The following is a 576,716-nucleotide window of genomic DNA, read 5'->3' on the forward strand; positions in this document are numbered from 1 at the left end:
ATCAAATTGAAAGGCAAAATTAAAGTCGAAATGTCAAAGTGAAAATCGAATATAAAGTGAAAGTTAAAGTCAAAATCAAATCGAGGGTGAATATTAAAGTCAAAATCAAAGTCAAAATCAAAGTCAAAATCAAAGTCAAAATCGAAGTCAAAGTGAAAGTTTAAGTCAAAATTTAATTGAAAGGCAAAATTAAAGTCGAAAAGTCAAAGTCAAAGTCAAAATCGAATTCAAAGTGGAAGTTAAAGTCAAAATCAAAATCGAATTCAAAGTGTAAGTTAAAGTCAAAATCTAATTGAAAGGCAAAATTAATGTCGAAATGTTAATGTCAAAGTCAAAATCCAATTCAAAGTGAAAGTTAAAGTCAAAATCAAATCGCAAGACGAAATTAAAGTCAAATAGTCACTTTTAAAGTGAAAAAAACAATTTTAGGGTCATATTCAAATCGAGAGTGATTCATCAGAGTCAGAGTCAAAATTGAGTCGAAAGTGAAAGTGAAAGTCAAAAAGACAATTTGAGAATAAAAATCAAATCGAAAGACAAAATTAAAGTCGAAAAGTCAAAGTCAAATTTCAAAATTATCCCCTCCCCCTTTTTTTTAATTAAAAGAAAAAATTAAAAAAAAATATATTAAATTTTCTTAATTGAAATGTATTGAAAAAAAGAAGTTGTTAAAGAAGAAAGAGTTAATTATTCGAATTATCCGCGGCGGAGAGATAAAAAAAAAAGAGAGAAGAGGGGAAAAGTATAAAGAAGTTTTATGAGGGAGGAGTGTTTGTCATATATGAGAGGAGAGACGCGTTTAATGACGACCATAGTTTCTGTTTTAAAGCGAGACGAGAATCAATTCAAAGGCGGAAGAAGGGCGTTGAAACTTATAAACAGGGAGAAGGAAATATTAGGGCAAAAGGAGGGGGAGGTTGGGGGGGGTACTAGAATACCCCAAGGGCCTTCTGGGTTAGCTCCATAATTCACGATATTGTACACTAGAAATGACTCAGCGACCGGCTGTCTGTTCGAAGCTCATTAAAGTCGCTCACGCTATATCGCTTGCTTGGCGGATTGCTTCGTCATAAATAAATACATATAAAAAATATATGCACATACATTTAGTCTCCTTTGTCTGTTTATATTTTCGAGTGTCCTTTCCAACATTACTGATTATATACACATATATCAAGAACCCCAATTCCTTTTTTTTTTCTTTTCCCCCTTCTTTTTTTAAGCACTGTCAAAAAATTTTAATTAAAACTTAGACTCTATTTCATGTATGAGTAAAAATTATTGCTGCATTTCTACTTTTTAGTATTCCTTTTTTACTCTAATTTTATTTTTCTTCTTTTTCTGTACTTTTTACTACTTTTCTCTCTTTTTGTTGATAAGCTTTTTTCCCCTACTTATTAGAAACTTTATTTTATTTTTTTTATCTAATATACTTTTATTAAAAAAAAGTGTGTTAAAAAGATTTAATTAAATTTTTGAAAAGTTTTTTTTTTTTGGTAATTTTGATTTAGTTTAACGTTTTTGTTTGAGTGTGGAAAATTTTATGTTTATTGATCCATGTTATATATATTTCAATAGAAAAATTATACTTTTAAGCTTTCGCTCTCTTCAACGAGAAACCTCTTCAGTGTGAAATTGCATTTTTTTTCGGGGAAAAAAAGTAAAACTGAATATTAACGATGTACTAGAGAAGTTTTAAAAATGTAAAAACAATGTTTAAAAAGCGTATCTAAAAATGCAGTATAAAACGAAACGTACCAAACTTTCGAGCTTGGAAAACGAAAATGAAAAATGGTACATATATAAAAATGGCAGAAATTAGAAAATTTTACAAACGTCTATTTAGGATGAAAGAGATTTAATTTAATTTATCTTTTGAATTTTTATTTATACAAGTTTTGAGGAGTGAACGCCCTTAATTTACGCGTTCTTTGACGAAAAGGATGTTTTATTATCGACCGTCGGTAATACAGATCGCTAAGTTGCCAAAAGAAGTATTGTAAGCTTGCGGCCAGCTTTATTATCGACCGTCGGTAATACAGAGTGCTAAGTTGCCAAAAGAAGTGCTGTAAGCTTGCGACAAGCTTTAGAATTTTGATGCCACTTTGCTACTTGCAATAAACACTGAAAAGTTCCCCAAAAAATCTGCAAGTTTGCAGAAAGCTTCCTGCAAGCTTGCAGATAACTTGCCAAGTTCCAAACACCATAGAGAACAAATAATTAATAATGAAATTAAAGAAAAAAGTAAATAGAACTTTTTTCCTGAAAGTATATTGATGAGCGGAGGAGTTATTTGCAAGTTAAGTTGTTTCATTAAAATGTAGCAAGGTATTTTTGCTGAAAGAGCAAACTCCGGCTTGTTGTCACTCGAGGAAAAATCTAAAGTGACAACAAGCCATAGGATAGCAAAAAAAGAGAGAATAGAATAGAATTAAGAAGGTTGAGGTTGTATAAAGGGTTCCTGAGCACTAAAGACAACAATACTGACAACGATTACAAATTTTACCAAGCTCTTTGGGGTAGGAGGAAGGGATTAAAGAAACTCTGGACAAGGAATGCAATTTCCTGTGGCACTCGGCAGCATTACCACGATAGTAACAATGGGAGTGTATTTATATATATGTGTGTCTGTGTCTACACTATTCGTTCTGCATTGGTGTGTCTGATAAAAAGGGATGGTGATACAGTCAATACTTTTTCCCGAGTACCTTCGCCAACTCGGTTAATTCGCGCCCCTGTATCGTTTTACGTTGATTGCGAGAGAAGATACTTAGATGCGCAGACGAGAAAGTTTTGAACTGATCGATAATGTGATAACAAGACACCCACTGGCAATCGCTACTGTTATATATATGTATAGACTTTACTAAATTGTAATGACAGTTCAATATAATTGTGCTCAGAGCGAGGTTTTCGAGTTTTAAGATCGATGACTCTGAGAATTTTAACAGCAGCCATGAAATATCACGAGCCTAATAATTTTCAAACTTGAACAATAAAGCATAAGAGAGAGGGGAGAGGTATATACATTGTTGGAAATGTGATATTTCATGCGCGAGTTATTGTTGTGTTAAATTTACATTAAACACACGTTTTCAAATTTTGGTGTATAATTCAGGAGTTCTCGAGTGCCACGGGGTCGATTATATAACTTTTCCCACTTTTCACTTACAACTTTACACTTTCTATTTTATAATTTTCAATTTTCTGTTCATATTTTATGCTTGTAGTCTTTTTCTTACTTTTTGTTTGCGTTTCGTATTCGATTTTTGTAGTGTATTAAAACATGTGAAGTACTTTTAAAGTTCAAGTAAATAGCGAATTAATACACTTAATTATATTAGTAATGCATGTTGGGTGTAACAATTAGTAGAGGAACAGTTTTCCTCTTTCTCATTCTCTTCTTCTTCGCCGAGTAGAGGGAGAACCGCAAAGCGCTGATTGGTTGTTCCGCTAGAGAGGGGACGCTCCCCACCACAGTCCACACGGGGTATATAAATACGGCGCGTCTGCCGGACGAACTATTATTCCGTCGACCACCAAAGGAGTCACATGTGATCACACTAATTTTTATATCAAATTACTTTCGAGATAATTGTGGTAATTGTCTCGAAATAGTGATGGGAAAATCAAACAGAATGTAACAAGTTATATTTATCTTAAACTGTCAAATAATATTAGAAAAGGAAATACCCAAATAATTTTCTACAACTGAATATTAATGTGTAAATTGGTTTCATTTTTTCTCGAAAGGAATATTATATTTTAAATATATTTTCCAATTTACTGAACTGTTGTTAAATTAAGCAACTATTTTCGACTTGATATTTCTCCATTCCTTTGGTTCATAATTTTCCGAAACGAATATTACTTTGCTAGGACATTGTGATGAAAAGTTATCGTGAAACTTTACCTCGACAATAATGTGGAAAATACGATATGGTAGTTTGAAAATCTATTCATGCCATATATAGAGAGAATTCACAGTGGTTGATTTTCTCTTGTTTTCTCACAGTTTGATGTGTTGAACTGACTTGTACTTATCAGAGAATCAGCAGATGCATGTTTTGTCGCGACATTAACCGATAATAAAGCACGACATAGATAATCTAATACACGACGTGTAACAAGCCCCCAGCACCTCGAGATACAAGAGATCGAGGTTTCGTGGTAGAATAGTAGCGAGAGGAAGAGAGGGTTGCGCACAGTGGTAATTTAGGTATACCATTGGTTTGGTCAATAGCCAATTCCTATTTGGCTTGCCTCCAAGGGTCCAAACAAACTGGTTACATCGCCGCGAAAAGGCAAAACGTAAAGCATAGAGCTGCCACCATCATCCTTTTACCTCCCCCCTTCCCCTTTTTTTCACAAAAACCCTCCTCTACTACCCTTTCTTCCTACCGTCCTTTCGGTGACGTAACGTCCACAAACTTGTCCAAAATGGACCACGAAGGATGTTGTCGACGGTCAAATCGAGAATGTATAACGTCCCACCTTTTATAGACGATGACTACGTACCACCCTCTCTCTCTCTCTCGATTTCAAAGGGGATCTTCCTTTCCAGATATAACGACCGTTTTTCCTAAAATAGATGGCTGTATTTGTGCAGGAACAAGCCGCTCCTTACGAGGTCCTTATCCCACTAAAGGCGTCTATATACATATATAAAAGAAGAGGATAGAGGACGATCGTAAGAAGCCATTTTCTTTGTCAGGGGAAAAGACTTTAAAAATGTGTCCGCCAGTATGCCGCGATCGTTCTGCAACACGTCCAAAATTCAAGTCACGGTTCATACATTATTTTTGCTACAAACGACAAATGTTGGTTTCAACCTTGAATGTATATTAAAATGTCAGATATCCGACATCGCACATACACTCGACAAAATGCAATATCATATAGGTGAAATTTTCTGTTTAGATAACAAGTGATTAAATATATGGTTGTTATTAGTTTGGGGAAAAGTTTGTTTGCGGTCAAAGGTATAATTAGAGAGATGCAATAATTCGTGCATGATATATAACGTATACATTATATAAATATATGTATATAGTTAACTTTGTATGAACAGAAGCTTTGATGGTTTTAACATTAAAACTTGTTTCTACATTTCGGATAAATTATATCTGTATTTATAAATGTTATGTATTAATTTCATCAGAAAATTTTCAATGTGCTTTGAATTTATATTTAAAAATTTGTCCGTTGTGTTTATGACGATTTATAATGTATCTGCTTTCGAAAATTAATTTCGAGGTTGGTGGAAATGCTGATGGGGAATATCGAACTGGATGTAACGGTTATGCTTATCTCAAACAAAATTAGAAAAGCGCAAAAAGAAATACAAATTAACTTAAATACTAAATTTGTCAGAGTGGAAAATTAAATAGTGTTTTAAATTTAATTGATTTTTTTAATATTAGTAATGAGGGAATTTTTATATTTATCAAATAGTTGGATGTTAATTAGTAGAGGAACAAGTTCTCCACTTCTTTCTCATTTTCTTCTTCGTCGAGTGGAGGGGGAACCGTATAGCGCTGATTGGTCGTTCCGCTAGAGAGAGGGGATCCTCCCCACCACAGTTCGAATGGGGTATATAAATGTGGCGCGTCTGTCAGAGGATCTATTATGTCGCTGACCATCAAAGGTGTCAGATGCGTCCACAGTAATTTTTTTATCGATTTAGTTTCGAAATTGTGATGGGAAATCGCACTGAAAGTAACAAGTTATGTTTACCTTAAACTGTCAAATAATATTAGGAGATCGCGAAAGGAAATTATAGTTACCGTAAGGTGAGTTCAATATTGTAATATCTCAGTAATTTTTTAGAACATAAATTTTATTTTAGTTAATTATTGTTAAATTCTGCGGAGGGTAGGTAGGGAGAAGGAAACAAGGGTTAAAGGGGAACGCGATGGATGTTAGTTGTAGGTGGGTGTAGATGAAGAATCGAGGACAAAAGGTGGGAGAGCTTTCAGACTCTAGAAGCATTGGCTACGCAAACTGAAAGAAAAATAAAAAGCGACCAAACGATTCTCAAGGCGCTCAGCATTTCGAGATCTTAAATTCTTCTGTGTATTCGAAGGATTTTCACTAATGAAATAATTAAAATTACAAAGCTCCAAGGCGTTTGCTTGAAACGCATGTCTCTCTCTTTCTCTCTCCCTCTTTTTAGTCTTTAACACTTTGTTCCGTTGCTTCTACGTTTCCATCATCTTCTTCTATTTCGTTTTTTAGACTCTTTCACTCTTATTTTTCATTTCATTTTCTTCTCTTGAATTCCATTCCATCAACTTCTTTTGAATTCCTCTAGAAATTTTTTTAGAAAATAATTTATTCCGTGAAATAATGGTTTGCTTAACGATGGATGAAGAATTCGTCGCACTAAGAATAAACAGAAATTGTCATCGATCTTGATTAAAAAATTTTCTATCTTACTTTGGGATATAAATTTGATTAATATTGTCGAGGAGGTAAGAAATGGATTATCGCTTTTTAATTCGGGTTTACTTGAACTTTTCTCTTCATACTCTTTTTATACCCTTTTCTCCTTTTTTATTACCCAAATTATACTTTTTTACATTTTATATATTCACGTTTGTGAATAATCAAGAAACCTGGTTCCTTTATGGCCGGGAATAATCTAAAGTTGTCCTTGAAGATATTGTTCGCAATCTGAATCAGTAATAACAGGGTCCTTAAAAGTTGAGAGATAGAGGATAATGTTTTTTGATAGTATCAAAATTTTACAGCTCACAAATCTGGAGTAAATGCGATCATTTGGATCCTTCGAAATGGATTGGATAATTCCTTGGGTTTAGTGTGAAATCTAAAGTGTGGTGCCAAGGAATAAGTTATTTGTAATATATTATATTTTCTTGTTGGTGAAATTATCCAACCGAAAAATGGATGTTTCTTGAGTTTTGGGAAGTGGAGGAAATTTTTTTTTTAAAATTAAGGTCAAAGTTCTCCGTGTGCAGTTTCTCCTTGTCTTTTAGCAGTGGCTCGCGTTTCGACCACTTGACCCAACTAGATTTAGTATAAGAAATTCTTCAAGTCCTCTCACTCCTTCTAAGCCTTATGTTCTATTTACTCTTGCTTGTAAGACATTTTATAAAACTAGAACACTTTTTTTTATTATCCAACAAGTTCGTCTTTCTCTCTTTCTCTCTTTTAGAGTCATTATCTCGTTGATTTTGAAGATTGACTTATACAAACTATAGCGCCGCTTTCCTCTTCTTCTTGCTTTCGTTAAAAAGTTTACGAGGTCTGACTTTCTGTGTCGGTTCACCGCCTTTTCTCTCTTTTTCTCCTTTACACTTTTATTGGTTACCCACTTTTACTTTATTTTTCAACAATTTTTCATTATTTATATGCTTCTAGTCTTCATCCTTGCTTCTCTTTAATTATCTTACTCAAAGACAAGATTTAAGTCAACGATACTTTCATTTAATTAATTACAGAATTTCATTAGCGAATGAACAGGGAGAAAATATATTTTCTTTTTCGTTTGCATTACTCTTAAAAAACGTGTGGTTTATATTTTACTTTTTGATGAATTAATAAATACTTTAACTTATTTTTCGACCTGAAGAATAGAATTTAATATTTTGAAACCTGACTTTGGATTTTTTTCTAGAAAAAAAGTGAATGTGGTGGGAAATTCTATATCCACTTTAGGGTCCAAGTTGAATTATTTCTGTATAGTCAATTTTTTTATGGTTTCTTACGTATCTTGGTTCTTTCCAAAGGCACACGCCGTTATCCCTTGAAATTTGAGAAGCTTACACGGCACGCGTATAGCTTTATTGACAGAGTCATTGAATTATAAGTTTTTTAGGTACCAATTTCTTTATACTTTGCCAAGTTTGACTTTATTAGTAATTTGAGAAAATTTAACAATCTTTACTAAACTTCGTTCTAATCTCAATATACGTTCGAAAAACATTTTACTTTTCGCAATAAAAATGTACAAAACGCTGATATCAATTTTCGAGAGTAATATTTATTTATATTTGTTGAAGTAAAAAATTTCCGTTTAGAAAAAAAGTTATCCAATATCTTTAAAATGTTTTTACTGAAGAAAAAAAAAGTTTTACAACCTTAGATATTTCAGGAAATATACCTCGAAATGTTATTTTCATGTAAGAATATATCTTTGTAAAATCTCCCAATTTTCATCTCAATATTGAAAACGTTTCATATTACGAAGTGACGTCAAAAAACCTGAACGTCAAACTACTTTTCTTATTGAAATTTTTATCATTTCATAAAAAAAAAGTTTCTTCCTGTGAAATCCAGAACATTTACTTTTAAAATCTATTCAATGTTGCATAAATTATTTGCACTTTATTATAAAAGAGTTAGTAATTTTTTTTGCAGATCTATAAAAGTGGAACAAATATTCGGTACTGTATAGTTAAAATTAGCTTTAATTGAAAAGAAAAATAGAAAAAATTTTACTTGATTGTAAAAATTTGATTTAGATGAAACGATTGGTTTATTATTTTTTTATTTGACAGTTTAAGATTAAATAACTTGTTATCTAAAATTCTTCTTGGAGTGAATGGTTAATTAATTGGACGAATTATTTACTGTTTTTAATTCGACTGAAATTTAAATTTATTTTGATATAACCGTTCAGTTAACTTCATTCAAGTTAATAGCCGATCGGATCATAAAAAGATAAAAAGAATTAAATTAATAAAGTCATTTTAAATTTTTAATAAATTGAATGAAAGATCTTTTAATATCGAAGTATTAAAGGACAGTTTTTAAGAGAATTTAAGCTTCCTTGAGTCTAACTACTACCTATCGTTTCCTTGATTATTTAAAGAGCAAGTTTAAATTTCATGTCTAGTGGGAACTAAATCCTAATTCATATTTAATCGTGAGTTCCGTAATATTCATTAGATCAATTGCAGTGAAAGTCGGATTTACCTTTAGTAATTAATAAGCTTGAATATACAGGAGCGAGGAAAAAAATTCTAGAATTTCAAACTGAAAATGTCATGTGAAAAATTAAATAAAAAAAAACTTTTTCGCTTCCTCCTCTCTCTCATCACACGTGTATATGTCAGGAAGAATAATCGATCCTCTAATGAGTTGGTACTTGAACCTTTTCATTCTCATCGTTTCATTTATTTCTCAGATGAAGAAAAAAAAAGAAATTCCGTTTGCCTCACACGTATTAGAAGTTTACGATCGAGTCGTGCTCGAAATATATCTGTTATTTATTTAGTTTTATGAGGTTTTATTTCTTGCACCTATTAAACAATTTCAACTATTTTTTTTATATTTTTTAGATGCTTCGGTTATAAGATTGTTTTTACACCTATTAACGAACTTTTAGTATTTTTCTTTGTACAGAAATTAATGAAGAGATTAAAGAAAGAGTTTTGAGAATTGCTATTCGAGAGTGAAAAATAATTGTAAGGATCTCAATGGTCGATGTACAGTTTACCTAAACGGGTGTAAATTAATAATATAATTTTGAGGACTATAAGTTTTAAGTTGTATTAAGTTTCTTGACGTTCAAATAGAAGGGAAACTTGGGGGGAGGTTAACAAGAAGTAAGAGAGAAGTGTTGAGGAGAAGTGCTGATTTTTTAACGTCTCAAGGTGTACATTAATATTCCGTAGCACCGGCAAAATGTAAATCTGAAGGATGCCCTTTCCTATCTTCTTGGGTAGTACTTCATCTACATCTTTCTCCTTGGCTCGTTCGTCTTGTGCATCTTTTCAGTTCTGGTCCATCACTTGCATCATCCGCACTTCTTGTCTTACACTTTTTTCTCTCTCTCTCTCTTCTTTGGCCTCATTCATTTTTAGAGCTTGCGACGTGCTTCTCAACCCATATTTCGATCACCTTCCCACTCCTTTTCTTCTCAAACCCTTTCAGCCAGCTTGATCTGAATTTCGTCTTCCTCATTCCAAAGATTTAATTAATTAATCTGTTAATTATATATTCGCCCCCGGGAAATTCCACAGGGCGACAGAATGCAAAGCGTGTGTTGGCGTTGACTCAGTCATACATTGTAGGCACTCACCAGTGCGAGTAATGACGAGATTCAGAGATAAAACGTCTTCCATTAATTTTACTACAATTTCTAATTTCTATTTAATTTACAAATAATTAAAGGCCTACACTTAAAAAAAATAATAGGCAGATTGTGCTTTTTACTTAGGCATCACTTTTCTACACGTGAGTAATTTTTATTTTAAAGTACTGCAATCAAAAATTTTGTACTCAATTTAATAACATAGGATAAAATTAAAATGTTTAATGACTGTTTAAAAAAAATTGGAAAAAAGTTTTCATTTATAATTCTCGACATTTTTTTTGCCTTCGGCCATCAAAAATGAACGTCAATTGGGTCAGTCATCGGGTAGAAAATGTACTGGCGTTGAATTTAATTTGGATGGCATTTAAACAAATTTGCCTCGAAATATTTCCTCTTTTTGACGATTCCGAGGGGAAATTGAACGCAGCCATAGTATTAATCGTGCATAAGCGTAATACCCGCGTGTGCGTTGACAACTCACCTATAAATATTACGAACATATAGTTCAAGTTTATTTTCCCATTCGAAAACATGGTTCACTATACTTGACATTTCTAGAAGAAAAAATAAATACAGGAAAGGAAAATAAGTACAAAATACAACCTTTTTTTTGGAAAGGAAAAAATTAACAACAAATAATTTTCTATGAATAAAATTTCTGTAGACTTTTGTTTTCGGAATATTATTTTATACTCATTAGTGGTGAGCAGTTTATCCAAAGGACGTTATATGCAAAAAGCGATTTTCGTGCAGAACAAAATTCCTCGTGAATATTTCGACTTAGTGCTGTCAATCGAAGTCAATTTTATAACGCGATTGCTCCATCTATAATTAATTGATGCGCTTTATTGCACAAAGCTCATGAAATGCACAATGAACTGCATCACCTCATATGCATGTTATTATATTTAATATAATTCGCTGAATTAAAGCATTAAATACCATTAACGGATTAAAGTATTATTGAGGGCAATAAGTTTTCTGAAAATTTTCAATATTTCCCAGCTTTTAAGTGTTTGGAAATAATTTAATTACTTTTATTTCGAGTGTTATTAACAAAAATTTACCTCTTCAATTAAAAAATTATTAAAGTCTTATGACTTTAATAATTTTTTAATTGAAGAGGTAAATTTTTTGTGTATTAAAATTAAAAGTCAAACCAATATTTATTTTCTATTTATTCACTCAAGCTTTTTATTTCCTTCCTCCTTCCTTGACTCTGTGGTGGAAAGTGATCGGAAAAGATAGAGACTCGTCGTATTTATACAGAACCGAAAGAAGTAAGTGGGGGGCTTACCCTCTCCCGTAGCGTAGAGCCAATCGTGGCGCTTCCCTCTCCAGACGGCGCATGCGCCTCTATAGTGGGGGTTACCCTCTCCAGTGGCGTGCAGCTAATCGTGTCGTTCCCCCCTCCAGGCGGCGCATGCGCATCGAACAGAACGCAAAGAAAAATGTGAGACTGTCTATAAAAATAGGAAGTTCAGAATTTTATTACCAGACCGTCAATGGAAACAGGAAATTCTGAATATTAAACAATAAAAAAAGGACAAAATATTTTTTTCTATTTATTAATAAAAGATGATTGCGCTCTTTATTTCTCGCCACGCCTCGCGTTTAACGCCTCAACGCAACTGTCCTGTTAAGGAACGCACTGACCTAATTAGCTTCCAATATTCCTTCAAGATTCCAGATCATTAAGTAATCTCTGCTCTCTCACACATGATCATTAGTGAATATAATGAGAATCGACAGTGTGTCTCATCGTGCGCGCGATCACCGCCTTCGTGACAAAGATATGTTTAGTTTGTAATTTGCAAAATAGACGAGAGAAACTAGAAATTAGGGCGGAACGAAAATAACCAAAATTGATCAATCAAGTTTCGTGTCTGTGTGAGTGAACTTATTTCGAAATAGAAAAAAAAGGTACAAATATGCAAATTTTTCATCAGTTTCTGTTTTCGAATTATTCCAGAAAGGGGAATCTTTTAGTTGTTTTTTTTGGATAAATCCATTTAGGGGTCTTAATAATTAATTACTGACTAATGGTGACTTCTTTTTCGTATTTATTCTGGAGATTAATTAAATTTTTATAAGGATGAAAAGATTGACAGAATTGACTTTGGGTGAATTTTTTTTTTTTAGAAGTTGTTAAATGGGGATATGAATTAATATATGTATATATTGTGTCTCGTATTCAACAATACGCTCGGTTCGTGTACACATTGAGATTTCAATGAGCTTAGTTGGGGTTGGAATTCATTTAGTGTCTCGATTCTCATCGGATCACGAACGAGGCTCGTGCCATTGTTGTCGTTATCCCTGATTCGTCAAGTTCGATATACGTATTGCTTGTTCTTTGAAACATATTTGTCATCCTTGTCAAATAGGCATTGTCACAGATTAACGGAAAAATCGAATTAAAATTTTAGTCACCCTTGCAGAAAATGTAATTTTAATCTAATTAACTTGACTCTAACTCTGGACGAATTCTATTTTTGGTAAACTGAAATCGAAATTTGATTGAAATATTTTGGACAATAATATTATCATTTCGTTTAGTTAAAATTCTTTTGCTGAACAATTTTTTTAGTAAAGAATTCTTTTAGTAAAAGATTCTTATAGTAAAAAATTATAATACTAAAAAAATCTCATAGTGGAAAATTATTTTAGTAATAGATTCTTATAGTAAAAATTCTGATAGTGAAAAATTCTTATAGTAAAAAATCCTGCAGTAAAAAATTCTTTTGATGAACAATTTTTTTGGCAAAGAATTCTTTTAGGAAAAGATTCTTATAGTAAAAAATTCTTTTAGGAAAAGATTCTTATAATAAAAAATTATAATACTAAAAAAATCTTATTGTAAAAAATTCTTTTAGTAAAAGATTCTTATAGTAAAAAATTCTTCTAGTAAAAGATTCTGATAGTAAAAAATTCTTATAGTAAAAACTTTGTTCACTAAAATATTTATTTACTAACTAATTGTTTTCCGCAAAAAAATATTTTAATAAAAAAAATAGTTTAAGGAAATTTGCAGTATACAGAATGTAAATATGCTTATATATATATATATATATATATATATATATACATTCATTCATATGTATATAGAACAGCTTATTGGCGGACAACACGCAATTCTGTGTTGTCGCTTTGTCTCATAATTAGTCGGTTAACGACTAATTAATAGTACATGCGACAAACGCACCTCAGCTAGTATCAGGGAAAATGTATCAAGGGACTGAATTTCGTGTATATCGAGTCCTATACTCTGTTGTAGATTGTCAAACAATAGATTTCATTGCGCACGCGTATTCATAGTAACAGCTGGTGGGCAAATTTTGTAATTCAAACTTTAATTAATTCCATGCCTTTTGTATTATACTGTTTACAATTAGAGAAATTTCTGATTTACCAAGAGAGAGTGAGAGAGAGAACCCTTTTGCTCACACGATTTAACTTATTATTGCAATATTATTTGCGGTCTTTAAACATTTGTCAAATTTAATTAATCTATTCAACATTAAATTATTGTTATTTACTTTTCGAATTTCCTTTTTCCTCTCTTCTTCAGAGGGACATTTTTTACATATATTTTTACTTTAGAAACTGTTTTACTTCATTAATATTTTTTTTCTCTTTTAAAAATCTCTAAAATTCTTCTTAAATTTTTCTTCTTTGTTAATGATTTTTAATTTAATATTTTAAAAATAAAAAAATATTTTAATAGATTTAATTTTTTTTTTAATTTAAAGGGTAATTTGATATTTATTTTTCTTTTATTCAAAAGGCTTTCTTTAATTTTTTATTCACTTTTCTATTTCTTAACGTTTCTTATTTTTTTTATCATTTTCTCCTTGACTCTCTGGCGGAAAGTGACAGGAAAAGATAGAGATCCGCCGTATTTATACAGAATCGAAAGAAGTAAGTGGGGGGTTTACCCTCTCCCATCGCGTGCATCCAATCGTGGCGCTTCCCTTCCAGGCGGCGCATGCGCATCGAACAAAACGCAAAGAGAGAATTTTCACACATAATTTTATTTTAGGAATTCATTTAGTTTTATTTCATTAATATTATTTCGAAATTAAAAATCTTAAAATTCTCTTTTTCTTTTTGAAATTGAAATTGTATTTTTATTTATTATTTTTTATCTATTGTATTTTTAAATGTTCTTTATTTTATTTACAAGTTCATTTCAATAAAGAAGTTAATAAACTTCTTTATTACATTAATTAATTAATTTATTTAATTCATTTAATTTATTTCATTAATTTAATTATTAATTTAAATAATTTGTTTAAACAAATTTTTGTTAAAAAGAATTAACAATACGAATTTTTCTCTTATTTGGTTTTTTTGATAAATTGAGACTTTTTTTTTTTAATTTTCGTTTTGGAGAATTTTAAGAAAAAAAAATGACACCACAGACTCCCTTTACAAGATGAAAAATATAATCAACATTGTACATCTTATTTTTTTAACCAGTTACAATCATCCCTCTGACACTCTCGCTTACTCTTTAATTATTCAAAAAAACTTACCGACCCTCACAGTTTCGTGTAATTTATTAATCCAATGCTCTGGGGAAGTTCTGCACGTAAAGCATATACCTCTCTAATGGAGAAAAATTACGTCTTGTAAAATTTTGCCTGTCGAATTAAAAAAATACGTTGATACTAAATTATTCTTTGATTCTAGAATATAAAAATGAAAAAAAAACAATTTTTTTCACTGCAAAGAAAATTTTTCTATTTTTAAAGGAAACTTTTTTTTTTATTTATTATAAATTTGTAAGGAAAATTTTTGTAAAAATAATTTAACACTATTTTCTCAAAAACTTTTAAGTTAATTAATTTATTAATAATAATAATTTAACATTATTATTAATTGTTTAAATTTTTAAATACATTTACAAAAATATTTCCTACGAATTGCAGAATCATTTTTTTTTTAAATCGAATAATATGAATAATTTACGTTAGAAATTTTTTTTTTCTTTTTGGAAATGAAAAAAGGGGTGAAATCTCGTTATTATTCGATTTTTGAATAGAGGAAAAAATTACACCTTTCGACTGACATTATTATATAGTAACTTCTCGTGTACAAGTTTCATAATACAACGGGAGTCAATTTCTCCCAAATAGCGGAGACTGTGAATGGAAAGTTTCTATTATGGTGGAAGCTTTAGGAAATAATTTCCCCACTTGAATGTGAAGTGATCAGTGATGCTCCAATTGCCTCGACAGTTTTGCGTTTCGCAATCTTCTGGAAAAGCACATAATAGCTTACCAGAATACGAACTGTGAAAACCCCTTCAGGTTTTTTTTTCTTATTTCCTTTCCATTAGATTTTTTTTTGTCTTTCATTTCTGAAAAAGAAACTATAGAGAAAGAGAGATTGAGAGAGAGAGAGAGAGAGAGTTAGTAATTGAGGGAAAAAAATGTCTAGCTTTGGAAAAAAGTGTAAATACCAGAAAAGTGAAATTTGTTTTCCGGTGGAAAATTATTATTATTGGGAAATATTTGTGAAGAAAATGGTATATTTTTATAATATCTGGAATTTTTTTTTGTTTTTGGAAAATATATTATTTTTTTCATTAAAAAAAAAAATACTGTCGTCATTTCTTATTATTATGAAGAATTTACTGAATACGAAAATAAATGTAATTGATTAATTAATTAAATTATTAATTAATTAACTAATTAATTAATTAAATTAATTAATTTTAAATTGGATTATGTAAATTCGTTTCTACTTTGACTTTCATTTTCTCTTTCGCTCACAGTTTTTATTTCACATTCATTTTCTCTCTTATTTTTATTTTCACCCTCATTTTTATCTTTCCTTTCATAGATTTTTATTTTCTCTTTCACTGATAGATTTATATTTTCACTCTCATTTTCACTTTCATTTTCATTTTTACTGTTATAAATTTTTATTTTTTACTTTGATTTTCATTTTCATTGATTTTTATTTTCTCTTTCTCTTTGTTTTATTTTTATTTTCACTCTCATTTTCATTTTCATTTTCATAGATTTCTATTTTCACTGATAGATTTATATTTTCACTCTCATTTTCACTTTCATTTTCATTTTTACTGTTATAAATTTTTATTTTTTACTTTGATTTTCATTTTCATTGATTTTTATTTTCTCTTTCTCTTTGTTTTATTTTTATTTTCACTCTCATTTTCATTTTCATAGATTTCTATTTTCACTCTCATTTTCATTTTTCTTTTCAAAGATTTTTATTTTCATTCTCATTTTCATTTTTAAATTCATAGATTTTTATTTCACTTTCGTCTTCACTCATATTTTTATTTTCACTCTTATTTCCATTTTTCCTTTCATAGATTTTTATTTTCTCTTTGTTACATTTTTATTTTCATTTTTAACTTTCATAGATTTTTATTTTCACTCTCATTATCATTTTCACTCTTACTTTTACTTTTACTTTAATAGATTTTTATTTTCACTCTCACTTTCATTTTTACTTTTACAGATTTCTATTTTCTCTTTCGCTTTCATAGATTTTTATTTTCACTCACTTTTTTATTTCTTGTTTAATAAATTTTTATTTTCACTTTGATTTTTATTTCTACTTTAATTAATTTTTAGTTTTTGCAAAAATTTACTTTTTCCAGCGTAAATTTTTGTAAAACTTAAAATTTTACACGGAAATGGTAAAAATTGTGTCAAAAATTCCTTTTAGATTTTACTAAGCAAACAGTAAAAGTTACATGAAAGTGAAAATAAAAATTAGGAGTTGACAACCTCCTCGAATCTCAGTAAATGAAAGGGGATTGATTTTAAAACAAACGAATGTTATGCAACTTTTTATTTTTTTCACGTGAGTTCTTGAGCATTCTTGTGTATATTTATTGTCTAGAAGTGACCAATTCAATTTCCTGTTACGTAAAGTAGAGAGAGAGAGAGAAGAGAAGAGAAAGAGAAACCTTGCATGTAGAAGCAAAGTTTTGAGGAATTATCCTTCTTGCTTGGTAGTTTTGCAAGTTCGTATATAGATGGCTTCTTTCCCTTTACTTTGAGAATTTCGCGTAATACTAAAGGATCTCATTATATGCGTGTATTTTAAAGAGAATTGCTTGAATAGTTATTTTTTTTTTTAAACTTTTGTTTTAATTTTACGTCAAAATTAATCACTTTGATGGATCGGATCATTTTATTGTAAAAGTCACCATAAAAAGGTAGAAAATATAAAAAATCTGCAATCGGTAACAGTCGGTAACAATTGATAATAGTCGATAACAGTCGGTAACAATTGATAATAGTCGATAATAATTGTCGATAACAGTTGATAAAAGTCTATAACAGTCGGTAACAGTTGACAATAGTCGATAACAGTCGATAATAGTCGGTAATAATCAGTAACTCTCGATATTCGAAACTTGAAATAAAAAAAAGAATCTACGAAGGAAGAAGACCCCTAAGAGCAGAAAACAATCCTCAAGTAGCCAGGAAGCAGGAAGGTGACAGTTCAAGAAGCCAATCATCAAAGGATGCACCTACTTTGTGGTCAAAACCTGAAAGGGAACTCAAAAGAAGAATAACAGGTCAAAAACCCAATTGTACCTAGAAAGAAAAATTTAATTTACCTAGATAGTAAACTTAATTTACCAGTATGGTAAAGTTTCACAAAAGTAGAAAAATTAAAATTTACAAATAAAGACAGGAAAAAAAAATAAAAAGTCGACAATCTTGATGGAAAAAGTGTGATAAAAGATAAGATTTTTTTTTATCTTCCTTCTCTTTTTTCCTCATTGGATTTTTAGTATAGGAAAGAAAAAAAAAGCTCACCTTATATATTATATCACTCAATGGATTGAATTTCCAGTTCCTTTTGAACGGTACAGGATATTTCGGCAGAAAAGGAAGTGATGCGAGCTCATAATGCAAGTAAAACCAGATAGTTTCAATGCTTATATGCGGGTATATACTTTCGTTTCTAAAGAAAAATTTTCAAGAAGTAAATAAAATTCATGGCTGAATTTATACGAGAGTATCAACTTGAAGGATTGGCAGAAGACGCGCAGCTGCCTTGAAATTTGAAACTATAAATTCACACTCTTCCGGTGTGATTCGTGAACAAAAAAAAAAAGAATGGAGAGGGGGGGGGGTTCACACAATATTTTATTAGCAGTTTAGAAATTCTTTTCTCTTTTGTATACACTTCTTAAATTGTTTAATGGATTTAGCGAAACTTTTTGTTTTTTGACCTAAATTTTGGTATAGTGCGGATTTTTTTCTTGTTAGTTGCTGGAAAAAAAGAATAAAATTGTTTGCGGACTCTTTTATTTACCTTTCTTAGTAGGAAACGGGAAATGTCTATAAAATTCAGTTTCTCACTTGTCGCTAATTGTTTTGACTTATTGACCTAAAATTTGGTATAATTCTGCTGTTTTTTTACCTGTAGGAAATATAGGGCGAACTTTTTTAAAGACGTTTTTAAACGACCTTTCAAACAAAATACTTGAAACATTCGGAAAATTTAGTCTCCCTCATCTATTTCCTTCCTTTTTGACCTAAAATTTTGTACAGTGATACACTTTTTAGGCTAATTGCAATAAACGTGTAACGATCTTGTTTCAAATAATTAGCTCTTTAAACCCTAAAAAACTTTTGAATTATTTTGCCATCATCCCTCTAGCTTCTTAATTTTTTGACCTACTGACTTAAAATTTGGTACATATTTGACATTTTTCTTTTTGATTTACGGAATTTTGAAGCAAAAAGTAGACAAGAAAATATTTCAACCTCTCTTTCCCAGATTCTTTATTATTCGACCTATTGACCTAAAATTTGGTACAACTTTTCATTTTTTCTTGTTCATTGCGCAAAAAATAAAACGAATTTTTTTTTGAAACGTTTGAAATTGACCTTTAGAAGCAGAACATTTGTAAAATTCAGTTTTTTTCTCCTTGCTCATTGTTTTTTTTTGACCTATTGACCTAAAATTTGGTACAGTTTTGCTACTTTTCTCGTTGATTACTAGAAAAATACAATATTTGACATCTCTGGAAATTGTTTTTCGAAAAAAATCTAAAACAGAAAAGATTTTTCCCTCTTATTTTGTAGATTCTTTAATTTTTGACCTATTGACCTAAAATTTTGTACAGTTTTTCTGTTTTCTTTGATAATTGCTAAGAAAACACAACGAACTCGTTCGGAATTGTTGTAAATTGTTATTTGAAACAAAAAGCTAAAAAATAGAGAAAAAATTTTTTGATCTTTAGATTTTTTTATTTTTTGACCTATTGACCTAAATTTTGGTGTAATTTTCATGTTTTTCTTGTTTATTGCGTGGAAAAAAAGGAACTGTTTTTGGAACAGTTAATATTCACGTTTTGAAACAGAATGTTTATAAAATTAATTTTTTCTTTCCTTGCTCCTTGTTTTTTCGACCTATTGACCTAAAATTTGGTACAATTTTCCCTCTTTACTTGTTCATTTCGTTAAAAAAAATTACGAATCTCTTGGAGAATGTTTAAAATTGACTTTTTAAAGCAAAAAATATGAAATGCCTTTGAAATACATTTTTCTCTACTAGCTTTTTCTTTTTCGACCTATTGACCTAAAATTTGGTGTACTTCTTCTGTTTCTTTGTTAATTGTTGTAAAAATTCACAGAAGTTGTTTGAAATTTTTGCAAATTGTTCTTTAAATCAAAAAACTAAATCTTAGGGAAGATTTTGTCCTGTCTTCTTTAGAATGTTTATTTTTCGACCTATTGACCTAGAATTTGGTACATATCTACTACTTTTCTTGTTGATTATTGGAAAAATTCAATGACTCTTTTTTTAAAACATTGTAAATTGTCGTTTCAATCCTAAAAACTAAGGCATCGGAAACATTTTCTCATCTACTTTTTCTTTCTTTATTTTTGACCTAATGACCTAAAATTTGGTACAGCTAAGCTTCTTTTCTTGTTGAAAACTGAAAAAGTGCAACGAGCTTGATTAAAATCTTTGCACTTTTGTCTTTTTAAGAAAAAAAAAAAAAACCCGAGAAAGGAAAGATTTATAGATTCTTCATTTTTCGACCTATTGACCACAAATTAGGTCAAATTCTCCCGTTTTTCTTGTTCATTGCGTGAAAAATCAAACGAACTACTTTTAGGTCGGTTAAAATTAACCTTTTGAAATAGAAAATATGAAATGTCTTCAAAATTAAGTTTTCCTCTCCTAGCTTCTTCTTTTTTTGACCTATTGACCTAATTTTTGGTATATTTTCGTTATTTTCTTGCTGACTTCTTGAACCTTTTTGAAATCGCTGCAAAATTGACCTTTGAAACCTAAAAACTAAAATATTGAGAATATTTTGTCTTACCCTCTCTATACCTTATTTATTTTTTGACCTATTGACCTAAAATTTGGTACAGTTTAGCTTCTTTTCTGGCTGATAACTGAAAAAATGCAACGAGCTTGATTGAAATCTTTGCACATTGTTCTTTGTATGAAAAAAATCAAAAAAAGGAAAGATTTGACCTTTTCTTTGCTAAATTTTTCATTTATCGACCTATTTGACCTAAAATTTGGTATATTATGGCTATTTTCTAGTTGATTCTTGCTTGAACTTGTATGAAATCGCTGCAAATTATCCTTTGAAACCGAAGAACTAAAACATTAGGAATATTTTGTCATCTCTATCTTCTTTATTTTTTGACCTACTGACCTAAAATTTGGTACACTTGCCCATTTCCACTGTCTTTTCTCGAAGACTTTAATAAAATCAGGTCAAAAACTTGATTTTAATAGCAAAAAATAAAAATACTTGTAGGGGAACATAGTCTAGGTCGGCCACCTTTTTGACTTTTGTTTATAACTTTTTTTTAAAAATGAATTTGGACAATTGAAGTATATGGTTGGAAAGTCCTGTTTAATAGGAACATTTTTTCTGTACAAAGTAAATTGACAGGTTTAAAAATGAAAAAGTTATAAAGATTTAAAAAAAAAAAAATTTGTAGTCCAGGTTAGCCATTACAGTCAAGGTCGGCCATGTTTAAAATTCAAAGGGCATTAATCGTTAAAAAATAAAATAACATGTTTGGAGTTACGGAAAATTGATTCTTTATTGTTTACAGTTTGTAACTTAATGAAATAACAAAATAATAACAATAAACAATATAAAAAAAAAATATAAATAAAAAAAAGTTTTGCACTAAAATATTAATAAAATTAAATAAAAATATTAATAAGATGATCAATTATATTATGAGTTATACAGAATTGCAGTTTTTGCAAATGAAGTAGCTCGTCCTCAACTTTGCGCATTTTAAACACATAGTGGCCGACCTTGACAGTAAGTAACATTACCGAATTGTTGTAACCATAAAGAAATACGTTTCGGGATTCGATTTTTTACTTTGTTTTCCTTTCAACCATGAGTCCCACAAATTTTCTGCATACTTGCCTTGACGATTCAATTTGTTTTTTATCTTTTATTAATGGTTTTTCACATTATGCACAAAACTTTTTTTGAGCTTTTTTTGTACCGACGTCACAGAAAACACAATTTTCGATTTTCCGAAAATGTAATTGAACAAAAAGTTAGGTTTCACTAAGACAAGCTTCGACAAAAATGCGCGTAGGTGGCGCTAGTGAACTTGACAAAAAAACGCGAGTGGCCTACCTAGACAGTAGGCCAACCTTGACTACATTCCCCTACACAAATATTTATCAAAATTAATTTCTAATCCTCGGCGCAAAATCCGCTATAAAATGGTCAATTTTCAAAAGAAAAGAAAGCGAATAAAAATGTGACTTTATAATTTTTACTCGCTTCATTGATGGTGATTGATGATCGATATCTCTCTCTCTCTTTTTTTTTGCTTCACCTCTAAAAGTATTATATTACCTTGGCATTAGATCTGGACCGACGACGACGACAACGACGGGTTTTGACCCGTGTGTTTGTCATATATATTGGAGGGTTCTTCGTGCGTGCTTGTTATATATATATATATATACGTATATATTTTACGATATCGGTGACGGGGAGTCACGGTCGAGCGTGCGGACTAAGGGAATCGGGCGTCGCGACGCTTCACGGGAGCGCCTCGAACTAAAACTCCGGAGCGCTTAAATGCTTTCAGTGTTGAATCCGCGATCGACGCGAACGTACACGTGCAATCGTAACGCACTGTGCGGGTACTATATATATAGATATATACATATATATATACAATTTACGTATTTGGAAAGTACGGTCTTTCTAGTCTCGGCAACTTTTCCTTTTCATCCCCCAATATTAAACCTCCACCCCCCCCCCCGAAAAAAAATCGGGCAAATGAAATATTTTTTTTTGTAAAAATTAATTTTTTATTTTATTTTTACATTAAAATATTTATTGATACTTGATTTTTATTAATCGAGAAAAAGGATATTAGAAAAATGGGTGAGAATTTATTTTTTCTATAGGAGATAATTTTTCGTTTTGAATAAGGTGATATGATCGAAAAAAGGGAAGTTGAGCTTTTTTTAGGGGATGTTTTTGCAAATTTTTGCCGAAATGCCCGGGGATTGATGCAAGAGGGCGTGGTATTGTTTTTCTTTTTTTAATCACTGCTGAAGAAAATTTAGAAAAGTGTCATCCATCCCCAATGGATTAAAGAGAATTTTCCCAAATTTTCATTTTCGATTTTTTTTTCTCAAAAGACTTTAAAAAGAAATTTTTAATTTCAACCTTTTTTTCTCTCTCTGTAATTTCTGTTTTCCAAAATTTTCTTCGATTTACTTTCCATTTCTTTGATTATTTCAAAATATTTTTGTCTCTTTTGATTTTTAAATCCGTTAGAAAAATCCCTTCTTTTGAAAATTGAATTTTTCAAAAATTAGATTTAGAAATTAGATTTTTAATTTCAAATTTTGCGAAAAGTGATTTTATCATTTGGAGAAAAATCGTGAATAATAGGGGGAAAAAAATGTTGAAGTAAAATTTTAATTTGAAAAAAAGAAAAGTTTTTGGAGTTGTGTGGGAATTGTTTTTTTTCCCTCGAAATGTAAAAAAAAGGGGTTAACGACTGAATTATCCTTAGGAAAATTTCTTTCAAGCGTGAAAATTTGGCCATTTTTCACCTTTCATCCCCTTTCGGTGTATAACAATTTTAACCCGAAACTTCAAGCAGGGAATAATAGTTTCGCGAGTAAATGAAGCGTACACCGAGAATTTAATGAGGTTTCCAAAAGTTTTTTTTTTTTTTTGCTTTTAAAATTGACATTGAATGCGTTTTTTATTCAAAATCAGATTTTTTACTAACTGAAGAATTTTATCATATCATAGAAATCAGAATTTTATTATATCGTAGAAATCAGTAATGATGATACAATTTTTTAATTATTTCTCCCTAATTATTAATAGTAATTAGAATATTTTTTGATTGAAGTATAATTTCAAACTTTAGTAAAATTATTAATTTTACTTTTTTTCCTTTTTTTTTCTGAAAATCAGTTGCAAATGGCTGTCAATTATTCTCTCGAATGTGATTCGATATAAAATTGTTGTGTATTTTTTTTTCGCCATGAAAACATTTGTTTTTCGAACGGAATACATCATCATGAAGAACTCTGGATATTAATTAACGTGCAAAAAAGGAATTAAAAAATGATGAAAATTTTACTAACAAAAAACGAGTTGATATTTATTTTATCCGTATGACAATTAATGTCTGTTACAACAATTTTTTTAACTGATTGTAAAAATGATTTTTTTAGGGGTTTATCATAAAGTCGTTTCTCGTTTTTAGAGGAAGGATTCTGTTTATTGATTTTAATTAGTGGAATTTTTTTAATTCTAGTACTATCAAATATTTTTTTTTCTATTCAATTAAAATCGTTTTTATTTTGTTTTTTCGGGGAAATATTTATTTAAAAAATTATTTTTTCGGGGGAAGGATATTTTTGTAAGAGTATTTTTTTCGGATGAATATTTTTAAGGGTTTTTCTTACTTTTCAAAAGGTATTTTTTCGGACAAATATTTTTAAAAAGATATTTTTTTCGGAAAAATATTCCTCAAGAGTATTTCTTCCCGGACGAATATTTTTGTAATAGAATATTCTTCCTCGAGATAAATATTTCTAAAAAGGTATTTTTTCGGACAAATATTTTTTGAAAAAGGTATTTTTTTAGGACAAATATTTCTCAAGAGTATTTTTTCCGGAGGAATATTTTTCGAAAAATATTTTGTTTCTCGTGACAAATATTTCTAATAAAAAGTATTTTTTACGGACAAATATTTCTGAAGAGTATTTCCTTCCGAACGAATATTTTTTTCAGAGAAATATCTCTAGTATTTTATCGGGAAAATTCTTCTAAGGAGTATTTTTTCCCAGACTGATATTTTGGAAAAAATATTGCTTCTCGGGAAAAAAAAATTCTAAAAAGGTATTTTTTCGGACAAATATTTTTAAAAGTGTATTTTTTTGGGACGATTGTAAATAGTATTTTTTTCTATCAAGTATTTTCAGAAAAGTATTTTTTTTCTCGAAAAATATTTTCTAAAGGGTATTTTTTTCTAGATTAAATATTCTCAAAGAAGTACTTTTTTTGGAAAAGTATTTTTGAAAGAGTTTTTTTCCTCCAACAAATATTTCTTAGAGTATTTTTTTCTCTTGAAAAATATTTTTTTAAAAATAGTATTTCTTCGTGAAAAGTATCGGAAAAGTATTTTAAAATTAGTATTTATACGCGAAAAAATTTCCCCATCTGAAAAACATTTTAAAAAAATATTTCTTCATTAGGAAGGTGAAATTTTTTTAATTCAGTGATTATGGTGAGGAAAAAAAGTGGACTGTGTATTTTTTTTTTTGAAGCTCCGGTGAAAATTTGGAATATCAAAAGTTGTCAGTGAAATCTTATTAGACTCAGATCACGTAACTGTGCTTCGTTGAGTAAACGAGGCATATAACATCCGTGACGAATGATCCATCCCTGTCAAAGGGAGTAATAAACAGCTACCCTACTCTCTCTCTCTCTCTCTTTCTTTCTCGATTCAGAACTCTCTGTGATCCAGTTTGAGGGAAAAAATACTGCTTTTCATTCAGAGACTGTTTCTAACTGTGAAAACTATTCGTTTATAGGGGAAAGAAGGAGGAGGGTGTGGGAGGAAGTGAAACTTTGGCAAATAAACCAAGCGCCGAAACCACACTTTTACCAAACATTTGAAACAGTTTGATCGAACAGTCAGTCAGTGAAAATCTATAGGACATTAAACTGCCTCGTTTACGCTCCAAGTTAATCTAAACTGACAGTCGCCAGGACAAGTTTACACCTCGGACAAATCTTCCTGACGTTCTATTTCATCATTGGCTTTCCAATCTTTATGAAATTTATTTTTTCGTGGTATTTTTTTTTCACTCTCATGGAATATCGAGTCTCGATGGAAATTTCCTCGGGAAAATCTCGATCGGTGGGAATTTCCTCAAGAAATCTCGATCTATATAAATTTCCTCGGGAAAATCTCGATCGGTGGGAATTTCCTCGAGAAATCTCGATCTATGGAAATTTCCTCGGGAAAATCTCGATCGGTGGGAATTTCCTCGAGAAATCTCGATCTATGGAAATTTCCTCGGGGAAATCTCGATCAGTGGGAATTTTCTTGAGAAATCTCGATCTATGGAAATTTGAAAGAAGAAATCTCAATCCTTGAAAATTTCATCGAGGAAATCTCGATCTATGGAAATTTTACTGAAAATCGTTCCTTCAGTGAGAAATTCCTCAAGAAAATCTTGATTTACTGAAATTTTTTCGAGGAAATCTCGATCCATCGAAATTTGATCTAAAAAATCTCGATCCTTGGAAATTTCCTCGAAAAAATCTCGATCAATGGGAACGTTCTCGAGAAATCTCGATCCTTGGAAATTTCTTCGAGAAAATCTCGATCGGTGGGAATTTCCTTGAGAAAATCTCAATCTACAAAAATTCAATCGAGGAAATCTCGATCGAGAAAACGTCATTTAGATAAATTTTTTTAATTTATAAAAAATTTTTGTTTTATTCCTCGCGAGTAATAAAATCTCTTTTTAACCCAATTTTTTTGTTTTCGACGAATAATTATACACGGAAGCATTGATTTTGAATGGTATTCATTCATCCTGTGTATTTTAATGAAGTGCGAAATGTTTCAAGTCATAGAAAGTAAATATAAAACAAAGTGTGCATAGAGTGGAAATAAAAAAAGGAAAAAAAATGAAAGCTAATGTAAATATTTTCCAACAACCAATCTTTTAATTCGACCCTCAGTTTACTGAGTAAACAGATTATTGTGCATCAAAGTATTATCTCCCTTTTTGCCGCGATGTAGATATTGGAAGTTTACTTCTTCTAAGCCTGTAATTTTTCCTTAAAGGCCCATCTAACTCTTTTATCAAAAAAATGTTTCTTCTTCCCTTCTTTCCCTTTTTAATGAAACGAAATAAAAATATTTAAATATGAAAATTTTAATATTGAATATTAATATTTATTTACTAAACTAAATATTAATATTTAATTACTAAATTGAATATTAATGTTTATTTAATAAACTAAATATTAGTATTTATTTAATAAAATTATAAAATACATTATTTATATTTACAATAATAAAAATTCTGTATAAAGATAAGTGTGTAAAACCGATTTTTGGTGTTAAATCGTCATTTCGTTTTGACCGCGCCCAGTTCGGGATCCTATGACAGATTCACTTTGACAATTTTTGTTCCGAATTGGTTTTATAGTTTCGCATATTTTTTCTGCACAAGGAGAATGATTTCCGAGTAGTTTATTCACTGAAAAAAAATTTAGTTGGATGAAATAACCGATTACTTTTCTATTATCAAATAAATATTTTTCAGAATCAAATAATTTTTATTTGAATCAAGTAATTTTTAATTAAATCAAGTAATTTTTAATATAATCAAGTAATTTTTATTTAAATCAAATAATTTTTATATGAATCGAGTAATTTTTATTGAAATCAATTAATTTATATTTGAATCAAATAATTTTTATTGAAAGCAAATAAATTGTATTTAAATCAATAATTTCTGTATTTGAAGCAAATATTATTTAATTGACTTAAATAAAAATTACATGATAAAAATAAATGCTTATTTGATAATAGACAATCATAATCGTTTATTTTAATCAAACAAATTTTTCTTTAATGGGGGTAATAAAAAATAATTTAATAGTTAATAATACAAATAGTTTAATAGGTTTCCGAATTGGCTTCAGTTTTGCATATTTTTCTACATGAGGGAAATAATAATTTTTTAATACTTAATAATGAAAATTATTTAATAGTTAATAATAAAAATCAGTTTATATAAAAAATGGTTCAACAGCTAATAATAAAAAGTAGTTTGAAGGCGAATGATAAAAATAGTTCGACAACCAATATAAATAATAATAATAATAATAATAATAATAATAATAATAATAATAATAATAATAATAATAATAATAATAATGTATTGAATAAAAAAAATTTTTTTAATAAAAATTGTTTATTATAGTTAATTTGAAAATAATTTACATAGAGAACGATTGGATAAATTTTGTAGGAAAGATGAAACGCTGTGATAAGAATGAACGGGGGTTTAGAACAGCGTTGTTGCAATTAATCACTTAGTGGTTTTATTTAATTACGTCTCGAAGACAAGGGGGTTGGCAAAAGGGCAGCAACTGGGAAACAGAGTGCATGATATTAACCCCCAGGTCGGGAGTATAAATCGAGTTCATATAGCTTTAGTAGACGTCCGCTGATGTGCAAGAGAGAGATGGGAGGGGAGGGGGTGAGTAGTTGTTCAGGAGTTCATCAATCATCGACGATAAATTCCGTCAAAAAAAAAAAACGAACCTATTCACCATTTTTTTTTCACTCCTCCTTTTTCCTTGAATAAAAAATATGTGAGTGACTTTTACTCGAGAATGGAGACTAAAACTTGTAAAGGGCACTCGTTCCCTCTCTCTTTACTCTCTTCTCTCTTTTCTTTTCTCTGTCTCTACTCTTCCCACTCTCTTCTTTCTTCACATTTTTCTTTTTCTTTTCACTTTCTTTTTTTATCTCTTCTTTCTTCACTGTTTCCACTTTTTTCTTTCTCTCTTCTTTCTTCACTCTCTCCACGTTTTTCTTTCTCTCTTCTTTCTTCACTCTCTCCACGTTTTTCTTTCTTTCTTCACTCTTTTCTTTCTTCTTTCTGTCTCTACTCTTCTCACCCTCTTCTTTCTTCACCATCTGGACTTTCTTCTTTCTCTCTTCTTTCTTTACATTTTTCTTTCTTTTTTCTCTCTTCTTTCTTCACTGTTTCCACTTTCTTCTTTTACTCTCTTCTTTCTTCACTCTCTCCACTTGTTTCTTTCTCTCTTAACTCTTCTCTCTCTATCTTATTTCAGAAGAGAGGGAGATGGAGAAAGAAAGAGAGTTTTTCTCTCTTCTTTCTTCACTGTTCACTCTCTTCTAAAAGAAGAAAGAAAAAGAGAAGAGTGAAGAAAGAAAAACTCTTTTTTTTCTAGTGAAGAAAGTAGAGAGCGAGAGAGAAAGAACAAAAAAGAGAGAGATAGAAAGAAAGAAGAGTGAAGAAAGAGGGAAATAAAGAAGAGTGCAGAAAGAGAGAAAAATAGAAGAGTGAAGAAAGAGAGAAAAAAGAAGAGTGAAGAAAGAGAGAAAAATAGAAGATTGAAGAAAGAGAGAAAAAAAGAAGAGTGAATAAAGAGAGAAAAATAGAAGAGTGAAGAAAGAGAGAAAAAAAGAAGATTGAAGAAAGTAGAGAGCAAGAGGAAAACAGAAAGAAAGTAAAAAAAAAGAGAGAGAGAAATAAAAAAGAGAGAAAGGAAAAAAGGAGTCATATAGAGAGAGAGAGAGGGAGAGAAATAGTGTGTGAAGTTGAATCTATCGAAAATCCCCGCTGGTCATTCGCGGTAGAGAGATCATTAGGATCGTATTCAAGATTCGCGTCAAGAGCCCACTCTCAACGGCCGCCAACGAGCAGCTTTCGTCACGGAACAAACTTTTCTCCCCCTCTTGGAAATAAAAGTCCTCTTCTCTACACCGACAACTATCTTCTTTTTTAGGGGGAGAGGAAGGGGAGCAAGAGAGAGATAGTCAGGGGTTGACTTTTCTATATACTTTGCCAGCAAGAGGGATAAAGGTCAACGTTGAACTTTTCATCCGCATTTCTGCCTCATTGAGTTTGCTTACCAGGATACTTCTTCTAACTTAATTCCTTCCCGAAACTTGACTTCGAAAAGCCAACCTGAGGATCAGCTGAAAATATATATATATATATATATATATATATATATATATATATATATATATATATATATATATATATATATATAAATGTATAGTTCCTGATGAAATCGTTTCGTAAATTTAAGGCGTGGTGAAACTTGACATTTTTTTGTGTATTATGTGCGGGAAAGATGATTTGTTATATGGGGGATGATTTTTTTTTACCTTTTTGGAATTTTTTTCCAAATTACAGTTTCACATTTATTTTTCTAATTCTCAGCGAAAATGAGAATTTATACATTTTATAGTTAATTAATAATTAATTTATTAATTATCTTTAATTAATGAATGAAATTAATTTAATTCTGATTTAATTAAAATCAAAAGTTGCAACAAAAATGAAAAAAAAATTGAAGGAAAAGAAGAATTAAAGAACTGAAAAAATTACACAAAATACTGAAAGAAGCAAAAAGGGAAATCCCCTCCAAAAAACAGTTCGATTAAATGAAAACCAAAAGAAAAAAAATTTTTTCTTATTGTATATCAATAAAATAGAATCTTTTTGAAAAAAATAGGGCCGTTTTTTCTTTTTTTTGTTATTGTTAAAGTGTATGTGAGTGTATATGTTTTTCTTTTTCTCGCACTGATCGATTTGCGATGCGAGTGCATGAGAGCCAATCAAGGAGTCCCTTTCTGTTAGTTACTGAAAGGCATTGCTGCCCTCGTTTCGTTCTGTTGAACACAAGCCATGCTCCTAACAGTTAGGCAACTCAACTGTTTGGTGGGAGGAGGGTTAAAAGCGATTTCGACCTGCTGGCAAATTCAAAGCAGCAACATCCTCTGCAAAGTCAAAAGAATTCAACTTCCATTCACTCCTTAACATTTTCGATTCTATCGAATTTCCCAAACGATCATGTCTCTTTATTCGAAAAATAGAAGAAAAAGAAAAAAAAAATTTTTTTTTTATTCTAGATTTAATTGAGTTAATTTCAATGATAAACAAATAAGAAGTGAAATAAAGTGTAAATAAATAAATAATTTGCAATTATTGCAAAATAAGAAAAAACGAAAGAAAAGAACTAATAATGGAAGAATTAACACTATGACAAATAGTTAATTCAAAAATAATAATAATAATAATAATAATAATAATAATAATATACAAAAAAAATTATAATAATTAACAACAATTTGACTAAGAAATTATAATATAGTTTACAATAAATAAAGAAATGAAAAAATTACTAAACAAAAAAAATTAACTTATAAATTGTAATAAATGAATAAATAAGTATAATATATAATTATAATAAACCTAATAAATTATTATATAATTTGTAATAACGAAATAATTAAATACTTTAACGACAAAATAGCTCAAAAAAATTACATTTAATAAACAATTAGAACAACATCAACATAGCTTTAAATTATGATAAAGTGATAAATAATTTAACAACAAAATAACTAATAAATAATTGCAATTAATAAATAATTTAAAATTTCATCCAATAAGTAATTAAAATAAATTGAATTAATTTCTAGTTAATTAATTAGAAGGAATATAATTATTAAATTAAAAGAAAATAATAAATAATTTAACAACAAAATACCTGATAAATAATTGTAGTTATAGCAAATAATTTAAACAAATAGTAACAAGGAAAATATTCAATAACTAATAAATTACAATAAAACGGGAAATAGTTTACTTATTCTTTAAAAATAAATTATATGTTTAAAAAAATATTGTTTAAAATAAAAAGAATAAATAAATAATAACAAAAGATAAATAATTATTATAAATTAGGAAAAAAAGGATAAATAATAAATTGGAAATAAATTGGAATTAGCAAATAATTAAAAGAATAATACCATACAACAATAATTAATATAAATAAACAAATGAATAAACAAATAAACAAAAAATAAATAAACAAATAAATAAACAAATAAATATATAACAATATATAAAAATATATAAATGAATAATAAATAATAAACAATAATTAAGGACATACAATGCAATTAATTAACAAGTAGCGTTGAATTAAAAATGAAACTTAGATTCTGAACTTTATTTCACTCTGATATTAATTATTAAGTTGATAATAAATTTATAGAGAATAGAGAAAATTTTTTTACAAATAAAAAATTCAGTGGCTTGAATTGTTAATTAATTTAAGTGAATTTTTTTGTGTGTTTCAGTTTGAGAACGTGTGTGTTTAATTTTTTTAAATAAAAATTTAAACATAATACTCAGCTCATCTATATAAAAAAAAGTATTCGTGAATCGAGTGATGGGTGATCAGCGTGTACCACAAAGATCAAAGTGGCGCGTGGATAAAGCATTAAAGTGACTTAAAAAAAAAGTGCAAGGAAGAAAAAAAGGGCGAGATTAAAGTGACAAAGTGCTTAACGCGCTGGCGTCGAAGCTCCGAAGGAAGAATTCAAAAAAGAAAAAAGAAAGTTAATCTAGGCAAGGTGAAAAGATGAGGTGTCTTCCGATCGTTGTCTTCATCGCCCTACTCACCAACGTCAGCACACAAGGTCAGTTTTCATCGTCAATTTTTTATATAATATTATAATATACATAGACTAATTTTTTGTGTTCAATTTTACACTGACACAGACACATTTTTATCTTTTATACTTTCTTTTTTATTTTTCGCCTCTTTTTCTTTTCTTTTCTTTTTTTTTCTTTTTGTATCTTTTTTTTCTCCCCGGATTTTATCGATGAAAACGCTTAGCTGTTAAATCCTCACACGCTGATCACTGAATTGCGTGTATTTCACCTTAAATGTCCTGCCTCGTCATTCGGAAAATTTCTTTTCCTTCTCTTTTCGAGTTTTATCGAATCTTGAATATATCATGTCTCTATTTATATTTCGCGGTTAAACTTGGAAATCTTTTAGTTTTTTTCGAGGAATAAAAAAATAAGATTAAAATTTTTAAATAAAAAAAAAGTTAAAAAAATTTAAAAAGTTAAATAAAAAATAATAATAAATAAAATAAAAGAACTATAAATAAAACATAAAATTAATAATAAAATAACAAATTTTAATTTAATTTTTTGTTTATTTTATTTTATTATTTTACTTTAATTTTTATTTTTTAATTTCTTTTCTTTATCATTTTATTTTAAATAATTTACCTATATATTTAAATTTAATTAAAATTAATTTAAATTAATTTTTTTAATTAATTTAATTTAATTTAATAATAAAACTAATAATTTTTTTTTATTATTCTTATTTTTCATTGTTATTATTAATAATTATTATTGTACATATTTTAATTATTTATCATTTTCAATTTCAATCGGTTGTAATTTTCTTTTTTCGCAAATTATATATTGCGCAAATTTTAATTAATTGTTTCATTAAATAAAAATGCATTTAATTTGCATTTAATAAATTAAATACCATAATTATTATTTTTATTCCACCAAAGATATTTCATATTTTAATCGGATTATATTTGTGTAAATTATTGTCGAGAAATTTCTTCCTTTTTTTTTTAATTTTACACATCATTTTTATAATTGAATGAGTTTTTAATATTGATAATTTTTAATTGATTGGATAAAAAAGATTACAATATTTAAAAGCTTTTGAACTAAACTTTAAAGTAAATGAAAAATATTTATATTGCTATTTACTTTTTTTTAATATTTTTTTTATAAACTGTTATTTGCACTACATCAAAGGAAATATTTATTTGTATATAAATGTTAATAATTTTGCCTATACATAATATTGATAAATGTTAATTATATTATTTTTAATTGGCATTTTGGATATATATGCAGATTGTCACTAATTAAAGGGTTAATCATATATATGTATATATTTGACCTGAAGCGTGTTATATCGATAAATACAATTATACGAGATAATTTGCAAACCATGTAGAAATTAAATTCTAATTGTATTTTTGTGTGCGGGGGATTTTCGATTTTTATTTGGTTGAATTAATTAAAAAAATTTATTGATTTTTGTTTGTAAAAATGCTCTTTGACCGAATTTCTATTTTAGTTACATTTTTACCCTGGATTTTTATTTTTACGAATTTTCATTTGAGTGAAATTTTATATTAATGATGGAATTTTTATTTTTTGTTTTCTTTGAGCTAATAATGTTTGACTTTAATATTACAGTTTTATACAAATTTTAGTGTGTGAATTTTTAGGTCAACTAAATTTTCTATTTGATCGCATTCCAACCGGATTCTGACTATTTCTTTTAGGAAAAAAAAATTTTGTTTGCGTTGATTTTGTTTTGATTGAATTTTAAGTTTTGAGTTACTCTTTTCTTGAATTTTTATTGAATTGAATTTAGAATTTTTACCTGAAAATAATTTAATTTAATTTCAATTCCGACATTTTTTCTAGAAAAACATTTCTCCATTTGAATATATTCCAAATGAACTGAATCAAAAAACTTTGAATTGAATTTCGAATTTCGACCTAAAAATAATTAAATTTATCTTTCGTTCTGGCAGTTTTTTCAGGAAAATAATTTTTCCAGTTGCGTTGATTTTTTAACTGAACACTAAGATATAGTTGAATTTCTCGTCTCTTGAATTTTTAGTGAATTGAATTTGAAATATTGACCTAATAATAATTTAATTTAATTTCAATTCCGAAAATTTTGTTTGGAATAATATTTTTTCTAATTATTTTTATTTCTTTAAGAATTGAATTGCAAATCTCTTGTTTTTAGGGAATTTCAAATTTTGACCTAATAATAATTGAATTTAATTTCAATTCTGAATGTTTTTCTTAGGTTAATATATTCTCTGTTTGCATTGATTTCTATTTCAATAACTTTCAAATAATTTAATTTCCATTCTCTTAAATTTTTTCTTATGAAATTTATTTACGAATTTTGACCTAAAAATAATTGAATTTGATTTCAATTCCGAAAATTTTGTTTGGAATAATAATTTTTCTAATTATTTTGATTTCTTCGACAATTGAATTAAATTGCAAATCTCTGAAGTTTTTATGGAATTTCAAATTTTGACCTAAAAATAATTGAATTTTATTTCAATTCCGTCTGTTTAGAAAAATAATTTTTCTATTTGTTTTAATTTTAATTCGAATAAAAATTTCAACTGAATTAAATTTTTATTCTCTTGAATTTTTTTTCTTATGAAATTGAATTTCAAATTTAGACCTAAAAATAATTGAAATTTAATTTCAATTTCAATTCCGTCTGTTTTTTTAAAATAATTTTTCCATTGATTTCAATTTCTATTTGAATGACTTACAAATAATTAAATTTCTATTCTCTTGAATTTTTTCTTATGAAATTTAATTACGAATTTTTACCTAAAAATAATTGAATTTAATTTCAATTCCGTCTGTTCAGGAGAATAATTTTTCCATTTGTTTTAATTTCATTTTGAATAAAAATTCCGACTAAATTAAATTTCTATTCTCTTGAATTATTTTTCTTATGAAATTCAATTCTGAATTTTGACCTAAAACCTATTGAAATCAATTTCCATTTCAATTGTTTTTTTATGGTAAATAATTTTTCTTTTTGTGTTTATTTCTTTATGACAGGATTCAAATTTGAATTTTATTTACAAACCAAGTGAATTTCTCTTGAATTTTTATTAAATTTAATTTCAAATTTAGACCTAAAAATAATTGAAATTTAATTTCAATTTCAATTCCGTCTGTTTTTTTTTAGAAAAATCATTGTTCCATTGAATTCAATTTCAATTTGAATAAATTCCAAATAAATTAAATTTCCATTCTCTTCTTTTCATTTGCAAAGAAATAAATTCCCGTCGTTTAATATTTATTCCCTTCGCACTTCTATCGAATAAAGTGTTTTACACACACACACACACATACACATCAACTCCTGAAATTTCGTTTTAGCCGAAAGAAGAGAAAGAATAAGAAATAAAAAATCAAAATTGTCGCTCGGGGCAAGTTGCGAATTGCAATTTTTCTTTTCAAGCAGAGAAACGGAATAAAAATATATATGCACAGTAGATTATTTTTATTTTTTTTTGCTTTTATTCAACTCAACGTTCAACATATATTAGTAATGACATTTTTGCTACCTGGAAGAAAATTTCTTTTTTTTCGGTACACCTCAAATTGTAAGCTTTTGTTGTAAGAGTGTTGAACGGTTTATTATTATGTTTTTTTTTTTGCCCTTTTAAGAAAAAGGGGTCATTGTGTAATTATAATTGGACAGGATTTAATGGTTGCACGTGTGAAACTATATATTTAAAGTTTATAAGTGTATATGTGCATTATATGTGAATATGTGTACATGTGAATTTGTATATGTTTATAAGTGTATATGTGCATTAGTAGTTGGCTAAATGTGTATATGTGTAATTTTATATGTCTGAAAATGTATATGTGCATTTGTACATGTCCACATGTGCATACGTGTAATTGTATATGTCTATAAGTGTATATGTGCATTTGTACAAGTCTGCATGTGCACATGTACATTTGTATATGTCTATAAGCGTATATGTGCATTTAATATGTTTATATGTGCATATGTGTAATTGTATATGTCTATATGTGCATATGTGTAATTGTACATGTCTAAAAGTGTATATTTGCATTTGTACAAGTCTATATGTGCACATGTGCAATTGTATATGTCTATAAGCGTATATGTGCATTTGTACCTTTATATATGTGCACATGTGCATTTGTATACGTCTATAAGCGTATATGTGCATTTGTACATGTGCACATGTGTACAAAAATGTGTATATGTGTCAAAAAGTACATGTGTGAGTGTATATTGTTGTATTATTCGCGTGATGGCGCTGAGGTCCATACGCGTGCGTGTCGCACGATTACAAGAGGCGTGGCTGTCGAATTACGGTGGCGTTGGGGTCTAATGTTACGTTCTGATCGGCACGGTTGGTTACATGAGCACCCCAAGATCTCGGATCGTTGCCTTTCAAGTTCGTAACCCACAGGTTGTTACAAGAGGGGCGCGTGTCTGTTCATTGTTGCGTATCACAGGACCTGCCTCCTGCTTCTCGTCTTTCTCGCACACTTAAAATATTTCACGTCCTAATTGAATTTGAATAACTACCAAAAAAAAAAATTCCCCCCTCCCCTATTCTCCCTTTTTTTACTTCTCAATTAATTCGAGATCCATTCATTTCGATACGACTCTTCATATATATTCGACCAAAAAAAAAATAATTACACTTATACACTAAATAATTCATTACTTTTTTATATTTCCGTAACAACTAATTTTTTTCACTAGGTAAAATTACAAATTTGACTAATTTAGGTCAACACATAACCATAAACTATAATTTAGGTCAAAAATCATAATTGTAAATATAATTTAAGTCAAAAATCATAATATGTAAAAAATATTTTAAAAAATATATAAAGTAATTAAATATAAAAAAAAATATTCCTAAATAATAGAATTAAAAATATTTAATTAATAAAAATAGAAATCTGAATAATTTAGGTCAAAAGTTACAACAGTTGCTACAATTTAGGTCAATAGTAAGTAAGGTCCAAATAATGAAAAAAATAAAAAAGTTTCGATATAAAAATTCTATTCCTAATTGTTAAGACTAGAAATCTAATGAAAAATGAAAAATGGGTAATTCAGGTCAAAAGTCAGAACAAATAAAAATTTGAACTATATAAAAATATTAATAGTAATAAAAAATAAATCTATACAGCTCCGAATTATATCGTAAATTTTTGTCTCTTTTATGTTAATTATAAATATATTTTCGACAAAATTTCCTTAAATTAATTCAGTATCTCAACGCCCCTTATACTACTTAAATGTTTTTACAGTATATAATTGTAAAATGTGAATTTTCGGGGGTTGAAATTTGTTTTAAAGCAGCTGTTCCCATTAAATCTTTTTATTGTTTCCCAAAACTTTCTGGTCGATAATTTCAATTTCCGGATTTTAATGTCGCGCAGAATATATAAATATACATGCATATTTATGACTCCAGTTTGTGTATATACTCAATATATATTTTAAAAGAGATTGAAATTCGAAAATTGCTTTCGTTACCGAATATTTAACGCAATTTTTCTTGAACATTATTAATTAATATATTTTTTACTCTAGAATTTTTGACTAAATTTTAATTTTTTAATTTTTATTGACAGAAAATTTAGAAGTATTTTTGTCTGTTGGTCTAAAATTGAAGGAATATTTCCCTATTGATCTAAAAAAATTCGAAAGTATTTTTGTCTATTGACCAAAAATTTTAGGAGTATTTTTGACTCTTGGTCTAAACTTTCAAAGTATTTTTGTCTGCTGACCTAAAATTCCAAAGTATTTTGGTCTGCCGACCTAAAATTCGAAAGTATTTTTGTTTATTGACCTAAAATTTTAGAGTTTATTTGCCTATTGACCAAAAATTTTAGGAGTATTTTCGCCTGTTGGTCTAAAATTCGAAAGTATTTTTGTTTATTGACCTAAAATTTTAGAGTTTATTTGCCCATTGACCTAAAATTCGAAAGTATTTTTGTTTATTGACCTAAAATTTTTGAGTTTATTTGCCTATTGACCAAAAATTTTAGGAGTATTTTCGCCTGTTGGTCTAAAATTCGAAAGTATTTTTGTTTATTGACCTAAAATTTGAGATTTTAATTGCCTATTGACCAAAAATTTTAGGAGTATTTTTACCTGTTGGTCTAAAATTTAAAAGTATTTTTGTCTGCGGACCTAAAATTTGAGAGTATATTTGCATCTTGACCTAAAACTTAGGAGTAGTTTTGCATATTGGTCTAAAATTCGAAAATATATTTGTCTCTTGACCTAAAATTAGAATATAACCTAAACGTTTATTTATTGACCTAAAATTGAATATTATTCTCACTTTTTGACTTGTGTAAGCTCACGTTGCTTTAGACGCACGGTGAAAGAGAGAAAAAGAGAATTTATTTATGAAAGTTCAACTACATCAGTTTAATTACAGTTAATTGTTCATTTCGTTTACCTTCATTTATTAACTTTTTTTTCATGTTGAATTACGTATTAAATTATTTTCTCTCTATACATAAATGTAATTAATTTCCCTCTTTGTTTAACATGTAGTTTTGTAGCATAAAGGAAAAACGTGTACGCATCTCTAGTTTCTGGAATTCGCGCTTTTTTTTGTAAACTCAAGTTGCAATAACATTCCTTCATATTATGATGGAATTAATGTTTCTACAATGGAATTTAAATATAATTTTTAGAATTCTATTGTCTTTCAATTTCAAGAATGTAATGTTTTTTTTTTGTAAAAAAAATGTCTTATTTTTATAACAATACAAAAAAAATTAAACAAACACTTACGTCCGAGTTGATTTTATTGAAATACTTATAGTAGGTAAAATTACACGAATACATTCAGTATTTTTTACCCCAGGTGGAAAAGTTAACGTTAGCTAACGTTAGCTAATGCTACTAACGTTATAATCTGATATTAGTGATCAAAAAATGTTAACTTTTCCACCTGGGACATTATTTTCTAGAAAGTCTATATTTCATTTATAGCTAATTAATAAATAGGCTAATATTTACTGATGGTAAATATTACAATGCGTATGGTAATATTTACTATTCGAATATGTAAAAGCTACCTTAATTATTCACATTTATTCCCAACCAATCAAAATCTATATCTATTACTAAAATAACAAATATACAAACAATACTAAAACAATTGGAATATTAAATTGCAAGTGACGTTTCAAATTATACAAAAAAAAAAAAAGGATTGACCCCCTGTCACTCTCAATAGTCATCGTAAATATATGAATTTGATTATAATTGCGATCAATCAATTAACTCTCGTTGGGTTCGGCATCACGGGTATTAACAGAATAAACATTGTTACCTCACAATGAACAGTGTTTAACTTTACATGTTCTCCTGAACATAGAGGGAATATTCACAAGTAACAGTATTCTCTATGTATAATAGAGAACACGCCTGCAAATTGTAATATGTAGAGCTTTGAATCAAGTTTATATACATTGTGTTGGTGTATGTATGCATGTATATGGACGAATTCTACGTTTGTTGTTATGTATTTGCCGACCACCCCCATAAGCTGCGTGCCAATGATTTGCCATGGTCAACGCAATCTTTTCACCTACGCAAACGATAGACAAACTAAAACGAGTGTGTAATCACTCAATGCTGAATTAAAGCTAATATTGAAGTTCATTCACCCTTTTATATAGACACACTGCGGCTCTAGTCTATAAATAACTTTCTATTTTGAAAACTATTTTACATGGACACATTCACTTCTTTTTTCTATTATCCTTTAACAGTCAATTCGCAACATTTCATAATATTCGTACCCAACGAAAACAAAAAGTTAACTATGAAAATTTAGGTCAACGATAAACCTAAATTTTCACAGTTAACTTTACAATTTTTTTTTATTTTCGTTCTTGACCTATGCATATTTGTTGACCGTTTGGTAATATTTACATACTTGTAATACAATGCTTTTTATTATTTACAAACCGTTAGTTATATTTTTAATCTGACTTGTAGTTTTTACAATCCGTTTGGTAATATTTATAATATTATTGGAATGAAAACATAGTCAGGGTTGGACCTCCTTTTGAAAAGTTAGAAAGTCAAGGTTGGACCATGTCTAAAACAAACGAGTAGTAAATATTACCAAAACAATTTGTAAATATTAGTGCAAATAAAAAATACTATCAAACGAAACCCACATGTAAATATCACAAAACAAATTATACACTGTGAATAGTAAATATTATCAGAAAAAGAATTGAAAAAATTCAAATTACCCTGTTTGTGGAAAGTAAAGAAAAAAACACACACACATGAAATGGAATAAAACAATGCAACGTATAATATAAACAGAGAAAAAACAATCACTATGAAATGTTTAATGTTAAATAATTGCCAGGCTTATCTTTCGTTAGCTTCAAATATTTGAGACTTGATTTTAATATTTTCGAGAACGTGGAATATTTCACGTGGAGAACAAACACACAAATGCACACACGTATAATAGAAAAAGAGAGAAGAGTGAGAGAGAAAGAGAACGATTACAGTGTATCGCATCAAAAATATCGTTAAACCTGATCTCGTAATATGTATGATACAGAATTAATAAGTTTGTCCAACGCTACTGCATGCTAACGAACACAGCGATGTTGCGATAAATTCACGTTTGTTGATGGACGTGATAACAACCTATTCCTCGGAAATAATACTTTGGTAGCACAATATTATTTTAACATTCTCGATGCTTCTCCAGTATAGGCGCATAATCTTTTGTTTTCCTTTTTTTCCCTCTATTGAAAAAAGGCAAAAAAAAATTAAGGGTTGAGAAAGTGATTGCACTGTGACAATTTTTCACTTAGGATAAAAAAAAGAATTTTTCAAGTAGAATTAGCATTTAAAATAAATAAAACAATATAAAAATAAATCTGCAAATAAAAATCATTTCTTTATTTAATTTTATAAAATATAATGGCAAAAGGGTAGCAAGAAGCTAAACCACGCGATTATAAAAATAATTAAGCACAATGTAAAATGTGGACTGTCGGCCTTTTTTATCAGTGACTTTTAGATAATTACTACTCTCGCATTTATAAATCAGCTGTGCATTTGTGATTCAGATGGAGTTTACGTTCGTGACTCGATTTTTTTTTCATTCTCCTATAGCCAGGAAATTTATGTGTTTTCAAATAAAATGATTGCAGGGAAAATGTTTTGCATTTTGTGTCACTGAAAATGAGTTTCAAATTACGGGGAAAAAGAATTTTTCATTTTAAATTATTAAATGGGGGTAATAAATAAAAATAAATTATTTTTGATTATTATAAAAAAATTCACTTTTTGAAATAAAACAAAAAAAATTGTTTGCAGAAATTCAATGGTAAACTTTCATAAATGTAATAGTAACTATTTATTTATTTATTATAATTTTTACGTTATTTATTTATTAACCAATCTGGATTTTTTCCGTGATTTAATAAGTAATACTTTCCTTGGTAATTTTTAGTAAAGTTATTATTTCATCACAGTATTGATAGTTCGAAATGGATATGACATCCGAAGCGCCAGGTTATTTTTAAATAAAAATTTAACGTAATATTTAAATCAATTTTTGTTATTAATTTAATTATTTTAATTATAAATTTTATTATTATTTAATTACTTCACACTTTTGAACTGGTTTGAGTTTTTCTAAATGTCTTAATTTTTCCTGTAAATTAGTTAATATCTTGCTTATTAATTTTTTAGTTTCTCATTATTTCATCGTAGTATTTATAATAATTCAAAATGGATATGACATTTAAAGCGCCAGGTTATTTTTAAATAAATATTTTTATTTAATATTAAAATCAATTTTTGTGACACAATAAGAAGTGAACTGAAATAGTCCTTCTTCTAATTTTACACTCCCACTCAAGACATTACTCCAGACATTGTCTGGGTGTTTGTCAGGAAATGTCACTAAAAATGAGTTTCACGGGGAAAAATTTTTTTCTTTTAAATTTTTAATGACTTTTTTCAATTACTTATTGCAAATAAACATTTTTTGGAAAATGTACAAAATTCGCCAGCAGTTCACCATTTCTGTTGATGTTTATATTTGTTTAAGAGAGTGTAAATAAGAAACGAATAGGATTTTAAAGATTTTGAAATCTCTGAATGTGAGCGGTTTAAGGTTTCTTAAGAATTGGAAGTGCAAAAAAAGGAGATTTGGATTATTCGTTGACAGTTTCCACAAAAGAAAACCGTTACTACTGAAAATATAGTCGACTTTCTCAAAATTAATCCTCAGAATCTATTTTTATGACTTTTTTCTCTGCAAATTTATTTTCTATTCTGATTTTTAAATAAAAATAAAATTTTAAATAGATTTTAGCCACGAAACAAGTTTGTGGTTTCCCTAATATCTTGAAAGGAAAATTTCTTGATTCAAAAAATTCCAAAACAGAAAATAAAATAAAAAGCACCCGAATGGATGTCAATACACGATTGTAATTGCTTTCGGAATGACCCAATTTTTCGGGGGGTTTTTCTTTTTGGAATTAATTTGAAATTCAAATTGCAAATGAAATCTATTTACGACCGAGTTTTCCGATGTGCTTAAAAGATTCGAAGGAAGGAATAAAGCTTCCTTTTGAACTGTCATTGATTTTCCAGTGGACGCCTATCTTACTTTGAAATGGTAATAAGCATTCGTTCAAGCTCAGCAATGATATCCTAGATTTGAATATTGCTGATCTACTTTAAAAAGCAGATAAGACTAGGAAGAGGAAAAAAAAGAAATATACACCACACTGATTTACAAATCAATCCTCTATATACAGTTCCAATTACCACTTGACTACAAAATTAAGATGATAAAAGAAAATACGATACAACAAAGGAAAATCACAAATCACAAAAGAAAAATTTACATGAAAGTTTAAAAAAAAAAAATTTTTGTTTCCATTATCTCCATAAACATCGAATTTACTTTAGAAGAGTCTTATATCAAGAAAATTCCAGTACAAAAGTTTTTTGTTTTTAATCTCTCTTAATACTTTCGTCTTCGTTTTAAGTTTATACATAAATTAATTACATGTTAATGCCAAGTAATTAAGGGGATTTTCTAAGTTGTTCGCCTTTCTTCGAGTTTTGTCCGCGCGCATAAAGTGCAAGGGATAGAAAAATACGAGAGTAAATTGAAACGATGCAGTGGTGGTAACTATATGTGGGGAAGGTATAGCTCGAGGGTAGTCACCACCATCAAGAAAACTTGTGCCAAATAATTTGCAATGCTGAAACGGAAAGTTGTCGAGCCGTTACGACGAGCTGAGGAGTAGATGGTTCAACCTTTACTTTATATATATATACAGTTTCTCTCACGAGAGAGTTTTAGTTGAACGAAAGAAGAGAGAAACAGCGAGATCCAAAGTAGAAAATGGCGCGACGAGACCAATATAATAATTACATTGTAGTTGCGTTTGCTTTCGCGCCTCTGTAAGGAAAATCAAGTTACCAATTCCATTTTCTTTATCATCTTCCGTTCGTCTTCTTTAAGCGTCATTTTGTCACTGACAAAATATTCTCTATTATCGTTTTGTTCCGCTTGTAATGTAGAATTTTTTGGTTTTCAATATTTTTCCTAGACCTTTTGAGACAAAAATCAATTCAATAAGTAGAAACTAATTGCGATACATTTCTAGGTAAGATTTAATTAATTTTCTAAGAATTTAGGAATTTTTTCTATGAAGTAATGGAACTGGGTTCCAGGGTACGTTAGTACATCCCTGGAGTATAGCAGTGCAGCGCATGCGCCCCCCACCGTCGTCCGGTTTTCTAGGAAGAGAAGCCCCGCCCACTTACTCGAGTATAAAAGCCGCGCGCTCGGCAGAGAGGGGAGCACACTTTCGAGAGCGGTCCTACCGCGAACATCTCGAGTGTGCAAACAAGTAAGAGTGGGGATTTCAGGGTATATATTCAAATTCTCCGGCGTTGGTCATTCTTTTTTCAGCAACACCAGCAGCAGTTTGCTAGCCATTTTTTTTAATTTCTTTTTTATTTTCAAGGATTTTTCTCTAACTTCATCTTTTCTCCTGCTGGTAAATTTTCCAAGTGAGAAAAAAGTATTTTCCTAGAGAAACGACAAACGTTTATCAATATTTAAGTTGGTCGTGTTTCCACTTTTTTTTTGTCGAGCTAGAAATTCCGAGTTCTTTTTCTCATGGACATTGCCCTTCTTGCACAACAGGGGACACATTGCCTTGTGTGCACATCCTCATGTAGGTAAATAGCACCAACCATAGTATCACGTATTCAGGACTGTCTTCATAATTTATTGCTCAGGTTCAAAACCCAGTGATCCTGATAAGATTCTCGTCCTAGTCAACACAAAAAAATATACTATTTCTTTTTTCACTTTCCCATTAGACCAACTATTATTTACACGAACTGCGAGGTACTTTTTTCCCCATACAATAAGATCTGTACAGAAAACAACTTGATACTGGGAAAAAAAAAATTCAAAAAAGAACTTGGTATTATGAGAATTTGTGGAATATGAAAAAAAATTGTCGCACTATTCCCACTTGGAAAATCTGACCATGCGAATGAATAGAGCGCGACATCGATTACTTTTTGTGTTAAATCACGATGCGAAAGGAACACAGGTTATCAGCGACATCGATCGCTGCTTGTTAAACAGTTTTTCCGCTCGACGTTGATGGGTTGGGATTCCGACTCTGATTGAAACCATTCATGTTTCCATGTATCAATTATCGCACTGGGTTATGTCGCATTTTTTTTTTAATTTATTTTTTTTTCACTAACTATTGTCATATCAATCAAATATTATTAGATATGTTTTTTGTTTTCCTTTTTGTTTTTAATAACGAATATTAAAAAAGTGTTGTTGGGAGAGGAGAAAAAAAATTTTAAGCTCGTCGTGATAGTTAATCTTTTAACCAATATGGGTGATAAAACAGGCTTAATACTTTTCACCTACATCAGTCTATCATCCGAGATTGAGAGCCGTTTAATTAATTTTTGATAGATTTTTTATGGATGCTGATAAAAAAAATACAAAAGGTTTTAAAGAAGTGAAATATATGGCTTTATGAGTGTCAAATAAATACTTGTTTTTTTCAAATTGCTTCTTCATATATTAATAATAATTATAACAAAAGAAATAAAAATAATAAGAATAAAATAAATATAAAAATAATAATAAAATAAATATAAAAATAATAACAATAGAAATAAATATAGAAATAATAATACAAATAAAGATAGAAATAGTAATTGTAATAATAATATTGAGAAACGTTTCCAAATTTTGTATTTCAAAAAATAATAAAAAAAGCTAATTGTTTATTTCTCTACAAATTAATATAAAAGTATTTTCTCCTAAAAAAAGAGATTAATCACTATTTTTTTCATTTCTTGATTTCATTGAAAAATGCAATGTTTCACTTTTTGCCTGAAAAGCATGAAATAAATTGAAAACGGTACCGCTGAAATGTAAATAAAAAAAAAAGTGTGTTGATTAAAAAACTTTATTGAACTTCAAAAAAATAAGTTTGATGGATTTTTTTCGTTTTTGTAAAAAATATTTTTTAATTAAAGACACAATCATATTGAATCACTTGTTTTTTATTTTAAATTTTTATCATTTAATTTTGCGGTGTTTTTCTCTTTTATTAAAAATTTATATTATATACGTTTTATTTTGCGGTTTTTCCCCCACATATTCTTAGAATTTGAAAAAGTTGTTAATTAGAGACATAAAGGTGTTTAGTTGAGGTTTTTATTATTACTAATTGGAGAGTCTGAAATTATCGTCTCTTTTTTTTCCTTCATGTGTGTTGGTTTTTTAACAAGCAAGTATTAAAAGAAACTGTTTATTACCGACGTCCGTTTCAACGGATGAACGGATGTCCGCCTTTACTACCGAACACCAATTGCAAAAAGAAATATCTATTGACATTTCATTTTGCAATAATTAAAAAAAAGTTGCAGTGAATTTAAAATTATTTGTGTAATCTGTTACATATTGCGTAAATTTATATTTTAGTGTTTGATAATTAAAATAATATAATAAAGATAATAAAAAATAATTTGTTTTATAAATTTAGTATTTACTATTCATTATTATTTATTAACATTCTTAATATTAAAAAATATTTAAATGTTACATAAAAATATAAAATGTTATTAACATTTTTTAGTTTGTAATTATTGCCAACACTGATAATTCGAAATGAATATGTCATCTTAGCGCCAGGTTATTTTTAAATAAAAATTTTAATTACGGGAAATTTTTTTTATTTAACTAATAATATTAATTATTAATTTATAATAAAAATTTGATTATGAAAACTTCTTGAAAATATAAATTTGAATCAAAAAGAGCACCAGGTATATTTAAGTTTTGAAACATACAATAGAAGTCAACTCGGTCGTCTTTTGTTTCCTATTCCTGTACTCGAACGCATCCCCTCAGATATAAACAAAAGTTTATTGTCCTGAAAGTGAAATGGTAGATAATATTATATCGATAGTGTAATTTTAAAATTGAAATTATTTCTTTGAATTTTGTAAATAAAAGGGAAGTGAGAGAGTGAGTAATACTTCAACTTCTCTTTTTTCCCCCAATTTTACATCCCTACTCAAAACGGGACGACAGTAATTGTCCGGGCGTTGATCAGAGAAGGTCGTTGTATAATTTGAAAATTATTATCGACCACGTGCCTTTAAAATTGACTTTAATTTATTATTTTAATTTTCTATTTTACCTTCTATTTATTATTCTATTATTTATTATTAACGTTACTACATTCTAGTTTCTTATTTTAATTTCTACAAATTTAGAGTCAGTTTCGGGAGTGCACAAAATTTTTTAAATCCGCGATAGAGGGATATTTATGTATATAAAATAATAAAAATTTAAAAAAAATTTTGTATTGTAATTTAAAATAATGTTTTAATATCGGGAGTGTTCGAAATTTTCTAAAATCGCGAGTGAGTGTGATTTTTTTTCCAACAACGTACAACTTAAGGATCTAATTTGGAGGGCGATTACAAATTGACCCCAAAAGTCTGAAAGGTTAGAATTTATTTTATCGTAGAGTTCATAATTATGATAATCAAAGCGCCAGGTTATTTTTATATAATCTTTTTAATGTAGTATTACTGTTATCTAAATATTTAATATTAATATGAAATTTTTGTTATCTAAATATTATTCAATATTGACCAAAATGTATCTATCGATTTAGAATGAATCTCGAAAGCATTTAGGCAAATAAAGACAGAGTCAATCGAATTTTCGATTAGAGCATTAGAGAGGATGCAAAATGGAATCGATAGCAAATTTTGGTTCTCTCTCGGGACACCACCACTTTAAGGGGGACTTTGGAGGGGATGGAGGGTGGGAAATGTTATGGTTTGGGGTCATTGTGTTGTTCGGTCAATTCCAACATTTCTCTCTCGCTCTCTTTCTCTATGCATAGTCGTCGGAAATTCTAGCGTGGTTAATGGTCATTTTTGGAGGTGGGTAAAGGGTGGATTAAAACAGAGAGAGAGAGAGAAAAAAATTAAAAGTATATCGAAACGGGACATTCCACTTGAATAAGCGGCTTCGCGATTTAAGCCACTGTTGCAATCCCAATAGGATTTCCGTCGATGAAATAGCAAAAGCTAATTAGGAAAGGAATGCCCCAGCTATCGAGAGCCTCATTCGTGGTTATTTCAGCATATATAGGTTGGATATGATACTTGCGTACATTCTGCAACCAGGAATATATGAATTCCATCGATACAATTGAGTACGTTCTATTTTCCAAAGTGGACGGTCATGAAGCTTTCGAAAACCCACTACAATTCTCCTTCTCTATCTCTCTCTTGTCATATTGCAACGGATTTTCTGATCTCCTTGAATCAATATCACTAGACATTTTTCCGATTTTTAGATATTGTGTTTTGTTTGCATTTGTAATGTAATCTTTTTCTTTTGATGGTTTTCTAGAAATATTTTTTTCATCAACATTTACTTTTACCCTCTCCTTTATCTAGGTTGCTTTAACTTAATAGTTAATTCTATCTGATGATTTTTCTTAATGAAATTTCAATTCAATCCTTTAAAAATTTAATGATTAAAGTAATCATCAATTATGTACTAATCGAAAAGCGGATAATTTATTACCCGACAGGAAATGTTGAACTTGTTCTATCTCAATAATTTCGACACCTAATAATTAGCGAATTAGTGATAATCAATATTTTTCAAAAATAACCCTTTTGTAACAAATAATTAAACAAAAGAAGAAAAAGAATTGTAACTTAAAAACTATACAGATTCGATACTGAATAATTAACACATAAAATAATTATTTTACAGAGATCAATAGGGGAATTGAAAACAAGTATTTTTTTTTATTCTTGAAGTTGATTCTTTTTTTAAACATTAGTCGTTAATTTAATTTTAAAAATCTTTTTGCGGGTCAAGTGTTTTTTTTTCTACGAGGGCATTTTTTTTTCTTTTCGTGAAGCTGAAAATAAAGACTTTTTCTGACTAATTAAAGCAACGATAAATAGCCAAGTGAAAACGTAACCAGGTCGTTTTAAGTGGCATTTCGGCCTCTTTGCTCTCGCGCACTTCTTTTATATCCATCATTTACTTCAAGTGTCCAAAATATATTTCAACTAATTAAATTCTTTGTAAGCGTTAAATACACGCCATGCCAAGAGTTGCCAAGGGAAACTTATTTTCCTAAGTTCACAGCTCGTTTGTTTCCGCAAGGCTTGATACATATAAATCAAGTCTTTCGTTTAAGGGACGACAAAATATTTTCCTATATTCTATTTCAAATTCTCCACGCTGAATTTTAATTAAATATTTCATTTTCCTTTGTAACGGAAAGAAAAATCAAATTTTGATTTTTACAACTCTTTAGCTTTTTTATTTCTAAAAGTTCATAAGTAATTCAAAAATTTTGTTCGAATATCAATTTGACGGATGCTTTCGAAATGCAAATATTTTCTGTTTCTGTATTGTAAATTGAAAACGATATTAAAATCAATATCTCATTAATAATTAACTTAAATGCAGTAAATTTTATCTGCATTTCCTTTTTTTGTTAAATTAAAAATAAAACACATCTACTTCCGTTGTAATGGAAAACAATGTAAATTTACTAGTATTTATTTCTAAATATGAAACTAAAATACCTTTTTTTTCAAAGAATGTCAAGATTGTTTAAAAGAGAATATTGGAGAGTATTATGGAAAATGATTGACAATTTTACAGGTCACATCTTTCATTGATCCTGGCACGTGCCCTATTTAACTTATGCTCGGAAAAGTTATTTCATAACTAAACTTCCATTAATAAGGTCATATTCAATGAAGTTTGAAAATGATATTCACATCAAGTGTGTGACATTTAAGTTACCCGTACTTTCTCATGCTTTTCACTCCATGAAAATGGTGATATAAATTGTGTCGGTCACTGTGGGGAAACTATGCAAATTATGTTAACTTTTATTTCACATTTTACTACTTTTTTAAAAAATAAAAAAACTCTGAATTTTTTCTGTAAATTAGTTGATAATATTTTGCTTAGTATTATTTTTAGTTCAAGTCTTTAGTTCGTTCTTATTTCATCTTTTGATTACATCTGGATTTATGACATTTAAAGCGTCAAGTTATTTTTACAGGGTTGCCACAAATATTTAATTTTGTTTTTCCCTGATTTGCAGAAAAAATTTCACTTTTTCTCTGAACCTAAAGAATATTCTGCGATTGACTCTAAAAATTATTAGATACTCAAAATTCTATTACATTTCTTTACATTTTTTGTTAATTGTAAAATTATTCGAAAACATCAATTAAAAATAAATATTTAATTATTATTTTTCCATAGGAATTAAGATATTGAAAAATTTTTAATTCAAACCTATTGAAATTAACAACTTATCAAAATTTTATTGTAAAACATGAAAAAATTGATCGATATCTTCATGATTTATAATTTAAATTAAATTAGGCCGTAAAATTTTTCCAAAAAAATTTTATTATTTACAAAAATCTTTAAAAAATCCTTCACAAGAATTTAATTATTTTTACAAGTAGTAAAATTTCTCAAAATAATTCAATTATTTGAAAAATATTTAATAAAATTCGTTGCAAGGATTCAATTATTTTTATAAATAATAAATCGATTATTTGAAAATTAATTTTTAAATTAACTTTTCTGAGAAAATTTTACGAAAATTCAATTATTAAAATTCAAAATAAAATAATTTATTGAATAATTAAATGTTTTATAAAATTAAATTCTTATAATGAATTTTATCAACAAATTTTTAAGTACATTGAATTCTTCTAACGAATTTTAATAAAATTTTTAAGAATAATTATTTATTTCAAGGAATTTGATTAAAATTGTATCAAAAATAATTAAAATCCTGTAATGAAATTTATTATATTCATAAAAATAATTAAATTCCTGAGAACAGTTTTATTATTTATAAAAATAATTGAATTATTGACAAGAAATTTATAAAAACATTTGTAAATAATTGAAATTCTGAGGAATTTTCATTATTTATGAAAATAATTGAATGTTTGCGCGTAGAATTTTATTTAAATATTTTTCAAATAATTGAATTTCAGCGAAGAATTCTGCTGTTTATAAAAATAATTAATATCATGACGAGAATTTTTTTTAATTTAATTAATAATTTTTTGGAAATAATTGAATTTCTGAAAATAATTTTATTACTGTTGAAAATAATTTTATTCTCGTGATTAATATTGTCATTTATGAAAATAATTAAATTATGCAGAGAATTTTATTAAAATTCTTTAAAACAATTTGAATTTTTGAGAAGAATTTTGATATATAATGAAGATAATTGATTTCTTTCGAAGAATTGCTTTACAATTTTGGAAATAATGTTAAATACATATTAAAAATTCAACTAATTTCAACAGAATTGAAATTAAAAATGTATTAAAAATATTTGAAATTCTGCGATGAGTTTTATTATTTATAGAAATAATTGAATCTATGTAAAAAATTGAAATTTTGTAAAATGTTAAATTTAAACCTTTTATAAAGTTGATATATTTATGAAAATTGTAAACGTAATTCTTGTAAAATTTAATTAATTTAGATTTATTTAAATAAAATTATTCATTAAATAATTTATAAGTAATAATTTTGTAATATTTTTTCTTCATGAATTTAGATCTTTTAAAAGAAATTATTGTGAGAAATAGAAAAAATTCAGTTTCAGAGTTTTTTTTTTATGAATTTAATAAAATTAATTTTTTTTCAGTACTTTTACTAAAAATGCCTGACTTTTCCCTGATCAATTCTACTTTCTTGACTTTTCCCTGAATTCCCTGACTTGTTTAACTTGTGGCAACCATGTTTTAAATAATTTTTTAAAGGTAATATACAAAATCATCTTTTATTATTCATTTCCTCTTTTAAATTTATTTTTAACTCTTTCTTCAATTTATTTAATTATTTGAACTTTTATTTCACAGTTTGTAAATTTTTTTATCGTTATATTTTTATTTCAAATATATAAGGATATATTATATTATTCTTTAATGTAATATAAAAATCAATTTTTGTTATTAATGAAATTATTTTAACTTCTATTTCACATTTTTTAACTAGTCTGAGTTTTTTTAAACGTCTGAATTTTTTTAGTTCGTCATTATTTTATCGTACAGTTAATAATTTCGAAATATTTATGAAATTCAAAGCGCCAGGTTATTTTTAAATAAACATTTTATGCAATATGTAAATCAATTTTTGTTATTTATTAAATTATTTTAACTTCTATTTCACATTTATTGACTAGTCTGACTTTTTCTAAATGTCTGAATTTTACCTGAAAATTAGTGAATTATATTTTGCTTATTAATCTTTAGTTTAATTTTTTAATTTTGTCAGTACATCCTAGTATTGATATTTCGGAATGGATATAAAGCGCCAGGTTATTTTTAAATAAAAATTTTTGTATTATAAACTAACATTTTTGTGCAGCAATAAAAAGTGAACTGAGTAGGTGAAATACTACAGGGAGAATGAGGATTTTGTAATTTCCCACCTCCTACTGTTCTTGAATAATCGGGAATCATGTTTTATGTAGTTCTTTTTGTAATAATTGTCTGTTCGAAGTACAATATAACTTTGAAGAGTAGATTAAGGGAAAGTTAGGGTGTTATTTGAACAAAATCCAAGATATCTCTCTCTCTCTCTCTCTCTCACTCTCTTCCTCTTGCTAAGGAAGGAAGTCAACTGTAGAAGCGAAAGCACTAAACTCAATTGCGGACTCAACTCTATTTCAATCAACCCTTCAGAGCTAAGACTCGGTTGGCGTTGTGATGCTATTAGCGTCTTCGATAGTTCTTTACTGAGTGCTTGCCGTCTGTGTTAGTCTTCAGGTTCAATTCAAAGTAACAAAAAAAAAAAAAAAAATCACCCGACTCATTTAAGTAAAACTGTTTCCCAAAATCCTAAAAGTTTCAATCAATTCTCTAAAACGTGACTTTGTGAAATTAACAAACAGAAAAAAAAGAAATAGTTTTCCAGATATAAAATTTTACCTTCGGGAAAAAGGCTTTTACCTTTATTGAAGAGGAAAAAATTTCATCTTGGTAAAATTTATATCATAATTTTTGAAAGCACTTAAAAGATTGATGGATATTTATTTTTTCATACAACGAAAATGATTATTCACATTTTTTACATTTGTATGAAAAAAAAAAGTTTTGTTAATAATATAATTTTCTGAAAAAAGGTTCAATTGCTTGTCAAGTTGAGTCTGTAATTTTTGCATTCACCTCGAAATGTCACTTGGAACGACGTTAACGGAATTTTTGTAAAAATAAATCTGCTTTTAATGGATGACAAGAGACAGTGAAAACACTGCGTTTAAATGCAGTGGTTTTTTTCTCTCTCTCTCGTCTGATACTTCACGGAGTGATAAAAAATTTTTACCGTTTATCTGCTTTGAACTGGGAATATTTTTTTTTTGGATTTTATTTTCAAGAAGGCTTGATGATAATGATGATGATCATTTTCTTCTTCTTCTTCTTGAAATGAAATCACGGGAAATGTATTTATGTCTTTTATTTGTCGATTTATTTATCATTCATTTGCTACCACTCTCTCGCGTGTATTGAACAACACGCAAGCGAATTTTAGCCCTCAGGGTGTTGTGGCACTTGCACTCCTCTTTCCGGATGCTGCTTTTATATAAAAGTCAAGATTCCTGAAATGTGTTTGCTTTCTTTTTATTGTGGAAAATCGCGATTCGTTTTAATTATAATTGAAGAGCAGATGTTACTGTTATGCTGAAAGAAAAAGTGTGTTTTTTATTTCAAAATAAGTTTTGTATAAACATACGAAGATGGGGGTTCTTTTTATCATTATCAAATAATGTTCTTTTTCTATATCTTTCGATAATTAGTTTTTATTAATTGCATAAGAAAAAATTGTTTGTATTTTATTATTTTTGTTGGAAAACGAAAAGCGCCAGGTTGTTTTTATATAAAAATTTTGTGACCCTAAAAGAGTGAACTTTACTGCTAAAGTTTACCCTCTAGTCAAACCTCATCATTTCAACTATCATTTCACTAATCATTTCAATATTTTTATTAATTTTGTTAGTATTTAATTATATATGTTCTAAAAAGGATATATTATCCAAAGCGCCAGGTTTTTTTTTAAATAAAAACTTTGTGTCTGTACCAAAAGTGAACTTTACAGTAATAAATATAATTATTTAATTTTAATAATTATTACTCATTACTCTTTTTGTCAGATAATTGAAAATTTTAACTAAACTTTTCCTGTACCTATTCTTACAATTAAATTGCTTAATAATTTAATTGAATTATTTTGTACAAAAGCGGATTTACTTATTAGATAAAGTCATCATTCTAGACGTTAAATTCTTTATTTTTGTTCCAAAAAGGAAAATAGATAATTTAAAAATCGGTTTAATTAACAGTAAACCGAAAATTAATGCAATTAAACAAGTCTTGCTAAAAATGACTTCCTCTCCATTTTATATAATTATGTACATGGAAGATGAAAATATTTTTACACGAATAAGAAATAAATATGTAGGTATATTTTTAGATTTGCGAAAAAGGAAGATGTCAGTCTTGACTCTACACCTGGACCGATTATTATCGTTTTTGATTGTTTTATTTTTGTTTTGTTTTGTCCACATATGATTATTAGAATTCTGGGCGTGCATCAAAAAAAACCTCTCTCTCATTCAGAATGAAATCCTCTTGTCTAGCTCGTTGATGCCACGCGATCGATGAAGAGTGTTTTTACATAAAACGTGCTTCAAGTGGAACAAGTACGTGGAACAAGTGTACGAGCAACTTGTTCCCTTCTTTCATCTCTTTTATTTTCCTCTCTCTCTCTCTCTCTTTCTCGTTTCCTCTTGAAAATGGTCTCTACCTGCTTCGCGACACGCGATTCTTTTGAATCATTTCGCTCGATAAGAAAGTCGGTCGACCTCTGATCCTTGAGAATGGGTATCATAAACCTTTATTTTATAAAATAATCAATGCATCATGGGGGTTAAAAAAAGGGGGGAGGTGAGGGGGAATTAATAATTCTCGTAAATGAAACTAATTTGATCTGGTACACGAGATTCCATTAAAATCTCATTACACGAGAGTTTGATGAAATATTTTCTGTTTTTTTTTCTTCTTTTCCTTTTTTTTTTTTATTCTTTTTCAAATATAAATTTCAATTATGATCTTCATTGGTCTGATGAAATTTCCTGGTCACACGAGGAATGGGATATTAAATTATATTTTACTCTTATTTGTTGAAATTTTCATTTTACGGACGAATTTCCTTACAATCGTGATTCATTTTTTATTCAATTTTTATTTTTATTTTTTCTTATTTCGAAATTTTTATCATTTTTTGGGATATTAGTTTTGAACAATAAGATTAGTTTTATTACAACTTCTAATATGAATTATTCAATATTTTATAATTAAAATATGCAAATATTAACTTGCTTGTGTATTTATTTAAATCAGGCTTCGCACTTACCGTAAGTGAGGCTAAATTCGCTCAATTTTTCAATTCTTTTTTAAATAACTTCGAGAAACGATGAAAATAAACATTGGCACTGAAAATATATAATCTTTAACCCTTTATCTTTCCTATTACTGCATAAAGAAATTGAAATATGTTGCAGAAAATTATTTATAAGCCGTTTTTTTGTGAGCGAATTTACCTTTAAATGATGGGTAAATTCGCTCACCATTATTATTCTGGCAAAATATATTATAATCTGCAAAAATGAAACTAAATATTCTTTAGAATCAATAAAGAAAAAAATTAAGAACAATATTCAAAGTTATTGGAATAAATATTTAATATTGTTTTATCAATAAGTAATTAGATTCAATCATTCAATCAAACGTACTCATAACCATAAAAAAACAAGGTTAAGTTTGACAGTTTAGTGCTTAAACCGTTTTAAATCGTTTAATTTTCAGTTATAAGAGTACTATTATTTCAAAAAATCGAATTATAAATTAAAGTAATTAACATACTTAAAATATCCAGGCCCAAACATCTTTTTTGTAGACTTATTTCCTGAGCGAATTTACACAACAAATTTGAATTTTTTTTTTTTAATTGATTTTTTGCAGAATCTGTTTATTGCTTTAATTTTTGTGCTTTATGAATATCATGTTGGAGATACAGGAAATGTAATGTTCAGAAGTATTCAACTTAAAAATTTTGAAGTAAAGCTTTATTTCCTACTTTTTCATACTACTTGTTCAATATGAAAATTATTCACTTGTGTTTTAAATATAATTTCTACTGAAAGTTACCAATGAATTTGCTGCAAATAAATTTTAAATTAAAGTTTACCATTTATATTAACCAAAACAATTGTAAATCTTAAATATTTCTGTCTAAAAAGTATGTTAATCGAATTTTAAAAAATAGACATCGGTTGAGCGAATTTACCCTACATGAGCGAATTTAGCCTCACTTACGGTATCTACTAAAACCTACTATTTACTACTTTTTTTACGTTATGCTATTATTTGGGTACTTTTTTCAGATTTCAGCCACTAAAAGCTACTACTTCTGTTTTTTTTTAAATTTTCGCTTAAAGTTTAAATTCGCTAATACTAGAAATCAAAAAACTATTCTCAAAAATTATCATCAAATTCTTTAAAATGATTCAATTATTTTCAAAAAATAATCGAAATTCAATTATATTCAATGGATAGTATTTTCATAAAATTTTGCAAAAGAATTCAATTATTTAAGAAAAAATTGATAAGAATACAAAATTCAATTATTTTCAAAAATAATAAAATTTCCACAGGAATTCAATTCATTTAGAATTATCATTGTCAACAAAATTTCGAAAAAATCAATTATATAACAAAATTTTTTATACAATTCTTCAGAATAATTTAATTACTTTCCCTAATAATATTTTTCATGAAAATTTAATTTTTTAAAAACATTTTTGATAAAATTCTAAAGAAAAATTCTATTTTTTTACAAATAATAAAACTTATCGAACAATTAAAATTTTTTTAATACTATTTTAAATTACTTAATTGAAAAATTCAATTATTTTCACAAATAAAGTTTTCTATAAGAATTCAGTTATTTAAAATAAAATTTTCATAATATTTATTATATTTCGGAAAAAATACTTATTTAACACATATGTTTATAAAATTTTTATGAAGAATTCAATTAGTTTTAAAAATAACAAAATTAGTCACAGAAATTCAAATCTTTTTAAACATTTTAATAACATTTTTCGCAATAATTCAATTATTTTCACAAATAATAAAATTCTTCGATGGAATTCAATAATTACTTAATTTTAATAATATTATTAAATTTCAATAATTATTTCTTTGCAACTATTCAATTTTTTTCTAAATAATAAAATTCATCGCAGAATTTCAATTATTTTTTATACAATTTTACAGGCAGTGCTCAAAAAATGTAATTATTCTTAAAAAATTTAATTTCAGTTCCTCGAAAAAATCCATTATTTAAAAAAAATGTTTTTTTAAAATTCTTTGGAAAAATTCAACTTTTCAAGAAATTAATTATTTACATAAATAATTCCTCGAAAGAATTCAATTATTATTAAGGCTGAATACAAAAATTATTCCCGAAAATTCAATTATTTTGAGGCATTTTAATAAAATTCTTTGCAAAATTCAATTATTTTTATAAATATTTAAATTCTTTCACGAATATTAAAATTCGTTGTAGGAATTAAATTTATTATCAGTTGAAAAAAAAAGTAATAATTTTTGATGAAAATTAGGAAAAAGTCAGGAAAATAAAATATAGAATGTAATTTTTGTCAGTTTTGTGAAGTTTCTAAAACGAGTATTTTTGATCGTCAAGTTTAATTTTTCGATAGCTACTTTAAAATTAATTAAATTTTTAAAAAAATAAAATAATAAAGTTAATTAAAACAATAAAATATAAAAATGAAATAATAAAATCTAAAAAAGTAAATTAATAAATTATTGAGTCCAAGAAAGTAAAATAATAAAATCTATTTTATTATTTTACTCTATTATTCTAATGAGTAAAAAAATAATATTGATTAAAATAAATTTGGGTTTTCGTAGGAAAATGATTCATTGAATAAATTAATTGGGCGTAAAATTTATTCAGTAGAAATTAATATAGTCGGGAGATTTAGAAACTATTTCCAAATATTTATCTAATAAATTTTTGAATTATGTTCTTCCAAGTGGACATAAAATGTTACATCTTTATTCGCTTGTTATGTTTATTTTTCTCAAAATCCCGAAAACTTAATTGCCAGTTATTATCGTCCCACCGTTTAAAACTCCACCCATTATACAAATCAATTACACCTGTTAATTCTCTTTTTTTCATCTATATCGAAATCTTTCAACACATAGAAAACAATTATTTTCTATACAAAAACACTTTTCGAAAATTCAACTTTCGTAGAAATCCAATTAGCCTTCATCACCTAAATTTTTATTATTATCATCATCATTTTTTTTTTCGCCAAACAAGACGCACACTTAATTCTTTAGCACTTTAAAGCGTGCCGCTTGTCGCCTCGAGAAACGATTTTTTTCAAGACGATTTCTCCGAATATCATCAGCGGGAGAATATTGAATGTGACCTTGAGGATTAATTTTTGTAATTTGAGGGGGAGAAATAGTTTTGATAGAAGTTTTTTTTTTTTTGGTATAAAATATTCCTTAAATGGAGAATTATTAAAATTTCTCTCTTTCCTCTGTGTGAGTGTTTAAATCGCTTTTTGGTTGGAATCCCTATTATTTTGGTCTACTATATATATATATATATATTTAATATGCATCTTGGTTCTCCTTTGTTTTGAGAGATCTTCTTTGTTTTATGTTAACGAGAATCTCGATGAAGTGCGCGCTACAGTTGAATGTATGCTGGGAAATGAAATCTCTTCTCTTCCTTGTGCAAATATTGAAACTCAATATCCACATGTTCACCTCGCATAAATCATATCTCTGATGTAAGATCAACTCTGTACCATAATGAGTCTTATAATTTATAGAAAATATCCTATTGTGTTTTTAATTTGGGAAAAAAAATAATCACAATTCCATTTTTTATCATCCGAACAATTGAGAGAGAAAAAAAAATTTATAAACGCTTCACTGGTTTTCAATTTTTCTTTTCTTAGAGCAAACACTTCAATAAGGAAGTTATTATATTAAAGTTTGCAAAATTTATAAAAAAGCGAATGAAAAAAATTTTGAGTTATGTATAACTCAACATTTTTTTCTTTCGCTTTTTTTGAAATTTGTTTCTTCTATTTTTAATTTTATCTGCATGTTGATACATTGAAAGCTAATTCTATTTATTGAGAAATTTTTATATAATCCGATTTTTAGTTAAATAAATTTATACTCAATAAAATTTATTTTCGAATTCAGATTAATCTAAATAATTAAAATTTATTGTCCTGCTTTAGTGTTTAATTATTCTTATTACTTATTTAATTTGAAAAATTTTTAATCTGTTGTGTATAATTTTTTGTAATTAATTTCTTTTAATTAAAAAGTAATAATTAAAAATTTCTTTTCCCAACAATTAATTCTAATTGTTTGAAAAGTCTTTAATTTTTTTGCAATTATTAAAAACCACTTAAAATTGTTAAATTATTAAACAGATTAAAATTTAAAATTAATAACAATATTACTTATGAGTTATAAAAATTAATTTTTCAATCCAAGTTTTAATATAATTTTTTAATTAATTTTCCATTTAAATTTTCCTAATTAAAAATAATTAGTGTTACAATTTTCAGTTCAATAATTACATTAATAACAATGTATAATTGCTAATTAAGTAATTAATTATTAGTAATAATTATAATAATTGATTGAAAATAATAATAATAATAATCAAAATTTAAAAAATTCATTTATTAAGTACAAAATTAATTCAACTGTTCATATTTTCAAAAATTTTAATAAAATTTAACGAAGGAATTAAATTTTTTTTTTAAATTTTAACATATTTCGAAAAAATTCAATTTTTTTCTAAAATTTTAATAAATTCTTAAAAAAAATACAATTATTTTTATAAATAGTAAAATTCTTCACAAGAATTCAATAAATTTTATAAATAGAAACATTCTCTGCAGGATTTCAATTACTTTCAAAACAATTTTAATTAAATTCCTCGGGTGAATTCAAATATTTTTAAATATTTCGATAAATTTCAATTATTTCCTAAAATTTTAATAAATTCTTCGAAACAATTCAATTGTTTTTATAAACAAAAATTCTTTGCAGGAATTAAATTATTTTTAATCAAATTTAAATAAAATTACATGAAAGAATTTAATTATTTTCAAAAATTTCCATAAAATGCAATTTCAACAAGAATTTAAAATTCTCTAAAAATAATTAAATTATTCTCAAAATATTTTTAAAAAATTCTATATAAAAATTAAATTACTTTTAATGCAATTTTCAAATATATTCATTAAAAAAATTAAAAGAATTCAATTATTTTCAAAAAAATAATAATAATATTCTTGTGATACTGTAACTTCATCAAAATTATTTTCATCATTTTAATTCAATTATTATTTTCTAGAATTTAATATTATTTTTTAATGAAAATAATAATTCAATTCTTTAAAAAAAACTTTATTATTTATGAAAATAATTGAATTCCTGTGAAATTTTTATGGTTTACGTAGAATTTTATTACATATTTTTTTAAATAATTGAATTCTTTTTGGGAAATTTTATTAAAATAGTAGATATTGAAAATCATGAAAATAAGAAAATTTTTTGAAAATGGTTGAAATTAGGACAAGAATTTTTATGACATTTATGAAAATAATTGAACTTTGGAGAAGAATTTTGTAATTTATAAAGATAATTGGGAATTTTACGAGAATTTTTTTTTCAAATTTTGAACATAGTTGAATTTTATAAGAAGAATTTTAATTTTTTTTTAAATAATTGAATTTCTGAAATTATTCTTACTTTTTTCAAAATTGAATTTTTTTAGTGATTTCAAGAAAAATTTAAATTAAAAAATTTTTAAATTCTATTATTTTTAAAATTGCTAATTTTATTTTAAAAAAGTCAGTAAGAATTGTTGTTAGTAATACAATAATTACAGAGCAGTATAAAAAATGTATTAACTATAAAATAATTTATTTAATAATAATAATAAATAATTAATTATCAGTAATAGTTGTAAATAATTAAATAATAATTCAATAATTATTTTTTATTATATTTATTATTATTATTATAAAAATTTATTATTATTATTATTAATGATATATAATAATATACATAATTATTTATAATAAGTAATAATATACAATAATTAATAATAATAAATAATTATTGAATAATAATAGTTTTTTTATGTTTTTTGTAATAGTTGTAAATAGTTAAATAATAATTCGATAATAATTTGTTATTATAAATCATTCATTATCATTAAAACTTATTACTGGACTGATAGATGTAAGAAGAGTAATTATTTTTAATTAAGAAAATGAAAAAAAGACAATTAAAAAATTACATTATCACTTCGATGGAAAAAAAATTAATTAATTTGCATAACTGATAATTGATATCGTTATTATTTTGAATTTTTCATTTGAAGAGATAAAATGTAGAAAAAAAAGACAATACTCTTTCTATTCATACTAACAGTAATGATGTAATAAATTCGTTTTTTTTCTTCTATTTCTTCTGAACGTTTTTTGCTCATTATGATAGTAAAATTAATAAAACGAACTTTTGATAATCTGAATGAAAGAAGAATAGGGGAAATAAAATATATTTTTCTTTTTTTGAGAAGAATTTAAAAGAAATATAGCGAAATTCCGTCTTTTTTAAGAGAACTCATTGAAATTGTATTTTATTTTTTTTTCTCTCTCTCTCTCTTATATTGACATTGCTGGCACTTTTTCGCGGTTGTCACAGGAATGTAGCTTTCTTTCTTTTTTTTTCATCATGAAAACGCATGCGGCGTGTCTTTCTCACTTTTCTTCCAATGGTATTTTAGAAGCGTAGAACTTAATGGTTCGTTTCTTTCATTTATTGCACCCTCAAGTGGACTTTGAAAGCCTCGCATCCTCCTCAACCTCCGCACTCGCCCCCATCATTCCCTTTGTTCTTTTCTTTCATTTAAAAATTCCTTAAAGAAGAATTTCGAAAATCAATTTTACTTTTATATAAACTTTTATTTATTTAATTATTTCTACATAAAACATTTTTTTTTCCTTTTTTCCTTTCGCAACTCGGAAAAGTAAGAAATTACAAATTTTTTTCCCTCTAATCTTTGTAGAAAGAAAAGAAAATAATTGTTTTAAATTTTTTTTGTATTGATGAAGAGAGAGAGAGAGAGAGAGAGGGGGGGGGAGGAGTAAAAGAGGTGCTCGTTTGGCTAACAGGCATAACGAAGGAGAAAATATTTGATCGTCGATTGCATTGAATATAAATCAAACGAACGCGTTAATTTGGCCCCCTTTGGTAATTTCGGTTTCCGATCGTCGAAATTGGCGTCGAGGTCGATTAAGCTCAAGTACTACGTGGAGCGAGGCGTTCTTTACCTATTCAGAGATATATGGGTAATTCTACGTTAGGAGATACACTATTTTTTACGATTTGCTTCAAAAAAAAAAAAAAAGTTTCCAATCTTTCAAAACTATTTTTATATTGGCCCGAAAATTACGCTTATAACAAAAAACTTATTTGAAACGAGAAAATTACTTTTTTCTTTCTTATTTAGAAAAATTTATTTTATTAATACTAATTATTATTATTGACTTTTGATAATAATTATTACTGATTATTGATAATAATTATTATTGACTATTGATAATAATTATAATTGACTATTGATAGTCCGAATTTTTCTGTGAACGAGTTAATTTTATTCTGCATATTAATTTTTAGTTCGTCATTATTTTATCGTAGAGTTTAATAATTCGAAATGGATATGACATCCAAAACGTCAGGTTATTTTTATATAATTTTTCAATGCAATATTAAAATCAATTTTTATTCTTAATTTAATTAGTTTAACTTCTTTTTATATTTTTAAACTAGCTTGCGTTTTTCTGAATATGCCTGAATTTTCCCTCTGTTAGTTAATAATTTTTTTTGCTATTAACTTTCTTACTCAATTTTTTAGGGACCTAATTATTTTTATATCATTTTTTTTAATGTAAAACTTAAATCAATTATTGATGTTAATTCCATTACTTTAACTTTTATTTATTTATTTATTTTTTTTATTTTTTTATTTTATTTTTTTAACTAGATTGAGTTTTTCTCAATGTCTGAATTCTTCTTCACATGACAAGGTATTATTTTTATTCATCTTAATAAAATACACGTGATTTTATTCCTTTTTGTCTCCTTAGAAAAAAAAAAATCTCTTCCCAAACGTTTAGTTTGTCGAACCTTCGTTAAGAAAAAAAGAAAAAAAATTCCAAAACCTATTATTTACGATATTGTAAATTGATAATTAGATACAAGGGAGAACCACCGACAAAATTGATTTCTCCTTTCGTTCAATCGAGAAATGGATCCTTCGGCGGATCAATGGTGATTTAATTAAAGATTATGGCTTTAAGAAAATTAAGATTAATCGCATTTTGAAGGTGTGCAGAGTTGGTGAAGAAAAGGAAGCTTATTTGGCTTGCCTCCTGGGCAATGGACCCCCTTAATTATTTCCCTCGTCGTCGTCGTCGTCGTCTTCGTTATAAAAACGTCGGAGATGACGTCCATTGTTTTCCATAACGAAAAACGATAGGCTTTTTTTCTGCAAAGAAAACAAGAAATTCTTTATTAAAAAAAAAAGGAGAAAGACTTAAAAAAAAAATTTTCTGAAGGACTTTCTGAAAAAGAGCGACTTTTTTTTTAGAGAAAAAAAGAGTTGAAGAAAAAAATTTGTTATTAACCCAGACTTTGCACTCGATAATTAATTTTTAAAAAAGTATAGCAAAAAGTAGCTTTCAAACTAAAAAAAAGTAGTAAAAAAGTTGCTATCGAAAAATTAAACTTGACGACCAAAAAAACTCGTTTTAGAAACTTCACAAAAATGACAAAAATTCCATTCTATATTTTATTTTCCTGACTTTTTCCTAATTTTCATCAAAAATATTTACTTCTTTCTTCACCTGATAATAAATTTAATTCCTGCAACGAATTTTATTATTCGTAAAAGAATTTAAATATTTATAAAAATAATTTAATTCTTGACAAGAATTTTATAAAAAATTTTAAATAATTGATTTCTTTTGACTAATTTTATGCAAATTCTAATTTACAGAATTAAATTCCTGAGAAATTGTTATTATTCATGAAAAGAATTGAATTCTTACGAAGATTTTAATAAAAAAATTTTTGAATTAATTGAATTCTGTTTGGAAATTTTATGAAAATAGTAGATATTGAAAATCGGTGAATTTTAAAAGGTTTTTAAGAACAATTAAATTTTACAAAGAATTCTATTAAAGTTTTTGAGAATAATTGAATTTCTGTGTGGCATTTTATTAAATTTTTTTAAAAATAATTGAATTCCTTCCTAAAAAGCAGTTTACTATTTATGAAAATAATTGAATTCTTGCGAACGATTTTATTAGAATTATTTAAAATAATTGAATTTCTAAGAAAGAATTTATTACTTTTAAAAATAATTGAATTCTTGTGATAGATATTGTTATTCATGAAAATATTTGAATTTTGCAATGAATTTCATTATAAAATTCCTCAAAATAATTGAATTTTCAAGAATAATTTTTTTATTTATCTTTAATAATTGAATTTTTTCGAGGAATTATTTATGTAAATAATTGATTTCTTAGGAAGGATTTTATTAAAATCTAAAAGAATATTTGAATTATTTCAAAAACATTTAATTAAAATTGTATTTAAAATAATTGATTTCTTTCAAACAATTTTATTTAATTATTTTAAAAATTTTAATTCCTGTAAAAAATTCTAATTTTTTTGTAAATAATTGAATTCTTTCGAAGAATTAAAAAAACATTTTTTTAAATAATTGATTTTTTCGAGGAACTAAAATTAAATCTTCTAAGAATAATTACATTTTTTGAGCAATTCCTGTAAAATTATATAACAAATAATTGAAATCCTGCGATAAATTTAATTATTTAAAAACAAATTGAATAGTTGCAAAGAAATTATTATTGAAATTTAATAATATTATTAAAATTAAGTAATTATTGAATTCCATCAAAGTATTTTATTATCTATGAAAATAATTGAATTATTGCGAAAAATTTTATTAAAATGTTTAAAAAGAATTGAATTTCGGAGAAGGATTTTATTTGTTTATAAAAATAATTGAAATCTTGACGAGAATTTTATTAAAATTTTTGAAAATAATTAAGTTTTGGAGAAGAATTTTATTGTTTATAAAGATAATTGAAATATTGACGAGAATTTTTCAGATTTTTTGAAAATAATTGAGTTTTAGAGAAGAATTTTATTGTATTTAAAAATAATTGAATTTTTTGGAAGAATTTTATTATTTATAAACAAGTATTGAATTATTTTGAAAAAGTTTATTAAAATTTTTAAAAATAATTGAATTTCTGCGAAGAATTTTATAATTTATGAAAATAATTGAATTATTGCGAAAAATTTTATTAAAATGTTTAAAAACAATTGAATTTATGTGAAAAATTTTGTTATTTTTAAAACTAATTGAATTCTTCAGAAGAATTTTATAAACATTATTTTAAATAATTAATTTTTGCTGAAATATAATAAATATTATGAAAATTTTTTTTTTAATAATTGAATTCTTATAGAAAACTTTATTTGTGAAAATAATTCAATTTTTCGATTAATTAATTTAAAATAGTATTAAAAATAATTGAAATTCCTCGATAAGTAGTAAATAGTAGGTTTTAGTAGGTGAGTCCGAAGCCTGTATAACCTTAAATTTAATTTATATTTTAACTTTTGTTAATTTAACTTTTTTATTAAATTTTGTTAACTTTTGTTAACTTTTTGTTCTTTTCAAATTATAATTATTCATTTCCGACTTGAGAAATTATTTATTCTATCGCAAATTAAATAATAATTAAGCGTTAAATTTAACGCTAATTATTTTCTGCGACAGAACAAAATAATTTCTCTCTCTGAGATGGATTTAATTTTTTAATTACGTTTGTGTGCTAAATAGATACTGCATTTAATAATCAGCTTTTGTATGAAACAATTCAGTTTAACCATTATTTGTGCCAATAGTGTTATTATATAATATTTCGGCGTGAATTACAGTTTAAACTCCTCTTGAATTTCAAGAGAGCGAAAGAGAGAGAGAGAGAGAGAGAGTGAGAGAGAAATGGACCACCAAGAGAACTTCTCAAGACTATTAATCCTTTCATTTCATATTTGAAATTCAGTCATTCATGTTCGATCGTCTATGATCAGATATAGAAAATTCAATGCCTATTGTATTTGCAGTCTCAGCTTAATTCAACTTTAGAGGCGATTTGATGATCCGGCATTTATATAAAATATATACATATACATAAAATAATAATATATCACAAATCTAAATTTCCAAATGCAGGAACTGATCAAAAAGTCTGTCTACAATTCGTCGGAAGTGAATAGTGGGCCGAGTGCGCGGGTCAAGTGCACAAACCACAAAACGAGAAAATTACTTTCTCACTGTCTTGCTCGTTTCAGTTTGCTATATATAAATATATATATATCTATATACATGACTGCTAGTAATTTGTCATTCGAGTGCCCACTCACATTTGATTTTACTCCCTTTTAATCGAAAAACTTTCTCACTCGGCGTGTAACGTCAGAAAAGTAGAAAAAAAATTTGTCTGGAATTTTTTTCCGATTCTCTCAAATCGAAAACAGGGAATGAAACGAGTAGATTTTTTTTTGTTATTAATTTTTTCTATTTGAAATATTCCTTATAATTATGTAACAGAATTATTATTCTTGTTGTTAATAATTACAATCATAATTAATAATAATAGTAACAATAATTATAATATAACGAATTTTGATAATAATATTATTATTAGTATTAATTGATAGTATTATTATTATTATTATTATTATTATTATTATTATTATTATAATTATTATTATTATTATTATTATTATTATTATTATTATTATTATTATTATTATTAATAATAATATTGTGAATAATTAATAATGTTTTTAGTAATAATAAAGTACTACTAACATTAATGATAACAATAAATAATACATATTTTTTTTGCCCTTCTTTTGTTTTATTCTATATATGTATATATACGTGTACAGTAAGAATCGATTTCGTTGACTTGGGAGCAATAATAGAGGAGAGCACCTGGTTCCAAGTGTTATGAGACCTCTCGAGATCACACCTATGTATCCTTCTCTTGAACCTCAATCCTTTTTCATGCCATTTTCCTCCCAACTTTGGGTCCATTTGCCACCCACTTGAAAATTTCGAAACGACTCGCTTTATCACCTCCCAGATGGCGTTCGAATCAAGATCAGAGAACAGGGAGTCTTCTTTTTTTGTTTCTTCCCTCTCCAAATTGGTTCTTATTGCATTTTTCTTTCTCACTGAATTTTTTTTTGTCTTTTTTCGGTCATTTTGTGGTCTCACTTTTTTATATTCAATTTTACGTGCTGGGTCAAAATTCGAATGAGAGGATTTTTTTATTTTTTTGGGGGAATTTTATTATATATTGTTGGATTTTTCTGTTTTTTATGCTGTTGTATTTTTTTAGTTATTGTCAGTTTTACGTAATTTTCACTTCATATTCACCGGTGAATATGAATTCACTTCATCTCAGTTTTCATTTGTATTCAGTTGATTTTTAATTTTCTAGAGGAATATAGTCAGGGTTGGACCATATTTTTCACTTTAGTTTCACTTCACTCCACTTTTTTTTAATTTCACTCCACTCTCACTTTATTTCATTTAACTTTCACCTTGCATTCACTTCACTTCACTTCACTTGACCTTTACCCCACTTTTACTCAACTTTCACTTCACTCCACTAACCTTTAATTTCACTTCACTTTCACTCCACTTTACTTCACTTTCACTACACTTTTCTTTGATTTCACTCCACTTTCACTTTATTTCATTTAACTTTCACCTTGCATTCACTTCACTTCACCACAGTTTCACTTTACTTGACTTTCACTCCACTTCATTTTAATACACTTCACTTGACTTTCACCCCACTTTCACTTCACTTGATTTACACTCTATTAATTTACTTCACTTTACTTTCACTTCACTCCAACTCGCCGTCACTTTTTTTTAATAAACTATAACACTAAAGTGAAGCGTAAGTGAGATGGAGTAAAGTAAAAGTGGGATGAAAGTTAATTGAAGTGAAATGAAAGTGAAGTGAACGTGGGGTAAAAGTATAATGTAGTGTTGTGAAATGAAAGTGGAGTGAAAGTAATTAAAGTGAAGTGAAAGTGGTGTGAAAAAAATTGAAGTGAAGTGAAATGGAGTAAAGTGAAAGTAATTAAAGTGAAGTGAAAGTGAAATGGAGTAAAGTGAAAGTGGGGTGAAAGTAATAAAAGTGAAGTGAAAGTGGTGTGAAAAAAATTGAAGTGAAGTGAAGTAAAATGGAGTAAAGTGAAAATGTGTTGAAAGTAATTAAAGTGAAGTGAAAGTGGTGTGAAAAAAATTAAAATGAAGTGAAAGTGGGCTGAAAGTAATTAAAGTGAAGTGAAAGTGAGGTGAAGTGAAATGCACCAAAGGTGAAATAGGGCAAAATTCAAATGAAGTGAAAGAAAAAAATACAAAACCAAAAAAAAAAAATTCTCCCATCTCACTCCAACTATTATTTTACATCCCCAACTCTCGGAACATTACGCCGAAGAGATAAGTCGCAATTTATAAAACCAACGCTGTAAATTCGATCAGTGTTGTTAAAAAATAAAATGATGATGATGATATTTTACAATTTATCGATTTTCTTCCCTTAAAAAGAAAGAAGAAAACCCTGCGATATTTTGTGGTTTAATATTTTTCTGGTGCTACAACACTAACTCGATATTACGTGGAACGTAGAAAATTTATGTGTTTCATGTTCAGAAAGAGGTCGCGGGGTTTATCGAACGCGAGAGAAGCTTAATGCGAATGACGTAGATAGATTACATTCTTTTACGAGACTTTATAGCAAAACTCACAGGAAATGGCATTAGTAATACATGTTCTTCGCGCATGTCATTTCTTTTCTTATTTTCAAAAAAAAAAAAAAAAAATAAGAAAAAGATGGGGAAAAAAAAGAATTCTAATTTTCTTCTTCTTCTCTTCTCTAAACTTCATCTCTTCTCTTTGACATTTTTCTTCTGTTCTTATTATTTTGGTTTTTTATGATTTATATTATTTTTGTTACAGGAAATCAACGTTCATTTTCTTCTAGGCCTTTACGTGGAGGTTAGTTATTTTGTTTTTTTTGTGTTTTTTCTGGATTAAAAAACACATTTTATTTAGCAGTTATTTTCTTCTATTATTTTCTTCTTAAAAAAAAAATTCTATTAGCTTTCTTTTCTTTCTATTTTCTTTATTATTTAATATTGATTTCATTTCTGAGCCTACTTTTCTTCGTATAATATTCTTTCTGGTATTTAACAAAACACAGTATTAATTAGTTGTTATAATTAATTAATAGTTTCACCAGTAATTACTAACACGTTTATATTTTTTTTAAAGGCGAAATTAATTATTAATAATGAATGTTATTAGTAATGAATGATTTCTTTTTGGTAAATTTTTCTACATTTGTAGAATGTATAGTGAACATTTTGCTACATCGAAAAAGGTAATTTCTCTAAATATTAACAAAATGCGCACTTTATTCTTACAGGTACATTGTATTGCAACCGCAATTTAATAATATATTGTAATTTTTATTTTTTACGTAATTTACATAATTGATTTAATTAAATTAATTAATTAATCAGTTCTTACTATTAATATATTTATTTCAAATATTTTGACTAATTTCCATTTTTCTAAATGTCTGACTTTTTCTTCTGAATTAGTTAATAATATTTTGATTCCTAATTCATAATTATTTAATGAAGGTGGAGTGAAAGTGAAGTGAAATAGGGGTGAAATTTTTATTTATTTATTATTTGTTTCCTCTAATTATTTTATTTCAATTGGAAAGAGTTCTATTGTATTTTAATTAGGGTAATTTTTATTTTATTCAATTTGGGAAGAATTCTATTTCATTATTTATTATTTTAGTTTTGTTTTTCATTTCTCGAATTTATCTGATTTTAATTATCCTGAAAGTTCAGTTTTTTTTTTTTTTTTTTAATAAAATAGCAACGAGGGAAATTTTAATAAAATTCGTATATAAAATAATAATATGGAAATTAAATATTTAGTCGGCTTTAATTTTCTTGTACTTATCAATTCTTCATGGGTACTTTAGAAAATTGCCCGATCTCTCTCTTCACTTCGTCTTTTTGCTAACGCTTCATTATAATAACATCATATACTAATAACCCACTTTATATAATTTAGATTCATAAAACACGATTGTCCCTTATTAATAAAATGACTCATTATTAAACAATCAACCATTATCATCTAGAGAGAAGAAGAGAGAACGAGAGAGATAAATTTAATATGAGAAAATTAATATATTTTTTATAGTGTTCCCTCGAAACGTGGATAAAATATTCAATGTCCGATTATTTTTTTTTTTTGAAAAATAAAATTTAAAAGTAACACTTTTTTTGTAATTTTTTTTACTAGCAAATTTTACGCGCTGAACGTGATATTCAATTTATTATTGTTACGCTAATTACAAAATTTTTTATTTTAAAATATAAATTTTTTAAATAATTTCATAATCAAAATTTTAAAAAAATTGAAAGAATTTAATTATTTTTAAAACAATTTTAATTGAAATCCTCAAAAAAATTCAAATTTTTTAAAAATTTTAACACATTTCGAAAAAATTCCATTTTTTCTAAAATTCTAATAAATCCTTCGAAAAAATTCAATTATTTTTATAAAAATAATAAAATTCTTCGAAGGAATTCAATTATTTTCAAAATAATTTTAATTGAATTACTCGGATGAATTCAAATATTTTTAAATATTTCTTTAAATTTCAATTATTTCCTAAAATTTTAATAAATTCTTCAAAACAATTCAATTATTTTTATAAATAGTAAAGTTCTTTATAAGAATTCAATTGTTTTCAATTCAATTTTAATTCAATTATTATTTTCTAGAATTTTAAATTATTTTTTATGAAAATAATATTTGAATTCATTAAAAAAATTTATTATTTATGAAAATAATTAAATGTTTACATACAATTTTATTAAATTGTTTTTTAAACAATTGAATTCTTTTTGGGAAATTTTATTAAAATAGTAGATATTGAAAATCATTGAGATTAGAAATTTTTTTGAAAATAATTGAAATTAGGACAAGAAATTTTTTTACACTTATGAAAATAATTGAACTTTGGAGAAGAATTTTGTTATTTATAAAAATAATTGGGATTTTTAAGAGAATTTTTTTTCAAATTTTGATTATAGTTGAATTTTATAAGAATTTTTTTTTAATAATTGAATTTCTGCAATTATTTGTAATTTCTCCAACATTATTTAAATAAATAAATAAATAATTTAAATTATTTAGTGTTTTCAACAAAAATTTAAATTAGAAAATTTTTAAATTCTATTATTTTTAAAATTGCTAATTTTATTTAAAAAGAGTAGTAAGAAGTTAGTTATTGTTCCTAGTTATAGTAATTAATTAAATAGAATATAAATGTTTAAAAGAAAAAAAAATTAATAAGTGGAAAATAGAGAATGCAAATTGAAGAATAATAATAAAATTGGTGCAGGTTGATTTTCCCAGAGATGGTAAAAGATAATTTTTTGCGATTTTATATTTGTAGAAATTATGATTCTCTGTGGCGTTTGGAGAGAAAAAAAAATAGAAATGTGAGAGAAAGAATCTATGGTTTTCAAGGAGGGGGGTGAATTTATTCATTCAGGAAGAACAAAATTTCAAAATGCAACACCTGTGACCCACGTATATACATATAGATTACCCGAGTTCTATATATCTTTAGTGTCCATCGACTAACTCCCACTCTCTGTGTCATCAGATATCGTCAGCTATTTTTTTTTATCGACAATGCTTACGCGACTCTTCCTTAACTTTTGCGATGAAAACTGCATTACCAAGTTTATCCACTTTCAATACAAACAGGTGCTGAAACATTCACTCATCTACCTTTAATTTTAGTTTGTAGAAAAGCTGCCAGAGAGTGAGAGAGAGAGAGATCAACGTCTTCGGTTTCTTGTCATTTATTGCTTTCACAAACAAATCTCCTCTTGAAAACTTTACCGCTTTCGAACTTTTAGTTTTCGACGCGATCAGAATTGTAATTTTTAAATAGTCTTCTGTTTATTGGGAAATTATTGTCAATTAAAATTGACACCTGGTATTTAGGGCGAATTGCCAGTTGGAGAAAGTAAGTTTATTCATGTGAAAAATTTTATTATTCTGAAAAATAATTGAACTCTTGGGAAGAATTTTATTAAAACTAATTACTAATTAATTATAATAATAATGTTTTTATTAAAAAGAAAGAAGATTCTCATTTTCGATTTAGTTAAATTAATTTGTCATGAAATAAAATTGTCCCTTTGAAAATTTACATGGAATAATTTGAGTTTCCCTTTTCTATCGAAACTGTGCGAGATCTCTCACAATATTATAGACACTTGGGGTGGTTTTTGTGTTTCTTTTTCTTTTTTTTTTACTTTCTTTCTAAGAAAATCAGGGGAAAATGTTAAAATTTTAAGACCTCATCTTGGCCGTTTTAAGAGGGTTTAAGAATTCTAATTTCACAGTTTGCTCAAGGATCAGGACTCTACATTTTACATCTTTGGTTTCTTTTATTCTACTTGAAGCAATTCCGCTCTTTTAAATTTTAAAGCATTTTAACCTTTAGGATTGGTTCAGACAATCCTTTTACCGGTATAGATGTTTCACTATAAAATTGGGTAATCTTTTCTCTGTCTACTGTATAGTTCATCCACGATTCTTTAAGAGAGTTTAAAAAATTTCTTACCTTTCTCTGTCTTTCTCTCTTTCACTCTTTTACTCTTTTTCTCTCCCTCTCCTCTTATTCTCTCACTCTCTCTCTCTCTCTCTCTCCCTTTCTCTCTCTTTTACATTCTTTTGCTTCTTTTTCTGTAATTTCCAATTTTATACCTTTCGGTTTTACTTTAACTATTTTTCTCGAATTACTATTTATTTTCTTTTAATACTGGATTTACAGCTTTCGACAATTTCTTTTACTGGGAACAATTTTACAGGATTGGATTTATAATTTGTGGGTTTAGGAATTTTTTTGATTAGATTTTTGTTTGATTGTTCAGAAATAGTTATTAGAATGTGGAAAGAATTGATGATTAGAAAAAGAAAATTAAAAATGGTTATAGAAAAGAGGTTAGTGGTAAGGAAAAGAAGTGAAGAGATCAGGAAATTACGGTTAGGGATTAGGGAAATGTGGTTAGTATTTAGGGAAAAGAGGTAAATGGTAAGAAAAAGAAGACTCTAGCATTTGCACATGAGCTAACCGACTTCTTAAAACGATTTTTCCTGTTTGCATAAACTTTTCATTACTTTTTTTACATTACAAATTTTTTCTGTAGTTTACTTTTATTTTTTTTTGGTACCTTGATAGATTCTGAAGAAATGAAGTCAACTCCGATTAAAAAATATTAATATTTAAAAAAGTTACAGTAGTTTTTGTAAGTGGGACATGTATGTCCCGCATAAACTTTTCAATATTTTTTTACATTAAACATTTTTTCTGTAGTTTACTTTTTATTTTTTTTGGTACGTTGACAGATTCTTAAGAAATGAAGTCAACTCCGATTAAAAAATATTAATATTTAAAAAAGTTACAGTGGTTTTTGTAAGTGGGACATATATGTCCCGCACAAACTTTTCATTATTTTTTTTACATTAAAAATATTTTCTGTAGTTTACTTTTATTTTTTTGGTACGTTGACGGATTCTGAAGAAATGGAGTCAACTACGATTAAAAAATATTAATATTTAAAAAAGTTACAGCGGTTTTTGTAAGTGGGACATATATGTCCCGCAGGCGTTAAAGGGTTAATGATTAGGGACATAAGATTATTATTTGAGGAAAGAAGGTTTGGAATTGGCAACAGAAGGTTAATGATTGAAGAAAAATTATTAGTGGTTATGGAAAAAATATTAGTGGCGTTAGGGAAAGATGTTTAGTGATTGAGAAAAAAAGGTTAATATTTAGTTAATTTAAGGAAACTAGGTTGACACTTTAGAAAAGAAGGTTAATTGTTGGAGAGGATAAGTTAATGGTTAGGAGAAAGAGGTTACTGCTTTGGGATAGAAGTATTAAAGTTGGGGAAGAAAGAAAGGTTAATAGTTAATGGTTAAGGAAAAGGAGGTAGGTTAATGGTTAGGGGAGAGAGGTTTCTATTTAAGGAAAGTAGGTTAAAACCTAAGGAAGGGAAGTGAAAGGTAAGTGTAAAGAGATTAATAGTTAGGAATAGGAAGTTCACTTTTAGGAAAAGGAGGTTAGGGAAATGGGTTAATGGTTAGGGAAACAAGGTTTAGAAAAAAGTTACTAATAATTTGGGAAAGGGAGTAAATATTTAGAGAAAGTAGATGGAGAAGAAGGTTAATGGCTAGGGAAAGGGAAAGGAAATAAATATTTATAGAAAGTAGATGGAGAAGAAGGAATGGTTAGGGGAAGGGCGTAAATATTTAGAGAAAGTAGATGAAGAAGAAGGTTAATGGTTAGGGAAAGGGAGTAAATATTTAGAGAAAGTAGATGAAGAAGAAGGTCAATGGTTAGGGAAAGGGAGTAAATATTTAGAAAAAATATATGGAGAAGAAGTTCTATGGTTAGGGGAAGATAGTAAATATTTAGAGAAAGTAGATGGAGAAGAAGGTTAATGGTTAGGGAAAGAAGGATAATACTTAGGGAAGGAGTGTTAAGAGATAGGTTTAGGATGGTAAGGGAACGTCACCGAATGGCAATGTAAATGAAATTAATATTTAGGGACAAGGGATTAATTTTTATAGAAAGAAAACAAATGGCTAGGGAAAAGAAGTTAATTTTTAGGGGTAAGAGTTTATTTCGAAAGGGAAAGAAGGTCAATGATTAGGGAAAAGAAATTAACGGTTAGGGAATGAAGGTAAACATTCAAATTCAAATTCTCTCTCTCTCTCTCTCTGTCCCTTCCCCTGAATGAAATTCCACTTTCTCTTTAGATCCATTTCCTCGGCAACGAATGCTATATTCTGGTTCGATCTTCCACGAGCGATTTGATTTATATACTGGGTCTTGATTACAATTGATTTTAGTTTCAGCGTAGTAGTACCTGCTCAACTGCCTAGTGCCATTGTTCCTCTCTCGCTCGCTCATTCTATTTCCTTCCCGAAGCCTAGTGGTTTTCATGCTCCCCTTTCCCCTTCTCTCTCTCTCTCTTTCTCACTCAAACCCTTTAACAGAGAACTGTATTCGATTACATGCCAGTGCATTGAGACTACGGACAACTCGTTTACATGTTAGTTGAACAAATACGTGATTTCATTTATGATACCAACTCACAAACTTTTTTTCGTCCATTTCTAAAAAAATAAAAATACAAATAAAAGTCGACTTTGTAGGAAATATTTTCAAAACATCGATCAAAACATTTTTTTTACTCGTTTTCTATTTCTCCTGCTTGTTTTTTTGTATTTGATTTTATCAAATTTATTTCATCATCGTGTTTGTGGTTCAATTCGTTCAAAAAATGGTTTTTAATTTAAAAAATTGAAATCATCTCTTCTGCCTCTGATTGGTAAATAAATTTTTCTTTGATGAAATTTTTATTAGAATACGATGAAGAAGTGTAAGAAAATTATGTAGAATTTTTAGTGATCTCTCTTAACATCGGGATGGGGATATAAAAAGTATAGCGCGGTAATATTACCACAGTCGAATGTGTTATCTTAATTTTTTCCCCTGTAATGCAAGTTTTATTAAAACTCTTTCTTTTCATTCTCAAATTATTAATTCTCTTTTTCATTTTATTATTCTTTTTTATATCGCGAACTTCTCATTCTATTTTTCTTTTCTTTCTATTAGGGAAAAAGGAATTTAATTTTGTATCTACGCGTGAAAATTGGAGAACTACTTTAGCAAAAACGATATTTATTTTACATTTTTCTACTTTCAAATTCAACCGCACAATCACAGAAGAGAGCTTTCAAGCTTTTTGTTTTCAAACTATTAGTGTTTACGAATTGAACCTCTCTCTCTCTATGTTGGAAAAAGGCACTTCGGCGAATGAAAAGAAAAATCTAACTCGGGTGATAGGATCCGTGAAAGCGGAAACGAATGTTAAGGGAAAGAGAGAGGAGAGAGTAAAGAAAATGGAGAACAAGTGAAATGTGCATGAGAAAGGTTTTCACCATTCGCAAGCACTCCTTCCTTCTTCCCCCCTAGATGCCTTTTTCTTCTCCATCATTGTAGTTTATGTTTTTACCTACTCGGCTAGAGAAAATGCCGCGCGATCTAGAAGAGAGTAAAGAGTAGTGTGTGCATGTGTGTGTGTGCGATGGTAAAAGAAAAATGCGAGGTGTGAGTAGTAGCACTTCAGAGCGAATGATTGGCTGGTGAACAACCGACCGGGGCATTTCCATCACAATGCTTCCGAACTGTATAGAAATGTTGATGCAGCTACAATATCTATACATGCAAACCCATAATACGATTCCACTATGTGGTCTCCTTCTCTCTTTCTCTCTCTCTCTCTCTAGCTTTCGCTCGCTTTTTTCTTCTTTGAAAAATCTTTGCATTTTGCTTCAGGATATTCGACCTCCAATGTCCAAGAGGAAACTGAATTTTCATCCTTATTTGTAGAGGAAAAAAAGCAAAAGATTTTTGTCTCTTGAAATTTATATTTCGTTTTAGTTTTATTCTAAATTCGATTTAGTTTTTATTTAGTCTTTTATTTATTTGTGTCTTTATTGAAATTAATCTAAACTACAAATAAAAAAAGGTTCTTCACGAACCTTTTTTTATTTGTAACTATACTAATTTATGCCTTTCTCTATTCTTTAGAAAAAAGTGGTTATAATCTCAAACTGTCAAATTCCCCTTTCCACAAAATAATCAACAAATCGTGGTCGTTAACAATTGCTAGAAAACCGCATTTAATTTTATCCCTTTTTCCCTAGAAGATTAACTCGATGTTTCGTGTTTCACGTTCACTGCTAAAATAAAATTTCCTATTCATATCATCCCTACTCCCTGGAAAATTTGTAGAGAGATGTAAGAGCAGGTAAAGAAGATAAAAAAAATGTATCATACAAATAGCAAAAACAATCGATATCTTTTTGCTGCGATTGTCTCAAAGTCAAAGATTGTTTTTTTTTATTCTTCGCCTTTCTTCTCGATTTGGGGTGAGAATAGTTTATATCCTAGATGGCAAACGTTCAGATAAGCGTGGCATTGTGTCAAAGGCAAACAGCCCTTCGGTATTTCGCGGTCAACCTTTGATTTCGCTTGAGGGGTGTTGCATTTCGGTTCTGTCTCCACTAGTGATTTCATCCCCTTCAATGCTCTTTGTCCTTCTCCTCGTTTACCAATACTAGAGGTTCGTTTCCCTCTCTCTTTTGTGTGGCTACCCTCGGCACGCGCACCCTTGACTAAATTCCAGGTAATTCGCACCTTTGGTTTCCAATACTTTATTTTCCACTCTACCGTTACCATCCTCTTTTGCATCCGTTTTGCATAATATAAGAAGACGAAATTTGTCATTGTCCCTCTAATTAAACCATTAGTGGTACTTATCCCAATAAAAAATTCAGGGTAATTACAAGGTTAAAAAGAATTATGAATACATCTGAAAATAATTAAGATGATTAGTATTAATTAATTAATAAGAAATTATTTTAGAAAACGAAGAGGGAGAAAAGCTTTTTGTATTTTTGTACTGGAGAATAGATATATAACTATGACTGAGAGAGAAGATACCGGAGGATTAAGGAGTAACCCAAGTTACAACAGCCGGCCAGGAGACACTGATCCCAGCTGTAAATCGCTTGGTGTGGTTACAGGTTGCGACAGGATTCGCGAATGCGCTAACCAGGAATAATGTCACCCGAGTTGAATTCTCTTCCTTCTTCTAGAAAACCCCAAGTTCCCTTCTTCCTATCTCTCTCTGATTCTCGTTTCCACTCCCTTGGGGAATACCTTCATCTCTTCCTTGAGCTCTACTTAGCCTTCCCCCTTTCACTCTTACCCCTCTATTCCTTGAAATTACTCTTGCATTCCCTTTCAATAGAAGACAAATCTTTTCAGATATACCATCCTTAAGTAATCGTATCTTCTTATAACATTATCCTAAAATATCACACGATCAATTTCAACTACATTTGCAATTTTCTCCTTTTTTCCCCTCCTCCACTTTCATCTAAAACGTTTGGAACAATTTCTTGTTCTTCTTCCTGCAAGTAATTTCTGTGGAATTGAATATATTACTTTTGATGGAAACAATTTTCTTTAAATACTTTTTTCTTTGTTCTTTTTTTGGAATATGTTTTTTGTAGCTAATAGGAATTGTCAAAAGTAGTTTAGATTTTTTTATTTTTTGTTATTTTAAGTTTATTTTAGAACTAGGAGGTTAATAAAGTACTGTTTTTCTATTTAAAGGCGTGGAAAACAAATGCTCCGCCCATTGGGAGGTGTGGAAAATAAATGCCCCGCCCATTAGGAGGCGAGGAAAATAATTGCCGTGACTAATCCAAGGCGTGGCTGACTATTTTCCCTCCCATTTCAAAGTGTGGTAAATCATTGCTCCGCCCACTTGAAGGTAGGGTAAAACTATATCCCTCCTGTTAGCTTAGGACTCACAGGTAAATCGACAGTTGAGGGCGTGGCAAATAATTATACGGCCTATGAAATGAGTTCTTCCCATTCAAAGCAGGAAGAAGGCGTGGTTATAAATTTCCCTTCCCTATTACGTTGCTCCCACTATTCGAGGGCGTGGTTATATAATTATATCCGTCTTCTTCAAAAAGAGGCGTGGTTTAAAAATGTCATCTACCTTTTTATTATTTAATGCTCCGCCTATTCGAGGACGTGGTTGTACAATTATTTCCGTCTTTTTCAGATGGAAGCGTGGTTTAAAATCCCTTCTACCCTTTTATTATTTATTGCTCCGCCTATTCGAGGGCGTGGTTAGGTACTTATCCCCGCCTTTTTAATAGGTGAAGGCGTGGCATTTAAATTCCTTTCTATTATTTGTTGCTCCGCCTATTTAAGGATATGGTTAGTTATCCCCGCCTTTTTTAAAAGATGGAGGCGTGGCTTTTAAATTTCCTCTACCTTTTTATTATTTGTTGCTCCGCCTATTTGGGGGCGTGGTTGGATAGTTATCCCCGCCTTCTTTAGAAGACAAAGGCGTGGTTAAATTATAAACCTCCTACTTAAAGGGCCTTACACAATGGAAGGCCCTATTTATTTATTTCTAATGAAAATATATTTTGTATAAAAATTCAAAAAAGAAATGTGGCGCATTGCAAAGAAAACAAAATATTCTCCACACGCACTGAAATAAATCGTTGAAAATTTGTTTACATACACATATGAAGTATTGTCGCGTGTGACCTAAATAATTAGAGGAACAATATAGAAATGTGTGACAGAAGGTGAAACTGGCTGGAAAACGATGACAGTAGATAACCTACAGTTTAATTAATTGGCTTAGAGGGAGATTATATAAATAGCAATAATCAATTATACATTTGGAAAGCTCGCGACTATTTCGTATCCCCAACACTGACCATGCAATGAAAGGAGTGGGGGAGGGGTTTATTCTCGTGGATAGACTGCTTGATCAGAGAGAGAGAGAGAGAGAGAGAGGGAATGAGAGAGAGATACCGAGTTAGCTAACGACAGGGCAGTTCGAAGGGCGTTATTAGCATCAGCATTAGCGTTATCATTAAAGCCGACACTCGCATTAACGTTAGCGTTGGCCACTAATATTGATTATAACTCGATGTTTCCACACGTTTAGTATATTGGAAAATCTGTCGATTCACTATTAAAATAACATTATTTCCACTATTTTCCCCTGTCTTCTCCTTTCTTTTTTTCAAATTCTAATTTTGAAAAATACGACAAATCTGTTGAGTATTTATTTTTGAATTAGTTTTTTAAAGTTTGGTTTATTTTCTCAATTTAATTCACTTGTCTTCGTTCCTCTTTTTACAAATTTTTTTTCTTTGCAAAAAAGTAAGATGATAAATATTTATTTTTGAAGAATTTCTCATTAAAAAAATTGTTTAGTTTAGAATTCTAATGTTTAAAGTAGATGGTGAGAAAAAAATATGCAAAGATTATAAAGTGAAAGACTGTAATTAAGATCTTATGTGAAATGAGTACACTGCCACTGATTATGTGTATCGTCCTTATGCAAACCATCCCTGCTCGATTAATTCCTGGCTGTATGCTAGTGTAACTCTGTTTGATTTACGCTCTATGCTGATTTGTCCAGCGAGAATCATCTTCTCCGTAATGAAATCAGATAACAAATAAATGTTAATATTTCATTTACTAAATGGATTAAAGTTAAGAGAATTTCCTTTTTATTTATTTACCAAAAATATATATGTTTTCACATAATAGAATTCTTTTTATTAATAATTTTACCACTTTGTAATTTTTTCATTTCGTATTTAATAATAATTATCGAACTATTTTAGACAAACAATTTAATTAAGGATTTAATTAACTAATTAAATATTTCGTTTAAATTCCTTTTGTATTTAAGCTATTTCAGGAAAATTATTTTAGATGGAGCTGTTTGAGTTAAAAAGGAAATAATTATTAATAAGTAACATCAACTATTTTTAATTTTTAATATAAAAATTAATACATTTCTTAGTAAATTCGTATATTTTCGTTGGATTTTCTTTATTAAATATGTTCTTTAAACTAAAATTCATTTATCACACTGTAGATTATAATTAATATTAGCAAAAGTTTTGTGAGCATATATTTTGAATTAAATTCAATACACGTAATCGAGTTCCATTTTGTGTTAACGTTCTAGTTTCCATATGAATGAACATGAAGCTATACAGGTATTTGTGGTAAGAACACATTATCCTGACAAGTGCATTATGCAAGCCATTATTGAAAAACGTATGTTCGTGACTTTATTGTTACAATCGTCAAATTTGAATCATTGTTTCTTCTTCAAATACACACTATATATGTATATAATTTTGTTTCACGCTAATTGGTCTGGAAATTTTTTACTCTTTTAATTTGCTAACAATAGAGATGATTCTATATATATTGTATTCAGAGATAATTTTTTTCGATTCTTTCATTGTTTCTTTTTAAAAATATTAAAAATTTCCAATTTAATTATTCTTTGTTACATTTTTTGTTATTGTTTTATTTATTTATTTATTTACAGAAGTAGATGAGTCTATTATTATTTTTCATTATTGAATAAATATCAATTCAATTTGGTCCCGACTTCGTAATTAATGACGTGATCATGAAACAATTAATAATCGGGAAATGATTTGAGTGGATTGAAATTAGTGTCTAGACAAATTCAAATTGTGAAGATTAGAATAACTGAGTGTACCCTTCTCGATTGGATTTGAAATTGAGGTGAAACGAACGAAAATGGACGATAAATTTCATTCAAATGTCGTTTGAAATGGTGCGGCAGAGTTGTAAAACGGTGATTTATTTACAATGCAAGCTAATTGATTTACTATCGATGGCCGGGGCTATAGAAGTATGGCGTTTTTCAGACCGTGAGTTGCATTTCTACACCCTCAATTCTCATAATTTTTCACTCTACCCCCTCTTTTACAAATACAATCCTCCCTCTTTTTTTTCTTTTTTTTTTATTAAATTCCCAGTCAATACGAAAATGAACGAATGATACGCTATTCTGCACTTGATTTTATGTTTATAAAGCTTGTTATCGAGACAAAATTCTCACTGGACAAAAACCCTTTCGCTTGTCATACTGATAAGACAAAGAGCTGTAATACATTTTCGTCGAGCGACATTGTTCCGATAACCACCGCATGTTCTCTTTATCACTAGAAACTCTCGCTTTCTCTCTCTCTCTCTCTCTCTCTCTCTCTCTCTCTCACTCTCTAAAACCCTTTTGTATAGTCGTGCCTGAATTGACACGACGCCGACGAGGGACTTTGCCTGCTTGATCGTCATTGTCGATCAATTGACTTTAAGCGAACAGATTTTAGGCGAAACGCACTTTTGACATGCGAAAATACGAAACAAACATTTAATTTCGTGCCATTCAATCTAGTACTCTATTCAGTTTAGAAATTGTTTAGATTCGTGATGCATACAATAAAAAAAAGTTGATGAACAGATTAGAAAGAAAATGACTTCTTTTCTTTCTAATCTGTTCATCGACTTTTTTCTTTAATGGGAAATTTACCTTTCTGTACTTAGATTGCAAAAAAATGTGGAATTTTGTGTTTCTAGGATCAATTTACCTTCGTAGGGGCGTGTCTGACTGTGTATCCGCCTTTGAAGGGCGTGGTCTTCTCTTTCCCCCGCCCATTTATAGGCGTGGCAAACTAATTCTACCTCTTAAAGGGCGTGGTCTGTTCTTGTTTCGCCCATTTCTAGGCGGGGCCTTCTCTTGATTCGCACATTTAGGGTGTGGCTAACTGAGTCTCCGCCCTCAAGAGATGTGGCCTTCTATTGCCCCGCCTATTTGTAGGGGTGGCTAACTGAGTATCCGCCCTTAAAAGGCGTGGTCTTCTCTTGCCCCGCCCATTTATAGGCGTGGCGAACGTATTTTTTCTTATTGTAACAGTTATCGCTGTAGTTTAAGGGAGTGGCAAACAAAGTTCCACCTTCTATTTAAATGGTTATAACTTATGGTTATCGGAAGGTAATTATAGTAGGTTCTTTACTCGTAGGCGTGTTTCCCTTCAGATTAGGGGCGTGGCACAATCTACGATCCGCCCATCGAAGGGCGGGGTTAGACATGACCTAAATCTGAAACTGTAAAAACTCTCGAGCAAAAAACGAACTGCAGGGAACAGATTTAAAAGTTCATTCTCTTCTTTTCATCAAACGTACATGTATTTATCTTGAAATTAACCAATTTATCTGGATAGTGTAGCATTGAATATTAAGTATAAGAGATGAAACTTGCATTGGAACATCTCTTCTCCTCCGCCTCCTTTCAGCCCACCCCCTCGAGTGAAATTCGATTTTCCTGATTTGCATTTAATGAAGAAGGTGGTGAATTTCGCAAGATTAGGAATATATCCTTCTCTCTGAAATGTTGGGGAAACGATGAATGATTAGAAGTCGAATCAAAGTCGACTTGCCGATTCGCGTTGACTCGAATCGATTCGTTGAACGCATTCGCAAGATCCTTTGATTTGCATAAACAGCTGCGACTCAATTTCTATGCTAATCGACTTGTTCACATCCGAAAAGTAGATAGGTGTAGATTGAGAGTTGATTCACTCCATGTCCTATACGTTATATTCTGACTTGAAAACCCAGTGAATTAGTCGCATGCGCTACTAAAACTTGTACAGAGAGAGAGAGAGAGAGAGGGAGTGAGACTTTGGGATCACAGAGGTTAGTGATGTTGGCTGCTTTTAATTACCGCTCCTCCACTTCCTCTCTTCGAAATTTGTCCACCAAAAAAAAAAAATAAATAAATAAATAAAAGTTTGACTAGATATTCATTATACATGAGTGTTCTATCGAAGCAATTTTATTTTCACCAAAGGATCAGAAAAACTTTGGGCGTAAAAAAAGTTTTACTTTTCACGAATTGGGAATTTTAAAACCAAAAAAACTCGTATTTGAATAATTAAAGAGTATTTGTGCAGTATTTGTGCAGTATTGAGAAAAATAAATATTCCACCACGTAACCTTTGACATGTTTTAATTATTAGAAAAAGAGGGAAAAAGTTTGAAATCAAAGTTTATGGAGATATTGACAATTCCTTCATTAAAGTGACAGGCGTTTCTCGCGTGCAATAGATGGAAATAATAATAATAATAAAAAAAAGCAAGAGGGAAAATAATCCCTGTTTCTTGAATGGAAAAGAAATGATTTTTCTCGGAGATTCTTTTTTTTTACTCCTCGCTTTGCCAAGCTAATTTAAATTTTCTTGCATCGTCCCCTGAGCCTGCAATAGGTCGAAGCAATCTCGTATTAAACCTTCACCTTTAGATTGGTTGGAACATAGCGTCTTGCAATTTGCAATCTAATTTACGTTGGACAGAATTACTTTGAGAAAAGGGTTTTTGATCGGAGACAGAATGAAGTAATGAGAAAATCAAAATTTATCGATGTTCTTATTAGTCTCTTGAAAGGACAACAAAATTAAAAAAGAAAAGTATCAATTACAGTTTGTTATTTTCTCGCTGAGAGAATTTTTTTTTTTTTAATTCAGATACTTTGACGTTTGATTATTTTTCTTGAAATAAGTTTCAATTGTCAGTCATAGGTAAAATTATTTAATTATTTTCTACTGAATAGCAAAACTTAATATTTTTTGTTCGAAAAAAATAGAAAAAGACACTTCTTTTATTATATTTAATTCAGGAGAAAAAGATTTTTTCCAAATCAAATAATAAAAGAAATTGTTTTTGTTTTCTCAATAAAAAATAAACGTCTAGATACCAAATTAATATTTCTAGGAATACACGAATGTGTAGTTTTCGTTTTTAAGCTTTTGCTTCGCTTAGCTTATCGATAAAACCAATCGAACGCGAATTCTCGTTTCAGCCGATTAGCAGGATTCGATGAAGCGCGGATTCCGAGCCGGTGTAAGGGTCACAAGTTCGGTAATCCGCCATTTGAATTACGAACCACACGAATCAAAATCCGTCCATATTTTCCCTTTCGATGGCAATATTTTTTTTCGTCCCTCCCTCCCTCCATCCCTTTCTTTTTTTTTATTTGCTAATAAAATCGTCAACCCATTATTTCGCTTTATTTAAATAGTCGTCATTTTTTTTTATTCAAAACGATTGTAATTTATTATTTAACAACTAATATTTTTTACATATACCAGGAATACAAGAATTTAAACTGTAAATTATCTTTTTTTATTTGGTATTAAATTTTAACTGTAAATTTTCATTTATTCTTTTTTTGATTTTAGGACAAGTTTAGAATAAATTCTGTAATTTCAATTTTTATTTATGGTTTTGTTGATTCTATTTTACTTTAGATTTTCTACTTTTTCTTTTATTTTTCTACTCCAGTATTTATTTCTAGACTACTTTCTACTCATGTTCTATTTTTAAAAATAAACTATATTATTTTTAAATCTATATTTCTATAATCTATATTTTATTTTCCTGCCTTTTTCCTAATTTTCATCAAAAATATTTACTTCTTTCTTCACCTGCAAATAAATTGAATTCTTGCAACGAATTTTATTATTCATGAAAAAATTTAAATATTTATAAAAATAATTTAACTCTTGACATGAATTTTTTAAAAATGTTTAAATAATTAATTTCTTTCTACAAACTTTATGGAAATTCTAATTTAAGAAATTGAATTCTTGAGAAATTTGTATTATTCATGAAAATAATTAAATTCTTACGAAGATTTTAACAAAATTTTCTTTAAATAATTGAATTCTGTTTGGAAATTTTATGAAAATAAAAGGTATTGAAAATCATTGAATTGCGAAAATTTTTTAAAAATAATTAAATTTTACAAAGAATTCTATTAAAATTTTTAAGAATAATTGAATTTCTGTGTTACCACACAGAAATTCAATTATTTTATTAGTATTTTATTACATGTTTTTGAAACTAATTGAATTCCTTCCTAAAAAGCATTTTATTATTTATGAAAATAATTGAATTCTTGGGAACGATTTTATTAGAATTATTTAAAATAATTTAATTTCTAAGAAAAAATTTATTACTTTTAAAAATAATTAAATTCTTGAGATGAATATTGTTATTTACGAACATAATGGAATTTTGCAAAGAATTTTATTATAATGCCTCAAAATAATTGAATTTTCGGGAATAATATTTTTATTTATTTTTTATAATTTAATTCTTTCGAGGAATTATTTATGTCAATAATTAATTTCTTGGGAAAAATTTTATTCAAATCTAAAAGAATATTTCAATTATTTCAAAAAAATTTAATTAAAATTGTATTTAAAAATTGTTCTTTCGAACAATTTTATTAAAAATATTTGAAAAAAATTGAATTCCTGTGAAAAATTTTAATATTTTTGTAAATAATTGAATTCTTCCAAAGAATTAAAAAAAAACATTTTTTTAAATCATTGATTTTTTCGGGGAACTGAAATTAAATTTTTTTATGAATAATTACATTTTTTGAGCATTGCCTGTAAAATTGTACAAAAAATAATTGAAATCCTGCGATGAATTTTATTATTTAAAAACAAATTGAATAGTTGCAAAGAAATAATTATTGAAATTCAATAAAATTATTAAAATTAAGAAATTATTTAATTCCATCAAAGAATTTTATTATTTATAAAAATAATTGAATTATTGCGAAAAATTTTATTAAAATATTTAAAAAGAATTGAATTTTTGTGAAAAATTTTGTTATTTTTAAAAACTAATTGAATTCTTCATAAGAATTTTATAAAAATTGTTTTAAATAATTAATTTTTTCGAAATATAATAAATACTATGAAAATTTTATTTTAAAAAATAGAATTCTTGTGGAAAACTTTATTTGTCAAAATAATTGAATTGTTCGATTAATTAATTTAAAATAGTATTAACAATTATTAAAATTCTTCGATAAGTTTTATTATTTATAAAAAAAAATTGAATTCTTGCTTAGAATTTTATCAAACATGTTTTTAAAAAATTAAATTTCCATGAAAAATGTTATTATTAGTGAAAGTAATAAAATTATTCTGAAGAATCGTATAAAAATTTTGTTACGTAATTGATTTTTTCTAAATTTTATTCAAAATGACATTCTAAATTAATTGAATTCCTGTGGAAATTTTATTATTTTTGAAAATAATTGAATTTTGGATGAATTTGATCAATTTTTTTTTCAAATAATTGAATTCTTTTGTTAAATTTTACGAAAATACGAGAAATTGAATATAATTTAATTTCGATTATTTTTTGAAAATAATTGAATCGTTTTAAAGAATTTGAATATAATGTTTGAGAATAGTTTTTTTGATTTCTAGGATTTGCGAATTTAAAGTAGTGAAAATTTAAAAAATACAAAAAAGTATTAGAATAGAATAAACTACAAGAAAAATTACTAGAGTTTCTACTCTAGTAATTTAATAAAAAACTCTAGTAATTTTTCTTGTAGATTATATTCTACTCCAGTACTTTACCTTGTAGTTTATATTCGACTCCAGTACCTTTTTTTAAATTATTTTGTACTTAAGTATTTGTCTTCCAGATTATATTTTACTGCAGTATTTTTTCTAGATTATATTTTACGCTAGTATTTTCTTTCTAGATTATACTTTACGCTAGTATTTTCTTTCTAGATTATACTTTACCCTATTATTTTCTTTCTAGATTATACTTTACCCTATTATTTTCTTTCTAGATTATATTTTACCCTAGTATTTTATTTCTAGATTATATTTTACCCTAATATTTTCTTTCTAGATTACATTCTACTTTTCAACTTTTCTTATAGATTGTATTGTATTAAATATCGAATTGTATTTTTTGTAATTGTAAAATTTATAATTGTAGAATTTAGTACTCAAAGGTAGAAAATCTTTAAAATAGCTTAAAGAATAACAGAGCAATAAGTAAAATTATTCTTTTAGATCATAAAAGTCTATTTACTGTTTATAAATCAATCAAGGATGTTTTTTTTTTTTTGCTTGTTTTTGTTTTTTTCGTCTCTCCTGACGAAAATTTCTGCTCGGAGGCATTATAAGAAGTGAGTGAGTGGAATGAATCTAAAGGACTTGAGAAGGAGCTACACAGTGGCTGACGGAAGAGATGCTTCCGTTTTCCTGGTTATTTGGCGCCTTTCGTCTGTAGCTTCCAGCACCCTTCATTCTTTTCTCTTATATCCCCTGGATCTCTTAGTCTGCCACTTGGTTTTATTCTGCTCTGGTACTGTCTAACGCGAGACGAAAGCTGCCAGATTAAAAGTGGGTATTCTTTCAAACAAGCCTCTCTCTCTCTCTCCTTCTCTCTTTATCCTCCCATACCCGGAAGACGCGTGCCCTACTCTTTCACAGTTTCTCCACGGTCTTTATTTGTACGAAGCTTGTTTTACCCTTTTTTTTCTCTCTATCTCCCTCTCTCTGGAGGCAGGTCTTTTTTTTTTTTTTTGCCACTCGCCTTTCAGCTTCCGGTCTCTCTAAAAGTGCAGCTATCTTCATGTCTTTTCTATTTATCTCGTTGATTCGACTGGCTGTGATTCACCCTCTGGGTTTTTCTCTTCTCTTCTCTCTCGGTCTTTTCTTTTTGCCTATAGTTGCTTTTCTTTCTCGTGAACCATATTTAATTCAAGTCTGCCACAGAACCCCTGATACTCGCCCAAGTATTTCTTTTGACACCTAGCGAGCTTCTAACTTTGATTAAAGGTGCACCTGTTTCTGTTGTTTCTCATATCTAGTGATGTGCTCCCTCAACAGTAAAACCCTCGCTTGGGGCTTGTACAAAGAAAAAGCTCGGCGACAAAAAAAAAAACTTTTGTCTCCCTTGTTTTGTGTGAGAGGAAAACAAAAAATACATCGAAACTCCTCCTCATCATCATCTTCTTGTTCTTCTTCTTCTCGCTCGTCGTCGACGTCGTCTTATCTTCCGTCTTCTCGAACAGATTTTTTACAAATTGAAAAATCCGCGTTGTGATCTTTTCTTAAAATAAAAAATATTTTTATTTTACAGAATTGAAATACCTAATAATATATTAAATATTAGTATTTGAAAAAATTGAACACAAACTTTTTCTTTGTCGCTCCAGGAAATAAATAGAACGAGAAAAGAAGCGTCTTTCAAAAGGAACTTACATTGATATCGCTTATTAAACTAAAACTTTTCTCATTCCGAACCAGTAAAACAAAAACAAAAAATATTTTTTCCAAGATATTAAATTTTTTTTTCGCGATAAAAAGAAAATTTCCAATTAAAAAAATATGATCCTTTATTAAAAGAAAAAAAATTCCAAATTCCCAAAAACATTGTTGTGAAAAAAATAACACGTAAAGTTAAATTGTAAATTTAATTTCAATTTATTAAAAATTAATTAAAAAAAAAAAAAAAAATTTTTAATTGAGATAGAAAAAAGTATTTCCATCTAGAGAGAATGAAAATATCGATTAAAAAATGAATCACTGGAATGAGAAATTGAAATTGCACAAAAAAGGAATTTGAAAAATATTCGTCGAGTGGAAATTAATCGAGAGTTAATAAAGGGAATGCGGCCACGATAATGAAGTCTAATGAAAAAGTGAATATAAAGTGCGATCACGAAAAAAAGAGGTGTTTTCTTTTTTTTTTTTTAACAATGCACAAAATTTGATAACAAACAAAAGAATGTGAATAATGCGAAAGAAAGGGAAAAAAAACATGAAATTTAATCTGGGGGAAAAAAAGGGAAATTTCTCTCCTCGAACATTTTTCTGACAAATTGAAGCTTTCAAAAAGAAATTCTTTTAAAAGTCGCAATAAATATTTTTGCACTCCATCGTCCTGAGCGGTTTTTTTCTTCGCTCCCCTCTCCAGAGGCGAGCCTCCAGGTTTCGTTCTGCAGGGAATATATTTACTCGAGGAAAGAATTAGTAAAGTGGAAATGCAACGGAAGGTATGAACCTTATGTTTGAATATATGTATGTAAGTATGTTTGGAGGGATGGAATGAATGAAGAGGAGGGAGGAGGTGGAGGAAGAAGAAGAAGAAGAAGAACATGTAGCACGAGTTCGAAGAGATGGCCAAGAAATACGGGAGGATTTCATGCGGAATGAACTCCAAATTATGCGTCAGACAAATGCCCGGTCATGAAAACTAAACTTTACTTGAAGCTTTGAGCTAGCACAACGCTTTCTTCCACTTACCTCTTGGCATAATTTAGATCTTCTCTGGTGTTCGCTCCCCACTTCGGCAGAAAAGAGAAGAAGAGGGAGAGAGAGAAGGAATCATTTTCTTCATTCGCAAGAGAGTTTCTCTTTTCCTCACACAGCTACATTTCTAACTCTTGTACAAAATGGACGTGTATTAAAAGCGTTAAACCCTCGAAAGTTATACTTGCAGAAACTTTCTTTGGAACAATTTTCAAAAGTCAATTTAAATCCGACATTTGGAGATTCTGTGCTGTCAGTCTGATTATTGTTGTATATTTACAATCACAAATTTTGCCAATGCAGAATAATAATGTTAAATGAGAAGTAAAATTAATTTTATAAAACTTACAGAAACTGAAAGTGGCAATTTTTACAACTGACGGTAATTTGCAAATAGTTGTACATACAACTGACAGTAGTTACAATTTTCAGTACTTACAACTGACGGTAGTTACAAATTTTACTACCTACAACTGACGGTAGTTAAAACTGATTGTATTTATAACTGACGGTAGTGACAACTGACGGTATTTACAACTAACAGTAGTTACAACTGACGGTAGTTGCAATTGACAGTACTTTCAACTAATAGTTATATTTTTCAATATTTATGACTGACGGCAGTTACAATTAACTGTATTTACAACTGACCCTAATTACATCCGTCAGGATTCTCAACTGACGATGGTTAAAATTTTCAGTATTTACAACTGATGGTGGTTACTAATTGTACTATTTACAACTGACTGTAGTTAAAATTAACAGTACTTACAACTAACAGTAGTTTTATTTTGCAATATTTACAACTGGATTTCTACAATTTTTAATGTTTAACAACTGATGTAGTTACAATTGACAGTATTTACATCTGAAAATATTTACAACTGACAGTATTTAAAACTGACAGTAGTTACAACTGACCGTATTTACAACTGACAGTGGTTTTAACTGACTGTATTTACAAACGACGGAAGTTACAATTGACTGAATTTACAATCGACGGTAGTTGCAATTGACAATAGTTACAACTAACGGTAGTTACAATTAGCAGTATTTATAATTTTATTTATAACTGACAGTAGTTACAACTGACGGTATATACAACTGACAGTAGTTACAACTGACAGTAGTTACAACTGACGGTATATACAACTGACAGTAGTTACAACTGACGGTAGTTACAACTGACAGTATTTACAACCGACGGTAGTTACAACTGACGGTAGTTACAACAGACGATATTTACAACTGACGGTATATACAACAGACGGTAGTTACAATCGACGTTATTTACAACTGACAGTAGTTACAAACTGACAATTAAATAAAATAGCGTATATAACAAGTAACGCTTTTTTTCTCCTTAAAACTTTGATTAATTTATAAACGTACTAAGAATGTAAATCGAATAAAATAACAATAATATTATTTTTACAGTACACTAGGTTTATTTAACGTGAAATGTAAGTTTCATTTGACATAAATAAATATGTAAATAAAAAATGATTTTCAACGTTAAGTATGAAGAACCACAATAGAAGAATGTGTGAAAAATAATTTTTTTTCGCCTATTCTATTGTAAAAAGTAATCTTTTTTTTCGTCACCTATTCTCGTGAGAATAACGAGCGCTTTCAATATTATAGGCCAATATTTTTTTCACATTTTTCATTTTTGCTGATTATCTCTCTTCTGGAGCGAGGAAATAATACGTTCTTCGTCGTCGTCGTCGTCGTCCTCGTCATTATTTGAAAAATTGTTGACAAAGTCTCTCTCCCACATTGATTGAAAGGATTCATCTTTAAAATAAAATTGAAAATGTGCGCGGTGAAAATAAGTATGATTCGATGAAATTCGCGTGAGAGAAATCTCTCTCGGGTATTTTGACGCCCGACATTGAGGGAAAGAGATGGGAGAAAGAGAGAAGAGAGAGAAATGTGTGAGTCGGATATCCGAGCGGTCTATGCCTTCTATATTCCTCTATTCTTCATCGTTTCCGATTTTCACTATATACCGTCCGACTTTCTTCTTTCGACGGAGATTAAAGATTCCTGACCCGAATCTGCCTCCTTTCTGTACCAACCCACCGTTTTTCGTACGGCAAAGGATTATCCGAAAGATATTACCGCCGTCGTCGACTTCCTTCGTATTCTTTTTCCTTCTTTTTTTTTTATTCAGCCGCTTCCTTTGTTTGTTCTAGGTGGCTACTTGTTCTTTTTTCCTCGCGCTTTCTATCTCACACCTTCAACTTCTTTAGCAAGCTATTTTTATTTTAATCGAACATTTTAGTTGAATATGGATTATCTTTGAATGTTCTTAGAGGCAAAGTAGTTTTTTTCCTCCACTTTCCTCGTAAACTGCCAACTGAGATAAATAATACATACACTAAAAAAAGTGCTGATTAAAAAAAATCTGAATTATAGGAAACGTTCATTAAAGAAAATGTCAATTAAAAAAATGTTGATAAAAGATTTTAATTAGAAAAATGTAAATTAAAAAATATGTTACTTATAAAAAATGTTAATTAAATAAATGATAATTGTAAAAAATCTGAATTAAAAAAAATGTTATTTATAAAAAATGTTAGTTAAAAAATAATTAATTATAAAAAATGGCAGATTATTAAAAAAAATGTTATTTATAGAAAATGTTAATTAAAACACATAACTTAAAGAAAAATGTTTTCCTCCTAAATAATATAATAAAATAATTAACCAGAAATATTTTATTATAAGTTTTTAAATACTAGATAAATTTTATAACATATTCTATTTTTCTGTTACAGGTGAGTCAATTTTGAACGATGTGTTTTCCATTTTACGTAAGTAATTCAAAAACAAAATAACTGGAAGAGCTTAAAAATTTTCTCTTTCAATAGTTTCTTCTAGAATGCTTTTTCCTTTAATACAACACAGAAAAAACCCCTTTTTTATGATAAAAGTAAAGCTGTGAATTGAATCCTTTTTTCCCCTTCACGTGTATTATACATATATATATATATATATATATATATATATATATATATATATATATATATGTGAAATTGCCTTTCAAGAATAAGTAAAAATATCAGAAAACATTTCGCTTCAGTATAGAAAACTTAATTTAATTAATTACTTTTTTCTATTCAATTAAACCAGATGTTTTTATACAATAATTTCTCATTACACTAAAAGCAATAGTGAAGAATGCTAAAAGAGAATTTACCTTTACACAATTTTAATCTACATTTATTTTAATCAATACAACAATGGTACAGAAAAATTTTTTACTCTCCTTGGTTTTAAATTTATTTATATCAGGTAAACATTTATTTTATTTATTTGGATTTATTTAAAAAATAACGGAAAATAAATTTAGAAATAAAAAAAATAAAAAAGAAATTTGTAACTCTCTTTTTTAAATTTATTTATATCAGGTAAACATTTATTTTATTTACATGGATTTATTTGTTTAGTTAAAAAATGACAGAAAATAAATTTTAGAAATAAATTTACGAAATGAAAAATAAATTTGAAAGTAAATTTTATAAAAATGAATTAAAATAAAGTTAAAAAAGACGATAAATAATCGTTATAATATAATTAGTTTTTGAGATAAAAAATTTCAAGTTATTTTTTGAAAGCGAACTGTTATAAATTTCAGTTAAAACATCTTTTGATATTGTTATTTAATCTCGAATAAGAAGTAAACGGGAAAAATGAAAATAAGGGATAGTTTAATATTCGTCAAGTCAAAATGTATACGGTGTATTTTTTATTTGACCCATGAGAGCTTTTACGTGATCAGGAAAGGGAGCTAGTAAATAAATCGCTCTCTTCCCCCACTCGCCGCCCTTCATCCCTCAAAAAAAAAAAAAAAAATACCCGTTTACATATGCGCCGGAGTGAGAATTCGTTGAAAATTCTCGCTTAGTTTTCTTTCGCCACGATGAGCAGAGGCGTGCCTCGTCTTCTTTCGTTACACATTTTCTCATAGTGCAAGGAAGACTATTTTCGCAAGAAGTTTTTTTTTTCATTTCTTTTCTTTCATTTTTTTTTTTGATATACTACGTGAGTCTTCGCTTTATTTCTTGCTATAATGCGACTACTATTTCTTTCCTCGCAAGCATTATAAGCGAACGTTATGGGATTCTTCGAAGTAACCATTATTTTTATTTTTTCTGCTGAGAGTCGCAATGCGACTTGTTTATCTACATATTGTCATGGAAAAATTTATACTAATTCTAAATATTTGTAGAAAAAATAATAATTTTTCTCGATTAAAATAGCGATTGTTAGGAAAGGAGCAAAAAAAATACTTGTCGATACTTACAATTGGGTAAAATTATTTACAATTCATTGTATTTACATGTAACGGTAGTTGCAATTAACAATATTTGGAACTAATTGTTGTTTCAGATTGTAAAATTTGGAACTGACGGTAATAACAACTGACAGTACTTACAGTATTCTCAACTAACGGTGGTTAAAAATAGTAGTATTTACAACTGACGGTAGTTACAATTATTGGTATTTACAACTGCCCGCAACTACAGCTAACGGTAGTTACAACTGACAATATTAACAACTGACGGTAGTTAGAACTGAAACTGTATACAACTGACAGTAGTTATAACTAACAATATTTACCACTGAAAGTGTTTACAACTGACAATATTTACAAATATTTACAAATAGTTACAACTTAAAATATTGACCACTGAAAGTGTTTACAACTGACGATAGTTACAACTGACAATATTTACAACTGACAGTAGTCACGCCTGACAATATTTACAACTAACAATATTTACAACTAACAATATTTACAACTGACGCTAGTTACAACTGACAATATTTACAACTGAAAGTGTTTACAACTGACGGTAGTTACAACTGAAGCTGTTTATAATTGACGATACTTACAACTTAAAATATTTACAACTGACGGTAGTTAGAACTGAAACTGTTTAGAATTGACGATAGTTACAACTGACGGTAGTTAGTACTACAACATTTTACAACTGACGGTAGTCACAACTGACAATATTTACAACTGACGGTAGTTACAACTAACAATATTTACAACTGACGATACTTAGTACTGAAACTGTTTACAACTTACAGTAGTTTCTAAATTGAATCACTTAAAACTGACGGTAGTTATTTATCCATTTAAAACTTGCTTGATAATTTTGGTAAAGTTGTATAAATGTAGAAAATTTTTAAAGAAAAAAATCTCTAATTGATTTTGACAGAGCAATTTGGTTGTTGGTAAATAATTTCACATGTTTTTCTGAGCGATATGTTATATTTGGAAAGATGATGTTTTTCACGTGTGTGAAAAGAGCCTTTACCAATGTGACGAGGGTCGACGGCTCAACGCGATGCATCGAATGCACTCATTCAGTAGTGTATAGTATAAAGAGCTTTTTTACACCATCACCACCACACTTGAAGTGCATGTTTTTGACTGAAGGGGATGTATTAAAATTTCAATTCAACCACATCAAGCAATGCGCATCAGATTTCTTTTCACCTGTATAATCTGTTAGTTCCATGAGGGAAAATACTTTTTTTTTCTCTCTCTCTCTCTCTCTATGTATCGTCTTTTTTTCTGTCTAATTTATATCTATATGTATTAAAACTGTCCGCAATCTCTTTTTCCCTCTTTTATTCATTCATTCATTTTTTTTCTCTTCTATTTATCACTCTTGAGAAAATTTTTGCCTTTTATTTGCCACAAATACTTGATATTTAATACTTCCGTTTTTATTAAAAACAATTTTTTGTTCTAGTTGAAACGCAATTTTATTCTGCGAGAAATTGAATGTGTTTTTTTTTTATTTTCTTTTTTTAGGGGAAAAAATTTTTTTTATCGATTATTATTGTTTTGAAAGATGACTGAAGCATTGTTTTCGAGAGGTATCTTTTGTGATGTATATTTATTATGAACAATGTAAAATATTGATATTGAGGGGTGTATAAATCTTTTTAAATAATAAAATCAGACAGTGACTGAGTTAGGAAGCGGAATCGAGAGCATTCTGTAAAGTTGACTTGACAGGACCTTCCGGACATGGAAAATGACATTTAGATAACTGGCGTGTATTCAAAACAGAAGCAGAAGAGACGTATTCAGTTCATATTCTGTCATCTTTTACGGGCGGCGCCTCTGCCTCTTATTTTCACGGTCTGTTATTTATTCTATGTGAACTTGGTTATCTGTGTTGCCTCTCATTCTCTCTCTCTCTCTCTCTCTCTCTCTCTCTCTCTCTCTCTCTCTCTCTCTCTCTCTCTCTCTCTCTCTCTCTCTCTCTCTCTCTATTTTACCACTCACATACGGTATGGAGAATATGAACGAGTAAGTGTCGTTCTGTGCTTGACATGAGACAAAAGTGTTAAGAGTGTTTCTCTGCTCACAAATAGAAGCAATATTTATCGTACTCTCGGACACGTCGAACGATACATCTCTCTGCAAACGAAAAAGTCACCTTTATATATTTTCCAAACAGCATTTACTTTCCACGAGCCGCTTATTTCTTCATGGTTTATTTATTTTCCGACTTCCTCCAATTTGTTAGATTTATTTCACAATTCAAAGCTGTTTAAAAATTAATGCTGTGCAAATTGAAGAGTGTTCTTTTCAATTGCTGGTAATACAGCTGACGGTATTTACAAATGACAGTATTTACAACTGACATTTAGAACTGCGTTTACAACAGACAATAGTTGCTACTGGCAGTATACAAAACTGATTATCCTTAAGGGATGTTATTAATAACTGACAGAATTACCAACTAACGGTACTAACAACTCACGGTAGTTACAATTTGCAGTATTTACAACTGACGGTAGTTTCAATTTGCAGTATTTACAACTGATGGTAGTTACAAATTTTACTATCCAGAACTGACGGTAGTTGAAACTGATTGTGTTTATAACGCACGGTAGATACAACTAACGGTATTTACAACTGACAGTAGTTACAATTATCATTAATTACATCTGACAGTATTCGTAACTGACGGTAGTTACAATTAACAATATTTGTAACTGATGGTAATTACATTTAGCAGTATTTACTACTAACGGTAGCTACTATTTTCAGTATTTACAGCTGACTGTATTTAGAACTGCCGGTAGTTGCAATCAATAAAATTTACAACTGACTGTAATTACAATTATCAGTATTTACAAGTGACGGTAATTACTATTGTCACTATTTACAGCTGACTGCGTTTACAACTGACGGTAGTTACAATCATCCTTAATTACAACTAACGGTAGTTAAAGGCATCAATATTTTCAACTGCCGGTAGTTACAATTATCAGTATTTACAACAATGGTTATAATAAAATATCCCTAAAAATAAAAATTCAATGGAAATAAAAAAAAAATTTTTCTTTCTCTCTTTTGTGTCAAGTTTAATAACAACTGAATATGATATAAACTCATAATTTCGTGAGTTATCTGACAGAAAAATGTAGAATGTTATTCGTCTCGTAAAGTTTGTTTTCTTTTATAATACTTTTTTTTCTATACTGTATCATTTCTTCCTTGGCGTAAATGTCGCATTTTGTGGTTGTTGTATTTTTTCGAAAAACTTTTAATTTACATATATTGCAGAAAAGAGAAAGAAATATGGGGGATTATCTGTGAAACTTGAAACTCTTTTATATGAGTTTTTTGTCTTAAGACTATATTCTTTGAAACTTTATTCGACATTCACTGCGAGAGAGCGATTATTTTCTCCACAGCCAGATGGTTTAAAATTAGTTATAATAAAGATGATAATTCATTAAGATAGATTCAGAAGGGAATTTGTTTCTTTAATTCTTGAACTGTAAAAGGAAATGTTGCGAGTAATTTTAATTTGGTTTTTTTAGATTTTACATCTGCATTTCTAAATTTTACTTTCGTCAGATTTGCAATTATGATCTTGAGTTATTTCAGTTATTTCAATTTAGGAGAAATAGCAGAAATAACTTAAGATCATAACTGAAAATCTGACGTTTCAACATTTATAAATTATAACTAGATATTAATTTTAAAAAATGTAAGAAACTTTTTAATTCTAAATAACAGTGGTACACTTGATCGGTTAAATTTGACAACTGCAATGAAAGAAAAAAATAAGTACATGCAAAAACTATTTTGAAAGTAGTGTTTTCCAGAATAGTGAATTTATATCTCGGAACTAGACATTACAGCCATGAGGCATCCGGAGTCCATCGACTGGAATAATCGAAAGCTTGTTGCTTGAGGAGAGTAAAGCACACTAAAGAAGGATGTGGGAAGGTATCGATTTCCACATAACACAACCATGCACCTACAACTTTTCTTATATATTAGGAAAGCAAAAAGCATCTCGTAATTCGTGTTTGATCCCTCTTTCTCTATACATGTATACACTAAACTCTGAATTAAATTCATGCATCGTGAGTCAAAAACAGTTTAAGGGATCTCTATGGGCAATAAAAGAGCTTGTGGAATGGGAGAGAAACGAGAGAAAAAAATAATATCAAGTAGGAGAAATTATAGAGCGTCAAAAACAAATAAGGGAGAGGGGAAGGTAAATAAAAAATCGAGAGATAAAGGACAAATATAATAAAAGATAAAGGGAAACTAAATAAACCCAAAGACTCGCTTAAAGATGAAGAAGGAGAATTTATACTAAGAAAGAATTGAGAAAAAATAATCTACAAAAAAATATATAATCCTCATAAAAGTTTGTTTTAGAAACTAAAATATTAATGAAAGGTAAAAAAAAAATTCTCGTATTTTTTACACTTGTATCAATATTTACTATGTCGAGAGTAAAAAAAAGAAAATAGGAAACGATTAGAATGCAAATTATATAAATAATGTTGAAAAGGAGGAAAATAAAAAACACATATAACAAAAATAGAGACAAAATAGAAACATGAAAACGAACAATGGGTACAAAAGTACAAAGGCAAAAATAGGAATAAAGGAAGGAAGGAAGGAAATAAGGATCAACCTTTTACCGTTCTGTTTTGAAACCTGGTTGAACAGCCGCGAGGTACCACATTGTTTCTTTCTCGGGCCCATTTTTCATTCCACCCTTTTCAACTGTTACACTTACCCTTCGCTGTGCTTTCTTACTTCTCCATCGTCGCGAACTTTCAACAGTATCTCGTATCTCTTTCTTTCTCCTTCACTCTTTCTCTCTCTCCCTTTCTCTCCAGGCGTACACTTCTCCCTTGCGGAAAATTTAAGGCCGAGTGCATTATCGGGTAATTTAGAGCGCGCGAGGGAACAGGAATACGAGAGAAGGCGCCAGCGAACGGAGAAAGACAGACTAAACAGTATTATAGTGTGTGGTGTGAGAGAAGGGAGAGAATATGCAAGCACACCTGAAAACTAAAATGGTTTATCCCGCAGTGGGCCATTTCGATAACGATGACGTACGTGTATCTGGTTCCAGCTTTCAGACCCCGTCGACCATTTTTTATCTGGTTTAAAATAAAAAAAAAACGTGGTAAATAAATATTCGCAAACAGATGGTGCCTTATTTTATTGTCATGCGATAATCATGAACTGAATAACATTTTTTATTAGGAGTATTAATTTTGTGGTAGTATGAATGCTTTAGTTTAAATTTTGGGGTTTGTGTGTATGGCAGTAACTACAACTGACGGTAGAGACAGTGAAAAATTCTGCAACTGACAGTGGAAGCTGCAGCAGATCAAGTAATTTTGATTAAAAGTAACAATAGTTATTATAACTATTTAATAATAACTGAATTTACAAATGACGATAGTTACAACTGACGGTATTTAAAATTTACTGTATTTACAGCTGACGGTAGTTATAACTGATTGTATTTACAACTGACGGTAGTTATAACTGATTGTATTTACAACTGAAGGTAGTTATAACTGATTGTATTTACAACTGACGGTAGTCATAACTGATTGTATTTACAACTGATCGTTGGTACAACTGACAGAATTTACAACTGACCATAGTTACAATTAATTAAATTTACAACTGACGATAGTTACAATTAACGTTATTTACAAATGACCTTAATTACAACTGACGATAGTAACAATTAACGATATTTACAACTGACCATATTTACAACTAGCACTATGTACAATTAACGGGAGTCATAACTTACTGACTGAATATAGAACTGATCGTTATTGCAACTGACCGTATTTACAACTGTCGGTACTTATAACCGTCAGTGTTTAGAGCTGTCAACAGTAATTCATAATTGTATTCAGAACTAAAGGTACTATTGGTAGCATTTACAACTGACGGTAGTTATAACTGATTGTATATACAACTGACGGTATTTGCAACTGATTGTATTTACAACTGACGGTAGATAGAAACAGCAGTATTTACAACTGACGTTAGTTAAAAATGACAATATTGGCAACTGAGGGTAGTTATAACTGACAGTATTTACAACTGGCGTTAGTTAAAAATGACAATATTGACAACTGACGGCAGTTATAACTAATAGTATTTACAACTGACAGTGTTTTTAACTGACGGTAGTTACAACTGACAGTGTTTTCAACTGACGGTAATTACAACTGACAGTGTTTACAACTGACGGTAGTTATAACTGACATTTTTTACATCTGACGGTAGAAACAATTAACAATATTTACAACTGACGGTAAAATTTACCGTTCCACTAAAAAAGTGACAAGAATATTAAAAAAAACATCGAAAGTAGAATGAAAGAATGAGTAATAGAAAGCCAAGCATTAAATAAAAAAGACAAAACTAATTGCATTGCGAGGTAGAGAGAGAGAGAATGTGCCAGCACATACGAAAACCAAAATGGTTTATCCCGCAGTGGGCCATTTCGATAACCGTGACATATGTATATCTGTTTGCAGCTTTCAGATACCCCCACTGCAAAATTCAAGCTCACTAACCCATATTTTTCAATGGGGGCTTGGAAGTGCTTTGTTGTTCAGCTGGTGGCTAACTAGAATTGCGTGCATACACGTGCATACCATTGATATTGCAGTAGCAGTGTCAGTGGCGGCAGCGGGGCAACTATATACGCACGCTGCACATATTCAACCATCAGTAATCTCCTGCGCGATCTCTTATCGCAGAGAGGACGACCGACGTAAACCAACACAAATTCAACGCAAGAGGTCAAGAGTCGGTCTCGCTTCGTGCCAGGCGTCTCACTTTTTTTTACTCCTTCTTCTCTCTTCTTTTTATATTTTTTCTTTCTTTGAAGTTGTAATCGAGCTGTCTTACACACGGTCCGTTTTTATTACCTTGAAGTCTGCGTGCCACTGAGGCGTTTAATAAGGGAGGGTTTTAAAAAAAAGTCACGATAAGCGCTTAAGCTGAGACATTACACCTTTAGGGCGAATCGTACCACCACGGTAGTCGCTGGACTGTTTTTTTTTTGCAAAAATAGAAAAAAATTTATTATTTTCAATCTATGTGGGATTTATTTTCTTTTTGAATATTCGGATTGATGGTTTATCATTTCGATTGTTACTATTGATCGTAGTTGGGATTCTACAATCAACTGCTAGTAGATACAACTATCAGCATTTACAATTTGCACTATTTACAACTGACGGTAGTTACGAATATCATCATTTACAACTGACCATTTAAAAGTATCAGTAGTTACAAACATTAGTATTTACAACTGTTAGTAGGTACAATTTGCATTATTTACAACTGATGGTACTTACAATTAGCAGCATTTACAACTGACGGTAGTTACAATTAGCAGTATGTACAACTGAAGGTAGTTACCATTTGCAGTATTTAAACTGACGGTAGTAACGAATAGCAGTATTTACAACTGATGGTAATGACAATTGACAGTATTTAAAGCTGAAGGTAATGACAACTGACAGTATTTACAGCTAACGGTATTAACAATTGACAGTATTGAAAATTGATGATATGACAATTAACAGTATTAAAAACTGATTGGAATAACAAATGACAGTATTTACAACTGATGGTAGTTACAGTTCGAATTATTTACAACTGACGGTAGTTACAATTGGCATAATTTGCAACTGACGGTAGTTAGAACTGACAGCATTTATAACCAAAAATAGTCACAATTATCACTTGCAACTAACAGTAAAACTTTGTTTCTATCACTGACGGTAATTACAATCGTTAAGTTGTTAAATTCTCAATTTTCGTCTGACAGTAATTATTATATTAATTTACACACTACGATCATCGTTTACAAAAGGAAAATTTTACACTAAGAAATCAAAATATTCTGATATATAAAAGAACACGATAAATATTTTTGGCCCAAGACAATTTATTTTTGCGAGAGAGTGATGGACAAGAGACGAAGTTGAAATAAAATAAAAACTAAGGGAAACTATGAAAGAAAAAAAGTTAAGGGAATGTTCTTGAGAAGCATAGAAAGACAGAAGGATCCAATCACAGTCTCTAAAGCTTATATCGAAATCGAGTCTATAATTTGATCTGGAAGCCGTGCTGAGGTTTTCCACGCGAAACTTGTGCCAAGGTGGGCGTGTGATGCCTCTCTCGAGTGGACACAAAAGGGATATGAAAACAGAATGGTAGAAAATTGGGCAGAAAAAAGGGGTCGTTGTTTGTTAGCTTGTTTACTCTCCAGGGACTTGTTTCTCCATCATAAGAAACGCTGAGATCATATATATATAGAGAAAGTACAAACGATGAGAGAAAACTTTTTTTTTACCATAAAAAAAGAAGATACACACGTAAAAAAGAAAAGTCTCCTGATTTATAATTTACAAAGTTTTGATTTAGACGTTAGTTTTGATTTATAATTTACAAAGAAAAGAAATTAGAATATTGATAAATTGGAGACGAACATATGTGATAAGAATTTGTAAATAAAGACAATAAATACAAATGCCATGGAATATACAACAATAATAAAGATACCACGCCATCAATATCAAAAAAATGTGGAAAATGGAGAAAATTTATAAAGCCGATAGAGAAGAAATATTATTCCATATTGTTACGATAATGCCCCGAATATAATTTCAAAGCATTCCAACATGAACGTGATTTAAATTGGATTTCAAGATTTTAAACATGATATTCTATGGGAGAGGGAAAGGTAGGCTTTCAGTAAAGAAACGCCCTTTTTGCTTTCGATGTACAAACGTCCATTAAAATATCTAAATCGATCTTTATATTATACTTTCGTAATAGTAAGTTTCTAACGAGTTTTTAAATCAGATCATCGGTCTTTTCAAAAGTTGATGATTTAAAATACGATATTCTGTCAGGTTACTTTGAAGGGCCGAGAGGGAACAAGTAGAAGAAGAAATAGTAGGGAGAATATATTTTCAGTTTTTTTTTTATTCTTTCTCTTCAATTTTTTTTTCTTGCACATTACCATTGTCTTGGATAACAAACTGCGGCTATCGATTGTGAAATTATTCTATGACACGCGATCCTCAAAAAAGTTTCTTCATTGTAGGAAAGAAATAAAAATAATCTTCAGTCTTTTGTGCTATGATATATAATACCAATAAAAAAGTGCTTTCATCTCAAAAAGACTCTCTACTGTCCATTTTAAAGGGTCGGATGGATAAATAAAATACTCTCTTTTAGTACTGCAAATTTACCCATTTTACGAAAACAAAAGAAAAAGGAGACATTATTATTTAAAGTAATACAGAAAAAACACAATGTTATTGTCATTGAAATGATCGTAAAATAAAATACTGGGAATAATAAACATTTATGTGACTTTTAATTTAATTTTATCATATTATTTGTTATGTATGCAGATGCACTTGAGCTGAAACATACATCAGTTTAATTTTCCATTACATGCACTCAGCAGCATTAGTACTTGAAATGGAAGCTTTTGATACTTTTCAGTTTTACAAAACTTCGTTCTGTAATATATTTAAACTCTTCAATATTTCGTTTCTATTTTCATTTTCTTTCTAGTTTTTGGTCTACTTATTTTTTACTATTTTTGGTTTTTACATTATTTTTTATTTTACTTACTTCCTGTACTATTAAATTATATTGCGTCTCTGAACAAATAAAAATAAAACTACTGTCCTTAGTAATTGATTTTGACTACCGTTTGTTGTAAGCACTGTCAGTTGCAGCTACCGTCAGTTGTAAATATTGTCAGTTGTGACTACCATCAGTTGTAAAAACTTTCAGTTGTAAATATTGTCAGTTGAGACTACCGTCAGTTGTAAACACTTTCAGTTGTAATTACCGTCAGTTGTAAATACCGTTAATTATAACTACTGTCAGTGGTAAATATTGTCAGTTGTAAATACTGTCAGTTAAAACTACCAGCAGTTGTAAATACCGTCCATTGTAACTACTGTCAGTTGTAAATTCTGTCAGGTGCAACTACTGTCAGTTGTAAATATTGTTAATTGTAAATATAATAACTTCTGCAGTTTGAAAGCAGAAATTTTCTATTAATTCCGAATTTTTTTATTTTTCTTCAAGGAAAGATTAATTTTACTAGGAACTTCATAGTTCTTTTTATTTTTAATTTTTAAAAATGTTTTATATAATTTTTGAATTATAAATATTCTGCATATTTTTTTAAATTTCAAGGTACTTCATTTGCCACAATATATTTTTACCAGTGAATCAAACAATTCAATTTATGAGATTAATATTGGAAAATTGTGGAACGAAATGGATATTAAAAAATAATAACACTTTATCACACATGCTATCGATATCTCATAGTAGAAATAATTTCCTCCCCTTGACCCATTTTTATTGAAGGCATTCATTCTAATTTTTTATTCAAAATATATTTAGAAATAATGAACAAAAATTGTTATTACATTTAATTTTTATGGGAAAATGTTTTTCCATTATTGCTTTTTTATTGAATCATTTTTTTATCATTATTGCTTTTATGGAATTTTTACAACATTTTTTTTGTTTTACACGTTTAGAAAATTGAATATTTGTTTTTATGAAAATTTTTTTTTGTCTGGGATGACAAGGAGAGGGAATGGACAAATAGTGGGTAAAACTGACGGTAATTGGAATAACTGTATTTAATACTAATTTTATTTACAACTGAGGGTAGTTACAATTGTTAGTATTTACAACTGACGATAGTTACAACTGAAAAAAGCTATAACTGACAGTATTAACAACTGACGGTAGGTTACAAATGACATTAATTGAAACTGACCATAGTTACAACTGACGATAGTTGCAACTGACAGTATTAACAACTGACGATAGTTATAACTGACAGTATTTACAATTGACGGTAGTTACAACTGAAAATAGTTATAACTGACAGTGTTAACAACTGATAGTATTAATAAATGACGGTAGGTTACAACTGACATTAATTAAAGAAAACAATATGTACAACTGACGGTAGTTGAAACTGACATTATTTACAACTGACGGTAGTTACAACTGATGATAGTTATAACTGACAGTATTAACAATTGACGGTAGTTACAACAGACAATATGTACAACTGACGGTAGTTGAAACTGACAGTATTTACAGCTGACGGTAGTTACAACTGAAAATAGTTATAACTGATAGGTTTAATAACTAACGGTAGGTTACAACTGATGATAGTTATAATTGACAGTATTAACAACTGGCGGTAGTTACAACAGACAATATGTACAACTGACGGTAGTTATAACTTTCAGTGTTTTGCATTTTTTTTAGTATTATAAAATTAAATATTTGATTTTAAGGAAAATTTTTTTCTTATCTGCAATGACAAGAGAAGATGGATAATTTAAATCTTGGTTTGTTTTCGTTGTTCCAATTAGAATAATTATCTAAGTGAAGCATTTGCGGGATTGTGTGTGGGCCAGGGAAGGAACTCAACTACGTTGCCCTGGTATGGAATCGATTAATCGTGGGATCGGGACAAACGGTCGACAACGGTTTATCGTGCTCCTAGAATCGTATTAGCAAATGGTATTTGAGGCATGTATGCGTGAGAACATCAATGTTCCTGCACATAGAATTTACGCACTGGTCATTGATCGTTAGACTTACAGTGGGCAATACATTACCATAAAGCCACACACGTATTATATTATTATTGAGATATGTTCTTTGTCCCCTTGCAATTTAATTAGGCGCACGATACGATTTCATTTTATAATTACACAAAATTTGTCACAAAATATATACATATACTGAAGTTTCATTTTATAATATACACACCCACACACAGAGAAAATCAATAACAAAGTAATATAATATTGATGTTGACAATATTTTATTAATTAAATGGAAATTAGTAAATTTCTTCCTTTTACGTCACGTTATTATATAAAATCAAATTAATGAAATTATCACTTTTCATGTATTTACTCGACACAAGTTTCACGTGTGATATATTCGCATTATAATTACAATGCAGGGAATGTCGACTGTCATCTAATATTACACGTCGATTCTGGGTTATATTCTAACGTTTAATTAAATTGTCCAATGTTGACGTAGGACAAAGCATTAAAATAATTTTATAAGTCAATTAATTTCATCTATATTTTGATTAAAATTGGTATTTATGTAGTTTATTTTATAACACAAAAGCTGGAAATTAGAAGTAAAAATTTACTTTTGATTTTTAATATTTAAAATTATTGTAAGGAGTAATAAATAAAGTGTCTCCAATGGGTTAATTTTCTTGGAGGTGAAGAAAAAAAAAGAAACTTTGTTTGTTTCATCTTTTCGAAGTCAAGGAGGAGAGAAAAGTATCTTTTATAGTTGAGTGATAGAGTTTAAAAGAGTCGATTCACTTGGGACTTGAAAGCTAATCTGAACTTGGGCTTATTACACGAAAGTTGTAAAAAGGATATCTCGTCGTTGAACTTTTTAAATGAAAAATCATTGCTGGAAAAGCTGTTTTCAAACTGGTATCAGAAAGATCTATTTCTGATTTGAAAAAAAAGACAAGGAATAAAAGCCAAACGAAAAAGTTACTTTATTTTTCATTTCTCAACGTTTCATTAAACTACTTTTATAAATATGTTACTTCCACTTGCTTCTCGTGGAAAAGTGATTTTTTTCCTTTATCTTCCATTGATGTCACTTGTAACTATCTTCAGTTTCTAACTGAAAACATTTGGTACTTTCAATTTTATTACCGTTTGCTGTACCTAATCACATTTTCTAATATCTTTGAGAATAATTCTGATTTTTAATTATTGTATGTCATGAATATTGTCATTTTTAACTAGGGACAATTAAAACCAGCCTCAGTTAGAACTACCGTCAGTTGAAAAAACTATCAGTTAAATTACCGCGAATTACCATCGAGAAACTTACCGAATTTTTATCTACTGTTGGTTGTAAATTCAATCAGTCTTAAATACTGTCAATTGTACAGACACTCAGTTTAAACTACCGTCAGTTGTAAATACTGTCAATATTAACAAGCGTCAATTGTAAATACTGCTGATTTCAACTACCGTCAGTTGAAAACATTGTCAGTTGTAAATACAGTCAGCTGTAAATACCGTCAGTTGCAATTTCCATCAGTTATAATTACCGTCAGTTGTAAGTACAAACAGCTGTAAATACCGTCAGTTACAAATACCCTAATTTTCAAATGCAGTCAGTTCTGAATACCGTCAATTATAAATACAATCGATTCTAATTACCGTCAGTTGCTCTTCTCAATCATCTTGAACGTCAATTTTAAAAGATTTCTTTCTAAATCGAAAGCAAAGAAAAACGATTCGTTTGGATAACTTATCTATTTCTGATTTGTACATAAGATGTCTTGAGGACGCAATACTTTAGCAAGGTTTGACGATGCGGCGTATCGCTTTTCGTGAGTGAACTGACTTCCATAAATATGTTATTTCCCCGGGGTGAGATCATTGCTTCACTCGACTGACCGTTTCTGCGGAGAGTTGTCTAGATTCCGAACAACCTACTCTGGATTCGCTCCTCGTCCTTCTCTTCAAGCTCGATCCGAATCAGACACACCTCGCCCACCTCTCTCTCATCCATGGACCAGCTTGTCCGTTTTCCACAAACTATCCTCTTCCTGTCTTTCATCGATCGTATTCTTTATATAAAAAAAAAATATATTTTTTTTTCTAATCAAAAGTTATCTCGTGTGTTTTGACACACAAGTGAAAATGTAATTCTGTGCAATATTGATGAGATTCTTGGATAATATATCAATAGAGAAGACTTTGCATCTTATTTCCCATACAATCTTTCGGGGAAATTGCTTGTTGAGTTTTCCAAACTCATCAACACAAAATAGCGGAGATGACTTTGTAATTAATACAATGATCTAGGAAATTGATGTAAACGATGAGAAGAGAAGACTTTTCGTTCAAAATTCCAAGTTCCAAAAAACAAAAATTCAGGTCTAGTATATATTCTTTAATGAGAACTATTCGTAATTATTAGAAAGCAGGAAGTAAATAGAATGAAGAAATAAATAGAATGGAGAAATCGTAGACCTGGTAAATTGAGTAAAATAGATGTATAGAAGGGTAGGTTACTTAATGAAAATATTTAATTAAAGGAGTGAGAGAGGGAGAGGGAATACAGGAAGCTGATTCGTCTACGTAAGCGCTTAGCTTGGGGTATGTAAGATGTATTTCGAAAATTACCATAAATTAGAAAATCACTGCTGACGAGCGAAGAGATCGGGATTCGGGTTAGTTGAGACAGGGGGAGTGAGAATGCTTTCCTGGGCTTCCTCCTCGTGACTGCCGGGATGGTAAGAAGTTGAGATGCTGGATGATGGGGGTTTGAGGTGAAGAGGAATGTGAGACCCGACAACGACGAGTAATTCATCTCAGCTCTCTTGTGATTGCGACGCAAATCCGCCCTTAAGACTCCAGGGGGGTTTGCCTGACTGACTAGCTGGTTCAGGCCTTACACTTTCGTCCGATAACTCTTACACTCCAATACATTTATCTCCCCTCCTCTCTCTCTTTATCTCTTACTCACTAGCATCTCTTTTGCACCTTTCTTCCTATTCATCTCATTTCATAAACCCTTCTCCAATAGATTTACCAAACTATCCACCACTTAAAAAAATTCATTCATCAATCATCACTTGAAATTGATTGTCAATCAATCACTATTCCTTGAGAAGTCATCAAAATTTTATCCCGGTCTTCTTTTCAAGAGGAAGGAAATTTATCTTCATTAATGCAATTACAGGCTCTTTTTATAGGGGTGCTCCACTTTTTTTCGATCTTGACAATTTTATCTGTTGGGAGAGAAGATTTTTTAAAGGATCAGTTGCGACCTGTCGTTAGTTGCAACCATCACTGTAGTAATGTCGTTTGAAGAAGATCTAACTACTGGCGGTAATAACTACTGTCATTTGTTGACACTGTCAGTTTTAATTATCGTCAGTTGTAATTACCGACAGTTGTAAATACTATCAGTTGTAATTACCGACAGTTGTTAATACTGTCAGTTCTAACTATCTTAAGTTGTAACTACTGTCAAAAATAACTATTTTCAGTTGTAGCTACCGTCAGTTGTTATCTGTTAAGACTGTCAGTTATAACTATCATCAGTTGTAACTGTTATCAATTATTACTACCCTCAGTTATATATATATCGTCAGTTTTAACTACTGTCAGTTGTAAATATCGTCAGCTGTTAATTTTGTCAGGTATAACTATTTTCAGTTGTAATTTCTGTCAGTTGTAAATAATTGCCACTATCGACAGTTGTAACTACTGTCAGTTGTAACCTACCGTCAGTTGTTATTACTGTCAGTTCTAACTACTGTCAGTGTTAAGTACTGCAAATTGTAACTACCGTCAGTTGTTATACTGTCAGTTCTAACTACTTTTAGTTGTAAGTACTTTAAATTGTAACTACCGTCAGTTGTTAATACTGTCAGGTATAACTATTTTCAGTTATAATTACCGTCAGTTGTAAATGCTGTCAGTTGCAACTATGGTCAGTCGTAACTACGGTCAGTTGTTATTACTGTCAGTTCTAACTTCTGTCAGTGGTAAGTACTGCAAAATGTAACTACCGTCAGTTGTTATACTGTCAGTTCTAACTACTTTTAGTTGTAAGTACTTCAAATTGTAACTGCCGTCAGTTGTTAATACTGTCAGTTCTAACTACTGTTAGTTGTAAGTACTGCAAATTGAAACTACCGTCAGTTGTAAATACTGCAAATTAAAACTACCGTTAGTTGTTAAATACCGTTACAATTAAATTATTTAAAACTTGTGTCAACTCTTAAATATTATTTTTGTCATTTATGTCGATCATTGCAATGATCATTTCACTAATAATTATATCAATTGTATTGTAAAAAAAAATTAAAAACTATATGAGTTTATTTACAACTGACGATAGATATAATTGACGGTAGTCAATTATATATATCGTCAGTTGTAAATAAACTCACAATTTTTAGTGTTTATTTACCTTAAAATTTATTCTCAATTCAATGTTTTCTTTCTAAATCACGAAAAATATGAAATTGTCCAAAGAGAATGAGAAATTCAATTGAAACTTTTTTTTTCGAAAAACTCGTTATCAAAAATTAATGCGAGAATCATTTTCTCGTGATTGCATAAATCAACATAAATCTTGGGGACTTATTCTCAGTTTAAATACCGAATTGAACACCCTTGAAAAAGTTTCACTAACTAGAAACTTGGGATTGGTTCGAAGCAGTAGGCGTTGAGTTAGAAAGGATAAGATCCGAATTTTCAATTAATCCGATAATTAAACTTCAAGTTTAAAGTGAAGTCATGCGTTAGCCAACTGACACCAAGACTGCTTAAATTTAGAAGCAAAAAAAAAAAAAAGAAAATATTTCAAAGGGTATCAAAAATAATTACTTACAACTATCAAGTAATTATAAAAAAAGAAATTCATAATGAATCGTTAATAATTAAAAAGGTTTTTAATCAGTAAGTTAATAATTAAAAATGTTATTAATTAATAATTCAATAATTAAAAATCATCTGAATTATTAATTCAATAATTAAAAATGTTCTGAATTCATAATTCAATAATTAAAATTGTTGTTAATTAAAAATTCAAAAATTTAATAGTTCTTAATCAATAATTCAATAATTTAATAATTCTTAATTAATAATTAATTAATTAAAAATCGTTCCTAATTAAAAATGACGAAAGTTAGCAAATAAGAAAATTCTTTTCGAAGAACAGATAAATGGATGTATATTTAAAAAACGATTTCGTGGCTAAAATGGGAAAAATCTTTTTTTTTTTATCAGTAAGAATATCGATTATGTTACTTGAGGTTGGTTAAATGGCAGAATTCGGAAATTCCGGACGGTATTCTCATGAGACAGTGGGCTTTAATACTGGTCGGTATGTGTCTGAACCATCTGCTCTCCCTCTCTCTCTGTACGAATATACAACATAGCTACTATCCTTTGATAACAATAGTCCGAAATGCTGGTGTACCGGGTGTCCCAGAATAATATACCCGGTCATTCAAGTTCTCGCGCGACTCTCTCTCTCTCTCCCTCCCTCTCTCTCTTTCAGCTTAACTAGGTTGCATATACTGGCACGAGAATTGCTCTCTGGCCATATTGCCACAATTAATCATCCCCTATTCCCTGTATTCCTCTTGAGACAAAGTTTTGTTGTGAAGAGGTGGAGTGGGAGAAAGGAGGCATGGGTGTTTATTAAGGGAGAAAAGCATCACAACTATAACAAATAAAAAGCGGAGAAAAATTGCTTGTTTGACCCTTAATTCAACACTTGGTTCCTCTTACTCTCTCTCTCTCTCTCTCTCGGGCGTAATTAGATCAATACACAATGCTTTTAATTAAACCAAGTCAAGTTTCATTTTATTTGATTAAATTCTAAATGTATATATAACGAAAGAAATTACTCGCCTTCTGAATTTGCGAGAAATTTAATTAAGATAAATTATTGTTTTCGGTAAATATTAATTTACCATTTTTAATTGCTCTTTGCAATTTTGTTTTGTATTCCAAATAAACCCAGAATCGAAAAAATATTATTATTATTATTGTTTTTATTATTAATATTATTATTTTTATTATATTAATATTAAAAGCCTTTTTCAACCAACTTTAATTTTCAATTTTAAAGTCAAGAACAGAGAAAAGAAAAAAGAGAGAGAGAGAGAGAAAAGACAGAAAAAAGAGAAAAGAAGAGGGAGAGAAAGAAAAGTTAGAAAAAAGAGAAAAGAAGAGAGAGAGAGTTAAAAATTTCGCGAGAGGAAAAAAAGAAAAACGGGGAGAGGGGGAATATTTTCTTTGCTTTCAAATATTATTATGGATTGGTTTATTTTATCTATCTCGTTAATAATTCGCAAGTCAGAGATTTGATAGGAGTTCGATAAATCACAAAACGAATTTTGAATTCTCCAACGTGAATTGATCTCGATTTCGATGCGCCACAAGCGATCACGTGTAGCAAACTGGCAAGATGCCGAAATTATGAAATCAGCAGTACGTGCGAGGGAATCTCGAATTTCAAGTGGAAGAGAGATACGAGAAGAAAGACCAATAAGAGAAAGAGAGAGAGAATGCTGTATGATAACCAGATTCCCAACAGGATCGTAACACCCCCCCCCCTCTCTCTCTCTCTTCCTTTCTCGACGCCCTTCTTTGATCTACATCTGGTCACTGAAATTACAAATTAGTCGTTTTTTTTTTGCATTTTGCTTCTGATTTTTTTTTATCTGACTATGAAAAAAGAATTTTAAGTTCTTTTAAATTTATATGTTTTTTTTTTTGGTTCTAACTTCTGTTTGGGGTTTTTATTTATTACGAAAAAAGGTGACTGTATTAACAACTGACGATAGTTGCAACTGACAGTACTTACAAGTTACAACTGACGGTAGTTACAACTGAAAATAGTTATAACTGACAGTATTAACAACTGACGATAGTTATAACTGACAGTACTTACAAGTTACAACTGACGGTAGTTACAACTAAAAATAGTTATAACTGACAGTATTAACAACTGACGATAGTTATACCTGACAGTATTTACAACTGACGGTAGTTACAACTGAAAATAGTTATAACTGACAGTGTTAACAACTGAAGATAGTTGCAACTGACAGTACTTACAACTGACGGTAGTTACAATTGAAAATAGTTATAACTGACAGTATTAACAACTGACGATAGTTGCAACTGACAGTACTTACAACTGACGGTAGTTACAACTGAAAATAGTTATAACTGACAGTAGGTTACAACTGACGATAGTTAAACCTGACAGTATTAACAACTGACGGTAGTTACAACTGACAAAATGTACAACTGACGGTAGTTCTAATTTTTAGTTATTTGCATCTGACGGTAAAAGTGGATAACAGTTCTTACATCTTACGGTAATATACTGAGTAATTATTATCAGAAAAAGCAATTGATTAGAAAAAATAACTAATTACTAGGTTCAAAATCAATTTTACATCCATATTTTTTCCTTTATCTTAAAGTAAATTTTTCTCTCCACTTCATCTGTAAACTCAGATATATATTTCAAAGTAAAGCGAAAAATATTTTTCTTTTTTCTTCAAATTGCTTATTTTATTTTTACGCTTCAATATAATGCGATTTCCTGTTTTATGTCTCTTCTTGTGTGAGAGTGACAGAAAAATAAAAAAAAAGAACAACAAGATAGAGAAGAAGAAACGATCAAAAAAAAAATGTATATATATAGAAACGAACAGTCACAGAGATTGACAAAATGAACGCAAAGTCGAATGTCTTTTCGTGTCCGGAGAAAATGACATAAACGTTTTCCTGGCCATCTTTGTTGCTTACTTTTTTTTAGCTTTTCTTTTTTTTTTTTTTTGCTACTTTTACCTTTGACTCTGTTCCGGATTTCGCGCGCGATACGGTTACCGGACAATTCTACGCACGTCCTGTGAGAAACGAGCTTTCGTGTTGGAGGAAAAACAAATAAAAGGAGGTTAGAGAGTCAGCGTAAGAATTCAGGAGGAAAAAGAGACGTAGATACTTTTCCTTTTTTCGTAAAAAGACAAACGATGATTGCGATGAACTTATAAATCTAGAGACTCAAGTGCTTCCGCATCCCCATTTATTTACTGAGAAAGAAGAGGAGGAAGAAGAAGAAGAGGGAAAAAAAGAAACGAAGCTTACTTTTTCATTACTTTTACTCTAAACGCTTATTATATGTACTTTTTTATACTCGAGACGCTTATTATGCTATTACACTATATAAATTACCGGGGAATTTTTATGTAAACGAATTTTAATGTGTTTACCTAAATTTAAATTTAATTAATTAAATGAAATAAAATTTAATGAAATTAATCAACTATATATTAATGAAATTAATTATGTTTAAAAAATTATTTAATGTTTTAATTACTTAATTCATTTATTCATTAAAATTAGCACGTCAAATAATTTTTAAAATTTAAAGTATTGCGGATTTATATTATTAATTTTTGTTAATTTATCAAGTATTGTCAAATTGAAAACAATTAGCTTTTTTTCTTTAATTTTAACACGGTTCTAGTCAGGGCCCTACTTTAGCCCGATTTCAAAACTATTTGGCCAAGTTAGCACCAGGAAGGGTCAAATTTAAATTTATTCCAAATTCTAATTTTAGGAAACGTAATTTCTTTCATACTTTTTCCAAAAGGGAAAGTATTTGCCTCCCCCTGTTTTACCCCCATCAGGGCCTGATCGGGGCTAATTATGGGCATTTCTAGTTTTAGTCAGACCTATTTTTTTAAATAGAAAAAAACTGTTTCTTTTTATTACAATGAGACTAAATTTTCGTTTACGTTCAATGAGAACGTAGATACGATTTTTTCACTAATTTAATTAATTAACCTAATTAATTTTTATTAATTTTTGGTTCACTATGTCAATGAGAGCTACGTTTTCATTGAGATAGTGAATCCAAAATTTCGTAAAATTGAAAGTACCCTCGAAAAATGTTGATAATTTGGTAGAATTGGGGAAAAAGAATGACGTTACATTTGAAATTAATCACAATTAACCAATAACTTGAAGGATAAATCCTCGTAAAGGGAATTAAAGTCTGTAATTAGTGGTTTCAGAGGAAAATCTAGATGCATGAGTTTTTGGATATAAATAATGTCGCATCTGCACGCTTTGGGTGGAGATTCATTAGGTTCGATAACTGTGTATAACGTAGATATGACGAACGAGGGGGTTCTGAAACGAATTTTAATCTACTCGAGGGACCGGTGCTGTATTTTCAGTATTTCAGAACTCGATTTGAATAAAAAACAAAAAGGGAGAGAAAGAAATATTTATATTAAAAAAAAAAATTTTTGACAAAGCCCTGTTAGGAATTGTACATTTCAGCCCTAATTTCGTTTGATTCTGAAATTTCACACTCACTTCACTTGCACTTTATTTGCACTTCAATTTCACTTCACTTTTATTCTCACTTCACTTGCAGTTTATTGGCACTTCTATTTAACTTCACTTTTATTATCACTTCACTTGCACTTTATTTACAGTTTAATTTCACTTCACTTTTATTATCCCTTAACTTGCAGTTTATTTGCACTTCAATTTCACTTTCACTTTAAATTCACTTCCCTTTCACTTCACTTTCACTTCAATCTAAATACACTTTCACTTTACCTTTACTTCTCTCTCACTTTATTTTAAATTAAATCTCACTTCACTCTCACATTACTTTCACTGCACTCATATTTTATTTTCACATTACTCTGATTTTTGTCTCACTTCAGAGAAGTGAGAGTGAAATAAGTGTGAATTGAAAGTGAAATGACAGTGAAGTGAAAATAAATCGAGAGTGCAGTGCATGTAAAGTGAAAGTGAATTTAGTGTGAAGTATGAGGGGTTTTAGAGTGAAGTGAAAATAAAGTGTAAGTAAATTAAAAATAATATAAATTTAGATAAAAGTGAGAGTGATTTTAGAGTGAAGTGAAAGTAAAGTGAAAGTGAATTTAGAGTGAAGTGAGAGCGATTTTAGAGTGGTTTTAGAGTGAAGTGAAACTAAAGTGAAAATAAAGAGAAAGTAAAGGAAAAGTAAAGTGAATTTAGAGTGAAGTGAGAGTGGTTTTAGAGTGAAGTGAAACTTAAGTCAAGCTAAAGTGAAAGTAAAGTAAAGTAAAGTAAAGTAAAGTAAAGTAAAGTAAAGTAAAGTAAAGTAAAGTAAAGTGAAAGTGAATTTAGAAAGAAGTGATAGTAAAGTGGAATTGAATTCAGAATGAAGTGATAGTAAAGTGAGAGTGAATTGAAAGTTGAGTGAAAGTAAAAGTGAAGTGAGAGTGAAGTGATAGTAAAGTGATAGTGAAGTGATAGTGAAGTGAAAGTGAGGGTGAAATGAAGTGAAAGTGAAGTTTTGTAAAAAAAACAAATTGTACGAAAGAAAAAAAGAGGAGAACGAAATAAAGTAGACAGGAAGGAAGGAAAGAAAGAAACAAAAAAAACAAAACTACATTGAGCGTTGCATTTGATATTCGTATCATGAACTGATACGTGAATGGTTTCGTGTACACATACAATCCTCTTTCGTTTCATGTTGACTCTACTAGTCAACTTGTAGGTATTTTGTTGCCTCTTTGGCCGCGGCAATGACGTTGAGCAATTCGTCACGAGCTCTTCCGGAAGGAAGACTCTCGCGCTCTTATTAGCATAGGCCTCGGGCCACCGACTCGAGATGCACTCGTCTCTTCCTCCTCCACACATATTTCCATCTCACATGCTCACTGTATTATATTGTTTATCTCCTTTTTAAAAAAAAATAAATCTCCTTTGAATAAATTTTATTACAAACTTGTAGCCCAGTGGTTAATAAAGTACTATTATTGCCCTAGGGCAATAATTTGGACTTTATTGACCTCTCGCAGGCCAATAAAGTAATTATTGACCTCTTATAGCCTGGATGGTCAATAAAGTGACCATTATTGCCCTAGGGCAATAATGGCAACTTTATTAACCGCTGGGCTATAAGAGGTCAATAATGAGAACTCTACTGACTTTCGAGCGGTCAATAAAGTACATATTATTGACCTAGGGCAATAATGAGCACTTTATTGACCACTGAGCTATAAGGGTATAATAATGGGCACATTATTACCCTAGGACAATAATAAGCACTTTATTGACCCTTGAGCTATAAGGGGGTAATAAATTGTACATTATTACCCTAGGGCAATAATGAGCACTTTATTGACCATTGAGCTATAAGGGGGTAATAATGGGTACATTATTACCCTAGGGCAATAATGAGCACTTTATTGACCATTGAGCTATAAGTGGAATGTAATATAGTAATTATTTTAAAAAACTAGTTATTATTTACAAATTAAACAAGAAATAGAAAAAATTCCAGTGTTGGTATAGAGTATTGAGTATTGAAGTGAAGGTAAAGGGTCAATACACGCGGGAAGAGGTTGGTGGGAAAGGGGGGTGGGTGGGTTTTGAGATTTCCGTGTGGGAGGATTTACCGATTGCAGGAAGGAAGAAAGGAGAGTAAGATGGGATATATTTCTCAAGATATCTATCCGGGGACTCAAACCAATAGTGGTTGGTTGGTTGGTGAACGTGGAAAACTAGCACGAGGTTGCTTAAAATGGATGAGATCTCGGACCTCCCACAAGTGGATTACCCGTGCAGCGAGCTATCCGTCAAATGCTAGCAAACCACTGAAAACTTCTTTTTAGAACATGATCGGCGGGAATGAAAATAGAAAGAAAAGAATAAAAACAAACCCCCTTTCACTCCCACCGGAAACTTTGTCTCACATCAGAATAATCTATTGGAATTATCGATGAATTACAATTTCGTATAATTCATTGTAAAGTGCTTTATTAATTAAAAGAACGTTCTTTCTTTTTATTCTATTAAATACTTAAAAATTAAAATTACATTCTGTTTAATCTAAATAAGTAAAGGAAAGAAATAATTAAATTTTCAATTCTCGAAATTAAATATTACATTTGATTAATTAAATAATTTATTAATCTTCCGGGAGATTATTTGTAAAAAAAATTATTTACTAATTAACATTTTTTATTGCACAGACCGATTTTTATAGAATATTCCATTCACGATTCTGAAATATTCCATTGATAAATGGGAAATATTCCATTCACCTTTCTGGAATTTTTAAATTTCTGACATTTGGAATGAAGCTTTGGAGTAATCAGGAATATTCAATTGGAATATTAACGAAAATTCTATTCATAGATAATAGGAATATTTTATTGAAATAATTAAGGAACATTCGATTGGAATATTACAGGAATATTTTATTGGAATAATGTAGGAACATTCGATTGGAATATTACAGGAATATTCTATTGGGATATTACAGGAATATTCTATTGGGATATTACAGGAATATTTTATTTGAATATTACAGGAATATTCAATTGAAGAGAACAAGAATATTCTTTCGGAATAATTTGAGAATATAAAATTGGAATATTACAGGAATATTCGATTGGAATATAACAAATATTCCAATAGTGTGTAACAACTAAAAAAATTTTTTTTAATTATTTTCTTTCTCGCAAATTATAATTTACAGCAAAAAAAAAAAAAAATTGTCGATACTAATGAACACATGTGTGTGAAAATGAATGATGAATTATTTTGTGGAATATAAATATTTTTTACTGGAAAAATTTTCTTCTAGAATCTTCGTATATATCGTGGAGACGTCGTCTGAAAAAAGTGTAGTTTAAAATCCCACGGGGTTAAGTGTTTCCCCCTGCGCACTTTTCCTTTTTTTCCCTCTCCACCCCCTCTGGCGTAGGTGAAGCAGATGGTTAGACGTCTTGAAAGAAAAGAAAAGCAAACAATACACATGCATACTTTTCCTCAACCCTTGGGGTATTGACAGCAAAAAGAAAAAAAAAAAGAAAAAAAATTGGAAACGAAAAAGATTTACAGTTTGTCTTGTCTACTTCTGATGCTCGTCTTTAGAGAAGAAAAACGAAAAAATTGCATAATCTATGAAACAAATTTTTTCTCTTCATTTTTTTATTATATTAAAGAAATAATTCATTAAATCATAGTTCTTATCACATTACTCTGGTATTCTCATTTCTTTTCAAATTTCCGAAATATTTTTTAATTTCTCGGAATATTCTTTAAATTTTTCGAAATATTCTATTGAAATTTTGCAGAAACACTTCAATTATATTCCAGAACTAGGGAAATTTTTAATGGAATATTTCTGCAATTTTCCACAATGGAATATTCTCTCAATGTTTACAGTGGAATTTTCCCTTTAATCTTCCAATGGAATATTCCTGTAAATATTTATACAATCTTCTGGTAGAATATTCTTTGAATTTTCTAATGGAATATTGTTTCAGGTTTTAATGAAATATTTTTTCATTGTTCCAATGGAATATTTCTTCAATTTTCCAAAAGAATATTCATATAAAATTTCCAGTGGAATATTCATGTAATTTACCAGTGGAATATTTATATATTTTTCTAGTGGAATATTAACGTATTATTTTTGTGGAATATTCTTTTATTTATTGTAATGGAGTATTTCTGCAGTTTTACAGAAAAATATTCATGTAAATCTTCCATTGGAATATTTATATTCTTCAAGGGAATATTTATATTCTTCAAGGGAATATTTATGTATATTTCTAGTAGAATATTTATTTATTTTTGTAGTGGAATACTCTTTTAATATTGTAATGGAATATTTCTGCAATTTTCCAGAAGAATATTCATGTAAACTATCCATTGGAATATTTATATTTTTCAAGGGAATATTCATGTAATTTTTCAGTGGAATATTCATGTATATTTCTAGTAGAATATTTATTTATTTTTGTAGTGGAATACTCTTTTAATATTGTAATGGAATATTTCTGCAATTTTCCAGAAGAATATTCATGTAAACCTTCCAGTGGAATATTTATATTTTTCAAGGGAATATTCATGTAATCTTCCAGTGGAATATTTATGTATTTTTCTAGTGGAATATTCTTTTAATATTGTTATAGAATAATCCCGAAATTTTCCAGTGGAATATTTTTTTCATGCTCCAATGGAATATTCCTAAAGTTTACCAATCGAATGTTTGCAACTTTTTTCTACATTATTTAAAAATTTTATTATTTCTAAATTTTTCCTATTTTTCGAGTGGAATATTACAAGAATTTGAAGGAAATATTCCATCTTTTGAGGAAAATGGAAAATTTGAGAAAAATGAAAATTTTATTAAAGGTTTTATTTTCTTTGAAGTACAGAAATAATGGAAATTAATTTTAGAAGCAGAATTTGAGAGATTAGAGGGTAAATTTTGAAAAGTTTTTTCATTTTTTTTTTTTTTTTTTTGATGTCAGTGGAAAATGGATTAAAGTGTAAGGAAAGAGTCTTCTCCAGAGGGACGTTTATGAAATCAGGCATCCAACAAACAGGCAGTGTGATTTATGATTGTTCGCGTTTCACAAGTGGCTCCATACAAGATTCGCGCGTGTCTTGTTTTCACTCCATTCACCTTTCGTTAACGAAGACATTCTACTCACGCCGTTTGCACGAAAATTATTCTCGAGAAGAGTTGAGTCGCCTTGAGAGAAAGAGACAATGTTGCCTTGATAATGAATTTCATTTATTTCCACTTTTCCCTTCCTTCTTCCTCTTCCTCTTTCTTTTCTTCTTTCTCTTAATCTTATTCTTAGTTTCTCTTTTAATCTTATGTTTAATTTTTGATTTTTATTCTTACTCTTATATTTTTATTTATTTCTTATTTATTCTTATTCTTTTTTTTTCTTTTTTTATCAGTTTATTCTGATTCTCATTTGTGTTCTTATTCGTATTTTTTTTACTCTTTTCTTTAAATTTAGTCTTCTTTCTATTTTCATCTCGATATTAATTTCTATTTACATTAAAATAAAATATAAAAAAAGTATAAACATTTCTTAATTTAGTTCGTTTACTTTTCGGAAAAACGATTTTTCCTGGTAATAAAAAAAAAAAATGTCAGGAAACGATAAAGACACTTTTCGAAGAGAAAAAATTAATTTTGGGGAAAAAAGCATAAAAAATCGATTTTAAAAAAAATTCTCGAATAAGTCATAAAAAATTTACTGTTAGTAAAAAAAATACGAGTGTGTGTATGAGTGTTATCGGATTAAAGTCAGTTTCGTTGACGTAACTTTACGTTATATTTTTCAGCGAGCAACTTGCAATTTCTTTGCACTGGGTGTTTGTCATTGTAAGATAGAGCACGCGAAGGCGGTATTAAGGTAATGCGTATAAAAGTGAACTGTTACTTTACACGTCCTGCCGTTAAAAAAAAATGAACGGGTGATAGGAAGAAGAATTTTCTCTCCTCTCTCTCTCTCTCTCTCCTTATATATACATCATTCTATTTTAGTCCTTTTTTATTTAGAAAAATCACCCAGAAAAATTTAATATAGCTGCGCGACTGAAAAATATCCCAATAGTTGTTTCTTTTTTTATCACTGCGCGATATTTTTTTTTCCTCCTTTTTTCCCCATTTTCTTGCTTAACTATTTATTCAGGTCAGGTATCGAAAAGAATTGTTCACTTGTACCACACTGTACGAGAATCGTTTCTTTTCTATCTTACTTCTCTTTTTCCGCTCAATGGTTTGTATTCCTCTTTTTTCTTTCGCTTTTTTTTCCTCGATAAAACACTTAGGAATACATTTAGAAGAGAAATTTCTTTGAAAAATTTATGACTAATGCAGTTTTAAACTGAAGAAATTCTGGTGGTTTTTTGGAAATTTTTAGGTCAATTTAGGTCAGTTTAGAATGAGTTCGAATTATCTTTAGGTCTTCGTCGAAATTAAATTATGTTCAAAAATTTAAAAAAATTCTTGTCCAAATTTCAATTATCTTTAGAAATAATTAAATTCTTCTCCAAAGTTTAATTATCTTTAGAAATAATTAAATTCTTCTCCAAAATTCAATTATTTAAAAAAGTTTAAATAAAATTCTTGGCAAAATTTAATTATTTTCAAAAATTTTCCTCAATTCAATGATTATTAATATCTACTATTTCAATAAAATTTTCCAAAAGAATTCAATTATTAAAAAAAAATTTAATAAAATTCTACGCGAACATTTAATTATTTTCATAAAATAATAAAAATATTCCAGGAATTCAATTATTAAGAAATTTATTATAAATTTCTTCGTAATGATTCCATTATTTTTATAAACAATAACATTTTTTACAGAGATTCAATTATTTTCATAAATAATAATATTTATTACAATAATTTAATTATTTTCAAAAGTAATAAAATTTCCCAAAAGTTTTCAATTATTTTGAAAAAATATTTTTAAAATTCTGCAGAAGCATTCAATTATTTTCTGAAATAATAAAAAATTCACAGGAATTCAATTATTTAAAATAGAATTTGCATACATTTTTTTCGAAAAATATCAATTGTTTAAAATTTTTTATAAAATTCTTCTCAATAATTCAACTTTTTTCATAAATATAAAAATTCTTTTCAAGAATTTAATTATTTTTATAAATAATAAAATTATTCTTAGGAATTCAATTATTTTTTATAAATAATGAGACTCATCAAAGAATTTCAATTATTTTCACTACAATTTTAATTCGATTTCTTAAAAGAATTCAATTATTTTTAAACATTCTATTAAAATTTTTCAAAAGAATTCAATTCTTTCAAAAATTTTATTAAAATTCCTTCGAAAGAATTCAATTTTGATAAACATTCAATTATTCAATTTTTTTATTTTTTTATTTAAATAATTAAATTCTCGTAGAATTTTCTAATGAAAATTCTCGATATCTTTCTGTTTTATAATAATATTTTTAAAAGTTATTAAATTCTAAAGGTTTAAATTATAATTTTTTGAAAATCTTAATTCCTAGGGAAAAATAATTTTGTCTTTATAGAATTCTGAGGAATTCAATTATTTTGAGAAATTAATTTAAAATTCTTTTAAAAATTCTATTATTTACAACAATTTTGACAAAATTCTTTACAAGATTTAGATAATAAAATTGCAATTTTATTATAAATTTTCCCTATAGAATTCAATTATTTTCAGATTCAATTATGTTCACAAATAATTTTTTTTTATAGAAATTCAATTATTTTTACAAATAATTCTTTTTTTATAGAAATTCAATTATTTGAAAAAATTTGAATAAAATTCTTCGCAAGAAATCAATTATTTTCATAAATAATAAAATTTTTCTCGAAAATTCAATTATTTTCAAAAAATTTTGATAAAATGATTTATAAATTTGAAAAATTATAATAAAATTCATTATAGAATACAATTATTTTCGTAAAATATAACATTCTTCCTAGGAATACAATTATTGTCAAAAATGTTTAAAAAAATCTTCGAAGCAATTCAATTATTTAAGAAATTTTAATAAAATTCTTTGCAAGAATATTCAATTCTTTATAAAATAAAATTTTTCACTGGAATTCAATTATTTAAAAAGAAATTTAATAAAATTCTTTGTCAGATTTCAATTATTTTCGATTTTTCAATTATATTTCTCGATAGAATTTAATTATTTTCAAAAAGTTTTTAAAAATTCTGAGAAATTCAATTATTTAAAAAAATTTAAATAAAATTCTTCATGAGAAATTAATTATTTTCAAAATTTATAATATTTTTCTCCGACATTCAATTATTTTAACAAATGAAATTCTTCACAGGAATTCAATAATTATTTAAATTTAAAAAGTTTTTTAATAAAATTCGTTGCTAGAATTCTGCGAAAATTCTGCGAAAAAAAAAAAAAAATTCTGCGATTATAATCGCAGAATTTCAATTATTTTTTATACAATTTTAATCAAATTGCTTGAAAAATGTAATTATTTTAAAAAATTTTATTAAATTTCGTCGAAAAAATTCAATTATTTCTAGAAACTGTAAAAAAAATTCGTCGAAAGAATTCAATTATTTCCCTAAATAGTAAAATTCTACAGATTTACTAAATTCTTTTGAATATTATTTAAAAAAAATTTCTTTACAGGAATTCAATTATTTTCATAAAAAAGGAGGGGGTAAGATAGAGAAAGGAGTAATAAAGGAGTTGGAACGGAAATTAAAAATAAAGCCAGAAAGGAGAAGAGATAAATATTAGTAGTTGGTCAATGGAGGGGAGATATAAAGAATGAAAAAGGGTAATTTTAATGGAGGCGAGATAAGAAAAAAATGTCTGCAAATTCTCAAAAAAAAAAAAAAAAAAAAACCCCAGAAAAGAAAGGAAGCGGATTAAAAGATTGAAATAGGGATAAGGGATTACAAGTAAAACCCTACACTTCTATTTTATTTTATTTTTTTTTATTTCTCTCTTTGAAAGAAGAGAGATTGATTTCATTTAACGTATGTGACCACCCTCTGATGTGTGTCGAGTTGTATTAAATACCAGCTCAGCAAATTCATGCTAATAAGATAAAACAGTATACATTATGGAATAATCCCCACTGTGTGTGATATTACGAAGTCCCACTATGGTCTGGCAGCAGTGAATCAACCCCCTCGCACACCCAGCACATATAGAAGGAACGTGCTGGGTGGCTTTTAAGAAACACTTTACTGTTGTATAAATTTCATTCACGCGAGCACGCGAAGCAAAGATACGTCGAATATTTCATAAGCGGAACACCTTCCCTTGAATTTCAAGCGCTTTACATCGAGATCTACAATTTTTTCCGTTTTTCATTCTTTTATTTTTTGTTTTTTTTGCACCTTCTGCCCTCGACGTTGTTTCGAAGGGATCTCAAAGCTTTTTGGATGCGGGGGTGTAGTTGAGCTTTTCTATTCGTGTATTCAACTTCTTGTTGCTCTCTCTTTCTCTCTCTTATTCTATTTTCCCCACTCTTTCCCTTTTTTCTCTTCTTCTTTTTTCTCTCTTTTTTCGTTTCTATTTTTCTCTCTTTTTATCTTCTATTTCTCTTTCTTTTCTATTTCTCTCTCTTTTTATCTTCCATTTCTCTTTCTTTTTCTTTTCTATTTCTCTCTCTTTTTTCTTTTCTCTTTCTTCTTCTTTTATATTTTTCTCTCTTTTTATCTTCTATTTCCCTCTCTTTTTATTTTCTATTTTTCTCTCTCCCTCTTTTTCTCTTCAATTTCTCTCTCTTTCTCTGTCTATCTTCCTTTTTTTCTCTCTCGTTGCTGCAAGATTCGACATCCTCCAATTTGTATGCTTTCCACACGCAGAATATTACATTTCGCACGTGTCACGCAACCGCGATAGCTTCACTGCTATTCTCTGCCGAAGCGAGCATGAATAGCGCGTTTAAGGTGATTTTAACTTTTGCGCACATGTTACCACTCATGTAAATTTCCCTAAGAGAAAATCGATCATTAACTTCTTATTTCTTTCAATATCTAATCACTTTTTTTTTCTCTATTCAGGGCTCGAACTAGGTACATAAATTTACTTAAATTCTGTAAAAGTCAGTTTTTTTTTTTTTTAAAAAAAGGTCAGTAATTTGATTGAGAAAATATAAAAATTTCGTAAATTGTAAGATATAATTTTGGAGAATTTGTCAGAGAAATTACAAATAATTAAAGAAATACAATTATTTTCATAAATAATAAAATTCTTTACAGGTTTTCAATTATTTTTAATACAATTTTAAATAAATTTCTCGAAAAATGAAATTATCTTCAAAAATTTTTTTGCAAGAATTAAATTACATTTCACAAATAATGAAATTCTTTGCTGAAATTATTTAAATAAAATGTAATAGAATTCGTTGCATAAATTCAATTATTTTCAAAAGTAATAAAATTCTTCGCAAAAATTCAATTATGTTCAAAAATTAAAAAAAAAAATTCTCGTCAAAATTCAATTATCTTTAACCCTCACAGGCTCGAGCCGGGTCCCTCGGACCCGGAGGAAAGTTTTTTTGATCTACTTCCGGTTAAGAAAATCTTATTGGAAAATCAACTTCACATTAGGCTTGGGGACGTAAAAACACACATTTTTCATCAATATAAACAATTTTTTATTTATAAAATATTCTGGTAAAATACCTTTTAAGTCGAACTTTCGTAAAAGCACAAGTCGGGTCCGAGGGACCCGGGCTATGAAAAAATATTTTAAAATTTGCAATTTTTATGCAATATTGGATTTATTTATGGTATTTTTATCAATAACTGCCATAATAAGTGATAACATATGCTTAATATATCGATAAATTTAATAGAACAAAAAATACAAATTAAAAAAATCTTGTTTAATATCTATGTAGTTCGATTTATTCAAAATGACTCATTAAATTTATTAAACAAATTTTAGTTATAACTTGATTACTTTTTAATATTTAAAATTTTTTATGCAATTATATCATTAAAATTGTATTAAATATGGAAAATATGAAGCACTTTGCTTTTAAATTTTATTTTTTATTGCATTGAAACATCCGGGTCCCTCGGACCCACCTTGTGCGCGCATTTCAAAAATCGAACTCGAGCCTGTGAGGGTTAAAAATAATAAAATTCTTCTCCGAAATTCAATTATTTTCAAAAATTTTAATAAAATTCTTTGCAAAATATCAATTATTTTCAAAAAAAAATTTCCCTCAATTCAATGATTTTCAATATCTACTATTTTAATAAAATTTTTCAAAAGAATTCAATTGTTTAAAAAAAATGTTAATAAAATTCTAAGCAAACATTAAATTATTTTCTTAAATAATGCAAAATTTCACAGTACTTCAACTATTTACAAAATTTTTTATAAATTTCTCCCCAATAATTCAATTATTTTCATAAATAATAACATTTTTTTTTACAAAAATTCAATTATTTTCATGATTAATAAAACATATCATAGACTTTCAATAATTTTTAATACAATTTTAATTGAATTCCTTCGAAAAATTAAATTATTCTTGAAAATTCTATTAAAATTCCTCAAAAAAATTCAAATTTGTTGATAAAATTATTCTTTATGATAATAAATTCAATAATTCAATAAATTATTTATTTTTGTATTAAAATAATTGAATTTTCGTAGAATTTTAAAAATAAAAATTGAAATAAAAATGAATATCAGTTAAAATTTTGGATAATAATTGAATATTAGATGCATAATTTTTTAATTTCAGCAAAAAATTTTATTATTTGTGAAATGTAATTTAATTCTTGGAAAAAATTATTGAAGATAATTTCATTTTTCGAGAAATTTTGTTTAAAATTGTGTTGAAAATAATTGAAATCCTGTGAAGAATTTTATTAATTTATGAACTTTTATTAAAATAGTAGATTTTGAAAATTTTTGAATTTTAACAAAGAATTTCATTAACTTTGTGAAATGTAATTAAATTCTTGGAAAAAATTTAAGAAAATAATTCCATTTTTCTAGGAATTTACTTTAAATTGTATTATAAATAATTAAAATCCTCAGAAAAGTTTTATAATTTATGAAAATAATATAATAATATAATATAATAATCTTTTGAGAACTTTTATTGAAATATTAAATTTTGAAATTAATAGGTAAAATAAAATTTTTTACACGAATACATTCGGACAAGTGTCCGAAAAAAATGACAAATTCCATTTTTTGGACTAAAATTTTTCGACGTGTAATGTAAAAAACATTTTTTATTTTTTATTGGTAAGATATTATTAATTTTATTTTTATTTTGTCTTTTTTGCCTTATTTATTTGATTCATTCTAATATTGTATTAATTCTAATTCTGTTCTTATAATTCATATTATTTTTATTGTTTTTATTTTATTTTATTTATTTTTTATTTATTGTTTTATTTGTTTTATTTATTTTTATTTTATTGTTGTTTCTAAATATTATTTAACTTTTTTGTGTATTTAATTTGTATTGTTTAATGTTTCTAAATTTTTATTTATTTTCTTAGTAATTCTGTTTTATATTTTTAATTTTTATTTTAAATTTTGTTTTTCTGTATTATTTTATAGACTCCCTGAAGAGGAAATCGTATTGATTTCGAAACGTTGGAGAAATTTCATTTTTCTCGAGAAATTTATTTAAAATTGTGTTAAAAATAATTGAAACCCTGTGAAGAATTTTATTATTTATAAAAAAAAAAATTGAATTCTATTATAATTTTTGTAAATAATTAAATTTTTTTTTTTTTGAAAAATTTTATGGAAATTTAAATTTTTATAAAACATGAAGATATCAATTACTCGGAGTGTTTGATATCTTCATGTTTTATAATAATATTCTTATAAGTTGTTGAATTTTAAAAATGTTTGAATTTGAATGTTTTGAAGAATTTTAATTCCTACGGAAAAATAATAATTAAATACTTATTTGAAAATTTAGTTCTTGATGTTTGCGAATAATTTTACAATTTAAGAAATTCGTTTGTAAATGTAATAGAATTTTTTTTTTTTGAGTATCTAATAATTTTCAGAGTGAATCAGAATATTCTTTAGGGTCAGGGAAAAAGTCAAAATTAGTCAGGAAGAAAGTCTGGAAATCAGGGAAAAGACAGGAAAAAACAAAATTAATTTTTTGTCGCAACCCTGTAGTTACAATAATTATTTTTTGTATACTTAATGATGATAACTATGGTAATTCAATTAATTGTAGTAAAAATTACTAGTGGTGATAAATAATAATAGTAACAATTACTAGTAGTGACTTCGGTAGTGACTTTGGTAGTGACCTCGGTAGTGACAACTAATGATAAGTGGCCCCTTATTAATATCAAAAATTTTTTTAAATTTCAAATTCCTTTATTAGTAAGAAAAAAATCAAACAAAACAAGGAAATTAATAACCCATCGGGAAATTAATTGCGCCAAAGAATTTATGAAGTAAAGAGCGAAGATATTTTGCTGGGTGAACGGGTGAGAATTTACATGACCACTCGTATTGGGTTCGTTAGGATATATATGTTGAATGGTGATTATATGAGGGGGTATATAGTGAAAATGGTGGAATATATATCCAAGTTAATAATGCGCTGGCCAATATTATCAGGAAATACGTGGTACCCATATGTATCGCGCGATAGGTACTCGAAATCATTACCTGCCTTTCCACATACCACATTCACGATCGTATATAGAAACCGGGGTGGCTATTCTACTCCACATTACCCACATCAAAGGAAATCTAATATGAACCTTTACACACTCGACGGGAAGAGGGGAGCGCAATCGAAAATGCTCATTTAATTGCGCACATTCCTTACCTGATCTTCTTTGTTCTTTCCTGTTTGTCATCTCTTCTGAAATCTCACTTTCTCTCATTTTCTGTTCATTTTTATTTTTGTTTCCTTTCCTATTTTCTTCCTTCTTTCTATTTTCTTTATTCTTTCCATTTTTTTTTGTTTTTACTATTTCCTTTTTTTCTGTTTTCTTTACTTTTTCTATTTTCTTCTTAAAAAGTACAAAAAAAATACAAAACATTGAAAGTTAATTGCAGGTGTAAAAATCAATTAGTTTAATGTATAAAAAGGAGTGAAAGTGAAAGCCTAAAAGGACCAAAGAGAAAAAATAGGATTGAAAAAGAGAAAACGAAGACAAAGAATTGACCCATTTTTCCATTTGTAAAAAATATTCCAAATTAAAAATAAATATTGACTTTACCTCTATTTGATTTTTATTCTCCGATAAATATATAGGTACATAAAAAAAAATTTTTGTTTTCCTCTCATGTTTATTTATCCTACGAAAGTAAATCTGACACAAATAAAAATGGGATATTGCATTAAATGTGAGTGAGGAAAGATATTATGTGGAAGAAAAGGCTGACATTTCGAATATAAAAAATACATTTACATACATCTTTCCTCGCGAATTAGATACATATATTTTATGGACCAAGATACATTTCCTTAAAGAAGCCAGTACGAATACGAATGAGAATACAAATATGAATATGAATGAGAAATTCCATCCTGTACTGTTGAGCCGACATTCGTCATGTGTCTAACGTTATGCTACAAGGGCCAAAGCAGGCTTTTGGTTTTGTCCTCTAGGTTACAACCCCTGACGGTATTTTTTTTTTTTTTTATTGAGGGTGGCATACATTAGGGGTGGAGAGAGAGAGAGTTCCTTAGAATTTAGGAGACAAGAATGGCTTCTTCTTCTTCTTCGTATTTTTTTTCCCCCAAAACACATCGTATTTTTCTTGTGCGGATTCTCACAAGCAAACGCGAACCTTCTGGTGACTTTGTCTGGCTCACGTCAGCTGCTATGTGCAGATATTCGCCAGATTGTACGTGTTGAATTTTACTCTTTAAGTAATCCGATTTGTCCTTAAAGTAGGTTTCCTCACAGTTAGAATTACAAAACCTGGTGTATTTGACTCGTTTACACCACTGGCACTTAATATCAGAACCACCTGTTTCTCCAGATGGAAATTTACTTTTAGTGTGTTTGCTGGCCTGACGTTAAATTTATATATATGTCAGTCAGAAACTTTGTTTCAGGGTGTCTACTATTTTCGTTCAACAAAATTCCCTGTTATTTCCCGGCTTTGTCCTAATTTTTCCTGGTTTTTTTCTCATCTTTGATTTCGTACCATAAATAAATCTACAAATGGCTTTAACAGTTTTTATGAATAATTAAATTCTTTTGACGAGTTTCTTTAAATTTTTTTTTCAAAATAATGTTTTTTTTATTAATTTTAATTAAAAATTTGGAAAATAATTGAATTAAACAAAGAATTTTTTAATTTTTTAAAATAATCTTCTTTGTTCATTATTATAATTGAAAATTTGATTAATTCAATTTTATTAATTGATACTAATTAAATTTCTGCAAAGAATTTTTCAATTTATAAAAGTAATTGAATCGTTCAAAAGAATGTTATTATTTATGAAAATAATTAAATGTTTGGGTAGAATTTTATTAAAAATTTTGAAAATAATAAAATTCTAAAGAACAATTTAATTATTTATAAAGGTAATTGAAATTTAGAGAATTTAAAAAAATTTTTAAACATATAATTGGATTTCTGCGAAGAATTTTATTACTTTTGAAAATAATTAAATTGTTTTTTTAGAATTTTATGGAAATTTATAAAAATAATGGAATTCTTCTGAATAATTTTTTTTTAAACAATATTCGAAAGAATTTATTAAATCTGAAGAATTTTGCTATTTATGAAAATAATTCAATTCTTGAGAAGAATTTTTTTTTACAGTTTCTAGAAATAATTGAATTCTTTCGATGAATTTTAATAAAATTTTTAAGATCAAAAAATTTTTTAAACATAATTGAATTTTACGAAGAGAATTTTATTACTTTTGAAAATAATTAAATTGTTTTTTTAGAATTTTATGGAAATTTATGAAAATAATGGAATTCTTTTGAATAATTTTTTTTTTAAACATTACTCGAAAGAATTTATTAAATCTGAAGAATTTTGCTATTTAGGGAAATAATTCAATTCTTGAGAAGAATTTTTTTTACAGTTTCTAGAAATAATTAAATTCTTTCGACGAATTTTAATAAAATTTTTAGGAATAATTACATTTTTCGAGGAATTCGATTATAATTGTATTAAAAATAATTGAAATTCTACAATGAGTTTTACTATTTATGGAAATAATTAAATATATTGCGAAGAAAGTTTTAAAAATAAAATTATAATTACGGTGACTAACTTCCCTCGATTATTTTCGAAAAATTTAAATAAAAATTCTTTAAAAGAATTTACTTATTTTTAATAGAATGTAAAGAAATTTCAATTATTTCAAAAAAATTCCAATTATTTGTTTATTAAGATTTATTTATCTTGAAACAATAGAATAGAGAAATTTCAAAAATCTTATTTTTCGATTTTTAAAAAAAACTTAGCGAAAATTCAAGTGTATTCGCAAATGTTAAGTGTGAATATTTTTTAAATTAAATAATACAAATTTTAATTAGGTATTAGATTTTAATTTGAAACCTTTTTAAAATTCAATGATTTCTCAAAATTCATGTTATAATGCTTTTAATATTCAATTATAATTTAAAATTTTAACTAAAATTAATTTTTTAATTAATTTTTATTAGAAAATTCTAATTGAATTCAATTATTTAAATAAAAAAAGACAATTTATTGATTAATTATAATTAATTATATAATCCTTAAAATTGAATTCTCATAAAGAATTTTATCAACAAATTTTTAAATAATTGAATTTTTTCGACGAATTTCAAGAAAAATTCTGCGATGAGTTTTATTATTTTTGAAAATAATTGAATCGCTTAGAAGAATTTTATTATTTTTAAACAATATTTAATTTTTGCGAAGAATATTATTATTCTTAAAAATAATTAAATTTCTGCAATTATTTGTAACTTTTGCAAAATTAGATTTTTTTTTGGCTTTTTTTAACTAAAATTCTACTATAAATGCATTATTTTTAATAATTTTTGAAAAAGTTCTTTAAGAATTTTCAAATTCATTTGTTTGCAATTCAATTTCACAGAATTTCAATTATTCGTAAATTCTTCAATTAAAATATTTAGATCCTTATTTTTAGTAGAATGTAAAGAAATTACAATTATTTCAAAAATTTTCAATTATTTATTTATAAAAATTCAATTATCTTGAAACAATAGAATCGAAAAATTTCAAAAATCTTATTTTTCAGAATTTTTAAAAAAAACTTTGCGAAAATTCAAGTTTATTAAAAAAATTTAAGTTTGTATTTTAGCTCAAATCAATATTAAAATGGATTAAATTATCTTAATTTAGATCAAGATACATTAGTTTACATAAAAATTTTTCAATTCAGTCCACTTTTTGTCAATTTAGAATGTCCAACAATTTTTTAGGTCAAATAAGGCTTCTTTCATATCAGAAGTAAAAAGAAATTTTTTTTTCTCAATATTTCCACACTTAGTCTCATTTATGAAGTCTTTTGAATTTGCCTTTTTCTTTTACAGTGTTTGAAAAATTATCTTTTGATCTTTCTTTATTGTTCGTACTTGTTGATACTTTAGGTACTTTATACTTATCAGCGAGAGCAAGAGAGAACAAAAAGGAAAAGAGAGAAAGAGAGAGAGGGTGAAGGGTGTTTGAGAGTGGATGGGGTGTGAGGGGGTGTTTAAAGGGGACTGACGGGTGTGAAATTATAAAATAAAGATACTCAAATCTAGTCGAGGTAAAAGAGAAAGAAAAGTCCGATAAGAGTCTTGGTCGTCGACGTCCCGTTGGATGAAAACTGAGAGAATAAAAAAAAAAAAGAAAAAAAAAACGAATGCAAAAAATAAAAGAAAGAAACAGGCACGAGAGAAAAGAGTTAAAACTGTAGAAAAAAAAGAAGTAAACGCGATTCATGCTAAGCGTTTAACGTGTCGACGATGAAACTTGTGAAAATATGTTGTCCCCTTTTTAATCCCTGAAGCTGCAAACTCAAGACGAGCTTTACTTTTTCATTCTCCCAAGCTTTGTATCCAATGTTTACGACGCAGGAATTAAATTTTAGTGAGAAGAAAAGAAGATTAAGAGCTTCTCTTCTTATTCTTTTTCTTCTTCTTCACTTATATTCTTTCTTTAGACTTTACACTCGGAATGGCAAATATTTATTCTGCTAATTGTTACAAGTTTTCTTGTATTCAATTCGCCGGGGGTACGTTTTGTAAAGAAAGTTTTACAAATATAGTAAAAATTACCAATGAAGTTTGATTATCTAATTTTTAATTAGATTCTTTTAATTGGAAATTTTCTCCTTTAATTCTTTAACGCCCCATGGGACATATATTTCCCATACCTATACATAAAAAGCTCAGTAAATTAACTGAACCAAATACATCAATTTTTTTTTATTTTTGAACCAAGGGCAAATTATAGCAAAGCATAAAATATAAGAAAATAACTTTTTTTTCTTCCCACGGTTCGCCATAATTTTCCCATAGTTTGAAAATATGAAAAAAAAATTTATTCTTTTGCTTCTTTTCATGGTTCTACACACTTTGCCCATTGTTTCGAAAATAAAAAAGAATTTTGCTTCTTACCATGGTTTGCCATATTTTTCCCTGAATTATAATAACCATTAAATATTATCACGATTGTTTAAAACAACCATTAAATATTACTTTATTCATCAATTAAATTACCATACGTCTGTTAGTATTTAGATATTGTTACCATTATAATTGTAGTAACAAGCATTTATTCATGTCACCTACTAAATTACCACATGTTTGTTACCAAAACTAAATATTACCACCATTGTCATTTCAGTAGCAACCATTAACACACATATGGTAAGTTAATTAATCTAGTTACCAATTAAATTACCATATGTTACATATTACAAAAATGACAGTGGTGCAAATATTTAGGTTTATACCTAAATATTGTCAATTTGTCACCATTGTCATTTTTGTAACAACCATTAAATATTCCCGTCAACCAATTAAATTACCATATGCGCGTCCATGTCAGTAAAATTAACTATCGTCACCATTGTCACTGTACTTAAGAACCATTAAATAACAATTTTGTTTGAAGTTAATTTTACCCTGAATATTCTCTTGTCTCCCGTATACATATTCACATTGAAAAATTCATCGTTAATAAATAGGGAACGAAGTTCATGTATGAGATTGGTGACAAAGCACTGAAGCATTGTGACTCACAACATTCAATATAATGGTTTCATTCACGTAGGCAATGTGTATGGATTTTACTATATATAGGGGGATTAATATTCCCCTCCCTAAAAATATATAACTATAGGTCTATTTACCTTTACTTTTCAAAATCAATACATACAGATTTTGATTTATTTCAAAAACTTTTCTCTATATATAATATATATAAAGAACAAATATTCTCAAGAGACTTATTTGTGATCCCTAAATCATATTAAATTCATGACAATTGAATTTTTTTTCAAGCCTTTTTTAAAGATCCTTAATAACAGAAGTCATTTTTTTTCATGTATATAGTTCAAAAGGAAGTGCCTTTGTTATTTTTAAAAAAAAAAAATATATATATATTTATATATATATATATATTTTTTTATTTTTTTTTTTTTTTTTGTTTTTTTGTTTTTTTTTTCTTTGGAAAAAAAACGATGCCAATATAAATACCGGAAATAGTACCATTATTTATACTGTTTACTATTAATAATATCATTATTTGTAGATTTTGCTATAAATGTTAAAAATAATAGCATTTTTACGGTGCTTACTAAAAATACTATAAATAATACTATGGTTTATGGTAATTACCATAAATACTATAAAATATATACAAGAATTCTGGTAGTAACCAGAATTGATTTTGGATAGTAATCCAATGCTTCTGAAAATCAGTGATTATAACAGATTGCTGAAAAATAATAATAATAATAATATAATTTCTAAAATTGCGAGAATAATAAATGTGCGAAATCATTTCATTAAAAATGATTATTATCCCCATTGGAATTGTGACGGCAGTTTTCTTTCGCAAATGTACTTTCCATTTAGTGTCAAGAGGGAGAGACATAACGGTGTCCTGGAGAATAATTTGGTCTCTGGGGTTTTCCGCAGTACAATGCTTGACAATTGTCCACCACCCTCTCTCTCTCTCTCTCTCATTCTCTCTCTACGTACACGTTAGGGAACCTCGTGGGTGACAGGACAAAATGAAGTTTGCGAAACGGACTACAGTCTCGCGGGCATTGTTATCGCATTTCATCGAAACTACCGAGGCGGAGTTTCTTAGTTACTACCAACACATAGAGAAAAATTTTTACCCACATTTTTATTTCCTTTCCCCTATACATCCAGAAATACACACCTACACGTATTTCCCATCATCTTTTCCCATCGTTCTCGTTTCGCCTTCTCTATTTGAGTTTAAAAAAATTTTTTTTTTTTTATTAAATAGGGAAAAAGTGGGATAGTAAAAATTATTTTTTAATGAAAATGATCAAATTGATTAGGATTGATTATTGGTCGTGGACCTCGTCGTGGACTTTTATTTTCAATGTTAGGACTGATAATTATTTCCTAAACCTTTGCTAAAAATTGTTGCAACTAATTTACAACTAATTCTAATAGTAGCTTTTATTGATTGTTGCAATCATAGGGTTTCCACACGTCAGGGAATTCAGGGAAAAGTCAGGGAAAGATAATATTGGTCAGGAAAATCAGAAAATATAGTCAGGGATTTTTTTATAAAAGTAACTGGAAAAAATTGAATTTTGGAGAAGTTACAAATAATTGCAGACATTCAATTATTTTCAAAAGTAATAAAATTCTTCGCAAAAATTCAATTATGTTCAAAAATTAAAAAAAAAATAATTCTCGTCAAAATTCAATTATATCTTTAAAAATAATAAAATTCTTCTTCAAATTTCAATTATTTTCAAAAATTTTAATAAAATTCTTTGCAAAATTTCAATTATTTTTAAAAATAAAAACAAACACTTTTTCAAAAGAATTCAATTAAAAAAAAAAAAAAATGTTTGATAAAATTCTAAGCAAACATTAAATTATTTTCATAAATAATAAAAATTTCAGAGGAATTCAACTATTTACAAAATTTTTTATAAATTTCTTCGCAATAATTCAATTATTTCCATAAATAATAAAAATTTCAGAGGAATTCAACTATTTACAAAATTTTTTATAAATTTCTTAGCAATAATTCAATTATTTTCATAAATAATCAAATTTTTTACAAAAGATTCAATTCTTTTCATAAATAATAAAAACCAGATAAAAACATAGAATTTCAATTATTTTTAATACAATTTTAATTTAATTCCTCGAAAAGTTTAATAATTCTTGAAAATTTTATTAAAATTCCTCAAAAAAATTCAATTTTGTTGATAAAATTCTTTATGATAATTCAATTTCGAGAAACATTGATTTATTCAATAAATTATTCTTTTTGTGTTTAAATTTTAGATTGTAAGAGTACTATGTACGAAAGGGCTTGTCCCGTATACTTGTTAAATAAATAAATAAATAAATAATTGAATCTCGTAGAATTTTCCAATAAAAATTGATTTAAAAATAAATATTAGTTAAAATTTTACATAATAATTGAATATTAAAACCATTATAGCAAGAATTTTTAAAAATAATTGATAATTGAATTCTTTCGAAGAATTTTAATAAAACTTTGGATAATAGTTCTTTTTTGCGAAGAATTTACTTAAAAATTGTATTAAAAATAATTGAAATCCTGTGATGAATTTTATTAATTTATAAAAGTAATTGGATTCTTGCAATTAATTTTTTCAAATTTTTTTTTAAATAATTGAAATAATGTAAAGAATCTTATTATTTATGAAAATAATTGAATTCCTGCAACGAATTTTATTACATTTTTTTTAAAATAATCGAATTCTTTAGAGATCTTTTATTAAAATAGTAGATTTTGAAAATATTTGAATTTCAACGAAGAATTTAATTATATTCGTGAAATGTAATTAAATTCTTGCAAAAAAATTTAAGAAAATAATTCCATTTTTCTAGGAATTTACTTTAAATTATATTATAAATAATGAAAATCCTTAAAAAAATTTTATAATTTATGAAAATAATGGAAATCTTACAACGAATTTTATCATTTTTTTTTTAATAATTGAATTCATGTGAAAAATTTTATTACCTATAAAAATAATTGAATATCTGCAACGAATTTTATTACATTTTATTTAAATAATTAAATTCTTTTGAAAACTTTTATTGAAATAGTAAATTTTGAATTTCTGCGAAGAATTTCATTATTTGTGAAATGTAATTTAATTCTTGCAAAAAATTTTAGAAAATAATTTTATTCTTCTAGGAATTTATTTAAAATTCTATTAAAAATAATTGAAACCCTGTGAAGAATTTTCTTATTTATGAAAATAATTGAATTCTTGCAACGAATTGTATTATAATTTTTGTAAATAATTTAATTTTTTTTTTTGAAAAATTTTATGTAAATTAAAATTTTTATAATAATATTCTTATGAGTCGTTGAATTTTAAAAATGTTTGAATTTAAATGTTTTGAAGAATTTTAATTCCTATGGAAAAATAGAAATTAAATACTTATTTAAAAATTTAATTATTGATGTTTGCGAATAATTTTACAATTTAAGAAATTCGTTTGTAAATGTAATAGAATTTTTTTTGAGTATCTAATAATTTTTAGAGTAAATCAGAATATTCTTTAGGGTTAGGGAAAAATTGAAAATCAGTCAAAAAGAAGTCTGGAAATCAGGGAAAAACAAATTATTTTTTTGTGGCAACTCTGAATCAGTAATTATTGTAATTAACGGTTTTTACAATTAATAATTGTTATAATTAATGGTTTTTAAAATCAATGGTTGTTATAATAATTGTTACAATAGTTGTTACAATTAATGGTTGTTACAACAAATAGTTGTTATAATAGTTGTTGCAATCAATGATTGTTACAATCAACATTTCTTACTTTCACAATAAACTTTCTTACTTTTTTCTTGCATTTCCGTTACTTTTATTTTATGATATTTTCATTATAAAATTTTTCATATTCCATTTAATAATAAAAAAAAGAGTTTTATTTCTTCCGCCTTATCACTATGTTCTGGCAACGTTGATGCTGTATATACCTATAAATTTTTTTTTTCCCCTCATCGATTCGTCATAACTGTAAGTCGATTTTGTCTGGCCCCGTAAAAGTTTTCATGCATTTTGCTCGTGCCTTTTCACCTCGTTCACAATTTCAACGTCAGCTTTTACCCCCGACGACGTATCTTTTTAAGGCGATGCTCTTACGTGACAACGACAATCCTTTAGAATACGTCTAAAGTCGCGCGAATGTCTACGACGAACCTCCATCAGAAAAACGACTTGACGTTGATTTTTCGAATTTTCTCTCTCTCTCTCTCTCTCTCTTTAAAAAAAAGAGAAAAAAATTGAGAAAAATAAATAAATAAAAGACAATATCACTTGTTTATTTCTTTTTGTTGTTTCTCTTTTCGCAAGAAAAGCTAAGGGGATGAAAAAAAAATATATAAAATCCCGTCTGTCAGAAAAATATTGAGAAAAAAAAAGAATATTCAAATCGATTCCGGAAATTGAATTGCAACTTTTTTCTTACTGTAGAAAAATTCTTGTATGATTTTCCCTCTCTCTTTCGTTTTTTGCAATCTTATTGACAATTTCATATCTGTGACGATAAACAAAAAAATTAAAACGTCGAGTATTTTTCTCAATCTGACGCTTTTTTAATATTTAGATAAGATTTCATTACTTGATTTAATTTTCTTTTTCGTTTTTCAATATTTTATTAATTTTATTTTGAGTATTTTTTTATTCAAACGAATAAACACGCTAGCAGAGGAGAAATAATTAACTACTTTTTTAAATTTAAACAATTTTAAATAATTTAATTCAAATGGAATTTTTTTATTACTATTTTTATTAGATAGAAAATTAATTATTCAAATTCAATACGTATCTTTTTGCTTAAAAAAAAATAAGTTTATAAAAAATAAATTTACAATTTTACCATAATTTACCATAATATATATTTGTCATTAATTTCTATAATTATTAATTTAGTTTTTAAATTAATTTGTAAACTAAAATTTTTATTTATTTTCATGATAAACCAAACTATGAAATAAATTAATTATATTTCCTACTTTTGTTTATTTTATTTATTTAAAATTTTGATTATTGTTTTTTTTTCAAATATATTTTATCTTGTTCTAAAATCAAGTGTTAAAGTGTTTTATAATTATTTTAATAATTCAATTACGTCAAAATTGCTACTTTAACATTTTCGCTAAACCATTCCCACAAAATTTGCAAAGTAATAAACTATTCAGAATTGTGTGAACAAGTTATTTAATCAAATTTTAATTAGAACCGAAAGTCTTAACTTAATATGTATTTTAGGAAATTCACGGGGGTTTTAGAAAGACGCGTAAAATTAATTTCCATTAATAAATCGTTATAGTTTAGAAAAATTTTGGTTAATTTGTAAATAAACAATTTTTTACATTTTCCATCTTATTTTTATTTCTCTGTAAAAAGTTTTTGCAAAAAATAATTAAATAACTATTTTTACATATTTTTTCAATTTTTGACTGACGTTTTATTATTTTTTTTCACATTTAAAAAGGTCTTTATCTTTTTCGACTTTTTAACGATGAAATAAATGTAAAAATTTAAAAAAATACTAAAATATTTCTTCTTCTTTTTGTTTCAGGTGAGTGAGAAATTTATCCGCAATCAATTTGATGTCAAGTGTGAGTAAAATAGACTTTTCAATAATTCAATTGATCCTCTCCCAAGAGTAAAAGTTGAGGAGATTGTTTAAACTTTGAAAGTTTAAAGAGACGAGCTTGTAAAATTAATTATTATCACTTGATGAAACTTGTTTAAACTATAATTATTTTTCATCTCGACATTTTATCATATTTTCCCAAGCTAGTTTAAAATCTTATTAACACGCGATCCTCATTCTCTCTCTCTCTCTTTCTCTCTCACTCTTTATTGTCGAGTTAAAATTTCTCGGCGGCATTTCGATCATAAATATTAAGCTGATTAAAATGTTTTTTATCTGACAAAGAAAGATGTTGCGCCTAATTCAAGGCGGAATCAATATAAGGCGTAATTCGTGGCTGTATAGTTTGGCAATGAATCGACGGGGCGTTTCTACGGAGAATACAAAAGCTATTTTATACATATCCAGAGGCGACGATCGTTACCCAAAACATAAATTATAGTTTTTAATATCTTTTTTGTTTTTTTTTTTTGGGTATTTTTTATTTTCTTTTTCGCCTTTGTACTTGTAAACACGGGAAGAGAAATATTTTTTTTTGTTTCAACTCGTTAGGATAGATATAAATAAAAAGGAATGAATTTATTCTCGAAGCGGTAGTTCTTTTCTAATTCGAAAAAAGCCGCATCTTTGATAGTCCGAAAGTTTATTTATCAAACTCACGTAACCCGAAGGCATGATGGTAATAGAAGGGAGTAAGAAAAGAGTAAGAAAAAGGAAAAAAAGAAGAAAGAGAAAAAAATTGAAGAGAAAATGAGAGAAAGAGAGAAAGAAAGAAAAAGAAGGAAAGAAAGAAAGAAAGAAAAAATGCAAAAAGAAAGAGGAAATAAAGAAAGTAGAAATAAAAAAAGGAAGGAAAGAAGGAAGAAAAAGGAAAAAAGAAGGAAAGAAAAAATGAAAGAAAGAAGAAAACACGAAAGAAAGAAGAAAGGGAAAAAAGAAGAAAAAAGAAAAAAAGAAAGAAGGAAAAAAAGAAGGAAGGAAGGAAAGAAAAAAGGAAAAAAGAAAGAGGAAATAAAGAAAGAAGAAAAAAGGAAGAAAGGAAGAAAGAAATAAGGAAAGAAAGAAGAAATAAAAAGAAATAAGGAAGGAAACAAAGAAGATAGAAAAAAGGTAGAAGGAAAAAAATAAGAAAGAAAAAGAAACAAGGAAAGAAAGGAAGAGAAATAAAAAAGAAGAAAGGAAAGAAGGAAGAAAAGGAAAAAAAAGAAAGAAGCAAAGAAAAAAGACTGAAATAGAGAGACAGAGAGTAAAGCAGAGAAAAGTAAAAGAAGAAGAGAGAAGATAAAAAAAATGTAATGGAGAGATATAGAGAAAAGGCGCGAGAGAGAAATCGTTCACGGCTATTGGTCATTTTTCACTGTACGAAGTTGAATGAAAAGCGATTCCGTCATCCTCGAGGCATGAAAAGCGTTTCCGTGATCGATTTAAAATAAGCTGTTCTTTGAGGTTTACATATGGAACGCGCACTCTTCTTTATTTCATGCTCAACCACCTCGAGAGTTACGAATTGCGTACTGTATGTATGTAAAATTTTTTCTTTTTTTTTTTTTTGTTTTTACTTCAAATCGATCAATAACTCTACCGCTATCGGCAGCTGTTGTTTTCATTTCAGATTTTCTACAAGAATTCCCGTACTTTTCTATTAATGCAATTTATTTCCTATTCTCGAAGAAAAAAAAAATTAATTCTCAAAAAAAAAATTTTGTCGAACATTTCAGTTTGAGCAAAAACAGTTTTTATTTCCGTTCATACAAATATTTACTTAATTTGTGATATTTTTTTCGTTTTCGACTCAATTAGAATGGGAAATTTGTTAATTATCAGCTGACGGTAGTTTCAAGAATTGTAGTCAAAATTGACGGTACTTAGAATGTGGTACAGTAATTTATATATCTAAACGATTTGTAGTATTGTATAATATCAGTAACGGTACTGTTATTAACAACTATTGTTAAAAATTACCGACAGTTGTAATTACTATTGAAACGACGTTAATTACCGTCAGTAGCAACTAAAATTGTTAATAATTACAGTCAGTTGTAATTACCACTGATATTAATTACCGTCACTCACAATTAATATTGTTAATAATTATCGACAGTTGTAGTTAAAACTGGCAAAAATTTTACAAAATTTTAGTTGCATTAATATTAAAGACCGTCAGTTGCAACTAAAATTGTTAATAATTACCGCCAGTTGCAACTAATATCGTTAATAATTACAGTCAGTTGTAATTACCGTTTTACTTAATAATTAAATAATTATTAACAATATTAGTTGCGACTGACGATAATTAATATAAATGGTAATTGCAACTGACGGTAATTATTAACAACTTTAGTTGCAACTGATGATAATTGATATCAATCTTAATTACATCTGTCTATATTTATTAACAAAGTTAGTTTCAAGTGACGGTAATTATTAACAATATTATATACAACTGACGGTAATTGTTAACAATATTAGTTGCAACTGACGGTAGTTACGAACTATATTAAACAAAAGTGGCAGTCATTATTACTATTATTTGCAACTGACGGTAATTATTAGCAATGATAATTACAATTGTCGGTAAATAGTAACAACTGACGATACTTATTAATTAGATAATGATATTTGCACCTAGCGATAATTGTAAATAATAGTAGTTACAACTGACGGTAATTATTAACAATAATTTAGTTATCACGGTAGTTATCACAATTGACGGTATATAATAGCAACGGAAGTAATAATCAACTATTTACAAGCGATAATAGTTACAGTAATAAATAACAACCATAATTTCCACTGATGGTTAAAATTAACAATAAGTACAACTGACGGTAGTTTTGATTAACCGTAATTACAAGTGGCTTTTGAATCAACTACTCAAGTTACCCGACGGTAAATATTATTAATTACTAATTGTATAACAAGAAAGAAAGTAAAAGTAAGAAAAACAGAAAAAGATAACGAAATGAAATGGAAAATGAAAATAAAAATGAAATGAGAAAATGAAAAGAGATAAACAAAAACACTTTAACGGTAATAATTGCACCATATTCTTTGAAAACCAGAAAGAAAAATATGATGGTGTAACTTTGATTTGATAGCGAGATAAAAGTAGCGAAGTAACAGTGACTAATGTCGAGAGCATTCACTTGTGATAGTTACGATGAGGAGAGAAAAAAAAATATAAATGTATGAAACAGTGAGGGTGATTCTCTCTCTATCTCACTTGTAGAGATGGATAAAAGGACATTTGACGTTGGCTACAATGACCACAATGCCCACCACTGTGTATAGCCAAGAGCAATACAGTAATATAACGAGCAGCCTCCTTTGCCAACCATCTGTCTCCTCTTATTTTCGTATCCACACCCCACAACTGTCTATGATACCCGTATAATAATAATAATAGGTGCAGTAACCTGCGTCTTGTCGAGGAGGAGAAGAAGAAAAAGAAAAAAAAATGACTCAATTTTCTAGATATTTTCTTTACCACAATTTTCAGAGACTTTATTCAACGTTTCCTCTAGTGTTTGATTCCATTTTCTCATTCACGTCATACTACAATTCCCAACTACATACTATATACATTCTCTTCAGATCTTGTTATACAGTAGAATTTTTCGAGAATTCTCCTTCGAACGGTACTTTACAATTTTTTACGAATTTACTTTTTTGGTGGGGCGATGTTGTGGTAGATTTTTCTACAAATGTTGGTTTAAATTAACGGTAGCTGATTAGTGATAATAATGTAAACTGGCGGTTACTATTGACAATGATAGTTTCAACTGACGGTAGATAGTAACGATTAGAGTTAGAACTGACGGTAATTATTATCAATTATAATTAAGACCGACGGTAATTATTCACAGTGGTAGTTACGATTGACTATAGTAATTGACAATGGTAAGAACAACCGACGGTAGTTATTAGTAGTTACAACTGACGGTAATTATTGACTATAGTAGTTGCAATTGACGGTTAATGTTAAAAATGGTGATTTCAACTAGATTGGTTAATAAATATTAGCAATTTCAACTGACGGTAATTGTTGATGTTCGTAGTTACAGCTGGTGGTAGATACTAACAACTGACAGTAGTTCCGAACAAAGTTAATTACAACTGGCGGTAATTATTAACAACAATAGTTGCATCTGATGGTAATTATTTACAATGATACTGGTAACTGGCGGTAAATATTAACAGTAATCGTTATAACTGACGGTATATATTAACAATTATAGTTGCAAATGACGGTAGTTGTTACAAATAGTAGTTACAACTGACGGTAGTGATGAACAATAATAGATAATAATTATATTTACAACTGACGGTAATTATTATCAATAACAGTTTCAATTGATAGTAGTTAATAACAAAGACAGTTACAACTGACGGTAGATAATAATAATTGAACTATAGTTGCAACTGACGATAGGTATTAACATTAGTAGCTTCAACTGGTGGTTATTGTTGATAATGGTTGCAACTGACGGTAGTTATTAATATCATTATTTACAACCGACGGTAGTTACTAATATCATTATTTACAACTGACGGTAGTTACTAATATCATTATTTACAACTGACGGTAGTTATAAATAATGCTTTAGAAATAAAAAAAAATCCAAACTTTATCAAAAGTTATTCCTCGAAATAAGAAATAAATCTAAAAGAAAATGATCAATATTTTCCTTGTTTCATGGTGCTGTTTCATGGTCAAAAGGAGGAAGATACTTTGGTGAAATAGGGATTTGAAAAATTCTCCAACAGGGAAGAGGTAAAATAGAGGAACAACCGTCTTTTTCTGTACGTGATAGGATAAGGAGTGGGGAAAACAGAAAAAGGATTACTGAAAGAAATAAAGTATCCGCGGCTAAACCCCCGGTATACAGGAAAATAGATAGATGGATATATATATATATATATATATATATAGAAATGGAAAGAGAAGAAAACTAGCGAGTTTGCTCTTGAGCCATGTCGTAAAGTCGATTCCATTGTATCCTCCGGCAATGTAACATCGTAACGAACTTCCTTGTATCGTGCCTTGAGGGAGTGAGAAAAAGTATATCCGCGGTGACGCAGTCAAAAATTTTCGTCTTTTCTTCACAAACAAGTCTCACTTCTATTGCATGTACACTTTCAGTCGTGATTTATTTTATCGCTCTACTGGGGTACCAGGTGGGTCAGCAAAAGCTTTCCTTGTTGGCTAATAATAATTCGTTGCTTCACTGCCTCTAGGGATTGTTTTTTGTAATTTAAAATAGAAAACAGAATGTAAAAAAGTCTTTGAACATAACTAAAAATGTATATATAATGACATGACAAGAAGAATGAAAAGTTTTACTCTCTCTCTTTTTTTCTCCCTTTGTGATTAATGTGTACGCATAAGAATTATTTTTTCAGGAAAACTGACGGTAGTTTTATGAATATTTGTCAATTGTTTATCAACAATTGACCATAGCCCAATGGGACATTTTCTTTCCTATTTTCGGTGCAGTTTCTGGAAGAAATTGACAGGTACATTTGTCTGAGTGGAATATTGTATTTAACATGTTGTATACAGACAACGTGTGTTTAGTAAGAATATAATGTTAACGAGGGGTGAAATCTGTAGAATAGAAAATTTGAGGATATTTATTGTGAATAAAAGAAGTCGTCAAAGAGCGCGAAATGCAGTTGGTGACAATAAACGTGAAAATTGCCGAGGAGTGTAAAATTAACTTTTGGAAGCATATGGACTGGATGATACAGCTTAAAGGAAGTCGGAAATGGAACACTAAAATGGGGCGCCAAATCACCCCTTGTATTACCTTACCATATAAACGGTTCATAATAGCATTCGAAATTCTGGCATTTGTCGACGATGCTCGCTTTAATGCCTCGAATGGTTTAGGTCATGGGGTTTGAGGGAATTTCATTCCCTTTGGTCTTCTCTCCATGATTCTGCGTCCATCTACATCAAGACAGGTTTGCCAGTAAATTCTCAAACATCCATGTATAGTTTCCCTCTCCTCTCTCTCACTCTCTCTGTCTTCATCTTTCAATAGAGAGTTTGATTTCATTTCTCTCTCGCTCTATCGAGAGAGTGAATTCTCTCTCTCACTCTATCAAGAGAGTGAATTCTCTCTCTCTCTCTCTCCCTCTCTCTATTGAGTGAGTGACTGAGAGAGAGAAAGAGAGAGAGAGAGAAGCGATCGGTTGTGGGTGGAAAGGGGAAGCAGAAGGGCACGCGTGTAAGGGACTCGCCTCTGTTTATGGGACCTCATAACCCGAGATACGAAACCCTCCTGACGTGATTTACACCGTGGAATTACGCCCGGTACCGTTCATACGTCAACCGCAGATTCCTGAGGCGCCATCAGGTGAACGGCACTCATCTCCGGTCAACCGGGTTAAATGTTTGTATTTATCTTACGTCATCAAATCCACCTTTCTTCATCGCCAAAGAAGAAAAAAAAAGAAGATAAAATGAAAATTTATTACATTTTTTTCATAGTTTATTGTTCATGATAAAGTTGAACAAAAATTTTTCTCCCACTCCCTAAAATTTTTACGTGATACAAAAAATATAAAAAAATTTTTTTTTTAAAATTAAAAACAGGGTTGCCACAAAAAATTAATTTTGTTTTTTCCCTGCCATTTCCCTGATTTCCAGAAAAAATATTGACTTATTCTCTGACCAACTGGTGATAAATATTAACAATTTAAATTGCATTAATATTAATTACCGTCAGTTGCAACATTAATTGTTCATAATTACCATCAGCTGCAACTTAAATTGTTAACAATTGCCGTCAGTTGCAACTAATGTTGGTAATAATTACCGACAGTTCCAAATAACACTGTTAATAATTACCGTCAATCACAACTAAAGTTGTTAATAATTATCGCCAGTAGTAATTACCATTGATAGTAATTACCATCAGTTGTAATTAACATTAATAATAATTACCGTCAGTTGCAACAATAATTGTTAATAATTACCATCAGCTGCAACTTATATTGTAAACAATTGCCGCCAATTGTAATTACCATTGCTAATCATTACCGTCATTTGCAAATACCATTGTTAATAATTCCCGCATGTTGTAATAATTTGATATTATTTATCGTCAGTTGCAACTATAATTGGTAATAATTACCGCCAGTTGTAATTGATATTGATATTATTGTATTTATCATTGCTAATAATTACCGACAGTTGCAACTAAACTTGTTAACAATTACCTCAGTTATAATTGAAATTGATATTAATTACCGACAGTTGTAAATACCGTCGTTTGAAATTACAGTCAGTTGCAACTGATATTATTAATAATTACCGTCACTGGACACTAAAATTGTTAATAATTACCGTCCGTTGTAATTACAATTGATATTAATTATCATCAGTTGCAACCAATATTGTTAATAATTATCAACAGTTATAATTATTATTGTTAATAACTACCGTCAATTGTAATTACCAATGATAATAATTACCGGCAGTTGCAATTGAAATTGTTAATAATTACCATCAGTTATAATTAATTTTGAAAATAATTTCCATTAAATGCATCTGGCGATAAATATTATCAATTTTAGTTTTACTACCGACAGTAAATAATTACCGCCAGTTGCAACTAAAGTTGTTAATAATGACCGCCAGTTGTAATTACCATTTATATTAATTACCGTCAGTTGTAATTATATTATAAATAATTACAGCCAGTTGTAATTAAAGTTGATATTAGTTACCGTCAGTTGTAATTATAATTGATATTAATTACCGTCAGTTGTAATTATATGATAAATAATTACTGCAACTTGAAAATAAAATTGATTTTAATTACTACCAGTTATAATTACCATTGATATTAATTACCGTCAGTTGTAATTTTATTGTAAATAATTACAGCCAGTTGTAATTACAATTAATATTAATTTACGTCAGTTGCAAATAATATTGTTAATAATTACTGTCAGTTGTAATTACAATTGGTATTAATTTCCGTCAGATGCAACTAATATTGTGAATAATTACCGTCAGTTGTTACTCTCATTGTTAATATTGACCGTCAGTTGAAACTATCATTGTAAATAGTTACCTCCATTTTGAGTCATCAATAATCATCTACCGTCAATTCATTGTAAAAATTTAACGTCAATCATAACTATAACTGTAAATATCTACCGTCAGTTGTATCTATTATTGTTAGTAATTACTATCAATTGCCATTATTGATAAGCATTACCGCCAGTTGTATTATCATCAATCGCAGTTGGTCGAAAACTACCGCCAGTTATATCTACAACTGATAATTATTGTCAAAAGTAAGTTGCTGAAAACTACCGTCAGTTGCAAATTGCAAGTAACTACAGTTCCCTATAATAAATTATAGGGAACTGTAGTTTTTCCCCCATTGAAAAAAACATTCCTTGAATTTTTTTCCACACCAAAAATTATATCCTCCTTTAATTTTAAATGTTTTTAAATTTTTATAAAGAAAAAATTCATCTAAATGTATTTTCAATCACAATTTATCAAAAATTCGTCCTTATTCGTGACATTTCGTTCTTTACTCGAATTTAGAAAAGAGTGGAGTGACTTTTCTCCAAAAAATTCACTTCTTTTCTGTACCTTTCGGAAAAAAAAGAAGAAAAGATGTAAAGGCCCGCTTTTATCGTTGAATATTCGACACTGGAGGATATGTAGCAAAAAAAGAAGAAGAAGAGGAGGAAGTAGAAGGAGAAGAAAAAGAAGAAGAAGAAGATTTCACTAGGTACTGGAAAAGTTTATCCAGTAAAAGTAACCGATAGAGAAGTTGTGGGAAGAATGGAAAAGAAAGTGGAAACTCGAGTGTGAGGATGATGCGACGGTGGTGGTGGTCCAAGTAGTGAAGCTTCGAGAATGTAAGAAGAGGGTCGACGTCTCATTCCTCCCTCGACCAGTATCGCTTCTATATCATATAGGAAGTTTCTGTGCCTCGTGGCCTATGGTGCGGAAAATTGCAAACCCACCGATAGTCCCACATCTTCCTACTCTCTCTCTCTCTCTCACTCTCTCTTCTGTATCTCTCTTTCCATCGATATCTTCACCGATAGAGCGAGGAACATCTATCCCGTATATGGATACTACTATATACCATACGCGCGGATTTCATCGCCGTTCAACGATATTTTCGATAATGCTAACTCATCAAAAAAATACATCATTTTCCTTCTTCCATATAACCTACCCTCTTTCTCTCCCCTCTCTCTCTCATCCATTTCATGCAACAAATTACTTTAGTGTCGATACACTAGCTCCTGCTAAAGTCTCCTTCATGTCGCTGTCAGACTTTTACTGAATCATGTAACATCTCCTTTTTCCCCAAAAAACAGGTCAATTTTCTTTTTGGTAAAATTTTTTTTCCCCCTGAATAAGAAAAAAAATCTAATTTTTTTCTCTCCTAAAAAGAAATTCTCATTTCAATTATTTTCTCCTACAAAAAGAAAAACCACATATTTTTTGCTCTATTCGAAAAAAAGAAAAGTCTTGTTCGTGTAGAAAAAACAAAGCATTACAATAAGAATATTCATCTTCATAGTAAAAGATTTTTATTCTAAAGAAAAAATGTTTTCACATTTTTTTATCTTCGTCATATTAAAGTGAGAGAGAGAGTGAGAGAGTCAAAATTAAACTTTTATGAAAAAAAAATATTATATACAGTGAAACTTAATTATTTTTCAAATTACAAATCATGAACGGCAATTTTGCAAAAATAATTGCTCATTACTCGTTTTCATAATTGGACACTTTTGTATATAGTGAGAGTTCTCTTATATTGACGTTATATCATAATTTCATACCAGTGTGTATATATTCAGTTTCATTTAAACTTTAAAGTTTATAAATTCCAAATTTTACCTTAAATAAGACTGTATTAAAATATTAATTTTTTTCTCGGTAATAAAAAAAGCGTCGAGAGTATTAATTGAAAAATAGGTAAAGAAGAAAACATTTAATTTATATTAGCAAAAGGATTCGTAAATTTATTTTCTCAATTACAAAACTTGACGAATTAATTGACTTTTAATTAATTCGTTTAATTACTGAAGAACTAAAGGAGAATTTTTTTTATTTTCATTGCGGTTTTTAAGAGAACATGAAAATCAATAATTCTTTTTTTTTGTTCCGTTTAAACAATTCTTCTTTTTTTTCGTACATGTAGAAAATATATATATATATATATAAAAAAGTTTGTGTTTGTATAGTCTGTGGATATATATCGGTTTCTGTCGACGAAGGATACTAATTCAAATCCCTGATCATGTCCGATTCGTGCAGACTTTTTAGATAAAAAACCATTTCCGCACAGGAAAAGGTTCGTCGGTTTTCAAATTAGTGATGCTTTCGCTGGATAATTTAAGGTTCGCGAGTAAATTGATTCGTTCACCAAATGGTTTCTCTCTCTCTCACTGTCGCTCTTCTTTTCATTCTCACAATTGCATATATACACATACTTTGAAATAGTTGAATGAATAGAAATTTTTTTTATTTTTCTGCAAAAACGTTTCTCTCAATATTGACTTTGAGGTTTTGCAGATAATTTTATAAAACGTCGAGTTTTCAGTTAATGTAGAAATTCTTTGATTTACTCAAAAATTTTTCTCAAAAATTTATCTTCATTTAAAGCTGTGCTTTTGAATTTTAGTTATTTACTAACAAATGTCGGTAGATATTGACATTGGTGAATACAACTGACGGTAGATTTAAGTTGCAGCTGACGGTAGAAATTGAAAGAGATATTTTTAATTGCCGGTAGCTCAGAACGATGGTAATTAATATTGACGGTAAATATTACCAATAGAACTTACAACTGACGGTAATTAATATCAATGTCAATTACAACTGACGGTAATTAATATTAATTTTAATTACAACTGGCGGTAATTATTAACAAAATAATTACAACTGACAGTAATAAATATCAATAATTACAAATGGCCGCAATTATTAACAATTTTAGTTGCAACTGATGGTAATTATTATCAATGTTAATTACAATTGACGGTAATTAATATCAATGTTAATTACAACTGACGGTAATTATTAACAATTTTAGTTTCAACTGCCGGTAGTTTTATTCAATAATAATTATAACTGTCAGTAATGATTACCGTTAGTTGCAACTGGCGGTTGTGTCAAACAATGATAATTACAACTGTCGGTAATTAATAACAATATTAGTTACAACTGACGGTTAAAAGTATCAGTATCACAACATGCGGTAATTATGAACAACGTTACTTGCAATTGACGGTAATGATTATCAGTGGTAATTACAATTGACGGTAGTTATTAACAATAATAATTATAACTGTTGATAATTCTTAACAATATTAGTTGCAACTGATGGTGATTAATATCAATTATAATTACACCTCACGGTAATTATTAACAATGTTAGTGTCAAGTGACGGTAATTTTTAATAATATTATTTGCAACTGACTGTGATTACAAACGATGGTATTTACATCTGACTGTAAATGTAATCGATGGTAGTTACAACTGACGGTAATTAATATAAATGTTAATTATAACTTGCGGTAATTATTAACAATTATAGTAGCGTCTGATTGCAATTATTAACAACGATAGTTGTTACTGGCGATAATTATTAACAATAATAGTTGCAAATTGCGGTATTTATTAACAATTGTAGTTACAACTGACGATATTTTTGGACAATGATACTTACTATTGACGGTAAATATTATTAGTGGTAGTTGCAACTGACGGTAATTATCAAAAGTCACAGTTACAACTATCGGTAATTAATAGAAGATGATTAGATATTTTAATGAGATAATGTAATTAATGGTAATAATATCAATTAATAATTATTAATTAATAAATATATGTTTAGAAAAATTTTTTTAATGATTTTTTGATAACTATTTTGAACGGAATTCTCTGATTTGTTCTAGATAAATAGGCAAATAATTAGAGTACTAGATATTAGGGATGTATTAGCAACTGTTATTCGTAATTATATTCCATCATTAAATCATTTCCATAAAGGATATTTGAGAAATTCAGTACTAACTGCAAATCTCTCATTATTTTCATCTCTCTCGATCTCTCTCTCGGACGTTTAGTGTACAACTATCGACAAACTCATTTCCGTATTGCAATTAACTATCTTTACACACGAAACATTCATATCATTTCCTTTTTCAAGTGTGTTTTGAATGAGCTCCAACATAAAGCTCTTTTCAAATAAAACTTGAATGTTCGTCTTGTTTCCAATTCACAATTCATCAGAGTTAAAAAAAAAAGTTTTCTTCCCCGGGAATTACGTAATTTTGTCGAATTCATTTGCAATTAACAGTCAACAATTGAATTCAATTTCGTTGTTACATTTATCAAACGAATTATTCATTATAAATTGTCATTGTTCTTTATATTCGCAAATAGACTTTTTTTCTGCAAATGCTTTTAAAAATACTTTTTTGTAATATTCCTTCTCTTTTTCTGAAAAGAAACTTTTTTCCTCATTGTTTATTTCATAATGAAAGAGTTTGAAAAACGAAAAAATGTTTCGTAGAGAAACAAAAATATTTCTTTTTTCCTAAATAAAACCTTTCGACATACATATAATGGATTTAGGAATATTTATCCCATCTCTAATTTCTTTTTGGAGAATCTAATTTTTCGTCCACAAAGAGATAAATATTTTTCTTTCTCTGTAAAATGTAACAAAGAAAAACAAAAATATCCAACTTCAAAAAGTGAGAGAGGGAAATTGAAGGGACGAAAATATTTCATTAAAATAATTTTCACAGACACACAATTCTCTTGCCCCTCTTTTTTTGCCCTCCGACTGTCATAAGTGGTAAACGTTCTCTCATTAAATACTCGATTGTTGCACTCGACGGGATGTAAGCGTCAACAAAAGTTCCCTAAATATACACACATTCTTTCTTGAAAATGTATCCAGTCACAGTAAATGCGTCGAGAGTTAAACTGTAAAAGCAACCTCGAGAGAATACTGACTGTAATAAAAGCAGTGAACGAGAGAACAAAACTAAAAGGCTGAGGTAGTTAACAAAAATAGTGATTACAACTGAGGGTAGTTACCAATAATGGTGGAAAAAAAACAATGGACGGTAGTTAGAAACATTTATAGACGGTAGTTTGCAGTAATGATGCTTTTAAGGCGCAAAAGATGAATAGAAACTGGAATAAATGATATTTACCGTTAGTGTTAATTATGACCGATGAATTACTTTGTGTTTCATTTATCCTTGTAGCTAAATACCGTACTGTTGTAAACATTTACCGTTTGTTGTAGTTGCTATCGTTACTAAGTATCGTCTATTGTATTTTGCCCTCTTTACTAACTTCTGCTTATTTTATTTATTGTACATCAGAAAAAGTAATCATAGTAGACGTAGTTGTTAACTACCGTCTACTATGTTTACTTTTTTATTAACTACCGTCCGGGGTATTTATCCTTGTTGTCAACTACCGTCTAGTGTATTTACTCTTCATGTTAACTACCATCCACTGTACTTACCCTTTGTGTCAACTAACCGTCCGTCGGGTTTACAACAAGTACAGTTTACTGACAAGTACAGTCAATTATTTCTGCCACTTTTGATCACTACCGTCTGTAATATTTTCAATCCTTGATAAATACCGTCTGTGATATTTTCCATTGTTTTCAAAACTAATTAACAGATTATCATTAACTACCAGCAATTGTTCCACAAAGATAACGGTAGAATAATTTATATTAAAATAGAGAAGAGAGAGAGAGAACTAGAGATACAGAATACATCCTAGGTGAGCCAGAGCGTATAATAGAGCGACCCTACGAAACTAGAGAGCCCCAATTGTTAACCCACGGGGTCGACAAAAGACCCGATCGCAAGTTAATCGCATTCGCAGGAGACCTAGCCCAGCAATTGTACCGCGCGTTAATTGAAACAACACCGTGCACCACCACTGTTATAAGCGACTTTGTCAATGAGCTCGAGAACGCCTCCCAACTGCTGGAGCGTCGTGTATGTACATAAGGTGGCCGAAATTACTTCTAAACCTCCACCCTCCATAGTACTATCACTTCTCCCCTTCTCTCTCGCTCTCTCTTTCCCTTTACACAGTCTCCAGCGCGTCCCTTCGCTATAGAGAAATTGAATTCGCTTTTACGCTCTAGTTAGTTTTCATTGTTTCTCGATATTCGGTCATCATGTGCACGTGTTCCCTTTATTTTGATCCTGTTGAATTAACTTGTTATACGCGCCCTCATAACGAAGATGGTTCATACTTGTTGATTACAGATTTTAATAGTTCTCCACACCCGGTGTTTGTAAGAAAAAAAAAAAATTTTTTATCAATCGGATATTATTTTTTATTAAGGAATATTGGTTTTGACAGTATTTATAAGTAGCGTTTGATTTTTTACCGTTATTAACTACCGTATGATGAATTATTTATTATACTTGCATTATTATTATTATTATTATTATTATTATTTATTTGAAAACCAGTTTTCCATTCCTGAAAAAAGTCAATCGATAAAAATAGTTCACTTAATTAGAAATTATTGAACTTATTTAATCTATTCCTTATAAATATGATTAAAGTTATTATAAATAATAAGAAATTATTATCATCAGTGTTGACATCTACCGTCAGTTGCAACTATTGTTAATAATTACCGACAGTTATAATTATCATTGTTAATAATTACTGTCAGTTACCACCAATAGTAATAATTACAGACACTTGTATTTACTATCGTTCTTAACTACCGTCAGTTGCAACTAATATTGTAAATAATACCGCCAGTTGTTAATACCATTGCCATTAATAACCGTCAGTTGCAACTAAAATTGTTAATAATTAGTCAGGTGCAATTACTATTGATATTAATTACCGTCAGTTGCAACTAATATTGTTAATAATTATGTAAATATTAATTAAAAAGGTAATTGCAAATGGCTGTAATTATTAACGATATTAATTGCAACAGAAGGTAATTATTAACAATTTTAATAGCAACTGATGGTAATTAATATTAATGTAACTAAATTTTTTTAAATGATTGCCTGTTGTAACTACAACTGGTGATAATTATTAATAATATTATTTGCTTCTGACGGTAATTAATATCAATGGTTATTACAACTGACGGTAATTATTAACAATTTTTGTTGCAACTGACGGGAATTAATGTCAATGGCAAGTACAGCTTTCGGTAACTATTAACAATATTAATTATTATTTATCAGTTGTAGTTACAACAGGTGATAATTATTAACAATTTTAGTTGCATTGATATTAATTACCGTCAGTTGCACTGACTGATATCGGTAATAATTACAGCCAGTTGTAACTACCGTTGATATTATTTACCGTCGGTAGCAGCTAACAATTTTCATTGCATTGATATTAATCAACGTCAGTTGCAACTAAAATTGTTAATAATTACTGTCAGTTCTAATTATGTTGCAAATAATTACCGTCAGTTGTAGTTACAATTGATAATAATTACCATCAGTTACAACTAACATTGTTAATAATTACCGCCAGTTGTAATTATCAATGACATTTTCTACTGTCAGTTGCAACTAATTTTGTTAATAATTACCGATAGTCATAATTATCATTGTTAATAAATACCGTCAGTTTTAACTAAGAGTAATAATTATAGTCACTTCTACTTACTATCTTTCGTAACTACCGTCAGTTGCAACTAATATTGTTAATAAGCACCGTAACTTGAAACTAACATTGTTAATAATTACCGACAGTTGTCATTACCATTGATATTAATTACCGTCAGTCGCATATAATATTGTTAATAATTATCACCAGTTGTAGTTACAACTGGAAATAATTTTTATTAATTTTAGTTGCATTGATATTAATTATCGTCAGTTGCTACTAAAAATGTTAATATTTACAGCCAGTTGTAATTACTATTGATATATTACCGTCAATTGCAAGTAACATTGTTAATAATTACCGCCAGTTGTAATTATCAATTACACTTTCTACTGTCAGTTGCAACTAATATTGTTGATAATTACCAACGGTAATTGTGAGTGTTTACAACTGACGGTAGTTTTTTTATTATAGTAAGAATTAAATGTACTGCAACCGACGGTAATTAAGAATGCATATAACTGACGGTATTTTTTATAGTATTTATAATTAATAATACTTCAACTGACGTGAATTATCGATGTCTACAACTGACAGTAATTTTACTACACGGTAATAAAATTACCGTTAATTAATAGTAGAGAAGAAAAAGTATTTTACACCTAATGCTAATTTACTAAATGAGTATTGACTGATAGTTACTAAAAGTTACAACTGACATCGTTATTGATAAGTTCCACTGACGATAGTTTTACTTTATGGTAGTTATTGGCATTAAAAAGTACTTACAAATAATGGTAAATATAATGAACGGTATTTTTAATAATTCTTTTTCTTTTAATGATTTTTAATGGTTGTTGCAATTAAAGATAGTTACTCAATAGCTCAAATTAAATAGCAACTGAATAGTTAAAATTGACGGTAATTGTAAAGAACGGTAATTGCAAAAGACGATGATTGCAAACTCCGCTACTCGGATAATCGCAATACGGTCGTTGGTGGTCGAGTATAAAATAGCGGATTGTAGGAAAAATTAAAACGTCAGTTTCTAATGATAAGGTGGTGAATAAAAATCGTTATTTCCGGTAGCAACAAAGGCGGTTTATTTTAAAACCACGAGCACAGAGACGGAACCAAAGACTGACGTAATTTGAAAACGGCTGGTGTAACTCACCAACTGTCGACAGCCAACCCCATGGCACGATGGGACAATGCTTTATTCCCTGTATTCCCATTCTCTTCAATAGCGCAACCACCATTTTATTGACGACCACCGGTCACCAGGATTCACACCTTCTGCATATTGTTGCTGCATCATTCTCCTCTCCTATCCTATTCTATCCTCCCCCACACTCACACACACATATACACAACAATTGTTCGTTGCTCTCTTTCACACTTGCCCTCCAATTCTCTCGAGACAAATTTTTCTCACTCTTTTTTTTTAAGTGCTTTCTTTTTCTTTTTTTTTCATTTTCTATTTTCAACTCCAGTTCACCTACAGAGAGGAATTTAGCGCGATGAATAAAAAAAAACTGTTATTTTGTTCTTTTTACGGATAGAAAGCTCTCGCGTGTTATCTCTTTACTATATATAGTGAAAGTTGAATATTGTATTTTTCAACCCTTTGAGGACCGCAAGGAAAACAACGACACAAAAATGGTGAAAAATTGTATCGTTTTCACACTATAGGTATATCAATGAAAAAATGAAGGTAAATTCTTTTTCTTGAAATTTAAATTAAAAATTAGACTTAAATCTGAAAAATTAAATTACAATTTCAAAAACATTATCAATGTCTTTAAAAAATTAAAAGTAAACGGTAATTTAAAAGAAGAAAAAAAAGAATCGAAAAATTCGCATAACAGAATTATTTATCAAAGAATTTAAATTGTTATTTTGTATCAGTAGATAGTGCATTAACCCTTTTTTTGAAAGATCGACTTGTCTGGAGAGAGCGGAGTTCCCAGTTGAATAGAATCGGGAATTGAAATCACAACTGGCTACAACCGACATAATGGTACTGATACTAATAATCTTCGTAGCAATTCCGACACATTCCACCTAAACGGCACAGGAAGTTCACGAAATGGTCAACGGATGTAAGCCAGTCGGTGGATTTCACTGCTTTAAGCTCCAATATTGAGTGGTAACCGAATATTGTCCGAGAAATGAACTTCAAATCTGATGATAAAAGAAGGAAATATTCTCATTTTCATTTAATGAAGCTTTTTCAAAGATAAGAATTTTTTTTTCTAAAACTCAAGCTTAAATAAACACCATTTGCAGATAGTATTTTAAAAATTAATTTTAGATTTTTGGAAATTAAATTCATCTCTTCTAAATAGAAACAAATTGTTACTTGTTAATTAACAAATAGGAATTTGTTTTTTTAATCTGTATTTTAGTATAACATTTTTTTGGTCCGTAAAGTCCGTATTTCTCAATACTTTCACTGGTTCGAGCTCTGCTAATAATTCTAACTGCAAAAAATACCGTCAGTTGCATCTACCGTTTTCATTTCGCAAAACTGTCTCCAAAACGTTATCAAAATATCTTTCTATGATAACACTTTTCCTATTAAAATAACTTTAAAAAAAAAATTTCGAAAAGTACTTCAACTTTTACAGAAAAATATTTATATATAAATTTGAGAAAAAAAATCTCCTTCTATTCTTTTTCATAAATATTTTCTCTTAAGCACACAATATAAAAACGGTAAAACAATAGGGTAGAGATTTAGAGAGAAAAAAATTCACCGCAAAGCAAAAAAAAAAAAAAATCTTTTTGTTATTTTCCTGCGGTTCCATTGGTTATAACGAAAACTTTTGAGTAAAAAAGATGGAAATCTTTATTCAAGAATTTACGTAACTAGGAAGAAAGACGGTGCATTTTAGGTAAACGCGTTTGTTTTTATACATGTATACACAAAGAGAACGGGAGAGATAGAGAGAGAGAAACATACGTAAAGTGAAGTATATATAACTATATATTAACTACCTACTGCGAAGCTATAAATCGTATAAGCATAGAGCATATAACATATAGTCAGTGGGGCACAACGTACATTTCCTATATGTGTAGCCAAGCGCGCTTATGCGCTTTCGTCTCCTTCTCCCTCCCGCCCTCCTCTTTTTGGTGGTTTTCCTTTCCTTATTCTTTTTCCACTTATACACACATCTATATGTATATTCTTCTTCCGTTTTTCATTTCTATTTCCCACACACACACACATACACACATTTTTATATATTTTTCTTCTCACTCTAAATCTCACATCAATACTTTTTTTCCAATTCCTTTAAATCCACACTTCTGTGTATATTCGAAAATGTGTTCTTCTTTAAAAAAAAAATAAAAATAAAACAAAGATTTGTGCTTGAGAGATTTGTTTAACAATGTCATTTTCTCGATAAACAATCCTTTTTGTATGTTGTACAGAAAATCTTTTTTATTCAAGATCCTTTCTTTTATATATATATATAAATATCGCGTTACACAATATACTAGGAGATCGTTTCTTTGACTGAAAGACGCCTTTCTTTCAGTACATTTTTTACCAATGGAGTATTTTTCTTAATTTACGGTTTCAATGATCGTTTTCTTTTTTTTAATTAACTAACTACTAGTTATTACTAACTATTTGCTAGTTTTTAAATAGTTTCCCTCTTTTAACGAATTGATTTTGACGGTAGTTTTTCAGAAAAGTTAGTTAGAATTAATGGGAGTATTTGATAACAGACGGTAATTTTAGTTAAGGTCAATTTCCACAGAACGGTACTTTAAATAAATGATGGCTACAATTATTACAACTGACGGTAATTATTGAAAATATTAGTTTAATTATTAACAGTATGAGTTGAATCTGACGGTAATTAATATCAAGGGTAATTACAACTGGCGGTAATTATTTACAACAAAATTGAAACTGACAGTAATTATTAACAATTTTAGTTACAACTGACGGCGATTACTACCAATGCAAAGAAAATTGTTTGTTGCAACTTACGGTAAATAATATTAACGGTAATTACAACTGGCCGTAATTATAACCGATATTAGTTGCAACTGGCGATAGTTATTAAAAATGTTAGTTGCAACTGACGGTAAATAATATCAATGCAACTAAAATTGTTAAAAATTATCGCCAGTTGTAACTACAACTGGTAATGAATTACTAATATTGTTAATAATTAGCGACAGTTGTAATTATCATTGACATTAATTACCGTCAGTTGCAATTTAAATTGTTAATAATTACCTTCAATTGTAATAATCATTGATATTAATTACCGTCATTAACAAATAATACTGTTAATAATTATCGCTAGTTACAACTAACATTGTTAATAATTACCGCCAGTTGTAATTGTCAATTACATTTTTTACCGTCAGTTGCAACTAATATTGTTGATAATTACCGTCAGTTGTAATTATCATTGATATAAATTACCGTCACTCGCATATAATATTGTTAATAATTATCACCCGTTATAATTTATAACTGTTAATAACTACCATCAAATGTAATTAACATTGACATAAATTACCGTCAGTTGCAACTGAAATTGTTAATTATTACCGACAGTTGTAATAACCATTGATATTTATTACCGTCAGTAGCAAATAATATTATTAATAATTATCACCAGTTATAGTTACAACAGGCAATCATTTTAAAAAATTTTAGTTGCATTAATATTAATTACCGTCAGTTGCAACTAAAATTGTTAATAATTACCGCAAGTTGCATTTAATATCGTTAATAATTAAATAATTATTAACATTATTAGATGCAACTGACGATTATTAATATCAATAGTTATTGCAACTAATTATTAACAATTTTAGTTGCAACTTACGGTTATTAATGTCAATGGTATTATCAACTAACGGTTATTATTAACAGTATTAGTTGCAAGTGACGATAACATATCAATGTTATTTACAACTGGCGGTAATTATTAACAATTTTAAGTGCAACTGACGGTAATTAATATCGATGGTAATTACAACTGACGGTAATTATTATCAATTGTAATTACAACTGGCGGTAATTATTTACAACTGATAGTAATTATTAACAATTTTAGTTGCAACTGACGGTATTTAATATTAAATATTAATAATATCAACGGTAATTACAACTCTCCGTAATTATTGCCGATATTAGTTGCATCTGGCAGGTACATACAACGGTAAAGGGATAAAATAAAAGAAGAAAGTAATTTTTAATAAATCAGCAGTAGATTGAAAGAATAAATTCCGTTGATTTACTGGTAATGGTAGTTGCATTATTGATGCTCGTTGCTGTTAATGGTTGTTGCGAATAGTGTTAACAAGAATTGCAATCAATGGAAATTAGAATTGGCAATTGAGTTTAATTTTCTTTTCCGTGTTTCACTTTTTGTCAACATGAATATTGTAGCATTCATGGTAACAATTGCAAAGAACTTTGTTTACCGGATTGACACCAAAAACAAAAAAAAAATTCCCTATTTTGTGGTCAAGTTTATCGGAGGTACAAGCTGATATTGTTATCATGCTCCTCTTTACGTCCACGTTTTGCTATTAAGAAAGATCCTCATTCGGATGTTCTGTATCCGATGTTGGTCCGGTGCCCGGGCACAAGTTTAGCTAGTTCTGTTTTCTCTCTTCTCTCATTTCCTCTACCCACCCACTTCTCACCTTTCTCTCTCCCTCTCTCTTTCTCTCTCTCTAGTATTTCTGACCTTCCATAACGATCGAGAAGCTTGGTTAATCAATAAGAACTTATCGCAAGAAAATCGCCACAAAGAAAGGCTTCATCTAATGACCAAATCCATGCAATTTCCAAATGGATCTTCTCGTTCCACTTCTTTAACTTACCCTCATCTTAATACTGTTAAGTGTCTCTCAAATCTTTTGGCTCTATCTCCACCGATCCTTCTTTAATCGTATACGTGCCTCAAAAAAAAGAAGAAGAAGAGAAAAAAACTCTAATCCCTTCATGAAAAATATTCCAAGTTAATTTCGTTTTAAGAGAAATATAAACCAGAAATTCTTATGCTTTTTTTAAATTTTCATTCTAAATTCTATTTGAAAAATTCACTTTTACTTTTTAATTTTTTATTTTATTATTCTTGACAATATTTTCTTTCTTTTTTTTGCATAAAATTTTCAATATAGGAAAAACGAAGAAAATCCAAGAATAAAAAATTTAAATCAACAGGAAAAAGAAGATTTTTTTAAAAAATAGATCAAATAAAATAAATAATTTGACCTTTTTTTTTTAAAATTAAGTTAGCGGTATAAAAAGATTTAATAATTTATCGCATAAAATCTCAAATACAGATTTATGAAAAATTAAAATTCTTAACTTTTCAAGATGTGTTTGACCTTTTTATATTGCTCTTAATTGTTCAAAGTGGCATATGTTCCAGATTAGGAAAGCCAATGAGTAAACTCGTACTTAAATTCAATAAAACGTTCAGTCAGTTTTATCAAGTTTGTTGGAAAAAAAAAGTTTTCTGTTAAAAATGATTCCGATGTACTGATAATTATCGTGAAAATCTTAATTTAATTGAAAATGCTTGTTACAATTTACGACCTAATTTTCAATAAAATAATTTTATTTTTAAATTATTCATTCATAATTTAAATATAATTTTATTTGTAAATTATTTATTTATAATTTAAATATAATTTTATTTTTAAATTCTTTATTTATAATTTAAATTTTATTTAATTTTTTTTTCAATTTTGATCAAAAAAGATTAAAAATAATGGCTATTTTTACTTGAGTTGGTTTTCTATTAAAAAAGCAGTTTTTGAAAAATTGAGTTGATACTAGAGAAGATTTTAAAAATTTCTCAAAATTCACCTCTTGCTAGCAATGTTTGCGAGGGGATATAGATGATGATGATGATAACACGCTCTCTTATTCATTTTCAGTGGATTTCAAACACGTAGTGTTGAATTTAAACTAGCACTTGCTAATTTACGTACGACAAACAACCATTCGTAACTTTCTACTTATCCTCGACGAAGCTTTCGAAGGTTATATGTATGTAGAGTTTATCCAGAAACTAGGCAGATCGAGCAAGCCTATTTCAATCTCACAAACATGCTTGAGTGAATTAACAGAACTATATCGACACACACGCCCATATGTTTTATAGCGTTTTCTAAGTAGTAAAACCAATTTTCAGTCAGACGTGGGATTATAATGTACTTAGCTGCTCTTCGTATTGATTTATTTAATTCTTGTTTTTTTCATTTTTTCGTTAAAGTAAATATTTGGTAATATTATGCAACCGATACGTAACTGACGGTAGTTCTGAGAAATGGTAATTACAACTGACGGTAGTTTGAAAAAGTAGTAATTAGAACTGTCGGTATTTATTTAAAATTCATTTCTTATAATCGTAATAATAATAACAATTTTTTAATTATATTTAACACTGACGGTAATTTAAAAAAACGATAATTTTAAATGACGGTAATTCCTATCAATAGTAGATAAAGATGACGGTAGCTGCAATTGACAGCAGTTTGAAGCAATAGTAATTACTATTGAAGGATATTACTAACAATTGTAATTTTAACTGGTTGTAATTATTAACAATAGTTGTTACAACTGACGGTAATTACTAACAATTGTAATTATAACAGGCGGTAATTATTAACAATATTAATTGCAAGTGATGCTAATTATTAATAATATTAGTTGTAACTGACGGTAATTAATATCAATGGTAATTGCAACTGGCGGTAATTATTAGCAATATTAGTTGCAACTGACGGCAATTAATATCAAGGTTAATTACAACTGACGGTAATTGTTAAGAATGTTTGTTTCAACTGGTGGTTAATATTAATATTGTTAATAATTACCGACAGTTGTATTCACCATTGATAATAATTACCCTTCAGTTGCAACTAAAATTGTTAATAATTACCGTCAGTTGTAGTAACTATTCATATTAATTATGTTCAGTAGCAAAAAATATTGTTAATAATTATCGCCAGTCAAAGTTACAACAGGCAATCATTTTAAAAAATTTTAGTTGCATTAATATTAATTACCGTCCGTTACAACTACAATTACCTCTAGTTGCAATTTATATAGTTAATAATTACAGATATTTCTTTATTTTTTAATTATTATTTAGTTAATAATTGAATAATTATTAACAATATTAGATGCAACTGACGGTAATTAATATCAATAGTAATTGCAACTGACTAATTATTAACAATCTTAGTTGCAACTGACAGTTATTAATGTCAATGGTATTAACAACTGACCGTAATTATTATCAATATTAGTTGCAACTGACGGTAATAAATAAATGTTAATTACAACTGGCGGTAATTATTAACAATTTTATTTGCAACTGACGGTAATTAATATCAATGCGACTAAAATTGTTAATAATTACCGCCAGTTGAAACTACAAATGGTGATAAATATTAACAATAGTAGTTGCGACTGATGGTAATTAATATTATTTTTAATTACAACTGGCAGTGATATTTACAATTTAATTACGTCTGACAGTAATTACATGCAATATTATTTATAACTGCTAATAAATAATATCAATGGTGATCATAACTGTCGGTAATTACTAACAATATCAATGGTGATTTCAACTGACAGTACTTATTAACAATGCGGTAATTATTAACAATATACTACTGGCGGTAATTAATGTCTATTATAATTACAACTGACAGTATTTTTTTGCAATACTAGTTACAACTGAAGGCAATTACTATTAATAATGATTACAACTGATGGTAATTATTAATAATATTAGTTGCTACTAACGGTAATTATTAACCACTGAAATTACAAGTGACGGTAAATATTACTATTAGTGACAACTGGCGGTTGTTTCGAAAAATGGTAATTACAACTGACGGTAATTATTAACAATATAATTTCAACTGACGGTAATTATTAACAATATAATTTCAACTGACGGTAATTATTAACAATATAATTTCAACTGACGGTAATTATTAAACATGGTAACTACAAGTGACGGTAATTATTACTATTAGTTGCAACTGGCGGTAGTTTCAAACAAAAATAGTTACAACTGTCGGTAATTATTAACATTATTCGTTACAACTGACGGTAATAAATTTCATTGGTAATTACAGCTAACAGTAGTTATGATCGACTTTAATTACAACTGCCCATAATTATTAATATTATTATTATGAATAATAATATTGTACATATTTTATTAAATTCATAAAAGAATAAATATTTTTACTCATCACTACATAACAGTGTTGGATTTTAGTTTGAATTTTTAATTACAAGTAAAAATATAATTATATAGGAAATTTGTGGAAATTGTTTAACATTGTTAAACATTAATATAGAACTGAAATTATTCTCGTTTATATAGATATATATACATACACATGTGTACATTTATATTTACACATCTAGAGAAATGGAGATACGCAACTCGGGAATCGTATTTGTTCCCTTACTCCCTCCCTCTCTCTCTCTCTCCCTCTAAGGCGAACTATGCTAATGCATATGAATATGCATCGATGACTTGAAACTACAGCGAAAATAATTCTCTGAATTTATCCGGTTAAATCTCACTCCCCCTCATACTATCTCCTGCTATTTGCTTTTCACCTAGCTTCTCTCGCGGTGAAATTCTGGTACCAAAACTTCCATGTATATATACATATACCTATCATGTTAAAGCAACGACCCTTATCTCCTTGGGTAATTTAGCTTTTTAAATCGTTTATCAAAGTCTCAAGATCAGATATAGTATCTTTATATTTTATAGCTTTGAAACAGGTTGTTGTAAAAATTTACGATATATTTGTTTTGTTTTTCTTTTTTTTTTTTTTTTGACTCTTGACAAAATTGATTACCATAAATCGTTAGGTAGAAACTAGAAAATAGTAAAAGAATTTTCTATCACCGTGAAATTGTTCGTATTTTCATGTTCTTGAATAATTTATACTTTTTTTTTTTTGCTTTTTTGAATTCATTTTCAGTTTTAACATATTTATAAAAAAGGAGAAAGAAGAAATGACAATTTGTTAGAATGTATTATTTAGAAGGCTATTAAAATTGAATGAAGTGCAGTCATTTTTACTTGGATGTTGAGAATGAAGAATTTTCATGTTTTATTCAAGTTTACTTTTCTTCTTGTCTCTAATTATATTTGTTACTGTTTTTATTTAAAAACAAAAAAAAACTCTGTACTACTTTTACAGCTATAAATAAAATTCACAATATTCACGAATTAGAACAATAAACATTTATATATTTTCCTTATAAATTTATTAAAAATAAATGCAGTCAATTTTTAGGTACTCGTCTGAAAATAACTACCGCCAGTTGCTACTTATTTTAGTAATACTCTCTACCAGGTGCAATAATTACCGTCAGTTAAAACTACTATTTTTATTGAATACCGCCAGTTGCAACTACTATTATTTATAATTACCGTCAATTGTAATTACTCTCAATAATAATTACCGCCAATTGAATGCACCATTTTTAATAATTACCGTCAGTTGAAACCACAATTGGTTATAACTACCGTCAGTTATAAGTACCACTGTTAATAATTATTGTCATCAACTACTATTGTTAATAATTAACTTCAGTTGCAACTATCGTTGTTAATATCTACCATCAGTTGTAACTAACATTGTTAATAATTACTGTCAGTTGCAACTACTATTGTTAATAATTACAGTCAGTTGTAATTATTACTATATTTAAATTTTAATTGTATTTACTCTGAATTGTTATAACCACTAGTTGCTATTACAATTGTTAAAAAATACCGGCAGTTGAAATTACCATCGTTCGTAAATACCGCCAGTTGAAAATGCCAATGTTAGTAATTACCGTCGTTTACAGCTACTATTGTTAATAATTACTGTCAGTTGTAACTATCATTGTTGTAATTATCAATGACATTTTTTATGTCAGTTGCAACTAATATTGTTAATAATTACCGATAGTTCTAATTAGCATTGTTAATAATTACCGTCAGTTTTAAATAACAGTAATAATTATAGTCACTTCTACTTAACATCTTTCGTAACTATCATCAGTTGCAACTAATATTGTTAATAATTACCGTCAGTTGTAATTACCATTGATATTAATTACTGTCAGTTGCAACTAAAATTGTTAATAATTATCGCCAGTTGTAAACTACAACTGGCGATAATTATTAACAATTTTAGTTGCATTGGTATTAATTACCGTCATTTGCAAATAAAATTGTTAATAACTACCGTCAGTTGCAACTACTATTGTTAATAATTACAGTCAGTTGTAATTACCACTGATATTAATTACCGTCAGTTGCAACTAAAATTGTTAATAATTTTAGTTGCATTGGTATTAATTACCGTCGTCTGCAACTAAAATTGTTAATAACTACCGTCAGTTGCAACTACTATTGTTAATAATTACAGTCAGTTGTAATTATTACTATTTGAATTTTAATTGTATTTACTCTAAATTGTAATAAATAATAACCGCTAGTTGCTGTTACAATTGTTAATAAATACTGGCAGTTGAAATTACCATCGTTCGTAACTACCGTCAGTTGAAAATACCAATGTTAATAATTACCGAAGTTTACAACTATTATTTTTAATAATCACTGTCAGCAACTACGATTGTTAATAATTACTGTCAGTTGCAACTATCATTGTTAATATCTACCGTCAGTTGTAACTACCGTCAGTTGTAATTCTTCTTTCTTCGAACTACCGTCCATGCTTAATAAAATTAGAAAAATTCTATTTTTATTTATTATTTCTTATTGAGATTTAATTTTGTCAACACTTTCTTCGACAATTAATTTTATGAAACAAAAAATTTCATAAATTTTTAATTTTACCTTTTAAGTAGTAATTTTAATTAGATTTTCTTTAATTTTATTGTGCAAATATTGTCTTTGTTATTCGTTTATAAAATCCCCTGGTCTACATATATGTACATAAAGTTTAATATAAGCTGACACACGTAAGAATTTGATTATCTTTGCAATGTTATGGTCGAGAGTGGAATTTTTCTAGTGGTCGCTTGCTGGATGAAATTAAAGCTCATAAATTTCATTTAAAGAAAACTTTTTACTATTTTACCGTCTAGCCACAGTTACTGTAATTTACGACATTGTCTCCCGAGTGCAACTACTTTGTGTTGTACCATGAATTAGTTGAACAGAATCCCAAGGTATGTCGTCTTACCTAGAGAACTATCACACGCAAGAAAATATATATATGTGTATATTAACATTGTGTTAGAATTATATATATATATATACATATATATAAATTCTAACACAATGTTAATTCCCAGCAACTTTAATGTGATTTGTGTAACTTGAATGTGAACTCTGCTTGGATTGTTAATTTTCTCTATCTGTAGACATAGATCCAAAGTGTTCATAATTTTCTACACCTTCATGAGTGGCAACTTCGATATTTTCATGAATAATTACTGTTTCAAATAACAAAATTTTATATAAATTCTTGATAAATTTATTCTTTATAAACAAAGACAAAAAATATATATTTTTTCTTATGGAAGTAATAAAATGTTTATCAATATTTTGTTTTTATTATTACACAGTGAAAATATATTTGAATTACAAGAAAGATAGGGGCAATAAATTTTTGCGTCATCGCAAAAAAATATATAAAAAAAATAGTAGTAATAGTAATAATAATAAAAATATAAAAATGTCGTAAAAAAAATTTATAAACATGTATAAATTCTTTTTTTTTTTTTTTTGAGAAATAAAAACAAAAGCAGCGAAGTTGATATCTTATGATAGAGAAAAAAAAAGTTTTTTTTAAGTCCCTTTTGTCATGCGCTTAAAAGTGTTATAAAAACTGCAACTATCGATATTGAATGCATTTTTTCTTCATCGCTACTTCAACTTTTTCCAGTGCTTCATTCGTTTCTACCATTAATGTCACGTCCCTTTGAGTTTTACGGGACGTTACATTTCACTGAAGCAAGATTTTCAAGATTTCGATTGTACAAAAAAAATATATATTTATAAACAATTGCTTTTCGTTATGGATAACGGTATTGAAAGAATTTTTCAAATTTTTATATTCCATTGAAGAAGAAAATTTATTTGATTCGAATAATCGATTATTTGACTATTATCAAACTTATTTGATTGATTTTATATTTGACTCAAGAAATTTTCACAAATAATTTTCTGTCAAATATTTCTCAAGGAATAATTTTTAAAAAATTTTTCATACTTTATTATAGAATTTTAGAGAAATTTCTAAAACACAATAATTCTCTTTGAACATTTCCAAAAAATTACTCTGAAAATAAAATATTTTTCAGTAGAATTTCTTCTAAATTCTCAAGAAATTACCACAAATAATATTCTGTCAAGTATTTTCTCAAGGAATAATTTTTGAATAATTTTTCAGACTTTATTATAGAAGTTTTAACCTACAATTAGTGGAGAAAATATGCTTGAAAGAAAAATAAAATAAAATAAAAAATATTAGAATTGAGGAAATGAAATTAAAAATGAGAGCAAAAAAAAATGAGAATAGTGAGTGGAAATAAATATTAAAATGAAATGTAGAAATAATATATATATGAAAAAAAAGATGGAATTGTATTAGGAGAGAGAGGGAGGGGGGGGGGAGTGAAAAGAATATTTGTGCGTCGAAATGCATGGATCCATATATTTTATAAAAATGGAAAAGAACGACCCCAATGGAATCTAGGAGGCATTGCGCTTGGCAAACACACAATATGCCTCTATTCATTTTTGAATTGCGTTCATAAATTTCCAATCGAACTTGCACCATTTTTTTGCATCACTTTCCCCCCTCCTTTTTTCTCCCCCCTCTCTATTTCTTTCTGTCTTCTCTTTTTCACTCTCTTTCTTTTTTTTCTCTTTCTTTTTTTCGCCATTTTCTCTTTTTCTTTCTCTCTCACTCTCCAGACCCTATTGTCATATTTTCTGGTACGACAATATAAAAGCTGTACGATTCTCGTCAAAAATCATCTTTCTTCACGTGAGCACATATATACTTGTCTTGAACACTCATGCCATGCAAACTTCTTATACTAAAAACTCATAACATCAGTAAAAATAAAAATCAACGATCCCTTTCTTTTTTCCCTTCATTTTATCGTTGAAATTATTTTTTCAACACGAAAAACACTTACACGCTAGAGTGGCCATTTGATTTTATGGGAATTGGTTTTTGATTTTTTTAAATTTTCCCCTTGATAGTAAAAAAAAATTTTTTCTCATAGCCAAGAGAAAGAACTGCACGAGTGAGACAAAAATTATATCATTCGATACTCTAGTCACTTAAAAAGATTTTCTGGAAACTTGATTTTTTTTAATATCTAGTACTAGAGAATTTTTTTTTATTTTAAATATCGAATTTTATTTTGTCAACTTCTTTTTGAGAAATAGTTTTTATCGTTTGATCAACAACTCTTTTAATGACTTTTTGTTACACTTTTTCTTTTTTGTATTTTATTTACAAAAAGAGAATTTTGACTTAATAATAAATTTTTATTTTTAATTGTAATGAATTTTTTTTAATTAATTTAATTTAATCCTAAAAATTAAAAGAACGTGATTAATAATAAGTTTTCGAAAATTAGGAACTTGTGATAATTTTCTTTTAAAATTTCATAAATTCGAGTAAAATAAGTTCGGTGTCGAGTGCAGGAGAGGGGGAAAAAGTGGTGGGGAGCCGCTTCTCTCCGACTCTTCACGCTCGCTGACACACTTCTCTCTAAAAATTATTCGTTGAATAAAAAAAAAATTCCTCAACGAAAAGTAATATATGACAAAAAAAAAAAAAAAATTTAATCCACGAATATGTTCAGCTTGGCGGAAATACGTAGTTTGTGTTTGCTTCAGGACAGACTAAAAAGGATAAAGCATTTATGCATTATGCACAGATGAGTACAATTACTGAAAGTCGAAAGTGTAAAATTCTTTTAATTTCTCCACTGATAAAAATTTTTTCTCTCATATATTTGAATTTATGAGAATTTTTCATTCCCCCCCCCCTTTTCCCCCGTGATTTAAAAACCGTTTTTAACAAAAATGACGAATTTTTTTATGTAAAAAAAAGGCGACAAAAAAAAATGGTGACGAATTTCTTTTAAATAAAAAAGACAAAATTTTTTACATTGTAAAAAAGACAAATGATTTTCTTTTATATTCAAAAAATGACGAGGAATGAATTTTTTTATTAAAAAAATTAAGAAAAAAGCAATAACTCGGGGAAAAATACAATTTGTATCGTTGTGATAAGAACAACAGAAGACAGTTTTAAGTTCTATTATATCAAAACTTTCCGTTAAAGTAGAAACACTTGGGGGAGGGGAAGGGGTTTGGAAACTCTATATGAGGAACGACGTTTTTCAGTAATTTTATGAGTTTTTGTCACGTAAAGTTTACGAGTGCGAAGGCCCTTTAATAACAATAGGGAAACAAAAACAAAAAATAAAAAAAGTTTACTATTTACTCAGCAAAGTTGCCATTTTTCAGTCTCGAGATATTTTCTTTATTATTATTATTATTTTACTGAAACTTTTTTGCCACGAGAAAACCACTTAGATTATAATATAGTTATAGTTTTAAAATTGCAATATAATTCACTTTCAGTTACACTAATCATAAATTATTAATAAAAAAATAACCAAACGAAAAAAAATAACCTTTCCAGTTGAAGAAAAAAAAAAGCAGTGGAAGCTTATTATACATTTTCTGGTACAATATATTCTTGTTTATTTTTAATCCCTTCTCCTATTTTTACCTCCCTATTAAAGAAGGCTTACAAATGAGGTGGTGGGGGGGCTTATAAAAATTTGTATCCTTTTGCTATTTTTATCGATGAAAAACTCTTTTTTTTCTCATTCTTATATAGATGAACTCTCGCAAACTGTTGGAAGGAAAATTTAAAGGAATGAAAGCTTACGTGTAAAGCCAACTGTTATGATAGTCGTATTTTTTTCTCCAACCCACAATCTCAATTTTTATCTTGGAAAGAAAAATTCTACTTTCTGTTTAGTTTTTAATACTGTGGGTATATGTTCCCTCTCGACCCCCTCCCCTTCCACCCACAATTGCAATAAACTTCAATTTGTAATAATGTTCAAGTTTATCTTTATCGTTTATAACAGCAAGATAGTCGTGGGGGATATAAGAAAAATATTTATTTTTTTATTGAAAAAATATTTTTCCTTTACAATATTCAATGTGTTTACTGTGGAGATTATTTTCTTTACTCGCATCTTCAAAAAAAAAGTATACAGAAAATTTTTCTCTAAAGATATTTTTCCAAAAATTAGGGAGAATTTATATTTGTACAAGAAATTTTATATACGCTGATCAGCTGTTAGAAAAGACAGGCGCCATTTTTGATTGGTGAACAGCGTTAGAGGTGGAGATTTGGTGAACTAGAGTTACCGACTGCGCCAATAAATTATAATTAAATTAATTTTTTACATATTTTTAATTTTCTAAATAAATATCCCGTTAATATTCTAAATAAATAAATCAAAATTTACTTATTATTATTATTTAGTATAATTAATAAATGTTAGTAATTATAATAATGTAATAAAAATAATAATGCTAATAATAAAAAAATAATAATGACAGTAATAGTAATAAAATATTAATGTAAAAAATATAATAATGATACCTAATAATAAATAATAATAATAATAAATATAATAGTAATAAAAATTATAATAGTGATAATAATAAAAAAAAAATAATAAAAAAATAATAAAATAAAAAAGAATACAAAAATAATAAAAAATAAAAATAATAAATATAATAAATATAACAATAAATAATACAATATAAAATACAATAATTTTTAATTATTGATAAGTATGTAGAAAATTTTTTATTGATGATTACCACATTATTTAATAATTACCTTGAAAATTAACATTTTTAATTGTAAATTACGTCCTTGGATTTTATTTTTTCTTTCACTAATAAAAATTCTCGTGAAAATTGGTATAAAATATATAATAATTCTCGAAAATTTTTCATCAATTCATTTAGTCATTTTTTTTTTAACATGACAGTTTAATTAATAGTTCATTGAGATGGATTATTTTGTCGATAGCTTATTAATTTCATATTAATTTTTGTGCCGATGTTGTGCCATATTTCGATAGAAGGGAAAAGAATTTTTTTTTTTGCGATTGAAAAATGTTACACATGGCGGAATTGAGACCATCAATAAAAATTGAATTATGTCGAACAACACCCCAACTGATAGTCATCTGGCTATTAAAAGTTTTTGTTTCAATTAAAAACATTTTATTTAGTTTCAACTTTTTTTTTTTTTTAAAGGTACGAAAATTGCGAATAAACTTTTGCGTAAATTTATCGTTATAATAACTTTACGTTAATTTGAGTCGTTAAATTTCTAATAAAGATAATTTTAGTAGCTTGTATAGTAATATTTTAAATTAAGATTGTAAACATATCGACGAGGTAGTTAATTTTTTTTACACTAAAAATAAATTTAATTCGAAAATATTGATAATTTAATAATCAAAAAAAAATAATTTACTAATTGATAAAAAAAAACTAATAATTTAATAACTGATAAAAGGTAATTGAGAGAAAAATTGGAAATTTATTTAATGATAAAAAGAAATTTGCACAAAAATTTATAATTTAATAATAGATCACAAATTTTTTTTTAAATAATATTGATAAAAACATTTTTCAAAAATATTCGAAAAAACAAATATAGAATCGTGAATAAAATTTAAAATTTGATAAGACATTTTACCGCGAATATGATTCGAGTGTCGAATATGGTTGAAATGATCAGAAATGGAATCAGATTTTAAAATGTTGATAGAGAGACAAGAAATTGGAACTATTCGATAAAGTTGAAAATTGTTGTGAACATGAGAAAGATTTGTCGGATGAAACCAATCTCAAAAGTTGCAGGAACTCTCGTATTTTTAAGGCCAACCTTTCATTCTTTTTTTTTTTTTTTATTACAAGTGCGACATTTCTCGAAAAGGGAGGGCAAAAAAAAGCCAGATACCTTTACTGCTTTTTCGTTATCTTCCCTTTTCTGCTCGTCAATGATATTTTCTCCCATAATACGTTTACCTTTCATTGTAACAAAATGTGATTCATGGATAGAGAGCTCGTCACGTTACGCATCACTGGTCCATATCAGATTTGATTTTACATTTTTCACTGAAATATTTTTTTTCTCAAATTTACATTTTTCTTATCTAATAACAAAAAAAAAAATTTGTTTTTCTGCTTTCAGGTGAGTCATGTTCGTTAATGTCAAAAATGTTTGGTGTTTGGTGAGTTTTCCATTTATTTTTTTTTTTTTTAAATAATTACAATTTTTTTTATTTATCTTTTTTTCTATAATTTCTGTATTTTTCTAGTTTTTCTGTATCTTTATGAATATTTATTTTAATTTTTGGTTTTTATTTTAATTTTTGTAGTTTATTTTTATTTATTTGTATTCTTATTTTTTATTTTTATTTATTTATTATTTATATTTTAGTAATTTATTTACATTTACTTATTTTTTTTTTAATTTTTCAATATTTATTAACATTTATTTATATTTTTGTAATTTATTATTAAAATTTTTTTTTTGCAAATTAAAATTAGTGAATTGTAAAATTGTAAACTATGTAATTTAATTCGTAAAAAATTAACTGATTTACACTAAAAATTAAGAAAATGTGAAAAACTTGAAACACTCAAATTAAAAGGAACAAATTAAGTTGGTAGTAAGAAAATATTTATACTTTTTGAAATTTTTTTTCACTTTTTTTTATGATGAAAAATAAACTCAAAAAAGGAAATGAGAAATGTGAAGATGAGGGTTTGAAAACAGGTAATAGGTTTCTTGTAGTCGTATATAGGTAAAAGAACTCGACACGATACGAAATTCCGTCAAAGTTTAACTTAAAGGGGTATTCGTTAAAAGTTTCGAATCCCGCATAAAATCGACACTCCCACGAAAAGTAATGCTGTTTCGCGATTTCAAAAAAAAAAAAAAAAAAAAAATGGAAGAAATGCACGAAACGTGTTCTATATGTGAAATTACGGGCTTCGCTCTTGCAACAATTTTGTTTCGAATGCAATCAAATCCCAATGGATCTAAATAGAGCCATAAATATTCATTCATTCGGTAAATTTTCAACTTTCATTATTCTCCTAATTTATCATTTATTTCGTATCGTTTGAACAATTTGATTTCTTTTTTCTGTTTTTTTGATTAGTTTGTAATTGGTGGCGCATTTTGTATGTAATTTACACGAAAAAAAAAAACACTGACAAGTTCTGGACAAGTTTCTCTCGAGTTTAACTGGGAAAGAATATTTTTTTTCTATGAGACTGAAATATTTTCAGGGAAATTTTTTTTTTAATTCAATTATTTTCCAAATTTTTAATTAAAATTATTAAAAAAAAATTGATTTTCAAAAAATTTAAAGAAACTCGCCAAGAAAATTTAATTATTCATAAAAAACTCTATAGTAAAAAGTTTGGGAGCCATTTGTAGATTTATTTATGTTCAAAATGAAATAAATTTAAAGAGAATAAAAACTGGGAAAAATAAGGACAAAGCCGGGAAATAATTAGGAATTTTGTTGAACGAAAATAGTAGACACCCTGGTAGAGTAAAAAATTCGACGTTAAACTAAAAGAATGATAGAAAAAGACCATTCACGCTCAAAAGAAAGAAGACAGTGAAAATTTTTTCTACATTACAAACAGTAAGGTGGATATTTTTAGAATGCAAGCCACAAATAATATTATTTTCATTTTCTCGTGTAAAATATACTCACATATAATTTCTAGTGGATATTCAGTCTTTAATCACAGGGAGCCTCTCATATCATGAAATTCCTTTCTGTGCAAATCTCTGCATTCAGAGATCCATTCAGAGTGGCGAGAGGGAGAGAGAGAGAGAAATAGATGCTATTCGTGCATGTTTACTCTAGAAGCGTGCGTAGTCACAGTTAAGTGTTGGTGAATGTTGGCTTCCTGAACCTGAGAGAGAAATAGTGGAATATGAGCTGCTGTATGCATACACAGTGCGAGAGAGATGGAGAGAAATAGAAATGGGAAACAGAAGGGTATAAGTACAGAAGGGTTGGTTCACGACTACGAGGCAGATTATGATTGCGCGTCCACTCTAGACCAAGCACACACACACAGTGGTTCTCTTGTCCTTTCTTTACCTAACCATGGTTAGTTCTCGTATTTTGCTTCAAGAGAACACTTCCATTTCTCGTTCCTAGAATTCTGTTCTTGTACACTACTGTTTCCCTATCTTTCTCTCTCTCTCTCCCCCTTCCCTTGTTTCTCTTTCACCACAATCTGATTCCGTTGTGTTTCTCGTGGCGAGATTACTCCGACCTCTATTCCGCGACACTCGGCATATGATCCAGAAAATAAAAGCTACACAAACATAAAATTCTCAGATTTTCTCTGCAAAATTGTCTGCAAACTTCATTAAAATCACGTTTTCCAATTGTCACACTTGTGTATTGAAATGGATTGTGTCAACAATAATTGAACGAATATATTTCTAGTACTTGCAAAATGTAAATAATATTTCTAAGAAACGCTTTTCTTCTTTCTACATATTCGTGACGATGAATTCTTTTCTTAATCACGCAAGTTTTGAGATTTTTTACGAGTCACAAATTCTCCTAACGTTCAAATCAACGAGAGTTGTTAAAATTAATAAATTTAAAAAAATTACCGACTATTCCAAACAGAAAAAAATTACATCTTTAGAATTTGTTTTAATGCCTCAATCAGGGTTGGCACAAAAAATTAATTTTGTTTTCCCTGATTTCCAGATTTCGACTCGAAGTCATTGATATCGTCATATTTTATAAAAATTTAAATTTTCATAACATAACAATATTTTAAATCGCAAAAGTTGTAACTATTCTAAATTCTCAGTTCAATGTGGTCCGAGTAGCTCCTCGAGATCAGACTGACCGTCTCGGCAAGCGAGCCGTACTTTTATACCCGAGAAAGAGAACTCGGGTGGGGGAAGACCCCCACCTGTCGCTAGGGGCGTGGCTGCGCGGAAAAGCTGCGCGCTCGCTCACGACGCTACGCTCCGAACTCCCCCACTTTCACTTCACTTTCTATAGAAATCGCCGTTTTAGAAAACCTGTCAAAAAATTTTTTTCTCTACCAAATTTATTTATTAAAAAATAATAAATTTACAATATCAAAATAACTTTTTTTTTTTCAAAAATAGTTTTTACAAAAATAACCATTCTTCAATATAATTTGTCACATACGCTACTATTTCACTGAAATCTAAACTCTAATTCGCTGTTTCGAATCTACCTTTATAATAATATGTATCTGAACTTGTTAATAATTTAGAAACTAATTTCCAATTTCCTTGAGGCATTCAAACTCTTCTCTCTATTAATCCCAAGGCAAATCGTTGTTCTCACGAATTAACAAACTCGAATTCTCGTGTTTCTGTAGTACTCTACAGTGCATTTAGAGCAAAAAAGAAAATAGTGATAGTTATTAATTTTATTTTCAAATCAATTTTAAATCAGGAGAAGAATTTAAAACTTTTTTTTTCCATTTTTGAAATACCTAGATAGTAGAAAATAATGACTTGGAAAAAATTAATCATTACTTTTTATTGAGCGGCGAAAATTTAATTTCTAAAATACTCGTAGTAATTGTGTGAAAATCTCGAGGCGGTATTTTTAATTAGATTTCTTTTTTTCCTTTTAAAAAAATTTTCACTATTTGGAATTTTTTTCCTTTTTATTAGTTTTTACTTTTTGGGGTATTCAAAAATTATTTTGAATTTTGTTTCAATAATTAATAATTGTAAAAATATATTTATAATTATTTATATATAGAAATTAATTTCCTTTGAGGGGAGTATTCCAAAAAATCAGAAGACTACCAAAATTGTTTTCTGAAGGCTGAGAGGGAGGGGGAAATTTTTCCAATAATTATTAAATTTATTTTAATGGAGAGGGAGCGTACAAAAAAAAAATTAAAACTGACAAAATCATTTTCAAAAGGGAAACAAATGGGAATTTTAAATTATTCCTTTAGTAAGAAATAATTAATTGATAAATTTCTTTTTTTTTCCTGTAATTTTTTTCTGAATTAAATAGGGAGGGTTCTTTTTTTTGCTTCTTAAAAAAAATAAACCTGCATTGTATAGGCGATGGCGTGTAAAATTAAATAGACCCTACGGTTGGACTCCGCTAAATCACACCTGTACGAAGTGGCACAAAAGCGTCGGGGGAAAAGCGAGTAAACGAGAAATCAGCGGCACAAGTTAAAAAGTAAACGAGAGCTGCGGTTCGAAGTGGTTTCTCGCCCTGCCGCGGCGGAGCATTAATTTATTGCTTTTTTATGTGTCGATAGGGGAACAATCGTGGACAGAACATAGAGCAAAACAGAATACAACGGGAGGGAAAAATAGCAGCAAAAAGTGAGGAAGAAAAAAACGCAAAATTCCACCTTCGACTTGATTATAAAGAAGCCTCAGTCATTATTAAAAAAAATTATCTTTATATATTATTTTTAATATATTCAAAACAGAAAAATTTTTTTAAATTTTTTTACTGAAAAAATAAAAAATTATAAAGAACAAATAATATTATTCTTATTAATAATAAAGAATATTATTGATGATAATAATAATTATAGTATTAATAATAATAATAATAATAATAATAATAATAATTAAAAATTAGCAGAAAGGTCAATACACCACAACAGCTAATTCATAACCACAGGGGATAAAACAGAAACTAAAAGTCAGTCCGCTTAATATCAGATCAATTTCCCCCCAATTTGAAATTGACATATAAAATAATATTTGTCATTATCGTTAATATCGAACGCAATAAATTATTCCCCATATATATAGTATATATCTATTTGTGGACATAAAGCAAATCAAACTTATGACAGTTTCGTCAGAATGTAGATTTTACTCAGAGGCTAATTATAAACAAATATTTGCCGTCTCTCGAAAATTTATTTGAACATACCTATGTGCTTTGATTTTCAAATGTAAATATAGGGAATATTTTTTTTTTTTGTCTAAATAAACACACAATTATTTAAAATTGATAAATATTAAGAAAAAGATTTATATATATTTCGGAGACAAATAAACATTATTTTTCTTTTATTTTTTAAAATAAATTGAGTTTAATTAAAAGGAGAAAAAAAAGGAGACAATCCCTTTTATTCACTGCGCGCCTTTCTTATCGTGTTCTAAGAACTTGAAAAACTTGGAGGACTTTTGCAAATGAAATATATTGTACGAGATCTGCAAAAGCGGAACGTTATCCAAAGGAAATTAAAAGCTTCTTTTTTTTACGATTATGAACAGCGGATATTAAACTTGACGATTTTTATTACCTTTTATAGGATTGTGAAATAATAAAAATATAAGTCGTGGTAATTTACGATTACTTCAATATAGATATTATTACAATTTTTTTTTTTTTGCTTCGTTTCTTTATAATAACAATCTTGAAAAAATTTAATACTTAGAAAATTTTATTTTTCCTCTTTATTAAGTTTTCATTTTTTCATTACATCCTCCTGGGGATGAGAAATTAAATTTTTTTTTCTTATAATTTATTTGATTCTTAATTTTAGCATTAGTTTAAGGACTAGTTTAAGGTCCTCAATAAAGTCATCAATTTGATGATAAAACGTTTCCTCATTTATCATCAAATTTAAGAATATATTGAGGACCTAACACTGGTCCTTCAAGTAATGCTAAAATTAATAATAAAAGAAAAATTGTCAATTTATCATCAAATTGAGGATTATTTTTAGCATCAAATTAAGGATATTTTGAGGACTAGTTTAATCATCAAATTAAGGAAATTACTGAGGACGCGATTTATCATCAAATTGAGGACTTTATTGAAGACTATTTTTGTCATCAATTTGATGATAAATCATCTTCTCTATCAAGTCCTCAATTTGATACTAAAATTAGCTCACAATATAATCCACAATTTGATGATAAATCTTCTTCTAAATAAAGTCCTCAATTTGATACTAAAACTGGTCTTCTATTAAAATCCTCAATTTGATGATAAATCCTGTCCTGAATAAAGTCCTCAAATTGATACTAAAATTAGTTCTTAATAACATCCCCAATTTGATAATAAAAACAGTCCTTAAAAAGTCTTCAATTTGATGATAAATCTTTTTCTTAATAAAGTCCTCAATTTGATACTAAAACTAGTTCTCAATAAAATTCTCAATTTGATGATAAATCGTGTCCTCATTCAACACCAAATTGAGGACTATTTTTAGCATCAAATTGAGGATTTTATTAAGAACTACATAATTTTATCCTCAAATTGAGGACTATTTCAAGATTAGTTTTAACATAAAATTGAGGACTTTTGAGGGTGAGTTGTAGCATTAAATTGAGGACTTTTGAGGACACGATTTATCTTCAATTTTAGGACATTTTGAGGACTAGTTTTAGTATTAAATTGAGAACTTATTAATGACTAATTTAATTATCAAATTGAAAACATTATTGAGGGCTTTTTCTAGCATCAAATTGATGACTTTTAAAAGACGATTTGTAGCATCAAATTAAAAAAATTTTGAGGACGAGTTGTAGTATCAAATTGAGGATTTTTGAGGACGAATTGTGAACATGAAATTAATTACTTATTGAGGAGTAATTTTATCACTAAATTGAGGACTTTATTAAAAACTGATTTTGATATCAAATTGAAGACTTTTGAGGACTAGTTAACATAAAATTGATGACTTATTAATGATTAATTTTATCATCAAATTGAAAATTTTATTGAGATCTACTTTTAGCATTGAATTGAGGATTTTTCAGGACAAATTGTAACATCAAATTGAGAATTTTTAAAGGACGAATTATAGCATCAAATTGAAGAATTATTGAGGACAAGTTTTAGTATCAAATTGAGGACTTTTGAGGACACGATTAATCTTTAATTTTAGGAAATTTTGAAGACTACTTTTAGCATCAAATTGAGGATTTTTGAGGACGGGTTGTAGCATCAAATTTCGGATTTATTAATGATTAATTTTATCATCAAATTGAGAACTTTATTTAGCTCTTGTTTTAGCATCAAATTGAGGATTTTTCAGGACAAATTGTAGCATCAAATTGATGATTTTTAAACGACGAATTGTATCATCAAATGGAAGAGTTATTGAGGACAAGTTTTATTATCAAATTGAGGACTTTTGAGGACACGATTAATTTTTAATTTTAGGACATTTTGAGGACTAGTTTTATCATCAAATTGATGATTTTTAATCAACGAATTGCAGCATATAATTTTAGCATCAAATTGAGGGCTTTTTTGGACGAGTTGTGTAAATGAAATTCAGGACTTTTGGGGACAAGTTGTAAAAATGTAATTGATAACTTATTGAGGAGTAATTTTATCATCAAATTGAGGACTTTGTTAAAAACTGATTTTGTCATCAAATTGAGTACTTTCTTGAGGACTAGTTTTAGCATCAAATTGAGGATTTTTGAGGACGATTTGTATCATCAAATTGATGACTTATTGAAGACTAGTTGTAGCATCAAATTGAGGACTTTATTGATGACACGAATCATCATCAAATTAATGACTAGATATAGATAATTGATAGATTTAGAACAAGATTTTGTAACAGATTGATGTTATTTCTTCAGAACTAGTTTCCAATAACAAAATCCAAGTCAGATTTTCGAAAATATTTATTTTACAAAGTAAAGAAAAAACTTTTTTCATTTCCAAACTTTAAACAACTATTTTATAATCAAATCGTCCCTATTTTTTCTTTTCTTTCCTCTTTGCCCTCCTTTTTCTAAAATGAGTTTTCAGGGTTGAAAAGTCGAAAATCTTAAGTATTCGTAAGCCCTGGGTATAAGTGAACGTGATAATCACAGAGGTAGCTTTAGCTCTCACTTCCGCCAGTGTACTTTCAACTTGGATATAGAGTTTTCGGTCTTTCTCTCTTCTCTCTGCCCCTTTCTATGCATTTCGCTCAGGTACATCCTAGTAAGATACGTGCTGTGCACGTAACCGAAGAGCCAGCCGGAGGAACCGGAAGCCTTAAGCTAACCAGGACGATGCAGACTTTACAGTGTGTACTTTGCCGAGTGGATACGGGGCAAGGGGGGAAAACTTACTCCGACAGACTGCAGTACTCGGCACAATATACCGGTAAAATCTATTTTAACGCAAGTCACTGAAACAAGATGTTTCGCGTATTTTATTTTTTCCTCATCTTCTTTTTTTGTTTTTGTTATTTCGTGTGTTTCTTAAATGCTTCATTCAATATTTGCCGTTGGGAACGATTTTTATTAATAGTTGATTCAATTTTTATTTTTAATAGTTGATTCAATTCCTATTAATTACCTACTAATAATTTTAACTTAATAAAAGTTTATTCAATTCTTACTAATCAGTAAATTAGTAAATAATTGAGTCTGATGATAGAATTTGCTTCCTAACTATCCTTAATCCAATGCTGAAAAGACGAAAAGTTCTTGTACGACGAAGCTATTGTTCGATATAATTTGGTGAATTTTAGAGAAATTACAAATGATTGCGTAAAGTCAGTTTTTTTAAATACTTATATTTTTAAATACTTTTACTGTTTGTTCGAGCCTTGAATTAAAGTCAAAGCCCAATTCAAAATCGAAGCTAAAGTCAAAATCAAAGCAAAAAGTCAATGCCAAAGTCAAATTGATAATCAAAGCTAAATTCGAATTCAAAATCGAATCGAAAATCAAAGCCAAATTACAAAAGTTGCACCCCAGCAGTGAGTTAATTAGCAATGAATTATAAATCAAGATACAAGCAAACATTTGGAGTAAAGTTTTCTCGAATTCCCCAAACTAAAATTATATGTATATGTATATATAAAGAAGATCGGAAATGGTCGAGACTATGATCATAATTCAAAATTCACAGTATCCCTTAAACAGTTTAAAACAATAATCGATGCTTGGAAACAGTGGCTTGCAAACTCCTAACGGAATTAACTTCCAGTTGAGGTAGCTTTCTCTTTGAAGGTGGGCGCTACCGGACCTCTATCTGAATTGTATTTTGGAATGGGGCTCGAGGACGACGACTATGACTACGACGACGAATGGTTGGTTTGGGTTTTGCATGAACATTAACCAGAGTTTCGCGTGAAAATTTAATGCGAACTGGCGCCCTCCGGAAAATTTGAATAAATTTTCGGAAAATAGTTTTACGACAAGCGTTGGTGGAGGGGGTGAAAAGGGAGAGCGGTGTATATGAGTAAAGGGATGGAGAAGACGATTATTTAGCGTTTCCAACGAAGGCGCTCTAAAGCCCAGAGAGAGAGAGAGAGAGAGAGAGAGAGCCAACACCAACGAGAAGTCGATTTTGCTTCGCCAGCGTTTCGAAAACCTTCGTTGCACCTTCTCATCCCTAGTTTTACCTTGCCTTGTCTCTCTCTCTCTCTCTCTCTCCATCACTCTCTATCTCACTCAGCCTTACTTTAAATTGGATTCATACGTGGAGAACCACCAGCCAGACAAATTGCTCCAAGGCTCGCTGAACACTGATGGCTACAGCACACGCGTATTCACCTCCATCTGCTCGAGTGAAAAAGAGAATTTTTTTAAGTTCAAAAAAAAATAATTCTGATTCTTGTTTTTTCCATTTTTTCTTTTTTTGCAATCCGATTCGATTTTGATGAATTCAGTTCCTGGTGATTGATTCTAGAAATTAAAATTGTTACCTGGTCACTAAAAAGTTTTTAGCATCATGTTGAAATTGTATTTATCCACTATAGTAGCAGTAGGTTAAGAATTTGTTTTATCACCACTGAGAGAGAATGTATTTGATGACTAGTTTGGACTTGATCGATGCAATTTATGCTCAGAGTTTCAATGGAAAAATCGTAACGACTTTGAGAAGCTTCTTTAAGGATTTATTTTTGGATCAAAGTAAGTACTTTTTTAAGAACTAGACCGAGGACTTTATTTAGGAAAGCATCAAATTAAGGACTTATTAGAGGACTAAGTTTGTCATCAAATTGATGACTTTTGAAGCCTAATTTTATCATTAAATTGATTATTTTATTGAGGACACAATTTATCTTTAAATTGAAGACTTTATTCAGGACAGGATTTATCATCAAATTAAGGACTTTTTGTGGACTAGTTTCAGCATTAAATTGAGGATTTTTGAGGTCAAGTTGTAGCATCAAATTGAGGATTTTTAAGGGACGAATTGTAGCATCAAATTAAGAAATTTTTGAGGACTAGTTTTAGTATCAAATTGAGGATTTTTAAAAGACGAATTGTAGCATTAAATTGAGGACTTCTTAATGATTAATTTTATCATCAAATTGAGAACTTTATTGAGCACACAATTTTTCATTAAATACAGGGTTTTATTGGGAACTATTTTTAGCAACAAATTGAGGACTTTATTGAAGACTAATTGTATTATCAAATTGAGGACTTTATTGAGGACTAATTGTACAATCAAATTGAGGACTTTATTCAGAACACGATTTATCATCAAATTGAGGATTTTATTAAAGTTATAATAAGTTATAGTTTTAGCATGAAATTGTGAACACTATTGATGTGTAGTTTTAGCAAAAAATTGAAGACTTTTGAGAACGAGTTTTAGAATCATATTAAGGAATTATTGAGGACTTTTGAAGACTAATTTTATCTTTAAATTGAAGATTTCATTGAGGATTTTTTTTCTTTAAATAGAGGACTTTATTGAGGTCAAGTTTTGGCATTAATTTAAATATTATTTGTGGACTATCTGCAGAATCAAATTGAGAACTTTCTAGGACGAATTGTTGCATAAAATTGAGGACTTTTTAGAACGAGTTGTAGCATCAAATTGATTATTTATTGAGGAATAGTTGTAGCATCAAATTGAGGACTAATGTTATCATCAAATTGATGATGAGGACTAGTTTTAGCATTAAATTGAGGACTTTTGAAGGGCGAATTGTAGCATCAAATTAAGAAATTTTTGAGGACTAGTTTTAGTATCAAATTGAGGACTTTTGAGGACGAGTAGTGAATATGTAATTGATGACTTATTAAGGAGTAATTTTATCATCAAATTGAGGACTTTATTAAAAACTGATTTTGTCATCAAATTGAGTCTTTTTTGAGGACTAGTTTTTTGCATCAAATTGAGGACTTTTGAGGACAAGTTGCAGCATCAAATTGAGGATTTTTAAAGGACGAATTGTAGCATCAAATTAAAGAATTCTTAGGACTAGTTTTAGCATCAAATTGAGGACTAATGTTATCATCAAATTGATGATGAGGACTAGTTTTAGCATTAAATTGATGACTTTTAAAAGACGAATTGTAGCATCAAATTATGAATTTTTTTAGGACTAGTTTTAATATCAAATTGAAGACTTTTGAGGACGAGTTGTAGCATCAAATTGAGGACTTATTAATTAATAACTTTATCATCAAATTGAGAACTTTATTGAGGTTTGTTGCAGCATCAAATTGATGATTTTTATAGGACGAATTGTAGCATCAAATTAAGAAGTTTTCGAGGACTGGTTTTAGTATCAAATTGAGGATTCTTGAGGACTAGTTTTAGCATCGAATTGAGGACTTTTTGAGGACTATCTCTATCATCAAATTGAGGATTCTTGAGGACACGCTTTATCATCAAATTGATTTTATTGAAGACTAGTTTTATCATCAAATTGAGTTAGAATTAGACTTTATTTTAGCAGGAGGTTAAGCACTTCATTGCCAATTACCTTTAACCAATAGTTTAAGAATCGTACCTACTCAGTTTTAGTTTTATCTGTAAGTTTATTTGCATAAAGTTACAACACTCGTGAAACGTTTTCTGCATTCTTTTTTTCTTAACTTTCTTTTGCACGATTGACAGTGATGTTGCGAAAAGAAATCACAGTTTTAAATATTAGTTCTTCCGAAAGTTCCGTATACTCACTCGGACAAGGGTAAAAGATCTCGGGAACTAAGACAATAGTCTGAGAGGAGAGAGAGACTACTGTTGGTAAATAACAGTAAGTGAGGTCTCGGTGAGATTGTGGAGTCATGTAGTCTCTGTGAACAATGAACAGACTATTGGAGGGTCAAAAGCTTCGTTCAAGATGCATGCAGCCCAGACGGGATGGGAAGGTTTTGTGGCGTTAGTGTCGAAGTTCTGTGATTGTATGTAGTGAGAAATAGAGATAGAGTAGCGACAGTGGTGAGAGCAGGTGCCCTTGGGGATCACTGAGAGGCAAGGGAGGAGCACGAACCAATCCTGCGTTTAAATTCGAGAATTCTCTCTCTCTGCTTCTCTCTCTTCGTTTCTCTCTCTCGTTCTCTATTTCTGTCTTCCTCTCTCTTTCTCTTTTGCTCTTCGTATGTCTCTCTCTCTCTCTCTCTTTTCGTTTGTCTCTCTTTCTTGTCAAGGACAGAGAAAAGCAGAGAGAGAGTGAGAGAGAGAGAAAGAGAGACTCGCTAGTTGTACCACTCTAGAACACACACTCGTGAATTCACATGACGTACACTATCGCAATCCCAAGGCAATAACAATAGAGAAACCAAGAAATCCTCTTGCAACCCCCGACTGCGCTCACTTCAATTATTAGAGCGCCAAAGCTTCTCAATTTACCTTTTGCCGCCTTGTCCCACTTCTCTCCTCATACTGTCCTTTCCTCCTTGGACAATTTTCAGTCCTCGATGCTCCTTGCGTTGTGGTTGGGAAACTAAAGTTATTTCAAGACAGTACACCGGAGGTTATTTTAATAAAGAAGCGTTAACAATTGACTAAAATTAATTTACATTTGCAAGTTTGTACCAACAGTCGATAATTTGTTTCCTACCGTCGGTAATTAATGTCCAAACATTCCGCTTGCAGCACTGCATTTGCTAATGCTAATTGCTACCACGACCAACGTATTCCATTAACCAAAAGTCTATTTTCTACTAAAAGAAAGTAATTCTCTAAATTAATTTAATTATTTTTTTTTATAAATTAAGGCTCCGGATCTTAAAAGGGCACTTGCAGCTAGCAGCATTGATTTTAAATGTTAGAAGTGCCCTTTAAAAATAAGAAGCCTCAATTATAGATTAATAAATAAATTGCCTTAATAAATTAAATAAATACAAATAAATTAAATAAATACAAATAAATTTATTTAATAAATTAAATAAATAATACTAAATTTACTCAATAAATTAAATAAATAATAATAAACTAAATTCATTAATTTACTAAATTAAAAATTCAATTTTGTTTAATTTCATCCAAAATGAAAGCGATAAAAACCCAAAGTCTAAAAGTAACAAACACACTTTACCTTTATTTTTTTTTTTGTAAATACCAAAAGCGTATACTATTTTTGTTCATTTAAAAATTACATTCTTGATTAACAGAAAAAGTTTATTTTTTCTTTTCTCTTTACTTTTACAGCAAAAAAAAAAAAAAAAAAAAGAAAACTTGTAATTCTCAAGAGTTATAAAAATCTAATTTTCACAATTGCTGTTTTCGTTTCGCGTGTTCTTTCTTTCTTTCTTTTTATTTCCTACCCATATTACATTCCACATCCGTTTGAAAATTGTCGACAAAGTAGAAAATACGGATGTGTAGTTTTCAAAAGAAAAATTTATACATTTCTTTTTGGTCGTTTCGCAATCACCTCGTAAAACTTTGGTCGGGAGAGTTTTACACGAAAGTCGTTTTGTCTTGAAACATGTCTAAGTGGAAGAAATAGAGAAAGGAATAGTGGTGGGGGGGGGTTTGAGTGAGTTAAAGTGAGAGGGTAAAGAGAGGTGAAGTTAAAAAGAGAGAAAGAGAGAAGGAGAAAAGAAGAAAGAAGGAGAAAAAAAGAGAGAGAGGAGGAGTAAAGGAGAAGGAAAGAGAGAAGGAGAGAGAGAGAGAGAGAAGAGAGGGAGAGAGTTTGAAGGGGGTGAAATGCAGGACCCGAGATTTCAAAGTAGCCAGCAGACCTCGAAGTTACCTGTTAACTATTAACACCTCAGTATCGGTGGTTTCACGCGCCCCCACTTTCCTCACTCCCCCTTCTCCTCTCCTTCCCCCCAAGTGAAAGACCGAGCGAACTTAAATGAACTTGAGAAAGCGAACTGGAAGTCCAATTCAGGGTAATTGACTTTGAGCGCCTCTCCAAAGTGTACTCATAGCCTTAAGCTCGTAATATACATATGGATTGCTCGGAAGCCGATAAGAGTAAGTTATTCGCTTTGCGAATTCGTTGCAAGTTCTCTCTAAGTCGGCGCACCCCCCCCCTCTCTCCTCCCCACCTTACCACCCCATATCACCCCCTCACTTTCAGAATTTCTATATACGTCTCAGCTTTCTCATACATTTAATAGTAACTACTCTAAGGAGGGTAACTTTGGAAAATTTCACAAGCATCTTTGGTCTCGTATAATATATCCTCAGCTTCTTGCTTTTCCAACATATAAGATGCTTTTGCGCCATTAAAAAGCTTCCCGTTGAAAGTTTATCGTCTTTTCATTTAGAGAAAGAAAGAGAGAGAGAGAGAGATAGAGGAAAAGAATAGAATTTTGTGCACATTATTTAGCATCAGATTTGAGGACTTTTTTTTATTTTTCAGAAATAGTTTTTAGTAACGGATTGAGTAGGTTTTTGAGAACTGGTTTTAGGAACCGATTAGAAATTTTTTTTACTCCCTGAAATTGGTGTCGATGCTGAGCATTAAATAACGTCTTTTTTCGAAAAATCGAAAAAAATAAACCATCTTTTCGCAGATTAAATTAAGGATTTTTGGAAGACGAGTTGTAGCATCAAATTGAGATATTTTGAGGACTACTTTTAGTATCAAATTCAGGGCTTTTGAGGACAAGTTAGAGCAATAATTTGATGATATTTTTGAGGATTAGTTTTAGCATCAGATTGGAAATTTGTATGAGGACTTTGGGTTGGAAGTAGTCTTCAGCTTTATCATCAAATTGAGGACTTTATTGATGACAAGTCTTAGCTATAATTTGAGGATTTTTTGATAATTAATTTTATCATCATATTGAGGCCTTGATTTACAAACTAGTTCTAATGCCAGGTTAAGGATTTTATTAAGGACACTAATTGTAATCAAATTCAAGACTTGGAGACACGATTTACCATTGAATTGAGGACTTTATTGAGAGCACGATTGATCATCAAATTGAGGACCTCATTGAGAACTAGTTTTGATAACAGATAGAGGATTTTTTTAGTACTGTTTTTAGTTTTTTTAGGAATAATTTCAGTCTCAAATTGAGGATTCTTTGAGGACGAGTTGTAGCATCAAATTGAGGACTTTTGAGAACTAGTTCTATAATCAATTTGGGGACTTTTTGAGAGCGAGTTATAGCATCAAATTGAAGACTTTTTGAAGACTAATTTTATCATTAAATTGAGGACTTTATTGAAGACACGATTTATCATAAAGTTGAGGATTTCATTGAAAAGTAGTTTTATCATCAAATTGAGGATTTTATTGAGAACTAGTTGTAGTATCAAATTGAGGACTTTATTGAGGACACGATTGATCATCAAATTGAGGACCTCATTGAGAACTAGTTTTAATAACATATTGAGGATTTTTTGAGTACTGTTTTTTGTTTTTTTAGGAATAATTTCAGTCTCAAATTGAGGAATTTTTTAGGACGAGTTGTAGCATCAAATTGAGGACTTTTGAGAACTAGTTGTATAATCAATTTGGAGACTTTTTGAGGACGAATTGTAGCATCAAATTGAGGACTTTTGAAAACTAGTTTTTAATCATTTTGGGGACTTTTGGAAGACGATTTATAGCATAAGATTGAGGACTTTTTGAAGACTAGTTTTATCATTAAATTGAGGACTTTATTGAGGACAAGTTGTAGCATTAAATTGAGGACTTTTTGAGGACTACTTGTAGCATCAAATTGAAGACTTTTGAGGACGAGTTGCAGTATCAAATTTAGGATTTATTAGAGGACTAAGTTTGTCATCAAATTGAGGATTTTTAAAAAACGAATTATAGCATCAAATTGAAGAATTCTTAGGACTAATTTTAGCATCAAATTGAGGACTAATGTTATAATTAAATTGATGATGAGGACTAGTTTTAGTATCAAATTGAGGACTTTTGAAGACACGATTTATTTTTAATTTTAGGACATTCTGAGGACTAGTTTTAGCATCAAATTGAGGACTTTTAAAGGACGAATTGTAGCATCAAATTCAGAACTATTTAAAGACTAGTTGTAGCACCTAATTGAGGACTTTTTGATGACTAGTTTTATCATCGAATTGAGGACTTTAGAGAACTAGTTGCATTATCAAATTGAGCACTTTTTGAGGACTGTCTTTACTATAAAATTCGGAATTTTATTGAGAACTACTCTTGGTATCAATTTGAGGACTTTATTCAGAACAGGATTTATCATCAAATTGAGGATTTTTATTGAAGACTAGTTTTAGTATCAAATTGAGGACTTTATTGAGAAGAAGAGTTATCATCAAATTGAGGATTTTATTGTGAGCTAATTTTAGAATCAAATTGAGGACTTTATTGAGAAGAAGATTTATCATCAAATTGAGGACTTTATGGAGGAGTAGTTTTAGTATCAAATTAAGAATTTTTGAGGGTTCTAAATTTCACAAAAATTGAAGGGGTTAAAAAACTTATAATAAATGTACTATTTTATATAATCTAAGGGGATTAACGAAGATTAAAGAGGTTAAAGAATTAAGAATTATACTCTTATTTTCTTGATACAGTTATAATTATTATTATCATAGTTGAATTATTTATTTATTTAAAGAGATCAAAATTATTCAAAAAACAAACAAAAATCAACTGGAATATAGATTAAAAAAGAAGGGAAATTTTCTAGTTAATACAGTTAGATTATAAAAGTGAAGTGCTGAGTGAAATGTAATCGCTTAAAAAATTGTTGCTGCCACGCTTAATCGTTTATTTCCCCCCACTCTCCTCAGCCCCACATCACTAATTACTAAAAAGCCGAAAAAAGCTGGTCACGGCCATTAAATAGTCTTCCTAGGGAAGCGAACGGTCTAAACAAAACGGGTACGAAAATACCGTTAAAAAAATGTCTGGTGGCAAAAACATCCTCTAAATATCGGCGTTTACGTGCTGCTGTCGAGTTGGTGTTTGTGTGTGAGTGTATGTGTGAGTGTGGAGGAGAGGAGGTTGAGTTAAGCCAGTAGTTGCATTTGGGCATATATCTACGCTTTACGTTCAGCAATCTGTGGCCGCTATATATGCCCCCCCCCAAACACACACCCTGCTTGTCTCTCTTTCTATTTCTATCTTTGTTTCTCTCTCTTTTACTCTGATTTGCTTTCCTTCTCTCTTACTCTTTTTCTCTCTTTCTCTTTTGCTCTCTTTCACTCTTTCTCTTTTTTTTCTCCCTCTTTCTGCCCCCCCCCTTCACGCTTTACGCTCATTTCACTTTTTTTATAGCTCTCACTTCCCTACTTTTCTCTTTTCATCTCTCTGCACATTCATTCTCTGGCAAGATAAAAAGCATCTCTCTCGCAAGAGTGCTGTTCGCTCTCAAGCTATCATCATAGTTGGGTTCGAAGTGAAATTGCTTAAATTCATCGAATCATTTTAAAAAACAGTGATAATTTTTGTTGATATTTTGTTTTTCTTTTTGTTTTCCTCTGTAATTGGATATTATAAATTTTAGCAATATTTCAATCGTCTTCTCTAAAGCTTTCCTCACTTTTAAATTTTAATTCAATTATTTTTAATATTTTAATGAAGTTTTTCAAAATAAATCAAAAATATTTAGAGAATTGTCAAAAAATAGTTTTGAGGAATTCAATTATTTTGAGAATTAAAAAATAAATAAATCAAGAAAATTTTTAAAAATTCTAATATTTACAACAATTTTGACAAAATTTCTTTACAACAGTTAGTTAATAAAATTGTAATTTTATAAAAAAAATTTTACTGTACAATTTAATTATTTTCAGTAGAATTCTTCTTAAGAATTCAATTATTTTTACAAATAATGCTTTTTTTTATAGAAATTCAATTATTTGAAAAAATTTGAATAAAATTCTTCGCAAGAAATCAATTATTTTCATAAATAATAAAATTTTTCTCGAGATTTCAATTATTTTAAAAAATTTTGATAAAATGATTTATAAATTTAAAAAATTATAATAAAATTGATTAATAGAATTCAATTATTTTCAAAAAGTTTAAAAAAATTCTGAGAAATTCAATGATATAAAAGAAATTGAATAAAATTCACTGGAATTCAATTATTTAAAAAGAAATTTAATAAAATTCTTTGTCAGACTTGTATTATTTTCAATTTTTCAATGAAATTTCTCCATAGAATTTAATTATTTTCAAAAAGTTTAAGAAAGTTCTGAGAAATTCAATTATTTAAAAAAATTTGAATAAAATTCTTCTCAAGAAATCAATTATACTTTCATAAATAATAATATTTTTCTCCGGAATTCAATTATTTTTACAAATAAAATTCTTCATTGGAATTCAATTTAAAAAAAAAAATTTTTTTAATAAAATTCGTTGCAAGAAATCAATTATTTTTATAAATAACAAAACTTATCGCAGAATTTCAATTATTTTTTAGACAAATTTAAATAAAGTGATAGAAAATTGCATTTATTTTTAGAATTTTTGTTTAATTTCCCCGAAAGAATTTAATTATTTTTAAAAATTTTGGTAAAATTCTGTATAAAAATTTAATTTTAAGAAATATTCAATTATTCAATAAATTATTTATTTTTGTATTTAAATAATTGAATTCTCGAGAAATTTTTTAATAAAACGATTGAAAAATGAATTTCACTTGAAATTTTAAATTATTTTTTATGAAAATAATAATTGATTGCCTTAAAAAAATTTATTATTTATGAAAATAATTGAATTCCTGTGAAATTTTTTTTATTTATGAAAATAATTAAATGTTTGCATACAATTTTATTAAATATTTTTTTTTAAATAATTGAATTCTTTTTGGAAAATTTTATTAAAATATTGGATATTGAAAATCATTGAAATTAGAAAAATGCATTTTATTTTTGAAAATAATTGAAATTAGGACAAGAATTTTTTTGACAATTATGAAAGTAATTGAACTTTGGAGAAGAATTTTGTTATTCATAAAGACAATTGGGATTTTTACATGAATTTTTTTCAAATTTTAAACATAGTTAAATTTTATAAGAATTTTATTTTTTTGAAAATAATTGAATTTTTGCAAATATTTGTAATTTCTCCAAAATTGAATTTTTTTTAGTGTTTTCAGCAAAAATTTAAATTAGAAAATTTTTCAATTCTATTATTTTTAAAATTGATAATTTTAATTTAAAAAAAGGCATTAAGAAGTTTGCCGCGAGAATTGTTGCTGGTGATGACAATCATTTAAAATTAATTTATTCAATTTAATTAATTGTAATTAAATATAAAATATTTAAAGTATAGATTAAATTAAGTGTAATTTAACAAGGACAATGACGTTAGTAGTAATAATTGTTAGTAACAGTTATAAAAAGTAGAAATTAATTATTATTATTATCATCTTTTAAAATACGTGTATAAAATGATATTTTTGAAACATAAAAAAATTCTTTTTTTTAATACATACAGAGCACAATTCTCAAGTGAAAAAAAAATTCTAAGAGCCCCTCTCTCTCTCTCTCTCTCTCTGAAGTTGAACAGTCACGTTCCAATTTTGTGCCTTATATTTTTCCACTCGAATAAGGTGTTCACGTATTTTTCTTCCAACATTTCGAGAAATTCCCGCCCGCAATCACTAAAAAGGGTCGCCCCTTTTTCGCTGAAAGAAAGGAAAGAAAAAAAAAGTTGAAGAGAAAATGGCAAAGAAGAAAGACAAAAAAGAAACAAGCATGAGAAAAAAAATATTTATAACAGTAGGGTAACAAGGGAAATAAAAAGCCTTGACCGTGAAAAAAAAAGAAAGAGCTTTTTAGTGCATTCAAAAGTAAAAATGAGAAAATGAAACCAGGTCAACAGATGTATGTACACATATATACGTGTGTATTTTTAATCTTCATTGGTCCATTCTGTCTTTAAAACATGTGACCTAAATGTGTATACACATTATATATATATTTGTGTTCCCAAGTTAATATTAAACCCTTAAAGTCCCAAAGCATTTACTCTGGAGGTGCATTCATGTTGGTCGATAATAACTGTCGCCTAAAGCGGTTGTAGCGATTATCATCCCGATGGTTATAATCGTGCCGTTATCTAATAACCCCGGAATTTCTAGAAGCCGGGTCTGCATTCGGATGAAGCCAGTTTTCAGCTTAATATGCAACTAAATAGCCGGAAATCCATCTGAATGCACTCTACTCCTTACTATATATATGAAATCTCCCTCCCTCACCCTCACTCTCTCTCTCTCTTCTCACGTGACTTAATTATTTCATTATTCACTGCCTCATCAACGTCCACATCTCCGGTGGGGGATAGAAATTTCCCTTAAATCATTTACAATATCAAAATATATATTGTAGCCGAAAGCAGATATTAAATATATGCACATATAAGTAGAGGGTGCATTAATTTATTAATTATGTTCCTTGGGTTTGAATTTGGTATGAGGAATTGTGGTAAATAATAATTATTTGGCAAATCGATAATAATAATTTAAGGGAATTGTGAAAATTAATCATTAAAAGAATCATTATCTTTTTGGAATTAATAAAAATTATGAAAACTGTCTATAGTTTTAATATTATTATAATTATAATAATTATATATTCTAATATTGGAAATTCAGGGAATAGTTGGGAAGTTTGATTAAAAGTACTGAAAAAATTAAATTTTTAGAATTCATAAGAAAATTCTGAATTTTTGTGTCTTTTTTTGTTTGACTCAAACTATAGAATTACCACGAATTCTAATACAAAACCCTCACATTTTTTAATTTCTGACAAAAATTTCTTTTTAAATAACTTAAATCTTGAACTACGAATATAAAATAAACAAATGATTTAATAAATAATTTTACAATATTTCAAAATTAATTCAATTTTAAAAGAGTTGCGTTCATAATTTTCATAAATAAATGAACATCAAACGGTTTCAATTTGAAAGTTTATAAAATGTTTCAATGTTGAATGAATTTAATTAGAAATTTTAATGAACTTAAATTTTTGAATAATTTTAATAATTCAAAAACTTCTAAAATTGAATTTCTAAATTGAATTTTGAAGAAGTTTTAAATGATTGCAGAAATTCAATTATTTTAAAAAGTAATAAAATTGTTATCACAAAATTCAATTATATTCAAAATTTACAAAAAAATTTGGACAAAATCCCAATTATTATCTTTATAAATAAAAAAATTCAATTATTTTCAAAACTTTTAATAAAATTCTCGTCAAAATTTCAATTATTTTTAAAAATTTTCCTCATTTCATTGATTTTGAATATCCACTATTTTAATAAAATTACTCAAAAGAATTTAATTATTTAAAAACAAACAGGAATTCAAATATTTACAAATTCTTTATAAGTTTCTTCTCAATAATTCAATTATTTTCGAAAATAATAAAACCCATCGCAGAATTTCAATTATTTTTAATACATATTTTTAATTTCTTGAAAAATGTAACTATTCCAAAAATTTTTATTAAAATTCGTCAAAAGAATTCAGTTATTTAAAAATTTTTGAATAAAATTCTTTATAAGAATTTTAATTTTAAGAAGCAAAAGTAATAAAATTCTTATCCCAAAATTCAATTATGATCAAAATTTACAAAAAATTTCGACAAAATCCCAATTATTATCTTTATAAATAAAAAAATTCTTCAAAATTCAATTATTTTCCAAAATTTTAATAAAATTATTGTAAAAATTTCAATTATTTACAAAAAATTGTCTCAATATCTACTATTTTAATAAAATTACCCAAAAGAATTCAATTATTTAAAAATTTTTTTAAAAAGTCTTTATAAGAATTAAATTTTAAGAAACTTTCAATTATTCAACAAATAATTTACTTTTCTATTTAAATATTTAAATACTCGTAAAATTTTCTAATAAAAATTGATTTGAAAATAAATTTTGGTTTAAATTTTAGATAATAATAATTAATTTCAAAAAGGTTTGAATTTGAATGTTTTAAAGAATTGTAATTCCTACGGAAAAAATAATAATAATTAAATATTTAAAATGTCTTAAATTAATTGTTAATTAAAAATAATAAATTAATAAATAATTAATAATAATTAATTAATAAAAAATAATTAATTAATTAATTGTTAAAAAAAAAATTATTAATTAATTAATTAATTAATTAATTATTATTAATTAATTGTTTTCGAATAATTTTACAATTAAAGATATTCGTAATTGAATTTAACATGGAACATTTTTTTAATTTTTCATTTTTTCTAAAATTTTTTCCTTTATTTTCAAAAAATTCAAAAATTTTCAGTTTCATTTTCAAAAAATTCAAAAATTTTCAGTTTTATTTTCAATTAATGTTTCTAAATGACAAATATAATTTACAAAATCTTTTTCCTTCATTTTTAAAAATCATTTGATTTTTATTAAAACAATTGAAATTAAGAAATAGAATTAATGCAAATTATTTCCTTCTGAAAATTGAGAATTTTCTAAAATTTCTCTTGGTTATAAAATCTTTCGAAATCTTACTTCAATATCAACCAACAACTATTTGTATCGTAAAAAAATGATCTATTTGAATAAATACGTTATTCTGCATGCAACCGATTGCCAAGCAATGTAAATCAGTAGTTCCAGTCAAGCGTTGGTCAGACAGCATCTGAAACTCGTTGCGAACTAAGTAGTAAAAGAACGTTATTGCCAGACTTGGAGTTTTCTTTTGGTTTTTTCTTATTAATACGCGAAACAAATAAGAAGTAATTTATAATTTTGAATTTTATTTAGATTTCAAATATTTGATTTTCGAACAGTATTTTATTTAATTTGGAAAATCGTATTTATTAAGAGAAACGAAGAGAATGTAAATGCACGTCTGACTATGGCGCGCTTGTACTACTTGCTGCCAGAGCCGCTGCACGTGTCTGACCAGCCATTGACTATTGCTACTGGGAATTTTAAAATTCTTTCCATTTCTTTTTCTTTCACTTTCAATCCATAGAATATAAATCATTTTTTCGAATTTGATAGTTTTTCAGATTACCAAAAAAAAACTATTTTTAATAAATTGGGATTTCAATATTAATTCTTTTAATCGGAAGTTTTAATTATAATAATTATAATTTGTATATTTCTTATAATTATTATAATTATAACAATTATTGCAATTATTACAATTATTATAATGAATACAATTATTATTATTTATGGTTACAACCATTGGTATAGTTTCAACCATTAGTAGTTATACTTATTTCTGGTTACAACCATTGGCAGTTTTAACCATTGGTAGTTTCAACCATTAGTAGTTATAATAATTTCTGGTTACAACCATTGGCAATTTTAACCATTGGTAGTTTTAACTATTGGTAGTTTTAACTATTGGTAGTTTCAACCATTGGTAGTTTCAACAATTGGTAGTTTTAACTATTGGTAGTTTTAACTATTGGTAGTTTCGACCATTGGTAGTTTCAACAATTGGTAGTTTTAACTATTGGTAGTTTCAACCATTGGTAGTTTCAACCATTGGTAGTTTTAATTATTGGTAGTTATAATTATTCCTGGTTACAACCATAATTGTTAATTTAAATATTCAATACCAATAACACTTCCTAATTCCAATGATTCCTGTCTAAAAATCCCTCCCCTCTCTGACTATAGTTACAATGGTAAATAACCCCCACGATTTACATTCGAAGAACGAATAAAATTCTCATTAAAAAAAATAAGCTCCTAATTAAAAAAAAATGCTAATATCATATATTCACCACGAACGTAATTTATATCGCTATTTGTATACATAATTATTTATTAATGTCGCCATATATATTCATTTTATTAATATTATGTATCATGATATATAATATATTTGCGAATTAATTTCAGTATGTATATATATATATATATATATATATATATATATATATATATATATATATATATATATATATATATATATATATATATATATAGGGAAATTGAAGTAAAGAATTTGAGAACTTTGTCGATAGTAGAATTCAAGCTAATTAATACGTTCTATTAATTGTAAATGCTGTTTCTAAAGCTTTAGCTCTCGTACGTATTGGTGATCCCAATGATTCCTCCTCGGATCCTCGTGTAATTTATTCCACATGCAGTTGATGATTCATAGCTGCATGGTGTATTCATAGCTCTATGAATAAATTCCAGAAAGTCATAGCCTTATCCTGGATTTTGAAATTGATGTATTTCACGGACTAATAAATTCTAATTAATTGTTTGAAATTTAAGGGAATATTATTATCTTCATTATAATAATAAATTTTTTCGGGAAAATGTGTAATAAAAATTTTTTTTTTTTTCATTTATTCGCTAATTAGAATATCAATTGCTTTAATTATTTCTTCTTTTGTTTTTACTTTTTTTCTCTTTTTAACAAAAATAATATATAAAAAAATAAAAAACTATTTATATTTTGTTATATTTCTTTTTGGTGTTTTAGCAAATAGTTTTTTTTTCCTCTCGCTTGATTCAAATTTATACACATAAATAATTGTAAATTGATTCTGGAATAGAGAATCAGAGATGGAATCATGAGAGAGAGAGAAGGAAAGCGGCGCGCGACGAGAGTTAAATTGCATCATTTCGATTTCGTATATAGTTTCTCTTTATCGATGTCCCAAAAGGAAAGTGCTTTGGTACAATGCCGATGATCGTTAAGCTTGTAGTTGTCGCGTAGTCGTTACTTGATCGTAGTAACTGCCCGAATGTGCTTTCCATCGAGTGAGTTTATGACCTACAACGTCGATGTCCCCCTCGAATTCTAACATTGTTCTCGTCTCGTATAGTAAACGAGCGATAACAATAAACCTACTGTTGACTATGTTCCAACACTCGTTTCTCATCTTAATCGGACAAACCTTCATTTTATTGATTTTACCTTGCAGCCCCATAATCTATCTTTCTACATAAAAAAAACAAAATCAATTCCCCAAATCTTTCCACTTTTCATTCCTCCATTTTTTTTTTATTTCTTGTTTCTCTTTTTCATATCATTCTTTCTTTTTTCTCTTTTTTTTATTTCTTTTCTTACTTTCTGTTTATCTATTTTTCTTAATTTTTTATCTTTAACTTTTTTTTTTATTTCTTTATTTCTTTCCAATTTTAACCATTGTAACTTTTAACCTTGTAACTCTTAACCATTGTGACTATTAACCATTGTGGCTATTAACCATTGTAATTATTAACCATTGTGATTATTAATCATTAAAAAACTTTTAACCATTCTAACTTTTAACCTTTTAATTCTTAGATACTCAAAAAAACATTAAATTGTAAAATAATTCGCAAACATCAATAACTAAATTTTTAAATAAGTATTTAATTATTATTTTTCCATAGGAATTAAAATTCATCAAAAACATTCAAATTCAAACATTTTTGACATTCAACAACTTAACAGAATATTATTATAAAACATGAAGATAAAAATCCGAGTCTTCGACTCGGAGTAATTAATATCTTCATGTTTTATAAAAATTTTAATTTCCATAAATTTTTTCAAAAAAAAAAAAATTAAATTATTTACAAAAATTATAATACAATTCGTTGCAAGAATTCAATTATTTTCATAAATAATAAAATTCTTCACAGGGTTTCAATAAATAATAATTATTTTTACAAGTAATAAAATTTTTCACATGAATTTAATTACTTAAAAATATATAAGTTAATAAAATTCGTTGTAAGAATTCCATTATTTTTATAAATATTCTAAAATTTTTTTTGAGTATTTTAATTATTTATAATACAATTAAAAGTAAATTCCTAGAAAAATGGAATTATTTTCTTAAATTTTTTTGCAAGAATTTAATTACATTTCACAAAGCTAATGAAATTTTTTGTTAAAATTCAAAAAATTTTCAAAATCTACTATTTTAATAAAAGTTCTCAAAAGAATTCAATTATTTAAAAAAATTTAATAAAATTCGTTGCAGGAATTCAATTATTTTTATAAATAATAAGATTCTTTACATTATTTCAATTATTTAAAACAAAATTTGAAAAAAATTCATTGCAAGAATTCAATTACTTTCAAAAATTAATAAAATTCTTCACAAGATTTCAATTATTTTTAATATAATTTTAAGTAAATTCTTCGAAAAATAAAATTATCTTCAAAATTTTTTTGCAAGAATTAAATTACATTTTACAAATAATTAAATTTTTCGCTGAAATTCAAAAATTTTCAAAATCTACAATTTTAATAAAAGTTATCAAAAAAATTTAATTATTTAAATGAAATGTAATAAAATTTGTTGCAGTAATTCAATTATTTTTGCAATTAATCAAATTTTTCATATGAATTTAATTATTTAAAAAAAAAATTGATAAAATTCGTTGTAAGAATTCCATTATTTTCATAAACTATAAAACTCTTCACAGGATTTCAATTATTTTTAATACAATTTTTAGTAAATTCTTTGAAAAATCTAACTATTTTCAAAAATTTTATTAAAATTCGTCAAAAGAATTCAATTATTTAAAAATTTCTTGATAAAGTTCTTTATAAAAATTTAATTTTGAGAAATATTCTTTAAATTAATTTTTTGTATTTAAATAATTGAATTCTAGTAGAATTTTCTAATAAAAATTGATTTAAAAATGAATTTCAGATAAAAACAAATAAAATAGAAAATTCTCAAAAAACTTTTACAAAAATTATTAAAAATAATGGATGTATAGAAAAATTTTAGTTAACACTAAAAAAAATTTAATATTGAAGAATAATAAATGAATAAATGAATGATTCTCGAAATTGAATTATAAAGAATTTTATCAACAAAATTGAATCTTTTTGAGGAATTTTAATAAAATTTTCAAGAATAATTAAATTTTCAAGAATAATTAAATTTTTTCGAGGAATTCAATTAAAATTGTATTAAAAATAATTGAAATTCTATTATGAGTTTTATTATTCATGAAAATAATTTAATTTTTGTATAAAATGTTATTATTTATAAAAATAATTGAATTGTTGCGAAGAAATTTATAAAAAATTTGTAAATAGTTGAATTCCTGTAAAATTTTTATTATTTACAAAAATAATTTAATGTTTGCTTAGAATTTTATCAACATTTTTTTTAAATAACTGAATTTTTTTGAAAAATTTTATTAAAATAGTAGATATTGAAAATTATTGAATTGAGGAAAATTTTTTTGAAAATAATTGAAATTTTGCAAAGAATTTTATTAAAATTTTTGAATAATTGAAATTCGGAGAAGAATTTTATTATTTCTAAAGATAATTGAAATTTTGAAGAGAATTTTTAGAAATTTTTTATCATAATTGAATTTCTGCGAAGAATTTTATTACTTTTGAAAATAATTGAATTTCTGCAATCATTTGTAATTTCTCAAAAATTAAATTTTTCCAGTACTTTAATAATAATCACTGACAATGGTTAATAATAGTGACAGTAGTTAATATTTTAACTGGTTAATATTGACAGTGATGATAAAGAATGAAAAGAATATTTAAAATTTCTTTTTTTAAAATTTCATGTCCAAGTAATATAATCATTACAAAATTAAAATGGAATATAAAATATTTAAATACTAAGAAAGAAAATATAATGACCTCTTGTGCTCGAAATGGACTTTAAAAATACTTCTGACATTTGTTTTATTTTTATTTTCACTGAAAAATTTAATTCGCGAATGACTGACTAAATATTCTCTTACTTTACTTGTTTCTCTTTCTGAAAAAGTGTGTTTTACTTTGCTCTTTAATCTTTTGAAAGCAAGTCTCTAAATAAAAAAAAAATATTTCAGATTACTTAGAGTTAAAAGATTTTTTGGGGTATTTTAAACCTTTAAAACCTTAGCAACTGTCAAATATTTGGAATTATTAACAACTTTTTTTACATACATATTATATTATATGAATAAAATATAAAAAAATAATTATATATTAATTCTTCTATTAGATTAAATTCACTCGAGTCTTAATTTTTCTTATGCACTAGGATCTTTTCACAATTCCTCACGCTTGCTTTGGCACATGGTAAAACTTTTGAATGACGACGCAATTAATTAAAACGAAAGTCTATTCTACTTTTTCACATCCAATTATATTTTCTGATTCTGAATATTAAATTTTTTTTTCTCCCTCACTTTGGATGACCCTTTTTTTTCCTCTCCTCTCTGCATTGGAAAATTCCACGGAAATCCCTGATGTATAAGGTATCAAGAGGAAAAGTTATAAAAGTCTCTGAAATGTGACCTCTATCAGTAAAGTCGCCTTTAGTAAAAAAAAAGGGGAAAAGAAAAGAAAAAACGAAAGAAAGAAAGAAAAAGATGAAACTCTGTTGCTTCGTGACCTAACCAATCGTTAAAGAAAGAAAAGATGTAACTTTTATTTCTTTTCTCCTCCAATTACACTAGTCGAGGGTATAATAGAGTCGATCCCCTCGCGACCAATTTCACGTCCGACAATCCTTATATTTGGTCAATTAATACTCGTTTTATTCCACTCAAGAAAAAAAAAAAGAAAGGCAAGAAAGAAAAAAAAGTGCGGCGCTCCCTTTTTCAAAAGAAATGTGAAGAAAAAGAAATTCAAGGATGAAAATTATCTTCAAAAATTCGTTGCCCCCTTTCTTAAGAAATAGGTCCTCTTTTCCACCAAGTATCATTCTCCTCGTCTGCCTTCAGGCATTTCGTTCCCAGACGAATATAGGAGAATGAAAAGAAGAGACAAAAAAAAGATGAGACTACTCTTTCCTCTCCATATTATAACCCCGATTGTGTGGGGGGAAAAAAAACAGTAAAAATCCAAGACAAAAAAACCATATCGATATTTCGATAACAATGCCCGGAGAAAGAGAGAAAATCGTAATTCTATTCTATTGGTCAGTTGTTGGAAATTGTAAATCTCGAAATGAGAGAAAGGGGAAAACAGGACGAGACGAGAGGATCATTTCTCAAACTCTCGAGACGCATTTATCGATGGGCAAAGAGCCATCGACTGACGGTGGGGTTGGAAACCCTCTCTTGGGGCCAGGTAACACCTTAAGGGGTGGCATACTCAAACTACCTTGCCAAGGTCCTTCGTTCCTCACGTTCCACATACCATACGTGTGCTGTCGCATACCATGGTTCACCACCACAACCACAAAACCAATTTTTTGTCCGATAACCACAAATAAGTAGTGGAAAATTTGGAGTTTATCAATATTATTAAAAAAATATGGTTCTTATTAATATTATAGATAAATTTACTAATTAAGTAATTACTAATTTCATTATTGTCAAAATTAACCATTGAAAATAGCAATTATTACAACCATTGACCGTTATAACCGTTAACCATTGTAACAATTGATCATTATAAACTTTGACCATTATAGCCATTAACCATTATAACCATTGACTATTATAAACATTAACTATTATAACCAATGACCATTATAACCATTAACCATTATAACCATTAACTATTATAACTATTAACCATAATAACCATTAACCATTATAAACATTAGCCATTATAACAATTAACCATTATAAGTATTATAACAATTGATCATTGTAACCTTTGACCATTATAAACATTAACCATTATAACCATTGATCATTATAACATTTATAACCATTAACCATTATAACCATTTACCATTGACGATTATAAACATTAACCATTATAACCATTGATCATTATAACTATTATAACCATTAACCATTGTTTCTATTTACGGTAAGTATTAGTAATTTTAACTTACAACCACTTAAATTTTTTTTTAACCATTGTAAGTAGTTAGTATTGTAAGTATTAAATATTGTAACTATTAACCATTGGAATTATTCACCACCAAGTATTACTTATTATTGTAACTATTAACCACTGTAACTATCAACCACTAATTATTTCCTATTATAATTATTTACTTTTGTAACTATGAACCATTAAGTATTTACTATTTTAACTATTAATCATTAATACTATTAACCATTGTAATTATTAACTATTTACTATTAAAACTATTAACCAGTCTTACTATTAATCATTGTTACTATTAATTATTATTACTATTAACCATTGTTACTAATAACCATTGTAATTATTAACTATTGCAACTATTAACCATTGTAATTTTAACTATTGGAACTATTAACCATTGTGACTATTCAGTATTTACTATAAAAAATATCATTGCTACTACTAACCATTGTAATTCTCAACTGTTGTGACTATTAGCCAGTGTAACCATTAACCAATCTAACTATTAACTATTTTCATTATTTGCCGATTCGACTATCAACTATTGTAACTCTTACCCATTCTGACTAATAAACCATTCTAACTTTCGGCTATTTTGACTATTAACCATTATTACTATTAACCTTTGTATATTGTAACTATTAACCATTCTAAGCTTTTACTATAATAAGCATATTAATTTAAAAATAATTATATATTTTATTAAATTATAACTATTTACTATTGTAACTATGAACCATTAACTATTTACTATTTTAACTATTAACCATTGTAACTATTAACCACTGTATGTATATCATTGATGTATGTAACATTTTAAATTTCTTGTATGGTAATTATACCAGTCTTTATCAATTTTAACCATTGTTATTATTAACCATGGCACATTTTAACTATCGCAACTATTAACCACTTTAAACATTAATCACTGGGATTTTTAACTATTCTACCATTGAAAGTATAAATCCTTTAATTCACCTACCATCTTTATTATTAACCATTGTTTTCATTATTCTGTAACTAAATAGTAATTTTTAAAATTAATTGTTAAAAAAATTTATTGTTAAACTCAAGCAATAAATTGCATTTTAGTTTATTTTCGGTAAAATGGGGAATTAATAAAAAATAGAAAATTAAAAAACGTTTCTTCCTTATTATTTTTTTTGTGTGTGCACATTTTCTCTCTCTCTCCGAATTGCAGAAGGGTATAAGTGAGAAGTATTTTCGTCTGATCTCGAACTTCTCTAAAAGTTTAACTTATTGTTCCATTTTCAACTTTCACGTAATTATACAGAATGAAGTCGATAAACTACTTTTTACTTTGCCACTTTTATAGTAGAGCTCAACCAGTCAAAATTGATTAACTTTCCCAGAGTAAAGTTGCACTCTCATTCATTTAGATGTAGTCTCTCTCGTACTTTTAATTGTTATTTAGCGAATGGGCACATTGTGTTTGAAAAATACAACTTTTTGATTAGACAATTTTTTTTATCCATTAATTATATCTAAAATGGAAATTTTTTTTTCTTCTTTACTTTTGGAATAATTTACTTCGTTTTTTTGCTCACTAAAATCTGTAATAGTTGATAGTTACAGTAATTTATAATTACAATGGTTAATGCTTAGAATAGTAAATAGTTAATTGTCCATGGTTACATACAATGATTAGTAGTTACAATAGAGCAATTCCACGGTAAGTGATCTGAAGAATTTTGGATGATTTTAGCAATATTAATAATACTTTCTGAATTTGTTCCTTTATATGCATAGAATAAAAATGTACAAAAGTTTTTTCAAAATTTTCAAAATTTTTTGAGTTACCTCTTACTCAAAATTTTGGTCGGTTTTTCAAAAAAGGCATATAACTTTTTTGTTTGTTAACCGATTAAGACAATTTTTTTTGGAAAATACTCATAATAAGAAGCACTTTAAAGAAAAAAATAATAAAAAAAAAAAAAAAAAATTTTTTGCCCGAAAAAAATTTTAAAAAAATTTTTGAATTCAAATTTTGAAAAAAATACCTCTTCGATTTGCAAAATTTTTTTTTGTAGTTATTGTGTATAAAGTAAAGAATGCTCCCTATAAATTTAATTATGGGACAACAATAACTTTTCGAGAAAAAAAATAAAATGTCCAGCGCGGCGTGTTTGGACTTTTGCAGTTTTCGAGTATGGCGGAGGTTTTGTGATCAGTGTCTATTAAAGAAATTATGATTTTATGATTTTTAACCGTCGTGATTCTGTAGTTGAGTTGGAAAATTGTTTTACTGAAATCTCAGTTGTAGAAATTGGAATAAAAGCATGCAGTTTTTGTGTACCGGGAATAGTAACCGATTTTTCAAATCTTGCTTTTAGAATACGTTCTTCTTCTAAATATTCTGCATGTGTACAAAATGCAACATTAATTTTTTCCAAGCTCTGAGCGAACGTAAATAAGTCTCTCGCATTTATAATTTGATTTTCAAATGGTCTTTGCAAACTAGCATGGGCAGCAGCTCTCTTGAGTGTACCTCCGACTCCATCGCAAGGACCTTTTCCATGCGATGTTGCAAAGAAATGCCACTCAGCGTCACATCCAAAATCTGTGTTGTGATGTGTTAAGTTTACAAAATTTTTTCGGTTTTTGTATTGAGCTGCTGATCCATCGGAGAAATAGACAATCTTTTTTAATTGCGTATTGATATTTACTCTTAAAAAATTAATTAATTTTCTCTGAAATAAATGGACAGTAATAGTATTGTGTTCTAAAATTTCAGAAATTACGACAAAACTAATGTGCTGCAATTCTTTTTCATTATTCATGTAATATGCTACAAATGGATGAACAGTAGCTTGATTGTTCGTCCAATGATAACTCTGAGTAGAATCTTGGACTACGAAAGAATAATTTTCAGCAAAGTCGCAAATTACTAATAATTCGCCATCACTTAAATTAGATTTGGCGTCATCAAGAAATTTATTCTGCTCTTTCGCAATGAAACTGTGCAAAATCAGTTTTTTTTGTTCTTGGGCTAAATAGTCAACAAACTCTTCAGTGGATTTTATAATGGTTTCGAGATTAGAGCGATCTACTTGAATCCATTGTTTAAAGGTGACATTTTCAATATTATTTTTCGAATAAGCTGACAATAAATCGGCTTTTAATTTTTCATCTCCTGGACATGAAGAACAAGTTTGAAGGTAGCATTCTACTTGTGCTGGGTTGCAAATTGATTGTGCTATCCAGTGTTGGTACGTGGGAAATTCAAGATCACCGCTAAGGGCTAATTCATTAATTTTCCCACCCATAAACATTAATTTTACATTTTGATGAAGAGTGCAGACGCAAACAGTATGCGTTCCACTCCCTCCTGTTAATATGCACTCCTTCGGTCTTAATTCAGCGAATTTTGAAAATCCTATTGGTTGTTCAGGATGAGATGCTTTAAACAATTTATGTAATTCCTTAAGATTACACATCATTAATCGCTTTTGTTCCTTAATTTTTTTTCCATTATGATCCTTAACTGTAACATAATCTCTCTTACCTGGCATAATACGACTGTTGTCATCTTTTTTATAAAACTTTTGGACTAAAGTTTTTGTTTCTACAGGAAGCTGTTTTCTTGATACAGGTTTTTGAGTAGCTAAAAAATCATTTGCAGAGATTAAATTTTTGGCATTTCTTGACATCCGATTTGAACACTCAAATGTTTCTTCAATTCTTTGAATTGTCCAAGTTTTTGGTAAAATTGTTAAAATTTTTAATTGAAGACACTTATCTGCTTCAGATTCTTTAAATTTTTCTTTTAGATGTTTTACAATGTCGTCATTTTCCTTATTAATGGATTCATCAAGATCAAAAAATTTTTTTTCTAAAACATAAGTAATCTTTTTTATTAACTCTTTTTTTTCAGATACCGTGTAGGTATTTTTAGATTCGATTTGAGGTTCATTTAAAATCATTAAAAATTGATTTAAATAGGAAAATGCTGCCTCTTTATCCACTGCAGGAAACTGTACCATTTCGACATCCAGATTTTCTGGGATTAAAACATTTTGAATATCATCCATTTCAGCATCGCTATGATCATCATTATTATCATAATTTTTAGCATCTATTTTTTGCATTTGATTATTAACATTTTTTGCTGTTAATAAAGAGGGAGATTTTCGAGATAAAGATTTTCTGCAATTTTCACAAAGATATTGCTCACGTGAAAGACTTCCAAATTTTTTTGCAAGATCTTTTGAAACTTGTCGAAGATTTTTTTTATATCTCTCATGCTTAGGCTTATTCAACGGGTTACAGCAGAATCTAGTAAACGGCATTTTAGAATATTTTTTTAAAGATGAAGAGAAAGAATTTAAGAATCTTACAAAATATTCGGAAAAAAGGTCAAAAGTAATATTAATAAACCAAAAAATAATAAAATAATAGACAAAATTATAAGTAAATTATTTAAAACTTTCGAATTAAATATTTAAATTCGATTGACAAATCAAATAAAAACAATAAGACACGCAAATTCACAAAGGAAAATTTCAAAAAGTACCACTTACCTTCAAAGAATACGAAATATTCGTAAAAAGACTGTAGTCATTTCCTCACGTATTTATAGAGTTCGAAACGCAAGTCATTAGCGAGCAAGATTATCCGCAGTTAAGACAGTGACATCTTACAACTCCGAAGGGAACTATTATGTAAATCGCGCGAATTTTTGAACACCACACAGTGGCGAAAAATGTACTTTTTCGTTTCAAATCTCTCTACAGGTTACAATTTTTTACCAAAACGATTTTTCTTTTCCTTTAAATCTTCGTACTTAAATTCTCTATCGATCTCTTGAGCCCAATTTTTGAATTTTTGTTTTTAAACATTTTTTTATTAACAATAAGTATTAAAAAAATTGTAAAATATATCTTTTTTAGCAACATTAATTCAGAAAATTAATCAAAAAATCTATTAAAATAATGTTTGAGTGTTTTTGATGTTTGAAAAAAGTATTACAATTTATTAAATTGTTTAAACAAATAATTGTTGTTATTTTTTTCATAGACTGTTCTTAGGGCTAGAAATTTCTAGTTTATTCTGTATTGTGCATTTTTTTGTTACTAAAACATTTAAGTATAAAAGAAAATTAAAAATTAGGTATTTAAACATTGTTTAAACAAATTATTTTGTTAATTTTTCAATTTACAGTACTTAAAACTAGAAATTCATAGTTTTTTTCTCAATTTTGCAATTTTTTAAAACTTGAACACTTAAGTATAATACAAAAATTAAAAATGTATTATTTAACCATTCTTAAACAATTTATGTTTTTAATTTTTTAATCGATTGTATTTAGAAAAAACTAGAAATTTCTAGCTTAAGTACAGTTTATGAAAAAAATAACAACAATTAATTGTTTAAACAATTTAATAAATTGTAGTACTCTTTTCATACATCAGAATTACTCTTGGAATTACTCAAACATTATTATAATAGATTTATTGATTAATTTTCTTAATCAATGAAACTAAAAAATATATATTTTATGATTTTTTAATACTTATTGTTATTAAAAAAATGTTTAAAGAAAACATTCAAAAATCGGACTCGAAAGATCGATAAAGAATTTAACTAAGAAGATTTAAAGGAAAAGAAAAATCGTTTTGGTAAAAAATTGTGACCTGTAGAGTGATTTGAAATGAAACTTGTACCTGTCACTGATCCCAAGACCGCCGCCATACTCGAAAACTGCAAAAGTCCAAACACGCCGCGCTGGACATTTTATTTTTTTTCTCGAAAAGTTATTGTTGTCCCATAATTAAATTTATAGGGAGCATTCTTTACTTTATACACAATAACTACAAAAAAAAATTTTGCAAATCGAAGAGGTATTTTTTTCAAAATTTGAATTCAAAAAATTTTTTTAAATTTTTTTCGGGCAAAAAAATTTTTTTTTTTTTTTTATTATTTTTTTCTTTAAAGTGCTTCTTATTATGAGTATTTTCCAAAAAAGATTGTCTTAATCGGTTAACAAACAAAAAAGTTATATGCCTTTTTTGAAAAACCGACCAAAATTTTGAGTAAGAGGTAACTCAAAAAATTTTGAAAATTTTGAAAAAACTTTTGTACATTTTTATTCTATGCATATAAAGGAACAAATTCAGAAAGTATTATTAATATTGCTAAAATCATCCAAAATTCTTCAGATCACTTACCGTGGAATTGCTCAATAGTAAATAGTTACTGATTCATAGTAACAATGGTTAACAGTAACAATGGTTAATAGTAACAATGGTTAATAGTTACAATAGTTGATAATTACAATGGTTAATAACAACAATGGTTAATTCTTACAATTGTAAATACTCACAATACTAAATAGTTGCAATTGTTAATAGATTCAATAGTTGATAATTACAATGGTTAATAGTTACTATAGTTAATAATTACAATGATTATTAATTACAATGGTTAATAGTTACAATAGTTAATAATTACAATGGTTAATAGTTACAATAGTTAATAATTACAATGGTTAATAGTTACAATAGTTGATAATTACAATGCTTAATAGTTACAATAGTTAATTGTTACAATAGTTAATAATTACAATGGTTAATAGTTACAATATTTAATAATTTTAATGGTTAATAGTAACAATGGCTAATTGTTACAGTCGTTAATAATTACAATGGTTAATGACAACAATGGTTAATTTTTACAATTGTTGCTATTCACAATACTAAATACTTACAATGGTTAACAGTTTTAATAGTAAATACTTACAATACTAAATAGTTACAATTGTTAATAGTTCCAATATTTGATCTTTACAATGGTTGATAGTTACAATAGTTAATAATTGCAATGGTTAATAGTTACAACAGTTATTAATTACAATGGTTAATAGTTACAATGGTTAATTGTTACAATAGTTAATAATTACAATGGTTAATAGTTAAAGCGGTAAATAGTCCATGGCTAATAATTACAATTTACAATGGTAAATAGTTATTGGTTAATAGTAAAAATGGTTAATAGAAACAATAGTTAATAGTAAATTTTAATCCAAATAAATTTTTTCCCCTTGTCTGGGAAAATTGTAAAATTAAATTTCCCACTGAATATAAAAATCACGATACATTAAAAATCAGACGTAGAAGATTAAAAAAAAAGTTAACACATAAAAGCTTTTGATAAAAAGAAGAAATTGTGAAAAAAAACGAAAAAAAAAATGAAGAGAAATTCTCGAATTGAAAATGAAATAATGAGAAGTTGCATGTATATGCAGACGCAAAGAATTTTAATGCGCTTACGTGTGATTTTTTTCTTTTTACGTTTTCATGTAATCAAAATTAGTGGAAATTAGGAACACTTTTTTAATGGGGTGTTTTTAATTTTTTCCTTTCTTCATTTTTTATTTCTTTCTATTTTTTTTTCTCTCTCTCTCTCTTTTTTTCGTAGTGGGTATAATTGTGCTTAGAGAGTCACGCGTACGGAAAAATCTGACGAATTACCATTAGAGTGTGTATATATGTATGTACATATGAGAAATGTATGAGGCACATACTGGTTGCCGGCCACGCCATCAACCTCTTTTCCTACTCTTTTTCTCCTGTCGGGCACCCTCTTCAACGTATTATAGGGACATCGCGGTAAAAGAGAAGCATCGCTGGATTTCAGGATTTCCTGCTCTTTTTATATCCAGGGGACTAGCAACACCCATAAAAATTTCAAGCTACTTAGGAACCCCACAAAATGTTGCTGTATATATGTATATACATATATATTTGTGAGTAGATATACATATACATATATTTTTTTTCTGTATTTTTTTTCTCCGTAAATGTGTTGTATGGAATTACGACTATATTTACGTTATATAGCTCTGGCTATTCGTTCAAAGACTGTGTATAAGGCAAAAGGGGTCTCTCCGCTTTTCTACTTGTGGAAAGGATTCAAAGTCCTTTTCAAACTTGAAGCAACGTTTCGTTTCCGGATTTCAAATTTTAAAACATTTACCAAACAGTTTTTTCGAACTCTAAACTTGTAAATAAGTTAAAAGCTGAATTTCTAAAAAAAAAAAAAAAAAAAAAAAAATGGAAAAGAAACAGAAAATGAAGTTAAAGTACACTGAAAAAAATATTTAATTCCAGGAAACGATCACTTGTCAATTATAAAATAAATATTTATTTTTATGAAATATTTTTTTATTTAAGTTAATTAAATGGTGTTTGCTTCAAAAACTGAAATTATTGGTTCAAGTAAATATTTATTTGATACAGATACAAGATTTAGTTGTTTCAAGAAATTACTAATTTTTGATTTAAACAAAAATTATTTGAGTCAAGTAAATATTTATTTGAATCAAGAAAATATTTATTTGAGTTAAGTAAATATTTATTTGAGTCAAGTAAATATTTATTCGATTTAAATAAAAATTGTTTATCTCAAGTAAAAATTTCTTTTATTTTAATTACTAAAAATATTTGTTACTAACAATTATTTTGTATTATCAACATTTTTTACTAACAACAGTTGTTACTAGCAATTTTTGTTATTAAAAATTATTATCACTAACAATTGTAATTACTGAAAATATTTGTTACTAACAATATTTTTTATTGACAACATTTTTTACCAACAATGGTTCTTACTAGGAATTTTTGTTACAAAAAATTTTAAATAACAATTCTATTTACTAAAAATATTTGTTACTAACAAATATTTTTCACTAACAATAGTTATTACTAGCAATTTTTGTTACTAAAAATTGTTCTGACTGACAATAATTGTTCTTACTGACAATTGTAATTACTAAAACTTGTTATTATTAACAATTGTAATTAATAAAAATTGTTTTTACTAACAATTGTAATTACTAAAAATTGTTATTACTAACGATTGTAATCACTAAAAGGATTATTGCAAACAATTTTAATTACTAAAAATATTTGTTACTAACAATAATTTTTATTACCAACATTTTTTACTAACAATAGTTGTTACTAGCAATTTTTGTTAGTAAAAATTATTATTACTCACAATTGTAATTACTAAAACTACCTGTTACTTATAATATTTTTTATTGGCAAAATTTTTTACTAATAATAGTTTTTACTAGCAATTTTTGTTATACTAAAAATATTTGTTACTAGCAATTTTTGTTATACTAAAAATATTTGTTACTAACAATATTTTTATTGACAAAATTATTTACTAATAATAGTTGTTACCAGCAATTTTTGTTACTAAAAATATTTGTTACTAACAATTTTCGTTACTAAAAATTTTTGTTACTGACAATATTTTTTACTAACAATAGTTGTTACTAGCAATTGTTGTAAATAATAGTTTTTACTAACAATTGTAATCAGTAACAATATTTGTCACTAAAAATTGTTGGTACTAATAATAATTGCTATTGTTAACAATTTCTGTTACTAACAATTAATTAATTAATTAATTAATTAATTAACAATTACTAAAAAATTGTAATTACTAACAATAATTCAAAATTTATATGATCCAAGTAAATATTTCTTTGATTCAAACAAAAATTCTTTGTTTAAAGTAAATATTTCTTTGAATTAAATAAAACTTTTTTGTTGCAAGTTAATATTTCCTTGATTTAAACAATAATTATTTGATTCAAATAAATATTTCTTTGATTTAAACAAAAATTCTTTGTTTCAAGTAAATATTTCTTTGAATTAAATAAAAATTAATTAATCCACATGTAAATATTTCCTTGATTTAAATAAAAATTATTTGTCTTGAGTAAATATTTCTTTGTTTTCCCTGAATTATTTATTTGACAATTGTTATTGACATTCGCTCGGTTAAAAATTCTTATGATATTTTCAATATTGATTTGGATTTTTGAATAGAAAGAATAGGTCTATTGTTATCGTGTAATGAAAAATGAGTCAATTTTACCTTCCCCTTCTCTCAAAAAACAAACTGTTTCACTTTTATATATACTCGTGTCTATATATATATACACACGAAGCTATAATTGAATGCTGAATGAATATCAAAATTTTATTACACTGGCAATATTTTGAAAAACTGAAAAGTAACGTTCGATCTCTGTTTCGCATAAAACAAGAGAAATAAAGTTCACTGATTTATTCATAGAAATTTACATTTTGTGCGTGACGTCAAATTTAAAAAAAGAGGAAGAAAAAAAATTATTTGGTTTCAAAAGCAAAAAGGATAGTTGGTATTATGGTTTACCATAAAATATGGTTTATTGTTTTGTTTCCTAAGAATATAAAATTTAGTTTTTAAATTTAGCTTTTAAATTTATTTTTTAGATTTAGTTTTTAAATTTAGTTTTTGAATTTAGTTTTTAAATTTAGTTTCTAAAAATTTAGTAATGATAATAAAAATAGTAATTTTGTATAGTTAACCATAAAAAAAAATGTAAAAATATTTATAGAATTTGTTTTTCTAAAATTTAAATCATTACTGGTATTCACAACTTCTACTGTTTAGTTATTAAAAATTATTACGATAAAGTTTATTAAAAACTATATCGTGAATAAAAATTGAAACTCTCTGAATAATAGAAACAATCATAAATTGTATTTTAAAAGTTTGCCCATTAAGTTGAGAAAAAAAAAAGTTTTGAAAACAAAAAAAAAAGAAAAACAAAGCAAAAACAAAAAGAGAAAAGAAAATGGAAGCGTTGAATTTTTGCTGTTAAATAAAAAGTCTTAAAAATTTTACAACTTGAGGCAGCTTGCATATTCAACAAAGTTGTAGCTAATTCGCCTTGAAACTTAAGAACATTCATGTGAAAGGAATTAAATTATAAGACGTAATTCTGAAAGCTGTTGTGTTAGCGAGATTATTACACAGTTTTGTCCTCGTCCCCATGGCTTTACGAAGCAAATCTTCTTTTGTCGTCAGTTGATTTTATTTAGAATGCTCTGAACTGCGAATAATTAGCGAGACAAACGAGCGAAATTAGCTGGCTCGAGGCAGCAAATAAATCAGACATCTCGTGGCTTTTATTGCCACTTTCGTCCCTTTTCTCTCTCTCTCTCTCTCTCTCTCTCTCTTGCTCTCTGTCTTTTTCTTCTTTTCTATTTTACCCATTAAGAAAAAAGCAGAGTGGAAAAAAAGATACATATACCACTAACGAGTCAAAAGTGTTGCACTGCTGTTGAGTCAAAATGAGCGTTGTAGGAGATAGAAATAAAATGGTGGTTACAAATAATGGTTATGTGACTAATGGTTGTTACAAGTAATTGTTGTTGCGAACATTTATTGTTACCAGTAATTTTTGTTGTCAACATTTATTGTTACAAGTAATTTTTGTTGCCAACTTTTATTGTTACTAGTAATTTTTCTTGACAACATTTATTGTTACAAAGACTTTTCTTTTTAGACGTTCATTGTTACAAGTAATTTTTCTTGCAAACATAATTTTGTTACAAAAGAATTTTTCTTGCAAAAATGGTTTCCCAGCTGAAAAAGTTCTATAGAATTTCACATGAACGATTCTATAAAATTTCAACATGAATTTTTGCCACTTTTTTCCAAAATGTTCTATTATTGAAAAAGTCATAATATCCAATATCTGTATTAAAAAAAAAATTGTTTTCATAATTAAAATATAAATCGATCTTAAATGAGGAAAAATGATTTTCGACTGTCAATGCGAAAATGTTTATTCATACATACAGACGCAATCTTGGAATTGCCGAACGTGTTACGTGGTGCAGGTGCTTAAATTCAAGTCGGGCGAAACGATAAACGTAACGCGTACGCCAGCCGCAAATGGATTTCAGGTGACGGAAAGTAGGACGTACACGTTCGCTAGGCAGATAAATCCGGAAACGGCGTAATTACCTCAAGTATCGTAAATACCGTACGACCGCGTGCGCTTCCGCATTGGGATCGATTCCTCCCTATTCATGCAGATAGATTGTAATCCAACGCTAACAATCGCGATCTTTCAAATGCTACATTCAACCTCTCTCTCTCTCTCTCTTTGTCTCGAATCAAAAAAAAAAAGAAAAGAAAAAAGAAAATAAAAATCATACCTTATTTGAATAGGAAAAATAATACAATCTCTCGATTCATGCGTAAATGAAGAAAGGTATCTAAAGGTTCTTGAAGGGTCACTCAAAATAAAGTGAAGTGTTAAAATAACACCAGAATGGATTAAAATAATCTGCAACAGATTAATCCCTCTAAGATTAAATTAACATCAGAAAGGATTAAAATAATCTATTTTGGTGTTGTTTTTAACTATGAATGAAATTTTACTTTAAATAAAACACCAAAGTCAACGATTTGTAAAAATTCAACGAATTTAGCTTCTCCAGGGAGAAAAGTAAGTTAGTTACTAACTTAGTTACTAACTTACTAACTAACTTAGTAACATAGTAACTAAATTCAATTGTGTTCAAAAATTAAAAAAAATTCTCGTAAAAATTTCAATTTTCTTTATAAATAATAAAATTCTTCTCTGACATTCAATTATTTGACAAAATTTTAATCAAATTCTTGTCAAAATTTCAATTATTTTCAAAAGTTTTCTAAAATTCAATGATTTTTAATATCTACTATTTCAATAAAATTTTCCAAAAGAATTCCATTATTAAAAAAAATTTGAACAAAATTCTACGCAAACATTCAATTATATTCATAAATAATAAAAATGTTTACAGGAATTCAATTATTTACAAATTTTTTTTTATAAATTTCTTCGCAATAATTCAATTATTTTCATAAATAATAACTTTTTTACAGGAATTGAATTATTTTTATAAATAATAAAATTCTTTTAGGAATTCAATTATTTTCATAAATAATAAAACTCATTGCAGAATTTCAATTATTTTTAATGCAATTTTTATCGAATTTCTCGAAAAATGTAATTATTCTTAAAAACTTTATTAAAATTTGTCAAAAGAATTCAATTATTTCTAGAAATTGTAAAAAAAAATTCTTCTCAAGAATTCATATATTTTCATAAATAGCAAAATTCTTCAGATTTATTAAACTCTTTTAAATATTATTTAAAAAAAAAATTCTTTATAAGAATTCAATTATTTTTGACAGGGATTCAATTATTTTCGTAAATAATAAAATTGTTTTTACGAATTCAATTATTTTTATGAATAATAAAACTCATCGGAGAATTTCAATTATTTTTAATGAAATTTTAGTCGAATTCTGCGATAAATGTAATTATTATTAAAAACTCTATTAGAATTAGTCAAAAGAATTCAATTATTTAAAAATTTGTTGATAAAATTCTTTAGGAGAATTGAAATTTTGAGAAACATTCAAATATTCAATAAATTATTTTTTTGTATTAAAATAATTGAATTCTAGTAGAATTTTCTAATAAAAATTGATTTAAAAATGAATTTCAGTTAAAAACAATTAAAATTAAAAATTCTCAAAAACTTTTTCAAAAATTATTAAAAGTAATAGATTTATAGAAAAATTCTAGTTACAGTAAATAAAAATTTAATTTTTGAAAAGTTACAAATTATTGCAGAAATTCAATTGTTTTCAAAAGTAATAAAATCCTTCGCAGAAATTTAATTATGTTCAAAAATAATAAAATTCTTCTTCGGAATTATTAATTATTAAATTATTTTCATAAATAATAAAACACATTGCAGAATTTCAATTATTTTTAGTGCATTTTTTATCAAATTCCTCGAAAAATTTAATTATTCTTAAAAATTTTATTAAAATTCGTCCAAAGAATTTAATGATTTAAAAAATTTGTTGATTACATTTTTTATGAGAATTTAATTTCAAGAAACATGAAATTAATAAATTATTTTTTTTTGTATTTAAATAATTGAATTCTCGTAGAATTTACTAATAAAAATGGTTTTAAAAATGAATTTCAGTTAAAATTTTAGATTATAATTAAATATTAAAAGCATTATAACGTGGATTTTTAGATATAATTAAATTTTAAAAAAGTTTGAAACTAAAATCATTGAAATTCTTAATTTTTCATATTTTTGACAAAAAATTCTGTAGAATTAATTCTTTTTAAAAGTTTAATAGGATTTTTATTGAAATTATTTCAAGTTTTTATTTTTCAATATATATTTAATTGCAGAATTTCCGAATAATTGAAATTTTGTAAATTTGAATTGTAAACGAATGAATTTGAAAAATCTCATAAAACTCATTGCAGCGTTTCAATTAAAAATTAATTAATTAATTAATTAATTAATTAATTTTTAATTATTTAAAGTAATTATGTTCATGCAAATTTTAATAAAATTCGACAAAAAGAATTCAGTTATTTAAAAATTTGTTACTAAAATTCTTTATGAGAATTGAATGTTGTGAAACATTCAATTATTAAATAAATTATTTTTTATTATTATTATTATTATTATTATTATTATTATTATTATTATTATTATTATTATTATTTATTTATTTATTTTTTATTATTATTTATTTTTTATTTTTTTTATTTTTTTTTATTTTTTTATTTTCTTTATTTATTTATTTTATTTATTAGTTTAATTATTTAAATGCAAAAGCATTTAAATAATTAAATTCTTGTAGAATTTTGTAATAAAAATTGATTTTCATTTCATAAGAATGAATTTCAGTTAAAATTTCAGATTATAATTGAATATTAAAAGCAATATAACGTGAATTTTTAGAAATAATTGAATTTTGAAATTAATGTTTTTGAAAAAGTTTAATTGAATTTTCTTTTATATTATTTAAAGGTTTTATTTTCTAATATGGATTTAATTAAAGAATTTAGAAATAATTGAAATTGTAGTTAAAATTTTTTGAAAATCATAATTGAATTGAAATAATGAAAATAATTTTGAAGAAGTATAACATTCTTATAGTATAAAATAATGATTTTATTACTTGGTCATCTTTAATTATTATAAAATATGAAGAAATCGATGACTCCGAGTCGAAAACTCGGAATTATCGATATCTTCATGTTTTATAGTTATAAAAAAATTTAATAAACGAAAATTTTATTCATTGTAAAAAATAACACCAAAATTGATTATTTTAATATTTTTTGGTGTTAATTTAATCTAGAACACTTTTTAATACCTCACGATTTACTGTGATTGTAAAAGTACCATAAAAATTAAATTTGTATAATTTTTATAATTTTTTAGAAATTGAAAGTAATATTATAATTATTTAGTACTTGTAAAAAATATAAATCATGGTAGTATATGGTAAATTGTCAGTAATAATTTTCTATCTAGACTTGACGAGAGGCGAAGAAAAATAATGTGCGAGGGAAAAAAAAGAAACTGGAGGGAGTATTGGAGTGAAAAGCCGGTACCTAATGAAATAAGGGTTGTTAATGAGTGGTTGGGGGATACTCACGTTACCGTCTTGCATAGTCCCTCGAGACTGTGTGGCGACACGCCATTTTTCCTCCAACTCATCCCCATGGCAAGTTCTCGACTTTCAAATACAAAAAAAAAAAAGAAAAAATTCGAACCCTCTTGTATTGTACCAAGGGACGTCACACTTCACCGTTTTGTATCCTTTCCCTTCAAATCCCTTCACAATATTTCCAAAAAAAATTAAACTTTAATCCTTAATTTGCAAAAAATAGTTTCGTAAATCTATAATAAAATCTCTGAACGAATATAAGAAGAGAAACCAGAAAATTTTAAAAGCAAAGGATTAAAAATTATATAAACAAGTAGCGAAAAATGAGAAAGAAAATGTTAAGGCAAATTTCATAGGAAAGGAATCTTTCTCCTTTTTCTTTTTTTTTTTTAATTCAAAGCACGTTTGGAGTTTGAAGTTCTCTTGACGAGAAATACGTAATGATCTCGTTAGGGTAGCCTTTCCAGTGACCTAAAATTCAAATAAGCTCTTTATATGACGACCACGGATAATTAAAAGATATTACGATTGCCTTTGACACAAAAAATAGAAAAAGAAGCGAATGAAAAAAAAAATAACAATAATTATATCGCAAAAGTAATTTTCAAAATATAATTTTACGAAATATTTTCCATTATTAATTTTCACCCGTGGAACAAACTAAATTAATTTTCGCTTGCAATTATATTGGACTATCGTTACCTGTATACAACCATATATATGTGTGTGAGAGGACACACGATCATGGTGTATAAAATAGTTCGAGACATACGTGAGTAAGTGTGCTTGAGTGAACACAAAGTTTCGCATACTTCATGTAATTAATGATCCCAACATTAACACGAGTTACCCACGGCGACGTTTATTAATGGTTTATACATTCGTTTTATATACTATACGTCAAATTTCATTCAACAAACTATTGCACAAAATAATTACGCTCTTGCGAGAAAAATTTTTTTTTCCTTTTTTCCCTGATAACATTATTTGGTGATATTTTTTCTATTTGGTTATTGATATAATAATTTTCTCCTATAGTATTTTTTAGCTTTACATTATTTTTAATCTAGAGAAAAAAAAGTAAATAGTGAATAGTAAATTTATATTTTTATTTTCATTCTGATTAAATATTTATTTTGCAGTAAATATGTAAGGGTAGTTAAAATATGATACTTAAAATAATTATTTAATTATTTATTTATTATTCTAGTTTAAATGCAATGCTAGTGTGAAAGTAAAACTAGTTTTAATGTAAAACTTCTTTAAATGTAAAGCTACTTTAAATGTAAAACTACTTTAAATGTAACACTTGCTTAAATTTATTCCTAACTAGCTTACTTCTTACTTACTTTTTTAAATAAAACTATCAATTTTTAAAATAATTGAATTAAAAAATTTTCAATTCAAATTTATGTTGAAAACACTAAAAAAATTCAACTTTGGAGAAATTACAAATATTTGCAGAAATTCAATTATTTTCAAAATTAATGAAATTTTTCTCATTAAATTCAATAATGTTCAAAATTTAAAAAAAATTCCAATTATCTTTATAAATAACAAAATTCTTCCCAAAAGTTCAATAATTTTCAAAAATTTCAATAAAATTCTTATCCTAATTTTAATTATTTTCAAAAATAGTTTCTCATTACAATGAATTTCAATATCTACTATTTTAATAAAATTTTTCAAAGGAATTCAATTATTTAAAAAGAAAATATTGATAAAATTCTAAGCAAATATTTAATTATTTTCATAAATTATAAAAATTTCACAGAAATTCAACTATTTCCAAATTTTCTATAAATTTTTTCGCAATATAATTCCATTATTTTTATAAATAATAAAATTTTTTACAGGGATTCAATTATTTCCATTAATAATAAAATTGTTTTTACGAATTCAATTATTTTCATGAATAATAAAACTCATCCGGGAATTTCAATTATTTTTAATGAAATTTTTATCGAATTCTTCGATAAATGTAATTATTATTAAAAATTTTATTAAAATTCGTCAAAAGAATTCAATTATTTAAAAATTTGTTGATAAAATTCTTTATGAGAATTCAGTTTTAAAAAACATTTAAATATTCAATAAATTTTTTTTTGTATTTAAATAATTGAATTCTAGTAGAATTTTCTAATAAAATTTGATTTAAAAATGAATTTCAGTTGAAAACAAATGAATTTGAAAATTTTAAAAAAACTTTTTCAAAAATTATTAAAAAAATTATTATTAAAATTTAATTTTGGAGAAGTTACAAATTATTGCAGAAATTCAATTCTTTTCAAGAGTAAGAAAATCCTTTGCAGAAATTTAATTATGTTCAAAAATAATAAAATTCAATTATTTTCATAAATAATAAAACTTAATGCAAAATTTCAATTATTTTTAATACAATTTTAATCGAATTTCACAGAAAATATTATTATACCTACTTACAAATTTTATTAAAAATCGTAGAAAGAATTTAATTATTTAAAAATATGTTAATAAAATTCTTTATGAGAATTGAATATCAAGAAACATTTAATTTATTAATAAATTATTTATTTTTGTATTTAATTAATTGAATTCTAGTAGAATTTTGTAATAAAAATTGATTTAAAAATGAATTTTAGTTAAAATTTTAGATAATAATAGAATATTAAAAGCAATTTTAAAAATAATTGAATTTAAAAATTTTTAATTCTAATTTATGTTGAAAACACTAAAAAAAATTCAATTTTGGAGAAATTATAAATAATTGCAGAAATTCTATTATTTTCTAAAGCTAAGAAATTCTTCTCAATAAATTCAATTATGTTTAAAATTTCAAATAAATTCTTGTCAAAATTCCAATTATCTTTATAAATAACAAAATTTTTCCCAAAAAGTTCAATTATTTTTAAAAATTTTAATAAAATTCTTTTTCTACTTTCAATTATTTTCAAAAAAAATTTTCTCATTACAATAATTTCCAATATCGACTATTTTAATAAAATTCACAAAAAGAATTTAATTATTTAAAAAAAATGTTAATAAAATTGTACGCAAACATTTATTGATCGAGTGATCGATTTCTTTATATTTTCTAATAATTAAAGATGACCGAGAGATAAAATCATTATTTTATATTATCAGAATATTGTTACTGTGACTTTATCAAAATTATTTTCATCATTTTCATTCAATTATTATTTTCTAGAATTTTAAATTATTTTTTATGAAAATAATAATTGAATTTCTAAAAATTTTATTATTTATTAAAATAATTGAATTCCTGTGAAATTTTTATTATTTATGAAAATAATTAAATGTTTGCATACAATTTTATTAAAATTTTGTTGTAAATAATTGAATTTTTTTTGGGAAATTTTATTAAAATAGTAGATATCAAAAATTATTAAAATTAGAAAAATTTTTGAAAATTAATTTATTTTTTAAATTTATAAATTAATAAATTAAAATTAGGACAAGAATTTTTTAAATTTATAAATTAATGAATTAAAATTAGGACAAGAATTTTTTTGACATTCAGCGTGGACAGACAGAAGGAATGAAAGAATGAAATACGAAGATTATTATAGTTAATAATTTTTAATTAATTCTGTAAAAAAACAATTTCGAGAAAAAAATTTCCAATAATCTAAAAAGAAAATTTTTTCCCTAGAAGAAGATTCACTTGAAATTTATTCAAACGAAATTTTTCTTATTTTCAAAGAGGATTATGAATTTGGTTTGATTCGTGGGACTAGCATATTGCGGTGAAAAGATTTTTAAGTCGCGACATTTTACTTTTGTGGAATTTGTATTTACTTTTTTTTTTTTTTGTTATTTTTATTCTTTTTTTTCCTCCTCTTTTTGACGAAAATAACTTACATGTTTTCGCTCTACATTCTTAAGCTTTTTTCGTTGGCTCTTTTCAATGCTGAGGACTTTACATCTGCAAGTTCAGTAAAGCCAAGTTTATCGAAAGTTTTTCCCTCGCAGTCTGCTTTATGCATCGATGAAAAGAATTGTAGCTTGCGAGAAAGAATGAAAAAGAAGTAACAGAAAGTTTTGCATATCTTTTTCCATAAAAAAAAAGAAAAAAGAAAAATAGTAGTCTTGAAATAGATTTTCGTTTTATGTTTGATTTTAAATTTCATATATTAGAAATTTAATTTGAAAAAATTAAAAATTTTGAGAAGACAATAATAGTGGGGATATTAATTTCGCGAACTGTGGAAATAATTACATCAATTATACGGGGCTGTACGTATTCAACGTTAATTAATGGACTTTAATTATTGAGGGGTTTGATTACTTATACGACCCCGCACGTTTCAGCTTTGATTGATTCTTCAATTAAGAAAGTTACAAGTATTATTGGTCTTACTTAATTAATGACTATAAAGTGAGAAGCTTAATATGGTAAATTTCCTAAAGTCTCTGATTTCAAATAATGAATCTTAACTGACATTATTATTATTTCAATCGCTTTTGAATATTTATTCCTCCGAGTTTCATATTCCAGCGAAAATAAATTCTCTTTCTCTTTCTCTATTTTTTCCATTTTCTCTGTATTGTAAAATTAATTTGACTTCATGCTTGTCAGATTCTAAGGATTGTTCCACTTTCATTCCTGTATAATAAATAATTCAATTTTCTTTATATATTTTATAGTATTAAAAATTAAAATTCAATCCATCTTTAATTCAATTTTTCAATTGAAATCACAATTTTTTTGAAAGTACCAAATTAAATAGTAATATAAAAATACAAAATATTGATGAATTTAAATTAGTCTTTGAAAAAATAGAATAATTTCTTCCTATTAGAAAATTCTTTTGTTTCCCTCTCATTTCAAATACAATTCTCCTCGTGACATACATGTTAAATTCAAAATTGACAGAAAATCATTACGAATCATTACGTATTATATTATTTTCGCAATATTATCAGATTTCATTTTGAATGTCGAGAGTATAATGTTACATCGACATTTTCATTATAGTTGATTTGTAAATTGTTGGAAATATATGGCACGACCGCAATATCCTTTTGTATTTCACATTGCCATAGATTTTCTCTACTTCCATTATATATTGTCTATTAATAATTCGTCAATTATGTATATACTAGTTCTTGTTTGATAAATACTGCAGGAAAATGCAAATAACAGTGACATAATTAATTAATAAATAAATAGAATTACTTAAATGTTTGAAATTTGAATTTTTTATTCTTTCAATTTAAAAATTCGACTAAATTAATTATTGACAGTTATTTAAGAAATATTATTTACTATTTATTTCTATTTTTATTAATTAAATTCAATTATTTATTAAATTTTTAAAATTCATAAGAAAATTCTGAATTTCTGTGTCTTTTTTTGTTTGACTCATAAATTATAAAATTACCATGAATTCTAATACAAAACCTTCAATTTTTTCAATTTTTGTAAAAAATTTCTTTTTAAATAACTTAAATCTTGAACTACGAATATAAAATAAATAAATTATTTAATAAATAATTTTACTTAAATATTTCAAAATTAATTCAATTTTAAAAGAGTTGCGTTTACAATTTTCATAAATAAATGAATTTTAAACGGTTTCAATTTGAAATTTTATAAAATTTCAATGTTGAATGAATTTAATTAGAAAGAACAAAGATTTTTGGAAAAAATTTTAATAATTCAAAATCTTCTAAACTTAGTTAAATTTGTCAATATTTATTTAATTAATTATTAAAAATAATGGATTTATAGAAGAATTTTAGTTAAAAACACTAAAAAAAATTGAATTTTGAAGAACTTATAAATGATTACAGAAATTCAATTATTTTCAAAAGTAATAAAATTCTTCTCAATAAATTCAATTATGTTCAAAATTTCAAATAAATTCTTGTCAAAATTCCAATTATCTTTATAAATAACAAAATTCTTCCCAAAAGTTCAATTATTTTCAAAAATTTTTTCTCATTGCAATGATTTTCAATATCTACTATTTTACTAAAATTCCTAAAAAGAATTCAATTAAATTAAAAAAATTTTAATAAAATTCTAAGCAAACATTTAATTATTTTCATAAAATAACAAAAATTTCACAGAAATTCAAATATTTACAAATTTTCTATAAATTTCTTCGCAATATAATTCAATTATTGTTATAAATAATAAAATTATTTACGGGGATTCAATTATTTTCGTAAATAATAAAATTGTTTTTACGAATTCAATTATTTTCATGAATGATAAAACTCATTGGAGAATTTCAATTATTTTTAATAAAATTTTAGACGAATTCCTCGAAAAATGTAATTATTATTAAAAATTTAATTAAAATTTGTCAAAAGAATTCAATTATTTAAAAATTTGTTAATAAAATTGTTTATGAGAATTCAATTTAGAGAAACATTCAAATATTCAATAAATTATTTTTTTGTATTTAAATAATTGAATTCAAGAAAAAATTTTCTAATAAAAATTGATTTAAAAATAAATTTCAGTTAAAATTTTAGATAATAATAATTGAATATTAAGAGCAATTTTAAAAAATAATTGAATTTAAAAATTTTTAGTTCAAATTTATGTCGAAAACACTAAAAAAATCAATTTTGGAGAAATTACAAATAATTGCAGAAATTCAATTATTCAATTATTTTCAAAAGTAATGAAATTCTTCTCATTAAATTCAATTATGTGCAAAATTAATATAAAATTCTCGTCAAAATTCCAATTATCTTTATAAATAACAAAATTTTTCCCAAAAAGTTAAATTATTTTTAAAAATTTTAATAAAATTCTTATCATAATTTTAATTATTTTCAAAAATTTTTTTTCATTACAATGATTTTCAAGATCATTTATTTTAATAAAATTACTTAAAAGAATTCAATTATTTAAAATCAATTTTATTAAAATTGTTTGCAAACATTTAATTATTCTCATAAATAATAAAAATTCTCCATGAATTTAAATATTTACAAATTTTTTATAAGTTTCTTTTCAATAATTCAATGATTTTCATAAATAATTTCAATTACTTTTAATAAAATTTTAATCGAATTCTTCGATAAATGTAATTATTATTAAAAATTTTATTGAAACTTGTCAAAAGAATTTAATTATTTAAAAATTTGGTAATAAAATTCTTTATGGTAATTAAATATTAAGAAACATTTATTATTTCAATTAATTATTTACTTTTTTATTTAAATAATTGAATACTCGTAGAATTTTCTAATAAAAAATTGATTTGAAAATGAATTTGAGTTTAAATTTTAGACAATAATAAAATATAAAAATAATTTTTAAGAAGTTACAGTAATAATATTCTTATAATATAAAATAATTATTTTAAAACTCGATCCTCTTTAATTAATATAAAACATGATGAAATCGATTACTCCGAGTCTTCAATAAAAGTTTTGAATTTGAAATTTTTTTTAATCTTAATTCCTATGGAAAAATAATAATAATTAACTATTTAAAATATTTAAAAAAGAAATTAAAAAAAAAATTTTAAAAGAAATTGTTTCCGAATAATTTTACAATTAAAGATATTCGTAAATAAATTTAAGAGAATATTTTTTTCAATAAGATTTTTTTCTTTATTTTCTAAAAATTAAAAAATTTTCAGTTTCATTTTCAATTAAATTTTCTAATTAACAAATATAATTGATAAACATTTTTTTCTTTATTTTCTAAAAAACTTTGAATTTTATTAAAACAAGTGAAATTAAGAAATAGAATTGATACAAATTATTTCCTAATGAAAATTGCTTATGATTAATATTGACAATGGTCAATATTTCAGGTGGTTAATTGAAACAATGATTGATGGTTGCAGTGGTTATTACTTAATATTTACAATGATTAATACTGTCAGTGGTTAATTTATTATGAATATTATTATTAAAACAAAAACAGTAAAGAATAGTGTTGGAATTAAAAAATCAATTTTGAAAATAATATTTCATATTTCTCATTTTTTATGGTTTTCATCTATATTTATATAAACAATATGAAAACCGATAAACGAATAAAATATGTTGTTCCCCCCGCTATTTACATAAGAATGATGGACTGTTCAATATCACATTGGATTGTATCCACAAAGACACTATTTGAAAACACAGTCTTTTTAGATTTCAAAAGAAGAGTTTTCATTTCCTTCTTTTGCCCTCGGGGAGGATTTTGCAGAGAGCTTTCATCGTTGGGTAACGCCTCTTCCGGTTGTCTATACTTAAGATGGTTTCTAGTTTACAATTTTCTGATGTTGTCACACAGTAAAAGAAAACACACAACACCAACATTATAGTTGGAAAATAAAGAATTGGGAGAGGGAAGTGCGTAAGAGAAAAACAAATATTCGCGAGTTGTGATCAACTGGATAAGCCAGTAGTGTATATACAATTTTTTTTTTTTTTTTTCAACAAAGAGAGAAAGATATCTCGTGAGAGGAAACGCAGTAAAATCGGAAATAGAACGCCCTCTCGATTCAAAGTAACGTGTGTGTGCCATCTCAGAATGCCAGGATATTGCGCCAGTCAGAATGGTGGAAAAAGTGTATATATCTGTGAGAAAAGAGCCGATGCATTGAATAACCCAATAGGCTCGATGAAGATGGAACGATTGAAAAATCCTTCTTAGCCTCTTTCGCTTTTTTCCTTTTCTATAATTTTTTTCTCTTCTCTCATATCTCTATCTTTTTCTCTGAGAGTGACACTCTTTTTCCGTCAACTCACTCTTAACCATAAAGTTCATTATCTACTGGGTATTTATATAATATATTTTCTACCTTTTTATGCTTCGGGCGATAACCGCATACTTTCGGTTGAGAAAAATTCTTTTTCCGACTTCCTTTTCAGAAATTATTTCCATTCTTGTGCTGATGCAGTCTAGTTTGCCTATTGCCAAATAGAGAATCGGACATGCAAACAGTTTCTTGATAATTGACGCAATCAAGTATTTTCTACTGTAACTACCATTTTTATACAATAATTTAATAAATAACTACCATTAATGGTAGTTATAATAAATATTAATTACAATAAGCGTTAGTTACAATAATCAGGGTTGCCACAGGTTAGGGAAATCAGGGAAAAGTCAGGGATTTTTTATTAAAGTAACTGGAAAAAATTGAATTTTGGAAAAGTTACAAATAATTGCAGAAATTCAATTATTTTCAAAAGTAATCAAATTCTTCTCAAAAAATTCAATTATGTTCAAAAATTAAAAAAAAATTCTCGTCAAAATTCAATTATCTTTAAAAACAATAAAATTCTTCTCCTAATTTCAATTAATCAAAAATTTTAATAACATTCTTTGCAAAATTTCAATTATTTTCAAAAAATTTTTCTCAATTCAATGAATTTCAATATCTACTATTTTAAAAAAATTTTTCATAGGAATTCAATTATTTAAAAAAAAAATGTTGATAAAATTTCTAAGTAAACATTAAATTATTTTTATAGATAATAAAAATTTCACAGGAATTCAACTATTTTCAAATTTTTTAATAAATTTCTTTGCAATAATTCAGTTATTTTCAAATTTTTTAATAAATTTCTTTGCAATAATTCAGTTATTTTCATAAATAATAACATTTTTTACAAAAATTCAATTATTTTCATCAATAATAAAACTCATAATAGAATTTCAATTATTTTTAATACAATTTTAATTGAATTCCTTGAAAAAAATTTAATTATTCTTGAAAATCTTATAAAAATTCCTCGAAGAAATTCAATTTTGTTGATAAAATTCTTTATGATAATTCAATTTCGAGAAACATTCATTTATTCAATAAATTATTTATTTCTGTATTTAAATAATTGAATTGTCATAGAATTTTAGAATAAAAATTGATTAAAAAATAATTATCAGTTAAAATTTTAGATATTAATTCAATATTAATAGCATTATAGCATAAATTTTTAAAAATAATTGATAATTGAATTCTTTCGAAGAATTTACTTAAAATTCTATAAAAAATAATTGAAATCCTGTGAAGAATTTTATTAATTTATGAAAGTAATTGAAGTATTGCAATAAATTTTTTAAAATGTTTTTTAAATAATTCGAATTAATGTAATTAAATTCTAGCAAAAAATTTGAGATAATAATTCCATTTTTCTAGGAATTTACTTTAAATTGTATCATAAATAATTAAAATCCTTAGAAAAGTTTTATAATTTATGAAAATAATGTAATTCTTACAACGAATTTTATAAAGTTTTTTTTTAAATAATTGAATTCATGTGAAAAGTTGTATTACTTGTAAAAATAATAATTGAATTTCTGGAACGAAATTTTATTACATTTTATTTAAATAATTAAATTTCTTTAAGAACTTTTATTCAAATATAGTAAATTTAAAAAATTTTTTAATTTCAGCGAAGAATTTCATTATTTTTGTCAAATGCAAAAAATTTTTTAATGATAATTTCAATTTTCGAAGAATTTACTTAAAATTGTATTAAAAATAATTGAATTCCTATGAAGAATTTTATTAATTTATGACATTAATTGAATTCTTGCAATAAATGTTTTCAAAATTTTTTAAAAATAATTTGAAATAATGTAAAGAATCTTTATTATTTATGAAAATAATTGAATTCCTGCAACGAATTTTATTACCTTTTTTTAAATAATTGCCTGGGACAAAATAAATAAATTATGAATTATGAATTATTTATTAAAATAGTAGATTTTGAAAATATTTTAATTTCAAAGAAGACTTTCATTATATTCGTGAAATGTAATTAAATTCTAGCAAAAAATTTAAGAAAATAATTCCATTTTTCTAGGAATTCACTTTAAATTGTATTAAAAATAATTCAAATCCTCAGAAAATTTTTATAATTTATAAAAATAATGGAATTCTTACAACGAGTTTTATAAATTTTTTTTAAATAATTGAATTCATGTGAAAAATTGTATTACTTGTAAAAATAATTGAATTTCTGCAACGAATTTTATTACATTTCATTTAAATAATTAAATTCTTTTCAGAACTTTTATTAAAATAGTAAATTTTGAAATTTTTTTAATTTCAGCGAAGAATTTCATTTTTTGTGAAATGTAATTTAATTCTCGCAAAAAATTTCTGAAGATAATTTCATTTCTCGAGAAATTTATTTAAAATTGTATTAAAAATATTTGAAACCCTTTGAAGAATTTTATTGATTTATGAAAATAATTAAATTCTTGCAACGAATTTTATTATAATTTTTGTAAATAATTAAATTTTTTTTTTGAAAAATTTTATGGAAAATAAAATTTTTATAAAACATGAATATATCAATTACTCCGAGTCGAAGACTTGGAGTGATTGATTTCTTCATGTTTTATAATAATATTCTTATAAGTTGTTAAATTTTAAAAATGTTTGAATTTAAATGTTTTGAAGAATTTTAATTCCCATGGAAAAATAATAATTAAATACTTATTTAAAAATTTAGTTATTGATGTTTGCGAATAATTTTACAATATAAGAAATTCGCAAGTAAATCTAATAGAATGTTTTTTTTTTGAGTATCTAATAATTTTTAGAGTCAATCAGAATATTCTTTAGTGTCAGGGAAAAACAAAATTAAATTTTTGTGACGCGTTCCAAAAAAAGGTATAAATAAAATGGTACCATCAAGAATGGTGGTTAAAAAATGGTACCAAGAATTCTTGTCACCAGAAGTAATTGGTACCACAAAATGGTCACAAAAAATATTATCAAAACAAGGGGAGTTTTTTTGACAATGAAATTTTTCACTAAATTAGCTTATTCACCATTATTAATAGTTGGTACCAATAAGAAATTAATTAATTTATTTTTTTTGTGTGAAAATATTCCTCCACTCTCTGCGTCCCCCTCCTCCCTTTTGCTTCCGTTAAGTTACTCGTTATTTTCACAATAGCAATCTATTCCTGTTAGAACAAAGGTTTGGACAGAAAACAACTTTCCAGTCCAACGCAGTTTTCGATCGTGGAATTTACAATGAAACACAAATTGAAATTGTTTTACGGCTTTGATATAGTCGAGACGAGGGAACCGCCCTTTGATGCAGTTTAGCTTCCGAGATTACTTCTTCTATGAAGAGGAAATTTATGCTTTGTACCTATAATAACTTAACATAACTATAAGCAATAAGTATCGAGAAAGAAACGACATTAAAATTACACCCTCAGCGACACCTTCAAAAGAGAGGAAAAAATATTAAATCAGGAAAAAGAAATTTAATAAAAAAAAAGAAAATAATAAACAGAGTAAATAAAAATGTAAATAAAGAAATAAATAAGATAAATAAAAAAATGAATAAATAGAATACATAAAAAAAGAAATAAAAAAAGAAGAAACCAAAAAAAGAAAATAATTCTAAAATATTTTCCATGTGAAATGGTTATATTGTTTTTGGTAGTCTTGTATATTTCTCTTTATTTTAACAATCAACGAGAGGTTTTTAAAAAAAATCTAATGGGAAAAATTTCCATTTTTATTTGTAACTAACTGAAATTTCTAGTTGGACAAATAAATTTCACTAGAATTTTGATTATTTTAATCTCTAGTTTAATCAGAAACAGTAACGCGCGCGTTTTGGGTCAGTTATCTTGTTTGCAAATCTCTACTCACCAATATGAATCACGTTCTCCAACTTTAACCCGAATGCTTTTGTCGTCTAACTGTAAAATATCAACAAATAAATTAATTAAAAACACTTTCTTTTTTCGTAAAAAAAAGTTAACAGTGATTGTTAAAAATAATTGGTAACAGTAATTTTTAAAAAATAATTAGTAAAATTAATTTTTAAAAAATAATTAGTAAAATTAATTTTTTAAAAATAATTACTAAAATTAATTTTTCTAATTAATTGATAACAGTAATTGTTAATAATAATTTTTTAAAAGAATTATTAACAATAAATAATAGAAATGATTGGAAAAAAATTAAAAGTAATGGTTAAAACTTATTGGTAACAATAATTGTTAAAAATATTTGCTAACAATAATTGTAAAAAAATTTGCTAACAATAATTGTAAAAAAATAATTGTTAAAAAATAATTGTTAAAAATAATTGCTAACAAAAATTGTAAAAAATAATTGTTAACAGAAGTCCTAAATAAAATTATTTATTATCATTATTATTCTTCTCAACAGAAAACTGCAAATGGTTTTCTCCTCGATCTCATAATTACCAATATCTTGACCTAAAATTTCTTAAATGTCCAGGACCTTTAAGCACCTGGAAACACTTTTAATACGCCGGAGTAATTCGAGAAGAGGCATGAAAGTAGAGAAGCACAGTTCTGCAGGAAATAAGGGTTACAAGAGTTTTCCATTATCTGCACCAGTTAGTCGGAAAAACCTCACTAGAAAAGAGGTCGTCCTTAACTTTCTCCCTCCTTCCCGCTCCTAAAAAAAAAAAAAAGAAAAAATCTTGCCTACCTCTTTTCATCTCAAGCGTCCCATCTGTTCATCATCTCTTTTCTTATTCTTTCACTCCTCATCTTTCTTTTCGCCACTCTTCTTGGCCAACTTCGAGTACCTCGTTAGTAGCCAATTATTTCACTACAATCTTCTCGACACTCAAATTTCTATGTTCGTGACAACTTCTTTTCTGTAATGCAAGCGGTCACGGGAAAAGCAATTCTTTTTCTCTCTCTTTTTCTTCGTTTTTGACTAAATTAGATAATAGAGGTAAATTTATTACAATAGTAGAAAGTACCTGCACTTGATAGATTTTTGTGAAAGAATTGTTAATTTTCACTTCGTCCCAATTTTAAATTTATTATTGTTTTTAGTTTATTTCTTTTTATTGCAATTTTTGTCTATTTTTTACTCTTTTGTTCTGCTTTTTTTTTGTTCTATTTTTGTTCCATTGTTTCTACATCAGTTTTATTTTTCTTATACTTTGTTTCCATTTCTCTTTTAATTTAAAAATTTAATTTTCATTTTGAAATTTAATACCAATTCTTTTTTCTAGAAAATAATAAATATTTACTTAGAGAAAAAAAATTGTAAATATCACTTTTATCCTGAATAGAGTATACTTTGTTATTTTTTTTTCTTTTTTTTTTCATTTTTTTTATTATAAAAGCCATGGAAAGTTGATATATAGACATTGAAGAGAAGGGAATTTAATGCGAGGAGTTTATTCTGGATTATGTACGTCAAAGTTTTCCAGCTGTTTGTTGAAAAGTTCTCAGGTCGTTAAGGTCAATTTCGACATATGACACTTTTCAAATATGAATTTGCATAGATCACACAGTGCAAAAGGGCGATCAATCATGCCGCTTCAGACTTCAATGATTGATTGTCTATATAAAACGGAAAGGATAGATTGCCAGACCTTATTAGGATAAATTGCCAAAACCTTATTCGTCATTTGTTAATCTGCGTATACAAATTTCACTCTTCTAAATTTCAATTCTCAATTTATAACCCCTTCAGTGTTTTTTCAAAATTAAAAACTATTGATTTAAGAGGAATTTGAAAATTTACTGTTTTATGTTAAAAAAAATAATAAATAAATAACTAACAATTTGTATTTTTTTTGTTACAGGTGAGTTTCACTCTATAACTACTTTTGTCCAGAGTTCGTAAGTACGAAAATGCATTTTAATTTCTATTTTGAAATTTACGTTGTTAACATTAACAGTTGGTAACAACTATACTTACTATTAACTATAATTGTTGCCAATTTTAGTACCAAATTTGTTAACAGAAACAATAGGTAACAAGTACAGTTACCACCAACTATAATTTTTACCAATTTTTGGTTAGTACCAACAAAAACTGATAGCAACTATAATTTGTACCAATTTTTGGTTAGTACCAACAAAAACTGACAGCAATAATAATTGGTATCATGATTGGTACCAGTAACACTTGGTACCATGATTAGTAGTAGTAACACTTGCTACCATGATTGGTACCAGTAACAGATGGTATCATGACTGGTACTAGTAACACTTGGTACCATAATTGGTACTATTAACAGTTGGTACCATAATTGGTACCATTAACAGTTGGTACCATTATTGGTACCAGTAACATTTGTTATTATGATTGGTACCAGTCACAGGTGGTACCATAACTGTTATTAATAATAGTTTACACCAACCACGATAGGTAACAATTATAGTTGGTTCCATAGCTGGTGACATTAATAAATGGTACCAAACATAGTTGTTGATAAATGATAGTCAACAATAGTTGTTTATAATAATTGGTAACAGCCACAGTTAATAGCAACCATAGCTATTAATAACAGTAGTTGGTAACAACCATAGTTGGTAATCATAAATGTGAATAATAATTAAGGACAATTGCAGTTGGTAAGAATTACAATTGGTAACAAACATAACTTTTAATAGTAGTTTTACAATAATAATTAATAATACAATAAAAACACAGAAATAGTACAACAGTAGTACAAAAATAGTGCAATAATAGTACAATAATAGTAAAAATATAATTATTACCACAACTTTTACCAATTTCACCTGCAACCAATTATATTTTTCCTAATATTGAATTCGGAGATATTTATCCTCGGGCTTCTGGAAATTGGATATTTACTCTGGATACTTCATTGACGATGGTACGTGATCCAGGATCAGAAAATTATTGGAGAGTTCAGTTTAAATTGCAACGTTGGCGAATATTGTGTCCACGCTCTCTAATGTAGAGTCTCGACCTTTCTTGTCCTGCTTTTAAACACCCTCTGGCTAGTCTTTGTAACGTTTCAATAGGACCAACGTCCTCCGTACACATTGCACTTTAACCTCCTCACTCACTCGCCCTTCCTCTCTCTCTCTCCCTCTATTTCTCCCTGGTACTGTTCCAGAGAGAATTCAACTCGCGAATACAACTCAAACACAAACTTAGTCTCTAGTCCTATTTCTCTGTCTTGTTCACTCCCTTTTGCTCTCTTTCTAGTATTCCCTCAAACTGGAAACTCCTCATGTTCACAGAGAATACCAGCTTTGCGGTGACCCAGGGCAGTCGTTACCATTTCCATTTTGACCCCACCCTTGTACTCCACCCATTGGCCTGTCACTTGATCTCATTGTTTCAGTTTCATTCTTTTTTTTATCACTTCTTTAGAGATTTTTTTTTGAAGAAATATAACTGTATCTATTACCTATTATTGGTACGAACAATTGTTACCATTACTGGTACCTACTGGTACTAACTACTATTGGTACCAATTGGTACCAACAATTGTTACCATTACTGGCACATATTGGTACCAACAGTTGTTACTATTACTGGTACATATTGGTACCAACAATTGGTACCAACAATTGTTACCATTACTGGTACCTATTGGTACCAACAATTGTTACCATTACTGGTACCTATTGGTACCAACAATTATTATCATTACTGGTACCTACTTGTACCATTACTGGTACAACTATTTTTGGTACCAAATATTTCTAGTACTAACTACTATTGGTACCTGGTACGATTATTGGTTGTAACAATTGTTATTTCTATTGTCGGTACCAATTTTTTTGGGTGCCGTCATTGGTACCATTATTGGTACCACCTATTTTTGGTACCATTATTGATACCATTATGGAAACTAACTTTTTTTGTGCCATTATTGGTGCCAAGTATTTTTAGTACTAACTACTATTGGTACCTATTGATAGCATTGTTAGCATTGTTTGTGACAACTATTTTGGTGTCTTCCATTATTGAGACCCAATTCTTAATTTTTGGTGCTAAATATTTTTAGTATCAAATATGTTTACTACTTATTACTAGTATTGCAATTTTCTATTTTCTCCATAAATTTTATTTAAATTCAAAAACAATTCCATTATTTCCTCTTTCTCTTATTTTTCATTTCCTTTTTTTCAAACTTATTTTCATTCATGTTCAAATACTATTAACTATTTTCGTTTTCAATATTATTTTCCCTCATTTCTTCTTGTAAAAGAATATCTTTTCTTCCCTCTACTTCTTTTTTTCCTCTCTTTTTTTTATCCTCTTATTTTTTTAACTATTTCCGCGTGCAAGGTAGATTACCAACTAAAATCCACTAAGACCAAGTTGCGAGAAAACTAATACTGATATATATTCTTGGAGACATATATACACGTGTCTATATAGACGACGACCTACCTACATGCAACATCAGTGGTAGTCTCTAAAGAAACGAAATCTCGACTTTCCGCAGGTAATTTTGGATTTACAACCTCTGGCAGTTTGCCAGCTCAAATAAGACGGGAGAGTATTACACGACCCGTTAATATAAGCGACATTGTTCTCGCGAGCGGGTTATGAAATTATCGGAGCGTTCGTCTCTCCCTCAGGCAATGGTCAGATGAGACATAAAGCCACCGAGTATTAAAAGGTCATGCGGTCAGTTGACATTAATAAACTAATATTGCGCAAGGCTTTTGCCAAGTTAAAAAGACACCAACGACGAAAATTGATGTTATTTTTTTTCAAAACAATTGTTTTCTTATGGTGATAATACTGTTTTTGTTCTAACTTAATCTGCAAATTGTATCGAATTTTATGATAAAAGAAAAAACTGTGTAGGAAAAAAAAATTTATGAAAGAAATTATTGCTGGTACCATTCATTATTGTAACTGACAATTGTTGGTACCAACCAACAATTTTTCATTCTTGTACCTAAAATTATTGGTACCAATAGTTCTTCATTCTTGTAATTGATGGTACCAATAATTGTTGGTAACATTTTTTTGCCTGCGATTGTTGGTACAAATAATTGTTGGTATCAATCCTTATTGGTACCAACCATTTTTTGTAGCTACAATTACCACTTATCATTATTGGCTGATCATTAATTTTTTTGCACCAGCAATTATTGATAGCAACCATTCTCTATACTTGTAATTATTGGTACCAATCATTTTCGTTACCATCAATTTATTGTTGGTTTAAACCTTTTTCCTGGTACCTAAAATTGTTGGTACCAAACATTTTTTTGCCTATGATTGTTGGTACCAATCATTTTCGTTACCATCAATTTATTGTTGGTTTAAACCATTTCATGGTACCTAAAATTGTTGGTACCAAATATTTTTTTGCTTGCGATTGTTGGTACCAAGCATTTTTTATTTTTAAAATTGCTGCTACCAGGCATTCTTTGTATTTGCAATTACTGCTACCAATAATTATTGTAACTCTAAATTGATAAAGACAACCATTATTTGAATCTTCATTTATTTGAAATAATAATTCTTTATTCCTTTAATTTTTGATACCAATAATTTTAGGCACCACAAATTTTCGGTACCAATCATTTTTTGCACCAATCATTATAGTACCAATAATTTTTGTCATCATTAGATGATACCAATCGTTTTTTGTACCTGCAATTGTTTATATTAACACCTTTTGTTGGTACCAACAATTGTAGCTACAAATAATGGTACCTTTAACTGACAGTGCCAACACTAATTGTTATCAACAATTGCAAGTGCTATAAATGGTTGGTACAATTATTACTACAGCGAATGGTTGGTACCTGGAACGATTGGTCCAAAAATCGTAGGTACAAAAAATGGTACCAAAAATCAGATACAGAAGTGGTACCAATAATTGATGGTACCAAAAAGCAGATACAAAAATGGTACCAACAATTGATGGTAAAAATGGTACCAATAATTGCTGGTACCAGCAATCGTAGATACAAAGAACACTTGGTACCAAGAATTGACAAAGCCAATAATAATCGGTGCCAATAATAGAAGACACTAACAACGATTGATACCACCCAAGCTCGTAATTTACGATCCAAAATTCACTGACCATCCTCCAAAGCACCCTTAGCAGACTCGTTACTTTTCCCCCACCTAGAAAACCTAAATCACCAAGAAAACCAAGAATCGACTCGAGAATCATAAGTTTCTCAGAAGCCAATGGCCAATCAGGAGTATCGAGAGACTTTATAGTCTCCAGAAGCCAGAATCCAATCGCAAAGTCTTTCGATGAAACGTATGTGATATCACTTGGGGGAAATATTGTCTGATGGAAAATAAATTTTCACTTTCTTTTCACTATTTATCCTTTATAGCTAGAGACGCACTGTTATGGCGAAATGTATATATATACATCTATATTTTCAGCACTAACTACCTCAGGTGCAACTCACCTCTCGTAAAATGTAAGCCAAGCATAAGCCCTTCACGGCTTAGCCTGATTTATCGTTTTTCAAATACGCTTATACCCTTTCTCTCTTCTCTCTCTCTCTTTTTGAAGTATTATACAATTTATTTTTTCTCTTATTTTAATTAATCCTATCAAGAGATAATATCATCTTCATATACATGGAATCTCATTCATTCAACAGGAATAATAATAATGACAATTAGAATCATACAGTATTTTCCAATGAATTACAATATATCCTCGAAATATTATCCCGAAATCCATCTATCTACTTTCATTTATATTGGTAAGTTGAAAATTTCATTTATAATTGATTTTTCAATTAAATATTAAATTAATTTTATTCTGAATGTCTGATTGTTTCGATTTATATTAATTTCTTGGAATTTTTGATTTTTAAATATTCAATGAATTTTCTTTTTGAGAAGTGGGTTATTTTTAATTTTTATTGATTCATGTCAGAGTTTTTGTAATTATTATCAATCATTGCAGTCGCTATTTTTAGAATGGCCTCAATTGTTAGTATTTACAATTGCTGGTAGTTTCAATCGTTGGTATTTTTATTCGTTGTTATTTTCAGTGGTTGATAGTTTTAAGTGGTGGTATTTTTTACCATTAGAAGATTTAATCGATGGTATTTTAACTCTTTACTATTTTCAGTCGATGGTATTTTCAATGGTTTGTAGTTTTAATCATTGATATTTTCAATAGTTGTTAATTTTAATCACTGGTAGTTTCAATGGTTTTTAGTTTGAATCATTGGTACTTTCATTGGTACTTTATTTTTACTTTGTAATAATGGTTTGCAATTTAAATCATTAATATTTTCAATAGTTGGTAATTTTAATTACTGGTAGTTTTAATCGTTGGTAGTTTCAATGGTTTTTAGTTTGAATCATTGGTAGTTTCCATTGCTAGTATTCTTAATAGTTGGTAGTTTGAATGGTTAGTAGCTTCAATCATTGGTATTTTGAATAGTTAGTAGTTTTAATCGGTAGTGTTTTCAGTCGTTGGTAGTTTCAATGGTTGGTAGTTTTAATCGCTTGTAGTTTCAATAATTGCTAATTTTAATATTTGAAACTCTCAATGGTTGTTAATATCAATGGTTGCTTGTTTCATTAATCAGTAATTTTAATATTTGTCATATCAAATGATTGATAGATTCAATTATCAGTAGTTTTAAAGGTTGGTAGTTTTAAAGGTTGGTAGTTTTAAAGGTTGGTAGTTTTAAAGGTTGTTTGTTTTAAAGGTTGGTATTTTTAATGGTTAATACTTTCAATGGTTCTTACTTCCAATCATTTGAATTTTCCTGGACACCAAAAAAAGACCAAAAAAATTTTTTTGAACTTCTTTAGTGGTTAAAAGTAGTGATAATTCCAATCGTGAATAGTACTAACAGAAAATTTTCGAATTTTTTTTTTCAATTAAACTATAATGAGAATTAATCAATTTGGTGAAGAAAATTAAAAGACTAATACAGAGAGATGTGATAGGAGTCGAAATAACTACGCCTGTAATTAACGATGGACTGCTGATGCCAGTCTCTAAAGTGAAACGCGATCGAGAGGCGGTTCCTGAGTCAAGCAAACAAGGGGAATGCGTTTCCGGATACTGAATCCATTCGTATATATAATATATATGTATATATAGTTTCGCAGTAGTGACAATGCCGTTTCGAGGCAAGCTTTGACGCCTCTGTTTACTTACTCGGATCATCACTTGCTTTTACCCCTTGCTTTTCTTTGTTTTCACTTCCCTAACTCTCTTTCTCTCTCTTTCTCTTTATTTCTCTCTCTTTCTCTCTATTTCTCTCTCTTTCTCTCTATTTCTCTCTCTTTCTCTCTTTTTCTATCTCTTTCTCTCTTTTTCTCTCTTTCTCTCTCGTTTGCATACATTCAAACTATTCTCTTTTTTGATTGAGTTACACAAATCTTTGGATCATTTTAATTAAAAAGCCTCCTCCCCATTCGCTATAAACCCGATGAATGTTGATACTCCCGTTTATGCGCATTTCGTTTAAAGTTTTATTCAAAATTTTCCACAATGCCTCGCACATCATTGTGTTTACTTTACGTTTTTAGTTTTTTTATATATTTTTAATCATCATATGCAATAGACAACAATGTATATTATTTATAAACTGAAATTTATAAGGATAGAAAAAAGATATTTTTAAAAAGTACGATAGTGATTTTAAATTTAATTAGAAGAACATTACCTTTTGAACTTTATTTATATAAATTTTTTTAAAGTTAAGTCACAATGGTTAAAAGCTACAAATTTGAAAATAATGGAATATATTTACAGATTTACCCATTCGATATGTATGTTTGGAATAAAATAAAGTGACGTACATTCGATGTTGACATATTTATTTTTATATCCATATTGTATTTCCAAAAATGTGTCTGTCTTATAGACAAAATAACAAGTGTTATCGACATTTACTAATGGAGAGAGAGGAAAAAAATCTCCGGAAGCAGTCACTCGTTAAATTTCCGAAGAGCCTGTCATCCAAGTTACTTCCCACTTGTACGTCCTCATCAATTGACTCATTTTACTGATATTTGATAGCTATTCACACACACATATACACCTTGATACATTTTATGATCTCTACATAGTTCTATTATTGCCCTTATCATCATCATCATCATTATCATTCTCATTATTATTATTAAAATTCTCTTCATTGTCATTCTCCTTATTATCAGAATAATTATCATTATTATCATTATCATTCTGATTATTATAATCATTTTTATTATTAACATTATTAACATCACTATCATTATTATCTTTATTCCAAATAATTTTCTAAAAAAATTCCTCTTTCTTTTTTTTAGACAATAATTTTCCAACACAAAAATCCTCTATCTTTATTCCAGACTAATAATTTTAAAAAAATACCTCTTTGTTGTAAATAGCTATCAAAATTTATTTTTCTCAATTTTTGGTTATCGTACGTTATCCCTACGTTTTCGTTTTTCTTTTTTACCCCAAAGGCTTATTTCTTTTCGAGAAATTTCGTGCTCGGCTTTCAACCCCTTGTGGAGAAATATGGAAAAGACCCTTAGAGTTGAAGGCGGTCATTCAATTCGCGTGACGCCACTTTATTTTCGAAGGTTCGGTTTCTCTGGAGGACAGTGATGTAGGCAACTTGAGATAAAAGGCAAAAATCTCCTTCTCGACAAACAGAAGAAAGAAGGAAAAGATTCTCGTCTAAAAATGTTGCTTAGTTTGTATGTTTATGATATGTAGTTAAAATTTCTGGTAGTTAAAATACTGGTAGCTACTACTAATAATAGTTACAAACTTCTAGTAGTTAAAACACCGGTAGATTTGATTTTATCAGTAGTTTTATCACTACTGGTTAATCAGTTGTGATGGCATTTATTGATAAGTAGTATTTATGGTAGTTCAACTACTGGTAGGTACTATTAATGATAGTCGAAACTACTGGTGATTAAACTATTAGTAGGTACTATTGATGATAGTTGTAGATTTTAGTAATTAAAATATTGGTAGATACCATTAATAATAGTTGCAACCACTAGTAGTTAAAATAATGATTGGTACTAATAGTTGGTATTAATAACTAAAAACTATTAATTGGTATTTATAGTTAAGATTCCTGATAATTAAAATATTGGTAGGTACCATTTGTAATAGTTATAACCACTGGTAGTTAAAACACTGGTAGGTTTTATCGGTAGTTTTATCACTACTGGTTAATCAGTTGTGATTGTATTTACTGATAGGTAGTATTTATGGTAGTTAAACTACTGGTAGGTAGTAGTATTAATAGTAGTTAAAATACTGGTAGGTACTAGTATTAGTATAGTAGTTAAAATACTGGTAGATACTAGTATCAATAGTAGTTAAAGTACTGGTAGGTACTAGTATTAATAGTACTTAAAAAACTGGTAAATACTAGTACTAATAGTAGTTAAAATACTGGTAGGTACTAGTATTAATTGTAGTTAAAATACTGGTAGCTAAAATATTTATAGTTAAAATACTGGTAGCTAAAATATTTATAGTTAAAACACTAGTTGGTACCATTAGTAGTGATTACAATTACTGATAAACTGCATGTATTGTAAATTACTGGTAGTTACCATAATAGTTGCAACTTCAGGTAGTTTAGCGTCGACGCTAACTTCAGGAACAACTTTTTGCCCCCGGCTTGTTTAAAGAAAGAAAAAATACAACGTCAATTTTTATTGAAATCGACGGAATGATGGAAATTTTTATCGGATAAGTTGCTCGAAAAGAAAGGAGGAACGGTGGTGAATATATATACGAGAGAGTGTACGTGATGTTTTGGTGGGAGAAGGGGGTGGAAACTGGACACTGTAATAATATCACTCACCAGAAATCCTTACACAAGGCGAATATACCGCGACTTGGAGATATGATTTCTCCTGGGCAAAAGAGGAGCGTCAGTCAAGTTGCTTAGAGAGGGAAAAAAAAGGGTGAGAGAGAGGGAGAAGGGTCAAGAAAGAGAGTGAGGGTATTTATTATATAAACCATAGTCTTCTTGGAAGGTGGATCACGTAGGGGGCAGGGTTATTGTTTCAAGCGGGTCAGTCTTTACCGCGTGACGTGAATTCCAGACTGTGGAACTTTACCGATACAAAACGATATAGACTTCCATTCTAGGAGCCACTGGGTGTGTGTCTCTGTGTGTGTCCCTCTTTGAATATTCAACGTATCCCATGCAGATGCGACAACAACAAGAAGAAGAAAAAGAGTATCAAGTTTTTCCAGAAATCTTTTTTTTCTTTTCTCCAATTCCTTCAAGTTTCTTTTTTTCCTTTTTTGATGAAATAAACAATACACACTTTTTCTGTAAATTACTACGCATTATATAGCCCATCTGGTCAATAAAGTGGACATTATTGCCCTAGGTCAATAATGGGTACTTTATTGACCGCTGGGCTATTATTGTCCTGCGAGTGGACAATAACGTATACATTATTGCCCTAGGGCAATAATGAGTACTTTATTAACCGCTGGGCTATTATTTTCCTGCGAGTAGAAAATAAAGTATACATTATTCCCCTAGGGCAACATTAACCATAATACACCCCGAGTTGCATAAAAAATGAAACCATTGTTAATTTCTATTGACCTGCAGTTATTAACAAAAGAGAAACAAGCAATATTTGCCATGTCAATCATATTTTTTAACAGCTGATCGTAAACGTCTCCAAAAGCTTCAAAAAAAATAAAAAAAAGTAAATTCTGTTGCATGAGGTGTACGGATTTTGAGTTCACGAAACACATTTCACGTATCAAGTAATATCGATATAGACTATAGAGATTTTGTCCAGTTTTTTACAGGTTCCACAGCTGTGACATTCGCAAGCAACGTGCTGTTTCTAATTTTTCAATTCCATCCAAACCCTTTCTCTCTTCTCACAGATATTGCCAGGAGAATATTCGACACACAACCATTGGCGTCTTTTCCTTTTTTTTTTGGTTGAAAACTTTATTGCAGCATTATTTATAAGAAACAGTGTACTTCCGTTAGAGAGAATATTCTCCTGTTGTGCAATTTTAACAACACAACACAACACAACACTTTCAGGATTCGATTAAAAAATTTCCCCTTTAAGCGAATTGTTTCAATATTTTTCGTCATGTGCTTGAGAGGAAAAAACGGTCGATCCTCTTTTTATTGATGGCACTAATTCTTTTAGAATAGTAGAAATTGAATTTTTTTTTATAATCGCTATTAAATTTGTTTTTGAATGTTTATTTTATTATTTTTAGTTTTTAATTGCCGGGAATCGTAAATATTATCTGTTGCAATGCTAACCTCCAAAATTGAATTTTACCCACGAAAAACTATGCGGGTAAATATTTTCTAAAATATTTATAAAAAATTACAAAAAAAATACTTATAAAAATTCATTTACTTTAATAATATCAAAAATTCTACTAGATTAATGGTAGTAAATATAAACACTAAATACTAATTAAATTATTATATAACGTATAATTATAAACTTTGATATCTAAATTTAGTTTCACTGTCAAATTGCTCCAATTTTCGTTTAAATGAGAGAATTACACTTTTTCGATTATTTAATTACATTCACTAGGAATGAAATTAATCTGAAATTGTAAAAAAAAATTGTTAAATTAAACGACATCACTTTTCTCGTTGCTGAAATAAATTTGCAAAGCAAATGAATTCACAACACTCGGAATATATATGGGGTATATACCCAGGAGTAGTAGTAGTTTATTATGTTTTGAACCACAGGTTCATACAAAAGAGTCTCGCTTGAGCCATTTTCGTTGCTTATAATTTTCTTATATTATGTTTTACATTTGGTTTTTAAACACACTTTTAATAAAATAAAATATTGATTTGATATTTTCAATGTCTGGAGAATTCAGAAGATCAATACAGCAGTCTTTAATTATAGATATATCCTCATTATCGCATATATATTTACATCTATCATTCCTGTACATTTCACATTCTATTAACAAATGATAAAGTTCTCTCCCCTTCAACACCGGTTCTCCACAGCAGGAAATTTTTTCTAATTGTAATACTTTTTTATTATGTACTAATCTTAAACTGTATTTATTTACTAATCTTATTTGTGCAAAAATTTTGATAAATGGAAGTGGTACTTTATTTCTTAAATAATTTTGCTGTCCCTCTCTCATAGAGAGATGAGGGAGTAGTTGTAGAGAGCCGGAGTTTGAGAGAGAGTGCACATCTTCAGCGCGCAGAAAGGTTTCGTAGAGTTTTAAAAGTCGCTCTTTGTTATTCAGTACAAATTCGAGGTTCCAAGATATTGTTTCTCCTATAGTTTCAAACATTTTTTCTACTTGGGAGCACCAATTGTATTTCATATTATTCTTTTGTGATTTTGTTAAACTAATTAATCTTAGCAAGCAAATTTTAGGGTATCTATCATCATTCATTTTTAAAATTTTTTCAATTAAATTTAGTGTCAATTTGAAAACTTTATATGATAGTCTTAGCACTCCAATCTCCAATCTAACTGCATAGTTAGGCGTACTCCGGGGTAGTAAGAGCAGTTTTTTATAAAATGTTACTTGAATTTTTTCTATTTCATTAAGATTTCGAAGGCCCCACACCTGTATAGCATATAAAAACGTGCTAGTTACTAGACTGTTAAATAGTTTTGGGATTGGTTTCCATGTGTTTAGCTTCATACTATTTATAAGTGACAGTGTAGAATTTATAGCCAGAGACGCAGATGAAGAAGCATTCCTTAAGGCCTCTTCAGAAGACGAGGTATAATATTGCGGAATTCCTAAATAAGTATATTTTTTAACCAGTTCTATCTTTTTGTTACCATACATAAAATTAGTATTTTAATTGATAATCGACCTCCTTTTTTGTAAATAATAATTTTTGTTTTTTTTTTCATTAACCTCTAAGCAATTTTTGATACAGTATTTCAGAAGAGCTCTTAATAATTTATTTAATGCTGCGGGGGAATCTGCAAACAATGCAATGTCATCTGCGTATGCCAGTAAAATAATTTCATTTTTATGCCCCATGGAAACCCCCCTTATTCCTTCCGCCCTTAAAAAGTCCTCTAAATCAGCCATAAATAATGAAAATAGAATAGGACTGCTCTTCTCTCCCTGGAGTAAACCTCTAGTTACTTTTACAGGTGTAGAAGTTTCCCCATCGTTTTGGACAGCAACAGTGGCTTTTGAATAAAAATCTATTAAAATTTTAGTTATTTTATAGCCCATTCCCATTTTGTACAATTTTTTCCATAACAAACTATGCGAGACGGAAGGAAAAGCATTACTGAAGTCGACAAATAATGTATACAATTTTCCTCCGTTCATATTGAGCCGATTCTGAATTAATGCATTAAGAACGAAAATATTGTCTATGCAACTTCTATTCTTCCTAAATCCAGATTGAAATTCTGGAATTAGATTTTCCCTTTCGGCCCACAACACAATCCTATCAGTAATCACATGTGTAAATACCTTTGTTATGCAGTTAACTAAAGCTATCGGGCGATAGTTGTTAGGATCACTCATATCGCCTTTTTTATATATCATTTTTAAGTTTATTTTTCCCCAGTTTTTCGGAAATTTTTCTTCATGTAAAATTTGATTAAAAAGGAGACTCACATAATTAATCCAGTTCTCTGGGAGATTCTTTAAAAATTCAAAGGTGACTCCATCTGAGCCGGGAGATTTGTTGTTTTTACTATTTTTTAAAGAGGAGATAATTTCTTCTTTCGTAATATTTGTTTCCAATAATTCGTTGTAACTTTTAAAAGGGATTTCAACTATTTTATTTTCTGTTTTATCTATATCATTTAGTTGGAAAAATTCACTAAAATATTTATGCCATGTATCTGTGTTAATTTCATTTTTTGTGTTATATTTATTTCTAAAAGAATTTATTATTTTCCAAAAACTTTTGGAATCTCTAGAAGATATTAATTGGTCGAGAACTAGATTTTTGTGTGTCTCCTTTTTTTCCAATTGTGTATTGTAATATAATTTTTTTATCCTGTAATATTCTTCAATGTTTTTTTCACAAACAAAATTATCTTTTTTACAATTTTTTAACATTAAATTTACATTTTTTTTTAGCAATACACAATCTTTATCATACCAAGTTTTTGAATGACCTGTTTTTTTATTTTTTTTAGATAACATTCCAATAGAGCATGCTTTTTTTGTTATTATGGATATCAACTCCTCCGAGGTTTGATCGATATTTAGGGGATTAGTTGGTGTACTGCACGGAAGAGAATTCATTGCTTCAAAATATTCAGGGGCTAGATCACTTCTCCATTTTATTTTATTTGCATGTTGTCTATATTTTTCTTTTCTTTCTAGTGTAATAAAAATTGGAAAATGATCCGACCTCGTTACTATCTGGATTACCTCAAAATTTTTTATTTCAGGGATCGCGAACAAATTTACCCAGCCAAGATCAATTGTCGATTTTCCTTTATTTAAAATATAAGTGTATTGACCAAGGTAGTCGCCCGGTGATCTACCATTCAAAATTATACATCCATTATCCTCCATGCACGACACCAACTCTTCTCCTCTCTTATTAATACATTTATCTAGATTAGATCTAAATGGTGTAATATGTGCATTTTCCGGAAACATTTCCTCGCGTAATTGATTTAAGTCACCTACTCTAGCATTAAAGTCGCCTCCAAAAAACAAAGGTAGATTCGGATAATCATTATTGATCAAAGTAAATATATCATTCAATTCTGAGTAAAAAGTATCAAGATTTAAATCTGGTTTTAAATAAGTGACTCCGAGTAAAAATTTGAAATTTGTAGAGTTAATAACAGCGAATATAATTTGTTCAGAAATTTTAATTACTTTATATTTATATTTACGAGAATTTAGCGCTATGAGTAATCCTCCGCTCGCCCTTCCTCTCTCTGCCGTTCTCACTGCTTGGCTCGTAATCAAACTAAAGTTGTAGGGGCTACCCAGGAGTAGAAAAAAAAAGAAGAAAGAAATGTTGTCATGTGAGGGTCAATTACGAGTTTTCCACTATACTATCCCCATGATAATTCAACGATTCGATTTTCCATTTGTGTCGCACGATTTTTCTTTTTAAGTCTATTTGTATATAATTTCAATTCGATTACATAAGGTAAATAATTTTTTCATCAACTCTACTATTTTCATGCTTCATTTATTATTTACTGGAATTTTTTTTCTTACTCAATGATTTAGATTTTTTTACTATAATTAAATTTCTCTATTAATTCTCTATAATTAAATTAATAATAATTATAATAATAATAAATAATAATAAAGAAAAAAGCATACACAGAAATTAATATCAAACTGCAGACAGAATGAATAAAAGAATACGGAGATTAATATAGTTAATTAGTAATAATATAATCCACTTTCGACGATAAAAAAAAATAATATTATTTTTTATTATTATTATATAATAATATTTTTATTATTTTTATTATCGTGTTTAAAAAAAATTAAAATTTAGTTTAATAGTAAACTTATTTAATAAAAAGAAATGACAGAGCGTTAAAAGAAAATGTTTTCGCGTATAAATATATACATATATATATTGAATGGTAAAAAGTTTTTCCATTGGAATCGATTTCAGTTTGATAAACTTGAAAGAAAAATACTCGTGCGTTTATAGAATAGGAAAAAAGGCATTGAGGTGAAACGAACTCTATAGCCTTTAACTATAAATGTATCGTCGTTTGTGGATAAGTTTTATCATCAAAAGCAAAAATCCCACTAAACATTGCTCTCTCGTACTAGTAAAATGTCAGATATCCCACTGATGGGCTAAAGGGTGGAGAGGGGGGGATGGAGAAAAACTGAAAATCCTTCTTTATTGTTAATGCGATATTCTTTCTTTTCATCCCTTTATGTTATCACAATTGCACTCTCATTTCCTCGAAAACGAGAACTTTATTTTCACCCTTTTCTTTTGTCTCATATATGACAATTTTCGCTGACTTTCTCCGCTCATAATTTTCCTTTCTTGATAAATAGAGGCAAATTTTCTCTTTGTTTTATTTATTTTTATCTATTAATCTTTCGAAAGTTTTTTAAAAAATTATTAATAATAGAAAGTAAAATTATAAATAAAAATAAATTAAAAATTAATAAAAAAAAATAAAAATAAATTGGACACAAAAATTAAAAGTAATTTTAATGATAATGAAGACAAAAATACTCATTTTACTAATTTAAATAGTAATTAATAACAATAGTGAACGAATAATAAAAAGGGATTTTATAATAACATTTTTCACATTGTTTACAAATTAACTTTTAATTTTTCGCTTGTTTTTCAATTTTATCTATACTTACGTTTGTAAATTTTTTTTTATTTAATTTGATAAATTTCCCGGTTGCACAGTTAAAATTCAAATTAAATTGCTTTTAATTAAATTTTCTATTGATTGTGAAATTCAATTGAAATTGAAATTAAAAATTATTTTGTACAATTTTATAATTAAATTAGGTTAAATTAATTCAAATCCTTTGAAACCGTATAAATAAATGATAAATAAATGTGGAATTTCAAATAAATTGGAACTTTATAGTTGCACATGTAAATTAAATTTGAAAATTTAAATGTTAATTAACATTTTTTCTTGTTTGAACTAATTGAAATTAATTACGGTCTTTAATGAATGAAACTTGAAATAATAATTTTCCTAATACGTAGGTGCACTTTAAAGTTACATTTAAATTAAGTACACTTAAATTAGAAATATAATTCATAAAAGAAATGGAGAAAACTTTTAAGCAGAGAAAACGAATAATATTTTTACTTGAAAAAAAATTTTGAGACGCTACTTTTCACCTGCGAATGCCAAGGTCACCGCTAGATGTCAGTTCAAATTTTTCGCCACCTAGCGGTGACCTTGGCGTTCTCAAGTGGAGAAATTAAACCATTTTGTCCCTCAAAATTTTTTTTTTAATTTGCGACTATTTGTCACTTTTGATACTATTTAGTTTTTCAAATTAAGCCCGAGGCCTGATAATAATAATAATAAGTAACAAAAATAATTATTAACGTAAAAAGAAATAATAAGTTTTCTAGTACAAAATTTTTGGTACAATAAATCAACTTTGTATGTTTACAAATGATTTTTCATTTTTCAAACCAATTGCGGTCGAAAAAGAGACGAAGTAGTGGGAGTAAAACTTGAAAACGCATTTCTCGATAATGCTTTATACTGCAACGATTGTCGACAATCGATTTTATTTTTTTCTGACTCTTTTATTTTTTTTTTTTTTTGCTCGCAGTTTTCACATGACATTTTCTTTTCTCCTCTCGATATGCGTTTTTTGCTTATCCCTCTCTCTCTCTCTCTCTTTCGTTCAACCCTTTATTCCATTGCTCCTGGGGGGGGTGGTGAAAAAGGGAGGTAATGGATCTTGAGGTTCTTTTCAGGCTTTACGAGAGATTCATACTTGATTCGCCACCGATAAGGATACCTCGTAAAGATAAAAATGGCGATAGCTCGAAGGCACTTGGGAAAGCCTTTCCTTAGCGACAAAGACTACTCATGGGACGGATACGTGGCCAAAGAATCGACTTGACAATTCCATTTCTGAAGAAAACGATCAAAACCACCGCACCTACTGAGTTTGTTTCATACTCTCACACACGAAGGAGAAAAAAAATGAAAAACAATATCATTCATCGCTTTCTTTTTTCTTATTCCACAGATCGTAAACTTATATATTTCTCTTTGGCAATAAATAATTCTTGTGGCGAAGGAGTAAAATAAAAAGTGAATTAGTCGCTGAGAAATAATTCTTCGAAATTATTATTTCGAATTTTACATTTTTTCTAATTATTTTATTATTTTTATATTTTATTAAATAATTATTATTTCATTATTTTAATATTTTACTACTTCATTATTTTATTATTATATTATTTCATTGTTTTATTATTATATTATTTCATTATTGTTTTATTATTTTATCATTTTTAGAAAATGATTTTATTCCAATTATAAAAGAGAGAATCAATAATTTATAAAATTTTAAAAATACTGAATTCATCTTTTCTTTTATTGAAAGATAAAAAGGTCTTTTTAATTAATTGAAAGCTTTAGTAAAATATGTACTTAAAGCAATTTAAAAATGTAACACTTCGAAAATGTCTAGAAATTTTCTCTATTTACAAAATTTATAACTTTTAATAATTAAAGCAACTTTGTTTTAAAAATTCAGACAAAAAACGAATTCATTTCGAAAAGACATATAAATAAATTTTTCTTCTTTTTTTATTCAATAACAAAAATTAATTTTGAATATATTTGACGCTCTGAAGAAAGGTATCAGAGAAGCAAAGAATTTTAATGTTATGTTTGTATAATTTTTACATTAATTAAAAATTTCTGTTTTATTCCGTAAAACTAAAATCAATTTTTATTCATTAATATAATCAGATTAATAAAAAATTAATAACAATTATTAATTTATATTTAGAGTTGATCCGCTTTGTTAATTTCATTTTTAAAATTACAAACATAACCTAAAATTATTTTCTACTTAGGTACTTTTCTTTTCTTTAAAGAAAAAAATTACAATTATTTAATTAAATTAAAATTTTTTAAGTTTAAATTAAAGAACGAAAAAGAAATGATTTTTTTTTAATTCAGGAAAGAAATTAAATAAATGGAAATTAAATTTTTTAAATTTAAGTTAAAGAAAGAAAAAGAAATAATTTTTTTTTAATTTAGGAAAGAAATTAAATAAATGAAAATTAAAATTTAATTTTCTAAATTTAAATTAAAGACAGAAAAATAAATATTGTTTTGTTAATTCAAAAAAGAAACATTAAATAAACAGAAACTAAATTTTAATTTAAAAAATTTTAATCAAATAAAGAAAAAGGAATTATTTTTTGTTTCCAAATTCAGAAAAGAAAAATGTAAAATTCCATAAAATAAATAAATAATTGATTCAAATAAAACAAAAATAATAAATAATTGATAAAATTGAAACAAAGAAATTTTTCTTTTATAATAGAAGGGGGAAAAAAAGAGGAAAAGAAAATTGACAAGTACAATCTAATTTGTCTGCGTGGCAAATCTATGGGGCGTGCAAGTAAAGATGACGTAACAATCTATCGATGACGTTTTCGCATAAAGTCGGCGAAGAAAGCGACAAATCAAAGTCAGCTGTCACTTGTTTTAAAGAGAGAAAGGGAAAAGCTTTCGTATGAAGAGAAGAAATGGAACCGCGAATAAGGTATAGTGTCAGATCGTAACCGTCGAACGATCTTGTCTCCATGAACGACGTCGGTTTCTTTGCATACCAATACACATATTTCTTCCTTTATATTTATTTCGAATTTTACACTTTATTTTAATTTTCTATTATTTTTAACAAAAAAAAAAATTATTTAACTCCAATATCAATTTTTTCGATTATTTACAATTTTAATATGATATAGTTTATAATTTTTGAAAAAACGTCTAAATTCATCTTTTCTTTTATTTTTTTTAACTCAGAAAAAAAAATGAAATCTAAAAAGGAGAAGAAAAAGAAAACAAGAATGAAAAAAGTAAAGAAAGGGAGAATTTTCATTCTCTCTTTTTTCCTTCATTCTATTTTTCTCACTCGTTCCTAATAGAGAAGGAGAGAGAATAAAAGAAATAAAAAAATAAGAAAAGATATAGAAAGAAGGAAAGAAAAAATTGAGAAGAAGAAGAAAGTAAAGAGAAAGGAAAAGAAGGAGTGAAAAAAGATTAAAAGAAAGAGAGAATGAAGGAAAGAATGAATGAAAGAATAAAAGAAAGAATAAAAAAAAGGTGAAAGAAAGAAGGTAAGAAACAAAGAAAAGAAGAATGAAAAAAAGAAGGGTTAAAGAAATAATAAAAGAAAAAATTAAGAAAGAAAGGTATAAAGAGGGAGGGAAATAAGGAAAGAGAGAATGAAGGAAAAAGTGAAAAAAATAATTAGAGAGAGAATAAAAGAGAGGAAGATAAATAAAGAGAGTGAGAGATTAAATAAGTGAGAGAAATAAGAAGAATGAATGAAAGAGTGAGAGAGAAAAACAGAGAGAAAGAATAGAAAAGAAAGAGAGATAAGAAGAGAGAGAGAGAGAGAGAGAATGAGAGAGAAGCGTGAATGTGAAGCCAGAGTGTCACGAGAATGAGACTACAGAGAAAGCAACCCCAAGGCTTCCAATTTTAGGGGATGTTCGAATACGTTCTCAAATTGTGAAAGTAGATGTACATACGTGTACATATAGTTACATCATCGTGACATCCCTTGTCTCTCACTACTATTTTCCCTCCCTTTCATCACCCTCTTCAACATCGTTACTCGCTTCTCTCTTTCCACGCGTGGAATCGGCGTTAGATCCTCGTCTAAACTTTCAAGTGAATGGCGTGCCTCGTCTCCATCATGACGAACACCCCAGGTTAGAGTTTCTACCACGAAAACGCTTTGAAACAAACCGCAAGACCGAGGCCTCGTTCCTTCTCTCATTCCACACCGTGAAACACACTATACACACACCTCTCCCCTTCTCCTCCTCCACCTCCTCAATTCTCATACAAGTTTCACCTATACATAGAAGCCTTGAGGGTGCTAAGAGAGGCGTAACAATGCTCTGTCGAACGCACTTATAGTTCTCCTATTCGCGAAATATATCCTATTTCAATTTTCAAAGTGAATGCAAGTAGTCATTTTTGGTATTATTTTTCGTTCTTTAAAATTGCCGCAAATTTGTCAAAATTTGCGGCAATTTTTTTCCATTTTAGAGAACGAAAAAAAATTACTACTGTTTTGTTTGGGGTACTTTTGAGTTAAAGGAACTTACCGTTCAATTGTGATAGTCCTTATCGTGAGTTGTGACTGGCCTACTTGCACTTACTGTCCCTTGTACCGGTAAGTGTACTTACTGTTTAATAAAAATACCAGTGAGGGTATTTACCGTCAAGGAAAAGTGTCCTTGAGTGCACTTACCGTCGACTGCTGACAATCACTTTAACAACTACTTTTTGTACTTAGCGTCAAGTTCCACTAGCATTCTTTCCAAATATAAGTAAATTCACTTGTCTAGAAGTGCCACTACCGGTGCTTGTACTTACCGTCAAGTGTCAATATTTATCATTGTACTTACAGGTAAGTGCAACCACTAAATAGTGGTACTCGTCGGAAAGTGCAACTATCAATGGTTGTACTTAACGTAAGGGGCAATTACCAATGATTGTACTTACCGTAATGTGTCACTAACTATATTAATAGGTATCAAGTGCACTTACCGGTAAGTGCAACCATCAAATAATATATTTAACAGAAAGTGCTACTATCAATGGTTGTACTGAACGTCAAGTGCCACTTCTAATTATTGTACTTACCGTCAAGTGTCACTACCTATTATTTTACTTACCAGCAAGTGCAACAACTGAAGAAAGTTCTTGACAGCAAGTTCCACTGTCAATTATTAGACTTACTAGCAAGTGAAGTTACCAATTATGTTACAGACCGTGAAGTGTACCTATCGCTGGTTAAACGTACCGTCAACACTTATCGTTGAAAATAATTGCAAAAGATAGTACATACATTATTTTGCACTTTTTTCAATTTTCAGAGTTAGCCTTTGAAAGAGAAATATTTTAATACTGCCTTCATACAGAATTAAAAAAATAGAATTTAAAATAGAAAAAGAACCTACCGTCTACAGTTACCATCTACTTCTGCACTTACTGTCAGTATTTTTAGTGTTTAAATTTAGTATTCGAAATGGATAGATTTTCTTATTATTATTATCAGACAGAATATAATAAATAGAATTTAAAATTTGAAAAAGAACTTACCGTCTGATTCTGCACTTACCGTCAGTGTTTTTTTTTTCTTTTTTAAAGATAGAATTTTTGAAAGAAAAATATTTTCATACTGTCATCATATACAGACTACAATAAATAGAATTTAAAATTGAAAAAGAACTTATCGTCAGCGTTTTCTTTTAATTTTTAAACATAGTATTTTTCGAAAGGAAAATATTTTCATACTGTCATCATATACAGACTAAAATAAATAGAATTTAAAATTGAAAAAGTAAAATATAAATATTGTTTTCCTCTTTTTTTCCCCCCCTTTTTCTATTTTAATGTTATTCTTTATTGTGTATTTATGCTGGCTATGAATGAATGTTCCCATTTAAATAAGATTTCCTCAAATCGTTTCTTACCGGATTGAGATTGTATTTGCATTGCTGTCTTTTAGATAAGAATGGAAGAGACCTATCTTTTGTAAATCGAGGACAACATAAATCTTGAAAACTACAGATTTCCTTATACTATGTACTACTCTGATATACATCGCATAAACAATCCTTTTTCTTGAGGGAAAATATCGTCAGTCACTTTTATAAAGTACACACATCTTTAAATATATAAACATATACACATATATATAAATTTCTCAAAGGTTTGAATCAAGAATTAATATGTCTTCCGGAGGGGGAAATGCAGCAATTTTCCGTTATGCATCAAGGTACCGTAAAATTGGCTTCTTTTCAAAAGAGGGAACTTTTACCCTTCCTGCTTTTACTTCTTTTCCATTACAAACGTAAACTACTTGAGTGAAACTTTTATTCACGGCTATGGAAAAGCATTAGGTGAGTCAAATTTTTCACTGAATTTTCCAAAAGGTATTTTAATATTATTTAAGTAACGTTTTTTTTTTCTTCTTCCCAAGGAGAAAGTTTACCTTAATTATAATATTTAACTTTTTACTTAAAAAATTATTATTTGAGAGAAGAGAAATTATTTAGTAAAAGAAGTTTTTTTAATCGAAAAAATTATTTTACGAAGAATTAATTTTCCTCATCAATAGAAAAATGTTTTGGGAATATTTTAACAATATAGAAAAATTGATTATTTCAATGATTAAAATCAATTTCCCGCTCTGTCTGTTTGTTCAGAGAGTGAAAATTATGGATAAATATTCAGAGGCGGAATACGATTTCAGGTTGAATGAAATTCGATCTCGTAGATGATACTAAAGCTGAATTCTCCAACATACATACACACACACATACAAGGTATATATCGTAAACTCGAACCGTCAACAATAACCTTTTGCATCCTCATGCCGAAAATATTTCAAAACTATCTCCTCTTGCATCGAGACAAAATTTGCCTTGTACACTCAAAGAAGAATTTTTCTATAGAACATCGAGATATTTTCTGCAGTGCTAAGCAAACTGAAAAATTCCCGATACATTTCTAAAACAGGATTTTGTCAATCTTTCTTCAAATATATATATATATATATACATATACTATATAATGAATACCATTCCCATGAAAATTGATAAATAGTGAATATATATTCTTTATACAAATAAATTCACTAAATGAAAAATAAAGAAAAATTCACCAGACGAATAATACCAGTGTTTAGTTTCCAAAAACAATTTTTGTTTTATATTTGGCAGAAAAAAAGGGGAATTTTGTTATTGATTTGAAAAGAAAAGAGAGAATTTATTTTTATTTATTGACAAAAAGTTTTGATGATTTATTTAACTAGCAATTTGGTGTGTTAACGGTTATAAACTGAGTTTTTTTCCCCCGCTCCCCCTCCCTCTCTCCACGGTTGAAAATGGACACAGGTATTGTCGTAATTGAATGCTATAAAAGTTGCAAAATAATTTTCTTTTGATAAACGACACCGACTAAATTGTCGTCATTTTCTAGGCCGTACACACGAATATATACACTCCAGTGGAATAAAAAGTTAAATCTGTTTGTTGAAAAAAAAAAAAAAAACAGGAGTTCAATATTAAATCGGAGGGAAAGCTTTTAACTTGACAAATATTTTTTTCACAATATGTCAAATTGTTTTAAAATATACAATTAGAGGAAAAGAGTCATTTTATATTGAATTGGGGAAAATGTAAACAGAAGCATTTTAAAATGTATACAGTGCTATTTTTGGTATTTGTCATACTGTCTATACTACCGTCTATACTACTTATACTACATTCTATACTACTACAAACAAAAAACATTAAATTTTAAATATTAAATTTTTATATAAAACTTTTTGTTACTTTTCTATATTTTTATACTTATTTTTTACTATTTTTATTTGTATCCAAATATTTTTATTAAAAACAAAGCTTTAGTAAAAGTAAAGCTTTAGTTTCGTAAAACTTACCGTCGACAACACATGGATTGCAAACTGTCTCACTTAATTAAATGTAAAATAATTTTTACCGTGAATTGAATTTTTCGTCAAATATTATTTATAAAGATTACACTACCGTCGTTCGAAGAAGTAAGAACAGAACTTACCGTCGATAATACTTGGATAGCAAAACTGTCACAATTAATTGAATATAATCAAGAATAATACTTACCATGGACTGAATTTTTCTTTGAATATTGTTGATAACATCAATTACACTTACCGTCGTCTGAAATAGTAAGGACAGAACTGACCGTTTATTGAAACTAACCATCAATAACACTTGAATAGTAAACCGTCTTACTTAATTGAAAAAATCAAGAATAATACTTACCGTGAACTACATTTTTTTGTCATATTTTGTTAATAATAACAATTACACTTACCGTCGTTTGAAGAATCAGAGCCGAACTTACCGTCGTTTATGGATACGAATTTTTATTATTTAATAATAATTGATTATTGGAATTATTAAAATTTAATTATTTATACATACCGTCGGGGTTTACAGTTCAGTATAAAAATTACTCTTTTTGGACAGTTGAGGAAACCAACGGTAATTTTCCTGAATTTAAAGTTTATTCAATTTTAATTTTCAAAGTTTAAAATAAAATTCTATTATGTGAAATTTAAAAAAATTGAAATTAAATTACCGTTGTGTGTGTACCGTTCAGTATAAAAATGACCCTTTTTAGATATTTACGGAAAGCAACGGTAATTTCCAAAATTGTATTAGAATTATTGTTATTAATAATTATTACTATTATTATTCGTATTATTGTTAGTATTATTTTATAAATAAATAATAAAATAATAAAGTATTCTTTGTATAATAATTTCTGGAACCAACAATAATTGTATATACACTGTTAATATTGAGTGAAAACAGTAAGTGCGACGCAAAATTTTATCAGTTAGAACTTACCGTTTTCCCTTTATATTGACAGTATTGGCATAAAATTATTACTACTTGTACTATATTTTTTTTTAAATCTCACTTGTTGGTATGTAATGAAAGTTAAATGTACTTTGAATAAACACGGTAAGTTCTTTAAGCGATGAATTATTTACAATTTAAACGATAAGTGCCTTCTTTTTTGGACTTTAAGTGGCTTACATTTGTAACGGTAAGTTTCTAGTGCTTTGAATGGTAAAAGTGTCTTTTACTTCCAACGATAAGTATTTTATAACGTACAAGACACTTACCGTCAAAATACTTGTAGAACTTGTTGTTTAGAAGAAACTTTTTGTTTATGGTACTTATTATGTAGAAAATACTTACCGTCCAAAATTCTTGCACTTTATAAGATATTTACCGTTCAAAGTGCTTGTACTTTAGAAGATGCTCACCGTCCAAAGTGCTTGCACTTTACAAGATATTTACCATCCAAATTACTTATTATTTAGAAGATACTTACCGTCCAAAGTGCTTGCACTTTACAAGATATTTACCGTTCAAAATGCTTTTGCTTTAGAAGATGCTTACCTTTCAAAGCACTTGTGTTTTATAAAACACTTGTCGTTAAAAGTGCTTTTATTTTTGCAAGTTACTTGCTGTTCTGAGTACTTTTACTTTACAAGGAACTTACCGTTCAAAATACTTGTTGTTTGCAAGGTTGCAAGTTGTTTGCAAGTTGATTCCAACTTTAATCTGTAAAATAATAAAAGGATAGAAGGATTATCCGTTTAGAGTAAAACGGTAAGTGCCTAGTACCTTGAACCGAAAATGACGTCAATTGTAACAGTATTCAACGGTAACAAAATAAATTGTAACTTACCGTTGATTAAACCTTCTGTTTGTCAACATCGACGGTATTTTCCGCAATCATTTGTATTACCTTCGATTAAAAAAAGTACTGACCGTCAGCTTATCACTATTTACCCTCAAAAAAATAGTTTAACACTATTTTATTTCCAAACATAATGACAATTTCTTCAATATAAAAATTTTTCCATTCTTTAAACTTTTTTTCATCAATCTTTTCCAATTTCTCTTTCTTCGATCTTAAATTTTTCAAGTTATTTTCTTTTTGCATGCAACTGTATGAAACGTTTCTCGCTGACTATTTTTTGATTAGAACGATTTTGTCTCGTTTTGGAGCAGGTCACTGGATTTTGACGATCCATCTCATTCTTGATGGGACTCATTACAGTGTGAGTGGGCGACGAATGAAATGGTGACCAAACGATCGGTGCCGGAATACGTTCCAGGTAGTTTGGCGCAACGACGCGTGATTGCCTTGAAGCTTTACTACGAAATTCTGATCTCAACCGGAAATTGTATCGGAATGTTCTTGTGTAATGTATCGGTAGAATATATATATATAATATATATATATATACACACTCTCACCAATACAACTTTCTATCTGTTGTATCGTAAAAATCGAGTACCACGTTTTACGCCCTCGTACATTCAGTTTATATCATCCTAGTTATACATATCGAGAGTAATGACTATATCCAAGTCAGAGAACTGTTCTTCACATGGTGTGTGATAGGTGGAATTGTAACATAGTGTGTAAACTTTCGTTATACATATATGTGCGAGAGAGTGAGAGGGAGTCAAGAAACCGGAAACCAGGATTTAGCAAGTCCGAATAGAAAATAACCTGTGTGTGTTGGTAGCCAGGTAAGCCGATAATCCGCGGGTCAGACAGCGTTGAGAAGCCATACAAGTTTGCTTTAGCTCTTGCATCAATGTCCCTTCGTTGACCCCACCCTACTACTCCTTTCTAGTTTAAATTTCAGTCACGATGAAATCAGTTATTATCAAAGTTTCGCCTTGTGGCTAGTGCACTTCGTGATGAAAATAGCGATATAATTAATGAAATCCAACCATCGACTATGGCGAACTAAAAAAAATTGCAGTTTAAAGTTTGTTGAGTTTACTTGCTTCAGTCCGTGCTTGTCTCTTTCGGCGCGACCATAATTGTGGATTAGCCGTGGCATATTATTTTCCAGTTTTTTTTATGATTATAGGGTGTACAAAACTGCGTATTCCCACACTTGTTTGTTGTGTGTCCATGCTCAGTTCCTGTATATAGTCCAGCTGGTCCAGGATTGCCCCAGATCAGGGAAATCAGGAAATTCAGGGAAAAGTCAGGGAAAATAAAATTGATCAGGGAAAAGTCAGGGATTTTTATTAAAGTACTGGAAAAAATTAAATTTTCTAGAAATTATAAATGCATTTGTGACTTCTCCAAAATTCAATTTTTTCCAGTACTTTGAGGATAATTTTTTAAAATTCAATTATCTTTAAAAATAATAAAATTCTTCTCGGAATTTCAATTATTTTCAAAAATTTTAATAAAATTCTTTGCAAAATTTCAATTATATGAAACAAATTTTGCTCAATTCAATGATTTTCAATATCTACTGTTTCAATAAAATTTTTCAAAATGTTGATAAAATTCTAAGCAAATATTAAATTATTTTCATAAATAATAAAAATTTCACAGGAATTCAATTATTTGCAAATTTTTTTATAAATTTCTTTGCAATAATTCAATTATTTTCATAAATAAATTATTATTATAAATTATTATAAATTATATATATTATATATTATTATAAATTATTTTTCACAAAAATTCAATTATTTTCATGAATAATGAAACTCATCATAAAATTTCAATTATTTTTAATACAATTTTAATTGAATTCCTCGAAAAATTAAATTATTCTTGAAAATTCTATTAAAATTCCTAAAAAAAAAATCCAATTTTATTGATAAAATTCTTTATAATAAATCAATTTCGAAAAACATTAATTTATTCAATAAATTATTTATTTTCGTATTTAAATAATTGAATTCTCGTAGAATTTTCCAAAAAAAATTGATTTAAAAATGAATATCAATTAAAATTTTAGATAATAATTGAATATTAAAAGCATTACAGCATGAATTTTTAAAAATAATTGATTATTAAATTCCTTTAAAGAATTTTAATGAAATTTTTGAAAATAATTACATTTTTCGAAGAATTTATTTAAAATTGTATTAAAAATAATTGAAATCCTGTGAAGAATTATTAATTTATGAAAATAATTGAATTCCTGCAACGAATTTTATTACATTTTTTTTTAATAATTGAATTCTTTTGAGAATTTTTATTAAAATAGTAGATTTTGAAAATATTTGAATTTCAAAGAAGAATTTAATTATTATATTCGTGAAATGTAATTAAATTCTTGCAAAAAAATTAAAGAAAATAATTCCATTTTTCTAGGAATTTACTTTAAATTGTATTATAAAGAATTGAAATCCTCAGAAAAATTTTATAATTTATTAAATTGATGGAATTCTTACAACGAATTTTATCAATTTTTTTTAAATAATTGAATTTATGTGAAAAATTTTATTGAAATAGTAAATTTTGAAAAATTTTTTATTTTAGCGAAAAATTTATTATTTGTGAAATGTAATTTTTAATTCTTGCAAAAAATTTTTGAAGATCATTTCATTTTTCGAGAAATTTATGTAAAATTGTATTAAAAATATTTGAAATCCTGTGAAGAATTTTATTATTTATAAAAATTATTGAATTCCTGCAACGAATCTTATTGTAATTTTTGTAAATAATTTTGAAGTGGAACCTTAGAATTCTGGTCAAACTTATGTCGTGATTCCGATTTGGTTTCAATTCTAGTTGAAATTTTCAAATCTTTCCAAAGTATTTTCTATCCTATTCATTGAGAATTCTGGTCGAATTTGTGAAATAATTCTAATTCCATTAAAATTCGACTGCAATTAAAAAAAATTTTTTAATTAAAAAAAAATATTCGAAAACAAAAATATACTTTAATTTTTTTTTTCTATAACTTGTTTTCACACGTATATTTGTTCAACTATCTTTAAAGAATTTGACTTCTGATGATCGTTTCAGACTTTCGGAATTGATTGGTCAATAAAACTAACAACAGGGAGCAAAAAAAGTCAAACACAAATAATTTCCTAGTATAACGAAAAGACGAAGGGGGAATCGCCATTTATTTGCCCGAAAGGTGTTTTCACAGGAGTGCTGTAATTATAGACCAGGAGTGCTGTAAGAGCTCCCCCACCACTCTCCATTCAGCCCGAAAAAAAACTTGTTATCGCTTCAAGCAAATGATTACGTGCTGAGAGAATCTCCGAGGAATTTAGGCTCCAACAACTTTCGGCTTTTTTGTAGTACAAAAAAAGAGGTGCTAATTTTTTTTATTTTAATATTCAAAAGAATATTTTTGTATTTGTTGTTGAAAAAAATTTTTTCTTGTTTTCAATATTTAAAGAATTTTTTTGAATTTGATATTCAAAGAATATTTTTGTTTTTTTTTATATTCAAAGAATATTTTTGTATTTGATATTCAAAGAATCTTTTTGTATTTGATATTTAAATTTTTGTTTTCAAAGAGATTGGATAATTATTTGTTAATCTAAAGAATATTTCAATTTTTTTGTTTTTGAAAAATTTTCTAATACGAAATGTTATTGGGTTCAATGGTAAAATTTATAATTAGATCATTATTGTGTAGTTACCATGTTATTACAGTTTAGATTTTATCTCAAATGGGTTATTTGACAACGGGTAAAATAATAGCGAGTAGTATCAGAAATATCCGGATCTTATCTTCATACCCCCCCTTCTCTCCAGCCTCACCCCCTATTGGCTCGTTTAATTCGAAACCATCCATTAATTTACCGAAAAAATTCAAAAACGTTTTTATTAAAAAAATTTTCGATTTTATTTTTTCATTATTTGTCATTTACTTATTTGGAAAGTTCCAAATTTTAAATGCAATTCAGACTTATAGTCCCTTATAGCCTAACGGTCAATATTGTATTCATTATTGCCCTAGGGTAATAATAGTCAATTTTTAACCGATCGCAGGTTAATAAAGCACTCATTATTACCCTAGAGCAATAATGGTTACTTTATTGACCACTTGTAGGATAATAAAGTATTCATTATTACTCTGGGGAAATAATGGTCACTTTATTGACTACTCCCCTAGTAGAAATTTGTCGTGGCATGACTAGATTTATTCAAGTTACTGTACAGTTTTAGTCATGGAAGTTTAATCTAGCTTAACTGGCGAATTACTAGACAGCTACTGCATAACACTGTTAAAGAAAATATAAAGTTGAACTTGATTATTACTGCATAGAAGTCCTGTACAGTTATTTTCATGGCACTGTCGAGGCGTTCCGAGAAATGATGTTCCAAAGTTTGTCGTGGCGTTAGCGCTACCGCCAGTTTCAGTAACTAAACAGTTGTGTATTGACATTTTCGAAATATTTTCTATAAAATAAATCTTTTGGTTTTACAGTTTATAGTTTTTATAATTTTAATTTTGTTCTTTTATTTTACTGTTGACAACTAAATAACAAATTTTTTAAATTATTTAATATTAAAATTTTGATTTAATAATAAAAATTTCTTTTCAATCAAAATTTATTTTTAATGACAATTCCTTTAGAAAAAAAAAATTTTTTTAAAATTCGCTTCAATTAATTGAGTTAATTAAAATAACTAATTTTTTAAATTCAGAAGACAATTTCTTTTCAAGATTATATACTCTTATTATATGTATAAATATTAGTTTAACAAACCTGTTACATACAAAAAGTTAGAATTGGTCCAATAAAGTGAGGTTATGTTTTACATTGATGAATTGACGTTGACATATGTATAGCTCTCCGATCTGAATAACAGAACTGTCTATAATTAATGACAGTAGACAGTAACAATTTATTACTAATTCCTTACGGAAAAAATAGACATAATTCTAGTTACACCCGCGAATTATTTCTTTCAGTGTATACTCTGATGTATTTATGGAAAATGTCTACACAACACTGTTCAGTTGCTGGACTGACGGTAGCGCTAACGCCACGACAAACTTTGAAACATAATTTCACGGAACGCCTAGACAGTACCATGAGAATAACTGGACAGACAGAACTTCTATACAGTAATAATCAATAAGTTCAACTTTAGAGTGTTATGCAGTAGCTGTCCAGTAATTCGCCAGTTGAGCTAGAAAAGATGAAAAAGGGAACTGCTTTACCTGCCGGTAGAGTATGGTTCTTATTTTTCCGGAATCGTCCATCGACTAGAACGGCCGTGATGCGTAAAGCGTGCGTTTAGGTATTTCGTCCCAGTGTGACCCGAGTTCGCTCCCCGAAACCGCTAGATATTTTTCGTTTGAACTGAATTAATTCTTCATATTAGGGTTTACTTATAAGTTTGTAGTGTGATAAAATAATAATATTTATTTCAGTGTTGTGCTTAATTAAAGGAAAAAGTGAATGTTGTTTAATGTAAAAAAATGACATGTGTTCAAGAATCAGTAATTTTTATATTTTTTTTTAATTATGTAGTTATTTAAAAATAATTTTACAGATAATTTATTATAAATCATTTATTATACGGAACAATAGATACACCAACAGTAAAAATATAGTTTCGTAAAATTTTAATTTATTTAATTTGTTGACAAAAAAATTTAACGTTATATTTTCAAATTTGTACGTGTTTAATACGTAACGTCAATATAAAGAAAGTTTTGACATTTCCAAGTGAATTATTTTGTATAGTTTTTCTACAGGACTGATGATCAGAAACTGTAAAATTTGACTGGACAATAACTTGAAGAAATTAGCGTGACATCACTTTATAGTTTTTAGCCAGTTTAACTGTAAAGTGCCTCGAAATTTTCCAGTGGAACTGTCCAGTGCCCTTAAAGATACTATGACAAATTTCTACTAGGGTCTTATAGCCTGGCGGTCAACATTGTATCTATTATTACCCTAGGGCAATAATGGTCAATTTCTTGACAGCTCGTAGGTTAATAAAGTATCCTTTATTACCCTAGGGCAAATTCGTAAAATTCTTTCAATTCCAACTGAAATAGAAACAAATTTCGTATTATTTTTCAATTTCAACTGAAATTATAATAAAAAATAACAAAATCCGCAACCAAAAGACGAAAATCTATTTTAAAAAAATGATCAATATTTCTCTAAAAATTAATTATCAACAATATATCATGCTCCTTTGCTTCTGGCTGAACATAAAATGATAAATAGCCTCGGGTTACAATTTCGCCAGTGATTTTCTTAAATTTAAACGAGTTAATTGACAGAGTGATGTATTTTATTGTCAGTTTTACACCGCAGTGTCTTTTATCACTGGTCGGTATACATATATAGATATATAGTTGGTATAGCGTTGGCAGGTAGGAGGATGTTGTTTTTAAAAGCAAACTCGTTCGCGCAAGCCAGTTGCGAGAGTTAATGTTAATGTTGTTACCCGACGCTCTGCTGAGAAACACGGATGCTTCTATCAACCACCTCCTGCTTTTCAGGGCAGCCTCGCGTGTACGATGTATAAGCTTATAAAACAACGGTTTTGCACGGCGTCTGCTAAATTTCCCCAGGGCTACCTCTCCCGTATTATGAGTCCTGAAGGGCGTCAGCCCTGTCCGTACTTGTACCGTCAACCGCTCCTTCAAACATATATCTATAAACTCGAGTTTCGCGTGATAACATTCTCTTTTCATATTTTCTTAACCTGAGAGAGATAGAGGGGAAAAAAGAAAAAAACAAAAAAACAAAAACGTTTTATTTACTATTTTCAAAATCTGTTATTATAGAATTTAGAAGAATTTTGTTAGACGAATTTATTCTATTTGCAAAATATATTCATTATTTCGTCCTTTAATAATAATAAAAAATAATAATTTTAATAATAATAATTATTCAATATTTAATATTTTAATATTTTTTTCAATCTTTAATAATAATTTTACATTCTGTATATTAACATATTAATTTTATTTTTATATTTTTTTAAATATTTAATTAAAAATCAATTAATTAAGTAAAAATTAATTTTATTTATTTAATTAAAAATTAATTAATTAAGTAAAAATTAAAATTAATTTTATTTATTGAATTAAAAATTAAATATTATAAAATAAATAAATTATTTAATGAATAATTTTACTTGAATATGTCAAAATTAATTCAATTTTAAAAGAGTTGCGTTTACAATTTTCATAAATAAATAAACTTCAAACGGATCAAATTGAAATTTTTATAGAATTTCAATTTTGAATGAATTTAAATTAAAATTTTCATGAACTTAGATTTTTGAACAATTTTAATAATTCAAAATCTTCTAAAATTATGTTAAATTTGTCAATATATATTTAATTAATTTTTAAAAATAATGGATTTATAAAAGAATTTTAGTTAAAAACACTAAAAACATTGAATGTTAAAGAAGTTAGAAATAATTGCATAAATTCTATTATTTTCAAAAGTAATAAAATTCTTACCATAAAATTCAATTATGTTCCAAATTTACAAAAATTTTTAACAAAATCACAATTATTATCTTTATAAATAAAAAAATTCTTCAAAATTCAATTATTTTCAAAAATTTTATTAAAATTCGTCAAAAGATTTCAATTATTTGAAAATGTGGTAATAAAATTCTTTATAAGAATTAAATTTTAAGAAACATTCAATTATTCAACAAAGAATTTACTTTTGTATTTGAATAAATAAATTCTAGTAGAATTTTCTAATAGAAATTGATTTGAAAATGAATCTTAGTTTAAATTTTAGATAATAATAATTAATTTCAAAAAGGTTTGAATTTGAAATTTTTGAAAATCTTAATTTCTATGGAAAAATAATAATAATTAATAAATAATAATAATTCTTCTAAAATTTGTTAAATTTTTTAATATATATATTTTATCAATTATTAAAAATAGTGGATTTATAGACGAATTTTACTCAAAAGCACTAAAAAAAATTGAATTTTGGAAAAATTATAAATGATCGCATAAAAATGATTTTCAAAAGTCATCAAATTCTTTTCCAAAATTCAATTATTTAAAAAAAATTTAAGAAAATTTTTTGTCAAAATTCTATTTTTTAAAAATTTTTAATCAAATTTTTGACAAAATTTCAATTATTTTCAAAAATATTCCTCAATTTTATATGAATTCTATTATTTACAAAGTTTTTGTAAATTTCTTCGCAAGAATTTAATTATTTTCAATAAATAATAAAATTTTTTGCAGGGATTGAATTACTTTCATAAATAATAAAATTCTTTTTAGAAATTAAATTATTTTTTATAAATAAAACTCATCGCAGAATTTCAATTTTTCAATTGCAATTTTACAGTTACAATTTTAATCGAATTCCTCGAAAAATGTAATTGTTCTTAACAATTTTATTAAAAATCTTCAAAAGAAATCAATTATTTGAAAATGTTTTGATAAAATTCTTTATAATTATAATTATAATTAAAAAATTAAAAATGTATTTAAAAATAAATTTTATTTAAAATTTTACATAAATATTTTTTAAAAAGGTTTTAAATTTAATTCTTTGAAAAACTTAATTTTTCATACTTATAACCAATAAATCTGTAGAATTAATTATTTCGAAAAAGTGTAATTGAATTTTTTTCTGAAATTATTTGATGTGTTTTTTTGTTAATAAGTATTCAATTGAAGAATTTCTGAATAATTGAAATTTCGTAATATTGAATTGTTAACAAATGGATTTGAAAATTCTCAAAGAACTTTATCTAAAATTATTGAAGATAAAATTATATTCGATACCATGATAGTTAAAAATTAAAGTTGTCACCAACTATGGTTAACAATAATTGTTGGTACCAACCATGGTTGTCAACAATTGCAGTTGGTATCAGTTACCAGTAGAATTTTCAACAATTTTAGTTGGTAACACTTCCCAGTAGATACTTTCCGGATACTTTTCCAAATTTCAAAGACGTTTCTAAATATGACTCTATAAATCAGAAAAAAGTCTTGGTGACAAATAGCAATTTTATAACTTAAGAAATCCTCCCTTTCCCCCCGAAAAAAAGAGATCCATTAAAAACTCGAGAAAAGCGCCGAGTCATTCAAGTTTTTAATAGAAAGGAAGTTGGTTCTTATTGAACTTTAAATCAAAAATGATGAAAAGCGTTTAAAGTCATATGATTGAGTTCCCAAAAGAAGAGAAGAAAAAAAAATAGAACAGAAAGTAAAAAAAAAGAAGAGAAAAGTTTTGCAAAACGTTGATGATGCTTGTAGAAGGAAAGTGCGAGTTATTCGTAAAAGAGACGCCAATGCTGGACATGTGACATATTCGTTTCCGGTTTTTGTAACATTTTCACGTTCTCATCTACTTCTCGAGGATTCATCGTGGAGAATTTTCTCCCTTTTTCCAACATTTCGATCTTGACAGTTCTCTCTCTCTCTCTCTGTCTCTCTGTCTCTCTCTTTCCCTCTCTATTTGTGAGACCGACTGTCAGATTGACTCGTCCACCTTAGATTTACAGTCCGGGTGTTATAAGGCTGGGTGGATGGGTGGGTGGGGGAAAAAATCGTAAAAATAAATCACACCCTGCTTCTGAATTTTCAATTTCCGGTACTTGGAAAAATATATATTTCAACACTTTTCAATGTGATCTTGAATGAAAGGGGTTTTTTGTCCAGTTGTGATAAGATTTGTTTCATTCCAAAGAAAATGAGGAGGGAAAAGTGTTTTTCTTTTTTTTTTACATTTATTGACGATAATACGAATTGTAAGCAAGAAAAAAGTAGCGAAATATTGTAACGAAGAATTTATTAATTTTACGTTGAGAGAAGCGGCCCCTACCATGCGGACGCTTCCCCCTCCCTTTAGCACTCTGCCCAATTGAACAAGCGTTGGTAGTTCGCCGGAGGGAGGGGGGCCCCTTCTCCTAGCTTTTAATTATCGACTATTTTTTTTTAACCACTATGATTGTTACAAACTGTTATTTTTTATTCATGTTACCAACAATGGTTGTTGCAATCTATATTTTTTTTGCCAACCATAGTTGTTGGAAATCATAATTGTTATAAATTTTAATTGTCATAAAATGTGGTTTGCTGGAGTTGGATAATTTTTTTTTGGCCTAAGAAAACTAATAATATTTTTTTTCTTATTTTTCCAGGACCACCACAAATAGCCAGGGCGGTTCTTCAGGGAACTGCAGAGCTACCTTGCGACATACGACCACCAAAGCAAAATGATTCTGCCACCCTTGTTGTCTGGTACAAGAATGACATCACACCAATTTACAGGTTAGTTCACAATTATTATTATTATTATTTATTTTATTATTCTTTTATTTAATAATAATTATTATTTTTAAATTATAATTAAATAGAAATTGTATTTTTCACCCTTATGGCTGATTATCAAGAATGACTATTCAAAGAAAATATTTATATATTCTTTTCTAATACGTCAGATATAGAAAAGTTTTCTATTCAAAAATTTCTGACCCTCTTTTGTCAACATTTTTTTTTACTATTTCTCTATCAGTTTTACTAAAATTAATTATCCAATTATTTCATTACGAAATGATTCTTGTGATAAAATACAAACATTTTTTTAATAATAGAGAATCGTTTTTTCCAAAAATAAAGAAAGCACAGCAGTTCGAAATTAGTATTTCAAGGTGATCGACTTAATAAAATTAAAATAAACTTTTCTTTTATTTATACGAACGAAAAGTTTATATATATTTTTATATACATATATATTTCTTTTTTTTTTGTCGGAGAAAAATTCGTGTATCTTGATTGAAAGAAAGGTCAAAGTCATAAGACTGCGGGATAAATTGCTCCAATAATTTTCATTCACTTGATTAAATTCACTGCACACAAGATATATATATACACACTCATATGTAATTGACATTAATCGACAGTTGATAAAATGTCAAAGCATATGATGAAATCTTTTGGTAAAATAATCGCTCGCAATATTCGCGCAATAAAACGTTTTTGTATCGCAATGACGAAACTTATATATACATATTTATATTTATTGTATATAAAATACGTCAATAATGATTTATTGATAAAGTCAAAAAAAAAGAAAGAAATTTTTTTCTCTCAAAAGAAAAAAAAATTTATTTCAAAATTTATTGCGTCTTAATTTTCCAAACAATCGAGCATTAATGCCAAAGATGTTACAGCCTCTTTTTTCTTCTTCATTCTTCTCGTTCCCCTGGGTGGCTTTAGATCCCTTTATCTTCTGTACCAAATTCCCCATCATTCGACCTCTAAAATGACCATCACATTTCTTCCCCCCCGAAAAGAAAGAGGAAAAAAAAAATTCGAGCCCTTTCAATTTACTTTTTCCTGCCTTTGAAAAAGTTTTTCTATATATGCTGCTAAAAATATTTTTTGTAGGAATGTTTCCGTATGAATTTTAACTTTAGTTTTGTTGAATTTTACAATTTATGATAGTTACAATTTTTTAGGTTTACAATTTATGGTAGTTTAAATTTTTAGGGGTTACAATTAGTTGTAATCAAAATTTTTTAAGGTTACAATTTATGGTAGTTAAAATATGTAAAAATTACTATTTATGGTTTTTAAAATCTCGAAGGGTTACAATTTATGGTAGTTAAAATCTTTGAGGGTTTCAAATTTTGGTACAATTTATGGTTACAATTTTTTAGGTTTACAATTTATGATAGTTAAAATTTTTAGGTTTTCAATTTATGGTAGTTTAAATTTTTAGGAATATAATTAAAGATAATCAAATTTTTTAGGGTTACAATTTACGGTAGTTAGAGTAGGTGAATATAATTATTTATGGTAGTTGAATTTTTTGAAAGTTACAATATATGGTATTCACAGTATGTCCTGGTCCTAGTTATGGTAGTTAAAACCTTTGGGGTTTACAATTAATTGTAGTTTAAATATGTAAATATTACTATTTATGGTTTTTAAAATCTTGATCGGTTACAATTTATGGTAGTTAAAACCTTATTGGGTTACAATTTATGGTGGTTGAAATTTTTGAGGATTAAAATTTATGGTAGTTACAGTATTTGTGGGTTACAACTTATGGTAGTTAAAGTCTTTGAGGAGTACAATTATGGTACTCAAAAATTTTAGGGTTAAAATTTATGGTAGTTACAGTATTAGTGGGTTACAACTTATGGTAGTTAAAGTCTTTGAGGAGTACAATTTATGGTAGTTAAAGTCTTTAAGGAGTACAATTTATGGTGGTTAAAATGTAAGGGTTACAATTTATGGTATTCACAGTATTCGTGGGTTATAATTTTTATGGTAGTTAAAATCCTTGAGGAGTAAAATCCGAGGTAAAATTTAAGGCCAAAAAAAAATTTAATTCCTCAATTAAAATATAAAAAAATAGATAAATAGATAAAAGCTTCTCTTCCAAAGGAGAATATAGGTAATTAATAATAAATAAATTTCAAAAAAAAAAAATCCATACTTATTAATTTTTCAATTTTCAAATATTGACACCATGTCAACGATATTTATACAAATATATCATTTTTCACAGTTACGCACGATTTCTTTTTTGTGTTACAATGTTGTCCCTCCCTTTAAATGGAAACAAAGTCACGCACATAAGTGTGCATATATGAATTTATTACTATATAATGCGTGACATAATTTCTTATCGTAATGTTAGAATGGCGATAATCGTGTCGTCTAGATCGTTAATATTATGGGTGTGGGAATTTTGAATTGCTTTGGGCATATCATAAATTGTTTTGAGTGACTTATGACTCTTGTAAGATAAAGTCAAAAAAAAAAGAAAAAAAAATGTAACTGTAAATTTTCATATGAAAAAATATTTGTGACATTATTATCTATGGGTGTGTATGTGTGTGGGATAGGGGGAGGAGGAAAGGGAGGTTAGTTGGAAAAACTTTTCTCAATAAATATTATAATTTGTATAATATATTTTGATATTCGTGCATATAAGTTAGAATTTATTGCACATTTATTTGGAAGTTGAAATTTTTTTACAAATGCATAAATCATTGGATTATTGTTATATCTTTCAGAGTTTTATAAATAGAATTTTTATAAATATTATGTTTATAAATACCATTTTTATAAATAGTATTTTAAATTTTTAATAAATAGTATTTTTATTAATAGTATTTTAATAAACAATATTTTAATAAATAGTATTTTAATAAATAGTATTTTAATAAATAGTATTTTTTTAATTAGTATTTTTATAAATAGTATGTTTGTAAATAGTACGGTTACAAATAGTATTTTTTAAATAGTATTTAAAAAACAAGAAGAGGAAAATTATTTTTTAGTAGTTTTATAAATAGTACGTTTATAAATAGTATTTTTATAAATAGTATTTTTAAAAATAGTATGTTTATGAATAGTTAGTACATTTATAAATAGTACGTTTATAAATATTATTTTTAAAAATAGTATTTAAAAAAAACATGAAGTAGATTATTCTCTTTTTTTAATTCATATTTGAAACCTTTCTGAAAACTATTAAAAGTTTTTGTTTCAAGAAAACATTTAATCTATTTAAATAATATGAAAACAAATTAATTAAACTCGTGAATCACGATAATTTTCTTGTGAGTTTCACAAGATATAAAACCGCTTATTAACTTTGGTGGAGACAGATAATTTTCTGCGAGTGAAAACTTTGAAATTAGTTTTTTTTTTTTTTTTGAAAAAAAAGGAAAGTTTCTTTCTTTTCCTTTTTATCCAGCATTGTAAACAAGATTTAATTTCAAATACTTTTACTGCGGCTGACCATAGAGTTATATTACTACTGAAAGTTGTATAAAATATTATCAGACTGTTTCATTTCATTGGAATACTGTAAAGATTTTTTTTTTCCCGAAATCCTGGAAAAATAGTTCTTTAGAATATTCCATAGAATTTTATAGAAATATTCCATATAGTTCTATCGAATATTCCACTGGAAATATACTGTAAAAATTTGTTCTTTAATATATTCCATAAAATTCTATTGAAACATTAGGAATATTCCTTTGAAATATTCCATCCAATTTTTAAGAATATGTTTTTAATATTCCTAGGGAATATTCTATAGAATTCTGCAGAATATTCAATATTCGATTTGAACATTGGGAATATTCCTCTGAAATATTCCATCCATCCAAAAAATAATATTCCGTGCTATTGGTATAGACATTCCTATAAGATATTTTCATTGAATATTCCATAGAATATTCCCATATTTATATGGAATATTCCCTTGAAATATTCCATTGATTTCTATGAAATATTCCCTCGGAATACTAAAAAATATTCCTATTTATATTGAATATTTCAGATGAATATTCCTAAAATTTGTATTGAATATTTCAAATGAATATTCCTAATGTTCCAATGGAATATTCCAGAAATGTTTTTGGAATATTACCTGCTATTAGGGTAGATATTCCTATAAGATATTCCCATTGAATATGCGACATTCCTATACGAAATTCAACAAAATTTTCTTTCCTCAGTAAAATGGTAATAATTTCTTTCCTCGAATTGAAATATTCAGAAATCAAAAGACATTATTAGAATAGTGGAGAGAGAGAGTGAAGGGTATGGTTATAATTAACTTGTCAGAGTCTAGAGAATCGAATAGGAATAAACAATTTTCTCACGTTTCAGAGGGATGTCTGATAGATACGTATATATATAGGTAAACCTGAAGCAGAGTGAATTGACATGAATTCAACAATACCTCAACTGAATCGTTTTGGAACATTGTCAGTGTGCGCATGTCACAACAATGTAACCTATGCAACATTTATACCACGAAGAGCCATTTCATGTTCACTTTCCATTTGCCAATGTGAATACTATACTCAATGTTGAAACCCTTCCTTGCTATCGTTATTTAATCTCCCACACTCACTACTCACTTTGCTTCCTCTCTCCCCTCTCTCTCCTCTCTCACTATGTCACTCTCTTTGACCCTTCGAAATTATTGTCTATACGAGCTTTACGACTATTGAGTGTTAAAATCCAACACCATCTATTGTTTAACGTTTCGTATTGACAATTACAACAAATAAAAACGAGTGAATTACCAGTAATCAAGACGGGATTTTTTTTTCAGGTCCCTTTGATGACTAAATATTTTAATGGAATATTTGTCTATTTTATTGTCTTTAATTGTTTATTTGTTTTCTGTCGAAATATTTCGGTGAATTTAAAAATATTTGAATTGGAAAAAACGAAGAATTTTGCAAAATGTTGAAAGTATTCTTTTAAAAATAAATATTTGTATAGTATTCCAAAGGAATATTCCTATAATATTCTTTTAAAAATAAGTATTCCTGTAGTATTTCAAAGAAATATTCCCACTGTAAATTCAAATGAATATTTCTATAGTATTTTAAAGAAATTTTCCTATAGTATTTCAAGGGAATATTCCTATAGTATTCCTAACAATATTACTATTGTACTCCAAAGGAATATTCCTATAGTATTCCAAAGAAATATTCCTACTTTAAATTTAATGAAATATTTATTTCTATAGTATTTTAAAGAAATATTCTTCAAAAGGAAGATAAAAAATATTTCTTCCAAAGGAATATTCCTTTAGTATTCTAAAAATAATAAAATAAATATTAAAGGAATATTTTAAAGAATTTTTGAAAAGAATTAAAAGAATATTTCTTTGGAATGTCAGATAATAATTCTCTTCTAATACAAGAAAAAAATTCCAATCAAATAATATTTAATAATTAATCCAGTCAAATAATTATTTGAAGATCATAAATATTTGAAAAACAATTTTCAATGTGTCTGACTATAATTGACTTATACTACTTATTTCGCATCATTTATGATAAACAGAATTAAAATAGTTTAATGAAAATTGATAATGATAAATTTATATACAAAATATTTAAGTATTTCTAAATAATTTTACCCAAGTTGAATTTGAATAATTTAAAATAAGTAGTACAAATCAACTATAGTCAGACACATTACAAACTACTCTCAAAATATTTATAATCTTTATAATAATTACAGAGTAAATTTTTTCAACTACTTGATTCGAATATTTTTCTTCTATTACAAGAAAATTATTATCAACGTGTCTGACTATAATTGATTTATACTACTTATTTCGCATTATTTATGATAAAGGAACGTAAAACCATTTAATGATAGTAGATAATTATAATTTTATATACAAAAATTATTTAATTATTTATAAACAAACTTTACCCACGTTTACCTTAAATGATGCACAATAAGTAGTATTAATTAATTATAGTCAGACAAATTAGAAACCACTCTCAAAATATTTATAATATTTATAAAAAATTACAGAGTAAATTTTATCATATATTTGACAAGAATTTTTTTTTTCTATTACAAGAAAATTTTTATCAATGTGCCTGACTGTAATTGATTTATACTACTTATTTCGCATTATTTGTGATAAATAAGCGTAAAACCGTTTAATAATAATAGATAATGATAATTTTTATATAAAAATTATTTCAATAATTCTAAACAATTTTACCGACGTTTAATTTAAATTATTGCAAAATAAGTAGTATAAATCAAGTGTAGTCAGACACATTACAAACTACTCTCAAAATATTTATAATCTTTATAAAAATTACAGACTACATTTTTACAAATACTTGATTAGAATATTTTTCTTCTGTTACAAAAAAATTATTATCAACGTGTCTGACTATAATTGATTTATACTTCTTATTTCGCATTATTTATAATAAAGAAATGTAAAACCGTTTAATGATAATAGATAATGATAATTTTTATATAGAAATTATTTAAATATTTCTAAACAATTTTAACGATTTTTCTATTAATGATAAAAAAATAAGTAGTATAAATCAATTATAGTCAGACACGTTATAAAGTGAACAAATTTAAAACAGTTTAATAATAATATTTTCGAAGAATTTTACGAATATTTAATTGATTCTTAAAAGGAATATTCGAAAGGAACATGTATTAATATTCAGTGGGAGTATTCCAGAAATAAAATTTATTTTCAAAATTATTAATCGTTAATATTTTCAGAATATAACAATGATTCTATATTCCAAAAATGTAAATTTAGAAGGAGAATTATTTTCTGTTTAGAAATTTACATTTTTTTTATTTATTAGGTTTAGAAGAAAAAAAATTGACTATTCATAAAATATAATGTACATTGAACTTCAAAATTTTTGCGCAAAATAGGAAAACAAATTTTAACCAACAACCTTGCACACTACGTTTCAACTTGAATGTATGAATTAATACACAAAGTAAAAGTAATGTTATATTAATGGACTGTATTCTATTTGTAGAACAAATGCCCATAATTTGGAAACAAACTACTATTGTCCTGGTTTTCAGTATAAACATAATAATACTCCCGACAAAATCGATAAATTAAGCAATAGCAACATTGTATTTACAGTTTAGAAACAATTAAGCTCTTTTGTAAATTAAATCATACAATATAAACTCCCAAATCGTAGTTAATTTACTTTTTTCTTTCAACTTTAAATTTCTTGAATTAATATTCAATTTTAATTTGAATAATAATATTTCTTAAATATTGCTTATTTAATATCATTATTTAATCATTCTTGAAATTATTTACTTAATTATTTATTTCTTATTTTTGTAAAAATTTTAATTTTCCTCTTCTGTTTTAATTAACACCTATATTAACTTATAAAAGTATCAAATTGCAACCAATTGATACCAAAAATGTGGATCATAAAAAATTGATCCAAATTTTTATCATCAATTTGATCCACTTTAGTTATTTAGTATCAATTTGATACTTTCACGAAAACTGTGAATACAAAATTTTTCCTTTCAATTTCATATAAAGATGAATATTTTCTTTCATTTTCTTGAAATACATTTCTTATTTTAACTTTAAATTTAAATTGTTGGCGAATTAAATGGAAATTACGTATGAAATGGCGTGACCAGTTCATAAAAAAAATCTTATCGATTTGAAAACATCAATGACGTGTCTAACGTCAATTACTTTGAAAATTTTATGTTTGGCAGATTTTTTTTCTATATTCTTAATTCCTATAAAGAAAGAAAGAGAGAGAGAGATTTTCAAAAGTGGTATTTATAATGTATAAACACACGTTAAATTTGATAAATTACCGGTGTTATAATAATAAATGCTCACGTGGTTCAGAGTTGTAAAATTTCATTATAATATGAATCATACAAAATTTTTCAAGAAAAAAAAACATGTTCTTTAATTATCTGTGAAATAAAGGTTATAATCTTTTTTTTATTTTTCTTTAAAGCAAAAAAAAATTTCCTGAGGAAAATTCATTAAGTACCTACTATTATTTTCTAAGAAGTATTTTTCAATTTATTAAAATGAATGAATATTTATTCGAAAAATATTCATTGGATATTACTAAAATTAAATTAACTCTTTAACTTTATTAATTGAAATTAGTGACTGATTTTTTGATTTGAAATATTTGAATTAGTTAATTTTACTGATAAATTAATAGAAATTACTATTTATTAAGAGAATTTACTATTTATTAGTAGAATTTACTAATTCATAACCAAAAAACCAGTCACTAACTCAAATTAGTAAATATTTTTACTCACTTAAATTTAGGGGCTATTGAATTAGTGAATTTTACAAATAAATAGTAATATCTACTAATAAATAGTAATTTCTATTTCTACTAATAAATACTAATAAATACCAATAAATACTAATTTCTAGTAATAAATACTCATTTTTACTAATAAATACTAATTTTAACTACTAAATAGTAATTACTACTAATTTTTTACTAATAAATACTAATTTCTACTAATAAAAACTAATTTCTACTAATAAATCGTAATAAATACTAATTTCTAGTAATAAATACACATTTTTACTAATAAATACTAATAAATAGTAATTTCTACTGATGAATACTAATTTTTAGTAATAAATACTCATTTTTACTCATAAATACTAATTTCTACTAATAAATTCTAACTTCTACTACTAAATAGTAATTTCTACTAATAAATAGTAATTTCTAGTAATAAATTCTCATTTTTACTAATAAATACTAATTTCTACTAATTTCTACTAATAAATAGTATTTTTAGTAATAAATACTAATTATTACTAATTTATTAGTAATAGTAGATTGTGCATCAAGGGAGGGAAATGGATGATTTCCGACGAGTGTAGTTTGCAGTTCGAGGTGTAGCGAGCAAACGAGCCGAAGGCGAGTGCTTGCGAGCGAAGCCGAGAACTGTAAAACACGAGTGGAAATCAATTTTCCTCCCGAGTTGCACATACTATTTTTTCTAACACACGTATACCGAAAGTACAAACGCGGCAGTTTGATTGTTACTTTTGAATGTATAGTTGTAGCTGGGGGCGGTATAGTTACAACTGTGGTAACTGAAAGTTTGTGAAAAGCTTAAAATAACTAAACTAACCCAAAGAGCGTAGGTTTACGCAAGTAGCGTAAGTAACGTAAGTAACGTAAGTTACGTAACTTACGTAAATCATGTATTATTTGTAACTCGAAAGACTAACATAACTACACCATTTACGTAAGTTACGTAACTACACCATTTGCGTAACTCGCGTAAGTTACGTAAGTCACTTAGCTGACGTAACTCACGTAACTGATTCATCAATGGTCATACTAACTTTGATAATATTACCGAGAAAGCAAGTTACTTTTCCTCCCTCACAGGGAGGGAATGTTACATTCCCTCCCGGTGACGTCACTAGCCGGGAGGGAATGTACATTCCCTCCCGCTCGCAGGGAATCATACACTTTTCTCCCGCTAAACACGTAGGAAATGGTGTACTTTCGGTGCGTGTGGTAGAAAAAATTTATTAATACAAAAGCAAAAACTGGCAGTTACATATTAAAATTAGTCAACATTTTTACTAATTCAAAATTAAAGAGAAAAATTCTCTAGAAAAAATTCAAAAAAATTAGTATTTCACCAAAAATACTGCGAAAATTCAAGAAAAATACCAATAAACAACAGAAAAAAGAATGACTTGATTATTTTACTACCGGATAACAATTCTTAATAGTGGTGAAATATTCCCTAGGTCATATGTGTGGAAACATAAAAAGTGTTTGCAGCACATAAATAATAAAAATTCCCCCCCCCCCTCCCTTCCCAAAAAATCTCGTGTACATTTAGAGAAAAAGTTAATTTACTCTTTAAATCGAGAAATAAAAAGTATGTCGCAGTAAAAAAAAAAAGAAAAAAGGAAAAAAATGAAAAACAAAAAAAATTGCACGAAGTGGTGTGTGGTATCTTTATCTTGAGTGAAGTGGCACACAATATCCATAAAAGTGTAAATAGCATTTTGCTTCACTTCTCCTCATACGTGTTAAAAGTCATTTCGAGTATATGTACTCATCTTATTAGCATTGCCCATTGTAACGACAATGCTGAAGGCTATTTTGAGAACAGTCACTTTTTTTTTCCGGGACACCTCGCTTATCCAGTAAACAATATCGGTGAGAAATCGGTTCAGTAAAACTATAAAAACACGTCCAATTGTTTCATACACCCGATTTTCTTCTCTTTCTCTCTCTTTCCCTCCGACTTTTTTTCTCTCTTTTTTCCTCTCTCTCTTTCTTTATTCTTTTTTCTCTCTCTCTCTTTTTCTCTCTTTCTTTTTTTTCTCTCTCTTTCTTTTTTTCACTCTCTCCCTTTTTTCTTCGCTCTCTCTCTCTCTCTTTCTCTCTTTAGCATAGACACATACATACACACTTACTTTCAGGTAAAGCGTAATTTCTGCGTGGTATTATTGCTTTGCGTGTATGAGGCCGCAGTAAACGTCACATGTTCCCTCGTAAAAGCACCCATCATGCTCACCTACCTACACCTTCAGATTGTAAGGGAATTTCCTCGAATCATTTTCATTAATGACATTATTATCTGCACGGGGACTTTGAACCATAACTTTTCCCAACTCACACGTTAAAATCCATAAACGAATAATAAATAATTTTCCACTCGCGGCAAACCATACATGTGTTACATATTCCCATTAAAATTTACTATTACACGAATCATATAATAAATTACATTATTAATTCGTTGAAATTATTAAGTTTTATTATCGGCCGGGGGAAAAAGCTTTTATTTCATCTTTAATTGCCAGATAATTATTATATAAAAAGAAATTTACAATATGAATTTCATCTTTAATTGTCAGATAATTATTCTATATAAAAAGAAATTTACAGTATTAATTTCATCATTAATTGACAGATAATTATTATAAAAAAAGAAATTTGCAATATGAATTTCATCTTTAATTGTCAGATACTTATTATATAAAAAGAAATTTTCAATATGAAACTAATTATACAGTCTTTAATTATCCGAAGAAACAAAAAAAATCCAAACGAAGAATTTAAAAGAATTTTTTACATTCTTCTTTTGGATTTTTTTTCAAATATTTTTTCTTTTGTATATCTCATCTGAATATTTCATGCAAAGGAAAAAATCATTTTGGAATTTACTGAATAAAAATTAATACAAATTAAAATATTATTAATGAAATATTTTTTTGGAATATTAGTGACATATTTTATTGGAATATTAATAAAATATTTAAAAGAATATTACACCAAAATGTCAGATAATCATTTACTTCTAATAAAAGAAAAAAAATTACAGTCAAATATTTGACGAAACAGTGATTTTTATAAAGATCATAAATATTTTTAAAACACTTTGTAATCTATCTGACTATAATTAATTTAAACTACTTATTTCGCATCATTTACGATAAACGAGAGTAAAATAGTCAAATAATAATTTTATATATACAAAATATTTATATATTACTAAACAATTTTACTCACGCTTATCATAAATGATATGAAATAAGTAGTATAAACCAATTATAGTCAGACACGTTACAAACTGCTCTCGAAATATTTATAATCTTTATAAAAATTACAGAGTAAATTTTATCATAGATTTAAATAGAATATTTTTCTTTTTATACAAGAAAATTATAATCAACGTGTCTGACTATAATTGATTTATACTACTTATTTTGCAATATTTATGATAAAGTAGCGTAAAGACATTTAATGATACTTAATATTTATAATTTTAGATACAAAAATTATTTAAATATTACTAAACAAATTTTACTTCCGTTTACCTTGAATAGCTCAAAATAAGTAGTATAAATCAATTATAGTCAGACACAATACAAACTACTCTTAAAAATATTTATAATCTTTATAAAAAATTACACAGTATAAATTTTATCAAATTTTTTACTACACTGTAAAAAAAGGGAGTTAAATTTTAACTCCCCAGGGGGGTCTATAAAAGTCGCACTCATTGGGGAGTTAATGCCAGGGGAGTTAAATAAAGAGAGTTAAAATTTCACACCCAAATGCTAACTCCCCAAGGAAAAAATAACTCGCGCGGGTGTTGACTGAAGGGAGTTAGAAATTAACTCTCTTTTGGAGTTGATTTTTAACTCGAAAAATTTAACTCCCAACTCCCGAGTCCGTTAACTCCCTAAATTTTTTACAGTGTAGAATATTTTTCTCCTATTACAAAAAAAAAATTATTATTAACGTGGCTGACTATAATTGATTTATACTACTTATTTTGTATAATTTACGATAAACGAGAGTAAAACAGTTAAATTATAAATTTATAAACAAAAATTATTTACATGTTACTAAACAATTTTACTCACGTTTATCTTGAATGATACAAAATAAGTAGTATAAATCAATTATAGTCAGACGCAATACAAAGTATTCTCAAAATATTTATGATCTTTATTAAAATTATTATTTTACGAAATATTTGACTGGAATGTTTTTTCTTCTATTATAAGAAAATTATTATCTGACATTCCAATGTAATATTCTTTCCACATTTCACTAATATTCCAAAAAAAATATCCCATTAATATTATTTCAAAAACTATTGTTTTAATTTTCGTTAGTATATTTAAAAAAAAATATTGCTTTAAAAGTTTAAATGTTGAATATTTCTTTAATTTTCTTATGTTTTTTTTAATATTACGTGTCTGACTATAATTAACTTATACTACTTAATTTGCATCAATCTAGTTAAACATAGGTAAAATTTGTTTATAAATACTCAAATAATTTTCGTATAAAAAATTATCATTATTTAAGTAGTATAAATCATTTACAGTCAGACACGTTGATAATAATTTACTTGTAATACAAAAAAAGATCTATAGTCAAAATTTAATAAAATTAGTAAATTTTTTTTACTCTGTTATATTTTATAATGATTATAATTATTTTTAAAGTAGTTTGGATTGTGTCTGACTAGAATTGATTTATACTACTTATTTTGCATCATTCAAGGTAAACGTGGGTAAAATTTGTTTATAAATATTTAAATAATTTTTGTATATAAAATTATCAATATTTAAGTAATACAAAATAAGTAGTACAAATCAATAATAGTCAGGCACAATACGTATTCTCAAAATATTCATGATTTCTTTATGAAAATTATTAAAAATTATTCCTGTTAAAACAGGAATATTTTTCTTGTATTTGAAGAAAAATATTTTTTGACATTCCTACGTAATATTCTTTCAAATATTTGACAAATATTTCAAAAAAAGTATTCCACTACTATTCTTTCATTATTATTCCAAAAAATGTTGTTTTAATTTTCAATAGTAGATTTAAAAAGAAATTTTTTTTTAATATTTCTTTAATTATCAGATGATTATTATTATAATAAAAAGAAATTTTCAATATAAAGCAAATTACAGTTTTTAAATATTTTTAGAAGGGAATAAAAAATTACAAATGGATTTAAAAAATGTTTAATGAATACTTTGAACATTTTTCAAATATATTTTGCATGTCTCTGAATATTTCATGGTTGAGAAATTTTTTAATTATTAAAGTGACAATTTTTTTGCTGGAGAAAAATATGATGAAAAAGTTTTCTGTTTTAAATATTTGTCATAAAATATGAAGGATAAGGAGAAAAGTGTTTTAACGGATTTTCAAAGATTTTGTACTAAAAAAAAAAATACACAGTGGAGAGAATAAAAAAAGAAAAAAATTCCCATAAGTAGTTTATAAAAAAAGAACTTTTATGAGAAAAAAGTGGATTAGATGGGTGTAGTAGGGGGAGAAAAAAAGCTCCAGTTATCTTGCTCGAGCCTCTTCACAGCATCTCTCATTTGCTTTCAGGAACAATAAAAGTTTCATGCTCGTGTTTGACGTTGTTAAATAAATTATCCAGAGCTTCTAATTACGTTGAAAAAGTCGTGAGATAGTCCCAGGGGCGAATTGACGAAGACTTAAAGACGAGACGAAAGAAAGGTAGATAAAAGGAGGTTCACTTTTCTCTCTCTCTTTCTCTCTCTTTCTCTCTCTAACACACCTGTCAAGTCTTTTTCTCTTCTTCACACTCTCGTTTTCCGTCATCCTTTATATTTGAATAAGATAAATGCTCACTGGAAAGAGGACTCCTCTCTTTCTCTCGAACTTCTCTTTTTTTTCTCTCTCTCCCCGTTGTTTTCTTTTTTTTTTTTTTTGCAAACTCTCTTTTTACGCCTTAATAAATCGCTTCTAGCGAGTCTAGAAAGCTCTCGCTTTATAAATTTGACGGGCAATAGCTACCCATCATCAATGACGTTGGATCGTTCCGCCAACACTCTCTTCTTGTATAGGTTTATGTTTTATGTTTATAAATACATCTGGGAGCTTTTAAATTTCAAATATTCGTCATGATAAATTTCCCTAATTTCGTTTTCGAAGCAATTTTTCTTCTTTTCTTTTTTACTTAAATAAATTTTGAATTTTTTAAATTCTTTTCGAAATACACCTGGAATATCGTTCAAAAATTAATAAAAATGATAATTTTTGGAATATTTTTTAAGAAACTACTTGGTAAAATTTACAAAAATATTCCTGGAGTATTTTTTTTAGGAATCAATTCTTTAATATTTACAGATATTCCCTGAAATATTCAAATAAATTAATAAATCTACATCATAATATTTAAGCAATTATTTTTCCAAAAATTAATTCCATTACTTTCCAGATATTCCTGGAATATTTTTTAAAAATCTACTTGATAATATTTGCAATAATATTTGAAATAATTAATATTCATACAATATTTTTATATAAATCAACTCGTTAATATTCATTATTATTACAAAAATATTCCTGGAATATTTATTATTATAATAGAAATATCCTGGAATATTTATTATTATAACAGAAATATTCATGGAATATTTATTATTACTGAGATATTCCTGAAATGTTGTTTATAAATTTACTTGATAATATTTGTATAAGAATATTCCAAGGAATGTTTTTTAAAATCGCAGAAATTCAATTACGTTTAAAAATTTTTTTAAATTCTCATAAAAATTTCAATTATCTTTAGAAATATTAAAATTATTCTCCAAAATTCAATTATTTTCAAAAATTTTAATAAAATTCTTGATAAAATTTCAATTATTTACAAAAATTTTCCTCTATTAAATGTATTTGAATTTCTACAATATTTTAATAAAAATTTTCCAATAGAATTATAAAAATTTCACAGGATTTCAATTATTTACAAATTTTTTTCTAAATTTTCTTCGCAATAATTCCATTATTTTCATAAATAATAAAATTTCTTTTAGGAATTCAATTATTTTTATAAATAATAAAATTCATTACAGAATTTCAATTACTTTTAATAATTTAATAAAATTCCTCGAAAAATGTAATTATTCTTAGAAATTTTATTTAGCTTCGTCAAAAGAATTAATTTATTTAAAAATTTGTTAATAAAATTCTTTTTGAGAATTCAAATTTAAGCAACAGTCAATTATTCAATAAATTATTTATTCCATTTAAAATTTTAGATTGTTAATTGCATTTTAAAAGCCTTATAGCATGAATTTTTAAAAATAATTAAATATTCGAAAAAATTTCATATTAAAATCTTTGAAAGTTTGAATTTTTTATACTTTTAACGTTTTAACTAACAATTCTGTAGAAAAATTAATTTTTTTTTGAAAATGTTTATTTGAATTTAACAGTTTAACTTGAAATTAATTTTTGAAGTTTTTATTTTCTAATAAATATTTAATAAAAGAATATCCGAATAATGGAAATTTTGTAAAATTGAATTATAAATAAATAAATTTGAAAATTCTCAAAGAAATTTTTAAAAAATTATTATAAATAATGGATTTAAAGAAGATTTTTAGTTAAAAAACACTAAAAAAAAATTTAAGTTTGGAGAAGTTACAAATTATTGAAGAAATTCAATTAATTATAATTCTTTTTAGGAACTCAAATATTTACATAAATAATAAAACTCATCGCAGAATTTCAATTATTTTTAATACAATTTTAATCGAATTTCGAAAATTCTTCATGAGAATTGAATTTTAAGAAGCATTAAATTATTCAATAATTTATTTATTTTTGTATTTAAAAAATTGAATTCTCATAGAATTGTGTAAAAAAAATTGATTGAAAAATGAATTTCAGTTAAAATTTTAGATAATTGAATATTAAAAGCAATATAACGTGAATTTTAAGAAGTAATTGAATTTTGAAATTAATTTTTTTTGAAAAATTACTTTTGAACGAAGTACAATATTCTTATAATATAAAATAATGATTTTAGCATTGATTGTTAGCAGATTTCTAAAAAATAATTCCCAAATATTTTTAGAATATTTTCGTAATATTTGCCGAAATTATATCCCGGAAATAGTCCGAACATGATATATTTTATTCCTAGCGAAATATTTCCAAGAGTGTAAAATTTGATTGACACAATTCAACAAGATTGTCAGGTATAATAAGAATTCTTTACCCAATTCCCTATTCCAGAATGTAGCCACTAAAGTGAAAAAAAACTAATATAAAATTCGTCTTTCCTTTAGAAAACAGTCCCAGTTTGTAATAAAGAAAAGTTTACTGTTACTTAAAAAAAAGAGTAATTTAACAACTAACTAGTTACTTTTAACCACTATACTGAAATTAAAAGTGGAAAAGAAACTTGTGTAACTATTTCTTGGGAAAAGGCAAAAGGAAATGGTCTGAAACTGATGCTTGGAATGTAAAATGAAACGAATAGGAACAATGAGGTAAATAATTTAAAAGATGCAGGGTTGAAGGGAGAAAATGCAAAATTCAAGAGAGAGAAGAGAGAGAGAGAGAAATGTTGGTTACAAATGAGAGGTATCGCGGAGACAAGAGTATTGTCCTAGGCAGCTACTATGCATGTAACTAGGTGGGTGTCGCTATAATATACTCCTAGGAACTAGCACCTTGGCTACAACTACTGGATGCACGTTAGCTACTATTATATGTACCTATACCACGCGTTACTCTGAAACAAACAAGTAAATGAAGACACATTGCTTTCATTATGAGAAGCCAGAACAGTGACTCTATCCCTCTTTATCCCTCTCTTCCAACCATCTATTCTCCTTCTATTTTCTTCCCCATTCTCAAACCTTCTCACACGCCATATATATATGTATATGGAGAGAGAAATGAATATACGTTTACACACAGGTATATAAACTTCTAAAGGGGCTGTATTACGTCGGTTACCGTAAGATAAGCTCTGATATATCCGTTATATTAACAGATAGTTTCACAAGTTATGATGATTTTCATCTCATGATGTTATACTATACTATAACATATTGTGTGGTGTATTACATTATAATATATTATCACCAATAATATATTACTGCAGAATATGTCATAATATTATACAAAAGTACTTTCTCTTTTGTTGTATCTCTTTATTATATTTTACGTGTGTATGGGAACGAAAATAGCTTTTATACTATTTCGAGGAGCAATTTTGGAAAATTCGTATCACTGTGCAGAAATATTCTTGTTGAATATTGCAATAATATTCTAATTGGATCTTGTATTAATATTCTTGTTGTATATTACATAAATATTCTTGTTGGATCTTGTTTTAATATTCTTGTTGTATATTACAGAAATATTCTTGTTGCATACTACAGAAATATTCTTGTTGAATATTACAGAAGTATTCTTATTGCATTTTGTATAAATATTCTTTGTTGCAATTGAATATTACAGAAATATTCTTCACGGATGCTCCATTAATATTCTTGTTGCATATTACAGAAATATTCTTGTTGTATATTATACAAATATTCTTGTTGCATATTACAGTAAAATTTTTTAAAAATTCTCGTCAAAATGCAATTATCTTTAAAAATAATAAAATTCTTACAAAAATATTTCATTGGAAGAGACTACAATTTTTTAATAGAATTATCAAGAAATATTTTCTTGGAATATTTATTTTAGAATATTAATTAGTAATATACCACAAGAATATTTATACAATATGCACGAAAATATTTCTGTAATAGGCAACAAGAATATTACTACAATATACCACAAGAATATTTTTGTAGTATGCTACAAAAATATTTCTGTATAATACAACAAGAAAATTTCTGTAATATGCAACAAGAATAATTTTACAATATCCAACAAGAATATTAATACAAGATCCAATACGAATATTACTGCAATATGCAACAAGAATATTACAGCAAAAAGCATCTGGAATATTACTGCAATATGCAACAAGAATATTACTGAAATATGCAACGAGAATATTACTGTAATATATAAGAATATTCTTGTAGTTTGTAAGAAGAATATTTTAGTAATTTGTAACTAAAATATATTTGTAAAATATAACAAGAATATTTCTGTAATATGCAACAAGAATATTTCTACAATATACAACAAGAATATTTTTGTATTATGCAACAAGAATATTTTTACAATATGCAACAAGAATATTAATACAAGGTCCAATACGAATATTACTGCAATATGCAACAAGAATATTTCAACAAAAAGCATCTGGAATATTACTGCAACATGCAACAAAAATATTACTAAAATATGCAACGAGAATATTACTGTAATATATAAGAATATTCTTGCAGTTTGTAACAAGAATATTTTAGTAATTTGTAACAAGAATATATTTGTAAAATATAACAAGAATATTTCTGTAATATGCAACAAGAATATTTTTACAATATACAATAAGAATATTTTTGTAGTATGCAACAAGAATATTAATACAAAATCTAACAAGAATATTTCTGTAATATGCAACAACAATATTTCTACAATATGCAACAAGAATATTTCTGTAACATACAATAAGAATATTATTGCAAAATGCAACGAGAATATTACTGTAATATAGAAAAATATTTTTGTAGTTTGTAACAAGAATATTTTTGTAAAAAGCAACAAGAAAATTTCTGTAATATATAATAAGAATATTATTGCAATATGCAACAAAAATATTACTGAAATATGCAACGAGAATATTACTGTAATATATAAGAATATTTTTGTTGTTTGTAACAAGAATATTTTTGTAAAATATAACAAGAATATTTCTGTAATATGCAACAAGAATATTTCTACAATATACAACAAGAATATTTTTTAAGTATGCAACAAGAAAATTTCTGTAATACGCAACAAGAATATTACTGTAATGTTCAAAAAAAATTTTGTCGTTTGTAAAAAGAATGTTTTTGTAAAATACAACAAGAATATTTTTATAATATGCAACAACAATATTGTTGAAATATGCATCAAGAGTATTACTAGAACGGACAAAAATATTAATAAAATATGCCACAAGAATATTAATGCAAGATCCAATAAGAATATTTTTGCAATGTGCAACAAGAATATTATTGCAATATGCAACAAGAATATTATTATGTGACAAAAAAATATTACTGCCATGTACGAGAAAAATATTTATAATATATGCAACAAGAATACTAATTCAATATGCAACAAAAATACTAAAAGAATACTACTAATAGACTACAAGACCACTAATTCTGCATCAGGAATACGGAATACTTAAATATTTTCGTTTATATTCTTCTTCTTAGCATTAAAAAAGTTCACATCTAGAATATTACTATATTTATTGTTGTACATTAAAGTTAAATTCTGTTCTTTTTTTTTCTTTTTGTAAAACAAAAAAAGCACTTTCGAAAATTTCATTTTCAAAGTAGACGAATAGAATTGTAGAGGGGGGTTGAAAAAGAGAAAAATGGAGCAATGTTATCAAAGCAAAATCGATTTCTAAAGCGTACCAGTAGAGACAGAAAAGAAACAAATTGGAACTCGTCAGTTACGTTTTAGTGCTCGTGAATCTGGCGGTTCTGTTTGTGCCTGACCCTCGACAAAAATCCGCGTGTCACTACGACGAGTTGGGTTGTCTTTTGAAGATCGTAAACAGTGAAAACTTTCGAATTACCCGGTGAGTTTTCTCGAGTCTTCTTCTTCTTCTTTCTCAGACCACTTTTTTTTTCTTCTTATTCTTTCGTTTTCTCTCATCACACACAACTCGTATACTTGGCACGTGTAGCGATGAGGCTCCACGTACGTTTACCAGGAAAAGGAGAAGAGAACACCATTCCCTCAACCCCCTGCCAATCGACACAACCATAAACTCCCCACCTCTCTCTCTCCCTTTTTTTTCTTTTAGAGTTTCTTCAACCTTCTGTCAAGCAACTTTAAGACTGTTTTGCTACTACTTTCTTGCTACAAGTTTATTAACCGAATTGCAATACCCAGATGAATTATTTCTTTAACTCTTCTTGTAATTTTTCTTCATTTAAATGAAGAATTAAAAATAAAAAAAGTAAAAATAAAAATACTAAATTAAAAATAAATAAAAATAAAAATTTATTATTTAAATAATAAATTTAAATTTAAATTGAGAAACGTTATGATTTAAAAACAAGGAAAATAGGGATAACAATGTTTTCTTTTTTGGTTATTTTCATTGCGTGCACGGATTTAAGAGGAGTTCAGTTTTTTTTTTGTTGCATTTTTTTTTTTTTGAACTCTCTCACTGAAAATAAATTTGCAACAGCTCTAGTAGAAACGTGTAACTTCCACCACATCATTTTCACGTGAACTCCCTTGTGAACCGCAAGGTGAACAGTCAGGTGGATGAAAATGATGTGGTGAAAAGTTACACGTTTTGTGTATACCTACGTTTATAAACTACAAGTGAAAACTATATTTATTTCCCTTTGGACATTGATGGAAAAAATGGCCACACAAAACATGAGAGAAATTAATTTTCATTCGATGTACATGTTAATGTGGTGAAAAAATAAAAAAAAAGAACGAAGATTTTTTTACTTTTTTCGTAAAAAGAAAAAATTTATATTTAATAAATGAATGAAAAAGAAAAAATTCAATTCACTGTATTGCCATTGAAGCGTTCATCGAAAGCCACTGAAGAACAAGTTGTAGTCTCTGTGAAGGGCGCTAGCCTCTAATTAGTATTTTACGGAAGTTTGAAGCTTGTAATTAGCCGTGCTGTTGCGAAACCAACTTCTCACTATAGATAAATAATGAGCAAAGCTCTTGGCGAAGAGATTCATCTAAGCGAATTATTTCCTGAAAATCGTGTATTAGAATTTGTTTGCAATTTATTATTGCAATATGCAACAAGAATTTTTCTGTCATATGCATCGAGAATATTTTTTAATATTTAACAAGACTACTGTACGTAACAATATATTTGAAAATTTGCAACAAAAATATTTCTCTAATATACAACAACAATATTACTGAAATATGCTTTTCGACTTTTTTCGACTTTTCTAACGAAATGTGACTTTTTTCGACTTTTTTGTGAAAAAATGCGACTAATCGACTTTTTCGAGATTTTTTTAAGTAAAATGCGACTGAAATTTAAAAAAAATTTATTTAAAAGAAAAAGTTTAAGTCAAAAAAATGTTCTGTTACATTTATTTACAAATTTCTTTCAAATTTTTCGAAAACATTAATAAATTATTTTTTAAATAAATATTTAATTATTATTTTTCCATAGAAATTAAAATTCTTCAAAAGATTCAAATTCAAACCTTTTTGAAATTAATTATTGAAATTAATTAATAACTGAATTATTGGGAACAAATTTATAAAACATTAGTAATTAATTTAATTTTGCAGAAGAATTTTGATATTTACACAAATAATTGAAATTTTTAGGAGAATTTAAAAAAAAATTTTTGAAAATAATTTAATTTTTGACAAGAATTTTCTTACTATTGAAGATATTTGAATTTTGCAAAGAATCTTATCAGAACTTTTGAAAATAATTAAATTTCCAGGATGAATTTTAATTATTTATAAAGATAATTGAAATTTTAACGAGAAATTTAAAGAAAAATTAAAAATAATTGAATTTCTAGGATGAATTTTATTATTTATAAAGATAATTGAAATTTTGACAAGAATTTTATTAAATTTCTTTGCAAATAATTAAATTTTAGAGAAGAATTTTATTATTCACAAAGATAATTGAAATTTCAAACAGATTCTTCTTAAAAGTAATTGAATTTTGCAGAAGAGTTTTGATATTTATAAACATAATTGAAATTTTGAGAATTTAAAAAAAAATTTTGAAAATAATTAAATTTTTGTAAAGAATTTTCTTACTTCTGAAGATAATTTTGAATTTTGCAAAGAATTTTAACAGAACTTTTGAAAATAATTAAATTTCCCGGATGAATTTTATTATTTATGAAAATAATTGAATTTCTATAATGAATTTTATTATTTATAAAGATAATTAGAATTTTCACAAGAATTTTATTAAATTTCTTTGCAAATAATTAAATTTTAGAGAAGGATTTTATTATTCACAAAGATAATTGAAATTTTAAAAAGATTTTTCTTAAAAGTAATTAAATTTTGCAGAAGAATTTTGATATTTATAAACATAATTGAAATTTTGAGAATTCAAAAAAAATTTTGAAAATAATTGAATTTCTGTAAAGAATTTTCGTACTTTTAATGATAATTGAATTTTGCAAAGAATTTTATCAGACTAACTTTTCAAATAATAATTAAATTTTGATGATAAATTTGATAATTTATATAATTTTTATAATAAATTTTATAATTTATATAATTTTGACGAAAAATTTTAAAAAATTTTTGAATATAATTAAATTTTTGCGAAGAATTTTATTACTTTTGAAAATAATTGAAGTTTAGAGAAGAATTTTATTAAATTTTTTTTTCAAATAATTGAATTTCGGAGAAGAATTTTATTATTTATAAAAGTAATTGACATTTTAAAGAGAATTTTTTAAAAAATGTTAAAAATACCTAATTAAAATTTTGTTAAGAATTTTATGAAATTTTTTTAAATTTTATTCCGGATTGTTTGATATTAATATATCTGTTGTCGAGAAATGTGATTTTTTTTTACAATTTTGTGTTTTGTTTTTGTCGTTTTTTCTAAGATTTCATGCGACTTTTTTCCGACTTTTTCGGAAATTTTATGCGACTTTTCGTGACTTTTGTTGTAAATTTATGCGACTAAAACGACTTTTTTTTATTCTTATAGACGATCCGAGCCCTGTAATATGCAACAAGAATATTACTGAAGTATACAAAAAAAAATATTCAGGGTTGCCACGAAAAATTACTTTTGTTTATCCCTGACTTTTCCCTGATTTCTAGACAAAATTTTGTCTTTTTCCCTGACCCTAAAGAACATTTTGATTTACTCTAAAAATTATTAGATAAAAAAAAAAGTAATTTTTTCCCCCTTTTATTCCGTGAAAAATTTTGAATTAAAGAATTAAAAAAAAGTATTCTCACAAAATTAATTACCGTGAGATAATATTTGAATGAGGTTTTCTAGTTAAATTCTAAGCACTTGTATAGTGAAGTTAAAAAACAGTTTTTTTGATGATTCTCCGTATAAGAGAGCGGGAGAGAGTGAGAGTGAGTGTAAGAGAGAGAAAGAGAGTTGAAGACGTACGATAAGTGGGTTTCATCACGTTCACGTTTTTAGAAAAGAGTAGCGTGAAAAAACCTCTTGGAAACGAGAATCCAGGAGTCGGAAGTGTTTTTGGTATAGCTACTTTAGATGTTCTGTATACGGGGAAAATTTTTGTTCTGAAAAGAATTGCATCTCTAAAATAGTAATGTGCACTCTGAAACCCATCTTCAGGACGTGCATGGGACAAAAATAAAAGGAGAAAAAGAAAAATAACGTCTTTTCTTCATTTCTTATCTTCCACGTACGTATGTATATACTAGCTGTCGTACCCGTCTTCGACGGGTTGTAGTTTCTGATAATGCACTTAACAGTGTATCTACCAACCTAGAAAACCGAAAAATAGCCGGGAATTTGATTTGACAGGGAAAAAATAATAATTAGTTACTATTGTCTATTTCATTAGGAAAATAATACCATTTGAAACAGTGACCGACTTTTTATTATCAAATTAGTTATTTTTAACTAATTCAAATGCAGAAAACAATATTTCTCAATTTGTAGTACTTCAATCAATATAATGTAATAAAATAAATCTAAAATTTCCTCCAGTTTTTTGAGTTATAGTACAGTCTAATTCGAACTAATTGTATAGCAAGTAGATCCAGTTTTTCTCGGTTACATTAAATTCCCTGATATTTTACGTCTTTTCTGGTTGGTAAGCACCCTGTTAAATGTATTATTAAAAAAAACCCGTCCAGTAAACCAGGAAAAATTTGGACAAAGCCGGAAATTGTTTTAAACCAAAATAAACACCGTGTTTAACTTTTGTCTTTACATTGATCAAGATATCTCTAAAAGTTAAATCAGAGAGCCCACAAATACTACTGAATTAAGCTTCTTAGTAATTGGTATCAATTATAATTTTTTCAATTTTTTGATATTCAAAACATTTTTATACTTACATCTTCGTTATAAGAAAGTATTTTTGAAAAATTATGCTAAAATGTGACTAAATAACATGTAATACTCAACTATAGAAAGTTTAGAAGCAATCCATGAAAAAATATAAAATTTAGAAATTATTTGTGTTAAATAAATTCATTTATTAGAGTCAAGTATTTATTTAATTAATCCAATTAAGATTTATTTGATTCAACTAAATAAAATTATTTAAACGAAATAAATTCTTATTAGATCGAAATAAAAACTTTTTAAATAAGATATTATTTTTCAAATAATTATAATTACTTGAATCATATAACTTTTTTTAGTGTAGCTATAGTAAACTAAAAGTTATTAATGTGAACGAACATTATCTATATTAATAAAATCAGATTACTATCTGTACATTGCTTCAAACTTAAAAATTTTTATATATTTTTTCGTTTTGAGACATTAGAATTCTAAAAATGTAAAAAAAATTTCTGTCTGTCTGTCTCTGTCTGTATGCAAAACTTTGTTCGCGCATCAATTGAAAACGGTTCAACCAATTAAAGTGAAATTTGGCAGTCTATTAGGTATTAAAGTAACTTACAATCATAGCCTTATCCGATTAAAAAATATTAACTTGAACAAAAGTTATGACATTTTTCCAAAAAATTCAAAAAAAAAATGCAAATTTTTTATCTTTTGTAAAATGAATGAAAAAACTATCCTTAGCTAACTTTTTCAGATAAATACAACCCATTTCTACGATAAAATTTTTAAAAAAGATGTATTTTGAAATTTTTTTTCGTTTTTTTAGATCAACTTTTTTCTAAGAAAATAGTGATTTTTAATCTTTAAGCAAGCTTTTCAGGAAAAGTTATTAAAGTTTTTTATTTAAAGATCAGTATGTAAAGTAAAAAATTTGCTACATTAAACAAAAATAATTAGCTAAATGCCATAAAAAAGAAGGAAAAATGTTGAATTTTAAGAAATTCGGTTTTTTGAATTTTTGATAATTTTCCATAATTTTAGATTTTTTACCGAAGGGTGGAGACTATTGAATAAGTAAAGTATTTTTTAAGAGCACAAAAATAATAAAGCTAAATGCCATAAAAAGAAGGAAAAATGTTTAATTTTAAGAAATTCATTTTTTTGCATTTTTGCTATTTTTCCATAATTTTAGATTTTTTACCAAAGGGTGGAGATAACAAATTAGGTAAAGTATTTTTGAAGAGCCCAAAAATAATGAAGCCAAAAGCCATAAAAGAGAAGAAAAAATGTTGAATTTTAATAAATTCGGTTTTATGAATTTTTGCTAATTTTCCATAATTTTAGATTTTTTACCAAAGGGTGGAGACTATTAAATATAAGTAAAGTATTTTTTAAGAGTACAAAAATAATGAAGCTTAATGATATAAAAGAGAAGAAAAAAATGTTAAATTTTAAGAAATTCGGTTTCTCGAATTTTTGATAATTTTTGATTTTTTGCTAAAGGGTGGAGACTATTCAAATAGTATAATTATACTACCGAAATAGCTAATGGTAACTAATTATTAATTAATTAATTAATAACTAATTATTAATTATTATTAATTAACTAATTATTAATTATTAATTATTAATTATTAATTATTAATTATTAATTATTAATTATTAATTATTAATTATTAATTATTAATTATTATTTATTAATTAATTTATCCCGGGTATTTTTGATTTTCCAGATTGGTAGAAACATTGTTAAATGTATTGGTAGAAACTAAAACCCGTCGAAGACGGGTACGACATGACAGCTAGTGCTATATATTTTCAAAATTTTTAAAATTCAAAATATATCTTTTGAAATAATTATTGTCATTAATTTTACTTAAATTTTATACAGGGTTAATTTTAGTATTTTTTATTACAATTTAGTCATCAGAATGAAATTTGAGTTTTTCATTTTTTGATCATTAATTAATAAAATATAATAGCAATTTTGAATTCTGTGCAACATACTGACAAAAGTCTCATATTAATTATATGGATATTGTTAATATTCTGACCTAATAGAATTCTTTTAAGAAAGTAAACTTATGATTTCAACAACAAATTTTTATTGTTGACCTAAGAAATACAACCGTATAAAAATTAATTACAAAAAAATTTCAATTTTTAAACTTTTTAATTTTTCAATATTTAAATCTAACACTTTTTATTTGTTATTCAAAATTTTATTATTCTGACGATTAAATCTTCATAAGAAACACTAAAATTAACCCTGTACCAAGTTTAAGTACAATTCACTAAAGTATATGAAAAAACTAAAAATTTCGAATTTTCGAATTTTTGAAAAAATGGCATAACTTTCGTCCATATTAATATTTTTTAATCTACTATCTCTAGGATTTTAAGTTAGGCTAATGCCTAAAAGACTGCCAAGTTTCACTTCAAACGATCGAACCGTTTTTCCGTGATACGCGGTCGAAAATTTGCGGACATACATACACACATACACACATACACACATACACACATATACACATACACACATAATTTTCTTAATAGTATTTTCGCATTCCTTAGAGTGTAAAAAGAAGGAATATAATAGAAATTTTGAATTCTATGCAATGTACAGACAAAAGTCTGATTTTATTAATAAGGATATAAAATTTTTTTTTGTCTTTCTTTTATTCCTCTTTATTTTTAATTTTATCCTTTAAATTTTCATTATTCTCTGATTTATTAATTTTGACATTATATTTAGTTATCTGACAAGTGAATAACACGAAACTTAAAATAGGATTTTATTTCGAAATAAGGTTATTTAGTGGATCTTTCCAAAAATACGGATGTATTCTAGGCATTCTTGAAAGTATTCTTGTTGAATATTAAGGCGACATTTTTTATCGATATAATAGTATTATTCTCGTTGTATGTTATTGTTGTATTCTTGTTGCATATTTGACAGGATTCTTGTTGTATATTATATTTGAATTCTTGTTGCATATTAAGATAATATTCTTGTATTTGTATTTGATTTCTTGCTGCATATTAGGAAAGAATTCTTGTTGTATATTCTATTTGAATTCTTGCCGCATATTAAATTAGTATTCTTGTATTTGTATTGGAATTCCTGTTGCATTTTAGCAATAATTCTTGTTGAATATTATACTTGAATTTTTGTTGCATAATCAGATAGTATTCTTGTATTATTTTTTGAATTCTTGTTGCATATTCCGAGAAAATTCTTGTTGTATATTATATTTGAATTCTTGTTGCATATTAAATTAGTATTCTTGTATTTGTATTTGAATTCTTGTTGCATATTAGGCAATAATTCTTGTTGAATATTATACTTAAATTTTTGTTGCATATTAAATTGGTATTCTTGTATTATTTTTTTGAATTCTTGTTGCATATTCGGAGTGATTTTTTGTTGTATATTATATTTGAATTCTTGTTGCATATTAAGATAATATTCTTGTATTTGTATTTTAATTCTTGCTGCATTTTTAAAAAGAATTCTTGTTGTGTATTATATTTGAATTCTTGCTGCATATTAAAATATTATTTTTGTATTTGTATTTGAATACTAGCTGCATATTATATATTGTATTTAAATTCTTGTGGAATATTCAAAAAGTATTTTTGTTGTATATTATACTTGAATTCTTGTTGAATATTAAGATATTATTCTTGTTGCCTATCAAAATTATATTTTTCTACACTAAATATTACTTCTTGTTGCATATTAATTAAATAATGCTTCTTGAAAATAAAAATATCTTTTATCAGTATAATATTCGTATTCTTGTTGCATATTATTCATACCATAAAAAAATTTCATACATTTTCTTCTTTAATACAATTCAACTATTTTTAATTTGAATTGTTTCCTAATTTTTTTATTTATTACTATTATTATCGATGGTGAAATATCTCTAGAAACAATTTCAATCTTGAACTAGTTTTCGAAATGATCTATAACGTCAGTCAAGATATATACATTCAATATAAACTAAATTCTCTGCAACTAACTGATGATAGCAGCTGACGTTTAATATACGAATGCATATACATAGATATTCACTATTACTCAGAAACTAATAATTATCACAAGCGATTACCTCGTGTAACGACAATTTGTGCATTAAACTCATCATACACTCGACATTATTTTACATTTATATAAAAAAAAGAAAAAAAATTTTTCCCGCTTTTTGCCACGAGTCTTGTAATTTTCTTCTTCTTCTTCTTCTTCTCCTTCTCCTTTCTTTCTCTTCGTTTTTTTTCTGTAACATTTGTGAGCTTGCCTTTTTATTTCCTATTTTATTTTACAACTCCTCGTAAAAGTTTCACGTTCTACTAAGAAGATCACGTTCATCGTGGCACTTTTCTCCGACCCACATTTGACGGCAATGTACCATTGACAGTAAAAATGTTTGACTTTAAACTAAAACATTAAAAAAAAAAAGTGGAAAAAAATTTAATCGAAAAAATATAAATTTCTTCTTTCGTCAGTAACTGTAAATTTTGTACATGACTCGATATTATATTCTATTAGAAACCATTTTCAAAAAAGATAAATTTTTTTTTGCATTTATATCGTTAAATTAAGAAAACTTGAGGAAAAAAAATCCCCCTTCCCTTAAGAAGAAGCGAAGGAGAGGTGGTTTTATCGGAAAATAGGTTTATTTTCCATCCAGATGGAAAGTTTCTTTTTTTTTTTTTGCAAATAACGCTAACGGGAAACTTGTCTTTTAATTAGATGTAAATGGAAATAATATCTGTGAGAAAAGTTCGAGAAAGAAGATTTTTCATTACCTTTGAAAAGACTCTTTTCATGTAAATGAAATGTATATATAAAATACGTTCCGAAGCCACTTGATATTCATTTTATTATTTATATTACAAATAAAAATACAGAAGTAACTTGGAATTTTATTTCAATTTTCAAATTAATATTTTCGATAGAAAATTTTTTTTTTCTGATTTATTAAATAATTATAAATATATTTATGTAATAAATCAGAAAAAAAATGTTTCTTTTATATGAATGTAAAAGTTATCAATTATGAATATGATGGAGAAAAAGAGAGAGAGAAAGAGGATAATATAAATTTTCTTTATTGTTAGAGAGCACATAATTACAGTGTGGTGAAAGAAGGGCTGCTTTTCATCGAGTTGTCGGGTAAATGAGCTGTAGTGAATAATAAAGTTGAGGTCTGGTTCTTGGGTATAGGGTAAAAGTGAGGTGAGCTTTCATAAACTCGAGAAGCGCCCCTCCCCTTTCATAGTCGCACTTAAGTTCGAAGATGGGTGCACCTGCTTACTTTCTTGCAGTATATATAAAATAATAAGGTTCCTAGGATGTCGACAACGAGAACGACAACGACGACGTGCTTTTCCTAGAGTGTATTTTCGATCAAGCTCGCCTATAACCACTTATTTGCAAACTCATTTCTTATTCTTTCCTATTAGTCATTCGCTATATATATTTTCCCAACAGTGCCTCATCGGCTCTTGTTATACTTGTTTTTTTTCACTTCGATACAAGAAGCAACAGTCCACCATAATCTTACATTATTCATGTCTTACTTTACATCGCCACTTAGTTCCTTGAAAACTATAAGTTTATTGTGTAATAATATTGGTTCACAATTCAATGAAAAAAAAAAATTGTAGTAGCACTGGAATATTTCATTCATAGTTACTTTTCAGTGCTACAAGAATATTTTTGTTAATTGTTGCAGTAATATTCTTGTTACACATTTCTGTAACTTTTTGTTGTATATTGGTGTAATATTCCTGTTGCATTTTGTTGTAATATTCTTGTTGCATATTACAGTAATATTCTTGTTTATAGTAGTAATATTTTTGTTTATTGTAATAATATTTTTCATTTTACATATTACAGATAATATTCTCGTTTTTTATTTTAATAATATTCTTGTTGTATATTACAGTAATATTCTTGTTGCATATTTCAGTAGTATTATTTTCGCATATTGCAGTAACATTCTTGTTGCATATTTCTGTAATATTTTTGTTAAATATTGTTATAATATTCCTGTTGCATTTTGCTGTAATATTCTTGTTGCATATCAAAATAATATTCTTGTTGTAAATTATATTAATATGCTTGCTCCGTATTACAAAAATATTCTTGTTGCATATTTCAGAAATATTCTTGTTGTATACTGCATCAATATTCTTGTTACATATTGCAACTGTCTTCTTTTTGAATATTAAAATATTTTTGTAGCAAATTTTATTAATATTCTTGTTGCATATTTTAGTAATATTTTTGCTGCATATTGCTGAAGTATTATTGTTACAAATTTCATTAATATTCTTGTTGCATATTGCAGCAATATTCTTGTTGCAAATTTAGTGAATATTCTTGTTGCATCTTTCAGTAATATTCCTGTTTATTCTAGTAATATTCTTGTTACAAATTTCATTAATATTCTCAGTGAAAATGTTATTAATATTCTTGTTGCTTATTGCAGTAATATTCTTGTTGCATATTTTAGTAATATTCTCTTTACAAATTTCAGTAATATTTTTGTTTTATATTAACATATTATTTTTTATTGTAGTAATATTCTTGTTTATTGAAATAATATTCTGCTTGCTTATTACAGAAAAATTGTTCTTGAACATTTTAGTAATATTTTTGTTACATATTGCAATAATATTCTACTAGCATATTATAGAAGTATCCTTTTTGTAAATTTGCAAAGAAATTTTTAAATACTTCTGTAGCATTCTTGTTGAATGTCAAAGTAATATTTTTTTTCCAAATGTTATTAATATTATTGTTGCATATTAAGAAAATATTCTTGTTGCATATTTCAGTAATTTTTTTGTTGCATATAGCAATAATATTCTTATTAGATCTTGTATTATTATTCTTGTTGCATATTGCAGTAATATTCTTGTTGCAAATTTTATGAATATTTTTGTTTTATGTGTCAGTAATATTTTTTGTGGTATATTAACATTCTTGTTGTATATTGCAATAATATTCTTATTGCATCTTGCATTAATATTCTTTTTGCATATTTCATTAATATTTTTGTTTATTCTAGTAATATTCTTGATGCATATTTCAGTAATATTGTTGTTACATATTACAGTAATATTTTCTTTGCATATTTCAGTAATATTCTTGTTGCATATTGCAGTAATATTCTAGATGCATATTACTGTAATATTCTTATTGCATATTTTAGTAATTTTCTTGTTGCATATAGCAATAATATTCTTATTGGATCTTGTATTAATATTCTTGTTGCATATTGTAATAATATTCGTATTGGATCTTGTATTAATATTCTTGTTGCATATTGTAAAAATATTCTTGTTGCATATTCCAGAAATTTCCTTGTCGTATTATACAGAAATATTCTTGTAGCATACTACAAAAATATTCTTGTTGTATATTGTAGAAATATTATTGTATATTACAGAAATATTTTTGTTGTATATTACAGAAATATTCTTGTTGCATATTGTAGAAAACTTCTTGTTGTACATTACAGAAATATTCTTGTTGCATATTGCAATAATATTCTTATAGAATGTTGTATTAATATTCTTGTTGCATATTTCAGTAATATTGTTGTTGCATATTGTATTAATATTCTTAATGCAAATTTCATTAATATTTTTGTAGCATATTACAGTAACATATTAAAATTCATAATTTTTCTAAGATCAAATTGAGACAAAAAACGAATCAAAAGTGTTTCGAAGCAACATTTTGATTCGTTTTTTGTCTAAATTTGATATACTTAAAATAATTTATTTTTGCATATTTCAGTACTAATATTGTTGCATGTTTTATTCAAATTCCTATTGCAAAAAGTAATATTTTTATTATCCAAAAAAACAAAATATTCCCCTCATATATTAAATAAAACATTTCTATTGAAATTCAAGAATCCCCACTATAAAAATTGGCAACAGAAATTATACATACATATGCAATGATACTGAATTTTTAAAAGACAGATGCAATCAACGTCAAAAAGTATGCTCTTAAAAGAATCTCAATTTAAAGCACATCACGTATTCTTTAGACAAGATGTAAGATTACTGTCGAGTATTTTCTACTACAAGGGCTGTTATTTACCAACGTTTTATAGCCTATAAAAATACGAAAGAAATAAAATTTAATTATATTTCCTTCAAAAAAAAAAAAAATTTTTTTCAAATTTTCCTTCATAAAAGAACTTGTTTCATGGATTTGTGGGCTCTTTTTGTTATTTTCATTCTCTTCATGAATAGGAGAATAATATTTTTATACGATAGGAGAGAATTTATAAATATTTTTTTTCATTTCCGAAGCAAAAAGGAAGAAAAAAAAACAACAAGTACCCTATCCTTTTTATATGAGTCTCGTGAAAGAACTTTCTTCTTTTTCTTTTGGTATTGCTGCAATAAAGTGGTAAAATTAACGGGGAAAGAAAGTAATAAAAGAGAGAGAATCGATTTTGCGATAAAATTATTTCTAGTGCTTCAAATTACGGAAGTTACTATCACACATAAGGGTTGTAATACAGCTTCTTGGACCTCATCATCTGTTAACTGCTTGCCTGTCGATCCTTTGAAATCGATATTAACAGTTGGATGGTGGAGAGAGAGAGAGAGAGTGAGAGAGAGAGAGATTGCTTACCTCATAGGGAAACTATATACCGTAAAGCACACCCGGGGGCAGAGTGAGTTAATTGAAAATCACGCCTGGTCACGTGAATCGGTAGAGCGGACCACCTTTTGACGCCCCGGAAAAGGGAGGCACTTGTTCGTGTCTGCGTTTGACCCTTATTTTAACTTTGTCTGTTTCATGAGGTTAAGGACGTGCTTCGAAAGCACGTCGACTGTTTCGTACTTCAATTTTTTTTCTCTTTACTCTTACAACATGTATTTTGTTACGATAAAGTAATTTTTTGTTTACTGATTTTCTTTTCTCTCACCATTTTACTTTAGCTGCATATTAAAATAGTATTCTTCTAAATATTAAAATTAATAAACTTTGTATTAATTGTAATTATTTATTACTTTGTCATTTTTTATATTTTTAATACAAAACTTGTTTTATTTTGCTTTTGTTTTTAGTAATTTTTTGTTTCAGTAAATAATATTCCTGCAAATTTAAGGAATACTATTGCGAAATACGACAGAGATACTAGACAATAACAAGAATACATTTAATCATAATAATACTAATACAAATAATATTTAAATATGCAACAAAAATATTTATACAATATGCAACAGGAATACTAATACATACAACAATAATAATACTCTGTTACACACAAGAAATACTATTATAATATTAAAAGAAATTCTATATTTAAATATGAGTAATATATTATACTGGAATACTAATACAATATACACAATTAATATTGTATTAATATACAAAAATAATACTAATACTAATACATTACGTAACAATAATGCTAATAGTATGCAACATAATAAATATTTTAATATACCAAAAGAATACTAATATCAAAATGAACACTAATACTGACGCAATATACAACAAAAATATTATTCTAATATACAACAAGAATACAAATACAAGGAAACAAAAATTTTAACTAACACAAAAACTATATTTTTACAATGAGACCAAAAAATTATATCTATAAAAATACTACAGAAATTTGTATTTTTTTGTATACAGTCAAAAATATTTTAATAAAATAGAAAATAAAAAGAAACATTTTAGTAATATTATAATTAATATTATAATTAATATTATAATTTTAAAATATAATTTTTATAATTTTAGTTTTCCCATAATATAAGTGGAAAGTATTAATTTATAAACTACGCCTATTAGATAAGAACAGAAACAAAGTAAATAAAACTAAAGCTCTTCAACCGTCTCTGAAATATAATTTCATCCTATTTAAAAAGAAGAAAAAAACTTCCTTTCACTATAAATTTCTTTCATTAATATTTAATTGACATATTAGACGTTAAAACATTAACAAGAATCGTTGTGAATAAATTATTGAAATCGATTTAGACAATAACAAGGAAACCTTTAGTTTCATTATATTGAAAACTTGAGTAGTAATAATCGATTATAGTCAGACATAAACGTTTTTCTATAATATACGAGTTCAAAAGACTATGTGTATATATGTATTTTTATTTGAAACGCGATGAGAAACTTTTACGACTTATTTCTAATTTCAACACTGATGTCCTTCTTTTTCGTTTAAAAGGTTAAAAAAAAACTAATATAATCGATTATACTCAGACATTCATTGTTAAGCGAAACAGTGATTTATTAAATAAATCATATTGTTTAACTAAGTGGAATTTAAATTATGTTTAAGAATTCAGTACTGGGTATAGAATAATTTATTGGTGAAAACTTTTAAGAAGTATGCTTTTATAATTCTGATATTAATTATTCAAAAACTATTCTAGTTGAATTTTTTTGTATAAAATTCTTGTATTAACATCACTGTTTCTATAATGTTTGTTGGTCGGAAAATATTTTTACTATTATTTAATTTCTTAATTTAATATTTAATAATAAAGAATATTTTTTAGAATTATTTTTGTAGTATTTTCTTTTTAATATGAAAAAAATGTTTGTTGTCTATTTTTATTGTATTTTTGTTGTATATAAAAATTATTTATTTTTATTTGTTGTATATTTTATTTAAATTTTTGCTGCATATTAAAATAGTATTTTTAATATTAAATGTACTGTTGTTATTGTGATTATAATTTTCTAACATTTATCTTGTATATGATTAATGTTTTTTTCTATATTTCTGTAATATTTTTGTTGTATATTTTTTTAATATTTTTTCTGCACATGAAAAATAAGTGTGTTGCTTATTTTTGTTGTATATAAAAATATATTTGTTACGTATTTTTTTATATTTTTTGTTGAATATTAAAATAGTATTTTTATTAGTAAATGTATTATTGTTGCATATTTCTGTAATATTCTCGTTTCTTACTTTAATAATATTCTTGTTGCATATTGCAGCAATATTCCTTTTGCATATTAAGAAAATATCCTTGTTGCATATTGCAGTAATATTCTTGTTGCATATAAAGAAAATATTATTGTTGGAAATTTCATTAATATTCTTGTTGCATATTGCAGTAGTATTCTTGTTGCAAATTTTATGAATATTCTTGTTGCATATTTCAGTAATATTGTTGTTGAATATTGTATCAATATTCTTGTTGCATATAACAGAAATATTTTAGTTTCTTACTTTAATAATATTCTTGTTACATATTGCAACAATATTCTTGTTGCATATTACAGAAATATTTTCATTTCTTACTTTAATAATATTCTTGTTGCATATTGAGAAAATATTCTTGTTGCATATTTCTATTTCATTAATGTAGTATTTTATTTATATTTATTGATTCTCCAGGTAATAAAATAACTTTACTGCTTTTATTTAAAATATATAATTAGACTTTAATTAAACTTGATGAAATAATTTATACAATGCGACTTGAGATCGACACGTCTTGTTTTCTCGGAGATACAATTTTGACTGAATTCTGGCAATGCGATTTACATCAAGAACCGAACTCGTACGAGGAAGTCCGAAGGGTCTCATCACAACTCTCATACACATACTAAGGGAAATTGAATAGTGTCTATCTACATTTTTAATTCCTACAACTCGGCCAACCTGAAATTAGCATTCGTCTCGAATGAAAGCTGTTTTTCAATTTACCCATGATTTAATGAATTCCGCGCAAGAACTAGTTTTCTGCGGTCCTTCCCCATTTACTACTCGCTCGACATCGTAAGTATCATTTCCCTTAACCCTGGAAATTCTATAAGGTCCTAGATACTTTGCTTTCAATTTTTTCCCTGGTACCATCTGCGTTCTCTTGATTGCTACCAAGTCGCCCACCTTATACTTCGATGGATCTCGTCTTCGCAAATTATAAGTTCGTTGATTCTCTTGTTGAGTTTTTAGTATCTGCTCCTTGGCTGCAACTCGTTGTTCCTCACGATCTTCGACAAACTGGTCCTTCAATTGCTGCTCAATAATGTCCTTGAGATGCTCATCCTCTTTACATCTCATTTTTACTCCAGTGAGTAATTCAAAAGGGGTGGTTGCAATACTCCTCTGGTAAGTCGAATTCATCGAATATTGCAACTTTTCCACGTGTTTATACCATTTACTGGGATCATCAGCTGACAGCTTCGTGAGTATTGGAATAATGGATCTGTTGATCCTTTCAACTTGTCCATTCGATCTTGCAAGTCCCGTCGTGATTTTGGCATGCGTGATGTTTTCGTCATTGCAATATGACTGAAAGTGATCCGACGTGAATGCTGTGCCACGATCAGTGATGATGCATCCTGGATTTCCAAATACACTCTTCTGCCTATTTAATCTCTCGATGACTTCATCCGTTGTCGTAGAACGAGTGGGATAAATCCAAACGAACTTCGAGAAGCTATCAACAATCACTAGCACGTGATTGTACCTTTTGGAAGTCGACTGTAGTGGTCCCAGATGATCCATGTGGTAAGTATGCAGTGGAACATCCGGTTTGTGAAGGGGATGCAGGAACCCTTCCTTTTTCCCTTCTTTTCGACTCCCAATGATACATCTGACACAATTCGATACAAACTTGTTGACCTTGGATTTCAACTGCGGAATAAAGTATTCCTGTTTAATTGCATCCTGAGTTCTCTGTGAAGAAATGTGTCCTTTTTCGTGTACACTTCTTATGACGTCATTTTCCAACGCTGATGGAACCACAAGAGCATCAAGGCCATCGATCATCTTGTAGAGTAATCCACCGCGCAGACTATACTTTTCGTCAGCTTTCTCTTGAACGGACTGCTTGATCAACTTAAGTTCATCATCTTCATCCTGCAGCTTCGAAATCCTCGCCGTGATGTCATCAACCTCAATTGTGAGCACTGTATGTCTGCTCAGCGCATCGACGTGATTCATCTTGGTACCTGCTCTGTGCTCGATAGTAAAATTGAATTCCTGAAGATCCTCAACCCATCTCCACACCTTTGGAGAAATCTCTTTCTTCTTGAGTGTCTGATTGAACGCCAAACAATCGGTCACGACCTTGAACTCCTTTCCTAACAAATACGACCTGAATTTCTTTGCAGCTTCCACTACTGCCTTTGCCTCTAACTCGTAACTGTGACGATTTCGCTCTGCTGAAGTTGTCTTTCGACTCATATAATGCACTGGATGCAACTTGCCGTCTGTAGGTTGTTTTTGAAGCAACACTGCTCCAATTCCGTCCTTGCTGGCATCAGTATGCAATTCTGTCACCAGATCTCGATCAAAGATTTTGAGAACCGGACTAGACGTCAATGCTGCCTTCAGCTCTGCAAATGAGTTTCTTTCATTTTCTCCAAAATGAAATTTTTGATCCTTCCTTAGAAGATCACTCAACGGTCTAGCAATCATTGAGTACGACTGGATAAACTTTCGGAAGTAGCCACTGAAACCCAGGAAACTCTGGACTTCCTTCAAGGATTTTGGTTCCGGATAGTTGACCACTGCACGCACCTTGTCCTCTGTTGGCGACACCGTTCCATTTTCCACGACTTGACCCAAATACTCGACCCTTTCCCTCATAAATTTGCATTTTTTAAAATTTATTTCTAACCCATAGCTACTGCAAAGTTCAAGTACAGCTTTCAGTCTCTCGAATGCTTCTTCCAGATTTTCAGCCAATATGATTACATCGTCGAAATAGACAACAACAATTTTCTGGTTCACCATCTCTCTGAAAATATGATTAACAAATCGTTGAAAAACTGGCGGCGAATTGCAAAACCCAAATGGGACTTTAAGGAACTCATATTGACCATTAGTTGTTACAAAAGATAAATATTTTCTACTTGCTTCGTTTACATTTACATGAAAAAATCCATTCTTTAAATCAAGAGTACTAAAAATTCTAGCACTCTGCAACTTATCTATTTGCTCCTCTATTACAGGTATCGGATAACGATCTTTATCTACTTTAACATTTAATAGTCTAAAATCAATGCACAATCTATAAGTTCCATCTTTCTTTAATCTAATCAGAACCGGGCTAGCATACTCTGACGAACTCAATCTTATAATACCAGTACTCAGCCACTCACGTACCTTTTCATCAACAACTTTTTGTTCGAAAAAGGACAGTCTACGAGGCTTCGAGTATACGACTTTATTATCTTTTAAAGAAATGATCATTTCTATTCCCGTGGATTTTGTTTTATTCGGCTTATAAGAGTTAACCAAATTTCTGACTCGATCTTTCATATTTTTATCAGAAATTTCATCAATTGCTACAACAATATCCTGTGGCAAGTCCATCGATGCTATGAATTCAGCGTTCCAAATTTTATTAATTTCGACACCATCTTTACTAAAATTTAATTCGGCTTGGTTCATTATATCGCGTCCTATTATAGCATCATAGCTCATAGCATCGTTGGATACCACATAAAAATCCAACCAATATTCATAACCGTCTATTTCAACTCTTGAATAAAAACATCCTTTAGTAATAGATTGTCCCTTTCCGAAACCAGTTATTGGTTTCATAATATTTTTTAATTCGACATTCGACAATTTATTATAAATTTTTTCTTTTATTAAACAAATAGGACTTCCTGTATCTATTAACGCGTCAAATTTAATATTATCGATACATATATTTTTACAAGGCGTTGAATTCTCAACTACATTGACACAAGTTACACTTACTTCAGAATTTTCAACATTTTTTCCATTTTTACAATTTGCAGCTACATGACCAAAATTATTGCACTTAAAACATTTAGTTCCAAATTTTTTATTTCTGCATTCTTTAGACATGTGACCTTTCATACCACAATTAAAACATCTACTACTACTACCATCAAATCCTTTAGTCGTCTTTGTCATTTTGTCTGAGCTGTCATGTTTACTATTTTTGTCCTTGAACGTAGACTGATTTTTCTTACTACTCTTATCCCGAATTTTATCATAAAATTTCAACTTTTCTTTAAATTCGCTAATAGATTTTGCACCGTAAAGTATAGCTTTATTGCTTGCACTATCACTAATCCCATTAATTACGTACTCATAAATAGCTTCAATTTCAATATTTCCTCGAGATGCCATTTCTCTTACGCGCAAAAAATATTCGTAAACGTTATCAGATTCTTTCATTTTATTTTCCGATAACATTTTGTGCAACTGTGCACTTGTAACTTTTGTTGAAAATTCCTCCATAAGTGCATTTTTTAGTTTACTCCATTTATTTAATCCACTTTCGCTTTGAACAAATAATTTAGCTATGCCTTTCAACGTTTTTTTAGCAAATATAATTTTTTGCAAATCGGACCAACCGAAAAGGCTAGCAGCGTCCTCAAAGTCCGCGACCCACCGTTCTATTGAATAATCATCGTCACCTTTAAAATCTCTAATTGTCTCTTCGACATCTCTGAACCCGACAGTAAATTGAACTTTATTTTCGACTCGTCGTTGAGAAGCGCTACCAGCCTTCTCTGTCTGTACCTCTTTGTTGTCTTCGTCTTCACTATACCGTCCGTCACCACCACCATTCAAAGATTCAAATTCGCTATCGTCATTTTCTGTATTGTCAGTTTCGTCAATCACTGGTACTAACGAATTTATGTCAATCAAACTGTGTACAATATTTCGTCTGAGAGTCTCTTTATCATTAGCATAATCTAAACCTAATATTATACAGATTGAAATTAAATCTCCTACAGGAAATCTCGCAGCATATTCAACTTTATCTCGATACTCGTCTGATTCCTCATCAAAATCAAAGCCAGAAAATTCGCGCAACTTGCTTCTATTTTTTCGATCGCCTTCTTCTTCAAATATTAATCTGTACAAAGCTAAAATTGATTTACGCGATGCCGTCTTTATTCGATTTTTTATCGATTCGATTTGAGCTAATTTGTTCATTTTCAAGCAATGTCACATCAACAATTTAAAAATTCGCTATTCTTATAATATGTTTAAAAATTCTCTTATTTATCGTCTGACAATTTATTTTTCATTACAATACGTCTTATTTTAAAATAAAAATCGCTTTTAAAAATTTCTCCGTGTATACAATACTTGAAAATATACCTAATATTATTTTATTTTCTCGTCTGATAATTATATTTCATCATAATCCGTCTTATTTCGAAATTAAAAATACTTTTAAAATTTTCTCTTTATATACACAATATTTGAAAATTCGTCTACTTACAATATTCTGTTTTATTTACCGTCGTTGTAGTTAAAATGACCTTCTACCTCGTACGTTGTTACTTCTGTCTTCCTTCGTTCAACGTCGTTCCTCGTCTTTAATGTTCTCAGCTTCGTTCAAATTGAAAATGTCCGTCTTACAGAATCGTGAAAACCATGATTTTCCTTGCCTTTATCGCCGTTGGATCCGTCAAAATTGATGTTGATCACTCGTCGTGTTTTTTTCCTCGTCTTTGGCAAAATCATCCGTTGCTTCACTCCTCAAATATGAATGATTCCTTTTTTTTTAAGCTGATATCTCGTCTTGGAAATTAGTTTGTTTGAGTCAAAATGTCGTCGTTAATTTTATATCTTCCTTTATTTCGTCTTTTTTGTCGATCCCGGACGAGCCCCCAAATTTGTAGTATTTTATTTATATTTATTGATTCTCCAGGTAATAAAATAACTTTACTGCTTTTATTTAAAATATATAATTAGACTTTAATTAAACTTGATGAAATAATTTATACAATGCGACTTGAGATCGACACGTCTTGTTTTCTCGGAGATACAATTTTGACTGAATTCTGGCAATGCGATTTACATCAAGAACCGAACTCGTACGAGGAAGTCCGAAGGGTCTCATCACAACTCTCATACACATACTAAGGGAAATTGAATAGTGTCTATCTACATTTTTAATTCCTACATTAATATTCTTGTTGCATATTGCAATAATATTCATGTTGCATATTGAGAAAATATTCTTGTTGCATATTTCATTAATATTCTTGTTGCATATTGCAATAATATTCATGTTCCAAATGTTATCAATGTTTTTGTTGTATATTAAAAAATATTCTTGTTGGAAATATCATTAATATTTTTGTTGCATATTTCAATAATAATATTCTTGTTGCGTATTACAGAAACATTCTCCCTAATTATTATACTAACATTTTTGTTGCATATTGCAGAAATATTCTTGTTGTTAATTGCAGTAATAATTTTAAATACGGCAGTAATATTCTTGTTGGATATTGTAATAATATTTTTTTGTTTTGATATTACAGAAATTTTCTCGTCTCCTATTTTAATAATATTCTTGTTGCATATTGCAGTAATATTTTTTTTTGTGGATACTTCAGAAATATTCTCTTCTTCTATTTTAAAAATATTCTTGAATCTTGATGCGCAATGCAGTAATATTCCTGTTGCATATTGCGGTAATATTTTTGTTTCATATTGTAGTAATATTTTTGTTGCATATTGTATTAATATTCTTGTTACATATTGCAGCAATATTCTTGTAGTATATTGCAGTAATATTTTTGTTTCATATTGTAGTAGTATTTTTGTTACATATTACAGTAATATTCTTGATTATTCCCAAAACATAATTTTTCTATGGAGTATTATAAAAATAATTTTTGTTTATATTCTCTTACACAATTGCAATTTTTTTGTATATTCCACTTCTTTTCTTCTACATTCCAGTCTTTTTTGTGTTTTCCACTATTTTTTTTTAACATTCCAGTATTTTTCTCATATATTCCACTGCTTTATATATATTACAACCAGAAAGATTACAACTAGAATACAATTAGGAACCACTTTGACTTTAAGGATTGACATTTCAACACCATATATTTACAATCAGGAATATTCAAATATCACACTTCGCTTGAATATTCCAAAAGTATTAACGAGCAGCTGATGAGAAAATTTTCCCCAAGAAAATCAACAATTCACCAACGGGAATAATTGCCATAAAACTCTCGTAACTTTCCAAAACTTGATGAATATTTAATGTATCGGAAGGTTAGAATATGGAGAATTCGTTTTTTTCAGAAATCTTTGGAAGAAAATAATTTTCCTTATATTCTCAATAAGGCAAAAAGTCGTTCGTTGCCACTGTTAAAAAGAAAGGTACGAATTTAGTATCAAAATTAGTACTAAATTCGTACCAATTTTGATAAAAGTTGGTACGAAAACAGAAAGGTACGAATTTAATACCAAAATTCGCACTAAATTCGTACCTTTCTTTTTACAATAATTTGTTTTAATTTTAATACTGAAATCAGCTTTAATTTAGAACATTCTTTTTGCAGTGTTTTCTCCTTTGGTTTTTTTTTTTTCTAAACGTGGCCCCTGTGATCCACACCTGATCAACATTGAGGTGTACCACATGGTGTGAGCTTACTCCCTGTGGCCCGAGACCTAGTTTACAAACTATTACACGAGACATTAATATTCAGTTGGCTCTTATCTAGGCAGCATGACAAGAAAATGCATAATTCGGTGAGGCCTACGTTCGCGTCGTCAGAGAAAAGTTTCCTCTCTCCCTCTCTCTCAATATATATATTCAATGTGACTAGGCTCTAAGCAACCTCCGAATTAATTACAAAGAGAGAGTGAGAGAGAATAGTGTGCCTGGGAAAAGCGAACATCGAGAGAGAGTGGTGTGTCCAAATACAAAGTCTCGCCTTACAAATATAATGCAGACTTAGTGACTCGATTCGAGAGAGAGAGAGAGAGAGAGAGAGAGAGAGAGAGAGAGAGAGAGAGAGAGAGAGAGAGAGAGAGCGGAACAAGTATCTATATATGTCGAAATGCATAGGGCACTATAACTCTTCCTTCCTCTGATTCACCATATATATATATATATATAGTCTCTCGTTGCTGAATCTAGTCGTTATCAACTTGCCTTGGGAAGAACGGTCAAAATGCAAATCCGTCTTAAATTTCGGTCGTTAACGACAGGCGTTCGCTCTGGTTCTTACTCCTGTGACGACACTCACTGAGCTATGTATACCCTATTCCTTATACGCGATAGTAACTTTAGGAAGGAAACGAAGGGAGGGGGGAGAGAGATAAAGAGATAGATACTGAGAGATAGAGAGAGGGAAAACAGGAAGGTGTATATATAGAGAGAGAGTGAGAGAGAGAGTACCACGGGCGTCTAATGAATATGCAAATCGTTCCCCTGACTCGCCACAGTCGCCTGGAGGTGCTACAGAAAGTTGAAGGTAGCTCTGGATGATGGAGGTATCAAAGGCATGATGAAATTTCAAGCACCTGACAAAATAGCAGGTAGAAATTTTAATTGTTTTCGACAATTAGAAAAAAAAAGGAAAGGATAATAATTATATTGTTTCTATATAAGGGGAGAATGGGGAATATCTTTTGGAATTTCAATTTCCTTGTGAAAATATGTATTAATTCTCGATTAAAATTCAAGAGAAGAAACGTTACCGTATTTCAAGTTTTTGGAGCATTCTAGACAAATTGAAATATTTTAGATAAATTGAAATATTCTAGTGTATATTTGCAAAAACTATAGGAAAATTAAATTAATCTGGATTTAGTTTGAGAATATTCTAAATAAACTAAAATACTTTAGATATATAGATTGTAATATTCTGGATAAATTAAAATATTCTAGATAGAGTTGTGAATATTCTACATTTACCTTAAAATATTCTAGATTCAGTTCAAAATATTCTAGATTCAGTTTAAAATATTCTTGATAAATTAAAATATTCTACATACATTTGTAAATATTGTAGAAAAATTGAATTAATCTAGATTTAGTTGTGAGTATTCTAGATAAAGTGGAATACTTTAGATATAGATTTCAATATTCTAGATCGATGTAAAACTATTGTAGATAAATTAAAATATTCTAGATTCTTAATAATTATCATATTCTACTAAAATATATATCTACAGTATTCTCGCTTATCAAGAATACTTTTAACTGAATCCAGATTAATTTAATTTTTCTACAATATTTGCAAATATATCTAGAAAAATAAATTAATCTGGATTTAGTTTTGAGTATTCTTGATAAACGGGAATACTTTAGATATAGATTGCAGTATTCTTGATAAATTAAAATATTCTAGGTAGAGTTTAGAATATTCGGAATATTCTAAATTTTATAAAGAATTATATTAAAATTTTCGAGAATAAATTGAATGTCCGTGTAGCATTTTATTAAATTTTTTTAAAAATAATTGAATTCCTAAAAAGCATTTTATTATTTATGAAAATAATTGAATTTTGCAAAGAATTTTATCAAAATGCTTTAAAATAATTGAATTTTCGGGAATAATTTTGTTATTTATCTTTAATAATTGAATTCTCTCGAAGAATTACTTATGTGAATAATTGATTCCTTGGGGAGAATTTTTATTAAAATCTAAAAGAATAATAGAATTATTCAAAAATATTTAATTAACCCCTTAACTGTTTCAGGAAAATACAACATGATTGTCCCAAACTGCCCAGCGGAATCTGATACTTTTTCAAATAGTATAATATATTTAAATTATAACTAATTATTCAATTATTTTCTAAAATATCATTAATGACCCTCATCATTTCTGATAATATTGATATAAAGAAAAATATCTATCAATTTATTTACAAATTATATTTATTTTGAGTGATAGTGAACACGACCCACGGGTGGGTCGGAAACAGTTATGGCCATACTTTTTCACGACCCACCCGTGGGTCGGAAACAGGCAACGGGTTAAAATTGAATTTATAGTAATTGATTTCTTTCGAACAATTTTATTAAAATATTTGAAAAAAATTAAATTCCTGTAAAAAATTCTAATTTTTTTGTAAATAATTGAATTCTTTCGAAGAATTAAAAAAAAATTTTTTTAAATAATTGATTTTTTCGAGGAATTGAAATTAAATTTTTAAGAATAATTACATTTTTTTGAGCAATTCCCGTAAAATCGTGTTTAAAATAATTGAATTCCTAAAAAGTATTTTATTATTTATGGAAATAATTGAATTCTTGTGAACTATTTTATTAGAATTATTTAACACAATTGAATTTCCAAGAAGAAATTTTTAACTTTTACAAATAATTAAATTCTTGTAATGAATATATAGTTAATTATGAGAAGAATTTAATTTTCCAAAGAATTTTATTAAAATGCCTCAAAATAATTTAATTTTCAAAAATAATTTTGTTATTTATCGACATAATTGAATTCTTTCGAAGAATTTAATTAAAATCTAAAAGAATAACAATTTTATTAAAATATTTATAAAAAAATTTAATTCTTGTGAAAAATTATAATATTTTTGTAAATAATTGAATTCTTCCAAACAAATTGAAAAAAAAACATTTTTTTAATTAATTTATTTTTTCGAGGAACTGAAATTAAATTTTAAAGAATAATTCCATTTTTTGAACAATTCTTGTAAAATTGTATTGAAAATAATTGAAATCCTGCGATGAATTTTATTATTTATAAAAATAATTAAATAGTTGCAAAGAATTTTATTATTTATAAAAATAATTAAATAGTTGCAAAGAATTTTATTATTTATAAAAATAGTTAAATAGTTGCAAAGAATTTTATCCAAATTTTCAAAAGTAATTGAATTCCTGAGAAGAATTTTATTATTTGGGAACGTTCATAAACTACGTAGCACGTCTAGGGGGAGGGGGGGGTCAAGCAATTGTCTACCATAAGAGGAAAAAATGGCGCTAATACATGTAATTGCCTCCACGTGGGGGGGGGTTAAAATTTCCAAAAAATTGGTCTACGTAGTTTATGAACGTTCCCTTTATGAAAATAATTGAATTATTGCGAAAAATTTTATTAAAATTTTTAAAAAGATTTGAATTTCTTTGATGAATTTTAATAAAATTTTTAAGAATAATTACAATTTTCGATAAATTAATTTAAAGTAGTATTAAAAATAATTGAAATTCTTCGATGAGTTTTATTATTTTTAAAAATAATTGAATTCATGATTAAAATTTTATCAAAAAATTAAAAAAAAAATGAATTTCCATGAAAAATGTTATTATTCGTGAAAATAACTAAATTATTGTGAAGAATTGTATTAAAATTTTGTTAAATAATTGATTTTTTCGAAATTTTTTTGAAAATGCTATTCTAAATTAATTGAATTCCTGTGGAAATTTTATTATTTATGAAAATAATTGAATTTTGGATTCTTATCAATTTGTTTTTTAAATAATTGAATTCTTTTGCTAAATTTTATGAAAATAGTAGGTATTGAAAATAATTGAATTTCGAATATTTTTTTGAAAATAATTAAATCGTTTTAAAGAATTTGATTATCAGTTTTGAGAATAGTTTTTTGATTTCTAGTATTAGCGAATTTAAAGTAGTGGAAATTCTAAAAAAAGCAGAAATAATAGCTTTTAGTGGCTGAAATCTGAAAAAAGTACCTAAATAGTAGCATAACGTAAAAAAAGTAGTAAATAGTAGGTTTGAGTAGATTAGTACGTAGCCTGATAATTCCGAAATTAAAGACGAATACTTCCGAATAGTGTCGAATTCTGACGAATGTTTTCGACTACTGTCGAATTCTACCGAAAGCTTCCGAATATACTACCGAATGCTTCCGAATATAACAGAATGCTTTCGAATTTTTAACATTTAGGGAATAAAGATAAATAATACTCGGAGAAAAAGGATTGTTACGTTGACAAAAATATTGTTAATATAGAACTAACAAATTTATTTTGTTGTCTTAATTCAAATTTTTTCTAATAACAGTAAATCTGTTGAGGTGACAAAAAATTTTATAACAACAACAAACGAAATTTGTTAGTTCTATATTAACAATTCTTGTTTCTTTGTGTACGAAATAAAGAGAGAAATAAAAAAGGAGGGAAAGAGAGAGAAAATAAATAAATAAATAAATAAAGAGAGGAGGAGAAATAGGAAAAGAAAGAGAGAAACTAAACAGACACAAAAAAGAGACGAGCATATTTGGCAAAGATGAAGCAACAATCAGTTCTCAGTCATCACTAGATAAGAAACACCTCTTGAATATATAATAAATTAGCTTTATTAGCTTTACACTGGATTATACGAGAAATTAAGCGACCTTTAGAGATAGTGTTGCCCTCCATGCATGAAGAATAGACAATCTCGAGTGTATAACTGAATGTAATCCATTTGTATGCTATCGGACTCTACATTGAACCACGAAAGCACAACGATTCAGAAACGCGGTGGATATGTCTGGATTAATGTCCGAATGCCCAAGTTAATTAGCGCTTTGGCTTAGCTCGAAATAACCGGGCACGTGCCAAGCCAGGGACTCGTTTGCTTTCGTACGTGATCACGAAACAAACACATACATACATACACACAATATTGAAGCTCATTGGTTACAAAATAGGGGGAATATTGGAATGAATATATATATATATATATACGTGTATTGTTCATCGAACACGCAGTGTGTGAGGGCTTTGGGAACATGTACTTTGAACGCATGTAATGATACGCTTTGCTCGCATTTACTTACATTTATGCACTTAAAGCCCGGATCTTTGAATCCAGAAATTCGATTTACTCTTCCCCTGTATGTATATAGTTGCGAGGGCGAAATTCTCTCTCTCTCTCTCTCTCATTTTCCCTTGTATACTTACCCTAAGTTTCAAACCGCCAATAGATATTCACGGATAAAGCTTTATCAATGGATATCGTCGCTTTGACATTTGCAGAAGTTGGCTTTATCTTTACACTGGACAGCGATTACTGGGAAATTGGATGATCTTTGTCGCCCTCCGGATATCAAATCATTTTACGCTTCACTGCGAAACTTGTCTCTCTCTCTCTCTCTCTGTCTCTCTGACAATGTATTAAAATATACAGTATAATAAAAAATACAAAAAGGATTTATTTTATAGATTTATTTATTCAGTATACTAGCTAGTAAAATTTTTGTTATTTTCGATTTATTTATAGAGTCGAAAAAAATTTATGGAGTAAAAAAATTTATAGAGTAAAAAAAAATTATAGCTATAAACATACATATAGTATCCAATAGAGTAACAAAAAGAAAAAAAAAGTAATAAATGTATGAAAGAAATATTCACATCAATAATAAAAAAATAAATATATGAAAGAAATATTCACATCAATAATAAGAAAAAAAACCTGTAGTAATATTACTACACGTTTTTTCTTATTAATTGATGTGTGAAAGTGGAAAGATTCTGGAATTAAGGAATGAATTTGAATTTATGTGACAAAAACGTAAGAAAAGTAATGAGATGAGCTTATAAACACTCAGTATATATTTTCTTATCGAGAGGAAAGTACATGTGTGTTGATCCACAATAGAGATAAAGATAAAGGGACGTGAGTTGCATTACTAATTTTACTGCCGTTTTATTACCCGTGTGGAAAAGTGAGGTGGGCCCACGGTGGGTCCCAGGTGGGCTTCCCAGGTTCTAGGTGGGTCCCAGCAGGGATGGCCCAGGTGGGCGATTCCTTGGCTTGTAACGGTGAATCCAGCCACAGCCCACCTAGGAAAAATCCAGCTGGGGCCCATAGATTTAGTTTTCATTCAAATTAATGAATAAATTGTTTATTAATAACAAATAAGTCGAATTATAAATAAATAACGTTATTATTTAACGATTTTTACTTTTTTTAATGAAATTGTGACCAAAAGCAAATTCATAAATAATGTTAGCATATATATGGGAATTAATATATATCCTTTCATTCATAAATTAAAAATTTATAAAAAAATTAGAAATTTGTTAATTAAATTATTAAACGGTATATATAATCACTAAATTGCATACTTATACGAATACAATGCAGAAAAATCGGAATAAACGCAAACCTAAGAAACAAATAAAATTTAACGCACGCGGGGATTGAACCTACGACCTACGGACTACTAGACTAACGCCCTAACCACTATACTACGGAGACTAACTACTGAACACCGACGTTTTATTGTCAGTGACTTGTTAATCTGCTGTAATGATTCAATAAAGCACTTACTGACACGAATACACCGTAACAAATAAATAATTTAATAATAATTATAACAATATTATTAATGTAATAAGAACGATAAATATTCTTAAAATAATATTTATATTATTATGAAAAAAATATATCAATACATTTTTATTAAAAATGTGTTTTTTATTGTTTACAATCATTATAAACATTAATTTGTTGGTCTAAAAAAAAAAATTTTTTTTAGTTTGGACTTAGAAATTTTTACTAATTAATTATGTGGACATTACATAAAAAAAATATTGTGAATACATTTTTGTTAAAAACACGTTTTTTCTTAATCTAAGTCATTATAAACATTAATTTTTTGTTGAAAAAAAAATTTTTAGGTTTGGACTTAGAAATTTTTACTTATATAATTATTGATGTGGGTCCTCAAAAACTGGGAAGCCCAGGTAGGGCCCAGCTCACGCCCACTTATAATATTATTTCGCCTGACCGGAACCCACCGTGAGTGGGTCAATAGACAAACTCTAAAATGCTTCCGTAAAATGTTAACATGTTTGTCAATTGTCAATTCATGTACGAAGATGACCATAATTACATCAAAGTTTTATTATTAAATGTTAAAGAAAAACTAAACTATTTAATAATTTTCACTGTAAACGATTTTTGTTATTATATATAATAAATTTTACTAATGTTATATTGCAGTCGTTATTGTTTAAATAAATAATTGTTGTTAATTAGTAACTCCTGACACTAGCTTCCAGAAAGATGCAGTTTTTTTCTAATTTTGCAATTAACTAATTCGAACCACATGAAATAAAAATAATTTAAGGTTTTAACAATTCAAAAATTGTTTAAACAAATGATTGTTGTTATTTACTAATTTTTGACACAAAGCACCTAAAAAAATGCAGTTTCTTTTTAATTTTATATTTAACTAATCTGAAAAGTATGAAATAACAGTATTTTATGATTTAAACAGTTCAGAAATTGTTTAAACAAATAATTGTTATTGTTTATTAACTTTTAATACAAACAATCCAGAAACTTGCAGTTTCTTTCTAATTTTACAATTACTACTACTCTGATTAACTAATTGCAAAATAAGAAAAAACTTCATTCTTCTAGATGCTATGTGTCAAGAGTTAGTAAATAACAACAATTATTTGTTTAAACATTTGATAAATTGTTAAAATTAAAATCATAAAACATCCGAATGATTTACTATTTACATTAGTTAATTGCAAAATTAGGAAAAAACTGCAAGTTTCTAAGTTATGTGTATCAAAAGTTAATAAATAACAACAATAATTTGTTTAAACAATTTCTTAATTGTTAAAACCATAAATTATCTTTATTTTATGTTGTTCGTATTACTTAATTGCAAAATTAGGAAAAAAATTGCAAGTTTCTAAGTTATGTGTATCAAAAGTTAATAAATAACAACAATCATTTGTTTAAACAATTTCTGAATTGTTAAAACCATAAATTTTCTTTATTTTATGTCGTTCCTATTAGTTAATTGCAAAATTAGGAAAAAAAATTGCAAGTTTCTAAGTTATGTGTATCAAAAGTTATTAAATAACAACAATTATTTGTTTAAACAATTATTAAAATGTATTAAAAACCGTTATACCTTGATGAGTTAATTATTAAATAAATAAATTCAGCTGGAACAACTTTAAAATTTCAATAAAACTAAATGTCTGTTAGTGTAGTACAATAAAAGTTTATAATTATTGACAATAATAAATTGTTTAAAATAATAATGATTATTATTATTATGAATTAATTGTAGAATGATTTATTGTGAATAGTTATATTTAATTTTCAGACTTTTTCTATTATAATGTTAATATTTTTATGAAAATGGGAAGCCCAGGTGGGGCCCAGCTGGCTCCCAGTTTTTAACTGGGCTAACTTGGGCAGATTTCCACACGGGACATTTACCCAACATTTACGTCGGTGAAGTGATTCCTCACTGGAAAAAAAGGAGGAAAAAAAGTTTCCTAACAGTATTCTTAAAAAAAATATACTCTTGTAATATTCAAAACTGATATTCAATAAAGAAAAACGGAACAGATTTCTAAACAATATTACAAAGATATATTCTTTGGAATATCGTAAATAATTATATATTAATTGTTAGTATACTTTTTAAATTTTTTTTCTTAATTTTCACAAATTTTTAATATTGTAATTTTTGGAATTTGTAAAAATAATTTTTTGTTTACTATATTATTTTGTTAACGCAATAACATGGATAAAATTGAAAATAACATTCTAAGGAAAATATTCCACAAGAGATTTCAGAGAATATTCCATTATTCCATTATGTTCAAAAATTTTTAAAAATCCTCGTCAAAATTTCAATTATCTTTAAAAATAATCAACTTCTCCGAAATTCAATTATTTTCAAAAAATTTTAATAAAATTCTTGGCAAAATTTAAATTATTTTCAAAAATTTTCCTCAATTCAATAATTTTTAATATCTATTATTTTAATAAAATTTTCCAAAAGAATTCAATTATTTAAAATAAAATTTAATAAAATTCTACATAAACCTTTAATTATTTTCAAGAAAATAATAAAAATTTTATAGAAATTTAATTATTTACAAATTTTTTTTATTTGAATTCTTCGAAAAATGTAATTATTTATAAAAATTTTATTAACATTCATCAAAAGAATTCAATTATTTAAAAAAATTTTCATAAAATTCTTTATGAGAATTTATTTTTAAGAAGTAATCAATTATTCAATAAATTATTTTTTTTTAAATTTTAGATAATAATTGAATATTAAAAGCACTGGGGCATGGATTAAATGGATTTTTAGAAAAAATTGAATTTTGAAAAGGTTTCAAATTAAAATCTTAGAAAATCTGAATTTTTCATACTTTTCAACTAACAATTCTGTAGAATTAAATTTTTTTTAAAGCTCTCGTCAAAATTCAAATTATTATCTTTTTCCAAAAAATAAAATTCTTCCCAAAAATTCATAATTGTTTTCAAAAGTTTTAATAAAATTCTTGTCAATATTTCAAGTATTTTCAAAAATTTTTCTCAATTCCATGATTTTTAATAGGCATTTACTATTCTAATAAAATTTTTCAAAAGAATTCAATTATTTAAAAAACAATTTAATAAAATTCTACACAAACATTTAATTATCTTCAAAAAAATAATAAAAATTTCACAGGAATTCAATTATTTACAAATTTTTTATAAATTTCTTCGCAATCATTCAATTCTTTTCATAAATAATAAAATTTTTACAGGGATTTAATTATTTTAGTAAATAATAAAATTCTTATTAGGAATTCAATTATTTTCATAAATGATCAAACTCATTGCAGAATTTCAATTATTTTTAATACAATTTTTATCGAATTCCTCGAAAAAATGTAATTATTCGTAAAATTTTTATTAAAATTCCTCAAAAGAATTCAATTATTTACAAATATATTAATAAAATTCTTTATGGGAATTGAATTTCAAGACACATTCAATTATTCAATAAACTATTTATTTTTGTATTTAAATAATTGAATTTTCGTAGAATTTTCCAATAAAAATTGATTTAAAAATGAATATCGGTTAAAATTTTAGATAATTTTATTGAATATTAAAAGCATCACAGCGAAAAATTTTATAAATAATTGAATTTTGAAAAGGTTTCAGATTAAAATCTTTGAAAATTTGAATTTTTCATATTTTTAACTAACAATTCTGTGGAATTAATCTTTTTTTTTTAAGAAACTTTAATTGCGGATTTTTTTTTATTTAAAGTAAAAGTTCTTTAAGTTAGAGTGAAAATTTTTTTGGTGAAATTGAAAATAAAATACATTTTTAGTTAAATCGAGTGAGAATTTTTTTGGGTGAAATTAAAAGTAAACATTTTTGTTGTGAAAGTGAAAATTTTTTGAGTAAAAGTGAAAGTTACATGAACGCACCCCCTGGTTATATTTTTGTCAGCACTCACTTTCACTGGTTCGAACCCTGCCCCTAGAAAATTTTCTCTTCCAACTAAAAGTATCTGAACGCAAATTTTTTGAATTTGCACATTGATTTTTCAAAAGTTATTTAAATAATTGTGCCATAAAATATAATAGTTGAATGTATAACAATTTACTATTATATTTATAGATGTTTTTAAAACATTTCGAACATTTATTAATTTTAAGTAAAATTTATTTATATAATTGACATATTAAAACATGCTTAAAGCGCGTTTTGTAAATTGTAACTAGATCATGAATGAGAAAGTATAAAATTATTTTTAGATAAAAAACACTAAAAAATCCACTGAGTGAAAAAAAACATACTAATTTTTCTACTAAAATATTTCTTCTACTAAAATTTATTGCCACCAAAGGGCCAAAATCTTACTAAATTTAGTGGAAAAACCACACTGAACCAATGAAGTTTGAACCAAACGAATGATGATAATAATGGAACGAAAAAATGAACAAAAGAAAAAAGAAAATAAGAAACAAAAGAATATTTAAGAATATTAATAATATAATAATAATAATAGTAATAATAATAATAATAATAATAATAATAATAATAATAATAATAATAATAATAATAATAATAATAATATTTAAGAATATTTAATTTGAAAATGAATAGATGAAAAAAAAATTAAACCACCAATTTAGTAATAAAATTAATAAATAAAACCTAATAAAATCGAAAGCTTTAAAATTCTTTCAACTAAAATATTGTTTCGTATTGACAGATATTTAATGTGCGCACATCATATTGGAAGAGACACAGGAGAAGCTTGACATTGTTGTCGTATACCCGTCAAATAATCAAGTCAAAGATAAATCACGAAATAACGCATCCATCCATTTCTCTCTCCTCTCTCTCTCTATCTCTCTCTCTCTGTGTTGATCCCTCTCGGATTACATATTCCCTATATCGTGTCCGAGCATGTCTACACGCGAAACCCGTTTTACGAACAGTACTCACCGATCCATATACGTATATACATAGACATAGACAGAGAGAGGGAGAGAGAGGGAGAGAGAACCATTTCGAATCCCTCGTATACTGCCGAAACATCGTGCAACATCGAATTTGTCGGAAATACCGCGAAACCTCCGCCTCGCTTCTCGCATATGCTCAACCGGAGCCAGGAAGAGGAATAGATCCGAAATCCTGCTTCCCCTCAAATGTTATATGTACTATAAACGGCGTTACGTCGGTGTATATGTGACTATATTCGGGCGTGTATTACGAGCGAGTAGATTTGACTAAAATCGGCGCACATGTCACCCATATGTGACCGAAACAATGACCGCTTAGTATTTCCGCTTGCCGCATCCCATCAATTGGTCAGAAGTTAATAGAACTTCAAGTTTCATCTCTTCTCCGAGAATATAGTTTACCGATTTTATCGTTAAATCTATATCTAATTTCAATGTGTACACGGAGAGAGAATATATATATTAAATTTTGTAAAAATATTTTCAAACTGGGGAAAAAGTGCGACAAAGCGAAATTTTGATATAAAAAATATTAAACTTTGAAAAAAACTTATGTGAAATTTAGTATAATTATATCAAATATCAAGAATATTAATTAAATTCTAATATAACATTAATAAATTTCACAAAACATTTTTTAAAGTTTAGTATTTTCTATATTAAAATTTCGCTTTGTTGCACTTTTTCCCGAATTTGTAAAATACTTTTACAAAATTTAATATATATTCTCTCTCCGTGTAATGTTCAAAACAAGATCGAAACTATTCACAATATTTTAGAGCTGAAGAATTTTTAGAATTTTTACCTTTTACATTCTCATCGCATTATCAATTAATTATAATTACTAGCAACACTAACTGCTATTCCTGTTTTTTTAAAAATAAAATTAGCAATTTTAAAAATAATAGAATTTAAAAATTTTTTAATTTAAATTTTTGTTTAAAACACTAAAAAAATTCAATTTTGGAGAAATTACAAATAATTGCAGAAATTCAATTATTTAAAAAAAAAATAAAATTCTTCTTATAAAATTCAACTATCTTCAAAATTTGAAAAAAAAATTCTCGTAAGAGTAATTTATAGAAAATTTTTTCTTTTGTATTTAGTAAATTTTACTAATAAATAATAATTTCTACTATTATTTTGCTCTTAAATTAGTAAAATTTACTAAGAAATTATAATTTTTACTTATTATTTTCAATTCAATCAGACAATTTTTCTAATAAATAGTAATTTCTACTAATTATTATTTTCTTTTGAATTTGTCAAATTGACTAATAAATAGTGATTTCTATTAATTTTTTTCTCAATTTCTAAAATTTACTAACAATAATAATTTCTACTACTTATTTTCTTGTCAAGTAGTAAATTTAACTAATCAATAGTAATTTCTACAAATTTTTTTGTTTTTCAGTTAGTAAATTTTACACTTAAATAGTAACTTCTAATAATTTTTTTCCTTTTAATTAGTGAATTTTACTAATCAATAGTAATTTCTAAAAAATTTTTTGCTTTTCAGTTAGTAAATTTTACACTTAAATAGTAACTTCTTCTAATTTTTTTTCTTTTTAATTAGTAAATTTTACTAATAAATAATAATTTCTATTTTTTGGCTTTTCAATTAGTAAATTTTACTAAAAAATAGACATTGCTACTATTTTTCTGCTTTTTAATTAGTAAATTTTACTTCTAAAGAGTAATTATATTTTAATTAGTAAATTTTACTAATAAACAGTAATTATTTTTCAATTAGTAAATTTTACTAATAATAGTAATTTCTATTAATAATTTTTTTTCAATTCAGTAAATCTTACAAATAAATAGTAATTTCTACTAACTTTTTTCTTTTCAATTAATGACTTTTACATTTAAATAATAATTTTTACTAATTCTTTGCGTATTAATTAGTAAATTTTTCTAATAAATAGTAATGTCAACTAATTATATTCATGTTAATTAGTATATTTTACTAATAATTACTAATTTCTTTTTATTTTTCTTCCATTAGTAAATTTTAATAAAAAAAAGTAATTTCTACTAATTATTGCTTTTAAATTAGTAAATTTTACTAATAGATTGTAATTTCACCGAATTATTTTCTTTTCAATTAGTAAATTTTACAAATAAATATTAATTTCTACTAATTATTTTCTTTTCAAGTAGCATATTTTACTAATAAATAGTAATTTATACTAATTTTTTAAATAAATTGTCATTGCCACTAATTTTTTGCTTTCTAATTAGTAAATTTTACTGAAATAGAAGTTTCTAAAAATATTTTTTGTCTTTGAATTAGTTAATATTAACTAGAAACAATTCGCGCGGCTAACTTCTTACTACCTTTTTTAAATAAAATTTGCAATTTTAAAAATAATAGAATTTAAAAATTTTCTAATTTAAATTTTTGTTGAAAACACTAAAAAAATTCAATTTTTGAGAAATTACAAATAATTGTAGAAATTCAATGATTAAAAAAAATTCTTCTTATAAAATTCAACAATGTTCAAAATTTGAAAAAAAATCTAAATTATCTTTATAAATAACAAAATTCTTCTCCAAAGTTCAATTATTTTTATATTTTTTCAAATAAGGTGGAAAATAAGTTTTCGACCTGATTATAATAATTAAAATTTTTTATGGTAATAATTGGATAAAAGTTGTTTTATATTTTTTGGGCCGTAAATATTTTCATAAATGTCAACAAAATTCTTGTCCTAATTTCAATTATTTTCAAAAAAATTTAATAAAATTGTATGTAAACATTTAATTATTTTTAAAAATAATAAAAATTTCACAGGAATTCAATTATTTTCATAAATAATAAAATTTTTAGAAATTCAATTATTATTTTCATAAAAAATAATTTAAAATTCTGGAAAATAATAATTGAATTAAAATGATAAAAATAATTTTGATGAAGTTACAGTAACAATATTCTTATAATACAAAATAATGATTTTATCTCTCGGTCATTTTTAATTATTAGAAAACATGAAGAAATTGATCAAAATTTTTGAATGTCTTCATTCCTGTGGAACATCCTGTTCCAAAAATAAGATTAAAAATAGGAATTTTGCAAATATTTTTCTTCTTTTTCCAATAAACAAAATTTAATTCAGTTTTTTTTTTATTTTTTGAGCTCTTTTTTGTTTTATTTTTTTTTTATTTGTCACATTGTTGCGCTTCGCAATTTCCAATAAATATAAAAATTTATTTTGGTTTCTCCATTTTTATTGCATTCTTCTATATTTTATTTGTTTTAATTTCTTTTATTATTTTATTTTATTCAATTTTGTGTTTTTGAAACTCTACTTTGTTTCATATTTTTATTAATTAAAAAAATATCCTATCAATTTTGCAAATCAATCCATCAATCCTTTCAAAAATATTTCTCAAATATTCACAATTGTCAGAACGGTTTTACATTTCAAACAACAGAAATAGATTTTTTTTAATTATTAACAAAAATAATAATTCTAAAAAAAAATATTTTTTCATGATTTAAATAATTCTATACCAGTCTGTCGAAAAAATAAAAACTGTAATTGAAAATTTCAAAAAGAATATTACAATAATAAATACAGATTTACTATAATTTTCTTTTTGAAATTTTGTAATTAAATTTTTTCACGCAAAAATTGAATTTTTCCAAAAATCGTTTTTTAATGCGAGCAAAATTTGTGGCGTCAAAAATTTATGCCATCCATAATTTAAAAGGTTTAAAAATAATTAAAAGACTATAAATTTGAAATAACAATATATAGCAGATCTTTTATGAACTCGAAAGTAATTTATGTTTTAAACTCTAAAGCATAGACAAGGTCTGCCTCCACTTCATTGATGCTAATTACTTGGCTAAATGCCAGTGTGAAATTGACTTAATCTAATTAATTAAGCGAAAGTTTAAACTATATTCACATGAAAGTCCAAAAGTCATTCGGACTATAAATCCACTTATTTATTTTTTGTTCCCCACGCCGAAAAAAAGAGTTCAAATGTTAATAATTTTTCTTCCTTAACTTTATTTTCGGAAATTTTCTAAAAGTCGAATTTTATTTTCTTATTTTCAAAAACGTTTCTAAAACACTTCGCAAAAAAAACAAAAATCTGCATAATTTCAATTAGACATAATATAATATTTCACAAAATTTTAGTCTTTTAATGAAAAGAAGTGATGATTTCTATTTGTCATTACAATTTTGAATTGATAATAAAATAAAAATTATATATAATAATCGTCGTGATTCCAGATTTCCGGATCTCTGTCCACACTTGAAGTTAGTTATGGTTATTCTTTTGTTTTTTATACGTTTGTTTTGAAAATTAATTTTTGTGGGTTAAGTATTAGCATTTTTTATGTTTTTAAATGCCAAATTTTTCAATGTTTATGTTATTATTGTACAGTGCTGCCAGATTGGAAGAAATATAGTAAAAACTTGAAGATTGTTTGAAAATTTTATGAAGGCTGTGTATATATCAAGTAATTATGAAAATATTTATAAACATTTAAATAATATAAATAAACCATTTTTTAAAGATAAATTATAATTTTTGTTCTTTACGTTTTTATGATTATAATAATAAATGTAATAATTATTAATTACTAAAGTAATTGTTACTGTTCCATTTATTATTTTGCAAATCAAAAAATGTTATATTTTCAAATATAAACATTAATTTTTTAATTTCAGATTAACTACATAATTAACTATTCTTGTTTATTATTTTCAAAAATGTTAATAACAGTTTTCGAAAGAATTCAATTATTTAAAAAAAAAATTTTATAAAAATCAAATGACTAATTATTTCCAAATTTTTCAATAAAAACTTTGCAAAATTTTAGTCATTTTCAGTGCATTAATTTTTAAAATTAAAAACATTGAAAACTTTTACTTTCAAATTGCGAACAGATTCAAACACAGCAATATTAATTTATTTCTTTATAATTCTTTGTGAAATTTAATTTCATTTATCATATTCTAGAAAAAATTATAACCAAAATCTGAATAAAGTTTTTTGATTAATTTAAAGATTTCTGAAGATAAATAAGAAAATTCTGAAGATTTGTCGTTTCAATCATCTGGCAGTACTGTTATAGTGTTTGATTCAATTTTTAGCTTTACAACTATCATTTACTCTAAAGGTAAATACTTTTCTATAATTTAATGTTAACATTATTTCAATATATTGAAAAAAGTTATTTGATATAATTTACATTCAATTGAATTTTATTTTTATAAATTTCTTAATGCAGAATATTTAGTTTTTTAACTTTTTAATAAATTTTTAACTTGCAAAACTCTAAATAATGTAATTGTTAAAAATATAATATTTATTTTTCATAATTTAAAATTATTAATTATTTTCATAATAATTTAAAATAATTACTATATTATTAAAGACTACAACATAAATTTAAATTATCAAAGTATATTTAATAAAATAGTAATTTAATACAAGTTTTATTTTTATATTTTTTATTATATGAATTTATTTTATGAACTTTTAACGTGTCTTAATTTTCATATGTTTTTAATTAATATGTGATTTATAGAATATTCAACAAATCAATAAAAATATATTGCCAATTTTTTCAATTAAAAATATATTACATCAAATATCTATTCCCAATATTTAAATAATGTTAACATTAAATTATGGACACATACCTGCCGAGTAAATAATAATTATAAAGTTAAAAATTCAATTAAACAACCAATATATAGAATTAAAATTTAGGGGCTATCATACGCCTAAAATTTATCTGAAATTTTTTTTTCTTTGTTTCTAAAAACGAATTTAGAATATTTTTTTTATGCTTCATTATAATATTATATTACATCTTGTAATTAAATAATTAATGCAAGTTATAGTTTGTATTTATACTATAGATATTTTGTTTTCCAAAGAAATTAGAATTAAAAGTTGTTAACTTTATTATTTTTCAATTAATTTAATTTTTTGCAGTTATGGTAGTTTCAAAAGATACGGAACTTTTTGTTTAAAAAGCTAAATGAATAATTATTTTTTTAATTTTTGGAATAATTAAAATTTTCGTAATCAAAATTATTTTGAAAATAAAAGTATAAAATATGTAACAATTTTTGCGAGATTCAATTTTCTTCGTACAACATGAAAGTTTAACAGCAGTAATAGTATTTTAACAAAATTTATAGGATTCACTTAAAATTCGTTTCTAATACGTTAAATATGACATTAAAATTTAGAAATTCAAAATAGAACTTCCATTTGTCTGACTTTCTTCTAATTTATCGGACTCAGTGATTTCTGGGGTGAATTTGGTAAAGTTCTAAAATGATTAATTTCTATGTTGAATTCGTTATTTTGAATTTAGAAAATCTGATGTTAATTTAATTATTTTTTCGTTATGCACGACAAAAAACATTTACCTGGATAAACTACAGATTTCACTTTATTAGCGAAATTTTTCAGTGCTTCAATTAATACTTTAAAAAGTATATTTAAATTAAAATGGCTTTATATTGTTTAAAATAAGCAATGTAAAAGATAAAATTTGCTCAAAAAATAATTTTTCACCTCCTGCTGGTTACCGGCTGTGGCTATTTTTTTATTAATTGTGAATTAAATTAATTTTTATGACCCAGATACTAATTGGAATTGTTTTAGCATGGTGGCCACTAAAAACAGTCAAAAAATTTCCTTTTTCCCGACTTTCCCTGACCAATATTCTGGGTGTTTTTAACTTGGTTTCTAATGAACAATAATTTAAATAAGAAATATATATCTCAAATTATTATTAATAACTACTATTCATTTCAAACAGTTGAGAAGGATGTTTTAAGGATTTTTGAATCAATTTGTAGAAGTAGATAAAATTCTTTATTTTTAAAATTAAATCTTTAATCTTAAAGTAGCTGAGACTGCGGCTAAAACTTAAATTTTGAAAAGATGTTTTTTAGTCAATAAATCCGTTTAGATGCAAAAATATATAAATAGATCAATCTTGTATAGGCCAATTGTCCTCACCAACATTTCATAAAAAAGCTTCTAATATTTTAGCGTAAAATAAATGTTTTGTTCTTTTTTCAAAACTTTGATTTTGTAACATTTTACAATTATAAATTTAATAAACTAAAATTTATTTATAAATAAAAAACAAAATTATGGGCCTAATGACATAAATATACTGAAAAAAAATATTTGATTCAATTAATTCGAATTATTTGCAAAAATTTTATTTGATTCAAATAATTTTTATTTGGATCTAATAAATATTTATTTGCTTCAAATAACTTGAATTATTTGAATCACATTTATTTAACTCAAATAAATCTTAATTGGATCAATTAAATAATTAATTAATTCTAATAAACGAATTTATTTAATGCAAATAATTAGTTATTTGAAACAATTAATTTATTTATTTCACTCAATTAATTGGATATTTGATATAAATAAAAATTATTTGATATTTATATCTAACTATTTCCGTTAGAAAGATAATGCAATTTGACTGTTTTGGCTGTTTAATTTTTAGCCCTAGTCTCCCTTATATAAATTTTTTTTTCTTTTTATAATCTTTACAATTTCCCTGACTAATTAAAAAATTCCCTGACTTTTCCCTGATTTCCCTGACCTATTTATTTTTCCCTGACTTTTCCCTGACTTCCAGGTTTTCCCTGACCAGTGGCCACCATGTCTAGCCATAGTTCAGGTCCAGTAATGTAAATTCTATTTAAATTGAGACCATTAAGTGAAAGTATTTGAATTTAGAAAAAAATTAGAAGTTCGAAGTTCTTAAATTTTTTTGGTAAACTTTAAAGTTTCAAAATAATATAAAATGCGAAAATTTAATTTTCTATAATTGTTAACTTTTTCCACTTTTAATTATTTCAAACTTTTTGTTAAGTAATAATAATTATTTCTTTAAACATTTTTTTAAATAAAATGGAGTTTAAATTGTTTAAAATAAGCAGTTTGATACAACATTCCCGCGCGCTTGCGCGCGGATAGTTTAGCTAGTAATATAATATACAATCAATCTAAAGATAACAAAAAACAAAAGTATAAACAAAAGACAACTTCAGAGCTCGCTTCAGAGTATGAGGGACAGAAAAAGTGAATGATTGAAAGAACATTTAAATTATTATAGTTAATTAATTAATTAATAATTAATTTTACTAATAAATATCAATCTCTACATATTTGTTAGTAAACTTTACTAATTAAAACGCAAGAAGTTATATTAAGTAGCAAATAGTAATTTCTACTATTTTGTTACTCAAATTTACTAATTCAAAAGCAAAAACTCAATTAGTAAACATGTTTTCTAATTCAAATTTAGAAATAATATAAATTTAAATTTAACTTTAAATTCTTATATTTGATTGTAAAAATGAGAAAAAATGAAAGTTTGGAAAATCTAAAATCGTTTTGTATTTGCAGATATTCACATCGGTGTGTATTTTAGATGAAATAATTATATATCTAGAGTGTGATAATGATAAGGCATGAGGGGGTGGAGGAAGAAGGGGTAAATTTAACATATTCTTGTATGTGAGTGTGTATGTCGTCAGATAATAGTTTCATGAAACGCGCAACGTCGAGTTGTGCCGAAGCATTTCGAGACTTGGACATAGATATGCGCCCGTTTGAGGCAGCGAGTGGGTGTCCTGCATAGTTCGCTACCTCGACAGAATTCCGAGATTATAGTCGAGAAGGCTGGGCACATATATGTTAACCATATTGCCCCCGACTCCTTATACCCTACATGTCGTGGATTTTAAACATTCTATAATCCCCTCATGTTGTATATTTTCATTTTTACTCTCGGAATTTTGCATTGTTCGCAAAAAGAAAAAGGAAAATTTTCCCTTCATACAATGCAGATAGATAATTATATATTATACAGAAATATTTTTTTCAGAAATTTTTTGAAAATGTCTTAACAATGTTTTAGAAATGTTTTAAAGATGTCTTAACAATGTAATAAAATTATTTTAAAAAGTTTTTTAAATGTTTTAAAAATGTTTTAGTAAAGTTTTAAAAATGTTTTAGAAATGTTTTTGAAAATAAGAAAATAAAATTAGTAGAAGTTACTATTTATTAGTAAAATTTACTAAAAGCAAAGAATTAGTAGAAATTACTATTTATTTGTAAAATTTACTAATTTAAAAGCAATAATTATTAGAAATTACTAATTAACTAATTAAAAATTAACTAATGGAAAAAAATAAGTAGAAATTAGTAATTATTAGTAAAATATACTAATTAAAATTTAAATAATTAGTTGACAATATTATTTATTAGAAAAATGTACTAATTAGTACGCAAAAAATTAGTAAAAATTTGCTATTTATTTATAAGATTTACTAATTGAAAAAAAAGTTAATAGAAATTACTATTTATTTGTAAGATTTACTGAATTGAAAAAAAATTATTAATAGAAATTACTATTATTAGTAAAATTTACTAATTGAAAAATAATTACTGTTTATTAGTAAAATTTACTAATTAAAATATAATTACTCTTTAGAAGTAAAATTTACTAATTAAAAAGCAGAAAAATAGTAGCAATGTCTATTGATTAGTAAAATTCACTAATTAAAAGGAAAAAAAATTATTAGAAGTTACTATTTAAGTGTAAAATTTACTAACTGAAAAACAAAAAAATTTATAGAAATTACTATTGATTAGTTAAATTTACTACTTGACAAGAAAACAAGTAGTAGAAATTATTATTGTTAGTAAATTTTAGAAATTGAGAAAAAAAATTAATAGAAATCACTATTTCTTAATTATCACTATTTATTTATGTATTTTTTTATTTTATTTATTTTTTTTTTGACAAATTCAAAAGAAAATAATAATTAGTAGAAATTACTATTTATTAGAAAAATTGACTGATTGAATTGAAAATAATAAGTAAAAATTATAATTTCTTAGTAAAATTTACTAATTTAAGAGCAAAATATTATTATTAGTAAAATTTACCAATTGAAAAATAAATAGATACTGTTTATTAGTAAAATTTACTTATAAAAAAAAGAAGAAAAGCAGTAGCAATGTCTACTTATTAGTATTTACTAATTGAAAAGCCAAAAAATAGAAATTATTATTTATTAGTAAAATTTACTAATTAAATTGCAAAAAAATTATTAGAAGTTGCTATTTAAGTGTAAAATTTACTATTTGACAAGAAAATAATTAGTAGAAATTACTGTCATTAGTAAAATTTACTAATTCAAGAGCAAAAAAAATAAAGTATTATTTATTAGTGAAATTTACTAAATTCAAAAGCAAAAAATTTGTAAAAATTACTTTTTCAGTAAAGTTTATTACATTTAAAAAGCAAAAATTCGACTGAATTCAAATTAGTAAACATTTTTAGTAATTCAAATATAAAGACTATGTTTTAATCTATCTGAATAAAATTTTAACAAACTATGAATTTACACTTATCAAAATAATTTTAAACTTATCAAAAGTGTAAAATCAGTCGCAAATTTTTTTGTTTTATTTTTTAAAGATAAGGCTCGAAATGAAGACGGGGGAGGAAGAAAAAAAGGACTTGTAAGAAAAACATATAAAGGAAAATAGGTGGCATTATCCTGCTACAGGAAGTTCTCGAAATAGGGGCTCTATATTGTGAACTGAGAGAAAATACTGTGTGTTTTAGTTCAGTTTTATTACTGAGATTTACCGAGTAAATCTCATGCCATAAACTACAACATTCTCTCGAAAAAGGTCATTGATTTTATAAGAAGGAAAAAAATGCTTCTTTATTTATCTTTATTTGTTTATTTATTTATTTTTTTCTCAAGACACTGAAATGTTTTTTGTTGTTTTTCTTGATATAATACATATAGCAGTTGACAATTATTATTATATCTGTTCAGGAAGAATTATTATTTTTGCAGTACTCAATTTTTTGTTTTTACCAGTGATTTTTATTTTTGTTTTCGATTTTAGAATTTTTATTTCCGAAAATACTAATTTTCTATTTTTGTATTTTTGTATTTTGTATTTTTTATTTTTTTATTCATTTATTTATTTTCACTGATTAATTTTTGTCTTCAATTTATTTTTTTTTATTTCTATAAAATTTTTTTTTTAAATAGGGAACTTTGTTTTTATACGATAATTTTTTTTTTTATTTTTAATACAGCTTTTGATTTTTATAATAGTTTTTATTTTCAGAATATTGATTATTATTTTTGTAATAAAATTTTGACAATTTGTCTAAAACACACTGAGAATGTAATTAGCTCGCTATTGACAATTTCTTTTTTACTTTTGGGAGTTTTCTAACGAAATTCATGTTATTTGAGTATTAAGTATTCACAAATATCGACAATTTACTACTATCAAACAATAGTGTTAATGATAGTGTCGTATTCGTCGAAATAATTATTGAGGAAATCCTACTTCCTCAATTAGTGTCCTTTTCCCTCAGGAAACTATATATATTTATCCAAATATTGTTCTATCATTAGCAACAATTTTTCATTTCCTATCATAAAAATAGACAATCGAATTGTTTATTCGTTATTTTTAGATGTAAAAAAATATCCAAACATAGTGCAGTGTAATTTTTCAAAGTTTTTTAGTCGAATTTTAAAGTATTCTAGTGGAAAATTTTAAAGTATTCTAGTGAATATTTTAAAAGTATTCTAGTGAAAAATTTGAAAGTATTTTAGTGGAAAATTTGAAAGTATTCTAGTGGAAAATTTGAAAGTATTCTAGTGGAATATTTAAAAGCATTTCAGTGGAATACTTGTAACTATTTTAGAGGAATATTTAAAAGTATTCCGGTGGAATATTTGAAACTATCTTAGAGGAATATTTAAAGGTATTCCAGTAGAATATTTGAAAGTATTTTCAGTGGAATATTTAGAACTATTTTAGAGGAATATTTGAAAGTATTCTGATGGAAAATTAAAAAGTATTCTGGTGGAATATTCAAAAGTATTCTGATGGAATATTTCTAGCATTTTTGAATCAAAAACATTTAAAAAATTTTTTCTAATATTTTAAAAATAAAAGCAAATTTTTTTCTTATTTAAAAATTCCAAAAAAATTAAAGAGATTAATTTAATACCGCTTTTTAACTATATATATATATACATATTTGCTTAGATATCTCCACAGTTTGTGGAATAGAATTTCTAAAATTGAGTTTTGATATTATACGCAATATTTCCCTCTGCGTTATCGCGGTCTAATAATCTTTCTCTCAGCGACTTTTGGCCGAGCCCCCCACGTTTACAATTTCAAACAATATTCAAGACCTTGAGCTTCAAGTCTCCCAGTGGAATCGTATGAAACGGAAATTACAATATACGTTCGTTCCCAAAGCAAGAGAGAATCCGAAGGGAATCTTGAGGGTCCTTTCACGTCGTTTATTCGCCATTGTACATGGAGAACAATACGAGAGATTACTAAAAATTCGAAAAGAGTAGAAAACTCGAAAGGCTTAGCGCATGTACGGCATACTCTCTGTGCTTATAAATACATACCTCAATTGCCAATGTTTGTTAGAATATTTTTTTATTATTTCATTTTTTTAATTAAATCATCCTTTCGAATAAAATCTAGTTCGTATTCAGTAATTACTAATCAGCAGTTTTTATATTCAAAAATTGTCTGCTCTCTGCTGTTTATTAATTTTAAAAAAAGTCAGTAAACTCTAACAAAGCAAAGAAACATTTTCCGACTAATAAAATAATTTTTAACAATCGAATTAGAATATTCAAAAAAATAATTATAGTAAATTAAATAAATTGTATATAAATAAATTTATTATATTTAACAAGCAAATAAAATTAAAAAACGTTAAAATTTTTCTTGCTTTTAGTTTTGACATGAGAGGGAAACATACGGAGAAGAAAAGTCCCCATTGGAAGGAGGAATATCTCAAGGATCGTGCATATTTTCGAACTGCAACCGAACCAGCGACTTTGAATATTAATCATATCGACGACAAGGACGAGGGCGAATACAGATGTAGGGTAGATTTCACTAAAAGTCCCACGAGAAATTCCCGAATTCAACTTGTAATTATAGGTGAGTAAATATTTGTTTAAAAAAAATACTTTCACATTTTTTTTTCATATTCAAAAGAAGTAGAACTTTTAGTCCTTAAAAGAAACACATTTTTTTTCGCACGATAAGTGTTATAAATACGCAGTATTAGTAGCACTTTTTATTAATAATACGCTGTATTAGTAGCACTCTTTATTAATAATGCGTAGTATTAGTAGTACTTTTTATTACTAGGACGCAGTATTAGTAGCACTTTTTGTTAATAATACGCAGTATTAGTAGCACTGTTTGCTAAAAATACGCAGTATTAGTAACACTGTAGGTTAGTAATACGCAGTATTAGTAGCACTGTGTATTAGTAATACGCAGTATTAGTAGAACTTTTTATTACTAGTACGCAGTATTAGTAGCACTTTATATTAATAATACGCAGTATTAGTAGCACTGTGTATTACTAATATGCAGTATTACTTTACACATTGCTACTAATACGAAGAGAGAAAGAAGAAAGAAGAAGAATACTCTGTTGGTATTTTATTTAATTAATAAAGAAAAAAAAATTATTATAAAGGTTAATTTACTTGTAATAATAAAGGTATTTCAATTTTCATAAACTAAATAGAAAATAAATGTGGCGTGGGTATTATATATATATGCAAATGTAAATGGTGAAATGATGAAGTTGAAGGGATGATGTTTGCTGTGAAAAGTTTGCATGTTCCCTTGCGGGAAATAAGCGAACGCTTTTCCAGATCTCAAACTTCAGCACCATTAATGTCTTGCTTCCTGTAGAAGCGGGTGGAGCTGTGCCACTTTTCCGGCTCATTAAACGACTCCGCGTGGCGCAATGCGCTATATATAGTCTTCACTTGCCACCCACATGTATTACGTGGCATGCCCGCCCCTGCTTTCTACCTTAACTCCACACAGCTTTTAGAGAGACACACTGCTCTTCTATCTTGTCCGTAAACGAAAATTGTGGGGTCTAGTTCAACAACTACCCCCTCCCCTCTCTTTCCCTCGTTCTCTCTTCTTTTCCTCTCCTTCATTCTCTCTTTTTCTCTCTCTATGTTTTCTTCCATCGTTTTTCTTCTTTCCTCACTCTCTTTTTTCTCCCTCTTTTCTTCTCTCTTTTCTCCTTTCTTCATCTCTCTCTTTTCTTCTTTCTTCTCTCTTTTTTCGCCCTCCTTTCTTTTTTCTTTTCGTCTTTCTTCTTCTTCTCTCTCTCTCTTTTCTCCTTCTTTTCTTTCCTCTTTCTCCTTTCTTCATCTCTCTCTTTTCTTCTTTCTTCTCTCTTTTTTCGCCCTCCTTTCTTTTTTCTTTTCTTCTTTCTTTTTCTTCTCTCTCTCTTTTTTCTCCCTCTTTTCTTTCCTCTTTCTTCTTTCTTCTCTCTTTTTTCTCCCTCTTTTCTTCTTTCTTCTTCTCTCTTTTTTCTACTTTCTTCTTTTCTCTCTTTTCTTCTTTCTTCTTCTTCTCTCTCTCTTTTTTCTCCCTCTTTTCTTCTTTCTTCTTCTCTCTTTTTTCTACTTTCTTCTTTTCTCTCTTTTCTTCTTTCTTCTTCTCTCTCTTTTCTTCCTTTTTGTATCTCTCTCTTTTCTTCTCTCTTCTTTTTTACACTACGTAAATAGTACATATTTTTAACATTCAATTCTCTCTCCTATTCTTCCCTTTTTCTCTTCCTTATAGAGATGAAGAAATGAAGAAAAAAAGGAGGGAGAGGATTCTCCCATCCATTCTGAATATTTTTTCTTGTTCTTTCTCTCTCTCACTCTCTTCTTTTGAAATTTTCATCCCTTAACATCCTCTACACATTCTTTTCCGTTAGACCCTTATCAATCAAGCTGACCCTTTTACTGTCTTTCTAAAATTCAACGCCGCAAACAATTCCCCTTTTTTCCTATGCTCTCTTGTCTTTCAATATTTAGACAGTACTCCACACATTTAAGTTCTTGGTTGCTCGCCATTTTATTTCACATTGTTTCGCAAAATTTTCAGCCTCTACTTGTCGAGAAAAAAAGAACAAGAGGGCGGAAAAATTAGTTTGCAAATTAAGCTATTATAATAATTCTAATATTAATAATAATAACAATAATATTAATAAATACGTCTTACTAATAATTTACTTCAACTAATTGAAAAATAATAATAATAATAAAATACTGCGTCTGTCTAATGATTGACTTTTACTACTGAAAAGATAATAATAATAAAAAAATATACGTCTGACTAAAAATTTACTTCGACTACTGAAAACATAATAATTCTAATAAAAAGTATAACTCTGACTATTAATTTACTTTAACTACTGAAAGCATAATAATACTAATAAAAAGTATAAGTCTGACTATTAATTTACTTTAACTACTGAAAAGATAATAATAATAAATATATCTGACTATAATAATTGACTTTGACTACTGGAAGGATAAAAAATAATAATAATAATGAAAGGCTACGTCTGCCTAATGATTTACTTCAACTAATGAAAGGATAGTAAAAATAATAAGAAGGCAACGTCCAACTAATAATTAACTTCAACTACTGAAATATGATAATAATAATAAAAATATAATAATATATGTCTGACTAATAATTTACTTTGACTACTGAAAATATAATAGTAATAAAATATACGTCTGACTTATAATTTACTTCGACTACTAAAGGATAAAACAAAAAAATAATAATGAAAGGCTACTTCCGAATAATAATTGACTTAAACTACTGAAAAATAATAAAATTCGTCTGACTTATAATTTACTTTGACTACTGAAAATATAATAATAATAATAATAGTAATAATAATAATAATAAATATACGTCTGACTAATAATTTACTTCGACTACTGAAAATATAATAGTAATAATAATAAATATGTCTAACTAATATTTGACTTTAACTACTAAAGGATAAAAAAAAATAATAATAATGAAAGGCTACGTCCGACTAATGATTTACTTCAACTACTGAAAGGATAAAAATAAAAATTTAATAATAATAAAAAGCTACGTCCGACTAATAATTGACTTAAACTACTGAAAAGATAATAATAATGAATATGTCTGACTAATAATTTACTTCGACTACTGAAAATATAAATAGTAATAATAATAAATATGTCTGACTAATAATTTACTTTAACTACTGAAAAGATAATAATAATAAATATGTCTGCCTAATGATTGACCTCAACTACTGAAAGGATAAGAAAAATAGTAATAGTAACAAATTACATCTGCCGATGTATTAAATTAATCGATTTCAACTACTGAAAGGATAATAATAAAAATAACAATAATAATTACATAAATATTAATAATAATAAAATACTGTTAATAATTTCAATAATAAAAAAATAAATAAAATAAAAATATTCTATGAAAGCCACGAATCAAATTGTCGGAAAAAATTATTGATTTTCAATTTTAATAAATTGGAAACGAACTGTAAAGACCAGTAATAATGGAACATTTTTTCTTTTCTTTAAAGAAATATAGCGAACGTAAGTGAAACGGAGAATAAAAGTTAAGACGCAATGAAAAGTCAAGCACGACTCGTGTATTTTTTTTTTTTTTTAGTAGCAGTAATAATAGTAGTAGTAGTAGAAATTTTCTTTTTTTCTCGCTGTTCCTTTCCCCCCTCCTTTTTTTGCTCTTTCTCTCACTCTTTCTCTTTCTCTCACTCTCTTCGACTTATATTTTAGCATCCCCTTTTTCCCTTGGGCTCCTTCGCTTTCACGTTGGCCGTTTGAACTAGAGTCAAATCTTCGAGCCGTGCTAAGGCGGTGCTCTTAAGAAGCTTTCGAAGAAAAAGCTCGTTACTCTTGAGATTCTGTAGAAAGGTTCTCACTACCCTGAAGACCTCCGCCCCCTCCACCCCACACCCTTTTGACTCCCACTCTTTCCACAATTTTTTCCTTTTTTTTTTTCTTTTTTTTTTCGTTAAGACTTGGCCGCTTACAGTCTAGTCTTTTCTTGTTGACCCTATCTCTCTTCTGAAAGGTCCAATTCTTTTGCTCATTAATGACTAATTATTTTAAAGCTTTCCCCCTTTTCTGAATGACACTCACAGTATTTTATTACATTGGTTTTTTGAGCAAAAAAAATGAAAGTGTCGATCGTAAGGATTAGTTTCTTTCATTCGTCGTTTTTTTCTTCAAGTAAGTGTCATTTTCTTTTCTTTTTTTTTTAATTGAAATTGAGAGAAATTTTCTCTTAAAAAAGGGTGCTATAAAGAAATGAGGAAAAAAAAGTGGTGGTGGTAGTAGAGGATTAAATTATTTCTTATTGAAAAGAGAATGGGGGTAATAAAATAAAATTTAATGTTAGAATGTTCGAGTAGAGTTTTTTCATATTAGAAAATTTAATTGCTGACGTATTCTGCAGATATAATGCAAAATTGAGTATCTGGGGTGCTATTTTGTAATTTTACTTTCACTTCACTTCACTTCACCTAACTTTCACTTCATCTCGATTTCACATCACTTCGATTTCAAGTGAAGTGAAAGGGAAGTAAGTGAAGTATAAGTACTTCACTTACAGGCTTTGCAATTATCTACTAAAACCTACTATTTACTACTTTTTTCACGTTATGCCACTATTTGGGTACTTTTTTCAGATTTCAGCCACTAAAAGCTACTATTTCTGTTTTTTTTTAGAATTTTCACTACTTTAAATTCGATAATGCTAGAATTAAAAAAACTATAATCTAATTCTTAAAAACGATTCAATTATTTTCAAAAAATATTCGAAATTCAATTATATTCAATGTCTAGTATTTCCATAAAATTTCCCAAAAAGAATTCAATTATTTAAAAAAATTTTTAATAAAATTCATCCAAAACTCAATTATTTTCATAAATAATAAAATTTCCACAAGAATTCAATTAATTTAAAATAGCATTTTTAACAAAAATTCGAAAAAATCAATTATTTAACAAGATATTTATACAGTTCTTCAGAATAATTCAATTACTTTCACAAATAATAACATTTTTCATGGAAATTTAATTTTTTAAAAACATTTTTCATAAAATTCTAAGCAAGAATTCAATTATTGAAAATAGAATTTTCATACTATTTATTATATTTTGGAAAAATTAATTATTTAAAACAATGTTTATAAAATTCTTATGAAGAATTCAATTATTTTTAAAAATAAGAAAATTTTTCACAGAAATTCAATTCTTTTTACACATTTTAATAAAATTTTCCGCAATAATTCAATTATTTTTATAAATAATAAAATTCTTTTATGGAATTCAATAATTACTTAATTTTAATAATATTATTAAATTTTAATAATTATTTCTCTGCAACTATTTAATTTGTTTTTAAATAATAAAATTCATCGCAGGATTTCAATTATTTTTTATACAATTTTACAGGAATTCAATTTTTTCAAATATTTTAATAAAATTGTTCGAAGGAAATCAATTATTTTAAATACAATTTTAATTAAATTTTTTTTAAATAGTTCAATTATACTTTTAGATTTTAATAAAATTCTTCCCAAGAAATAAATTATTTACATAAATAATTCTTCGAAAGAAATCAATTATAATAATAGTTAGATGTTATTGTAGAATTCAATTATGCCGATAAATAACAAAATTATTCCCGAAAATTTAATTATTTTGAGGCGTTTTAATAAAATTCTTTTCAACTATTCAATTATTTTCATAAATAATAAAATTCATTGCAGGATTTCAATTATTTTTGATACAATTTTACAGAAATTGCTCAAAAAAAGTCATTATTCTTAAAAATTTAATTTCAGTTTGTCGAAATAATCAATTATTAAAAAAAATTTTTTTTAATTATTTGGAAGAATTCAATTGTTTACAAAAATAATAGAACTTTTCACAGGAATTCAATTATTTTAAAATATTTTAATAAAATTGTTGGAATCAAATCAATTATTTTAAATACAATTTTTTTGAAATAATTCAATTGTTCTTTTAGATTTTATTAAAACTCTTCAGAAGAATTCAATTATTTACATAAATAATTCTTCGAAAGATTTCAATTATTAAAGATAAATAACAAAATTATTCCCGAAAATTCAATTATCTTGAGGCATTTTAATAAAATTCTTTGCAAAATTCAATTATTTTCATAAATAACAATATTCATCACAAATTTAATTATTTTAAATAATTCTAATAAAATCGTTCGCAACAATTCAATTATTTTCATAAATAAAAGAATGCGTTTCAGGAAGGAATTCAATTATTTTGAAAAAAGTTTAATAAAATGCCACACAGACATTTAATTATTCTCAAAAATTTTAATAGAATTCTTTAAAAAATTTAATTATTTTTAAAATCTTTTCACAATTCAATGATTTTCAATATCTACTATTTTAAAAAAAAATTCCAAACAGAATTCAATTCTTTAACAAATTTTTTGTAAAAATCTTCTTAAGAATTCAATTCTTTTCATGAATAATAAAAATTCCCCAGGAATTCAACTATTTAAATTAGAATTTGCATAAAATTAGTCGAAAGAGATGAATTATTAAATTTTTTTTATAAAATTCTTCACTAGAATTAAATTATTTTTATAAATATTTAAATTCTTTCATGAATAATAAATTATAAAATTCTTGTCAAGAATTAAATTATTTTTATAAATATTTAAATTCTTTCATAAATAAGAAAAATCGTTGCAGGAATTCAATTTATTAGTAGGATAAGAATGAAGTAAATATTTTTGATGAAAATTAGGAAAAAGCCAGGAGAATAAAATATAGAATGGAATTTTTGTCAGTTTTGTGAAGTTTCTAAAATGAGTTTTTCGGTCGTCAAGTTTAATTTTCCGATAGCTACTTTTTTACTAATTTTTTTTTTAGTTTAAAAACTAGTTTTTGCTACTTTTTTAAAATTAACGATCGAGTGCGAAGTCTGCACTTATTTTACTTTACGTCACTTTCACCTCGATTTAAATTCAAGTAAAGTGAAAGTGAGGTGAAATAAAGTGAGGGTGAGATGAAATAAAGTGAAAGTGAGGTGAAATAAAGTGAAAGTGAGGTGAAATAAAGTGAAAGTTAGGTGAAATAAAGTGAAAGTGAGATGAAATAAAGTGAAAGTGAGATGAAATAAAGTGAAAGTGAGGTGAAATAAAGTGAAAGTGAGGTGAAATAAAGTGAAAGTGAAGTGAAATAAAGTGAAAGTGAGATGAAATAAAGTGAAAGTGAGGTGAAATAAAGTGAAAGTGAAGTGGAATCACAAAATAAAACCTCTGCGCCTACTTGTAATGTAATTTACATTTTTTCAAAAAAAAATTCAACTATTTGATATAAATATGTGAACAGTGCAAAACAAAAATAAATATTTCTTTTCAGCTACTCAGAGATACCGAAAATGTTATTGTGTCGAGTTGAGAATAGTTTGACAACTCGACAGCCCGGTTGCTCTCTTTCCTGAATGTTGATGCACGCACGATAGTGTAAAAGTACCTCGTTTCTCACTCGATACTTGTGTTTCTTGTACCCTAACGCCTTATCGGGAATAGCGCGGAAGAAGGTCGAGGGAATAACTTCCTAAGTGCACCTCTACACGCATCCAACTAATTGGCACGATCCCATTACAGACAATTAATTCTCTCTTCGCGAGTGGGGCCGGGACTAGAAACTTTAGCTCTAGTGCAGAATAATTTTCGGGGAGTTTAACCTCTTACAACCACGAAATATGTTTTTCATTTACGTCAATTCGAAATTCCTCATTCCTGGCATGAAAAATTTATTAATTTTCTCCCCCTTCAAAATAAAATTCAACGAGTACTTTTGTTTACTTTTGCTTACTTTTGTTCATTTTATAACTGGATGGAAAAATTTTTGCAAAACAATTTTTTTTGCATTATTTTAGGAAACTTTTTTTTCTTTTTTTTTCTTCTCTCTCCTCTTTTTTCTCTTTTCTCTCTCTCTTTTCTTTTTTTCTCCTAAATTTTTTTTGCAGAGAATAATAAATAATTTTCTCCATATTATTATCAATTTTTTTTCGTAATGATAAAAATGATAAAATTGAAAATACTTCAGAATTTAAATTGAATACTTTTGATTGGTTTTGAAAAAAAATCCAATGTCTATAATTATCGTCTAAACGGGAAATGAAAATTCCGCACTGGTAACCACTATTTTTTCTATATAAATTTTCTTCTTGTAATTTTCCCTTGGAGAACAATTAATAAAACGGAACAATAATTTACCGAAAAGACAATAAATAAAGCTCTAGGAGTGATATAAAGGGTTGATAAAGTAATTATCGTTAATTATCAATCTTGATTATAAAGCTTTAGCTAAAGTGATACCCTAATTCAGTGCTTAGGACAAAACTTGAGATCTCTAATGTTAGTTGTTCGTGACTTAAATCCACTTTAATGGCTTTTAATTCTGTCACAATGTCTTTTTCATCCTTTTTTTCCTTTTCTTTCCATTTTTTCTATTTGCCCTTTTTTTTCAAAATTTACATCTAAATTTTTCTTGTTCCCCTTTTTTTCAAAATTTACATGTAAATTTTTCTTTTTCAAATTGAAAAATCTTCATAAGACATGAAGAAACAATATAAATTTTTTTTTTCAATATTCTAAAAAAGTAGTTTCTCATTTTAATGTTTCATGAGAGAGTAAGTGAAAAAAATTTCCGAGATGGAAAAAAGGAAAAAAGCGTGTCACGAATTTTAATCGTAAATTCTTTCTAGAAAATGAGCTACTACCTCTCACGCACAATAAAGAATTTAATCATGAAAGCGTTGAGGTTAAAATTATTAACATTTCTTTCATGCTTTTAATACTTTTATCACTTTAGTGCTTGAAATTAATTTAAGTCTATAAATGTTGTCTTATTTTATTTTATTCTCATTTTCTTTCTCTCATTTTTTTTCTCCTTCTCTTCTTTTTTTTTGCAAAACTTTTCAGAAATTTTAATAAAACTTTTAATTAATTTACAAAAAAAAAAAAAAAAATGGAGAGAAAAAGGGATGAAAAATGTAGATACTTTTTCTGAATTATCTATTTTTGAATTAATTTAATTAGAAAAATTGTTATTACTCATCTCTAAATTTTAAATTGGTAAAAATGTTTACTAATTTGAATTAGTGACTGACTTTTTGCTTTTGAATTAGTAAACTTTGGTAATAAATTCGTAGAAATTACTATTTATTCGTGAGCATCATCCATTTTTTTTAAATTAATAAAAATTAGTAATAAAATTCGTGACTGACTTTTTGCTTTTGAATTAGTAAATTTTACTAAAAAATTAGTAGAAATGACTATTTATTATTAAAATTTACTAATTCTTTTTTTTCCATCCTACTAATAATTTACTAATTTAATTACTAATTATATATTAAATTTTACTAATAAATTAGTAAAATTAATTAGTAAATGACTATTTATTAGTAAAATTAATTAATTTAAAAGCAAAATCTCAGACGCAAATTCATATTAGTAATTAGTAAATATTTTTACTAATTCAAATTTGAAGAGTCTATTCAATTATTTTTCTGTCTTTAAACAATTTAGTAAAATACTATAGGAAATTATTAGTTCTGTAAAAAATTACCTAATGAAGTATAAAAAAAACTATTTTTTATACAAAATTAATAAAGTAATAGGGACAATTATTTTTTCATACTAAGTTAATAGAATAATGGGGTCAATTATTTTTTAAATTAGAAATTAATAATAAAGTAAAGAAAATTCCATAATTAGTGGAAATTAATTTTTTAAATAAATAACCGTCAATTTTATTTTATTTAGAATTTACTCCAAAATAATTTACTCCAAAAAAATGGTAGTTTGAAATTACAACGAAATTCAAAACAAGTTTAAATAAAAATTTTAAATCAAAACGACCTAAAAAAAATCCAAAACAAAACGAGTTTCAAAAAAAAAATAAATAAAACTACCTTTGAATTCATAGAAATTTATTTTTATCGAAATTCAATGAATAAAAAAAAAAAGTTCACTTTCAAAAAAGGACATTTTATTCAAAAGTACCTATAAAGAGAAACAGTTTCAATTTACGTGGAAAAGAATTGAATAAGTGTGAATTTAAAATGAAAGTGGAGGGTGTGGGAGGGGAGAGAAAAGTGATAGTGTAAAAAGTGTATTATTAAGAGTTCTAAAATATTGACGATGAGCTTAAACTCGATGGTACGACGTGTTTTCCTATCGAAAATGGAAATTATTGAGGGCGTTAATATAACGGAAAAAAAAAGTTGTTAGGAAGGAGCAAAAGAGGGTGAGAGAGTGAGAGAGAGTGAGAGAGGGAGAAAGGGAGGGAAAGAGAGATCAGAATGAGAATAGCAAACAGAGCGAATAAAAGTGCAATCGAATGTGTACATTATTATCTAGGATCAAGGGGGCTTAACGTCCCTACACTATCGATTGGCCTAGACTATTGACGACACTCTCATTTCTCTGAACACCGAGGTAGATAATATCAATGTTTATCAAACTGCATTTTTACCTTTATTGCCGTACACAAAAATCCTTTTTCTATATCGACATTAACAAAAAACTAGTTCATTTTCACTTTGTATTATGAATTGTCACACGATTTTTTTCCACAAATAAAAAAAAATACTTATTTTTTATTATTATTATTTTTATTAAACAAAAAAAGAAAATTATTTTTTTGTCTAATTTTCTTTTTTTGAAATTCAATACAACAGCGAAATTTTTTTTTATTTCTTTGAATATTCTGAAATGTTTTTTAATTTCTTTGAGTACTCTGGAATATTTTTTTATTTCTTTTAATATTCCTTCAAAGAATACATTCTAAAATATATTTTTCTATTTCTTTTAATATACCTTTCCAGAATACATTCTGAAATATGTTTTCATTTCTTTTAATATTCCTACAAGAATATAATCTGAAATTTTTTTTCATATTTTCATTTTTTTATCGGGGAATATTCTGAAACATTTTTTACATTTTTAGAAATATTCCTCGATAAATATTTTAAAGTATTCCACGCGAGTGTTATCAAAGTTTCTTAAAACTATATTACTGTTCGATTGCCAAATTTTAATATTCGACAGAAGAATTTTAATATTCGATCGAAACATTGTAATATTCTACTAAAATATTGCAATATTCCACTGGAATATTTTAATTAGCGACTGAAATTCTTTTATGTTTATTTGCTATTTAATTTAAAAAATAAAATAAAAATTTTAGTACCTATGTTTTTTTGAAATATTGTAAAATATTCCACTAAAAATTTTTAGTATTCCGAGGATTACTAAAATATTGCAGTGTTCCACAGGAATATTTTAATTATCGAATAAAATTCTTTTATGTCTCATTGTAATTTAATATAAAAAATAAAAGAAATAAATAGAAATTTTAGTATGTTTTTTTGAAATATTGTAAAATATTTCACTAAAAAATTTTAGTATTTCGAGGAATACAAAAATATTGCAATATTCCACTGGAATATTTTTATTATCCCCTGAAATTCTTTTATGTTTCATTGTAATTTAATATAAAAAATAAAATAAATAAATAAAAATTTTAATGTTTTTTTGGAATATTGTAAAATATTTCCCTAAAAATTTAAGTAGTCTGAAAAAATATTTTATCAATTCAAGGGAATATTTTAGTATTCCCTTAAAAAATTAAAGAACACAAGTGAGTTACTTCTATTTATCGTGGATATAATTTTAAAAAAAATCCTACTATTTTATTCGTCTTGTTGAAATATTGACAATTTTAGTAGTTAATCTAATGAAAAAATTTGTACTTTACCTTTAGATCAGGCCTGCTTTAGATATTAGCGAAAGTGATGATTTTCAACGGAGGAACCTCTCAGGTGAAAAAAGAAGTCCTTCTTGGAATTAGAGGCACCTGCAATAAGACGTTTAGCAAAATGAGTCTCTACTCCAAAATTATGTCTAATTTATATTGAACTTTTATTTTTTGATATTAATTTTATTACAATTTATCATATTTTATTAAATTCTATTATAATAGTGTTAAAATTAACTATATTAATTAATGAACTATAATAATTATTTTTATTTTATAATTAATTCAAAATTGTAATGACAAATAGAAATCATCAGAATTGAAAATTGAAATTATTCAGATTTTTGTTCTTTACTTCTAAGCAAAATTAGAAAATTGTTAAACAACTGTGATTAAGAAATAGAAAATTTATTCATTTTGCATTATTTTTCTTTATGAATCACAATTTTTTTAACAATATTATTTTTTTTTTAGAAAAAGAAGAAAAATATTTGCACAATTTCTATTTTTAATCTTATTTTTGGAGCAGGATTTTCCACATGAATTAAGAAATTCAAAAATTTCAAATTCAAACCTTTTTTAAATTAAACAACTTATAAAAGTATTTGTTATAAAACATGAAGATATCGATTGCTCCAAGTCGAAGACTCGGAGTGATCGATTTCTTCATATTTTCTAATAATTAAAGATGCCCGAGAGATAAAATCATTATTTTATATTATAAGAATATTGTTACTGTAACTTCATCAAAATTATTTTCATCATTTTAATTCAATTATTATTTTCTAGAATTTAAATTATTTTTTATGAATTAATTATATTCCTTAAAAAAAATTTTATTATTTATAAAAATAATTGAATTCCTGTGAAATTTTTATTATTTATGAAAATAATTAAATGTTTGCATTTAATTTTATTAAAATTCTTTTTTAGATATAATTGAATTCTTCTTGGAAAATTTTTTTATGATAATATTTATTGAAAATCATTGAAATTAGAAAAATGCATTTTATTTTAGAAAATAATTGAAATTGGGACAAGAATTTTTTTGAACATTTATGAAAATAATTGATCTTTGGAGAAGAATTTTGTTTTTTATAAAGATAATTGGGATTTTTACGACAATTTTTTTTTCAAATTTTGAACATAGTTGAATTTTATAAGAAGAATTTTATTTATTTATTTTTTTTAAATAATTCAATTTCTGCAATTATTTGTAATTTCTTCAAAATTTAATTTTTTTTCAGTGTTTTTCAACAAAAATTTAAATTAGAAAATTTTTAAATTCTATTATTTTCAAAATTGCTTATTTTATTTATAAAAAACAATTTTTCCTATTAGGATAAGAAGCACCTTCGAAAATGAAACATTGTTGTTCGAAATATTCGCAACTAAAAAAACAATCCTCCTTAAATTGAATAATAAACAAAAATTAATAATCACCTATTTTTTCTTTCTTCTCTTCTAATAAGCGTAAAATCTAATAAAATTCATAAGAAAAGAAGATTAATGTCAACAACCGGAAATTCTCATTTGAATTCCAAACCGCCCAAAGAGCACGAGAGTAATTTTCTTTTCTAGACGTTTCTTTTTCGTTCCAACACACAAACACACTCACTCAAAAACACGTCCTACAATCAAGTCCTCAACATTTATGAGAATGAAATTAATATAAAATTGTATATGTAGCAAATACTTTTTTTTAAATTACACATAAACTGAAATTAAATACCTCATAGGGGGAGAGAAAGATAAAAAATGCCAGAGAGAGAGAGAGAAAAAAAGGAAAATAGAAAGAAAGAGAAAAAAAGGCAGAGAGAGAAAGAGAGAGAGAGAGAGGGAGTTAAAATTTCTTTTGTAAGTAAGAATTTATCCAAGGAGCGACATTGATTTATGAGTTTGCCAATCATCGTTTATATTTCGGTGCACCTTGCATGCAATCACTATAAAAGTGCACAACTCTTTTTTAATGACGGCTTGAGAAAGGCATCAAGCTTCTACTTTAATGGAGTGAGAATAAAATGTAAATCAGGCATTATGCGAACATTACCAAAGAGCTCTCCATGCAATTGCCATAAAAGGACTGCTATGTGTGGAAAACTTGTAGCTTAGATTAAGTTGAATTTTATTTTGACGTGATTACAGGTAAAATCTATCATCGTTAGAGTTTTTTTTTCTTTTCTTTTTTTTCTGTTCACCCGTATGTACAAGAGATTCTACTTTTCAAAAGAGGGAAATAACAGTATTCCTTAATTCCTCAATTTACTTCTATCATGTAATTCATCTTTCGTTTATTTCAAAAAAATTTTTTCCTTCTTCTTACATTGTATTATTATTCTTTTATATTATTTATTAAATTAGGAAATTTTTTTTACTAAAGAATTCTTTTCCGGTTCTGAATATTTTTAGAAAATATTTTTTTATTGTTTTTGGGATTTTTTTATTCAAGTATTTTATAACATTCCCATGAAGTATTTTATTAGTATTCCTAGAATATTCCATTCACATTATAGGTACATTAAAAGATCCGAATTTCAACCTGTTTATTGGGAATATTATTATTATTATTATTATTATTATTATTATTATTATTATTATTATTATTATTATTATTATTATTATTATTATTATTATTATTATTTGGAATATTTCTAGAAAATTCATTACAAAACTATTTCCAATTTCTTTTTGGTTAAACTGTCTTGGAAATTTTTTGCATTATTTGGAATAATGCAGGAATTGGAAATATTCCAATGGAATAATAAAATATTCCATTGGAATATTGTAGAAATTAAAAATATTCCAATAAAATATAAAAATATTCCATTGAAATATTGTAGGAATTAATAATATTCCATTGGAATATTTTAATTAAAATATAGTAGGAATATTCCAATGGAATGTTCCTTTTTCATTGGGAATATCCCAATAAAATAAAAAAATTTAATAAATTCCAATAAAATGTTTACAATTGTAAAGAAAAAAGTATCTAAAAACTTCATCTGTATAGTGAATATATACAAAATTATAAAATTACAATAAAAAATATAATAAAATTACATATAATTATTATATTTTTTTGCAAAAGAAAAAAAAAGAATAATTCAAAACCTTCGTGTGTCCACTAAATATAATGCTTAATTTTTTTCATTGGAATAAGTGTATAATATAAAATATTCCGAAAAAGAGCGAAATTTCGTGCCCGCTTCTGACAACATCGAGAGTTCACTCTCTGACCCAACTCCTTATTGAGCCAATTAACTGTTTTTGCTCGTTTTGAGACCAAAGAGCTTGTTGATGAGTTGAGGGTCTGAAAATCGTGCTCCATCATCACCCCTATCTTACTGCGATCGTCTGCGCCCACAACCACCACTGCTTCGTACATATATATTCGCAAAATTCAAATGCCAAAAAAAAAAAAAAAAAAAAAACAAAAAACAAAAGAAAGAAATTAATTGACAAAAGAAAGACTAATGAGCCAGAAAACCGGGAACTCCATTAATTATCTCTCTTCATTAATAATAGACTCGATAATATAATTTCTTATCAACCTTTATTATCGGTGTCACGCTTCTCTTTTACAATGTTGACTTTAAAAAAAAAGTCCACAATCATTTATTTTAAAATCTACAAAGTTTTCTTTTCTCTGAAGCGTTCAATAAGTGTCGGAAAAAATGCTGTTTATTCAATTTTTCATTATTCCTAGTGTATTTTAATATTTCTAGTATTTTTTACTATTTCTAGTATTAGTATTATTCGTAATTTATTAGTACTTTTAATATTGCTAATATTCGAATTATTCGCAATATTCCTAGTATTCCTAGTATTCGTAATAGTCGAAAAATGCGTAATATTCCTAGTAAATTAATACTCTTGATAATCGTATTATTCGTAATTTTACTAGTATCTTTAGTTTCCTAATATTTCTGTTATTCAAAATATTCTTATTATTCTTAATATTCCCTGTATTTTTAATATTCCTTATAATCTATTTATTCGTAATATTTCTAGTATTATAAAATATTCCCAGTACTTATAATATATTCCTAATATTCGTATTATTCTTCATATTTCTAATATTCTTCATATTTCTAATATTCTTAATATTCCTAATATTCGTATTATACGTAACATTCATAGTATTTTTAATATTTCCAATATTCGGAATATCTGTAATATTTCTAGTATTTATAATATTCCTAATATTCATATTCTTCGTAATTTTCATAGTATTCGTATAATTCTTAATATTCCTTGTATTTTAAATATTTCTTATAATCATGTTATTTGTAATATTTATAGTATTCTTAATATTTTCGGTATTTTTATTTTCCTAATATTTGTAGTCTTCGTAATATTCTTAGTATTCTTAATATTCCTAGTATTTTTAATATTCCTTATAATCATATTATTCGTAATATGTCTATTATTCAAAATATTCCAAATATTCGTAATTTTCCTAGTATTCGTAATATTCTTAACATTCCTAGTACTTTTAATATTCCTAATAATCGTAATTCCTCGTAATATGTCTAAGAATCATAATATTTCTAATATTCGTATTAATAAAAATTTGCCAGCATTCATAATATTCTTATATTCCTTGTAATTTTAATACTCCTAATAATCATATTATTCGTAATATTTCTAGTATTTTTAGTTCCCTAATATTTCTGTTATTCATAATATTCCTAGTATTTTTATAATGTTCCTCGTAATCGTGTTGTCTGTAATATTTATTTTTTTATATTCGTAAAATTCTTAATATTCCTTGTATTTCTAAAATTCCTTATCGTGTTATTTGTAATATTTCTAGTTTTCTTAATATCCTAGTATTCTTAATATTCCTAATAATCTTAATAATTTGAAATATGTCTATTTTTTATAATATTTCTAATGTTAGTAATTTTCCTAGCATTCGTAATATTCTTAATATTACTAGTAATTTTAATATTCCTGATAATCGAATTATTCGTAATATTTATTTTATAGTATTTTTAATTTCCTAATATTTCTGTTATTCGTAATATTCTTAATACGCATACTAATTATAATATCCCTGATTATCATAATATTGGTAATATTTCTAGTATTTTTACTATCCTAATCTTTTTTATATTCACAATATTCTGATTATTCTTAATATTCCTAGTATTTTTAATATTCCTCATAATCGTGTTGTCTTTAATATTTCCAGTATTTTTTGTATCCCTTATAATCGTATTATTCGTAATATTTCTAGTATTCTTAACATTTTCGGTATTTTTATTTCACTAATATTTGTAGTATTCTTAATATTCCTAGTATTTTCAATATCCCTTATAATCGTATTATTCGAAATACGTCTATTATTCATTATATTCCAAATATTCGTAATTTTCTTAGTATTTTTAATATTCCTAATAACCGTAATTATTCGTAATATGTCTAGTATTTACAGTATTCCTAATATTCGTATTATTCGTAATTTTCCTAGCATTCGTAATATTTTTAATGTTCCTAGTAATTTTAATATTCCTGATAGTCGTATTTTCCGTAATATTTCTAAGTATTTATTTTCGTATATTTGTAATATTCGTAGAATTCTTAATATTCCTTGTATTTTTAATATTTCTTATAATCGTGTTACTTGTAATATTTCTATTATTCTTAATATTCCTAGTATTTTTATTATTCCTAACAATCGTATTATTCGCAATATCTTTCGAAATATTCCTGGTATTCGTAATACTCCTAATATCTCTTAAACAATCGAAAATAAATATTCCTGATATTATAAATTAAATAATCCTTGCATTGTTTCCAAAGATTTCTTAATATTCCAATGAAATATCAAAGATATTCCCTATTACCAAATATGCTAAAGAATATTATTCTGGAGAAATTATTTATCCAGCGAATTTGAATAAAAATATTCTTGGAATATTAAAAAAAAATTGTTGACACTTAAAATAGTAAAAAGTAAAATAATATTTACAATTACATAATAGAGGGAAAAGCTATTTAGTAAATCTATGTTTTGTGGTACAATTAATTAAAATCTGAGAAATATGAATTAACTTACGCTTGAGAGAAGTGAATTAATTTCTGTTGGGGAAATAATCTTTCGCTTCTATATATAATATACATACATATATATGTATGTATATTGGTGAACATTTGCACAATTACATTCAAGTTTCCATTTGCACTTGCTTGCCTATGTGATTTTCCCTTTATGGAAACTATGTCTACCCTTAGGTTTGAGTTTAATAACTGTTTACAACCTTAGCTTTGATATTACTCACGAGATAAACTTTCTCTTTCTCTCTCACTCCCCCCCTCTCTCTTTGGTTTCTCTTACCATTTCTTATCTTTTCTTTCTAAACATTTTCTGTACTAAAATCGTTTTTTTTTTATTTTTTCCTGTTACAGTTCCACCTCATAAACCGAACATCATAGACGAATATGGAAAAACAGTGCCAACTGTCGCTGGACCATATCAAGAAGGCGGAAATATGGAACTCAAGTGTCTTGTTTCCGGTGGTAAGTTGTATTCTTTTACTGCCTTTTTTTCTTTTTCTTTATTATTATTATCATCATCAAAGAAGCATAAAAAAGCTGAATTAAATTTCATCTTGCGTAGGTATATTTTTTTTATTATTTTTCTTCTTCTAGTCATAAATAACAATAAAATATGTCATTTGGTCTTGAATTCAATTTTTCCACGTTATTTCACTTTGTAATATTGAAAAGAACAATAGCAGGAATGTAACAATAATTTTCTTCTTTTTAATAGCTATTCTTTTTTATTATCATTTCTTCTTTTTTTCATTTTCTCATTACAATCTTATCATAGGAGAATATTTTTTATTAATATTATTTTTTTCCACTAGTATTATTTTTTTCAAGATAATATTTTTTTTTCTATTCTTATTTTTTTTCTATTGTTTATAATAAAAAAAAATTTTTTTTTCAATTGTTCGTAAGAAACATTTTTTTCTAATTTCAAAATTCAAAAGCTTTGTAATGTATTTTAGTATTTTTTTTCTACTAATATTATCTGGGAAATCACGGAATATTCAATTCACATTTCTGGAATATTCCATTGGAGCATTGAAAATATTCCATTGGAACATTGAGAATTTTCCTTTCGAATATTGAGAAGATTCCTCTGGAATATTCTCTCTTAATATTTTTTTCAAACAACGTCTGACTATAATCGACTATTACTACTGATTTCATCGCTTTTCTATTATTTTTATCTTTTCTAGAATTCACCCAATAAAAATTATTTTTAATTTTTTTCAATAACAATACATCAATAGCAAGGAATATTCCCCCCACAATCCTAGAATATTCCATTAGAATATTGAGAAAATTCCTTTGGAATATTCCACTCACATTTTAGGAATTTTAAAATATTCGACCTTTGAAATATTTCTTTGCAATAATGTAAAAGTATTCCTTTGGAATTTTGTAATTAGAATATAGTAGAAATATTTTATGAAATATTCCTATATTATTCTAAGGAAATATTTCACAGGATGAATTTATTAATATTCCTAAAAATGTGGATGGAATATTTTCGAGAAATATTCCTAATGTTATAATTAAATATTCCAGGAATGTTAACAGATTATTCAGTGCTATTATAATTTTTTTTCTATTAATACCACTTTTTCTTTTATTATAAAAAAAATTATTTAAAAAAAAATTCCATGAAAATTCAAACTCTATTATTTTTATCTTTATTTTATAATAGAAAAATTTTGTTTCTAAAATTCAAAATCCTTGTTGTATATTTTACTGAAAAATTATTTTAATGCCAAAATCCATTTCTCCCTTAAGTAGAGAAAGAGAGAGAAAGAAAAGAGAGAAAGAGAAAAAAGATCAAAAATAGAAAGAGATAGAGAAAAAAAAAGAGTGAGAGAGAGAAAAAAATCGAGAGAAATCTTTATGCATATGGGATCATGACACGTAACATGATAATTAGGTGGATGGCACTCTCTTTTGAGCCTAACTTCACGTGCACGTCTCTCAGATTGGATTACATTTTAATTTCCGGTCGGGGTGCTGGAGATGACGTCGTGGCAGTAAAGCGATAATAAATTTATCTTTAACAGCATATCATCAGTTGAACGTTTGGTGATGCGAAACTGGTGCAAATCGTGACGACATATTAACAGAAGTCATCATTGAAAACGTATATTTCACAAGTAAAATGAGAAATTATTAATTTTCCATTGGAATTTATTAATTTTATTTTACACAAAACAACAAATTAATTTATATCAATTTATCAAGAAAAAAGTAAAAAAAAAGAAAAATACAAATTATAAAAGAAAATATTACAAATTAAAATTTTATTTTAATTTCTACTTTTTTTAATTAATATTTCCTTTAATTAATAACTATATCGCTCAATAATGAATTATTATTTTATAATAATGCTCTCATTAGTGCTTCATTAATCATTACTGTAAATTTTGTTGTAATTTTGGAAATATTCTATTTTCATGTTTGTAATATTCATATTTTCTAATAAAATTAAAGATGACCAAGAGATAAAATTATTATTTTATATTATAAAAATATTGTTACTGTAACTTCATCCAAATTATTTTCATCATTTTAATTCAATTATTATTTTCTAGAATTTTAAATTATTTTTTATGAAAATAATAATTGAATTCCTTAAAAAAAATTATTATTTATAAAAATAATTGAATTCCTGTGAAATTTTTATTATTCATGAAAATAATTAAATGTTTGCATACAATTTTATTAAAATTTTTTTTAAATAATTGAATTCCTTTTGGCAAATTTTATTAAAATCGTAGATAATAAAAATCATTAAAATTAGAAAAATGCATTTCATTTTTGAAAATAATTGAAATTAGGAGAAGAATTTTTTTTTAATTTTTATGATAATAATTGAACTTTGGAGAAGAATTTTGTTATTTATAAAGATAATTGGGATTTTTACAAGAATTTTTTTTAAATTTTGAAAATAGTTGAATTTTATAAAAAGAATTTTAATTTTTTTGAAAATAATTGAATTTCTGCAATTATTTGTAATTTCTCAAAAATTTAATTTTTTTTAGTATTTTCAACAAAAATTTAAATTAGAAAATTTTTAAATTCTATTATTTTTAAAATTGATAATTTTATTTAAAAAAGACAATAAGGAGTTTATTGCTAGTTAAATTTATTTTAATTTCTATTTTTTTAAATTAATATTTCATTAATTAATAACTATTTCGCTCAATAATAATTATTTATTTCATAATAATGCTCTTATTAGTGCTTCATTAATCTTTAATGCAAATTTTGTTGTAATTTTGGAAATATTCTATTTTCATGTATGTAATATTTATTGGAGAATAATTGATTAATTAACAATACAATATTAATCGTCATAAAAAAATTATTTGTGTAAGAGAAATATAAATTTGAATTATGACAAAATCAGTTGAAATAATTGGAGTGTAAATTGAACCAATAAAAATATTAATTTTAATAATAGGAATATCAATTGTTTACTGGGACTTAATTGTCACTTAGAATAATAGAAAAAGAAATATTTATTTGTAATGTGCGGAATATTATAATTTTAAATATAAGAAATATTTCATTGAAATGTTACCCAATATCACCGAATATTCGCATTCTGGAATATTCCATTATTCCATAAGTATTTTAGGAATATTATAATGTCCGACCTTTTAAATATTCCTTTGGAATAATGTCAGCAATATTCCAATAATATATTGTAATTAGAATATAGTAGGAATATTTCACTGTAATCTTATATAGCATATAAATATAGTAATAATATTTTATTGAAATATTATAAAAATATTCCACAGGAATATTACTTTTTGAATTTTCAACTTTTTGCAGTTCATAATAAATTGTTGAATTTATTTAAATGCCTCGAAAAATGATTAATATACCATCAATAATACTAATAAAAAATACATTTTTACACGATTCCAATGGAATATTTCTATGGAATATTTCTAGATTATTTTATGAAATATTTCTAGAATACTTTATGGAATATTTCTAGAATATTTTATGGAATATTCCTAAATTATTCGAAAGGTCGGAATCATTTCAATATTCCAAAAATTTGGATGGAATATTCCTAATGTTCCAATGAAAATCCAGGAATGTGAGTGGAATATTTTGTGCTATTAGGGAACTAATGTTCCAAATAATATTCCATCCCAATGGGAAATGCCAGTGTAGTGCCGATGTTCACCACTGGCTTAGTACTCAGACGATTGTTCGGCGTATTCTAGCCGAGCCTCGACAATTAGTGCTGGCGCAGTACAGAATTTTTGTTTCGCCAAAGCTTAGACAAGCCACGGCGGCAAGTGCTGGCTGAGTATAGAAAAATTGTTCACAACGCTCTTTGCCAACATTGCTTTTTTGACATAAACTTGAAAAAAATTATAAAAAAAGTTTATAAATGTTTATAAATATAAATTTATTAAAAAAAATTAATATTTTACTTTTCAGTTGTTCATTTTTTATTCTTAATAAATTTAATAATAACAATTTAACACAATTGTCTAATTTTGTAAATAATAAATTATTTAAACAAATTAAAATTATAAACGAAATTTAAACTTTAATCTCAATAATAATTTGGTTCCTATTAAAATACTATTATACTTCTTACTATGAATAAAAAATTATTAAAAAATTACCACGTAATTTAAGAATTACGTAAAATGTTAAATGCAATAAATAAAGTAATTTAATTTAATTATTAAAAATTTAGTTTAACTTATTTTACTTCAATTTATTATTTCTAACGTATCCCTATTTTTTTCTCATCTTTGACTCAATAATTTTATGTCTGAATGATACTGAGATATTAATAATTTTCTGTACACATGTGTCGTTAGCATAGTGGTTAGAGCGTTAGTCTGTTAGTCCGTAGGTCGTGGGTTCGATTCCCCTCGTCAGCAATTTTGTTTATTTTCATAGGTTTGCGATATTTCTAGATTCCAATCGTTAGGTACTAAAATATGAAAATCTAATGCACACTTACTGTAATTGTTTATTATTTAATTTTTCAATGTTATAAACAATTTTTTTCTACTTCATTTACTATATCCATTGTTAGTCTCCATCTTTAATACAATTTCTTTAAGAAGAGAAATATTTTATGAATAATAACTATTTATTAATTAATATTATTTACCATTTTGTTGTTAAATTATTTATAATTATGAATTTACGACTAATTAATAACAATACGGCATTTATTGCGGCAATATTCTCAGCCAGCACTGGTCCAGTGCTGCGCCAGCGCTGTCTGGCAGCACTGACAGACAGTACTTCGGCAGCGCCAGACGGCGTTATCATCCCAGTGCCATGCCAGTGCTGGCTCTCAGCCTTGCCGCCAGTGCTGCCAGTACTGGCGCAGTACTACGCCAGTTGTAAATTTCCCATTGGGATGAAGCGGTTACTTCATGTATTTGTCGATTATTAATTATATTTATAATAGGGAGCTCCTGGATGATACTGACTGTCTAACATTTCTGCAATTTGGTAATTTCCGTGTTCTCTAGGAGTGGGGAATTGATTAATTTGGGTTTGATTGTCGATTTAGGAAAATTCATTTTTATTCGAGTTTTGCCTTTTGTCGACCACACCAGAAAAATGGTCATGCTCTCACGTGCCGGCCGAGGACACGGAAAGGTGCATTATTTAATTATCAAGTGTTTTATGTTTAATTTCTTTGAGTTGCGTTTATAAATTTTGTTTATTTTCTTTTATTTAAAGTATGGCCGTTATAATAGTCCCGAATTTTAATTAATTATCATCCATCATCTCTATCTTGGATTTCACAACATTCATCCAGGACTCCCATCGCAGGAGGAAAACTTTAGTACATTCCTGGAATATGGATAATTTTGGTAACTCCACACAAAATTGTTTGAGAGATGAGTACCATTATTTTTTAATATATATATATTTATTGTTTATTTAATTTTCGGGATTTATGTAATGTATTGTTATTGAGAGCAAATTTAAATTTTTAGATAAAAGGTTGACTCGAATCATTTTGTTTTTATATTTGTATGCTTTATTTTATGTGAGATTTCATTGAAATATTTATTGTATATAATAATTATATTTATCTATTTATGTATGTATGTTTTGTGTATATGTGACTGAGACGCGTCTCCAAAATTAATTTTAGAGAAAGAATAAGTTTTTGACTTTAGATAAATATTAATAAATTGTTAAATGTTATATAAATTAATCTTGCTATTTTTATTTATGTAATTTTGCGTTAATCTGTGTTATATAAAGTGTTTATATGGGTAATTAATTTAATTGATCTTTAATTTAAATTGATTGTTTTTGTAATTTTACTGTTTTAAATATTTTCTCAAATATTGAGTTAAAATATTTGTCACATCCAATTACTCTGATAATATTTCAAATAATATTTCAATTACTGTGATAATATTCCAAATAATATTCCAATTACTCGAGTAATATATTCTCTTCAGTTTTCGTCAAATGCTATCAAAATTTATCAATGTACGAAATTACGAAATGCACGAGACTCAAAAGGCGAGGTTCACTGAGAAAACGAAATTTTTTCTGCTAACCAAATTAAATTTTGTATAATAATTAATTTTCCCCATTTTTTTTTTTTTGCACTAAAGAAAAATGGTCCTATGTTTATAAAATAATGATGAGGTCACCTTAGATATTAGCCGTTTTTGCCATCACGTTTATATATGCTTCTCTTAACGGGAATTATTCGCACGCAACAACACCATTATGAATTATAAATTAACGAGAACCGACAGATACAGTGTATATCCGACATGTTATAAGTGACCGTTGGCCGTCTCTCTCTCTCGCTCTCTCATTCTCCAAGTAGCCTACAGGCCTATTTACACGAGTTCGAAATTTCCAGGTCGACCACCTCCCACAGTCAGATGGTGGCGGGGTGAAGTGTTATTGGATTCTAAGGACAGTCCTGGCGAATTCCCTGATCTCCGTCGAAACACACTTCTCATCCCAAAACTCTCCAGGCAGGATCTACATGCTGTGTTTACATGTCAGGCATCCAATAATAACATCAGCCAACCGGTATCTGCTTCCATTGCCATTGAGATGCATCGTGAGTAAATTTCCCAAATTTTATAGATAAATACATTAAATACTTTTCATTATTTTCTATTCCTATATTATTATTTTGACAATTTAAATTAAGTCTTAATAATTAAGTAATAATAATTAATTCATTATTAATTAATTATTAATATGCTAAATTATATTATATTAACATTAATTAATATAAATAACATTTACATCAATTAACATTAAATTATGCATTTATATTTAATTCTCAATTTTAAGCTCTCATTTTAAATTAAAATTATAAACGAGATTCTTAATTACTTTCAAAATATTCCATTGGGAATGTCGATAAATTTTTTTTACTGGAATATTTCAAAAATAATCCTAAAAAATTCCAATCGAATACCATTTTTTAATTATTTCTAAGAATTACAATCTCTATTCTATAGGAATATCCAAAGTAGATATTCCAAAATAATATTTCTAAGTAGTATTTAAGAATATCTTTAAATATTTTCCAAGAATAATCCTGAGTGTTTGATAAAAAAAAATTCCTAAATATTGTGCGAAAATATCTCTAAAAAAATCTACAAGAATATCTCAAAATATTTTACAATAATATTTCCAAATATTCTACAAGAATATCTCAAAATATTTTACAATTAATATTTCCAAATATTCTACAAGAGTACCTATCTTAAAAATATTTTTTTCTGAATATTCGCAAATATTTTTTTGCAGAGTATCTACAAAAATTATTTTAGAAGATCCTTAAATTAATGTTTTACAAAAAAAATTCACAAAATTTTTTTTTTTTTTTTTGAACCAAAAAATAAAAATTTTTAAATTTGTAAAATGAATATCTTTATTTTACAAAAATATTTGCAAATATTCCATAAAAAGTCTGTAAATATTCCTTAAATATTCAAAAAGAATGTTTTTATTATTAAAATTCTTAATATTAAAATAATAATATTATTGTTATTATCATTGTTTATAAATTAATATTACTAATATTCCCACGCCAATAGAGCGCAATATTCCATTCGCATTCTTCGAATATTACATACTAAAATTAAGAATTTTCTTCTGAAATATTCTCTCCAAATTTTAGGAGTATTAAAATTTCCGACCTTTGCAATATCCCTTTGGAATAATGTAGAAATATTCCATAAAAATGTTGTAAGAATATTCCATTTAAATTTTGTAAAAATATTTTGTCTATTAGTATCATTAGTCATAAACTAATCAATTTTTGCGACATTTAAATAAATTCATTACTTTATTATAAACAGGAAAAGTTTTAAATTTAGAAAGTAATATTCCGATGGAATTTTTCTTATAATATTTGGAATATAAAATATTTCTACTATATTCTAATTACAAAATTCCAATGGAATACTTTTAAATTATTTCCAAGAACTATTCTAAAGTTCGGACATTTTAATATTCCTAGAAAATCATAGAAACATTCCAAAGGAAAATTCTCAGTGCTCTAATGGAATATTCCAGGAATGTGAGAGAAATATTCCGTGTATTTGAAATATTGCTGTTAATAAAAAATAAAAAAATATTTTTTGTCAAGCGAATTCAAGAAAAGATAAAAATAATAAGAGTAATGAAATCAGTAGTAATAGCCGATTATAGTCAGACATTGTTCGAAAGCAAAATAAGAAGAATACTTGTAAATATTTTTTCTATATTAATTAAATTATTTCTAAATATTATTAAATACTTTACATAATATCTTCAAGTTTTCCATAATATCGTTAAATAATTCTTAATAATTGCTAAACATTCCGGTATATCGCATGATATTACGTAATATCCGCAAGTTTGTTGAATAATACACCTGAAATAGTGACTGAATGTTTTTACTCGTGTCTGACTATTCTCGAACTTTTCCACTGAAAATCGTACGTAATTCGTATTGTATATAAAGTATGTCTGACTATAATCGACTATTACTACTGATTTCTTCGTTCTTCTCTAGATTTACAGTAATTCGTCTGACAAACATCGACTTTTACTACTCGTTTTTTTTTTAAATTCGATTTTCTAAACCTTTTTTTAACCTAGAACATTAAAAAAAGATTTATTTGTTTAAAAAAATAATAAATAAATAATAAATAAATTATAAATAAATAATGTAATAAATTTAACAAATTTATTATTTAAATTTTTTTTTTTTAATGTTTTATTAAATAATTTTCTTTACCTAATTAATATTTTTTTAAGTAAAAAAATTACTTTTCATCAATATCCTAAATAAAAAATTTATTTTCTTTTAATATTTGAATAAATTTTTTTCTATTATTATTAATAATAATAAATTAGACAAGTCAATTTTTTTCTGTCGAAACTTAATTAAAAAATATGTTTATTGAAATAACTGAAAATGCACTGTGTTGTTACAATAAAATACAGAACCTCCTTCGATTTATGTTTGAACAGAGCTCCATTTCTGTTATAGTTGTTCAAAATCATGTGACATGCAACAAAGTGAAATTTATACAATAACCAAATATTACGAAATACTCATAAATTATGCACCAGAGTATCCTCTCTTGTTGTCTGCTATGGTCAAAACGATTCAAACAATAGATTATTCTCCGTTCGTTTACTTTCCCTCCAAATTTTCATTATAACAATAATAATAGTAATGATAATAAAAATAATAACAGTAATAATAATAATAATAATAATAATAATAATATTAACAATAATAATAATGATAATAAAAATATTAACAATAATAATATTAATAATACATTTTTTTATTTTTTCCATATATTTATTTATAGATTTAATATTTTCATTTATAGATTTAGTATTTTCATAATAGTAAAAAAAAATAAAAAATTCTGATGATATACGAGATATTCCAAAGGAATATTCACATTCCTCGAATATTATACTTACATTCGAAACTTGAGAATATTCTTCAGCAATATTCCAACAATATTTTAGGAATATTAAATTGTCCAACCTTTGGAATGTCCTTTTAAAATAATATAGGAATATTCTATTAAAATATTAAGGGAATATTCCATTCCAATTTTTAAAAAATATTTTTTTTTATTGTCATTGAGATTATTATTGATCATAAAATAATAAATTTTCCCAACGTTTCAATTTATTTTATGTCGATAAAAGTTGTGAATTTTTAAAAGTAATTGTAATTTTTCAATTTTTCTATATTATTCCAAATAATCCCAAAGTATTCCAGAGGAATATTCCAATGGTCGGAAATTTTAATGTTTCTAAAATGTGTAAGAAATTTTTTTTTTAAATACTCCTAAACTGCAGACGAAATATTCTCAGTGTCTAATGGAATATTCCAAATATTTCGTGCTATTGAACAGAGAAATTTTTTTTGTGGAAAAAAAAAATGTATAAAATAACCAAGTAATAGTATTGGAAAAATAAGTGGAGGAAATTTTAGAATTGAAAAATTTTATATATTTGCGACGTGTAGAAAGAAAGTAAAATGGTGTTTGCAGGCAGTGCGGATTTTACTCTCTGGAACATTATTATTTTTTTTGTGTGTGTATTTTGTTTTTTGTTCATTTTATGGAATTTCTCGTTGTTTTTCTCAAGGAGTTGTTCTTTCGAGTCTTTTCTTATCTTTACTTTTATAAAACTCGAAACTAACTCCATCTTGCCAGTTTGAGACTCTGTACCAGCTGCAAGAGCGCACCTCAACCTTTTTTTTCTCTCTCTTTCTTTCTTTCTTTCTTTCTCTTTTTTTCTTATTTTTCTTGGTATTGGAGAAAGAAGGAAAACGAGCATAAGTGGAAGCCCGTTTAATACTTCCTTTGCCGAAGGAAGCTTGGCTTCGTTTGTTCAACAGCACAGATTTTCTCTTTTGCCTCGATTCGTAAACGCATTCCTTACAAGCCAACAGAGTACGTACTCAGTTCAACCCTTTTTGAACCCTCAAACCCACCGTGTCCTTACTCTCTCTCTCTTTTTTTCTTTTTCTCTCTATTTTTCTCTTTTTCTCTCTTTTCCTCTCTTTTTCTCTCTTTTTCTCTCTCTTTCTCTCTCTTTCTCTCTCTTCTCGCGACTGAGATTCAAGGACTTCTCTCAGACCGTGACCAAACCCGGCTTTTTTGTCTTTCTCTCAAACCAACTTTTCTGGCTTCAAATAAGAAAAAAAAATAATAAAAAAAGAAAGGAAAAAAAAACTTCAAAGTTGCGCACTTTGAAAACTCACTTTTATAATTAAATTTTTAAGCAGTCGCCGAATCGACATTATTTGAAAGGCGTTTAATAAGACGAATTTTCACTTTTGAAATTTATTTGAAAAATCTAAAGTTTCATTACTTTCTTCTTTTAATTTCTTTTAATGGTACTTGGAATTTTTTCATTGACGATAGGACGAAATATTTCCTTTTAATTCTTCTTGTAATCGATTTTTATTGCATAAGAAAAAATTCCAGGCAATATTTCAATTTGTTTCGAAAATATTCCTTGGACTATTTCAATTTTTTTTTGCTTTAAGAAATATTCCTTGAAATATTTCAATTTATATTTTGAAAATATTAATATTATTACTATTATTATTATTTTTTTTAATTATTATTATTTTTATTTTTGCATTCAATAACAAAATGTTTACTTAAAATAATTCTCTCACGTACATAATTAAATTTTTAATTAATTTTGTTTTTGTTAATTGAAAATTTTCTGACGTGCTATTTAGAAAGTAATTAAAAAAAACTAAAAATCAAACAAGGAAAAGACTAAAAGTAGATGAAAGAAAAAGAATTTTATGTGCTTTTAAACAACATTAAAATTCTCTTATCAAATATGAGATAAATAATAATTTCCATTAAAATATCACATACAGAGAATTTAATTAAATTAAAATATATTTATAATTTTATATGTTTCTAACAATTTTCGTTATAGTCTGAAAATTGAAATAAAACGAAAACAAACATTTGATATGAAAGAAATATTATTTTATTCCTTCCTATTTTTTTGCTCCGCTTCCTTTTATTTTGAAATCTAAGATAACTTTTTTTTCCCTCCATTTTTTTTTTAAATATACGATGATAGGTGTGGATTATTTTAATTGTACTTAAAAATATAAATAGTGAATGGCAGGTATTTTATGATTCTGTCAACAATTTCCGGTCAGTGGGCATTTCGCGTGGAATTTCATAAAATATGGTTCATTAAACTCGCTATTTGCGTGCCCTATCGTCACTGATAATCACACACGCATGAGATTAAAGAACAAAAATAGGGAGAAAAAAATAATAAAACAAAAAAATATACAAAACTTGTCGCATTTGACTTATCATCAAATGTATGAAGCTTGTCTCTACTTCTGTCGTCGACCTTTTTTTTTTGTAGTGAGAGGGTAGTGCTCCCTCATTTGTCAACAATTTGTGATTTATTCGATTGCATTGTAAGCATTTATTTTTTCTTATCATTCGTTCAATTTTTATTGATTCTCGAATTTTTACTAATTCTACAAATTTTTTTTCCTTTTTTTAATTATTGTTCTCTGAAAATATTATATAGATTTTATTTTTGAAATACAGTTTTTACTAATGATTCTACAAATTTCTTTTTCTGCTTTTTTAATTATTGTTCTCTGAAAATATTATATAAATTTTATTTTCGAAATACAGTTATGAAATACTAGGAGAATATTATTTTTCTACGAAATTCCATTAAAATATTGAATAATATTTTTCGTAATACAAAAAAAAAAAAATCTATTGTAAATCTATACCATAAATGGGAAAATTGGAAAGAGAGAAAAAAAATACAAATAAGAAACTCCATTCCTGATTGTAATTACAAGTGATAGATCGGTAAAGTTGTATATAAATTTTAAAAGCTTTCTCTTGTATGAAAAGTTTCTCCCGTGGGAAGAAAACTCGACCAGTTTCGCATATTAACAGTTTGCATAGAAGCATTTTGCTTGGCTGGCTTTTATCGTTCAACGTTAACCTCCACTTCTTGGTATCACACATATAATTCCACACGAGAATAAATCTATATATAGGCAAGAGGCTTTTCTTCGTTGCAGTTTGAGCTCGACTATACATGCTCAAACCACTCCCTCCCTCTCTTGAGAGTATGTTCTCTACGTCCCAAAACCCCATTGGAAGCCTGCAAGGGCCACAGAAGCTGCCTCTCTAGGATTCCGCAAAGGATTAAACCTCATAAATTCCAGGGCGCACTCTCTGGAATTATCGGTATGCCGTCTTAGACCCCACACTTTCTTCTTTCTTACTTCGAACTCCCATTTCTCTCCTCCTCTATGTTATTTGACTCCTTAACGTTTCATTGTTCTTCATTGAAATACCTCTTTTTACTATTTTCAAGTAAGTAGACGAGGGAAGTTGGGGGAAAAAAATATTCGAGACCTCTACATGCCGATTCATTTTATACAAAATAAGTACAATAATAAAATTTTTTAAAATATTTAAACACAATTTATTATTCATTTATGGTAATAAATATAAAAAAATTATTATTTATTCATTGAAATAAATATCAACAATTTATTTTTTATTTACGTTAAAAAATATACACGATTTATTATTTATTTATGGTAACAACATACAACAATTCAAATAGAAAAGGAATATTTCAAAATAATTGCCAATATTCCAAGAAATATTACTAAAAATATTATTTCAACAAATATTATTCCAAATAACATTCCTAAGAATCAACTATTCTATGAAATATTATCCAAAGTATTCCTACAATTTTTATGAAATATCCCAAAGGAATTTTTCTATATATTTCGTGAATTATTCTAAAGAAATATTCTCAGTATTCGTATGAAATATTCTTATAATTCTTAACAAAATTTTCTGAAGAAATATTCCTAGAATTTTTATGAAATATTTGAAAGTAGTATTCATAGGTATTTTGTAAAATATTCTAAGGGAATATTCTTTGCGCTCTTAGGAAATATTCCTATAATTAATTCTTAGGAAATATTCTGAAGGAATATTCCTAGAACTTTTATGAAATATTCTAAAGGAGTATTCCTTGATATTTTGTAAAATATTCTCAAGGAACATTCTTTGCATTCTTACGAAATATTTTTAAGGAATATTCTTTACATTCAATATTCTTATTCTTTTTCTTAACAAGGAATGTTCGTAGATATTTTGTGAAACATTCTAAAGGAATATTCCTAGATATTTTGTGAAATATTTTAAAGGAATACGCCTAGAATTTTTATGAAATATTGTAAAAGAATATTCTAGAAATTTTTATGAAATATTCTAAACAACTATTTTTTGAATTCTCACGAAATATTCTAACTTTTCTTTTTTTCACTTCAGAAATCTTTAAACTAGTCAAAAATATTTCTATTCAGATTTTAGTTCTAATTTTTTTTCTAAAATATGATAGAAATTACATTTCACAAACAATTTTAAAGAAATAAATTAATATTGTTGTGTTTGAATCTGTTTTGCAGTTTGAAGTTAGTTTTCATTTGCTTTTCAACTTTTTTAAAAAAAATTTTCTTTTTCAATGTTTTGCATTTTAAAATTAATGCACTGAAAATTGTTAAGTAAATTCTTGCAAAGTTTTAATGAAAAACTTTGAAAATAATTAAAGTCATTTGAAGAATTTTATCAAAAATTTTTTTTAAATAAATAAATTCTTTCGAGAAATTCTAATTAAAATTATAGGTATTGAAAATAATTGTATTTTCGCAAAAAATATTATTATTTATAAAAAGAATCAAATTTTCCAAAAGAATGTTATTAAAATTATTTAAAAGAATTTAATTTTTAACAAGAATTTTATGAAAATTTAAAAAATTTTTTTTTTTTTTTAATTGAATCTTTTCGTGGAATTTTATTAAAATTCTTTTAAAAATAATTGAATTCCAGCGATGAATTTTATTGTTTATAAAAATAATTGAATTCTTCCAAAGAATGTTTTATTAAAATTTTTGAAAATAGCTAAAATTCTTATCAAGAATTTTATTAAAATTTTTTTAAAATAATTTAATTATTGCGAAAAAGAAAATAGTTAATAAGTAGATTTTTTATGTTTTGAATCTAAAGTTATTCAAAAATTGTTGTTTATATTTGAAAATATAAAATTTTGTAATTTGCAAAATAATATTCATTCAAACCATAAATTAATATTCTACATAATTTTGAAATCTTAAATTTAAAAAAAAAATCTTAAAAAAAAATAATCATAAAACACTTTTTTTTGAACAAATAATTGTCAAATTAACAAAGAAACAATAATAATTGACTCTATATTTGCGGATATTTCATTTGAGTTTATCGCTCTTTAATTTAAAATCAAACACACTATGCAGATGTACACATTCATTTGAGAATTTATAAACACACATATTGTAATCCCTTTTTAACGAAATGAAAAAAATTGTATCCCAACATTTATACACACGTGCCTAAAATCTGAGCCATAAAAAATAATCACGATTTCATGAATGTTAATGGAATTTAATTAATCAGCGGTTGAAAGACAAAAAAGAAAAATATTTTCAAAAAATGCCGGAAATAATTCATTTTCACATGTAATATTATAAGCATATTTTTTTTTGTTTCCTTTGATATTTAACTTTCATTTATATATTAATTTAATGAAAAAACATTAATTTCGAAAAGTGCATAAGAGCAAAATAATTCCATTAGTATTCTCTATTGAAATTTTAAATACGTGAAACATTCAATTGTTATTTTATATTTACACTGCTTTTTGTTTCAATAAATTAGTAATATTATTATTATTATTATTATTATTATTATTATATATAAATATATTATATAATAATAATATAATATAAGCTCCAGGATTATTACAATTACATTTTGAAAAATTTTTTAATCTTTTTTCCTTCATTATTATTGGAATATTAGGAATATTCTATTGAAATGCTTTGATTATTATTTTAATTCCTCTAATAATTAACATAATATTTTTGAATAATGTTATAATTCTTGGAAATATTGAAAATATATTTTTCGAAGAATCCGAATGATATTCTTGGAAATATTCCAAACATGGAAATATTTATTAAAATATTCAGGAATATTTTTAAAATATTAAAATTATATTTAACTGAAAAAAATCAAATCGAAAATGATACGTTTTTAAAGTGTTATATTATAAAGTCATTAAGAGATCTATTTGAAATTGTGGAATGTGAAAAAGAACAAAATGTGAAAAAGAAAGAAAAAAAAAAAATTCCAAATGAAATGTAACAAAGATTCCAATTAAAACTTTAACAGATTTCCCGAAAGGAGTTTTCTAATGAGCAAGCGTTCGTAGGTACAAGGGCGAAGTCACGGGCACTACAATCAGAATGTTAGAGCCAAGAGTAATTCGGCATTTGCGATTTCCGCGCGTTCACTGTAAATCAGGCCCACCGTTACCTAATTTCGCCGGGCTGACTCCATTACCAGCCAACTGCCCTCTAATTAGTCAAGCTCGATTAGGTGGGTGGTTTGGGCGCTCTGCTCTGGGAGTCAGTTCCTGACTCTCCCCCCTCCCCTTCCCACCACCCTTTTTCCCTAAAAGCCTCGTCTCAATTCCGAGGTTTCATCCTCTTATACCAATTAACCCCCCCCCCTCCCCCTCTCACCCTCTTTTCTCTCCTATCGCCAAACGAAATCCGTCCCACTACCGAACAGCAAACAAGTCATTCACCCTTTCCAAATCTCATTCTCGGTTTTCCACCCTTATTCCTGTTTGCGCACCAAAAACCATTGGCCAAATTTACTGCTCATAATTGACTCTTGTTCTCCATTAATTTCAATCAATCAGAATGATTTATTTCTTTCGATTTTTTCTATATAATATGTAGAATTTTTTGTTTTTCATTTTTAAATAAATTTAGAATAATTATTGTTGAATTGTTCGAACTAAATTTTAGGAATATCATTTAGAAATATTCCTGGAGTATTACATTGACATGTGGGGAATATTCCTTTGAAATATTCCATTCACATTTTAGGAAAATTAATATGTGTCAGATCTTTGGAATATTCCTTCGGAATAATGTAGGAATATTCCTACATTATTATAATACTCCCACAATAATAAATATTGTGGGAATATTCTCAATGTTCTAATACAATATTACAGAGATGTGAAGACGATATTCTGAGCTATTTGGGGTTTTTTGTAATTTTTTTAGAACACTGAAGTGATATTCCATGAAAATACTACATAATAAACTGCTATTTTACTAAGAATAATATTTATATTTTCATATTGATATTTTTTGAGAATATTATTATTTTCTCTAAAAAAAATATTGTTATTAATATTAATTAATGTTAATGTTAATATTAATATTAATATTATTATTATTACTGTTATTTTCTAAGAAAATTATTCATATTTTATTTAAAGAATACCACTGTCATGTTCCAAAGAAATAATAGAAAAATATTCCTTTAAGGAATGAGAGTAATTTTCTTGTGGAATATCTGCAATATTTTTAAGGAATATCAGCAATTTTTTTATGGAATATCAAAATAATTGTCCCATATGATTCAATTGGAATATTCGTAAACTTAACTACTAAGATTAACATAAATTATTCCACTAGGGAATATCATTAATATTTTCAATAAATAAATTAAAATTCAGATAAATGAATTAAAATTTATTATAAATTTGTTTAAAAAATACAATAAATAAATAAACAATAATAAATAATTATAATAAAATTAATAAAAATCACATGTTTCATTTAAAATTTATAAAAATATTTTAATTTAAATTTTAAATAAATTTATTTAATTTAATTAATAATTATAGAGAAAAAATTTTTAAAGTAATTTTCCTCAATAGCGCGGAATATTTTATTTGTATTCCTGGATTATTCCTTTGGAGCATTGGGAATATTCCATCCAGAATTTTCCAAAGAAATATTCCACAGATCGAACGTTTTAATCTTTCCGAGCGAAATATTAAAATGTTCAATCTGTGGAATATTTCTTTTTGGAATAACGTAATAATATTCCATACGACTATTGTCATTGAAATATTATAGGAATATTCCCTCGGAATATTACTTTTCGAATTAACAACTTTTTCAGTTCAAAATAAATTAATGAATTTATTTCAATGGCGCGAAAATTTATTAGTATATCATCAAAAATAGTAATAAAAAATTATTTTTTGTCAAAATTCGAATGGAATATGTCCACGATATTTTGAAGGAATATTCCTCTTATTATTCCAAAGGATTATTCCAAAGTTTAGAAATTTTAATATTTCTAAAATGTGGATGGAATATTCCAGGGAAATATTTCTAATATTTCAATCAAATATTCCAGAAGGATATTTCTAATGTTTTAATCAAGTATTCCAGAGGAATATTTTCAATATTTAAATGGAATATTTCCAAGGAATATTATCAATGCTTTAATAGAATGTTTAAATGGAATATTTCAGAGCAATACTCCTATGTCTCCAATTTCTATTTTATTTTTGGAATTTTATATTCCAGGAATGTGAGTGGAATATTCCTAGCTATTGGGATTGAATTTTTGAATTGAAAATTGAATTTTAACTTGAATAAAATTAAATTTGAAAAATAATAATTGATAGAAAAATTTTTCGAATGAAAGAAAATACTTTAAATAAATTTAAATTTTTTAAGGAAAATATTCAAAATAAATATAAAGAAAATATTTTAAATAAATATAAAGAAAATATATCAAATACATTTAAAGAAAATATTTTAAATAAAAAAAGGAATAGCAGCAGAAGATAAAATTTTTTTTTTTTTTTTTTTGAAAAAGTAATAAAGAAAAATTCGAGAATCGGTGCAAACATTTGTTGATAATTTATGATAGTATATCATTTTCGTTTATCTTTCTGTTTTCATGACAATATTTCCTCTTTTATGCCATCCCAGTCCACTACTTTATGTTTGCCACAGATATAATTTTTCTTTTTTTTTTCATTTTTATTTTTATTCTAGTGGAAAACTCTTGTGACGGTAGATTCATGTTTCTTGCATTATGCTACATATCATCTGCATGAATGCTCATGGTCGTAACATTTCCTTCGACTTTACGGATGATGAACGCGTAATACGTCCATGAATGTTGGGAGTAATCTTTGTATGAACGAAAACTCGCAATTTTATAGGGCAAACTTCCTGAGGGCTTTTAATATATATATATATATATATATATATATATATATATATATATATATATATATATATATATATATATATATTCCAAAAAATATTACAACATTTAATTCCCGTGGAATATTTTTAGAGTACTGAGAAAATATTCTACGTGAATATTCTAAAAAAGGTGATGAAATATTTCTAAGGGATATTTCTAAAATTTCTACAAAGTATTTTGATGGAATATTTCTGGAATTGTTGTAAAATATTCTCAAGGAATATTTCTAAAAAATTTTTAGAACTATTCTAAAGGGAATGTTATTCGAAATTTCATGAATTATTATAAAAGAATATTCTTAGAATTTTTAATAAATATTCCAAAGAAATATTCTTAGAAATTTTTAGAAATATTTTAAAGGAATATTCCTAGGATACTTACGAAATATTCCTAGATATTCTGTAAAATATTCTAAAGGAATATTCATACACATTTTGGGAAATATTCTGATGGAATATTTCAAGAATTAATGCGAAATAATCTGAAGGAATATTTTTACAATTCTTACGAAATTATTAGCATTCTTAAGAAATATTGTAATGAAATATTTCTAAAATTTTTAAGAAATATTCTAAAGGAATATTCCTTGATATATTTCATGAAATATTTTAAAGGAATACTTTTTGCATTGTTACGAAATATTCTAAAGAAATATTCCCAGATATTTTGTGAAATATTTTAAAGGAATACTCCTAGTATTGTTACGAATTTATTGTAAAAGAATATTCCGGAAATTCTCATGACATATTCTAGAGGAATATCCTTAGAATTTTTACGAAATATTCTCAAGGAATATCTCTATAGTTTTTACGAAATATTCTCAAGGAATATTCCGAGAATTTTTATGAAATATTCTAAGGAAATATTTTTCGAATTCTTTACGAAATATTTTTTAAAAATATTTCATAGGAATATTTCCAAACTTCGCATAAAATACTCTAAGGTAATATTTCTAAATTTCTTTATAAATCTTTTTGCTTAAATGTTGATGGAATATTTCCAAAAAATATTTTTAAAGTTATAACGAAATATTCGAGAGATATTAATAAATTATTCTCTGCTATTTCAAATGTATAAATTCAGTTTTATAATTGAGAGTCGAATCATTTTCTAAAAATATGAAAAACAAAAATAAAAGTTAATTGACTTTCGTGTAAAGTCTTTTATTAAATGGAAGATAAGGAGAATATTAATTTGAAAGTGAATTTTTAGTTTAATTGCATTTATTATTCGAAACTAAATGCGGGATCAGAACTAAAATAGATGTTACATTAATGTCAATCTAGAAATTTGATTAAACACGTCAGTTGAATTATATTTGAATTTAATAATCATTGATTCTGTCGAGAATAAACAGCCTATAAGAGGGTGGATTATTTAATGAAATTTCGAGTATTAATAATATTGTAATAATAATAATTATAAATCGAAATTTATAACCGCAGTGCCGGAAATAGTCAATTAGACTAATTCAATGAAAACTCAAGTCGCTTTTCTTGGGAAACTATTGTTTCCATATTTGTAAGTTAATAAATTTATTTAATAGTTTAACGATTTTTATTATAAAATTGGCATTTATTTCCGACTGTAGTTAATTCTGACTTTTTTCAGGGAATAACGAAATTCGATACTTTGGTTCTTTATTCTTCTTTTTTTCTTCTTCTGGGTAAATTCAAATAGAATTAAATTCTGCACTTCTTGATAAATGATCAACGGTCGATAATTTATTTCCGACTTTCGATAATTGATAATTCTGACCTTTTTGGTAAAAAAGGTCTATTTTAATTTTTTTCTTTTTATTAGAGACTCACAAAAGAATTAGATTTTTTATTTGAAAAATTATAATAGATTAGTGGTCGATAATTTATTTCCGACTGTCGATAATTCTGACTTCTTTGTCAAGAAAGAAATTCGATATTTTGGATCATTTTTCTTTTTTTTTCTTCTGAGTGAATTTCAATAGAATTCAATTCTGCACTTATTGACAATTGATCAACAGTCGACAAAATATTTCCGACTATCGATAATGGTGGTTCTGACCTCTTCAGTAAGAAAAAATGGTCAATTTTCATTATTTTCTTTTTTTCTTTGTTCTCCTCGGTAAATCACAATAATATTAGATTCCGTATTTGTAAATTTATAGTAGATCAAAGGTCGATAATTTACTTCCGACTGTCGACAATTCTGACTTCTGTGGCAAAAAATAAATTCACCATTTTGCTTCTTTTTTCTTCTTCTGGGTGAATTTCAATAAAATTAAATACTACATTTATTGATAATTCCTCAACGATCGATAATTTATTTCCGACTGTCGATAATCCCGATTCTGACCTCTTCTATGAAAAATTAAATTGACCATTTTGGTTCATTTTCTTCTATTCCTTTTCTTGACGAATTAAATTAAATCTTGAGAATTAAATTCCTTAATTAAAAATAGATCAACGATCGATAACTAATTTCCGACCGTCGGTGCAGCAGTTTTTTAATGCCATACACAAAGAGAATTTTTTTGATTTTGTTTTTCCCTTTTTCGTAAAATTTTTTTCTTTACTTTGACAATTGGAATGATAATGAAGACTAAATTCCTAGATAAAGTAGAAAAATAATTTTTGTTTGTAAACTGTCTTTTGAGCGTAAAACGACTTTTTTTCTAAACAAAAAAAAAGAAAAAAAAATAAGGGAGATACAAAAGAAAAAGGGGGAGAAAAAAAAAGTGAGGAATGTCGGTCACATTTATTGTGGTTGGGGAGTAAGAGAGAGAGAGAGAGAAAGATATTGTGATCTCGACAGGGGTCACGCGACACTCACCTCTCAACTTAAAGGGAAGTCTGAGAGGACTTTCGACGAAGCTTCAAAAGCACTGTCTCCGGTACACAATCAGCCCTTGGCACTGGAGGGTTCGCGTATACACTTCTCCTCACTTATGAGTTTCCCTGTTGAAATCTCAGCCATTCTCCTCCTCCTCTTCCTCTTTTCTCAGTCTCTCCTCTCCTCTCATCTCGTAGTTGACGATCTTTCCCTGATTTTTGAAACGGCCGATCCTCGAGTTCTTGAATAACGTCCCGAGACATGTCGCGTTTAGTCTCACTACACCCCTTTCATTTTTTTTCGTTCCCCTCTCTCTCTCTTTTTTTTTTTAACCAAAGCACCCTTTCGTCGCGCGTTAACGATCCTTACCAGTTACCACTCTCACTTTCAGGTATACGTATAGACGAGTTTACCTTATTTACTTTTAACAAATCTCCTCTTTTTTTTTCGTAGACGTATATATTTTTTTCTCGTTAGAGTCAAAGCCCTTTGGGGATTTTTTTCACTTTTTATTTCACAATTTTTTAAACCCTCTCGAGTTTTTATAAATCCTCTTCATTCGACGCTCATTAAAAAATGAGGGTCCATTTTTATAATTCCCCCTGTAAATATTGCGGGAAATATATTTTTTTTCTTTTCTATACAATGTTTAATGTTATTTATTACTATTTTTATGATATTAAAATATTGTTCATTATTTTATTTATTTTTTCAACTTTTTTCCTTTTTTATTTGTGTTAACTTTTTTAATAATTTTTCTTTTTAAGTATGTATTTTCAATTTTAAAATTAATGTTTTGAAAATCATTGAATTCATTCAAAGAATTTTATCAAAAAGTTTGAAAATAATTGAATTCTTACGAAGAATTTTATTAAATTTTTTGAAAGTCCTAATTAAATTCTTTTGAAGAATTTCTTTGAATTTTTTTAAATAGGTATTGGAATTTCTTTAATAATTTATTTTAATTGAAAATTTTGAAAATAATTGTATTCTTGCAAAGAATTTTGTTAAATTTTTTGAAAATCCTAATTAAATTCTATTTGAAGAATTTTTTTGAATTTTTTTAAAATAATGGAATTTTTTTAATAATTTATTTTAATTGAAAATCTTGAAAATAACTCAATTCTTTCAAAAGATTTTAACAAAAAAGTTGAGAACAATAATTGAATTCCTTCGAAGAATTTTATTGTTTATAAAAATAATTAAATTCTTTCGAAGAATTTCACTAAATTTTTTTTAAATCCTAAATAAATTCTTTTGAATGATTTCTTTGTATTTTTTTGAAATAATGGAATTTATTTAATAATTTATTTTAATTGGAAATTTTGAAAATAATTGAATTTAACAAAGATTTTTCTTCAAGTTTTAAAAATAATCACGTCCTTTAATAATTATAATAAAATATTTGATTATTGAAGTTTATTAAAATTTAATTGAAAATAATTGAATTTTTTCAATTATTATTTGCGGAATGATATATTAAAATTTTGAAAAATAATTGGATTCTTTAAATAAATTTTATTAAAAATTAAAAAATAATTGAATTGTTTCAAAGGATTTATTAAAATTTTAGAAAATAATTGAATTTTTTTGAAAAATATTATAAAAATTTTTTTAAAAATTGAATTCGTTTATTAAATTTTTTAAAAATTGTATTAAAAATAATTAAATTGTTTCAAAGAAGTTATTTAAATTTTAGAAAACAATTGAATTCTTTTGAAAAATTTCTAAACGAATTAGGAAAAAATCGTGAAATTGAAAATTTCAGGAAATTTATTGAAAATAATTGAATTTTTGCAAAGATTTTACTATTTAAAATAATAATTGAATTGTTTCGAAGAATTAATTTAAATTTTAGAAAATAATTGAATTCTTTCGTGAAATATTAAAACATTTTTTAAAAGTTAAATTCGGTTATGAAATTTTATGAAAATTATATTAAAAATAATTGAATTATTTTGAAAAATTTTAAAACGAATATTAAGAAAAAAAATCGTGAAATTGAAAATTTCAGGAAATTTATTGAAATTAATTGAATTTTTGCAAAGATTTTACTATTTAAAATAATAATTGAATTTTTTCGAACGATTTATTCAAATTTTAGAAAATAATTGAATTCTTTCGTGAAGTTATATTAAAATTTTGTTGAATATAATTGAATTTTTGTAAAAAATTTTACTATTTATAAAAATAATTGAATTCTTCCGAAGAATGTTATTATTTATGAAAATGGTTATTTTAACTTATATTTAGAAATTAAAAAAAAAATTTTGAAGACATTCTATATATCAAGAATTACAATTTTAATTTTTAATACAAATCCCTTTTTTTCTTTTTGAAAAAGAAGAAAAACAAATAAATTTGGACACTTTCCAGGTGAAATATTTTTTTCCTTTGAATATAAAATAAAAGTATATTCAAAAAATTGTTTCAAAAAATTGAAATTAATTAAAAATTTGTAATGAATAATTTCTTAATAATTTTTAATAATATTAATAAATAATAATAATTCAATTTTAACAATAAATTTTTTTTTAAATTATGCGCTGGCTGTGCTAGAAATTAGCGACAGATACCTAATGAATTCTGTTAATTAATGTTTCATTAGTAGTTGATGAACTCGAAAGTTGGTTATTATGAAAATTGAGAGTTTAGATTGAAATTCTAAGGCCCATATAATAGTAGACTTTGAAGTTTTGCAACAATTACTTGAATAATCGAGAGAATATTGGTTTTTGAAACCATAAAATCAAAAAACTATATATATATATATACATGAGACTGTTAAATCTCGTCGATTAAAGCAAGTTTTCGATTAGAAACTGTTAACGAAGAAAACCCTCTTTGAGTAACTTGTTGCTCGACTAGAACTTTTTTTTTGTTTTTGCCAAACGAAAAAACTTGATACAAAAAAAATGTAGGAAATTAAAATTTAGTAAAAATAGTTTTAAATAGTAAAATAAAAATACTTTTTAAAATTCGTTAAATTTGAATTAGTAAAAATAGTAAGAATAGTAAAATAATAAAAATAGTAAAATAGTAAGAATATTAAAAATAGTAAAATAGTAAAAAAAAAAAGTAAAATAGTGAGAATAGTAAAATAGTAAGAATAGTAAAATAAAAAAATAGTAAAAAAATAGTGAAACCAAGAATTTGACAGGTGTTTTTTTTTTGACGAAAAAAGCCCTTCCTAATTAAAATAAACAACTTTGGTAGTATACACCCGGCGTCCTCTTCAGAAACGTCCCATTACCGACGCTACTCAAGAAAGCTCATGACAGTTTATTTTTGCTTAAAAAAATGCAGCGAAACAGGGAGTTTAATGAATAATAATTACGCGTGCTTTCTGCTAACGAGATTTTGTCGAGATTTTTTCATCTTTTTTTTTTGCAAAAGCACTGCTGGGAAATATTTAGAAAAAGACAAGAAAGAATTTAATTAAATCTAGGCAAATATATTTCTCATTGTTTCTATAGAAATAAATTTTTTTTTTGTCGTTTGAAATTAAAAATGAAGGCAAAATTGACGATACTTCGTTAAGATTTACTGAAGACTTCAAAAAGAGGATAAAAAAAGATGAAAATGATAAAAAAAAATAAGTGAAAGAAAAGTGAAAAATATTTAAAAAATTCTAAATTTCAAAAATTAAAAACTAATTTTTACAAATTGGAAAAAATTAAGTTTTTTCTTCTTTCATTCTTTGAAGAAAATCGAAAAATAAGAAAATTCTGCAATGACAATAAAGTAATTTTTTTTTTTTTTGTGCGATGTAATAAGTTTCCAATTGAAATGCAAAAAGCGTAAAACAAAGTTAATTAGTTCCTGATTTAAAAAATGATTAAACGTCGAAATGAGGTCGGAAACTAATTTGGTTGTCTTCAAGTTGAAGCTACAATTGGAATGGTTCATTGAGTTTTCTCTCTTTCCTGTTAGGAAGCGCAAAGTTCGCTTGGTTAAGGAAGTATAATCGCTATCGCCAACTTGGAAAACGAATGGTTTTCTTGACGGAAAAAGAGTGGAAAACAGATGGAATGAGAAAAGATAGAGAGAGGGAGAAAAAAAAGACGAGGAAATTGGGCTTGAGAGAAGTATAAAAAAAGGGGTGAGAGTGAGAGAGGAGTGAGGAATAAAGGGAGAGAAAGTAAGATGAATCCAAGAGATTTTCTATTCAACCAGCGTCGATTCTGAACCTTTACCAGTCCCTGAAATTAAACTTTCAGGACTCGGAAAACTTTTGGCTCGGGAATGAAAAATTTTCACCTTCAGCTACTGTTTCCTTAAATTTCACGTCACACTGTGACGAAAAAAGAAATAATTTTAAATTCAACGCTCATCGAATATTACTGACATTTTTTTTTTCTTCAAGTTCCATACTTCAATTCGAAAGGATTTATTTAGTAATTTTTCCCTTCTCTCGAATCTAAAAAAAATTTTACTTCATTTTTCTAATCATTTGTAATTAAATTTGATTTTCTGAATACATATAATTAACTAGCAACAATTCGCAGTTAACTTCTTACTTACTTTTTTAAATAAAATTAGCAATTTTAAAAATAATGGAATTTAAAAATTTTCTAATTTAAATTTTTGTTGAAAACACTAAAAAAATTCACTTTTGGAGAAATTACAAATAATTGGAGAAATTCAATTATTTTCAAAACAAATAATATTCTTCATATAAAATTCAACTATGTGCAAAATTCGAAAAAAAATTCTCGTAAAAATCCCAATTATTTTTAAAAATAACAAAATTCTTCTCTAAAGTTAAATTCTTTTTATAAATGTTCAAAAAAATTCTTGTCCTAATTTCAATTATTGTCAAAAATAAAATGCATTTTTCTAATTTCAATGATTTTCAATATTTTTGAATATCTTAATTCCTGTGGAAAATCCTGTTCCAAAAATAAGATTAAAAATAGAAAGTGTGCAAATGTTTTTCTTCTTTTTCTAAAACAAAATAATAATTTTGTTAAAAAAATTGTGATTCATAAACAAAAATAATGCAAAATAAATAAATTATCTATTTCTTAATCACAGTTGTTTAACAATTTTCTAATTTTGCTTAGAAGTGAAGAACAGAAATCTGCATAATTTCAATTTGACAAAACATAAAATTTAAAAAAATTTTAGTCTTTTAATGAAAAAAAGTAAAAAAAAATTCTGATTCTTTCTAGGGTAACTGTACCAATTGTCGAGGGTTTTAGGCAACATGTGACTTTGACATTTTTTTTCTCGGAAGTAAATGCACTTTAAAATTTGATTTTTGTATATTTGGACGAAGGATCTAATAATGTTTAATATTCATATTTATTGTTTTAATATAAACTAAATTGTTAAGCAAAAAATATATTTAAAAGTCAATCGAGCAAAAGCACCATTTTTCGATGGTCTTGTGCTAATTTCTCGAGGGTCTGTTCCAATTGTCGAGGGTATGACATTTTTAAACATATAACCCAATATAACCTAACAATTAACCTGTACAGATATTAGAAAATCGAGTAGATATTTATTTTTTCGATAAAAATATTATAGAACATTACCAGAAAACAAATATATTTATTTAACTATAATTGAATAATTTATAATATCGATATAAAACATTTTTATAGTAGATGATACAGGACAGAAAATTATTTAACTGTTTTTTAAACTTTTATAAATATAAGTTAATTAAATTTAATCAATTTTGTTAATCAGACATTAATTGAAAAAATAAATTAATTTAAGTCACATTAAATTTGTAAACGAATAAAATAAACTTTTATTACCTACGAACTGTAAATATAATGGTTAATTATAATTAAACTATAGTACAAAATTTTTTAGTTTTAAATAATGCATTCTTTTATTAATTTTTTTTCGGTCTTCCTCGTTTTTTTGGTTGATTATTTTCTGTTGGTTGTAAATTTTTGGAGCATTTTTTTTCTTTTTCTCTGTACCTATAAATGTTTGGCATTTATGTTTGACGTTTAGTAAATAAACACTTAACCATCGATAAATGGTGCATCAGCGAAAAAAGTGACTACACCAATTTTCGAGTCATTACCTCGAAAAATGGATCTGTCAAAAAAAAGGAACCAAATACCGATGATTTGCTTTTAAAAAATATTAAATATTTTTTTTTAACAAAAAAACATGCATACAAAATTAATTTAGTTCGTGTACAAAATTATAATAATAATTTTGTACACAAAAAGTCATTATAAATACGTTTAATTTGCATTTCTAAAAATCTGTTTTAATCAACCTGAAGTATTAAGAAAATGGAGATTCGTGTAAATTTCACAGCAGTGAATTATAATATTAATTAAATAATTATTTTAGTAGAATCGCTACGATATTTGTATATATAAATATACAGTTGAAAATACAAAGATTATTTAGAAATTTTTTTTGTTCTTAAATATTATATATTATACTATTTATCTAAAAAAGAAAATTATTATCCTCGACAATTGGAGCACCCTCGGCAATTGGTGCAGTTACCCTATTTGTCATTACAATTTTGAATTAAATATAAAATAAAAATAATTTAGAATTCATTCTTCATAATAATTCAATTATTTTCACAAATAATAAAATTATTCTTAAATATTCAATTATTTTCGTAAATAATAAGACTCATTACAAGATTTCAATTATTATCATAGTACAATTTTAATTGAACTTCTCAAAAGAATTTAATTATTTAATAAATTATTTATCTAATTATCTTTATAAAAATAAAATTCTTCTCTCAAATTCAATTATTTTCAAAAATGTTCCTAAATTCAATTATTTTCAACATAAACCAATTTTATAAAATTTTCCAAAAGAATTCAATTATTTATACAAAATTTTAATAAAATTCTACAAAAACATTTAATTATTTTCAAAAAATAATAAAAATTTCGCAGGAATTCAATTATTTTCATAAATAATAAAATTATTCTTAGAAATTCAATTATTTTCGTAAATATAAAAACTCACTACAGTATTTTCATTATTTTCAGTATAATTTTAATTGAATTTTTTTAAAAGAATTCGATTATTCTTAAAAATTCTATTACACTTAGTACAAAGAATTCAATTATTTAATAAATTATTTATTTTTGAATTTAAATAATTAAATTCTCGTAGAATTTTCTAATAAAAATTGATTTGAAAATGAATTTTAGATAAAAACACTAAAAAAATTGAATTTTGGAGAAATTAAAAATAATTGCAGAAATTGAATTATTTTCAAAAGTGTGTTTTATTAATTTTTTTCTCGCATTTTTAATATTTTTATATCAAAATAATAATTAAAAATAAATAATAATTTATAAATACGTCTGATTAATCATTTACTTATACTACTGAAAAGATAATAATTGGAATAATAATAATTTTTAAAAATGTTTCTGCCCGAGTCGAAATTTAAGCCCTACTTTCACCCTGAATTTTCAGGGTCTATTGAGTGTTAGGAGTAGTAAAGTAGGGTCTAATTCTAATACGATTAGACCCTACTTTGACTCCCAAAATAGGCGGAAATTTGCCAATCTTCCATTTGGAGCAGCAAAGGAGGGTCTACTTCTAAGAAACCTATACCGTACTTTTAAACCTCGTAGACCCTACTTTCATACTCCTAGACCCTACATTCTAAAAGAAAATTTTAAATTATTTTTTAATGCATTACTTGAAACACTGCAAATGCAAAAAGTACTCCAAATTCATAAATACTGATGTGTTTTATAGCGTCTATATACACTTCGTGTATATAGACGCTATAAAACACATAAAATTCCACTTTTACTCATCCCAAGTGCTTCATTTGAATCTGAGCAAATCTTCAAATTTTTCTTTTTCTAATTGTAGGGTCTAGGAGTATGAAAGTAGGGTCTACGAGGTTTAAAAGTACGGTATAGGTTTCTTAGAAGTAGACCCTCCTTTGCTTCTCCAAATGGAAGATTGGCAAATTTCAGCCTACTTTGGGAGTCAAAGGAGGGTCTAGTTTTTAAAAATTGTATTGAAATCAGACCCTACTTTACGACTGCTAAACCTGAATAAGCCCTACATTTTCAGAGGCTAAGTAGGGTCTAAATTTCGACTCGGGTGAATAACAATTTATTTGTACTACTGAGAAGATGATAATATTAATAATAATAACAAGAATAATAAGGATAATAATTTTTAAAAATGTCTGACCAATAATTTACTTTTACTACTTAGACGGAAATAAAACAATAAAAGTAATAATAATAAAATTCATCCGACTAATAATTTAATTCTGTTACTGAGGCGAAAATATAATAAACTAATAATTACAGTAATAATTAAAAAAACGTTTGACTAATAATTTACTTTTACTACTGAGAAAATGATAAAAATAATAATAATAATTGCAAGTATAATAATAATTTTAAAAAATATGTCTGACTAACAATTTACTTCTACTGCTGAGACGAAAATAAAATAATAAAAGTAAGAGTAATAATAATAAAGATAATAAAAATAAAATTCGTCTGACTAATAGTTTACATTTACTACTGAGACGAAAATGCAATACTAATAATAATTAGAATAATAATTAGAATAATAATTAAAAAAAACGTCTGACTAATGATTTACTTCTACTACTGAAAAAATACCTAATAATAGTAAGAATTATTGTAAGAATAATAATTATTTTTAAAAATGCGGCTGACTAACAATTTACTTCTACTACTTAAAAAATAATAATAATTTGTAGAAGTTACAAATGATTGCAGAAATTCAATTATTTTCAAAAGTAATAAAATAACTATTCTTTAGAATTTTATTAAAAAACTCTTAAAAGAATTAAATTATTTAAAAATTTATTTACAAAATTCCTTATGAGAATTAAATTTTAAGAAACATTCAATTATTCGATGAATTATTTATTTTTGTATTTAAATAATTGAATGCTCATTGAAGTTTTTAATAAAAATTGATATAAAAATGAATTTCAGTTAAAATTTTATATTATAATTGAATATTAAAAGCATTATAGCGTGAATTTTTAGAAATAATTGAATTTTAAAAATATTTCAAATTAAAATCTTTGCGAAAATTTGAATTTTTCATACTGATAATTCTGTAGAATTAATTTTTTTTGGAAAAATTTTAACTGATTTTATTTTTAAATTATTTCAAGTTTTTATTTTCTATGTATATTTAATTGCAGAATTTTCTAATAATCGAAATTTTTGTAAAATTGAAATATTAAATTGTAAAAAAATAGATTTATAATTCTTAGACAACTTTTTCAAAAATTCAAAAAGTTTCAATTTCATTTTCAATTAAAATTTATAATTGACAAATAGAATTTATAAACATTTATTTTCCTTTATTTAAAAAAAAACTTGGAATTTTATTAAAACAATTGTAATTAAGAAATAGAAATGATTATGAAAATTATGAAAATTGCGTTATTCCGATCTTTGGAATATTTGAACACTTTTTCAAGGAAAAATTCCAATTTTCCCATAATTGAATATTTCACTAAAGGAATATTTCGAATTCGGAATATTTACTACTATTCGAATTTTGTACCAAATAACCAAGGGATAAGAAATAGAAAAATACCCACGAACACGTGATTAGAACAAGAAATAACGTCGACAATTTTCACGACACTTTGTTTAATTTGCCCTGTCACGTTGGTATACTTGTATAACTGACGCCAGTTACGGAAAAATAATTTAATAACTCGAGAAGAAATTACAATCCTTTATAATCAGCATTAAAGTGAAAAGTTTTCAAAAGAAACTTTAAAGAGAAAGAGAGAGAGAGAGAGAGAGAGAGAAAACATAATTTGTTTCCTGTCTTCCATTGAATTCTTACGTCCATGCCGCGAGAGTACTTAACGATATAAAAGAAAACAAAAACAAAAACAAAAAAAACAAAAAAAAAGAAGCGAGTGAGAGAGAGAGAGCTTATCTTAAAGGGTAGTTACACGCCTGAGGTACTTAAAAAATAAAAAGTTCAACAACTCGTAATCATTAATGTTTCTTTATTTATTTACTAAATTTTCCCATCTCCTTCTGTTCTTTTAGTACGACCACTGACCGTGACAATTCTCAGCAGTGAACACGCACCTCTTAGCGCTGACCGGAAATACGATATCACCTGTATGACTGTTGGTTCAAGACCTGCGGCAAAACTCACCTGGTTCTTGGATGGCAAAAGTCTCGAGAATTACACGGAAAAGGTAAGAGAAGAGCTTTTTTTTTTATATTTCACTCTCTTTTTCTGTATTAAGAGAGGGAGAGAGAGAGAGAGAATGAAAGAGGGAGAGAAAATAAAAAAGTGTTAAAAAAATAACGCTTACAAAAGTGAAAAGAAACGAGTAGTAAGATTAAAAGTAGGAGACAAGGGAAAAAAGAACGACGACGAGAAAAGAAAACTGTGGTGAGGTCAGGATTCAAGTATAAAAGAAGAGTGAGTGCCTTTAGTAAATTGAATTCCCATTAAGTAATGAATTTACAAAAAAAAAGAAAGAGGCCAATACTCATTCTAATTAATTTGAAAATTAAAATTAACCTTAATTATTCACCTTTGCCTTTTTTTCTGTTTTCCACATACATTACATCTCTATTCAAGTAATTACTATTTTTATTTGAAAACATACTTTTTGAAAACTAATTTCATTAATGTGTAAAATTGTTCTTTCTGGAATATTCCGACTTTCGATCTTTGGAATATTTACTCAATATTTAAGGCTTTGCTCGTATGTTTGAAAAAAGAAAATAAATACATAAATAAATATTATATTTATAATTTCTACTATAGAAATATTTAAGTAATATCCCTTTGTTTTATTGTGCAGTAATATTTTTTACTAATATTAAAATATTCTCTCCTTTAAAATATTCCATTAAAATACTCTTACTGATACTAAAATTTTCCTAAGCAATAGTAAAATATTTTACTAAATATCTTTAAAGAATTTTTAAATATCATTAGGAATATTCTACATATAGAATATTCCTTAGGGATATTAAAATATTCCTTCAAAATATTAAAGTATTCCTTAGTGATATTAAAATATTCCTTACGAGTATTAAAATATTCTTTCAGATAGATAATTCTTTTCAGACAGTAGAATATCTACCAGAATATTAATGGAATATTCCTTACAAAGATTGAAATATTCCTCAAGGACAGTAAGATATTCCATAAGGATATTAAAATATCCGCCAGAATATAAACAGAATATTCCTTACGTAAATTGGAATATACCTCAAGAATAATAAAATATTCCTTGAAGATATTACAGTCGTAAGTCACAATATTAATGGAATATTACATCTATTAGAATATTCTTCAAGGATGGTAGAATGTTTCTTAAGGATATTATAATATTTCTTATGAATATTAGAATATTCTGAGAGAGTTTTAACAAAATATTCCTTAAGCAGTAGAATATTCCAGTAGTAGGATATTCCTTAAGAATATTCTTCTGTCGAAAATTTTATTACTGTTGAAAATAATTGAATTAATCATTTGTAATTAATTAATTAATCATTTGTAACTTCTTCAAAATTCCAATTCAATTATCTTTAAAAATAATAAAATTCTCCTCCGAATTTCAATGATTTTCAAAAATTTTAATAAAATTCTTTGCAAAATTTCAATTATTTTCAAAAAATTTTCCTCAATTCAATGATTTTCAATATCTACTATTTTAATAAAATTTTTTAAAAGAATTCAATTATTTAAAGAAAAAATGTTGATAAAATTCTAAGCAAACCTTAAATTATTTTCATAAATAATAATACTCATCATAGAATTTCAATTATTTTAAATACAATTTTAATTGAATTCCTCAAAAAAATTCAATTTTGTTGATAAAATTCTTTAAAATAATTTAATTTCGAGAAACATTCATTTATTCAATAAATTATTTTTAAAAACAGGAATTTAATTTTTAAAAAAAGAATTTTAATTTTTAAAAAAGGAAATTAAGAATTTAATTCTTAAAAAGGGGAATTTAATTTTCAAAAGGAGTAATTTAATTTTCAAAAATAGAAATTTAATTTTTAGAAAGGAAATTTTAATTTTTAAAAAAGGTAAATTTAATTCTTAAAAAGGGGAATTTAATTTTTAAAGAGGGGATTTAGTTAGAAAAGGGATTTTAATTTTTAAAAAAGGAATTTAATTTTTAAAAAGGAAACAAAAATTAAATTATTTTCATGAATAATAAAACTCATCATAAAATTTCAATTATTTTTAATACAATTTTAATTGAATTTCTCGAAAAATTTAATTATTTTTGAAAATTTTAATAAAATTCCTCGAAAAAATTCAATATTGTTGATAAAATTCTTTATGATAATTCAATTTCGAGAAACATTCATTTATTCAATAAATTATTTATTTTTCTATATAAATAATTAAATTCTCGTAGAATTTCCCAATAAAAATTGATTTAAAAATAAATATCAGTTAAAATTTTAGATAATAATTGAATATTAAATTAAAAGCATTATAACATGAATTTTTAAAAATAATTTATAATTGAATTCTTTCGAAGAATTTTAATAAAATTTTTGAAAATAATTACATTTTCGAAGAATTTACTTAAAATTGTATTAAAAATAATTGAAATCTTGTGAAGAATTTTATTAATTTATGAAAGTAATTGAATTCTTGCAATGAATTTTTTCAAATTTTTTTTAAACAATTGAAATAATGTAAAGAATCTTATTATTTATGAAAATAATTGAATTCCTGCAACGAATTTTATTACATTTTTTTAAAATAATTGAATTCTTTTGAGATCTTTTATTAAAATAGTACATTTTGAAAATATTTGAATTTCAACGAAGAATTTCATTATATTCGTGAAATGTAATTAAATTCTTGCAAAAAATTAAAGAAAATAATTTTATTTTTCTAGGAATTTTCTTTAAATTGTATTATAAATAATTGAAATTCTCAGAAAAATTTTATAATATATGAAAATAATGGAATTCTTACAACGAATTTTATCAATTTTTTTTAAAAAAATTGAATTCATGTGAAAAATTTTATTACTTGTAAAAATAATTGAATTTCTGCAACGAATTTTTTTAATATTTTATTTAAATAATTAATTTCTTTTGAGAACTTTTATTAAAATAGTAAATATTGAAAATTTTTTAATTTCATCGAAGAATTTCATTATTTGTGAAATGTAATTTAATTCTTACAAAAAATTTTTGAATATAATTTCATTTTTCGAGAAATTTATATAAAATTGTATTAAAAATAATTGAAACCATGTGAAGAATTTTATTATTTATGAAAATAATTAAATTCTTGCAACTAATTTTATTATAATTTTCGTAAATAATTGAATTTTCTCTTTAAAAATTTTATAGATATTTAAATTTTTATAAAACATGAAGATATCAATTACTCCGAGTCGAAGACTCGTTGTAATTGATATCTTCATGTTTTATAATAATATTCTTAAAAATTGTTGAATTTTAAAAATGTTTGAATTTGAATGTTTTGAAGAATTTTAATTCCTATGGAAAAATAATTAATTAAATAATTAATTAGTTATTGATGTTTGCGAATAATTTTACAATTTAAGAAATTCGTAAGTAAATGTAATAGAATGTTTTCTTTTGAGTGTCTAATAATTTTTAGAGTGAATCAGAATATTCTTTAGGGTCAGGGAAAAAGACAAAATCAGTCAGGTAAAAGTTTGGAAATCAGGGGAAAGGCAGGGAAAAACAAAATTAATTTTTTGTCGCAACCCTGTAGTAGAAAATTCCAAAATATTCCAATATTATTTTTTTTTTAAACACTTCCCTACACATTTAAAAAGTAATTCACATAAAAATATTTTTTCCAGATAAAAATTTGTCACTACATCTGTGAAATTATTCCCCCTATCAAATTCAAAATATCGAAAAAATTTCTTCACAATATTTATATATATATATATATATATATATATATATATATATATATATATATATATATCCATATTATCAGGAAATGAATGTAAATTCCTAAACGAAACAAATTGTTCGGAACTGAATTCATAGATAAAATCAACATCTGAACTTTCGATCTATGTATACGTGTGTATAAATATATATATATATATTAACGAGACAAGTTTGTGTCAGAAATTGAAATTTGGATTCAAATGGGAAAATTGGTTTGAATTCGGTGCTATAAATTTTGGTTCGGGGACAAAATTGAAGAGGGGTAACAGGATAGTGGGACAAGGGGCGAGGGAGGAGGAGTGAGAGTTGAGTTAGAGGAGTATAGTCATTTCCCAGTCACTCTTCTCTATGTCGTCCATCGGTTTCATCCGATTTCACAGAATTTCGTGTTCCAACTTCATATTCGTGGCCACGGATATTATGACGTACAACCAGATATCGTCCGGTTTCATGTCAAAACGATCCTTGCACGCCATCGCCAATGGGATTGTTATTTGTGGCGATCGCTCGCACTGCCTCGAATATGTACTACATACATACATTTATGCATGTTTATAAAGTACAGAAATTTATCAAATATTTTTTTTAAATATAATCTATATATCATTATATCAGGAAGCGAAGAGGTTTTTTTTTGTCGTAATTTTAGCTGAAAATGGAGAATTTAATTTTTAAAAGGGTGATTTTAATTTTTAAAAAAGGGATATTAATTTTTTGACAAAGGACATTTAATTCTTAAAAAGGAGAATTTAATTTTCAAAAGCGGGAATTTAATTTTTAATAAGGTGATTTTAACTTTCAAAAAGGGGATTCAGTTAGAGCAAGGATATTAATTTTTAAGAAGGGAATTTAATTCTTAAACAGGGAAATTTAATTTTTAAAAAGGGAATTTTAATTTTTAATAAAAGAGAATTTAATTTTCAAAAGCGGGAATTTAATTTTCGAGAAGAGTAATTTAATTTTCAAAAACAGGAATTTAATTTTTAAAAAAAGGGAATTGAATTTTTAAAATGTGAAAGGAATATTCCGTGCTATCGGGGTAATTACGAAAAAAAAAATTAATGACAGTATAAATTAGTTTATATCGCTTATAAATATTTAACAAATATTTTCGATATTTTCTTTCAATTTAATTAATTATCAATTCCATGCGGAAATATTGCAGAGCTGATATTTTACTATGAATAAACGAATCAGAATTTTAAAATTATTCCTTTGATATAATTATATTTTACTTATAAATATAAGAATTTATACATTTCTTGAATATCTATTTACTTACGAAATGAATTCGACAGGAAAAATAATTATGTTGTTTAACTCACCTGAAACAAAAGAAAAGAAAATAATTTATATTAGAAATATAATCAAAAAAATAAATAATGAAAACAAATAATAAATTCTATTACATAATTTTATTAACTGAAAACTTAAAAAGTAATATTCCAATGGAATTTTCTTACTATATAACAATTACTCAAATATTACTAATTATTCAAATATTCTTAAGGAATATTTGAATGTCCTTAAGAAATATTTGAATACCTCTATTGAATATTATACCATCCTTGAGGAATATTTTAATAGAAGTAAGGAATATTCCCTTAAAATTGTGACTTAAAATTCCAAAATTCCCAAGGAATATTCTATCCTCAAGAAATATTCTTTAAATATCCTTAAGGAATATTTTAATATTCCTCGTTATCCATATTATCACCACACAATATAATACTATTTGGAATACTATTAGTTTTGCATATAAATTTATATACATAGAAACAAATAAATTTTGCTTATGTATACTAAATATCATGAATCTGTTTCATTTTATGGTCATTCACCATACATACTTATATTCACCAACCATATTTAGCCATTCGTTTGCGAATTTCTCTACACTCAAAACGATACATATATATATATGTATACACTCACAGATATACACATCAAACGTTAAATTCTCTCGAAACCGGATAATTATTAGCGATCCTCAAATTCCGGACTAAAATAGCGAGCTTGATGTTGCGCGTGTGTATATATAGATGACACGTGCCTGTCGATGATCAATTTCTCTTGTGGACCCCCTTCACCAACGTAACTCACGTCACCGATAATTTTAAAGCGTTTCACTGCGGGATAAATGCCTCATGGATTTTGCCTGGACGTATAGTAATACGTTATCGAAAGGATGACGGTTGAATGACATTATTTTGTTGCTCGTACAGGACCTGAGTTGATTTTCAAACTAATGCCGTGTGTGCCCTCGATTATATGTGTATAATGATTGAAAAAGCAAAAAGGACGTAACATTTTCTCTCTCTCTCTCTCTCTCTCTCTCTCTCTAATTAGAAAGATATCGATATCATTCTAATTGGAGAGAAAAAAAATATTATGCTGGGATATTGTGAGGAAAAAAATTTATTTTTTTTAGGGAATGTATATTGGAATATTTCTTAGGGGTATTAAAATATCCTAACAAAAATATTTTTGATGCAAAAAGTTCAGCAAAATAAAAGTTTTTGTAATTGTCCAAACAATTAGTTAAATAAATGTTTACCAAGTAAAATGTATAATAATAATCGTATTCTGGTAATCTGTTCGCAATTTAAAGTTAGTTGTTTTCTTTTTTGTTTCACGTTACTTTTTCAATAATTTTTCTTTTTAAATATTTTCGATTTCAAAATTATTGTATTGAAAATCATCGAATTGTTGCAAAGAATTTTATCGAATAATTCGATAATAATAAAATTTCTTCGAAGAATTGTATTATTTAGAAAAATAATTGAATGTTGTGAACAATTTCTTTCAAGTTTTCAATTTTTAATAATTGAATTCTTGCAAAGAATTTTACTATTTATCACAATAATTGAATTGTTTCGAAAGAATTATTAAAATTGTAGAAAATAATTGAATTTTTCGAAAAATGTTATTGAAAGTTAGACAAAAATTGAATTCTTTCATAAAATTTTATTAAAATTAGATTGAAAATAATTGGATTTTTACAGCGAATTTTACTATTTATAAATATAATTGAATTTTTTCAAAGAATTTTACTATTTAAAAATTTTTTTTTAAATATTATTAAAAATTATTTTTAAAATTGAATTCTTTCATGAATTTTTATTTTTAAAATAATTAAATTTTTGCAAAGATTTTACTATTTAAAAAAGTAATTTAATTGTTTTGAAGGATTCATTATAAAATTTTAGAAAATAATTGAATTCTTTCGTGGTATTTTTTTGAAAATGATTGACTTCTTTCATGAATTTTTTTTTTGAAAATAATTGAATTTTTGCAAATATTTCAGTACCTATTTAATAAAATAATTGAATTGTTTCGAAGCATTTATTATAAAATTCTAGAAAATAATTCAATTCTTTCGTGGAATTTTTTTGAAAATAATTCAATTTTTGCAAAGAATTTTTCATTTTATAATTATAATTGAATTGTTTCAAAGGATTTAATAAAATTTAAGAAAATAATTAATTTTAAATGAAAAATATTATTAAAATTTTTTTTTAAATTAAATTCTTTCATAAAATTTTTTTTTGAAAATAATTGAATTTTTGCAAATATTTCAGTATTTAAAAAAATAATTGAATTGTTTCGAAGCATTTATTATGAAATTCTAGTAAATAATTCAATTCTTTCGTGGAATTTTTTCGAAAATAATTCAATTTTTGAAAAGAATTTTTCAATTTATAAATATAATTGAATTGTTTCAAAGGATTTAATAAAATTTTAGAAAAGAATTAATTTTAAAAGAAAAATACCTATTATTAAAATTTTTTTTTTAAATATTAAATTCTTTCATGAATTTTTTTTTTGAAAATAATTGAATTTTTGTAAAGATTTTACTATTAAAAAAAATAATTGAATTGTTTCGAAGGATTTATTACAAAATTTTAGAAAATAATTGAATTTTTTCGAAAAATATTATTAAAAATGTTTTTAAAATTGAATTTGTTCCTGAAATTTTATTAAAATTGTATTTAAAAATAATTTAATTGTTTCGAAAAAGTTATTTTAGAAAATATTTGAATTCTTTTGAAAAATTTTAGAACGAATTAAGAGAAAAATCGTAAAATTGAAAATTTTAGTAAATTTATTAAAATTAATTGAATTTTTGTAAAGATTTAACTATTTAAAAAAATAATTGAATTGTTTCGAAGGATTTATTAAAGTTTCAGAAAATAATTGTATTTGTTTGTGAAATTCTATTAAAATTTTGTTTAAAATTAATTGAATTTTTGTAAAAAATTTTACTATTTAAAAAAATAATTGAATTTTTGCAAAAAATTTTACTATTTATAAAAATAATTTATTTTTTGAAATTAATAAACAAGAATAGTATGATAGTCAGATAGTGTAAAGAATATTAAAATTCTCCTTGAGGATAGTAGAATATTCCTTAGGAATATTAAAATACTTCTTAAGGATAGTAGAAAATTTCTTAAGAATATTAAAATACTACTTTTGAATATTTGAATAATTTGACAGAGAAATCGAATATTTCTTAGGGATTTTTGGATATTCCGAAAAGTTATTGGAATATTCCATACCGGAATATAAAAATATTCCTTAAGTATACAACAGTAATGAATAAACAATTCACAAAAAAATATGCCGTATTCTCCAAATTTCAATTAGTAAAAAATAAAAATGTTTACTAATTAGAATTAGTGACTAACTTTTTTTGCTTTTGAATTAGTAAATTTGACTAAAAAATTAGCAAAACTTAGTATTTATTAGTAAAATTTACTAATTCAAAAGCAAAAAATCATTTACTAATTCAAATTAGTAAACATTTTTACTAATCCAAGTTTAGAGAGTATTGTCAGTATTTTTTTTTTGTTTTTTTTTGAAAGGTGGAATTTTCTATTATTTTAATGATGAACATAAGAAACAATTTCAATATAATGCAACTGTTTTCTAAAAATTAAAAAGTTTTAATGATATTGTTTCCATTAATTCCGTATTATATTGTCCACAATCTCTGCCTTTAGCAATGAATTATTTCAAAACAAGAAATACATTTTCAACATCACAAAGTAAAATCTCATTAAAATATTTCTTGAGCAAGAGAGTAAGAGAATAAGAGAGAGAGAGAGAGAGAGAGAGAGAGAGGGGGGAAGAGAAACTTTCCAAAGCGCCAGTTTGAAAATCAAAATCAATCTCCTTTTAAAGTTTACATAAATTCAATTTACAACTGATTTTAATTCTTTGTCAGAGACGTCTAATACTTCTCCTGTTATAAGTGGAAAATGACTTTTCATATAAAACAAAACGCAAATTGTTCAAGACTAGTAGAAAATTGTATTTTACAATTTAAAAATAAAATCTTGAGATTTAAAGAGAAAAGAATAAGAGAGAGAGAGAGTGAGAGAGACAAAAAATAAATCCATTTACTCTCGGTTATATTAACTGCATTTTTTCTTGAACCCTTGCAAATACATAAGTAAACAATGGCACAGCAATTAACGGTTGAAACCCGTGAGTATTCCGAACTTCTTTTGTCCGCAAATAGCGTGTCAATGAAAGGAAAATAAAATGCAGTTCTTAAAGTAAGAAGTAATTAACTCGAGGCAGTATAAGGGTGAGTTTTAATTTCCAGCGTTCCGAGCGCGCGAATTTACTGGAGTCCGTGAAGGAATTCCCGCTTCCGGGCGGAAGTCGTTCGTCAGGATGTAGGAAGCTTCTTGAGGAGGAACCTGAGACCTCTTGAGGTCGATCGATGGGCCTCGAGACCAATGAGTTTTCCCACTACACACTCACACATAGAGAGAGAGAGAGAGACAGACACACTCACACACTAACATTGCTATATCAACTTTGAAATGAAACGAATAAGAAGAAACAATGAGAAATCAAGTAAAATGGAACACTATACAAGAAAGTCGGAAAATTCACCTTCTTGTGAATGAAAACAATTTATAAATTAGACTGTAGGATCATTTCCACTGAACAATGAATGTCAAACAATAGACAAATTTAATAGTTTTGATTATTATGGATAATTTATATCTTTTAACAAAAATTGTCCTTGAAGGACAAAATTGTTTGGCTTAAAATTGTTTTAAACTTGTCCTAAAATTGACATAAAATTATTTTAAACTTGTTCTAAAACTGACCTAAAATTGGTCGAAACTTGTCACAAAAATTCACCTAAAATTATTCTAAAGTTGTTTTAAAAGTGACCTAAAATTGACCTAAAATTATTCTGAACTTGTTCTAAAACTGACCTAAAATTATTCTAAAGTTGTTTTAAAAGTGACCTAAAATTGTCCTAAATTTGTTCTAAACTTGTCAAATAATTGACATTCAATTATTTTCAAAAGTAATAAAATTCTACGCAGAAATTCAATTATGTTCAAAAATTTTTTTAAATTCTCGTCAAAATTTTAATTAACTTTATAAATAATAAAATTCTTCTAAAAAATTCAATTATTTTCAAAAATTTTAATAAAATTCTTGTCAAAATTTAAATTATTTTTAAAAATTTTCCTCAGTTCAATGATTTTCAATATCTACTATTTTAATAAAATTTTCCTAAAGAATTCAATTATTCATTATTTAGTATTTTTTATTTATTTAGAAATTTTTATGAAATTCTACGCAAACATTTAATTATTTTAAAAAATAATAAAAATTTCACAGGAATTCAATTACCAATTTTTTTTTTTATAAATTTCTTCGCAATATTTCAATAATTTTCATAAATAATACAATTTATGAAAAATTCAATTATTTTCATAAATAATACCTACATTTTTTTAGTAGTTTAATTATTTTCATAAATTATAAAACTCATAGCAGAACTTTAATTATTTTTAATGCAATTTCAATCGAATTCCTTGAGAAATGTTATTATTCTTAAAAATTTTATTAAATTTTGATCAAAGAATTCAATTATTTAAAAATTTGTTGATAAAATTCTTAAAATTAAATTTAAAAAAAACATTCAGTTATTCAATAAATTGTTTATTTTTGTATTTGAATAATTAAATTCTCATTAACTTTTCTAATAAGAATTTATTTTTAAAAATTAATTTCAGTTAAAATTTTAGATTACAATTGAATACTAAAAGCATTAGAGCGTGGATTTTTAAAAATAATTGAATTTTGAAAGGATTTCAAATTAAAATCTTTGAAAATATGAATTTTTTATACTTTTAACTGACAATTCTGTAGAATTAATTTTTTTGAAAAAGTTTAATTGAATTTTTTTTTTTGAAATTATTGAAATTTTTTATTATTTAATCAGCGTTGTTTTTCAAGACACAAATTTTTTCTGAATCGGTAATAAAAACTAAAAAATTTCTGAGTGCCTCTGTGTTTCGAAAAAAGCTCTTCTTTAATAAAAAAAAAGCTCTAAATTGATAAAAAAAAAAAAAAAATTTGATAATTGCTTCCAAAAATTGTCAAGACCATCGTCGATTTTCAAGATACAAATTTTTTCTGAATCAGAAGCAAATTATAAAAAAGTTCTAAGTACCTCCGTGTTTCGGGAAAAGCTCTTCTTTAATAAAAAGTAGCTCTAATTTGATGAAAAAAGCCTATATTTGATAAATGCTTTCAAATATTGTTACAAAAAAAATTGCGTAAACAAAATTATTTAATTGATGAATTTCTGAATAATCGAAATTTCGTAAAATTTAATTGTAAACAAATGCATTTAAAAATTCTCATAGAACTTTGTCGAAAAATTATTAAAAATAATTGATTTAGAGAAGAATTTTAGTAAAAAAATTCTAGAATACAATAATTGAACTAAAATGATGAAAATAATTTTGAAAAAGTTACAGTAACAATATTTTCGATTTGTCAAACAATATTTTTTAAAGAAAAAAAAAGCATACACAAAAACTAACTTCAAACTGCTGACAGAATGAATGAATGCCAGAATTATCAGATTATTATAGTTAATTACATTTAAAAATTATTATTAGCATTATTATTGATAATTATTATTGGCATTATTATCAATAATTATAACAGTATTATTATGAAAATCAAAATCAAAAACACAATATTGAAAGAAAACGAATTGAAAAATAAATCATATAAATTTGACGAGAAATGAAAGTGTATAGAGATTGAGTGTGATGAAGTAATCACGAAACCATCACTTTTATCCTATATAATTGCAGTATGGCGTGTCTGAGTGAAACACTAATGACAACGATGCAAATACCGATATGAACTTGTATAATTCGAGTTACGTTTATTTCAATCTAATATTAATGAAAGAAGAAGTAGAAAAAAAATCCCAGTTCAGCCATCAACATCGACATCAAGTACCCTCTATTCAAGGATTCCTTTTCTTTCTTTTTTTCTTTATCTGTGATAAACACCATCATGAGAGATAAAAGGGTCTTCAAACTTTTCCAATTTTGATTGGAACTTTTAGGATATTAACGTAAGAAACGCCCGAACAAAGTTTCATCAAAGTCTCTCCAATTCGCAAAGAAATATATTCTTTTTATTACTTTTTTCAAAAAAAAAAAGAGAAAGAAAAAAATCCAATACTAATTTTTGATCGAGAATACTGAAAAGTTACTATAGTATTAAACCTATTATTAAACTTTGAACTTTTATCGTGTTCATTATTCAATAGTGGAAATTACAAAAATTAGTCTTTGAGTTTTTTTTCCTCTTCTCTTCATTACAGAAAGAAATAAACTGAAGAAAACTAAAAAAGAAAAAAAAATTACTATTGCAAAAGATTAGTTTATTTTATGAAAAGAAAATTTGCTTTAATCCTATTTCTAAAGACATATTTATTTTTGGTAGTTATTATAATTCAATTTAACGATTTAATTAGCCATATTCATGTGCAGTTATACTGTTCTTGGTATAAGGGAAAAAGGTACATAGCGATGATTTTACTCATACCCATGGACCTAATTGAGTCTATAAGGAGTCCTGTGTAGCGAGGGAACTTGGCGCATTATAGCTTAGTTTAAATTGGCGCTAATCTGGGTGCCGAGTCTTAATGACTAGCCCAACCACCCATTGGATTGGAGACGTTTATCGTCAGCTTGGGAGCGGAAAACAGTAATTGGAGCGCGTTCGCGAAGTGCAAAATGTTCGACCAATGGCTTAAAGGCAATGTCATCAGGCACAAGGGGGCTACATTCTCGCTGAACCTGCAGTCACTCTCAATTTACGCTCGACAAACGCTTTTTTAATTAATTATTGTTCCTTTTAATATTACTATTAAATATCGACTAATTAATACCACTAAATATTCACTAATCAATAATATTTAGTATTTACTTTAATCTAATTATTACTGATAAATATCAACTATAAATATTACCACTAAATATTCACTAATCAATACTATTAACTATTAACTAATTATTACTATTAAATATCAAAAAATAATATTCACCTAATAAGTACAAAATTAATTATTACTGTTCATATTTTCAAAAATTTTAATAAAATTTCACACATCAATGATTTTCAAAACAATTTTAATTAAATTCCTCCGAAGAATTCAATTATTAAAAAAAATTTTAACACATTTCGAATAAATTCAATTTTTTTTTCTCAAATTTTAATAAATCCTTCGAAAAAATTCAATTATTTTTATAAATAGTAAAATTTCTTCGCAATAATTCAATTATTTTTATAAATAGTAAAATCCTTTGCAGGAATTCAATTATTATTAAAATAATTCTAATTGAATTCCTCGGATGAATTCAAATATTTTTAAATATTTCCGAAAAATTTCAATTATTTCCTAAAATTTTATGAAATTCTTCGAAACAATTCAACTATTTTTATAAATACTAAAATTCTTTGCAGGAATTAAATTATTTTTAATCAAGTTTAAATAAAATTACATAAGAGAATTTAATTATTTTCAAAAATTTCCATAAAATTCAATTACAACAAGAATTTAAAATTCTCTAAAAATAATTTAATTATTCTAAAAATATTTTTTAAAAAATCCTATATAAAAATTAAATTACATACTTTCAATGCAATTTTTAAATATATTCGCCAAAAAAATTGAAAGAATTCAATTATTTTCAAAAAATAATAAAATTCTTTAAAGAAATTCAATTATTTTGAATATGCTTAATTTTAATAAAATCCTTTAAAGAAATTCAATTATTTTCGAAACGACTTTAATTGAATTTCTCAAAAAAATTTCATTATTATCAAATATTTCTATAAAATTCTTCATAACAATTTAATTATTTCTTAAAATTTTAATAAATTCTTCGAAACATTTCAATTATTTTTATAAATAGTAAAATTCATTCAATTATTCTTAAAAATTTGCTAAAATTCATCGTAAAAATTCAATTATTTTCATATAAATAATGAAATTCTTTGAAGCAATTCAATTATTTTCAATAAAATTTCTTAATAGAATTCAATTATTTTGAATAATTTGATAGAATTTTTCTCAAAAATTCAAATTGTTTTGAAAAATTTTAATTAAGCTCTTTATGAGAATTTAAATATTTTCAATATTATTTTAATTATAAATTCCTCGGAAAATTCCAATTATTTTCAAAAAGTTTTTTAAAATTCTTATCAAGATTTTAATTATTTTCGTAAATAATAAAATTCTTCGAAAGAATTTAAGTATTTTCAATAAAATTACAATTAAATTTCTCAAAAGAATTCAATTATTCTTAAAAATTTGCTAAAATTCTTCGCAAAAATTCAATTATTTGAAGAATTATTATTATTATTAGTAGTAGTTTGAGTAAAGTATTTCAAAATAACATTGAAAAACAAATTTTAAAAAATAATTACTTTCATTGTAAAAAATTTTAATAATATATTCCAGAAAATATTATCAATATATTCAAAAGAATATTAGTAGTATTATTAATAGTAATTATTATTAATATTAGTATTATTCCAAATTCCAATATTTAGTATTATTCCAAAATGTATTTAGAAAAATATTCCAAAGAATATTTGCATTTATTCGAAAAAATACTATCAAAATATTCCAATGAATATTAAAAATGTGATAGTATAACATTCCACAGAATAGTTGTATTATTTCCAAAAAAATATTAGTAAAATATTCCAAGAAAGTATTAGAAAAATATTCCAAAAAAACTTTTTTTGAACAATCCAAAAAACTATTGGTGAAATATTTCAAAATTAGTGAAATATTACAAAGAACATTGGTGGAATATCCAAGAAAATGTTAAAAAATATCAGAATATTCCAAGAAAAATATCACCAAAATACTCCAAAGAATAAAACCAATATACCAAAATTTAAATAATTTTGTCAAAAATAGAAAAAGAAAATTAATATCAAATCTCCATTTTCCATTCTGTTTCAGATTTCGGACGATGGAAACTTGACCACCTCAATATTAACTTTCAAGCCAACTTTACTGGACCACGACAAGGTTCTCACGTGTCGCGCAACCAATTCAAAAGTTCATAATGGAGCTGAGGAAGACTCTTGGAAATTAAACGTTTTTTGTGAGTTTTTGAACTATTTTTTCTCTCCATGTTATTTTCTTTCTTTTTTTTCTATTTTTTTTTTTTTTTATTTTTTGATTGATATTGATAGGACTGAGTGAAATGAATCGCTCTTCGAAATATATCTACTGACCGGATTAATAGCCTGGTTCTAGGTTTTTTTTTTTTTTTTTTTTTTTGGTATGAAACCATTGATATAGATTATACAAGCGCAAACGCGAATGTAATCGCAATAACGAGACGTCAACGGGAAAAAGAGAGTGGTGGGGGGATGGCAGGTAGAGAAGGGGAGGGGGGGAGGAGTAAAATAGAACACGAACCGACTTTCGCGATTTATATATATGAGCGGCCACGCACTCCAATTTCGAGGGCTACATATTCAGAGGTTTTGAGAGGAATTTTTTTTTCACTCTCTCTCTCTTCTGAAACACTCCGTGTGTTTTGATGCTTTCAATCTAAAGCGCCAAAACAGATTAGAATTCTCTGTCTTTTTTTTATTTATTAATTAAATTACTTTTTTTCTTTGTAAAAAGAAATATTTTCTTTACATTGAAATTGAAAAAGTGTGTTTTATTAATTTTTTCTCGCATTTTTAATATTTTTACATGAAAATAATAATTAAAAATAAATAATAATTTATAAATACCTACGTCTGACTAATAATTTACTTATACTACTGAAAAGATAATAATTGGAAGAATAATAATAATTTTAAAAAATGTCTGACCAATAATTTACTTTTACTACTTAGACGGAAATAAAACAATAAAAGTAATAATAATAAAATTCATCCGACTAATAATTTAATTCTGTTACTGAGGCGAAAATTTAATAAACTAATAATTACAGTAATAATTAAAAAAACGTCTGACTAATAATTTACTTTTACTACTGAGAAAATGATAAAAATAATAATAATAATTGCAAGTATAATAATAATTTTAAAAAATACGTCTGACTAACAATTTACTTCTACTGCTGAGACGAAAATAAAATAATAAAAGAAAGAGTAATAATAATAAAGGTAATAAAAATAAAATTCGTCTGACTAATAGTTTACATTTACTACTGAGACGAAAATGCAATATTAATAATAATTAGAATAATAATTAGAATAATAATTAAAAAAAAACGTCTAACTAATGATTTACTTCTACTACTGAAAAAATACCTAATAATAGTAAGAATTATTCTAAGAATAATAATTATTTTTTAAAATGCGGCTGACTAACAATTTACTTCTACTACTTAAAAAATAATAATAATTTGTAGAAGTTACAAATGATTGCAGAAATTCAATTATTTTCAAAAGTAATAAAATTCTTCTCCAAAATGCAATTATTTTCAAAAATTTTAATATTAATTCTTTGCAAAATTTCAATTATTTTCCTCAATTCAAGGATTTTCAATTTCTACTATTTTAATAAAAATTTTCAAAAGAATTCCATTATTTAAAAAAAAATGTTGATAAAATTCTAAGCAAACATTAAATTATTTTCCTAAATAATAAAAATTTCACAGGGAATCAGGGAAAAGTCATTTTTTACTAATTTTTATTTTCCATATATTATCGAATTTTCATTTATAGGATTTCTATATAAATATTTAAAAAATATAAAGAAGAAACTAGAAAAATATCGAGAAAATATTTTTAGGAAATTGAATGTGAAATATTTAAATATTTCCTTTCAGATAAATTGAAAATAGTCCGGAAAATAGTTCAACAAAAGTTTGACACTTTATAAAGAAAAAGTTATATATAAAATGCTCGATTTCAACTTTATATATTGTTGGGAGTTTTTAGATTTTATTTAAAAAAAGGAATAAAAAAAAATAACGAGTAAGATGAAATGAAATAACGAAGAAAGTACATATTTGTTTCATGAACATTGTCTATAATATTAGAAGAAATAATATAATTTTTTTTGTCAGAAATTATTTAAAATATTATTAAAATATTTCAACGTTATTAAATATAGACTAAAAAATTTTTTTTTTTCAATTTTTTAATACGTCTGGAATTTAATTAAATAATTTAATGATTCAAGAATTTTTTTTTATCATTAAAAAATATATTTAAAATATTTCGGTCAGTTCTTGAAAATTAATTTTAACTCTAGTTAATTATTTAAGGTTACTAATTTTGTTACATTCGAATTTTTTACTCCTTTGGAATTATTTTTATTTTAAATAAATTTTTTTTCTACTTTAGAATTAATTTGTATATTAAATTATTAATACATTTTTTCTATATTAGAATTATTGTTATCATTATTAAATTCTTCTACTGTAAAATTACTTTTATTATTAATATATTTTTTCCACTTTTGAATTATTTTTGTTATTAATAAATTTTTTCTAATTATATAGAAAAGATATCATATCTTTACATATCTTACGAATGTATATAGAAAAGAGTTCTAATTTGTAAATATATTTTTATTTCAGTTATTCCAATTTTACATCTTGAACTGGGTTCGAAATTAAATCCAGATGACATTGAAGAAGGTGATGATGTCTATTTTGAGTGCAAGGTTCATGCTAACCCTTGGGCTTATAAAGTCATTTGGAAACACAATGTAAGTAATAATAAATGTTTTTTGTTATTTAACCAAATAATTTAATTTTGTTTTTTGAATTTTTCCACTAGTACTAAACATTTCTGCCGTTTTAATGTAAATCAAAGTAAATTTACAAAACTACAACGATGTGAGTTAATCGCTTGGTAAATATTTGCAAATTTACGTTTCGAAAATTTATATATTTACCTTTCGTAAGTTTATTTATTTTCGTTTGGTAAATTTATTTATTTACGTTTCGTAAATTTATCTATTTACGTTTCTAAAAATTTATTTAAATTTACATTTCCTAAATTTATTTATTTCCGTTTGGTAAATAAATATAGAATTGTTTGTCGCTATTAAAATTTCTTATACTGTATTTATAAACAAGAAAGAAACACCTAACGTTCCTTCTCATTTGTGAAGCTTTTAGCTTCACTCAATACCGAACATTTTCTCATGGTATATAGATCTTGTTTCATAAGTCCCGTCATACCTCGTAATAGAATGTTCGTAACAAACGTTTCCTTTTTCCCATCCCTTCCACCATCCCATGAACTTAGCCCCTTTTTCTCTGACAAATATTCATTTCTTCTTTTCCTCCCATAAGAATACATTCCTTCGACATTTCTACTCTAAGAGAAAAAGCATCTTTGTGCGTTCACTATACTTTCGACTACTTTTCCTTCTGAGCAAAAAAAAAAAAAAAACTTCACTTTTACAAGAACATTACCATTCCTTTTTGGAATTTCAAACTCCACTCATTCCACTACGTATTTCATCTATCTATTTACCATGAGTAACGCAAATACTTTCAATTTTTTTTTTATTTTAACTTTATTCTTTTCTACATCAGTCTTCATGATGTTTTATTAAAAAAAAAATTCTACACGGAGAGAAATCTGTTGCAAATAATGCATAGAGTAGAGGTTATGAATATAGCATAAGCACTTACTAGCGAAAAGTAGAAGAGGTCCGCCTGAATATCAGTCGACTCCGCCTAATATTCAGGCGGACTCGAGCAATAAATAGGCTCTCTATTAGGATTTTAGCATCAAAGAATCGATGGAAAAAGTATATGAAAAGTTTCGAGCATTAATCCTAACAGATTTCTCTCCGTGTACATAACGAAGCGAATATAAATCTGACCTTATAATATATTTATATTTTGACGTGTGTACGTCAAAAAAAAAAAAAATCTTTGTGAGGGGAAATGGAAAAATTTTCAATTTAGAACGTTGCTATTATTAATTAGAGTTCTTTATTCAATTTCCGTTTAGTAACATATTTTTTATTGTTATTTGGATTAATTTAAAAAGAAGAATATACAAAACGTCTCGTCTGACTAAAACGCACTTCGACTACTAATTCTTGTAATTAAAGGAATTTATATCATTGTCTGACTAAAACTGCTTTTTTTACAACTAAGTACAAAACTCAAAACGTACAACACTTTTTTATCAGACTGTAATTTTTTTTACTAATGTGAAAAAATTGCGTCCGACCCAACTCGACTTCTACTACTGATTTCCATAATTAGAAAAGTAAAAATCACAATTGTCAGACCGAATCCCTATTTTTACTAACTTAATTTGAAAATAAAATGTACGACACATTTTGTCTGACTATAACAAACTTTTACTACTGAAAAAAATTAATTACTCTACTTTTTATCTTTCTCTTTGACTAAAAATAGTAAAATTATTTTTTAGTCTTAAAAATATTAAAGAAAGTATTAGTTATACTCGCCAAAGAAACGAAAAACTTTTGCAAAAAAATATATTCATATTATCTGCTAAATTACTTTTTTCATTTTTAAGAATAAAAGAAAAAGGTTTCAAAACAGAAAAGAAAGAAATTTTTTTTTTTGATAATTAAAAGTAGAAAACGTTTTGTCTGACTATAACAGACTTTTACTACTGAAAAAAAATTATTCTACAATTTAATGATTTCTCTGAACGAAAATATTAAAATTATTTTTTTGTTCTAAAGATACTAAAGATAAAAGTATTGAACCTAAAGGAAAATTTTGTCTGACGTAAATTCACTTTTCCTACTGATTTCTTAATTAAATAAGATTAAATCACCCACTGTCTGAGCATAACCGATTTTTACTACTTAATTGATTATAAAAAAGTAGAACACTTATTGCCTGACTATAACAAATTTTTACTACTAAAAAAATTATTTTCCCTACTCTTTAACTTTCTTATTTCTAAAAATAGCAATTAAAATAATTTTGTAGTCTAAAAAATATTAAATTTAAAAGTTTGTAAAAAATGTGAAAATTAAGAGAAAAATGTCTGACACAACAGCACATTTACTACTGATTTAATAATTAGAAATGTAAAAATACATATTGTCTGACCGAACACGATTTTTACTACTTATTTAAAAATAAAAAGGAACAAACGTTTTGTCTGACTATTACAATCTTTTACTACTGATTTCTGAATTTAAAATGTAAAAATACAATTTGTCTGACCAAACCCGATTTGTACTACTTAATTAAAAAAAAAAACAATGTCAAAAGTTTTGTCTGGAGATAACAGACTTTTCCTACTGAAAAAAATAATTTACCTACTTTTTAACTTTTTTTCTGTAATAAAAATACCTTTTAAAATTATTTTTTAGTCTGAAAAATATTAAAGTTAAAAGTATGTAAAAAAATATAAAATTTAAAAGAAATGTCTGACACAACTGCACTTTTACTACTGATTTCATAATTAGAAAAGTTAAAAACTTATTTGTCTTACAAAATTCTAATGTTTATTACTTATTTAAAAATTAAAATTATACAACGTTTTTGTCTGACTATAATAAACTTTTACTACTGAAAAAATTGATTTCTCTACTTTTTTAACTTTATTTCTGTTTAAAAATAAACATTAAAATGATTTTTTTAGTAATTTTAATTAGTCGACAAAGAAAGTATAAAACATTTGTCTGACAATAACAAACTTTTTCTACTAGAAACATAAGTTACTCTTTTCATAAGTTACTCTACTTCTGAACTTTTCTTCTAATTAAAAGAACTTTTTATTAAAATTACTGAATTTAAAGTACAATTAATTAAAGTGACCTAATTAAAATTACCAAGAAAAATAGTGTCTGACGCAAACATACTTTTACTACTTACAATAAAATTATAGTTGTTTAAATCAAAATTGCTGACTGAAATTCTCTTTTACTACTGATTGAAAAAATTTCACTAAATTCTACACTTTTCATCATAATAAAAATACTCATCTACTGTTAAAATTAATATTGTGTCTGACGCAACCACATTGATACTACTGACTTTTCCTTAATAATTTAATTACCTATTATGAAATTTTTTCTATTATTTCAGGGCAACGTGATACAGAATGACGTGAAAAATGGAGTCATTGTTCAACAGTACAATCTTGTATTGAGACACGTAAATCGTTCTCAAACCGGAAACTATTCCTGCGTGGCCAGCAATGTCGAGGGCGATGGCTACAGTCAGAGTATCGAGATCAAAATAATGTGTAAGTCCAAATACATATTCATTCAATACTTTATGCTTTCTTCTATTAATTAAAAAAAGAAGGAAAATTAATTTATAATTAAATAAGGTTCTAATTTTTAAAAGATAAATGTAAATTCCTCCCTTCCGAGTGTATATTCTGATGATAGAATTTTTTAAAAATTATTTTAATTATATTTCAATTTTAGTATTTAAAAATTATTTATTAAGAAAATTATTCTTTGTATTTGAAGTTCTTACATGTAGAACTATTTATATTTACAATTAACGGACAAATATTGCTTGATAGTATAATTTTCTTAATGTTGATTAACAAAAAATGTTTAAATATAAAAATGAAATTTTTTTTTCTCATTATTATAATAGCCCTGTGTTATATTGCACCTTTATTACAATATATATTGTAATGAGTTCTATTATAATAACAGAGTATGATATATATCGCGTGTAAAAACTTCTTGCAAAAAAAAAATATAAACTATTCAAGTGAACAGCCAATGTAAAATGAACTTTTCGTTAAAACGAGTTTCTGCTTTTCCAAGTTTTAATCACTGTTAATAACTAAAGGCGAGTGATGGAAAAACATTTTCCATGAAACTAATAATTACATCGAGAGCATAATTCAACTCTTTATCAACTTAAATATCAAGAGTTAATAAAATAATATACGTGTTTCGAACGAAAAGCCGATTTTGGTTTCGGAAATAGAATTAGAGAATTTTTTTTTTCGTTCAACTTTTGAAACTATTTGAAAAATAAAATTATTAGCAAAGAGAGAGAGAGAGAGAAAATAATCGATCCGTTACGATTTAAAATGACCAAGGTTCATCTCCTCTTTTTTTTTAATATAAATTCTAGTAAACTCTCGCACACTTTTTTTTCGACTCTCTGTATACATTTGTTCGACAAGTCTTTCCTTCGGTCTCTATTTTTTTCTCTCTTTCTCTTTCTCTCTGTCAACTTTTCTTTTTTTTTTGTCAACTTTTTTTTTACTCATTTCTTTGCCGCTGTAAAAATTAGCCCTTTTGTTACTCGTACCACAATTGCAACGTCTGTTTGCACATGAGGAAAATGAGCAGAGAAAGAAGGAACAATGCGAGTACAATTACACTTTCAATGAATCTGCATCAGATTTTCCTTCCCTTGTTGTTGCTATGTATATTTATTTTTTTTCCGTATTATTTTATACAGTCGCTTTTTTTTGTTACGAAAATTCATTTTGTAATTTCTTTCCCGTCTACCAATCAGCTTGATTAAAAATCACATGGAAATTTAAAAAGATTTTTCTAAAATAGTTATTCTCTCAGAATTTTTTTAGTGTTAAAAATATAACAGTTAAAAGTATTTAAAAAAGTATTAAAATTAAAAGAAGAATGTCTGACACAACTGCACTTTTACTACTGGTTTCATAATTAGAAATGTAAAAATATTAATTGTCTGACCAAACCCGATTTTTACTACTTAATTCATTATAAAAAGTAGAAAACGTTTTGTCTGACTATAACAAGTTTTTACTACTAACAAACTTAATTACTCTACTATTTAAATCACTATTTAACTTACTCTCTGACTAAAAATATTAAAATTATTTTTTAGTCTTAAAAATATTGTAGTTAAAAGCATTAAAAACGTATTAATATTCAAAGAAAAATGTTGTCTGACTCAACTGCACTTTTACTACTTATTTTATAATTAAAAGTGTAAAAATACTAATTTTCTGACCAAACTCGATATTTACTACTTAATTAAAATTAAAAAACTGTTAAACGTTTTGTCTGACTATAACAAACTTTTACTACTGAAAAAATTAATTACTCTACTTTTTACTCATCTTTTTGTATAAAATTACCTCTAAAAATAATTTTTTAGTCTGAAAAATATTAATTTTGAAAATATCTCAGAAAGTATTAAAATTAAATGAAAAATTTTGTCTGACGCAACTGGACTTTTACTACTGATTTCATAATTAGCAAAGTTAAATTCAATATTGCTCTGTCTGGAACCGATATTTACTTCTTAATTAAGTACAAAAAAGCATAAAACGTTTATTATTTTAATTTGTTTTTAAAAAATCCCTTTTTGCTTCAATTTTTATAGATATTTATACTCTAAATTTGAATTAGTTAAAAATAATTAATTTGATAGTAAAAAATCAGTCACTGACTTAAATATAGTATGTAAATAAATTTTTTTTAAAATTATCGAATTATTAGAAATTTTGTGAAATTCAACTGAAAACAATTAAATTTGTTAAAGAATTTTATTAAAAACTTTTTAACAAATCGAATTTTCCCAGTATTTTAATTTTATAATTGATAAATAATTGGATTTTATAAAGAGTCACATTCTAACGTATTCATGTTTCTTAGTGCGAAGATTAAAAATTTTTAATTAAAATTTTTATTAGTTAATTTTAAAGAAAACACATTTAAAATTTTTTAATAAAAATTGAATTTTTGCAAAGTTTTTTTGAAAATTCTGAAAAATAAGATTTTTGAAATTTTTTAATTCTGTCATTTCAAGATAAGTGAATTTTTATAATCAAATAATTGAAAATTTTTGAAATAATTGTAATTTCTTTACATTCTATTAAAAATAATAAAATTCTTTTAAAGAATTTTATTTAAATTTTTCGAAAATAATCAAGGGAAGTTAGTCACCGTAATTATAATTTTATTTTTTAAAAGTTATTCGCAATATATTCAGTTATTTTCATAAATAGTAAAACTCATTGCAGAATTTCAATTATTTTTAATACAATTTTAATCAAATTCCTCGAAATATGCAATTATTTTTAAGAATTTTATTAAAATTCGTCGAAAGAATTCAATTATTTCTAGAAATTGTAAAAAAAATTCTTCTCAAGAATTGAATTATTTCCATAAATAGCAAAATTCTTCAGATTTACTGAATTCTTTTGAATATTATTTTTCAAAAGAATTCTTCACAAGAATTCAATTATTTTCATAAATTTCTATAAAATTCTACTCAAACATTTAATTATTTTTATAAATAATAACATTCTTTGGAAGGATTCAATTACTTTTATAAATAGTAAAATTCTTTGCTGAAATTCAATTAGTATCAATAAATTTTAAACAAATTGAATTAATCAAATTTTTCATTATAATTATGAACAGACAAGATTATTTTAAAAAATTGAAAACATTCTTTGTTCAATTCAATTATTTTCCAAATTTTTGATTAAAATTATTAAGAAAACATTATTTTCAAAAAATTAAAAAAAACTTGTCAAAAGAGTTTAATTATTCATAAAAACTTTAATAAAAATTTTTAAAGCCATTTGTAGATTTATTTATGTTCGAAATCAAATAAATTTAAATTTGATGAGAAAAAAAACAGGGGAAAATTAGGACAATGCCGGGAAATAACAGAGAATTTTTTTGACCAAAAATAGTAGACACCCAACAGACTTGTACTATTGGTAAAATAAGTTATTCTACTTTTTAATTTTCTTTCTGATTAAAAGTACCTACCTTTTATTAAAATTACTTAATAATACCTGCGATTAAAAGTACCGTTCATTAAAAATACCAAGAATTATAATTACCAAGAAAAAAATATTGTCTGACGCAATTTTACCTTTACTACTTACCCTAAAATTCCACTTGTCTAAATCAACAAGTCAGACTAAAATAACAAAAAAAAAACTTTTTTCCTCTTACAGATAAGCCAATTTGCGTGCCAGGACAACAATGGGTGTACGGCGTCGCACGACATGAAGACGCAAAGGTCATTTGTAAAGTAGAGGCATACCCACCGCCCAATAATTTCCGTTGGACATTCAACAATACCGAAGAAATGGTCGACGTGCCACAAGCTCGCTATCAAAATTCAACTCGTCATTCCCAAAGTGTCCTCACTTACAGGCCCGTTAATGAAATGGATTACGGAACCGTTTTCTGTTGGGCGAGCAATACAAAAGGACAACAAAAAACAGCATGCGTCTTTCACATTATCCCCGTTGGTACGTTAAAAAAAAAAAGAATTATTATCATTCATTATTTATTTCCATTTTTTTTTCTCCACTTTACGAATATTTTGCACAAAATCATATAGAAATATTTTAACGAACAATTTCTCTGGACCATAAATTTGAGACAAATGGAAAAGTCCATCGTTGGCTTGCATACGTTTTCCAAATGTATTGAAATCAAGCCTTCAGTTTTCATATTTTATGTTGGCTTTATCTTTTATGGGGAATAATAAAATCGTTTATAACAACTGGTTATCGAGTAACAGCTACAAATATTGCAGTCATTATTGTGGCGAGCTTGTCTGATTGTTATTGCACTCATGTATATTTTATTTGGGTTCTGCCCTCATTTTCTCTGGCATATGCTTCATAATATATATATTCCTATACTATATTGATTTGACACCATTTTTTTATTCAAGTAAAATTATTATATTCAATTCGATTATTTGAGCAAAAAAAAATCTAATCAAATGAATTTCTAATTCAATTTAAATTGAATTGATGAATTCAAATTGATTTTCTCCATTCCCTTTGTGAAATGTGTAACCAAATAAGAGAGAGAGAGAGACAATGCGGAAAGTAAGGTGAGATTTTGGGTAAATTAATTACAGGAAAGCCTGACGCTCCACATAACTGCACATTGACGAATCAAACAACAGTTTCCCTCTCTGTTGAATGTATCGCCGGTTTTAATGGCGGTCAAGAACAAAGCTTCGTTTTGGAGGTGTACGATCAACAAACTGGTGCACTTCAAGCAAACGTCACATCAAGAGAGAATGCCACACTTACTGTAAAGGGTTTAGAGCCGGGAAAAGTTTTGAAAATGGTTCTATACGCAATGAATGGCAAGGGACGAAGTGAATCAACATTACTCGAGGGTTTTACACTCAAAGTTGCCGAAAAACAAACTGGTATGTGATGTTTCTTGATTTTATTTATAGAATATCTTTTAAAATTTCTTTATATATATACAGGACCGAGTTAATTTCTTTCTTACATAAAATATCTTAAATTAAATTATTTAAAACGACTGACGAGTATTTAAATAGAGTCATTCCATTATATTTCGACTAAAGTCGTTGCTGACTAATTTTAAAAAATTATAATATTTTGCAGGAATGATGTTAAAGATATTAGGATCACCGAACAAAAAGAATTTTTTAAATATTTTTTATATTTATTGTAAAATAAGCATCTAAAGTATATGAAGTCGTAAAAACTGTCACATTTTCATCTATTAGAAAATATTAAAGAAAACACATAATTTACTATAAAAATGTAAAAAAGTTATAAGAATTTATTAAGAATGAATTGTTTTATTATTATAAATTGATAGAAACAATTATTAATAAGAAATATTAAATAAAAAAGGATTTTAAAGTTCACCTGCCAAATAACCTAATTTTGCAAATTTCATTCACTAAATGTGAGAAAGAGAAATCATTAAATTGAATAAAACCTTATGAAATATAAAGAACCTGTGATTAACTTTTAGTTTTTCTTATCACTTTCTTCCTTTTTTCTTCATAAATGTTAAAAAATAAGCAATTAAAACTGGCACTTTGCTTATTTTCACGATTTTAAAATGCAAATAACTTCTGCCCAGAAAAATGAAAAATTACGAAAATTGGACAATAATTATTTGATCACTAAATACACTCACTGGAAAAAGATTTTCTTTGGTCCCGAAGCTATTTTCCGAAATAATTAATTTTAAACTTTTCACTATTTCTATCAGGTTAATACATGTGATTTTTTTAAAACTGAAGTTGGTTCAAAACGATTAAACAAGAAGAGCTAACTTCGTCCTTTAAAAAACACATGTATTAACCTGATAAAAATAGTAAAAAGTTTAAAGTTAATGAATTCGGAAAATAGCTTCGGGACCAAAGAAAATCTTTTTCCAGTGAGTGTATCTAGTGATCAAATAATTATTGCCCAATTTTCGTAATTTTTCATTTTTCTGGGCTGAAGTTATTTGCATTTTAAAATCGTGAAAATAAGCAAAGTGCCAGTTTTAATTGCTTATTTTTTAACATTTATGAAGAAAAAAGGAAGAAAGTGATAAGAAAAACTAAAAGTTAATCACAGGTACTTTATATTTCATAAGGTTTTATTTAATTTAATGATTTCTCTTTCTCACATTTAGTGAATGAAATTTGCAAAATTAGGTTATTTGGCAGGTGAACTTAAAAATCCTTTTTTATTTAATATTTCTTATTAATAATTGTTTCTATCAATTTATAATAATAAAACAATTCTTTCTTAATAAATTCTTATAACTTTTTTACATTTTTATAGTAAATTATGTGTTTTCTTTAATATTTTCTAATAGATGAAAATGTGACAGTTTTTACGACTTCATATACTTTAGATGCTTATTTTACAATAAATATAAAAAATATTTAAAAAATTCTTTTTGTTCGGTGATCCTAATATCTTTAACATCATTCCTGCAAAATATTATAATTTTTTAAAATTAGTCAGCAACGACTTTAGTCGAAATATAATGGAATGACTCATATTAAAATAATATTATAAATATTATAAACAATATTATAAATATTATAAATAATGTTGTCTGACTAAAATCATCTTCTACTACTAATACCCATCAGAATTCGATTAAAGTTTCTTTAAATAAATTTATTTGAATAAATTTCACTACCAATTTATTGTTAATTAAAAATGACTCTACCGGTTTTTTAAAGTTAAGCCCCTTTCGAAATCTACGATTTAATGAATAAAAAATTAACATAAACAATAATTAAACAAATAATAAGCTTTAATAACTAAATATTTAAAAAAAGAATTTAGATAACAATCATCATTATATCATAAAGTGCCAATCAATAATTAATCAAGAATTTATGTATTATTTTTTAAATTCGTAATTTACCATAATTAAAGAATTAAAAATTTAATTTTTGAAGTTAGAAAAGTCAAAATTGTAAAAAACAAAAAACTGAGTAAGAAAAAATTGGCAAAATATTTTTAAGAATACAAGGGAAATAATAAATCGTTTTGTCTGACTAAAACTCACTTTTACTACTGATTCAGGAAAAATATTTATTTTCTTCTTCTTTTTTTAATATTTTTGTCTAACTGAAATGGTTTCAATAACTATTGTCTGACTGAAAATAATTTCTTCTACTTACTTTAAAAAAATAATATAAATATAATCCCAATCTTCTCTACTTAAATAAAAATGAAAAAGTATAAAAAATTTTGCCTGACTATAACAAACTTTTACTACTGAAAATATTAACTGTATTATTACTTTACTTATTAACTTTCTTTTTGACTAAAAATATTTAAATTGTTTGTAGTCTTAAGGGGCCGTTCAAAAAATACGTAACGCTATTTTTCGGAAATTTGGACCCCCCCTTCCCCCCATATAACGCAATGTTGTATACATTAGCGCCATTTTTTCTGCTGACCGTAACAAATAGCTTGACCCCCCTCCCCCCTAAAGCGTTACGTATTTTTTGAACGGCCCCTAAAAATATTAGAGTTGAAACTATCACAGAAAGTATTAAAATTAAAAAAAAAATCTTGTCTGACGTAAATGCACTTTTACTACTGATTATATAATTAAATAAATTTAAATTATTAACTGTCTGACCGAAGCAGATTTTTACTACTTAATTGATTATAAAAAAGTAGAAAACGTTTTGTCTGACTGTTACAAACTTTTACTGCCAACAAACTTAATTACTCTACTACTTAACTTACTCCCTGACTAAAAATATTAAAACTATTTTTTGAGTCTTAAAAATATTATAGTTAGAAGTATAAAAAAATAGTATTAAAAATAAAAAAAAAATTTTGTCCAAAGCAACTGCACTTTAACTACTGATTTCATAATTAAAAAAGTAAAAATACGATTTGTCTGACCAAACACGATGTTTACTACTTAATAAAAACTAAAAAACTATGAAACGTTTTGTCTGACTATAACAAACTTTTACTACTGAAAACATTAATTTCTATACTCTTTAACTTTCTCTTTGACTAAAAATATTAAAATTATTTTTTAATTTCTCAGTCTTACATATATGGAAGTTAAAAGTATTTTAAAAAGTATTAAAATTATAAAAAATATTCGTCTGACTAAAATAATCTTTTACTACTAATACCCATAAAAATTCGAAAAGTGTTTCTTTTCAATTAATTTTCACTTCAAATTTCCAAATAGAATATAAAAAGTAAATAAAGTAAATAATAAAATAAATATAAAAAATAAATATAAAAGTAAATGAAAAGTATATAAAAAATTAAATAACAAATTAAATAACAATAAAAATATTGCCTTTTTTATCTAAATTAAATATTAAATAACGAAATTTGATAGATTTAGAGATAAATACAGAGATTCGTAATAACACTTAATTATATATGGGAATAAAGATAAAATGAACTAAATGGACCGATAGAAATCCTAATCCTATTCATTGACGTGTATTGTATCAGACGAAGCGTATCGACAAATTTACAAGTGAAATTGCTTTTAGTCCTTTCATCATCGAGAAGCCAGAGTATCAGCCTAAAAATCCTCACTTTATTCGCTGTAGAAAAAAAATTTAATCCAATTTTCCGCCTCCTATTTCTAACATTTTTTTTTTTTTTTTTTTTTTGCATTTGTTTTCCTTTCCTCGCCTACACTCTCCATTTTTCTCACGAAATAATATTTTTATTTTTTAAAAATCAATTAGGACAACGAAAAAAAATTTGAAATTTTTTACGCTAAAAAATTTATTCCTTTTTTGTATTTATTTCTTTTTTGGTATTTTTTCCTGTTTTATATTTTTTTTTTCATTTATATTATACTTTTTATATTTACTATCAACCGCTTCTTGTCTTTTCTTTAGTTTTTTTTTCATATTTCTTTTTTTTTCTTTTTGTTCATATTTTAATTTTTTCCTGTTTAGTTTTTTTTTCTTTAGGTTAAATCGACTTTTAAAAAATATTACAACGTTTGAAAATATTCAATTTTAATAAATATTTTCCGCCTTTTTCAAGTGAAATAAAAAAAAATCTCATAAACACAAATTAAGAAACTACTTTCAATTAAACACTGCTTTCTTTGATGTTGTTCTTTTTTTTCTTTTGTTTTCTTTACAAGGCCAAGTTAAAGGAAGGACTTTCTTTGAAAAGAAAAAACTTTGATTGAAACTAAAGAGAAAAAGATTTAGTATATATGTGGTCGGATAAAATCCAATCAGTCGAAGTGAAATTTTTCTTTCTGTAATAATTCAAGTTTACCGTGAAATCAAAATCCCGGTTATTGAATGCTGAATATGAATGATTTCATTCTACCTCAAAAAATAATTTAATTGGAAAAATGTAAACTTTACGTGTGAATTCATACGAATTAACGAACCATAAACAAAGAAAAAGGATCTGGCGAAAAGTTTATTTTTAAGAGAGAAGAAGAGAGTAATGAAGGAAGAGAGAAAGAGAAAGAGAGAAAAGAGAGAAAAAAAAAGAAAATTAGTAATTCCAGACGAAATAAAACAAAGTTTGAAATAAAATAAAGCATGAAATTTTTATTTAAACTTTAAGTCTAAAAACAATATAAACTTTCTTGACAGAAAGAGAGAGAGAGAGAAAGGGGGTACAAAGAGAGTCTTTTCTAGAGAATTGAATCGTCAAATGTCTTACTACATTTTGCACTTTAAACTGTCGCAGGTATTCGATACTTCAGTAATGGAAAAGAGATTCTCGAATTGGATTGTAAGTCGAGTGAATTTTACTCTTTTCTCCATTTTTTTTTATTTTTAGATTCTCATCGTTTCAAAGTAGATTGTAACTTGCATATTTACGTTACGAATGTATTATATATAAATAGAAATGGAAGGTGAGAGAGATAGGGAAGGGGGAGGGAGAGAAAGAGAAAGAGAGAGAGAGAGAGCGAGAGTTAAAAGACATTCTGAATTTAATGTCCTTTTGAAACTCGATATTCATTAAATGCTATTAGCGAGGGTCTTATTTATAAAAGTGCCGCCCTGCTACTGAGTCCATTCGTTTGCATGCTTCCCTCTTTTACCCTCAATTCCCTTTATGAATCACTAACAGACGACGACGACGACGAGATTTCTAAATCCTTCCATGAAAATTACCAGCAAGAGACTACAGTTACACTCGGTAAAGAAACGAAAAACTTTGAAAAAAATATATTCATATTATCTGCTAAATTAATTTTTTTCATTTTTAAGAATAAAAGACAAAGGTTTCAAAACAGAAAAGAAATAAAAATTTTTTTAATAATTAAAAGTAGAAAACGTTTTGTCTGATTATAACAAACTTTTACTACTGAAAAAAATGTTATTTTACAATTTAACTTTTTCCCTGACTTAAAATATTAAAATTATTTGTTTGTCCCCAAAAACACTAAAGTCAAAAGTAATAAAATTAAAAGAAAAATATTGTCTGACGCAACTGTACGTTTACTACTGATTTCGTAAATAAAAAAGTATCAATTCTCAACTGTCCGACCGAAAACAGATTTTTACTACTTAATTGATAATAAAAAAGAAGAAAACGTATTGTCTGACTATAACAATCGTTTACTACTGGAAAATTAAATTATTCTACAACTTAATGTTTTCTCTAACCGAAAATATAAAAATTATTTTTTTGTCCTAGAAATACTAAAGATAAAAGTATTGAAATTAAAAGCAAATCTTGTCTGATAAAATTAAATCACCAACTGTCTGAGCATAACCGATTTTTACTACTTAATTGATCATAAAAAAAGAAGAAAACGTATTGTCTGACTATAACAAACTTTTACTACTGAAAAAATAAATTATTTTAGAATTTAACTATCTCGCAGACTTAAAATATTAAAATTTTTTGTCCTAGAAATAATAAAGTTAAATGTATGAAAAAAGTATTAAAATTAAGTGAAAAATGTTGTCTGACGAAACAGCACATTTACTACTGATTTCATAATTAGAAATGTAAAAATACGAATTGTCTGACCAAACCCGATTTTTACTACTTATTTAAAGACAAAAAAAGAATCAAACGTTTTGTCTGACTATTACAAACTTTTACTACTCATTTCTGAATTTGAAATATAAAAATACCAATTGTCTGACCAAACCCGACTTTTACTACTTAATAAAAAATAAAACAATCTCAAACGTTTTGTCTGTAAATAACAGAGTTTTCCTACTGAAAAAAATAATTTTTCTACTTTTTAACTTTCTTTTTGCTAAAACTACCTATTCAAATTATGTTTTAGTCTAAAAAATAATTAAAGTTAAAAGAATTAAAAAAGTATTATATAATTTAAAAAAATATTGTCTGACGTAAATAAAATTTTACAACTTACACTAAAATTACTGTAATTTAAATTAACCTGTCTGACTAAAATTCTCCTATACTACTGCTTCTTCAATTAATATTCCTATCGGACTAAAAATATGTTAAAAGAAAAGTCAGACCAAAATTTACTATTAAGTAGTACAAAAAAATTATTTTTTTTAAAATGAAAAAAAAATTATAATAAGAAAATATAAAAATAAAAGTAAAAATATAAAAGAAACTACGAAAAAATAAATAAAAAATAGAAACATGTTTAAAAAGAACAAATCTTTCATTTCCGAGAAATAAACGCGTCCAGACAGGTACAATTCTAATTAGCAACTGCGAACATTAAATTTCCGATTGAATATTCCGTTCAGTAATATTTTATATTAATTACCACTCAAACGAAACAACTCTGAAAATCTTGATAACACAAAAAGTGAACACATTGACAGGGAAAATCTCGATTACTAACTTATAAAGTACAAATTAAATATCAATTCAATTATTCATTCAACTTTTTGTCTCCTCCGGAAATTACCGATTAAAAAATTCTAATCATAAATTCCGGTTCGGAAAATTTGTCCAAATCGACTTGAATTCACGATAAGATAAAATAGAAATAATAAAAAAGTGGTAGTATTATATTTTTATATAATAATTTCATATAACATTTACATAATAATTTTATATAATATTCATATAATAATTTATATATAATATTTATATAATAATTTTATATAATATTTATATAATAATTTTATATAATAAGAAAATTTTTATTTTATAATTATTTCAAAATTGTAATGACAAATAGAAATCATCAGAATTTTTTTCACTTCTTTTCATTGAAAGACTAAAATTTTGTTAAATATTATGTATTGTCAAATTAAAATTACGCAGATTTTTGTTCTTTACTTCTAAACAAATTTAGAAAATTGGTAAACAACTGTGATTAAGAAATAGAAAATTTATTTATTTTGATTTATTTTTGTTTATGAATCACAATTTTTTTAACAAAATTATTATTCTGTTTTAGAAAAAGAAGAAAAATATTTGCACAATTCCTATTTTTAATCTTATTTTTGGAACAGGATTTTCCACAGGAATTAAGACATTTAAAAATTTCAAATTCAAACTTTTCTTAAATTAAACAACTTATAAAAATATTGTTATAAAACATGAAGATACCGATTGCTCCGAGTCGAAGACTCGGAGTGATCGATTTCTTCATGTTTTCTAATAATTAAAGATGACCGAGAGATAAAATTATTATTTTATATTATAAGAATTTAATGTTACTGTAACTTCATTAAAATTATTTTCATCATTTTAATTCAATTATTATTTTTTAGAATTTTAAATTATTTTTTATGAAAATAATTGAATTCCTTTAAAAAATTTGTATTATTTTTTATTTATAAAAATAATTGAATTTCTGTAAAATTTTTATTATTTATGAAAATAATTAAATGTTTGCATACAATTTTATTAAAATTTTGTTTTAAATAATTGAATTCTTTTGAAAAAATTTATTAAAATAGTAGATATTGAAAATCATTGAAATTAGAAAAATGCATTTTATTTTTGAAAATAATTGAAATTAGAACAAGAATTTTTTTGACATTTATGAAAATAATTGAACTTTGCAGAAGAATTTTGTTATTTTTAAAGATAATTGGGATTTTTACAAGAATTTTTTTCAAATTTTGAACATTGTTGAATTTTATAGGAAGAATTTGATTTTTTTTTTAAATAATTGAATTTCTGCAATTATTTGTTATTTCTCGAAAATTGAATCTTTTTAGTGTTTTCAACAAAAATTTAAATTAGAAAATTTTTAAATTCTATTATTTTTATAATTGCTAATTTTATTTTTAAAAAAAGGTAGTAAGAAGTTAGCCAGCTCGCGAATTGTTGCTAGTAATATTTTATAATTGAATTAAACGTAATTTTTATTGAATAAAATATAAAATTATTGTTTTACTATTATTATGTATTGAATCAAAATTATTATGTTTAATTTGAAATATATTTTTTTTCTCACTGTATTTTTTTAAGAAAGAACTTTCGGTCCTGTTATAAATGAAAAATAAAGAAAATAATTGTTTATACGATTATAAAAAGAAGTTATTGCACGAGAGCAGTACGCGTTTTGTTCACAGGCACACCTGTGCCCTTTGAGATAACACCATTACTGGGAATACTCATTGGGGTTGTGACCGCGCTTCTGTTGGTCACTGTGACGATATTGGCTGCCCTCAAAGTCAGAAGCGAGAGACGAGCTCAAAGACCGGGCGATCTGCCTCTTAAAAAAGCCACAGTGCCAAGCTCTGAGGACCTCTATGATGCTGATGACAGAAATCCGGATGTCGTACCCACTAACAAAGGTTCGTTCAAATTTTCCTTTTTTTTTTATTTCGACAATTTTTTTTCCTCTCCTCATATTCTACTACAAAGAAAAGTCCTTGAGATAGTAATTAAAAAAGAGCGTGAAGCCTTCATTTGTTTAAAAATCCAAAGTTCAACGCTCCTGATGAGACAGAATTTTTTCCAGGACCTCTTAACACAAATTCAGTCATTAAAAAAAATAAATGACATCAAAAATAATTACATAGTTACATTACATTATTATCTTTATAATAATATTGTACTAATAATTATTAGTAAAAATAATTAGTAAAATTATTTAAAAAATGGATAGTGTTTATTAAACCACTGACTACTTAATAAAAAAAAAATTCAATTTGAAAAAAATTCCGGAAATGGATAAAATATTATGGGCAGAGTATAAAAATAAATAAAATTGTTATTTTTGTTGATAGATTCGGATTATCAGCTAACTGGGTCTACAGCGGGAACTCCATTAGCCACTCAAAATACTCCAGATGGGCTTCCAGCAACTTCACTTCCAGTCCAGCAAACTAATCATCTGCAGAGCTTACCTGCTTATACGCACAACGAATACAATAATTATCCCACGTTACCGGTGAGAAAATAAACCAAATTATTTTTAAATATAAAAAAAAATTATTTATTTTTTAAAATCCTTTCAAAAAATCAGAGTTAAGAAATAAATTAAATATTTATTATTATAGGGTAGAGTGGGGTAAAAAAGCCATGGTGTAAAAAAGCCATTTGAGTTTTATTTAAAAACTATTAAGCCGATTTATCAGCTGTTTAGAATATAAATACTATTAGGTAATACGCAACTTTTGAATCTAATTTGAATGTTGTACCTAGATTAATATTGTTTTTATTGTAATTTTAATTTTTTGTTGCTTTTTTGAAAACATTTTGGTGAACTTTTCAAACATATTACAATTTGATTAAGTGAACGAATAATAAAAGTAAATGTTTGTACATAAGGAGAAAAGTATACCGAAAACGTATACAATGTTAATTTTTGGAAATTGAACTGAATTAACAATTTATTTTTGCTTTTTTTAATAACTGGTCTTGGGTGTAAAAAAGCCAGGGCAAAAAATCCATTAAATATTTTGTGAAATTCACTTGTTTTCTATTTAAACTAACCTTCTTATTTTACAAAATTTCTCGTGTTTATTTAATAAAATAAATTAAACACGACGAAAAAGAAGTTCAAAATGCATTTAAAAAATAAACAATGAATAAACGGTTGCAACGAAATATGTTATCTGTGGTAAAACTTAAAGAGAACTTCTAAAAAAGGTACGAAAAATTGGCAGTGCAAATGAAAAACAGGTAAACTTAATATAATTTTCAATTTTGCTTGCTAAAAACTCTTTCATAATTATTAGAATATTTTTCAAATAAGACTATTTGTCATATAAATAAAGGGAAACTATAAAAATACCTAAATTGATAACATGTTTTGCTAAAATCGTAGGGTGGCTTTTTCACCCCACCAGGTGGTGCAAAAAAGCCACTTACGGTGCTTTCGTAAAACTCTTATAACTTAGTCCTTTCATGAGATAAAAAATATTTCCGTCAAGAATTTTCAAGCTTAATAACTAAACTTTCAATAACAATTGGAAATTTGAGAAAAAAATTTTAAATACAGATTTTACAACATCAAAAGTAAAAATGTGGCTTTTTTACCCCACTCTACCCTAATATTTTTATAATAAAAATTATAATTATTATAATGATAATTCTATTACTCAGTCTCTATCTCTAGTTTCAATTCGAATACTTTTAGTTTTAATTTTAATAATTCTAGTTTTCAATCGAATATATTTATTTTTTATTTATTTTTATTTAATATTTATAATATTATAATATTTATATATTTTAATTATTATTATTACTATTTTTTTAATAAGATTTTTTTTTATTTTCAATACTTCCAAAACAAGTCAATAAAAAAGCACTTAAATAAAAATATAAAGTCACAATAAATTACTTTAAAAGAAAATAAAATTAAAAATACCTACAATATTGTCTAATTGAAAAAAAATTGCCAATATTAAAAAAAGTATTCTCATTAAAACTTTTTTTTTGCCTTAAGAAAAAAAAAGTATCTTCTATATTATTTCTATTCAATTTAAACTTTTGTTCTCAATTGAGAAAAGTCAGTTATAGGCATTTAAAAAAAGAGAGTTTAATATTCATATCGATTCTTAAATGTGTTAAGAGGAATTTTACGAAAATCCAACGGCTTCCATTTCCGATTCTTCGCCTGAAGCTCAAACTCTATTCCCAATACCACTTATCTATTTTTATTCAATGACCCGAACGAACTGCAGTATCACCAAGCGAAGAAAGTGGAAGTGAAAATTCCCCTGGCGCCGTTCAATGAAGTTTTCTAGAATAATATTAACCGGAAAAAAAATTTGAAGAGTGTCGAGCTTCACTAGAAAAAAAAAGAGTGGAAAAAAATTCGCGATTCTCGGAAAGTTTTTTAAATTAATAGTTAATGAATAATAAATAGATACCTACTTCTTTTTAGTTTTTATTTGGTATTCTTTGCAAAAGTTTTCTATATTAGTCGTTAATGAATAAAGAAATGTAAATTTTGTTTTAGTTTTGATTCTGATAGTTTAGTTTCAATTTTAATATTTTTAATTTTAATCTACTTCTGGTTCTAATTCGAATATTTTTGTTTTTAATTCTAAATATTTAAACTTAATTTTGTTACGTTTAGTTTTAATTCGAATACATTTAGTACTTTTAAGTTTTAATGATTCTAAATTAAATGTTTTACATTTTAATATTTCATACTTTTAATTTAAATGCAAATAATTTTAATATTTTTTGTTTAATTTTTACACTTCCGGTTTTAATTTTTATATTTTTAGTTTCATAAATTTTCTAGTTTAAAATTCCATTTATGCAGTTTCAATATTTATCTTCTAGTTCCAATTTCAAAATTTATAGTTTTCATTCTAATATTTCTAATTGTAATTTAAATATCTTTAGTTTCAATTCGAATACTTTTAGTTTTAATTTTAATAATTCTAGTTTCAAATCGAATATTTTTATTTTTTATTATATTTCTTTTTCTTGTTTCAATTCGAATACTTTTAGTTTTAATTTTAATAATTCTAGTTTCAAATCGAATATTATTTTTAAATTTGTAAATACTTTTAGCTTTAATTCAAATTAATTTAGTTTTAATTTTCATGATTCTAATTTAACTTTGAATATTTTAAAAATTAATTTTAATACTTCTAATTTCAATTCGAGCGTTTTTGGTTTCAATATTGAGCTTCTAATTTTGATTTTCATATTAAGTTTCAATATTTGTCGACTAATTTAAATTTTAATATTTCTAGTTTTAATTAGAAAGAAATTTAGTTTCAATTTTTTTGCTTCTATAGCTTGAAGTAGAATATTTTTATATTAAAATCCGTAAATACTTTTAGATTTAATTCAAATAATTTTAGTATCAATATTAACCTTCTAATTTTAATTTGATATAAAGTTTCAATATTTTTGGACTAGTTTTTCTTTTAATATTTCTAATTTAAAGTCGAATAGGTACTTTTAGTTTTACTTTGAATTCTTGCAATTTTAAATAAAATATCTTTAATTTTAAATCTTTAAATATTTTTAGATTTACCACAAAATAACGTTTATTTTCAGTTTTAATAATTTAATTTTAACTTTGAATATTTTTAAAATTCAATTTTATTACTTTTAATTTAAGTTCGAACATTCTTAGTTTCTACATTAATCTTCGAATTTAAATTTTCATATTAAGTTTTAATACTTTTAGACTAGTTTTAATTTTAATATTTCCAGTTTTAAACTTTTAAATCGATGATTTTTATTTTTAATCCAAATATTTCTAGATTTAATTTTGATATTTTTAGATTTCATCCAAATAATTTTAAGTTCAACTTTTCTAGTTTTAAATCTTAAATTTAAACATTTTATTTTTAATTCTAAAATTTCTGTTTTAATTTAAACATTTTAAAATTTAATACAAATATTTGTAGTTTTAATTTTAATACTTCTAGTTTTAAACTTCTAAAATGGTAATTTTTATTTTTAATCTTAATATTTATAGATTTCATTTTTATATGTTTAGATTTCATTAGAATAATTTTTTTGGTTTTAAATCTTAAATTTAAAAATTTTATTTTTCATTCTAAAATTTTTGTTTCAATTTTAAAATTTTAAAATTTAATTAAAATATTTTTAGTTTTAATTCGAATATTTTTAGTTACAAGTTTAATAATTTTAGTTTTAATGTTAATAATTTTAGGTTTAATTTAAATACAACTATTTTTATTCTTAAATCCAAAATTTTCAATTTCAACATAATTTTCTAGTTTTAATTACAATATTTTTAGTTTCAATTTTAATATTTCTCATTTTAATTCTATTATACTTTTAATTATTATTTTAATATTTCTAATTTTAATTCGAATATTCTTAGTTTAATTTCAATACTTGTAGTTTTAATTCCAATCTTTTTGTTTCTAATATTTTTAAACTTAATTTCAATTCATATAATTTTATTTTTTATTTTCTAAGAACGTTTCTAGAGAGATTTGTCGGTTTCTAAATATCAAAGTATAAAAACCCATTGTTTCCTTCTTGATGTAAACCAATTCTTGAATTATTATTCGAATAATTCCATTACTTGACAGTTTGTGGTTACATAACTTGTATTTACGGAATGTTTTGAAAAATTACCTAAATTTTAATTACTCAACTTCTTGTAATTTATTGTAAAAAATCAAGAAACAATTAATCCACTTAGATGCGTTCAGCACAAGCACCAGAACGTGAATGAGAATAAAGTGTCCGCTCTGGCGCTTATAAGGGACCATTTCCCTCTGTCGGTAACTGCTTCTCATCAGTCGGTAACAGACCGACTGTCGGTAACTTCAAAAAACAACCGATTAAAAAATAAAAGAAAGAAAAATAAGAGAATAAAGAAATAGAAGAATAAAAAATTAAAAGATTAAAGAAATAGAAGAATAAAGAAACAAAATAATAAAAATAAAAGTTAAAAAATCTTTCAGACATTAGTCTTAAAGAATAGAATAATGTCTTAAAGACTTTTTAACTCGTCGTTTAGTTTTTAATGTTTCCTTGAACATCATCAAACTTTAACCACCTATAATAAACCTTCCCCTTCGACCTTTGATACAACAACATCCTCAGCTTAATTCAATCTCTTTCGCTTCATTTCCCAAAAAGAAAAGCATCAAAAGAAAAAAACTTGATGAAATTTTTGTTTCAGTTAAGTGGCGAGGTGACGTACGCGGAACTTTGCCTGCCAAGACCAACGACCCTGTCGACAGCGCCCGAGACAAAATTATCGAGCATCAATAGTGTGGGCGCCCTCGGCAGTCTCACGGGTTATGGAAGTGGTCTGGGTGTAATTGTGGGTGGTAAGCCTTACGCGAAAGAGGCGACAGTTTACGCCTGTATAGATCACAATGCAAGGCCGCCGAAAATCGATTTTCCCATTACACCATTGACCAGTGTCACGCCAGTTAGATCGAATGTCCTCCAAGAATCGGCCATTTCCGGGAAGCAACAACATCATCCAAGGGAGGTAGTTACGGTTCGTACACCATTAATTTCCACTCAAGAAAGTTGCGTATAGGGTCGGGATTCCGACGCGCTCAACGTCAATGAATACTACGTCTGATAGTCGCGTCGAATCGATTACGCGTTTAAAAAAAAACTTATTAACAAAAAAGTGAATAATTAAAAAAATGCCTAACAACCTCTCAAAAAAAAGGCCTGGAAAAAAACTTCTAAATATCCCGTGAATTAATTATTATTCAGTGACACTTCTTTTTTCACAATTTCGAGATACGCTGGAACGTACTCGACGACATTTTTCTTCACAGTAGATTTTAAAAAAATATTTCTACAAGAAGAAATTAACTAAAATCTATTAAAGTTCCACGGAAATTTCTTTTCCAAAACGATTTTTAATAAACTAAAATGTTTGCACGGGAATGAAATTCATTTTTAGAAATAAATTGACGTTTGCCTACTAATCAAACAAAATTTTTTGATTAGTAAAGTAAAACGAACTTCGAGTGGATGAAATCTAAAAAATATTTCAAAAAAAAAAAAAAAATTATGCAGAAAGCATAACTTTTTCCTCCCCTCCCCAAAAAAGGAGAAATTAAATTCAAATGCTCTTGATTAATAAAAATGTATTCAATTTACCGTATGAACGCACAATTTTTATCAAGTTTTACGCGTTTGATATTCGTTTCCCGAGTAAAAAAAATTTTTTTTTTTATTTCCGACTTCTATTTTCAATCCACTCTTGAATATTTGCGGAGGTCGAACTCATTGCCTTCGGTAGACAAAGAAAAAACTGAAATAAAAAAAAAATTGAAAATTGTAAATAATGTAAATAAAAGCAACGAGATTAGATATATTCTATTGTGAGAGATTAAATGACTCCCTTTCTGCACAACCAGGTAAATGCAAAAGTGGGCCAAAAGAAAAATAAATTCCCCCCTCTGGGATTTGAATTCATAATTCGCCATCCAGCTGAAAAAGTTCTATAGAATATCACTAGAATCATTCTATATGAATTCTAGTGAATATTCTGTAAAATTTCACTAGAATGATTTTATAGAATTTCTACATGAATTCTACTAAATTTTAATGATTTTTAATTAGAAAGAATATAAATTTCGTAAAATAATTTTTTTAACATTATATTATTATTGGATTCAAGTCCGTAAAAATCAGTTTTTTTAAAAAAAGTTTGTAAATATAAAGTTCGTAATTTGATTAAAAAAGGACAAAAAGTTCGTGAATTGTGCGATATAATTTGGAAAATTTTAGAGAAATTACAAATGATTGCAAAATTCAATTATTTTCAAAAGTAATAAAATTCTCAGCAAAAATTCAATTATGTTCAAAATTTTTTAAAAATTCTTGGCAAAATTTCAATTATTTTTATAAATAATAAAATTTTTCTCCAAAATTCAAAAATTTTAATAAAATTCTTCCCAAAAATTTTTCTCAATTTAATGATTGTTAATATTTATTATTTTTATAAAATAATAAAAATTTTACGAAAATTCAATTATTTACAAATCTTTTCAAAATTTCTTCGCAATATAATAATTCAATTATTTTTCTAAATAATAAAATTCTTTTTAGGAATTTAATGATCTTTATAAATATAGTAAAACTCATCGCAGAATTTCAATTATTTTTAATAAAATTTTAATCAAATTCCTCGATAAGTATAATTATTATTAAAAATTTTCTTAAAATTCGTCAAGCGAATTCAATTATTCAAAAATTAGTTGATAAACTTCTTTATGAGAATTCAATTTTAAGAATCATTCAAATATACAATAAATTATTTATTATATTTAAATAATTGAATTCTAGTATAGAATTTTCTAATAAAAATTGATTTAAAAATGAATTACATGTAAAAACAAATGAATTTGAAAATTACAATTTTTTTTATAAATTTATTTGCAATATTTTTATTTTATTTTTATAAATAATAAATTTTTTTTTCCAAAATTCAATTATTTTTAAAAATTTTAATAAAAAGCTTCCCAAAAATTCAATTATTTTCAAAAATTTTCCTCAATTTATTGATTGTCAATTTTTATTATTTTCATAAAATAATAAAAATTTCACAGAAATTCAATTATTTACAAAGAATTCAATTATTTACATAGAATTCAATTATTTACAAAGAATTTAATTATTTAAAAATTTATTATAAATTTCTTTGTAATAATTTCATTATTTTCATAAACTATACAATTTTTTACAGAGATTCAATTATTTTTCTAAGTAATAAAATTCTTTTTATAGAAATTTAATTATTTTCATAAGTATGTAAAACTCATCGCAGAATGTCAATTATTTTTATTAAACTTTAATCGAATTCCTCGATAAATGTAATATTTATTAAAAATTTTATTAAAATTTGTCAAACGAATTTAATTATTTAAAAATTTGTTGTTCTTAGGAATTCAATTATTTTCATAAATAATAAAACTCAATGCAGAATTTCAATTATTTTTAATACAATTTTATTGGAATTTCTTGGAAAATGTAATTATTCTTAAAAAATGTATTAAAAATCATCGAAAGAATTCAATTATTTTAAAATATTTTAGTAAAATTCTTTATGAGAATTTTGAATTTTAAGAAAAATTCAATTGTTCAATAAATTTATTTTTGTATTTAAATAATTAAATTCTAATAGAATTTTCTAATAAAAATTGATTTAAAAATGAATTTCAGTTAAAATTTTAGATAATAATTGAATATTAAAAGCAATATAGCGTGAATTTTTAGAAATAATTGAATTTTAAAATTATTTTTTTTTAAAAAGTGTAATTGAATTTTTTTAATATTATTTGAAGTTTTTTATTTTCTACTTTTATATTTAATTGAAGAATTTACGAATAATTCAAATTTGTAAAATTGAATATTGTAAATAAATGGATTTTGAAAATTGTAGAACTTTTTTGAAAATTAATTGATGTAAAGAAAAATTTTAGTGAAAAATTCTTTTAAAAAATAATTGAATTGAAATGAAATGATAAAAATAATTTTGAAGAAGTAAAATATTCTTATAATGTAAAATAATGATTTTATCAATTTTCCATTTTTAATTATTATAAAATATGAAGAAATCGATAAAACCGAGTCGTAGACTCGGAGTGATCGATTTCTTCATGTTTTATAGTTATGAAAAAATTTAATTTATACTTTTAAGTAAAAAATTAAAGCAAAAAATTTAAATTCTGTCTAATTAAAAATCACTATAGTAGAATTCATGTAGAAGTTCTATAGAATTATTCTAGGGAAATTCTTTAAAATATTCACTAGAATTCATATAGAATGATTCTAGTAAAATTCTATAGAACTTTTTCAGCTGATCATTATGTGTTACAAAAAAACATATCTGACAAAAAACTGCCACTTAATTTCGAATGAATCGAATTTTTAAAGAGTGCCAACTTTTATTTAATAATTTTTAACTTTCCCTTTTTTACCCACGAAATTTTTATACATAAATTTTTTGTTCTTCAAATAAGAAATAATGATGAATTCGTCTCTTGGTCGATTTTCAATCTTTCTCGACGGGGTCAATAATATTTGATGGAATTTAATAAAAAATAAAAATAAGAAACTTGAAAACTGTAAAATATATTCCCATTGTACAGCGATATTTTTTCAAAAATGACTAATTGCGTAAGAATTGAGGGTTTTTTTTTGTGCGAATGAAAAATAAAGCAAAAAAAAAAAAAATTAAAAATATATACAAAAAAAAAACAATAAAAAATTTATATATTGAAGATGAATTACAAAAAAGCAAATACGAATATAAAAAAAAATATATTATAAATTCGGTTTTCCTTCTGTATGTGTGAATGTGTGTATATTTATATTATACAAGTGTATATAAATAAATGTGGAACCGACGCAGTGAAATTAATTAAAAAAAAAGGAGAGAATCGCGAGGAGACGTTTATTGAGAGTGAAAAAAGAGAGAGTTTTTTTTCATTTCCGGGCGCAAGTCTGAAAATTTTTTACCCAAGTGAATATATCCACAAAAACTCTTTTTTTTTGTCTCCTCACACAATTTCACCTATATTCTATAAACTGAAATTTTAGGCACGATCCTCTCGTTGACGATTGCGAATTTTCTTTCTCGACGTTTGAATCCCCCTTTTTTACTCTCTTTCATCAAATATTTCCAGTGCGTACGAACCAATCTCGAACAATTTTTAGGCATCGTTAAATTCTCTCTACGAGCATGAGCCATGGAAAATATTATTTCGTCTCTTTCAAACGTCAATGTCGCTAAATTTTTGACAAAATGATAGTAATTCTGTGATATTAGATTTCAAGGCGACAAAAAAAAAATTTTTTTCCCCTTTCATATATCATTTTTTTTCTTGTATTTCTAAAAAAATATTTCCAATAATTAGATTTTAAAATTAGACAAAAAATTTGATAAAAAAAAAAATTTTGATCTGTAAATTTACCCTAAAAAACATTTTTAAAAAATATTCTTTTTTTCTAAATGTAAATTAGAGAACAAAAAATTCTACAGTGTAAAGGCAATTTTTCTTTTTCGATTGAAGTTACACTGGAGAAATTTTTTAATTAAATGTAAAAAGTTTTTTTCAATTTTTTAAATACATTTTTAAACTTCTAAATGTACCAAATATTTAAACTTTTATATGATTTTTTTTTCTAACAAAAATCATGAAAAGAAGGAAGAGAAAAAAAAAATGCACTAGAAAAAAATTCTGTTCGACAAATAATTATTGTTTATTCTGGTAAAATAATTTTTTCAAATCCATCAGCTTTCTATGAGATGAGTTGTTGAAAACGTCAATATTGAAAAACTTGAATGCTAAACTAAAGTGCATTCGAATGAAAAAAAATTTTTTTTTTTTTAAATCTTTTTCAAATTAATTTTTTTTATTTTAAAAACATTTTTTTAAATATTTTTTCTACTATATTTTTTAATATTTATTAAAAATAGTTATTTTTAAATATTTGTTTAAATTCACAAAAAGCATCTAGTCCGATAATATTGTTAAATAAATAAATAAAAAATTTACTTAGCTTTTTAATTTTGAATTTGTATAAATTTATTTAATATTTTTTTTCAAAAAAAGAATTTTCAAATTAAACAAAAATTTTTTTCGTGTACAAAAAAATTTCTTTCTTTCCTTAGAAACAAAAAAAAAATCTCCTTAAAAAAAATCAAAATTTCTTAATTGGAAATTGACGGAATAATGAATAAAAATAAATAATTGCATTTAAAAATGTGCATTTAAATTCAAAAATTTTTTCGAGTGAATGATGAATTTAGTCAGTCGTTTTTTGACAATCTCTCAATATTTTTTTTTCTAAAAAGTCGAGTGTATCGACAATTTTTGAGACTGTTTTCAAGTAAATAATAATTTCCTCGTCTCGTGAAGCGATTCTCATGCGACTTGTCATCGGGACCTAAACTTATTTTAGCAAAGAAGAAAGAAAAATAACTCATTTTGTATGAAAATATTTATTGTTATTCCAAGACTGCAACGTCTATGAAAAAAAACACACACACGAAATACCAAAGGGTTTTTTTATACGTTTTTTTAATAATTTTAATTTCCCTCGAATAATATTTTCAGAAAAATTATTTATAAATATTTTTTATATTTTTATATTTTTAAAATATTTTATATTTTTTATACTTTTATTCTTATTATTTTTTTTTAAGTATTTTCAAAATTTTTAATAATTTTAATATTTTTAAAAAATATTAATGTTTTTTCTATTTAAAAATTAGTGTAATTTTCAATTATTCTGCCTTTGGTTTTTATTAATAGAAAAACGTATTAAATAGTTAATAAAGTTAATTAAAATTTTTATTTAAGAGAAAAATGAATTCAAATTTTTTTTATTCATTTAAATCGAAAGTATTTTCCAAGTATTTTTTATTTAATAAGAATAAAAATTTTTTTTTATTTTTAGAAAGAAAAAAACTGAAACTTTTATTTCGCGTGTGTACATTCAATGAAAGACTGTGTGCTTGAGTGAAACTGTTATTGCTCCAAATCTCCTCATTGTACGAAGTGTGATTTTTTGTTCGTTAAGGAGTGAATCGAAAAAAAAACCGATGTAAATTTTAAAAAATAAATTAATAAAAAGGAGAGAAAGGCAAACGATGACCATATTACGTGTATCTACAATAATTACAAAGTCAAATAAAAAAATAAATCTATCTATATATATATATATAAATGAAAAAAAAATTATGTACATATACACACACGTACACGAAAAAAAACACATACGTCATCGTAATGCGAAATAAAGGTGTTGATATAAAAAAAAATGATTAAATTCTGTCTTTTTTTATTCCCCCCTTACTTTAAGATCCATTTTATTTATATTCCTATTTTTATTATTTATCTATTTATTTTTATTATTTATTTATTTATCTCTATTATTTATTTCTATATTTTTTTATTACTTATTTTGTTTATTATTTTTTTTACTTATTTTACTTTTTTTAAATGATAATAGTCAAGTAATAAATAATTAATATAAATAAAATAAATCAAATAAATTTTTTTTCCACTGTAATTAATTAGTGAAATTTCCTCGAATTTACAAATTCGTAATTCGAAGCAAAAAATAAGTCACTATTCAAAGTAAATACAAACATTATTGCAAATTCAAATTTTAAGTTATTTTTATTATTAGAATCGAATATTTTTTGTCAATTTTATAATTTTTTAAATAAATTTCCTTTTCAGCACTGAATTCAGCTGAAAATCCAAGAGTGGTAAAAATTTTATAAGGCGAACCACAGGAAAAAAAAAAGGTGCCGGGTGGAGGATCTGTCTATAGGTCGCCTATGCGGCAAAAACCAGGCTATTCAAACGTTAAGACCATTCTCATGCGATTTTCGCCAACGACCATACAAAGCCACGTTTGCACCGCAAAAGTGCACACCAAGAAACCAATTTCGTTTACAAACGATCGCAAAACTTGAACTGTGCAATTCTTATTATTTAAAATATTCCAATCACTTTTCAGTGAATCATCAATTCTTTGAAATAAACTTTAAAAAAAGAATTATATCATCTATTTTTTAAATAAACTTTTAAAAATAAATTAGATAATATATTTTTTATATAAACTTTTAAAAAGTTTATATATTTATTTTTCATTTATACAATGAAGTCAATAAAACTTTAATTTAAATTTCCTTCTCTGTCAAATAGAATTTAAATTCAACGACATAAAAAATTAAAATCCCTCACATTTGTATTCAAATGAATACCTATAATACACTGATTTCATGACAATAATTATAAAATAGAAATAAAAATAATTAAATTAATAATAATAAAACTAGTAATAGTAGGCAATAAAATAAATAATAATTTAATAATAATAGTAGTAGAAGTAGTAAAATTAATAATAATAAAAATGAAATAGTAATAAATTGAATAAAAGAAATATTATTTTTATTATTATAATAAAATAAATATTTATTTATTTCTCCAAAATTTATTATTCAATTTATTTATTATTATTGTTATTATCATTGTCTTATTATTAGTCTTACTGTTATTCTTATTGTCATTATTAATTATTGTCCCGTTAATATTCGAATAAAATAAATAAATAATTGTTACTTTTATATTATCATTAATATATTTTTACTTTTATTGAAATAAAACAAAAATTCGAAAACATTGTTTCAAAATATAATGTATTGAGGGAAAAATAAATCTAAAAGGCCATACTGCAGCTAACAAATCTTTTGCCTTCTTCGAAAGTGGAACTATCATAAACAGAAAATTCGAACAATAACTCTTATTCAGAAGAGGTATACTGCGATTGACTTTTCAAGCAATTGTAAAAGAATAAAGCATTGGAATGTGAGATAAAAACTCGTGAACCTAAAAAAGACAAGAGAATATTTGGGAGAGAGGAGGAAAAAAAAGAAAAAGAACAGAGAGAGAATTGAAAAACCGTTTCACTATTATACAGAAAGTGATTTTACTCCACAATTTTTACCAACGTTGTGTTGTCTCCTATTTTTTTTTTCTTTTTTTTTAATCTTTTGTTTCAAAACTCTTTTTTTTTAACTATACACAATATTTAACCATCCAAGACGAAAAGAAAAAAATGAAAAAGAAAAATTACGGATTACTCACCTTGAAAGAGAAAGAATTTCTTTTTATCTTTTTTTGGTCCCCTTTCTTTATAATATACAACTAATATTTTTTTCCGCATTTAAAAACAAGAAACAGAAAAAACATAAAAAAAATTATTTTTATTTTATAATTAATTCAAAAATGTAATGACAAATAGAAATCATCAGAATTTTTTTCACTTCTTTTCATTAAAAGACTAAACTATAAATAATAGAATTCATTTCGGGAATTCAATTATTTTCAATATAATTTTAACAAAATTCCTGGAAAGCAAAATTGTAATGAAATTTTTTTTTAAAAAATTCAATTATTCTCAAAAGTTTTGATAAATTTTTTTGGAAATTTTAATTATTTTCAAAATTTTTAATTAAAATTAAAAAAAAAACTACATTATTTTAAAGAAAATCAGTGAAATTCTTTTAAAAAATTTAATAACGATTTTCAAAAAGTTCATCGTAATAATTCTATTTATTTTCATAAATAATAAAATTCTTCCAAAGAATTAAAGTATTTTCAATAAAATTTCAATTAAATTTCTCAAAAAGAATTCAATTATTTTTTAAGAATTTGCTTAAATTCTTCGCGAAAATTCAATTATTTTCATAAATAATAAAATTCTTCGAAGCAATTCAATTATTTTATTTTTCAAAAATATATTAGAAAAATATTCCAAAGAATATTTGTATTAATTCGAAAAAATACTATTAAAATATTCCAAAAGAATATTACCAATATATTAAAGAGAATATTTATTACCTGTTAATTTCAAAGAACAATTTTTGTTATTTTTAAAGATAATTGGAATTTTTACGAGAATTTCTTTCAAATTTTGAACTTAGTTGAATTTTATAAGAAGAATTTTATTTTATTTTTTTAAAATAATTGAATTTCTGCAATTATTTGTAATTTCTGCAAAATTGAATTTTTGTTAATCAAAAAAATTTAAATTAGAAAATTTTTAAATTCTATTATTTTTTAAATTGCTAATTTTATTTCAAAAAGGTAGAAAGAAGTTAACCGCTCGTTTTAGAGCGCGAATTGCTGCTAGTTCTGTAATTAAATAAATTAAATTAATTAAATTAATTAAATAAACTTAATTAAATTAATTAAATTAATTTAATAAACATAATTAAATTAATTAAATTAATCAAATTGAATTCATATTTTATGTATAATAATTTTATCAAAAATTTAATACACTCTCTATTCAAATTTTATCTATCATTAATAATTGACATTAATAACTAAAACTCGCATAATGAAAATTAATTAAGTCATCAAAATAATTAATAAATTGAATATTTAATAAATTTCTTAAGTAGATAAAGTCTGCTCTTTTAATATGTATATAATCATCTTTTTTGTAGATAATTAAGTTCATCACTATATATATATGTTTATAGTCGGCAGCTTTATCAAGGCTAATATTATTCCAAGACATCCGAGAACATTGTAGCTCTAGCCGTCAACGTTGTCGTTAATTACTCTCTCCGTAAATCTCATCCGCCTTGGATAGAAGTTACAGCAATTTTTTTTTCCATGAAGAAAATATCTTTAGCCTTATCAAGTACATCCTTTTCTTTTCTTTTTCCATTTTCTTTATCCACCTACCTATCTATTTATCTATCTATATATACATACAAAACCCTTGCGCACAAGTAATTATAAAAAAAATATTTACATTTTTTCATTAATAACTTATTAAGATCGTCGAGGGAAATTTCACTCACGGTCATTATTTATTTTCAAAAGTTTGTCAGGAAGAAAGCTTTTTAATATTAAATTGCCTTTTTAATTTAAACTTTTTCATTCATATTAAGAGATTCAACTATACATATACATATATATATATATATGTAAAAAAACAGGGAAAAAATTTTTACTTATACATTTTTTCTTTGACTAATATTCTTTTACAAAGGAAAATGTTTTTCTAGAAATTGGAAAATATTTTCTCTTTCTTCTTTGAATGTTAGTTCAACATATAGTCTCAATTTTTTATTTATTTTTTATTTTTTTATTCATTTTTTTACTTTCTTTATTTTGTAAAATTCTTTTCAAGAGTTGAATTATTTTCATAAATGACAACATTCTTTGAAAGAATTCAACTATTTTCTTAAATTTTAATGAATCCTTAAAAACAATTGAATTATTTTAATAAATAGTAAAATTCTTCGCATGAATTTAATTATTTTTATAAACAAAAAAATTCTTCTCAGAAATTCAATTATTTTCAATACAATTTTAATAAAATTCAAAAATCAAATTTCTAATTATACTTAGTAACAGACACGATTATTTTAAAAAGCTGCGAAAAAAATTCTATTTAATTCAATTATTTTCAAAATTTTCAATTAATATTATTTAAAAAATATATTTTCAAAAAGCTTAAAGAAATTCTTCATAAGAATTTAATTATTTACAAACTAATAACATTGTTAAAAAGAATTTAATATTCTATCAATAATTTCAATAAAATTTTAATAAAATTAAATAGTAAAGTTATTAATTATAATTAGTAAAAAACTCAATTATATTCAAAAAATTTAAAAAAAAATTTTCGAAATAATTCAATTATTGTCAAAATTTTTAATAAAACTTTTTGAATTCTCTTTAAAAGAATTCAATTATTTTCAAATTTTTAATAAAATTCCTTTGAATGAATTAAATTATTTAAAAAAATTTTAATAAAATTCATAACCAAATGTTCACAGAAAAAAAGTTTTACCTGGAACATCGATAAGTTTCTCTAAATTAGCGAAAGTTTTAACTAAAATAACTAAAAATTTCTCTAAAATAGTGAAATTTACATCTGTTTTAGCTAAAACTAAACGAAAATAAAAAAGTACATGCAAATTTTTTTTATTAACAAATAATAAAACAAAACAAAAAAGTACAAACTTTTTTTTATTATTAACAAATAATAAAACAAAACAAAAAAGTACCAACCGATTTTTTTTATTATTAACAAATAATAAAACAAAACAAAAAAGTACCAACCGATTTTTTTTTAAGTCAACTACTAAATAAAATAAAACAAAAATAAAAAAACACCATAAAATAAAATGAAAATAAAAAAGCAAAAAGTACATAAAAAAACCAAACAAAAAAAAATTTACAACATTAAAAATTAAAATTCCAATATAAACCCAAAATCCCGTGAGAAACGTGATTTACAACTATATACAGAATTTTATTGAAAGGATAAAAAATTTGAAATTTCAAATTACCGCGTTAAAAGAGATGAAAAAGAAAAAAAAAGAAGAAGAAAAAAGTTTGATCGTTAATCGAAATTGCAATGTCGATTGCAGTGTTAGACATGTTGAGAAAGGTGCAATAATGGTTTGAAGGAAAATCGCCAACTTAAAATTAAGAAGGAAATGGAACCCGTGGGGGTGGGGAGGGGGGGAAGGAAGGTATTAGTATAAGGACAGGTTAGCGCTTGGTTGGTTAGAATGAAGATTAAAGCTTTTTGAGATGAAAGGGGTAAAAGTGGGCTGGGTATCGGGAGCAGTTAATTCGTGACGTGTTGCAATCAAGGGAGTCCCGGCGAGTGAGCTCGTAAATAATCGATCCTCATGTTACACGGACTATCGTTTTCCCAAGCCTTGAACGTAAGTTCCGAACGAGTTGAGAGAGAGAGAGAGAGAGAGAGACAGAGTGGCTTTCCGCACTAGTTCGATCTCACTCCCACTTTTCTTCTTCGACTTTTACTCTCTCTTTCTTTTTCTTTTTTCTCTCTTTCTTTCTTTTTTCTCACTTTCTTTTTTCTCTCTCTTTCTTTCTTGTTTCTCTCTTCCTTTCTATTTTTCTGTTTCTTTCTCTTTCTGTCCTCTTCACTTCCTCCTTTTTATTTTTTCTGTCTTTTTTCTCCTTCTTTTTCATTCTCTTTCTGTTTTTCTTCACCCTCTGCTTTTTTTATCATTTTTTTCCTTCTCTTTCTGTGTTTCCTTACTCTCTGCTTTTTCACTCCCTCCTTTCTTTCTTCTTCTTTTTTTTCCTCTTCTTCTCTTTCTGTCTTTTTACCACTTTCTTCTTTTTGCCCTTATGTCTCTTTTCTTTTTTCTTTCTGCGTTATTTCCTTACTTTTTCTGTTTTTCTCATTCTCTCCTTTCTTTCTTTTTCTGTCTTTTCCTCTTCCTCAAAAAAAGACATAAGGAGAAGCAGAGGAAAGTGAAAAAAAGAAGGAATGAGAAGAAAAAGAAGAAAGAAAGGAGGGAAAAAAATGTCAGAGAGAGAAAAGAAGAGGATGGTGAAAAAAGACAGAAAGAGAAAGAAAAAACGGAAGGAGAAAAAAGTCAGAAAGAGAAAAAAGGAGAGACGAAAAAAGACAGAAAGAGAAAGAAAAAAGAGAGGGCCTGCTCACAGGCGAATAAAGTACTCATGATTACCCTAGGGCAATAATACTCACTTTATTGACCAGGTCATGATATTTGGAGAAACTTTTGAAATAAACGAATTCGAAAATTTTTTTCTATCCATTTTTGTTGTTTTCACTAAAAAATTATTCAAAAATTTAGTTCTTTAGGTCCAGTTTACTTTTTTTTTTAATTTTATACTTGGATTTAATTTCAAAATGAATCATTTTTGTTTGACAAATAGTTTTTCTTTTGTTTTTAAGAAAGAAAATGTCCACTTAGATATGGAATTTAATCTGAATAGTTCTATCTCTCTGAGATTCTCTCTCTCTCTATTTCTCTCTCTCTCGCTGAGTTTTTCTCCTTCTCTCTTGATCTTGTCTTTGTTCTTCCTGGCTACTTCCCTCTACTTAAAAGCGTCTCCACCGGCTCGTTTAAACGACACTTGCATAATCCGGCGCGCTTTCTAAACGAGTTCGATATTTCATTCGTGAAGTGGGCCACTCTAGAGGCACCGATGCGAGACGAGGGTGCTCTCTAGTCGCAAATTATCGGCAAGAAGAAGGCGCAGTGGAGACCATTACCTGTAGTTGGCAGTAACACCGTGAATGAACCGAGTCGGAAAATATTCGTTTCACGAAAGACAGAGAGAGAAAGAGAGAGAGAGAGAGAGAGAGAGAGAGAGAGAGAGAGAGAGAGAGAGAGAGAGAGAGAGAGAGAGAGAGAGAGAGAGAGAGAGAAAAAGATTAACAGGAGAGATGGGGTTTTGTTGCAAGTGCCACGAGATATAAACTCATCTCGAACTCTCGGTAGGAGAGAGAGAGAAAACGAAACGCAGTTGCAAAAATTAACTATAATAATTTAAATGTTCTTTCATTAATTCACTTTTTCTGTCCCTCACACTCTGAAGCGAGCTCTGAAGTTGTCTTTTGTTTATACTTTTGTTTTTTGTTATCTTAAGATAGATTGTATATTATATTATTATGTTATAATTATTTTTATTTTCAAATTAATTCAAAATTGTAATGACAAATAGAAATTATCAGAATTTTTTTTCACTTCTTTTCATTAAAAGACTAAAATTTTGTTAAATATTATGTTTTGTCAAATTAAAATTATTTTTGTTCTTTACTTTTAAACAAAATTAGAAAATTGTTAAACAACTGTGATTAAGAAATAGAAAATTTATTGACCGATGGACTATAAGAAATTACCTATTATTGTTAATCAAAAACAAAAAAAAAATATAAGTACAAAAGAAGAAAAAATCCCAAAAGAAATCTAATTTAAAAAATATAAAATACAAATAATCAAAAAGTAAAAAATAATAGAAAATTTTTCCTCGAAGTCAGTTAATATTTTTTTTCCCCTCTATTTTCTTTTGCACGACTATAGAATATAAGTACGTAACATGATTGTTGAAAAATTGAAAGCATTCATCACTTTTAAAATATGGGGGAGGGAATGGAGAAATAATAATAAAAAAAAAAAATTTCACAAAACTTTGTTGTGCAGTCAGTTTAAACGGAAGTGGAACTTTTTAGTCAAACAACTTTATATGCCACGCAGAATACATTTATCGTCGTCATGATGAAAATAAACGAAAATAATTTTTATTGTCCCCGGTAACTTTCACTTTGGAATCTGTGTTATAAAATATATTGCTATTTCACTTTTGGAAACAAAATTTTATACTGTTTTGAATTTTTAATATTATTCGAAATTTATCTGTTTTTTATTTTACTTTCAAATATTAAATGCTACAAATTTTTTATCGAGTAAATATACTAATAAATAATAGAAATAATTTTAAAATACAATTTTTTTATCCTTTTTATTTTTTTACATTTTTTTTTTAAATTTATACTGTAACTACTAATTATTAGCTATAATAATTATAGTTTTAATACTAATTACAATAAAATATTTTCTTCTAAATTGATTCAAACTTTTTATAGCTAATAATTTTTTTTTTATATGATTATATATAATAATTAAAAATGTATTTATAATTTTATATTTTATGTGTTTCTATATTTATTTAATATTTTTTATTGTTAAAATATTTTATACTACAAATTTTTATTCAACTTTAGCTACTAATTAACTACTATTATAGTAAAAATATTTTTACTATAAATTAGTAATGAATAAACTTTATATGTTATATATTTTTAATTTTTTATAATTATTTTATAGTTATCATAGTTAAAATATTTTATACTACAAAATATTGTAATTTTAAAATTGTATTTTAATAAATTTTCTTTGAAATTGTATTTTAAAATTGCTTTTTAAAAAATTCTATTTGAAACAGTATTCTAAAATCATTTAATTGTAGCTTTCGAAATTTTTTGCCGCAAGTAAAGTGACCTCCACCTCTCTTAAAACAAAATAAATCATTCAATTGAATTTAACACCTTGGTGAATATAAATTTGTGTTTAACTTCAGCATACCTCATTATTCTTCATACCTATTTTACCTTCCTTTCTAAACTCAATAATTCGTATCAATTTATATTTAATTTTCCCCATTCCTTCTTCTACTCGAAAATATAAAACAATAAATTTTTTCACCCCCTCTTTCCATTAAAAAAAGAAAACCTTTTTTAAAATTAAAAAACCTCTCTGAATTTGTTTTCCAAAACATTTCTTATTTTTATTCTAAAGCGGAAAATTGTAAGAGGAAAAAAAAATAACATTACCTATTTTGTATAACTTCTTTTTCTTCCTCTTTTTTTTTGTAATCTAGAAAAAAAATCACAACAAAAATTTCCTATATGACTCTATCGTAATATTATTTGTGTGGAAAAAGCTATCAAGAGCTTCAACTGGTTTTATATGAAAATCTCGATTTTCTCGCGAGCGTAGAACCGCGGCATTGATCGCGCGAGAAAAGATGCTCCGGCGCAAGTGCTTTTAGCACGTTTGAATTTTATATGAGAATATAACATCAACGACGAAATGATACAGCGATTAGAAACACACGAAACAAAAAGAAAAAAGAGAAAATAAAAAAAAAGAATGAAATGGGAATAAAATTGTTTCTTCGCAACTTCAACAGGAAGAAAGCTTTTAACTTTCCTTGGGGGAAGAAAATATTTCATTCTCTATATTCATATGTATGTCTACATTTAAGGATGAACTTTATCCCGCTTACAGATAATAAAAACAAATTCCCTTTCTTTAAATATGAAACTGAATTTTAATTTTAATTCAAAAATATTTATTTTAATATTTATGAAATATTATTAAATATTATTAAATATTATTAAATATTATTAAATATTATGAAATATTATTAAATATTATTAAAAATTTAATTCGAAAATTTCCCCTTCTTTTTTCTCAAAAATATTTTTCTCTTTCAATATTACGACTTTGCCCCCAGCGAAAACCAGATGTTACCGATGCATGAAAAAAAAACAATATCCTTATGATGATCGACTTAGTCTTTTTTAAAAGTCAAATATTTTCGGCGATTGGTATTATATTATTTTTTTTTGTATCGCAAATAAAGAACTCGAGAGTCGTTGCTCCATTTTCTTGGCAATGTTCCAAATACCGTTCCTCAATTTCCCGTAAAATCTGATTTCAAAACCCCTGAAAAGCCACACGCTTCGTCTCGAATTTCTTATTACGTTGAGCCGCGCACACGGCTACTATTTCCACTCTCCTCGCCCCCCCCCCCCTCTTTCTCTCTCTTAGTCTCTTTGTGTGATTTCAAATGACAGTACACTCAACGCCAATAAAAACAGTTATAAAGAAAAAAATTTCCCAACTTTTCACCACAAATTATCGTCTCGAGCAATTAAATCTAAATCTTATTTTTTGCCAATAAGATGAAATTAAATGTTAAAAAAAAGCAAACTTTAATCTTCACTGAAATTTATTTACCAAAAAAAGAAAAATGAAAAACGACTGTTGTTTCTCTATTTTAATTTTATTTTAATTTATTTTCATACATAATGTTCTTTTATTCTTCAAATTATTTTAGTTTTTGAGGGAGTTAATATAATTTAATTTAGTTAATTGATTTATTAATTCTATTTATTTATAGGACATTTGATAATTTCCTTTATTTATTTAATTTATAATTTAATGATAATATAATAATTATTTTAATGTAATGATAATATATTAATTAAATTAATGCAACTTGACTGCCTAAAAACTATGTTTCTAAATTATTTAAAAAAAATTTCAATTGTCCGACTAAAAATGATCTCTTCTACTTATTCTTAAAAAAAATTTTATTTGTGTGACTCAAAGGCAACTTAACTACTAATTAATACTGTCTGTCCAAAAACTGTGTTTCTACTTATTTGACAAAAAATTTTAATTGTCCGACTAAAATTATCTCTTCTACTTATTCTAGACAAATTTAACTACTAAAATAATGTCTGACTGAAAACAATTTTTTCTACTTATTCTAAAAAAATTTCCATGTGTCCGACTAAAAATGATCTCTTCTACTGATTTTAAAAAAATCTTCGATGTCTGACACAAAGGCGACTTAACTACTAAAATAATGTCTGACTGAAAATGATCTCTTCTACTCATTTCATAATAAATTTTCGATTGTCTGACTTAAAGGAAACTTTACTACTAAAATAAATGTCGGACTAAAAATTACCTCTTCTACTCATTCTAAAAGAATTTAACTAGTAAAATAATGTCTGACTAAAAACAATATTTTCTACTTATTCTAAACAAAAAATTTTAAGTGTCCGACTAAAAATTATCTCTTCTACTTATTCTAAAAAAATTCAACTAGTACACTCAGAAAAAGAGTTGGCTGCCATAGCCAATTAAATAGTTGCTATAGCGCGATCCAATTAATTGGATGGGGCAACTATTTCTTGGTTGATACATCCAACTTTTTAGCTGCATTATCTTAGCTGCATTACATACATAGCTGGGGTACCTTTTCACATGGAAACAGTATCCAATAGTTGGATGTGCTAACCAATTAATTGGATCGCGCTATAGCAACTATTTAATTGGTTATGGCAGCCAACTCTTTTTCTGAGTGTAAAATAATGTCTGATTAAAAACAATATTTTCTACTTATTCTAAAAAAAATTTTGAGTGTCCGACTAAAAATTATCTCTTCTACTTATTCTAAAAAAATTTTTTGAGTGTCCGACTAAAAATTATCTCTTCTACTTATTTTATAAAAATTTTCGATTCTCTTAATCAAAGGCAACCTTAACTACTAAAATAATTTCTGACTAAAAACTATGTTCTCTATTTATTCAAAAAAAAAATCTTCGAGTGTCCGACTAAAAATGATCTCTTCTACTGATTCTAAAAAAATCTTCGATGTCTGACTCAAAAACAACTTAACAACTAAAATAATGACTGAATTAGAATTAACATTTTATAATAAATTTTCAATTGTCTAATTTAAAGGAAACTTAACTACTAAGTAATTATGTCTGACTAAAAACTATTTTTTCTACTTATTAAAAAAAAAATTTTTATTATTCGACTAAAAATGTAAAAATATTCACTTCTACTGATTCTAAAAAATCTTTTGTGTCTGACTTGAAGGAGACTTAACTACTAAAATAATGTCTGATTAAAAATGATCTCTTCTACTTATTTTATAATAAATTTTCGATTGACTGACTTAAAGGAAACTCAACTATTAAAATATTGTCTGACTAAAAATTATCTCTTCTACTTATTTTGGAATATATTTTCGATCGTCTGTCACAAAAGCAACTTTACTTCTAAATAATTATGTCTGACTAAAAACTGTTTATTCTACTTATTCTTAAAAAAATTCCATTGTCTGACTAAAAATAATCTTTTCTACTTATTCTGAAAAAAATCGTTAATAGTCTGACTAAAGGTAGTAACAACTACTGTTTGATTTCTACTTATTAAAATACAACTGCGCTGTCTGACTTAAAGGCAACTTAACTACTGAAATAATGTCTGACTAAAAATTATCTCTTCTACTTATTTTATAATAAGTTTTCGATTGACTGACTTAAAGGAAACTTAACTAATAAAATAATGTCGGACTAAAAATATTCTCTTCTACTTATTCTAATAAAAATTCCATTGTGTCTGACTAAAAATATTCTCTTCTACTTATTCTAATAAAAATTTCAGTGTGTCTGACTAAAAATACTCCTAACTACTTATGAAATTCTACTTATTTTGAAAATACAATGTAAATTGCGTGAACGATACCTAATCAACAAAAGTACTCAAATAGTGTCTGACTAAAAATTATCTCTACTACTTATTATTACTAAATCGGTAAATTGAATAATAGAATAATAAATATTAATATTTATATATTGATTAATGTATTAATAATTTAATATTGATATTTAAATTAACATTAATATTGATATTCATATTAACATTAATTAATTAAATAATAGTCGAATAATTTAGCGTCACTAAGTATGAAAAAACTAATTATAAAATTTTTAAGTTTAAAAAAGCTTTTAATTTTTATATTACGGAAAACATTTTTTTTCAAAAAAAAAAATATTCTCTTCATTTGAACGGTGGAAACTTGCGAATCATTTTATTACCCGATTTAATAACGCTGTCAGTGATTTATTTATTATTTAAATATTTTAAAATAAAGTAATAAAATTTTCACACTGTAATTATCAGTAAAAAAGGGCTTCAATAATTAATGAAAATATTATTTGCAACTTATTGATTGCAAGGTAGCTACTTTAAAACCAATTCAAACATTTTGTAAATTGTCTCTTTATTAATTTTTCAAGAAATTTATTTTTCATTTTTAATGATGCTTATTTTTAAATTTTCATTTTATATTCGTCTATAAATTTTAATCATTATATTTTCTTAATAATTACTAATATATAGATATGTGCTTACATTTCTACATTCTTGTATATATATATATATATATATATATATATATATATATATATATATATATATCAGGGCTCGAACCAGTGAAAGTATTTAAAAATACGGACTTTACGGACCAAAAATGAAAAATTACGGACCATTTACGGACCAATTACTGACAAAAATATATAAGAGAACCAGGGGCGTATCCGGAGGGGGGTTTAGGGGTTCAACCCCCCCTCCGAAATTTTGGAAAAACATATATGTTAAAGCCTAAATTTCTAATTTTATTCTTTGTACACCTCTCATCAAAGTCCATAACCCCCCCCCCCCCCCGAAGCTTTTTTTTGGATACGCCCCTGAAGAGAACATTTTACTTAAAACTATAAATTAGATTTTTTCATAACTAAAAAACATGAAGACATCGATAACTCCGAGTCTTCGACTCGGAGCGATCGATTGCTTCGTGTTTTATAATAATTAAAGATAGAATGATAAGCGTTTGTCTGATAGTCCGTAGGTCGTAGGTTCTATACCCGCGTGCGTCAGATTTTTTTTTTGGTCACGATTTAATTAAAAAAAGTTAAAATCGTTAAGTAACAATGTTATTTTTTAATAATTGAACTTGTTTATTATTAATAAATAATGAATTTATTAACTTAATTTTGAAAAATAAAGGTGAGAGTAAGTTGAGGGCAAAGATGAGGGCAAACGCAAGGGCCACGCAGGGGGCCGACGAGGGCGACCGCGTGGATCGCCCATGCGGGCGCCCTCATCGATCAGCATGTCGTTTCCATGAGGGGCCTCACCTGGATCACCCACGTGGGCCCCTCCTGGATGTGGACGATCCATGCGGGCCCCCGGCGTGGGCCAACACAACTTTTCCTCACGGGCCTGTACAAATTTTATTATTTATGAAAATAATTGAATATTGCGAAGAAATTTATAAAAAAATTTGTAAATAATGAAATTCCTGTAAACTTTTTATTATTTTTTTTGAAAATAATTAAAGGTTTGTGTAGAATTTGAGGAGATTTTTTTTAAATAATTGAATTCTTTTGGAAAATTTTATTATAATAGTATAGATACCTATTAAAAATCATTGAATTGAGGAAAAATTTTGAAAATAATTGAAATTTTTCCAAGAATTTTATTAAAGTTTTTGAAAATCATTGATATTTCGGAGAAGAATTTAATTATTTCTAAAGACAATTGAAATTTTGACGAGAATTTTTAAAAATTTTTGAACATAATTGAATTTTTGCAAAGAATTTTATTACTTTTGAAAATAATTGAATTCCTTCTATCATTTGTAATTTCTCTAAAATTATCCAAATTATATCGTATAATTTACGTACTTTACGGACCTTTTTCAACCGAATTACGGACTTTACGGACCTTTTTTCGAAAAAACGGACTTTTACGGACTTCAAGCAAAGTTACGGACTTTTACGGGATTTACGGACCTAGTTCGAGCCCTGATATATATATATGCAAGCAGAAATATATGCATGTATATATATATTATTAATTAAAATTTGCTTCAACTGTATTTGTGAGCAAATTATGCAATGTAAAATGATATTTGCGAGAATGAGTGTTTGAATAATTTCCAAGTGGTAGTGTACCTTGTGCGTTATTAATGGCATGAAGGAAATGGAAGAGAGCTACAGGATGTTATAGAGGAAAATGTGGAATGCTCTGAAAACTTTTACGGATCAAATTTTTTATTCATAAACATAAATGTACGAAATAAGCAGTACACTCTAAAATGTGTAGATCTTAAAGAGAGAAAGAGCAGGAGAGAAAGAGAAGGAAAGAAAGAAAGTTGAAACCAAGATGCAGACGAAATCAGGCTTATAAAAATTATCATTTCTTTTTCTTCCCTCTTTCAACTGAACATATCGTATATATACGAGAATCGTAATTTTTTTACTTAATGAATTCAAGCTTGCTTTTTCCCCTTTTTTCAAGAAAACATTTATTCTTTACATATATAAATAAAATTTGTATTACACTTTTTAAACAAAGGTCGCAATGGATTTTTTTTATTTATTTTCTTTATTAATAAACTTTGTTTGCGAAGCGTTATATAATTATAAATTAGAAATTAAAAAAATATAAATAAAAATATAAATTATCTTCAATTATTATTAGGTGTTAATTTTAACTATAGTATTCATTCATTCCATAACTCGGAGTGATCGATTTCTTCATTTTTTATAATGTAATATAATAAAAGATAATCGAGTGATAATTATTTTATATTACAAGAATATTGTTCCTGTAACTTCTTCAAAATTATTTTCATATTCATTATCTAAAATTTAAAATAAAATTCATTTTTTAATTAATTTTTATTCGAAAATTCTACGGGAATTCAATTATTTAAATACAAAAGTAATTTATTGAATAATTGAATGTTTCTTAAAATTTAATTCTTATAAAGAATTCTTATTAACAAATTTTTATATAATTAAATTCCTTTAAAGAATTTTAATAAAATTTTTAAGTTACATTTTTCAAGAAATTCGATTAAAATTGTAGGTATATTCTAAATAATTAAAATTGTACCAAGAGTTTTTTTATTTATGAAAATAATTGAATTCTTGTAAAATTTTTACTATTTATAAAAATAATTAAATGTTTGCGTAAAAATTTTTTCAAATAATAATTGAATTTTATAATAATTAATAAATTATTATAAATTAAATTTATAATAAGTTTATTAATTAATTTATTAATAAATAAATAATTTATTAATTATAAATTAATTAATTTTATTAAAATAGTAGATATATTAAAAATTATTAAAGTGAGGAAATTTTTTCAAAATGATTGAATTTTGAAGAAGAATTTTATTATTTATGAAGATAATTGGGATTTTGTCGAAAATTTCTTTTTTCAATTTCGAACATAATTGAATTTTGTGATAAGAATTTTATTACTTTTAAAAGTAATTGAATTTTTGCAACCATTTATTGAGAAATTTAACTAATTTTAGAAGATTTTGAATTATTACAATTTTTCAAAAAAAAATTCTTTAAAAGTTCTTTAAAATTTCTAATTAAATTCATTCAAAATTGAAATTTAATTAAATTTCAAATTGAAACCGTTTGAAGTTCATTTATTAATAAAAATTGTAAACTTAAGTCTTCTAAAATTCAATTAATTTTAAAATATTTAAGTAACTAAAATTATTAATAAAATAATTTATATATCATTATTTTATGATTGCTCTTCAAGAATTAAGTTATTCAAAAATAAATTATTGTTAGTGGAAGTGAAAACGAAAATTTTTTGAGTAAAAGTAAAATTAAAATTATTTGAGTGAAAGTGAAAGTGACAATTTTTTGGGAGAAATTGAAAATTTTTTGAGTAATAGTGAATGTGAGAATTTTTTTTAGTTAAATTAATTTACATAAAAAATTTTTTAAGAAAAAATTTTTTTAGTAAAAGTGTAAGATTTGTTATTTTGACGAGAATTTTTTTAAACTTTTGAACATAATTGAATTTTTGCAATCATTTCTGTAACTTCTCCAAAATGCAAATATTTTTGGTGTTTTCAACTAAAATTCTTCTATAAATCCATTATTTTTAATTTTAATAATTAATTAATTAAATATATATTTATATGAAGTTGTCTTTTCTTTATAATTTTGTTTTTGTTATCTTTAGATAGATTATTTATTTTATTATTATGTTATAACTATTTTTATTTTCAAATTAATTCAAAATTGTAATGACAAATAGAAATCATCAGAATTTTTTTCACTTCTTTTCATTAAAAGACTAAAATTTTGTTAAATATTATGTTTTGTCAAATTGAAATTATTTTTGTTCTTTACTTTTAAACAAAATTAGAAAATTGTTAAATAACTCTGATTAAGAAATAGAAAATTTATTTATTTTGCATTATTTTCTAGATTTTTAAATTATTTTGTTTTTTTTTTAAAGATAATTGAGATTTTTACGAGATTTTTTTTTTCAAATTTTAAACATAGTTGAATTTTATAAGAAGAAATTTATTTTTTTTTAAATAATTGAAATTCTGCAATTATTTTAATTTCTACAAAATTGAATTTTTTTAGTGTTTTCAACAAAAAATTAAATTAGAAAATATTTAAATTCTATTATTTTTAAAATTGCTAATTTTATTTTAAAAAAGTCAGTAAGAAGTTAGTCGTGCGTGAATTGTTGCTAATAAATAATTATTTTATTACATAAAAAATAATTGAAATTGAAATTATTTTTCTAATTTCATTAAAAAATATAGAGAAAAATTGTCCAATATTTAATAATAAAAATTCCATAATTGTAAAATTGACTATTGACTATTGACTATCGACTATCGACTCATTGGACGTAATTGGAGAAATATTTTAGTATCTGATGCTCTTAATTGGAAATTTAAGATTAATTGCCGCCTTAAGTAATTAAGCCTTCTCTCTCTTGCACTCTCACTCTCTTTCACGCCTTGAATAGGATGTTTGCAAGCCTGTGCACCGATTAACAAAGGGCCGGAACGTGATCGCCAACTTTTGCTCCTAAGTCTTGTATTAGCAAAAGCACTTTGGGACATTTGAGAAGAGCTCGTTTCCTCCATAAGTTACATCACCGAGTTAAAGTTAAAGTGAGAGCAAATTTGATGAACGGTGAGAGCAGTGCGCATTTTGTGTCCACATGAACTTTTTTCCCCGAAAAAAAGAGAGAAAAAAAATAGTCGAAAAGGGAAGCACGAAAAGAGTGAGTACGTGACCCAATATGAATTTCTTTACTGAATTATGTCCCGTTCGCTAGTTTTCTTTTCAGGGACGGAAAAAAAAGGGGGAAAAGGAAAAAAAAATGTGCCAACGAACCTAAATTCAAATATATCCCGAGACAGTACACGCCAACTAGCGTTTTGAAAATCGTTTTCTGATAAAAAATAACGCATCAAAGGCAAACTTCTGACCCTTCACCCTTCAAAACTATAGATATACTTTTGAGATCGTGTCGATGAAAGAACTTTAACTTTGATTAATGCAAACGTGTTCGATAGAGTTATCTTTTTTTCCCCTCCTTTTGATTCGTGACGGGACGATAACGTTCGTTATCGACTGTTTGCAATTCTTGTCACGTTATTTTTGAATAATTCCTTTCAATAATTGTCGGGAGAAATCACCTTGGAATTCTGAATCAAATTCTGGTCTTTAATAGTCTTTGCGGTAAATTTTTTAAAAAAGATTTAACAATTAATATTCGCGCCTTTTTTTTCGGGGGGGGGGGGCAATTCTATAAACTTCCGGTGCCAATTTCTAATGGCTTTTTATCGCTTTTTCCTAAATAGTAAATATTTTTCCTAAATAGTAATTTTTCTAAAAAAAAATTCTGGAAAAGCTATATTCTAAATAACAGTATATAAATTATAAAATAAATAAATTACAATAAATAAACTGACAATTTAAATTTTGAACTCTCTCGGTGGTACAATCTTTTATACCAATTTCCACTCATCTCACAATACGGTCTTTAATTAAGTTCTAATTCCAATTTGAAATGCATTTCAACTGCTTATTTAAACGAAGACTCAATTATGAATAAACTTGATGATGTATAGAAACAAGTACCAACTAGTTTAATTAATAACTAAAAACAAAGAGGACAAATAAATTTCCATTTCTACAAGAAAGATTTCCTCTCCGAAATAAACTCATCATTATTCTTATTATCGAAAAGATTTTTTAAAATACATTTTTCAAACAATAACATTAAAGTAATTAACTGATATGCAGAGACAAAAAAAAATTTTAATACATTTCTAAAACAATGAAATTAAATTAATTGACATGCAGAAGAATTCTACATGCAGAAGAATTTTCCATAGTAACATTTTTTTTCCTGTTCATTGTTTATAGAGGAACATTATTGAAAATCTATGAAATGTAAATAATAGAATTTGTATTCGAAGGGTAAACAGTTGGTAATGCAAAATTAAATAATACTCTAGATTTGGCGAACTAATCAATATTTCCTTTTTCCATCATTTCAATTGAAATACGATTTTTAAATATTAACGTACTTTTTGCAATTTTTATATTTTAATTAAACATCATATTTCTAACAAAGCATTTAAATGAAAAAAAGTATAAAGCATTCATGTTAATATTAAACTAAAGCAAAAAAAAAATTCTCTTAAAAATAATGTAGCAAAAAAAGGAATATTATTCTAAATATTTAAAAATAAACAAAATTTCTATTGGAAATTTTCAATTACAAAAAGAAATTGATTACTTTTTTTTAATAAACATTATTATTAATACATATTATTATTACTAAACATTACTTTTACCAAATATTATTTTTACTAAACATTTTTACTAAACATTATTTCTACCAAACATTACATTTACTAAACATTATTTTTACCAAAAACATTATTTTTACTAAACATTGTTTTTACCAAACATTATTTTTATTAAAAATTATTTTTACTAAACATTATTTTTACCAAAAATTATTTTTATTAAAAATATATTTATCGAATATTATTATTAGTAAAATATCGAAATTTTATCGATATTGTTATTATTAATTTTTATTTTTACTAAATTTTAAATAAATAAAATACTACTTTTCAAGATAATTTCATTCATTCAAGGAATTTTATTAAAATATTAGAAATAATTAAAATCTTTAGAATTTCTTCAACTTTTTAGAAAATAATATATAGTTTTTTTTCATGATTTTAATTGAAAATTTTAAGAATAATTAAATTAAACAAAGAATTTATTTCAACTTTTCAAAATAATTGGGCCTATTAATAATTATAATTAAAAATTTTATTATTAAATATTATTATAGCTGTATTGTTAATATTGTTATTGTCAAAATTAAATAATAAGTTTCGCAGGGTAGTTAAAAATAATTGAATTGAAAAAATAATTGAATTCGTGAGTGACGAATTTTTTAAATAAAACGATTATTCTGTTATTCCCGAAGATTATTATATTTAATAATTGAATTGCTTTTAAGAATTTATTAAACTTTTAGAAAACAATTAAATTCTTTCGAAAAATGTCATTAAAAATGTAATGAAAACAATTCAACCGTTTTATAGAATTTTATTAAAATATGAATTGAAACTAACTGAATTCCTGCAAAGAACTTAACTATATTTATCAAAAGTTATTTAAATAAATATTCTACCGATTTAAATCAGTGAAATTTCACAGAAAAGCAGTTAAAAATTTACTGAAATATATGTCAGTCGAACTGAAAATACGTAGATTATAAATATTCGCTTCTAATGTTTAAATATTTGAAAAGAAATTTTGCTAAAGAAATATTTATTTTCCGATATTTTCTTTCAATTTAATTAATTGTTAATTCCATAAAAATACGGCGAAGCTGATATTTTTCCTTAAATAAATGAATCAGAATTTTTTTAAGTATTCCTTTGATAATTATATTTTACTCATAATATAGAATTATACGTATTTTTATCTACTACATTTATATTTACTTATAGGAACTTACGAAGTAAACTCGACAGGAAAAATACGATGTTTAACTCACCTGAAACAGAAGGAAAAAAGAAATACTTTAGAATAGAATTTTGAAAGAAATAAAATGTATAAAAAGAACTAATAATTTCTATTAAAAAATTCTCTTAAAGTACTTCTATTAATCTATGTTAACTAATTAATTAGTAATTTATAAATTAAACTCTTAATTTAAACAAACTCTTAATAATATTTAATAAAAAACGATTTTTAAATTTATAAAAACTAAAAATTTCCAAAGTTTTGAAAAAGTAGAAATTTTTTTCTTTTTTGTAACTAAATAAATTTCTAAATTACAATTTAAAAAATTGTAACAAATTGTAAACAATTTCAAAAATTGTAAATTTTTGTAAGTTTTTCTTTTAATAAAGGGGAGAATATGACTAACATTTGGTTAATTAGACGATTTTATTAATTTAAGGGGATAAAAATAAATAAATAAATTATAAATAAATAAATTATACCTCAACCAATAATTTTAGTATTTAAAACAAATACCACTTAATTGACATAAATAAAAATTATTTGCTCCCTAAATTTAAATTAGTAAAAATGTTTACTAATTAGAATTAATAACTGATTTTTTGCTTCTGAATTAGTAAATTTTACTAATAATTTAGTAGAAGTTACTATTTATTAGTAAAATTTAATAATTAATAATAAATTAGTAGTAATTTACTATTTACTAATTATTAAAATTTTTGAAAATAACTGAATTGTGGAAATCAATTTAGTTATTTATACAGATAATTAAAATTTTGAGGAGAATTTAAAAAAATGTTTAAACATATTGCATTTTTGCAAAAATTTTATTGCTTTTGAAAATAATTGAATTATTTTTTAGAATTGTATGAAAATTTATTAAAATAATTGAATTCTTGTAAAGAATTTTTTTTAAAAATAATATTCAAAGGAATTTAGTAAATCTGAAGAATTTTGCAATTTATAGAAACAATTGAATTTTTGAGAAGAATTTTTTTTTACAGTTTCTAGAAATAATTGAATTCTTTTGACGAATTTTAATAAAATTTTTAAGAATAATTGCATTTTTCGCGGAATTCGATTAAAATTGTATTAGAAATAATTGAAATTCTGCAATGACTTGTACAATTTATAAAAATAATTGAATATTTTGCGAAGAAATTTTTAAAAAGAAAATTATAATTACGGTAACTAACTTTCCTTGATTATTTTCGAAAAATTTAACTAAAGTTCTTTAAAAGAAGTTAATTATTTTTAATAAAGTGTAAAGAAATTTCAAAAATTTTCAATTATTTGTTTATAAAAATCCAATTATCTTGAAACAGCAGAATTGAAAAAATTCAAAAATCTTATTTTTTAGAATTTTCAAAAAAACTTTGCGAAAATTCAATTTCATTTAAAAATTTTAAGTGTGTATCTTTTTTTAAATTAGCTAATAAAAATTTTAATTATTAATCTTCGCACAAAGAAAACACAAATACATTAGAATGTGACTCTTTATAAAATTCAATTACTTATCAATTATTAAATTAAAATACTTTGAAAATTCGATTTGTTAAAAATTTTTTAATGAAATTCTTTAACAAATTAAATTATTTTCAGTTGAATTTCACAAGATTTCTATTAATTCGATAATTTAAAAAAAAATTTATTTACATACAATATTTGAATCAGTGACTAATTTTTTACTATCAAATTAATTATTTTTAACTAATTCAAATTTAGAGAACAGTATAAATATCTATAAAAATTGAAATAAAAAGCGATTTTTGAAAAACAAATTATAATAAAACTTTTTTTAATTTAGTGAAAAAATTCCCGGTTTGACATAAAATTCCTGGTTTATTCCCGGTAAAATTAAATTCCCAGCTATTCAAATTTAGAGAGAGATTAAAAAAAATGTTTGATTCAAATAAACATTCCTTGATACAAATAAATATTTATTTGATAACATACATGAAAATATTTATTTAAATCAAATAATTTTTTTCCAACCATAGAAAAAATTTATCAAAATTCCTCCATCATTGTCCCTAGCGAGAAAAAAAGATCTCAATTCGTAAAATCGAAATGAATGCTTTTATGATAATGGGAATTTTTTGAAAAATATGTTAACGTGTGATGCTTGTGGTATCGTCTGAAAAAAAGGGAAAAAAAATTTTTTTTTTCTTCACTCTCCCTATCCGTACGGTTGCCCGGTTAAAACGTCGGTTCACGGTGGATACGCATGTGAAGCGATGATGCCTAATTGCATAAATAATTCAACGGCACGGCCACCGTGGGTATAGTTATTCCCCACGCATAACGAAGCGTCAATCTGTTATCCGTCGGTTATACCGTTAGCCGACCACCTCTGATCCTCTGAATTTTCGAAAATTCAGTATAACGCCGCCAATTCACCTTGTACAACGTTTCAAACGTGTTGGTTTGAGAAAATCGAAATTCATTGTTCCCGCTCACACCTCGAAAAACATTAAATTTTATCTTTCCCACATTATTATTCTCGTCTCTTGAAATCTTAAGTGATATCAAAGCGTGAATAGTCAACAGTCTTAATAAATCAATTATTATCTGAATAATTAATATTATTTACCTATTATTTTAAACTAGCAACAATCTTCAATTAATAAAAATCTTCTTACTTACTTTTTTCAATAAAATTAGGAATTATAAAAAAATTAAAAATAATAGATTTCAAAAATTTTGAATTCAATTTTTTTTTTTGCATAAAAATAAAATATGAATTGGAATATAGTTTTAATATTATTATAACTTTAATAATTATGGGCAATTCCACGTGAGATTTTAGTCGACCTCTTAAAATCGGATAAAAATATTTTTTTTTATTCTGTATAGAAAAAAAAGATACTGAGACATCGCAGTGAGTTAAAAAATTTTTTTTTATTTTTTTAAATTCAAATTTATAATTTTTGAATGATTTTTTAAAATTCTCAGTGATTTAATTTTTTCAAATGTTAAATTTTTGTATTTTAATTAACTTTATTTTTTCCAACTTTAAATAATTTTCTTTTAATTTTTGCAAATTTTATTTAAATTTTTCCAAAATTTAAATAATTTTATTTTCATTTTTCCAAAATTTAAATAATTTTATTTACATTTTTAAAAATTATTATTTTAGATAAGAATTGAATATAAAAAGCATTATAGTCTTTAAAAATTAAAGTTTATATATTTTTATTTTTATAATTCAAAAATCTTTTTTATTCCAAAAAAGTTGCCTCGTTTTCCATATAAACAATGACAAAAATTTTTTCTTTTCATCCTATACAGAAATATTGCGAGATTTTTGGTCTTTTAATTGTGACTCGCTATATGTACAGAAATATTCAAGTGCTCCGCAAATCTTCTCTTGTGAATATTTTTCCACTTGAAAATTGTACAAGCTCCTTGTTTCTCGAAATGTATAAAGCAATCCATCATATTTTGATTTTTCCAAAAAGCAATAAGAAAACTTTATAAAATCGCCAATTTAAATTAAATTCCCACGTGAATTAATAAATAGAATTAAAAATTGTCAATAAAATTTTTCATTCGTCAGTTAAATTAAACGAAGAATTGTTAAAATTATAATTATCGACAGATTTCACTATATATAAAGCTATATATAGAGAGTTGATGGAAATTGATTTTAACGGTTTTTGAAGTTGAAATGTTTCTAAAATTGAATTTTCCAATTTTAAAGTAATGGCAAATAATTAATGATAAATTAGAAAGATATTGATGTTACATAATGAAAAAGTGATCACGTCTAATAATAAGTTCCGAGTTTAGGGAGTAACGTAATGTTGGGGAATTAATTATTTCACAATCGGAATTTATTTTTAATATCAAATTGGAAAATCAATCGTTTCAATTATTTCTGTTTACAAAGTATTGCAAAATAAAATTTGTTTTTCAATACTTTTATTTCATTTGATTTAATTTTCATTTGTAAAAATAAATTACTGCTTGATAATTAATGTTTAATTAAAATTACTAAGAAAAATTTCATTATTTAAAAAAAAAATTCTTCAAAAGAATTAGGATTTTCAAAAATTTTAATAAAATTCTTTGCAAGAATTCAATTATTTTTTTAAATAATAAATTTCTTCAAAGGAATTTAATATATTTGCAAATTAATTAATTTTTTGATAAAATTCTTTACATATTTTCAATGATTTTCAAATCGTTAATTTAAAAATTGAAAACAAGAAAAATTTTTAAAAAAAATTAAGACTTCTTATCACAAAGCAATAAACTAATTACAAAAATATATTTTAAAATTCCACTATTACAAATTTAACATTTACACAAATATATTTTTAAATTAAAAATTAATTGACCTTTAGCCATTTTTATATCAAACGAAACGAAAGTATTTTGTGTAACAATGAAAATATTTATTTATCATAAAAGCAGAGGGTAAATTAATTACGAATAAAATATGCAATGCGTAGCTCTTTTGAAAAACCACTACAAGGAATAAATGAAATTCTTTAATTATTTAAACAAATTACACAAAGTTTTTTAATTGAATGAGAAAATAATTCGATCGAAAAATAAACAAAATTTCGTTTTTCGCGTATAAAAACATATTTTGTTATATAATGTTAATTAAATTTTTTGTTTTATACTCTCCACCGGTTACGTAAAATTTTTTTACTTCAATTATTCAAAAAAATTGAAATTATTAAAATTCCCATCAATTATTTAATGGCGAGAATGTACACAAAATAAAAAAAAAGTTTCTAATACGAACGTTTCTCAAAATTTTATTTTCAAACGAAATGGAACTGTCAGCATAGTGACGTTGAAAAGATTTCGGAAAAAATTTCTCGATCAGTTTTTCAATAATAATAATAATAATAATAATAATAACACTAAAATCAATTTACATCTTAATATTCGATTTTAGAAGGAAGAATTCATAATTTGTTCTAATTCGAAATTATCATTTCCATTTTTAGTTTATTTTGCTTTTTAATTTTAATTTTATTTTAGTTTCCATTTTTTATTTATTTTGGTTTCAATTTTTATTTTCCTTTGATTTTCATATTTATTTTCTTTTGGTTTCCATATTTATTTTCTTTTGTTTGCTATTTTTCTTTTATAATTTGGTTTCCATTTTTAATTTATTTTGCTTTTAATTTTCTTTTGGTTTCTATTTTTATTTTATTTTGGTTTCCATTTTTATTTTAATTTTCTTTTGGTTTCCATATTTATTTTCTTTTGGTTTATATTTTTATTTCATTTTGGTTTCCATTTTTTATATTCTGCTTTTATTTTTAATTTTGTTTTGATTTCCATATTAATTTTCTTTTGGTTTCTATTTTTATTTTATTTAGCATTCAGTTTTCTTTTGGTTTCCATTTTTATTTTATTTTCTTTTGCTTGCCATATATTTATTTTCTTTTGATTTCCATATTAATTTTTATTTGGTTTTCATTTTTATTTTATTTTGCTTTTAATTTCCTTTTGATTTCCATTTTTATTTTATTTTGCTTTCAATTTTCTATTTAGTTTCTATTTATATTGCATTTCGTCTTTAATTTTTATTTTCTATTTGGTTTACCATTTCATTTTTTTTTTGTTTTCTTTTTTATTTTTTTATTGGACAAGAAAAAAATTTCCGAATTACTATATATATTTGTACGTTTCCATCAACGGCGTTTAACGAGCGTCACTAGCAGCGATGGCAACGTCTTCAACGAACAAGAGGTGAGGCCTCGAGTACCCTTGAAACGATCCATCCAAACTCGAAGATAGCTCTTCTCGTTGCGGCCAAACTCATATCCCCCCCCCCCTGTTTTTTTTTTTTTTTTGCTTCTTTCTTCCCCTAATCGAAATCGAAGCTCACGAGAATCGTTCTTGACAGAGACAGAGCGACAAATACCATCGAGACGACGACGACGACGAGGACGACGACAACGTCACGGGGTTGACTGATCAGAAAGGAGGGTGAGAAAAATTAGGACTCACTCTCCAATCTCTATTTGGAAACTTAAACGATTTTCTCATTCTGACTAAAGAAACGGTTAATTGGAAAACGACTCTGATATTGAATATCGATTTTTGCCTCGGGAGGGATTCACTTTTTTAGTTTTTTTTTTGTTCAGGGGAAGGGAAAATAAAATAGAAAAACAATTCTACACGAAAAAATTGCGTGTATATCATGTGAAATGGATATAAATACTGCACGAGGTGAAAGATTTTGATTCACTCGAAAGATGAGGAAATGAAATTTAGATAAAAAATTAGATGTGATTTATTTTTTAATTATATTTAAAAAAATAATTTAAATAAAATAGGAATGGAAACCAAAAGAAACTAAAAATTAAAATCAAAAGTTGAATAAAAATGAAAATCAAGAGAATAAAAATTAAAATCAAAAGAATTAAAAAATAAAAATTAAAACAAATTCGATATATAAAAATGTTTATATTAAATTTACAGATATGAGAATTAATTAACAAAGTATTAAACACCATGGAAATAATATAAATCACATGAAGCACAAGTTTCACAACCTCCATAATAAACTACAATCTTAGGTTCTACACGTAAAGAGAATCTATTATAAAACCATCAAACTTTCTAACTGAAGTATCTTACCTGGCTCAATTTTCATAGTTACACGGAAAATTATTCACGTCAAGAGAATACGAAATTTACAAAAATATTATATTAATCCACTAAAATAGGTAATAATAATAATTATTAATTATTTTTCTTCAAATTTATTATAATAATATAATAATAAAAAATTAAATTATGCGAAGTAGTTATTACTCTCTAAATGTGAATTAGTAAAACTCTTTACTAATTTAAATTAGTAACTGACTTATTGCCTTTGAATTAGTAAATTAATTAATTAATTATAATAATAATAAATATCTTTATTAAAAAAGAAAAAATATTGTCTATCTTTTATATTTATTAAGAAAGAAAAAATATTGTCTATTTTTTATGTTAATTTACTAAACAAATATTTAAAAAAAAATTATAACAATAAAAAATTTCCCCTTAGAAAATAAAGAAAAAAAAATTATCCCCAGACTCTGAAATGATAAATTTGTTATTTATATATAATTAGGTTCGTTTAGATCGTCACGAGTGGAAAACTACACAATTTTCCCCTTTAGTACATTATATACATACTATTAAAAAAAAAAAAATCTCGACGAAGAGAAACAGTGGAGGGGAGAGGCAGGGGTGAAAAAATTTTTTTATATAAAAAAGAGGGAATTTACGCCTGAGAGGAAGAAAGAAAATCGTTCGAGTGGGAGGAAAACGAACTACAAAGTGGGAAAGAGACCATCAAGAGAGAAATAGGGAACGTGACAACTCTTCTTTTTTTTGCATAATTTCTCCTTTCATACTTTTTTCCATATATAGTTATACATACTTTCAATAATTTTTTTTCTATCGAAAATCACTATTTTTCTCTTATCAAGGAAATTGAAAAGAAAAAAATCTCCCCCCAATCTAATGACTTTTGCAAAATTTTATTAAATTAAATATAGAAACATACGAAATAAAGAAAGTAAAAATAAAATAAATAAATATGATAAAATGAGACAAAAAATAAATATCGTATGTTAGAATAACAATTTGTTTCTATACTTGAATGTATTATAATTAATTTGACTTTTTTTCCGGATCATAAAAAATAAGTGCTGAAAAAATAAAATAAACGAGTATAAAATAAAATACGAAAAAGAAATAAAATAATATTTAACAAAAAATAAATGAATAAAAATAAAATGATAATCAATAAATTACATAACCCAAAAAATGAAATAACGTAAAAAATAAAGGAAACGAATAATAATAAAATGATAGAAAATAAAATAAATTTATATAATAAAATGACGAAAAATAAAATGAATGAATTAATAAAAAAGACAAGAAATAAATAAATAAAATAAAATGACAAAAAATAGAATGAATAAATAATAAAAAAGTCAAAAAACAAATTAATAAAAAAGAAAAAAAAAATAATTGTATCAAAAAATGCCTTGAAAAAAGAAATAAAATAAAATGACTTATAAGCAAAATAAATAAACCAAAACGATAAAAAGTAAAATTTTAAATAAACTAGTTAAAAACAGAAATGATACGAAAACGAAAAAATATTGTTTAGAAGAAAAATTTGCACAACTCGTAAATATTTATTTGTTTACCGTCATTGTTAATGGGCTATAAACAGAGGGCAAATAAATTTTAGTATTTAGTAATAATTAATGCGTCCGTTGAGATAACGTCTACTCTTACTCATTCGGTCGAAAACACTTTCATGCAAACAAAATGCAACATAATTAAAATGTGTCGAGCTTTTTCCCTCTCTCGTCTATACATACATATATATTGCATTACAATTGCATTTTTATTTTTCATGTTATTCCTGCGCTTTAAAATTGCATTTTTTTATAATTTCATTTGAATAATATTAAAAAAATTAATTATTCGTACTAGTGATAAATTATTTCAATAGAGAGAAATATTATTATTTAAAAATATTATTTAAAAATATTATTTAAAAAATATTATTTATAAAGTATTATTAAAAAAATATTATTTAAAAATTATTATTAAAAAAATATTATTTATAAAGTATTATTTAAAAAATATTATTTATAAATTATTATTAAAAAAATATTATTTAAAAATTATTATTAAAAAAATATTATTAAAATATTAAAATCAAGAATCGAAAATAATTTTCTCAATTGAATTTAAATTCGTAAAAATGTAAATTTTATATTCAAGTTTAGAAACAAATCATTATCCTAACATTCACTACTATTTTCTGTATTAGGTCTGACAAAATATAGTCAACACTACTTAGTACTTATTTCTAAAAATAAAACTTTAATTGCCTGACCAGATGTCAATTTATCTACTGAAATAATGTCTGACTAAAAATTATCTCTTCTACTTGTTCTATTTTCGTCTGACCGAAAGTGGTTTTTACTACTGATTCGAATGGTCTGACCAAAGATAGTATTTACTACTGACAATTTTTTTTACTTTTTTCAATTTATTAGATAATAAAAAAATTATTTTCAACAAAAAAATAAAATTCTTTTTATAAAATTCAACTATGTTCAAAATTTGAAAAAAATTCTCTTAAAAATCCCAATTATCTTTAAGAATAAAAAAATTCTTCTCCAAAATTAAATTATTTTCATAAATGTCACAAAATTCTTGTCCTAATTTCAATTATTTTCAAAAATAAAATGCATTTTTCTAATTTCAATGATTTTCAATATCTACTATTTTAATAAAATTCCCCAAAAAGAAATCAATTATTTAAAAATAATTTTAATAAAATTGTATGCAAACATTTAATTATTTTCATAAATAATAATTTCATTATTTGTAATGTCAAAAAACCAAAAAACTCGTTTTATTTATTTCACAAAATTGACAAAAATTCCATTCTATATTTTTTATTTTCCTGACTTTTTCCTAATTTTCATCAAAAATATTTACTTTTTTCTTATCCTGCTAATAAATTGAATTCCTGCTACGAATTTTATTATTAATGAAAGAATTTTAAATATATTATTTATAAAAAATAATGTAATTCTTGCGAAGAATTTTATAAAAATTTCAAAATAATTCATTTCTTTCGAATAATTTTATGCAAATTCTAATTTAAATAATTGAATTGATGAAAATTTCTATTATTCATGAAAAGAATTTAATTCTTACGAAAATTTTTACAAACCATTTTTTAAATAATTGAATTCTGTTTGGAAATTTTATGAAAATAGTATACAATTGAAAATCATTGAATTGCGAAATTTTTTTAAAGATAATTAAATTTTACAAAGAATTATATTAAAAAAATTGGCAATACTTGAATTTTTGTGGGAAATTTTATTAAATTTTTTTGAAAATAATTGGATTCCTAAAAAACATTTTATTATTTATGAAAATAATTGAATTCTTGCGAACGATTTATTAAAATTTTTTAAAATAATGGAATTTTCAAGAAGAAATTTATTACTTTTAAAAATAATTGAATTATTGTGATGAATATTGTTATTTAAGAAAATAAAAAATAGGCAAGAAATAAAATAAAAAAAAAATAGGATAAAATTTAAAAAAAAAATAAAACTAAAACGCAACAAGAAGAATAAAATTTAAAAAATAGGAAAAACAAGAGAATAATCAAAGAGAATAGAATAAATAGAGAAAATAAAATAAATACGTATTTTGAACGAATAAAAAAATACTAGAATTTAATGCAATTTTTGTTACATTTAGAATTGATACATTAATGATAAAGCAGAGAATTAAAGTTATGAATTAACATGTAAGTTTAATTGTCCACACGTTTTAACACGAATGACTTTGTCTCTTGATAGAGTACGTAACCCGGCTTACAGTTTCGCAACTTTCCTCCTCCATATACCCCGAGTTTGAATGCTTTAAAAGTAAACAATGTGAAATTTGCATTTAAACTACTTCTGTAACATGTTACCCCTACTGTAAAATCGCATGCAGACAACTCATTTTCAAAAATTATCTATTTTAAACAACTTTTGAAATGAACTTTTTCTCCCTATAAATTTCAATTCCCAACAATTGTATATTTTGCCAATTCTTTTTTTATAATATTAACAGAAAAAATCGAAATGTTTCCTTTTGTTATATTTCCAAAAAATAATTGTTCACCAATGTATAATTTTTAATTTTCTTCTCTTGTTTTTCAAGATATAAAAATCATTAATTCTCCAAAGGGGAAAATTTGATACTTTAAGAGAATGAATCATTTTACCTGTACGAGAGGAAAATTAATGACTCACTTCTGTTTTCGTGTTAACGTCAAGAAAAGTCGGATTTGTTGAAGAAAAATGTTTATAATATATATAACGTCATATAACGTTTAGCAATTTTCTATTTTCAATTTTCCCCACCAAATATCGTCTTTATACTGGAGAGTGAAATAAATTTTCTTCCGAGGCAACTAGCGTAATCTCTCTGTAATCCCTTACTTAAGGTATTTTTTTGCTTGCCATACTCTCCGCTCGGACAACTTGGCAGAAGCTCTCGTCTCCCTTTACTTCTTGCTTTTCTTCTTGTGTTCTCCGATATGAATCTGACGAAAACTGCATTTAAACAGTCATTGCGCGCGGTATTTCATTTAAACATGAACGAAATTATAGTAAAAACGATTTTTATTTTTTATCAAAGTCAAAAAAATTGCAATTTCAACTGACCTTAATAGCGAAATTACGACTGTAAATCATTTTTCACTGCTGGAGTGCGAAATAAAAATTGAAAAATGTTCTGACCTGAGATGGTTTTTAGTTTTTACTACTGATACTAAAGTAAGATTCGAATGTCTGACTGAAAAAAATTAACTACTGATTATATTTCATATAGATAAAGACCGACATTCGAAATTTTAGAATAAGTGTCCAAAAAAGTCTAATAATATATTTTCCGCCCAAAAATCCCTTTTCTCACCAGTGTAAAAAAAAAAACATTCTGCAAATAAGAGAACTCCACTTTTGTTTTTTGGGTCCGCGTGAAACTTATCTTATTCGAAAGTTTTCAGGGGTATTCCCCATTCTATAACCAAGAACTTTTGTCCAACGATCGAGTTCGGTAATTGAACTTTAAAGCAGGCGTGCTGAGCGCACAGTACACTGCGTTACAGTAACAACTACAGTTGTGTTGCATGTAGCTCCCAGTTGTTGTATAACTACATCCGGTCGAAAGTAGCGAGACGATTGTTTTGTACTAGTCTAGAGCAATTACGTTTACCTCATCCCTCAACTCCCTTCTCCCATCTACTTTTTTTTTTCTCTTTGCGCTCTACTTTTTTTTTGTACCCCTAACTCTCGCTTGTCGAGTTGTGTCTCCACTTTTCAACTCGAAAAGTGAATGACAGTTTGTAAAATGAAGATTATGGATTAAAACATTTGTAAACGGAAAATTCTCCCCGAATATCTTTAATTCTTAAAACGAGAAAGAAAATTTGGAATTAAAATTTAAAGAATTTTTCGATTAAAATTAATTATTTTTTGGTATTCATATACAATTAAAAATGTAAATTATAAGAATATTGTTACTGTAACTTATTTAAAATTACCTTCATTATTTTAATTCAATTATTGTTTTCCACAATTTTTAAACTAAAATTCTTCTTTATAAAGTGTAAATTAATTATTATTAATAATTTCTGAATTTCTTTCACCATTTTCAAATCCTTTTGTTTACAATTTAATTTCACGAAATTTCATCGATTATTCAGGTATTCGGAAATTCTTCAATCAAATATATATTAGAAAATAAAAACTTCAAGTAACTTCAAAAAAATTCAATTCAACTATTACAGAAAAAATTGAATCTACACAATTTTAAGTTAAAAGTATGAAAAATTTAAACATTCAATATCAAAGATTATAATTTCAAACCTTTTCAAAACTCAATTATTATCTAAAGTTTTTTACTGAAATTCATATTTGAATCAATTATTATTAGAAAATTCTACGACAATTCAATTATTTAAATACAAAAAAAAATTATTTATTGAATAATTGAATGTTTTTTAAAATTCAACTCTCATTTAAAGAATTTTATATCAACAAATTTTTAAATAGGTTATTAAAATTCTTTTGACGAATTTCAATAAAATTTTATTTTTCGAGAAAATAGATTAAAAAATGTATTAAAAATAATTTAATCTCTGTCAAAAAATTTCATTGAATTGAAAAAAGTTTTTGGAAATAATTGAAATTTTGTCAAGAATTTTATTAAATTTTTTTTAAATAATTGAAATATTGCCAAGAATTTTATTAAAATTTATGAAAATAATTGAATTTTAGAGAAAAATTTTAATATTATAATAATAATTGAAATTTTGACTGTAACTTTTTTTTAAACTTTCGACCATAATTGAATTTCTGCTAAGAATTTTATTATTTTTGAAAATAATTGAATTCTTGAGACGAATTTTTTAATAATATTTCTTTTTAAATACCTAATTATTTTTTATACAAAAATAAATAATTTATTAAATAATTGAATGTTTCTCAACATTGAATTCTCATAAAGAATTTTATTAACAATTTTTTAAATAATTGCGCATTATTTTGACGAATTTTAATAAAATTTTAAGAATAATCACATTTTTCGAGGAATTATTTGATTAAAATTGTATCAAAAATAATTTAAATTCTGCAATGAGATTTATTATCTATGAAAATAATAATTGAATCCCTGTAAAAAATTGTATTACATATTTATAAAAATAATTGAATCTCTGTAAACATAAATTGAATATTTTTGAAAATAATAGATTTATTGAGAAGAAATTTATAAAAAATGTTTAAAATAATTCATTTCTTTTGGAAAATTTTATAAAAATAGTAGATATTGAAAATAATTGACTGAAGGAGAATTTAAAAAAAAAATTGAATTTGTTAAAAAGAATTTTATTAAAATTTTTGAAAATAATTGAAGTTTGGAGACAAATTTTAATATTTATAAAGATAATTGAAATTTTGACGATACATTTTTTTAAACTTTTGACCATAATTGAATTTCTGCGATGAATTTTATTACTTTTGAAAATAATTGAATTTCTTTGATGAATTTGAATAAAATTTTTAAGAATAATTATACATTTTTCGAGAAATTCCATTAAAATTGTATTAAAAATAATTGAAATTTTGCGATGAGTTTTATTATTTATGAAAATAATTGTAAATCTATCAATTTTTTTATTATTATTTATGAAAATAATTGTAAATCTATAAATTTTTTTATTATTATTCATGAAAATAATTGAATTATTGCGAAGAAATATTGTAAAGGCAACTCTTTTAAAATTGAAAGAAAATTGAATTAAAGAAAAATTAGATTTCAAGAATAAGCACAATAACTTTAGAAAACAATAATTTTCCAGGATTCCAATCAAAATTCCCTGACTTTTCCAGGTTTTCCAGGTTTCCAGGTTGCGTGGAAACCCTGACAAAATAAAATTTTTTTGACAACTCTGGTATTATTTAATTATTTTAGTATTTAATTGTTTTAATGTAAATAATTCGATTTGGGTTTTTTTCTGAATTATATAGAAATAAACATTAGTCTATAAAAAAAAAGTCGAAGGCGCAGTTAATTTCGAAGAAGTGATGGCATTGATGCAGCCACTCGCGGAAATTAAAGTTATAACCATGACTCGGAGAACTTACTACTTTGCCACGTTATCTCCCTCTCTTGGCCCTTTGCCATTGATCAGAAAGAATAGCTGGTTTGCTCGCGTGATATAGAATGAATTGTTCTCCCGGGACTCAGAGTGGAAAAAATATCTCAAAGAAAATAACCCCTCGCCTAAGCACTTTGGACTTTCTTTATTGAGGATATTTTTCCCCATGTGGACATTCAGTTTCAATTTTAATTCTCCCATGGATCTTCACAACACACTAATGTTATTTATTTCCACAAATATTTCTAAATTCATTATCCAACAACTCTCAACTCATAGAAAAATCTACTAAACTTTTCATTCTTCTTCCTAAAATATTATGCCATATCTATTTGTAAAATTTTCCCTTTATCAAATTCAAAAAGAAAATTTTACTTTTCTCTTAACTTTTTCAAAATTTTTCTTCAATTTTCTCTTAATTTTTACAAATTTTTATTTACTTTTCTCTTATTTTTACCAAATTTTTCCATGCTTTACTTTTTTTTTCTTTACAAAAAAAAATCTTAATTTTGTAATAAAAAAAAAAAATTTTTTAAAAAGTTAAAAAAATTTCCAAACATCAGTCAAATATGGAAAACGCGGAATTTTTTTTTTGATACGAGAGGAACAAAAATTGAATGGGAAAAAAGTTCCGAGGGGGAACTTATGAGAAATACCGTCGAGACGAAACTGTGAATACCAATGGCATACAGCATTCCAGAAACCGGTACAGTTCTAACTCTATATCGTCTTTGAAATCGATGACGAGACGCTCTGTCCAACCCGTAAAACGAACCTTTAAATCTCACTTTTAGTGGCACTTTAGTTGACGATAAAATCAGAATTTTACTTAAATCTATTCAAATCCCATGGCAATTTCATCACACCAGGTTTTCATTGTTACAAAACTTAATCGTTTATGTCCCCTTTTCAAGAATCACTTTTTGCCTCAAGTTATATTTTTTACTTATGGAATTTTAAATAATTCTCACTATCAAAGAAAGGGGTAAATTTACTCCCTAGAACTTAAAAAGAGAGTGAATTATTCCCAAGGGTCGAAATGGTGTATTTTATTCCCTAGAACGGATAAAAACTAACTCGAGAAGAAACGTTTAAAAAATTACTTAACTTCTACTATCTAAAGAAAGATTTTGTCTCGACAATTCACAATATTTTTCAAAGAATATCAAATTGAGACAAAAAAAAATATCGAAATCGTAACTTTTCAACAATTTTGATTCGTTTTTTTTTTTTGTTTCAATTTGATTATAGAATGATTCTAGTGAAATTCTATACAACTTTTTTAGCTGGGTAATTTTTTTTTGATATCCTTAGAAAAACTTTGTGTAGAAAAAAATCATTACTGAACCAAATTGAATAAAAATCCTAAAAAAGAAATATAATTTTCCCAAACTATATTTAGATGTGTATTTTTTTATTTTAAGAAATAGAGAGCAAGTGTTGAAGAGATAGACGTCGAAAAAGAAATGTATTTCTTTTCTTCTTCTTTTTCTTTTTTTTTTTTTTTTTGCCCTCCTGAATAAAGTCAAGCTCTTTATGCAAAATGATATTGCCTGACTTAGTACATTCTGGATGGAAACTCTTCATTGGAACCTTCCAAGAAGGAAACGTGTATTCATTATACAAAGTAGTAATATTTTCAATGCAAATTTTATTTTAGACCCCCTTTGGAATTGGGATAACGAGGAAGAAGAACAAAAAAAAACGAAGACTTGAGACGTCCTTTCTCAAAATGTGATAAATCACTGAAATAATTTTTCAACTATATTCATCAACAAATTTCCGCAAGGCGAAAAAAAAATAAGTTCCAAATGTGAAGTCATGTTTTTATATTTTTGAAAAATAAATTGTTTGTTTATTAAATTACTAAATGTAATTATTACTAAATGTAATTAATACTCAAAGTAATTAAAACTCAATGTAATTAATACTCAATGTAATTAATACTCAATGTAATTAATACTCAATCTAATTAATACTCAATGTAATTAATACTCAATGTAATTAATACTCAATATAATTAATACTCAATATAATTAATACTTAATGTAATTAAGTTTATGAATTAAATTAATAATCTTATTTAATTTTGTTTATTAACTTAACAAATTTAATTTTATGAAATTTAATATTTAATTTTATGAGCAAGAATGAACATACAAAAAATTATATTTACAGTAAATCAAGAACTAAAATAACTTATTTTAAATTTGAGAAAAATTAGAAATATTACAAATCGAAGTGTATTTTCTCTACTACACTTCGACCTGATTCTATACAATTGGCTTTCATAAAAGAAAAACAATTCCAACTCTTCGTTTTCTAATTTCCTTATTTATTTCCCTGCACGTGACTCATGCACTGAATTTCATTTGTTCTAAAATACAGCTTTTGAATCATTCAACACTTTTTTTTCTTGCTATAACGTTCGTATTCTTCTTTCTGTTTCACGAGTTTAAATAATCCATAAATAATAATTGATGTCTTTAACAGAAAACAGAAGTTTACCAGCGTCAAGAAGTGCGTCAGTTTGTTATTATTGACACGCAACGAGAAACAAACACAAAAATGCAAATTTTTACTAAAAAAAAAAGAACAGATTGTCTGTCTGACGAAAAATATTTTTTACTACTAACATTAAAATAAGATGAATTTAAATTCGACTGTCTAAATTTAGGGGTTTTTCCTAAGGCAATAACTGTATATAAATTATAAAACAAATTTTTAGTTATTTTAAGCATCTAGTCTGACTAAACTCATCGATTACTACTGATTCCCCTCGTCTGACTAAAATTAGTTTCCACTACTGCAATTCCTTGTCTGATTAAAATTAACTTTTACTACTGTCACTAAAATAGTACGAAATTAAATTTTAGCCTGACTAAAATTGGTTTTTACTACTGAAACTCTTTGTCTGACCAAAATTGCTTTTTACTACTAATACCCCTCTGGCTGCCTAAAATTTTTTTTCTATTGAATTCTACTTAAATTTTAATGGTTTTTACTTAGAAAGAATATAAATTTTGTAAATTTGGAAAAATTTAGAAAAATTACAAATGGTTGCAAAATTTAATTATTTTTAAAAGAAAAAAAATTCTTATCAAAAACTCAATTATGTTCAAAAATTTTTTTTAAATTCTTGTCTGACGTTCAATTATCTTTATAAATATAAATAATAAAATTCTTTTTCAAAATTTAATTATTTAAAAAAATTTTAATAAAATTCTTGTCCAAATTTCAATTATCTTTATAAATAATAAAATCCTTCTCTGAAACTCAATTATTTTCAAAAGTAATAAAATTCTTGGTAAAAATTCAATTATTTAAAAATTTTTTTTAAAATTCTTTTCTAAATTTTAATTATCTTTAAAAATAATAAAATTCTTCTTCGAAATTCAATTATTTAAAAAAATTTTAATAAAATTCTTGTCAAAATTTCAATTATTTTTATAAATAATAAAATTCATCTCCGAAATTCAATTATTTTCAAAAATTTTAATAAAATTCTTGTCAAAGTTTCAATTATTTTCAAAATTTTTTCTAAATTTAATGATTTTCAATATCTATTATTTTCATAAAATAATAAAAATTTCACAGACATTCAATTACTTACAAATTTTTTAAAAATTTCTTCGCAATATAATTCAATTAGTTTTATAAATAATAACATTTTCACAGGGATTTAATTATTTTTCTAAATAATAAAATTCTTTTTAGGAATTCAATTATTTTCATAAATAATAAAACTAAATGCAAAATTTCAATTATTTTCAATAAAATTTTAATTGAATTTTTCTGAAAATGTAATTATTATTAAAAATTATATTAAAATTCCTCAAACGAATCCAATTATTCAAAAATTGGTTGATAAAATTCTTTATGAGAATTCAATTTTAAGAAACATTCAAATATACAATAAATTATTTTTCGTATTTAAATAATTGAATTCTAGTAGAATTTTCTAATAAAAATTGATTTAAAAATTAATTTCAGTTAAAAACAAATGAATTTGAAAATTTTTAAAAAAATATTTCAAAAATTATTAAAAATAATGGTTGTATAGAAAACATTTAGTTAACACTATAGAAATAATTAAATTATGAAATTAATTTTTTTTGAAAAAATATAATTGAATTTCTTTTATATTACTTGAAGTTTTTAGTTTCTAATATATATTTTATTGAAGAATTTATACGAATAATTAAAATTTGTAAAATTAAATATTGTAAATAAATTGATTTTGAAAATTGTATAAGTATTTTTTCGAAAATTAATTGATTTATAGAAAAATTTTATATGAAAAAATTTGATACAATTTCCAATTTTAAATGATTTTTTAAAAATGTTTAGTGATTTAATTTTTCAAATTTTCGATCATTTCTTTTTTTGAATATTTTTATTTTTGTTTTTTTAAACTTTAAAAATTTTATTTTTATTTCTTCAAATTTTAAATAATTTTATTCTCATCTCTTGTCCCGATTATAATCAATCAGAGGAAAATTTTTTTGAAAATTTTTTCAAAAATTTAATTTTTTTTTGGGAGTGAGAGAGACAGATAATGAGTAAAATAGTCTATTTCAACCCTAGGAAAAAAAGACATTAATTTAAAAGAATTCAATCGTTTCTTTTTCTTTTTCACCAAAAAGAGTTTACATATATATTTTTTTATGGTAAAAAAATTTCTGCAACTAAATATATTAAAAAATGAAATAAATATATTTAGAAAAAAAGAAAATTTGCTCTTTTCTTGCGCAATCACGTACAATAAATCAGATCCATACAGAAGATAATTATCGGTACGGGTAAAAACGTGTGATCGAGCGACCTTTTTCATTCTTTTCGTATTTTTTTCCCTCACTTCATCTCTGGCTTAAAAGGAAAAAGGAGGAAACTAACGGGGCAGTTAAATGAACGTCACGGTTGATTGACATTTAATTCTCGCAAGAATCCCCTGTTCCTGAATCTACGTTAACCATTAGATGAGGAAAAGGAAATAGAGAGGAAGAGAGGAGGAAGCAGAAGAAGAAGTAGTAGTAGTAGTAGTAGCAGTAGAAGAAGAAGAGATGAAAGGAATGTACAAAAAGCTAATTGCATCCCTTAGCCAATAATTAAACCTACTTTTTGGCTTTTGGAATTCAATTGAAGTATTGAACTATCCACTAAAGTATCATGACCCTTGCTGAACTATCTACTGTCAATTTAATAAATACCACTTCAGATTTGATTTGACAAAAAAAAATTTGATTTAGCTTTTTGCTGACTTTTCCCTAATTTCGAGACTGAATTTCAATTTTTTTCTGAATCTAAAAAGTATTCTAAATGATACTTTTAATTTTTAAATAATTCGATAATTCGTTCTTGATAAATTTAATCGTTTCGTCTGACTAAAATGCTGCTTACTACTGAAATACTTTGTCTGACACAAAATTATCTTTTACTAAAAAAACAAACAAAAAAACAAACAAAAAGAAACTAACAATACAAAATTATTTGCCTCAGAAAAAAAGTAGATATTTTTAGTCTGACAGAAAGTTTCAGTAGTAGGAGTCAATTGTAGTAACTAGTAACTACTGACATTAAAATAGCAAGAGATAAAATTCTAGTCTGACTAAAATCGACTTTTACTACTGACATTAAAATAACAAGAGATAAAATTCTAGTCTGACTATAATTACCTTTACTACTGAATATATCTTGTCTGACTAAAATCGACTTTTACTACTGACATGAAAATAACAAGAGATAAAATTCTAGTCTGACTATAATTACCTTTACTACTGAATATATCTTGTCTGACTAAAATCGACTTTTACTACTGACATGAAAATAACAAGAGATAAAATTCTAGTCTGACTATAATTACCTTTACTACTGAATATATCTTGTCTGACTAAAATCGACTTTTACTACTGACATGAAAATAACAAGAGATAAAATTCTAGTCTGACTATAATTTATTGCCTTTTACTACTGAATACATCTTGGCTGACTAAAATCCACTTTTACTACTGACATTAAAATAACAAGAGATAAAATTCTAGTCTGACTATAATTGCCTTTTACTACTGAATACATCTTGGCTGACTAAAATTAATTTTTACTACTAATAAATAGGCTACTGTCTGACTAGAATTATTATCCACTACTTACACTAAAATAGTACGAAATTAAATTTTGTCTGACTAAAGTTGCGGACTTTCTACGAACTGTCTTGTCTTGATACAAAATGAAAAAGTTTTTCTTTGTGAAAGAAATAATTAATTTTCTTTCACAATTTCCAATTTAGTGAGAAAGGAGTTATTTTCTGCTTGAATTCCACAAACAATATACATAGTTGCCTGAGAAATCTGGTTACTTGTGATGTGATCACTGGACAATCTGTTCTCGATTAGTCGATACTTTTCCTCTCGGAATGAGCCTGTGTGCATGAGGAGAGAAAGCAACGATTACTTATTAGCTTTGGAGAGTGTATTTCGACGGAGATAACGAGTATGATGGGTCCTTGTGTCGAAGTGGTGATTAGAGGATGGTTCACAGATGCATGGATGGATTGGTTGCTTGGTGGTGGTTGGTTAATTTTCAATTATCCGAACCGTCCAAGTGGTGCGAGGAGCGCTGCAGGTGAACTACGCGAATGGATTATATCGTTGCCGTGATCGGTTCAATGGATCACAGGCGTTCGTGAACCATATAACTGCACGTAGAGGTACCTGCGTCTACCTGCTCTCAGCTACAATATGGACACTCTCTCTCTCTCTCTCTCTCTCTCTCTCTCTCTCTCCCTCTCTTTTACTCACTCTCCTTCCATCTCTCTTTCTCTCCGCTCACTCTCTCTCTATCCATCTCTCTTGATGATCAACTTGCTGATTGAATACAGTCGCCCGTGGTCCAGGCAATTAATTCGAATACGTTTAGCGAGATGAACCAGATGACAGCGCACGCTTTCCTGCACTCAAAAACAATTATCCCAAAGAACCTCAATCATTTAGAACTTGGTTTAGAAATTTAAGAGGAAAATTTGGTTTTTTGCAAAGTGAAAAATTTGACGCTATAATAAATTTACTTGGTTTAAAAATAATTTCTAAATAACCAGCTGAAAAAGTTCTAATTAGAATTAGAATTTCACCAGAATCATTCTAAACACTGAAAAGAAAATTTATTTGATTCAAATAACAGATTAATTGACTATTATCAATTAAATATTTACTTGAATCAAAAATAAGATGAATTTAAATTCGACTGACTAAATTTAGGATTTTTTCCCAAGGCAATAACTCTATATAAATTACAAAACAAATTTTTAGTTATTTTAAGCATCTAGTCTGACTAAACTCATCGATTACTACTGATTCCCCTCGTCTGACTAAAATTAGTTTTCACTACTGCAATTCCTTGTCTGATTAAAATTAACTTTTACTACTGTCACTAAAATAGTACGAAATTAAATTTTAGCCTGACTAAAATTGGTTTTTACTACTGAAACTCTTTGTCTGACCAAAATTGCTTTTTACTACTAATAGCCCTCTGAATGACTAAATGTCTTTTTTACTGGAAAAATGTAATTATTCTTAAAAATGTCATTAAAATTCGTCGAAAGAATTCAATTATTTATGTAAATCGCAAAATTCTTCAGATTTACTAAATTATTTTGAATATTATTGTTAAAAAATATTCTTTACAAGAATTTAATTATTTTCATAAAAATTTCCATAAAATCCTAAAAAACAATTCCATTATTTTCCAAAGTAATAAAAATCTTCGAACAAATTCAATTATGTTTAAAATTTTTTTTAAATTCTCGTCTAAATGTCAATTATTTTTAGAAATAATTAAATTCTTCTCCAAAATTCAATTATTTTTAAAGATTTTAATAAAATTCTTGACAAAAATTCAATTCTTTTAAAGATTTTAATAAAATTCTTGACAAAAATTCAATTATTTTTAAAGATTTTTCTCAATTCACTGCTTTTCAATATATCTATTATTTTAATAAAATTTTCCAAAAAATTAAATTATTTAAAAAAATTTTAAGAAAAAGCTACCCCAACATTTCATTATTTTCATAAAATAATAAAAATTTCACAAAAATTCAATTATTTACAAATTTTTCTATAAATTTCTTCGCACTATAATTTAATTATTTTTCTAAATAATAACATTTTTACAGGGATTCAATTATTTTTCTAAACAATAAAATTCTTTTCAGAAATTCAATTATTTTCATAAATAGTAAAACTCATCGCAGAATTTCAATTATTTTTAATATAATTTTCATCGAATTCTTTAAGAAATGTAATTATTAATAAAAATTTTATTGCAAATCGTCAAACCTATTCATTTAGTTAAAAATTAGTTGACACAATTCTTTATGAGAATTCAATTTTATGAAACATTCAAATATTCAATAAATTATTTTTTTGTATTTAAATAATTGAATTCTAATAGAGTTCTCTAATAAAAATTTAGTTAAAAATAAATTTCAGTTAAAAACAAATGAATTTGAAAATTCTTTATGAGCATTGAATTTTAAGAAACATTCAAATATTCAACAATATTCAAATCTAAAACAAATTCTTTGAAGAATAAAACGTTTTGTCTGGTAAAAATTACTTCATACTACTGAAATTTATTGTTAAAATTACTTTCCACTACTAAAACTTTTGGACTGACAAACTAATTTTTACTTCTGTTAGTTATAATAGTCGGAAATTGAATTTTAACTAATTTAAACATTTTGTCTGGCTAAAATTGATTTTTACTACTGATAGGCTTTTGACAGACTGAAATTTTTTTCACTACTGACACTAAAATAATAAGAAATTAAATTTTGTCTAACAAAACTTATTGTTATTATTCTATTGCAAAAATTCTATTAAACGAAAATTTTTAGTAAATTTAGATGTTTTGGCTGACTAAATTTCTTTTAATTTTTAAATAATTTAATTCTTTTAGAATATTTTATTATAATAGTAGATATTGAAAAGAATTGAATTGAGTAAAATTTTTTTAAAAAATTAAAATTTGGACAAGAATTTTATTAAAATTTCTGAAAATAATTGAATTCAAGAGAAGAATTATATTGTTCATAAAGATAATAGACATTTTGACGAGAATTATTTAAATATTTGAACCAAATTGTATTTCTGCGAAGAATTTTACAATTCATTCAAAATTGAATTTTTATAAAGTTTTAAACTGAAACCATTTTAAGTTCATTTATTTATAAAAATTGTAAACTTAACTCTTTCAAAATTTAATATTTTGAAATGTTTAAGTAAAATTATTCATTAAATAATTTCTAAGTAATAATTTTATAATAGTTCTTCAAGAATTAAGTTATTTGAAAAGAAATTATTGTCAGAAATAGAAAAAGTTGAAGGACTGAAGGTTTTGTATTGGAATTTGTGTCAATTTCGCTTATTTTATGAGGTTAACAAAAAAGGCACCAAAATTCATAATTTTTTTTATGAATTCTAAAAATTTAATTTTCTTCAGTACTTTTAATAAAAATCCCTGACTTTTCCCTGAATTCTCTGACCTGTGGCAAACCCTGAATATAATACCTAATGTTTTCGAAAATGAAATAAACTTTTCGATGATTCCACTGATTATTTCTGAAACTGTCCGAAATGTTATTAAGCGTCAAAGTTAAATTTATGTAGTTCTCGTGACGCTATGTCATTGGTTGGTCCATTCTCTCCTGTCACTTCGCAAGAGAAAGAGAGAGAGAGAGAGAGAGAGAAAGATAGAAACCAGTTAAAACTTCAACACACATAAAACTGGAATCTACCTCGTACACGGCCTTGTCGACTCAATATTTTCAATGTTCAACAATCGCACACACATTCGAACCCATATCCATGGGACGTGAGACATGTCAGTGTGGCTTGTAACATCGCTATGTGCACAATGGAGGGATAGGAACTACACGATAAAAATATAAATTTACACCCGTTCCACTGTATATAAAAATGAATTCACACCTTTAGCAAATTTTTTTTTCCTCTCCCACCCTCCTTTTGCATGACATTTTTTTACTTTTAAATTTTAATAAATTCATCTTTAGAATTAAAAAAAATATATTTCGTCGATTGATTTATTAAAAGGTTGTAAATTAATATCAAGCAATAGTTCATCAAGAATTTATGGAATCAATAATTTAAAAATGTGTCAGATATAATAGATTTCAAGCGAAAAAAATGTTTATTGACGAAAAGCTCTTAGCTTTATAGAATTCATTTTAATTTTCAGAGAATTTTATTGTCTACGTCAGGTTTTATTATTTTTTTCTTTTATTTGAAATTGTACACATTTTTTCACAGTGGATAAAATTTTCTTTTTTTAAATTCGTTAATTTATTAAATCCTACGATTTTGTGCTTGAAGACTGAAAAAAGTAGTAAAAAATAGCTATCGAAAAATTAAATTTGACGACTGAATTTTTTCATAAATTTTTTAATTAAATTACATACAAAAATAGAAGAATTTTTTTAATAAATATTTAAATACCTATTTACGTTTCCACAGAAATTAAAATATTTCAAATAATTATAATGCAAAGCCAATTAAAAATTTAAATACATTTCTAAAAATTCTTCCAAAATTTAATCATTTTTTGGTTGAAATTTTTAAATAAAATACTTCAAAACTTCAATCAATTTATTTCAAAATAAAGATTTTAATATTATTACAGTTTTACAAGAATTATAATTTTAAAAGATTTCCATTTAAAAATCTAAAATTTTAAGTGAAATTCAATATTGAATCAATCTTTTCAGAAAATTCTACGAGAATTTAATTACTTAAATACAAACATAGATAATTTATTGAATAATTTAATATATCTTAGAATTGAATTCTCATAAAGAACTTTATAAAAATATATTTTAAAATAATTGAATTGTTATGAAGAATTTCTTTAAAATTTTTGAAAATAATTAAATTCTGTTAAGAAATTTAATTAAAAATGTATTGAAAATAATTATTGAACTCTAATTAACAAATTATATCAAAATTATTTTAAATTATTGAATTTTTTCGAAGAATTTTAATAAAATTTTTGAAAATAATTCAATTCTTTCAAGAAATTTAATTAAAAATATATTGAAAATAATTATTAGATTTTAATTTACAAATTACATCCAAATATTTTTTAACAATTGAATTATTTCGAAGAATTCTATATTAAAATTTATAAAAGTAATTGAATTCTTTCGAAGAATTTTAATAAAATTTTTAACAATAATTGCATTTTTCGAAAAATTCATTTACAAATGTATTAAAACTTGTATTCAAACTCCTGAGAAGAATTTTATTATTTATAAAAATAATTGGATTATTTTAAAGAACTTTATTAATTTTTTAAATAATTAATTTTGTTTGAAAAGTTTTATAAAATTGTGTTTTAAAATAATTGAATTATTTTGGAAAACTTTTTATTAAAACAGTAGATATTGTAAATAATTGAATTTAGAAAAATATTTTGAAAATAATTGAATCGTTTTTTCTACGCAAACATTTAATTATTTTTATAAAATAATAAAAATTTTACAGAAATTCAATTATTTACAATTTTTTTATAAATTTCTTCGCAATATAATTCAATTATTTTTAATTTTTATAAATAATGAAATTCTTTTTAGGAATTCAATTATTTCCCTAAATAGTAAAACTCATCGCGGAATTTGAATTATTTTTAATACAATTTTGATCGAATTTCATGAAAAATGTAAATATTATTCTTTTAAAAATTTATTAAATGTCGTCAAAAGAATTCAATTAATTAAATATTTGTTAATAAAATTCTTTATGAGAATTCAAATTTAAGAAACATTGAAATATTCAATAAATTTTTTTTTATTTAAATAATTGAATTCTAGTAAATTTTTCTCGTAAAACTTTATTTAGAAATGAATTTCAGTAAAAAACAAATTAATTTAAAAATTCTTAAAAAGCTGTTTGAAAAATTATTAAAAATAATGGATTTATAGACAAAAAAAATTTAATTTTGAAGTTACAAATTATTGCAGAAATTCAATTGTTTTCAATAATAATAAAATCCTTCGTAGAATTTTAATTATGTTCAAAAATAGTAAAATTCTTCCTAAGAATTCAATTATTTTCATAAATTATAAAACTTAATGCAGAATTTCAATTATTTTTAATACAATTTTAATCGAATTTCTCGGAAAATGTAATTATTCTGAAAAATTTTATAAAAAATCGTCGAAAGAATTCAATTATTAAAAAATATGTTCATAAAATTCTTTATGAGAATTGAATTTTAAGAAAAATTCAATTGTTCAATTCAATTATTTAAATACAAAAATAAATATTTTTGTATTTAAATAATTGAATTCTTGTAGAATTTTCTGATAAAATTTGATTTAAAAATAAATTTCAATTAAAATTTTAGATAATAATTGAATACTAAAAGCAATATAGTGTGAATTTTTATAAATTATTGAATTTTGAAATTAATATTTTTTGAAAAAATGTAATTGAATTTGTTTTATATTATTTCAAGTTTTTATTTTCTACCATATATTTAATTGAAGAATTTACGAATAATTGAAATTTGTAAAATTGAATATTGTAAATAAATGGATTTTGCCAAATTGTCGAAGAACCTTTTCGAAAATTAATTGATTTAAAGAAAAATTTTATTGAAAATTTTTTTTAAAAAACAATTGAATTGAAATGATGAAAATTAATTTATAGCTTTTTAAAGAAAATGTTCTTTTATTTGGCCTAAAATTTGTCATAGAAATCAAATGTAAAATTTAATTACACAATAATATATAAAGTTGAAAAATATTATTTTACAAATTTAAATTCTTTCTAATTAAAAATCATCAAATTTTAGTAGAATTCATGTAGAAATTTTATAGAATCATTCTAGTGAAATTCTGTAGAACTTTTTAAGCCGAATGGTTATTTTTTACAGGAAAAAAAATTCTTTTTGTGTTGGAAAAAAGAAAAAAATGTCGCATACGGTAAATGCAAAAAATATTTAAAAAATTAAATCTATAGGAAAAAGTTTCAAAAATTATTTCATTTTTCTAGAAGAATTTTTTTTTTTTTTTTTTGCAAAAGTTGTATTCTTTTTGTATTTGTCGAAATATGAGGTTTGAAAAGCTACTGTTTCACAATGTGCTTGTGTTCTATATTCTAAAACAATCTCTCTGCCCTCTCTCTCTCACTCTCTCCCTCACACAATTTCTCTCCCCCAACTCTATGACTCTCTCACTCTATCTTAACCTCTTCTTATGCACTAAGCTCTTCGTCTCACGTCACAGTGAGTTTCCAAAGGCAAATTTGCAACCGAAGATTTAATGTTTCATCAAGTTTCCAACTTACCAACTGCCACTTGAACGCCTTTTCCTATTTCACTTCTAACACCAATTATGCACACATCGTTAAACAATGTCAGTAATGCACATCCTAATGGCAAATTAATTCTTGTCAACCTTTACCCTTAAGAAACATTGTTACATTACATGAAAAGTAGTGCAAACGAAACAAAACTTTTCTCAACTATATAAATTAACTTGAAAGCTATTTTCTCTCTGAAAATTTTCAAATTTTCCATTCTCTTCGCTTAACGTTTCAAAAGCCTTTCAACACAATCGTTTTCGACTTATCAAAAAAAAAGTTTTTAATAACTATTCTAGTTTGTGTATATAATTTCACAGCAATTATCATTATCACTGGAGAAATATTTTCTTAAAAAAAATTTTTTTTTAAATCGGGAGTATTTTCTGTTTTTTTTTTTTTTTATTTTTATTTCTTGCGAAATAAGAAAAAGAGAGAAAGAGAAAGCAACCAAGCAAGACATTGTGAAAAAGAGCAATCGCTGCTAAGACGCTCAGTTATCGCAGAACGTTCGTTAAAACGATATTACACGGATTTCTTGCTTGGCAAAAGCTCATGAATTAAGGAGAACTTGCATTTTCTTCTTTTCAGTGTAAAAAAAGGAAGAAATAGTCGGACTGAAAAAAAGAACGAATGGTGTGGTAATTAAATTTGTTCTACAACAATAAATAATATTTCAGGGGGGGAAGATTCTTTGCAAAAAGTGTAAAATTTAAGTTAGCAAAAAGCAAAATATTAAAATACTCCTATACCGAAAATTGCTCGCAATTTTTTTTCAAATTAACAAATTAAGCTTTTTTTCTTTTTAGACATTTCATTATAAATTTGCCGAATAATATAATTAACAATAATAATAATAATACGAACAATATACAATGTACAGACAATAATGCAATTTGAAACTATACAATTTTAGAAGTAAAATACAATTTATTTTCAGTAGTAAAAGGCAATTTCAGTCAGAACAAACATTTAAATCTATATTTGAAAATGTTTTCAAATGTAATTTTTGAATTTAAATTCACTTAAAATTTTGGTCTATGTAATTTTTGCGTTAGTAGAAGAACAATAATTTCAGTCCAACAAACCTAATTTTATATTATTCTATTGTCAGTAGTAATTGACAATTTTAGTCAGACAAAACATCTAAATCAGGGTGTCTACTATTTTCTGTCAACAAAATTCCCGATTTTTTCTCGGCTTTGTCCTAATTTTTTTCCCGTTTTTTTTTCTCATCAAATTTAAATTTAATTGATTTCGAACATAAATAAATCTACAAATGGCTTCAAAAATTTTTATTAGAGTTTTTATGAATAATTAAATTCCTTTGACGAGTTTCCTTAAATTTTTTCAAATTAATGTTTTTTTTAATAATTTTAATTAAAAATTTGGAAAATAATTGAATTAAACAAAAAATTTTTTCAATTTTTAACTCGATTTTTAAAAATAATATTGTCTGTTCATAATCATAATTAAAAATTTGATTAATTCAATTTTATTAAAATATATTGATACTAATTGAATTTCTGCAAAGAATTTTATTATTTATAAAAGAAATTGAATCCTTCCAAAGAATGTTATTATTTATGAAAATAATTAAATGCTTGCGTAGAATTTTATTAAAATTTTTGAAAATAATTGTGAAGAACAATTTAATTATTTATAAAGATAATTAAATTTCTGCAAAGAATTGTATTACTTTTGAAAGTAATTGAATTGTTTTTTAAAATTTTAAGCAAATTTATGAAAATAATTGAATTCTTGTGAAAAAAAAATTTTTTTTTTAATAATATTCAAAAGAATTTAGTAAATATAAAGAATTTTGCTATTTATAAAAATAATTGAATTCTTGAGAAGAATTTTTTCTATAGTTTCTAAAAATAATTGAATTCTTTCGACGAATTTTAATAAAATTTTTAAGAATAATTACATTTTTCGAGAAATTTGATTAAAATTGTATTAAAAATAATTAAAATTCTGCAATGAGTTTTACTATTACTGGAAATATTATATTATATTATACATTATATATAATTATACTATTTACTTATAATATAGAATTATACGTATTTTTATCAACTACATTTATATTTACTTACGAAGTAAACTCGACAGGAAAAATATGATGTTTAACTCACCTGAAACAGAAGGAAAAAAGAAATACTTTAGAATATAAATTAAAAGCAAATTTTTAAATTTATAAAAACTAACAATTTCCAAAGTTTTGAAATTAAGTAGAAATTTTTTCTTCAATGTAGCTAAAAAATTTTCTAAATTTCAATTAAAAAAATTGTAAGTTTTAGTAAGTTTTTTTTCATAAAGGGGAGAATATGTTGGTTAATTAGACAATTTTATTAATTTAAAGGGGTAAAAATTTATTAAATTTTATTAATTTAAAGGGGTAAAAATGAGTAGAAGGAGACCAATTTTTATTTACCAAAAACCAAATAAATTATATTTCAACCAATAATTTTAGTACCTATTTGAAACAAATACCATTTAATAGACATAAATAAAAATTCAAACTTGAGAAAAGAATAAAATGAAAAAAAAAATAAAATAAGTAAAAAGAAACTCTTAAGAAACAGATTTTTTCCACCTTTATGATGTAAATAACGAGAAAGAAAACTAGTCTAAAATTCTACAGGTGATCAGTCAGTTTTCCACTTCTTTATTTTTTATCTTATTCCCAACACTCTTGCCGCCTGTTTTACTTCGTTGTCTTTCAATTCTCCTTTCCCCTCTTCCTCTCTTTTTTTTCTTTGTGAACACGAGATCCTTTCCATCTTGTTAGTAACCTGACGCATTTTTCAATCCATTAGCTTGTATAAAAACTCTCACTTATTTTATAAAATGTTATTTATATTTTTCTTTCTCTTTTGCTTTAAAATTGTTCCAAACAACGTATTTTGTTTCGCTTCTATCTAGGTATATAAAAAAACATTCTCCATAGATATATATATTGAAAAAGAGAAAATAGTACCTACATACAATTTTAAATTGGTTATTTCTCGTCTCTGTTCGAAAAAAAACTTATGTTTCATCAGATATCTGTAGAAATTTATTGAGAGGTTAGAAAATAAAATTTTAAATATATTACTTTTCAGAAAATGTAATGTTTTGATCTGATTGTGGAATATTGCCTGTACAATATGTATATATATTCTTTATTATTTTTGCCTTTTAAAAGGATCACCCCTCGTGTAAAAATATAAATATTTTTTTCACAATGTACACGGAAACAAAAAATTTTCTCTTCTCCGATAACCACTGTTGGAGATATAATAAAAACTTTGAAACCGTTATTTACAAAGTTTTATTACAGTTATTAATTGCATTTATTTTTCTTTTTCGTTGTGGGTTGAAGAGTAAATTGAGTTTTGTTTTTACTAGATTCTCGCATAGGGGGGTAAGGGAATTCACGTTGACATGAAACCATTTTTTTTTTCTAAAATATAAAAAGAAATTTTCAGAAAAATTTCTCTCTTCTTAAAAAAGTTGTAGTTTTATAAAATAAAATTGAAAAAGTGGAATTTAATTTTGTGATGTAATATTGATTCAATTGATTTTTTCGGGATAACTGTATTAAAAGTAGAGTAATCAAATTAAAAGTAGACGTGATAATTGAACGATTCTAATTTTCCAAGTTTAATGTTCAAAGATTTAATTAATAAGTACGGCATTTAATGAAGAACATCGAAATCATAGCGGATGCTGCTCAGTAATTTCAGGAAACGTGAGATTCATCTCTATGGGGTCTTTGATATATATATGTATATATAAATGTATATGTATAATGTAACTATGTAAGTATGTGTGCGAACAGATTGGACGAGAACACAGACACATAATTACATTGCATGAAACAATGTCACTTGATTGTCTGACGAAAACTTTTTTTTTACTACTAAAACTGTGAAATAATGCGAATTTCAAATTGGTCTAATTAAACACAACTTTTTCTCATATGACGCAAAAATTCCATTAGATTCCAATTTTTAACTAATTTAAACAGTTTGTCTGACTGAAATTGGTTTTTACCACTGATAGGCTTTTGTCAGACTAAAATTTTTTCTCACTACTGACACTAAAATAATACGAAATTAAATTTTGTCTAACAAAAGTTATTGTTGTTATTCTAAAGCAAAAATCCTATTAAACGAAAATTTTTAGTAAATTTAAACGTTTCGTCTGACTAAAATTGTTCTCTACTACTGAAACTGTCTGTCTGACTAAAATCACCTACTACTACTGGCACTAAAATAGTACAAAGTAAAATTTCGTCAGAGTTTATAGTTTTTTTAACTTATACAAAAATTTACATTAAAACAAAATTTTAGTGAATTTTGGTTCTAAATCTGCTTTGTCTGACTAAAATTGATTCCTACTACTGAAACTTTTTGTCTGACTAAAATTATCTACTATTTTTCAGAGGCAAATATTTTTGTATTTTTAGTTTCAGTAGTAAAAAATAATTTTGTGTCAGACAATGTATTTCAGTAGTAAGCAGCACTTTAGTCTGACACAACGATTAAATTTATCAAGAATTTTTCTAATTACAATTTGTACGTTAGTAGAAAAACTATAACTACAGTCAGACGTACCTTAAACTCGCATTATTTTAGTTTCAGTAGTAAAGGAGTTTTTTTAGTCAGACAACATTTTATTCGACGTAAAACTGAGTTTTTACACTTGAACCATTTTTAACAAATTTAAACACTGTGTCTGACTAAAATTGCTTTTTACTACTAATAGGCTTCTGTCTGACAAAAATTAATTTTCACTACCGACACTTAAACAATATGAAATAAAATCAAGTCTGACTGAAATTACCGCTACTCCACTAATGCAAAAATCCTATTAATAAAAAAATTCTTAGTGAATTTAGATTTTGGGTCTGACTAAAATTTCTGTCTTCTACTAAAAACTCCCTGTCTGACTAAAATTGTCTATTACTACTGAAAATAAAATAATACGAACTTAATTTTGTTTAACTGAAATTATTGTTTTTCTACAAACGCAAAAATTACATAAACCACAATTCTCAGTAAATTTAAACATTTCATCTGACTAAAATTCCTTTCCGCTACTGAAAATTTTTGTCTGACTAAAATTATCTACTACTACTAGCTCTAAAAAAAATACATAAGTTAAATTTCCTCTAACTGAAGTTTTATTATTATTATTAACTCAAAAATTTACATTAAACCAAAATTTTCAGTAAATTTAAACATTGTGTCTGACTAAAACTGTTCTCTACTACTGAAAATACATGACTGACTAAAATTATTTACGACTATTGTCACTAAAACAATTCCAAGATAAATTTCGTCTGTCTGAAGTTATTGTTCTTTTATTAACGTAAAAATTACATTAAATCAAAATTTTTAAAACCTTTTACTAACGCAAAAATAATTTTAATAATTTTAATTAAATCAATATTTTCAGTAAATTTAAACGTTTCGTCTGACTAAAATTGCTCTCTACTACTGAAACTGTTTGTCCGACTAAAATTATCTATTACTACTGGCATTAAAAAAATACAAAGTTAAATTTCCTCTAACTGAGGTTTTAGTTTTTCCATTAAATCAAAAATTTACATTAAACCAAAATTTACATAGTAAATTTAAACATTTTGTCTAACTAAAAATTGCTCTCCACTACTAAAAATGTTTGTCTGACTTAAATTATCTACTACTACTACTTGAACTAAAATAGTATAGAGTTAAATTTCGTCAGAGTTTATACTTTTTCTACTAACATCACAAATTTAATTTAAACCAAAATTTTATTGAATTTTGGTTCTAAATCTGCTTCGTTTCATTAAAATTAATTCCTACTACTGAAACTGTTTGTCAGATTAAAATTATCTACTATTCTTCTCAAGAAATTTTTTTTGTATTTTTTGATTCAGTAGTAAAAGATGATAATTTTGTGTCAAAGTATTTTAGTAGTAAACACTATTTTAGTCAGACAGCGATTAAATTTATCAAGAATTTTTCTAAATACAATTTTTGCGTTAGTATAAAAATAAAAACTATTGAGTCAAACTATAGTCAGACACACTTTAAAATCGCATTATTTTAGTTTCAGTAGTAAAGGAGTTTTCTAGTCAGACATTTATACTTTTGTTTTTTTAACTTTAGATAGATTGTATATTATATTATTATGTTATAATTATTTTTATTTTATAATTAATTCAAAATTGTAATTAAAAATAGAAATCATCAAAAATTTTTTCACTTCTTTTCATTGAAAGACAAAAATTTTATTAAATATCATGTTTTGTCAAATTGAAATTATTTTTGTTCTCTACTTCTAAGCAAAATTAGAAAATTGTTAAACAACTGTGATTAAGAAATAGAAAATTTATTTATTTTGCATTATTTTTGTTTATGAATCACAATTTTTTTAACAAAATTATTATTTTCTTTTAGAAAATTATATATAAAAATGTAAAGTTGAAAATTTTTTTTTTTAATAAAAAATTAAAAAAAAAAAAAAAATTTAACAAATTTTTTTTTTTTATATAAAATATAGAAAGAATCAAATATTTTTTTTTTTTTTTTTTTTTTTTTTTTTTTGTGTCTAAACGATACTTACTCAAAGAAGATATTGAAGATATTGAAAATCATTGAAATTAGAAAAATGCATTTAATTTAATTTAATTTATTTATTTTTTTATTTTATTTTTTATTTTATTTTATTTTTTTTTATTATATTTTTGAAAATAATTGAAATTAGGACAAGAATTTTTTTGACATTTATGAAAATAATTGAACTTTGGAGAACAATTTTATTATTTAAACAGGATAATTGGGATTTTTACGAGAATTTTTAAATTTTTTTTCAAATTTTGCACATCCTAGTTGAATTTTATAAGAAAAATTTTTTTTTTTTTGTTTTGAAAATAATCGAATTTCTGCAATTATCTGTAATTTCTCAAAAATTTAATTTTTTTAGTGCTTTCAACAAAAATGTAAATTAGAAAATTTTTAAATTTTATTATTTTTAAAATTGTTAATTTTATTTAAAAAAGTCAGTAAGAAGTTAGGCAGTTAAAATTGTTGCTAGAATTACAGAATGAAGATTAAAAATTAGATTTAAATGAAAATCATACGCGTATTAAAATTTAAAATCCTGCTGACAGGGAAATAAAATTTTTTACAAGATCCAGCAACTTTGCCCCCTCACAGTATAATTTTCGGTTTATCAGAAAATTATTAGCAGATTTAGAGAGGACCAATTGCGGTTGAAGATAGAGAGTGTGAAATCATCAAGTAATCTAAGAGGAGGGGTGATGTTAGGTGGGGTTTTCACTGCGCCACAAGGATACGAAACGTAAGAGGCAATCGCAACGGACTCTCGGCGCGAAATAATCCTGAAAACTAATTTCAGCATAGAGCCAAGGCAAAGGCAATGATATCCTGCACCAGAGAGAGAGAGAGTATTGCTCCTTCAGTGCGAGTGTAGAAGGAAAAGTTAAAGAGAGAAGCAGAGCAAGAGAGAGAGAGAGAGGAAGTGCATCTAAAACCATGTCGGGCAATTCCGGTTCTGGTGGTTACCTCCCAGGCTTCATTTGTATTGAAGTGTATATGTGAACCACTGGCACGTTATATTACAAAATTTTCCACCATGTGTACGTGTATAACAGACTAAAGTTGAGTGACACGTAAAGAAAGTAAAATAACTTCAATTCACGTGTTTATTTTTTATATCAAAAAAATGACGACGAGTAAACGTGATTTTATAGTTTACCGACGAAAATATTAACACTCTGAATATTATTCATTAAATGAATAATATTTAATTTATTGTTTTGTCTCTTTTAATAAAAATTCTTAATTTAAAATTTTTCCGTAAAAAAAAAGTAATTTTTTAAAGTAATTTTAATTGAAAATTTTGAAAATAATAATTGAAATTTACAAAGAATTTTATTAAAAGCTTTCGAGAACAACTGAATTGTTTAGAAACATTTTATTACTATTTTTAAAAAAAATTGAACCTGTTAGAGAAATTTTATTAAAATTATCTTGAATATAATTGAATTTTTTCCTAGAAATTTAATTAAAATTGTATTGAAATTGAAAATAAATAAATAATTGAATTTCACAGAAGAATTTTATATATTATTTTTCAAAAAAAATTAAATTCTTGACTAGAATTTTACAATATATAAAAATAATTGAATTTTTTCAAAGAATTTTATCAGAATTGTTGAAAATAATTGAATTTTTATTAAAAATCTTGAAAATAATTGAATTCCTCCGAAACATTTTATTTTTATTTTTAATCAAAAAAGTCTAATTTTTATAATCGACATGTCGATTTGATGGATCAAAAAACAAAAAAAAAAGTTTAAAGACTATCATCGTTTTTCGAGATATAAATTTTTTTGTGAATCACAGATAAAAATTAAACAGTTTCCAAGTTCAGCGGCTTTTCGGAAAAAATCCGATTTTCAAAAGAAAGCTTTTGTTATACCAAAAAACACCAAATTTATAATCGACTTCAAAAAAAAACCTAAAAAATACATCAAAGACCATTTTCGTTTTTCAAGATATAATTTCATTTTGAATCAGAGATGATGTTATTTTGCTTTGTTTCGGAAAAAATACATTAAAAAAAAAATCTCTTGTTTAACAAAATTTAATAACAATTCTGAATCAGAGATGACGTTATTTTGTTTCGTTTTTTTTTGTCATAGTTTCGGAAAAAATACATTTTTTAAAAAAAATCTCTTGTTGAATAACAAAAGGCCAGAATTTAATAAACTACTTCTAAGTACTGAAGCGTTTCTGAAAAACCCTTTTAAAAAAAAATTCGCTTAATGCGATAAATCGAATCAAAAAATTATTTCAGAAAAATTTGAAGACATTTCTTTTTTCAAAATACAATTTTCTCTTTCAAAATTTCATTAATTTTTTGAAAACATTTTTTTGCCTTTTTTTCAAAAGATATTTCTAAAATAATTGTTGCAATAATTACAATAATAATTAATAATAATTTGTAATTATTAGTAATTTTCCCTATTAAATGATAATTTATCTTCATAATATAATGACATTTTTTTCCCTCTCTCTCTCTCTCTCTCTCAATTCACGACATTTTTTTTTAATTTCAATTTACATGATACTGTATGCTAGAAAAAATCGACGTAAATTTCCTCTAAAAAAAATGTTTTACAACATGTAATGTGCATATCATAAATGTATACATTGCTTTCATTTCCTTCATAAACTGCTAATTCTCGATTATCAAAATGGATAATAAAAAATATTGCGCTGAAAAAAAATTGATATTGCAAACCATTTTTCATAATAATGGTTAATAATAATTTTTTTTTCGCAGATTCCTTCATGAAATAATAAAATTTGCATATTTCATAAAATTCTTGCGAAAAAATATTCCATTAAAACTCTTAATAAACAGAGCGAAATCATTTTTACACATATACCAGAGAAATAAAAAAATTTTAAATCCAGTTTATAAGTTTATAACAAAAAAAAAAAAAAAAAAAAGAAAATGTTTCATTGTTGTATGTCTGTGTAAGAAAAATTGTTAATTTTTCAACTTTATAAACTCATTATATGGATTAACGTAAGAAAACTGGGGGAAAAAATTTGACCTACTTTTTCAACGGACATGATTAATGTGGAAAAAAGCTACAATTCGTAGAAAAAGCTAAAACTTCTTTTCGTGTCATTGACGTTAATTATGAAAAGTTGAGAAATAGAAATACAATTCCCTCCCCTTTCATGAGTGTTTGTCATTTTATTACATAATGATGAATGCGAAAAGTTAAACTTTATTTACGAAACAGGAAAAATTTCCTATTGGAAAATTCTGCACTTGAAAATTTACTTTTTTAAATTGAGAACATTTAAAAAAAAAAAAGGTTAAATAATAGTTTTTCGACTAATTGGGAAAACAAACAATAAAAAAACAGAAATAAATAAAAATAACAAAAGACAAAAAATGCTGTAATTATATAATCATTATATTATAAGAATTCATAGATAAGTAAAAGTAAAATATAATTTGTTAAAAATCGTAATAAAAATTTCAAATTAAATTTATTTTCATTCAATTTCAATTCAATTTCATTTGTTTTTAATAACAAAAAAATAACCAATGCAACTTTCAGTATTTTCAGTCGACGACATTTCATTCAATTTGATTCTATTTTTATTCAGACGTTTGAAATAATCACAAGAATCAAACGGGTGAGGTCATAAAAGGTGCAGTCTGTAAAGTGAATTCAATCAGAAAATCGAAGAATTCTCTCACCTCTGTTAGATAAACGTGCGGCATGAATGAGAACTTGGTTGAAAATTACAAAGAGGAACAACCTGATTTTGAAGAAGATGTTAGTTTTTCCCGAGGTCAACGAGATGTACAAACCAATGAAGAAGTAGAATACGAATTTGATTTTGAAGAATGTCCCGAGAATGATGAGGATGAAAATGATCAATACGAAAATAAAAGTGAATACAAAAATAATGAAGGAGACAAATTTAGACGAGTTCATTTTTCACTGACAAATGAAATCATTCTAATCGATAGACCATCCGAACAGACGAAAGGTTAGAACATAAATAATTGACGATTGCAAATTTTAACAATGAAAAAAATATTTTTTATTTTCAATTTCTTTTTTTTTTTTTTTTTGTAAAATAAATGATAATTAAAAACTAAACGAAAAAAGCAAATAACAAATTAAAAATATAAAAAATTAATTATTTATCATTTATAACTGATAATTCATAATAAATTAAAAATTACTCAATAAATTAGTAATTAATAATAATAAGTTAATAGCAAATTGATAGAGACTTAATAAATAACTAATAATTGCAAACATTATATTAAATCAACAAGTTAATAAACCTAAATAAATTCACAATTATAAATTGTAGAAAAAATTAATAATAAATTTTTAAGTTCCATAACACCTTTTTTGCACAGATTTGAAAAAGGAAAAACCGTCTGAAATACAAGAATTAAAGAACAAAAGAAAATCAATCAGTAATCTCGATTCTTACAAAACAGAAGCAACTGTTTCTAAATTGAAAAAAGTAGATTCAGAGGAAAGCAATAAAAGTGTTCGCTATTCCCAATCTACGGTTATACTTTTATACTTTTTGGTCAGATTAATTATTTCTCGACAATAATAAACCAGATTTAATGTTAAACATTAAGAATTAATAAAAAATTTTTTTCTTTAATAACAAAAACTTTTAAAGTAAAAATAATAATAAAATTTTAAAAAATAAATAATTAAAAATAATAATAAAAGTCAATAAAATTTATTAAATAAAAAGAAATAATTAAAAATAATTATAGTTAATTATAATGAAACTAATTATAATTAATTATAAATAGAAATAACAATTTGAAATTAATTATAAACAAAATTTAATATTTGAATCACAATTAATTATATAATTTTATAATTAATTATAAACACAATTTATTATTTTAATTACAATTACTTACATAATTTTATAATTAATTATAATAATAAAAATAATTTTCTGATTTTGTTATTGACAATCATTAAATTTGATGTAGGGTATACCAGGCATAGCGAGAATTGATTTATCGCCACTGACACAAAAAATCGTTGGCTGTGTAATCGGTGAAAATGTCACTACCGAATATCCATGGATTTACATAAAAAAAGAATTAATCGAGGACAATATTGATCTTCATGACGAGAGCAGTGATTTTTTAGATATTAAAGATGAAATTGAAACTTATCCGGAAGCAAAGATTTTAATTGGCTACGCGCCATCGTCAGATGATGATGGACAATTTTACATTTGTCTCACTGAAGAAGGAAGGGATGCTGTAATTCGTCAAATTGAATTTCAAAGATTAAATCTCGAAAGTCGAGTTCAAAGTGCCGTTTACAAAGTTGCCGGTGATTGGATTGATTTTGATAGTAAAACTGAAGTCGACGATACTATCGTCAAAAATGTCAGGCCACTTCTTCAAATTGAGGTTCAATGACAAAACAAATTAAATTCGTTTTCAAAAAGAAAAGAAAAAAAAACAGAAAACAAAAATTAACTGCAAAAAAATTATTAAAAATAAAAATTATAAATGTTAAATTTTTGTTTTTCGTTTTTTTTTCATAAACTGAAACTATTACTTAATTAAAAAAGACTTTTTTCGTCGAAATAAAATCATTTTCAATTAAATAAAACCTTTTTTAATTAAATAAATATATCTTTTTGAAATTGAAAAAAAATCTTTTTCAAATAAAACAAAAATCTTTTTTAATTAAATGAATATATTTTTCAATTAAATAAAATTATTTTTAGTTAAATAAAATCTTTTTTTAATTAAGTAGAAACAATAAAAAAATAGAAAGAATAAAAGAAGGAGAGAGAATAGGAAACAGAGAGAGAATAAAAAAGAGAGAATAAAATAGAGAGAGAGGGAGAGAGAATAAGAGAAAAAGAGAAAATAAAAAAGAGAGAAAGAATAAAAATAAGGGGAAAAATAAAAAAAGAGAAAGAGAATAAAAAAATTGTCCTAAAAAAAATTACCCAATTTGTCATTATAATGAAATCACAAATAATAATTAATTATCATCTTTATAGTTGGAGCTGAACTCAAAATTAATGAAAAGGCGTGTAATATTATCGAATCGAGATGTTGACGATCAAAGGGACGGTTACGTAAAACTGACTCCATATCGAGAGACCTTCGAAAATGTTTCAAAGCTTTTAAATGATACTGCTGTCCAAGTAACTCCAACTTTTGGGGATAACGAAACTCAAACTGTAACTAAATTTCAAACGAATACATGGTCTCAGCACTCATTGGAATATTCTACATTTGATCTTTTGAAACTTCCTAAAAGGAAATTTCAGTCTCTCAACGAATTTCTCAAGAAACAGGACGACTACATTACTAACGAGGTAATTAATTATTACGAACCAAAAAAAAAAGAAAAAAGAAAAAAGAATGTACATATTTACAAAATTATTATTATTTTAATTCTAATTTTAAATTTAATTTTAATTCGTATTATTATTTACAAAATTACAAAATTATTATTACAAATTTAACTGAAATTCTTGAAAATCTTTTTCAAATAAAATCTTATTAAAAAGTTGTGCGAGTATTCAATTATTTAAATACAAAAATAATTGATTATATCTAAAAATTGCAATTCTGTGAGAAGAGAATATCTCGATTTTATTATATATATTATAAAAAGTTCCACAACGTAAAAATAAAACATCTTTTCTGCGATACCTAATTCCCATGAAACTTAACGAAAGAAGTAATTTTCTATCAATTAAAAGTCTCCTAATTGACCTGAATATTTCGAAAATTCCTCTAAAATGCTCCAGTAACAAGTAACAACGCGAACCTTGTATATATAATGAAAAGCAATGGAAAACTAAGATTCCAGACTTACTTTACCTAAAGTTTCCCTCTCATCTTTAGGTATCGTTGTAATATCAATTTGGTTATTAAAATCTTCTGTACTCTCAACCAAGAAGGTGCATGCTAGAGGGGGAAAGGAAGGGAAGGGGAGGGGGTAGTGAATTTAATTACATTTACGATCCTCCAACTAGAGAAAATTCACAGTGGAGTTAGTCCTCCTGCTACCATCATAAACCGATATTGCCATAAAAGACGCGTATCTTTTCTGAATTTCATGACCAGCAGTAAAAAGTACTGAAAAAACCATTTTCCTTTCAATCTTTTTCTTTTTTTTTTCATTTTCTATTTCATAGAAGACTTTGTTTTACTACCACGATTAATCAATCATCACTAATTCGAGACAATTGAAATTCAGCAATTTTATTTTTTCTAATAAAAGGCGGTGAGAAAAAAATTATTTTTATTATTAAGGCGGTTGTTTGAAATTGGATCAATAATAATTATTAAAAATTTATAATTGAAAGAAAATGTAAATTTTAATTGTCTGATTGAGTGATTGGTTAATTGAGCTGATTGACCCACTTTTGCATAATTATCTAAGTATAAATTATCAAGCTTCATGAAACTAACTATTAATTATTAATTAACTATTATTAACAGATTACCTATAATAATTAATTTGAATATTCTTTCATTCATTCACATTTTCTGTCCCTCACACTCTGAAGTTGTTTTTTGTTTATACTTTTGTTTTTTTTGTTATCTTTAGATAGAGTGCATATTATATTATTATGTTATAATTATTTTTATTTTACAATTAATTCAAAATTGTAATGACAAATAGAAATTATCATAATTTTTTTCACTTCTTTTCATTAAAAGACTAAAATTTTTTTAAATATTATGTTTTGTCAAATTGAAATTATGCAGATTTTTGTTCTTTACTTCTAAACAAAATTAGAAAATTGTTAAACAACTGTGATTAAGAAATAGAAAATTTATTTATTTTGCATTATTTTTCTTTATGAATCACAATTTTTTTAACAAAATTATTATTTTCTTTTAGAAAAAGAAGAAAAATATTTGCACAATTCCTATTTTTAATCTTATTTTTGCAACAGGATTTTCCACAGGAATTAAGACATTCAAAAATTTTAAATTGAAACCTTTTTTAAATTAAACAACTTATAAAATAATTGTTATAAAACATGAAGATATCGATTGCTCCGAGTCGAAGACTCGGAGTGATCGATTTCTTCATGTTCTCTAATTATTTAAGATGACCGAGAGATAAAATCATTATTTTATATTATAAGAATATTGTTACTGTAACTTCATAAAAATTATTTTCATCATTTTAATTCAATTATTATTTTCTAGAAATTTAAATTATTTTTTATGAAAATAATAATTGAATTCCTTATAAAAAATTTATTATTTATAAAAATAATTAAATTTCTGTGAAGTTTTTATTATTTATGAAAATAATTAAATGTTTAGATACAATTTTATTAAATTTTTTTTAAATAATTGTATTATTTTTGGAAAACTTTATTAAAATAGTACATATTGAAAATCATTGAAATTAGAAAAATTTTTGAAGATAATTGAATTGTTTTCTAGAATTTATTTTAATTTATTACTTTATTTTAGAATTCTTACACTGTAAAAAATTTAGGGAGTTAACGGACTCGGGAGTTGGGAGTGAAATTTTTCGAGTTAAAAATCAACTCCAAAAGAGAGTTAATTTCCAACTCCCTTCATTCAACACGCGCGCGAGTTATTTTTTCCTTGGGGAGTTAGCATTTGGGTGTGAAATTTTAACTCTCTTTATTTAACTCCCCTGGCATTAACTCCCCAATGGGTGCGACTTTTATAGACCCCCCGGGGGAGTTAAAATTTAACTCCCTTTTTTTACAGTGTATGAAGAATTTTTTTTTTTAATAATATTTAAAAGAATTTAGTAAATCTGAAGAATTTTGCTATTTATAGAAATAATTGAATTCTTTCGACGAATTTTAATGACATTTTTAAGAATAATTACATTTTTCGAGGAATTCGATTAAAATTATATTAAAAATAATTGAAATTCCGAGATGAGTTTTACTATTTATAAAAATAATTAAATTTCTAAAAAGAATTTTATTATTTAGAAAAATAATTGAATCCCTGTAAACAATTTTATTATTTAAATAAATAATTGAATTATATTGCGAAGAAATTTATAAAAAATTTGTAAATAATTGAATTTTTGTGAAAGTTTTATTATTTTATGAAAATAATTAAATGTTGGGGTAAAATTATATTAAAATTTTTTAAATAATTCAATTTTTTGAAAAATTTTATTAAAATAACAAATATATTGAAAAGCATTGAATTGAGGAAATTTTTTGAAAATAATTGAAATTTTGACAAGAATTTTATTAAAATTTTTGAAAATAATTGACTTTTGGAGAAGAATTTAATTATTTCTAAAAATAATTGAAATTTTGACGAGAATTTAAAAAAATTTCTTAACATAATTGAATTTTTGCGAAGAATTTTATTACTTTTTAAAATAATTTAATTGCTTTTTAGAATTTTATGGAAATTTATGAAAATAATTGAATTCTTGTAAAAAAGTTTTTTTTAAAGAATATTCAAATTTAGTAAATCTGAATTTTTAAAAATAATTGAATTCTTCTGACTTTCTATTATATTTATTTAAATATAAATCTAAATTTCAAAAAACTATATTATTTACTATTACTATCAAAAATAAGAGAAAACATTTTTTTTTAATTTGTCCCTAACTTTTAATGAACTTCAATCGAATAGGTACAAAAAAAAGAAGCAAAAAACCGAAAAAATGCTCTAAATTCGATTTAAAAATTTTCTTTCGAAAATCCTATGAATTCTGTTGGTAATTACATTTCTGCACATAAATATGATTTACAGATATAAAAAAAAAGAGAAGGATGAAGTTTTATTTTAAGTTCCACGTGGCACACGATTTTACAAGTAAAGTCACGTGAAATCTGTAAATCCAAACTGACACTTTTTTTCTTTCCTTTTTTTCTCACAGTTGTAATAAAGTAAAAGCATAATAGATTTTTTCCCGTGCTCTCATTTTCTCTAGAAAATTATCTTTCTCACCACGGAATCTACCTTTCTTTTAGTGGTTTTTTCTTCTTCTTTTGACCCTCGTCATATATCGTTTTTTTTGTAACGAAATATAGATAATAAATATAAAATTTATAGTCAAATGTTTCGTATTGGGTTTGTTTTTCTGCGTATATTAGATGCTGTTGAATTCCACTTGGGACGTGCATGCCAATGATTATGTCAATCTTGTTAATTTCGAGAAAGATGGTGAAACATTGACGACAGTTGCTTACAAGGAATATGGAAATTATTACGACGGTAAACTTTGTACGGATAAAGTTATTAATGATCTCAGTTGGCATCCATTTTTAACTGGAATTGCTGTGTGTGCTTACACGGATTTTGCCAAGTGTAGTAAATTTATTGGACCCCGACGTGATAATGAGGTGAATAATTCTCTGAATTTTTAAACTATTATGAATGGCTACTACTAATTATTACCAATAATTAGCCATTAATAGTACTAAACACCACTGATTTTTACTATTAATCACTGCTAATTATTATGGCTAATCACTTCTAATTACTGCTAATTATTAATTAATACTAATTACTACTAATTAGTTCACCTAATTACTACTAATTAGTTCACCTAATTACTACTAATTAGTTCACCTAATTACTGCTAATTATTAATACTAATTACTACTAATTAGTTCTTCTAATTACTAATAATTATTAATACTATATTTACTACTAATTAGTTATTCTAATAACTGATCATTATTTTGCATTTTAATATTTTTTATAAACATCTCTAAACATAGAGGCGTTTTCTACAAATATTCAGAGAATAATTAAACATTTTTCCAAACTAAATTGGATCAGTTGTTTAGAAATAATGCTACTTTGAATATCAAGGTCTCACAGACCCAGTTTGCACTGTGATAAAAAACGATATTTTTTTGCAATAAAAAATAAGCAAAATTTGCCCAACAGGTTCGAAACGTAACAGCAAAAAATCACAAAACTCTATTATGGTCCTTCACTGATAATCTTTCACCAAAATTAATTTTCGATTCACCGAGAGAAATTTCAGCCGTCTCCATTTGTCCCTACGATGGAAATCTAATAATCGGCGGTTACGCTAATGGCCAAGTAAATAATAATTCAAAAATTTCCACTGTGCGGGCAAATTTATTGAAAGCAATGGGAAAATTAAAAAAAACAGACACTTTTAAAAAGAAACATTTTTTAAAAAAACACTTTTTTCTCTCTTTACTTTTATCATAATATTATCGCTACTCTCATTTTTTTCTCCACTCTTTCTTTCTCTCTTTTTCTCTCTTTTTCTCTACAGATTGTTCTCTGGCATATTCCCGACCTGATGGAAAAATTGGAATCCACCGAAGTGTACACAACATCACAAATGAGACACAAAGCGCTCATGAAAAGTTTAATGTCCTGGATGAAGGGCGTAAGAGGATCATCGGATATTGAAATCACCGCAACATCCGCTCTTCAATCGAGTCAAAAAGGTCGAATTACCCAAATTGTTTGGGTGCCGTGTTATAATAAAATTGGCAAAGATGGAAAAATCATTAGTTTAACGGCCGAAACACCAACCACAAATTTAACCTGTCAATTTATCACTTCCAGTGAGGATGGAACTGTCGCCTTTTGGGATTTAAAGTCAGTTTTTTTTCCAATATAAGAATATTTGGAGGAAAAAAATTCATGTGAAAATATTCTCAACAAAATACAAACGTTTTATATTAATTATAATTAAACATTAGATTAAATACAAGTTAAATTAAAATTTTTAAATAATTAAAAAATATTTAATTATAATAATAATTAAAGATTAAAAGTTTTTTTCATAAAATATTCCCACAAATCCTTTACAGTCGAACCTGTCTGAATGCTAATCTATTTAAAAAATTTTTTTGTATTAAAAAATGTCCAACAAAATTATTTTCACTTAGTTTGAGAATATTGTAAAAATATTAGCTACAAAATTAAATTAATTAGTTTTTTTTAACGATAGTTTACTGTTATAAAATTTAAATAATCGAGTTGCATTCCGACAGGTTTCACTGTAATATAATAATTTTACTTTTAATCGTTAGTTTGGAAACAATATTTGAGAAACGAAGGCGACTGAATATAAAACGAGACAAATCGAAAGTACCAAAACCTGATATTTTGTTGAAAGTAACATCGCCCTATAAGGAATTGGATGGAATTTGGCATCCCGATTATGTAATAAATGTCGTTCATCCTCAGTTTGGACGTCGTTTAATAATAACGACAATGAACATATATTTTCCAAAAATTCTCAAGGAACAAACTAATCACAATTCTAATGAAAATAACGATATTTTATTTCGTAAATGCTTTAAAAATGTACTAAAGAAACCATCATACGAGATGGAACCGAAAATTTTTATCGGTATGTTTTCCAATTATTTTTATATATATATATACGTAAATAAAAAAGCTAACGACTAATTAAATAAAATAGTATAAGAAATGAAATTACACTAAAATTAATTACTCTAAATTTTAATTAGTAAATAAAAATATTTAATAATTTGAATTAGTGACTGACTTTTCGCTTTGGAATTAGTAAATTTTACTAATAAATAGTAATTTCTGCTAATTTATTAGTAAATTTTACTGATTTTTAATATTTAAACAATCTAAATAAACTAATTTTTAATAATAATAAAAAAATTAAAAATAATAGTAAACAATAAAATATTTACGATAATAAACAAAAATGTTCACAGAAAATATTTTTTCTTTACAAAAAGAAATATTAAAAATAATATTATTTACTGTAAATAAATAATATTTTTTCTACAAAAATAATTTTTGGGCGAAAAAAAATATTAAAAATTTATAGGAACAGCCACAGGACATTGTGGAGTGATAACATGGGAGGGTTTCAACTTTTCAACCGGTCAAATTATTAATCGCGAAACGTGTCAATGGAATTGGATAAATATCATCCACGATGGACCAATTACCCAAGCAGTGAGATCTCCATTCATCTCCGATCTAATATTAACCGCTGGTGGAAAAATCTTTGCTTTATGGAAAGAAAATTTCCGCCGTCCCTTCTTTTGGAACAGATCCGAATTTAGGTACACCCCTTTTTAAAAATTAAAACTAATAACATTTTTCCAAACAATAAAAAATAAATAATAAGAAAAACAATTCTTTTCTAGATAATAAATAAATAATAAACAATTCTCTTCTAGATAATAAATATATATAATAAAAGTCTATTTTTTAAATAATTAAAAATATTCTTTTCTAAATAGTAAATAAATAAGCAATTATATTTTACATAATAAACAAGTAAAAGCAAAATTCTTCCCTAAATAAAAAAAAATTTTTTTACAAATAATAAATAAATAATAAACCATTCTTTTTTAAATAATGAATAAATAATAAAAAATTCTTGTCTGAATAATAAATAAATAATGAACAATTTTTTTCTGGATAATAAATGAATAATAAAAAAGCTCTTTTCTAAATAATAAATAAATAATAAACAATTCCTTTCTAAATATTTAAATAAAGAATAGAAAACTCTTTTCTAAATAATAAATAAGTAGCAAACAATAAAATAATAAAAAATAGAACAATAATGAATAAAACAATTCAATTTTAAATTAATTAACAATTAGTACAACTTATTAATAATTAATCATTGAAATAGAAAAAAATTAATAATTAATAATAAAAAATTCTCTTCTAAATACTAAATAAGTAATAAACAACAATAAAAAAATTCTCTTGTAAATAATAAATAATGATTAACAATGAGTGCAACTATTAATTAAAAAATTATCCCATTAATAACTAAAATCTTCCACATATTTATTAATTAAAATATCGAATAATTAATAATCAAAATATTATATATGTATATAATTAACAAAGTTCAAAGTATTGCATTATTACTATAATAATAAAATTTCGTTAATAAATTCGCAATATTAAAAAAAAAAATGAAAGAAATATTAAACATTATATCGGTCTATAATCGGATATTCAGAGGAGAATGATAATGCTAATTTAATGTGATTTATTCATTAATATTTATGAAAATTTTCATTGTTTATAAACGGGAATCATTTAAGTTCAATATTTTCAATATTGATTTAACGATTTAACAATGGCATTAAATCTACATTGCCCAGTCAAGTATGTAATGTTATAATAGCACTGACTCAAATCCCCGAAAGGGTTTTAGCTTAATAATGGCATAATAATAACAATAGTAATAATAATAACAATCATAATTTTAATAATATAAATGGTACTAAGTACATTCAAATAATGTACAATAACAATTTTAGTTGCAAATATCAAAAATCTAATGGAACATATTACTAATCAATAAATGAATAAAAATAAATTGAATAAAATTTTTTTAAAATAATCTGAATTTGTTATAAACAACTCATTTCTAGCAATATTTTGGAGTTTTTCGTAATTAAAAAGATATTAATTTACATAAGTGAAAAATTTTATTTTCATTCAGTAATTTTTGTTTTTAGACAGTTATTTTCAGTAAGGAGAAAAAATATGACTATAATTTATTTGGTTATAACAGGAAATAGGAAAATAAATAATAATTTATTACATTTTTTTTCGAATCGAATTTAGAGATTTTTTCTTATTTATTATCGTATTTCTCTATTTGCTTAGCTATACAGCATCTGCTTGGGGTAATTATCGACCATAAGATTTTTTTAATATTTATTTTCTTATTTATTTTCTTATTTATTATCTGATTTTTTTATTTTTTAAGGTACACTGCGTGTGTTTGGGACAATTATCGACCAACTGTATTGATTGTCTCGCGTTTAGATGGAACAATTGAAATTTGGAATTTCACGACAAAAAGTATGGAGGCAAGTGTCACGCAAAATATATCGGGCGGTCTTCTCACTGGAATTTATAATCACGAATTACCCCTAAATCCTCAGTGCACTGCTTTTTGTGATTATAATGGCGCACTGAGACTATTTTTATCGCCAACAATAATATCCGATTACAAGAACGATATCAAGTGGATGGAAAGTTTCATTAGGCGAACAATAAAGGGAGTCAGTGTCAATCATTATTATCCAATTATTTCATTAAACCATTTCTAAAACAATATGTACAATTAATCCCGCAGGAATTTATCTCTTCACTGCAATTAAACAATTTATTTAATAACAACATAAAATACAAACAGTAAAAATTTAATTTTATAAAAAAAATAATAAAATTAAAATTGAAAAATTAAATAAATAAATAATTATAATGAAGAAGTAAATAAATAAAACTAAATAAATAAAATAAATATATAAATAAAATTAATAAAAAACAAAATAAATAAAAAATTAAATAAATTAAATAATAATAAAAAAAAATTAAACTGAAAAAAAATACAAAACAAGAAAAATTTAATTTTACACAAAAACCAATAAGAAAATTAAAAATTAAAAATAAATTAAATAAAACTAAATACAAAATAAAATAAATAAATGAACAAAATAAAAATTAAAAAATTAAATTAAAAACAAAAAATAAAGACAATGGAAATTTAATTTTGAAAAAAAGTCAATTGTTGCAAAAGGTTTTCTCCCTGATTACTATTGATTAATTATTACTGATAATTTGAAAGAGATTTCAAGTTACAAGATGATAAATCGAATAAACATCGATCTCACGTAATGAACATTCATTATCATTAAGATTAACGTCTTGGAAAAAAATCCAAATTGGATATTTTATTTTTACGAGAAATTCCAAGAAAAAAAGGGACTTAAAAAAAAATATAAAATTACAATGCTTTTCGAGGGTAAATTTAGTTCTTTAGAATTTTAGCACCATCTGTGCTTTTTATTGAAACAGGAATGTACTTGAAATCTTGGCGCGGTCGGTAGAACGGAATTTTCAAATTTATTCCAGTAAATGTAGTCGAGAATTTTACTCGAAATTACAAATTCCCCAAGTTTGACTCTTTCTTTGCCTTTAAAGAAAATGATTTCTTGAGATAATTCAAAAATACAATTCTCTCTTAATTAATATTTCTCGTATTTACTTTAAAAAACTAAATAGTTTTTTTCGAAGAAAAAATAAAAATCTAAAATTTTTCGTTTTTTTTACAATTTTCTACTTTCTATTAAATTTGACATTTTCTTAATAATTTATAATTAAAATTTCATAAATAATTCTTAATTAATATTTCTGTTGAAAAAAAATAGATAAACGATTTCGAAGAGTGGCAGAAAAATTGGAGTGCCACTAACATTGAGACCATAGAGGAGAATAAGAAATTATCCGAACTTGAGAACGAAAAAAGAATGAAAGAAGCCGAGGAAGAAAACGCCCGAGAAATTCAAGAAACATCAAAAACTAACAAATTGCCAAAGGTAAAATTGAATATAGAAGTTAAAAACTTTCAATTCAGTTTCAAGTTTCCGGAGAAATTTTTTTTTTCATTTTAGCACAAAGTTTTCCCTTCTTGCTAAAATTTAAAAAAAAATTTTTTTTATCGAAAATAATTTTAAATAGCTTTGTAACAAGTAATAAATAAATATTAATTATTCAATTTTTCGAATTAGAATTAAAATCAAATTTTTCTTTATATTTAATTTAAATTTAATAAATTTTTTCTTTAAATTGAAATTAAAAATATGAAAATTAAAGAATAAAAAAAATCGCCATTTTTCAGACACAGCCAATGAATTTTATTGAAGCAGCTCGATCACGTTGGATGTCAATGGAACTAAAACGAATGCAAACTGCCATTCTCGAGATGAAGGGTTTAAATAAAAAGGAACTTGACAGACGTCGTGCGCCAATTTTAAAAATGCGACAGGAAGCCGATGAAAAAAAGCGTAAACTTAGAAAAATTTTACAACTTCAAGATAAAATTTTCGAGGACACGGCTGCTTTTCTCTTTCCTAAACAGTATTACAAGCAACACCAAAGAAAACTTTCCACCACGTTTGTCCCTGAAGAAAAATCAACAACGCCAACTTTTTCAAAACTTGAAACTTCACAAGAGGTATTTTAAAAGATCACAGAGAATTTTTCTAATTTAAGCAAAAAACTTTATACAGATAAGAAGCGAAACTTGCAACCTTGTAAATTTAACGGAAAGGAAAAAATGTCCAAAGAAAATTTTCTATCACTAGTTTTACAAAAAAAAGGAAAATAAACTAATATTTTTCAAAATACTTTTTTAAATATTTACATCATACGAAATTAATGTATTATGTAATCTAACAATTTTGATAAAATTCTTTGGAGGAATTCAATTATTTTCAAAATTAATAAAATTCTTCGGAGAAATTCAATTATTTTCATAAGAAAAACAAAACTCTTTAATGGAATTCAATTATTTTCATTAATAATAAAATTCTTAAGAAGAATTCAATTATTTTTAATACAATTTTACATAATTACATAATTACATAATTACAATTTTAATAAAATTTCTTAAAAGAATACTATTATTTTTTTTAAAACATTAATTAAATTCAATTATTTTCAACAGTTTTTATAGAGAATCCCTAAGAAAAATTTATTACTTCCATACGTTTTAATAAAATTTTTCGATTGAATTCAATTATTTTCATAATTTTTAATAAAATTCTTTTAAAACATTCAATTATTTGCAAAAATTTTCGTCAAATTCTTCGAAACAATTCAATTTTTCTCATAAATAATAACAATCTTTGGAAGAATTAATTTTTGTAAATAGTAAAATTTGAAGGAATTCAATTATGTTGAATACAATTTTTCTAAAATTTCTAGAAAAAATACAATTATTTTTAAAAACATTAATTAAATTCGATTACTTTCAACACTTTTTATTAAATTCTTAAGAAAAATTAATTATTTTTATAAGTTTTAATAAAATTTTTCCATTGAATTTAATTATTTTCAAAATTTTTAATAAAATTCTTCCAAGAAATCCAATTATTTAAAAAAACAAAACTCTTCAATGGAATTCAATTATTTTCATTGATAATAAAATTCTTAAGAAGAATTCAATTATTTTTAATACAATGTTAATCAAATTTCTTAAAAGAATACTATTATTTGTTTAATAATATTAATTAAATTCAATTATTTTCAACATTTTTTATATAATTCTTAAAAAAAATTAATTACTTTTATACGTTTTAATAAAATTCTCTAAAAAAATTCAATTATTTCTGAAAATTCTCATAAAATTCTTCAAAACAATTCAATTATTCTCATAAACAATAACATTCGTTGGAAGAATTAATTTATTTTTATAAATAATAAAATTTGGAGAAATTCAATTATTTTGAATAAAATTTTATCAAAATTTACCAAATATACAATTATTTTTAAATATATTAATAAAATTCGATTATTTTCATAAATTTTGATAAAATTTTTCAAAACAATTCAATTATTTTTATACACTGTAAAATTCTTCGCAAGAATTAAAATATTTTTTAAATTGTAAAAAAAAAATTTTCTAAAAAAATTCAATTATTGTCAAAAGTTTTTGATAACATTCTTTGTAAATTTCTATTATTTAAGAAATTTCCAATTAAAATTAACTATAATAATTTGAATGTTCTTTTATTAATTCACTTTTTCTGTCCCTCACACTCTGAAGTTGTTTTTTGTTTATACTTTTGTTTTTTGTTATCTTTAGATAGAGTATATATTATATTATTATGTTATAATTATTTTTATATTTTATAATTAATTCAAAATTGTAATGACAAATAGAAATCGCCAAAATTTTTTTCACTTCTTTTCATTAAAAGACTAAAATTTTGTTAAATATTATATTTTGTCAAATTGAAATTATGTAGATTTTTGTTCTTCACTTCTAAGCAAAATTAGAAAATTGTTAAACAACTGTGATTAAGAAATAGAAAATTTATTTATTTTACATTATTTTTGTTTATGAATCACAATTTTTTTAACAAAATTATTATTTTGTTTTAGAAAAAGAAGAAAAATATTTGCACAATTCATATTTTTAATCTTATTTTTGCAACAGGATTTTCCACAGGAAATTAAGCCATTCAAAAATTTTAAATTCAAACCTTTTTTAAATTAAACAACTTATAAAATAATTGTTATAAAACATGAAGATATCGATTGCTCCGAGTCGAAGACTCGGAGTGATCGATTTCTTCATGTTTTCTAATTATTTAAGATGACCGAGAGATAAAATCATTATTTTATATTATAAGAATATTTTTACTGTAATTTTATCAAAATTATTTTCATCATTTTAATTCAAATATTATTTTCTAGAATTTTAAATTATTTTTTATGAAAATAATAATTTTTAAAAAAATTTATTATTTATAAAAATAATTGAATCCCTGTGAAATTTTTATTATTTATGAAAATAATTAAATGTTTGCATACAGTTTTATTAAATTTTTTTTAAATAATTAAATTCTTTTTGGGAAATTTTATTAAAATCTTAGATATTGAAAATCATTGAAATTAGAAAATTTTTTGAAAAAATTAATTGAAATGAGAAAAATACATTTTATTTTTGAAAATAATTGAAATTAGAACAAGAATTTTTTTGTCATTTATGAATATAATTGAACTGTGGAGAAGAATTTTGTTATTTATAGGTAAAGATAATTGGGATTTTTACAAGAATTTTTTTCAAATTTTGAACAGACTTGAATTTTATTTTTTTTTAAATAATTGAATTTCTTCAATTATTTGTAATTTCTCCAAAATTAAATATTTTTAGTGTTTTCAAGAAAAATTTAATTTATTTATGAAATGTATTTCATAAAGAAATGAAAATTTTTGAACAATTCGTAAATAACGACAAACGATCATATAAATAATATCCCTGAATTAATTGGACCAAAATCTCCCTAAAAATAAAATTTTAATACATCGCTTGTCATAAAGAACAATAAAAAAAATTGTCGTCAAATATAATTGAACCAGTTTCTAGTCGCTTTAATCTCGACAAATCGTTACATTCCACATCTTACTGGGTTGGATTTATTGTCAAAGTTCTCCTTCACCATGCGGTAGTTACTCAAGGTCCCATTATTTTCTTGTAGATACAATTCAACAGTCCAGAGGAGGAGATTATCTACAACTTCATGGAAGTTCAAGCGGAAGCTTTATCCTCGATTCTCCGACGTCCGCACAAGTACGCATTCCAGTGGCGCAATACTCTGACAGAGGGCATCGCAAGAAGAAATTCCATGGATGTTGATCTCCAAAAATTCAATAAATCAAAAAGGGAAAAAATTCAAGATAATTGGAACGATGAAATAAGTGATTTGACACGTACCGACAGTTCCTCAACTCTTATTCTCTCACAAGATAGTGATATGGATTTAAATGAATTTTAAAAATGTTTCTTAAAAAAATAAAGTTCTTAAAATAAAACTTTGACTATTTTTCGAAAACGAAAAAAGATTCAATCACTCCTGCAAAAAAGGATACGAAAAAAAGAAGGCGAAAACAACAAAGTGTAAATGAGGTCTGAATTTGTTTAAATATTTAATTTAATCTGGGATCTGAAACGTATAACTCAGTGCTCAAAGGGTTTCGTAATGATATAAAACTTTAAAAGCAAAGAGTAGAAATTCGTTTTCAGTGCTCTGAATGTGTACGCTCGACGGACCTTTCTAGGGTGACCCTTTTTCATCTCACCTCCCTCACTCCCTGATACTATACCACTTTCCAGAATACAGAGGGCAGTGCCAAGATGAGACGAGGTCAGGAGTTTAGCAAGGATCGATGGAATAGTGAAACGAGACCAAACTCGTAATACGTCAAGGTGAGAAAGTAGCGCCAAGAAAATGAAAGAGATGAGAAAATGTGACAATGTCCAAGGGAGCGTATATAACCAAGAATTATCTTCTCACTTCGCAATTTTTCAACTATAAAAAAAGTTTTTTTTTTCAAAATAAAATTCTTCACCAAATAATTCTAATTATCTAATTTCGAATGTGTTTACTTTAAACATTTTCCTGATTAATTTTCAGACCAGTGCTGGATTGAAATTTTTATTCAAAAAACCATCAAAGAAATGGAAACAAACAAATTTAATTTTCATTTACAATTCAATTAAAAAATGTTTTGGAGATATCAAACTGATGCCAAATTTAACCAAATTTATTTGAACCAATTTGGATCGAACTGATAACTCATTGAACCAAATACCGAATTAAACTAAAATTGTAATTTTAGTTTAACTGTACCGAATTGAACCAAATTTATACCAAATTAAATCGACGTAAACCGAATTAAACCTACTTTATCCTGAATTGAACCGAATTAAACTAAAATTGTAATTTCAGTTCAATTGAACCAAATTTATACCAAATTAGATCGAACTAAACCGAATTGAACCAACTTTATTCTGAATTGAACAAAATTGATACCAAAGTAAACCAAATTTATACCAAATTGAACAAAGTAGGATCGTATTAATGCAGAATTGAACCAAATTGGAATTAACTGATACTGAAATCAATCAAATTAAGTAAAATTGAATCAAACTGATATCAAAACTAAAACAAATTGAACCAAATTATTGCCAAATTGAACCAAATTAATATTAAATAAATAACTTAAATAAAGGAATTAAATCAAATTTTTACTGAATTGATCCAAATTGATACCTAATTTTTACCGAATTGAATTAAATGTTTACCAAATTAAACCAATTTTAAACCGAATTGAACCAATTTCAAACCAAATTTTTAATCAATTTTGATTGAACTGGTACCTAATTAAATCAAATTCGTACCAAATTGAAGAAAATTTATACCAAATTGGTTCGTTATCATACCAAATTTAACCAAATTGATATTAAACTGAACACAAAATTTAATCGAATTGAACCAAATGAAACCAAAATGAACCAAATTTTTACCTTATTGGTCCAAAATGATACCAAATTGAACCAAATTGATATTAAATTAATTTTTAAATAAAGGAATTAAATTAAATTTTTACTAAATTGAACCAAATGATACCGAAATAAACCAAATTAAATCCAATTGAACCGAAATGAACCAAATTTTTATTTTTTATTGATCCGAAATGATACCAAATTGATATTAAATTAATAACTTAAATAAAAAAATTAAATCAAATTTTTATAGAATTGATCCAAATTGATACCTAATTTTTACTGAACTGAATTAAATTTATACCGAATTAAACCAAATGAAACCAAAATGAACCAAATTTTTACCTTAATGATCCAAAATGATACCAAATTGAACCAAATTTTTGCCAAATTGAACAAAATTGATATTAAATTAATTTTTAAACAAAGGAATTAAATTAATTTTTTACTGTATTGAACCAAATGATACCAAACTGAACCAAATTAAATCGAATTAAACCAAATGATACCAAAATGAACCTAATTTTTACCTTATTGCTTCAAAATGATACCAAATTGAAGCAAATTTATACCATTTTTAATAAATTTTAATCCAACTAATACAGAATTGAACTAAATTTATATCAATTTTAATCAATATTAAACCGAATTGGATCAAATTTTTACGTCATTGATCGAAATTGATACCAAATTAAACGAAATTGTTTGCCAGATTGAATCAAATTATTGATATTAAATTAATAACTTTAATAAAGGAATTAAAACAAATTTTTATAGAATTATCCAAATTGATACCTAATTTTTACCGAATTGAATTAAATTTACTTCAAATTAAACCAATTCTAAACCGAATTGATCCAAATTTATACTAATTTTAATTAATTTGGATCAAAATGATACCGGATTGAACCAAATTTATACCATTTTTAATAAAATTTTTTCGAACTGATACCGTATTTTACCAATTTAAACAAAATTTATACCAAATTGGATCGTTCTGATACCAAATTGAACTAAATTGATACCAAAGTGAATCAAGTTAAATCGAATTGAACTAAATTTTTATAAAAATTTAGTTCTGATACCAAATTGAACTAAATTGATACCAAAGTGAAACAAGTTAAATCGAATTGAACCAAATTTTTATAAAAATTTGGTTCAATTCGATTTAATTCGATTCAACTTGATTCACTTTGGTATAAATTTAGTTCAACTTGATATCAGAACGATCGAAATTTCTATAAAAATTTGGTTCAATTCGATTTAGTTCGATTCAACTCGGTATATATACCGTATTGATTTAAATTGATACCAAATTGAACCAAATTTTTGCCGAATTAAATCAAATTGCTACCAAATTGTATCAAACTGAATCGAATTGACCCAAAAAATTTGCAACAGCTATAATTATAATTTTTATTCCCAATTCGAAAAAATTTTCAGCTTCGATAAATAAAACAATTTTTCTCGAAGAAATACAAATCCTTTTAGAGAAAACAATAAAAGTATTGCAAACAAAAACAAATTCACGCAAAGTGTATATGTATATATAGATTCTCTCAAATATAAAAATGATAAAAAACCATGAAAATTCTTTATTAAAGCGGATTAAAGCTGTGCGCGAAGCTGGCGTAAATGAATTTTAATTTTCAAACTACTCAGCTGCACTCCCGCTTTTCTACGGTCCTATATACTCACACCATCGTCTCTTCGTTCACCGGGACACACCCCTTTAACCCTCAACTACCTCTTCACAAATATGGACTTTTTTTCTTTTTTTTTTCTTTTCCTCGTTTTTTTTTCTTTTTCTTTTTTTTTTTTGTTCGTGGCCGACGGAAAAGGCGACAAGGGAACGCGCACGTTATATTCGCCAAAGAGCTTGTCTTCTGGCGTTTATTTCCCCAGAGCAACATATTCTCGCCAGATTTCATCCGGTTCCTCGTCTCATCGCGTCTGTTATATCCTAACGTTCTTCACGAGGAAAAACTCATACGCGCACATCAACGATCATACATACAAATTGTACCAGGTCATTTTGTAAACTATCAACTTGACTTTACTGTTTTTCTAAAGCACAAAATTTATTGCGACGTGATTTTTGGAAATTTTATTTGCTTTATTTTTTCATTTATTTGGAATTTAAATTAAAAAAATAAAAAAAGAAAATAAAAAAAATAAAATAAAACAAAGTAGATACAAATAAATTGTAAAATCAATAATTTCAGTATTTTAAACAAATACCATTTAATTGGCTAACATAAAAATTATTTGTTATAAATAAAAAGTTAGTTGATAATGGACAAGTAATCATTTATTTAAACCAAATAATTTTAATTCGGCATAAAATATTTTTATAATATAAATTAAATAATATAATTTATTCAATTTATAAATTCATGAACTTTTTTATTTTTTTTATATATTTTTTCATAAAATAAATTTTATTATCAATAACTAATGAATAATAAAAGATAGAAGTCAACGATTACTATACGAGTCGGATATAGTTGACTTCTAAATTTTTTATTATTCTATCGATTGAGTGTTAAAATCATTATTTATAAATTACTAATTAAATTTAATAAAAGTTGACTTTTAAATTTTTTATTATTCCATCGGTTGAGTGTTAAAATCATTATTTATAAATTACTAATTAAATTTAATAAATAATGTAATTAGATCATAATATTTAATACAAGAATCAATTTTAATTGCAAAATTTAATATTTAATAAATTATAAATTTAAGTAATAAAATACCTAATATAAAATTTAGTTTAAAGATTCAATGAGTAATAAGATATAACAAATATAAAAAATTAATATGCCCTACAATACAATTTTCATTATGTATCAATTAATTAATTTATAAAATTTTATCTTGCAAGTCTATTACTTTTTCTAAAATATTTTTAACTAATTTTGTAAAATTAATACAAAATGAATTATTAATTCCCAGATAATTGATGTTGCATTAAATTAATGTCAATTAAAGTGGAGTTTAGTATAAATAGTATCTTTTTGTCATCACCTCATTCTACCCCCGATTTGCATATTTAATAAATTTTCTAAATTGGTCAATTTAATATTTACCTAGTTATTTTTGTAAAACGAAACCAGGTGCATCGGAATAATTATCATAAATAATAACCGATAATAAAATAGTAAAATAATAATTAAATAATTAATAATTAATAATTAAAATAAAAATAAAATATAATATAGTAAATATTTAACATTAGAATTCAACCAAAATAAGGGTTATTGAATAAATTACACTAATTACGTAGTGTAATAAATTACATTAAAATAATAACAATCTTGTTTTTATAAGTACCTAAACAAAATTTTATTCCTCTAATTTAAAAAATATTCACATTTTTCTTTTTCCTTTAGTATAAAAAATTGTAATGACATTTAAAAAATAGATATTCACATGATAATGCGCAAAAATTCACAGAGTGAAAAATAAATTTTCTAAAAAAAAAATTTAGTTTAATTTAAATGTCTTTAAGTTTAAATGAAAATAGAAAATAGAATTATATTTACTATGTTTATTGACTCTTCATTCTTTTTTTCATTTATTTTTTTCAAAAAATTTCTTCTTTTTTTACTTAAAACGCAAAAAAACAATTTTTTTTCTTAAAAAATAGTGATAGATGTGATTAAAACGAAAATGAAGTTTACTTAATTAAATATTTTAAGACTGTTAATGTATTATAATTAGCCAAAAGTGGTTATGCAAAGTTTGTAAGGAGTTTCATATGCTGGATCTAAAGGAGCAGAACATCCATATCCTCCATGACGATGGATTCGAGCATAATCATCGCAATCAACTTTGCCGTCACCGTTGCAGTCCTAAAAATAAGATTAAATATTTTAATTAATTAAAAGTACTTAAATAATTCGATACTTACTCATACTACCTATTATTAAACTTATTTTCTATTTATTTATTACTTATTTGCTTATTCATTTATTTCAATTATTTTAATTATTCATTATTCATTAACCGTTTCTATTGTTAGAAAAAAAGTTATTTCAATTATTGTATCACTTTATTTCTATTCAAATTTACTCTCTAAATTTTAATTAGTAGAAATGTTTGCTAATTTGAATTAGTGACTATTTGCTTTTGAATTAGTAAAATTTACTAATAAATTAGTAGAAATTACTATTTATTAGTAAAAGTATTATTTCAGTATTATTGTATTAATAAATTTTACTAATAAATTAGAAGAAATTACTATTTAAAAAAGTATTATTTTTTGGTAAATTTTACTAATAAATTAGTAGAAATGACTATTTATTAGTAAAAGTATTATTTTATTAGTAAATTTTACTACAATTAGTAAATTTTACTACTATTAGTAAATTTTACTACTATTAGTAAATTTTACTATTATTAGTAAATTTTACTAATTCAAAAGCAAAAATTCAGTCACTACTACAAATTAGTAAACATTTTTACTAATTCAAATTTAGAGAGTAATATTTTTATTTTTTATTATGTGCTAAAATTATATTATTCTCAAAGTTCATAATAAATAAATAAATAAATAATCAATAAAGAGCAGTAATTAAACAGATTACTTTAAATAATTTTAAATTTAATCAAAAGAAGTCATTTTTTCTTTCTAGAGAAACAATAAGTAATTTTTAATTTTAAAAATAATATGATTACCGCATACCTGACCATATTTAGTCATGTATCCTTGAATCGCTCTAGCGGCACAGAAAGCGTCGTTGACACAATTTGCAAAAGCTGTAATCAAGTATTTATTAATAAAAATACATATATAAATTAAAAAAAGAATATTTTTTCAAAATACACTTCAAAATATAATTTTATATTTTTTTTAATTATAATAAAAACGTATATAATGATAATACTCTAAAATAGAATATTGAGAATTTTTTTTTTTAATCTCGAAAAGAAAAAAAAGAAAAATTCAATAAATTATACCGTCTTTTGAATCAGGTGATTCGTTATTGAATGTCGGTTTTCCTGCATCATGCCAATAGCCCCAAGTTATTCGAAAAGGCCCACAAACATCTCCATTGCATTTTAGAGTTGTGTTACAGCCAGACGACGCTTCGCAAATACATCCTAGACAAGTCTGTGAGACAGGTTCTGCGGGGTTCGATGGCTGCACTTGGCCTTCAAGATAAGAAAACGAGCATTAAAAATACAATTTTTATCAATTTTTGACTCCTGCTTTAAATTATTTCAAATTATAAGTAAACATTATAATTTAGTTAATTAATTAATTCTAATTAATATAATTATATAATTAACACTCTTAATTATAATTAATATTCATAAATATTCTACCTAAATTTCAATTAATAAAAATGTTTTACTAATTTGAAATAGTTACCAACTTTTTGCTTTAAAATTAGTAAATTTTACTAAAAAATTACTTAAATTAGTAGAAATTACTACTTATTAGTCAAATTTACTAATTCAAAAGCAAAAAGTCAGTCACTAATATTCTAATTAGTAAATATTTTTGCTAATTCAAATTTAGACCGTTAATTACATAATGATAATTAATATTTTAATATGATATATTAATTACATAATTCAATTTTTTAATATTTATTTATGTAACTTATTTTTTATTTCGAATTCTAAATCAATTTCATTTTTTAATAAAAAAAAAGTAAAAAAAAGTAAATAATTTATAAAAATAAATAAAATTAGATTAATAAAAAAAGTAAATAATTTATAAAAATACTTCCTTTATGAGGAAGTAATAAATAAAATTAATAAAAAAAAACGTAAATAATTTTAAAAAATAAACAAAATTATTTAAAAAATAAAAAAGTAAATAATTTGTAAAAATAAAGAAAAATTAATAAAAAATGAAATGGAAGGGAATTATTTAAAAGAAAGCAAACAAAAATGTTTTCATTTACTTTTCATGTATATACATGTATGTTTAAACAGAGGTTGAAATGCGATTTATTAAAGTGAGATAATTTTTAATTTAAAATTCCGCCCAAGTATAAAAACCGTCTCAAAAAATTATAATACAAACTTGGAATTCATTATCTTATATTTAAAAATGAAGTGGCTACGAAAACAAAATTTATAAGGAAATGTTAGACGTGACTGCAATTTCAATTTTATCTTCCTTTTTAGAAAAAAAAAATCCCTCCTCACATTACCACGTGTTTCTATTGTTCTTTCCATTGTTTTTATTCCTCTAATTATCCACATTTTTCTATTTTTTCTAATCAACAATCACAATTACCAATTTTACCAAATAATTATAATAAAATTACATTAATACATTAATATTTTAATTTCAATAAATAATAATTAATTAAAATAACAACAACAATAAATATAAACTATAACAAAAGCAATAAACAATAGCAAACAACAACAATAACAACAGATAATAACAAAAGCAAAAATAACAATATTAATTAAGATAAACTCTTTATTTTTCAATAAATGATTATTTCATATTATTTTTATTACTTTTATTTAATATTAGGTAGATAATTAATTAATATAACAATTAGTTTATTATTAAATAATGAATTTCTAGGATAAATAGTTAATTATTAAATTACTAATTACTATAATAATTATAGTTAATTATTGCAGATAATTAATTAGTTTAATAATTAGTTCATTATTGCAGATAATTAATTAGTTTAATAATTAGTTAATTATTACAGATGAGTAATTAGTATAACAATTAGTTTTTTATTAAATAATTAATTACAATAATAATTAGTTGATTAGTAGGTAATTAATTAGTACAATTATTTTATTATTAAATAATTAATTACTATAATAATTAGTTAATTAGTAGGTAATTAATTAGTATCATAATTAGTTAATTATTAGTTAAATAATTAGTATCATAATCAGTTAATTATTATATATAAGTAACTCAATTTGATTAGTAACTTAATAAATATTTAAAAAAATTTAAATTACTAAACAAAAAGATTAACTTTAGACACAAAGAAAATGAAAAAAATAAAGAAAAAAAAGATCCATTCTTGTTGTGCCGTTTAGAATATAAAAATTTAAATTCGAATGAAGAGAATGCACTTTTGGGCAAACGAAATTTTTGTCCTTGAACTTGGCACGTTCAGTTGAGACTAGAGATGAAAATAGCAACAAACATCATTGAAACCGGATTCTTATCATCAACGATCACTGCACTATAATAAAATGCAGCATTTTCAAATATCGTAATGCATCCGGTCGATGAGACTTGTTTTGAAAATGCTTTATACGTGACAAGTGATGGACAGCATTTCAATTTATTATTCATTGTTTATCTTAATTTATTGCTGGCTTTCTTAATTCCTAATCTATACTATTTATCAGTAATTATGATGTTCATTATATATTTACACTTTTCTTCATTTTTAATAATAAAATGCATAATTTTCAATAAACAGTACATAAACAAAAACAAAATTCCTTTAGTATTTTTGCTCCAAGATTTTGAATTAATTTTATGTTTTTTATTATTAATTTTATTAATAATTTTATTATTAATTAAATTTGCACGTTTTTCATTTCATCGTTTAGATCTTTAGTTAACATTTTTATTACAATATTATTAGTACAAATTTTTATATACTCTTCTTTTCATTCTCCTTTCCAAAAATTTTAAATCATTTCTTTATTTTCAGTTTATGTTTATTTATTTATTCGTTCTTCCTTCTTATTCTTTTTAAAAATTTAAAAAAATTTTTTTATTTCAAATTTTATAGTCTTATTTATTTACCGGTTTTTCTTTAGTCTTTTTTTTAAAAAACTTTAAGTATTTTTTTATTTTCATTTCATTTTAATTATCTCTATTAATTGATTCTTAAAATTACGAGAGCAATAATTTTTCTTCAGAATAAGTTTAAAATTATTTGTTTTAATTTATCTGTATAATTATAGATAATTATACCATAAATTTCTTATATTATCGAGATAATAATTTATGTTTAAAAAAATGGTATTGTTATTATAATGATTAGTCATAAAATTCTGTGAATCAATAAAATAAAAGTTATGAAATCTTCATGTAAAATTTTCAAGGTAAGAAAAGCATATAAGGAGACAATCCAAAGGTGTTATAATACATCGAAACAGTCTCCCATATATGTAATCGCAGGCAATTTAAATTTATAATATATATAATACGAAATATTATAATTTCAAAAACTATATCAATAAATTATAGAAATTAATAAATTCAAAATTTTAGAAATTCTATTATTTTATTATTTTTTCTCTCTCTAAATTTAAATTAGTAAAAATGTTTACTAATTTGAATTAGTGACAGACATTTTGCTTATGAATTAGTAAATTTTACTAATTTATTAGTCAAATTTACTAAATTAGTATTTTATTTACTAAAATTAGTAGAAAGTACTTTTTATTTGTAAAATTACTATTATTACTATTTAAATAGTTTAACTATTACTTAATTAGTAAAATACTATTTATTAGTAAATTTTATTAATTCAAAAGCAAAAAGTAAATCACTAATTCAAAGTAGTAAACATTTTTACCAATTAAAATTTTTAGAAGTTATTATTGTAGTCACTTAATTACTATTATTGTAGTTTTTTATTACTATTATTATTATACTATTTTATTATTTTTCACATTTTTTTATATTAATACCATTTAATTAAATGTAAACACAAGGGCATTAAAATTTACGAATCCAATTTTATTATTGATCTCAATAAGAAGGACAAATATTATTTTAAAAGAGTGAAAATTGAATTGAAACTTTTTGTTTGATATACTATATAATTCATTTCTCTTTATTTGTCTCAATAATTAAGAAAAACTAAAATTGAATCTTAAGACACTGTTCTGATAGCATTTCTACAAACTTTGAAAATATTGGATTAAATTTACGAAAACTTATATAAACTAGAATATAAAAGTAAGTAAGAGAAAAAATTCAAAAAGAAAAGAAAAAAGGAATTCACAAGAATAGATTAAAAATTTGAAAAAGAATTGCATTATGTAGATTTTCACAAAAGATTTTAATTACCAAGAGTCATGAGAGCATTCACGTAAGAGAATTGCAATTGTGCGTGTAGCGTTGACCGTCATAATTCTATATCGAATAAAAACATCCAAGGATCCGTAAATTTTTTTAATTATACCGTTAACGATAAAATAGAAAAATGGGTGAAAAAAAAACAAAATTGCTTAATTTAAATAATCGGACAATTTACTGCTAACGTTCTGTATAAGAAATTGCTTGCCTTCAATTTTTCATTGTTTTTACTCCCCTTTTTAAATTACCGGTTAATTAAAAATAGAAAATTAATATTTATACTTAACTTTTCATTTCAAGTTAATATCAACTTTTTTTTCTATTAAAAATTAATAATTCTTAATTTCCTAGTCTAATTTATTTTTTATTTTTAATTAATTTTTCAGTCTTTTGTATTAAATTTAAAATTCACAAAATTAAATATTATAAATTATAATTGTTATTGGATTTTTAACTATCAATTTTATTTATAACTGATAATTAAAGTCAATTTAATTGATAAATTATTTATCATAATTTTAATTTATAGTTGATTATTATTCAATAACTAATTAATTAAACACTAAATTATTATTTAACACTTCAATTGTTATTTAGTTAATCGCATTATTTACATGAGTTTGAATTTAATTTGTTAACCTATTTTCCCTCCCTCAAGTGCATGAAGTGCATTGAAGGGAAAATAAAATTTTTCATCACCGCAGGGAAAATAAAATCGAAAATGTTACAAAAAAGTTACAAAAAAATATTCTACCAAATTTCAACCTCTTTTTAAATTTAATATTTAATATTATTTATTATCAACACTATCAAATTATTATAATAATTAATTAATTAATTAATTAAGAAAATTTTAGATAGGAAAATAAAACGATTACATTGTTTTTTTTTCTGTCTAAAATTTTCTTTCTTCTCTACGGATAATTAACTTCGGATACATTGTCTTCTCCGAGTTTTGAAACTAATTTTACGAAAGAATATCAAATTACTTACCGTAAACAAAAGCAGCTACAAAGCACAAGCACAATGTTAAAATTCGTAAAGTATCCATGTTTCACAAGCAACAAAAACAAAAACTAAAGGGACAAAAAAAACGAACCACGTTTCTGGTATCAAATTTTATGCTAAAATACTAATTACGAATCGTGCTTCGATTTGTTCAGTCTACTGTCCGATGGAAGTCGAGACTGAACCTTTATATACATACGTCTCTCAATGTCGAGGTGGCCGAACAAGTGGGGAATTCAAGAACATGATCAGTGTGAATCACATATAAAAATCACAAAGATCGCTATATTTTGTATTGGAATTTCGTTATTTTTTAACAGGAAAATAATTAACGATCAAATTTAGAATTCGTGCGTTTTTATTCTCTCTTAACGGGAATCCAATCTAAAAATATGCATCTCGTTTCTTTAAAGTAGAAAACCTTTTTTTTTATCTATTATTATTATTATTTAAAAGAAGAAGGATCTTCCTTCGTAAAATTCTATGAAAATAGAATCATATTAAATTTTCCCCGAAGTTTTAATAAACGGAATTTAAAAACTAAAAAATTGTACAAACTTTTTCCTTTCTCATATTATTGTTCTACGAAAAAAAAGAACTTTACTTACACTTACGTTTTTATTTTCATAAAGTATTTTCGACCATTTTCTAAACATTCTTTTCTCAAAAAAAAACAGTCCACAATGTAAATTTTTTATTTACAACAACTTTTAATGTAAATTTTTATTTACTTTGTGTTTTTTAATCTTAGGTGAAATGAAACCAATGGCCATTAGTCCGGAATTTAAAGAAGAAAAAATACAACCACCAGCTTCGAAGGATTTCTTTTGCTTTAAAAATATATTTCAACAAATAAGAGATAAAGAATATTTTTTTCGGATAGTAATTGATACAAAGAAAGAACTTTTTGAACAACAATGTTGTAGTAAAAGATATTGAAGTCAAAACTTTTAGCTACTAAATTGCAAAATTAAAAATAAAAATCCAATAAAAAAATATAAGCTAAAAAACATTGAACTATAAAAAATTTTAAGCTAAAAAATTGTAAACTAAAAAACTTAAGCTAAAAGCAATTTTTACCTACGTTTTAAACAAAAAAATTGTGAGCTACAAATTTTAAACTAAAGTATTTAAAAATATTAAATAAACTAGAAAATTTTAAGCGAGAAAATTGTAATTTTGAAATATTTTTAAATTAAAAATTGTTAAGTAAAAGATTTTAAACACAAAAATTATAAGCTTTAACATTTTAAGCTAAAACAATTGTTAAACTAAAATATTACAAAATTTATAAACTAAACTAAAATTATGTAAACTAAAATATTTGAAAATTAAAAATTTTTAAATAAAAAATTTTAAGATAAAATTTGTAAACAAAATATTTGTAAATTAAAAATTGAAAACTAAAAAATTTTATGCCGAAAAATTGTAAACTGAAGTATTTGAAAATTAAAAATTGTAAGTTATAGATTTTAAACTGAAATATTTCAAAATTTAAAATTGTAAACAAAAATATTTTAAAATTAAAAATTTTAAACTAAAAAATGTAAACTAAATAAATGGTAAAATAAACAATTTTAAACTAATATATTTTCAATTCAAACATTTATAAAATCCTTTAGAAATAATGTGTAAATATTTTACTAATTTTGAATGAGAAAATTGTACAAATGAATACTGTCTAAGAATACTTTTTTTGAACAAAAAAATATTCTTCCTTATTTATTTTCCAGCGAACTTTGAATAAAAATTCATAGTAAAAATTTAAGCACAAGTAGAATTTTTGTAAAAATTGTAAGAATTTTTATAAACTGTAAGAATATTGTAAAGGTATTTTTTTAATTATCCAAGGGATATTCTTTTGGAAAATTGTAAAAATGTTGTAAATATTATATTCTGAAAAATACTAAAAAAAATTCTTTGTAAAAATTGTAAACTTTTTTGTAAACTTTAAGAATTTTGTAAACGTATTTTTTTGCAATATGGAAGAATTTTTTTCAAATGTAGGATTTTTGTATTAAAGAAATATTGTTTTAGAAGATTGTAAGAATTTTGTTTAAATTTATATTTTTTATAAAAAACTACTAAAGGAATATTTTTTGGAAAGTTATAAGAATTTTTCTAAACTACAACAATTTTATAAAGATATAATTTTTTAATTGTTGAAAAAATATTATTTACGAAAATTGTAGGAATTGAAGAATATTTTTGAAAGTACCTATAGAAAAAATATTTTTTTGTAAAATCTTAAAATTATTTGGAATACTTTTGGTATTGTAAAAATTATTTGGAATACTTTTGGTATTGTAAAAAGTATTTGGAATACTTTTGGTATTGTAAAAAGTATTTGAAATACTTTTGGTATTGTAAAAATTATTAGGAATACTTTTGGTATTGTAAAAATTATTAGGAATACTTGCGGTAATTGAAAAGAATTTTCCCCAAAGTTTAATAATATAAAAAAGGAAAAAATCAACGACGCAACAAGTATAATTCCCAATAAAAATACCCAGAAAATATTAAAAAGTAGAAAAAGAAGAAACCTCCAACAACAAGAAAATGAAGAAAAATTGGAGAAAAACGGCAAAGTGTGGGAAGAAAAATAAAAACGAGTTAATAAGTAAATCGAAAGATTACTGCGAAGGAAGTATACGTGGAAACGATACGAGTTTCGCGAACTATCCGCGGCCTGCTGGAACTGACTTGGGCATTATTACCCAAGTTTCAGATTCTGTTACGTATCTTTCTATCGCTCGCACACTCGTTCCTATTTCTCGGCTCTCTCTCTCTCTCTCTCTCTCTCTCTCTCTCTCTCTCCCTCTCTTCACGTTCAATCTGGATTTTCCGTCTGTCCTCGATGACCAAACTTTCTTCGTTTATTGGCATATGCCGGCCGTGGTGGTCCCGCATTAGGAAGATAAATCTTTGAAGATCCCAGACGTGTCGTAACCACATGTTCACTTCACCTCCGCATACGCCTCTCTCTCTCTCTTGTCTGTTAGGATTTCAAGATCTCAGCTCAACATTGATATATGTATACGGGCACTTCAGGACAAATCTGCATAAGAAACTTTTCAAAAGAACAGATTTCAATATCAAATATTCTATTCTCATTCGGAAAAAATGACTTTTGTCATTTTGTCATGTCCACAATCTTATCAATGAACGAGTTACAAACATTTCTTTCCAGTATTGAGCAAAAATATCTGTGTATTGATAGAAATCTGTGTATTGAGCAAAAATTTTTCATTTTCCTCAAAATAAATTATTTTACATTTCTTTTCAATAAATAACTACAATTTCAAAAAAAAAATATTTTCCCGAAAAGTAAGAAATTATAATAAATGCAATTAATAATTCATTTAATTAAAATTCCTAGTTACCGGGAATTTTTCGGGAATTCCCCTGAAGAGACTGCAAGAATTTTCGGTTTTCAGTTCATGGTTGCCACAAAATGATAAATATAAAATTTAAGGCTTTTTCCAGGATTTTCCATGTCAATACTTATGAAATTCAAGTCAAAAATTTAAAAAATTTCTAGCCCAATAACACATCCTCAGCTCTAAAATTTTTTTTAAACTTCCAAATACCAAAAACTTAATAACAATTACAAACCAAAAATTTTTCTAAAATTTTCTAAAATTAAATCCAAAAAAAATAATAGCACAACAAAAATTTTTCTTTCTTAGAGATATTTATATGGCAATGAGATAAAAACTTTTTTTTAATTTACTAACAATTTTTAGTACTAAAATTTTTTTCTGGTCCTAAACTATTACCAGAACAATTCCAATTAATATCGAGGTCATCAAAATTAATTTAATTCACAATTCATGAAAAGTACCCACAGCCGATAATCAGCAGAAGATGAAAAATTATTTTTTGAGCAAACTTTATCTTCTGATTACTTAGAATTGAATTTTTTCAAAGGAATTAATTATTTAGGAAAATAATTTCAGTTCTTTTAAAAAAGTTTTACTAAAATTTTTGAAAATAATTAATTTAATTTGAAGAATTTTATTAAAATATTTTAAATAATTGAATTCTTATGTAAATTTTATTATTTACGAAAATTATTGAATTTTTACGAAGAATTTTATTAAAAAATTTTTTAAATAAATTACTGAATTCGTTTGAGAATTTTTATTAAAATACAAAAAATATTGCAAATAATTGAATTTAAACTAAGATTTTCATTATTTGAGAAAAAATTATAAAATTATAAAATTAAGAAATTATAAAATTATTAAATTATTATGAAAATAATTTAATTCTATTGAAGAAATTTATTGTTTAGATAAATAGTTAAATTCTTATAAAATAATTGTATCAAAATTTTTGAAAATAATTAATTTCTTTAGTAGAATTTTATCAAAATATCTTAATCAAATGAATTCCTTCGAAGAATTTTATTACATATTCATGAAAACAATTAAATTCTTCTTAAGAATTTCATTAATTTTTTTTTAAATAATTGAATTCGTTTGAAAAATTTTATTAAAATAATATATAAAAAATAATTGAATTTTAGCAAAGAATTTTTAATATTTGTAAAACTAATTGAATTCCGTCCGTTTCTTTGTGTCTTTTAACGAGAAGAAATTCCCTTCATTCAAAAAGCGCAAAAAAAATTAAAAAAAGAATTCTTAAAGATTTTCGCGCGACAAACTCTCTAAACCTGAATGAATAGCATAAGATTTATAAATTAGATTCAATTTTTTATTTAGAAGACGTAATTAGATGTCGCCTCGAACAAAATCTAGAAATCAGAAAAAAATGGTAAATGGGTAGATGTTTATCTTCCTCGTTTTTTTAACTTTCTTTCTCTTTTTTTTGAGGCAATTTCCATTCTCCTTCATTAATTCACCTCGGAGGGTCTCGGGCTGAAGTAAATTGATGTGCATTACGTAAAGTGTTAACGAGATCCTAGCGCAATAGAGGTAGAAAATATTAGAGACTTAGTTTTTGTCTCTTCTCCAAAAAACGACAAAACCACAGCACAGGAGAGTAAAAAAATAATTCAAGTTAAAAAAAGGTAAATAACTATTATTATATTTATTAGTTTTTGTCTCTTTTTTACAAAAAAAAGGCAAAACCAGGGGAGAATAACAAAATAATTGAAGTTTAAAAAAGGTAAATAATTATTATTGTATGTATAACTATTACTATATGTTTGGCAAATAATTACACTGAAAAATAAAATTTATTTGATTCAAGTAAATATTTATTTAGTTCAAGAAAATATTTCTTTTATTTCAGTTAATATTTATTTAGTTCAAGTAAATATTTATTTTATTCAAGTAAATATTTATTTTATTCAAGTAAATGTTTATTTGGTTCAAGAAAATATTTCTTTGATTCCAGTAAATATTTATTTTGTTCAAGTAAATATTTTTTTGGTTCAAGTAAATATTCCTTTAATTCAAGTAAATATTTATTTTTTCTAAGGATATCAAATTGAGAGAAAAACGAATAAAATAAATTTTGTAATGATATTATATTATTATTATAATCATTATAATTTTATTATTATATGTAATGCAAATAATAATGTGGTTGTAATTATAAAATGACTGAATATATGTAATCGGTTAAATAAATTAAGAATAGAATCAGTGTAAGCCAGTATGTAGCGACTATTGTATAAATTCACGAACTGTGGTCACCACGTGTATCCAACAGTTATTACCTTTTGACCTTCCAGTGTCATGCGGGTCCTATACAATGACAACGCGACGTCCCAACGAAACTTTGTCTACGGAAGCACCGGAAGCACCTCGTTTCCCTCTCAGAATGCGGTAGCAACCCGGAAGCCTTTTACTGCCGTGTAGAATAAACGGAATGAACACTTCCTACCAAAGTGTGAACACTGTCGGTAATTTTCCTATTCTCCGAGAATTAACGTCTGATGGCTTTATTTACACTTGACAACGTAACGCGAGCGCCTTCAACGGGCTTCTTATATATACACACACATGTCTATATGTATATTGAGGAATATTTCCTCAAAATTCAAAATTCACTATAAAATAATCCAACATTCCTAAATTATATTTTCAGACTAAAGTATTTTAAAGAAAACTTTTGTTATGAAATTTTTAACAAATATTGCTTGGAAAAAAGGATAGTGTATAGTTACTTTGCTAACATTTATTGACTCTAAAATATTCAACATTTTCTCAACGATAATTTATAACCCAAAATTTCCACGTATATTAAATAATAATCACCACTAAATAAACAATAAAAAACTATAAATTTTAACGAGTTCGGTATTATCAAACATGTACTTAAATGACATTTGCATGTTATAATCAAAGTTTGCTCTATAAAGTAATAAAAATCATGAATGTAATAAACGCAGAAATTTTTAGAAACTCAAAGTATCATACGAATAATCCAAGACCGAAATAAAATTATTTCCATCCATTATTCATGCCATTCTGAATATGATTAGCTTGATCCTAAAAATTATTTACTCTCATATTCTGTTTGAATTTCCCTTATATTATATTATTTTATTCATATCAATTATTTAATCATTATTTTAATTTAATATTCTTAATATTTCCATATTATTCCTAGAATATAGGTCCTAGCATCAAAAATCGAAAATCCTTAAAATTCACCATTTTTTTCGTCATTTTTATGGCATTTAGCTTCATTATTTTTGGGCTCTTCAAAAACACTTTACCCAATTTTTTATCTCAGGCCTTTGGTTAAAAAATTATAATTATTAAAAATTTTTAAAAATTCGAAAAACAGAATTTCTTAAAATTCACCATTTTTTTCGTCATTTTTACGGCATTTAGCTTCATTATTTTTGGGCTCTTCAAAAACACTTTACCCAATTTTTTATCTCAGGCCTTTGGTTAAAAAATTATAATTATTAAAAATTTTTAAAAATTCGAAAAACAGAATTTCTTAAAATTCACCATTTTTTTCGTCATTTTTACGGCATTTAGCTTCATTATTTTTGTGCTCTTCAAAAACACTTTATCCAATTTTTTATCTCAGTCCTTTGGTTAAAATTTTAAATTTATTAAAAATTATCAAAAATTCGAAAAACCGAATTTCTTAAAATTCAAAATTTTTTCTTCTCCTTTATGGCATTTAGCTTTATTATTTTTGTGCTCTTCAAATACACTTTACCTAATTTTTTATTTCTGTCCTTTGACTAAAAATTTAAATTTATCTGAAATTTTCAAAAATTCGAAAAACCGAATTTCTTAAAATTCACCATTTTTTCTTCTTTTTTATGGCATTTAGCTTCATTATTTTTGTGCTCTTCAAAGACACTTTAGCCAATTTTTTATCTTAGTCCTTTGGTTAAAAAAATTTTTATTATTTAATTAATTCATTTAAAATCGAAATTTTACAAAATTTTAAATTAAAACCTTTTGAAGTTTATCTATTTACGAAAATTGTAAACGCAATTCATTTAAAGTTGAAATAATTTTTAAATTATTTAAGAAAAATTAGATTTCAAATATAAGCACAATAACTTTGGAAAACAATAATTTTCCAAAATTTGTTTTTAAATACAAATTATATTCAAAGCAAAAGATTAACTATTTATAAATTATAATGCAAGAATTAAAAATCCCAACATTTTGTTTGTTTCAATGCAAGATGAAATTCTCCTAAATGAAAATAATTAATATCCACTTTAATTAGCAAAACGAGAAAGTAGAAAAAGTGCCATCTTTATTCACGGAAGTAAACAATTTATTCTTCTTCGCATGAGAAAAACTTCTTTTTTATAATTGCAAAAGTAACCTTAATTTGATTAAGTCCCATGTTTCGTAAATTTGAAATTCCATTCTGTTCGCAGACTTTTAGCATTTACGAACAAAAAAAAAGAGAGAGAAAGAAAGAAAGAGAAAAAAAACAAGAAAGATTCTTAACTTTTCACTGGTTTTTCCTCTCTAACAGCGTGGTCGGAGACAGGGGTCGGACATGCAAGAAGAGTTGCACAGCTAACACACAAGAATGGTAGGTAACCCTCTGTAGTCGATGTTTTCGTAAAGTAAGGCAAGTTGCCGGGTATATATATATATATAGTATGCACGTCCGAGCTTTCTCCTCACTTTCTGACTTCCGTATACATATACATATACATATATAGTCGCAGCTGCAGCCGCAACAGCGGACCGCGTAGTTAATGTCCAGCGTCGTTGAATTTCAAATCGCGTCCCTGGGTTACACAGAACGGTTCACCACCGTTCCCATCGCGTGCAACGAGAATCCACAAGAGACCTCCACAAAGGTTTAAGGACACACACGAGAGGTCAGTGAGCGCAAAAAAGGAACATTCCAAGAAACTAAATCTCAAATACTACCAACGCAAATTCAGCAGAGCCACGTAACCTTCAGTTTTTTCACAAATCCTTTCACATTTGAACAAGGAAAGTGAAATGGAAGAGAAAATCAAAATTGTCCAATTTTCTTCTTTCTTTTTAGAAAAAAAGCAAGGAATTATTCAAAATTACATCGCATCACCAGTGTTGAAAATAATTTGGAAATTTAATGACAGAACAAAAACAAAATTCACAAAGTGAGCATTAAACATGTGTCTGACTTAAATCGAACCTTACTACTGAAGTACTAATTAAAAAAAAAATTATTTGGTTTAAATAACTGATTACCTGACTAAAACGTTTCTTTACTACTGAAAGTAATAAATTCTATAACTAAGAAGTCTGATTACAATTTTCTTTTTCTACTGTTTGCTAAGATCTACAGTAGTTTTAAAAAATTTGGTCTGAATAAATTAATTTTTATAACTGAATAAAAAATTCCCAAAAGTATAAAACTAGTCTGACTAAAAATAATTTTTACTACTTATATACAAAATAATAATTTAAAAACAATCTATCAGAAAATGAAAATTAATAAACATTTTAATCAAGAAGTCTGACTGAATTTTTTTTTACTACTGAATCTAATAACACTTATAATTAAGAAGGCTGACTAAAATGTTTCTTTACTACTGAATGTAATGAGTTTTACGGAGAAGTCTAACTAAAATTTTTCTCACTACTAAAGCTTATATCTTTTTTAAATAAGAACTTTGACTAAAATTGTCTTTTAATACTGATCGTAAAGATTTAATAACTCCAAAAAATTTCCACAATGAAATAATTTTAGCGACTGAAGGAAAACCTAATTCCAAAAAAATTATAATTTGTCTGACTGAAACTAGATTTTACTACTGAAAGTGTATAATTGTCTCAACGCCTGACTGAAAATTACAATTTCCACTAATATACCTATACTAAAAAACAATTCTAATTTTATTTTTAGTATGTCAAAATTTTGACTCAATTTTATAGTCAATTTAGAGGGAAATTGTTTTAAAACCCAATCGATTTGAAATTACAAACAATAAAATCTAGTAAAATTATCAAAGTAAATCGATTTCAAGATTCATATTTCCCCTCTGACTAATAACGAACTTCTCCCCCTCAGTACATAGGAATTAAAACAAAAAAGTAAATAAAAAAATGAAAAAAAATCACAAACCAAAAATTGAATAAAGAAGAAAATGATCACACTGTAATAAAGAAATTTCTCAAAGAATAATCTCCACCAAAAAAGATGAATGTTAATTACACACAAAATGCATGGGAAACGTTTTAGAAAAGCAAGAAGCAAATGAAGAAGAAAAAAGCACACACATACACACACACATGTACACAGCAGAAGGAGTATAACCAGGATTAAAGGGAATGCGAGTGGCGACCTGGAAATAATGGCCATGACCACGATGAATAGTGGTATTCACGAAGTAACAGGTATTTGCTCGAGTTTACCAAAGCGGCGTAATGAACTTATTAAGGTTTATTAAAATCTGAGAATGATGTTATTTCTGTTAAGTTTAAATTGCATTTACCTTGTGTGTGAAAATAGATTTACAACCGGTTTCTGTTTTCCCCAGCACAACAACGATTTACGCAAAGGCAACTTTAATTGTCCAAAGTTAAAAGTTATCGCCACCACAAAAACTAAAAGACACTAAATCACCAAAAATTAGTCAATTAAATTCACTAACATCTAATCTCAAAACAATAAAATGAAACTTTATCTCAAATTTTTTTTTATTTAAAAAGAAACAGTTTTTTACGAATATCAAATTGAGACAAAAAACGTATCAAAACGTTGCTTCGCAACTATTTTAATACGTTTTTTGTCTCAATTTGATATTCGTAAAAAAAACCTCTGTATTTAGTATTTTTTAGATTTTTAGTATTTTTAGTATTTTTTTATTATAAGTATTTCTAGTATTTTCAGTATTTTTTTATTATTAGTGTTTTTAGAATTTTTAATATTTTAATTACATTTAGTATTTTTAGTATTTTTGCTACTGAAACTTAGAGTTATGGTAAATTAAAAGAATTTTGACTGACAAGAAGGGAATTTTATTACTTATTCTACTTGCAATTGACGATTTTTTTATTTATGTCTGACTGAAAAATGTTTTTGATACTGATTTGGAAATGAGAAAAACTGTAGAATTTTTGTCTGATACAATTTGAACTGTTCTACTAATTTAGGGGTAAAAATTGTAATATAGTGTATGACTCAATCTGACTGTTACTACTGGAACTTTATAGACTTTAAGGTCTGGCTAAAAATTCTTGTTACTACTGAACTTAAAAATATAATTATTTTTAGAAAATATTGTCGTACAGTTTATTTACTATACTACTGAAAATGAATTTACATTCACTTAGCAGATTTTGTCTGACTAAAATTAAATGTTACTACTAGGACTACAATAAAGGTCTCTTAGTCTGACTGTAACATTTTCTAAAAATTCTAAAATTCTCTATTCTTCAGGATTGAGAAGGGCTCAGTCCCTACTCAAACTCTAGTAATTTCAGATGATTAGAATTATTAAATTTGGAAGAAATAAATTTTTATTTTCGTTTTTACCAAATTTTGATTGTCTGATAGCGTACGGGTGGACCTGCTACTACATAAAAATTAGAATAAAATTCTCTATTCTTCAGGATTGTGTAGAGCTCAGTCCCTACTAAAACTCTGGTAACTTTCAGATGATTAGAATTATTAAATTTGGAAGAAATAAATTTTTATTTTCGTTTTTACCAAATTTTGATTGTCTGATAGCATTCGGGTGGTGGTGCTACTACTTAAAAATTCAAATAAAATTCTCTCTTCTTCAGGATTGTGTAGGGCTCAGTCCCTACTAAAACTCTGGTAACTTTCAGATGATTAGAATTATTAAATTTAGAAGAAATAAATTTTTATTTTCGTTTTTACCAAATTTTGATTGTCTGATAGCGTACCGTTGGACCTGCTACTACATAAAAATTAGAATAAAATTCTCTATTCTTCAGGATTGTGTAGGGCTCAGTCCCTACTAAAATTCTGGTAACTTTCAGATGATTAGAATTATTAAATTTGGAAGAAATAAATTTTTATTTTCGTTTTTACCAAATTTTGATTGTCTGATAGCATTCGGGTGGTGGTGCTACTACTTAAAAATTCAAATAAAATTCTCTCTTCTTCAGGATTGTGTAGGGCTCAGTCCCTACTAAAACTCTGGTAACTTTCAGATGATTAGAATTATTAAATTTGGAAGAAATAAATTTTTATTTTCGTTTTTACCAAATTTTGATTGTCTGATAGCATTCGGGTGGTGGTGCTACTACTTAAAAATTCAAATAAAATTCTCTATTCTTCAGGATTGTGTAGGGCTCAGTCCCTACTAAAACTCTGGTAACTTTCAGATGATTAGAATTATTAAATTTGGAAGAAATAAATTTTTATTTTCGTTTTTACTAAATATTGATTGTCTGATAGCGTACGGGTGGACCTGCTACTACTTAAAAATTGAAATTAAATTCACTATTCTTCAGGATTGTGTAGGGCTCAGTCCCTACTAAAACTCTGGTAACTTTCAGATGATTAGAATTATTAAATTTGGAAGAAATAAATTTTTATTTTCGTTTTTACCAAATATTGATTGTCTGATAGCGTACGGGTGGACCTGCTACTACTTAAAAATTGAAATTAAATTCACTATTCTTTAGGATTGTGTAGGGCTCAGTCGCTACTAAAACTCTGGTAACTTTCAGATGATTAGAATTATTAAATTTGGAAGAAATAAATTTTTATTTTCGTTTTTACCAAATTTTGATTGTCTGATAGCATTCGGGTGGTGGTGCTACTACTTAAAAATTCAAATAAAATTCTCTCTTCTTCAGGATTGTGTAGGGCTCAGTCCCTACTAAAACTCTGGTAACTTTCAGATGATTAGAATTATTAAATTTAGAAGAAATAAATTTTCATTTTCGTTTTTACCAGATTTTGATTGTCTGATAGCATTCGGGTGGTGGTGCTACTACTTAAAAATTCAAATAAAATTCTCTATTCTTCAGGATTGTGTAGGGCTCAGTCCCTACTAAAACTCTGGTAACTTTCAGATGATTAGAATTATTAAATTTGGAAGAAATAAATTTTTATTTTCGTTTTTACCAAATTTTGATTGTCTGATAGCGTACGGGTGGACCTGCTACTACATAAAAATTAGAACAAAATTCTCTATTCTTCAGGATTGTGTAGGGCTCAGTCCCTACTAAAACTCTGGTAACTTTCAGATGATTAGAATTATTAAATTTGGAAGAAATAAATTTTTATTTTCGTTTTTACCAAATTTTGATTGTCTGATAGCATTCGGGTGGTGGTGCTACTACTTAAAAATTCAAATAAAATTCTCTATTCTTCAGGATTGTGTAGGGCTCAGTCCCTACTAAAACTCTGGTAACTTTCAGATGATTAGAATTATTAAATTTAGAAGAAATAAATTTTTATTTTCGTTTTTACCAAATTTTGATTGTCTGATAGCGTACCGTTGGACCTGCTACTACATAAAAATTAGAATAAAATTCTCTATTCTTCAGGATTGTGTAGGGCTCAGTCCCTACTAAAATTCTGGTAACTTTCAGATGATTAGAATTATTAAATTTGGAAGAAATAAATTTTTATTTTCGTTTTTACCAAATTTTGATTGTCTGATAGCATTCGGGTGGTGGTGCTACTACTTAAAAATTCAAATAAAATTCTCTATTCTTCAGGATTGTGTAGGGCTCAGTCCCTACTAAAACTCTAATAACTTTCAGATGATTAGAATTATTAAATTTGGAAGAAATAAATTTTTATTTTCGTTTTTACCAAATTTTGATTGTCTGATAGCGTACGGGTGGACCTGCTACTACATAAAAATTAGAACAAAATTCTCTATTCTTCAGGATTGTGTAGGGCTCAGTCCCTACTAAAACTCTGGTAACTTTCAGATGATTAGAATTATTAAATTTAGAAGAAATAAATTTTTATTTTCGTTTTTACAAAATTTTGATTGTCTGATAGCGTACGGGTGGACCTGCTACTACATAAAAATTAGAATAAAATTCTCTATTCTTCAGGATTGTGTAGGGCTCAGTCCCTACTAAAACTCTGGTAACTTTCAGATGATTAGAATTATTAAATTTGGAAGAAATAAATTTTTATTTTCGTTTTTACTAAATTTTGATTGTCTGATAGCATTCGGGAGGACCTGCTACTACTTAAAATTAGAATAAAATTCTCTCTTCTTCAGGATTGTGTAGGGCTCAGTCCCTACTAAAACTCTGGTAACTTTCAGATGATTAGAATTATTAAATTTGGAAGAAATAAATTTTTATTTTCGTTTTTACCAAATTTTGATTGTCTGATAGCATTCGGGTGGTGGTGCTACTACTTAAAAATTCAAATAAAATTCTCTATTCTTCAGGATTGTGTAGGGCTCAGTCCCTACTAAAACTCTGGTAACTTTCAGATGATTAGAATTATTAAATTGGAAAGAAATAAATTTTTATTTTCGTTTTTACGAAATTTTGATTGTCTGATAGCGTACGGGTGGACCTGCTACTACATAAAAATTAGAACAAAATTCTCTATTCTTCAGGATTGTGTAGGGCTCAGTCCCTACTAAAACTCTGGTAACTTTCAGATGATTAGAATTATTAAATTTAGAAGAAATAAATTTTTATTTTCGTTTTTACCAGATTTTGATTGTCTGATAGCATTCGGGTGGTGGTGCTACTACTTAAAAATTCAAATAAAATTCTCTATTCTTCAGGATTGTGTAGGGCTCAGTCCCTACTAAAACTCTGGTAACTTTCAGATGATTAGAATTATTAAATTTAGAAGAAATAAATTTTCATTTTCGTTTTTACCAGATTTTGATTGTCTGATAGCATTCGGGTGGTGGTGCTACTACTTAAAAATTCAAATAAAATTCTCTATTCTTCAGGATTGTGTAGGGCTCAGTCCCTACTAAAACTCTGGTAACTTTCAGATGATTAGAATTATTAAATTTGGAAGAAATAAATTTTTATTTTCGTTTTTACCAGATTTTGATTGTCTGATAGCATTCGGGTGGTGGTGCTACTACTTAAAAATTCAAATAAAATTCTCTATTCTTCAGGATTGTGTAGGGCTCAGTCCCTACTAAAACTCTGGTAACTTTCAGATGATTAGAATTATTAAATTTGGAAGAAATAAATTTTTATTTTCGTTTTTACCAGATTTTGATTGTCTGATAGCATTCGGGTGGTGGTGCTACTACTTAAAAATTCAAATAAAATTCTCTATTCTTCAGGATTGTGTAGGGCTCAGTCCCTACTAAAACTCTGGTAACTTTCAGATGATTAGAATTATTAAATTTGGAAGAAATAAATTTTTATTTTCGTTTTTACCAGATTTTGATTGTCTGATAGCATTCGGGTGGTGGTGCTACTACTTAAAAATTAGAATAAAATTCTCTATTCTTCAGGATTGTGTAGGGCTCAGTCGCTACTAAAACTCTGGTAACTTTCAGATGATTAGAATTATTAAATTTAGAAGAAATAAATTTTTATTTTCGTTTTTACCAGATTTTGATTGTCTGATAGCATTCGGGTGGTGGTGCTACTACTTAAAAATTCAAATAAAATTCTCTATTCTTCAGGATTGTGTAGGGCTCAGTCCCTACTAAAACTCTGGTAACTTTCAGATGATTAGAATTATTAAATTTGGAAGAAATAAATTTTTATTTTCGTTTTTACCAAATTTTGATTGTCTGATAGCATTCGGGTGGTGGTGCTACTACTTAAAAATTCAAATAAAATTCTCTCTTCTTCAGGATTGTGTAGGGCTCAGTCCCTACTAAAACTCTGGTAACTTTCAGATGATTAGAATTATTAAATTTGGAAGAAATAAATTTTTATTTTCGTTTTTACCAAATTTTGATTGTCTGATAGCATTCGGGTGGTGGTGCTACTACTTAAAAATTCAAATAAAATTCTCTATTCTTCAGGATTGTGTAGGGCTCAGTCCCTACTAAAACTCTGGTAACTTTCAGATGATTAGAATTATTAAATTTGGAAGAAATAAATTTTTATTTTCGTTTTTACTAAATATTGATTGTCTGATAGCGTACGGGTGGACCTGCTACTACTTAAAAATTGAAATTAAATTCACTATTCTTCAGGATTGTGTAGGGCTCAGTCCCTACTAAAACTCTGGTAACTTTCAGATGATTAGAATTATTAAATTTGGAAGAAATAAATTTTTATTTTCGTTTTTACCAAATATTGATTGTCTGATAGCGTACGGGTGGACCTGCTACTACTTAAAAATTGAAATTAAATTCACTATTCTTTAGGATTGTGTAGGGCTCAGTCGCTACTAAAACTCTGGTAACTTTCAGATGATTAGAATTATTAAATTTGGAAGAAATAAATTTTTATTTTCCTTTTTAACAAATTTTGATTGTCTGATAGCATTCGGGTGGACCTGCTACTACATAAAAATTAGAATAAAATTCTCTATTCTTCAGGATTGTGTAGGGCTTAGTCCCTACTAAAACTCTGGTAACTTTCAGATGATTGGAATTATTAAATTTGGAAGAAATAAATTTTTATTTTCGTTTTTACCAAATTTTGATTGTCTGATAGCATTCGGGTGGTGGTGCTACTACTTAAAAATTCAAATAAAATTCTCTATTCTTCAGGATTGTGTAGGGCTCAGTTCCTACTAAAACTCTGGTAACTTTCAGATGATTAGAATTATTAAATTTAGAAGAAATAAATTTTTATTTTCGTTTTTACCAAATTTTGATTGTCTGATAGCGTACGGGTGGACCTGCTACTACATAAAAATTAGAATAAAATTCTCTATTCTTCAGGATTGTGTAGGGCTCAGTCCCTACTAAAATTCTGGTAACTTTCAGATGATTAGAATTATTAAATTTGGAAGAAATAAATTTTTATTTTCGTTTTTACCAAATTTTGATTGTCTGATAGCATTCGGGTGGTGGTGCTACTACTTAAAAATTTAAATAAAATTCTCTATTCTTCAGGATTGTGTAGGGCTCAGTCCCTACTAAAACTCTGGTAACTTTCAGATGATTAGAATTATTAAATTTAGAAGAAATAAATTTTTATTTTCGTTTTTACCAAATTTTGATTGTCTGATAGCGTACGGGTGGACCTGCTACTACATAAAAATTAGAATAAAATTCTCTATTCTTCAGGATTGTGTAGGGCTCAGTCCCTACTAAAACTCTGGTAACTTTTAGATGATTAGAATTATTAAATTTGGAAGAAATAAATTTTTATTTTCGTTTTTACCAAATTTTGATTGTCTGATAGCATTCGGGTGGTGGTGCTACTACTTAAAAATTAGAATAAAATTCTCTATTCTTCAGGATTGTGTAGGGCTCAGTCCCTACTAAAACTCTGGTAACTTTCAGATGATTAGAATTATTAAATTTGGAAGAAATAAATTTTTATTTTCGTTTTTACTAAATATTGATTGTCTGATAGCGTACGGGTGGACCTGCTACTACTTAAAAATTGAAATTAAATTCACTATTCTTCAGGATTGTGTAGGGCTCAGTCGCTACTAAAACTCTGGTAACTTTCAGATGATTAGAATTATTAAATTTAGAAGAAATAAATTTTTATTTTCGTTTTTACCAAATTTTGATTGTCTGATAGCATTCGGGTGGTGGTGCTACTACTTAAAAATTCAAATAAAATTCTCTATTCTTCAGGATTGTGTAGGGCTCAGTCCCTACTAAAACTCTAATAACTTTCAGATGATTAGAATTATTAAATTTGGAAGAAATAAATTTTTATTTTCGTTTTTACCAAATTTTGATTGTCTGATAGCGTACGGGTGGACCTGCTACTACATAAAAATTAGAACAAAATTCTCTATTCTTCAGGATTGTGTAGGGCTCAGTCCCTACTAAAACTCTGGTAACTTTCAGATGATTAGAATTATTAAATTTAGAAGAAATAAATTTTTATTTTCGTTTTTACAAAATTTTGATTGTCTGATAGCGTACGGGTGGACCTGCTACTACATAAAAATTAGAATAAAATTCTCTATTCTTCAGGATTGTGTAGGGCTCAGTCCCTACTAAAACTCTGGTAACTTTCAGATGATTAGAATTATTAAATTTGGAAGAAATAAATTTTTATTTTCGTTTTTACTAAATTTTGATTGTCTGATAGCATTCGGGAGGACCTGCTACTACTTAAAATTAGAATAAAATTCTCTCTTCTTCAGGATTGTGTAGGGCTCAGTCCCTACTAAAACTCTGGTAACTTTCAGATGATTAGAATTATTAAATTTGGAAGAAATAAATTTTTATTTTCGTTTTTACCAAATTTTGATTGTCTGATAGCATTCGGGTGGTGGTGCTACTACTTAAAAATTCAAATAAAATTCTCTATTCTTCAGGATTGTGTAGGGCTCAGTCCCTACTAAAACTCTGGTAACTTTCAGATGATTAGAATTATTAAATTGGAAAGAAATAAATTTTTATTTTCGTTTTTACGAAATTTTGATTGTCTGATAGCGTACGGGTGGACCTGCTACTACTTAAAGTTAGAATAAAATTCTCTATTCTTCAGGATTGTGTAGGGCTCAGTCCCTACTAAAACTCTGGTAACTTTCAGATGATTAGAATTATTAAATTTGGAAGAAATAAATTTTTATTTTCGTTTTTACCAAATTTTGATTGTCTGATAGCGTACGGGTGGACCTGCTACTACATAAAAATTAGAATAAAATTCTCTATTCTTCAGGATTGTGTAGGGCTTAGTCCCTACTAAAACTCTGGTAACTTTCAGATGATTAGAATTATTAAATTTGGAAGAAATAAATTTTTATTTTCGTTTTTACCAAATTTTGATTGTCTGATAGCGTACGGGTGGACCTGCTACTACATAAAAATTAGAACAAAATTCTCTATTCTTCAGGATTGTGTAGGGCTCAGTCCCTACTAAAACTCTGGTAACTTTCAGATGATTAGAATTATTAAATTTGGAAGAAATAAATTTTTATTTTCGTTTTTACCAAATTTTGATTGTCTGATAGCATTCGGGTGGATGGTGCTACTACTTAAAAATTCAAATAAAATTCTCTATTCTTCAGGATTGTGTAGGGCTCAGTCCCTACTAAAACTCTGGTAACTTTCAGATGATTAGAATTATTAAATTTAGAAGAAATAAATTTTTATTTTCGTTTTTACCAGATTTTGATTGTCTGATAGCATTCGGGTGGTGGTGCTACTACTTAAAAATTAAAATAAAATTCTCTATTCTTCAGGATTGTGTAGGGCTCAGTCCCTACTAAAACTCTGGTAACTTTCAGATGATTAGAATTATTAAATTTGGAAGAAATAAATTTTTATTTTCGTTTTTACCAAATTTTGATTGTCTGATAGGCATTCGGGTGGATGGTGCTACTACTTAAAAATTCAAATAAAATTCTCTATTCTTCAGGATTGTGTAGGGCTCAGTCCCTACTAAAACTCTGGTAACTTTCAGATGATTAGAATTATTAATTTAGAAGAAATAAATTTTTATTTTCGTTTTTACAAAATTTTGATTGTCTGATAGCGTACGGGTGGACCTGCTACTACATAAAAATTAGAATAAAATTCTCTATTCTTCAGGATTGTGTAGGGCTCAGTCCCTACTAAAACTCTGGTAACTTTCAGATGATTAGAATTATTAAATTTGGAAGAAATAAATTTTTATTTTCGTTTTTACTAAATTTTGATTGTCTGATAGCATTCGGGAGGACCTGCTACTACTTAAAATTAGAATAAAATTCTCTCTTCTTCAGGATTGTGTAGGGCTCAGTCCCTACTAAAACTCTGGTAACTTTCAGATGATTAGAATTATTAAATTTGGAAGAAATAAATTTTTATTTTCGTTTTTACCAAATTTTGATTGTCTGATAGCATTCGGGTGGTGGTGCTACTACTTAAAAATTCAAATAAAATTCTCTATTCTTCAGGATTGTGTAGGGCTCAGTCCCTACTAAAACTCTGGTAACTTTCAGATGATTAGAATTATTAAATTGGGAAGAAATAAATTTTTATTTTCGTTTTTACGAAATTTTGATTGTCTGATAGCGTACGGGTGGACCTGCTACTACTTAAAGTTAGAATAAAATTCTCTATTCTTCAGGATTGTGTAGGGCTCAGTCCCTACTAAAACTCTGGTAACTTTCAGATGATTAGAATTATTAAATTTGGAAGAAATAAATTTTTATTTTCGTTTTTACCAAATTTTGATTGTCTGATAGCGTACGGGTGGACCTGCTACTACATAAAAATTAGAACAAAATTCTCTATTCTTCAGGATTGTGTAGGGCTCAGTCCCTACTAAAACTCTGGTAACTTTCAGATGATTAGAATTATTAAATTTAGAAGAAATAAATTTTTATTTTCGTTTTTACCAAATTTTGATTGTCTGATAGCGTACGGGTGGACCTGCTACTACATGAATATTAGAACAAAATTCTCTATTCTTCAGGATTGTGTAGGGCTCAGTCCCTACTAAAACTCTGGTAACTTTCAGATGATTAGAATTATTAAATTTGGAAGAAATAAATTTTTATTTTCGTTTTTACCAAATTTTGATTGTCTGATAGCATTCGGGTGGTGGTGCTACTACTTAAAAATTCAAATAAAATTCTCTATTCTTCAGGATTGTGTAGGGCTCAGTCCCTACTAAAACTCTGGTAACTTTCAGATGATTAGAATTATTAAATTTGGAAGAAATAAATTTTTATTTTCGTTTTTACCAAATTTTGATTGTCTGATAGCATTCGGGTGGTGGTGCTACTACTTAAAAATTCAAATAAAATTCTCTATTCTTCAGGATTGTGTAGGGCTCAGTCCCTACTAAAACTCTGGTAACTTTCAGATGATTAGAATTATTAAATTTGGAAGAAATAAATTTTTATTTTCGTTTTTACCAAATTTTGATTGTCTGATAGCATTCGGGTGGTGGTGCTACTACTTAAAAATTCAAATAAAATTCTCTATTCTTCAGGATTGTGTAGGGCTCAGTCCCTACTAAAACTCTGGTAACTTTCAGATGATTAGAATTATTAAATTTGGAAGAAATAAATTTTTATTTTCGTTTTTACCAAATTTTGATTGTCTGATAGCGTACGGGTGGACCTGCTACTACATAAATATTAGAATAAAATTCTCTATTCTTCAGGATTGTGTAGAGCTCAGTCCCTACTAAAACTCTGGTAACTTTCAGATGATTAAAATTATTAAATTTGGAAGAAATAAATTTTTATTTTCGTTTTTACCAAATTTTGATTGTCTGATAGCATTCGGGTGGTGGTGCTACTACTTAAAAATTTAAATAAAATTCTCTATTCTTCAGGATTGTGTAGGGCTCAGTCCCTACTAAAACTCTGGTAACTTTCAGATGATTAGAATTATTAAATTTAGAAGAAATAAATTTTTATTTTCGTTTTTAGAAAATTTTGATTGTCTGATAGCGTACGGGTGGACCTGCTACTACTTAAAAATTAAAATAAAATTCTCTATTCTTCAGGATTGTGTAGGGCTCAGTCCCTACTAAAACTCTGGTGACTTTCAGAATGATTAGAATTATTAAATTTGGAAGAAATAAATTTTTATTTTCGTTTTTACCAAATTTGATTGTCTGATGGCATTCGGGTGGAGGTGCTACTACTTAAAAATTAAAATAAAATTCTCTATTCTTCAGGATTGTGTAGGGCTCAGTCCCTACTAAAACTCTGGTAACTTTCAGATGATTAGAATTATTAATTTGGAAGAAATAAATTTTTATTTTCGTTTTTACCAATTTTGATTGTCTGATGGCATTCGGGTGGAGGTGCTACTACTTAAAAATTAAAATAAAATTCTCTATTCTTCAGGATTGTGTAGGGCTCAGTCCCTACTAAAACTCTGGTGACTTTCAGAATGATTAGAATTATTAAATTTGGAAGAAATAAATTTTTATTTTCGTTTTTACCAAATTTTGATTGTCTGATGGCATTCGGGTGGTAGGTGCTACTACTTAAAAATTAAAATAAAATTCTCTATTCTTCAGGATTGTGTAGGGCTCAGTCCCTACTAAAACTCTGGTAACTTTCAGATGATTAGAATTATTAAATTTGGAAGAAATAAATTTTTATTTTCGTTTTTACCAAATTTTGATTGTCTGATAGCATTCGGGTGGATGGTGCTACTACTTAAAAATTCAAATAAAATTCTCTATTCTTCAGGATTGTGTAGGGCTCAGTCCCTACTAAAACTCTGGTAACTTTCAGATGATTAGAATTATTAAATTGGAAGAAATAAATTTTTATTTTCGTTTTTACCAAATTTTGATTGTCTGATAGCATTCGGGTGGTGGCTGCTACTACTTAAAAATTCAAATAAAATTCTCTATTCTTCAGGATTGTGTAGGGCTCAGTCCCTACTAAAACTCTGGTAACTTTCAGATGATTAGAATTATTAAATTTGGAAGAAATAAATTTTTATTTTCGTTTTTACCAATTTTGATTGTCTGATAGCATTCGGGTGGATGGTGCTACTACTTAAAAATTAAATAAAATTCTCTATTCTTCAGGATTGTGTAGGGCTCAGTCCCTACTAAAACTCTGGTAACTTTCAGATGATTAGAATTATTAAATTTGGAAGAAATAAATTTTTATTTTCGTTTTTACCAAATTTTGATTGTCTGATAGCATTCGGGTGGTGGTGCTACTACTTAAAAATTCAAATAAAATTCTCTATTCTTCAGGATTGTGTAGGGCTCAGTCCCTACTAAAACTCTGGTAACTTTCAGATGATTAGAATTATTAAATTTGGAAGAAATAAATTTTTATTTTCGTTTTTACCAAATTTTGATTGTCTGATAGCATTCGGGTGGTGGTGCTACTACTTAAAAATTAAATAAAATTCTCTATTCTTCAGGATTGTGTAGGGCTCAGTCCCTACTAAAACTCTGGTAACTTTCAGATGATTAGAATTATTAAATTTGGAAGAAATAAATTTTTATTTTCGTTTTTACCAAATTTTGATTGTCTGATAGCATTCGGGTGGTGGTGCTACTACTTAAAAATTAAATAAAATTCTCTATTCTTCAGGATTGTGTAGGGCTCAGTCCCTACTAAAACTCTGGTAACTTTTCAGATGATTAGAATTATTAAATTTGGAAGAAATAAATTTTTATTTTCGTTTTTACCAAATTTTGATTGTCTGATAGCATTCGGGTGGATGGTGCTACTACTTAAAAATTAAATAAAATTCTCTATTCTTCAGGATTGTGTAGGGCTCAGTCCCTACTAAAACTCTGGTAACTTTCAGATGATTAGAATTATTAAATTTGGAAGAAATAAATTTTTATTTTCGTTTTTACCAAATTTTGATTGTCTGATAGCATTCGGGTGGATGGTGCTACTACTTAAAAATTAAATAAAATTCTCTATTCTTCAGGATTGTGTAGGGCTCAGTCCCTACTAAAACTCTGGTAACTTTCAGATGATTAGAATTATTAAATTTGGAAGAAATAAATTTTTATTTTCGTTTTTACCAAATTTTGATTGTCTGATAGCATTCGGGTGGATGGTGCTACTACTTAAAAATTAAAATAAAATTCTCTATTCTTCAGGATTGTGTAGGGCTCAGTCCCTACTAAAACTCTGGTAACTTTCAGATGATTAGAATTATTAAATTGGGAAGAAATAAATTTTTATTTTCGTTTTTACGAAATTTTGATTGTCTGATAGCGTACGGGTGGACCTGCTACTACTTAAAGTTAGAATAAAATTCTCTATTCTTCAGGATTGTGTAGGGCTCAGTCCCTACTAAAACTCTGGTAACTTTCAGATGATTAGAATTATTAAATTTGGAAGAAATAAATTTTTATTTTCGTTTTTACCAGATTTTGATTGTCTGATAGCATTCGGGTGGTGGTGCTACTACTTAAAAATTCAAATAAAATTCTCTATTTTTCAGGATTGTGTAGGGCTCAGTCCCTACTAAAACTCTGGTAACTTTCAGATAATTAGAATTATTAAATTTAGAAGAAATAAATTTTTATTTTCGTTTTTACCTAAATTTTCGATTGTCTGATGGCATTCGGGTGGAGGTGCTACTACTTAAAATTAAAATAAAATTCTCTATTCTTCAGGATTGTGTAGACGGCTCAGTCCCTTACTTAAAACTCTGGTAACTTTCAGATGATTAGAATTATTAAATTTGGAAGAAATAAATTTTTATTTTCGTTTTTACCAGATTTGATTGTCTGATAGCATTCGGGTGGATGGTGCTACTACTTAAAATTAAATAAAATTCTCTATTCTTCAGGATTGTGTAGGGCTCAGTCCCTACTAAAACTCTGGGTACTTTCAGATAGATTAGAATTATTAATTTGGAAGAAATAAATTTTTATTTTCGTTTTTACCAAATTTTGATTGTTGATAGCATTCGGGTGGTGGTGCTACTACTAAAAATTAAATAAAATTCTCTATTCTTCAGGATTGTGTAGGGCTCAGTCCCTACTCAACTCTGGTAACTTTCAGAAATTGAATTATTAATTTATAGCTGATTAGAATTATTAAATTGGGAAGAAATAATTTTTATTTTCGTTTTTACGAAATTTTGATTGTCTGATAGCGTACGGGTGGACCTGCTACTACTTAAAAATTAGAATAAAATTCTCTATTCTTCAGGATTGTGTAGGGCTCAGTCCCTACTAAAACTCTGGTAACTTTCAGATGATTAGAATTATTAAATTTGGAAGAAATAAATTTTTATTTTCGTTTTTACCAAATATTGATTGTCTGATAGCGTACGGGTGGACCTGCTACTACTTAAAAATTGAAATTAAATTCACTATTCTTTAGGATTGTGTAGGGCTCAGTCGCTACTAAAACTCTGGTAACTTTCAGATGATTAGAATTATTAAATTTGGAAGAAATAAATTTTTATTTTCCTTTTTAACAAATTTTGATTGTCTGATAGCATTCGGATGGACCTGCTACTACATAAAAATTAGAATAAAATTCTCTATTCTTCAGGATTGTGTAGGGCTTAGTCCCTACTAAAACTCTGGTAACTTTCAGATGATTGGAATTATTAAATTTGGAAGAAATAAATTTTTATTTTCGTTTTTACCAAATTTTGATTGTCTGATAGCGTACGGGTGGACCTGCTACTACATAAAAATTAGAATAAAATTCTCTATTCTTCAGGATTGTGTGGGGCTCAGTCCCTACTAAAACTCTGGTAATTTTCAGATGATTAGAATTATTAAATTTGGAAGAAATAAATTTTTATTTTCGTTTTTACCAAATTTTGATTGTCTGATAGCATTCGGGTGGTGGTGCTACTACTTAAAAATTTAAATAAAATTCTCTATTCTTCAGGATTGTGTAGGGCTCAGTCCCTACTAAAACTCTGGTAATTTTCAGATGATTAGAATTATTAAATTTGGAAGAAATAAATTTTTATTTTCGTTTTTACCAAATTTTGATTGTCTGATAGCGTACGGGTGGACCTGCTACTACATAAAAATTAGAATAAAATTCTCTATTCTTCAGGATTGTGTAGGGCTCAGTCCCTACTAAAACTGTGGTAACTTTCAGATGATTAGAATTATTAAATTTAGAAGAAATAAATTTTTATTTTCGTTTTTACCAAATTTTGATTGTCTGATAGCGTACGGGTGTACCTGCTACTACATAAAAATTAGAATAAAATTTTCTATTCTTCAGGATTGTGTAGGGCTCAGTCCCTACTAAAACTCTGGTAACTTTCAGATGATTAGAATTATTACATTTGGAAGAAATAAATTTTTATTTTCGTTTTTACCAAATTTTGATTGTCTGATAGCGTACGGGTGGACCTGCTACTACATAAAAATTAGAATAAAATTCTCTATTCTTCAGGATTGTGTAGGGCTCAGTCCCTACTAAAACTCTGGTAACTTTCAGATGATTAGAATTATTAAATTTGGAAGAAATAAATTTTTATTTTCGTTTTTACCAGATTTTGATTGTCTGATAGCATTCGGGTGGTGGTGCTACTACTTAAAAATAAAAGTTAAAGTAAGATTAATAATTTAATTTAATAAATTTAAATTAATAAATTTAAATTTATTTTTACTATTTTTGCTATTCTATTATTTTACTAATACTAAATTTATTTCTTAAAAATAACAAGATTTCTGTAAGTCTGACTCAAAATGCTTTTTACTACCAATATTGGAAGTAACAAATTTAATTGTGCTAATTGATAAATGCCAACTGTGATAATTCTGTCTGACTAAAACTCTCTTTTACTACTGAAACTATAAATAGCTCAAAACTTTATTTAATAGTGATTGCATAAAAATAAAAACAAATAAAATAATTACTGAAAATGAAATCTATTAAAAAATAAATTATGGGAAAAAAATAATAATTTTATGAAAAGATTTGAATAAATTTTGTCCGACGAAAAATGTATTTTACTACTGACATTAAATTTTTCAATAACACTTTACCCTTGAGCAAAATTATTTTTTTCTACTAAAAGCAAAAATTTAATAGTAAAGACTGAAAATAATAACAGTTTTATTAAAAACGAATTTAAGAAAAATTCACTTTACTGATTATTTTGATAAAAAATTAAAGAAGAAGGAAGACAAACGAAAGGGAAAAATATAAAGATTTTCTCGATGTCAGAGTAATTTGGAAGAAAAGTTACGCCCCGAGGGCGTTGTGCTGGTTTTTCTCTCTCTATATACATATATTTATATAGTGTAACAAATGACGAATTAGAGACGAAAGAAACCCACTCAAATCGTTCGCACCTCTTTGAATTTAATTTTGCGAATTCTGTCAACGCAAAATGTATAGTCATCTAACCGCACCTGTCTCGCGGGAGAAAATGGAAAATAATTTTCATTCCCTGCTTTCTTTCATTTGATTCCTTACTTTGCTGCGCGACTTTCAAGGAATGGAATAAAACCACTATGTATATAATTTCATCTTCTGCATACCTTGCACGAGCAATGAATTATTTTTCTCGTTAATACGACTAACCTTTTTTTATTCTCAATCCTCCCTCAACATTTTTATTTATAAACATTGGTTGTAAATTGTCTGAACACTATTATCACAAACTTTAAAAAAATTCTCTAAAATAATTTTCAACATTTCAATTCAATTCTTTTCTAGAATATTATTTAAAATTCTTTCTTTAAATCAGTCATTTTTAATAATCTTTGAAAATGTTACTTGAGAATTCAATTTTATTAATACTTTTGAATATAAAATTGAATTATTTTGAAGAATTTTATAAAAATTTTTGAAAATAATTAAATTCTTTGGACAAATTGAATTCAAATTTTATTAACAATATTAATTAAAAAAATAAATCCAGAATCGCTCATCTCTCTGTTTGCACAGATTGAACATTAAAAATTTCAAGGTTTATTTTCGCTTGATTTAAAATTTTCGCAAGTGGAAAAGGGAATTGGCTATGAAAACTACAAAAGCAGACTATGAGACAAGTCTTAAAAATAGAAAGAGAGAGACAGACATGTCTGGTCACATACTTTGTTTGAAAATGTGAAGAGAGAGAGAGTGAGAGGGTGAATGTAGTTGTGAATGTATGACACGAGATAATAGCCATAATGCATACCACACAGGGTCGACGTAGAAATGGATGCCTTTGGCTTTACGACACCCTATGGTGCTGTTTCAAGGGGTTTCAAGATGGCAAGGGTCATATAAGCACACAACACCATAACCCCAGTTACTATGGTCATGATTATAAAATATCTAATCCACATACTCTTTTTTTTGCCCTCCAGACTCCCTTTCTCCTTTGAAAAATTAATAATTTATTACCCTTCCCAATTAACTTAGATTTCGCATTTATTACAGTAAAAGTAAAAATTAAATAAAGGTATTTTTTCCTTTATCTTCAGATCTTTCCAGTATCTAATTTTATCATCTTTATAAAGTTCGGAGCAAACTATTTTATATATTTATAAACAAGTTTGTCTTCATTTTATTATTATTATTATTATTAATTATTAATTATTAATTAATATAAATCCTAACTTTATTCTGTTTTATTATTATTTATAAAGTTCAGTAGTAACAGTCGGTGTTAGTCAGACAGAGGTATTAAAACTTTGTCTCATTTTGAAATAAGTTGTACAATTCCAAACTAGTTGTATTCCAGAATAGACTAAAAGTTGACAATGTTTCTTTTTTTATTACAATAACAGTTTCAGAATCAGTAGTAAAAGGAGTCTTATATCAAAAATTTCGTTTAAGCAGTAAAAAACTGTTTTTGTTACTGAAAAATTTGGAAAATAATTAAGTATGTCTGACTGAAACTTTTTAGTCAGATATTATGAATTTTTTTAGTTGGAAATCAGTAGTAAAATAAAGATCCAGTCAGACATAAAGTTTCAAATTTCTCCAATTCAATATCAGTGATATAAACTAATTATAGTCAGACACTATTCAATTTTTGTTTTTGTAAAAAAAAAATAATTTTGCTCAAGGGTAAAGTGTTCGAATTATTGAAAAATTTAATGTCCGTAGTAAAACATATTTTTCATCGGACAAAATTTATTCAAATCGTCAGATAAAATTATTATTTTTTACCCTTAATTTATTTTTTAATAGATTTCAGTTTCAATAATTATTTTATTTGTTTTTCTTTTTATACAATCACTATTAAATAAAGACTTGAGACATTTATATTTTCAGTAGTAAAAGGTAGTTTTAGTCAGACAGAGTTATCACAGTTAGCATTTATCAGTTAGCACAATTAAATTTGTTACTTTCAGTATAAATAAAAAAAAGAATTTTGAATCAGACTTACAGAAATATTGTTTTTTTTAAGAAATAAATTTAGTATTAGTAAAATAGTAAAATAGTGAAGTAGTAAAATCGTAAAATAGTAAAAATAGTAAAATAGTAAAATAGAATGATAAGTAAAATAGTAGAAAGCAGTTATAGATAAATATAGTATTTTCTACGCTTTGAAAGTTGTCAATCAGTAGTAGAAAATGTTAGTCAGACTAAAAGACCTTTATTGTAGTGCTAGTAGTAATATTCAATTTTTAGTCAGACAAAATCTACCAAGTGAATGTAAATTTATTTTCAGTAGCATGGTAAATAAACTATACAACAATATTTTCTAAAAATAACTATAATTTTAAGTTCAGTAGTAACAAGAATTTTCAGCCAGACCTTAAAGTCTATAAAGTTCCAGTAGTAACAGTCAGATTGAGTCTGACTTTGAAAAAAAGTTTGAAAAAATGATGAATTTTAAGAAATTTGGTTTTTCGAATTTTTGATAATTTTTAATAAATTTAAAATTTTAACCAAAGAACTGAGATAAAAAATTAGGTAAAGTGTCTTTGAAGAGCACAAAAATAATAAAGCTAAATGGCATAAAAAAGAAGAAAAAAATTTGAATTTTAAGAAATTCGGTTTTTCGAATTTTTGATAATTTTTAATAAATTTAAAATTTCAACCAAAGGACTGAGATAAAAAATTGGGTAAAGTGTTTTTGAAGAGCCCAAAAATAATGAAGCTAAATTCCATAAAAAAGAGGAAATCATGTTGAATTTTAAGAAATTCGGTTTTCCAAATTCTTGATAATTTTTAATAATTTTAGATTTTTTTACCAAAGAGTGGAGACTTTTAAATAAGTAAAGTGTTTTTGAAGAGCACAAAAATAATGATGCTAAATGCCATAAAATAGAAGAAAAAATGTTGAATTTAAAGAAATTCGGTTTTTCAGATTTTTGATAATTTTTAATAATTTAAAATTTTTAACCAAAGGTCTGAAATAAAAAATTGGGTAACGTTTTTCTAAAGAGCCCAAAAATAATGAAGCTAAATGCCATAAAAGAGAAGGAAAGTGTTGAATTTTAAGAAATTCGGTTTTTCGAATTTTTGATAATTTTAGATTATTTGAAGCAACGTTTTGATAAGTTTTTTGTCTGAATTTGATATCTGTAAAAACACTAAAAATACCAAAAATATTAAAAATACTAAACACAGAAGTTTTTTATGGATATCAAATTGAGACAAAAAACGTATCAAAATAGTTGCGAAGCAACGTTTTGATACATTTAAAAATACTAAAAACACTATGAAAATACTATAAAAATACCAAAAATATTATAAATACTAAACACAAAGGTTTTTTTGCAGATATCAAATTGAGACAAAAAACGTATCAAAATAGTTGCGAAAGCAACTACTTTGATACCATTTTTTGTCTCAATTTCATATCCTCAGAAAAACTCTAAAAATACTATAAAAATACTAAAAAAATTTTAAAAATTTAAAAAAAGGAAAGAAAAAATATTTTACTATTTACCACATAGAAAATTATTTTTAACCCAATATCTATAAATATATAGCTTTTAGGCATAATCTCTCGAAATCTAAACTCTACAATATTGATCACTTTAATTATCATAATATTCGTGTAGCTGTGACAGGGATTAAGTTTAGTAATAGAGTGTCTCTCAAATATCTATACAAAGCAATTTCGAAAATCAAGGTGCAGATCGATATTCTGAAAAGGGGGGGGGTAAAGGGGGCAATGGATAATTTCAATGCTTCAAGAGGATGGGAATCGTGTACGGCGCATGTGTACCAATTTATCGGTTACATAGCAAAATGCCTATCGGTTATCGCTAATCGACGATCGTTCGACCTTATTCGATTACACGCTAATCACTGGTTCAACTCGATCGATTACCATTAGCCCTAGCTGCCGAAACATCCATCCCAACCATAGTTTTGCCGCACATCACAATATTCACCAACATAAATCCATGACTGAAAAAAAAACCTCAACAAAATGGCGGTTATTTACTATAAAATTCCTCCAATCATATAAAAATTAACTCCTATTTCCCAAAATTTCCTTTTTCCTATTTCGAAACTAAAAATATATTATAACTCTAAATTCGGACAAAAATTTTTCTTGTTCTATTTTCCAAATAGAAATAAAATTTCATTAGGACAGAATTTTTCTATTTTCGGAAGCAGGAATAAAATTTTCTTCGGACAGAATATTTTTCGTTCTATTTTCGAAATAAAAGTAAAATTTTATTCCAATTTCGAAAATGGAACAAGAGAAAATAAATTTAAATTCTAAAACGAAAATTAAACATATATAATATCACCGAATGTCAAAAAGTCGTTAAAATTTTCCCAACTTTGAATATATGTGGATTTTGTGGAAAATTGCGGTCATCCTATTACTTGTGAAATATATATATATGTTTAAATCTATATTGACCGGTAATTAATTCAATTTATATTTAATCAAAAATAAATCATATTTGCAATCCCATTTGCGTGTGCAATGTCACATTGTATTCAACTCATTCAAACCTCCGTTCACTATTTTATCATCGAAATTTGTCTCTTTCAATGTACATTTCCGTATTATCTGGGTTGTCATGTAACCCCAACGTCTGTGGTTTGAGTTTAGAGAAACGTGTAGCTTGTTATTCCATGCATCATGTTGGTGGCAATTATATTTGTAACATTATAATATACATATATGAAAAAGCCTAAATTCTATTATTTTTCAATTCTAGTGAAGAAAATTACAAATTAAAATGCTGAAAAAATCTAATGGAAAATTGTAATTATAAAACCAATTAACAAAAATTAATAATAACAATAATGGAGAAATATAACAAAAAAAAGGTTCAAATTTCGAACTATTCTATTTTCATCTCTTGAAATTCATTTTACGAAATGTGTATCACATATTTATTTTTAAATAAAACTCAATCAAATACAAATAAAATTTATCGACTAATAATTATGGAGGTATTCTTTTTTACAAATTGAAAATATAAAAGTGAAGTGATTGATAATTTGTAAATAATTTATTAAATATCGAGTGTGCGTTATTTCAGAATAAAAACAATAATTTTTTAACTGCTCTGAATTTATTTTAAAATTGATATAATGTAGAGTTGTCCATTGCTAATACAGGTAATAAAATAAAGCAAAAATTTCGAAAAATTTACTATAAACTGTCTGACTAAAACTGTATTTTACTACTTAAATTTTACTCTAACTCAAACTATTTGTTATTTTTTATGTAAATAAAAAGCACTGTCTGACTAAAACTGTATTTTACTATTTAAATTTTACTCTAACTCAATATATTGGTTGCACTTGATGTAAATAAAAAGCACTGTAAAAAAAAAAAAAAAAAAAAATTGAATTTTTTCAGACTGGAGAAATTACAATTAATTGCAGAAATTCAATTATTTTCAAAAGTAATAAAATTCAATTATATTCAAAATTGAAAAAAATTCTTATCAAGATCTCAATTATTTTTATAAATATAACAACATTGTTCCCCAAAGTTCAATTATTTTCAAAAATGTCAATAAAATTCCTGTCCTAATTACAATTATTTTCAAAAATTTGTCTCATTTCAAAATTTCAATATTTACTATTTTAATAAAATTTCCCAAAAATCGATATCTTCAATGTTTTATAACAATACTTTTAAAAGTTGTTTAATTTCAAAAAAGGTTTAAATTTGAAATATTTTAATATCTTAATTCCTGTGGAAAAATAATAAAAAAATAAAAAAATAATACTAACAAAAAAAAATAAATTTATTTTTTAAAAAATTTAAAAAAAAAAGTTTGTCTAATGTCAAAAAAAAAAAAAAAAAAAATTAAATTGTTGCCTGTCTAAAAATGTCCTTAACTACTAATAGTATAACAAGAATAATAGAAAAATTATCAAATTTTTGTCTGTATAAAAATAATTTTCACTACTGACACTACAACGAAAATATTCCATTTGATTTTTCGTCTGACTAAAACTGTCTTTCACTACTAATGTTACAAGTGTTACAACTACATTTTACTACTCATAATGAAAGGAAAAAATCTAATAAAATTAAAAAATAAAATATTAATCGTCTAAAAATGTATTTCACTACTAATAATATTAGTAGTAATAAATAATAAAATAATAAATTAATTAATATTACAACTAGGGTAACTGCACCAATTGCCGAGGGTGCTCCAATTGTCGAGGATAATAATTTTCTTTTTTAGATAAATAGTATAATATATAATATTTAAGAACAAAAAAAATTTCTAAATAATCTTTGTATTTTCAACTGTATATTTATATATACAAATTTCGTAGCGATTCTACTAAAATAATTATTTAATTAATATTATAATTCACTGCTGTGAAATTTACACGAATCTCCGTTTTCTTAATACTTCAGGTTGATTAAAAGAGATTTTTAGAAATGCAAATTAAACGTATTTATAATGACTTTTTGTGTACAAAATTATTATTATAATTTTGTACACGAACTAAATTAATTTTGTATGCATGTTTTTTTGTTAAAAAAAATATTTAATATTTTTTAAAAGCAAATCATCGGTATTTGGTTCCTTTTTTTTTGACAGTTCCATTTTTCGAGGTAATGACTCGAAAATTGGTGTAGTCACTTTTTTCGCTGATGTACCATTTATCGATGGTTAAGTGTTTATTTACTAAACGTCAAACATAAATACTAAACATTTATAGGTACAGAGAAAAAGAAAAAAAATGCTCCAAAAATTTACAACCAACAGAAAATAATCAACCAAAAAAAACAAGGAAGACGGAAAAAAAAATTAATAAAAAAAATGCATTATTTAAAACTAAAAAATTTTGTACTATAGTTTAATTATAATTAACCATTATATTTACAGTTCGTAATAAAAGTTGATTTTATTCGTTTACAAATTTAATGTGACTTAAATTAATTTATTTTTTCAATTAGTGTCTGATTAACAAAATTGATTAAATTTAATTAACTTATTTATAAAAGTTTAAAAAACAGTTAAATAATTTTCTGTCCTGTATCGTCTACTATAAAAATGTTTTATATCGATATTATAAATTATTTAATTATAGTTAAATAAATATATTTGATTTCTGGTAATGTTCTATAATATTTTTATCGAAAAAATAATATCTACTTGATTTTCAAATATCTGTACAGGTTAATTGTTAGGTTATATTGGGTTATATGTTTAAAAATGTCATACCCTCGACAATTGGAACAGACCCTCGAGAAATTAGCACAAGACCATCGACAAATGGTGCTTTTGCTCGATTGACTTTTAAATATATTTTTTGCTTAACAATTTAGTTTATATTAAAAAAATAAATATGAATATTAAACATTATTAGATCCTTCGTCCAAATATACAAAAATCAAATTTTAAAGTGCATTTACTTCCGAGAAAAAAAATGTCAAAGTCACATGTTGCCTAAAACCCTCGACAATTGGTACAGTTACCCTATGTTAATATTAAAACTGAAATAATTAATTCATTTTATTTATTTTTCTAAAAATATCTATTACTACAGTAATTAAAGTCTGACAAGTATATTCCTTTATCACTAAGAACAAAATTACAAATTGAAGTACTACTGAATCTCATTTTTTATACTAATTCGACACTAAAATCTGCATTGTGCCGACCCTATTTCAAACATTGAAAAATAAAATTTTATTCTTTATTATTATTATCTTTTATTATTTCTATTATTTTTATGATTTATATTATTTTTACTATTTTTGTCATTTTTATTATTTTTACTATTTCTATCATTTTTATTATTTTTATCATTTTTATTATTTTCATCACTTTCATTATTTTTATATTCAAAATTTTTTTTTTACTTTACACTGAAAAAAAAAATTTATTTGATTCAAATAACCGATTAATTTACTATTATCAATTAAATATTTAATTGAATCAAACAATATTTATTGGAATAAATTAAATAGTTCACTTCATATTTATTTATTTATTCAATTATAGACGGGGGACATCATATTGAAATTATTGGTACAAATACCATTTAATTGACTCCAATAAATATTATTTGATTCAAGTAAATGTTTAATTGATAATAGTCAATAAATCGATTATTTGAATCAAATAAATTTTTTTTTCAGTGTAGATTTTGCTTTCTAATAAAACGAAAAATAGAAAAGAAATTACAAGACATTTAAAAAAAATCCATAGTACTAAAAGAAAATCTCGTAATATCTGCGGTCTTATCTTTTGAGAAAAATAAAAAAAGAACTCCTTCCAATAGAGAAGGTAATTGAAGTTATTAGTAGATATAATTAGCGACATTAAAGAGACAATATCCTCAATGAAAAGATCAAACGATTATCCAATAGCGAATCGACATTGTACACGCGGTTGAAAATATGTTGAAAGAAGTGGATTGCAATGGGATAAGTGCGGCTGACAAACGAGAAGATTATTCACGATTGAAGAGTTTCGGACAAGTGAGTTAAGTGAATTCTCCTTTCTTTCCTCTTTCTTTCGCTTTCTCTTTCTCTCTCTCTCTCTCTCTTTCTCTCTCTTTCTCTCTCACTCTCAACATTCCTTTATTACTGCGCGCGAGTATCTATTATAAAAGAATAAATCCGGACTGTGGCTGCAAAAGACCTTTGTAAACTCGATGAACCAATTTCATCTGTGTCATTATACGTATAATATCTTCTTATCCCCTTCTGGGGGCAAGAATCTCCTTCTATCTTACTCTCTCCCTCTTTCTCTCTTTTTCTCTCTCCTTCTCTTTTTCTCTGTCCCTGTTTTTCTCTCTTTCTCTCTCTCCTTTTCTCTCTCCTTCTCTTTTTCTCTGTCCCTCTTTTTCTCCTTTTCTCTCTTTTTCTTTCTTACTTTCTCTCTCTCTTTTTTTCTTTCTCTCTCATTCACTGCCCCAAGCTCTCTCTCTCTCTCTCTCCTTCTAGCTCGCTATATATAGATCTTTTCGCTTTTGATAAGAGTTCGGGGTCTTCTTATCGTTACTACATAATATCTCTGAAAAACCGGCCGGGATCGATGTCTCATCCTATAGCAATTACTACCTTCAGTGGAGGATGCGACGGATCATGAGACGGGAGTTACGACTCCGGTGATCCTGCTTAATCAATCTTGTTCCTTGGATTTTCATTTACCGAGAGAGAAGACTTTCACGGATAAGGGAACTTGATAAAAAGATGTCAGGAAGAGGCGGACGTCCTAATAAAAGAGCCGGGGAAAACAGAAATAAAAAAAAAGAAGCAGAAGAAAAAGAGCAAAGAGTTAGATACGCGGTTTAGTACAAACGCTACTACTTCAAGTCTTATGAATTCACACCAAGAGAAATTATAAAAACTATGTAAAAAAATTGCCCTTTTAAATTAAACAATCTATATTGATTCCACTAACTGTAAAAAAAATTGTTACAATATTGACTGACTTGAATTTTATCTTACTACTGAAAACAAATTTCAAAAATATATTCTGTATTATAAATATTATAATTGTCTAATAAAGATACATTTTCTTTTAACACGAAGGAATCTTACTACTATTTGAAAAAATTTCCAAAAATATTTTTTTATTTTATCTGCAAAAAATTTATTTTTAATACTAACTTTAAAAAAAAGAGAAAGAAACAAAAAAACAAGGGCAGAGAGGTTTGAACAGCATAACGAGTACCATTTATAAAATATCAAAAACTCTAATTGGAGAAAAAAATTATAAAAATTATAAAACATATAATATGTCCCAATTTCCAGGAATTAAAAAAAAACCCCCGGACAAAAAGGCAGCAACTGGAGTAAAACGCGATAAAAGGATTCTAATTCAGTGAATTGAGAGTCAGTTCACATTCAATATAATCGATCTTATTTGCAAGTGAATCAGCCATAGTCAATTCACAGAGTGTTGTGTGTGGGGAGAATCGAAGGGAGTTGTGACGCATTCAAACTAAATGGATGAGAAATGGAAAGGGTTAATTTTCCTTCTTCCTTTTTTTTCTTCTCCTTTTTCCACCCTTCTAACACGATTTATCCCCCACCCCACCCACCCCCCCCCCCACTCTCTCTCAACACTCGTCTTCTTTAGCATTCTCCCCATAGAACTTTCAAGATCCAACTCCACACTTTCAACACTAAACCACAGTGACCTCGAAAACGTTTTCCTTTAACCCACTATTTCTCAAAACCCATGTTTAACAAGATTTTCCACCAAGAATTTCCTGTCTGTAAGCTAAAAGCCTCGTTTCTCTTTTCACTTGAAGGAAAAGGTGTGTGCGCGCCACTCCTTTTTGTACTTGACGTGTCTTCGTGTGTTGTAAACCGCGCGCTTTAATCGACACAACAACCAATGTTCCCCCGTGTCGCTCCTCTCGAAATCACAAAAGGCCGGGGTTACTAAATTACTAATTTTCCCAAAGCAAATATGATTAAAATTTACCTTAATAAAGAAGACAAAAGGGTGTCGGAACAACGTATTTAGAATTACCTAATTAATGTCTATATTGATTTAAATTTTAAAGAATCGCTAAATTAAATTTTCCCCACAAAAAGAAAATATTTATTCAATAGGTAGCATTAACTAAATAACATGTAATTACAAAAAAGTAAAAAAATTTTCATAATTTCTTTTTTAATCACGATTTTTTAGAAAATTCTGATTATTAACAATTAATTAATTAATTAACTATAATAATTTGAATGTTCTTTCATTTTTTCATTCATTCACTTTTGCTGGCACTCATACTCTAAAGTTCTCGTTTGTTTTTTGTTAAGTTTAGATAGATTGTACATTATATATTATTATGTTATAATTATTTTTATTTTATAATTAATTCAAAATTGTAATGGCAAATAGAAATTATCAGAATTTTTTTCACTTCTTTTCATTAAAAGACTAAAATTTTGTTAAATATTATGTTTTGTCAAATTGAAATTATGCAGATTTTTGTTCTTCACTTCTAAGCAAAATTAGAAAATTGTTAAACAACTGTGATTAAGAAATAGAAAATTTATTTATTTTGCATTATTTTTCTTTATGAATCACAATTTTTTTAACAAAATTTTTATTTTCTTTTAGAAAAAGAAGAAAAATATTTGCCCAATTCCTATTTTTAATCTTATTTTTGGAACAGTATTTTCCACAGGAATTAAGACATTCAAAAATTTCAAATTCAAACCTTCTTTAAATTAAACAACTTATAAAAGTATATTATTATTTTTATTATAAAACATGAAGATATCGATTGCTCCGAGTCGAAGACTCGGAGTGATCGATTCCTTCATGTTTTTCTAATAATTAAAGATGACCGAGAGATAAAATCATTATTTTCTATTATAAGAACATTGTTACTGTAACTTTATCAAAATTATTTTCATCATTTTAATTCAATTATTATTTTCTAGAATTTTAAATTATTTTTTATGAAAATAATAATTGAATTCCTTAAAAGAAACATTTATTATTTATGAAAATAATTTATTAGCATACAATTTTATTAAAATTTTGTTTTAAATAATTGAATTCTTTTGAAAAAATTTATTAAAATAGTAGATATTGAAAATCATTGAAATTAGAAAAATGCATTTTATTTTTGAAAATAATTGAAATTAGGACAAGAATTTTTTTGACATTTATGAAAATAATTGAACTTTGGAGAAGAATTTTGTTATAACATAGTTGAATTTCATAAGAAGAATTTTATTTGTTTTTGAAAATAATTGAATTTCTGCAAATATTTGTAATTTCTCCAAAAATGAATTTTTTTAATGTTTTCAATAAAAATTTTAATTTAAAATTTTTTTTTAGAAATAAATAAAATAAACTGCAGAATTACGATTTGTCAAACAACATAATATTTATATTATTACAAGATTATTTTTTGAAAAAAGAAAAAAATTTTTGCATAATTTCTCTTTCTGAATTACAATTTTCTAAGAATATTTCAAGTTTCAATTCAAAATAAAGAAAAAAGTTTCCTGAATTTCTACTAAATACAATTTTTTTCTATAAGAATCTAAAACTTTTGAAAAATTTTGTCCTTGAATTTTAAAAAATCTTATTAGTATAATTTATCTTATTATACTAAACAATTAAAACTATTTATTACTAAAAATTTATAAGATTTTTTATTTTACAAAAATCTGTTAATATAATTCTCAATTTTATTTCTAATCAAAAATTGGAATATTGACAAATTGAATTTATAAAAAAAATTGTCTTTATTGCTAAAAAAAACTATTGAGATTTTATTAAAAAATTATGAATAGGAAATAAAATTTATGGAAATTTTTTTTATTTATTTCTAAAAGGAATAAAAGATTTGTTAAAAATTAGAATTGAGAAATAGAAAAATTTTTTCCTTTTCAAAAATTTTATAAAATCTTCTAAATTTTTTCAGTTTTATTTTCGGATAAAAATTGTGATCGATAAATCGAATTTTAAAAAACTATGTCTCCCTATTTCTAATCAAAGAAAAACTTGAAATTTTTTTAATAATTATAATTAAGAAATAAATTTTGTGTAAATGTTAAAAAATTCTAATTGAGAAAATATATAAATGGTACAAATTATATTCTTTAAAAACACTAAGAATTTTCTACGACACTTTTGTGATTAAAAAATAGGAATAATGCAAATTGTTTTTTTTTCAAAAGAAACTAATCATTTTATGCAGAAAATTGTTATTGACAAATAAAAAAATATAAAAACAATTTTCATCAAAACAGAATTCTTTTTCCAAGAGAACGTCAATAGGGAAAATCAATCAATAAAAAATTTAAAGAAAAAAACACTACCATCTAAAATCAAGATTAAAAATAAATTCTCAAGATAATTAAAATTCACGACATCGAGAGTAATTTTCATAAATTCTTAAATTACTCCTATGTATATAAATATAAAATAATTACAAATTTAGATTAGCAATTTTTATAATTAAATATGCCTTAATTAAAATTTTCCAATTAACTTTAATTTTAAATATTGAAAGAACGATATTAATTTTCTTATCGACAGTTTTAATTTCAGAATTTTTTTTTTTTAATTACATATTATAATTACCCGACTGGCAATATTATAAAATGCGATAATATCACTCATTATTAAAACAGAAGAGTATTAAAAATACAAAAGTTAAAAAAAAAGTCCCTCTCATAAAAGATGAATTTTTTTTACCCCATTTAATTACAATTTATAAAACTATCATCTATTATTTTGAAAAATGAGTCTAGAAATTTAAGTGTCTCTAACTTGTCCTTTTCTCTGAGACTCGTTTATTTTCTTTTGTTCGTTTCCTTTTTTTTATGTTTTTACCGTTCTTGTCACTTTTCTCTTATTTTTCAAGCACCTACAAAGTTTATCGAGCGGCACATTTTTAAGATACATTAAGCTATCAGAGGTAGTTCGTTAGCGACCAAGTGTTCTCCTATATATATTCGAGTAAAACCAGTGTAAGTACACTTTAATGCAAACATCACGAACAGACTTACCACACAATAAACTCGAATAATAAAATAATAATAAAAAATAAAAATAAAACAAAATTGCTTTTAATTTAATTTTTTTATCGTTTTCTTAAAACGTATGTATGTAAAAAAAAACGAAATTACTTTTTAAATGGCATTGTCTGACAGAAATTTACTGTTTCGACTGATAACTGTCTGGCTGTAACTGTCCTTTACTACTGACACATATTCACATATGTTGAAACTTGTCTGAATGTAACTCTCTTTTACTACTGATAGAAAAATTACAAGATAACAAAAAGCTCTAATTTAATAATCGACTAAAAAAAATCCAAAGGCTACTGTATTCTCAAAAATTTTAAACAATGCTTATAAGGCTTTTAAAAAAGAAAAATTACAAAACAGAATGCTTCAAAATGTAAAAACTATTCTAATTCCTAATGTCTGACTATAATTTACTTTTACTTCTGTAAAAAAATCTAAAATTTCAAGCTCTTCTAATAAAGCTTTTAAAGAAGAAAATTTACAAAATGTTTTATAATATGAAAACAATTCTAAATTCTAATTTCTGACTATAATTGACATTTACTACTGATGCTCTAAATTTTCCAAGCTCTTCTAAAAAAAATTTCTAGTACAACTCAAATTCTCTTTTACTACTAAGTTCACAAAATTTCAAGCGCTGCTTAACGAGGCTTTTAAAGAAGAAAAAATTCAAAATTCAAAGTTTCAAAATATGAAAACGATTCAAAATCCTGTCTGATTGAAATTTCCTTATCAAGGTTGCCACAAGAAATTAATTTTGTTTTTTCCTGACTTTTCCCTGATTTCCAAACTTTTTCCTGACTGATTTTGACTTTTTCCCTGACCCTAAAGTATATTCTGATTCACTCTAAAAATTATTAGATACTCAAAATAACATTTTATGACATTTACTTACAAATTTCTTAAATTGTAAAATTATTCGCAAACATCAATAACTAAATTTTTAAATAAGTATTTAATTACTATTTTTCCATAGGAATTAAAATTCTTCAAAACATTCAAATTCAAACATTTTTAAAATTCAACGACTTATAAGAATATTATTATAAAACATGAAAATATCAATTATTGAAATCTTCATGTTTTATAAAAATTTTAATTTACATAAAATTCTTCAAAAACAAAATTAAATTATTTATGAAATTTACAGGGTTTCAATTATTTTTATTACAATTTCACAAAGATTTGTCGATAAATGAAATTATCTTCAAAAATTTTCTGCAAGAATTAAATTACATTTCACAAATAATGAAATTCTTCGCTGAAATTCAAAAATTTTCAAAATTTACTATTTTAATAAAAGTTTACAAAAGAATTAAATTATTTAAATATAATGTAATAAAATTCGATGCAGGAATTCAATTATTTTTACAAGTAATAAAATTTTTCACATAAATACAATTATTTAAAATAAATTGATAAAATTCGTTGTAAGAATTCCATTATTTTCATAAATTATAAAATTTTTCTGATGATTTCAATTATTTATAATACAATTTAAAGAAAATTCCTAGAAAAATGGAATTATTTATACTTAAATTTTTTGCAAGAATTTAATAACATTTCAAAAGTTCTCAAAAAAATTCAATTATTTAAAAAAAAATATAATAAAATTCGTTACTGGAATTCAATTATTTTCATAAATAATATTCTTTACATTATTTCAATCATTTAAAAAAATTTTGAAAAAATTCACTGCAAGAATTCAATTACTTTCATAAATTAATAAAATTCTTCACAGGATTTCAATTATTTTTAATACAATTTTAAGTAAATTCTTCGAAAAATGTATTTTCAAAAATTTTTTTTTTAAATTCTTCGAAATAATAATTCAATTATCAATTATTTTTAAAAATTCATGTTATAATGCTTTTAATATTCAATTATTAATTATTATCTAAAATTCTAACTGATATTCATTTTTAAATCAATTTTTATTGGAAAATTCTACGAGAATTCAATTATGTAAATACAAAAAAAAATAATTTATTGAATAAATGAATTTTTCTCGAAATTAAATTATCATAAAGAATTTCATCAACAAATTTGAATTTTTTCGAAGAATTTTAATAAAATTTTCAAAAATAATTAAATTTTTCGAGAAATTCAATTAAAATTGTATTAAAAATAATTGAAATTCTATGATGAGTTTTGTTATTCATGAAAATAATTGAATTTTTGCATAAAAATGTTATTATTTATGAAAATAACTGAATTATTGCGAAGACATTTATAAAAAATTTGTCAATAGTTGAATTCCTGTGAAATTTTTATTATTTATGAAAATAATTTAATGTTAGCTTAGAATTTTATCAACCATTTTTTTAAATATTTGAATTCTTTTGAAAAATTTTATTAAAATAGTAGATATTGAAAATCACTGAATTGAGGAAAATTTTTTGAAAATAATTGAAATTTCGCAAAGAATTTTATTAAAATTTTTAAAAATAATTGAAATTCGGAGAAGAATTTTATTATTTTTAAAGATAATTGAATTTTGTCGAGAATTTTTTTTAATTTTTGAACATAATTGAATTTCTGCGAAGAATTTTATTACTTTTGAAAATAATTGAATTTCTGCAATCATTTGTAACTTATTTCCAAAATTCAATTTTTTTCAGTACTTATTAATAAAAATCCCTGACTTTTCCCTGATTTCCAGTCCAATTTTACTTTCCCTGACTTTTCCTGAATTCCCTGATTTCCCTGACCTGTGGCAACCCTAATTATATAACTAACACTCGCAAAATTCCAATAATGCGGCTCTTAAAGAAGAAAAATTACAAAATACAAAGTTTTAAAATATAAAAATTCTAAATTCTAATGTCCGACTATACTCGACATTTACTACTGATCCTCAAAAATTTCCAGTCCAACCTATATTTAAATACAAAAAGCCCTCTTAAATTTTAAAAAAAAGTACCAACTTTTTCCTTTTCACAAAAAGCACATATTTTGAAAATTTCGATTTAAAAACTTAATACGAATTTAAAATTACAAGATTGATTTTCATAACATTTAAAAGGGACAGATTTATCGCAGGTAATTTTAAAGGAATCAATTTGCAAATAGAACAAAAGTTGGCAATCTCTTCTTTCCTCACACAAAATTATGACGAAACTTTTCTAAAAAGAGAAGAAGAAGAAGAAGAAGAAGAAGACGAAAAAGTAGAAGTAGAAGGAGAAGAAGAATGAAAAGAGGTGGTGTGCGATCGATATTTCCTGTTGGAGAGATATCGGACCAGGGTCTTACATACATACATACATATATATCTATATAAAAGATTCGAGAGTCCAGGCACGTTCTGGAAAACGGGAATTCCATTGAAACTCACTTCGGCTGCTTAAAAGAGGGGTAAGGGGCTTGCAAAAGAGTGGGAAGGGTCGAATACCCAAAGACGGAGATTGTCCGGCACGCTTCTCAGGGAAGACTCATGACGCCCATTAATTGCTCCATTCTTCCGTCTGAGTTGTCGGCCATGAATTTCCAAGTGAGCCCGTAATTCGCAAGGAACGAATCGACGTCCTCTGCGCGTTCCAGAATCACGGAAGAAGAACGATATTCGATCTCGACATGGTACTAAAAGAAGATATACATGCATGTCCCATCTACATTTATGTAACCTACACGCTCATCGCTTCTTCATAAAAGAAGAATTATTCGCAAACATTTCATGTTTATTCATTGGAAACAAATTTTAACTATACACTAATTTTAACTAAAATCGGTAAAATCAAATACATTTTTGTATAATTTGATTCAAATAAGCGACTATTTGTCTTCGAACAAATAAATATTTACTTGATTCAAGTGATCCGTTATTTAAAACAAATAAACTTTTTTTCTAAGGATATCAAAATGGAGACAAAAAACGTATCAAAATAGTTACCTCGCAACAATTTTTATAAGTTTTTCGTCTCCATTTTGATATCCTTAGAAAAACTCTGAGTACATTATTTAATTATTAATTATTTCAAATAATTAATTTGAATTATATAATTAAAAAAGATAATTCAACCTTCTCTCATAGGGAACGAAAGAACACTGGGTCATTTTAACCCTAATTTAATTTAACCCTAATATTTAATTCAAATTTAATAAATAAACAATTTTTAAATTCAATTTTTATCACTAATTAAAAAAGTTCTTTAATTAAAAGGAATTTTTTCTCTCGTTCTATTAAAAAAAAAGTTCAAATTTCTTTTTTATAATTTAATATCATGGATGTAATTTATTTAATTTTCTGTATGTACATAACTAATTTATAAACTAATTTTTATTTTTAATTTTAATTTTAAAAACAGATTATATAAATATATTATTAATCCGAACAATAATAATTTTAATAATTAAATCAAATAAAAATCTAAATAATTAATTTCAATAATAATTAATTTACGTAACAATTTGAATATTTAATTTTAATAATATTTTCAAAAATAATTAATTTACATAATAATTTAAATATTTGCTATTATATTTATTAAGTAAGTAAGTACAAAGTACAATACTACAATACGCTTGTTCTTCAACATTTAAGTATATCCACAAGCGGTAAAAATTCTTACTATAATTTGAATTAGTGGCAGACATTAAGCTTTTGAATAAAAAAATTTTACTAATAATTTAAATATTTAATTTCACTTTCTAAATTTAAATTAGTAAAAATTTTTACTATAATTTGAATTAGTGACAGACTTTTTGGTTTTGAATTAATAAATTTTACTAATAAATTAGCAAACATAACTATTTATTAGTAACATTTACTAAATAATAAGTAAAAAGTCAGTAACATTAGTAAACCTTACTCATAAATTAGTAGAATTAACTATTTATTAGTAAAATTTTACTACACAGGAAAAAAAAAGTCTGACTCCGTTTACACCTTAAATTCAGCCCATGTATTTCACATAAGTCTGTCCTTGTTTAATGGGGCTGACTCCGTTTACACCTTAAATTCAGCCTCGAAAACAGGCTAAAAGTAAAACTTTTTTTTTAGTGTGTAATGATTAAAATATTTAATTCCACTTTCTATTTTCGAATTATTAAAATTTTTATTAATTTTAATTAGTAACTGACTTTTTGCTTTTAAATAAATAAATTTTACTAATATATTAGTAGAAATTTTTTATTTATAATAAAATTTTACTAATAATTTAAATATTTTGTTTAACTTTGTAAATTTGAATTAGTAACTGACTTTTTGCATTTAAATAAGTAAATTTTACTAATAAATTGGTAGAAATTAATATTTATAACAAAATTTTGGTAATAATAAAAATATTTAATTTCACTTTCTAAATTTGAATTAGTAACTGACTAATAAATTAGTAGAAAATATTATTTATAATAAAATTGTACTAATAAATTAGTAGAAATAACTAATTGTTAGTAAAATTTACAAAGTGAAAAGCAAAAAGTCAGTACAGTTCAAGTTAGTAGACTTTTTGCTTTTATATTATTAGTAATTTTACTAATAAATAGTATTTTTTTACTAATTTTTTTATTTATTAGTTGCATTAGTTAAATAATTTAAATTAGTGACACTTTTTGCTTTTGAATTAGTGAATTAGTAAATTTTTCTAATAAAATAGTAGAAGTTACTATTTATTAGTACAATTTACTAATTTAAAAGTGAAAAGTCATTCACTAATTCTAATCAGTAAACATTTTTACTAATTCATATTTAGAGAGCAGCTAATAGTTAAAATCGTAAGAAAACAATGAGAAATGATAAAAGAAAAAATATGAAAAATATAAAAATAAAATAAAAACAACAATAAATAATAAAAAAAGAGTAGTAAAAATAAACAATAATTAAATTAAAGTAACAAAAATTAAATTACTTTATAATAATCATTTAAATCATATTTTTAACATATTGCGATATTATTCAACGTAAAATTTTATCCATTCGAATTTTTATTTTACACAATATTTTATTTTTGCAGGAATTATAATTTGACCAAACCGGAGAAAAGTCTAAGATGAACAAACTTTGTTTATAGGATAATTTTTACATTTGAAAGACGTGGCGAGCGTGCTTTGAATAATGTATGAATTTTTTTTTTATCAACTTGATTGAGTCGAAAACTACAAATTTCTATATAAAACAACAAGAAAAAAAAAGCAGTCGAGACTATTTCTAATTTTATTTTATCGAGAATATTTTATCGCAAAATGAGAGACATTATAAGAAAAAAAAATTCTTTTCTTTATATTTAAAAAATTGAAACGCGTGAATATATATTTGTATATATTAAGAAAGTGAGAAAAAGAAAGAAAATTAGTTCATTCACACTTTGAGAAGAGAGTGTTATATAGAAATTTATTTGACCCTCAGGCGTAGGCGTTTTTACTGACATTTATTAATTCACCTATGTAGTATAATCCAAATTCTGGTATATCTTCTTTAAGTAGGCGGAGGTCGAGTGTGTTAACCTATTTTTTTTTCTTACTCCTAATATCAAGGCAGTACATTTTACTAAGCACTCGATGTCTTAGATAATGCGCCGGGGTAGAAATAATTATGCGATTCTTGATAAAGAAGGTAATTTTGAATTCGATGACATTACCTTGGAATAGATGACTTTAAATTATGTTCATAGTTCAAGTATATTCGAATTTATAATTTTATATTCGAAATATTTTCAACAAAATATTATAACTATACAAAAACTTTATATTGTATGCTCTCTAAATCTGAATTAGTTACTTTATAAATTTAAATTATTAGAAATGTTTACTAATTTAAATTTGTAATTGACTTTTTACTTTTTAATTAGTAAATTTTATTTATTAGTTTTATTAGTTTACTAATTTGAATTAGTGACTGACTTTTTGCTTTTAAATTAGCAACTTTTACTAATAAATTGTAATTTCTACTAATTTATTAGTAAAATTAAGTTTATTTTATTTACTATAGTTTTATTTTTATTATTTTAATTGGTTTATTAGTTTGAATTAGTGACTGACTTTTTGCTTTTGAATTAGTAAATTTTACTAATAAATTAGTAGAAATTACTATTTATGAATAAAATTTACTAATTCAAACGCACTTTTTACTAATAAATTTTATTAATAAATTCAATTTTAAAAATATATTAGTAAAAATTACTATTTACTATGGTCAAATTTACTAATTCAAAAGCAAAAAGTCAGTCACTAATTCAAATTAGTAAACTTTTTTACTACTTTAAATTTAGAGACTAGAATTTTACTATAATTAAGATTTAGAGAATACTAATAATTAGTTCTCTCTAAATTTAAATTAGTATCAAATTTTACTAATTTGATATTGTGACTGACTATTTGCTTTTGAATTAGCCAATTTTACCAATAAATTAGTAAAAATTACTATTCATTAGTAAAATTTACGAATTCAAAAGTAAAAATCCAGTCATTAATTTAAAATAGTAAACATTCTTACTACTTTACATTTAGACAATCGATTTTTACTAACTGTTTACAAAATTTTTTTACAAAAAGTCAGACATAATTTTACTAATAATATGTTATAGTTTACTAATCAGAAAGAGGATAAGGCTTTCATAAAAGTTTTCAAAAATTATTTAAATTTTACTATTTGTTAGTAAAGTTTTACTAATTTAGATTTAGAGAATACTGATAATTAATTGTTTTTCAATAATTGCTAAAGCAAAAAGTCAGTTAAAATTTTACTAACAATTTGTTATTGATTATTAATCAAAAATAAAAAAAACTCTTCCATAAAAATTACTAATAATTAGTAGAATTTTTCTATTTGTTAGATTCATCTCAAATTAAATTAGTAAAAAGTTTACTAATTTAAATTAGTGACTTAGTTTGCTTTTGAATTAATAAATTTTTCTAATAAATTAGTAGAAATTACTATACTTATTACTAAAATTTACTTATTTAATGCAAAAATTCAGTCACTGATTGGAATTAGTAAACTATATTCAAAGATAGTAGAACTTTACTGACTTTATTTTATATTAGTCAATTTTACTAATAAATTAGTAGCAACTACTATTTATTAGTAAAAGTGACTAATTCAAAAGCAAAAAGTCAGGTAATTATTCGAAACAGTAAAAATTTTTAATAACTAAACTTTAGAGAGTATTCATTTTTTTTCGAAAAGCTAGCAGAAGTTATACTATTAGTTATAGTTTACTAATCAAAAGAGAGAAAAGTTTTCGACTTGAAAATTACTAAAAATTAGTAAAACTATACAATGTGCTATTCGAATTCTTCTAATTCAGATTTAGAGAAAAGAAAATGGATTTTCCTTGAAAAATTATTAATTCAAGGAAGAGAATATTAATAAACAAAACTTAATTGTGAGAAATTTGTGTCAGCTAAGATAAACGAAATCTTCGTTGGTTATTTGTATTTGGGGATTTGCATTTTACCGATGGTATATACATATATATATATTTAGATTCTATAAGACTATATAGTGTCAGATTGGAGAAACTATTCTGTACACTATGTATATGTATATATACATATATTTACTGGGGACTTGAGAGTTGGAATTTCCTAGTACGATCGATATGACTAAATAGATCGTTCAACGAATCCGTCAGGGGAAGTTACAGCGGTTTTACGCCTCGAAAGAGATTCCCATTTGACCGACTTGTCTCTATATTTACATACACCTCACCTTCTCAGAAAATAAGGACGAATCTACTTTCAATTGTTGTTTTCTTTGTAGCATTTCTTTTCACTTACATTTTACAAGGCCACTTTAAAACTTAAACGACTTTTTACCACATGAGAAAACTTATTTCTTTTTTTTTTATTTCTTTTCAAGATTTTCTACTTTCACAATGGGGTTATATATATATATATATATATATATATATATATATATATATATATATATATATATATATATATATATATATATATATATATATATGTTACGGTCAATGTCCGGAATCGGGCAATGTCGACAATGCCCGGGCATTGTCGACATTGCCCAAAATCACTGGGCATTGTCGACAATGCCCATACATTTTCAATAATATTCAGCAAAGTGTGTTAATGCCCGGGCAATGACGACAGTGCCCGGGCATTGTTGACATTGCCCATTCATTTTTGGGCAATGTTGTTTACATTAAGGATTAAATTAATTATACTATTAAAATCAGACTTTTAAAGTATTAAATCATTGGTAAAAATGGCCAGTGACAACGTGAGTGATATTTTTTTGTTAATAGAGCATTAATATTGGGGTTATTTATTAGTTCTAAGTTTTATAATTTATTTAAAAAAATTCAAAACATCACATTTTATAACCATATAGTTAATAATTTAACGATTTAAAATTTATAACATTAAATTATTGGAATAAGTTAATAAATTGACTGAAATATTTGAAACTGCAATAATTGGTACATGTCTTTTCACAAAATGGGACAATTAGAGTAAGCGTTTACAAATTGGTACTCTAACATTTTTCCATAAAAACACAATATTTTACTATATTTTGACAATAAAACTTCATTTAAAGTTATATTTGCTTTAAAAATTGATAATGGTAATTATAAACAAATTATTGTAAACAAATAAAAACTATTCTCTATATTTATATTATTATTCGTGAGAGCAATTATTACAAAATGTGAGACTCAATCTATTGTAAACGAAATAATATTACAATTTACGAGACATTTTATTTATAACTAGTCGGTACATTTCGATTAAAATGAATTTAAATTAAATTAAAAAATTAATTATTGACATTGCCCAAACTGGACCGGGCATTGTCGACATTGCCCGAAAAAACTTCATAATATAAATTATTTCGGACATTGACCGAAATTGATGGTCATTGTCGACAATGCCCAGTGGTTGTGGGCAATGTCGATAATGCCCGGGCATTGTCAGACATTGCCCGATTCCGGACATTGACCGTAACATATATATATATATATGCGAGTAATTTTCCTCCCTAGGAACAAAATATAGTCTATAAGCAGATGAAAATAAGTGATATTAATGGAATTTTACTGAGATGTTATCCTGCAAGGGGAGCGCATCAACTTTAGTATTAGTAAATTTTACTAATAAATAGTAATATTTACTAATTTATTATCAATATTTACTTATTCAAAAGCAAAAAGTCGGTCACTAATTTAAATTAGTAAACATTTTAAATATAGAAGAGTTTATTTTTACTAATTCAAATTTAGAGAATATTAATTTCTGTATTTATAGCAAATATAGAGATTTAAATAAATCAAATAAAAATTATTATTCGACTGACAAATAAATCATTTGATAATAATAAACCAATCAAATATATTTGAGTCGAAAAAAAAAGTTTTTTATAGATTCATTATACCTTACCCCAAAATTTACTAATACCAAAAGATCTATTATGGTTTATATATTATTATCAAAATCGATGATGCACTCCCCTTGCAGTCGTAAATTTATAAACTGTCATTTGAAAACCATTCTTTTCCATACATCATTATTCTTTATCCTACACTCATATTATTCTCCTACACTGAGAAAACATACTTAATTCAAATACAAAAAATAATTTTAAATAATTTTGTTTAATTGAAATTAGTTTGTAAGCTTAAAGTATATAGAAAATATCTATATACTGCTTCGATAATTGCAACCAAAAAATATTTTTCAAAAATCCATTTACAAGGTTGCCACAAAAAATTAATTTTTTTCCCTGACTTTTCCCTGATTTCCAGACATAACTTTTTCCCTGACCTTAAAGAATATTCTGATTCACTCTAAAAATTATTAGATACACAAAAATACATTCTAATATATTTGCTTACGAATTTCTTAAATTGTAAAATTATTCGCAAACATCAATAACTAAATTTTTAAATAAGTACTTAAGTAATTATTTATTTTTCCATAGGAATTAAAATTCTTCAGAAACATTCAAATTCAAACATTTTTAAAATTCAACAACTTATAAAAATTTTAATTACCATAAAATTTTTCATAAAAAAATTAAATTATTTACAAAAATTCCAGGAGTTCAATTATTTTCATGAATAATAAGATTCTTTACATTATTTCAATTATTTAAAAAAGAAAATTGAAAAAATTCATTGCACACGAATAGTTCAAAATACTAATGTCTGACTATAATTGACTTTTACTACTGATACTCTAAAATTTTAAGCCCTTCTAATGAAGATTTTAAAGAAGAAAAATTACAAAATACATAAAAAGTTTTGAAATATAAAAACAATTCTAAATTATAATGCCTGACTATAATTGACTTTAGCTACTAATACTCAAAAATATCCAGTTCAATTAAAATTCTCATTTACTACTGTATTCTCAAAATTTCAAGCACTGCTTATGGGGCTTTAAAAAAAAAAAACAAAACAGAATGTTTAAAAATATAAAAACTATTTTAATTTCTAATGTCTGACTATAATTTACTTTTACTACTGTTACTCCAAAATTTCAAGCCCTGCTAATGAGACTTTTAAAAAAGAAAATTACAAAATACAATGTTTTAAAATATGAAAACAATTTTAAATTCTAATGTCTGACTATAATTTACTTTTACTACTGATGCTCTAAAATTTTAAGCCCTTCTAAAAAAAAATTTGCAGTACTCTAATTCGTTGCAGGAATTAAATTATTTGTACAAGTAATAAAATTTTTCACATAAATACAATTATTTAAAAAAAATAGATGAAATTCGTTGTAAGAATTCCATTATTTTCATAACTAATAAAATTCTTCACAGGATTTCAATTATTTTTAATACAATTTTAAGTAATGTTTAAAATCTAGTGTTAAATTAATTTAAGTCATTTATGTTAAAGATTCGAAGAAAATATTTATGTACGGGAAATGTAAAAGACCGAAAGGTCATACATATAAATCCAATAAAATAAAAAAAAATACAATTTTAAGTAAATTCTTCGAAATTGTAATTATTTTAAAAAAATTTCTTAAAATTCTTCGAAAAAAAAAATTAGTAGAAATTAATATTAATAAAAACATAATTATAAATGTAATTTTACATCTAAAATTATTTTAACTGATATTCATTTGTAAATCAATTTTTATTGGAAAACTCTACGATAATTCAATTATTTAAGTACAAAAATAAATGATTTATTGAATAAATGAATGTTTCTCGAAATTGAATTATCATAAAGAATTTTATCAACAAAATTGAATTTTTTCGAGGGAATTTTAATAAAATTTTCAAGAATAATTACATTTTTCGAGGAATTCAATTTAAATTGTATTACATTTTATTAAAGTAGTAAATATATTAAAAATCATTGAATTGAGGAAAGTTTTTGAAAATAATTAAAATTTTGCCAAGAATGTTGATTAAAAATTTTTAAAAATAATTCAATTTCGGAGAAAAATTTAATTATTTATAAAGATTATTGAAACTTTGACGAGAATTTTTATAAACTTTTGAAAATAATTGAATTCTTGAGATGAATTTTATTAGAATTTCTTTTTAAATAATTGAATTCTTTTGTGAAATTTTATTGAAACAGTAGGCATTGAAAATAAATAAATTTTGACAAATTTTTGAAAATAATTCAATTTATACGAAGAATTTTATTTAAATTATTGATGATGAGTTTCATTATTTGTGAAAATAATTAAATTTATTTTAAATAATTGAATTCTTTCGACGAATTTTTAATAAAATTTTTAAGAATAATTACATATTTTTCGAGGAATTTGATTAAAATTGTATATGGAAAATAATTGAAACACGGTAAATCGTTAGGTATTAAAATAACACCAAAATGGATTAAAATAACACTACATTGGATTATTTTAATCCTTTTTGGTGTTATTTTAATACCTGACGATTTACCGTGAAGTCAGCGATGAGTTTTATTATTAATCAAAATAATTGAATTTCAAAAAAGAATTTTATTATTTATAAAAATAATTGAATCCCTGTAAAAAATGTTATTATTTATGAAAATAATTTAATGTTTGCTTAGAATTTCATCAAACTTTTTTTTTTAAATAATTGAACTCTTTTGAAAAATTTTACTAAAAAAGTAGATATTGAAAATCATTGAATTGAGGAAAAGTTTTTGAAAATAATTGAAATTTGGAGAAGAATTTTATTATTTTTCAAGATAATTGAATTTTTTCAAATTTTTGAACATAATTGAATTTCTGCGAAGAATTTTATTACTTTTGAAAATAATTAAATTTCTGCAATCATTTGTAACTTTTCCAAAATTCAATTTTTTCGAGTACTTTAATAAAAGTCCCTGACTTTTCCCTGAATTCCCTAATTTCCCTGATCTATGGCAATCCTGAACTATATATATAGTTCAGGAAATTAATCAATTTTTATTATTTTTATAAAAATAATAAAAATTGATTAATTTCATAAATTTGAGAAAAAAAGTTGATAATTATCATGAAAATTGCCTATATACTGGATAATGACATACATTTAAGCAGCAGATAGTTTGGTGAGTATAGGACTGTATATACTCTAAACAGCAATTCCATTGCGAATATCTGCCCAGAGGGACACCAGGAATCGTATATACACACACTATTCTGTTTGGGGGTGAAGAGCGGACATTGGTATCCATTGGAGGGTGAAAGCAAACAGGTAGACAGAGAGAGAGAGAGGTGAATGAGTGAGAGAGAGAGATTGTCCTGCCGAACAACCGGCATGGCATTGCTAGCTATCGCTACTGGTGCGGTGCTGCTGCTGCTGCTGCTGCATTTAAGTATAGAGTTACTAATGGATATATCGACGGTGTGTACAGGCACAAACAGCCTAGAGCGAAGCTTTGGTGGAAGCGACAAACATGGTTAGCGCCGATATAATTCGCTTTGGGAGAAAATCGACACGATGAAAATTAAGCACGTTTCGACCTGCTCAGCTGAGTTCACTTCTATGTCAATGTAACGTCAATTCTGTCTTGTAAATCAAACCTGTGTTCAGAGGTAAAAAAAAAATAAAAAAAAAGAAATAAAGAAAACCGAGAAACGCAACAAAAAAAACACGAGGAAAAAGCGATAATTTGGATAAGGTTCTCGGCTTTTAATTAAATTGAGAGTGAATCGCGTCAAATTGGAAACGGTCTTTCAATTAAATGCATTTTATTATACGTTTCCAAGGATTTAATTGAAAACGAAATTTCCCATAGAGAAAAATACAGTTGATAATGTTGGAGAATTGACTTTCAGATTTTTCTATTTTTTTTTTTTTTTTTTTTTTTTTTTGAAAATGTCAAGAGACTTTTGTAAAAAATTATTTCCAAGAGAGGATTTATTTCACACAGTTGATGAAAGCTATGTATATAAGTACACAAGCTCTCTTTTGAATTTAAATAATAATTTTTTAAATTTAGAATACGAATAACAATTTTCGTCTGTTTTTGACTAATTGGAAAATAATCCTTCTTGAATTTCTGCACAGGAAGTTCAAGGGTCGCTTTATTATTACAACAAAGAGCGGACGAGTGTAGTATGAAGTTCGAGATGCGAATTTTAAACCCTTTAAACAGCTTCCATCATCTTCAAAATCGTCAAATTTGAGAAACTAAGATTTAGAAACTTTTTACTTCCTAAAAGAAGTAAACTTTTTTTTCAAAATCTAAATATACTTGGGAAGAAAATAAGTATTAAAATTTATAAAAGTATTTTATTTATTTTATACTAATTACAATTAGTGGCTGACATTCTGCCTTAGAATTAGTCAATTTTACTAATAAATTAGTAGAAGTTACTATTTATCAGTAAAATTTACTAATTCAAAAGCAAAAAGTCTGTCATTAATTTACTGACTTTTTGCTTTTTAGTTAGTAGATTTTACTAATAAAATAGAAGAAATTACCATTTATTAGTAAAATTGACTAATTCAAAAGCAAAAAATCAGAAAAAATTCAAATTAGTAAACATTTTTACTAATTCAAATTTAGCGAGTAGTTAAAATTTATTTGATTCAAGAAAGTAAACTGCAAGAAAATTTAATTAAATAAAAAAACCGATTACTTGTCTATAACCAAATAAATATTTACTTAAATCAAAAAAATTTTATTTTAATCAATTAAATTGTATTTAATTTGAATTATTGACTGACTTTTTGCTCCTAAATTAGTAAATTTAAATAAAATTAGTTAAAATTCAAAAAGAAAAAAATTTGAATTAGTGACTGACTTTTTGCTTTTGAATCAGTAAAATTTACTAATAAATTAGTAGAAATTACTGTTTAGTAGTAAAATTCACTATTTCAAAAGTAAAAAGTCAGTCACTAATTTATAAATGAGTAAAAATTTTTGCTAATTAAAATTTAGAGAGCATGATATTTTAATACAATTTTACTAAATTTTACATTAACTTTTTTAAAAGTTTGGTATTTTTGTTATAAAATTTTAGCTTTTTTGCATTTTCTTCCCAAATTGTAAAATTCATTTACAAAATTTAATATTTATTTTCTATCCGTGTAGTGAAGCAATTAGAAAACTTCACATTCCCATGAATCACAGCAAACTTTGGAACAATTTTAGTTTTTCGAAACAAAAGCCCAAACTATTTAGAATTTCTGTCTACTTGCACTATTTCAAGAATAAATTTTACTAAATTCAATTAGAAATTAGAATTTTACTATTTTTTATTGCAAAAATTGGTGTTATAAAATTTAATCTGAAAATAAAGATTTCTAATGTACACGGAGAGACCGAGATTACTAATTTTTGTATAAAATCACACTAGAATTTACTATTTTCACATTGCAACCACCGGAAATAAGGGGACTTTTTGTATTTTTTACTATTTTCTACACTAAGTCACTAATCCCGACAAATGTTCACCAAATTAGCAATGTTTCTTACTATTTCGTCCAATAGTTCCAAACAACTGTAGTAAACTCAGAAGTATTGTGTACGTAAAATTACTATAGTCGTTGTAAATGCAGAAAGAAAGAGTGAAAAGAAAAAATACGGATTTTTGTCGCCGGTTTCCCCGTCAATTCTTGACTAATGGAGACAAACTGGAAGGATTTTTACATACACAGACACACACACACTTATATATTTGTTGGATAAATATTTGAAGACACACACATGTTTATTTCACTTATATGTATAGACGCGGTTAACTAATACACTAATACACAACTGCACGCACGACAACGAATTTCACTGAAAGCATACATCTTTGTTTCCTTATATATTGAATGATGAAAATTTACAGCACTTACGAGAAAGCAGTTCACTTTTAACAACTTATTATAAGACATAGTTCTTGGGACAGGAATAAATGCAAAATTTATTAATTTTCAATGGTCAGTTTCTGAGATAACGAACGACCTACGTTTCACTTTATATTTAATTATTGTAGATAATATCCAAATTTATTTTACGTACGCGAAACATAGTCACTGTCAATGATCGGATGGCATCGGCTCATTTACGGAGATTGACGAGGTTAGTAACCAATAGAAATGCAGGCGCCATATGACTGCACTCGCTAGCCACACTTGCTCACCAAAAATTACTACAGTGGATCGTAGGTTTTAGTGGAAAATGTTTTCATTTGTCAGATTTTGTGTAACGAAATTAGAGAAAACTATAATCAATTTTCGCTACATTTACAACTCTTACACAAAATATTAAAACTTGCTATTTCAATGTAGCAAATTTATCTATTTCTTTTGTAAATTTATCTAATTCTGTAGTACATTATGCTAAAAGTCCCCTTATTTCCGGTCATTGCAACCGTTTTTAGTAATTTTTACGAATGTGGGTCTCTCCGTGTAGTAAAATTTACTTTTTCTACAGTTACAAATACAAATACAAATTTTTTAATATTTATCAAGCGTAGTAAAATTTGTTTATTAAACATTATTATATTTACAGAGTAAATTTTACTACTTTGAAGGTAAATTTTTCTAATTGTTCAAAAGAAATTTTTTTTCTGAAATTGTAAAAGTTCTTCTAGAAATAACAATTTTTAATAATAAGTTTTACATTACTTTGGAGGAAATTTTACCATAGAAGTAAATTTCAGTATAAAAATTAGTAAAATTTGCTTCGAATTTAATAACATTTCCTTCAAAGTAAGCAAAATTTACTATTTTAAATTGTTATTTGTATTTCTAAAATAACTTTTAATATTTGCGAAGAAAATTTATGTATAAAAATTAGAAAAATGTACCT

At 25.9% G+C, this 576,716-nt stretch overlaps 3 protein-coding genes across 6 annotated transcripts; 2 read left to right on the forward strand and 1 right to left on the reverse strand.

The window, feature by feature from the left end:
• Nucleotides 1-22,077: 22,077 nt before the first annotated feature.
• Nucleotides 22,078-433,757, forward strand: LOC122511627 (nephrin). 4 transcript variants are annotated; one of them, XM_043627001.1, is made up of 17 exons: nucleotides 22,078-22,472; nucleotides 31,498-31,839; nucleotides 68,794-68,832; nucleotides 268,522-268,651; nucleotides 336,021-336,229; nucleotides 354,378-354,488; nucleotides 360,901-361,107; nucleotides 386,104-386,258; nucleotides 401,324-401,468; nucleotides 403,917-404,047; nucleotides 407,382-407,541; nucleotides 411,229-411,528; nucleotides 412,152-412,451; nucleotides 421,005-421,247; nucleotides 421,683-421,846; nucleotides 426,536-426,862; nucleotides 433,581-433,757. In XM_043627001.1, the coding sequence occupies exons 2-17, from the start codon at nucleotides 31,782-31,784 to the stop codon at nucleotides 433,584-433,586; spliced, it is 2,685 nt and encodes an 894-aa protein (XP_043482936.1). In that variant the 5' UTR covers nucleotides 22,078-22,472; nucleotides 31,498-31,781; the 3' UTR covers nucleotides 433,587-433,757. The 4 variants fall into 4 exon arrangements, with proteins under 4 accessions (XP_043482936.1, XP_043482934.1, XP_043482935.1 ...); XM_043626999.1 differs by lacking the exon at nucleotides 433,581-433,757 and having other exon boundaries at nucleotides 426,536-427,906; XM_043627000.1 differs by lacking the exon at nucleotides 433,581-433,757 and having other exon boundaries at nucleotides 421,023-421,247; nucleotides 426,536-427,906.
• Nucleotides 433,758-491,641: 57,884 nt separating this feature from the next.
• On the forward strand, nucleotides 491,642-508,229 carry LOC122511621 (dynein axonemal intermediate chain 3-like). The gene is made up of 13 exons (XM_043626994.1): nucleotides 491,642-491,915; nucleotides 492,298-492,455; nucleotides 492,904-493,335; nucleotides 493,941-494,261; nucleotides 498,018-498,266; nucleotides 498,820-498,978; nucleotides 499,181-499,512; nucleotides 499,950-500,272; nucleotides 500,729-500,969; nucleotides 502,649-502,946; nucleotides 504,096-504,263; nucleotides 504,566-504,901; nucleotides 507,933-508,229. Exons 1-13 carry the CDS (start codon nucleotides 491,642-491,644, stop codon nucleotides 508,227-508,229), a joined length of 3,588 nt encoding a protein of 1,195 aa, XP_043482929.1.
• Nucleotides 508,230-513,278: 5,049 nt separating this feature from the next.
• On the reverse strand, nucleotides 513,279-519,977 carry LOC122511628 (lysozyme 3-like). The gene is made up of 4 exons (XM_043627003.1): nucleotides 519,783-519,977; nucleotides 514,706-514,900; nucleotides 514,431-514,504; nucleotides 513,279-513,597 (listed from the first exon to the last, which is right to left on the reverse strand). Exons 1-4 carry the CDS (start codon nucleotides 519,838-519,840, stop codon nucleotides 513,463-513,465), a joined length of 462 nt encoding a protein of 153 aa, XP_043482938.1. The 5' UTR covers nucleotides 519,841-519,977; the 3' UTR covers nucleotides 513,279-513,462.
• Between the last annotated feature and the right edge of the window lie 56,739 nt (nucleotides 519,978-576,716).

This window comes from Leptopilina heterotoma, unplaced genomic scaffold, assembly GCF_015476425.1.
Source record: "Leptopilina heterotoma isolate Lh14 unplaced genomic scaffold, ASM1547642v1 Lhet_88, whole genome shotgun sequence".
NCBI classification, from domain to species: Eukaryota; Metazoa; Arthropoda; class Insecta; order Hymenoptera; family Figitidae; genus Leptopilina; species Leptopilina heterotoma.

What these genes read in the sequence shown, in the direction of transcription:
- LOC122511627 (XM_043626999.1), top strand. Translation starts at nt 31,782, where the DNA reads ATGAGGTGTCTTCCGATCGTTGTCTTCATCGCCCTACTCACCAACGTC. An exon ending in CACCAACGTCAGCACACAAG is followed by an intron (nt 31,840 to 68,793) that starts GTCAGTTTTCAT and finishes TTTTTGTTACAG; the next exon opens with GAAATCAACGTTCATTTTCT. An exon ending in CTTTCACATTATCCCCGTTG is followed by an intron (nt 411,529 to 412,151) that starts GTACGTTAAAAA and finishes AATTAATTACAG; the next exon opens with GAAAGCCTGACGCTCCACAT.
- LOC122511621 (XM_043626994.1), top strand. Translation starts at nt 491,642, where the DNA reads ATGAATGAGAACTTGGTTGAAAATTACAAAGAGGAACAACCTGATTTT. An exon ending in GACCCCGACGTGATAATGAG is followed by an intron (nt 498,267 to 498,819) that starts GTGAATAATTCT and finishes TTTGCCCAACAG; the next exon opens with GTTCGAAACGTAACAGCAAA. An exon ending in GCGGTTACGCTAATGGCCAA is followed by an intron (nt 498,979 to 499,180) that starts GTAAATAATAAT and finishes TTTTCTCTACAG; the next exon opens with ATTGTTCTCTGGCATATTCC.
- LOC122511628 (XM_043627003.1), bottom strand. Translation starts at nt 519,840, where the DNA reads ATGGATACTTTACGAATTTTAACATTGTGCTTGTGCTTTGTAGCTGCT. An exon ending in TGTAGCTGCTTTTGTTTACG is followed by an intron (nt 514,901 to 519,782) that starts GTAAGTAATTTG and finishes CTTATCTTGAAG; the next exon opens with GCCAAGTGCAGCCATCGAAC. An exon ending in ATCACCTGATTCAAAAGACG is followed by an intron (nt 514,505 to 514,705) that starts GTATAATTTATT and finishes ACTTGATTACAG; the next exon opens with CTTTTGCAAATTGTGTCAAC.